At 42.4% G+C, this 556,120-nt stretch overlaps 30 protein-coding genes, 5 long non-coding RNA genes and 1 other non-coding gene across 83 annotated transcripts in view; 14 read left to right on the top strand and 22 right to left on the bottom strand.

Annotated features, from left to right (window-relative positions):
• Positions 1–14,113: 14,113 nt before the first annotated feature.
• Positions 14,114–52,713, bottom strand: LOC148393087 (uncharacterized). Its single transcript, XR_015860482.1, has 3 exons — positions 52,594–52,713; positions 14,546–14,654; positions 14,114–14,457 (listed from the first exon to the last, which is right to left on the bottom strand). It is a non-coding gene; the product is annotated as an uncharacterized LOC148393087 (long non-coding RNA).
• LOC148393088 (uncharacterized) lies at positions 38,604–40,784 on the top strand. The gene is made up of 3 exons (XR_015860401.1): positions 38,604–38,735; positions 39,047–39,156; positions 39,469–40,784. It is a non-coding gene; the product is annotated as an uncharacterized LOC148393088 (long non-coding RNA).
• A 1,662-nt stretch (positions 52,714–54,375) lies between the features above and the next one.
• Positions 54,376–64,497, bottom strand: rab11fip2 (RAB11 family interacting protein 2 (class I)). The gene is made up of 6 exons (XM_088385375.1): positions 64,325–64,497; positions 62,955–63,475; positions 60,645–61,033; positions 60,062–60,413; positions 59,442–59,514; positions 54,376–57,944 (listed from the first exon to the last, which is right to left on the bottom strand). Exons 2-6 carry the CDS (start codon positions 63,305–63,307, stop codon positions 57,720–57,722), a joined length of 1,392 nt encoding a protein of 463 aa, XP_088241501.1. The 5' UTR covers positions 63,308–63,475; positions 64,325–64,497; the 3' UTR covers positions 54,376–57,719.
• A 29,418-nt stretch (positions 64,498–93,915) lies between these two features.
• On the bottom strand, positions 93,916–105,384 carry fam204a (family with sequence similarity 204 member A). Of its 2 annotated transcripts, none has more exons than XM_088384343.1 (7): positions 105,048–105,384; positions 104,683–104,773; positions 104,006–104,036; positions 103,781–103,886; positions 102,393–102,482; positions 94,191–94,300; positions 93,916–94,036 (listed from the first exon to the last, which is right to left on the bottom strand). In XM_088384343.1, exons 1-7 carry the CDS (start codon positions 105,375–105,377, stop codon positions 93,985–93,987), a joined length of 810 nt encoding a protein of 269 aa, XP_088240469.1. In that variant the 5' UTR covers positions 105,378–105,384; the 3' UTR covers positions 93,916–93,984. The 2 variants fall into 2 exon arrangements, with proteins under 2 accessions (XP_088240469.1, XP_088240470.1); XM_088384344.1 differs by having other exon boundaries at positions 103,781–103,883.
• On the top strand, positions 101,964–125,046 carry pik3ap1 (phosphoinositide-3-kinase adaptor protein 1). Of its 10 annotated transcripts, XM_088384334.1 has the most exons (22): positions 104,842–104,998; positions 105,846–106,029; positions 109,457–109,534; positions 114,499–114,584; positions 116,671–117,157; positions 117,243–117,370; positions 120,620–121,045; positions 121,108–121,253; positions 121,325–121,469; positions 121,573–121,715; positions 121,790–121,919; positions 122,386–122,582; positions 122,665–122,809; positions 122,898–122,960; positions 123,034–123,279; positions 123,357–123,413; positions 123,500–123,690; positions 123,768–123,840; positions 123,929–124,096; positions 124,304–124,374; positions 124,453–124,550; positions 124,757–125,046. In XM_088384334.1, the coding sequence occupies exons 7-22, from the start codon at positions 120,706–120,708 to the stop codon at positions 124,872–124,874; spliced, it is 2,331 nt and encodes a 776-aa protein (XP_088240460.1). In that variant the 5' UTR covers positions 104,842–104,998; positions 105,846–106,029; positions 109,457–109,534; positions 114,499–114,584; positions 116,671–117,157; positions 117,243–117,370; positions 120,620–120,705; the 3' UTR covers positions 124,875–125,046. The 10 variants fall into 10 exon arrangements, with proteins under 10 accessions (XP_088240465.1, XP_088240468.1, XP_088240461.1 ...); XM_088384337.1 differs by having other exon boundaries at positions 109,467–109,534; positions 116,671–117,370; XM_088384333.1 differs by lacking the exon at positions 116,671–117,157.
• On the bottom strand, positions 122,665–126,961 carry LOC148393083 (uncharacterized). Of its 2 annotated transcripts, none has more exons than XR_015860202.1 (3): positions 126,880–126,961; positions 124,427–124,552; positions 122,665–124,107 (listed from the first exon to the last, which is right to left on the bottom strand). It is a non-coding gene; the product is annotated as an uncharacterized LOC148393083 (long non-coding RNA). The 2 variants fall into 2 exon arrangements; XR_015860201.1 differs by having other exon boundaries at positions 124,432–124,552.
• sorbs1 (sorbin and SH3 domain containing 1) lies at positions 125,478–151,709 on the top strand. Of its 10 annotated transcripts, none has more exons than XM_088384321.1 (28): positions 125,492–125,709; positions 131,944–131,986; positions 132,084–132,170; positions 132,401–132,517; positions 133,385–133,476; positions 133,553–133,694; positions 133,862–133,891; positions 134,751–134,893; positions 134,985–135,045; positions 135,155–135,223; positions 135,899–135,934; positions 136,036–136,138; positions 136,750–136,864; positions 138,021–138,104; positions 140,801–140,850; positions 142,215–142,393; positions 144,298–145,671; positions 146,182–146,246; positions 146,410–146,580; positions 146,702–146,748; positions 146,923–147,037; positions 147,110–147,235; positions 147,317–147,511; positions 147,633–148,154; positions 148,574–148,669; positions 149,051–149,238; positions 149,493–149,599; positions 149,730–151,709. In XM_088384321.1, the coding sequence occupies exons 1-28, from the start codon at positions 125,578–125,580 to the stop codon at positions 149,795–149,797; spliced, it is 4,557 nt and encodes a 1,518-aa protein (XP_088240447.1). In that variant the 5' UTR covers positions 125,492–125,577; the 3' UTR covers positions 149,798–151,709. The 10 variants fall into 10 exon arrangements, with proteins under 10 accessions (XP_088240449.1, XP_088240447.1, XP_088240450.1 ...); XM_088384327.1 differs by having other exon boundaries at positions 125,517–125,709; positions 149,186–149,238; XM_088384328.1 differs by having other exon boundaries at positions 125,614–125,709; positions 131,944–131,987; positions 132,072–132,170.
• A 687-nt stretch (positions 151,710–152,396) lies between these two features.
• Positions 152,397–157,161, top strand: pdlim1 (PDZ and LIM domain 1 (elfin)). The gene is made up of 7 exons (XM_088385546.1): positions 152,397–152,625; positions 153,513–153,664; positions 154,524–154,608; positions 155,155–155,339; positions 155,637–155,782; positions 155,934–156,051; positions 156,622–157,161. Exons 1-7 carry the CDS (start codon positions 152,533–152,535, stop codon positions 156,806–156,808), a joined length of 966 nt encoding a protein of 321 aa, XP_088241672.1. The 5' UTR covers positions 152,397–152,532; the 3' UTR covers positions 156,809–157,161.
• A 3,498-nt stretch (positions 157,162–160,659) lies between these two features.
• On the bottom strand, positions 160,660–160,958 carry LOC148393080 (signal recognition particle RNA). Its single transcript, XR_015860643.1, has one exon.
• Positions 160,959–161,308: 350 nt separating this feature from the next.
• sgpl1 (sphingosine-1-phosphate lyase 1) lies at positions 161,309–168,531 on the top strand. 2 transcript variants are annotated; one of them, XM_088384978.1, is made up of 14 exons: positions 161,309–161,480; positions 163,813–163,978; positions 164,161–164,228; positions 164,403–164,550; positions 164,624–164,703; positions 164,849–164,977; positions 165,054–165,142; positions 165,259–165,367; positions 165,441–165,539; positions 165,607–165,753; positions 165,847–166,085; positions 166,160–166,306; positions 166,389–166,509; positions 166,752–168,531. In XM_088384978.1, exons 1-14 carry the CDS (start codon positions 161,469–161,471, stop codon positions 166,893–166,895), a joined length of 1,698 nt encoding a protein of 565 aa, XP_088241104.1. In that variant the 5' UTR covers positions 161,309–161,468; the 3' UTR covers positions 166,896–168,531. The 2 variants fall into 2 exon arrangements, with proteins under 2 accessions (XP_088241104.1, XP_088241105.1); XM_088384979.1 differs by lacking the exon at positions 161,309–161,480 and adding an exon at positions 163,317–163,447.
• Positions 168,532–168,656: 125 nt separating this feature from the next.
• Positions 168,657–170,227, bottom strand: pcbd1 (pterin-4 alpha-carbinolamine dehydratase/dimerization cofactor of hepatocyte nuclear factor 1 alpha). Its single transcript, XM_088384981.1, is given in 4 exon segments — positions 168,657–169,004; positions 169,306–169,386; positions 169,461–169,592; positions 170,147–170,227. Coding segments are annotated over 4 exon segments (387 nt in total). The 3' UTR covers positions 168,657–168,911.
• On the top strand, positions 168,678–188,855 carry LOC148393077 (heparan-alpha-glucosaminide N-acetyltransferase). Its single transcript, XM_088384977.1, has 20 exons — positions 168,678–169,721; positions 169,857–169,934; positions 171,038–171,171; positions 171,482–171,576; positions 171,640–171,761; positions 172,498–172,616; positions 174,462–174,531; positions 174,608–174,674; positions 175,551–175,633; positions 178,246–178,322; positions 179,152–179,182; positions 179,272–179,432; positions 180,790–180,902; positions 181,304–181,425; positions 181,895–182,018; positions 182,095–182,181; positions 182,832–182,909; positions 185,233–185,303; positions 186,571–186,683; positions 186,750–188,855. Exons 3-20 carry the CDS (start codon positions 171,090–171,092, stop codon positions 186,929–186,931), a joined length of 1,797 nt encoding a protein of 598 aa, XP_088241103.1. The 5' UTR covers positions 168,678–169,721; positions 169,857–169,934; positions 171,038–171,089; the 3' UTR covers positions 186,932–188,855.
• Positions 188,856–189,743: 888 nt separating this feature from the next.
• On the top strand, positions 189,744–203,002 carry ret (ret proto-oncogene receptor tyrosine kinase). 2 transcript variants are annotated; one of them, XM_088385636.1, is made up of 21 exons: positions 189,744–189,933; positions 190,027–190,102; positions 196,217–196,462; positions 196,607–196,900; positions 197,137–197,375; positions 197,450–197,645; positions 197,713–197,912; positions 197,987–198,269; positions 198,411–198,536; positions 198,624–198,734; positions 198,830–198,943; positions 199,320–199,564; positions 199,636–199,783; positions 199,891–199,998; positions 200,074–200,288; positions 200,373–200,495; positions 200,567–200,637; positions 200,717–200,854; positions 200,939–201,038; positions 201,295–201,442; positions 202,177–203,002. In XM_088385636.1, the coding sequence occupies exons 2-21, from the start codon at positions 190,027–190,029 to the stop codon at positions 202,332–202,334; spliced, it is 3,339 nt and encodes a 1,112-aa protein (XP_088241762.1). In that variant the 5' UTR covers positions 189,744–189,933; the 3' UTR covers positions 202,335–203,002. The 2 variants fall into 2 exon arrangements, with proteins under 2 accessions (XP_088241762.1, XP_088241761.1); XM_088385635.1 differs by having other exon boundaries at positions 189,744–190,102.
• Positions 203,003–203,816: 814 nt separating this feature from the next.
• On the top strand, positions 203,817–209,962 carry csgalnact2 (chondroitin sulfate N-acetylgalactosaminyltransferase 2). 3 transcript variants are annotated; one of them, XM_088384725.1, is made up of 9 exons: positions 203,817–203,942; positions 204,546–204,620; positions 206,221–207,085; positions 207,620–207,836; positions 207,894–207,995; positions 208,087–208,265; positions 208,329–208,423; positions 208,510–208,591; positions 208,654–209,962. In XM_088384725.1, exons 3-9 carry the CDS (start codon positions 206,434–206,436, stop codon positions 208,944–208,946), a joined length of 1,620 nt encoding a protein of 539 aa, XP_088240851.1. In that variant the 5' UTR covers positions 203,817–203,942; positions 204,546–204,620; positions 206,221–206,433; the 3' UTR covers positions 208,947–209,962. The 3 variants fall into 3 exon arrangements, 2 of the variants coding, with proteins under 2 accessions (XP_088240851.1, XP_088240850.1); XR_015860259.1 differs by lacking the exon at positions 203,817–203,942 and having other exon boundaries at positions 204,160–204,620; positions 208,654–209,650; positions 209,728–209,962; XM_088384724.1 differs by lacking the exon at positions 203,817–203,942 and having other exon boundaries at positions 204,160–204,620.
• On the bottom strand, positions 209,769–214,919 carry sec23ip (SEC23 interacting protein). The gene is made up of 18 exons (XM_088384723.1): positions 214,723–214,919; positions 213,762–214,285; positions 213,463–213,679; positions 213,186–213,379; positions 213,006–213,095; positions 212,773–212,893; positions 212,601–212,690; positions 212,364–212,505; positions 212,085–212,293; positions 211,909–211,997; positions 211,654–211,794; positions 211,440–211,535; positions 211,229–211,369; positions 211,012–211,167; positions 210,833–210,935; positions 210,553–210,735; positions 210,320–210,488; positions 209,769–210,220 (listed from the first exon to the last, which is right to left on the bottom strand). The coding sequence occupies exons 1-18, from the start codon at positions 214,853–214,855 to the stop codon at positions 210,139–210,141; spliced, it is 2,880 nt and encodes a 959-aa protein (XP_088240849.1). The 5' UTR covers positions 214,856–214,919; the 3' UTR covers positions 209,769–210,138.
• A 225-nt stretch (positions 214,920–215,144) lies between these two features.
• On the top strand, positions 215,145–219,529 carry mcmbp (minichromosome maintenance complex binding protein). Its single transcript, XM_088384726.1, has 16 exons — positions 215,145–215,552; positions 215,797–215,888; positions 215,957–216,097; positions 216,209–216,250; positions 216,323–216,412; positions 216,485–216,620; positions 216,694–216,821; positions 216,896–216,993; positions 217,059–217,231; positions 217,337–217,460; positions 217,529–217,646; positions 217,814–217,979; positions 218,053–218,186; positions 218,720–218,887; positions 219,007–219,095; positions 219,200–219,529. The coding sequence occupies exons 1-16, from the start codon at positions 215,495–215,497 to the stop codon at positions 219,324–219,326; spliced, it is 1,884 nt and encodes a 627-aa protein (XP_088240852.1). The 5' UTR covers positions 215,145–215,494; the 3' UTR covers positions 219,327–219,529.
• A 140-nt stretch (positions 219,530–219,669) lies between these two features.
• inpp5f (inositol polyphosphate-5-phosphatase F) lies at positions 219,670–229,800 on the bottom strand. Of its 2 annotated transcripts, none has more exons than XM_088384720.1 (20): positions 229,321–229,800; positions 228,397–228,477; positions 227,824–227,960; positions 227,201–227,326; positions 226,876–227,061; positions 226,715–226,771; positions 225,785–225,983; positions 225,463–225,642; positions 225,267–225,334; positions 225,075–225,199; positions 224,906–224,983; positions 224,640–224,760; positions 224,417–224,545; positions 224,215–224,332; positions 223,940–224,138; positions 223,734–223,805; positions 223,593–223,666; positions 223,255–223,383; positions 222,978–223,065; positions 219,670–222,893 (listed from the first exon to the last, which is right to left on the bottom strand). In XM_088384720.1, exons 1-20 carry the CDS (start codon positions 229,415–229,417, stop codon positions 221,744–221,746), a joined length of 3,414 nt encoding a protein of 1,137 aa, XP_088240846.1. In that variant the 5' UTR covers positions 229,418–229,800; the 3' UTR covers positions 219,670–221,743. The 2 variants fall into 2 exon arrangements, with proteins under 2 accessions (XP_088240846.1, XP_088240847.1); XM_088384721.1 differs by having other exon boundaries at positions 226,876–227,043.
• A 511-nt stretch (positions 229,801–230,311) lies between these two features.
• Positions 230,312–234,578, bottom strand: bag3 (BAG cochaperone 3). Its single transcript, XM_088384271.1, has 4 exons — positions 234,252–234,578; positions 232,634–232,969; positions 232,214–232,552; positions 230,312–232,129 (listed from the first exon to the last, which is right to left on the bottom strand). The coding sequence occupies exons 1-4, from the start codon at positions 234,447–234,449 to the stop codon at positions 231,338–231,340; spliced, it is 1,665 nt and encodes a 554-aa protein (XP_088240397.1). The 5' UTR covers positions 234,450–234,578; the 3' UTR covers positions 230,312–231,337.
• Positions 234,579–234,899: 321 nt separating this feature from the next.
• Positions 234,900–241,131, top strand: tial1 (TIA1 cytotoxic granule-associated RNA binding protein-like 1). Its single transcript, XM_088384272.1, has 12 exons — positions 234,900–235,092; positions 235,501–235,597; positions 235,847–235,945; positions 236,051–236,105; positions 236,182–236,269; positions 238,034–238,109; positions 238,359–238,467; positions 238,548–238,643; positions 238,730–238,814; positions 238,896–239,019; positions 239,116–239,261; positions 239,372–241,131. The coding sequence occupies exons 1-12, from the start codon at positions 235,064–235,066 to the stop codon at positions 239,493–239,495; spliced, it is 1,128 nt and encodes a 375-aa protein (XP_088240398.1). The 5' UTR covers positions 234,900–235,063; the 3' UTR covers positions 239,496–241,131.
• Positions 241,132–241,370: 239 nt separating this feature from the next.
• Positions 241,371–246,653, bottom strand: pkd2l1 (polycystic kidney disease 2-like 1). Its single transcript, XM_088384269.1, has 15 exons — positions 246,344–246,653; positions 246,105–246,218; positions 245,190–245,317; positions 244,859–245,112; positions 244,558–244,782; positions 244,262–244,490; positions 244,015–244,185; positions 243,761–243,942; positions 243,561–243,681; positions 243,382–243,480; positions 243,190–243,311; positions 242,998–243,115; positions 242,765–242,898; positions 241,967–242,105; positions 241,371–241,794 (listed from the first exon to the last, which is right to left on the bottom strand). Exons 1-15 carry the CDS (start codon positions 246,615–246,617, stop codon positions 241,681–241,683), a joined length of 2,424 nt encoding a protein of 807 aa, XP_088240395.1. The 5' UTR covers positions 246,618–246,653; the 3' UTR covers positions 241,371–241,680.
• Positions 242,384–276,302, top strand: dnajc12 (DnaJ (Hsp40) homolog, subfamily C, member 12). Of its 3 annotated transcripts, XM_088384275.1 has the most exons (12): positions 242,384–242,439; positions 243,049–243,129; positions 243,369–243,498; positions 248,434–248,503; positions 267,683–267,744; positions 271,150–272,607; positions 272,704–272,786; positions 272,907–273,545; positions 274,834–274,912; positions 275,061–275,200; positions 275,275–275,416; positions 275,778–276,302. In XM_088384275.1, exons 8-12 carry the CDS (start codon positions 273,465–273,467, stop codon positions 275,861–275,863), a joined length of 528 nt encoding a protein of 175 aa, XP_088240401.1. In that variant the 5' UTR covers positions 242,384–242,439; positions 243,049–243,129; positions 243,369–243,498; positions 248,434–248,503; positions 267,683–267,744; positions 271,150–272,607; positions 272,704–272,786; positions 272,907–273,464; the 3' UTR covers positions 275,864–276,302. The 3 variants fall into 3 exon arrangements, with proteins under 3 accessions (XP_088240401.1, XP_088240402.1, XP_088240403.1); XM_088384276.1 differs by lacking the exons at positions 242,384–242,439; positions 243,049–243,129; positions 243,369–243,498; positions 248,434–248,503 and adding an exon at positions 267,223–267,298; XM_088384277.1 differs by lacking the exons at positions 242,384–242,439; positions 243,049–243,129; positions 243,369–243,498; ... (3 more) ...; positions 272,704–272,786; positions 272,907–273,545 and adding an exon at positions 273,582–274,687.
• On the bottom strand, positions 248,974–249,720 carry atoh7 (atonal bHLH transcription factor 7). The gene has a single exon (XM_088385291.1). The coding sequence runs from the start codon at positions 249,678–249,680 to the stop codon at positions 249,252–249,254; it is 429 nt and encodes a 142-aa protein (XP_088241417.1). The 5' UTR covers positions 249,681–249,720; the 3' UTR covers positions 248,974–249,251.
• mypn (myopalladin) lies at positions 252,158–264,169 on the bottom strand. Of its 2 annotated transcripts, XM_088385522.1 has the most exons (21): positions 264,027–264,168; positions 262,001–263,062; positions 260,169–260,344; positions 259,972–260,011; positions 259,566–259,884; positions 259,423–259,497; positions 259,210–259,351; positions 259,100–259,123; positions 258,645–258,761; positions 257,865–258,564; positions 256,124–257,131; positions 255,930–256,062; positions 255,571–255,651; positions 254,696–254,917; positions 254,478–254,627; positions 254,314–254,393; positions 253,914–254,040; positions 253,629–253,836; positions 253,396–253,561; positions 253,197–253,330; positions 252,158–253,120 (listed from the first exon to the last, which is right to left on the bottom strand). In XM_088385522.1, exons 2-21 carry the CDS (start codon positions 263,059–263,061, stop codon positions 252,942–252,944), a joined length of 5,142 nt encoding a protein of 1,713 aa, XP_088241648.1. In that variant the 5' UTR covers position 263,062; positions 264,027–264,168; the 3' UTR covers positions 252,158–252,941. The 2 variants fall into 2 exon arrangements, with proteins under 2 accessions (XP_088241648.1, XP_088241649.1); XM_088385523.1 differs by lacking the exon at positions 255,571–255,651 and having other exon boundaries at positions 264,027–264,169.
• On the bottom strand, positions 264,889–268,932 carry cacul1 (CDK2 associated cullin domain 1). The gene is made up of 8 exons (XM_088384273.1): positions 268,469–268,932; positions 268,224–268,350; positions 267,969–268,071; positions 267,798–267,893; positions 267,307–267,409; positions 266,813–266,902; positions 266,578–266,716; positions 264,889–266,412 (listed from the first exon to the last, which is right to left on the bottom strand). The coding sequence occupies exons 1-8, from the start codon at positions 268,788–268,790 to the stop codon at positions 266,373–266,375; spliced, it is 1,020 nt and encodes a 339-aa protein (XP_088240399.1). The 5' UTR covers positions 268,791–268,932; the 3' UTR covers positions 264,889–266,372.
• sirt1 (sirtuin 1) lies at positions 269,606–274,089 on the bottom strand. The gene is made up of 9 exons (XM_088384270.1): positions 273,684–274,089; positions 273,124–273,246; positions 272,812–273,047; positions 272,391–272,543; positions 272,145–272,292; positions 272,002–272,081; positions 271,644–271,827; positions 271,042–271,560; positions 269,606–270,858 (listed from the first exon to the last, which is right to left on the bottom strand). Exons 1-9 carry the CDS (start codon positions 274,027–274,029, stop codon positions 270,578–270,580), a joined length of 2,070 nt encoding a protein of 689 aa, XP_088240396.1. The 5' UTR covers positions 274,030–274,089; the 3' UTR covers positions 269,606–270,577.
• A 581-nt stretch (positions 276,303–276,883) lies between the features above and the next one.
• ccser2a (coiled-coil serine-rich protein 2a) lies at positions 276,884–307,552 on the top strand. 6 transcript variants are annotated; one of them, XR_015860269.1, is made up of 12 exons: positions 276,884–277,384; positions 280,865–282,267; positions 282,359–282,573; positions 284,113–284,206; positions 286,401–286,494; positions 286,562–286,742; positions 287,483–287,554; positions 287,633–287,752; positions 289,277–289,414; positions 295,435–296,040; positions 306,456–306,509; positions 306,580–307,552. XR_015860269.1 is itself a non-coding variant. In XM_088384785.1 (11 exons), exons 2-11 carry the CDS (start codon positions 280,908–280,910, stop codon positions 295,512–295,514), a joined length of 2,439 nt encoding a protein of 812 aa, XP_088240911.1. In that variant the 5' UTR covers positions 276,884–277,384; positions 280,865–280,907; the 3' UTR covers positions 295,515–295,657. The 6 variants fall into 6 exon arrangements, 4 of the variants coding, with proteins under 4 accessions (XP_088240911.1, XP_088240908.1, XP_088240910.1 ...); XR_015860268.1 differs by lacking the exons at positions 306,456–306,509; positions 306,580–307,552 and adding an exon at positions 300,698–302,517; XM_088384785.1 differs by lacking the exons at positions 306,456–306,509; positions 306,580–307,552 and adding an exon at positions 291,789–291,873 and having other exon boundaries at positions 295,435–295,657.
• On the bottom strand, positions 305,819–312,546 carry LOC148393062 (uncharacterized). The gene is made up of 3 exons (XR_015860270.1): positions 312,072–312,546; positions 311,123–311,196; positions 305,819–306,756 (listed from the first exon to the last, which is right to left on the bottom strand). It is a non-coding gene; the product is annotated as an uncharacterized LOC148393062 (long non-coding RNA).
• Positions 312,547–323,028: 10,482 nt separating this feature from the next.
• On the bottom strand, positions 323,029–468,141 carry LOC148393061 (glutamate receptor ionotropic, delta-1-like). 5 transcript variants are annotated; one of them, XM_088384541.1, is made up of 21 exons: positions 467,561–468,141; positions 467,434–467,465; positions 467,226–467,289; positions 463,196–463,282; positions 463,073–463,122; positions 460,356–460,478; positions 451,059–451,214; positions 376,046–376,330; positions 368,213–368,418; positions 350,876–350,929; positions 344,591–344,764; positions 341,744–341,905; positions 341,013–341,132; positions 335,936–336,037; positions 334,817–335,014; positions 333,503–333,839; positions 331,113–331,251; positions 328,267–328,462; positions 326,797–326,963; positions 325,421–325,661; positions 323,029–323,716 (listed from the first exon to the last, which is right to left on the bottom strand). In XM_088384541.1, the coding sequence occupies exons 8-21, from the start codon at positions 376,317–376,319 to the stop codon at positions 323,282–323,284; spliced, it is 2,805 nt and encodes a 934-aa protein (XP_088240667.1). In that variant the 5' UTR covers positions 376,320–376,330; positions 451,059–451,214; positions 460,356–460,478; positions 463,073–463,122; positions 463,196–463,282; positions 467,226–467,289; positions 467,434–467,465; positions 467,561–468,141; the 3' UTR covers positions 323,029–323,281. The 5 variants fall into 5 exon arrangements, with proteins under 5 accessions (XP_088240667.1, XP_088240668.1, XP_088240665.1 ...); XM_088384542.1 differs by lacking the exons at positions 467,434–467,465; positions 467,561–468,141 and having other exon boundaries at positions 467,226–467,308; XM_088384539.1 differs by lacking the exons at positions 460,356–460,478; positions 463,073–463,122; positions 463,196–463,282; ... (1 more) ...; positions 467,434–467,465; positions 467,561–468,141 and adding an exon at positions 452,283–452,800.
• A 7,177-nt stretch (positions 468,142–475,318) lies between these two features.
• On the bottom strand, positions 475,319–480,653 carry LOC148393060 (uncharacterized). Of its 2 annotated transcripts, XR_015860227.1 has the most exons (5): positions 479,270–479,517; positions 479,084–479,155; positions 478,931–479,010; positions 478,842–478,855; positions 475,319–476,372 (listed from the first exon to the last, which is right to left on the bottom strand). It is a non-coding gene; the product is annotated as an uncharacterized LOC148393060 (long non-coding RNA). The 2 variants fall into 2 exon arrangements; XR_015860228.1 differs by lacking the exons at positions 479,084–479,155; positions 479,270–479,517 and adding an exon at positions 479,904–480,653.
• A 1,333-nt stretch (positions 480,654–481,986) lies between these two features.
• wapla (WAPL cohesin release factor a) lies at positions 481,987–491,381 on the bottom strand. The gene is made up of 21 exons (XM_088384538.1): positions 491,094–491,381; positions 490,472–490,598; positions 489,494–489,866; positions 488,670–489,333; positions 488,299–488,600; positions 487,853–487,983; positions 486,992–487,087; positions 486,248–486,418; positions 486,029–486,165; positions 485,288–485,399; positions 484,980–485,210; positions 484,785–484,896; positions 484,593–484,690; positions 484,428–484,504; positions 484,171–484,352; positions 483,933–484,048; positions 483,613–483,849; positions 483,341–483,551; positions 483,141–483,229; positions 482,970–483,065; positions 481,987–482,833 (listed from the first exon to the last, which is right to left on the bottom strand). Exons 3-21 carry the CDS (start codon positions 489,831–489,833, stop codon positions 482,768–482,770), a joined length of 3,468 nt encoding a protein of 1,155 aa, XP_088240664.1. The 5' UTR covers positions 489,834–489,866; positions 490,472–490,598; positions 491,094–491,381; the 3' UTR covers positions 481,987–482,767.
• Positions 491,382–492,539: 1,158 nt separating this feature from the next.
• Positions 492,540–507,086, bottom strand: LOC148393058 (serine protease HTRA1A-like). The gene is made up of 9 exons (XM_088385586.1): positions 506,350–507,086; positions 502,601–502,700; positions 501,877–502,081; positions 495,711–495,905; positions 495,609–495,641; positions 495,392–495,506; positions 494,486–494,543; positions 494,305–494,400; positions 492,540–493,236 (listed from the first exon to the last, which is right to left on the bottom strand). Exons 1-9 carry the CDS (start codon positions 506,798–506,800, stop codon positions 493,068–493,070), a joined length of 1,422 nt encoding a protein of 473 aa, XP_088241712.1. The 5' UTR covers positions 506,801–507,086; the 3' UTR covers positions 492,540–493,067.
• Positions 507,087–508,717: 1,631 nt separating this feature from the next.
• LOC148393057 (pleckstrin homology domain-containing family A member 1-like) lies at positions 508,718–521,574 on the bottom strand. Of its 2 annotated transcripts, XM_088384127.1 has the most exons (13): positions 521,415–521,574; positions 518,415–518,634; positions 517,967–518,023; positions 517,773–517,818; positions 516,144–516,241; positions 515,707–515,838; positions 515,166–515,306; positions 514,896–514,964; positions 514,440–514,504; positions 514,302–514,365; positions 514,099–514,188; positions 512,826–512,899; positions 508,718–511,257 (listed from the first exon to the last, which is right to left on the bottom strand). In XM_088384127.1, the coding sequence occupies exons 2-13, from the start codon at positions 518,553–518,555 to the stop codon at positions 511,020–511,022; spliced, it is 1,215 nt and encodes a 404-aa protein (XP_088240253.1). In that variant the 5' UTR covers positions 518,556–518,634; positions 521,415–521,574; the 3' UTR covers positions 508,718–511,019. The 2 variants fall into 2 exon arrangements, with proteins under 2 accessions (XP_088240253.1, XP_088240252.1); XM_088384126.1 differs by lacking the exon at positions 512,826–512,899.
• On the top strand, positions 520,913–536,841 carry phactr2 (phosphatase and actin regulator 2). 8 transcript variants are annotated; one of them, XM_088384117.1, is made up of 14 exons: positions 520,913–521,054; positions 522,334–522,481; positions 530,031–530,216; positions 530,290–530,364; positions 530,477–530,617; positions 530,924–531,199; positions 531,398–531,914; positions 531,995–532,170; positions 532,234–532,390; positions 532,488–532,543; positions 532,870–532,931; positions 533,123–533,260; positions 533,666–533,742; positions 534,265–536,841. In XM_088384117.1, the coding sequence occupies exons 2-14, from the start codon at positions 522,340–522,342 to the stop codon at positions 534,278–534,280; spliced, it is 2,019 nt and encodes a 672-aa protein (XP_088240243.1). In that variant the 5' UTR covers positions 520,913–521,054; positions 522,334–522,339; the 3' UTR covers positions 534,281–536,841. The 8 variants fall into 8 exon arrangements, with proteins under 8 accessions (XP_088240243.1, XP_088240250.1, XP_088240246.1 ...); XM_088384120.1 differs by lacking the exon at positions 520,913–521,054 and adding an exon at positions 522,171–522,248; XM_088384124.1 differs by lacking the exon at positions 530,924–531,199 and having other exon boundaries at positions 520,914–521,054.
• Positions 536,842–538,165: 1,324 nt separating this feature from the next.
• Positions 538,166–538,959, bottom strand: sf3b5 (splicing factor 3b, subunit 5). The gene is made up of 2 exons (XM_088384131.1): positions 538,865–538,959; positions 538,166–538,594 (listed from the first exon to the last, which is right to left on the bottom strand). Exon 2 carries the CDS (start codon positions 538,591–538,593, stop codon positions 538,333–538,335), a length of 261 nt encoding a protein of 86 aa, XP_088240257.1. The 5' UTR covers position 538,594; positions 538,865–538,959; the 3' UTR covers positions 538,166–538,332.
• A 2,976-nt stretch (positions 538,960–541,935) lies between these two features.
• Positions 541,936–550,201, bottom strand: oprm1 (opioid receptor, mu 1). Its single transcript, XM_088384128.1, has 6 exons — positions 549,799–550,201; positions 545,037–545,386; positions 544,164–544,339; positions 543,878–544,056; positions 543,617–543,800; positions 541,936–543,424 (listed from the first exon to the last, which is right to left on the bottom strand). The coding sequence occupies exons 1-6, from the start codon at positions 550,038–550,040 to the stop codon at positions 543,419–543,421; spliced, it is 1,137 nt and encodes a 378-aa protein (XP_088240254.1). The 5' UTR covers positions 550,041–550,201; the 3' UTR covers positions 541,936–543,418.
• rgs17 (regulator of G protein signaling 17) overlaps positions 549,931–556,120 on the top strand; it is a 16,400-nt gene continuing 10,210 nt past the window's right edge. For both annotated transcript variants that reach the window (XM_088384130.1, XM_088384129.1), the window contains exons 1-2: positions 549,931–550,232; positions 551,661–551,766. The gene's annotated coding sequence lies outside the window, so the exon portion shown is untranslated. The remainder of the gene's footprint in view (positions 550,233–551,660; positions 551,767–556,120) is intronic.

Raw genomic sequence — 556,120 nt, 5'->3', positions numbered from 1 at the left:
ACAGAGGTGGAGTTGGCTCTATGAGGCAAATGAAAAGTCAAGTTGGATTCATCTGATAGCACACGGAGCAAGGTAAAAGGCTGTCACTGAGAACTCAGAACAATTTTTTGCTAAAATTGCTAGAATTTACTTTACTGACTCCATTGAGATTCCAGAATCAGAATGGTCATCGTACACCTTTAAGCAAAACTACTCCAATCAGCAGCCATTTTTTCTCTTTATAAGGTGACTCAAGCATGATTCGGTGTAAAACGTTAACCTCATTAAGCTCGCTCACAACTGAGATCCATAATTATCCCTGAGAGGATAGCCAGTGTTAATACAAATTAGCTAATTAAGCTGCTGAGACTGGCCATTGCATCTCCCATAGCAATGAATCTATGCAAGCATTATGGTGAATTAGAGCACTTGTTTACCATCACAAGTGCCTTTTTTTTTTTTTAACAATTTGTCACAAGCCCCACAAGTGCGCTACGTTTCACTTATATGTGACCATGCGTATTTCATTGAGGTGTTTGAGGTCTAACTACAAAAGAATTTTATTTTCTCTCTTGGAATGAGGACCCTTGGCTCCTTTCGCCGCTCATAAAACACCAATGTGAATGACAATTCAATGCATCTGGTCATATGTACAATAAGGCAGTTAAGTGGTCTTTAAAGATGCCTTAAATGCCTCCTCAAGCTGAAGGAAACTTCTTTTCATTTTTTCCTCTGATCGCGCTGAGCCAAAGAGGAATAATAAATCTGTCTGTTTTCAACATTCCTCCTCAGATCATACGATACCTGAACAGCGAGTCAAGCGATCCAACTTTAAGACCATTTTATTTATTTATTTTTATTCTGCCCTGGATGTTACGTTGGACCGCACTGTATGTCAATTTAATTTAATTAATTCAATTTTAATCATTCCATTGAATAATTAATTTCATTTATTTACCATTTTATTTCTTTTTATTCTGTACTGGATGTTGCATTGGAGCGTGCTGTAAGTAAATTGCAGCTTTAAAGGTACAAGTGTAAAAAGCTGCAGGCTTGAGAAAAAAAGTTTTTGGGCCGTGCACAGAGATCTTTCTTTTCTCTCGGCCTTCGCGTCGTACGGAGGAGACGAGCATGCCGCTGGTTGCGTGCCAGCTCGGCCTCCTGCGGTTTCACGCATAACAACCTTGCATGTGCACGACGGCTCTCAGTAAAGCATTGATTTAAGAGAGTACTTCTTCTTTCCACAGCTTTAGCAAAACAAGCTCCTATGTTTGGATAGACCTGGTAAGCAGCTCACTGACCTGAGCAATGGGTCAGATTAAGTTTGAACCCCCCCTCCTCCTCCTCCTCCTTCTCTCCTCTCAATCCCCTGTGCAGAATGAGGAAAGGGAAAGTGCTCTTCAGGGCAGGCAGGCCTGACAGCCAGGTCAGAGGAGTCGCTCAGGAAAACAGGAAACTGACAAGAGAGACAAATGATAGGTCTCACCCAAGCATGGGCGTTTAAGCGTTCTGCCACTAGGCTAGATCAAACATAATTGTCGCAAGACCTAGTCTTTAAAACGGACCTGCATCAAGATGTCCGCTGTTTTCACTATTTGAGCCATTTTAAGTACAGTGATGTCAATGGAGAAAAACAAATGAAATCCATCTGCCATTCTTTTTTTTTTTTTGTACATGAACATTTCAAAATGTAAATCAAATTTGCAGGGAAGTTTGGTCTGGATTTTTGTGCATGTCTCCACTGACCCGGAACATGAAATGCATGAAGAGAAGAAGATGGATTTGACCATGGCTAGATAGCGCTGGCTATATGTGGAGGAGTCCAAATTTGGTCATGAGAAAAGTCGGAGCATTAAACAAGCTGAAAGGGAGCAGACTGAGTCTTGAAGAGATGAACATGAGGGACACGCAGAAAAGAAGGAAGTTCCTTCTTGTCTGTGATGTGAATAGTGCATTCAGTCCATCTCCCTCAGCTTGCTGGATGGATGGATGGATGGATGGATGGATGGATGGATGGATGGATGGATGGATGGATGGATGGATGGATGGATGGATGGATGGATGGGGGGTTTCGGTAGGTAGGTAGGTAGGTAGGTAGGTAGGTAGGTAGGTAGGTAGGTAGGTAGGTAGGTAGGTAGGTAGGTAGGTAGGTAGGTAGGTAGGTAGGTAGGTAGGTGGGTGGGTGGGTGGATGGATGGATGGATGGATGGATGGATGGATGGATGGATGGATGGATGGATGGATGGATGGATGGATGGATGGATGGATGGATGGATGGATGGATGGATGGATGGATGGATGGATTTAGGTAGGTAGGTAGGTAGGTAGGTAGGTAGGTAGGTAGGTAGGTAGGTAGATAGATAGATAGATAGATAGATAGATAGATAGATAGATAGATAGATAGATAGATAGATAGATAGATAGATGGATGGATGGATGGATGGATGGATGGATGGATGGATGGATGGATGGATGGATGGATGGATGGATGGATGGATGGATGGATAGATGGATCGATAGATAGATAGATAGATAGATAGATAGATAGATAGATAGATAGATAGATAGATAGATAGATAGATAGATAGATAGATAGATAGATAGATAGATAGATAGATAGATAGATAGATAGTCAAGAGGTCCGCCATTAATTATTGCGCAATGAAGTGTCAAGTTTGTCTTAAAAACAACAAAGTATTCGATAAACAGCAATTAAGGGAAATATTAACTGTAGTGACTTTTTTATGGAAAACCACAAAGTAAACATTGTGACAAAGCACATGTCTGAATGAACTATTGAACCTGCGCTTTGCAGTAAGTTAGTTATGTATTATATATTTTCTCCAGACAAGCTGGAGGGAGGATGTCTGTGTGTGTGTGTGTGATGGCTCAAGTGCTGCTTTTGGCAAAAAGTAAAGATAAGCAGAGGGTGGATGGGGCAGGTAAGGTACTGGAGCACAATCAGCAAACAATCTGGGGCGCCGTTTAGTGGTGCCGTAAGATCTGCTAAACTGGCCCTAATTTCCCTTGTTGTAGGCCATGCGCCAGTGGAAGTGGAAAGGGGCAGGACGAGGGGAGTGCTCTGCCAGAGCCCAGTTAATCTCAACCTGGGGCGGCACGTTCGCTTTTGATGGAGGCCAGAGATAGGACATGGAGGCTTGGGAGGATGAAAGATCACCCACACCTGCGAGGGAGGGGCTGCCAAAAGTTACAGCTCACTCAAAGAGCCTATTCTACCACCGCTCCATTTATCAAAAATAATGAGGGCAATGGCGTGAAAGATATTAATAACTAGTACAAATTAAAAAATCATTGGCAACAGGTGAACTCAACTTTTATCACCTTGTATTTTGCAATGTAAAACAAATAAATGTCCTCACCACTTTACTGCGTCTATCTATCTGCCTTTTTTTTTTTTTTTTGTATGGTGAGGTGTCTGTGTCCAAAATCCCCCATAATCCTTTTGGAGAGGAATATGAAGCAGCACCCCTTGAGGTTTGCCCTCTTTGGCTCCCCGTCTTGCTTGCACACATCAGACTCGTCGGCGCTATCGATAACATAAAAGTAGAACAGAATAAATACGTCTACAGTTAAATGGATACTCCACAACATGAAGTACACCTGCAAAATAAAAAGAGGTCTTACAGTGAGCGAATGTGCGTGATTAAAAATGTCACCTTACTCATATTTATGGTTTTGCTTGAACAGTAAATGATAATTGGGGTTGAGTCCAATATATCTAATTTACACGATGCCTGTGTTCACCCCCACAACGGCGCAAACACCCGCGAGACTTTTGTGTTTGCGACCATTGAGGCATTTTTCTTTCCAGAAAAGTTTAGTTGCAAAATAAAGCTGAGAATCATGATCTTTGTTATTAAAATTAGCGGCCAGAAAGTCCAACTCACTGTCAGGGTCTGTCACAGGTCGTTTACTTGTTTTAATGATGTCATAGTTTGGGCTCGTGTGCCTGTGTGCTCGCCCCTCCCCTCCTGTGCCCTGATCAGTGTGATCAACCTCACCTACCTCTCGTTAACTGTCTTGTATTTAAGTCCTATCTGCCCCTCACTCCCCTTTCTGATTGTTTGCATCTCATGTCTTCTTCTTTTTCTCGTCCCTAGGTGAGCCTCTCCAGTCTGTCTTTTGACTTCCTTCAATAACCCTGGTCCAAGCTGCATTTGGTCGTCCAGCTCCATTCACTTCATGACGCTCATGAACTCTGAGAAAAGCAGCAGGTATAAAATCAGCATGGAACTTTTTCCAACCCAAACCACAGACAGGTGTAAATGTTGTTAGCTCCACATAAATAAAAGCTTTGAGGGAGTCTTGTTTTCATCTGTCCTTTTGCTCTTTGCCATTGGTAATGCTCCGCTCGGTTAGCAGGCCAGACTTCGCCGGGAGCGGTGCACATCTGGATCTGAATTTGAAAGCGTGTATGTGAGTGTTTGCGTGTACGCAGAAGTATTGTGCATGTCTCTGTGTTGTGTTGTCATTACATGTATGGACACATTCTGGCGGATACTGATCCTATAATCACAAAATGTGGGAAAAGTGTGTTCATTTTAAAAATGACGGACTAACAGATTGAGATGTTTTACAAATGATACTTATATCTCGACTCTTTTACCTTCCAGGTCCTGTGACATCAGCGGAATGTTCTTATAGTGTCTTTTGGATTTTCATGCTTTCATATCTCACTGACAAATCTATGCTTATAACTCTGAGGGCATCTGGAGATGTGTGTGTGTGTGTAACTCTCAAAAGTTACCATACACACACAGACCACAACATTTACACAGTCTAATGAGGCTCGATACAAGCTGTATCCAAAATTGTACAATGAAAATAATGCTCATTTTTGAGTGACGCTGTCAGAAAATTAGTGTAATTGTATGAGTGCTGAGAACGTTTACATTCATGTTATTCTACAAGCCAAAAGTACGGAATGTTAACATTTTAACCACATGTAATAGCAGAGCTATTTTACAACAAATTGGAACAAAATGTGCAGCTCGTCGTAGATACGTGAGCTAGGAATTTTTTCAGTCCGAGCAATTATTGAATCTTAAACATTGTGTATCCTACAAAAAATTCAACCGTAATGATCATTTGAAAGGTGGAAGGGTAACAAAAAAAAATACTGAAGCCACGTTTATTTCAGAGTATTTGTACCAGTATCGACTGCTCCATTGTGGCCGTTTTACAATCAGGAACTAAAAATTAGAAGAAGAGAAAATTGTCTTTAATTTCCTGCAGTATGTCATGAAAATTGATACATTGGAATGTAGAGGTATTTTTCAGAAACTGCTTTTGGGGAATATTCTATAAACCAAAACTACTAGGGGTATCGGTTCTTGGTATCGGTTCCGGTGGCTACTCAAGAACTCGGACTGAAAAAAGTATCTAACATCCTTAGTGATGAGCAAAGTTTAATAAGCTTACGTCTTTCACCTTCAGATTTTGCTTCCTACTTGGCTATCATTCCATTTGATCGTGTTGACGCATTTACGATGGAGACGATTGAACAAGTTTAAAATTTCCGATTGTTGCAACTTACTGTCGTGGATCGGGAAGGGGAAAATGACTGATACTTGCTAGACGAATGAATCAGCACAAGGTTAGGAATATGAGCAGTTGTAATAATTGGCTCAACTTTCCAGCCTTTGGACCTTATGGTGAAAGGTGGTGTTTCCCAAAAAAAATGAACTACCAGACTGAATGACAAATAATGAGGCGGCTCGGCCTTTCTTCTCGGCCGCATCGCTCGATTGTGGAGCGCCGTTGTTGGGTGTGAGAACCAGTCACTGGGATATATTACCACATGGAGGGCAAAGCAATTGTGTGTACAGCCATTGCCTCTGCAGGGATTAGTGGGGCCATTAAGTGGCAACAAGTAGCGGCGGGGGGCCTCATGCCCTCCTCGCTCATTAACTCACCAGCAGCTGCCCTCACTAGCAGCTCTCCACCGCTGCCACGCTGTTCCGCCAGCACCCACACAGCAGACACGCTGCCAACCCATGACCTTTGACCTTCTGTTTGTTCAATTGCTAAAAAGATCGCTTAATTGCAGGATGTTTGGAAGATCACACCTTTTTTTTTCCCAAAACTAAAAATGTCACCTGCTTTTATTCAAATGAAAGATATTCAAGTTTTTTTTTTAAAAATAATAGTCGGAGAATTGTGGCGAACACATTAAAATATGCAGCCTTTCCCGTTCTAGCAGGCCTTTCATCTACGTGTCCCGTATGTGTGTGTAAGGGTATGCAAAGATAGCCAAGACGTTTCCGTCAGGAAGCTCTAAACAGCTTTTGATCAGCGAAGAAAGGGGTGGGGAGGTGTTCAAGCACTACCCAGAATGCGGCGCCCAGGGCTGTGGCCGAAGGGCTTCGATGAGCTGCCGCATGCACAGCAAACGGGGAAATAGGCGGTGGAACTGCCTAGTAATGACAAGCTGGGAATGCCTCTGTGAAAACACCCACCTTTGTGAAGTTTGTGACGCCCTCAAGGGATCATTCAATTGTAGAGGAATCCATATCACAAATGGACTTTTGCTTTGGTCAGAAAATAACAGGTGCATGGAGTTGTTTATCAGTGTAGTAGCAAGTTTTGTTTATTGAGTTTTTATATTTTGGGGTTTATAGATTTTGAGTGACTGGCATCATCTGGAACGACTTTTGGTCCCCCATATCGCAAGTGGAGTTGTTCTCTTTAAATGTTTCCATAGGCAATAAAATGGAGATCATATTACCTAAGCGGCAATCAAGACAAAACTGCTGGAAAAACAATGTGCTGATTTGTGATAGCTGCATCATTCAATAAGAATCAAATTTCAAGCTCATTACGACAATGGCTTCCTTATTTATTTTTTCAATTTGAGTATCGTTTCCCTATCGAATAGGAAAATCGTATTTGTAGCCCACAAATCAGGTGAATCGTAAACATGATTACATCTGCGTAGGTGAGGCTTGACTTTCGTCATGCTTCGTGGAATGACACAGTTACGGACGGCATTCGAGACAGCGAAATATGCTGATTAGTTTGGGGCTCTTTCATTTCAGTGCAACAGAGATTGGAGCGATGATTGCGGCCGCTCGGTCCTTCCAATTGTCCAGTCGGCGTGATGCTCCTACCTGCAGAGCTTCTCTCAGTTAAAAGGGGCTAACAGCTTTAATGTAGATCTTTATCCAAGGTTACATATCTGATGGAGGTGCTCTAAAGATCAAAGTGTCAGGCAAACATTTGGAATTCCTCGCAGAGTCCCATTGATGTCCGTTTAAAAGTGTTGTCCTCCTCTAGCTGTAAAGATGTTAACTGTATTACAGGTAATTGTTAGTTTCATATTATTTCTTTGTTTGGTTTCAGGTCAAATTTAGAATGACAGATTCAATAGTGTAATGGTTAGGGATGGAAAAAAAATGTCAATATCGTAAATTTATGCGTGATTTTTTTTTAATAATTACACATTAAATTGCAATACTGACAAGAAATAAAACAATTAATTTCCATGACAGTAAAAAATATATATTTTGTTTTGAATACATAAATATTTTGGTCTTTTAGGTTAGCCGTGCAAGCAAAAGGCAAATTAACCAGGAATTAAAACAATTTTTTTGTAATTCAATTACATTTGCTAACTTACTAATCACTTTGACACGCAACCTTTTAAATTTATATTCTACCAAACAAATGTGTTGAAAAATCATAAAAAGTAAATAAATAAAGATTAGTGAATGACCAAATTTTTTCATACGAATAGTTTATTTTCCTCACTTCCCATGAAGTTGTATACATTTTAGCATTTCCTGCTAACATATTTAAAGATGATTTGATTCTATCTTAACCCTGATTTTACAACGACGAAAGGTATATTAACTGCAGATTGCCGCCTTAAATGTAGTGAATTTTAATAATGCCTGTAACGCGGCCCAATCACTTCTGCGGAAAAAATTAGAGAGGATTATTCCTGAAAGAGGAAAAAAAAAACATGGCGCTTATTAAATCACCCCCCTCTTCACGCTTTTCATGGGTGGTCAGCAGTAATCAGTTTAGTGTCTGCCTCTTTCAGGTTGTTAAGACATCCACTCTTCATTTGCACAAATAGTATGATGCTTTCAAGCACCCATATAAATTAATCCCCCTTAAAGTTTTGCAGGAAAAAAAAAAAAACACCCACTTTTAATCTGAAACCTGCGTTTCCTCCCCCCCCCCTCAATTCCTGCAACGTATACTTACAGAAAAGATATCTGCACTTTCTTTTTTTGCACGCACGCATAAAGAGACACACTATGCCACGCACACTGTATAATTTATAAAGCCTAAGCTCTTTCAATACTCCAAAACGCCAGATAAACTTTTCTCATTTGCTCCTAATTTGGTCACGCAAGATAATGCCAACATCTGAAGGCTTTTTAAACTGCTATTTAAAATGCATTCCTGAAAGGAGCTGGTGCTGGCATCTCTGCACCTTGTCAGCCCCAATAATTATTTCCAATCCGGAGCTGGCCCTTAATGTGCTGATTAATCCAGCCCCTCTTTTTTTTTTTTTTGCTGCGAGATGCATTGAGCTCCATTAATTTTTCAAAAAGGCCTCACTCTTTTTTTTTTTTTTTTTTTTTGCCGGGAGCCCCGCAGATGTCAGGGCCGTGGCAGAGAAAGCCATTAGAAGTTAACACCTCCCACTCCCAAGAGACTGGCATCTCTCATTCTAATGCCAAGCAGCCGCATTAGGCACATCAGCTGCCTGCCAGGCTTTGGCATCCGCTGAACTTGGACATCACCATCTCAGGAGAGGGAGAAAAGGAGAGAAGCGCTTTAATAAAGAAAGCAGTATAATGAGGGCTGTGGAGTTCACTCCCTTCACAAGCGCTAACACTTTGCTCTCCTTTCTTTCGGAGGTTTCTGGAGATTGAGGAGAGGATCCCATGACATGTTATGTTGTTGTCGTCGCAGATCAGCTCCTGTAAAAAAATGCTCAGCCCAATCATTTGCTCACCAATGTTTTTGAAATTCAAAGCAACTGGAGATCTAGGCTGCAAACCTCCTTGAGCTTTGTATCCCCCCCCCTCAACTAGACTGGTTACAAGCTGTCTCAATTGAGGAGCCTCACCCCCTCGCCCCACCTCCCCCCAGTTCCTGTTCAACCAGCTTTTATCTTCCGATAGCTAGGTGAATGGTGGAAATTAGGATTCCTGGGGAGACTTGGGATGGAGAGAATAGAAACAAAGACTTGCCCATGTCGGGAACCGATGTCTCTTTTTCCACAGCTTTTCCCTTTCATCCCAAGGGCTCCAGTCAGACAGTGGGAAGGCGAACGGGAGCACATATAATACCTTTTAAGAGCCTGCCAGTTCACTCCCATGTGATAAGCTCTGCTCGAATCACAATGGAGTTTCAGGGACCCCACTGCCGTCACCCCACTGTCGGCCTGAGAACACACTCCAACAAACATGTCGGGCGCTGGATATACCCGACCACTTTCAAAAAATACGCAACACAACACATCAATTATAACTTGGGATTGATCCATTTCCACCAAACTATATTTTTTTGAGGGGTAGCAAAATATCTAAAAATATTTTTTAGAACTGGGGTAACAAAGCTACTTGTTGTAAGGTGGATATAAGAAAAAATTGTGATGGTCAAAATTACAAATAAAAATAATCATGGGAAATAAAATGTAGTTGGAGTGAGCATTGATTGTCTTCACACCAGTCACCATGGGCGGGCCATATTTTTTTTTTTTTTATTTGATCCTAGCTGCTGAATTTGTTTAGAAATGCTAGCATTAAGTTGTTTATCAGTCAGACATTAAAAGCTTGATAAATGGGACTCTAATTTGCAACAGCTACACGCAGCAAAGTAGATTTGAAGCATGTGTGTGTGTGTTTATTTTTATGTGTAATGGCATTGCCTCCGCACTCGCTACTCAGCTGGTCATATTTGCTCAAGGACTGAACCATTTGTGATATATCACAAGCTATACAAAATACAAACATTGAAGATATGAATATCTCAGAATCAATCAAAAAAAATAAAAATACTAATAATTTGGTCTGGGTTGCCCTTCCGTCATGTTTTGAACCATTTGTGATATATCAGAAGCTATACAAAATACAAACATTGAAGATATGAATAGCTCAGAATCAATCAAAAAAATAAAAATAATCATAATTTGGTCTGGGTTGCCCTTCCGTCATGTTTTGAACCATTTGTGATATATCAGAAGCTATACAAAATACAAACATTGAAGATATGAATATCTCAGAATCAATCAAAAAAATAAAAATAATCATAATTTGGTCTGGGTTGCCCTTCCGTCATGTTTTGTCCCAAACCCCTTTAGAATAAAATCACGTTAATGGGGAAAACAATATTTGTAGAGCCATAATTACTAGGTCAGTCATCGGGCTCTAATGCCATGCTGAGGTTGCCAATAACCCCGCTCAATAGAGAAGGTATTATGTATCCAGCATTTTGTATACAATCCCTACCGCAAAGTATTCCAAATCTGTATAAACAGAGGCCGTGTCAAAATCCCATCCTTTTTTGAATGTTAATGAAAGGGAGGTGTTAGGGTGTCGGAAATCTGTCCAATAACGATAAGAGTACAACTCCTGTTTACACTGAGCACGCTTCAGCTCCCCAAAACCCAAAGTGCAGCCTCATTTACGTGCTAATGTGGGGAGGCAGATAAAGGACGGAGGAGCGATCACATGCACTGTCAGAGAGTCACCCTTTGAACCATCCCTCATGCCAGTGAAGAGGGGGGAAATTAAACAGCCTCAGCCGCTTTACCACCTTTCAGATACAACTCACACTTTCTGACACAGAGAAAAATAGCTGCGTGACTTGACGCCAGTGCACGCACACACACACGTGATTGTTGTGGAAGCCGGCTGAATTTACTTGATGTAATGTACAAGACAAGGCTAAACATGGCTTTGGAAACGACATTAAATATTTTTTTCGGGGTGCCACGCAGCTCCTCAACTTAACACCGCTTGCTTAGCAAAGACGAGGGAGATCAACCTCACGTGTCTTTGAGTCGCGCCATCAACAGCGGCTGTTTCCAGCAAATGAGCTTTTACCAGGCAACTGCACGCTCGCTACCTGCCAGCTAGACGCCTTGAGGAAGAGGCTGTTGGAAAAGCTTCACTCGACTATGTGGAGAGCAAAAAGAGCAGAGAGGAGAGCGAGTGCTACACTTCTGCAGAAATGGTGACATTGCCGAGTCTAGTCGACGGCATGAGTAAACAGACACTAAACATTTGCTAATGCATTCCTGAAAGGAAAATATGAGGTCACAGAAGGCTGAAAACTACTTTAGACAGGAATATAAATCAGTCATACAGAGATTTCACTATTTTGCTTTAGACTAAAGGTATCAAACTCATTTTTTTGTTGCGGGCCACATCCGAGTTATGGATGAACCATTAATGACTGAATGGGTGTGTGGGTATTATCACATACAACAGAAAAGTTTCCAATTTATTTTGAAATTGGGATTATAAGAAAAAAAATTGCAATATCTCACTGTTATTAAAAGGAAAGACAATTTAGAGTTTGGGCATTTTAACAAGAAACATTGAGATGACACTCATGATTTTGATTTTGCAGGCCACATAAAATGATGTGGCAGGCCGGATCTGGACCCCAGGCCTTGAGTTTGACACCTGTTTTCACTTTTAGTCCCAACACTGAAAGAGGTTCCAGTCTTGTGACTGTGTAAACTGACTTTTGTCCCCATAGAGTAATGACCACACACACACACACGTTAATCTTTCATCCAATGACCTTTATCGAGACATATTTTCCCTTCTTGAGGTAAGACAGATAAAATATTAAAAACCTGATTTCAAAACACTATTACAAGAAAAATGTGTAAATTTTAAACTCTCAAGTGTTCATAGTTCCGCTCCAGTCCCCAACCCCCACCGCCCATCTAGTGCTCCGAGGTGGCTAAAACAAATGAACTACTTTCCAACGCCAGATGACCCAGATTTGGCCAAGAAGAAGAGTGATGGGGCATGTACGTGATCCCAGCTACAAGCGCTGTGGGGGGAGTGAGCCTTTTGAAACATGGACATCCTCATTCAGCCTTTAAAGGTGTGCCGAGGTCTTGGACAAATAGACTTGACTGGTCTCCGTCACCCCGCGCCCCAGTTTTCCTGCTCTCGCCAGTCCGTTAATGACATATTCTGCATTAACTGTTCCCACATGCTGCTGAAATTTTAAGTAATGCACCTGTAATTCTTTGTTAATATTCTACATGCAGGTTTAGGGTCAACCTTTGAGAGCGGTCACAGTTTGATACTTGTTTTTTTTTTTGTTCACACCTGCTTACACTTTTACAGTGACTGCTTTAACTTTAACAGCTCTAAGGAGGTTGTGTAATGTGGCCACATAATCTGTAATAATGCCCACATAAAAGCACAGAGTTTAACTCGGAGGCCATTTCCCCGTGTAATCATTTCCCTCCGTCCGATCTCGTTCGTAGAGAAACAGTGACAGAAGCGGAACATTTATTTTAAATCTAAAATATATTAAGCGGCTCTCATTATTTTATACTACAAGTGTATTTGTAGTGGAGACTGGCAGACTTTTTATTTGCAATATATGGGAAATAAAAGGCACCAAAAAGAGAATGACAGAAAGTTCAGACAGGGGACAAGCAAGAGTTTAAAAGAATTGCTTTTAGTGGTGGATCGGCATTGCAGGAATTTTTTCATTTCCTGTTCCTCAATAATTCTGCGCTAGTTAGGTTCTTGGACACAATCCTGCCCTGTACCTCCTGTGATCATCTCAATCCATCGGACAGATGGGGGGAAACATGCTTTAATCCGTTATCAGTGCTCAATGACACGGTGGCCATGTGCCTGGCCTGACTGGTATCAGACAAAGTGAGAGGCAGCTGGACTTCAGGATGTGATGTCACAGACTAGGGCGAGCCCCCTTTACCCACCCACTCATGCACACACCTGCCAAAGAGGTGACTAGCCGATCCTTCAGGCGCTTTATGAGCTCCTGGTGATAAACAGCAACCATTAGGCCGTTTTTACAGGGCAAATAAAGAAAGCAGTCAAATAAGAAGCAGAACCAAGTGAGTGGTAAGTGCTTTAGAGTGGGGGCGTTGACTTCCAGCCCTGCAGGCCTGCGGAGCTGGAGGTATTCCCTTTTTAAGCCGCCACACTCCCCAATGCACGTCCATCACGGCTCAGATAAATCACCTTCCTCGGCAGGTGCTGACCTGTTGTTTATTCGTAAACGTCTGAAGGACAGACCAGGGGGAGGAGTTAAAGCATAAGGTAGATTTTGAAGTCCCTCAGGGAGGCGCCTGGAGAATGAGCATCACTAAACCGGCAGGAACTAGTCTTGAAAGAGGAGAAACTACTCAATTGCTTTGTTTTTTTTTTCACATGAAACATCTCTTTGCTCTTTTCTAGTATTATGGCAATGAAACTTGGGGAAGAACAAAAAAAAACAATCTCCAACGAGTTCATCAAATGGATCGCATGAATGAAGCTGATTTCAAGCTGATTGCCATGAGCGTCTTTTGGGGGAAAGCCATGGAAAGTCTGACTATTTTATCTGCGCGATAAGTTACACGACTTCGGTGTGACTTCAATCTCCCAAACAATGTGAGCCTGAAAGACTTCAAAATATCAAATGGCTTAGCACAACATAATCGCCATGTCACAATCCAACAATTACCCACAGCCTCTTCAAAAGATAAATCAACCTTAACGTTTTTCAATTAAAATAATGATTGTCTAAAAATGTAGACATTTGATTTCTGATCACCTTTGCCTCGACGATGTGTTGGCAAAACAACATTAGCTTGAAAGGGCCGTGCAAAATATATCAGTATCAAATGATGTCATCTATCCAAGATGAGATTGAGCTCCATCAATTAGAATTTGCGGTGGAGCAGAAAATAGCTGTAAAATGGGGGAATGTGCAAGAAAATCCCAAATAGTCATATGGGCCCTCCGAAGAAAACTATGACGATGAGAAAAAAGAAAAAAGTTACAGAAGGAAATCAGTCATTTATGATTTGTAAACTGTGATTGAGGGTGCAGGCATCGTAATCTCTGGCTAAAATCTCTTTACTGTCGCATCAGTGAAACCTGTAAAGTTGATATTCTCATAGGCTATAATTTGGAAGCGATATTATCAGCGCGGGGTATCAGCACGTCATCCTGAGCCAAATGATGAATCCGTTAAAATGACTCATTACCTTGCTCAAATCCGGTTTATCGCCTTGATCTGCCTCGAGAAGCGGCATCTCAACAGAAAACTTCCTCTCAGGTCATTCCTGCTGACAGCTCAAATCATGTCACTTATTGCGCAAGTGTTGAGGCTTGACAGGCAGGGGTAATAAGCCAGAGAGAGTTGAGTTGTCACCCACGGGTGCTGCCTCAGGGGAGTGAGTTCTCGTGAGCATCTTTGGATTCCTGCACCATAATGTAACTCTTTGTTCTGCAGAAATGAGAAATATGTTCATGCTTGACGTGTTCTTGTAATAGAAGGGTAATGAGTGTCAAAGCGCCGCGGCCATTCCAAATACCTTTCGGCATCCTGTTCTTTGCTTTGGTGTCAAAGGCACGCAGGTGTAGCTAGCTGCAACTGTCTCACTTTACAATTCGTGATTTATGTCATTGGTGAGCCTTGACGTGCTGGAAACATAAATAATACTTATTAGTCATTTATACAACCAGTTTATTTTTTTTGTCAAGACATGTATGTACGTAACATTATGTTGGAATTCGGGGGATAATAAATGTCATTAGGATATAATTCATTGTATTAAGTCGTGTGGTTCATTGGAACAATGAGTCAATGTGTGGGGATGATTGATTGAGTGATTCACGATTGAAGAATTACATAAGTATGCCAGCAAGCCTTTGTTCCATAAAATTTAGAACACGCAAACCCATCTTTCCTTCTTGTTGTTGTTGTTGTTTTTATCTAGCCTATTTAAGGGAGGCGGGCCACATTCTACAATGCTAAGTGCTGTTAATCCTGGCCCGAGGCCTCAGACAACAGAAATACCAATTTGCGGCTGCCTTAATTACTGGATTTCAAAAACAAACAATAAACCTGCTTTTGATAGAGATGCTGCTGGAAAGCAAACAACCTCTGGGCTTATTGCCATATTATGATGTCTTGGCAAGATTAGTCATAAAAAAAAAAATGGTCATGTGTGGTGTGAAAGTGGCTCAACGTTGAGGTTATGACATGAAAAGTGTGTTAATACTAGTTTACGCAATTCTATTTGATTCGATTTGATTCTTTTCGATCGATTCAATTCGATTCAATTCTATATAGTAAGTATGCTGTGTCACCATAATTCTCATCATAATGGTTCCCCATTTCTTTTAGAAGCTTGAGTTGGTTAAGAGCTAAATGCAGAGATAAATAGTCTGTCTGTTTCACACTCGAGTGATACCTCTTCCCTCACAAAGATGCTCTGTTCTCTCCTGACCACCCGAGTATTGCAGGTCAGCTTTTGATTATATTTTATGAGTCCTAATTGTGACTGACCCGGCCGGCAGGTGGCTTTATTTTATCCCCGGGAAGAGGTTTCTGCTCCTTGAACCTGATTGGAGCATCTCAGCGTGCTGACCTCCACCTTCACAAGACGGTGAGGGACACGTCTCAAGTTCACGCTCCCCTTGGGTGGTACGACTCTCAGTTTACCTCCACCTGTCCACCGGGGTGAGCTTCACCCCGTCACCTCTCGCCCTCCGGCTTCCCGAGCTCCATTTACAGCTCCCGAACAAGCCGTCAGCTTTGTTTACCAACATTGCTTTCAAGTGCTATCATATTATGCTGAGCAATAAAGCTCGGTGATTTTTGCCTTACGTGAGAATATTCATAATCATCCCAGAACAGAGCGACAACACTTTATTCTTTTTTCACACTGCAGCACTCAAGTGGCTGTTCTTCTCTTTACATAGTAACATAAGAATGTGAGTTTAACCCTTTATTAAAGTACAAATTCCCCATTGTTTGTATAACCTCCCGCTGACTCCAGAGTCACATTTGTTGGAAGGCCTCGGTACAGCAGAAAATGGCCGCTGCTTGACCAGGTCCTCTTTGATGCAATAATGAAAACAAATGGCTGTAACGCAATAATATATGGAGGAGCGCTGCAGTTTCAAAGCTGCCGTTGCAAGGAGTTGACGTACAAGCGGGGAAGCGCTAAGCTGTGTTTGTCATCACTCTCGACATTGTATCTCACACAAATGGTTTCCTCGAGCTCTCTTTTGAGTATTTTGTCATCTTAGGGCACAATTAATCACAAAAAGTGCAGTTCCATATGTCTCTGCTGGGCCACTTCTACTGACCCCAGTTGAAGACAGACTACGTTAGTCATATAATTTACTGGTTTCTACTTAAAGGACATGATATGATAGAAAAGTCACTTTTTTCATGCTTTCATAAAAATAGTTCAGTCGCCTCCAAGTGAGTAAATATCCACCCATTTTCCCTTCTGTTTATCTGGTTCAGGGTTGAAGGGTACTCTAATAAGAAATAAATCTTTTATCTGTCATCTGTTTCAGCTAGTCAGCAATTCGAGTGTAAAGTGTTATGCTTCCTAATTTAGGAGCTATTTGGTTTTAAAGTGTGGCAACAATCCAAACCAAATCTCTCCCGAGTGTCATGGTAATATAATATAATATAATATAATATAATATAATATAATATAATATAATATAATATAATATAATATAATATAATATAATATAATATAATATAATATAATATAATATAATATAATAAATAAAAATGTTTTTATTTCCCCAATCCAAATTTTCACTAGACTAGAATTGCCTTTAAACTAAATAACATTTATAGTGCTCTAAATCAGGTTATTAAAACACGTCACAATATATCACTAGCAAAGTGGAAACAAAAAGAAAACTATTCAGGACAGCACATTACCTGCTGTTTACATAGGCAGCAAGTTGTTTTCTACAAGCTCACCTGTTGTTCTCAAGCAAATCAATGAGTCTCTCTGGTAGGATAATAATGTTCCCGCTGGAGAGGAGCTGCTTAATTCACTTTTATCATTTGAGCTTGTCTGGCTTCCAGTCAATCTGGGGTCCAAGAGGTGAAATGAGTTTGGCAACCTCGACTGCAAGGCATGACAAGCGAACACACATCATAGCACAGTTTGCGGAAGAAAGAGAGAGAAAATTGTCCGCACAAGCAAGGAAAGATAGAGTTTCATCAGCACGTTGCTGAAAAACGCACGCTCGTCTTTGGCAGACTTCAAACACTTAATCGGCAATCATTTTTCAATGAGCCCCTGAAGAGCACATTTTAGTGCTCTACCAAACAGTCTGCTGCTTTGTGCTCTCTAATCCCTCACCGTTATGCATCATGGGGAGCCAGGGTGGTTTTCCACGCCGAAGTTCACCCCCAGCTCCAGAGACAGACAGACAAATGTCTCCGCCTCTGCTCCGCAACATCTGTGACCGTCAAGAAACACTCACTTTTTATTGGTAAAGCCCTCAAATTTGCTTTTGTCTTTTGATCTGCAGGCTGGACAAAGTGCAAATGTAACATGAGTCCATAAGCGGCCTTCTCGTCTGCCTTGTTAGGCGCTCTGAAGAGGGTCCACATAGTGAGCCCGGCCTCTTGTGAGACCCCCACCCCAATCATACACACACAGCCGTCTTCTCTTAACCTTGTCTCACTCCCATTTCATCCTTTTGCTTGTGTTCAAGATTTGACACACAGCAATGCGCAAAAAAAAAAAAAAAAAAATCTTCTGCAGGGAAGTCGATATCTAAACAACACTTAACCTGGCCGGTGGAGGAGTGTTTATGTGATGAGAAAATCTCTGGGCTCCGTCTCCGTCTCATTAATGAGAAAAGATGAGCGTTCCCCGCTGCAATTAAGAGTCAATCTCCTGCATTAACTCAGCGCCCCGCGGCCACACACGCAGCACAAAGACAACGGGCCATCCCCTGTCACTCATTTTCCTGGTCTGAGCGGACTCCCGGGACAGATGAAATGAGATGCTCCGTGGTTCTGATATCACCTGCTGAAGAATGGAATGCTGCAAGGATGTGCAACCAAGCGGATCCGACTGGCTTTGACATCATGTTACACTGTCATGTCATCATTTTAGTGAACTTGACAGCCAAATGACTGCAGACATATTGACGGCCCTAAACGTCCAATTAATGATCATTAGGTTGTTATTGAGTTCTGACTCTATTTAAAGTCACCAAAAATACACAAAAACCTGAACCTGAAGCAGCAGGATGGAATTGGAATCATTTTTTTCTTTTAACAACATAAGGAAGTCAGCAAGAATGAGAATGAATTACGTTTTCAAGGAAAAACGATTAAAAAAAAAAAAAAGCCTCGGTTTTAGTCTTTAGAGTCAGTTGGCAAAATGATTTTACTTTTTGAATTAATTTCTAGTGAGCAGGTTTTAATGATTTCAGTCAAAATATATATTTTTTTAAATCTTTTGCCAGACTTTTTTGAACAAGACCACCGCAACACAACACAAAAAATGCATTGCTTCGTCCACCCCATCAAGTGTTTGGTGAGGTTCAAGTCTGTGCGCATGCCGACCTCATCAAAATTTCCCAAAATGCATTTTTCTTTCCGCACTGGGAGAAGTCAGACCGAAAATGTCCTCACTCAAACATTCCTGTTGATACGCCCAAATAGGTTTGAAGGAAATACAGCCACCTATCTCATCTAATATCTAAAAAGCCAACTGGATTTTTTGAGAAGGACTGCAAGAAATTGTAGGCTTGGTCGCGGAGAATCTGCAGTGAGCGTAGACAAACGCACCACTTGGAAAATATCATCGTCTTAGCGGGTGTTATTGTATATGTCATATATTTATGCAAAAAAATCAGACTGGAATAATGAGTGACATATTGTCAAATCTATACCTACAAAGCAGAGTCTTTTTCCATGCAAATGAGAGCTACTCGATAAGGATCTGTTTGATGGGACACATGCGGAATATGAGGCGGTTAATTCCCTCATTAGTATTCCACAGAGCTGATTGGCAAAGAGCGTAGAGAGACAGACGGCGGGCATGTCTGCAAAACCTAATATTGATTTGTTTAATGGTGTCAAAAATCTCAAATCTCCTGTCAGTTGTTTATGAGGCTATTTAGCAAGCCAATAGATGCCCCTCGCTTAATTAATACCTCATTACAGAGATGTGATTATATGCTTGAACCCTAATGGGCTCCCTGAATTTCAAAGCCCAATATAAAATGTGTTTGGACAAACAAATCTGGAGAAAACACGCTATCTGATGGCGCTCGCTGCGTGTGCCGGTTGGAGCTCGTTGATTTATGTTTTTATGTTCCAATCAAGCGAGAATGGAAATATTCCATCCACTGGGTGACTTAATAATTTGGAATATGTATTTCACAGAATGCAACTGATACGCTTAATAGGTTTTGAATATGATATTATTTACATACGGTATATTTTTGAAATTTAATTTAAAAAATGGCTTTGTTTAGTCGGCAATATTGTTGTTAGGGTATGTTTTTGAAATGTAAGTTTGATATAAAAATCGCTTTGTTTAGTAGGCAACATTGCGATATTATTGTTTGACTGGGAAATGCAAGTCGTGGTGTAAACAAACCTTAAAACAGCGTTACATGCTTTAAATGTCAGCTCGCCAGAAGACTGTTGTTTAAAGGCCCATAAAGAGAGTGATAATGGCACAGGTTTAGGAGGACTCAGACAGCCACGGCGACTGTTGTTGTTATTCCCACTGTTCCTCGATGGGCACTAAAGCGGAAAAATGGATCCCCACTTTGGGTTGAAATACGAAGCTTGGCTTATTCTTTTTTTTTTTCAGGTGCCCAGGCATTTGCCTGCATGGTTATGGAGTTAAATGCTCAGCTCCATGGCTTGGCTTCTGCACGGTTCCCCCCTCCATCTCATTCCCCCTGACAGGATTAGCAGGTCTCTAGTGTTAGAAATACATTAAGTGGACCTTTGCAGTCACTTATTATGCCTGATTATGCAGCTGGAATGGGGAAGGTAGGCTCTGTTTGTAGTTAAATAACTTCTCAGATGCTTTTTTTTTTTTTTGCAGCAGCAGCAGCAATCTTCAAAGCGTGAACGGGTCAGTGGCTCAGGCACAAAGCTGAGATTGATTTCCACTCTCCTACTCTTTGTTCCTGTGGTTTAAAGAGGACAGGTTCTTCCAAATTAGTTTGCCGTGTTATTAATGGAACAGCTAATTAAACTCCCATGCAGCAGTGTCATGTCAAAACAATGCAGGCTCCCCAGCAATGCTTTGTATCGGCGAGGTTAATGAAATAGTTAACATATGTTGATGTATAGATTGGATTAAGCTCCATCTGGGCGCTACGCCACTTGAAGAATATATTCTTCAAATACCAGCAGCTGTCTTATTTTCTAGACCGGTATCGTTCTCCTGCCCTCGCAGATTTGGGCAATATAGACCACATCAACATCAATCAAAAGTTGCCCACGTAGCCCGTGTTGACGCCTCGTGTTTTGACAGCTGTGACAAAACAATTTGAGAGTCGGTGAGAAAACAAGTGGACGATTCACAGCGCTCTGAGAAAGTTTCCGTGAGATCTGCATTATAAGTTGGACTGACAGGTTGAAAGGAAAGAAGAAGAAATTCATCCAGAAGTCTTGCAAATCTTGTATCGCTGTGTGAGGATGGAAAGGAAATTAAAGTCCGTGTTAGGGACTAAAAATGAGAAACCTCTCATTGTCCGGCAGTGAAACTCGATTCCGTGTTCCTCTTGCCCGCTTGGTTTGTTTTCCATAATGACTGCACAATTGGCCGCACTGTTATTCATTAATTATATCTCACAATGTAAATGACTTATCATGTTTGGATTGGCTCCAACTGGTGATCAGACTTTTTCGTTCAGGCCTCGTCTAGGAACTGCAGAGAAAATAATGTGGTATTTTTTTCCCCCTGACCGATCCTGAATTGAAAATCAATTCACTTTTCTCGCTGGGGTTCACTGAAAGAAATGGTGTGTTGAGTTGACTCCATTTTATTTCGTTTAATGGCTACACCAAATAAGATCATCTGATAAATTCTTTAAGTAGAGATAAAGTTTGCTTAAAAAATGCATCTGATGACTACTTTGTGCAACCTCTGGCCAAAAATGTAGACGTATAGTCTACTTGAAGAAATATTTTTGAATCTGGATGATTTTATTCCGTGCAACCACTTGACCAAATGAAATCGAGTCAAATCAACTCAATTTTTTTTCTAGAGTAGGTAAATTGAAAAAAAGAAAAAAATCCCCGGGAAACGTAGGAGCAAGTGTGGTGAAATTTGGGAGATTGCGCCGATGAGCGCCGAAAGAATAATTCTGGCAATGTGTATTGGCTATTTTCTACATTTCCATATTATCGGCTTCATAAATTCCCTCATGTGAGATTTAATAGCATTGATAACTCGACCAACTCTGCCTACAGGAAACAATGTTTGGAAATCTGAACAAATCGTAGCAGCCTCAGATGTCGCACTTGGCCATCGGAAGCAAACAGCTGACACAAGTGAGCCCTTATGTCTTATAGTGGGGGTCAGGCACAATGGGGCTCACACATCACACATTCATGAGCACCCAGTAACGCCCCCCCCATCTTGTAGCCAGCCTCGTCCGTCACATCTGGCCCTGCAAGCCCAAGCCGTTTTGCCTCCTCCCATTGAAAATGCACCAGTGGTTCCCATTTAACACCTGTTGGGCCTAATTTCCATTTTCGGGGACGCTGTGGATTTCAAATCATTTATCACTTCCCAAAGTGCTTCCACATGTGCGTTGACTTTCTCAGGGAGCGGGGTTCGTGCCTCCGGCCAACCTTTTCCAAATGTATTAAAATTCAGCTTGGTCCAAAGAAGTTCAGACACTGATGTTTCATTGTGGTGATGTCTGGTAATTATTAGACTAAATTACGGCTTTGGCATGTGACTTGACAGGGTGGACTCTGTGTTTTAAAAGGAGGGATGGGGCAAAGGAGGTAGGGCCGAGGTGGTCTGTCACGCTTTTAAGCCGTTGGCCTCAACGCAGACTGGGATGTCACTCACGCTGAAACAGTTTCGCCACCGTGGAAACACTTGTGTGGTTAGGGACCTTAGAGGGTCCACAGGGGCCCGCTGTGGGGGCGGCTGGGTGAAGGTTGTGTCAAAAGCAGTCTTCACTCTGAAGCTGATGAAATACCAACATGAAAATACCAAATGCAGTCAAGTTGATATTCAAGGTCAGAGTTCGTATTGTAAAACCAGGATTAGATTTAAATGTGGGAAATGATTTGAAGGGAAGTGAAATCAGATTAGGTCTTTTTGGGGTTCTTTGGTCAACAGTCACTAAGCCTTAACGGAGCCACGGTGTGTAATTGGCTGTGACAAAATGGGACAGACGACATGCAATCTACTGGGAAAACATGTAACGTGATTACATTGCGGGGATTTCGGAAAGACCTGATCGTTTCCTCAGTCATAATGTACATTGTCCGTATTGCCGTGAAATAACTGCACATGCATTTTACTCGAGCATTTCTAACAAAAATAGACAAATTGACTAATTGTGTTACGATATTAAATAATGGCGGTCGCAACTTTTTTTTTTAAGTTTCCAAAGACAAAAAAAAAATTTGTTTACAAAGTATATTTTAGGCTAACTAGCTCTTTAAATGGGGATTTTTATGAAACTGTACAGTAAGTGCGCTTAATTAAAGTGGGCTGTGAAAATGTGTGCTAATCAGATACGGTTACTAACAAAGTCCATGAAATTACTAATTAGAATTTCATTAAAAGGTACTGCGTTATCATCTGAGGAAATCGTAACCTTTCAAACGCTTTTAGCGAGGCAGTGTGCCGCTCTAAATGGGCTAACAGAGAGAAAACAGCTGGCTTTTGATGTAATATCTCATTTAGGATTTGGGCTAAATCGGACCATTTAAACATGCCATTGTTTTAGACGTAATTTATCAGGCTAATTAATGACAGTTATTGCCTGGGTTGAGGCGCTGTTGGAACACCGTGTTCCTGCAGGAAAAAGCTCTCAATGCCACACGTTTAGCTTTCACTAGGAAGCATGCTTTCATTTTTTTTTCCTTTTCTGGACTCAGCCTGTTAATGAGCAATCGCATTTCAAAGTGTTGCGTGAAATCGCAATTGATACTTCATCGGCGTGAGTAATGTACGTACTGTAATTGTTGGTAGTTGTGCAACAAATATGCATTTTAAGGAGTGTCGATCGTGTTGGAAGTGGTATAAGTGTGTCATCCGCACGACTGCTTGTGTGATTACTATTTCTCCCATCACTTGGTTAGGAATGGTTGTATTAGCTGGAGGGATCATATGTCAGTGCTCAGGCCTGTTTATCTGAAGGACAGCCACTGGAAGAAAAGACATCTGTTCGACTAATGACTGCCTGATTTAAAAACAACACAGTCCCCTCTTTTCTACACCGAAAGAGAATAACGGGTAAACTGTGGGTGCAGAAAGACGCTTAGATGATAGTTGACTGAGGTAACTGAGTCAGAGGTGAGTACGGGTGAAAAGCGAAAATTAATACTGGGGGGCTTCCCTCGTGTCGAGCAAAGGTGCTGCAGATGTTGAAGTGGAAAAGGAAAGTCGGGTTTCAAAACGGTGTATCTGAGTGTTTCGTAGTATTTCAAGAATCCTTTCGCGGGGACAACGAGTCTCTGCCCTCGAGGCTTCGTAAACTTTTGAAACAGCAACCGTTATGACGACATTCTCAACATGCGTACACATGAAATAACTGCGAGAATTTTTTCTTTTTGCTCATGCATTAAACATTTTCTCCGCATGAGTAACGGTGCAAATATTTTGTGCGAACAAAAGCGGAGTACGCATCTGATTCATAATCATGCTTCATAATGAGCCCACTGATTAGCACCTCCACTTAATGGAGCGTGATGTCAGAGGCCAACCGATGCCGTTAGTCCAACTCGTGGCACGCCCTGCTTTTGTCAAGTGGAAACTAATTTGCACCTTTGCACTGCTCATAGTGAGGCATTAGCTGAAGATTGTCTTAGTACCTGGTAATTAAAGCAGATGGTCAAATGACCCTGTCAGAACTGTTAACTAAGTGGGCCTCTATGTAATCTTAATTCCCTGCTTGTTTGTAAAAAGCCAAGCTGTTCCTTGGACCAATTCCCACCGCTCATCGTTACACACCAGTGTTGTGTTTCCACAGACCTTATTAAAATGCTTGCTGCTTTACAGTAAAAGGACTTGGTGGGGGATATTTAGGTCTGTGACATGCAAGATATGATCTTGAATGACTTTTAATCAAGACTGTTGAAACAAAAACACCTAATCTTTCCAAAACAGCTGCTCAGGTTTAATAAGCCCCCTAAAAAGATTTTTTAATTCAAGACATATGTAAGGAAAATAAAGAGACGCAGCAGAATGAGTGGGCGATAAAATGATCAAGACCACTGCTATGTACTTTACACCTGCACGATCAAGATATTCCAGAAAAATCCATTCCTTTAACAATTGTTCCTCGCTGTCTTAAAAAGCATCATGATTAAAATGCACTCAATATATTTTCAAAAAGTTTAGATTGAAACATGATGATAAAAAGTTGCGCATTAAAAATGTCCAATTTCTCACTTGACATTAAGGTACATAAAGCAGTTTCCAATTATCAGCTTCCTTTATAAAAAATACATTGATCTCCCGTGTGCCGTCATAACATGCTTTGGCAATAAATTCACGAGTCAGGTATTTTTTTTTCTTTTTCAAAAAGGGACATTAACAGGTTCACAACAGGAAAGATGAGTCAAACTAGAGGTGCTCTCTGTTAAGCACAAATGTGTTAACAAAATGGAAAAAGTTTTCAAGGAAAAAAAATGTGTCAATAAAATTGCAATTATACACGTTTTTTTCTGAATAAAAAATAATTTGCTGTCCCACTAAATGACAAACAAGGCTGTGCAGGGAGATGCCTGTGCTGGTTGAGGGAGACAAAATGAGGCTTCAAAACATGAATTATTAGCCCCACTGGGATCTCTTATATTTAGTCGAGCCTGGACAACACCAATTAATACAGCAATTATTATCCTGGCCCCTAGCACAGGGTTGACTAAGCTGGCTTGCCTTCTGACGATTATTGCGTGAGGTGGGGGTGAGGGAGGGAGGGGGGGTTGCTGCCGCAGTGGAGAAGGAGGCATGCTTGAGCAAGATTATTCATCTCCCACTAAACCGCTGCTTTTATGATGCATGGCCAGATAGAGCGAAAAGGATAATTCGAGCTGGAAATTTCAACTCAGCATAACTGCGCCACAATCTCCCTGGATTGATTCGTGTTGGGTGTCATCTTAATGAGGAGTCAACATCCCCCCCACCCCTGTCGCCTGAAATTCCTCCTTCCCTCATTTGCAGGAGCTCGATGACATCATCCTGTATTTTCCAGTGTGACATGCTCTACTTGAACGTCAGGTCAAGCGTCCATTATAGTGCATGAGCAATAGCGCCACCTAGTTTCTGTGCACAGATGACCGAGTGAGTCTGTGATGAGAGGAGATTTGTCATTCCCGGCAAAATATTGCTACTTCTCCAGTCAAATTACCCGCTGTGCTCTATTCTTCCTCATCATCTATTTGGGCAGGGAGCGCTATCTGTCTCTCTGTTCTATTTTTGCATGCTCTCCTGCAGTTTCAGCCCTTGCATGAGCATCTTAAGCACATATGGCCCCTTTTCCCTGCAGCCACTGTAAAATCTGTGATGACAGCCACTGAAAACAACACGGGCGCTTGCATGTTATCTTGACACGGCCATGTTAAGCCCCTCTCGCATGATGCTAAATGGTCGTCATAAACCTTTTAGGATCCGCGCGGCCTAATATGGACTTGTATATAAACATTACGCTGTGTAATACGTTTAGATTAAGCCAGGACACGGCGTACAGTACAGGCAGAGGCAGGTTGCTGTCACGCAGATTTGAAAAGCGACCACTTTATGGAAACAATGTAAGCGGCAAGGTGTTTACGTTGATGTGTGTATTATTCACTGACTGTGACAATTCCCCGTTGGAGATTTTAATGTGATATATTCCTACAAAATAACCATACACTTTCCAAAGCTTTAATGTATTTGCACTTCGCTGAAGGAGCTCTAGACAAAACAATTACAGTCTGCGGGATCTTGTCTAACAAGCTCTCCGAGTACTAAGAATGATTAGATGGCGGGTATTACATGAGGAACCCATCTTTGGATTAGTGATGAACACAATAAATTCTGAAATAAGTGGAGGAATATGAACATCCCCTTCATGGAAGACGCTTAGGTGATTGCTGCCACGAGAGGATTTGTCAGCATAACACAGGATCTCCAACAATATTGTGTGTGTGTGTGTGTGTGTGTGATAGGACACATTCAATGGTGCTGCCTGTTGTTTAACTGGATTTCTCTTCCATGACCACAAGCAACGGGCCATAGGCTCAGTTTCATCATCATCATCATCATCTTACACTGACATAAAAAAATATAGATGGATGCTGTCCTGAAAGACAAGAAACGGGGCAAAAAGGGTGGAGGTAATTGGTACCTGCTGCAAGTGTTTTCCGCAAGGATGGCGTCATTCATTTACAGAGGTGTTGTGTTGCGCCGCCCAACACAAAACTGGCCTCTAACAGGAGGCACTGTCATTGTCACTGCGAGGTGTAGGATAACAGCTCTTGAGCAGGTTGTAATTAGAGTGGCTGAGGTGTAATGAGGGTGCGAAATTCCTTCTCCGGAAGCCAATGCCAAGCTGGACCGGGGTGCTGATGGCACCATGTGGATTGGCATGACGACCAGAGAGGTTCGGGTATCCGTGACATCAGCTTTCGGCCACCTGACGAGGCTCGGCATACTGGAGGAACAACTGCCGTGGTACTCTGGACAGCGCATAGGCTAAATAATATTAGTGACGACTAAATGTTGAAGGCTACTTCTTGTTGGTGTTATAAACTGAGATTGCGGATTGTGCATGGGTGTTAAAAATTGGGAAATAACTAATTGTGCACATAGATGGGCGCAGTTGGAAAGGGTCGTTTGCGCCTTTGTGAGAGCGAACACTGACGACTTACTTCATGGCCAATGAAAACAGTTCCAGACTTATTCTTTTGATTGCTCCTGTTAGGGCTCGCCATAGTTTCCATCTCACTCTGTCCTCTGTCACAGCAGCCACCTGCATGTACTCCCTCACCACATCTATAAAAAAATATTATCTATAAATTAATATTACATGAAAATGCATTGGGGAAAAAAAAATCTCATCTAAACTGGACTGTATCCTAACAGGTGATGTTAATGAAAATAATAATCGTGGAAGAATATTTAATTCTCATCTGGGAAATAAAAAATACTTTTGAGGTGAACTTATTGTGTTGTTCAAATGTTTGTTGATTCTCTAAAAAACATTATGGGGGCCTCCCTGGGTAAATTTTGACTTGTGTTCAAAAAGAAATGAACACACATCCAACGGATACACAACACATGCACAAATGCCTCGTTTTGCACGCTTGGCGAAATGAAACTTCTGTCAGACGCAGATTGAAATTTATATCAGTTTGTCAGGCGCAAGCCAAAAATGATCTTACTGTACATTATTTTGATAAGTTTAGTGCCAGAGATAGAGAAGAAATGGAGAAAGAGGGGAGGAAGGAGCCCCACTCTCCACACAGCCGATAAGAGGAGACGCCAAGATTCCACATTGCTCAGTGCAAAACCTGACTTCTAAAAAAAATACTTTTGGAAAAAGCACATACAATTACCGTCATTTCTCAGAGAAAACAATAGCATCAATCACTTGCCGAGTTTTCTGACAAATCCAGCTGCCTGGCGGGTGAATTTGTTAAACCAGCAACGACAGAACATCTCGATCTTCTCGCAAGCCAAAAAGTGGTTATGGCAACAGCTCCAATTTGTTTCCTTGCAATTTTTTTTTAGTCAATCCCAAAACTATGACCTATAATATATATGAAAAATATAATCATGATTTTACAATCTCTCATATTATTTATTTTTGAATTAAATGCGAATAAAATCCAAATAATCTTTTCATTCTATGTTCCATTTCTTTAAAACGTCACACCTAAAAATAAGTAGGGGTGTCGTAAGTGTGCTAACGAGTGCTTACCGCTATTACATGGCCACTTGTATAATGAAGCAATTACACCGCATTAGTGCGTCAAATGTAGTTTGCGACCTATTGCTAAGTAATGTCACTGAGGGAAGGCAGCTACGTTGCCTTTTCAGATGCTTCGCACCGATGATGTTGAGAGGTGATAAAGACCAAGATTAGCTAATTGCTCTGCAACAAGGAAACCTGTAATCACTGATGTAATGGACCTTGCTGATATGGGAGAACCCTGGTGACTTATTTTTTATTGTTAGGGGGAAAAAAATAACATCTGATTTGCCATTATGTTAGTAAAAAAAATCTGTGTTGTTAGAAAGTTTCACCATACTTTTCATTTCTTTAATTAACAGCTCACCTTTTTATTGTAAATGCTTAATGTGTTGCCGTGCACGTGGTCCATTAGTGTGCAAATCCGTGCATCTGCAATGGAAACCAAAATATCCTCCCCCCGCTGCGTTGACGATTTCACTGAGCAATTAAGTATGGAGAGGTGTCGCACCCGCGGAGGATGTGGGTGTTTCGACACTCACACTTATCCTGCCGTTATTGCACATATGCCCAACTAAAGTCATTCACACCGTCTCGCTGTGCCTGGGTTACGGCAGAACTTCTCTCCACATCTATTTTATTTGATGTTCTGAAATATATTTATAGTTATTCTCAGTCCCATTTATCATTATTGCCCCCCTGTAGCCTTGTGAGAGAAAAAAAAAATCTGTGCCTTGTAATATCTCCCTACTACAACCACATCTTAATATCTATTTAATAAACCAAATTTGATCAGATGAATAAAGTCAATCAATCTGTGTTGCTGTCACCGAAAAACTGCTGCATCTTCATCACAAACACTTCAGTTAACATCACCCGCACCCAATTTGCTTTATCGGCCGAGGAGGTCAGAGTGGCGAGAACAGTGTGCAGAAGCGGACCTCCCTGGCGCATCGGCACAATGGATCTATCTATCCAGACGCTGTCTGAAGATCCATCCGCAACTTGCAAGCAAGGTGCAAGACACTTTTGTCACTGCCCACCTCTTCATTGCTTGCACCTGCTAAAACATTTGAGGTATTTGAGCGGCGGGGGTAGCACATTTGCTTTTCATTTAACCTGCCTTTGCAGACCTTTGAAGTACATAATAGCAGAGCAGCTTGGCCCCCTCCAGCCCCCTTAATCATTTACCTAGTAAAGGCACATTCTCTCCAGCCAAGCCATCAAGCGGAAAACGAGTTTGGCCTGCTATTTCTCCCACCCCGCCACCGCCGAAACATCTTTCCTCTCCAGCCCTCCTCGCTCTCTCTTAACCTGTTTTGCTTTGTGTGCGTGTCACTCCCTCGCCTTCACAAAGCCCCCATGCAGTTGCTCTCCGACTCTACTGTATGAATGAATGTGGGAGCTGTGGAGAGCCGATTGTTGGCCGCGTCTGGGTGTGAAAGGCTTCAAAAGATGGTGTCGTTGGCAGCCCATTGACAGAATATGACTAATTATTGCTCACGATTGGGGGACGTACAATATGGACGACGTATTCGGTCCAAGAGCCTTCTGGGCTTCAGCGAGGATCATGAGGAAAAACTGACTTGTAAATATGATTTGAGAAGTGAGGAATATTTTGTATCAACTGTGATGATAGAGCCTTATGCTTTATTTTGGCTGGTGGAAATCCTCATTAGACAGATGGACCTGTGTTTTGGGGGAGTGTCATGACAATTATAGTCTTTCTTGCAAAAAATGCAATCAGATGATTCATTGAGAGATAAAACCAGTGAGGTTATTTTTCTTAGCGGGATTAGATTTTTCATAAATTAAACAGATTTGAATCCCTGATGTGAACAAATGACTCAAAACACGTCTTAAATGCAACAGATTTTTCTTTTCTAAAATATTTTGCACTTATAAAGATAATGTTGAAATATTTATGCCCACATTAAGGCTAATGATACATAACAACAACAACATCCAAACACTATATCTGTTTGTTTAGCTATGCCACCAAAATCTCAAAAACTTGAATGCCACAGCATGTAAATGTGTAGCTCGCCCCCAAGGGTGAACTATTAATAAACGTGAAAACATGTAGGACTTTGCGTTTGGGTTTGTTTGTCCATATGTTTTTTAGTTAACAAGCGACTTCCTGGTTAATGGAAAATGGTGAACAGATGGGAGATGCCAAAATGAATGATTGTGGGGGTTGCTTCCAACACTGATTAAAAAAATAATATGATACTTCTATCCAGATCATAATAAAAAAGGTATAAATTAAAGATAATTAGTTGTTGAAATGTCAGATGAACGAAAAAGGCCCATAAAAACAAAAGCTAGTGATTATCTTTAGCACAGTATTCAGTTCCGATTATTATCATTATGATAGTAATTTTTGATCTGACCAAAATTAACTAGTACAAGTTGTCAAAGAGTTGGAACTTTCACAATGACAATTAATACAAAGAATATACTACTAATAAAGTAACCATAAAATATACAATGTATCAACGTCTGATTAATTACAGTGCTTTTATTTTTGTACAAAATTCTACTTAGATGTTAGGAAAAGCAGAGTCCTGACCACTTTATGTAGTCTTGAATTTATTGTATGTCGTAAAAAGAGCGAGCTCTTCCATATTACACTAAATTGATATTAAATTGAGTCACACGAGGAAATAATTCAGAAATCACTAGCAGCTGTTTCAAGTTCGCTGCGCATGAGCCATCACGACATATTTGCTCCATCACACCAGCGTTCCAAACCCAGATTTTTAATAACTTCTCGCCTTTGTCTCTTTCCAAATCACATGGCAGGCTAACACAGGAAATAATAATAATATAAAAAAAAAACAGTAGGCCCATTCTTTTCCAGCTTAACTTTCCGTATATAACTCAAAATGAAAAAAAATCTTTTGAAATAAAGAAGACATATGACTAAATGCAAAACACAAATCCTATAAAAATGTTTGCGTATTATGCAAGTACTCATTGCTGTAACACCCTCCGTCCTCATGGTGCACAACATCAGTCACATGTTCTCACTCACAATTTAACGGGGGGCCCCGAGTAGTTCCCCTTTAATGCTCGATTTAACGCAATCATCGCACGGGAGGACCACCGTAACCACCTGACTCGTTTCGTCAGGAGGAAAACCAGGATGAGGATCAAACTCTTGACCCTTGTAACTAAACGCTGTGGCCCCTCTTCAAATTAATCTGATCGACTGCTACTGAACATAGCCAATCCTCTCGCCTCATGTTGGCCTCGCTCTCCACTGCACTTCTCAATTCCAGTGCAAGTCGTCAAATGATTTGATATGACGTTACGAAAGATCAGAAATAGCTGCCGTGAATTATATAATAATATCTACAGTATGATATACATTTTAATTCGGTCTGGATTGACATGAACCTCAAAATCTGGATTAGCAGTAGCAATTTTGTTTGAAATGATTCCTAACTATACAAGATGTTTGATTCATCATTAAAACTACTGAATGAAGAGATGATCGATGACTGCGGTCGAACCGGAATCTCCATTCAAAAACACTTCAAAAGTTTCTCAGTAGAAAAAGGAGATTTTTTTTTTTCACCTTAGTATCCGTTTGTGTCCATTGTTCTTGCTCGGTTATGTCAAGCAAAACTAAAGAGCTTGTTAAAAAGGTCTAACCCTCATGTTATATAAATCCCAAATAATAGGGAAGGGGTACAGACAAAGATGAAAAGGGGACATGGGGCTTAAAATCAAATAAATCTCACCTGGATCCCTGGTAAATGCTGCCAGAGCACTCCTTATATTATGCTCAAATTACTTCATTTGTTCCCGAAAACATTTTAATCCTGATTGACCTCAAACTTCCCGTGAACCAGGGCCCCAACAAAAGGCCGCCCACTGTTCTCGCAGTAAATCTGTTGTCTCCCTTCTGGGCCCTCAACAGGGGATCGTAGATCAGCACTGCGCTGCAGCTTGCTTCAATTTACTCAATTAACTCGAGTAAAGCGTTTGTAAGTTCTACAGCTGTTGGTTTATTATCAAGGCCTTCAAATGCACACGGGCCAGTTCGGAAGCACGACAAGGTTCGACGAGACGGGATCAGGGCGAACGGATTTTTTTTGTAATATACCGTAAAAAATGACAATTAAATGATTTGAACGTATCTGTTGTTGCGGTCTAGCTATATCGCGGGATGACTTTCTAAACGTTCCTTTTTCAATACCAAGATAACAAGCTTAACTAAGACATTTGGATGACAGAGTCCAACATACAATATGAATTACTTCCGCAGCTGCTTGACTTCCAACCAGCCTTTACAAGTAAAGTTCTCGGATGAGCTTAGCCACATGTAGTGGGTTAGAACCTCGGCCTGAATCACATACAGATGACAAACCTCATGAGGCTTAACCGTAAATCACCACCACAACTTTATTGCAATATGTACTCTTATCTATAGAATGACCTTGCGGAATTATCGGCGATAAAATATAGCGTTCATTTATCTCATTCCAGTTATTGCAAAAACGCCGATTTGATAAAACGTATCTACTGCTAACCTGCGTTGGGTGAATTATATGGAAAGTGATGTGAGGAATGTCGAGTACACAATAAGGAGGATGCTAATATTAACCAGGTGGTGGTCGCTATCATCGTAAAACATTCGGCCAGCGCCATGTGCGCTCTTATATTATCGAGCGAGGCCGACTGGCTTTCACTTTAAGAGCCGCAACACAAGATGACATTCATTGTGCTTTAAAATAAGATTTGGACAAATGATATTTTCCTCTGTCAAGCTAATACAAGGTTGTACAATGCGAGGTCTCACCTTTGTTGGGACGCTCGGTACTATTTTTACAGCCTGACAGTTGATTTTAATGGGGAAAGTATTGCTGCTATGCACAGACACCCCAGCTCAGGTTCTGCACATATTTATAATATCCATAAACATGCACAGTACACATTCTTTGGTACTGTGACGTTTCTTTGGTACCGTTCCTAGATTCAAATACAAAAAGTGCACGAAATAGAACACAGACATCTGCCTGCAAGCTTATCAATGCAAAATGTTACCCTATATGTTAACTTTTCAACTAAATTAAGCCATACCAAAATATTTACTGTCAGTAAAAAGTATAAAAGCTAGTGATTGTTTTTATTATTGTAAAAAAAATGACATAGTCAAGGGAATGAATATGCAGCCTAAAAAGGATCAATAAAATATTTTTTTTTAAAAAAGACATAAATTATGGAAAAGATATGTCAGTAAGAAAAAATGTCATAAAAAATGATATTATTTTTTGGTAATTAAATTTTTTTAATTTAAATTCTCATTGGGATTTGTGCTGCAAAGACCCACTGTCACATAATATTCATAATATTCACATTTACAAAGAATTGTAAATGTGACACTACCACAAATCAGATGAACTAAAAGCAAATAAAAAACTGTAACTCCCATTCAAAGTGTTATTTAGCAGTAAATACTACGACAGACATTTTCTTTTATTTAAAAGATGAAACGTAAGACAAAGTCTTTTGGGAGGCTTAAAGTACAAATTCCCCGCTAATGATATTCCCTGTGGAAAGAATTTAATTTATTCAAGTTAATGCGCCTTATTGTCTTTTCAAGGTGTATTGCACGGAATTACCAAACAAATTTAATTGTTAATCCATCTGCTTTGAAACAACTAAGATCTTGTTCAATAAGCTCTGAGTCAGCTTGATCCAATTATGCTAGAACGGAGACATTTGTAATCATTTGCCATCACAACACCCCTGCAACCTCCACACATCCACGTGCAAAACCGGCTTATGCTATTTGGAGGAAAGCATGAAAGTTGCGCCTGGTGAGCACCCACCCGACTAATGCAAACAGTTTGAAATGAAGTAGTGACCCCAGAGACTTTGAGGTCAAGGGGTCTCACTTTAAGAAATAGAAATGACACGTTCACTCCAGGGCTTTGTCGCATAACTTTTTTTTTTTTTTTTGCAGGAAGGATAAAGCCTGCTATTTTACTTCACTGGCTTCATGGACGTGTCTTTGGGGAGTGATAAGTGAGTATGAAAGTGTAATGAACTTTTTTTTTTCCTTCTCTAAAGCTGCTTATATATATATATATATATATATATATATATATATATATAAATTAATTCATTTTTTTATTATTATTATTATTTTTTTTTTCTGTCATGTCACTAGCTGTTACAATAAGTCAGCATCTAAACTATGGCCGTGTGGCCTCCACAGGATCCCGCTGTGCCGCTGCCACAATTTTGCAATGTTCCGTTAGTCTTTGGTCTGTTCCTGGTTAACTGAGCACATCTTAATCTTCTGCAGGGAGTGAGCGCAACATCTGTGGTATTCAAAGACGATTGATGGGCAGCATTCCTTGATTTTTCTGTTCTTTTTTTTTTTACCCTTGCCCTTCCCGGTGCCCTTCCCGTAACGTAATGACATTAACAATTAGCCCTCATTAATTTAGCAAAAACAAATAATCGCCTCAGTATAGCTCCCTTCAAGCATATGGTTCTGATTTCCTAAACGTTTGTCAGTGGCCGCTGTTTGGTTAATCCTTTGGCCAAGGTGGCGTGGCCAAGAGAGGTCATGACTTTCTCCTCCCTTCAATTCGTTTCCTTACTGAGACCTGAAGAATATGCCTTGCTTTCCTTACTTGCAACGTCCACATTGAAATTTATGGATTAGCGATTCTTGTCTTTTAGAAGTAAGTCGTTTTATCGAGCTTTTGCATTGGGTACGACGATCCTGCAGGTGGTCACAACATCGATGCCGCTTGGTACCTATACAGGAAATTAATCAGTTAACTAACCCGTGGAAACTGTTGCCGACATGATAATTAGAAGCTGTGTGTTTTGTTCAACGTAAATTGTAGTCACATAAACTTTACTAGGAATAACTAGAGGGTCACTTAAACATGGGTTTACAATGAAAAAAAAAGTGCTTAAAATTTGCCATAAAATAAATAAATAAATAAATAACAACAAATAAATAAATAACAATAAATAAATAAATAAATGCTAAATAACAACTAGTCCCCCACTCAGTCACACCTCCTACACAGGGTCATAATAATTGTAATATGCAATTATTTCCACGACTAGGGTCTCATTTTCTAATGAGGAGAGATTGTTTTGAAAAATCATTCATAATGTAGTAAATGGAAATGTTCAGTAAGACATAATTCAGTTCACTTTAGTTCAATATAAAGCTATGTGGGGATCTTAGCGTTTATATTATTAAAAGGCAACCATTTAAAAAATAAAAGACAACATCTTATTTTCGACCGCTGCGTTTTCATGATAGTTGTGCATGTGCTGTTTTTATTTTCTTTTTTGATTGCTTGCACTTCTATCCTGTTTACTTAGGAACAAATCTTCAGCTTCCCCTCCTGGTTGCAAGCCAGTAATTCGTATAGAGAAATCAAGGACCTTGAAGCGTGTTAATGCTCACATATTGAAGTCTTGGGGAGCATGGCTAAGATACAGTACCTATAAGGGTGCACAGATAAGAAAGCCTAGGCAGCATTTTTATGTAATAAAGTATCTTAACACTCATATGACTTATTTCTGAACTCTACATTGGATGTGTGACATACCAAACAGTATGCATTAACGTTTGTATGTTTTTATAAACATAATTTTGAAGAGAAGTGTTTATATTTTTTTTGTTGTACAGTACAAAATGAAACAACCAATGGATGTAGCGTTGCAATTAAAAATGAAAAATGTGTTGGCCTATTATGAGATAATAATACACCATATTATTTTGGACATGTTCCCAAATGATTATCTTACAACAAAGTAACATTTTTTTTCTTCTTCCTCTCACACAGATGTACAGCTGCATAAATGAATGGGCTTAGGGGATAGTAGAGAATGGAATTTCTCATTTGATTTATACGATAGCCCTGCTGGTGACCCCGGCCTACTGCTGGAAGCTTGCCATCACCTCATTCAGTAAACACTTGGAAGTGACCAGATGAGGTTTTACACCCCATTTGGGTCATTCTCGGCAGGTTGGCCATTTCAGCCGAGTGGAGTTTTGGCAGGTGGATGAGTAAATATGTCAAGCACTTCAGTTTATGAAGATTCATTTATCACACTGGACCAGAGTGGCTGTAGAATTGAAATATGAATGCTGAGGAATTAACAGCAAGAATGAAGAAATGTTCTCAATTAAATTATTAGTAGGTTTAAAAAAAAGTATAATTCAAAAAGTAAATGTCAAGGGAAGTTAGCTTGATGACACAAAACTTTCCAAGACTTGTGTTGACCATTTGGATAAGCAGAAAGGGAAAATAGTGGAAGATTATGTCTGATACTGCGTACCACTTCCACTGCATTATCGGTACAAAGTGCTGAATTACAGAATTTGCAAACATGCTTTTATTCCAGTATAATTGCACAAATGAAATGAGATTATCTTGCTTGTCCTCCATCAGCCTTTTAGGTGGGATAGGAAATTAATGATGCCCCCCTAAAAAAAAAAAGAAAAAAAATCTTGGCATGGGAGCATGTAGTCAACCTTGGGCCCAGGTTATTTTAAGGAAAGCCAATCTTTGATCAGCCAAGCTGAAACGGCCAAGATAAGTGGGGCTACATCTCTCGGCAGGACTTCGCACCAGTTTGATATTGCTATTTCCTTTCTGGTTTCTTAAGAGTGGTAAATAGTTGCTGCCCCCACCTCTCCTCTACTGCACCCCTTCCCCTTATCTACACCCCACTTTCTTCTGGAGATCTCTGTCACTTTAATCCACAGAGTCTGCTGCTGGTTAACAAGGAAATCCTGTGTCAATTATCACCAACCACTTCCTGCTGGGAGAGCAACGGGGAATCAAAGGGGCCCGAGAGTCTTTCACACCACAGAGGAGCAGTAGGCCTAATTAAATGGCCCTTGTGTCCTGCTGGCTGCCCATGGCTGGGTGACAGATAGTCCAGCCCAACGATAACCCCCTTCAGTTGATGAGTGTTTGGATAGGGGAGCAAGTGGTGGCCCAAGGTTAGCAGATTGAGATCCAGGAGTCCAAATGAACTCATCTATAAGTCGGCTGCTTTTACAGGGGGAAAATGATGGATAAACGCTTTGAAATCTTGCTCATGATAATGTAATATGGCTATAACTGATGCAACGGGTTCTATAAACCATGGGGTCAATTTTGGCAAGCTGCTAGTGTTGGGCAAGTTACTTCCAAAATGTTAAACCATATTTACACGGTTCAAGTTTATCTGTGGCAAGAAGTTGTTGGAGAGATGGCTCCATACTGTTGAAGTGCCCTTGAGCAAGTGGATATTCTCTTCTGGGTCCGACATGCCAAAATAATGTATGTATATGTGTACACACACCCCAAAAATGATGGGTTGATTTTTATAACCGAGTCACAGATTAGCTGAAAATAAAATAGGCTTCTAAAACGCACTTCCAATACTGCCCATGTGAAATATAAATCTATAAATTGTGCGGACAAAATGGGGCATTCAGAGGATGTAAATGTAGACTCTACATTTGTCAAACTCATTTTTTTCGCGGGCCGCATCGTAGTCATAGCTTCTTTCGGAGGGCCATTATGACTGTCAACCCAAATAAATGTATGAGCACTTCATATGATGTACAGTAAAAGCTACAAAACAAACTGACAAATAACTCGTTTTCAAATCGGACGAGTAAAAACTGGTCAAATATATATAAAAAAAGATTTTAAAAGTGAAGACAATTTGCAATTCTAGTAATGACACACGAATTTGATGCACAATTCGTCTTCGCGGGCCACATAAAATGATGTGGCGGGCCGTATCTGGGCCCCCGGGCCTTGAGTTTGACACCTGTGCTTCAGATAAATGGTCTGGCCTAAGACGGTCATTCTGGAACTATTTCTCAAAATCACAGGTCAGCTCGAGATGTTTGGAAGTTGGTCAGCGGGAGTGGCAGCACTCACAAATCCAGCGGGTAGAAGAAGAGGACCAAATATTATTAAAAGTGAAGACAATTTGCAATTCTAGTAATGACACAAATTTGATGCACAATTTGTCTTTGCGGGCCACATAAAATGATGTGGCGGCCCGTATCTGACCCGCGGGCCTTGAGTTTGACACCTGTGATGTAGAGCAATAAAAAAAAAAAAGTTTATTGGATAAGGAATGATTTAGTACTTTTTATTCCAAGTCTTAGCAGTGTCAGGGTACAGGAGGTTTTGCTCTTATCCACAGGGGGCAGCAGTGAGCAGAGTGTCAGAGGACTCAGGTGTGGCTGATCCCCACAGGTGTGGCTGACCCCCACAGGTGTGGCTGATCAGTTTTGTTAGGGGAAGGCTTTTAAGGAGCGTGCTGCCAGCGCCTCGTCGCCTACGTGGTCACACTTCTCTAGCAATTATCCAAGTCAACCCTAGTCGGGTCTGCCTGTTTGATGTTTGCCTTGTTTTCCACTAACTCTAACTCTTTGTTGTTCCCTTCCAGCTCTCCACGGACCTCCGACCGGCTCAGCCCGAAGCGCTCACGCTCCACCATCACATCTCCAATTCCGTACCCCTGGCTCGGAACCCCAGCGCTATTGCTTCCTCACTCCGTTCAATAAGAACTCCACATCCATCTGCGACTCCTGATTGGTTTCTGCATGTGGGTCAAACAACTCGCTAAAACCATGACAAGCAGATGCCCCCCTCCACTTAGGCATTGTCCACCTTTACATTTTTATGGAGTGGAAAGGGGGTTGCAGGAAAAGCAATTTGCTAACTAAGCGACATCATCTGTTTGGCCGTTTATCTCTGACACACCACCCCTCAGTCCAGTGTTGACAGTACATGATATTCCATTAATCTGCCTAATGAAAATTTAACCAGTGTTATAAACAAATAATTGGCCATTATCCTCTCAAAGATCCCGAATAAATTACTTGGGCTTTTTTTTTTGTGTGTGTCTTCTGAAAGAAGCAGAAGACAGCCCCTCCTGATTGATGTCGGAATAAACGCGGGGCCGGCACCATCGCAGCGAGTGGGTCTCGGCTAAGCCTGTGATTGACTTAATGAGAGTCTTTGGGGTGAGTAAATGTTCCAAATTGCTCAGTCATTAGCTTTTGCTCGGCTGTCTGAAGATACCCCCGGATCTGCGGCGCGGGTCTCTCCTCTTGTACCATTCCGCCTGCAATTACATTTTCATTTAGAGCAAACCTCTGAAGTCCGATAGGCAGGCCCCTTTTCATTATGCTGGCCTCCTTTTTCTTTTTTATCTAAATGGTGTGAAATGTCTCTTCATTTAGACCAATTAAAGTTGAAAAAGACGGCTCTGTAATGAATTATCATACAAATTATTTACTTAATGCCACAATCTCTCTCCCTCTCCACGACACCAGGGTGCAACCTGCAGACGGGGAATACGCTGCTACAGATGCGGTGGAGGTCGATTTTAGATCCGCTTTGAAAATTGCTTTCAATTTATACACATTTTTGCAGAGGTTCAGACTCCCTTTGGCATATCAATGTCTCGTATATGGAGCGATGGAGGATGGGGAATGCAACATCATATGTCGTCAGTATAGCTCATTTCATTTCGGGAGATGTCTAAGCTCCTCTTAATTAAAGGCGAGCTTATGGTTTTGAATTAGCTCAATTAATTGAGGGAGGCAGTCGTCGTCCGCAAGACGGTGGAGAATACATCTCGAATCTCCTTCTGGAGGCTGTTGGCTGACACATAAATACTGGGAGAGTTCACAACTATCACATCAGCCCCATCCATACCTCTGGGATGGCTTCTTCCTCTCTCTTGGCTTTCTCTGCCAAAGTGCCCCTCCCCATTAGCTTCTCACCAGCAGAGCAGCTACTCATCACATATTCAAGCCATTTGTTCCCAAAGCAGCCAGTACATTTGACACAATACGAAGGACTATCATTTTTCTACTTTGTATTGGTTAATGTCCATTATTTAACAATAATGGCTGGTGGGGCTGAAGTGACTCGTCACCATGGTGACAGTGGCTTCATGCCCGAGCAGTTCCCCCAAAGCCACAAGATGAGGGGGCAACAGATAGGAGTTGTTTGTTTGTACCAAGCTCAGTCACCCTTCACCTCCTTAAAATGAAGGACTGACATCGCTTGGAAGAGTTGTCACAAGCACACAAACCCCCAAAAAATCTCAGTAAAAATCATTTTAACAGACTACATGGAGAGCCAAACTCAGGGAGGGGTCAGTTTTAGTGTTAAACCCACTGAGCAATAATCTTAAGTACTCCCCGATTTGCACTAATTGGTATGAAATCACAGAAAAGTGCTCAAGTACCACTTTGGTTTGCAGTATCTGCTCAATGTCAGGGTTGATTCTGTTCAACAGCTCGGAAATTCAAACCTAAAACTACTTTATTACTCCCTTAAATATCTCTAACTGTGGAAAAGACATCAGACATTACAAGTGACGAAAGCCTAAGATGAGAAATCGTTATTTAGATATTTTGACAAAATCAAGATAAAGAGCTTTTTTTCTATCAAGTTGCAAAAATGCATACATTGGTATTGATTTGACATTCACAATTACAATTTACGATTACGGCTACACATAGCCAAGCTAGCTATAGCCATGAGGCTCCATGCACCTTGCAGGAGATTATGGATATGGCATGTTTTGCATCCTAATGTCACTCAGCGAATAAGTGTTACATGAAGTGAATAAAATAGCCACCTGGTGCGAAAAGCTTTAGCTGTGTCATCTGTTCTTTTCTGTGACATGAGAGGAAAGTGTTGTAAAGCTGCAGGATAATACTCCCTCCCTGCTACTTCAATACAAAAGGGGTTGTTTCGTCAATATTAATAACCAGGTCTCACCTAAAAAAAATTAATTTGGGGAAAAAACTAAGCGTGTACTCGTGCATTGAAGAGGTTAAAACTATTAATTAAAAGTGGAACAGGTTCTTCTTTTAGTCAAAAGTGGAAAAATCATGAGCCTTTGTGAAGTAAGGCCCAGGAGCAAAGCTTTCATTAGCCTGCATGCATGGCAAAAGCAATTCATCACTTTGCCTCAATGGGCAAAAAAAAAAAAAGAGGGATCAACCTCACCATGCTATTTATGGAGATTTACGGAAGTCTGGGAAATGCTAATATGATTACCATTTATCTACAACATGTTTTGAAATGGCCCTCATGCCCACATTTTAGCTGGAAGATTAAGTTATTGCACTCACTGGAATAAAAGTATGGTGATACAGAATCTGCAAGAGCACACAAAGATTATATGAATATATATATTTATTTATTTATACTTGATTCTGTCATATTAGTGGAGGATTTCTCAACCCTCCCTTCCCGTGCCCACCTCTCTCTAAATATCTCTCTTTATGTGTGTCTGTCTCCAGATGAAGGCACAGTGAGGAGAGCAGCGCTTTTGTCCTACTCCGAGTGTCTCTCACAAAAAAAAAATATGAACTGTTTCGTGGATTAGCCGAGCACAGATTTATTTAATGCATTCTCATAGAGAATGGTTAAAAATCTATTTTGGGATACAGTGCTTGCCAAGCTCTAAGCCTGGTAATATATGCCCGCTACAGTTTAAGAGAGCGGGTTCACAGACCCTCTTTATGTCGGGATCATGCTGATCTTACCGAGTCATTGAATATGAAAATATCCAGGGCTGGTAGCCAATTTATTGTTTTGGCACAAAGCGGACAAAAGGCTTGTTTAATGCCCGCTCTCCTGTCTCTTGTTTGTATGGTCTGTCTAAATATTTGATGTCCTAGAGAACGATTGTGATATTCGGCAGATAAAATAGTGCACATGCATATGCCATGAGAGGCCCTATTTAAGATAGCAGCTTAAGGTTCTGAGAGGCCAACAAAGCCACGGATGGAAAGGCTGCAGTGCATTTGCATTTAAGCTGTGGATTTAGGAAAAGCTTGTGCAGAATGAATACTAATAGTGTGTCTAATTTAAAATGCAAAGTATTTACCTTTGACGTGATTCAATCATAAAAAATAGCTCAAAATAATAAAAAAATGAATACATTTAATTACATTTTTGCTGTCATTAGAATGAACGCCGACCTAAGAACAATTTGTCATAAACAAAATAGAAAATGCATTCACCTGAAAAAAAGAAAAGAAAAATCAATGTCCCAGGCATTGTTAAAGGCTCAGCCTTCAAAGTCCCCCAAACTAAACAAACATAAACTCTACTACACTTCCCAGCATGCCTCAGGGGGATAAGGTTTGGACCGCTTCTCTTCACAGTGCACAGTGACAGAGAGTGACACAAAAGAGGAAAGCCAGGGGGTGTGCAGGAGTGGGGGAGAGAGAGACGGACAAAAGAGAAGACATGGGCTTTGCACGGAGGACACGATAAAGCCAGTAGCATTATCGTCAGTGTGAAAGACGGGGGCCATACTTCAAACGGGATTTTCTCTCCATGACAGGATACTCCGCTGACGCAGAGCAAATAGCTCTCTGTAGCTGTATATAGCTTGAGGGCTCCCGGGCTTCTTTGGAAATGCAACAAACTACAATGCAATGATAGGATCTCGTTCAGACCGCTTTGGCACCGACATTACTGTTGAATAAATACGATGACATTGAAGAGACATTTAAAATCCATCAGATGACTTCAACAATTTCCCATTTCTTTTTTGTTTTAAAAACGGTAATGCATCACAATCAGCTGGTGTTTTCCTGCAACCCAAAACTATTTTATCGGTTCCAAAATGTTGGACAAGCGTTGAGGAAACAATGGCGTCGTGGCACTGTTGGAAGATCAAAATATTTATTAGCAAAGCCATCAGATTGCTTTTAAATGTGGGAGTTTTAGTCTTTAACCTTTCGGGGGACTTAGCTGCTTAAAAGAAATGAAAAATGCAAAATGCTCCACGCTAACGTACAGTTAATTAAATCAGGCACATGACAATATTGCAAACCTTGCTTCGCGTTATTATTTTTGCTCGACTTTTGCTTTCACGACTATCATAGTTACCGAAAAAAATAATATAATAACTAGCAACTGAGGCATTTACTGCAGCCAGAATGGTGAAGGTATTAGGGCTTTACAAATATGACTCTTGCAAGGAACCCACAGGGTTCAATCAATTAGTCTGTGATTATTATTACTTCTGTTGTTATTACTAGTCCCAGCAGTCTGGCTGTTATGGTAACCCAAGATGCGGCCTATCGTACTAATCCTTGCCCCTTCCCTAACCTTAACCTTTACTCTCTTAATCAACATCATATTCGGAGCAAGTGGGCAAAATATTGACATGTTATCTCTTGCAGCGCTCAGTGAGAATTTGTCTTTACAAAAGTCATTTGCACGCTAGCATATGTTGCTGCTGTGCTGCAGTGAGCACAAGTGTTAGCGTGTTTGTTTTTCTCTTCAGACTTCTTTGTTTGTTTTTCCATCTTTGTCTGACTTGAAAGTAAGAAGGACATTAGGGTTCTAACTGTCATTATAAATTATGGTGGGAATGACAAACTATAGATTTGGTTCTCATAAAATACAGCCTAATTTGACACACACACACAAAAACAATAGCCCAGCCAGACAAGTTCCTATTCCAAAACAGAAAAAAAAAAAAACGCTTTTCTCTTCTCTAATGTTTAATATTTAACCCATCTGTCCTCAATTCCTAAAGTGTCTACTGAGAAGTTTCATCCAAAAGCAAATAGAAACTGGACGGCAAGATAAAAGAAAAGCACGAAAACATGGAGGCAAGCAAACATCAGAGTGAGACAAAGATATTTCCTATGCAAAGCTTGCACACAATGTCATGTGTGATAGCAACGAATCCGGTCCAAGTCACACGCAGGGGGGGTTGGCGGAGGAGACAGAAACGAGGTCGGCTGCCTCCATCTTCCAATGATCCCCCCCCCTCTCAGCTTTGATTCTGCTGATCCAGTATCTTGCCATATAGCAAGGGACACAAAGCAGATTTTAGCTTTGGGATAATCTCATTAAGAAACTCTAACCACCCCTAGTGGAGTGGCGGTGTGTGTTTGGGGGTAGGGGGCGACTCAGTGTGCACCATGCCAGAGCCAAGCTCAGGGAGGCAGGTGTAATGTTACATAATTAGCCTCTAAACAGTAAAAAGGAGATTATTGCAAATGGCCTAGCAGCCAGCACATGCAGTGGACCCGGTCCCGGAAGACTCGACGGACACCCCGGGAGCCGACGATGGAAAAAAACAGTAAATGTGCAAAGATGACTTGGATTGAAAGAGGTTCAAAGAAAAGATAGATTCGACAAAATATTGCAAATATCTCCAATGGCTTTGGCAATTGTTACTTTTGAAGGCCTGGGTTTTGTGCTCCCGCTGATATGTCTTGTCAAGCACCAGCAGGGGCTCGACTGTTGCACAGAAAAGAAGAATTTATGGAGTCGGCCTGATCCATGGAGCCCACACCTAGTCACTCATAACCTCGGTTGAGGATTACCATATCAGATTGTTGCCATATGTAGCACGGCGCACCGCTCCGGGATCTGACAGTGATCAACTGCTAGCTATCACTAGAACCATCCAACAGATTTTACTGTTAGAAGTTCAAACAGTGAACAGAGTCAAATAAGTGATTTCGCATAGATGTACAGTAATTTGCCATCTTATCCACCCAAAAGTGCTCAGTGATGATCTCAAAGTGTGCAAGGTCAGAGCAGGTCAGGACAACGGCGAAGCGTCGACTGGCTCTCGCTTATAAAGTTGGATAACAAATGAGCTTCGGCTCTTTGAACCGGCTGACCACACAAGCCTGGAAGAGTCACGAGCGGCTCAACATGTGGCAGCAATAAGATGGCCCTGCCCTTCCAAAGACATGTGGGAGACTCCGCATTCCAGCGAAGCTCATTAAAGCTGGAAAACAAATCCAACAAACATTACCCCCAGGCTCAAACAAGCAACATGAAATATGCACAACAGGTCATGACAACTGATTCCTGCCACAACCGATTTTCATTTATTGATTCATTATTTCTCGGCAGCATCCTTAAAGTGTATCAGTTCCCAAGACAGCCAATACTGGGATGTTTTTAACTGAATATTATATACCATTATAATATAATATAATATAATATAATATAATATAATATAATATAATATAATATAATATAATTTTTTTTTTTAAACTTTAAATTATTTCAATTAATCTCATGGGTAAATATGTATATATATATATAAGGGCTAAATTAGTCTAAGTTTTACCTATGAGATTAATTGTAATAAATTAAGTTTAAAAAAAAGCAATAATTTAGTTAGTTTTTTAATTTACTTTTATTTACTGTGGACTATAACCATCAAACTTAGAGACTCACTGTCTTAAAGAAGGACAAACACAGACTCAAGGCATGTTTGTTTGCAGACTGTTTTTAAAAGAAGGTGACACGTAACTGTGTTCATAAAAACCACAACAACAGACAGAGCCTCAAACGAAGACTTGGAACGATTGCTTTCACTTCAGATTGATAAGAACTCAATGAAATCAAAAGCCCGAGGGCGAGGCAGGTTTCTTGCTGTAGCAGACAGCTGGCATGATTATTTTCAGCTCTTGAGCTAATCCTCTCTAAATGTAAACTGGAGAAAAATGTGCCAAATGGCTTTCCAGACTGAAATTTGGACTTGCGAAAGATTTAAATGAGTTTTATAGAAATGTTTGAGGCATTATTGGAAAACACAGTGAGACAATTGTAATTACTTTTCAGCCTGTCACATTTATAATCATTATCCCACATTTTAGACATGCCAATTTTTGACTCCTGTTAACCGATACAGCGACGAAGACGCCGCATAACGTACACTGTTTCTTTTCTTCCCATTGGCCATGTTTTGATGTTCTTTCATCTATGTTTACGGGCATGCGATATTTGATATGCAGCTTTGTGACTGGAAACGCTTGAGTCGTGCGCACGCCATTCAGAGGTGGCCCACTAAGAGCTAATCTACTTGTCAGGGTTGACTGCCAAGCACATCAGCCCACACACTTCACAATATGACTTTATTCATACTGTAGATCTGGGACATTAACCGTCTCTGCCCACCAGAACACAACATATGCGCCCACTACTTACACTGAAAGGAAACTGCATTATCAGCCTACAGTATTTGCGTAATAAAAAAAATGATCATTTACACGATAACTTTCTTATATGACTGCACTAGTTTGGGCTTTTGTGCGCCGAATCTGAGTCTTTGTGCGGATGTTCGTATTTCTCTTCAATAAACCCCCTGCCAAGAGTACGTTTGAACAAAGCACTTGAACAAGTCATTCAGTCTGAAGGCTGTATCATTAAAAATAAGGAGGCCTGGGGGGTTTTTGAAGTAACGGAGAACTATCATAGTGAGTCAGTGTAAGCATTAAAAGAAGGTAATTAAATGAGTCAAAGCCCAAATTAACTTTGGGATGAATTTGTTGAGAAATGTAAAAACAGAAGCACTGTGGATGACCTGGAATCATCTTTAAAGACTTAACGTCCTAATCTGGAAACAAGAGATTCATTTGATCAGACTTATGGGCTATTGTTCCACATGCAAAGCCTTATTAAGTTTGAATAATAGCCGCCTCATGGTCATTTCATAAATCTCCAATAGGGCAGTGACCACAGTTGCTGGCACGTCATAAATCAATATCAGCAAAATTGGAAAGCCACAACACACATAATGGAGAAAATATGTCAAATATTGTTTCTTTAGATACAAAAATTGAGTACAGGTCAAAGAGTCAAGGCCCTCCCAAAAGCATCAAGTGTAACCTCTTGAACAATTATTTAGAGAGTTATAACTGCTAGATAAAGAAGAAAAGACAGACATCTGCAACTGATTAAAGCCTACAAAAGTATAATGAGTGGGAGGAGGCACGTCAGGTTTAAACACAAAAATATATCGCTGGCTCTTACAGTCATCTATTTTGGGGAAAATTCACATGTTATGATACTTTGGACTTTAAAATTTGTTAAAGACTAGAATGGAGGAAACCCTACATATCTAAACTATTCAAGTAAAAAAGTATTTATAGAATGTTGCTGCTGAGTCACAAAGCTTTATGTGCAAAGTCCTGTGTGTTTTTATTTTTTGCAGGAGTTCATCAATATTTTACAGTAACAAACACAACCAATCACAGCTAAGCAGTTTTCTGAAGCTGAGCCGTGGTTGGTTGTGACTTGAACAACTGTGATGTCATTATCAGTCGACAGCAAGGAGCAAAATAGCCGCCCCATGCGATGAAAATAGGTGGATTTGACCTGTTTAATTCATATTCCATAAACAAAAAATTATTCGGAATACTGTGTTTCGACTAGTTGGGCTGCACAGAACGTTTTGTTACAAAAAACGTTTGGGGGTTGACTTCCCCTTTAATATAATTTCTACTGCAACACAGTCTTTATTTGTGTCACATTTAGGCTCTAATATTCTCGGGGAGAATGAATATATTTGTTGACTAACAGCATGGATAAAACCCTTAAATATTCAACATTTTTTAATCTGGTTTAATATTTCCACCCGTTTTATGCAAATTGCAGTCTATTAGCATAATCCCATTTGAGAATACATCCTTTTAAAGTGAAAGATTATAACCTATTTTTTAAACACATAAATCAAACCTCATATTGAAATGGTAATGTTTTAAAGTCTCCGTGCTGCGCGGGAGAGAAGTGCATTTCATTAGTGACACGACACGAAGATACAAGTCGAAGCTAAAAACCCTCATGGAGAAACCTTGCAAATGAGAATCATGCAGTTAAAAAAAAAAAGTCTTTTTTTGCAGTTATTTTTGTGGTGTTTTGATGAACACGTGGCCCGTACACATCTTAAGTGCTTCCGACGGTATCATGTTTTCAGTTAGCGATGCAAAGAGGAGCGAGAGAGGGTAAGACATTACATCCCGGCATTAAAGTGGAAACGAGGCCTGTAAAAGCTTCATGGAGATATCGAAGGGGATAAAGATTTGAGAAAGGGCCATTATGCTGCTGAAGTGGTTAGGTGGGGGCTTCTATCTCTCTCTCTCTGTCCCTCTTTATGTCTTTCTTGAACTTGTAAGGAGTTCAGCAGGTTTGAACCTGCAGTCCAGACAGGCCTGTGGAATGCGACTGCGGCCACTCAAGCCCGTCTGACCTGCCACCGTAGCGGCTCCATTTCACTGTGCTTACCTAGCTACTCACTTACAATGGGACTTCAACTTTATCTCCCCTTGTAACACAACATTAACTGCCAAAGAGCTGGAAATGTATTATCAGGCCGCCCCAAAGCTTGGATTGCTTCCCTTATAAATAAGATCATTATACCAGCGGTAATCCCATTAAATAGATCATTTTGCAAATATCTCAATCCAATTAATAGTGTTTTTTTTCCAGGGTGTGTAGCAAACATTGTTTTGTAGAACGATGACATGCTGTGACTCCACTTGAAACTCACTTTCTTTGCCGCAACCGTATTAGGAAATCGAAAGTGGCCCTGAATCATTCTTCCAATTATTATTTTGGGGTTTCAACGATGTCGAAAAATGAATCGAGTTTAAATTTGTATTGCAATGTAGTAAAATGCCATTTTTACACTACGAAGGCCAAAATCTGGAAAAAAGACTTAAAAAAAATCTGTTGTTGATCTTTTTTCCATCCATTATCCGAATCGCTTATTCTTAGAAGGGTTGCGGGCACGCTGGAGCCTATCCTAGCTGATTTTGGGCAGGAGGCGGGGTTCACCCTCAATCGGTTGCCAGCCAATCACAGAGCACAAATAGATGAATAAGCATCCACACTCACAATCACACCTAAGGACAATTTAAAGTAGATTATTTCTCAAAATTGTTCAGCCATATAATTTAATCTATGAAAGTACTGTAACGCTTTTAGCTGTACAAATTAAATCGTAAGGTTTGGCAGACTACGGTATTTAGATGGAAATGTGTTGTTTCAGAAAATTCTAGTTCAGAAAATTGTTTCTTTACAAAAAGTCTGGCTGGAACATCCTTATGATGCCCTCTTATAAAAATCCCTGGCTGGATTTGGCCACATAAGTATTGAAATAATTGCCAGATGGTTTGAGAAATTAACCAATTTTGGAGTTAATCCAAACGAGTTTTCTAAATCATTACCATAACTCATCAGTGAAAGTGTCCTCTGTGTGCACTCCAACTTTAAAATGTGTGTCACTGCATTGACCACATCACGATTATCAGTCATATATTCAGAAAACTAAAAAAAAATGCCTTGCACAAACAACTCAACAGTAAAAAAAAAGGGATTTAAATCTGAGCTAATTCCTCTCGTGTGCAAAAACACAATTAAGAGCAACAATATTCGAGCCAACGTTAAGGAAAACACTGTTGTGGTTAAAGATATTAAAAGAGAGTGCTTATTTTATACTGGTTCCTTTTTTGACACTTTGAAGCAAAAATGTGTAATGTCCATCTCAATAATTTGTCTTTCGCTAATAAAACGAAAGAAAGTGCGAACAGAGAAAGAGATGTCGAGATTGAGGTCGGCCGCCCTCCCTTGCGAGGTCAAACCCGAGGGGTTAATACCTGGTGTCTGACACTGCACATAAACTCTGCTGAGCTCATCACACTAATTAAACAGACACACATCCTCTCGGAGCTCCGATGGCCAATGGCTGCCAGCTAAAAAAGCACTCCATTCATGAAGGCCGAGCTCGAGAAATGCTACCTGCAGTTCTTCGGTTTGATTAATACCAAGAACAATGGTGCTCTTGTGGCACACCGAGCGCTCTCCACTTGGTTCTGCTTCGCCGCTTGGGGAGACGGGACTCAAACGCTCCCAAGTCCAACGACTCGTCTGCGACCGCTGCTTCCTCGGATCTGGCTAAGCTAGTCTGAATGACGTTTTCCCGAGACAAACGACTTTTGCAGTGGATTTTTATTAATGTTCTTAATAAATTGAATCATACAGTGATTCCTACCCTTGGGTAAGAGGCCTAACAGACATCCACAAATTAGCTCCAAGGGATGAAGACATCAGGTCCATGAGAGTGACAGCATAATATTATGTGTGTCAAAACTTAGGCCACATAATTAATTGCAGCACTCGTTGAGCTTTACCAACACTTTGCCAATATTCAGTGCTTCAGTTTTATCAAAACAAGGAGACAAATTGCGCCACCTGCGTAAGTCTCCAAAGCTTGACAACTCATCTCGCTTGCAAATTGTAAGCGTTTTAGCCTTCGACAAAGATGTCTCGCTAGCCAAGTCAAGACGTGATGGGTCTTCACGCAGCTACGTGATACTTTCAAAACAGTGGATGGCGTCAATAATAATGGAGGCAGGAAAAAGAGCATGCAAATTCCTGACGATGACAGGCCATACGGCCGAGAGCAGCGTGTCACTCAAACGCGACGAGCTGTCTGGAGAAGTGCAACACAATTATCTGCGGTGAACATACGTTTGAAAAATAAATCCAGCTGGCTCAAAGCCAAGCTGGGTAGTTTATAGAAGGATTGACTTATGTGGAATATTTCCTCATTGATTTTTTTTGTCTAGTCAGTAGATTAATAAAATGTCTTTTTTTTAAATTACGTATATACAAGATTATTATTATTAGACGACGCAAATAATACTTAACTATTGACATTTTCAAAATAAAACATATAAAAAATAAGAAGTCTGCCACATGTCCACTTTGAAACAATGGGCTCATGGAAAAAAGGGCGACAAAAGTATAGTTTGCGCAATCCCACAAGTGTTTTCACTTATTCTGAGTGATTAGCCCGGATTGAAGATGGGACGCGTGGGGTCACGGGACACGCATCAATAAGAATGATAAATGCATCAGGAGACCCACGTCGTCAAATGCTGCAAAGGTGAGCGCCGAGGAAGCAGCGGACACTAATCATCCAAAATAAGTCAACTCCCAGAACGATCGAGAAAAGCTTTACAAGCATTTACAGACATTATTAGCTGAGCTACAAACAAAAGACAATTGTACAGTGTACACACAGTTAAAAAAGTCAAGCATAGTACTTTAGTGGTGGCATGAAAAACGTTTTCGCTTATATTTACAAGCACATATATAGTTTTTGGTGCCACTTGGTTAATTTAAGTCTTCAAAATAGCATGGTGTGATTTAAAAAAAAAACTAAAAGTAATCAATTTAGTATATTACTCGTCTGATTTGAAAACTAGTTATTTGTTAGTTTGTTTTGTAGCTTTTACTGTATATAATATGGGGTGCTCATACATTTATTTGGGTTGACAGTCATGATGGCCCTCCGAAAGAAGCTATGACTACAATGCGGCCCGCAAAAAAAACGAGTTTGACACCCCTGACGTAGATAATAAATCCCGAAAAAAAAAAACATAAATAATATCTCAATTCAAGTTAGCAGCTGTAGTGCCCAATAATAATTTCTGTTAGAAGACCAACCTGTGATGTTTTGGCAGTGTCACCATAAAGTGTCTATGGTGCACCAGAGAATGCAGCTGTGGAAAGGAGCACCCCCAAAGCTGCCACTCAAAGACATTGGCACACTTTACTTGATCACAGCCCAAACACGTGAATTCTCCACTCAAGCCTGGGCTTGTTTAGTTGCTGGCACATAAAGGCGTCACTTCCATGGATGCCAGCTGAGCTAAAGGGCACACGTAAGGTACACAATAACGTGCACCCATGCCCTCACCTTGTCTACCTTGGCACTTTCCGAGCTTGGTGGAAAAATTGTCCCATTCCAAACGGCAAGTCAAGGGCCAGACAACATATTCATACATCTTAATTAGTAATAATGATGCCCGTTTGGTGCCAACTGTCTGATGCCAGTGGTTGTGTTGACTAGACTCCCTTTTCTGTTTACCTGCCACTTTCATGAAATTTGTTTGAAAAAAAAAATAGGCCAAGGGATATTGTAGTTGGGTAGAATACAGATGAGCCGGTTTCTGACACACAACCCGAGTTTGTTTGGATTTATCCTTTTTCAGAAAATAATCTAAATAGCTGTCCAAATGATTCATTTTAGCCATCATAAAAATATTTTTTTCTGCACAGATTTTTCTAAATAACATTTGTAACTGTCATGATAATATTTTTAAAAAGGTATTTTTGGTGGTCATAGAAAGATGAGTGTTTATGCTCGGAAGGTGACTTTTTTTCATCTTTGCCATGCACTTATAGCGGTTTTAGTTGAATCTCAAAAAGGTCCAGCAGGTGACTTAATATGAGCACAAATATAATCACTATAACTTGAGAAAATTACGATGCTAAGTGTAATATGTAAATTGATTGAGATTTTTGTTAGTATAATTTTAGGACGTAGACACAATTTGTTCGCTTTAGGAAGGCTCAATCAATTAAGTGACAGGTCAGATCTGGCCCCTGGTTTTGAGTTTGACGCCTATGTCATAGATCATTTTTTTAAAAAAAGGCTTGCCACAACATGATGGAGGTCTATGTTATTCAAGGCCATGTAGTTTATATGCAAACATGTTTAGATCTGTCCTGAGCCATTTGAGCACCTCACAAGCAAACGCACTTTATAGAGGTAATGAAAACAAGTTGCATGGAGTTTTTTTTTTTCTTCTTACCGTGAAATAGGCTACAGACTTCATGACGGTTGGATTTATGGCCTGGTAATTCCCCCTCTGGAGTAATTTGGCTGGTACATCTGCAGCTTAGCAGCATTCCAGCAGGGCTCCTCTGTGCTGTGAAGTCAGGAGATGACTGATTGATTGATTGTATTACTCTAGTTTTAGCATGGCTTGAGCAAGCTATTGCAGTAAAGTTTTACTGGGATCTATCCACTGCAAAGTAAACTGTACTTCACGTAAGCAACCTGTGTGATGCTGTTAGCCTGCTTGATGACCACGAATTAAAGTTTGCAGGAAAAAAAACATACTAGCAAAAATGAAACACCTTAACCCCCAAAAATTGGTACTGCTACTTTCACAGCAAACTTAGTTTTCTGTAGTAATCAGTGCCCTTTTAAGTTATAATATATATATATATATAAAACTACTGGATAATTTTGATAATTTTCTACAGTATTGTATGTACATACCTTAATAAATTAATGTATTATTTTCTTAACTGCTAATTTTAAGTGTGCTGAACAATAACTTAAAAGTTATTGATTTAAAAAAAAAAGGAAATTTAAATTCACAATATTATATAGATATTTTTGGGGTAATCATCACCGTATTGAACATTCTAATTACATGGCCCTCCCTCAACAACCAATCAATTAAAAGATTTTTGGAAAGTATTTTTGTATTGACCCTTACGCCGTCGCCATTCGATGGAGGTACCCTTTGTGATCTAAATGAGTCAAGGGGGGCCAGTATTTGGTGTTGACACATTGTGTCTTTCCACTAGTTGTCATCTGTCTTTGTTCACTTGATACCAGACGCGTGGCAGCTATCAAAGAGACAATACCTTCAACACAATAGCTAACATTAGGATCGACAGCACGTTTGACACCTGATTTATCCCAAACACCAGCTGAGCTTTTTAGATGGGGCTAACTATGCAACAAAAGAGTCCCGCTTTGGAGAACAGGGTGGAGTCCACGTTGGGGAGTTGAAGGGGGTTAACCTTGACATCTGGCCCTCGGTCCATCCAACAAATTCAGGGCGGCTGGCCATAAGAGTCTGCTTTTCTCTTGAAACACCTCATCCATCTGCTGAATTTCTCCGCAAACAGGTTTCTCCATGACTGCCTGAGACCATCCCATCCCATCCCATCCACAGACGCGTGCATGGTGACACTGATCCCCCCACGATGACGCCCATCCATATTTAAAAGGCGTGCACATTCGGGCTCTCCTTTATCCACAGAATCTTACTTAACATTTATGGGATATTTACTCAAATTACAGCAATATGATATAAAGCACATAAGGTTCGAATTTAGGATGGCACTCAGGTGACACGTGCCAGCGTTGCACAAGCTGCCACGTTTGTAATCGGAGCCGATGATGTATGTCTAAAGACGACAATGAGCTTGCCAATTAGTGGATGAATACAACAGGCGATACCTAAATAAAGCCCAATTACAAACGTATTTGTGTTCGGTGGCTTCCAAGGCAGATGACTTGAAAATTTAATCATGACTCATGTTAAGTGAATCAGCTGTGTGAGCACGGCTTCAAATATAGTTGGCCGATTATATTCAATATACAAAGTAACGAAATAAAGAGCTGCTTAAGGTAGATGAAAACAAAACTCGGCATAATTAAGAATGGATCATTTTTTAAATTACTATTAGAATAAATTTTTGAGAGGATAAGGACTCTCCATAACGTTTTGTAATTCACTGTAAAATAAAAATGCACACATTTCATGCTAACAAAAATAACAAGAGAAAGTGAGTCAGAAGTATTTAGTGCGACTTTATTGAAAAGGACAATACAATCTTGCGTGTGCCTTTCAAAACATCCAGAGTACTTTTGGAATTTAATTACAGCAGTAGTAATAGTGTTGCTTTCAATGATTTTTATTTAATTATAAAGTACAAGTATTCTTTTGAAGGAGACGATTGGCACTTGACATACAGTCAGCATTTCTCAATGACCCTACTTTTGCCCAAAGCTCAAAAAAAAACAAAAACAATTGTGTTCTTAAATCCCCTTGCCCCCCCCCAAAAAAAATCAATACAACCTTGTTTCCAAACATGCTGGTTTAAAAACCTCAAACTGGCCACTGAAGGCAAATATTAATGTAATATGTCAGTTTACTACAACTCCAACCTTTCAGGAAGGTCAACTTTACACGCTGTACAAGCAGTTGTGTTTAATAAGACAAATTGAAATTAAACTTTACCAGTTATACAAGAAGGCAGAGGGATGATTTTTCTTTCTTTTTTTTGGGGGGGGGGGACCAAGGACATATTTAGGAGTTGCTCAAAGTTATACAATCTGTTTAAAACTGCGTCGAACAGTGCGGGAAAAAAAAAAATTCTCACCACTAGTTGTGCATCAGCTTCATCCAAACTTAATCAACCAAGAAGAATTCTACACATTAATCAGACATGGCGATGTGTAAAATAGTAGCGGATTTTATAGGAAACATCACCTCGGAGCATATTTAGTGTTTTGCATATTCAAAAAGCCGCACTGAGTTGGATGGAAAATATTATGCAAAGAGGCTGCTAAGAAGAAATATAGTAATGATAGTCACCCCCTTTCAGTGTGGAGCTAGAAAATGATTTCAAAATGCTCTTCATTTTAGATTTACGTACAGCCGTTTGACATCTACCAAAGGACCAAATTATATTACAGCATAAAGCAAATGTTGCAATCAAGCTAAAAGGCAAAAAAAAAAAAGAAAATGAATTCATTTCAACACAATTGCTTTCTTTCATGTGAACTAAATCCCCTTCAGGGTCCAAATGTCTTCAATGTTTAATGTATCTCATCTTTAGTATTCATATTTCATCATTTGAATAGAGCAGATAGCTGCTGCGTGCCTTCACTTTGCAGGCACCTGGTGGGAATAAACATAAATTACATGTTGTCTATCACATGGAAGGAATCTATTAGGCTTGTAGGATCATCTTTAGTCATAAACATGCCTGAGCTGTAAAATAATTTGAATTCCTGAGAATGAATTTTATATCGCAGTGTGAAAATTACGTTGAATGAAAAATAGGTGGCGGATTTACTACAATTAGAAATCCACAGTGAATGCATTTTTAGATATTTTAAAGCACAACAAAATGAACTATAAATCAGCTAAATAAAGGGGTGTGACATTACAACGATTGAATACAATAGGAATATTACAAGCGCGGAGGTAAGGTCCATTTCAACTTGCTAACTACGCGTACACGCTTAAAGCAGTTAAGTAGGAACGAGTGTGTAACAAGAGGTCAAACTAGAGCATATATTAGAAGGCAATCAGTGAGGGGATTTTCCTAAATGGAAATTATCTACATTTTAAGTACAGTATACATGCTAAAATGGGCTATTGGTTAACTCGTACATGCAGATTGCCACCATTATACCGCAATTGTGTAAAAAAAAAAAAAATAATAATATTTCTTTGGAACTAGGCATGGGCCGATTGTACCTGTTTGATGGTTTACCGTGATTTTAAATAGTCAAGATATCAATTTTCATTAAAAAATTATGATTGGTTGCTAGCAGCTAAGCACAGAGGGGAGGGGCGAGTTGTAACAGGGAGAGGATTCCATATTTTTTAAAATAAAATAAATTGGGTTCCATGTTCAAATCTTTTTCGAGGTGTAATTTTAATACGCTAATACTGTAATGTTTTTCTCCATACCATCAGAAAGGAAAATCATCCCATGCCTATTTGGAACTAGAAAATAATTGAAAGGCAACATTGTTGATCTTCTACATATGACACAACTGAAATACATTCACTAATAAAAGAGTTTGGCTTTCTGTCCGAAACCAAATACATTCAGGTAAAAATAACGACTTCAAATGGCAGCAGAAAATTAGATTGCTTGCCACAACAAACACAATCTCACCTGTGAATTTGGTATCATATATATAGCAAAGTTGGAACACCTCCAGCAGGAATGAGAAGGAGAATCGAATTGTCAAATGTAACTTTGGCTTTTGCCGATACAACACATGCTTCAATACCGCGGCTACTTCCACGATAAACCTAAAAATGAGTGCATACGCCTTTTTTGTAGCTTTTCCGCACACAAAATATCTGCTGAGGTCATCATTTTGCTCTGATTAGAATCAGCAGTCTCATTTAAATTGAATTTGAAGAAAATGCAGTGTCAAATGAGTTTATGCCTACAAATTTGGTGCTTACTGACTTTGGAGGGAAGACATTATGATATTGATTGCGTTTGGAGGATACACAAAGAAACGGGCCGGCGATAGAATACATAGCCTACATACAAAAAAAAAAAAACGATTTCAACAGATTAGGATTACACATAGTTGTACAAATCCATAATACAAACCGTTTTGTACCAGTGTAAGACCAAAGAAGTCATTTGGATGCAGTAGCAATCTGACATAAAGTACTTAACAAATACATTAGTATTCAAATGTAACAGAGTTTCGCGATCATCAATCGTACTTTTGATTGTAAAGGATATGAGTAGAAAATAAAAACATTCCCCAACATCATTCAAAGGTGAGACAGAATGACATTATGGAATTCCATTCCAGCATAACATCCAGCAAAATGCTTAAATTAGGATTATTGCACTTCAAAAGATCATTTCCAGTTCAAAGATTTCACCCTTAAATGATAGTCTTCACAATTACAACAAAAATACACGCAATTGAGGATTAAGAATGTAGACTTTGTTCATTGATAAGCAAGAGAGGATAGCAAATGTGAGGACACAGCTCTGACTAAACGGTAGCAGGCTTAAGATGTGTGCTCGAGTGTAAACGCAAGTGTTACAAACGGTTTCATTACAATCGCTTTTTAATTCCGCAGCTTCTAGTAAACATAATTCGGGCTTCGGATAGAAGCTAAGTGTGCGACAGAAAGCCGTTGCCTCACCAGTGCAAAAATGAAACGGAAAACAGAAGTGAGTCACTGCATTTTGATTTAAATGCACCCAAATGAGTCATTTGGTTGACGTACCGAAAAATGCACAGTATTGGTCACGTTTAACAGATGGAGATATGTAATTGGACTTAATGAAAAAAAAATTGTGTTCTATTCTATCTACTGCCCCACGGGTTTTCATTGTCGTCAATTGTCAGCACTTTTTACTTCTTATTTAGTTTACCTGCCCTTTTCTTAGGCTCGTAAGGTGTCCGCAGTATGCTTGGTGTTTCCTCCATGACACGTACCAGCAGGTTATCTATGTAGTCCTCCAACTCCCTGATGTGGGCGTCTTTCTTCTTCACCACTTCTTTCTGCTTGATGAGTTCCTGTACCACTTCCTCAAAGGACAAGTTTCGATAGGGTGCCGCATTCCGCTGCATCGCATCCTGGCCACGGAAAACAGATCATAAAAAGTTCTTTCATCCAAACGTGACATTCATACTGCAGAGTACAATTTTGGTCCGAACAATTTCAAGTCGTCATAGGATACTGGCGAATCAGCGGTTTTATTTTTGGGGTCACCAAAGGGGACTTGTTTTCAAGACCTAGACAACGTCAAAATGGACTGTAGAAGACTCTTGATTTGAAATATACTTTCGGTGACGGCAGTCCTGGAACTTTTCCGACACAAACTAAGCCGTACGAGGACCAGCATCATGGTCCTGTTTTGGGAACTCTTGTATGAGAACAGGAGCCGCAATCGTTTTTTTTAATGAGGGAGCATTTTATCGCCGTAATGCAGGTCATCCTCCCCCAAATCGATAACGCCGCAAAGGCTCGAGTCTGTTTAACATACCGGAGTTATCATCCCGTACTCCCATGCCTCAGCAGTCAAAGACGGCTGCAGAGTCAAGACAATGCCGAATGGCTCCCAATTGGACTATTTGCCAGGTGTCTTATCGCTTCATGAGCACAAAGGCTACTTAGGAGAAGAAGGACACAGGCCAGAATCAAAAGTCTCAAAGATTTTTTTTTGAAAATTGCATCAAATTAAAAGATACCAACCTCGGGCTTATTTGAGACAAAAAAAGGGAAACCAGACCAACATAGCGAATAGAGGTTGGGTGTCGTGAGCTTGTTGTTTTCGTCCAACGAAAGGAACTTCAGCAGCTGTTAGTAAAGGTCTAGATTTGACCGTGAACCGGCGAAGTAACGCCGACCGTTTCCCATACGATGGGTAGTTGAGAAGATAAGGCGTACATTTGCCATACTCCAGTTGTGTCATTACCGTTTCTAATGAGCTCAGCTTTGAGAATTTAAAAGCTTCATCCTTTGAAATGTGTGTGTTATCCCCCCCCCGCCCCCCCGCCACCCGTGCATGTGGTTAATTAAGGCCTTGAAGAGGAGGAAATGGGAGCTGGCGTTTCTTGCAGCCAGTGCGCCATGTGCAGAGGGCACATGTGTGGATAATGACAGACCTCAACACTCGCCGAGAAAGGTGACGAAAGCCATTATCGGCATCCTCGTTCTCATTTAGGCGTCCCTTTCTCTTCCTAAATTGCATGCGTAGTCGAACAAACATTTGAAAGTTTCCAACAATAGAGACATTAAATAAGAAGTATTGTGGACATATTCGAAAAAAAGTCATGTATTGCCGTGCCGCTCACACGATTGAACTTGTGAATATTTCACTTTAAAGTACTTCATATTCAGGGAAGGCACGATATGAGTGTGCAGCTGCTAATTAGTCGAATAGCACATCTGAATTTTTAGAGGCCGCGGGGATCAATGTCACCAGCTGCCGCGTCAAATGAGACTCGTTCTCCATTACGAAAGTGTCAAAATTGTACAAGTCCGTTCTTGTGTTTTCGGCTGACGGCAAAGTGACAACATGCGATCGAATTGCAAGAGGAATTGTGATTTTTGACGTGTTGTTGTCTCACGTTTTTCATGGCGTGGCTCTCCCTGCTCCCTTGGCCCAGGGTAAGGTCTTCGTTTCCGGTCGACCTTTTGTCACTGTATAGCAAATCAAACAAAAGGACAGGTCAGTAAAATCCGATTGTTGTGCTTTAACATTAAACGACAACTGCAATATGTGAAATGCATTTAATTATGCATCGCTCCGATATATTAATGCGCTAAATTACGAGTGACCAATGAGCTACTTGATGATAAAGCCTGCATTTAAGATGATGGACCTATAAAGATAAGCGGTTAATTGAGTGGTCTATCACTCTAAAGGATCTCATTATGTTATGCTCAGAGGGCTCTGTTATCAAGCCAAAGCTCTCTAAAGAGCTTCTAATGACACCTTCCCTTCAGATGAAGCACGATGTGGTCTCGGTGTTCCTCAACTCTCGATGGAAGCCGAGAAAAGACATAACATGGACCGGTGGAAACAAAAACACTTGAGTCCATGAGAGAAGATTTCTGAGGCTAATGAGAATACTGTAAACATCCTGTAGATTGGACGCTGTCAACCTGTCTCATGGTCATGGGAAAGAAAGATCTCCAGTTCATAAAAAAAAAAAAACATGGCACTGTATCAAACATGATCAAGTACCTTGCTTTGTAGTTGCCGAAAGGGTTAGCGGGTACTTGCGAGTCGCCACCAAAAGGGTTCGGGGATCGCAGGTCTCCAGAACTGCCCGTACTGCCCGAGCGACCCCCGTTGCTGGTCTTGCGACCATCCTTCTTTCCAGTCATGCGTTCCAGCAGGCTGATCTTCTCCTTTTTCTCTTTGGACTTGTCCCACAGCTGCCCTTGCTCTGCCTCGAATGGGTTGCGGTTGCGTGGGAGCGTGGCATACTTTTGTGGCAGGTTGTCACTGATATCAGTAAAAGGGTCACTGTGTGCCTCGTTGTCTTGGAGGCCTGGTACCTCACTCTGGGAACGCCTGTGAGGACCAGCTGTACCTGGAACCAAGAAGTAAGGTCATTGCATATTTAGAGGCCTTTAGAGATTGCAGACATGGACAAAATGGATGGTACCACTTTGTTAAGATAGATCAAATTCATGGAAATTCTATTCATGTAATTTGGCCATCCCTAATATTTGATTTATCTGGATAAATAATTGGGCATAAAATTCCCCGAGTGGAGTGTGACCTCTATAAATTCAAACATTTGCTACTCCAATCTACTCACCAGTTTCTTCAATGGAATTCATTGAGTCCAGTTTGGGTCGAAAGTGGGTCCCAATGAGATCTGACATGGAGTGGGCCGCAGAGAGTTTCTGGGCACCAGAGAGTAGCGACCTCTTCGGCTTGCTTTCAGGCTGGGCTCGTGCTTGCGAATGATAGTTAGGATCCAAGTCGCATGCGGCAGAGCGAGGTAGTATGGCTGAAGACGTGTCACTGTCGTGTTTGCGACCTTTCATTTTCACCTTGAGTTTAGAAAAAGGCGAGCGGGGCTTCTCTTTCATGGAGAGGTCAAACATACTGGCGGTCATATTATTCCGCATGAACTGGATGCTGACTTGGATGCGTCCTCGCTCCTTGAGCTTCTTTGATGGCTTGGACTGCAAGGTATACCAGCTAAAATGAAAATGGAGAAAGCTTAGCATATTCAATGGGGACATTTTATGAAAAAAGAAAAATGATGACAGGATTTATCTATGTTTATGATCCATTTAAGCAGAACTCAAGATACAAGGTTAATTTGAGCATACTAATCCAAAATCTTGACATCAATTCAGAGGCTCAAATGCTTTGATTTCTGGAGAACATGTCATTCAAGAAGACCAACATTATTCATTCTAAAACATAATATAAGAAATAAGATGTTGTTGAATAGGAGTATTTCAGGCTTCCTTTGGTGCGCCTATTCATTTAACCTCCCTGCGTTTTCAACTGGAAGCAATGGGATTTGTGCATTGAAAATAAAAGTGGCATTTGCACAAATCTGCCCTTTGTTCACAACCGCAAAGGGAAGCAACTGGGGCATTGAATCGCAGGGTGACCGGCCATTTCATGCATTGCTAATCTGTGTTAGAAGGAGCGTAAGAAAGGACAATCCAGGAAGCTGCTATTTATAAAACATGTACTGTACATCCCTAACCTTTAGCCATCAATCAACAACACAGCACCCGAAGATAAAAAGGAAAGAACTGAAAAATCTAATCGGAAATCACCAAGAAATAATTGTCATTATTCACAGTATTTTATTTTTTTTGTGAGACGGTAGAATCTGGTAATGGAAGCAATTGATTCAAAGCGCTGATGAGTGCTATTCTAAACCATGAAGCTCGTGGACTTGGTAGCCCGAGTCCATTTCCCAGGCTGCACGCCACGCTCAGTCAGATCAGCAGCCACAGCATGCCGCTGCTCCAGGGCCGGCCGGCCGGGACTGCGGCTCGAGTGTGTCTCAAGGCCAAGATAAACCTCCCTGTGCTTGGAACCGCAATCCACCAGCTTGGCCCCTGGACCGCTGGGAAACTCCTTACAATCAACAAACACAGGTGGGCTGCCTGCTCAGATATCGAGACAGTCTTTCCTCCCCGATAGGTCAGTTCAAAAACATCGCAAATGAACCGCGGCGGCGAAATGTGGTCATCGTATCCGGGGCCCTGGTGTCATTGTCAGATTTGCCTGCGGTGTGGGAATAGGTCAACAAGGGTCACATCTATTAGCAACACTCGGCCTAAAAAGGGCCACAATCTTGACGTGAATCAACTCAGGCACAAAGGGGGGGTGGGGGGCTCCCAGTTTCGCACTGATTATAACATATTGCAATTCTCTAAACTGATACGCAGGGAGGAAGTGCTAATGTATTTCCATGTTGGAGAGCTAATTAACACCAGATCCAATTTAATTGATCTGTTCCTGTTTCCTTAATGCAGGGTTAGGCAAAACCACGTATGTATGTCATCAGGGGCAAATCAACCTAATCTTGTAGTTTATTTTGCAATTATTACGCGGTTATTCTTCGGGTTTTTGGAAAAGCAAGATTTTTTTTTTTTGTCTGCAACCGGCGTTTCATTAGTCTTTCATCAGTCAGTGGAAATAAAAATGGAAGCCAAGAAAGCTTTTTTTTTTTGAGATTCCTTCCACGTTCCAAAAATATACCCTGTTAGGTTCATTGAAGACTCTAAATTGCCTCCTGGCTAAAGGCAGCTAGGATAGGTTGCAGCTCACCCATGACCCAGATGATGGATGGTTGTCTAATATAACATGTTCAGCCAGCTCCACTAGTTTTGAACTAGCCATTTAGTGCTATTCATTTGAAGAATTTCACAAAAAAAGTAATAAATATTAAACTATTTCGTTTCTTTGCTGACAGTCCAGAAGATTCATATTACACGTTTCAGCAGATTATCTTTTCACTTTAATAGTTAAAACATTTGTACAGAATCGGTTGTGAGGGACGTTCACACGTGCAATAATAATGAGATATTAGTGAATTACAGATTTACAGCAGCATCAAATGTTACATTGCTCCTACTAAGACAGTACTTACTCAGTTTTATGCCGCTGCTTGTTGTCAAAGACTTCGTTGAGGTTGATGGACCTCTGACCCAGGAACTTGTCCAGCCCGACCAAGGACCGATGCATAACAATGAAGCATAGCTGATAGATTTCTGGGTTGCCATCTAAAAGTAACCCAGGCAGCTCAAAGGAAGCTTCTTCTCTCCAGACAGGGTTTAGTGTCTTCTCTGCCACTGATGTGGAGTACTTTTCTTTGCCCAGCTGGATGATAGTGTATGCATCATTGGTGCCATTTTTGCCCTTTGGCTGTAAACCAGAAGCTTGAAGAACCGTGGCTTGGACATGAGTTGGAAACCACTTTTGAGACTGCTCACCCAGTGACATTGTCTGTACTGCTTTTCAATAGTCGTATTATAAAAATAAGTGTGTCATGTGAAAAAAAATATTTAGCAATGAGTTATTCATGTTATTGTTACAACCCTAAAGTCATAGAAAACAAAGCCGTATTTCATAAGGCCAAAAACCCAGAAATCCAAGCCACTGCTGAGTCATCTGCAGGGGGAAGGGGAAAAAAAAAAAATCAAAGATCAACACAGAAAAAGAGAAATACAATTCTTAACAGTATCACTGCAGGTAACATGGGATTACTGTACGACTCTTAAATTCCACTTTATAACTGAGTAATGTATGTATATACACAAAAAAAAATGTTCAGTAATACAAGATATTAAAATATTTCAGGTTTGCTTCATTCGGTGCGGGATGAGAGGCGAATTTTTTTTTTCACCATAACACCCCTCTGTGTATTTGGCAATTCCTAAACAACATTGGAGTAATTTCCCTACACACTAGGGCTGGGTGATTATGGGGGGAAAAAAAGATAAATATTGGAATGTTGCAAATATAAATATGAAACATGATTCAGTTTTAACTGTCAAAGAACATACATATGAGGTTAACATAATTGCATCATCATTATAGCGTATTTACCACAACATGATGACGACATCCTGAGATGCATCATGGTGTGTCCTGTCAGCAAACTGTGATGCAGCAGGTTTAAAGGCATGGCATTGTTTAATTTTACTAAAATGGTTGTATTTGCAGAGCATTTAGTTTGTCAAAACTATTCTACCAATTAAGAAGATTACATTGTTATTACCATAACACAAGGTGTGCTGGCCATGAAATGAACCGAATGACTCGTAATAACTGAATAATAACAAGTATGTTAACCAAACAATTAATGCCATTTGATGTATTAACGCTAGCAATTAATAGAAGCTAACAGCGATTTCAGATTTTCCATTGTTTTAATCAAACAAGCTAAATCACATTAGCTACAAAAGGCTAACTGCTGTGCTAAGAGTTCTAGAGATTCTATAGATCAGTGATTCTTACCTCGGAGTTATAAATAGCGATCTTTCAATGCAACATTTTCGGGCTCCATTAATGCAGGTTTTTGTTCTTTTTCACGGCAAATGACTGCACGATAATCTTAGTTGAAGCTGCAGTTGTTGTTCTATGCTGACAACTGCTGTCGATGCAAGCTTCACTTCCTTGTGTGACGTCACTTCCCCTCCAAGCCGGCAAAAATGGAGGAAGTACAAGATAATAAAAGAGACGACTGCTGCGATAAAGCCCACGCCCATAACAAATATTAATTTTGTATGCGGAAACAAAGACAGCAAATAATAACTTATTATTTCCTGCTTTGATGAATGAGTCATTCTGCAACAAGCCTAGATTCACTCTTTCGACGTTTGAACAATTGCGCAAGATCAACTTAAAAACAGTGATTTAAACAACCGGAAATTAATTTGGAGAAAACAAAATTTTCCCCCTCCTGGGTTTTGTTTGAGATCAACTTCTGTTTTTACCTGAATTCTTTTTTTTTAGCAAGTAAAAGTGTAATTTTGCCATTTCCGTCTATAAGTGTGAGTTCATGTGAACACATGAGTGTGTGACATGCTGTGTGTACTTTACTTGAGAGCAAAATCATACAAACATCTTAAGTGCTTATGTCTCCTGAGTGGGACATGGAGGCAGAGATAAGAGGTTCCCTTGAATGAGCACAGATGTGATTGTCAGCCCACTTGACAAGTGCATCTTAACCAAACACACCAGACTGGTGGTTTTATCGTGGTGCTGCTTCCACCACCATTGTGCACACAACCGGCCTGGCGCACTGGCTAGGCCATCTATCAAATACTGTACTATAAATTGTTTTTATTTATTTCATATTTTGTTTTTACGCACTGGCTAGATCATCTATCAAATACTGTACTATAAATTTATTTATTTGCACCTTTAAAACGAGGCGCAATTTAACCATCAGCACACACGTCATTTTTGGTAGTAATATATGATTAGCTCGAAAGTGTTGCGTTGAATTGTATGAAGCAAATGTCCAGGTGCGTGCTTATCATCCACACAGGTCATGGCACTCCTATGATCTGATAATAAGTCAAACACCTTCATATACCCTCCACGGAAACAAAATACCAGTCCGCCACTCCTTTGTGAGATAAAACATGAAAGACGCGGCATTCCAACATCACCTGTATCCTTTTATTACCATGCACTGCCGGAGAATAGATTGCCGCATTTGAAAATAAAATATCAGTCTATAAATTAGGTCGCAGTATGGTATGAACTCACTCACTCACAAGGTCGTAAACTGTTCAACATATACGTTTTTGGTCCGCATGCTCGACCATATTAGCTGAGGCCCCTAAGGGCTGTCATCCTCTTTTGTGCATGTGGTTGTGGTTGAAACCACATTATTTAACATTATAGCATATATGTTGTATTATATTGTTAAAGTAATATCTAGCAGCTCCAGCTGTGGGGGGGGGGGGGGGGCTCCTAAATTTATGCTTTGAATGTGATGTACAAGTTCTGTAGGACTGACTGATTTAATAGGTCTTTAACTTTTAGTTGGGCGATCAGTTTAAATCCAGAATAAATTTCAATGAAAAAAAGGAGAGAGGCACATAAATCACGTCCGCTTTTGCTTTCAGGAATGTTTTTGTGGAAATTCATTGATATATGGATGCAGATGTGCGACTCTCGCGTGAAAAGCAGAGCTATCACTGGCCACTAAGCCAGAGCCTGGTGACTCCCTAAAAGTCTTCATTTCCACCTTTTAACCTCAAAAAGAGTATGCAAGTGTGTGTGTGTGTGGGGGGGGGGGGGGGGGGGTGTCCAGATTTAACTGTAGTTTGATCATATAAAAATGCTGAAATTTGTGAACAACAAAATTTGTTAAACTGAATGCCGTTTAATGAGCTGCAGTAAATGAGTCTTGTGGGACTTGTGAAATTTACTAAGAATTTCTGAGAGAAAATTTTTTTTAAAGAAATATATATCATATATATATATATAGTGAAAAATATTACAATTATTTAAAAAAGTATTCATATTAGAAATAGTAATTATTCAAGATTAAGATAAACTCATTGGGTCCCAAATAATATTTTAAACTACATTTTCAACACAAATTTGCACATTTTGATCCAGCTATGTTTATGTTTACATCGCTAAAGAAGCTATACAGTATCCCATCTTGCAGGAGATTTAGTTCACTTTATGCGCAGTTTAGGGTCAGCAGGGTCATGTTTAGTGGGGCAGGGAAACAGGTGTCCGTCCGACCTGCCATCCACCCACATCTGTACGCCCTGAGGTCAGCCCAAACACAATGACATCATTTATCACAACTACTCGGGAGGCAATCGCATGTTTGTCAACAAATAGAAACGACTAAATAAATGTCGCTTTAGTCTAATACTTTAAGCATCCCCCCAAAATGTTTTCCTGAAATGTTTTCCGGCAATAAATCTAAATTATGATTCAAATGTCTTTCATATAACCATTAGTATGTAAAGTACACCAGCATGTAAGTGGATAATAAATGGGATAACATTTGCATGTAATAAAATCCTCATCATGTTTATGAATTTGCAGAGACACACACCTTCGTGTTACGGAAAAATAGAGCCAGCTGTAATACTTACAAGCTTTTGGTGCTAGAAGCAGAATGGAATGGCTCTTTACCAATTTCTAGGCTATAGGCATCCCACACAGCTTCTCATTTCATAGCATTTTTGCCTATATTAAATATGAAATTAACATTTTTTTTCTCACTTATAAAAGCAATTATCTCAGTACCAACATTGAGTAAATGTCTCAAATGATTCATTTCAAGGTACAGGATTGCGCATAAAACAAGATTTCTTTCACGCAATCTCACATGTGATCATCATATAATATTTCATCCAACACAATGAAAATATAAATACACACATCAAAGATCACGTCATTTCTAATTTCTGAAACATCTAAAAAAAAAGGGAAACAAAAAGAGAAGAACAAGATCAGTTTCCTTGATTTAGTATTAAATACACTTTTTTTTTAAGGAAAACTGCTTTGTCATACATGAAGTTTTGCAGTATATGCTCATTCAGATAACAAAAGGCAATATCTCCTTTTTTATCCAGAGGCTTATAAAGAATTATGACTTGCATGTGTGTACTATATATGTGTGTTGCTATGAGTCACCGAAAATGTCTCAATCAACTTTAGGTATCTGTAGTCATCATTCCCCAGAGTGGTTCCTCAGTCAGGTCAGACATTTTGTTGGTCTTCCAACATCCTTCTTGCTCTCCTTACCACGGCCAAAGCACATGTCACAGTTACACTGTCCTCTCCAAACACGATAACTTATACATGAAGTTAACGTGTCTGCCAGATGTTTTGATTTTAACAACAGCATGTTAAATGCACTTTCAGTCCGTTTTATGGACAGTTCACGTGGATGTATGTATTAATTGATAAAAGTATCTGCTTGATGGTGACATACTGGTGACACCAGATCATTTTTGGATTCATCTTGTCAGTGTGACAACAAAGGTCAAGGCCAGTGATGGAAAGATGCTCTAATACTGTTTCATTCTTGCGTTATATCAACCACAAAAGGTTAGTCAGATGACATTAAGCGAAGCGGACATGTTTGATTGGCAATTTGCGGCTCATGACCTTCTGTGATGTACAATTGCTGCTTCCTGATGATATTTAACAACTCCTTTTAGAATATCTTCTCACAAATAGTTTTGTAGTTATCTCAGTTCTTATTCACAAAAAATTCTTGGTGTAACATTGTGGTGGAAAAGTTTCAAATGATGAATAATCTGGATCTGATTACTCTTCATGTGTTTGTCTACTAATTGACCATCTAAGTTTTTCCTCAACATTTTTAATTTCAGTGTGAGTTTAAACCTTTTTTCTGATGCATCCAAAAAAATCTGATTCTAATGTAACTTTTACCACAAATATGCAATTTTCCATCACTAAATGCCAATTTGATGCTCATCATACTCAAGCGCTATTTAAAATACATCAATGCAAAGACAGATTAAATATTTCTGTATTTTGCTCGTCATTTATGAAATGCACAATTATTGCAGCTGCTTATTGGCGGGATTAGAATTCATTGTATTCTTTCACTCATACATTTTATATATATATATATATTTTTATAAATATATATATATTCATATACGTGTGTGTATAATATTCATAGTTGCATACACACACACTTGCACAGTTTCTAAGTGTGCAACAGAAATATTCTGGATAATGGGCACGCACATGGCTGGCAGAGCTGCACCCCGTCTCATATTTCATGCAATGTGAATGACTAATCCATGAAATGTGTGGGTTGGATGATTAACACAGACACCAGCACTGAAAATATGTTTGCTTTGAAAGTGCGAATGCTTTATGAACATGAAACTATGAATAATTGGCAGAGAAAGGGAGCCTGTATAAATGTAGAACTTAGAATCACAGTTAATGACTAATTGCATTAAGTGAAAATAAAGTGTACTTTTGTTAGTGGCATAATTGGTTTTTTAATGTGGTGATGGTGATGACGAAGCCTCCTCTCCCTCGTGTGTTGCTTTTTGGAGTGAGCCCTCTAGCTCTCCTCTGAATAAATGCAGCCTGCATGCCCCAGGAAGGCAGCAGCCTACCATCGCAAAACAAGTATGGACTCTTTCTTTTGATATGACTTCATAGTGTAAGTAAAGCTTATTATTATTTTGCAGATATGTATCCAAAATTTCAGTCAATTTTTACAGCAAACTTTCACCGGTTATTGTTAATTTCTTTTTGACACTTACCGAATGACTATAATATAATAATGAAAAAAAAAACTTTTGATATATATATAAATAATAAATAATAAAAAAATCTTTTGGACACTTACCGAATGAATTTAAAAAAAAAACGTTTGGGAATATCAAAATTTTTTTGTTTTAATTCCAGAATGCCCAAAAAAAAATGAAGGGTGTGAAATATTTTTTATCAAAGATAATTTAGCATATTTTTGACATTCGTTTAATGTGATTAAATCTTGAAAGAAAAAAGGGGTTCCATTCCTATGTCAAACATTGTCACTGATGGTTTCCTAATTAGGAATCTGATTTTACCACCATTTGCAATTAAGCATAAACATGATAATTAGCCTGCTTGTGATGATTTGATACAAAGCAACATATTAAGGCCATTCACAATCTGCCAGTGTTTGGACTCCGATCAATTCTTGTAATCGAGTGCATTACAAGGTGCTGGAGGGAGTGGGAAAATTTTCTTTTCAGGCACAGAGGGAAGAGAACGATTTACAAAAAAATAGGTGCCAGTTGGGAGAGAGGGATGGAGTAATTACTCCATGCAAAGGCCACAAACAGAGCGCTCGCTGTTGCTGAAAAATCAAATCTGTCAGCAATTAGAAACAGCCACTTGTCAGTGGACAATGGAGCGACAGAAGAGGCGGTTAGCAATTATTAAAGTACCTTTATCTAAACAGCAGGTTAGTTGCCCAATCTCCTCCTTTGTCATTTGTTGCATATGTGAAAGGGGGCACCGCTTAATCCCAATAGTGTTCCTTGTGGTATAATACCCGCTCCACTAAATGGAGAGTGCTGCTTTTGGGACAATGGCCCAATAATCCAGGGGTTGATCTCATGCTCTTGCTATGCTTCCTTCACTTCAAGCACTGATCAGGATCTCTTACGTTTGAAGCTATTTAGGAAAAAAGGAGGGGGTCGCCTCAAACGCGGAGTCACTATCAAGGCCTCGTGCTCCTCGAAGAACCGGAAAAGAGATGAGTATGATTTTCAGTGAGAGGAATCGTGAAGTAATGAAGAACTTCCTCTGTTTATAAAAGTTTGTAATGTAAAGTCATGGCATGGTTTGAAAGCAAATTGTTAGTGTTTGGGGGTCATTTACAATGTAAACAATCCAAGTCTAAAGTCAAGAAAATGTCACAAATGTATTTGGAATTTATACAATCAACCTGAGAAATGATTTTGACTAATATTTTCTCACCGTTTGCTGCAAAAGGTAAAAAAAAGGAGTGACAGCCAGATAAGTCAAGTGGATTCAAATGCCAGCAAAATTAACAGTCAAACTTGTGCTGTCAATTAAGGTCACACTGCAAATTGAATTTGGAGATGACACGAATTTTTTTAATTAATGATGTGTATTCAGAATGTTTCCCAAGTTAAACGCGGAATGACAAATGTACAGTTTGGTATAACGTGCACTTATTTAACTTGTTTGCTGATACTGACATTTTTTTCTCCCCCCTCTCAAACATATTCAATAATTGTTAAAGAAATGAGTTCAGGCTTCTGATATAGGCGTTCAATTAAAATTTAAATTGAAAATCTTATTAATATTGTTTCAACTAACTTTTAGGAGAGAAATAACGTATGTGGAGTGTCGGATTGAGTCACCCGAGATAAAACTACAGTGCTAATAATGAATAGAAATAATTTTGATTTGCCTGAAAAGCTGAATGTTGTTTGGGTAACCAAAATGGGTTACGCTATGTTGTGAAAAAAAAAAAAAAAAAAACTCACGCACACAAAGAGCGTCCGTCCACGGTGCCTTCTCTTAAATCCCAAAGACGGCATTTGTGCTGATGAGAATTCTGTATATTCTCAGAATGCAGAGAAGTATTTATGTTTGAAATCCAGATGTGAGAATTATGAAACACAGTAGTAAATCAATAGAGAGTGATTAGTCCTCCTTGTGTTGTCATAGTTACGACATATAACTCACTCAAAGCAAAGAAGAAAAATAAATGTCATGAAAAAAAATATATCATGTCTGATTGGACATTTTGTTGAGGAGAATTGGTGGTCATGGAGAACACATGAGGAACATTGTTTCTTTCCGTCAGAATGCTTTCACAGCTTAAACAAATTTATTAAGAATTCTTTTGATTGACAGGAGCACTTTCTCCCACAATGTCTTCTTTTTGCTCTCACATTCCTCATCAGCAGCTGTGCACCGTTTTCAATGAGATGAAGGCTAAATCTTTCTCCACTACACACACACGCACACACACACTCAAACAAGGTGAACTTTTATACAAGCCTGAATATGCTACTCATTTCAGAAGTGTTATTTTGTGTCACTGAGAGTTGTGTAAATGAGGCGGCTGTACAAGAAGTAATCACAGCACTTGTTGTTCAATGATTTTTTTTTTTTTTGTCGGATTAACATAACTCGCACCCGTCCGCTTATGCGTTTTAATTGCAGGAAGTATTTTGTGTTTACAGCTAATCATTACAAGTGGAAGAAAAAGAGGAAAGAAAAAGTTCAATCGAAAGTCAATTGGGAGAGAATCATATGGAAATGCTGCAAAAAAAAAAAGTCAAACAGGAAATTCCATACAGATTCCCAAAATGATGTTCACTTGACGAGCTGGAGATGTGTTCTTGGTGTTTCCCAGCAGCACTCAGTGAGTCAGAGGCACAGTGGAGGTCTGTGCAGGTGGCACGGTTGCAGAGCCCGCCGGGCTTTTTCACTACCACCGCGCCCCCTCTTCTCCACAGGTGCTTATTAGCACATATGAGCTGCCACATGTTCCCGGCTCAGTCGCCGCCCGAGGGTACGAAATCAGTCTTGGCCCATAATCTTCACAACCTGACCAGGGCCTCGCTCCCATCTATCAGAGGCACATGGCTGAGCGTTTCTACGCTCGAGCAGAAGGTATTACCCTTGCGAATCCTTTTTGTTCTTCGACATTTCCAAGCGTCCTTTGTTTTCTTCCCGCGTTGGTAGTTTGAGGTCAAAATGGCAAGCGATATGAACGCACGTGACACTGAGGTCGGATCAGCGCGCTCAAAGCCAAAGCGATTACAGTTGTTGTCGATTATCCGTAAAAAGATATCAAACACCTGGATGGGAATGTTTTACGGAAAGTCATTGTCATCTTAACAGCGCCGCCAACTCTGAGTCATGTGATGTGTATTCAAGGGGGGCTCTGCGTGGGTAAAGGGTTAGGGTTAGGGTTAGCGAGATGGGATGGCTCCATGTTTGAAGTGAGCATATGGTCGCTGCATTTGCATTTAATGCCATTCAGATTACTTGTTTTAACTCGTGCTAAACACCTCACTCGTTTGGGCTAATTTGATGAGGTCATGGTGTGACCCCGTGACCCCCCCCCCTCTTCTCGCTCCATGTTCTTTAAGTGAAACCAGCTGAGTCACAGAGCAATGGAAGGCAAGGGAGGGAAGGGTGTCATGGTTGGATTGGACCAATAACGGAGCAGCTTTACACCGCCGTCGGACACGACTCAGAACATGAAACGGGTGTGAAGGCTTTCACCTGACAGGAGAACTTTTGAGAAGAAAAACATTTTGTGTGAATGCATATAAATTTAGAGGTAGCATTGATTTTAGCTAACAAGTTCCGATGGTGATGCAAAGCGTTGTGGGAATTTCAGGATAATCTTCATCCTAATCCCTTAATTGGGAGTCAATGTAGTTTCCAGCAAATATACAAAACTTTAGTCTGGTCCGAAAACAAACGCTTCAAGGAGGACCGCCGTCTACACCTGGGCATCGAGCGTGCCTTTCAGTACTCTTAAGGGTCTTTCAAGCCAGTCCTTTTGCAAGCATGTTAAAAGCACTACCTATTAAGGCACATCCGAAAGAGCCGAATTTCCACAGTGTTTGAAGATTTTTCGATTTGCATGAAAAAAAAGCGGCCTGGGCAAAACTTTAACTTATGAACTGATCAAAAGCCAGGGGCTGTTCTCCAGTTCAATGGCTTTCCCCCCTTTGACACGAAAGAGGCTCTCTTGAGGCGCCTTCGCGGCGGTGGCCTTGGAGGTTAGGAAAATGTAGCCTCTTAGACCAAACGGGACTCCTCTCTGGAGAATGGTCAACACTCAAGTATACAGCGATAGAAAGGAGCTGCTTTGCCGCCGAGGATCCGCTCGTCAACGGGCCTCACTAACATTCCATAAGAGGGCTTTTATATTCCTTTGGACTGCCTTTCATGTGGAGTGGAGGAAGTTTGCGTGTGTGCGTATGAGTTGCATGCATTGCCACAGCAAGGACATTTTAAGCAACTAGCAGAGAGGTTTTTATATATATAATTTGGAGCGGAACATTGCATCACTATAATGAAATCCGCCTTCCGTTTTTGTAAGTTAAAGGCGTTGCACTGTCAAGTTATATTTGGCATGTATCAAATTTCATTTTGCCCCCTAAAAGCGCTCATTATGCTCATAATAAAGTTTACACTGCTGCAATATGGGGGTCGTGGTTGAGCCAGTCTCGTCAAGGTCAAGTTCCAATGGAAAAAGCCAACAATGCTCGCGCTAATCCATCCCCCCCCTCCACCACACTCTGACCTCACCCAACGGCTCGTACGGCAAACGAGAAGACCGGCTTGTCCCGTTACTAGAGATGGCATTAGGCGGCCCAGAGCTCTCGGATTATCTGCCAATTAGCAGCAATTGCACTGGACGGCATTCATTTAATGTTCTCTATACATTTTTAATACCATTTAATTTTTCCCCCTCTTCTTTTCCCTGCTTCGCTTCGGCCTAATCAAGATTGTCAGCACTCTTTTCCCTTTTCTCATTTAAAATAAAAGAGTTGGGGTTTAATTTGGCTTAAAGCAGCGTAGAATATGCTTGCCCGCGCTGCGTTTGTTGGCGGGAGAGAGAAAAAGGAGAAAATCATTTTATGGGGAGATAGTGTGAAGGACTTCAATGAACGGGCCGGGCCGGGAGCGGGTGTGTATGTGTGCACTGCGCCATATTAGCGGCAAAGTCAGTTTTAAAGCAATGACGTGTTTTCTCGCGATTGTGCCCCCTGCCGTGGAAGAGTTTTGTGGGTTTGGATTAGGAGACTCCATTACATTACCCTAATAACTGGATAAAGCTGCCTCATCCAGTGCAACTGATCCTCAAGTATTAGCGCCCGTGGCTCATTACAGTGTTTCAGCAGCGGATCTCCAGACAGTTGATTTCTGACTACAGAAGACTGATAAAAACACACAGCTGCACCAGTAGCTGCCCAAGCATGCATTGCAACTTTCATCTCCGAGAAAAAAAAAAAAAAAAAACACTCGTATGATTCGTGCAAGTGAGTGTTAGTTAGTCCCGCTTCCTGTGATTCAAACTGGAGCAAACAAAGACACTAAACTCCCCATTCATTTAAAAGGGCCAAATGATAATATTTAGTCTGCTATGAGGGAATTTCCACAGAAGTGAATTTTATCACCAACAATTTTGTTTTGTACTTACGGATAATTGACTATGTTCTAGCTATAAATCATAATAAACTATGCTAAACTCACGCAGTGTAATTGCAGTGTGTAATCTGAAAATGTTTGGGCATGTCGCAATCTGCGTCAAGATGTTTGCACCGATATTTTTATTATAGACGCGTGCACACACACTGAATACACACGGTTAGTTTGACAGCAGCTATTATTGATAGATATCAATGATTGAAAAGATATGTTATAAAAAATGGGAGGTGATGGATGTCAAAACAAATTCACTTTTCTTTCTTGGTTGTTTTAGTTCTTTATGTTGCTCCTTTCTTTGATTTCTATTTTTTTTTTTTTTAACAAAAGCACCCACTCCATCTCCATTCTCACCAAATGGAAATTCCACATTTAGCTCTAGTGGCTAAGTTAGGAATTGAATTGTACTTTAGCACCTCATTGTTAAAATATCGGTGTTTTTATTGCTTTTATTAGAAAATGTTTATGCATATTATATCTTACATTAAATATTGCGTTAAAAAAAAAATACATTTTGAATGATGGGATATCACCTTTGAGAGTGTATGAAAACAAAGTGTGTGAGGAGTCGACAAAAAGCCAGAAAGCGATGAGTTTTCCCCCCATTTTTTATTAAAATGCAAAATTTTTGCCATTTTAGATCAAAGTGAATTGATGGCGAATGACCTTCATTACAAGGTTTGAACATATAAAAAAAAAAATGAGAATGTGGCAGAGAAGCGAGCAGATTACATATAAAGCTCAGCTTTCTTTGATGTTAACTGTCCAGACCAATTAGGCCTGAGGACACGAGTGAAGCCTGTCGCTTTCATGGATGGATTCAGGTTGACTCTCACTCTGCTGCAACCACACACCAACTCCTGGAAATTCAATTAAACCATATTTTAAGAGGGACTTTTAAAATATGAAACTATTTTTCATTAGCAGAACTTTTAAAAGTAGTATCAGCACATGCCGATGTGTACGGAGAATCAAATTATTGAGACGGAAAAATGATGTCCTCGAGTGCTTGCAACTATGTGTCCAAAGTTACAGTGCGTGTGTGTTCTTTTATCGTCCAAATATTTTTTATTTTTTTTCTGTGACTGTACTTTATGCCGTTGTTGACCAGAGAATTTTATGTCACTATTGGCAAATTAATTTTATTATTATACTAAATGTGGAATTGTTCCCTGGTGATAGTACTAGTAGGCCTACAGATTGTCAAATTATTTATTTATTTATTTATTTATTTATTTATTTATTTATTTATTTATTTATTTATTTAAATAGAAGCTGAATTCCTGATTGTTTGCGTCGTTTTAAGAGGCTCTTCAATTCTGTTTAGCTCAATTTGATGCTAATTTGTGAGGTCATTCATGCTAACGTGAATGCGGTGCAAACTATCTTTCCCGAGAGGATTCTGATTTAAAAGTTTTGGAATGTCAGGTTGTTGGGTGTGGTTCATCTGTATTGATATAAGTTAGACAAAAGTGTTTGTTTTTTAGAGAGCTGCTTTGGTTGCTTTCTTCAACTCCGATGCAGCGTAGTTCTACACGAGTGCAAAATGACAAAACATTTGCACAATTATAGAATCCATTAAGTAGATTCCAAATAAAAGCTCATCACCTCAGTATGTACGGGGAGCTCAGGTGAGGTCAAAGGTCAGCGGTTATTAGCAACCCAGCTTCCCTTCAAAGTGTTAATACGAGGTCAGGTTGTGGACTAGGAGTCCATTGCCACAGCTGGTACATTCACTGTCTCCACGCTTGCTGTTTTCACTAGTGGAGTGAAAACAATCCTGCCCCTCCCTCCCCGTCTGCCAGGCTGACCTTGCCCTTGGGCCACACCAACGTGCAGCAACCCCAGCTGTTGTCACTCTGCAACGACCCTCTGCCTTCTCGCCTGCCCCCTCAGGACCCCTTTTTTTTTTTTTTTGCGGTGGCCCCTTCCTGCAGGTGTGCAAAGGTCCCAGTTTTCGTTGTTTGATTATGGTGCCGGCCAAACAGCAAAGCTTGCCTCCGCCCCGGTCCTGGGGGTTTGATTCAAGGCCCCCCAAATGCCTTTTAGATCCCTAATCCTAAACACTTAAGCCCTTCCTGATGGGTTCAACTCCAGGTCCCAACGATTTAACCAATCCAAATGGCAAGAGCAACGAGGGGTCGGGGTTCGTCCTGATCTGCCTTTTACCCCTTTGTACTTTAATTCCGAAAGTTGTGACTTTCCCACTGATTCGAAATCTATAGATGTACACAAACATTTGATATTTTTAGTCGTTGCCATTTCACATTTAAGCGAGGCCAAAAGGAACTGCGGCAATAGCTACCATGCAATTTAGCGCTACAATTTTTTTTTGGTTTACTTTATGTATTCTATATACTTATTTTCATTTTGTTTTATTTGATAGGATAATACAATCCAGTTCTGAATCACAGCTCTTCAAAAAAGATCGTGCTGCCTCATGCAAATGAGCCACTGCTCACCCCGCTGCCCTCTACCGCTATAAATATGATGACCAATGGGGGCGGGGAAAGAAAATGAAAGATCCAAGCTTAGTTTTGCGGCCAAGTCATGAACCGAGTCTGGTTCATGTCACTGCTGTCATCGTGTGTTGCATCAATGCAGATTAGTTAACTCATCCCAGAAGAAGTCATATGAGGCAGACTCATTATCACCGATTGTGAGCATAACAACCAATGTGAAGAACCAATCAAGAGACTTGCAGCTCTTGACCAAGTGTACGGATGAGATCTTTTTCATTTCCCTCTTGCTGTTAGAGTAAACACGGCTGTCCGGGCCTCCACCTGCTTCAGGGGGCTTGAGAAATGAACTTTTCCTGAAAAGTCTGTGACCTCTGACCCTGCCGAGGCAGGAAGGGGCTGCCAGCAGGCAAATGCCCTTCTGTGTGGCCAACTGCCATTTAACCCCGTAATTGTTACAAGGCAGCTCCTGGCCGTCCAAAAACTTGGTTTCCGGAAATCACTCTTAAGCAATCAAATAAACGCTCATGTGGGGAATTTGCCTTAGCCCGAGGCCACCACATTGAGCCGCTCAATCAGTGATTACAAATTCACTGGTTGGACTTGACACCTTTGAAAACATAAAACGTGAAGGTCTAGGAATATTTTTTGCCACTACTGTAAATTGAATACAACCATTCCGAGTGGTCAAAATAATAACTCTGCATATTTGAATTGGAACCAATACACAAGTATTATCAAAATTTCTCACCTGGGTTTTTTCTGGGTATTTCAGCTTCCTCTCACATTCCAAACTGAAAAGCCTAAATTGTTTACCTGTAGGTGCCCTGCGATTGGCTGGAAACCAGTCCAGCGTGTGTAGCCAACATCTTGTCCAATGTCAGGCTCCTGATCCCTCATGACCCTGACGCATGCAGGAGAGAAAATGGATGGATGAATGTTAATTGCAATATTTTTATAAATATATATAGATATATCGAACGCCACAGTATTAGATTGCCTTATTTCAAATCCAATAGTTTTCTGTATAATACAGTTCAGTTCTAAGCAAAAGTAAAACACGACTACTATAAAAATTTTGACAAGTGGTGCTTTCAACTTTTCTCATAGACAAAATATTGATGGGCTACCATCCATTTAAGTAGTCTACCATAAAAGCTACATTATTGTCCGATAAAACCTTTAATATATGAATATTAGTTCACAAATTAAATCGTTTTTTGGATAACTAAGTTTCCTTTTCTTGGGAACCAGTAAAACAGCTCTTTTAAATCTGCTGCCTCTGATGGCGTATAAAATAAACATTTTTTTTTTTAACACATCTCTCGTGTTATTTCTCATGAATTTGTGTAATTGTGCACCGTATGTTGTGGCCAGGAAGCAAAAAAAGTGAGTTGGCATCATCCTTTTCTTTTGACCAAACTTTCACTATTGGTCTAATTTGCGATTAGTGTTGAACCACAGCAGGCCTCGGGCTGTGTTGTAGATACAATATCCACTTTTACTTTATCAAGTTTCTCTCCAGCACATCAGCTTTTCTGTGTGCTTGGCTGCACTCGGTCATTTTTTTTTTTTTTCCCCCATCCGCGCACATTTGCTTTTAGCAGGGCGCCCACCTCCAGACGTGGGCTTAGAGTCTTTCCTCGGCAGCCTCTCTGATAGTCGAGGCACTCTGTGATTGCTTCCCGGGATCAGAGCGGCGGGCAGGACGAGCGGGCAGCTCAGCACACCTCACATGCAGCCAGATCAAAGGTCATTGGTGGAAGCCTGGGATTAAGAGGGAGGTAAAATTATATTTTATATCCTCTTCCATTGTTTTTGTTCACCCTATCTGACCTGCACTCCCACAACATCTCCGAGACGCCTGGAAGGTGTTACTTTTCAAGAGAGGGCTCCAGTTGGTTAATGTCGTGAAACAACAGACAGATTTGATGCGACCTTGAGCTGTGAGTTTGGAGGGAGCTCGAAAGAGACTCCAAGGTCACTCAATGTGGGAACTGTTGCTGTCTCCTGGGTCAGACGGAAATTGTGTCCCAAAATCAAAGACGGCTCATGAGTGATATGTTCTCTGAGGTCATATCTATTTATTTCTGTGAGGGGGGGGGGGAGTATCACATACACTCAAAGTCTGTAGCAGAAGGGGGAGCGATGGTGCCTGCTGTATTGCAAATTAATTGTCAGGAGTAAAGTTATGATGCCACATCTCAACCGGTTTAATTTAATACCTCAGTATCATCGTGTGATATTCTTATTCTCCTATACATGTTTTCTATATTTTCTTTAATGCATGTTGCACAGTGTGAAATTAACAAGGAACATTTTGCATTATATTGATGTCAAAATTTGGTCAAATGAATAAAACAAGTACACAGTCAAAGTGTGTCATTGACTTAATGTTGCAATTTCAAGGTTATTGTAATAAATGTCATGGTGGGGGTTTTTTTCCCCACTCAAATGAAAACAGCAAATGTTTACTGACAAAGATATCACCTTTTATGTCCTATTGGTCCTTGAGGGCATGTTTGTTAGTAAGTTGGTAAATAATTCATTGTTTGTTTAATGTGTCTGGAAAAGAGAATTAGGATGTGTAGCAAATGGAGGGTTGGTCAGAATTAAATGCTTATTTTTTCAATAAATAAACAAAAAAAATACAACCACAAGACCATGGCGGAATAATAAAATGAATTCGATAATATTCAATAATAAAGCGTAACAAAAACAATGTGAAAAGTGTTGATGCTTTTTTTAAGCAACTTGGTAAGAATTTGTAAACTCTTTCATACTGTGATTAGTTTTCTTTATGTTACAATTTGTTATGCTGTGCAGTGATTCGTTTCAAATTTGAAAATTACTTAGTAGCTCACGACACCTGATAACTATTTATAACATTAAGAATCATCAATTACTATATTCTAATCACCACCATGTGTTTTAAATGACATTGTGGTCATGTAAGTGAATATGAGACATGACATGCAGTGTATTATATAAAAATATGCCTACACATTTATTTCACATTTCAAATATTGAGACATTGATGCAATAATGACTTTAATGAATGAAAATTCTATCACTTTTTGCAATTGCTATCTCTCAAATTATCTTAAAGATAATATAATTTTAAAAAAAATCTGTAAAACAATTTAGTGGACACAAGATTTTTGTGACACATAATCGGTAATGTATCGGCAGACGTATAGCAATGAGATCATCTTTTCGTCGCAGGAATGTTTGAGCCGCTCCTCGTATAATCGAGTAAGTCCGGATGACAGGACCTTGTGTGTGTCCAGGGAGTGGAGACGCTGCCCTCCATATGATTCAAAAATGTTCCGTCAGAGAAGGAGAGGACTATTAAGTGGTGTGCTATTTACACATCATAAGCCAGTCTATTATATTGACATCTAGACGACCCAGTCCAGCGGTGTTCTGCACACGCCGCGGCCTAGCTCTCTCTGTTTGCTCTCAACACCGGCATGCTGATTGGGTGATTTTTCTGATATGACATTCCAACGCGGCGGCGGACTACGTGCGAGATCTTTTCATCTGAAATAGTCCGAAAGCATTCATTACCCGCAGAGAAATGAGACAAAAGGTCAAGAAAGCAGTATGACAGGGTGGAGCTCTCTGAAGTGGGGGTGGGCTTTACAATCCAATTGGGGATTAAGTTATCTCTTATATCTCTTACTTACAATAAATCCACACGTCTCCATCAGAAATGTCTTGTTTAAACTGTGGAAGAGCATGAAGCAAATGTTTGACTTTATTTAAAATTCATTGTTCAGTATTATATTGCCGACTGGGGTTAGGCCTGAGATTGCAAAGGTGAGTGGGTGGCTGTATATTTTTATTTTGATCTAGAAGTTGTTTAATTTCCATAGAGCTGTTGTCCTCTTCACCAATCTGCCATTTACCTATGGCATCAAAATATTTGACATGCTATAATGGGATTGCATCCAAAGTCATTCCTGTAACTACTGTTGACATTGGTGCCCCAAGTAAAATAAATCTATTTTGGCCATTGATGTAAATGAACTCTGCACGAACCATTCAAAGCATTTCTGCATGTAATGGATAATTTATTCACTTGATCCACCACAAAGGTATTACTAAAAGCCTCCCAATGCTTTAATTCCACAGAGATTTCAATAGTATGAAAACATCTTTTGAAACATCTAAAAACAACCCCAAAATCACATCGCCTCAAAAACCTCACGTCATCGTAAGCGCTTTGCATCGCAGAAAAAAAACAACATAATAAAAATAAACAAAAATGGCTGTAATAATTAATATGTATACAATGCTAATACAGGAATATTTGACTGTGATGCAATCTCCAACAAAAAGTTATTTATCTTCCTCCTGTTGCTATTGACGTGCATGAGTAAATTTCAATTTCATGGGGTCAGGGTGAAATTCCAAACAATATAGCACACATTGAATGGATCCTTGTCATAATAAATCAATTATAAACAATATAAAACTTGCTCGGGAGTTTACAGTCGATACAAGAGTATGTCAATATCAAGTTTAATGCAGTTTAGTGAAACAATTTTTCAAATTAAGTTTTGTACGCCTTATTTAATGTGATAACGATTCGGTTCAGTCATCCACAAATGAGGCTTGCATAAAAATAAAAGTGAAAAAAAAATTCTTTCAGAGAATGAAACATCCACACGAGTCTTGCGTTTAAAAAAAAGGGAAAAAATGAAGAAAAAAATACTTTGCGGGTATGAGACATTAAATTAGCTTGAGAAATATTTGAATTGGAAAAGACACAGATTGTACGGATGATAGGGATCTGTGAAAACTTTGGCAGACAATTTCCTCTCCACACCTCTCCCATGAAGCAGCGCCCAACTCAAGTAAGGGGGGAGGGTGCGCCCCTGTGGGAGAGCCACTCTGTGGTTATCATACCCCATCTAGTGGCTGCTTTGGGTTAAAGGCTGGGGGTCAGTAACCTGGTGAACAGAAAAATAACCTCGCTCAAACCGGTGACACGTTTGGAAAAAAAAAAAGGAATGACTGTGAAATGAAAAGAAAACAGACACCTAATTGGGTTGAGTTTGATTATATTTGAAGACGTCATTAAGAGACGCTATAATAGTGTGTCAAATTGCAGTAGCGTTTTGTATTGAATTTGATTGAGGGGGAAGAAAAGGTTTGTGGAGGTGTTGAGACTGCAGCAGCACATGGTTTTGTGTTACAGATATACGGAGGCAGAAGAATGTGTGAAAGCAGTGCCCTCTGGATCCCCTCGTTTTCACAAAACTATTATCCAATTGAAAACTGATCTTCACTACACTCCCATTGTGTGCCTCTCTCAGAGAATAAATGCACCAAAATTGAGCTCAGGTCTCTGAAGTGGGCTTTGGCGCACCAGTTTACAGATGGGACCATTTTATTCACTTCTGTAGGCAATTTACAAACATGCAAAACGGAGAGCCCTCCACCGCAACCTGTGAGCCATAAGCGGGAGCTCCACCTGTCTCATAACCTTGTTGGAGGGAATTTTTTTCTGCCGACACAAAGAGGGTCAAAAATACACATGGAATGACGTCTACGTGTTTGAACAATTTAGCTCGGTGCAGTGAGCATGTCGTGCAGAAAGAAGCAGCATCTGGCAATGTATTGTATTGTCAGCAGTTCAGCTTGATGGTTTCTTCTTGCAATCTTCACCGTTCGTACTGCATCATGAGCTGCGGAAATTCTTGTGTGTGTGTGCATTTTGGATTTTCGTAAGACGTGCTTAGATTGTTGATTAAAATACAGATTCTCCTCATCAGATTTTCATCTTGAGTCAGCGGCGTTCAGCTAGTAAGACATCGGAATAGTCACTTCCATTAAGGTGTACCTCTGGGATCTGTTTTAGGTCACATATTATTATTTCGAAACCTCCAAAAGTGGCTAAATAAAATTCTGATAAACAAATTGATGATTTGACGTACAAGCATTCCCAGACTTTCAACCGGAATCCCACTGATGATCTACAAAGTTACTGCTGCGACTACTAATACTAATAAATGGTGTCATTTTAATAATATGGTTTCTAATCCTCAACCTATTTACAGAGCGTCCTTGTTAATCAGGCCATAAGCACCGTTTCAATTGCTCATTGAACGGATGATGCAATCCATGATGCCAAAGCTCTCTCTCTTCAGTAGATTGTCTTAATGGGCCTGAAAGCACTTGTGCAAATAAACAAGCTGGAAGAGCGGAAAAAAAGGAATCCCATAGACTACGCATCAATCCAGCAGGGACCCACATTTCCAACCGGTCGGTGCGTTTTACTTTATTAATCCCACCCATCGTCATTTGGAAGGTCCCTGAAAAGAACTTATAAATGACTTCTAATAGGCTCCAAATCAAGCACCAATTAAAACTGCATTAACCTTAATGAAAGTGAAAAATTGAGACCTCAATTTACTGGAGATGTGTTTGCACAAGCGTAGCTTTCAATAATACATGACGTAATGGGCTATGTGGGATGAGCACGTCCTCTAATGTGAACCTCCTGTGTGTGTGCGCGTGTTTGTGTGGTTGAGTGCGTGTGCGTGAGTACGCGTGCTTTGTCATTATAGGCCTCGTTAGAGGTGAACTTAGCAACATCGGGGCGTCTTTAGTGCGGCCGATGAGACCGAGCCGCATCGTGCCAATCAGTGTCACAGGTGTTCATAATAGTCTGGCTAATTGCTTCATTATTGGCGTGGAAGCCTGAGCCCCCCCCCCGTCCGCCACATCTGGATTTGGGGAAGCCCGGCACAGCGGAGAAGTCTCTCTTGCGTTTTAACATGTATCTGCATGTTGCTGTGATTTCCCAGGAGCGCTGCATTTATTTGTACGCTGATTCTGACTCAAACGCCTCTAATGGAAATTCCCAAGGCTGGAAGTTGGGCTGGAGCGGGGGGTGCAGTGGGGATTGGGAGTTGGTGGCAGGCAATTTGTTGACTGAGAGCTTATTTGTTTGAAATGAATGGAAAATGAACAATCAGAAAATTCAGAACTCAAAGTACTTGCACATTAAATTTATTTTCCCTATTAAAATTATAGTGGTGCTTTGAATATTCTAAATATTACCTCTGATTTTTTCCTCCTCGGGCCAAAACACTGTCTAATATTAAGGCTGTACTTCGGAATCATCTCAGTGCCAGTGAACGATGTCGCAGACGGTGTCAATTATTTGCGGAATTTTGCTATTCTTGGTGTGGCTCGACCTCGACTCCAACAAATCGTTGTGGAATAGCAGTAAGTTATTTTTTGTGTTTTTAATGAAGAAAAACATACACAAACTTATATTTGTGAATGGTGGGAATATATTTTTCTTATAGATCTCTAAATAAATAAATAAAAAATAATAATATATATATATATATATATATATATATATATATATACGGATAGATAGATAGATAGATAGATAGATAGATAGATAGATAGATAGATAGATAGATAGATAGATAGATAGATAGATAGATAGATAGATAGATAGATAGATAGATAGATAGATAGATAGATAGATAAAATAAAAAAATAAATATTCTAAGCATTGCTGACTTCACCTACTTTATATACATCTTTTTATTTTATTTTTCAAATATTTTTTACATTTCTACTTTTTACACAGCAGTTAAAAAAAAGTAAGGCGCCTACTGGGTCAAAGTAGAAAATACCTAAAAATGAACGCTGTATTTCTTTACTTTCCACCACCGAGCGCAGGTACTGTAGGCTTGCTCCTCCGTGTTAAGTGTGCTGTGACTTGCATGGCTTTAACCCCCTTGAGATTGCCCACAGGAGACTTGCTGTCCAAGTCAATCAAGCCTTTCCTCAGTGAGAACAACCTGGGAGGGAAAAACGCTGATTATTTATGACGAAAGCAAAGATGATGCGTTTCATGTCACACAACTTGAAAAAATACTGACATTTCTGTCAGATTAGTCACTGTGGAATGGTCATAATATTTCCACGAGGCCCATCAAATTAGTCCGAGGTCATTGGTGTTGATAACATTTTCCAGGAAGTGCCAAAAGGTCTTTGCTCCGTCCATCAGATAAGATTTCAGGAGATCCCGTGAAAGCGTCCAATGGAGGACCGAGACTCGAGCCGAAATCTCCAGCCACTTCCCGGCCACCCACAAAAGGTTATGTATCAAGCCCGGGCCTGCGCGCGCCAATTAATTCAGCGCCATATGGATTTCAACTGTGACTTTTGGCAGCTGTTCGTCCAACCCACCGCTCAATTTGGAACACCAGGGAGTCGCTGTCACCTTTTGGGAATTTAGGAGATTTCTGTACGATTTCAGTTGTCGCTTTTCATCAGGAGGATTGTTTGGTTCCCAAAGGGGAAATCATGGCCCAATAGGGCTGTTGTTTATGTTTGAAAGTGATTGCAGTGGCTTGTGGTCATTCATTGGAGTCACAAGATTGACGAACCAGAATTTTCTATTTTCAATCCAATTCTGATCATTCTGAGCATTTTTTAACTGAACGATTTTGGTGGTACAGTTTTCATGTCATGTAAACAATAGAAACCAAAAATCCTATTTATTGTGCCCATCAGATGTTTGCATCTCGCAAAGATGACTTTATGCTAAATCCTTTTAATGAGATCATTAGAAATGATAACACGGCTACCAAGACGATGTATTACATTTAACTCCCTCACCAGTTTATGACAACAACAACGCTAATACACGCTAACAACGTAAATCAATTTCAAACCATTGTGTAATTGCAACTGATGCTGGGCGTTTGAAATATTGTACGACATTTGGAGTTTGCGCACCGGACTTGGCAGCAAGACAATAGCTATGGGATGTAATTTATTTTGTCAAAGCAATTAAATGCCTACTTGATCATTTTCCTTCTAAAATGTGGAAAACAATTTAAAAGAGCACTCCATGACTAAACCTCTCCCCAGGACTGGTAAAAGGGGGAAGAAAAAAAAAGAGCCAAAGTCTTAATCTACATTGCTAACATTTGGGAGTTTCAGAGAAAACAATTCTTAAACAAGCATTCTATTTATGCTTGCTTCCAATGATTACTTTTAATTTATGTAACCCCTCTTACTCCCACAGTTTAATTAATGACGCTTGTTATCTGCTGTGTTTAAGAGGTAATGGACAATGCTGAATTTTGAGTGTTTACTGCGTTTGCGGGAAAAAAAAATCCTTCTTTACTCCTTTGTAATGGGCTGCCAGCAAACAAGAGATTAACTGTGTTTGTCACTCTTCCTGCAGCTGCAAAGCAAGGAGGGGATGGGGAGGGGTGCAAATGGCATTAAGCACATAACTTTGAAATGGTGACTACAAATAGCTACTACCATGGTCAGAAGAACTGGCATGCCCCTCCAACACCTAATCCGGGCTATAATTCCTGATCTAATTAGAGGAAGGCTCAGCGTTAGGCCTGCCATCAAAGAATAAAGAAGCACGTGGCTACACGGAGGGAATAGAAAAAAAGAAATAGAAAAACAAATAAATTGATTAAGATTGTGAGCCACTGTAAAAGAATGAAGCCAGTCTTTAAGATCGATATGTGAAACAAGTCTTCTCATTCAGATACAAGTTTCTAGTCAGATTCTGTGTTGTATTTTGGGGATTTTTCCTAGCATTTAAATTAAACCGTTCATTTTCTATACATTTTATTCTGGGTTGACTATCCCGGCTGGCTTTGGGTAAAAGGCAAACTGCAACGTGGACTGTGCGGCACTCAATCAAAAGATAGCGAAGCTTCTACGCTCACATTCACACCATCACCGAGTGAGAATTGAACCCTCGCTTGCATACACAAAGTCCAAGTTAGTAACACTTGAACTGACACTTTTCTCGCCCTCTTTCATCTGGATAACATGGAGTCATCATAACGGCAGACAATGTTATGATTGCACCGCTAGGAACATACAACGGATACAACACCAGACATGATCGGTCCTGAACGCCATTACGCTCCATCATTGCAGGATGAATTCAAACATCGACACATAAGACTTTCCAAAATCAAATCAGATGAGAAAACTCTCTTGGCTTTTCAGGTGAAACTAAAAAAAGACACATTGCCAAAGCAGATACAGTAGAGCCATGCGGAGACTGCGCTAATCGAGGATTAAGCTAGCTAGAGCGCTAATGCAGTCTGAGTTACATTCATGGGGAAGTCAGTAAAGTCCCATGTGATGTATCTTTGTGGGTTAAGAAATGAAATACACTGATTTCAAAGTCAGATAGCAGCACATAGCAAGGTCAAGGAGGCTCCCCAGCGTAATTACAAGCCTACCAAACACAAAGGGCATTGTTATTGGACAAGTATAAAGCCGCACATTACCAGAGCAACACAGCTGTTTCTATCAGCAAGCGCTAGCTGGGGAAGACAAAGGGCGGGCATCAATTTAGCCTACTTATCTAAAGTCTCTAATTACTTGGTTTATTTGATAAACAGAACAAGGCGAATCCTTAAATGATTCCGCAAGATCCAAAGGGGATTAACTCCGCACTCCTTGGAAAAACAAGTCACTGGTAGAATCCTGATTTCCACTCTTTAATCGGGCATTAATTAGGAGTAATAAAGGGACCAGTTAGACTTGGCATTTGGTGTGATTGCTGGAGAAATAAAAGGCCTCTATTAGTTTCTCCAGAGGAGGACGTGAGCACACCAGGCTAAAACAAAGATGACACAACAGAATAGCGGCAAGTAGGAGCTTCCCAGCGCGAGGGATATGAGCTTTTGAAGTCTGATGCATTATTGTCTTATTATACATCCATGCTTGCTCAGAAAGACTGCCTCATATTTTATTGATTGTTACTCGGGTTGACTTTCGATACCCGTGAAGGCGAAGTGTGTAAAATGCACTTGCCATCTAGTGGTGAACTAATAGAATGCAACGACCTAAGTTCGGAGCATGCTGCATCAAAAAGACCACACAAGCCTACCACTATTTATTTATTTTTTTGGCATGGGGGCAAGCAGAATATTAAGTGACAAAGTATTCATATTGAATTTCGTACCCATGCTGTGCAATGGGGAACTATGTTTATCAACAACATTATAAATGTCGCCATGGCAACGTGCCAAAACACAGAGCTGTAAAAAAAATAATCGAAGTTTTAAAAAAAAGACCATCGAGAAATTAATACACTAGAAAAAAAGACTCAAATCACATTTTAAAAAACATATCTACATATGCTTCAGCAAACACAGAACGTTTAACATTAATATCCATACTCATAATTTGTCAATGCACATTACACCCTGAGTAGTCCCAAAACAATGAACAAAATGGCCCGTAAAAGGTGTTTTGCAAGCAATATGCACTCACTCTGTTGTTTTATTCTGCGAGCTCCAATAAAACGCTAGCGTCTCAAGCAATCTTAGCTTGTGTTTGTTTTAGGTAATTGCTACTTGTCCTTGCATCCTGCCGGCCCAGATGATGCATGGAAATTACCATTCCCCTACTTTAATCAAAAGCTGGAAGAAGAAATGGGAAGACAGTGGCACCAGAGGAGAACAGATGGGTTAGCTAGGAACTCGGAGGCACAGAGCTCCCCTCTCTACATGACAAGAAAGGGCACTGTCTCTGATTAATTAGACCGAGTTGGTAATCAGTTTAATAAGACTGAAGTTGATGGTGAGAGGTCCCCTTTGGCTGCAGCATGCCAAGCTTAACTGTGTTCAGGGCTTCACTTTCCTCCAAGTAAACACTCTGTCTCTATTTACATAAATTGTTTCTTTTTTGAGGAAGGGGTACTTTTTTTTTTTTTCCCAAACTGCATGAATATATCAGCGCTTAAGTCATCCCCAATAGAACAGGCAATTTGCAGACAAATTCATGAATTTTTCAACATAAGAGAGCTAATTAAATGGAGTCTTTTTTTGAAATGAATATAGTGTGAGGTACTCACTAGACCTACACACACAAAGAGGCTATAATTCAGTGATTGAATTCCAGCGTGATAGCCCTTTTTACCACAGTGAGCTATGCAGATGGTCGGGGTCCTTTTCATTCTTTTCTTTCTTAATGGCAAATCTCATTATGGTAGTTATCACTGTATAGAGAACAAGACGTCAACCGAGGGCTAAAATGCTGAGCAGTACCTGCCTGCTCGTGAGCATGATACTTTTTAGGTGAGTCATGTTGAAAACTCAATTTCCTCTCCCTGTTGGTGGCAACGTAGAAGGCTAGTGGTTAACACGTCTACCTCAGTTTTTGGACTCAAATGTTCCTGCCTGCAATTTGAGTGTGAGCAAGGTTGTTAGACCTCCAAATTAGAATTCAAATGGTGCTTATTTGCAAATTCTGTCCTGGTACTAACAATTGAAATATTCTCTAGGTATGACCCAGATGATTTATAGTGGTGCTGAAAAGTCATATGTGAGCAGTTTCTGTCTAAAGTAAACTCTGGACTGAGTCTGAGATAAGAGCGCACCACACAAACGATTGACTTTAATGACGGTCCGTTGTCGCGAGGCTAAGACAGTGAAATAGTAGCGATAGAACACAGACATAATTTAAGCAGTGCTAAGTGGTCTATTGTCATTCAAATGATGAATTATACTGGGCAGTGGTTCTCGCATCACTTTTACAAAGCGCTGCCATTGTTTGTGTCGATACAACGTTCTAAGTCTGAAAGAAGGGAATTACTTGGAAGAGTTTGGAGCTCCTTAGGGTTTGGACACAAATTAGTTCCTCGCTCAACCGGTCTGAGAGTCAGTCGAGGCTCGACCGAGACGGCGCAAGAGCTTACAAAGGGCCACAGTGCCACTGTTGTCATGTCCATTAAGAATTACCAGTATCAAAACAGAAGTAACGAGTTTCTTCCGCCTTTTAATTAAGGCGCCGCCGTATAATTGCCCTGCTAAACAAGAGGCGAGTGTTTGTCATTTTGGAATTCAGCAACGCATTACCACATGAGATAGACTTTCCAGAGATAAATCAAGGAAATGTTACACCAGCAAATAGTTTGTCAATCACATAAAAATAAATTGCAAGTAGCTAGATATACAAAAATGCAAATAAATGGTAACAGTAATCTAACTGAAATATATATATATATTTTTTTTTCTCAATAGCCTATACATGACATTGTGTTTGTGGAATATGAGTTAAGCAGAAAAATGTTTTTTTGGGGCGGCTAGTCGACACCTGCTGTCGACTGACAATGACATCACACGTGGTCTCACGACACAACCAATTACGGCTCACCAGTTTTCTGAAGCTGAGCCGTGATTGGTTGTGACCTGACACCTGGCAATTATGATGTCATTTTCAATAGACAGCAAAATGGCTGCCTCTTGAGATGTTCAATTATTTGGATTTGATAAATATCAAAAGAAAAACAACTCCACTAAAATGTGTAACGTGATGCTAATTTGGAGTCAATATGTAATTGCCCGAATGCAAAATGATGAGACATCATAAGTGAGGTTTGGCCAAAAGCCTATTCAGCTTTGTACCACTTCTTAAGATGTGATTACCTCTGTTGGAACAGTTAAATGGTTCCTTAAAGAAAAATGAAATATTAATTAAGTTATTTAAAAATTGATGATGAATGCCATATGTGGCTCGGACATAGAAGATGAACGCATAATGGATGCATGCTCAGCGTATTTAGTCATTGAAGTCTTTTAGTCCATGACAGCAAAGGAAAGAATTAATTAAAAGTTCATTTTAATGTCTTACATTCCGTAAGTCAAACTAAATGATAAAACAGATGCTTTCAAAGCAATTTCCAACAAAGGCAATCAAGAAGACGCATAAGTAACTCACAAACTATAGTTTTCTAATTATAGATCAATTTAGTTTGGCCTAGATCTCACAGTTTGAGGGAAGTGAATCATACTTTGTCCTGTACTTCACAATTTCAATTTTGAGTCATAACTTCACTTGACCACGCATCAGTCAAACTGCAGAATGGAATATTGTATTGATACTTTTATGTGAGTCAACTAGTCTGTAAATATTGCTCTAGTTACCACTGAGGTGATTACCATTGCATCAGACATATTGTTCATACAAAACAGTGCCAAATTAATTTCCTCCCAGCACAGGGGCTCCTTTTGGCTTTCACATGAACCGATCCTTTCTGTAATTATCAATTGTGACACCCATAATTACTGGAAGACTGCTGCACTGCATAAATGACATGTCTTTTGTGTTATAATTCTGTGCATCTTGACAAACATGACCCATTAAACAACCCTGTGGCCAATTTTCACGAGCGGTGATTACACTAATTAAACCTGCAAAACATTTGAGAGCTGCAGACATGCAAAAATTAAACAGGTCATTAAATCAACTTAGTATGTCAACATCCACAGAGCTTGTCACTCCTCTAATATGCTATCAACAGGAGAAAGATTCCGATGTGTTATATGTCGTGCTAAATTTACTCAAAGAGCTAACCATAAATAAATAATAAATAAATACATATATATATAGTTTATTTATTTATTTATTTATTTATTTATTTATTTATTTATTTATTTATTTATGTATTATTCTTTAGCTGCAATTGACACATGAAAGAGGCAAGAAAATAAATAAATAAATAAATAAAAAATATTTTTTTTCTTGCCTCTTTCATGTCAATTGCAGAAAAAAATAAATAAATAAAAAATATTTTTTTCCTTGCCTCTTTCATGTGTCAATTGCAGCTAAAGAATAAGATTTTTTGCAAACAATTTAAACACTGTCTGAAAAAAAACATGTATAATCCTACACATACTGTAAATTTTTTTTTACTTGAAAGTTTCCCGATGAAGACTTTCCGCTTCCACTTTGTGTGAGGTGTTTGGAGAACCAACTATATCTTAGCAATCTTCCCTATGAGTTAATCCTATTCTACCTGCTGATAGTAGCAAGCGATAGCGCTGATGTCTTATTATCGCCAACATATGTTCCCCCTTTCATACCAGAGAAGCCTCCCAACCATTTAATGGGATTGTTGTTGTTTTCTTTTCCCCCCGTTCCACACAACAAACACTTTTCCTCGAAGACGTTCGACATGTGCCCAGGGAATTTGTCTCTGTGTTTCCGAACAAATCAGCCTAGGTCAGGGGCTAAGATTGGCCTCCAGTTACAGACGATTGAAAACAGTTCCTCCACATGACGAGGAGGGAAAGTGGATTTTCCAGCTTAAAAGCAGAATCATCTCTGCTCAAGGCATTATCTTGTGTTCAAAGAGATTAATAATAACAGGCGATGCTATGGATAGGGTGGCACGCTTTTCTTGAATCGGCGCTCGTCATATTCACATATTTTGTTTAGGATTCTGTCGAGCTCGCTTTCATGAAAAAGCTATCTAGCTAGCTTTAATAAAAAAAAATATTCAAAAAGAAAACAATGTTTACCTATGTTGGTCGGTTTACCTTTTTATAAAATAAGTGTGATTTGATCTAGGGACAAAAAATAGGTTAGTAAATTAATCTTTAAGGTTTACGTTGAACCCTCACTGGTTCAGAGGTCAGATGTCATTTGCAGCCTACCGTATTGCAGATTTCTGAGAGTGCTTTTTAGTCAGGGTGGTGTTTATAGTATTAAAATTACACTAAGGTCAACTGGAAAAATGCAGAGAAATAAAAAGTACATTTTGATATTGACGTTTCCTACTTCCCAGAGTAGAGAGGATATGTTGGTGCTCGTTTAATTTTGGTTGACCCATATATTGTAAAAAAAAAAAACATTTCCTCGTTGATACTTTAACCGCTTTTTGTAATCTATATCCACTAAACTACTGTTACGATATCCAAAGTCATCCAGAAGGTTCTAAAATTCCGCATTCTGTGACCCTGTTAATGGAAACTCTCAGCCAAGATGTTTTTCATTGCAGTCATCAAAGTGAAGGATTCCCATGTTGTACTTTGATGTGCTTAACACAGTTTGGACTCACATCTCATTACAAAGATAATTAATAGTTTAATTAGCACACATTCCAAGCAATTTACAGCATCGTACCCTCGCACAAAATTCAGGAGATTCACTTGAAAGTTAGTCACTTCAGCATAATTCTGAGTTTATATACAATTTTTTTTTCATAATAACCTTTCATACTGCATTAAGCGCACACAATGATTGTTCAATATAAATACCAATAACGTGATTTTATACCTCGTTATCGAAACTCATTCTGTGCCATTAGAAACGTCAAAAAATTAACTGGGTCAGCAGTGAATGAGTTAAAGTAATTATTTCCCACAATTGGAAAAATATCTCTACAGAAGCATTCTAAAAACAAGTCATCATCATTACAAAGCTGTTTAGAATTAACAGTTGTCGGAATTGGAATAAACATTGAAAAGCAGCTTGATCGGCCCAAAAAAAAAGAGATCAAAGTCGCATTTTTCGACGACTAGTTAAGAGCGCTCATCACACAAAGCGTGCTGAGTGGAGGCTTCAAGAAACGCATGCCTGTTGTTGAGATGCGAAAACAATAGTATGTCTCCCAGCATGGGAGACGGCCAACAGCAAAGCCTCCGTTTCATGTCCCCCCCCCCCTTCATTCAGCCCTTCTCTCAACTTCCAGTTTATGTTAGCTAACAACAATTTACAGCAGGCAAATTTCATTTTCTTCACACAAATCCTATCGCACATTATGCTGTACATTGCATTAGGGGCCTAATCTTTCTTTTCTCTTCCCCGGGAGAAGAAAGGAGCGCCTTCATGATTAACCCACTTTACAGCAATAAATAAACGCATCATCCAGTAATGTACAGCAGATTTAATTTGAAGGCCAGAACGCTCAAATCACTGAAATGTAATGGAAAACTAACACAATGCAGACTCCAATGGACGCCTAGGGAATTAATTTGAATGTGCCATTTTTTTTTTTTTTTAGATGGATTTACTATTCCGCCCTCAGCCAACACACACTCTTGCGGGTGTTAATTCTCTTAACTGTGTAAAAAAAAAAACATTAAAAAAAACCCCATATCAGTTTGCCATAAGAAACCATTTTTATTCAATTACCATAAAAAAAAAAAAATCTTCCTTCCATCTTGGTCACATGTAACCCATGTTGCTTTTGGTTTCCCAGCGTCTTTTCGCCTCGAACCTGAAAAACAAAAAAACTGCATTACCGAGCAGCTTTCATCTGAGAATGACAAAAGACTCAAAGTATCCAGATTTGAGCAACTCCATTTTAACTGCACTTGACACCATGAAAGATGGGATGGCAGACACAAAACATGAGGACAGAGACTTCATACCCCCAAGCTATTTGCTTCTTTCTTTTCTTCGCTGCCCTCAAAGCGTCCTCTTCCTGTTTGTGCTGCACAAAGTCACGGCAATCAGTGGCTTCGGCGATTTTCACAGCCAGCTATTTAGAGACAGAGGAGAGGCCCATTGGAGAATGGAGATCAGTCTGAGGCATAAAATAAAAGCTGTCTGACTGACAGTCGGGGTGCTTTCTTGTCACGGTCTCTGCTGCCTCCTCCACACCACGGCAGGGCTCGACATTCACACGGCATGCGGTAACAGAACGGGCTTGAATAATTAATCAAATTCAAATCCACATTGCAATTTTCCAATTACATATGCGGTAAATTTTAGATTTAGCTTATACATTACAATCGATCGTCGGATTTCGCTGCTTGAAATATTGCAGCGATAAAATACTTGACGTTGATTTGTGGTGAAAAAGCCACTTCCTGTTTGTGACAACAAATATAATCAATTAAAAACACTTTCTACTCTTGTTACTAATAAACTAGCAGAATGTCAACACAATACCGTTTATTTAAATCCCACGCTGTTCGTGATTCAAAATACGTCGTCGTTAAAAAGAAAAAAAATTCTGTTTATGAAAGAAGAGTCGACGACTCCTAAAGACACATTTGTGGTTTAACAGTGAATAATAAATCTAAGTAGCGACTTTTGAAATACTGGAGGCTGCCCCTGAAAACAGTAGTGAGGAGAAGGACCGTGACAGCAAGAGGCAAACATTCAAATCCCAGGGAAGACACCAGTGTATTGTGAAGCAGAATAATCCCAATAACCCCAGTCACACACAAGCAAAAGGGAAACAAAGGGAAAATCCTCCCTCCTCTGTCACTCCTGCCTGAGATAAAAGCATTCATATTATTCAAGCAGAAGCAAACTTTGATAAACAACTTGGAACAATTTCACCAAACGTTGGGGTAATTCTGTAATATTCAAAAAAGGGGGGGGGGTCTTGAGGTAATGAGGAAATGTAGCACCGCTGCACCACTTGAAGAAAATAAAAAAAAAAAGACCTGGCAGGAAAAGAAATATTTCAATTATAATTAAGAGGGATAAACTTTATTAGAAAGACTGAAAGTAAAATATCTCCTAATGCTTGCTGGGATTAAGCAGGTCAGAGCGAGCAGGCAGGAAAAATTAAACTCTAAAGGCTTTTTATCACTATATTTCAGGAACCAAGGGTGTAAAATGTTCTAATTTGGGATACATTAAAAGCCATAAAGGTCTTTCAAAAAGATTAATGGTACTTTGCTTGGATTTAAGATAAGGGCTGCGGCTGGCTGCAAGTGGCGGGGCCCTCCAGGCATTCATCTTTACAGCCACTACAAGATTTGTGAAAATGTCTGTATAACCTGGAGCGTACATATGATGATGACAGTCCTTGGCCATTTTATAGCTTTTAAAATTCTCCAAATCATGTTTTCTACTCTTGGAGAGCAACTAAGCGGGCATTTGCTGTAGCTTTGCAAGTAGACGATAGCGCATCGGCGTTTCCCCTCTTTGTTGGATTGGTGTCGATACTTCAGAGTGGCTGCGATGTGGCGGCGAGATTATAAACACACACGTTTATTAAATTACAGTATTAACAATGTCAACTCGGTAGCTATGAGGTCTCACCGTTGGGGAACAATCCAATGAATCGGCATGACACTAAATGGCTTGATGTGGAGGCACCGTCCCCCCCCCCCCTCCCTACTTGGGGATTACGCACAATCACCTGCTCTTCTGTTCAACCAAAATTAAAACACATTTCCATAATATTTTTATATAAAATATAAATAGTTTTACATCTATTATATTTTTTCATACTTTATAGTTTTATTTTGCACTGTTGGGCAGCTCTAATCTCGTATGTATAATGACAATAAAAGGCATTATATATATATATATATATATATATATATATATATATATATACGTGTGTGTGTATTCTATATATAAATATATATATATATTCATATGCACATATATATGTATATACACATATACATATATATGTGTGTGTGTGCATGTATGCAATTATTCCCTTTTATTCATTTCTGATTGTTTTAGCTGAAGCTGTTGACATTATAATGTCAAGCAAGTTACCTAGGAGACAGAACAGATCAAAGAAACAAAAAAAAAAAAATTAAACCCTCAAATGTCTGATTAATCAAGCCTGCAAACAGCTTATTTCCTTCAGCCTGCATGCAAGTAAGAATATGAGATTCCGAGAGCAGTACATTGTGCAGATTTGTTCATTCTTATCTGAACAAAGCCAGCGGCAGCTTATTTCATGGATCACTGGCACTGTCAGCGCTGTGGCGCCGAGCAGGTGACGGCTCCTCTTTCTGTAGCGAGAACAAAATTAGCCAAAAGTCGGCACAAATTAGCCTCTCATGTTTTCTGTAATATGACATTATTTTTCATTTACTTTTTTGATCCACTTTTCAGGATTTTTTTTTTTGTCCTCCCCCATGTGTGTTAGTGCCAAATCCTCTCACATCAGAAGCTCGTGCAAATAAGAATGCAAGTACAAAGCTGGGACAAAGGCACGAGACAAGAAACCTCCTGCTGTCTATGTTTATGTGGCCCTAAGAGGCAGTTCTTCCCACTGCCATGCATATTAATATATGATTAAGTGCCTGTCATCATCATGTTCCTGTTTCTGTAGTTTCTCTCACTTGTGTGTCCTGTGCACAGCCCTGTTAAAAATAAGGTTTATTCTGAGGATTAATACTCTGACCTTTGGTAGATTTAAATGCAAACAAAGCAAAGCAAAAAAAAAAAACATCATTGTGCTCAATGCTGCCACTGCAGCTTAAGGCCACGATGAGGGTTAAGTCAATAGTACAGATTCATTCAAGTTTGGGTCGTCATGGAGATTCAAATGGAGGCCCAAACAGGGCACCCTAATGCGATTTGAGAAAAAAAAAATAATGCTGCTTGCTGCACTGCACATGACACAACTGAAATCATAATTGGTAAGGCTCAATCAAACAGCTACAAAATACAAGACCTCAATTAACGACAAAAAAAAACGCATCTCCGTGTGGATAGTCTGAAAGCGTCTTTTAACAATATCAAATAAATGATGGCTTTAAGGACAAAATTGCCTTAAAGCCATTCATAATTTTCCTATCCAGGACGACTCTTCCAATTAAATCGTGTGAGAGGTGGATTAACAAGGGCTATATGGCTTTGCCTCACTAAATCACCTCCCCGAGCTGCTCTGCTGCATTTGACGTGTAAACGATTAATGACCAGCCTAATTCCCTTATCACACTACCTTAATGCCTAAATAATGTGGCCTTAGTCAACCTTGGCAAGAAGGGCGATATAAGAAAGGAATGAATATCAGATTAGGCGTTGTGTGCGTGTGTGTTATTTCGGCATCATTTCTTAAAACTGAGGCAGATGGGGGGGGGGGGAAGCATGTTTTGTTGCAGCAACATTGGGAAGGTCAAAGGATCAAGAGATCAGTGGACACCACCCATATCGCCTTCCAAGTGAAATCAACTAAGCATGCAACTGGTTTCAAATCCTACAAAAGACAATCCAAGAGAGAATAAATCATCAGACGAGCATTTGGACCATTTCTATTTCCGGAACAAAGACTATATATATATATAGCTTTTGTTTTTTGATGGCTACCTGGTAAATTTTAGGACCAGGACAAATACTCAGTCCTTGTGTAGTCACTGATACCGATACCAAGTACTGATACCACTGCCACTTTTGATGCATAAAATTTCTCAATGACGGATCATTTTAAATTCTTAAAATCACATTAAATGGATGTCAATTTTTATTTAAATGTCTTGTTCCTCATCTAAATCAGCCGCCGTGGTAAGCACCGATACTTGAAATTTGGCTGGTGTCGTCACCGATACGTGATATCGATACTCGCCCATCCCTAATTAATTGACAAATTAATGAATTACACTGAATAAATGACATACACAGGGAGGCAGACATTAAAATCACTGCGAACAATATAAACTTGAAAAACATGAATAATTGAAACAAAGCATTACATTGCTAAATCCCAATGCACATCCCACTGGGCAGCCTCAGAAGAACTTTTGTAATCTCGCCACCACTTTGACAAACACAATTACATGGCGGGTAAAAAAGAAAAAAAAAAAAAAACTCCAGGGAGGACACAGCCAAACAACAATGTCTCAATTTTCTCTTCAAGTAATCTGATTGGAGATAGATGTGACGCGTCATCATTAGGGAGCAGACACACACAAAAAAAAGTTCACAATCCATTATCTTGCCTCTTCTGAGTGGGGTGGGCTTATTAGCAAGCTTGGAACTCACACTTAGAATAATATGCCATCAACAGTTTTATAAGCTAATTAGAGAAAACAGTATAATTAATGAGTGACTCGCAATAAACGGCAATCATGAAAAAAAAAAAAAAAAAAAAAAACACGGCTGCTAAGCTTTCACTACCACCAATTAAGGCATAATTACAAACAAATTATATATGTGTTTTGCTGTGGGCTCCAATTTAAAAATTGCTTTAATTAAAAGAGAAAACATGCTAATTAATTAAACAGCACACAAATCTACATTGAAAAGTATGCTTTGTCTCTCAAGTAATTAATGAAATACAATAATCCAAATGAGATTCCCAGGCATTTGATAAAAGCTTTGTACCCATTTTTAAAATCCATTTCAAATTAATGGGTGGGAAATTTAATGTGAGTCATCCGGAGATACAATAAAAGTTCATTCACTGATAAATTGCTTATGATGAAGGGAAACAGAACAAAGAGGAGACTTTGACTAAAGTCAGCACAGGGTGGCCCGAGGGGGGTTGCGCAGGGACAGTCAGCCTAATTCACTGATGGTGGGGAGGAAAAAGTCCAAATCTGATAAAGCCAACTTTCCATTAATGTTCTTCTCATTTTTTTTATTACAACACAGCAGGGCAAAATAAAGGTGCGCAGGAGGGGGGGGGGGGGTAAGATATTAATATCACAAAACACTCTTCCTTTGTTTTAGCTAAGCTGTCACGTCGCCCTGATAAAATGCCACAGCACCTTTTTTGGTTAGGAAAGATTTTTTTTAAGGACACCGAGGCTTTTCCTGTCGGAAATTTGAGCTGCGCCATAATGAGAAATTAATAACCATCGGTGTGTTTAAATGCTATAAAACGAAACGGTAATGGACACCAATTGTTTTTACGTGGCGTGTCTTATCCATCTTGTGTAAACAACGACATTGGATTTTAATTACATCGAACTAAGTCGTAATCAAAATCGGGTAATTTAACTTTCGAGCTGAAATACGAAGAATATTAATTTGCTGAGGGAAACAATTGTCATTTTGTGCAAGTAAAATCTAATAAGCATTCATTTCTTTTAATAATAAGATACATGTATTTCGCAGGAAACGCAAGATGAAAATGTTAGAATTGTCAGGGAAAAAAAAAAAAAATTCGATCCAGGCAAACTAAGTTGCCCAACTCTGCTATCTAGTGTGCCTTATGGCTTTCTGAGGACATGTGATGCATTTTTTTCCATTTTCATAGTCCTTGGCTCCTGCAGTCATGAAATGGACCCCCCCCCCCCCCCCCCCCCCCCCCCCCCCCATTGTGGTACACTGAATCCAAGTTATGTTTTGAAGTGGTAATGCCTCTCTAATAGTTGAGATGAGTGCTACAGGGAGACTCGACTCTCTAACGTAGTGTGACAGTCTTTTGTCAGAAAAGAAAGCCATTCCTTCACATAAAGGACAACCTCAATTTCAAAGGACCTCACTTGCACTTGTTATTTAAAAAGGAAACAAAAGTGAGTCATTATTAAGGATGAATGGAACACAATAAGCAAAGTGTCGATTAATGATAGAATATTGCCGAGTTCAAAGCCAGGCTTTGTTGGACTTGATAGTTGCTTTATGGGCTATATTTATAAAAGTATATTTTCTTCATTTTAAAGACACGTTTGAAGTGTCCGCTATCAAAATCATATCGAAATATTTGTAGTTATTCAAATAATGCTCAATAAATATCACAATCTGTGTCATTGTTTTTACTTTAGTTTTTAAATTTTAGGGCAAACGACGAATATTGTACATTTTGCATCGTATAATCATACAGCACTCCCTCATGCGAGGTTAACTTGGCTTTTGACTCATAATTTGTTTTCAACTTCCGGCACTGCCTGGTTTAGCTGACATAGCTGCAAAATCAATCTTCCAATGGACACTATCACATCTCCTGACAGAGCTTGAGGCTACATTATGCCTCAGTCACTCCACGTTATGCTAATTACAGAATTAATTAGCCCACATGAAACTGAAAAGTGCAAAAGGATGTGCATTTATTAAACGCTGGAGAACCTGTCTGTTTAATAGGAGGACTTGGACCTTCAAATGTGCACTTCGAAGGTATATGGATTTTTTTATTTTACATTTGGGAGTTCAGTGGCTTATTTAAAAAGCAGTATTACGACGATTAGAAGAAGCGAGAGACATCTTTAGGAGGGAAGAGCCTTGAACTGCACATTTTAAACGAATACATTAAGGGGCTTTGTCTAAGCCATGAAGACGCTTGTGATCGTTTGGTACCTAAGACGCAATGTGATCGCTTTACTTTGTCTTTGAACGTTGCTGGCGGCGGATTGTCATCCTCCGATTTGTTCTGAATTTCAAAAGTTATGTTAACAAAGAGTTGCAATGTTCAATTAAAAAAAAGTAATAAGTAAATTAAAACGATTAAATTGTGTGATGCAGCACACGACAATCAAAATTGCTGATGCTGACAGCCAGCTTTCTGTTTCCTTCCATTTCGCTCAGAATAAATCATGTCATCAACACGTCAGGGCATTTTCTTGACAAAACAATGCCTGGAGGGACAAACGGGCCTATTTAGTTCTTCACAGCTGTCAAAATGCTTTTGCTAGGAAAACCTGTTCATATTGTTTCTGGGAGAAAAAAAAAAGCCTGCCACAATCTTGTCTTGGTCTTACGAGCATAAACAAATTAAAGATTTAAGCCATTGCGTACCAAATTAGCCCACTCAATTAGAACCTTGAAATTGATTCTGGACTATTGATCCTCAAAATATTTGTCATATATTTTTGCTTCGTGCATTTTTGTTCAACCAATTTGAATACTATAGGTCTGGGTTGGAGTTCAAAAGTTATTATCATAGAAGGTTTTTTTTTGCCACATTTACAGTAAATTCTCAGGAATTCTAATTGGTCACTTCACTGGGAATGAAATTATCACGGCTAAACAAGTAGAAGAGGATGCCAGACTGCTGTCAGGTCCCATCATCTTTCTGGCAAAACACAAAGCAGGTGCCAGGGAGGCAAAAACCTCGGCTCAGACTAAAACCAACCACCAGCACCCTAAGAGGCTTTTTCAAAGTGCAGTGCCGGTGCCAGTCACAATTTCGTTCCTTTAAAGCCCTCAGATTTGCCCAGTTTTCTTAGAATTTAGGTGAAAATATGAGTAACTATACCAATAATAATAATAATTACTCAGTAATTTTAATTGACAATATCATGGGGTATATTCAATTAAGCTAATAATTATAAATTACGAGTGAGAGGCTATATGTAACATTGTTATGGTAACCATTCAATTAAATTTGAGTGCCTTTGAAGCCAAAAAAAAAAAAAAAAAGAACATACTGCTGCAATTGTTGCATTTTGTTAGCAACTATTGCAAAATTGAATGCTGTCAGCAAAATATATAACAAAACAAAGAACTTTGATTTTACGTTTCAATATGAAGCAAAGGAAGTTAAAAGTAATGTCGTCGCTGTGTTTCTTTTCAAATACAATTACATGTTCGGGCTACACTTGATGCTAAATTACTTTCAAAACCACTTGATCCTTGATGCCTACCTTACCAAGGCGGTGAGTTGCAAACTTCAGGCGGTGCATTTAGGCACATGTACACTTCAAAGGTAAGAAACTCATACCGGCGGAATTATTTAAGACTTGGCTTTAAAGCAATGTACCCTTCATTAAAAAGCAGAGCCAAAAGTCTTTTAGAACTGCAGCACTTCAAAACTAAGGGGAGGGCTTTCCATTAACTCAATGGAAAAAAAGGCTGCAGGACTGAATGGTGGGTGTCTGGCTGTGTTTATGTTCTTCTATGTCTTTGCGGCAGAAATGGCCACGGATCCATTAGCCTGATTTGTCACAGCCAAAGCACCCCAAAGATCTCTTATCAGCACAATGTACCTCTCGAGTGGCGAGTCTGTCGCTCATCTCCTCCGCCTTTGCAGTGTCCCCTTCAGCGATGGCCCTCTCCATGCTCTTTTCAAGGCCGGACTGCATGAAGAGAGAGAGAGAGAGAAGGGGGGGTAAAAAAAAAAAAAAATCAGCCTTTATGGGGTGGGAAATAAGGGTACAGTGAAAAAAAAAAAAAAAAAATCAAAGAGTAACTTCAAAAGTCCCCAGGGCCGTATTTTTAATATGATTGCCATTACTACAAATATGTAGATTTCCCCCTTACAAATGAAAACCTTTTTTTTTTTTTTGATTGGATATTAGTGGGGAAATCTTAAAAAATGCTACAGGAGATTACCAAACATAAATGTCACTTTAATTACAAATTTCCATTACGGGACGAAGTAGAGCTTTGTGATTGCGAGGCAGTTCTGCTGTGATGAGCCTATCTACGGAAGCAGACCGCCAGATTCCTTCAGCTCCAAAATATCATCACATTAAAATAAAATAGTTGCTACAACTGCGTCTCCTTTGATGAAACATTTGTGGCCCTCAACTTAAAATATAATCAATGAGGGGAAAATATAGTGTTTATTACCCCAAAAATATCCGGATCGTTCCACACCTCAACATGACTTTCCATAAGGTGATCATTTTTAATATTGGCAGACATCATTTTTTGTATCCCAAGAGATTCATTATTTTTAGGCAATTAAATTCAATTGAGGATAAAGCAATGTACAAAAACTGCATTTGAGGGATGAAGACTGTCTCATTACAGTTATGTCAAAAGTTTTGGATTCATTCAGCTTCTTTATCTTTTCATACTTGCGCACATCAGAATGAAAATAAATCAGCCAATTAAATAAAATACAAATAGTGCCAAAATAATTATTACAATCATTTCAAAGCGAAAATGGGAGCAGCTTTTATTCTCCGGGTCACTTATAATGCTCATTAATCTTGCGTACGTTCTGCTTCTCTTGCAGTTTCCAATGCTTCTGAATATAAAAAAAATGAACAACTTGTGAGGCATGCCGGAGGAACAATTTTCATCAGTACTTACACAAACCCTTGTTCGTCTTGCTAAGCAAAATTTGGATTTTTATGAGGATTTGCACAGTGAAGGAGCACCCTACATCTGACTTTAATCTCAAGCGCACAAGAAAGGAGCGTGCCTCTAATCTTATCACTAAATGTAGCTGAACATAATCCTTAATATTCTACTCAATGTCAGGTTGAGTTTCCTGGAGGATTTTTCTAATCCAGATGTCATATCATATAAAACAATGAAAGACCACAGTGGCATGGAAACACAAAAGGATGTGAAAGTGTCACGAACAGCAACTGCGTATTAAAACTCACTCGCAGATAAGATGGAAAGCCGAGGCTTTTAATACCTTTTCAGGAGGGTTGGAACATGCAGGGGGATGAAATCGATCATTTACACCAAAATACTGCTTTAGCCCATCCCAGTGCTTCTCCAGCTCCTCTTGACGCTCTCTGCTGACGGAAATGGAAAGTTACAGCAGTCACCCATTTTGTGGCCCTACAACATTATATTGGGTTCTCATTCTTTTTTTGGTATGTCATGCAGAGGATAAGGACTTCAGGATGATTTGTACCTCGTCTCTGTTGGCTCTTTGCCCTCTGTTTCTGTCAGTTGACAAATGAGACATTGTTAGCATCGTCAAATCAACATACACACATGCAACTTGAAATTCGCCATACTAATTATTTTGCTGTCATTTCAATCAATGCTCAATATTAGACGACATAACAATCAAGGAAAAGGTGTCAGCACTACATCTGCTTTTCTAAGCTGTAATTACAATATAGGAGATGTAAACCATAACATTTAGTTTGGCTGTTGCTTGTGTACGGATTATAAAGTACTGCATTTCTTTAAATAGTGGTCCACTTTACTGGTCGACGTGATAATTAATCATTGAGTGTGAGTTGTCCTCTTGAAAGCAAAAACTTCGCTCCAAATAGATGCAAAATCTTTCTTCCCTGCACACTCCACAGAAGTATTGTGTGAAATTGTTTTTCATGGTTCCGATTAGTTATGCTGTTTCGGTTATGGTCATTTTCTGCATTTAATCTTGATTGTTTTGTTTGTTTAGTTCTGAAAAAATAATATAAGTAGAATTTTATTGAACATTATGAAGTGTAGTGGATGAGTAAAGGCGGCCTCATAAACACCATATGCATGCCCGTCACCACTGCAGTTAAGTAAAAAAAAAAAAAAAAAAAAAAAACATGCCCACAGTGAAGAAATACGGTATCGATAGTAGCTAACCTTTCTTGCATTGTTTTCTTTTTCTTCTTTTTTTCCTCGGGAGTTTCATCATCTTCATCTCGTCTTTCTTCTTGCGCAGATCATTAAATTTCTTGAAAATATAGCACAGTGAATTCACAGGAGTTTTGCATTGATCTGCGCGTGCGCGCATTTTTGAGTACTTGTATAGCACGGATGTGAGCAATTAGAAGTCTTTCCCAGCGGACTTAACAATAGTCAAGTCAAGTCAAGTCATGTCAAGTCAAGTTTATTTATATAGCCCTAAATCACAAGCGGTCTCAAAGGGCTTCACAATACAAAGCAACTGCAAAGCACGGTGAGTAGTAGTTTATTTGAGACACTATATATTGTATAGTACAACATACTTGCCACATTTCCTGTGATATACCAGGCAGGCAGCATGTCGGGGCTTCATTTGTAGCATCAATAACCGTAGAAATCTTCACGTCGGGTTTATTGTTTATTACTTCCACGACTTGACTCTCATGCTCCTCTTCCTGATCATCCGGACTGAGGTCGTCTTCTGTTAAGTCCTTAGGCAGAAGCCCGCTGTACATATTCATACGCGTTACGTTACGGACAAAGTCCGTTATTCCGTTAATGTGGAAAAACGGACCGATTTTGCGATAAATTCCATATTTAAACAGTAGCCGTCGGTGGAAGCTCACATTTCCGTGTAAACATGGTGACGTCATGAGTAAAGGCGCACCAATTGGTTGATACTTGGTCAGCTGACCTAAGGACGATAATAACAGTAGTAGTAATAATAATAATAATGATAATGATGATGATGATAATAATAATCCATCCCAATAATAATAATAATAATATTTTTAGTAATAGTAGAAATAATAAGACACTTTAGTATAGAAAATTGCTGGCTTGCAGGACCCACAAAATGATGAAAGTTAGAATTTGCATCATATGAGTGTCATCATACCAAATTACGCTATTTTACTTCTATTCCAAATAGAATTGATTGTTGATACATGAAAGCACCTATGGAAATGGCAATTTCCTACAATGTACTGTGCAGTTTTCCCTTTCCTTCACCCAGACCGGTGACAGTAACCGGAGTGTATTTCAAACACTTCTTTTAATCAATCTATTTATTGGACTGATTAACTTGATGTCTAATTATGACATTCACCATATGGTCTTAGATGACAGACATCTTAGTGTCCAGGCTGACTGCAAGATGGGTCCCAAGAATGTTGTCACCAGAGCAGAAAGTCAACTGGATGGAAATTTTCTTCAAAATTCCTGGCAACAATCCAAGCTAGTTTTCAGCCCCTAAAATAGTTTTTAAGGACACTTGCAGGTTCCAGTGATGTACTTCTAAATGAGGTGAGGTCCATAAATTATAAGGACGCCTTCAAATGTTAACCTATTTTTTGTGCCATATTCCTGGTGAGATAAGCTTCCTTCTTTGGCCCTCATTGCTTCAGGCATGACATTATTATTAGGATGATTAGCATGCAAATCTTGTATCACCCTGAGCACTGGCACATGCACATCTACCCTCAAATTGCTCTTTCACATTCGTTCCCATTAAGTTTCCTTTTGCTAACGTCTTATAGCAAAGCTGCTATAAGACTGCGCTTTGTGTCGTGAAGTCGACCAAGAGTGAGCCATATAGCAAACGTGTTAAAAATTTTATGAATTTATTTAAAGGCATTTTTTTTACAGTCCTGAAGATCCAAACTATTCAAATGCAAACACGTTTAATTATATTTTGACCTATATTCACAGTGGCATGCAATATTTTATTTATTTTTTGGCATTTTTTTCTGCTTTTGTTCTATTTGAATGTCTATTCGTGAAATGTATTATTTTCTGAACTCTTGTCCAGGTCAGAGTTGAGCAAAAAGATTTTACCTGTTACAATCTCAATCAAAATGTGACAATTACAGAAAGATGCCATTAATTTATTCCATGTTAATTCTTAACAGTGTATTAATACACATTATCCTCATCCATTACTTCTGACCCCAAATATTTTTTTCAGAAATGAAGCAGCATTGGGGCTAAAAAAAAAGAAAGACAAATCACAGGGACCTTGTAGCGTCCTTGAAATCCCGATACCGTAAATGAGAGATAAGTTTTGCAAAGTGCAGTGCACATTAAACAGGACAGATAAGCCTTCTGCTAGTATATGGGATGTCATCTTCGACATGGAAAATCTCAAACTCATCCTCTAAATATTCAACCATTAACTGGTATCACTCACTCAGCATTATGGCGACTTTAATTACATGTGTGACTAGTTGTAACATCTAAAAGTAAATTTGAGTCCTAAGGTCTCACTAATGTTACACTACAGCTGCAAAAAAATAGACATATTGATCATCAAGCTTTGCTCGCTAATTTACACTTGAATATCATCTTGTAGATTTCCCGCTAGCGACCTCTCTGTCTCTCACTTTCTCTGCCACTTGCTCCAGTTCATTATTTCCATCATTTCTTGGTAATTTGGAGTTGGCTGTTTAAAACTTGGAGTTTCTTATTAAGTTTTTGGCCACGGTGGATAAGAGTCAGGCCTGTAAAAAGCACAGAGATAAACTAATCATCCTAAAACCCTAATTATTAGTATCTTGCTGTGACAGACTGTTTTTTTTTTTTTTTTTTTTTTGCGAGGCCCACCAAATTGAGCCTCAAATGAGGGAAGGCAAATCTGCGCAAGTGGTAATAATTTTAAGTCATTTCCATCTGGCGTGGTGTGGCAGAATTCATTAGTGCAGATTAGCACTGTGTGTACAAAGTAAATGAGATATCTTAATAGCAAACATGGAGGTCCTCGCCAATAAGAGGTAAGATGTTAAGAGGAGATATTTTAATACTTGTGCTATTTAAGCCAGAAGCTTCGCTAAACTCTTGACTTCTCGCCATACTCTGTATTGCAGCAGCATTGAAGTGAGATTAGTCATCTGTAAATCAAAATATGTATTTATTTGTCAGAATATAAAGTTAATTATGTGCGTATGGAGAAGGTTGGGGCGAAATAATTTGTTGCTATAATTACACCAGAATTGGGCACACACAATTGTAAAATACATGTATAGCTTGACCCTGGTTAGCCGGTGAAATAAATCCTCCTTCTATAGCCTTTGTTAATTTGTTTTTATCATCTCCAAGTGGTGTTTGTGCAGGCAGTTCAATTTGCATGTGTAATTCCACTGTGCAAATTGACAACAAGTAGATAATTCGAGGAAATAGGCTAGTCGCGGGCCCCCGTGCTATCTTCCCGAGCCTGTTCATTTTGAGGAACCGCTGAGGCATGAAACTCATACATCAACTATTTCCTGACAACGCTCTGGCTTATTGTCCCCTAAAATGTCATTACAGCCATTATTTATGAAGCTAATTCATTTATTAAACCATATTTACTCTGACAGAATTTGTCACATTTTATCCCGGGCGTTGCGTTTGGAACAGTGTCTCGGAATGAATATGTGCGAACGGGCGGCCTACCCTGGCAAAGTTTTGTCACACACAATGCAGAGTATTCTGAAATTATCGGAGCTTTTCCGATTCAACTCTTGGAAACTTTTCATGAGGTACCTTTTGTTGCAGAAGTTCACTCAGCCAATTAAGCTGAATCATCATCATCAGATGGAGTGAAGCTATTTCAGAAGCACCAATAAGCCCCGCCCCCTGGCAGATTATCTCCCAAATGAATGTGCATTCTATAAATTACGTCTCCTGCCGCCGACTTATTCGTCGAACAGGTTAAAAAGCGACTCGACAGGGTGGATAATTTGCAATTGTGTAACATTGGCTACATTTGAATGTTTCTCTCGGGATAATTCAATCACAGCATTCAGCCGCAGCCTTTGAACTTCACCCGTCACCCAAAAACACTTAACCGCAGCGTTGATGAGTTGTGTTTAAACTGTTTTACAATATTGATTTGGAGGCATGACATTTGAATTAAATGGCGGGGTGTTAGCTGTCATCTAGGCGGCTTGTCTCTTTTGGCGAGACAGGCGAGGTGGGGGCAATGAAGATAAGACTGGAGTATTTAGTGTGAAAAGACTGTAAAAAGGGATCAATGTGGAGGGTTACACACATGAGGTGGTGAAAGAAACTGTAATATCTGCGCTCACTGCATTTGCGTCAAGGTCTATTTTGCGCTCGATAACATAAATCACAGAGACAGCCTGCTGCCCGTCGTTTGCTACGTGTTGCACACTTTGTCACTCTGTGTCTTTATAGCAACCAAATGTGGTAATTTTGTAGCTCTCCATTGAGCACCAATAAGATTTTTAGGGCTTAGTGAATATAAACACATTAAACATCAGCACTCTTGTGGCAAATCTACAGCACCAGACAAATGTACAGGAAGGTAGGAGAAGCAGTGCTCGTATATTGGATTGGAGTTAGGCAAGTCAAAGCAAAAGAAACCAACTTGTATCTTGAAAAAGGTCAGCATTCAGGTCACTTGTAACTCAAGGCATTAGTTGTTATAGCCAGTTTAAATTCTTAATGCAAAAAAAAAGCTAAGGTCTGACTATATTTCTCCGCATGCTGTCATAAATATCAAGTACAAAAGACCCGTGTGCCAGATTCGATATTAAATGTGATCGCTGAGCTGTAAAAATGGATCATATATTATACCATAAATCATTATCTTTCAAAAGTGAGAAAGCCCTTTCATTTTTTTTCAACATTCTAAATAATTAGAGCCTTTGCTTCCTGCATAATTTCACCTGAGCCAACCAGATTGGCATGAAATTAGCCCAGTTTTAATATATTTTTTTTTTGATCCAATCAGATCAGCGCAGATTTCATCTGGACTCGCCTGCTCCACCATACTCTGACCCTTCAGAAGAAAGGGACTACATATTCATAGGTTTGTTTGTACAGTTAATTATAGCATAAGATGGGAGGTGCAAGCTTTCTGCTCCGTCAGATTTGTTTTATATTAATATTTGATGGAGATATTGTATATCTTAAAAGAGTGCAACAATTTGTTGCCCTAAAACACAGGTGTCAAACTCAAGGCCCGGGGGCCAGATACGGCCCGCCACATAATTTTATGCGGCCCGTGAAAATGTGCATCAAATTCGTGTGTCGTTACTAGAATTGCAAATTGTCTTCACTTTTAATATCTTTTTTTTTAAATATTTGACCAGTTTTTACTCGTCTGATTTGAAAACGAGTTATTTGTCAGTTTGTTTTGTACCTTTTACTGTATATAATATGAGGTGCTCATACATTTATTTGGGTTGACAGTCATAATGACCCTCGGAAAGAAGCTATGACTACAATACGGCCCGCGAAAAAAATGAGTTTGACACCCCTCCCCTAAAAGAAAGCATTCAAAAATGTGAAATATTACCTAATGATTTCATTATGATAATAGCAATCATGGTCGGAAGCTTAAATGCCATCACACGCAGGAAACCTTGTGGATAAATCATAATTGCATGACCAGAATTGTTCATTATTATGTAGCCGGTTTTGCAGGTAACATTCGATCACGCGACTAGATCAGACTGTAATGAAAAGAAAAAGTAATGGCTCGCAGAATTTAATCATATAAAGAAATAATTAAACTGTGCACAACTGGCCATAGTAAAGGTTACAATTGATGACTGAATTTGTTTTCAGATCGAAGCTGTGGCGACAATTTTATTTAAATGTCATAATTTATTGTTTCCAGGAATAATCATTTCAATGACCTTAATGCAAAACAGATCAATTAAAATCCAGGAAAGTCATATTTGTCTGTTGACTGGAAAATATTTTAGTTTAGCAAATTATATGGATAACTATAAAGCAAAAAAAAAATGCTTGTCATATAAATTCTCAATTCCTCCAGTCTAACCTTCAAGGTTAATAATCCTTTTTAACTCATTCACTGCCAGCAGAAAAAATTATATTTGACGTCTATGGTAGTGAATGAGTTAACTGCACTTTCTAAAATCTCCCTTTGTTTTAATACATAGATTTTTTTTTCTTTACAAATGTCCCACTTATTACCCTACCTTTCAAGTATCGTAAGTGCACAGGTAAGCTCTCCATCATGTCGTCATGGCAAAGGAGCGGGATATTGTCAATTTTTTTTTTTTTTCCACCCAGAAAGCGAAGGGGGAGAGAAAGTGGGAGCCGGAATGCCTTGCCTTCCTCATTACACCGCTGTCATTTACTCTTCATCCCCCGTACTCTTTAGTGGCATTAAGACGGGATGTAAATTTGACAGTTAATGCTGTTAGAAAATGGCTAGTTCAAGAAGGGCAGGAATTAGAGATGGGCATTAGGCGCTGATAAGCTCCTTTCCTCTGCCGCCGCGGCTGCTTAACATTCATGAGAAAGTCATCATCAAACAACGTTATCACAGCTCTGTTGACGGCTGAGAAACATCATCACTATGATAATTTTTTTTTATAGCTGTGAGCCAAAAAAGCGTTTTTTTTTTATTTCAGCCGTTTGTTAATGAGATAGGAGCTTGTTGGTATGGGCAAATGCAAACTTGCCACTCTCCAACGTTTGTTTGAGTCCCCCCCAGCCTCCCTCTTGTGCTGCCATCGCACCTCCTCCACACTGTTTAGGGGAGGGGAGGGGGGGAGCATTTTATGTGCTCCTTTCCAAGTGCTCTGTGTGCATTGCTGAAGGAGGGCCTTTATGTGTACCTTTGCAGATCAGGCGCTCAAAGAGAGGAAAACATGGTTATATCAACAAACGCTCTCTTCTAACAGCCCTGTCGCTGGCACCTGTCACTCACCTGGGATTTAACTGCACAGCTTGAATGGGCTGACTCTTACGCTTATTGAGGCTGAGTAAACTCCTAATGTCGTATCTTTAATTCCACTATCATTAGGGGGGAAAAAAACTCTTTCAACTAGACCTTTTTGATAATTATGGTTTCAAACGATATGCATCTTCAGTACCGTTGACGACTGTAGACGTCAAAAATAAATTTGGAGTTGAGTGAATCCATGATGCTGTGAAGTACTTGAGTCAGAGGTGTCATTTGCTCTGCTGTCACTGGCTGGAGTCATTCAAATATGCACCAGCTGCCAAGGCTAAGCAGCTTTCTTATGGATAGCAATGCAAACTGGAGATACCGAAATCTGATTTGGGCTTTATCGCTGTTTGTAGAGTGAGCTTTGAGAGATTTCATCTCTGGAAATCCTTACCAGGGGAGACGACAGTGCATCAGCATGTTCTCATGACTTTTTAAACTTTTATTATTGATGAGCTAAAATTCGATATAATGATGTCATTTGGTCACAGGAGGAACTGACGTGTTTGCAATTCAGAGTATGTGCAGGTTAGTTGAAACTAAACCAATTTTGTAACAGTAACGAGTTCAAAATATATTATGAATTTAGTCCAGGGACAGACATATTTTCTTCAGTATTACCCCTAATATGTACATGTATCATATATTTATGTTTTTTATACATGTATAGCGCCACCTATGGACGTTACCGTAATGTGGAAATCTTTACTCGGCAAAATTGAGTCTGGAAGATATAGAGCTTATCCTTGTGGAGAGAAAAAGCGCTACTTGGGAGGATAACTGTCTCATTCTTCAACTTTTCCATAACCCAGCTCCCTGTATTTATGATAATGAAATGTAATTCTGGCCCTTATTGACACACAGTAGTCTTTAAACCACGTAAAATATTCTCTTTTTACGCCCGCTCCTATATTTTAATCACATTGTCAAAATCCCCATTTCCTCTCATCAAGCCCATATTGCACTTTGCCATCTTCCATTGCCTATACTCTGCTCCTCTCATTCAATTTTTCTCTGCGTTGGTGTTTATTTTGGTTAGAAAGACTGGATTATCCCTGATGAAATAGTCCGATTCAAGATAATCTTGTAAATGCATTTGAAAAAATCTACATATAAAACAACTTTAGCATCAATAGAAACCCATTTTTTCTCTCATGTTAGCTAAAAGCGACCTTAAATTAGCTATGATTAAGATTGCGTAAAACTTCATAATTGGTATTTTCTGAGGATAAATTGTCGTCAATCTCAAAATGAGCGAATTCTGATTATTTTCTAATTCCTGTGTTACATCTCAATTAGGAGGTTTAATACAACTATATTGCAATAATAGTTATTATGTGGATAGTTTTGGAAACAAATCCGCTCATTGGGTGCAATACAAGTGGGCACATCAAAGAAATAAAGTAAGAGAGCAAAGAGGATTGAAGCTAACGAAATACATTACACACTTATTAAAGTCATTTTCATTTTGCCTTCAAGACCTGGGCAAAAACACTCACATTTTTTATTGTACGCCGAGGTAGGTTATGTGGATTTTTTTTTTTTGTCCCTTTGTTAACTTTGAAGTTAGCTGAAAATGCATATAGGTAGACTAGGGTGGCATCAAATAATCAGCAACTTCAAAAAGCATGCTGCCACTTTAGCACTCCTAAAGCTAATGTCCCCAAGACATTCCGAATGGAAATTATTCAAACTCATTTAGTGGCAGCAAATTGGTCTAAGTTCAATCAGAAAACAGACTGACACTGAATAAGAAGTGCAGCCTAATTATACTTGTTTGTCAAATGAAATTTTCATTTGGGCAGAAATGAAACCTCGGAGCCAATACTTTTAAGGTGAGAGCCGAATTGTATTATCAGCTAAATGCAGTAAAATCCATAATCATACGATGATAATGAAAATGGAGCCAGTGTTAACATTCAGGCTTCCAATGCCCCGGGCATGTGGCGATAAAAATTAAGTACCATAGTCCTCTGCCAGGCACGCTGACACCCGGCCCGCTCTTTAGCCTCTTGGATGGCATTTTTTGCATTTTCAAAACTTTATCAAGCCGCTGTTGCAGTGTGGAAAATGTCATCGTGAAATGCACTGAAGGCAAATTGGAATTTCATTAATAGTGAAATTATTGCTTTTGACTGATGTTTTACTATGCTTGTTAAGAGTGGAAAAGTGAAACGCGGATGGCAGTTTTGTCTCGCTCGCCATTTGCTCCAAGTTAGGAGTTACAGATAAAAAAAAAAAAAAAAAAAATCAGTCATTGGGTTTTGGTTATTGTCATTTGTTTATAAGTGGAGATGACTTTCAGTAGCAGTGGATTGGGGCTTATAGCAACGATAGCATCACACATAGGCGGCAGTAACCTCCGTCAGTAATGCTATCACCAGCACATGTAACATGGAGCCATTGACGGAGCCTGTGCTGTTTATTGATTTTCCCCCGGTAATCCTCTCAGTGTTAATGTTGTCAGTGACGTAGGAGAAAGAGGTAATGGCTTGGATAACACGATACATTTTATTTCTGCACAAAATGGGACAACAGATTAGCATAAATAGAATAGTGATGTTCACGTTTTTTAAGTGGGCTTATATGCATGGCATTTATACTTGTATTTAAATGTTGATATATTTACTGCTGAAAATGATCTTTGTATTGACATTTATAGAAGAGAATAAATCTTAAGAATTGAGACAGTATTATGAGAAATTATCTTGAACAGTGGCCAGTATTCCAAATCTTAATTGTGATTATTACTGAATTTGTCATTTTTAATAATAATAAAAAAAAATTCCCCATCTTAAATTCTTATGATACACTTCTACTGATACTAATAATATATTTTAATGACCACAAATGATGGCAGTCAGGGCCTGTCACTATCAAATATTTTTAGAATCGATTATTCCATCGATTAATCGAATAACCGGATGGATGGATGTTTTACAAATTCATCCAAAATATATACTGGACATAATTGTGTTGTCGTACATTATATATTTTCTCACATCCAACCCTTTTTTTTAAGACTGTACATTATATATTTTCTCACATCCAACCCTTTTTTTTTTTAGACTTGGTCTTCGTTTGACTTGAACTCCGCTGAAAATGGTACTCGCCGAAGCCTCTTCCAAACAACAGCGATATCGCTGATCAGATGGTAAATTCCAGTGAGCCAATTTTCCTTCAGCTTGCTTTATCTGCAGTGGTCAGTTTGAAGCAGTACAACAGCTTACAAACTCACACCATGCACTGTGGACATAAGCTTTGATGAAGTGACAGCCAAAGCTTATGGATGTTATATTTCACACTTCATATCAGCTTTTCAATGCTTGATGTATTACGAGAAGTCGTATGAACAAAACTTAGTCACACACAACAATTTAGTGGAGTTTTTATGGCTGGAACTGTTTTTTTTTTTATTCTTTCTCTATTGGTGTTCCCCAATAAAATAATGTTTAATTACAGAGTATTACTAGTGTCACTTGAAGGATTTATTGTCATTTAAAAAAAAAAAAAAAAAATCTTTTCATTATAGTCTAATGACACTCAATGATGTTTGACGCAAACTTATTTCAACGGACATCTTTCAAGCAGTTGTCTTGATGATAATGAGGAGGAAGGAGGACATGCCTGGCATGCAACATTCAGAGTGGATGCTTCAGATTTGTAGTGGAGCTCTGACCTCTTGTGCTTTTTAGTGGAATTGCAATCCCAAGCTTCTCTTATAGAAAGCTTTGTATTATTGTAAAAAAAAAAAAATCAGAAACCACTTGATAGTTCATTTTCCAGTCCAGCCATAAAGAGTGTTTGATAGAACCCCCAGGAGACTTCTTTTAGAAATGGCTCTGATCAGGTTTTGAAAAGGCCTATAGAAACATTCCACTTGCAAGTCTGAGGAATTGGGAAGGAACATTTCTCAAGGCAACCAAGTCTGTAACAAAGCAATGGATGTAATTCCTGGTCAGATATTCATTTCATTGATCTGCATTTTAAGTGGTTCTGTTCTTACATATGGTTTAGGAATTTTTCTGCTTCTCATCCCTAACTTCTTTTCTTTCTTTTTCTCACCCTCTGCTGCACACTGTCAAGACAAATACACCACAACGTACACCACAATCTTTTTTTTTTAACTCATTCACTGCCAACCCAGTTAATATCTTTGACGTCCATCACCGTCAATGGTACTGAGATAATTTTTAAAATTGATATTTATTTTTGTTCCAATTAAGTCTCTTTCAAGGTTTCCATTTGATAACGTTCATCTGTATTCTTCTACCGTCGCCCCTGATCAGCAATTCGTTTTAAAAGGTGCCCCCTATTCCCTCGGCCATTGTGAATTCATCACACGAATCAATCGCTGTCAACCCAGCAAATCCTAATGAAGCAGAAATGTGTCACATTTGCCCCACAATGAGTATAAGTGGCAAACTTTGTCAAGAAAATGAAACTATTATCTTCAACACGACGAACAGGGGACTCAATATAAATAAATGAAAGTTGCGCTTATCTAGTGGACAGTGTGATTACAGAGTTGACATCCAAATTGACTGTCTTATCGTGTTGTAGTGGCTTTTCAGCTGAGTGGAGACTGTAGATGAAAGCAAAATAATCTTTAAATAGCAGTTAAAGATGGCTGTTTGATAAGTTGTTCCACAACAGTTTTGATCAATGAAGCATGCATTCAATATATTGCCTATTTAGATGGCTGAGATAAACTTAAAAACAGAAGATAAACTAAACTGGGCTTGTAAATGATTCATAAGTTATATTCCCCGCCACCCCCCATTATCTGGCAAAAAAATTGATGACTTTTTTTTTTTTTTTTTAAAGCACATTTTGAATACATATATTTTAGATTTGGTTTTCCCTGATTTACATGTTTAGCCCGGTTAGCTCCACATTTGTGCTAGCTTTCGACAAACCCATATATGTCCTCCACAACCCCTTGAATTGGATTCGCCGTGCGTGCGCACGACAACGTCGTCAGGTGGGAGCTTCGCTTGTGGAAAATGTCAAAGCTATTTTCCTCTTTACCAGTCAATGCATTGCTTGCTTAATAGTAATTGGATTCTTATCCTCCTGTTTGCTCATCATTTCCCACCCCCTAGTTATTCCAGCCCTAAACTCCATTTAAAGTTTAATAACATTTTAGAATAGTTCCCATTCAAGTAAACAGAATCTGATTACCTAGATGGATTGAAAATATATGTCTGATGCCAGTTTATTTGATTTATGTATTCAAGGGGCCCCGACTGAAGACGGTTTAAAGCAAACAAATGGCTGCTGTTCCTTTTTCAGCAAGGGATTTTTTTTTCCTTGAATTCTTTATGTTCTATCAGCATATCACTGTGGACTTAATGGCAAGGAAAACAAAGACTGAGTACTATCCTTAATTCTTTTTTTCTTTTCTTTGTTACTTGGTTTGTAAAAGCAGACGGTACTTTTCGTAAACAGTCAGAGGCTGAAACTATCGTTTTGAATTTCTCTCTCTATGCCTCCCATTGTGTTAGAGGAAGGAGCTGTCTTACGTAAGTGCTTACCAAATGAGGTTATAGTGTTTCCCTACCAACTGTAAATTTCAATAATTTGTTGGAGGAGACCTCTGGCCATCACTTTATCATATTATCAATGGCGACTCCATTTCCCTTCTCAAACCCTGACCCCGGCCCTATTACAGTCCTGTAATGAAGTGCAATGGAGTCGTAATTGGTCTGCATTATAGCAGCTCAGGTAACATTAGACTTATTTTCTTATCACAATGAGCCCTGCTGGTGACTCTCAATGAGAAACCAAACACACTCTCTTTCTTTTGCAGGCTACAGTATCATCCAAATAACATTTGAACTAGAGACCCACTGCCCATTTCAGTTTTCCATTTCAAGATTGCAGTCCGTGTCTTTGTTTCTAGTTTCCTCCCATTTTAAAAGGCTCCCCAAACCACAGGTAAGAACTTAAAGCTTTCTCAAGATGGGGAAATACAGTAAATGAGTAGGTCAAGGGTTGTGAGGGTTACTTGAAAAATGTATGTATTGTACACTTAGTTTTTTTTATTTCCTGTTTTTTTTTTTTAATGTAGTGAGTAGTGTAATCCAAGTACCATTTATTAAAGTAATGCAACTTGATTACTTTTAATTACTCTTGACTTTACTTTTAATTACCCCATTACCAAATATGGTAAAAAAATATATATATATATTATATGACTAAAATATTAATAAAATTAGTATAAAAAGATACAAACTAAAAGTACAGAGAGAGAGAGAAAATAATAAATATGATAGGAATAAAATATTAATAAAAGTAGTATAAAAAAATACAAAATATTAAAATACAATGAGAGAGAGAGAGCGAGAGAGAGAAAGAGAGAGAGAGACAGACAGAGAGCAAGGGAGAGAGAGAGAGAGAGAGAGAAAGAGAGAGAGGATGGACGAACTCACGAACGGACAGACTCGTTCACGGACGGACGGACGGACTCACGGATGGATGGATAGAGCAGCTCTCAAAACCTGTGTCCTGAGATTCAGGATGTCAGGTCACAGTTGTGACCTAGCACAATGTGTGTGCAACGTTTAAAAAAAAAAAAAAAAAAAAAAAAAACAGGATATTGGCTAACAAGGTTAAGATATAGGAGCAAAATATTCTCTTATTAAACTCAGGCTGTAGAGATTTGACTTGAGCCACCTAATAGATAGTGGTTTTAAAACAAAAGGTAACGGGACGGTCATGCATATAGCGGCTAATAGCAGGGTTAGGAAAAAAATTAGGGGATTGGTTTTCGACAGGAAATTGTTCTTAAAGACGGGTCATGGATCACCCTCTTCTTCACAGGGAGCTTCAAAACCCCCAGTGAACTTTTGCTACAGCCATTAAAAGGTCTCCATGGCAGAAGGTCAAAGTAGAAATTAAAGTAATTGTACAACTGGAGAGAGGCAAAGCTAAGTAAATTGATGTCACGGCTGGGATTTATTGTAAGACGAGTGAATAAGCTGTCTTTTGTAACTACAGTATTAGGAAACTTTGATTGAGGCCATTGCAAATACGCAGGTGATGCCAAAACATACTGGACAGGCCTATAAATGTTCAAGTGGACAGCTAACCTCATTTTTTTATTTGTTTGATTTGATGAGTGTATTTTGTTACATAAAAAAATATGACAAGAAATGGCGGTTGGATGGTGCCGATTGCTGTTTTAGGTAATACCGCAGAATCCTGAAGAAGTGCCAAGATCTGGTTGTTCTGTGATCATCCATGATTACTGTGTGTTCATTGGCATTCACAATGTCCAGATATGGGTACATTAATCTGAGAAAAGTCTTTCACCAGTGTAGCCAACCGCACATAAATAAAATGTCTTTTACCTCAGAAACCATTTGCAATCCAAACTTTCACTCATTGCTTGAATTGAGGCTTTCGCTTAGCTTATTAGTTCTGAAGTAGCAACGATATGATGAAACTTTACTTCGCTGTGGCAATTTTATGACACTGGGTAAATACGATATATACATAAGTATATATATATACATGTGTGTGTGTGTGTGTATGTGTATATATATATATATATATATATATATATATATATATATATATATATATATATATATATATATATATATAATGCATTCACTTTGAGTAACATTGAGTGGATTTTAAATGCACATTTAAATGTACATTTAAATTGCTGTCTCTTATACGTTACATGGATGTTACAAAGTGACTGAAAGAAATTAAATTTCAGTCGACTGAGCTAACTGGTTTTATGCTGCCCTCTTGTGTTATCATTAATGTGGTGACATACACGTAATATAGGATACGTATATGATATATATATGTATATGATGTGTTATATACATATATATGTATATGAGATATATATATATATATATATATATATATATATGCATATATATATATATATGCACATACGTGTGGGTGTGTATATATATATATGTATATATATATATATATACACATATATATATATATACACACGTGTGCGTGCGTGTGTGTGTATGTGTGTGTGTGTGTGTGTGTGTGTGTGTGTGTGTGTGCATGTGAGGCCTCCAGAGATGACAAGGTTGTTGTTGCATATTTGAGTGAGTCTGCTGTGTTTCACACTTCTTCAACTGTTTCAGGAAGTGAGGGTGAAATCAGGAAACTCAATGTTGCTATTGATAGAGCAGCGAAAGCTAACGTATTTTTGTTCGAAGAGCTAGTTTAATTTGCTTTTTTGAAGGGGAATCGAAAGACTCTTTTCTTTGAACGATGTTCCTTGTGAACTGATATTAAACACCTTTAAGACACCATAACTATGGAAGAGCAAATCTCTTGTGGGAACTCAGGTAAATTAGTATTCTTTCAATCTTAACTATGTCTAATTCATCTTTTTGTTGTTAAATGTGATTTTGATGTAGTGTGATTAATTCAAAAAAGGGATTAACAAATTCTTTTCAGCGCTTCTGTATGAGCGCAACAAATGAGGAAGAACTTTGAGCCCTGCTTTGGTGTTCAATAATCTGTTGATGGCAGCGGCCCATTAATAAATAACATGTCAGCCCTCTCGGCACTGCCGTCAGTGCAAACTGTGATGAAGATGATTACTCGTCTTGGGTTTCTTCCCCAGTAAGCAAGCGCAGAGGTGAACTTGACCTGATTAAACACTTTAATGAGTCAAACTAAATTACTCTGACTGCTGTTGACACAGTGCAGTGTTTGTACAATTCCTTGTGGACTGACTCTGCACTGAAATAGCCAACAGTTTGGACATTCATGCTCAAACCACATTCACCTTGACATTCCACGGCCGGACAGCCGGTATGTTGTCGAGCATTAACACGATAAACATTCGCGGCGGTTACATGGAAATGAACGCATAATATAGCTAGTGTCGCATCATTAGCATAATATTTGGGATGATTACATGGATTGCGATTCATTTTACATGGTTTAGCCACATTATAGAGCTTCAGCATCTTTATTTATTTTATTATTTTTTTAGTTAAATGATAAATGATATGCTCCTTATAAAAAAAAATATTCAGGTGTAATGATAATATCCTTGTTTTCACAAAATTAGTGTGATAAGTCATGCTAATTTGCGCTAAATAAAATTATACTTTACTGTGCTTGTATAATGATATAAGAATTTATATATATATATAATAATTTCAAATATACTATTTGTATTTTTTACAGTTAATTCCACAGCCCTCTCAAAACACGAGGTGCTAATTCTGCACACTGTTGAGGCACAGGAATGGGCAACATATTTGCAGCAGATCATGCAAAAGAGCTCCAAGAAGTTCCACAAGAGCTCCATTTTACTTTACACCATCTTCTCAGCTGATCAGCTCCAAGGTTCCAACTTTAAAAAAAATGTCAAATGCATCGTGCTGCTCCTCACCGGAGGATTCATAGACTTAATGTTCGAGCCTGAGCTGAGCGGAAGCCTTCAGGTGCTGCTCCAGCCTTCGCACAGAGTGGTGGCGCTGTTGTGTGGTGTGACTGAAGAAGACGTACTCACAGCTGATCGCTTTGAAGACTGGTCAAGTTGGAGGAAACTGCATGCTGAGGATGACCCTGCTCTCTATGTCTCTGCCATTTTGGAGACAGTTTCGAACAGTAGGCTTTATATTCTTGTTGTTATTTTTTTATTATTATCTTCATTGTTGCTGTTTATTTAGGTCAAGTGATATCAGGAAGGAGATCGCCCAAAAAAAACTCAAAAGATGATGAACATGCAACCACAGGTCCATCAGTAAGCAAGGAAATGAACCCACATTCACACCTCAACTGCCTCTCTGTTCAACCAACCCGACTTCTGTGTGGGGTAAGTGTGCGCTCATGACATCATGACACCAAAGATGTGTTGTACGTGCTCCATTCATGTTTGTTGTTCAGGCACAGGAACGCATTTTTATCATCTTCAACGATAAATTAGTTGGTCTCTCATCACCACAAGTGGAGTTTTCTTCTAGAAATAACGCACCAGAATATTTTCCATGTACCGTTGTGAATGAATACACAATAAGCCTAATCGCACCAGGTAAGTATTTTGGAATTTTCCACAGAAAGTAGTGATCAGTGGAAAATAAACATGAACATACTCCTTCTCTACTCAAATTTATGGGCATTATTTTACTTCCCAGAAATGCCCGCAGGTGAGATATCACTCACCTTGTGCTCGAAGCAATCACGTATAAGCTTGAAGTGTGTTACATATTATACCAACATGGGAGAAGTCGGACGCTGTCTTGAAAATGCTGCCGATCCCATAAATTTCCTCTGCCAGGTGAGACATTGTATTATTGAGTTATTTATAATCTCCTAGGTTTTGATATTTATCCTGTTTTTTTTTTCTGCAAGGCCTTCAATTTGATGTCCAATTCAGTTGAGTTTTTGGACAACATTTTAACTGACTCAATAAAATCCAAGATGCCAGCATGTCTTCAACTGTTTGGGATTGAGCAGATAGAGGAGAACAATATGACGACATGTGAGTGCAGTAGAACTATTCTTCATCTTTTTTTAGGGGAGGAGATAAAAATACCCTGATGTTTGAGGTAGACCAACAGAACTTAATAACTAATACATAATTGACCATTCCCTGGAAAACAAGAACTTCAAGAAGAAATTTGTTAAAGGTCACATGATGGGCAAGTAACCACAAGGGGGCGCAAATCCTCGCTCCATCTTGATCTGTACTCAGCTGCAAGCAGAATACAACAAGCCATTTTCATAATAGTCTGTCTAATTATATATGATGCAAAAAAATGTCATTTACAATGAAAGTTGAAGAGTTGTGAAATCAACTACAGTTTGTGGCTACACAAACTATGTACCAGCAAATATAATTTGAATAACAATTAACAAATAATTAAAAAAAAACGTATTATCTCTGATCTAGACTGAAAAAATTTCAATTCAGTGTCTATCACTTGACATTTGACTCTGTCCTTTAGATAAGCGCAATGAGGAACTTCCAACGTTGCTCCATTTTGCTGCAAAGTATGGTCTGAAGAAGTTGACGAGCGTTCTACTTCAGATTCCCGGGGCGTTGCAAGCTTGCAGCGTGATGAACAAAAATGGAGATTATCCAAACACGTTGGCGGAAAAGAATGGCTTTCTAGATCTCCGAGAGTTTATTGATGAAGTTGTTGTAAGTCCATCATTATCATAGTCTGTTAATCGGCATGTCAAGAGTTGAAATTTGACCGTATCTTGTTTCCTAACAAATGGAGCTGACTGCAGATATGCTCAAATCTGATGATCCAGAAGAGAGTACAAACGACTATGAAGACATGTCAACCAAAACGAGCTCAGATTATGCCAGCGACATGTATGTCTCAATGCTGGGAATAAACCCTGAGTGTGCAAACGATCTATGTAATTACTTTCTTTATTTCATATTAGTCAAATTATGAATTTTTGGAGAGAGATTGTAAATCTGATGATGTTGCCTCTGTGACTGTAGATGAAGTGATGAATGCCGCCGTGGAAAATCCAGGTGATGTGATGTTGAGGACGTTTTTTCAAGGTGAACAAACTTTAAAAACGACATTCTGGAATGGAAATGATGCAAAATTAAAAAAAAATGTTTGTCCTTTCAGCGAAACCTCACAACGTTATAGTCCAGGATGAAAGAGAAGCACCTAAATGTGAGCAAATGGAGTCCTATGACCCGGATGGAACTGATCAGGAGTTTGACCCATACGACCTCTTGAGTGAAGATATTTATGATACTTTGGATGAAAATAACTGCCACAATGCAGCAGTCCTTTCCCGACCGCCGGCCCCGATCCCGAGACCTGAAGTGAAGCCTGAACCCGAAAGGCCTGTCACTTATATTTCAAGAGGTAGTACTTCACATTGAACCATGACACCTTCTGCAGTTTGCTCCTGGAGTACGCAACTAACTCTGTACTTGTGACAGTATTTTCAGATAAAGCGACGTCCCAAAGTCAAACAACAGAAACTTCAAATCATGAAGGTAACCAGACTGAGGACTGTAAATTTCCTGACGTCAAATATAATCTGCTGGTCGACCTCCATTGAGTTTAAATTTATGATCTGCAGCTCAGTCTGCGACGGACCCCCCACCTGTGTATGAAGTATTTGCCGGGATGAAGACACCTGGTCAGAGACAACTCATAACCCTGCAGGAGAAGGTCAAAGTAGGTCAAATTACCGTGGATGAAGCTGTCCGGGAATTCAAAGCTTGGCAGCTGGACCATGACAGCAGAGCAAGCTCAGTGCGCTATCAACAGGTAAATCACTCAGTATGTGCAAAATGCTAATTAACAGCGAGTGCATCTCCTGAATTATTATTTTTTTCTTCCCTCAGGAGAATTTGAGAAGACTAAGAGCAAGCATCAACAGGCGTCACAATGAGAGAGACAAGTCAGGGAAGGAACTTGGTAATATGTTTGTTGTGTCTTCATGGGGGGTAGAATAAAGTCATCATTTGGTTACAACTAGCGTATGATATTATGTGTCACCGAGCAGACTACGAGATAAGCGCTCCACTGCAGAGAAGTTCCTTTTGGGGAGCCACCGTAACATTGGAGTGCGCTGTATATGACTCCACGTCCAGAACGCTGCCTCCGTCCTCCTCAGTAGCTCAGCCCATCCAAAGAGGAAGTTGGAAGACCGGGAGTACATCCAGTACATCCAGTGAGTCTGCTCTGAATTAAATAAAATGATTTAATATGTTATTAAAATAATAAAAAAAATAGTTTATATTATTAAAATTAAAAGAAATTGTTTGGATATATTTTTAAGTGCTGATTTTTTTTTTATGTTGCTCTTACTTTATTGGATTTCCATTTATTTATGTGGATCTAGCAACATAAGCAGTGAGTGTGTGTTTTCCTTTTCGAGGTACTGAAAGCAACAGACTTAGCACACATAGCAACTTAAGCTACAGCAGCGGCCCAGAGCCTGATTTAGAGGTAAGCCTGGAAAGCGTTGTGTTTTGATTGTGTTTATCTGTGTCAGAATTACAAGACCAGTATTTTGTTTCCTCCAAGGACTCTTCAGAAAGCCTCCCTCTTCCACCGAGACCTCCACGGACTCCTGATGCTGCTCCACTTATTCCGCCCCGAATTCCTCTGCGCAATCCTCAAAGGTCTGTTTGTTCATGAACATAAGCGCAGTAAAAAGAATCTGACACAAAACAAAGTGATATGACATTGGATCCTCCAAAAATATAAAAGTGTTAGGACACAAGGCTCAAACGATACGACTCACCACCTCAACTGATTGTCGTAAAGAATTTTTTTTTTTATCTTGACTAAAACATCAAGCAAACGCACGTGCCATCTTGTCTTACAGCACGTCGGATAGCATGTTGCACGAGCGTTATGTCTCCTGCCTGACCCGGGTGTCTCCTCAAAGACCTCCTCAAAGACACAACAACTCTGCTCCTCCTCTTCCACGTCGATTGCGGTGATGGACTGTGGTCAATTTCTTTTGTTAAATCTGGATTCAGTTTGTGTGTGATGAAGAGTTTATCCAGTTAGAATTTCAGATATAAATTGCACATTAAATCAGCTTTGAGTTTCAGGACATTCAATTAAATAAAGTACAATACGTACGGTATGTAAACCCAAATAGCACATTAATATGCTTTTTGTGTGTTTATTGATGTAAATTTAATACTCCTAGAACTAATAATAAAAAAGCAATAGTAAAATAATAATAATAATATAATAAATAATAATAATAAAAACATTATGTAGGCAATACTTGACTTTGGTTTTTAATGGGCAAATTTCCAGTCATCCAACAACCGATGCAGATTGAAAGGGGACCAATCCTTTAACTGTATTTATTGACATACCCCCCATTTAAATAGAGTGAAGTAAAACAAACGACCAGATGAGGGCGCTCCAATGTCACTTTTCATACCTAAACCGGATTTTGAAAATATAGGCAATCAATCCGTATCCGTTTTGAGATCATCTCTTTTACTCCCAAATATTAAATCACGTATTCTCGTGACATTTATCTGACGTTTACCCGCTTCCGGACAACTGATTGGATCTTTCAAATTAAAACAGCAACTGTGCTGAATGCTTTTATTGTGAAGGGCTGGAGGTTCTACTGCAACTTGACGCAGCCGAGGCTTTGTTGCGTGCGATATATATATATATATGCATGAGTGTGTGTCCGCACGGCGCGCGCGTGTGTGTCGCGCGAAAAAGACACTGGCAGGCAGAAACCATTCAAGCACAGTGCAAACTGCACGAGACATCACAACACTGGATTATTGGCAGCAAATACAGGTAAGCACATTTTCATGACTACAATCATTCATAAGTGTTGAATTATTGTTATTTTTAATATTATATAAATTACCTAACCTCACTCTTTCAATGACACGTCCGACTTTATTGGATGCTGCTGCAGCAGCTATTTATTATTAAATGTCTATTCATCTTATTTGATCCAACAAAGCGTTTTTCTGTGTCTCAGTTTTCTTTATGGGACAGTCACTGCAGCAAAGGAGCAGCAGCCTTTAAGTGCTGCATGCCCAGCAGACCCATCCATGACTTTATTGCCCACCAATGACATTAATGGGATGATTTATCATTGCATTATGTTAGCTCACTTGTTAGATTAGACTTGTCTTTGGTCCCAGACTTTCATGGTGATCAGACTTTGAGCAAATAGGAATATGCAGTAACAGTGATTATTGGGCAGTCGTGTCAAATATGGCAGCACACCAGCCCAAAGTTGTGACATTTCTAACTCTGGCCTTTCTGCTCGGAGCATTTTTTTCCGAAGGCATGCTGGCATTCAAATGAAGGCTCAAAAATGTCCACTCATGTAAATGTGAGTGTCAAGATGTGCCCTGCGATTGGCCGGCGACCAGTCCAAGCCGCATTGTAGTCATAGTTTCTTTCGGAGGGCCATTATGACTGTCAACCCAAATAAATGTATGAGCACCTCATATTATTTACAGTAAAAGCTACAAAACAAACTGACAAATAACTCCTTTTCAAATCAGACGAGTAAAAACTGGTCAAATATATATAAAAAAATATATATATATTAAAAGTGAAGACAATTTGCAATTCTAGTAATGACCCGAATTTGTCTTCGCGGGCCGTATCTGGCCCCCGGGCCTTGAGTTTGACACCTGTGTCATATATGGTCAACACTGCCTTAAGTTGATGGTAGCTCACGTAATGTTAGAGCACAGTAGTATACCTTATATAATGTGAGCACTCCCTTCTCCTATTGACACAGAATGTTTAACTACATGCTCTAGCAGAACAAACAACAGCATGTGACATGACCAAATGTCACACGACACACGTGAGACGCACAAACATACTGAATGATCCCTGTGCACATTTTGTTACATTTCCTCACATCAAGTTCATATTCAAAATATTGGTCAAAAAAAATTGAAAGACAGATTAAACCACCCCCCAAAAATTCAAACTTGCCTCAGTCATCGTTCCCGCACTCTCGTTCAGTGTCGAGACTAGATTTTTGTTTTCAGTCCAAGTGATGTGCGTAACATGACGCTACACAAGCTTGATAAAATATTAACCTCAAACAAATAATTAATCAAATGGGTCAGATGAAAGCTGGACTTTTTTTGTGTGTTTGCCACATTCCCACTTTCACCGCATGTAAATATTGGGTTGCCCAAAATTTGGGACTGGGCAAGAGTTAGCTTCCACTACAAGTTACCTTCCAATACGTTTTGATTCTAATCTGGCAAGACTGTCCTGACACTGAGCGCAATCCATGTAGCAAGAGGATGACAAGCTGCTTAGCTTCCAAGTATTGACTTAGTGGTAACACAGCAGCGACAAACACACAGCCACTTGCTTTATAACATGACATGAGAGTGTTTACACAAAAAGGCCTGCTCAGTTTGCATGTTGCATAGCCGCTAGCTCAACCACCATCCGTCTTGTCATACCGAGAGCCGGAACTACAAGTTTGACACTGTCATATGAAATTAATTGAAGTCAAATGTGTCTACTACTGTGCTCTAGCTTTGTTTTTTTAATTTATTAATTTTTTCATTAATTTTTAATTTTTTAAATTTTTATTTATTTATTTTTATTTAATTTTTGTTTATTTTATTTATTTTTACTGTTACTGTTTGTGCAAAGTATCATGTGTTGTTGGTAACAGTCTGCATCTTGATTTTTTTTTCCTTTTAAGACTATATTGCTGTAAGAAAAACAAAGTATCTCAATACCTCTTGCTTTAACCCTTCACAGTTCTGAATATTAATGAAACATTTCAGGAGTCATTCTACAAAAAAAGCACTTTTACATCCCAAGGAAAGCCTAAAAAAATCAAAACTGTTTTGAAGCATAGTATGGATTTTGTGGCATTTCTTTGCTGTCTGTCCAATATTTCTTGCACCATATGCTAATTAGACCATTTGTAATCTCTCGTGAGAAACTGTAAATACACTGAGGAACCGGGGAACATTTATTACAATTTTCAAAATGCATGCAATGGAAAATTTGATATGATAAGCGTATTGACAGGATCTTTTGTAATCGGGCAGATGTTCCGTGCAATCACCAGGTTTTTGTTGTCGTTGCATGTTAATGTTACAACAGGTTACTTAGCAACCATGTCGCCTCCCCCCTTGCCCGCTTTCTCCTTTGGGTGAAGTGGAGAGTGAAGTGTGATGCTTTGGCTTTTCAGTCTGTCGTGGATGGACACATGAAAACAAAAGCATGCAAAATGCAATTTGTGCTTTGATGATGGAATTAGACAGCGGCATCCTCCTGTGCCACACCCCTTCCCACTTATCTGCTCTGCTCCATTACGTGACAGCAGCTGATGGAAAACTGTGTCACTGCAGCTGTTATTATATTTTAAAAAGAATGTGAGGTGACTCATCATCACACGAAGGACCATGATAAAGTGTGAGTGATAAATTGCAAATGTATAAGTCACGCTGTCCTCACTTACGGAAACTCAGCATCCTTTAATATTTAATTGTTGACTCAAATCTGACTTTAATTAATCACTCATGAGCTCCATTTTTAAATGTCATATTCTTGATCTCACCCTAGTTTAAAAAAAAAAAACACCCTTATTTTTTTATTTTTTTATTTTATTTTTATTATTTTTTTATGTTTTTTTTTTTTCTTGATCGCAAAGCAAAAGGAAAAGAACAACTGGTACTTACTGTGGTGCCATCATAAACAACAAGAAAAGTAAAAAGCCACTGAGTGAAGCCGCTGTGAAGTTTCAGCATGAATCAATAATGACTTTTGTTGTAGCTGAGATTTACCGTATCATTAGATGAAGTTCATAAAATGCTTGAAGTATGATTGAAATGGGAGATTTGTGAGAAAGCCAGGTTGATATTGATTGGGTTACATGTTATGTTTTCAAATAGACAACCCAGTGGAGTCCCACTTTGAGCCCATTTCACACGAGGATAACCTGATAGCGCTTAGAATTGCCGGATTATCACATTGCTGACTGTTTATATTCAAGTTTAGCCGCCATATCCTATGACTCAATTATCAAGTCGGCCTGTCGCACAAAGTTATATTCGGGAACACGCTCAGAGCTTCCATTCCGTGCATCAGTCAAAACATCCCGGAAATTAAGCCACATAGAATTTGAAGACAGCTGAGCTTGTTATCTAGTGATGGCATCAAACAACGTTTCGTGCATTGCTTCACTATCCCCAACTAAATTGCCCTCGTCGGTAAAAGAATGTGCTTTTAAACAATCTGAAATGTTACTTTTGCACTTCTATATATTATATTTACAACCACCAATCACCAGGCCCGCCCTTAATGACCCACACTCATTGATTAGATATTACAATACTTATAATATATTTTTTATATATTTTTTTTTTTTGTATTTTTTTTCCCCTTATCAGATTGCCTAATTTATCATATTACACTGTTTTTCGATTGTGTACAGACCAAATATCTTGAGGGAACCCACTCAAACAACTATGAAATAAACAGGATGTCATTTTTTTTATATAATGTCATCGGGCTCTGGGTGCATGATCCATGCTGTCATTCTTCGAGTATAGCCTGGAGGGCTTGCTGGGAAGAAGTCGTGCCCTGGTTCCTGTCATCTTACTGACATTCTTCTCGTCCTGTCTCTTAAAGTCTAGCAGACCTTTTAAAAGCTTGGCTTTGGAAACGATGTTTGTAGCAGTTTTTTTTCCAAACAGGCCAAATGCTGTTGTCCTCCAAACCTTAGCATCTACCAATGTGGTATTTTCTTACCCTAAAATCTGGTCATCATCAGAACGACTTTTCAAAATACCCCCTGAAATGTAAAAGATGAATTTATTTAAGCTGTTGCTTCTCTGTGTTATATTAATTAAGGAGGTTTGAAAGAATTCGTTGAAGTGGTGTCCATCCAGATGCACTTTAAGCTCCTTCCATTATCAGCATGAATATGTAATCCTTCGCCGAGGCCTATAATGACACGTTACATACATTTCCTTTTATGCCGCAGTTGTTTGAAATGAACTTCAAATAGCTTGGTGGAGGAATGTGTAGAATCCCGGCTGCTTTCCAGGATGGAAGCTGTTTATGGAAGAGAGCTGGCAGAAGGGGGGGGCTCTCAATTAGGAGGATAAGCTGCTGCTCTGCCGCAGCCTTTTCAAGCCATGTTTGGAGCTGTTTGGTGATATCCGCACTCACTGCTGGATAACTTCTCACCTATCTGCCATTCGTTGACAAAACAGAAGTCAAAGGGTGTTACATAACATCCCTCTATTGAATATTCAAGAAAGTGTCGTAAGGACATTTTTGTCTTAACCTAGTTTAGGGAAGAGCAACCTGAAAACCTCCTCATTAATTCATGGATACACTAATGAGCCGCAGATAATTGGGTTGGTTTTCTCTGAACATTATCACTTTATTCTACTTATGTCCAAGACTTGTGAGGATTTTTATTTTGTTTATTTATATGACATCATCAACATCTAAGAAATAGTATGGCACTCTGCGTTCAGCACAATGTTGGACAGTGCCATCTAGAGGACTGAAAAATACACCAACTGGTTCACGAAGCACATTTGAAGCTTCATTTTCCCCATTCCTAGTTTTTATTCAGTATGATGTTTTTGGTGGAGAATTTTTTTTTTATCTTGGAACACAATTAGTGTTTGGACTGAGAAAAAAAAATATTTTACCCATGAATATCTCTACTTGATGGTCCTCATGTAACTAAAGTCCCAGACTTCTCTGCCTATTAACAAACTATTTTTAACCTGAATGAAAATCCCTCTTCCCATTTGGCAACATACCTAGCATATATCAATTAACATACAAGCAATAGCAGACATAGAAGCAGTGCATCATGTTGACTGAGGTATGGAGGCTTGACTTTAGGAGCAAACCCTCCACGTGGGAGGGGCAGTCAGATTTGGTGTGCAGAGTGGGTGCCACATTCCCAGGTGGCATATGGTGACAGGTCCATCTGGACACACCTGCTATCAGAAACAAACAGACCCCCTACATAGTCAAGGTCAAGGTCAAAGCTGGGACGTCCCGCTCTGATCCCCTGAGATTAGCCAGACATCTCAGGAGGCTTCGGAAAGTCTTAACGCATGCGGGACCGTGAGCTGGACCTAGCATCCCTCAAAATCTTGCTCTTCAACGTGTAAGTAAAAATCGTCCCAAATGTTAACATTCTTATTTTATTAGGAATACCTCACTCATGATTTGTCTTGTCATGAATCTGTCAGCCATTCTACAGCCTCTGAACTATTTCTCCAGACAGAACAGATGAATCTCTTCTGAGGCAATCTCTTCCTAATAAGGCCAGGAGTCATTTTTGCTCCCATGTGTTTATACAGTAAAGCGAGATGTCTTCTCATCCTTTATCAGTCCTTAGGTTCATCTGAGGATATGTAAGCAGTAAGTGGTCAAAAGTGATGGACACTATTAATATTTAGTTTGACTTTAATTAGGCGCCAGTTCAACAAAAAATATGCAAGAAATTTTATGATAGTCGGAGGCAGTCTGCCAATTTAATGGTTACGATAAATACTCTGGAATTGCGTGCAATGCCCCCTCCCCAAACAACCACTGTGTCTGTGCCTTTTCTCGGAATTTCAAATGGGGAAGTCTCTTAAATCAGTGTGCTCAAAGGGAGGCCCGTTAGAGTGATGCACTGTTTTTACGCCGTTGCCCTTGGTGTTTCCGTCTGTCTTGCTTTTTTCAGTGTATTTCATTTGTGAATCTGATTATGAGTTTGATCTGCAAGCATTTTGTTTTGCTTTAGTTGTCACAGTCCTGCGTTAGAAAATACAAGGCACGCCTGGTTGAAAAGTGCAGCCGCAGCTAATATTAGAACCCCTAGTGGGAAAAGTGGTTTAGTGCGATGCAGCTGGGGCAGGGGAAGTTAAACGCATCACCCAGCAATAATCTAATTCTCTTTTGTGACATAACATTCTCCTTGAAGTGAGACAAAAGTTTTGCTTAAATATTTTTTTTTTGTTCTGAGAGCATTGATTTCGTTTTGTTGATATGTGCACACCTCAGGGCTCTCCACAAGAGGGCAGCGTGTCACCCAACGCAACTCCCAGTAAGTCTGCTTGAGGGTTTTTTTTCAGTTTTTTTTTTTTTTACTACAGAATACATGAAAGTGAGCTTCTGTCTCTGCGTGCATGCGTTTACTTGAGTCCCATCAGGTCCCAGGGCTGTGAGTACCGTCAAGATCACGCCTCTGTCAACCATGAAAGGATCCCCTGACCTGATTCCTGCTGCAGGTGATATTTCCCTACCTCCTCCTCCTCATTAATCTTTCAGCACTGACAAGTATGGGACACCTCATACTCCCGAATGAAAATCTAGAAGGATGTGGAATCATGCTCCACTTACTGCTCTGACTGAGTGATCTTAGCAATTAAGGATATTAATTAGATGCCCTGGTTGATGTTCTTTTTTGGTCTTTTGGAACGTGAGAAAGCAAAAACTTGTTCATGACGATTATTTTCAGGCCTGGACCCCAGCAGGGTGTGCAAAGGGAAAGGCGTGGTGACAATGAGGGCCACCCTGGTCCACTTAGATGACGAGGGTAGCGGAGATGCGAGGTCCAGCATCGTCGCAACACAGAGTAAGCCTCAGAAAACATTTGCAATCCAAACTTTCACTCATTACTTGAATTGGGGCTTCGCTTATTTGTTCTGAAGTAGCAAAGATATGATGTAACTTTACTTAGCTTTGGCAATTTTATTACATTGGGTAAATACGATATATATATTTTTTTGTTGATACTGTGATATGCATATTGCATGTGCCATTAATGTGATGACAAAATATTTTTTTGTGTACCCCTAGTAAGAAGTACACATATTTACTGTCAATTAAATGCAGTACAAGACAAATGAGGAATTTCTTGCTCACAAATTCAAAATCTACAATGACAATTTGAACGTCTAATTTAAGAGTTACTTCCCAACACGGCTTTTCGATGTTTGTTTAGTTCTCAAACTTACATAAGTAATCATGTTTTGAAGTACATCCGTTGTTGTTAGGCAACAAGAGGTCATGGCAAAGGGCAATGGCTCATATTTTCATTTGCTGTGTCAAAGAGCTCTTTTGTAGCAGCGTGCCCACATTGCACTTTGCTCGACTGTGGGCCTGTTTGTTGCGATGAACACATCGGGACAGCGTTGGAGGCCAGCCAAGTCTTTTGGAGCGATGCTTTAATTGTTGTAGAGTCTAACTATAAAGGCCACGACAACAATGAGGCTTTGCAGCTCACTGAATAGCCACTTTGTTTTGGTGACAAAAATCAGAGGTTGTGGTTTTTTTTTTTTACGCCGTCCTTTTTCCGGGCGATATCAACATATGTAACCGAAACGAAAACATTCTCATGTTTGAACTCATTCACTGCCAACCCAGTTAATATCTTTTGACGTCTATAACTGTCAATGGCACTGAATGTTGGTAAATAAACAGATTTCGGGATTTTTTGCAGATGTCTGCGCAAGCCAGATGAATGGAGGCTTGGCTGAGGGAGGCGGGAACGTCACAAATGATTTCCCGCTTTCCCACAACAGTCACCGCCAGGTAGGTTTAAGCTCCTGATTTGATCGAGCCTATTATCCATACATAATTTTTTTTTTTTTATTTGTGTCACGTTTAGGCCACTTCATCAGAAAGCATCAAAGAAAATCAAGCTCCAGCCACATGTGACACCAACAATTGTTTCCCATCAGCCCCCAGCTCCATCTATCCATGCACTAGCACAGTTAATCCCACAATAGTTTTGCTGCAACACAACAGAGGTGAGTCACGGCAGCATTTTCAATGTTGGAAACACGTAAAGTCCGTCACTTCTGTACGTCTTTTAACTTTGACAGTCCGCTTGCTTTGTCATCTTCTGTGCTTCCACTTTGTTGTTCTAATGTCACGTCATCACGCTAAGCTTGTCCTTGTCGTTCTCCCACAACAGAGCAGAAAAAGCATCAATCTCATTTAGAAGGTATGCTCGGGATTCTAAGGTTGCTCTACTTTTTTTCTTCTTTTGATTATTTTTTAATTGTCGTAATTTTTTAACAATGCAATATTTAATGACTACGAAATTGTACTGGACCATTACAACAACAAAATCACAGGCGTGGTAATTCATCATGTAATAAATTATTTTATTTGGAGTATTAACATAAATGGGTTGAAACAAATACAATTAAATGCTTTTTTTTTTTTATTGACCCTTAACAACCTATTAAAATGAGATGTTCTGATTGATTTCATTCATATTATTCACATATATTGTTTATGTTTTATATTATTTTGGGAGAAAAAAAATTAAAGAAAAAATGTTTTTTTTTTTTTCCTTAATGATAAATTTGGAAAACAGTAGGCTGGAAAGTACTAGAGAGTGAAAAGCTAACCATGAGATATTGGGGGAAACAAAAGCGAATCACAACATTTGAAAATGTTTCACATTACCCAAACTTGCCTCGTTCGTGAACGTCTGTCCACTTTTTCTCTGTCTGTCTCTCTGTCGCCGTCTCCCATTAATCAGGCATGCATATTTTATTTCAAATGGAAAAAATGTAACCCTGAATAGTTTTTTGATTTGAAGGTACACCTGAATGCAAAACATGCACTTGAAAAAATAATAATCACAGAAAAATATACTGACGTGGTTGATGTCTGCTGTGTTCCAAAAATATTACACTAAGAAGTACTTCTAATATTTTGGTGGACAGCCAGCACTGAAACACCACAACGGCAATAATATAAATTTTAATAGTAATAAGTTTTTATGTGGAGCTCAATGTGTAAATTGAATGACTTTCCTTGTCTTGCAATTATTGTGTTGTCATGAATTACAGAGCCCACCCCAGAAAGAGACAAAAGCCCTGATCCTGGGAGAGGCTCGCTCAATTCAGTTGCAGACATGGACGGCAAAAGGCTGCGACTGTCGCAACACTCCCCCGTCCTCAGTCCGCTCAACAGGCCCATTGTGCCAGCTCGGGTGAGTCATATTAAGATGTGGGAAAGTCAATTGAAAGTTTGGATCAATGCTTCACTTTCTCTATCTGCTGGAAATGCATCTACTTCATCAGAACACGGAAAAGTCCAAAGACTGGTACAAGACGATGTTCAAGCAGATTCACAGAATACCTGGTAAGTAAGAAACTATTTCAACTCTATAAATTTCCCTGCTCGTTGTGCGTTTGTGCGCCTTTGTGTGTTAATGCCACACTGCGATGTGTCTCTCCATCACTTCACCCAGAGGCTATTGAGGAAAATCCTTACCGCCCCACCTACATGTTTCCTGAAAACTATGACATGAAATCAAAAGGTATCTTTTGATACAACTCTATTTTCATTGGCTTTACTAATCTTACTTACCCGATTTAGCTTTTGCAGTTGAGTCTATAATATAACACCCAACTGTGAAAGATATGAATAATGGCTCTCTTGACTAACTGAGATTGAAATTTTATAAATCTAAACTTTTTTTCTTGTCTTAAGATGCAGTTTAATTATTAGTAAAGCAGAAATACTCACCTGATCTAACCTTCTAGTTTGCAATGGGGGTTTCTAAAATATTATTTCTAATATTAGCATTTCATTTTGAGTGTTCCTTGAGCGTGTAGTGCACTGTTATCCCCGCTAGATGGCGAAACAGGGCAACAACACATTGCTTTCTAAAAGCTGGACACCAGCCAGTTCTATTAGTATTAATATTGATATTTATTTATAAGGTCTCCTTGTGTGGAAGTTTTTGCCCACTGTGCTACTCTTGCTGTGTTGATTGATGCTTGGATCCCGTTTTAGCTCAGTAATGCATCTGTAAAGTGCTTTGCATTGACACTCTTTGATTGTATTCGCTGAAACTGATACTTTATAGAATGCAGAAGGCGGGAAGAGCAATGTTTTAGTGCCTTCTTTGGATTTTTAAAAAGATGAGTCATAAATACAGCACACCTATATTAATAAATACCTTTTGATGTGTTCTATTCTTGCTCAATAGAAAATGGTCCAAACCCATTTGGCTACTTGGAAGATGGTGAGTTTGGAAATTAATTTATGTACTAACCTGACTGACTTAATAGAGTATGCAGTGTTTTGCTACTTTACATTGTCTTTTTTTTTCTTCTTCTTTTTTAGTGAAGGGTGTGCCACGATCTCAAAGTGATGCAGATGTTGGTTCAAGAGCCAGGTCAATGCCAGTCCCGACGCGGTCCTCATCACTCAAGCCATCTGCCAAGAGGTTAGTGACCTCCATCTGCAACATGCATCATCATCGTCAGGATGTCCTCTTTGAGAATAACATTTTAAAAATAATTCCACAGTATGCTCCTTTGGGCATTTTTTATACTCAAAGACCTTATTGCTATTTTAGAGCACCTTTCTCTCCGCGTTAACCCAGACGGCATTATTTTCGGTGCCATTGGATTGTGCAGGTGTACCTAATGAATTGTCTTGTTGACAGTCAGCTCGTTATATGAAACAACAGGCTTGCTTGCTCTCCAAGTTTGTCCGTCAGCACACACACACACACTTAGAAGTTGGCAAAGGAGGATGTGCTTGTTGAGAGATGAGTGATACAGAAGAACAGGTGACGGAGGATTAGAAGATTGGAAGCATTAACTACCAGAGCTGTGGATGACCTTTCCTCCTTGGTCACGAAGAAGTCAATGCCTGAATACATGCTATAAAACACGAGGTGTGCCAGTAGGAATGAAAATGATTTTTTTTCTGTTGTGGAATGCAACGGAGGATATTTCAACCCAAAAAAACATCTTTACCATATTGGTTGCTATGGTGACTGAGGATTGTCTCCCTCCCAACCCGCCCTGACTCTCATTTACCTCCCCGCAGAAATGAGTGGGAGCCCCCGGATAAAAAGGTAGACACCAGGAAGTACCGCGCCGAGCCCAAGAGCATCTTTGAGTATGAGCCGGGGAAATCGTCGGTGCTGAAGCTGGAGAGAACGGTATGGAAGCCGCCTGCCTTGCTCGCTCCATCGCTCTCTGTCTCTCTTGCTCTTTCGCTGCATGTTGTGTGAGCGGCATCCCACTTTTACATCCATCCATCCATCCCCCACCACTGCATCTAAGCTCCCGGGTGGCAGCTTCAGCACCAAAGGCAACATCGCCTTGCGGGACACATTCCCAAAAGGGTCTTTAACAGATGGGGAGGGGTATCGCTTGTCGTTTCGTTTTCAATTTAAGGTTATTGAAGCCAATCGGAGCGCAGCTCACGGTTGCTATATGTCAATTCTAAGGAATTGAAATGCTAACCTCAAGACACGATGATGACCCGAATGTCAAATGTCCTTGAGTGCTTGTCCTTCTCCTTACATGGAGATTTGCTGCTAAGTCCTTGATTGATAGTCTCGGTAATGTATCATAATAATATCCAGTCAAATATTTTCACTCCTGGTTTAATACCAGCTGAGCTCACACAAGATGCGAAGACTCAAATTGATGATGTCATTTGTGTTTATCTGAACGTCTTGCTTGCGTCCAGTTGTTTCATTTATGTTTTAGTCAGCAGTTTTTTTCATTCTGTAGGGTTCAAAGCTTTTTTTTGTTATGGAATATTATGTTACAGATCATAATTGTCTTGGTTTGCATGCTTATTCATCCTTTTTGTGTATCTGTTCATTAGAGTAGTGTAAACAGCAGCATTCTGTTTTTTTTTTAAAAGATAGTTTTGGAAAAAAAAGGATAGGTTCACTCACTGTGGGAAATTGTAGCTCAATCCTCCTTTATATAAAGTCCAATTATGACGTGTATATTTGTTAAAACTCTGGATCATTTATCCAGGGGGGTTAAAGGTCACTCTGACCAAACTGACTGAATTCCAGTCGATGATTGCTAACATTTATTCTCACTCTCAGCCTTTTCTACATTTCTTAAATAAATGCTGGTATTTGCCACACCAGTATTTTTTCCAAATCTATTTACCCCCATAATTGGGCTTTTTTTTTTTTTTTAATCAAACGTGAACCTATCCCTTCACTCTTGGCGAAATCACGAGATAAAATATCTGATGGCTCATTAGCTTGGTGTGTGATTCCATGCTGTCTGAAATGTCTTCTCTTTGTCTTTCTCCTCCTCCTCCTCTTGTTGCCATGCCCCCTATAGACTCAGGATGTATGTCCGGAAGATGTAGATTTAGAGAATGAGCCGTGGTATAAATTCTTTTCAGAGATGGAGTTTGACAAAGCGGTAAGTTGTTGCTGTCTTTAAAATTGTCAGTGTATCCTATTTACTTGACTTGCATGTGATAACATCCATGTTTAGATCATTTCAAAAGAAATGTTTTTTAAAGAACACAATAATATTTTATTACTTCTTCCACATTATGAACTCCAAGTCACTCCACACAACATATAGCAAGGATAAACCCAGGAACTCCGATAACAATTCCTGCCCGCCTTCTCGCTGGTATATTTACCAAGCTTGTAAAACGGATGAACGTCAGGACATCCGTGCCTCGGGTGCTTGGCACCGAACAAATGCAGTGGGCCAGTCATGAGCAGATGTTCTCCTCGTTGTCGGGTCACACCGCACTGGGTCGTATGAGGTGGCACCGCTGACTTCGGCATGAGCTCATGTGCTCGGAAGGACACAACCTGCTGTTCCTGTTTACAACAGATCCAAGTTAGCGGAAATGCGGAGAAGGTTTAGCGCGTCTGAGGCGTCTGACTCTCTGCCTGGATGGTTGCCCGATAAGCTGGGCCTGATGACTGACTCCTGTTTAATGTCAAAGTCACTTCAAAAGCGACACCTGGTATGAGAAGCGTTTGACATTTAAGACTTAGCCAGACATACTGACTCAGTGGACTTTGACTGACATATTGGTACTCATGCATTATTACTGGAAGGCAGACGTGACTCGGGGTAGAAACTTCTGTGCTTGAGGAGTTAAGAGAAGCCCTTGTTGGCTCTTGGAGTGCTCTGGAGAAGCACTTCTAATTAAAAAAGTATTACCTAACATGTACTTCTTGAAAGAACAAAATCCTGGTTGGCCATGTTGTTTCCACACAAGGAGACATTTTTTGTAAACCCTAAAACTGGTTTACTTTTTTTTTTAGTTTAATTTAATTTTATTTATTTATTTATTAATATTTATTTAATATTTGGGTTTTTTTGTTTTATTTTTTATTTGAATTAACATTTTCTCTTAATGAATTGAATTAATTGAATTGAATTAATAGAGGCTTGTCAGGGTATGACTGACAGCTGTATACGATGGCTCGAGTTGTCCTCGTGGATTCTGGAGCAGTTTTTAAAAGCGCAGCGGTAGTTCCGGTCAAATGGAGATACGTGAGCAGGAGCTGGAATTCTTCACATAGCTTTGCTCAGGACAAGTATTTTTGCTTGGCTATAAGCACCAGAGTGACTCCATCTGTTGAGCATATGCTGATGAGGGTGCTGTTGCCACACTGTCTCATCGCTCAGTATCATGCAGCCCACCTCACCACCTGACATCCTCTAAAGGAGGCAACATTGTAAGCCCACCGGCTCTTTGTGCTTTCATATTTAACCTCTGTTATACACTTAACCTTTACCATTAAGCATTTAGCGGAGATGCGATAAGTGGCGCAATGGCTGTAGCAGAGCTCTCACACCGGGGGAGCTGTTGGTTCCGAGAGAACATGTAGAGAAGGTGCTGGAAAGAATGGGATTCATGTTACCATGACCTACCCATGATGACTATTTGGAATAAATCATCGTAGCCTAGCCTAGGGACACCTGTTAGGAAAAATACAATTCTGCAGGAACAAGAACTTTGTTGTTTTTTGGATATGCAGCGTTTTGTGTCGTTTTGAAGATAAGCAAATATTTCGGTGTAATGTTATGTTTCTCAGTGATGATTGATGATGGTGTCTAAGGAAATTGAATTCATCTTTGGTGGAAATTACCGAGGTGCAAGGAAGCGCATGAGATTATTCAATGACATTCCCTCCAAGTTAACATGGAACATTTGGCTTTATAAATAGATCAGAACATAGACCTGCCAGCCTTATGTCCTGTTCTTATAAAGACAGGCATTTATTCTGATGGGTTATTAATGATCATTCTGCCCTAGCAACTAAGGAGAAAGGCATGTTGTGGCAAATGGGGTGTTGAGAAAGCTCCTTGTCTGGCCAACGCTTAGAGAAGCGCCGTGGTGGGGAAGTGGATGTGGCATTAGCAGCAGGGCCGCCGCTATGACTGGGATTGTGCAATCGTATTTGCAAACAACACTTGTGCTCATATTCCTAGTGCCCGTGTCACGTCTGTTATTTTTACCTGCTGTGACGTCTCAGAGGAGGAGAGCAGTAGAAACAGTGACCTAAAATTAGTCCTGCTACTCTTGGAGAAATGTACTTTTACTGCCTTATTATTTTATTGATCTGTTCCTCAATTGTATTTTCCTGAATTCTTGCTTTTGGATACTTGAGTGTGTCACGGAGTATCAAATAAGTGTAACTCGGCCTGGTTGGACCACCAGCTGGTTAATTGTCCTCCGGTCTGCTCCACTGGTAATGAGAGTGACTCAATAGCAGACAAAAGAGAACGGCTTCACCGAGAGACAGCAGCCCATTGGCTAACCCCCCCTCCTCTCCCTGCATGGGCGCCCCCTGACTGATGCGAACCCATCCGCCCACTTGCACACCCCTCCCCTTCGTCCACTCTCCTCACTGCCGTTTTTTTCCCCCCGCTAACTTGCATGCAGGCCAAAACACACGCGTTCTCCGACTTCATGCCAAGCCCAGCTAAGGGTGCTTGCAGACTGAAAGCCACACCAGCGAGTGAACAACAGAGAAGAAAAGCGAGACGAGAATCTGGCCATTGCTTATGTGCCTGCCTCTGTTCTAGCTGGAGGAGACCATCCTGTGGATCTATCAATGACTTCTTTGTTTGGTTTGTTGCAGAGTGCCCCATCCTTCAGCCCCCTGGAAACAGCCTCCGACCTGAAGAACTAGTGAGTTCCTGCTTCTCGATCTCATACAAATACTCCTTCCACCATGCTAATTATTATTCTGGCATGTTGCGGGGAGAAATGTCACTGTGAGATGGCGCTCCCCCTCCTGCTTCCTGAGGGGAACCTTTGAATCAGGCAGTAAGCTTGCAGAACACAGTGTTCTCTGTTTAGTTCTGCTGATTTTAGGTTAGGTAGATGTTGGACAGCGGTGGTTGTGTCCAGAGACATAGCTGCTATTTTGTGATTTAGGGAAGCTCAGCTTCTGCAGAACTTCAAAAATGTTATCTTCTTCTTTGAGGGTGTTAGGCAAAAACTATTCTTGATTATTTGAGGTATTAAAGCAAGGCCAATTCCGTTGTGTCATTGGCTTCTTCTCTGTTTGGAATAAAATTGAAAGCGTCCACTAGGAAATCAAGCTGTCTTCCCTCCCTTTTTTTTTTTTACTCGCAACAACTCCCGTCTGGTACTCATATTATGATGTCACGACCGCAAGTTTTTCCCTCATTCATAGTCTTGAATTAGAATTGTGACTAATTTGTTTATAATTTTGAAGGAGCTTTCTCATGGTTGGTTGCTTGGGTGTAAGTTGAAGATCACCAAACCTCCAAAGGAAACCTCAAGTCATAAAATAACTTGCTTCAAAAGCACATGCCCAGACTGTTTTCTCCTTTGAGGTCTGTTTGAAAGAAGATGTTTTTAGCACGTCACGTGAAGATGGTGTTTGATTTCAAAATGCCGAAAACATCTGTGTGTAATGACATTGATGAATGTAGTACCGGTCAGCAGTAAATTCTGAATTCATCCTGGCAGCATCCTCCCAAGAAGCTTCTCGAAAAATCTATCTTGGACCTCACATTGCTTCTGAACTTTAGCCACAGTGCTCCTTACTAAGCACCAAAATGATTTTATTGGCTCACTGCAGTTGGGAATTCACATGTTCTTCCAGCAAGCTATGAAAGAGCTTTTTGTCGAGCCGCGTAAAGAATCCACGCATGTTGCCAAGCTTGTAAAACTCGGAGTTAGTGGATGTCAAACCCAGTTTAACAATAGAGCATTTATTTTGTTTTTATCAGTAGAGGACAGGTTTCAAATGTTTGTTTGCTGTCAGTGATCCCTGAGGGCCCCATCAGGTTAACGTCTTGAAATAGAGCAGCGCCATGAGTGGCACGTGAGCAAAGAATGACCAAGCGCTCCCTCTAAATTTTACACCCAAGCTCCTCTCATTATCGTGAGTCTCCCAAAGCAGGAATTACCTCAAGACATCTTAAATAAGAACCATATGGAAGTCCAATTAGTCTGTTTCTGTTTATCTCCTCTGAATGAATTAACTCCTTTAATTTGCTGTCTTGCGTTCCACTGTCTAGCTCCTCAAGCAAGTCTGGACATGGTGAGGTTGAGAAGGATGGAGGATCCTCAGAAAATGAGCCCCTGGCTCCAGATTGTGACCGTCATGTTTACAAGACCGTTCTGGAAGGCGGCGACATTCCCTTGCAAGGTCTACGTGCCCTAAACAAGCGTCATGGAAGCTCGTCCTCCTCTAAAGGTATATACCAGCCAATAATATGTTTATGGATGTGCATGGACATCAGGGGTTAGACTACCAAAAAAAAAACATTGATGATAAACATGTGTTTCCGTTCCGCTGGAGTCGGCACATCTCGCAGGCTTCACAGCTTTAGCCAATCACCTCGCAGCATTCATCCCCCAGTCACTTTTGATTTATTACCAATGACATGGATAATAACATTGTTGGCTGGACATCTGCTTTGGAAAACATTTAAGGATAAAGTGAGGTCTACAGACGCTAACCCTTGGGGAGTTTTTCTTTTTTTGCGCCAGTCGCTAGGCAGGTTTCAGCGGGGCAGGATTTCAAAGTGTCCCATCGTCATAGAACAGGGTGGGGGGGGGGCGTGAGTGAGATAAACAAGAGCTGTGGTCTACTAAAGCAGGCAGTGTAGCGGGGGAGACAAACAGGAGGGACACAGAGGGTGGGCAGGCCGGAGGAGGAAGTCAGCTGTCAGTGTGAGGTCAGTGGCAGGAATGTCTGAGCACATGGCCGGAGAGTCAAAGACTGTGGGAGGCGACCACATGGAATGCAAGGAAGCGAGCGATTGCCGCATGATCCAGCACAGACGCATCACATCGATTTCTCATGACTGAGACATTTTGAATTTTGACCCTCGATAATTATTGCCACCAAAGTGGTAGGACCCATCAAAAACAAGATGGCAATTTTGGAAAATGAATAACTACTTCAAAAATGATTCCGTTCAAATGTATTGCACGTCAAAGTTATTTTAAGATGGTATCTAAATTAATTACACAATGTACAGTTTGGACATTTATCTCAGTTACTCATTTTATTATTATTATTATTACGTATAAATATATATTGACATATATAAATATTATATATATAATTATTATTATTAATATTTTGTATACCACTAGAGGGGCCTGCGTTAATTAGCAATACAGAAACGTAGACATGTAAACAAATATAAATGAGCTTTAATCCAAAGCCTGCATACATGTAGAAATTTTGCTTCGTTCTATTTATTTTAGTCCTTGAACAGAGAGTTTTTTGATGTTGGTATTTTTTACAGACTTATCAAATTTAATAGAGACATCTTTTGGAAAATACTGTTGAAAGAAAAATACAGCATATAAAGAGAGTCGTGTTCCAGCTTCCACACGGTCACTTTAGAGAGACTCGTGCTCGAAATGCATTTGCTACTCTAGTCAAATGACAAATGTTCAATATCTCGAGGCAGACGTTCAACCTTTACCATCACCAGGCTCGCACTTGAATAAATGGACTAAAGCGGCATGTCCACATGCTCAGGCAAGAAAGACTTTGAAAGAGGTTCGACTTCTCCATAAAAGCCATTTTTATTACAAAACCAGAATACTCGCCACATGTTTTGGTTTAAGATATCAAGTTGATGTGCAGCATATGAGAAGTGTGTCATTTCCTGCTTCTATATTCTCCACTATGGCTAGTTCAGAAAACTAGGATGAAATATTAAATACATATTCAAGGCACATATACATATAAATACACAGTATAGCTAAAAAAAAATACAAAAAAGTCAAGCGCACGAATTTTGAATGTTGTTTTGAATGTATTGATACTGCAGTCAGAGTTCATATTCCTCCGCGACCTCGACGTGACATAACATTTCACCGCATATTGCTATTAACACTTTGTTTCATTTTTTCTTTCAATTCTATTAGCATTTCACAGAGCGCAAATCTTCATCTGTGCCGTTTCTCTCGTCGTCCATCTTTAACTTGATGTGCACCGCATCAAGTCTGCCCTATGTAATTGAATCAATTGCTTTACTCTAGAAATGTGGCTAATTCTATTTGAGTGTGTTTGTGTGTGAACCTGTGACCATTGTAATCTAATATACTGTTTATTCTGTTGTCCTGCATGCTTGCCAGTGGATTATAAAGGTGGGAATGGCTGTATAGCTTCACCCTGCGCCTCTAAAAATAGTCGATCGGTTCTTCCCGGTAATGCAATAGCTAACCAATGTAAGACTAAGAAGCCTCTTTCTGCTGCCAAAGCCTGCATACCCCAAATCCTACCATCTAAATTCAAGCCCAAACTACTGCCGCCTGGTGGTGACATCCAGGAAAGCAACACGCCACCTGTGAAGCAACCAAAGGCGCACAGCTGTGAGGATCTGTACACACGTGATCGTCACAGGTCAGAGGTGAGGGAGGGGTGTCGATATTCGGATTCCTGCGCCGACGGCCTCAGGGAAGGTTCCCCTGCCATGAGGAGAAGCACGTCCGAGTTTTCTAGCCTGTACAGGATCATGCATCACATCCAGCGGCCCAGCTCGGTGGGCTGCAGCCCTCAAGGGAGCGTCCGCAGCTTAGCTTATCTCTTCGAAGGGGCAAAAGCTAACGGGGGCGACGAGTCGGAGGCCGTCGATGGGGGTAACGTTCCACGGGACGCCGTTTTGTCCAGGGTCAGTGAATTCGAAATGTACATTCAACAGTCCGGTCTGACACCCAGTCGTTCTTCTTCGTTGCCCACGTTGAATTCCAACTATGGTCGTAGCTCAGAACACGCTGCATCTCCCTACCTGACCTCCGCCGTGTCAGCTGAGAGTCTTTTGGCGGTGGGCGACTCTCAGGTAGATGCCTGCCCCCTTGTGGAGGGAGGTGGAAAGGACACGGAGGAGTCCTTGTCACCAGGCGATGGAACTGCGGAGAAGGCCGAGGATGGAGGTCAGGCTAGGGTCGAGTCGAGTACTTCCACTGATCCTGAGGTTGTACAGATCTTCGAGGAGAGCTCCACGGAGTCCCACTTTGCTCCTAGTGGAACCAAGAGTCCCTCCCTGCCGCCAATGTCTTTCCCATTGCACCACCACCATCACCTACATCATCTGAACCACTTCCCCCTCAAAGCCACCAAATGCAAAGGCTCCTGTCCGGCTTCCTACACCCGCTTCACGACTATTCTGAGGCACGAGAGGCAGCAAGCCACAGCTCAGCAAGAGAAACCACCAGAGAAGAAGACCATGCTGCCTGGGAATCTGTTGCTCATGGGCCCCGCCCCTTTCAGGTTACGGAAGAACCTGCGCTCCCAGCAACCTCGGAGGACGCTTTCAGCTACTAAAGTGATAACGGCCGCTCACAGCACATCTCCTGAAGTCAAACCTGTCATACCTCAGCGTCTGTCCTCTCTGGAGGTCCTGGAGAGGCTGAGTAACGGAGAGGGCGACAACTGTGAGCAGCTGAGTAATGGACAGGGCTTGGACGCCAACGGGAACCTTCTGCAGCCGCTGACAGCTCACCACAGAGGTGGCTATGTCCATTCCATTCCAACTGTCATCCTCCTCTCTTCTTCTGTGCTCACTCATTCAGCTCGGCTCTTCACCTTGTCTTCAACGCGCCCGCCGCCGTCGTCGTCCATCTTTATTCTGAGTGGTGACAGTGAAGCCTCCATGTCATTTTGCGTGTGGTGTTTGATGCGCCTCCATTCAAATGTGGATCACTACGGTTCCATCGTCGCACAAGTAGGAGGTTCAGGGTGGATTTTTTTGTTTCCTGAATCTCTTCATTTTCCTCAGGAACACATTTGATCATTCTGTGTTCATTCCGTTCGTGCATGCTGATTGAAGTTTGGCATGTGTTGGTTTTGCGTGAGAGGGATTACGTTGGTTTCAAGTATACGTGAATCATCTTCTGCTTATCTTTTTGTTTGACTCATTGGAATCAGAGATTTGACTGCAATATCATCTTGCATTGTGTTTGTCTCTGAGAGTTAAATTTCTCACCGTGTCAATCCCCGTTTTTTTTTTTTTTTGTCAGACTCATCCCCGGCGCACGGAGAGAGCCAGGATGAAGTTCTGAGGAGGCGTCATGGCGACAAAGAGGTGATTTTTTTCATTTTATTTGTGACCTTTAGGCTTAATGATTACTAAAAGGGTTGATGACGTACTGGAAAGTAGAACAAGGAGGCATGTGTTGACCAAATCCATGACTGTCAGAGTTTGCCTTATCTAGACGGAAAAACAGAGCAATCTGTTTCCTCGACAGAAAATGTTAGAGGAGCAGCGGCGGCTCAAGCGGGAACAGGAAGAGGCTGACATAGCATCAAGACGTCACACTGGCATCGTGCCAACACATCACCAGTTCATTACCAACGAACGCTTTGGAGATCTGCTCAACATCACGGATAACACGGAGAAACGGAAATCTGGCATTGAGGTACAATTTTTTTTTTTGCATTGAGGGCCATTTTTATTGCAAGTGAATTTAAAGGGCTGGCAAAAAACATGCTGTAAAATATTGACAAATTATAATTTAATGTCTTTTTGTGTCTACACAGAGAACGCCAGCCATGGCACGCTTTGACTTCAGAGCGGAAACTCTAAAGTAAGTGCACCTAATCAGAAAAGCTAAAAAATCACAGTCCAGTATTTTTGCAGTCCAGTACATCAGAATCTGCAGCCTAATATAGGACTCAATATTCTAACAAAACATTTTGAGTGGAATATTGTAACAAGATGCTGTCTGAAATAATCCTAATGCATCCATTTGGTGTTTTAGGGAATTGCCATTTCAGAAGGGAGACATTGTGTACATCATTAGACAAGTGGATCAGAACTGGTATGAAGGGGAGCATCATGGAAGAGTTGGCATTTTCCCTCGAAGCTACGTCGAGGTACAACTGCCGTTGTTCTAATTGAAATAATTATGTATTTATTTATTATGATTATTTTTCTGAATTTCACAGCTCCTGCCCCCCACAGAGAAAGCACAGCCTAAGAAAAGTGTCCCAGTGCAGGTGCTGGAATACGGCGATGCTATTGCCCGCTTTAACTTCGCAGGAGACACGGTGGTGGAGATGTCGTTCAGAAAGGTAAGGAAAGTAAACACGGTGGAAGCGCCTCTATACATGCATTTCCATTGAGTATGCATGACCTTTCAAAAATGCGTACAGGGAGAAAGGATCACGCTGATACGTCGAGTGGACGAGAATTGGTACGAAGGCAAAATTTCGGGCACGAACCGCCAAGGCATCTTCCCCGTCACCTACGTGGAAGTGCACAAACGGCCACGTGTCAAAAATGGCTTGGATTACCCCGACCCGCCGCTCTCCTCCTCGCCGCAGCGTAGCAATAATGCCTCCCCTCAGGTAAGGACCTCACATAGCAAATTTAACCTCACCCAACTTTTTATTTTCATTCTCCCGTCTTGTCAATTCCTCATTCTTTTTTTCATTTTCTTCCTTTCACACCCGCCTCTTCTATAAAAAGTTGTATCGTAATCGCCTGACCACATCGCCCCTGCCGCTCCCTCGCTCCCCCTGCCGCTCCGTGTCCCCCGAGGTCCACGCCATCTCCTCCGAGTGGATCTCTCTGACCGTGGGAGGCGGAAGCCCGCCCGCCGCCCCGACCCCACCCTTGCCGCCTCTTCCCACCGTGTCTTACCGCTGCGGCGAGTACTTGCCCCCTCCTTTCTCCGCCAGCCCTGTGCCGCCCATCAGCGGCAGCCCGTACTGCGTCTCTCCCATGACCTCGCCGTCAGCATCCCCTCTGCCCCCGCCGTACCCACCCAGGCCTACTTCGGCCACTCCGTTCCTCACTTTTACTCCTCCTCAAGGGGAAGGCTTCCTACTCTCCCCGACCTCACCTCTCCTATCACGTAGCATCAGCCCCTGTGGCGGTCCAGTGTTGGAAGGCTGGCTTAGGGCGGAGGGGGAAGTTGCAGATGGCAACGGGGGCAGTAGCTGCACCGCCGCCCCTCCTCCTGGGAACAGACAAAATAGCCCCGCAGAGGTACCTTCTGCATGGTGTGCCGTGATGTAGTTCAGGCTCACTCTGGGATCTTCTGACCTCTCGACTTTTGCTGATGTGGTGCAGCTAATATTTTGGTGTGGCTAACAAGAGTGTTTTTGCTTATCGGCTTCGAATAGAAATCCCATGACAGTTGTGCATGTTGTGTACGACTAACGGTAATGGAGATGGCTGCTTGTGTTTCTTGGTTTTGGAGTTTGCAAAATAGTCTCAGTGTGATCGTTTGGTGAAGAAAATAATAAAAAATAAATTAATCTCAAATTTGCCAGCTCTATGTCAATAAAATCAGCACTCCCTGAAATATGTAAATAGATTTAAAAGGCTTTAAAAAGAAGCTCTTCCTGGGAGTAAGCTTTTATTTTGAAAATTCCCCACTATTGAGATGTCCTTTGTTTTTTCAGCTTGCGCGGAATGACATTGATCCTCATGGACGAAACTCCAGGAGTCCTGTCACGCTGTTTGATATCCACGATAACAACAATGTGAACTCATTTGCGGTAAGTCTCTTTCACTTGTTTTCTTATTTCATTTCATTTTTTAGGACAGTAAAATTGGAACCCATTTATCTTAATTCACCCAGCTCATCCTTATGAATGCTCATGTGACATCAAAATGCAAGAGCTGCAGCTATATTTATTTATTTTTTAATACTGCATGCAAATCCATGAACTAATATTTCATTTTTTCCTGTATACAAACTCATACTGGTGTCTTGCCTTTTCCATGCTTCCCTTCCTGGTCTCCACCATCATCTGCTCCTTTATCGGATCACTTCCTTTTCCTCCTTTCTACTAAACTGGGCCCATCACTCTGTTAACACCTTCCTTTCCTTTTTCAACCTAAACCTCTGCTGGGACTCACCTCGCTTCTCCTATTAGGAGGCAGTGTGTAATGAGATCTTGAATATAGCTGAGAGCTCAGTGAGGTATTGCGGCACGTTGTCGCACCAGCCGCTCAACGCTCTTCATAGACTGCAATCGCACCCCAGTAAACAATCTCTCATCATTTCCCAGCAACCCCTGTCCCACAGCAGCAGTCCAGAACCCAGCCGTCTCAATTGCGGAGTGTAAGTCGGACCTTCCAGCTTCCTTACATATTGACAGAATTATTACAGAATCATTATTCCATTGATTATTCTGTCGATTAATCGAATAATCTGATAAACGATTTCTCGATATAATATTAGAATAGTTGTCGAATAATTTCATCATCAATTACTTGTCGATTCGTTATTATCAATTTTAACAACTTTGACTTCATCTTCTTAACCGGTCTTAGATGTTCGTACTGTTTACCGGCGTTTCCTCTTCTCCGCTCCAGTTTCCAAGCTCTGTACCGTTACGCGCCGCAGAACGAAGACGAGCTCGAGCTGCAGGAAGGAGATCTCGTCAGCGTCATGGAGAAGTGCGATGACGGCTGGTTTGTTGGTATGTACCGCAGGCCTCACATTCCTGACAAATGGAGTCACTGAGTGTGACCATATAGGGATTCTCTTGAATGAGCTCGGAAAGCCGAGTAAAAAGCACAGATTTGATTCCTGCTTCTGTTTCTTTCAAGGTACCTCAAAGAGAACAAATCAGTTTGGAACTTTCCCCGGGAATTACGTGAAGGAGGTGAAACTGTAACGTGATGACTCTCCACTGTAATACAAGCTTCGGACATCAAACATGGAAGGGGGTGGTTAGAGAAGTCATTCAGTCAAAATCATTTGTAAAATTGACCACTGAAGGTCTCCATGTCCAAACTACAGCATGTTGAATTCATATGTATTTTTACACACGTTCCACATGAGTATATTCTTTGTGACGATCTACCACAAAGTATTTTTCAATCCTATAGATCAGGGGTGTCAAACTCATTTTTGTCTCGGGTCTCATAGTTTCCTTCGGCCGGCCAATATGACGAAACGTCTTATACAGAGTATAGACTACACAACAAATGAATAACTAGTTTTGAAATCAGAGACTAGTACAAATTGTTGAAATATTTTAAAAAGATAGCTAGCGATATCTCTATTTTTTGAAAACAATTTGTAATCGATGCACAATCCGTCTTCGCGGGCCACATAAAATGATGTGGCGGGCCCCCGGGCCTTGGGTTTGACACCAATTCGCTACAAGCTTCCAATCTGTTCACGACATTAACACGACATGTGTTTCTGTAGCACTTCAGTCTTGAGTCCAGCAGCACACTAGATTATGAATGAACCAAATTTAGGATTTTTCTTTTTCTACTTTTTTGTGTTATTTACCTTTTTTCGGTCGAAAAGGAAACTAACCGCAGGATAAAGCTTTTGAAGCCGACCGACAATGTGTGTCTGAACAAGTCCAAATCAGATCTGCGCTGTCATCCTAAAACCGATTTATTGACTGTGATTTGATACTTCCCTTAGAAACCGCAATCCGAACATGTAAGGACGGTGCCCGATCCCTTCGCAAACACCGGGATATCCTCAACAAGCTGTATATTAATACTTACAGCCATTCTTAGTGCTTGTTTCCGATGTATATAGGGCAGTTGAAAAAATATTTATACCGTATGGATGTTTAGGAGTCAATATCTAATCAAGGATTGCCAGACTATCAGTAACCCTTCAGTATTATAGAGAATGGAAGCATCACAGCGTATTTGCTCTATTTTGTGCAGTGATGAGTGTCACACAATATGGTTTGATTGCATATTTAACAGCACCCTGTAGCAATCTGCACTTTGTCCTCATTGATGTGTGCTTCTTGAGGCAAAATAAAAAAAATCAAGTGTTTCTTCCTGACCGTCATCACAACGACTACAATATAATGTATTACGAGTGTGCCTGTTTTAGTACTTACTTACTTTTGTCACCTCACAAAAGCATGTTTTATTCTGTGCTGCTGGCCAAACTGTTTTTTTTTTACGTCATTTCAGCTCCTCGTATTTTATTTGTTTACTTGTCAGACAGCTTACTCGCAGCTCTCTTTTTAACACACAATAAATTGCTTGTGTCATGGCGTGCGCCCTAGCACATGTATGAATGTACGATATTTGAATGTGATGCAGCGTATGCAAATAATGTTGAAAGGTCATCTGGGGTTAACACAACATAAGAAGGATTGTAAATATGTAAAATAAGAAATAGGTTGCATATGACGAGAGCATCGGATGGAGCTTTCAGTCACATGCAGCGTTTTATCTATCTGAAGGATTTTGCCACATTACTGAGCACAGGAAGTTTGATGCATATGAACATTACGCTGCCATTTGTGAGCTCATTATGCCTTACGTTTGATGCAAAATTGTGCCTCATTGTCATTTATGAGTGTCTGAAATACGTCATTTCTGTTCAAAAGCTTTCCACATGTAGTTTTAGTCTGCAGTGGGATCTCGGAGATCTTGTTAATTACTGTGCAAGTATCAAAAGTGTGACATAGTGATTTCACTGATTATGTTAACGGTTGAATTTGTTTGCGACACTCAACCTGCAACAAGTTTGGTTTGTTTGCTTCAATTTGCAGTGTTGTTACATTGACCATAATAAAATAAAAATGCTTTACACTGCTAGCTGTGACTCGTATTGATGTCAGGTTTTATTTTTTTTATTCAGTGTATACATTTGACACTTTCCTGGTTCACATAAAAGTTGGGTACTTTTGTTTTATTCGTAGCTTTCTCGCTCCACTTGAAATCTTGGAAGGAATTCAAGATTTGGGAGCGGCACATTCCACATGCTGGGATTAAAGCTCTTCCATAAATGGTAAACTTGCATGGAACAGGAGTGACGGAACCCACGGACAAATGTCTGCGATCGTTTATTATGCAAGAAAGTCACTCTTGAATATTTTTACTTCATGCGCGCCTTCAAATTCAAGTTTACGATTTCAGTCAAGAGTGATGAAAGTGCATGCAAAAAAATTAAAAGCAAAAGTTATATATGCTCTTAGCTACTATTTAATATTTCCATTATGTATCTGATGTATTTTTGCATGCGTTTTAATGCAGCAAGTTGACTTATTTGATGGGAGAAAAAAATAATCGAAGGTTCATGTAACTTCAATCACTTGATATTTTAAAATGTGCTATTGAATAAATCGGGTTTGCCGGCATACAGGCATCACGTGGCACGTGAATTTACTCTTCATTTGTAGTAGCGAGCCACATGCTGTTTGTAATAGACGATCCTCGACTCTTCCCTAAACGGCTTCCTGATCCTTGCTGTTCCACTAACCTGAGGCCCCGCCCCTTTAATGCCACGGCCCCGCCCCCTTAATGCCTGCAGGCCTCCTGGCCATTGATCACCTTTCAGGTCATTCGCATGAGCGACTGGAGCGAGTGACAGCTACTTCGAACACATCGGGAGTCGTTTGTACGCCACATAACTTTAGTTATGCCTTTGCGGGTGGTAGTGCAGGGTCCTGGGCCTTGGGGATTCCGGCTGGTCGGAGGAAAAGACTTCGAGCAGCCGCTGACTATTTCTCGGGTAAGTTTGCATGGGTAACTAATAATCACAAATTGCGTGAAGCACACCTGGGTTTGTCCCGAGTGGACTGGAGAGCACTTAACTAACTTGCTCAACTAGATTACTTATAACCAGTTTCCTCTGGTGACGTGTCGTCAATGTTGAATTGATTGTCTTATTTGCAATTGTTTAGCATCTAGCTAAGTGCATGTATTTTGTATAATGTTGCATCAACAAAAAATTAATAACTTCTGCAGGCAGTTGTGTTTTTATTTAGAACTAGGGTTTTGTCTTGATTTATGTAGCTGGAAACATGAAAGTCTGAACTAAATTAGGGTCCAAATAGGATGTAGTATGCTTAACTTTAGTTGAGTAGAAAAAAAAATTGTCCAGGGGTCCGTGAACGCCTCATGGACTGCCCTGAGACCCCCTCTGATTTGCCAATTGATAACCAAAATATTAGAAACTGTTCACAAAAAGATTCAGTAAACTTCTATATCCCTACAAACTAAACCTGCAATAATGAATATTTTAAAAATATTTTACTGCCAGTTAAATAGAGCATTTGGCTGGATAATGAATGCAGTATGATTTGACTAGATTGGCGGCTGCTATTTTTGTGTCTCAAAGCTCTGTCCTCCCCACCCATTAAACACGATTACAAATTCCTGAGCTATGCCAGAGTTTCTTGTCTTTAGAGCTTTATTTTCAATAGTGTCTGGCCCCAAGCAACTCTGCCTGCCTGTGTGTGTTCTGTAAACAATAACACGCATTTCAGGTTAGTGGGTGAATGTCAGTTATTCCAAGTAGAAGTGATTTGTGTAAAAGTCTGCATTGGAATTAGACTTAAAAAAATATATATACTATATATTCTGTTTTTTTTCCCAATACTTGTCTCTTTAATGCAGGTGACATCTGGAAGCAAAGCAGCCGAGGCCAACGTCTGTGTCGGCGATGTGATCTTAGCTATTGATGGTGAAGCTACAGACAACATGACTCACTTGGAAGCACAAAACAAAATTAAGGGGTGCATACAGGAGATGGTACTTTCTATAGACAGGTAAGAGATCATCCAGATGAATCACTTTATGAATACTTACAAGAAGGACAGCTAACCACCAAACCAGGTGTTAAGGCCATGACACATTTTACAGTTTTATAGGATTATTTGATCCAGTCTGCATACCTGTGTTAAATCATCTCTCATTAGACTTTTATAGCAGTTTAGTGAACCTTGGTTTAAGTTTATGATTCTGACTCACCCACAGTAGGTGAAAACCTACAGTATAGAGACTATAGACATTTTTTTTATTGTACGGTTAATTTTGAATGCACTGTCCTCTCTTTCCTGATTGCACAAGTCTGCAAACGAGAGATAAAGCATGCTTGTTTTAAGATGTCTTTTGTTATTACAATTTTTTTTTTTTGTAAAACTGATGCTGAATTGTTCTGTATTTGGTGACGATAAGCAGTATAGAAAATGAGATATTTATATACTCAACGCAAACATGGAATTTTGTCCCATCGAATTCTGTTTAATGCTAACGTACTGTGAGAGAAGCCATAGACTAAGCAAAATTGATCTAGATTATAAACCTCTCGACAACTGCTCCACATCCAAACAAAGCATACTGTACATCAGTATTGACAGAATAATCTATTTGCTCTGTTTTGTGGGAACTATTAATGAATACAGATTAGTTGGGGGCCTTCTCTGCCTATTAATCTGCCACTTCATCTTAATTACACCGCATCTGTTCCGGTACACAATGCGGTACTATGGTGACTGAAGCTGTGCATTTCTCGATTCGGGCTTGCTTAAATATGTCTCAAATAAAAAAATATTAAATATTAAGAGTCAAGACAAAACGTATATGGGCAAATGACTACTGAGAAATATTTTTCCCCTTATGTTTCAGATCCGAAAATAAAATGTGGTCGCCGCTGTCATCAGAAGAAGGAAAGTCGCATCCTTACAAGATGAATCTTGCATCAGAGCCACGGGTACGTGTCTGCAGACTCAACATCTGAACTGGAACTTGCATAGCGACTTGCTCTCTGTCATTTCGAGGGAAATAATCACATTCAACTTACCGGTAGCCGTCCAGCCTTGTGCAAGTCTGAACGTTTTCCTGGCCGCACCCTGCCAGCCCACGATGAAGTCATTGTTTACTTCCCAACAGGAGGTTCCCTTGACGACAGTAGTTTATCTGCCAAGCTATGACGCAAGACTCGGTTCCTGCCGACCGAGTGGAAAGCAAAGGCCAGTAGGATGTGTCGCAGGCCACCTTGTTTGGTTACTTTGTTGTCACAAACACGCGTGTTGAATGCCAGTATGCAATTTGTCACTTGGATGCCTTGCCACTCTTTTTATGTCGTGACCTGCTTGACCTTTGTGACTCAGCTTGCTGTTTGTTGTGTAATATCCCTAATGGATGCTTAAAATGTGAATACTTTGCTGTGTTGTCTTTTAAAAAAAAAAAAAGATAACTTTGTTTGATAAACTGCTCTTGGTCAATTTCACTCAAAGCTTTATTCTGTCTTTGGCAGGAAATGAAACAAATAGGCTCCGCCCACAACAGGAGTGCCCTACCATTCTCGGGTTTTGGTTCAAAGGTCGTGACCAACCAGTACAACAACCCAGCTGGCCTTTACTCCTCAGAGAATATCAAGAACTTCAACTCAGCTGTGGACGAGGTCAAAACCTTGACCACAACCAATGAGTCTGACATTGTGTAAGAACAAAAACTCCGAGTGACAGCGGTGAAAGTGAAATCAACATCAACAAAGAGTTTTTTTTAATTTAAACTCAAAATAGAATAAGTTGACTAATGTTAAAAATAACACTGGTTAACTAATTTTGGTACATTTTTTTTTTTAATCGGAGATGCAATTGCACTTTTCTAAATTTCTTTTCTGTTGATTCTAAATCTGACTGTTTTTTTTCTCTGGCATGTGTTCATCATTAAATGTAGTACAATAATATTTGTTTTTCCTGCAAACATGTAACTATGTTGACACCTGCCTCGCAGACCTGCAGATCCGTCAAAGTCCAGCAAGCGACCACCTTTGGCGGCAGATTCAGAAGTCTACAAAATGCTACAAGACAACCAGGAGTCTGATGAGCCTCCCCGCCAGTCTGCATCCTTCAAGGTGCTGCAGGAGATTCTCGAGACGGGTACGGAATTGAGTCTTAAAAGCCGATTCACAGCTTTCCGTCTGGCAATTGTTAACATGTTTAATTACATATAATATTCTGCAGTAAATGTCATAACAGGTCACCAGTTGTATATAATATGACGTCACAATGCAGAATAATCTTTTTATAGGTAATTCCGACAAACCATCAGGGTTCAGGAGTGTGAAAGCACCCACAACAAAGATTGGCTCCTCCATTGGAAATGCTGAGAAGCTTCCCATTTGTGATAAATGTGGATCAGGGGTTGTGTAAGTATTTAAGCCTTTAAGTTTTTTTTCCCCATTATTTTCTAGCGCTAGCACAGTTATCCATTCTAATCCTCTACTCTGGCGCCACCTTGTGGCCTTATATCGCCATGATATAGGCTTAATTTGCAATTCAAAAAGTGAAAATATTGTACATCTCAGTATGGAAGTGCTGCTGTGCAAGAAATGCAATTGCAAAGTAAATGTTACAGAACCCTTAAGATATATTTTAGTCAAAGACCCAAATTACAAATGCCTAACATATTTCGATGACATTAATGAGGGAGAACAAAGCAGATTATTTAATAAAACTAACCAGAGTTAAAATAGGTTCAGGGTCAAAATGAGGTTGGCCCCCTGGACCGGTTGTTTGTTAATCACCCCAGTTAAAAAGAAGAAGAAAAAAAAAGCACCGCAAACCACTTGTCTATTAATGTCATCCTAGTTCAGAAAGAGTAAAACTTGGTCAACTTGTTTACTTTTCTTGTAGTTTATTGACAATGTCAATTCAAGAGGAAATTCTGCCTCGTCTGTTATGGAGCCGAGCTTGAATTGTTGACTTTTGTGACTCAGGGGGATGTTAGTGAAGCTGCGCGACAAGTTCCGACACCCCGAGTGCTACACCTGCACAGACTGCAACGTCAACTTGAAACAAAAGGGACATTTCTTTGTGGACGACCAGATTTACTGCGAGAAGCATGCTCGCGAGCGAACGACACCCCCCGAAGGCTACGACGTGGTCACGGTCTTTCCAAAGTAGAGGGGTCATAGACCTCTGCCTCAAGACTGCACGCTAGTTTTAACACATCAAGGCATTTATACACTTTTTTTGTGCAGACATTGGAAGAGTGCTGATTTGCACAAAAGAACTCTAGCATATACAATTCATAAACGCTTCATGCTTTTGGGTTAGTCAATTCCCGTATAGCCACTGATTTAAATGATAATTCGTGCAGTAGTCACAGGAAAGGAACCACTGTCTTTGCGGATTTCATGCTTGACAATACACAATATGCATCATTTTTGTATTGTTTTTTTTATTGAATAGAACTATTGTACAAAAATATTCCAAAAACATTTTCATATCAATGCCAAATAAATATTTTGATTTTAGTCAGTGCCTATTTTTTTTAATGTGATTGCTTCTATAAAATAAATGACTGAAGCCAAATTAAGTGCTACATCTTCAACAAGATCAGTCCAATAGCTGGAAAATAAAGCGCATTCTTTTTTTTTCTTTTTTTACAAAATAAGGATAAAGGTTTTTGCACCCAGTTACTGTGAAATTGATCATATATCAAAAATGCAATATTGTCACTGAGGTGTCTCACTGTAGACTCGCTTGGGAAAAAAAGCTTGATGGGGCACAATAATTCAGTTCAGATAATACCAGATGAGCTTCTGCTTCATGTGGACAGTCCTGGTGAAGGTCTACCGTCGCAGTGTACGCCTGTTGCTCTATACGCAGAGTCTCGGTCAGAGCCCAGATGTAATTGTGGGCGAACCTCAGAGTTTCTATCTTGGTCATTTTGGCATCTTCGGGTAGAGCTGGCAAGACGTTTCTGAGCGTGTTCAGGGCGGAGTTGAGGTTGTGCATTCGGTGACGCTCTCTGTCGTTGGCCTTTACTCGGCGTCTCCCCCGCAGTGCGCCTTTGACTTGACGCGTTTCAAATTGACGCACATGTTCACTGTAGTCTTTTGCGTTGTGGCCATTTGGACAACTGTGCGTCACGGCGCTTCTGGATGCGCGCGCGTCTTTACGTGCATTGTACTCTGTTGGAAGCATCCTAGTCAAATGAAGTAAAATCATATATTCAGTACAGTTGGGCTTGCAGAATTACGTATGATAAACGAAACGAGTTAGATATTTGAACCTGACAATTCGATTCATCACGAACTAAAACTAACCATTTAAATAAGACATTTTTGACAATCATAACTGACCATTACGTTTTGGATAAACCCTAATATCGTTCATAATTGCACATACCTGTGGCTGATTCCCGAGGAGGCAACAGACTGAGTGCTGGATGCGCATCCCTGTCATTTTATAAAGGCCTTTATCTTATCTTTTTGTGCGCCTGAATCAACAGCATATGTCAGGTGGCCAATCAGCTTTCAGACAGAAGGTCTTGCACCCTCTCCCCACTACTGTATTGCTTTGTGCACGGTTTGGAGTAAAGAAGAAAAGCAAATGAACAAAATGTAATTATTATGACTTAAGTGGCGTGAATTTACCTGGATTGTTCGATTATACTTGCGAGAGTTTGGTTGGATTTTGTAAAGACGCGGAGATGTGATGTTTGCTTATTTTGATTTCTCACGTGATGTTAAATTACAGCATGTCATTCGTGCTCAATTTGCCCCTGCTCTGTATAGCATAAGCACAATTTGGGGTTTCATATTCATACGTTGTGAGGTTTGACGTTTCCATGGCATGTAATGGCGCATTTTACGCGCTGATCGGGTGGATCACTTTCGAGCCAAGACACCAATAAATAAAACGTAGTCCTAAAATAAATTGATAAAAACTGAATATTCTATAAGAATCGATATTATATTGCCATGAAACATATTAATACTGAAGCAAAAATCACCATTACAGCCATGGAGCGCAACTGTTGCGAGTTGGACAAAGGCTATTTACGCATGGCGCCATCCCAAAACATAATTTCGGAATGAAAACCCCACTGTTGGGTTTTGAAGTACAAAAGATATTCCTAATGGACACAGCCAATTAAACTCGATTCCTACAATCATGTGATTTTAAATGGCTGCGCAAAGAGACCATATCGTCGCAACTCCAATTTAAGCAGTGCAGATTATGTGATTAAATTACATAATCCTAAAATCAAAGTTCCATAAACTATGTCAGGTGAGGTCTTTAATTTATTTGTGTTGTCCCGGGTGCGAGGGGCCGCTTACCAGAATTCAAACAGATATTATTAGTTTAACTATTTGTCCAAATATTTGGGGAACAATCTGATCCCCCCCATATGCTTTCAATAAAGTAGATAAATACACATCCGAGATATGAGTCGTCGACTCGTAGTTGTAAAAAATCTGAAAATGTCCAAGGTAAACGAAATATCCCCACTTTGCAAATAATGTCAGTCCATATTGGAATATGACGGACAGGTGCTGGTTTAAAACAATCAGGGCTTTGCTTGCTTTTTTTTTTAATCAGTGTGTTGTATTATCTTACTTGTTATGCAAAGTTTGGGCAAACATAAGCACCCATATAAAAAGATATGACAGCAAAAGGGGGTAGGAAAAGTGATTTAACAATATTTAACAATACAAATGAGCAAGCTCCAGAGCAGGTGATACCTGCACGGATGCGCCTGGTTTCTACTTCCCAACTACTTCACGCTTTCCTTTGCTTATTTATTAAACCAAATCTATTTCTTATTTTAGCAAACAGAGGTACCAGGTGGGGCTTTATTTTCGTTCAGCTTTTTGTTTGAAGGACGTTTTGAGAAGGCCAATCCGAGTCCAACAACTCGCTGACCAGATTGTTATCAGGAACGCCATTCAATGTGCCCCCCTCCTCCTCTCGCTCCTTGTGCCAAAGAGCTGCCGAGAGAGAGAGAGAAAGGGAAAATGAAACTTCTTCAAGAAAGGGAAAACATCTTAAAACATTTAATTGCAACCCGGATGCCATATGTACAGCTCTTGTGAGAGCCTTCAACAATGTGACTGACTGTCTTTTATAGAAAGTATGGAGTGCGCCTTCGTAGACGTGTGCGCTTTTGGAGAGGTGCGCGCGTCGTGACCGGAATGACCCTGAAAACACTTTACACAAAAACGAATTCACTTTTAATGTGCTTTGGAGTTTCCTTTCACAAGCAATGCATTGTACATCTCACCTCGGCTTTTGAAGCCAGTGTACACCAATTACAGAGGAATAGCTGGAAACGTTTTGTCTTTATTTTGTTTAAGCTGAGGGACATGCACGTGCGCGTCTTGGCCATTTTTTTATTTTCATTGATGGATGTGGGTTGTGCATAAAGGACCAAATGTGCTGTTCACATCATCAACGATCAAAATAGTAAACATGGTACTTCGTACTCTTCCTAAACGGGATACTATAAGCGTCTCACATGAATCACTCACGTGAATTTAAATGTAAAATGAAAATTATTTTTTTTAAGATCGGGATTTTGACTGAATCTTGAAGTATCACCTCTCTAAATGGGATTAGAAATTAATATGATGAGGTGATATGGCAGAATAATTTTTATTGGCCAAGTAGCCTATATTAAACCCCATGCACAAGGAATTTAGAGCTCATTGCATCACGGGAAATTATATATACTTGAGGGTAAATCTGAATCATCTCTACCGTGCTTTCATTTATCGTGTCTTCTTTTCATTTTAGAGTCACGGGTAAGGGAGTATAGGCAGGCGGTGTACACCCTGACCAGAGTCTTGGTCACCAGCCAATCATAACTGTGACTGTAACAAGCGAATGCTGACTTCATCCAGTAGGAGGCAGTGTAGGACATGCACAGGAATACATTTGCAAAGAGAGATGGAATATAAGGTTTATTAGCGTAAATTCGTGCAATGTGTAAAATTGCGCTTGTGTATTGCGGTAAAAAGAAGTATAAAAGACTGCGTCTCGCTGTATTGCTCAGGCTGCACTGCAGGGACTATTCACAGGCGCGATCCCGCTACTGGGCGATATGGGGGCTTTGACCTGCTCCGTTTCCGACCTGGGCCGGTGCACCCCTCCTTAGACGACCTGGTGATCCCGGGCTCCCCCCGGAGCACCATATCGATACCGAACTTAGCGCGGACACCCGCTCGACATAGCCCGCTGTAGCTCAGAACCCCTGAGCTCAACCGATCCTCCAGCCTCAGCCTCCCAGTAACTTGGATTACAGGCGTGCGCCACCACACCCGGCGAAAAACATCCTCTCGAGTAGTGCTTTTGGCTTCGACGCACGTGACGTCAACCAAAGGGAAATATAGCGACATCTAGTGGTTCTAAACGAGTGGTTCAGTTTTTATAACTGCACCTTAACTTTTTTTCCTTGTAAGGAAAAACCTTAATATATAATAATAAATAATGTTGTTTGCAGAGATGAAGTATAAAAGACTATTTCGCTGTGTTGCTTTTGGCTTCGACTCATGTGACGTCATAAAGCACCACAATGTCTTCGAGATGACAGAGTAGATGTACATAGTGTATGGAGGTAGGGTTGAAACGCTTCGTAACGCCTCCACTACACCTACATATCTGCACATGCGCGGAAAACTGTCTTCCGGGATCCCAGTTAGCTTGCAGCTGTGAATATGTAGTAGTAGCATGTAGATGAGAGCCAAGATTTCAGGCAGGCGGTTGGTTGGAGGTGACTTCTCTTTGTCGCAGACCAAAACTAACAAGGTTATCGGTTGAAAACCGTCTTGACAACATGGATTACTGGGTAAGTGGTACTTCTTTCCCCGTTGTTTATGTACCTATAGACACGGTTACATTTGGAACGCTTACAATTGTTAAAAGACTCGGACTTGTTTATCAGCCTCTGACGTGCGATCATGAGCTGAGCTGTTTTCCTCTTTGGGATGCTCTTAAGTTCACAGGCTTTGTGTAGTTGTGCAATGTCGTGTTGCGGTTCGATTTAGGGCTAGTTGCGAAACTCCTGACACGAACACCTTCGCTGAACTGTTGCCATTCTCCAGGCAATAAGACGACAGCAATAAACGGTTCTGTGATGTGCACGCACTAAAATCGAAAGGACTGTACACTACAGTAGCTCTCATTTTAAAAGTTATGAGTTGTTGTACAGACGGGCCTTCCTCTGTGAAAAACTGTATATTCTATTCAAACAATCGTTTATTGTGGCGCCGATGGTTTAAAATTAGAGTTCCCGTTCAGCTTGAGCCCGCAGGAAGTCTTAAACAAAGCTTTTATCGCCTGAGTTATTGGAGTCAGATTTAGTGTCAAAGGAGGACAATCAACTCCTGAAAACAGACACTACTAGTATGAATGAACTGTACAGACAGACAAAAAAAATAGATAGATAGATAGATAGATAGATAGATAGATAGATAGATAGATAGATAGATAGATAGATAGATAGATAGATAGATAGATATGGGGACTACTACTGTAGATCAGACACAGCAGTGACTCTGTCAGACAGTGAGTCAATCTTGATCTCTATTTGACTCATTTTGTGAACTGCTGTGTGTGATCTGAAACTTTTCATCAATGCACCCAGTATATTTCCATGACAACAAAGAAACCCACCCCTCACCCTTTGAGACAACAAAAGGCGTCTCTCTACATTGTTGTGGGAGTGATAATGAGTAAGATGATACGAACAAGTCTTGAATATGTTTCCAAGGAGTTAGATTTGGATCATCAAACTTATTATTGTTGTGGTCCGTGTTGGTTTTCCCAAGATGGCTGTTCTGACTGTGAAAAGCAGATATTTGCTTTAGTGGGCCATGTAAAGGAAAATGATACGCTGGACCAGAGCAGGCTCCCCGGGCCTTAGGTTTGACACCTGTGGTTTTGTGAGTGGAATCAAGAGAAAGGGTGTACGTGTAAAAGTGCACTGAGTTGCATTTTGAACTGATGTGAGATAGGTTTAATCTATTTTTTACGACAGAAAACGCTCTGATATGCTGCACCTGCATCTCAATAGACTGATTCTCTACTGGTGGGTTGGGACCAAAAAGTGGGTCGCAGAGCTTTAAAGGGGCGGAAAAATGGGGACATGGCAAATGTGAGATTTGTGCAAATAGCAACAGATTCATTAATAAGATATTCCCCATCCATTGCTTTATTTAAAATACTGTTATGTATCTGTTTGATGGAGTTTGGTTCAGGAATGATCTGTTGTCAATGCATTGTCTTGTCCCGTAATTGCAGCTCATCTTTGGCTTTGACCCAGTTTACCTTGCCAAACCTGTTTGTTATCCTGTCAAATCTCAGGCGCCCTTCCAATCTTAATACTTTCAATATATATTAAATATAAATATCGGCATATTCGCCACTTGCAGCTGACGAATCGCTGATGCCGAAAATAATTATACAACCTGCCCAAGGTGCACAGTTCTGGAGTGTTCTTAGCGCTGAGCAGATTGTGATTAGTTAAGATGTTATCATTTGAACCTTAAACTTTCCCCTATCTCTTGTAGTTGAGGTGCCATGTCATAAAATTCCCCGCAGATAAACGAAGGCATGAGTAATTTCACTATTGTCATTTGCTAAACTCGGTGCCGACGGGCAGTTTGCGGATTAGCCGTGCAACGCCAGGGAGGAGTCTGGGGCGCTAGAAGTTGAGTCAGCTGACAAACTCGCTCACTCTTCTGTCTGGAGAAAGACGAGTACTGTTGCTGAGGGGGAAATCTGAGCTCGATAGGGCCAACAATGCCTGCTGATGTAAGTACATCAGCAGCCTTTTCACACATAAATTATTCATTATGTATTTGCCTCTTTAAAGTATGACTAATCGTGCCAAGTAACTTGGCTTGAAATATCAGATGTAGGGTTGAACCCAGTCCAGGAAAGAAAATAATTGCTTTTAAAAATAATTTTTACTTTGATTTTATTCTGAATTCTTTAAACTTCAGTGGCTTTGATTTTAGTCCATTTAGTGCAACAAGCATGTGACAAATTTGTCATCTTGTTTTAATCCAAGCTTTCGGATAGAAAAATACGATTATTTTTGAAAGACGTTTTTAAAATTTGGACATTTGTAAAAATATTTTTGATCGTAAGCAGTGTGTGTTTGTGTGTAAATCCAGAGTGCCTTGGAGGTATACAAGGAGATGGTGCTCATCTACCTGGAGGACGTTCGGCGGCTTGTGAACGGGCACTGCAGAGACTTTGAGCCGTGGGAGCTCATCGGAGTGACGCTCGCCACCACACTGGGAGCCGTGTGGCTTAAAGGATTCCTCTTCCAACAAGAAAGTGAGCACAGCATGACATGAGTCATGTTAAAATATTCGGCACATGTGTTTGGGGTTGGTTAAGAGATCAAAACTTGGGGTTTTTTTTGGGACATGTGATTATATGTCATAGTCAGCTGTCAAAACGTTGTGGTTGATGAGGTGCCAACATTTCACTGAAGTTCCCTGTCTTTTTGGTTTTAGGTCTCCTTTCCAGAATGAAGAAGCAATGCTTTCGACTCATCAGAAAAATACCCTTCATCGGCGGCCCGGTACGTGCACTGACTGATTCATGAGTCACGGCTGACGACTGAGTGCAGACCTTTGGCACACTTAACATTGGAGATAACGTCGACCAACTTCTCGACATTGCCATCTGAAGACAAATTGACATGAATGAAATCCGTTTTCCCGGCGAAATAATGTTCTCCGTGCTCTCGTGATAGATCCAGCGTCAACTGAACAAGGCTTTAGACGACATGTCTGGCAGTCTGTGCACTCTGAAGAATGGCATGAGTTACACCAAAAAGTTGCCCTCAATAGGTCTCTCGCAGAGCCAAGTGTTGGACAAGATCAGCGAGTACCAAACGTTGAGTAAGTTGTGCTAATGTGGACGCGTGTCTGAAACCAATTGGACTGTTGTTCTGAAGATGTTTTGTTGTTTCAGATGAGTGCCAGTGGCAGAATGGCTGTGTTTCAGGCGCAGTGTACTGGGGTGATGAAACATTGACGAAACTCCTGGTCAAGGTATGCATCGAGGATATCTTATCTTAAGGCGTCCATTTCCGAAGTAGTCAGTTTTTAATGTGGAAGATATGCCGACGTCTTGTTATGATGCCTGTTATGTATCAGCACAACGTTCCTCCCAATAGATTTTTTTTGAACTTCTAAGGTTTATGGCGATTTTGCATGGAGCAACCCACTTCATCCAGACATCTTTCCCGGTGTGAGAAAAATGGAGGCAGAGGTGGTCAGAATGGCTTGCACACTTTTCCACGGCGGACCCGACTCGTGTGGCACAGTATGAGTTGGATCAACACAAAGCAGGACTATCATATAAGATGACAACTTATTGGCTTTTTTTTTTTTTTCTTTAGGTGACTTCAGGAGGAACGGAGAGCATACTGATGGCCTGCAAGGCGTACAGAGACATGGCGTATGAACGAGGTGTCAAATACCCAGAAATGTAAGATGGCAATTTTAAAATCGGGCCGGTGAACGATTTACTGCTATTTTGGCGACAATGGAGGAAGCCTTGATAAATACAGTGCATTTATTTTATTATTAATGTCACGTCTGCAGCCTCGCGCCAATTAGCGTCCATGCGGCCTTCGACAAAGCGGCGCATTATTTCGGGATGAAGCTTGTTCACATTCCCCTCAATAGCAAAACAATGCAGGTTGATGTCAAGGTGAGATGGAAATGAAACACGTGACTTGAGTCATTGTACGATGATTCCAGCTTTATTCTTGATTATTTTTAAGGCTATGAAGAGAGCCATCAGCAAGAACACGGCCATGCTCGTGTGCTCAGCCCCTCAGTTTCCACACGGCATTATGGACCCTATTGGAGAAGTTGCCAAGGTGACTGGCCGAAGCATTTTTATCTTGTCATATCTTAGCTCCCCCTAATTCTCTCCTTGTTTTCCAGCTGGCCGTACGTTACCAGCTGCCATTGCATGTAGATGCCTGTTTGGGTGGTTTTCTGATTGTCTTCATGGCCAAGGCTGGCTACCAGCTCTCACCGTTCGACTTCAGGGTAAAAGGTGTTACAAGTATCTCTGCAGACACTCACAAGGTGAGGAGATGTGTAAAACCTAAAAATAAGAAAATGACATCTGGTACTTCAGCTTCATTATGTTGATCTTTTTTTTTTGTTGTACGTTTCTAGTACGGCTACGCCCCCAAAGGTTCCTCCGTGATTCTCTACAGTGATAAAAAGTACCGTCACTATCAGTACTTTGTGGCTCCAGACTGGCAGGGCGGAATCTATGCCTCGCCCTCCATCGCGGGCTCCAGGCCCGGAGGAATTGTGGCGGCCTGCTGGGCCACCATGATGCACATGGGAGAGAACGGATACGTGGACGCCACTCGCAAGATCATCGGCGTGGCGCGCAAAATTAAAGCAGAGTAAGAACTGTTGAATTGTGGATCTGGGATGGTTTTGAATATTAAAAAGCTCATTTTGTTTTGACTTCTGACAGGGTTCGAAAGATGAAAGGCGTGTTTGTTTTCGGGGATCCCGAAATTTCAGTGGTAGCGATCGGCTCGGATGATTTTGATATTTTCCGTCTGTCCAACGCATTGACGTCAAAGGGCTGGAATCTGAACACGCTTCAGTATCCATCCAGGTATGTCCAAAGCGGGTAGCAGCACCAGCTTCTGATGTTTTCCCACAGTCTCTGCAGTGACAATGTCGTCATTTCTCGACAGCATCCACATTTGTTGCACAGTTCTGCACACCCAGCCGGGTGTTGTGGAGCGCTTTGTTGGCGATATCAGAGAACAGGTTGCCATCATTATGAAGAACCCCAAAGAGAAAACCACAGGAATGGTGAGATGACACACCCGCGTAGTCAGTGTTGAACACAATGTGCGAGTAAATAGCAGATGATGAGCTTTAATTAATTAAATTGCCACCATTTATGAATTACTACTAGTAGTAGTATTCTAATGGTGGTTTGGTTTATTATTATTTTTTCTTCAGTGAAAAAACTACTTTCTGAAAGTAAAGATAAGATGACATTTGAACCAGTTTACTTACATACTCTTGTTTTCTTTCCTTTGTGTTCCAAGGGAGCCATTTACGGCATGGCCCAGTCTATCCCAGACAGATCCATGGTAACGGAAATCTCCCGAGGCTTCCTGGACTGTCTATACAGCACGGAGGTGCCCAAGTCCAACACCAGCCACATGAACGGTAACGGCAAAGCCCACTAAAAAAATTTAAAAAAAGGATCAGGGTTGTTCTCGACTCGCCGCACACGGGAAATTCGCTCATCTCCTCCCAGTGCTCTTGAGTTCAGGGTTGACTGGTTGCCTTATCTTGCATCACTTCGACAGTTTCTAAAAGCACAAGACGTCCTTTTAATCACCACCGGAGGAAAATGACTCCAAGAGACTGACTGGTGTTCGAATAGATTTAAATCATGTAGTGAATGTGTTTGTGTCATTCGATTCATTTCAATATTAATTATCATGCATAGCATAGTCTGAATATTTCAATTTTTTTTTTTTTTGCTGATGACGCAGCAAAAAAAAAACAGACCACTGAGAGCTTGTGAAACAGGATCCAACTGCATGATTTTTTTTTTTTTTTATGTAAAAGCACTGCAGTGGCTGGGCAGGAACAAATCAGATTCCTATTCAAACCACATGATAGTACCACTTGCTCATCCTGTACTCTTACGGCATAGCACTTCATGTAATTACTTTCAATTCCTCTTTTGTTGTTGGGACTTCAAATAGGTTTCAACCATGGGAGCATTTGATAGTTTGAAGTTGAACAGCTAGTGTAACCAAAGCTGTACTGGTTGTCTTAACCTTTCACTAACAACCCACATTTAAAAGATTGTTGCTGTTTGTGCTCAAGTGCTTGACTTCACCTGTGGAGTCAGCCACATTTTGATAATTGTCCTAATTTAATCTACCTCAATTTGTACTTTTAGTGCAAACCGACAAAGCAAACTGTTTTGCTTTTATTTCTAAAAGTTGCGCCTGTTTAACACTGTCAGGACATTTGATGTAGACAAATAATTGTAGTGATCCGCCATGATTGGGGCTATTGATAAGACATTTTCACGTGTGCACTCAAAGGACCACGTTTTGTATTCATGGAATTGTTTCTCTGTTTGTGCAATAACTGTGTTATGGAATGATAGAATAGGGACTGTTGCGTAATAACGGTTAACACAATGTATTCATGTTATTGATAGCTTATCAGGCCAGTGGGTGTTTGTATTCTCACAAATGTTTTCAAGACATGAATGTTTTTACATGTTTGACCTGCACTCCTATCAGGGTAGTAATGTTAATTCAGATTGTGCCTGATTGAAAAAAAAATGATGGCAAGTTAACGATGCCCACACCAACTCAGCTCAATTCACAAATTAATCGCAAAAGTTTCTTCTTTAGTCCCCTAAAAAATAAGTGCTTTATTAGTGACTTACTGTATGTTTTTTTTTTTTTTTTTTTTTTTTTCTTTTTGAATAATAATAATGAGTGTTCACCTCTGTGCCTACAGAGGTTTCCGGTCATACTACTTTTATTTCCTCTTAACACCCTCAGGGATTTAGTCTTATATCAAATGTCATTAAGGTCCAATGCGCTTTAGAGGGGGTGGGCACAATCGTCATACTACTTGAACTTGGGGAGGATTTTAGTCTGGTTGCAAGTCAGGACAATACGCAGCTTCAAATTTTCCATGTGCTTGTTATATTCATCCAAGTTGCATCTAACAGCCCCTGTTTTTGCTACAATCAAGATGTTAAAAGCATCAATAATGAGCAGTTGAGTGTTAAGATTTAATAACTTGGAATCTTTAGAGTTCTGTTTTCAATAAAATACATATACTGTGCTTTTTTTCCCTCTTTTTTGGGGGGGTATCTTCTTCTTGGACGAAGGAAGAATAAGTTTACCGTACTATCTCCAGATGTTTTCATCACCAATACGCCATAAACTAAAATGAATGATAGCCAGACGTTCATTGGGAATTGTCCATTTTCCTCCAATACACAGTGCGCTACATTTGAAATTAAATACAATTATTTTGTAAAACCTAGCAAAATAATTTCTGTAAGATGAACATTACACAATGACGCTTCCTCAGGTACACAAACAAATATCTGTAAAAACACATTTGACACTTTACACTCCACTTAGCACAATTGTAAATACCAGCAAAAAAAAGTTAGCTCTTTGGGTATTTTAGGCACACAGAGTTTCTCCATCTTGTTGTCACATCAAGGAGGCTTGGTCAATGAAGTTGGCCAAAGTGATGTCACGTTGCGAGAGCCCTCCGCAGTCGTGAGTACTCAGGGTGATCTGCACCTGGATGGTTACCATGGTTACATTAGTCATGTGTGAGCTATATAAATAATAATAATGTATTTGAGTTTATTGAATATTGTGTAAATATTGTGGCAAAAGGTCCCCAAAGCGTTTCAATGCCACAAGATGTCAGCAAGGCACTACTTTTGTCTAAATTAGGCTCCAACTCACACATCATAGTTCTTTGGCCACAAGATGGTGGCAGTGAGTAGAAAATTCTTAAGTGAATAATGAGTCGGTTGATTTTTTTTCTGCCAAATTTGTGAATGCCGAACTGTAATTATGTGGAGGCTCACTATACCTTATTGTAAACATTGAACCACTCAGGATGATGGTCCATCTTCTCTGCTTGTAGTGCCACTCTGGACATGAAACCAAAAGCCTAGGTGGGAGAATATCGATTTTCAATTGCACAATGTACCTGCTGATCGAGTGCGACAGTGTAAAAATAAAAACCTGATTAAAATCTTTGAAAAGAAACTCTTTGTAGATGGCGTCCCGTCCTACCACCTCCACCCATTGGGCATTCTGCAACAGTGGGAGAAAGTGAGCTCGCTCTTCTTCTGTCAAACTCTGGATTTTAGCTGCCTGAAATAACACGAGAAAGAGAGAGGGGCAGTTACAGCAACACAAACTGTGATTGGCTACGCAGGAATCCCATCTGGAAACAATGAGAAGCTGCATTTTTTTTGCTTCAAAACAGCCTGGTACAAAAAGGTATGGTTTTTTTTTTTTTTTGGCCTCCCTTTGGTCATTTGTCACATGATGCAAAATCACATGAATTACACGACTGCTGCTAATTCCCTCGTGACATTTCTCTCTCACTGATTCTTAATTTCTATATATTTGCAGGGAAAGGGGGCTTGTTTTCCCCAGGCGACAGGGACACGAGACAGCCAGCCTACAAGGGACTAGTAATGACATCAACAGGTATCATAGCAACGCTCTAATCTGCAGATCAGCAGCAAACAATAAGCAGCAAAGCCTCACCCACTATCAAACTGGTGTGCTACATGTTGTTACAAATATATGCCATGCAATTAACACTATGTTAATAATGCTATTGTGCACCAAATCATGAATACAACAAAAGTCATTTCCTAGAAAATTTAGCCCAAAGGTGTGTGTCAGAGGTTGTGTACTCACCATGTTTGCAGAGCAGTTTCATGCAGAAAGGCAACAGCTTCTTCCTGTGGTCTGACAAGTAGAGTGAATCAACACATGAACAGGCAAGCAATGCCCTCTTTTTAGCTGCCCCGGTAGAAGCCTGAACACAAATCCATCTGTCAACATTGGTTTAATCATAAACTCCTACTGCTGAACTCATGCTTCAGGCTATCTGGTTGCAAAAACAAGGCCAGTATTTGTAATGTCTTAGTGTGGTCACGTTAGCGATAACCGTAAATTTGCAACAAAATGCCGAGCTGCCCCTTGGCCAAAGGTCAATGAGCTGCTCCTATGAGGACGACCCTCGTGAACTCATCTGTGAGCGCCAGGGGAAATGAAGTGCTTAATGAAATGAAACAAGGGACAGGATGTGACAAGTTGTCGCCTTGACATGATTTGGAATGTGATTGGTTAATTTTGAACACAGCCATAGTCTTAAATTGTGAGAGGGTGTACAGACTTTTGCAAGCAAATTATTGCAGTTGTTTATTTTTACGTGCCATCTTGACTTAATTTCTTTGCATGGTGGAAAACCTTATGAAATTATTTACTTTGGTGTATTTTTTTTACTTCACAGAACTGGCATTTGAGCAGGGGTGTTTCAACTTTAAATAAACATAAATGATATTTTTGGCCTCTATGGCTCCTCATACACCGCAGCAACCACAATCTTAAACATTGTAAAATGAATTGTTGACAGTCAAAACAAAACTGGAGTAAAGTTTTAAATGGCACAATTTGTAAGTACTATATTTGACCTGTTGGACCAAACTACAGTCAGTGTTCCATAAAAATAAATTCCAAACATCACACACCATATGACAGAAAGCTCGTACGCAAAGCGCCCTTTGACCATTCTTTATTAGTTGCAGATCGGAGTTATAAAGATGAGCAGAGGAAGTGTCTTCAAATGACAACATGGAGCTGGTCAGACTTGTGCGAGCGTGTGTGACTTTACTTCTTTTTCTTTGCAGTACCTGTGGCGCTTACATGGCATCAGGTGAGCTCCTCACTCCTTTAGGCCGCATAAGTGTATCACACTTGTGTGTTATCTCGTTTTGTATTTTGGAAAATAATGCATGGAACAACTTCCAATTGATGACCAAAATATTGCATTGTCTAAATAGGCACAAATTCTAACGATACATTTCGTTCCCAGCTAAGCTTAAAATTGTACTGATTTAAACAATAACACAGCATAATGTAGTAAATAATTGTGTGTTATGATCCAGAAGAAGAGTGGATATATTTATGATGAACATAAAGTGTCATACGTCATCTGTAAATGAGTGACATTTGTTTCCATGCAGCGCCAACTCTAAAAATGGACCAGGCTTTGGTAATATTTCATAACCAGCTGCCACATGAAGTGAAAGTCCTCTACACATCCGATTATTGTTACAAGGTAAGAATTGCACACAAAAAGCACACAATGTTGTGTCTATTTTTATTTTTTATTTTTTTTCAGTGTGTGTACCAGAGTTTGGTGAATGTGAGAGCCAACTACAAAAATGCATCTGCAATCATCAGCACCAAATTCACTTTGAGTATGCGAGTGGAATCCATCGAGGATAATACCGTTCTTTGCCGGTAATATATTTTTTAAGACATTTATTCCCAGTTTTAACTTTTATTAAGGGAATGTTTGTGTTACTGCTCAGATAGATTCTAACTGAATTTCCGCAGCTGCTGAAACCACTACCTCGGTAGATATTGATCACTAGCTTTTTGGGGGTTAATAAGATCTGACATTCCAGTATTGACGGAAGGCGATCATTAAAGCCACACATGAGCGCCATATCACAGCGGAGGTTAAACTGGAGACAGCAGTTGTCATAAATAACTTTGACCTGACAGGAAGACACGGGTGCTCCACATCTAGGAATCACCTGAGGGGGGGTCACTTAAGGTCTGGACGTCAATTGTGAGGTCTCTAACCAGACTGCTGCTATTGATTTCCTTTTCTCTGAAAAAACACTCCAAGTGATAGCTAGTATGTCATTCCAATGGTGGATCAATGTGACCACGCAATGTATTTTTTGGGGGGGTTGGAAACGGGCTTGCAGATGACTGATGGGTGCACTAACCGTTGATGAACACTAGGTGGCAATGTAGCGCTTCACTGCAGTGAACTTTAAGGCCTAGTTGAAAATCCAGCAGGGGACTTCAAATTTGAATGTTTTTTGTGGAGTGATAATAGCTTGTAATAAATATTACAATTGAGATTATAAATGTAGCTATAAATTTCAGATAGTCTTTCAGCTAGCAAAGGATGTTTTGCTTGTGTAACTTCTGTATAGATGTTAACTATTTGTTTTGAATGCAGATGGACGCAGAAATATCATGAAAATGGTCATTATACGGTTTGGATCCTCTTGTCGTACGATAGCAGGAATACCACCTGTATTCATAACGTGGACGGAGAACATCACAATTCCTACTTGCGTAAGTGCCCAATAACACTGAAGGAGGATGACGTGGCTGCTTGCTGATTTCATATTTATATATGAGCCTACAGAAAGATTTATTTTTTCTGTTCAGTCCAAAAAAAAAACTCAGTGGGTGTAAGCTGCCCACTTTTTTATTCATGTTGTCAGCATCACTAGCTTTGTTGGCTTTTAGTGGACAGTATTGTCTTCCATCTCTCGGGATACGCTGTGTATTGATCACATGAGACATTCTTTCTTCAAAAGGGATCAAAAAGAAAAGCTTTTGTGATTGTTTCGAAGGCCCAGACCTGTGCGTAATACATTAGGGAAGGTGGAAGGATTAGGGCATAATGGGATTTTGAAAGCGTCTCTGTCCATAATGTACACCCTACTTAACAATATTGCAGATTAGGTTGCGGATCCGACTTTTAAGGCCGGGGAGCCATTACCCGAGCAGATATACGGTCAGTGGAACTGCACCCCCTCGCAGTATGATGAGCTTCCATTAGCTACACATGCCGGTGATTATACAAACTCCCCACAGGGTACGCTCAGTTTAAGTAATGGTCTGGTCAGCAGCTGAAGCCGTGCGAGGGAATTTAAAAGTTTACCTCGGCATTGATTGGCAACATCGTGAGCTCATTTGTTCGGTGTGTGCGCAATGTTTGAATCGGGGCTGCACCCAAACCACAATTTCAAGTTAAATAGCGAACCCTATTAAGTGTCTGTCTTACGCAAATGTATTGATGAAGTTAATCTAGTTGTTTCCAAGTGCCTCTATTCATCTGGCCTTCATCCTGACAGTAATAGAGCGCTGCAAAGTGTTTGTGCGCTGGAGAGCTTTACGATGTTTCTTTATGAAGATCCCACTCCATGTTCCGAGAGGATGGCGGTGCTGCTGTCGGCTCGGCTTCCAATGGCGTCTTTTTATTTGTTCTTCCGCTAAAAAGGCAAACACGGCATCCGAGGCCTCCCCTTTTTGCTCCGCTTTGACGCACGCACGTATCTCCTGAGCCTGTTTGTTCTACTTTTATAGACTGCTTCACGGCTGTAAAATATATTGACAGTTCCTGATGATGAGGAGGATTAAGTCAATTGAACTTTTGGGTATTTATAAATGTTTTGTATTCTTACAGTGAAAGATTTTTTAAGAATTGAGGTGTTTATAGTTTATAATAATGCAGACACGGATTAATTTGGAAAAAAATTTTATGTTTTGGTGTCTTTAGCTAAAGGCGGAGTGTAAATATTAGTTAGACTAACTATTATAATTGTCATCGCTTTAGATCAAGGGTGTCAAACTCCTTTTTGTCACGAGTGATTTGCAATTTTTGTCTTGAAGGGCCATATAAAATGATGTGGTGGGCCGCATCTGGCCCCCGGGCCTTTAGTTTGACACCTGTGCTTTAGATGGTAAAAAGTGGCCATAAAACATGTCAAAGAAAATAAAGAGACTGTAAATGTCCCTTTTTTTCTCCCTGGTAAGAATACCAGTGTGCCTCTCAGATTAAATTACCCATGTGATGGATTGACTAAAAATTCTGTCCATTAGGTTCTTGTATGTCACTCAGGGTATCACCTTTGGCACCGATTGTCAGATAAAGAATTCTGGGGGGGATTGAATCCAGTCAACTATTTGTACCTGTTGGTCTCACCTGTTTGTTGTCATTCAGTCCCCAGCCATTTTTTTTTTTAAGAAGTCAAAAGAAGCACACTCCCAAAGAAAAAGATGGATCAATGGATAGATGAATAATTTTGGTGGGAGTCATTTAATTTCAAACCGACTCTGATTTCGATTTTGCATTTATACTGGAATGCAATAAAGTTTTGTCTGTCATTGATGATGTCTTCTCCATTGTAGCTATTCTGGTGGCGACTCTCTTCTTGGCTGTCACCGCTCTCTTATTCGTTGTTGCACCTTACATCTACAGGTATCCATGCAACTCTTAATCTTCCACCAGTTTTTTTTCAATTTTCATTCATGTATTTATTTGGTCTCTCTTACAGAAAGTGTTACACATCTAAATTTGCAAAGAGCATTTGTTGTCAAAGGCCCCAGTACTCGCTGGATAATGTAAGTTCATGTTTGTCAAATATCAGATGTGATAACTGTCATTTTTGTAAATTACGACTTGATCCAACGACTTTGTTGAGCTTGACCAAATGGTGAGCACTGAAATTTTCCTGAGCCTGCAGTCATCAAGCTGCAGAGACACTAATAGAAAGATTGATACAAATGTTAGCAGAGCCAATTGTGCAGCAGACTGACATGGAGGCATTCAGACAAACATGACTGTGAAGCATGAATGGCTCCACTCATTCTTCCAAGCAAGCTGTCTCAGGCCTTCCACATGCTGAGTAGATGACATGTAGATCCATCATTACGTATTAGGGATGGTGTCTTCCTGCTCTGCATGGGAGTCCAACTGAGAAGGCAATGAGAGTGTTGTTCTCACAAAAAAGATTTATGAGTCACGAGCCTAATATTAGTACGTTCTTTCATAAAAGATGCTTCTTGAAAGTTTGCCAAAACCACTTTACATTCCAAATTATTATTAATGAATTAGAAAAAAAAATAACATTCGTTATTTAATGTTCCCATTGCACTATAATATGAGTATTGGTGACAAAAAAATTGTCAAGTTGTGTTTTTTTTTTAACAAATTGTGAACAATTGTGCTTGGAATTACCGAATTAGAAAAAAAAAATAACAATGGAAAATATTTGTTATTTAATCTACACATTGCACTATTACATTAGAATTAGTTTTTAAAAAAATGTCAAGTTTTTTTTTGTGTCCCAAGAGGGCAAGAATCAATTTCTATTTGCGTAATATTGCATGCTCATTAAAAGATCCGCTGTGTGTTGTATGTTGAGATGACAAACGTTCATGATCTAATGCACTTAGTGTTTGACATTATCTCTCTCCCCTTTGTCTTTACATCTACAGGATGAAGCGCATGCTCCCCAAGCTGAAGGCAGTGCCACCAAAGTAAAACATAAACGTCTGCGTTCATTGGACGCTTTCCGAGGGTACGTGCCATCTTCTTTTTCAATCACCCGCCACTTTTTTTGCAGCAGTATATGACAATCTACAGGCCCAGCGTAATGAATAATTACAAGGGGTCACGGTCTGGCCACAAGCTCCCCCCCAAGCTTTTGTTATCAAGAGGAGGTCCCAATATCAGACGCGTCTCGCCTCGGCCATGCGTGTGTCTTCCTATTGGGCAGGGTGGATGTGTGTGATCGAATCTGGGCTCCCTGCTCGCCTTAATTGTGGCCTGGGGGGGAGACACAAAGCACGCCTCTCTGGAAACAGGATGCTGGTGTGGCTCTGACCTCCTCCGTGCCAAATAATTGATGTAATAATAGTCAACATATCAGCACACATGCACATGGCCATAGATCTCTTGCCAAAATGGAGACGGGGAGGAAACCCAGCAGCATCCAGTAGATGACTAACATCTTCACCATCTGTGGATTGCATTAAGATACTCAATTGTGTGGAACCTCGGCACAGATTCATCCAGTCCAAAACACCGCATGCCTTTATTTATTTTGGGAGGCTCAGCTGGTTAAGTGCATTCGCACAAGCGTTTCTAACGGTTCATGGAAAGGATGAGTGATATTCCATTTCCCATCGGTGCCGGTTCGAGCCACTCACCTGTTTGCTTATAATAGCCAAAATGTAATTTAGGTTCCCTGATGAATGAAGATTGGAAGAAAAATGCATAATTTAGGGATGGGGACTCCTACTACTATTTCATTTTTGCACAATTTCCTGCGCTCAATCAATACGGGAGCAGCGAGGCACGATTGGCTGAGTTTTGCGTGAACTTAACCTCATCTCCACTTTTGAGATGAATTCGAGTGGAGATTGTGAGCCGGCCCCTCGCAGGTTTAACATCAGTGACGTTACATTTTGCATGTTGTTGATTGTGCGCTGGCTAACGTTAGCTGTGTAAGTGGCGTAAGAAAAAAAAAAACTACATTAGCTAATGATAACTGAAAAAATACACCCCTCTAGCATCCGATAAATTCCCTGACTGGTAATAATGTGAAATACCTGGCCAGACTTATTTAATCCAATTACATCTCAGCCTTTTGACTTATGATCCATACCCCTGATAAGTAACAAGTTCTTGCCTCAGAAAAAACGGACATCAGTCATCTACCGTAAATGCCGATTCATTCTTCATGGCAAACGATTTTTTTTTTGTTGTGAGCAAAGGGGGCTTCAAATAATTGCCCCACAGACATGATATAGGGCACAGTGACAGTTGCATGTTAATTTTTCTAAAAGCATTCCAATTTTAATTCCGTGCCTCACAACTGAAAGCTTGTCACCAGTTTGCGTGGAAGAAATTGCCTCGTCAGTATTTAGTGGAACAGGGGAACAAATAATAAAGCAGAGCAGAGCAGACCATTGCCAGATGGCTGACTCGTTCATTTTGTTCCCTGTTTTGACTGAGCTCCAGATTTTTCTCTGATTGGGTTTCAGAAGTGTCCTGAACTTTGGCCACAATACAAGAACCAATATAATATGCGCAGTATCAGTATCTTGAAAATTGATCATTACAATCAACATCAAATATAATTAATTGATTAAGAGACGTTTCCCAATATTTGTGGTCATATCAGCGCAAGTAATTCTCTGCTCATTTGCAACACAGCACTGAAATTGCTCATGCATACGCAATAATTCATAACAAAGAGGTCTGTAAGTGAGTCGTAACCACTCGCTACTGCTGACGAGATTCGGTCTAGAAGTAATCTGTTTGCTATAAATCATCAATCCTGTCACCCCCCTACCAAATCAATCACTTACCGATGTCATAAATATTCAGAGGAAGGCATTGCGACTGATTAGAACTGTTCAAATAAACTGATTCAACCTAAAAAAAAATTTCCAGAGCTTTAATGATCATTTGGTGGAGCAAATATCGGCTACGTGATGCTGCTAGTTTAATCTGCAATGTTTTCATTAGAGAGATGGCTCATAAAGCCTCATATTGCAATTATTTTCTTTTACCAGGACTGGTCTGGTCACTTCTTTGACCTTTGTCTCCGTCGCTATGGTGACTAATGGATACGCTCGTCAAAACTTCAATGATATATACACGTGAGCATCAGATAGAGTATGCGTAGTTCACTTTGATGGACCTTAGGAGAAAGATAGTGGCTGATTAAAATCTCCTATCTGCGGTCTGAAGCTAAAAGAGCAGTAATGGCTCGGTGCGCCCTTTTAATCGAACCGAGGCACAAGTAGATACAGGCAGACTGGAAATTTTGCTGATTTCATTATGACACTTAAAGGCAATCTTTTTGTTCTTCGGTAAATCACAACAATTTATATATGATGCTGAAAGGATACAACATCTGTTGTTATTGTGTTATTAACACTTTTTTCCCGCCAGTGAGCATAATTCAGTGAAGCACTCCATCACGTGTTTGAGCAGCCTTGCTCACTGCAAAGCATAAAGTGTATCATATATTAGACACAAAAGCCTTGAGTCAGCAGTCTTGCTCGAGGAGATCCAGAGGACGAGTGTTCATTTCCTGAGTGATTCATACCGCTCAGGTTGCATTATCCTGCAATACAGCAGAATTTCAAACTTTTCCCAAATTTTTTTCTGTCGCGATAGGTTTGCCTTGACCGTGATGGTGTTTGTCAACTACGGCGGAGGAGGCTACTGGTTCTTCCAACATGCACCGTGGAATGGTGAAGTAAAGTCTGATGCATTCACAACAAAATTTCACCCAAAAAAAGCAGCTAGAACGTATTTTGTTAGAGCAGGGGCTGAAATGACCAATGCTGTATGATACAAAAGATTCATTTAAAAAGAACGTACCATGAACAAAAAGTATCATTTAAAAAAATTAACAAAAGTAAATAACAAAATTTCTTTACAATGGAAATATAAATTTATAATTTATAATCATATGATTTTAATAAATTATAATAATAATATACTAAATAAAAAATAGTAAAAATAAAATATACATTTAAGAATACTGTGTTCAACTTACTGTTAAAAACAGCTCATATCATGACAAAATGTTCAATTTTGAGCAATTTGCGACCCCATTTCACTAATTATGATGAATGTGATCTAGAGCCATGCACACACACATCTCCAGTGTGATGAAATCCATCATCTTTTTTTTTTTTATTGTTATTAACAATAGAGGAGGAAAAGTGCATTTAAAGAATAGATAGGACTCTGTGGGAGAGTTTGAAATAACAATAAGAAGATAAACAAAATTAATCAAAGTTCTTCCTTTTGCCATGAGCATGTTGAGTTCTATAATCGCATTTTTGCCAAATCAATACACCATATTGATTTTACAGGTGATGTGATGAATCCTTTCTGTGCTTCAAGGGCCAGTCCTGTCACAGGACCCCAAGCTGTTTATTTATTGTTATTAAAAGATGTGTGGGACCAAAAAAAAATAAAAAATCTTATGTGTTGAAAAACTTTTTGGATTGCTGGAATTACAGTATATGAGGAGCTGTGTATGTTTAATAAAATAGATTTCATTTTCTCCAGGTTTGACTGTGGCGGATCTCGTCATGCCATGGTAGGTTATGATTTTAGTTTTTAGCACTTGCAGCAACAACAAAAAATACAAAGAGCTGCCTTAACAACAGGCGATGTTGTGTCTTTGAGGTTTGTCTTCATTATCGGGACCTCAGTGGTGTTGGCGTTGAGCTCCATGCAGAGGAAAGGCGTAGGCCGCCTGCAGCTGCTGCAAAAAATCACGTGGAGAACGGCGGTCCTGCTGACTCTCGGCTTCTGCTTCCTCAACTACTCCCCGCGTGATGGACCACGTAGGTGCAAAATTAGCGTGCGCTGCTAATGGAACATGTACATCCTGTTTGCGGACAGGTTTGTTATTTACTTCACTTCTGTGCTGGGAGCATCATTAAAGTATAATAGCTTGCTACATAAATAATGTACCTGTTCCTTTGAAAAACAAGACTCAGCCGGTCAAGAATGTAGTCAAAAAAATGTTTTCTGGAACAAAAGCATCACCAAGTGAGCACCTGTTTTTCTTTTTTGGTCATATTCCTGCATCATTAAGTCATTCACTGCCAACAATGTTAACGTCTATAACCGTCAATGGCACTGAATGAGTTAAATATATTTTATGGGATCTGAGGTTATAATTTATGCGAAATGCCACAAAAGTGTGTAAGGGTTAAAGCACAGAAAAGTAGTTTTCATTTTATCGACCACCCGGGGTTTCACGCCCTTTCACACATTAGCCAGATGCTAATGGTCTTTTTTTTTCCTGGGTGTAAGTCTGTGTAACCCAGTTAACGAAAATATTGTTATTGTATGTGTGTGTGTGTGTTCCCAATCCCGCACCGAGGGGACGTTTAACAGGGGAAGATTGAGCAAAAACAAGCAGCACGGTAATGGACGATTACAAAGAGATAGAATTACAAGGCTCAGCTCCATGCAGCTGCTCCTGTAGCTTCTCACAACAAGGCGACTTTTACCATCAACGGAAGCTTTGACCTCAGTCTCCAAGGACACCCTTGGCTGTTTGGTTGGCTTAGTTTGATCTCATAAGAGAATGCAGTCACATCATCTTTGTGTGCGGCAATGTCAGACAAGGCAGAGGAACCTGTGAGAACCATTAAAATCAACTCAGAGTCACCTCGTATAAACTGAACCGTTTTGATGATGTTCTTTCAGTGCTTTTGGGATTCATAAAAGTATGAAGGTAACCTTTGTGTCTGAGGGTGGAAAACAAATGTGACAATTAGCTCCCCCCTTTTGGAAGTTCCTCCTCTTATTTAATGACCTGATCGAAGATTGGGATTTCATTGTTTTTCCGACACTTTTTTTTTTTTTTTTGCAGCGAAGGGCGTTTCAATTAACTAATGTGTAGATTACCATCAATCTCTCAAGCAAGAGTCAATCTTATCCTACTCAATCTACGCAGAGCAAGAGATGACTTGGAACCTTTGATCCGCTTTGCAACATCCGTATCCGGCGTGCTGACATTCCCCACTTACTTATACTGTCCATCAGTCTTCTCTGGAATGGAACAAATGTATTGGCGGGATGCTTGAAAAGATCCCAACACCACGATTAATCAGTTTGCTGATTTATAATATGCTGACATCAGCAGCTCAAGCGAGTTCATGTATTCATCATTTCCTTTATGTGTTCCAGTTTCTTGGTCGTGGCTCAGGATCCCGGGAGTTCTGCAGCGATTGGGCTTCACTTATTTTGTTTTGGCTCTCCTGCAGACTCTAGGGGGAAACGTGAAGACTGGACAAAAAGCGGTAAGCAGCTCCGCAGGCTGGATTTTATTGGTAAAAGAAAAAAATAAACAATGCTTCTTTGTTTTGAAAAGGAAATTAAGTTATCAAGCATGGTTCCGATATTGGGTGTGAAAACGAATGCATCTTCGTTTTTGTGCTTGGGCGAACCTAGATTATCGTGTTTGGGAATTTGGCAAACCACCTGGACTTTTCAATTACACGCCTTTGCGCATCTGACATTTTGAAGACCGAAAGTAGACTCAACTTTAGACCGGGTGGAAGCAGGTAAAAGTTGTGGCGCAGGATTGGCACTTGAATTTTCACAGCAGGCCACCTCACAAAAATAAATCCTAAATGTTGATTTATGCTATACTATGTCATTTTTCCTGTCAATTATTCAAGTTGAAGTCTTTGTACCACAGGATCACTGGTGGGCCCCCATCCAGGATGTGGTGTTGTACTGGCCCCAGTGGCTGACCATCATCCTCATGGAGACCTTATGGCTATGCATCACCTTCCTCCTCCCTGTACCCAACTGCCCCACGTACGTACTATAGGGTCCAAGACTGCTCTCATATAACTCAATCAATCTATTGAATTATTCACTAAATGTGTGAATTGCACGGAACGTTCCGTGAGGGTGCGAGCTGTACGTTCCTGGTTGTGTTGTATCACGGGTTAGTGTGCACCTTGTGTTGTTGGTGTTATGAACGAAAGTGATTTATGGGCTCGCGTTGAATGCTTCAGAGGGTGTAATTAGACTATCTGGCTCTGTCATGTGCAGTAAGAAGAGGAGAGGCAAAGGATCCATCTTCCTCGCACTGAGTCCTCCACTAAGTGCTTCTTTTTGTGTGTCGCTGCGAACACACACGATTATCAAATATTTTCTGTTTTAGCTATTCATCCCACATATTTAAATTTAGTATGAGGCCAGCACAATAGACTTTTGACGTCTATAGTCGTCAATGGGAGTGAATGAGTTGATATAGTGTTGATGTCTGTGTTGGTATCAGAGGCTATCTGGGAGCTGGTGGAATTGGAGATGATGGTCTTTACCCCAATTGCACTGGAGGAGCAGCGGGATATGTTGACAGGTGGTTATTTGGTGACAACATGTACAGGTATCCCACTTGCAAAGTAAGTTTCTCTGAAATGCAATATTTTATTTTGTATCAGAGGAACAATCGGGACTTTTTTTTTTGGTGTTCTCCAGGAATTGTATCGCACCACCCAACCTTTTGACCCAGAGGGGATTCTGGGAACAATCAACTCCATTGTGATGGGATTTCTGGGAATGCAGGTGATTTAAAATTCATACCGTATTCCATCATTTACATTTCATCAATACGGGTGAAAATTTGTGAACGCCTTCCGTCACTACTTTCAACTGTTCCGGATAAGATTACCAAATGCAAAATTTGATCGGATTAGGAAAGCTGAAGATGTCCGACAAATGCACGTGAGCAAAACAAACTTGTCTTGGTTTATTTTTCTTAACTGGCTTGATTAGTCAAATCAAATATGAGTACACATACAACTGCCTTCATTCACATTCAAAATGTCGTCAGGAAGAAATATTTGAGGCGATAATCTTTTTGACCTAGTCTGATTGTGTTTTCTTGTGAGAATCTCCCCATCCAATCCAACATTTCTCATTTCCCGATGGACTATTGAAAGCGAGCACATCAGTCAGTGAGTGTTAGACGACGCGCCAGGTGTCCTCTGGCCTGGTCTGCACCGGCCCATGCTAATGTCCTCGGCTGAAATGCATTCATCATCACCAAATTAAAGGGAGGGCGCAGATGACATACACCCCACATCTGGCTCCACGGGATAGGAGAAATATGACCGCCGCATCAGGGACACCTCCCAGGCCTATTTGGTTACCCAACACCCAATACGTAAATACGACGGGCGCTTTGCTAACTTCCTTCCCTTATCTTTCTGCAGGCAGGGAAAATCCTCATTTTCTACAAGGAGAAGAACATTCACATCCTGTGCAGGTTCCTCGTGTGGGCCACCATCTTGGTAGGTACACGTATAAACTAATTTCATTTTCCAGGTAAATGCAATTCTTTTTTTTTTTTCAAGGCAGCCTGGATGTTAGTCATCACGGTCAAAGCCATTCATTAGCAAGGCTTAGTGAGAACATGTGTGTGAGCTCAGAAGACACAACTAGCCAGCGCCACAGGGGGATACGTATTGTTTCTCAGTAGCTTTTGTGGAGCTCTAGATGTTTGGTGTCAAACTCAAGGTATGGGGGCCAGATGCGGCCCGCGAAAACAAATTGTGCATTGACTACAAATTGATTTCATTTAAAAAAAAAAATAGAGCTATTGCTAGGCAATCTTTTTAAAATATTGGAACAATTTTTACCGAGCTGTTCTACCTAGCTATGATAAAGGGCCAAAAGAGTGTTGTTGTTGTTTTTTTTTTTAAAGGTAACCCAAACTGAACATTATAATTATTTCATTTGCTTTGTTGAGGCACTTTTTTTTTTTAATGTTGTTGACAGACTGTCCAGTGCATGGCATCTGATGGAGAGCAAGGTTGCTCACCTGCATGCTAAGTCTCTGCAAATATTTGCAGACCAAACACACGGCAGTAATGATAAACTGGTTAACAGAGAATTGCTTAGAGTTATCAGGAAAAAAAAGTTTTCATCACAGTGGCTTCTAGTTAATATTTGTTTTGGAGCTTCAGTCCATTCTGGGTGGTCTCCAAACACAAAGGGAGCAAAAAAAAAAAAGCCAAGCTGGCCCTTTATTTCACTAAGGATGGGAACGTGTCCCACAGGGAAATGCAAGGGTTATACGAGATGGCCTGTTTTGCATCTCAAAAACGTGCCACCAAGCTGTTACGAGATTGACAGTTGTCCGAGTGGGAAGCCTCCACTTGTGTTTGGCCCTTTTCTTTCTAATCAGAGTGAGATGCTGCAGAGATGTTTTATATGTGCTTTTTTTCAAATGAGGTTAGAAGGAGCCCACGTCTTCAAGTGGCAGTCATGTGACTTGAAGTGACGATGGAGCTGGATGGGCTGCCTGCATCAAACTGTGATGGTTGAAAGGAAGAGGCAGGCCATGTTGGCTGGGAAAAAAAAAAATTAGCTTACTTTTAAAGCCATGTTTGATATTTTATGTAGACAAATCAATTAGATGAAAAGAATACACAACCGAGTTTATTCCAACATAAAGAAAATTCCATATAGTAGACAATTCCCATATGTTGTCATCTATCAAGTTCTGTTTCTAACATATGGCAATCATTTGAAATTTCATCCAGAAATTTTCACATCATTAACCTGCTTCTATTCACATGATGTCTCCCGCCGGTGAATATTTCCGACCTGTTATTGGCTGGACGGAAGTGAAACAGATGAGCTCCATTTACCTTCTCCCAGTGGCACTGAGTGATAAAGTAACACGTAACAAGATTAATAAACATTTGACTTTTATGATTCCCCCGCTCAACCATACTTAATGATGTCGAGGCTACTCAACATAATGATGTTGGCGCAGAATTGTAGTCGTTATTGAAGAGATCCAGTTAGTTTTAGCGACTCGTTCTTGAAAATAACCACAATTGTGTGAAGAAAGGAAACAGAGATGTTTAAGACATTAGCAGGTCACCGTGTTCATTCTCGCAGGAGAGCGACCACAAGACCACGCTACTTTTCCATAAAACCACAAAATGCAAAGCCACTTTCCGAGCTTTGGTCTGATTCCTATGGCAGATTGTTATTCTGGGCCAGCCGAGCCCCCCTTTAAAAAAAAAAAAAAAAAAAAAAAGGCTGAAGAACAACAACAGGCCGTGTTAATTAAATCCAACGATCAGGCTCAAGAAGTGAGATTGAAATTGAGCGATTGGCCCACATAGCAGCCTCATCCTGCAGCCCGGAGAACCCGGAGGCTAAATTCAGTCCCGGCTAGGCTATTTCCACACCATCGATTCTGTCATCTATACATGGATGATGGATATCCACCCAACAAGCAGTGATTCTGATCTCTGCCCCCGCTTTCTTTCTCCATGCTGTATAAAATGTTTCTTCAAATATCTAAATCATATCTAAATGGGAACAGATTAGACACGCTTGGGTTTTTATTGATGCCAGATGATCGTACATTCTGTGTTTGGGAGTCCACGAGGTCAACTGGCCACTGAATTGACGGATTTGCGTTTGACACTCTCCTCGAAGGAACATCACTCGGCTGGTGTGTTTTTGCTTTGATCTAAATTGATCCTCTCATCTGCAGGATTTGCTTGATTCTGCCGCCTTACCTTTTAGTTGCCCCTATACAACTGTCTTTATTCCCCTTCATCGATTTGAAATCTGTTTCATTTCCCTCCTTAGGGAATCTCGGCAGCCGTCCTTTCAAAGTGCACGCGAGACGAAGGATTTATACCTATCAATAAAAACCTTTGGTAAGTGCTTCCTGACCCTCTAAATCCAACTACTTTCCTCACAAACCAAAGGATGTGTTTTCTAAATCACAGCTACTAAAACACGCGTTTAGTTACCTCTAACGACAGCCGGGATTGTAAATAATTGCCGCAAGTGTGAAGTGGAGTGCTCATATTCATCCTCCTAGCATGATCACTCTTCCTTATGAGCTGCAAAATGGGGAGCCTCTATCCTTTCTACCCCCTCCGGCACTTTTGGCAGAAGGAGAAGCACTCCGTAGTTTGACTGTGACGGAATGGAAGCGGGATCTGGGAAAAGCATCGACGTAACCGCAGTGAGGCCTGTTCCCAAACGATCATGTGACTATTTGGCGAGAAGGACCAAAGCATGTGTAATGTATTGTTCGGATGAACGGACTAAACATCCTAATCCATAAAAAAAGGAAAATTGCCGGATTTACAAAATACATTCACGCGTTGTTGCATTCTATTAATTCATCACTAGGTGGACAGTGCATTTTACACACTGTACCCGTAAAGTCATTCAACCCAGTTATTATTTGACGTCAATGGTACTGAATGAGTTAAAAGTCAAGCGCAATGTCGCTTATTCCATTCAGCTCAAGTCTATTTCAACTGACTTGAGCCAAAGCTGGATTCCTACTAAATTGGATCAGATTTTTTGACAGCAAGAACATTTTGATTTGTTTGAACAGAAGCACGTCCACTTTGTGAAGTCACCGTACTGACTGAAATGTGTTTATTCCACTTCCACATTTCCTTTCGGGCACGTCTTAATGTTGCCATTTCATCTGTGATGCGTAAGCAAATTCTTGCCGATGTTCCATAGGGGCCTCCACCTCCCTAAAGCTGTGCACATCCCTCGCCATTACCTGCCCGGGCTTTTATAGGCAGTTCATCATGCACAGGTTATTGAGCACTTGAGTACGAGTCCCTGCCGGGATGTCGAGCGGTAATTAACTCCCGGCCAAGAGTCCTTTTTGGCTCCACTTCAGCTGAGATTTAAAAAAAGGGAAAAAAGCCATGGCGGAGACTCTGGGAGGCAGCCACTTTGCATTAGATGATATTGCATCAAACATTCTTGCACTTAGGAACTGACGGGACATGGCCGATTGGCAAGAGGCCATGGGGCGTGCGCCAAGGATCCACTGCTGCTGCTTTTATACACTAAATGAGCAAAAGTATACGGATGTCCTTTACACCCATTGTATTTGCGAGACACGGTACGTACTGGTGATGTGAGCTTTTTTTTTTTTTTTATCATCAGGTCATTGTCCTACGTGACGTGTATGGGCTGTCTCTCCTTCCTGTTGCTGGCAGCCATGTATTTTGTCACGGATGTTATGGGCTGGTGGGGCGGACAACCCTTCGTATATCCAGGTAAGGCTCATTGTGTTGACACATTTTTCCTTTAAAACACATAAGGCTGTGCTGTGTCCGCCTCAGGAATGAACTCCATCTTGGTGTACGTGGGACACTCTCTCCTGGGTTTCTACTTCCCCTTCAGCTGGGAGATGCGGTTCCAGGAAAGCCACTGGGAGTGGCTCTTCCAAAGCCTGTGGGGAACTGCATTGTGGGTGCTCATTGCCTACCAGCTCTACAGAAAGAAATTCTTTCTCAAAATTTGACCATTTAGAGCATAGGTGTCAGAATCAAGGCACAGGGGGAAGATACGGCCCGCCACATCATTTTAGGTGGCCCACAAAGACAAATTGTGTCAATACTAAAATTACAAATTGTCTGTACTTATAAATAACAATATTGCTAGCAGCAATTTTTTTTTACCATTCATCTTTTTATGACTCCGATGCGACCCGCGACAAAAATGAGTTTGACGCCCCTGATTTAGAGGATATTGAATTCTCTATTTTGTGCAAGTCAAATCATGAACTTTTGTTGTCTGTAATGGCGATTCGCCAAACTTATCTGCATACATATTTTGGATATTTCACTGTCATCCAAATTGATCAAATACAATAATTGTTTTTTTCAACTTTTTTTAAGACAATAAGGAAAAGGTAAACAATTGTTACGTACATAAAAAGACTTATCAAATACGTTCTGTTGATTGGTTGTCAAATATAAACAGCTACTTGATGTAATTATTGACTTGAATCAACAACTTGGTCATTAAAAATCAAAACCCAAATATTTTCGTATATTATCTATAGACCTTTTTAGTACTATTATATTTAATTCTATAGAAACAAAATCTTTTATTCTACTTACCTACAATTTTTCGTAATTTAATGAAATCACATCTGCTAGTGAGTCATGGAGTTTAAATGAACAAATATGGCTTAAAAAAAAATATTCCATTGTGACTAAATATTGGTGCTCCTGTTGAGTGCAGGAAATGCAAGTAACTTGTGAATTAATTACAGTGATTAAATCAAATATAGTGAGGTGGTACTTAACAAATTAGACCAAGTGATTCTAGCGCACACCAGGTCACAGCCATTATAGGTCTGTTGCCATGGACACGCCCCTTTTTCTTTGTGTGTGTGTGTGTACGTGTGTGTGCCACCTGCTGTTTGAGTGACAATACTTTAATAGGGGTCAAGATGCACAACTCACATTAATGGGATGGACACCTCTCGGCTCACACTCATCCTGTTGGAGAATCAAGGAAATTAAATGTGATATATCAGAGGACAGCAACAAAGCCATGGCTGAGCCTCTGCATAGATTAGATGAAGAAATGTGGTGGAGCACCTGCTGACCTGGCTGGACACCTACAGACTGTCAGGTTCTCACACACCACACCCTGGTTGCTTATTAACAGCTACGTGTGTGTTCTATCCCATCAAAACACAAATTTATTAGCATACACAATTTGTACTACTCCTAGATCATTATGTTCCTCCATTATTCCCCCCCATGCAGAAATCCTCCTCTTGTCTCGCCATGATCACTTTTGGTGGTGTGTCGATACTTTAATAATAAATACGGTGACGTGATTCTGCTGATTGCTCCACTCTCAGTAGGGTCAGTCTGGGTTCTTGACTAAGACTCAAAGTCCATTAGGTGTTTCTTAAACTGCTCTGCCAGCATTGCAAATGCATTACTTTGTCAATTGTTCTGATTTGGGAAGAAAATAACGGTGATTATAATTTCAACCATGTAAGTTTTTTTTTTTTTATGTTGAAGCTGCACTTGAAAAAAATCAAGCACAATTAGCATGTAACTGTGAACTGATAATAGAGCATTGGATGTTTTTAAAAGAGTAAATTTTGAAATGTGAAGACTTCAAATGTAACTCCAAGCCAGCTTTAAATAAGACGCTTCTTGTGGTTTGACATAGCATGTCTGAACCACCACACTCCCTTGCTCCTATTGATTCTCGTTATGCATACGTCTCAAGACAGCTATAGTCTGTCATGTGGAAACTTTACCCCACATCCAATGTTCTAATGGTGCCTTCTCTTGACTCCTATATCACGTAATGCTCTCTTACGTCCCTCGATAGCGCCAACAGGATGTAAATATACATATTCAAATGCTCAGCAGTGATTCCAAATGATGAAATCCTGCACAAATATACAGTTGTCACTTCCATGTTTTTTCTCCATTTGATGAACTATTAAACCATGAACAACTATTGAATGTAAGTGAAGGTTCCTGAAAAGTTGTGACATGCAGTTGCATTTAGACACTGCTTGCAAAGTAAATGCTGTGTGACTGACTGGTGTCCTGCCCTAAGGCAGCAGCAATGCATCACTCCACACTATCCAGTCACACACACACACACACACGTACACACACTCAAAACACTCCTGAGCAGGGAAAAGCCTAAAGGTAGCATTTAATAAGTTATTTCCGTGACTGGCCACCATGTTATGACAGCTTGTACGACTGGCATACAAAAATGTATTTACAATATTTGATTATTCATACTTAATTTTGATTGACATAATTAGAGAACTGGTATGGATTCCAACAGAGCCAAAACAAGGAAGAGATTTGGGTGGCCATGGGTTCCTCACAAATCAGAAAGCTACCAGTCAAATGAAAGCCGAGCAGCGACTCAATTGGAAGTTTTTGGTTATTAATTCGTGACCAAGAAATTATTTTATTATCTTATTTCTAACCTAAATTATCCAGCAAATCTAATAAAAAGGCATTAAAAATATGAAAACTGAAACGGTGGAATGAGAAAAAAAATATGAAAACTAAAACAATGGTATGAGATCTTACTCGATTAATTTTCCGATTATAGTAGCAACAGTTTGGGCACGAACAGGTAGAAATGTTTTAAAATTCATGCCCATGCAGGCACTTTTTTTTTTCTACTGCACCTTTCTTAATAGCTCAAACGCATGTAATGGTTATTATTCATTATTTCCTCCTTGCCGCGTGTTAATGAGATGACTGACCCACTGTTAAATGATGCTCTTAAATTTCCTGTAGATGCTTCGCCGCCCACTGTTGCGGAAGCCGCGTGGGCAATGAGGCAGTGAGCTGAGCACCCCCACCCCCCCCAACCACTCCTCCCCCCACGCACCTCGCAGCCGTTCCGCCCAGCAGCTCTTGCAGCCACTTGGAGCCTGAACGCACCGCAGCGCACCGCACCGCTGGATCCACGGATACGCACGACTCGGAGTGGCGGCCAGGCGGGACACGCGCGCTGGTTGCTTTTCATTCCATATTTTTTTTACTATTATAGTTCCACAGTGTGTGAATTGCCTTTGCATGCATCAACTTTCACTTATGGTTGGTGAAGATGCGGTCAAGTTGTGGTTTGTCACGGGGAAACGGCGCGTCGCTGCTGCTGCTGTTGCTGTGGATGCTGCTGAGAGGTAAGAATCAGCCTTTCTACTTTTTTCTTCCAAGATGGAAAAAGTTAGGTGCTGAGAGGAGGGGCAATATTTAAAAAAAGTACTCGAAACATGTAACATTTGGTTTAAAACTGGACTTATAGTTACAAATAAATATTACAAACAAAATTGCTCCTTTTCAGCCATTCCAGAATCTTATATGTATATTTTTCTTTTTTTTTCTTCTGCATGTTTGAAATAAAAGGTTCAATCAATTAACCAATCAACTAAAAAAAAATGATTGTTTTGCCTTTAATATAGTATGCTGTATTTTTTTGCTTCATTTATAAAGTGGCCTAGTGTACATATGTCATGTTATGTGAGGTATGGCATGTTGGTGGTGAATACAGCCATATATCATAATATCATAATCCCATTCAAAATCCCACAGCCCAACTGGAGCGACATGGTTGCTCCTATATTTAAAGTCGGGCTCACAGCTCAGGAGCGTGGACATCTTTGTGGGACTGCAAAGTATATTCGGAGAATAAAAAGTAGACATCTTAATGCTTTAGTCGTGAGGAGGAGGATTTTGACGTTTCTCACTGACTGTGTCCAAGTGCTTAGTCCATCAAGACCTTCTTGGAAGACTTTGGTGTGAAACAACATTTTTGAGATATTCTAGAATGAAGATTGTAAGCCAGGCCAACATTCCAAACTGTAGTTCAAGTTGAACTCCCACAGACACATTCGGCCATCTTGTAAAACGTGTTCCCATAGGAGGAAGCTGTCATAGATTCAAAGAAGAGAACAACTCCATTGTTTTTATTTTACGATGTAGGAAATTGTGCAGAATGGCTTCAAAAATCAAAATCTTCATCAGAGGTCATTCAATGGAGATGCTTTTTCATTTCTGCAAAAAATGGTGCGACCGGTAATCACCCGAGAGAACCTCGCATGGCCGTTAAAATGATTCATGATCATTTTTAAGGTGTCATGGCTGTATGTAATGTCCTCTGATTATTTGTCATGTTGACAGCAGCTTTATGGCGTTCTCGGGGGCACACAAAGGCTGATTGATGTTCGTTTGCGTCACGTATTTGTTGCTCCGGATTGGCTTTACATGTAGACCAGAAGGCATTTTCGTCATTGTTTTGGTTTGAGTGAGAAAGTGAAGGGTAATTAAGGTGGGTGCTGAAAAACACCCAATATGATCTCCTCGAATGGCAACAATGGAGCGAAAGAGGAAAGGAGGTGAGCAGCAGGCAGGTGCACGCCAGCTGCTCACATCTTCCGGGCAAACAGCGCCTCTTTGTTTTCGTTGGCAAAATATTGTTTGAACACAACGCTCAGTTTGTTATCAGTTGTTGAAATGACGCATCGCATTGATTTCATTGTTCCCTCAAGCCCTCAATGAAAACGACACCATCTTCCTTGTCAAAGCTCCCCGTGTAATATAGCTCAATCAAAAAATTTTAAAACATACCTATTTTTGTTATTAGAGTTCCCCTTTTTCAGAGCAATACCAGTATGAGTACTCAATACCACGAGTAAAATCATTTTCAAGACCTTTCTTTTATTTCTGACTAAAGGCAGAACAGTCTTTTTGCAATAGAGAATTAAAATAAAAAATAAAAAAAAAACTCAAACAACTTTCTCTGAGTTTAGGATTTTTTGTAATACATTTTGACAAGTGCAAAATTAAACTAATGACTCCCTGAGTTTTCATATTTCTTTAAAATGACAATAAGTAAAATAAATAAAAATGTAAATAAATAAATATGTGCAAAATGAATTGGGTTCAACTGTTAACTTAAGAACAACATGATGATGTTGGAAAATAAGGTTGGCAGAAAATATTCTCATGATATTTAAATCAGCTGATTACAATCATTGAATTTGTTTACCTGTTCAATATAAAAAAAACAACTAAATGGACAAAAAAATACAATATAATCAAACGTATAACTTAACCGAGGATTCAAAATATCTGCAAGTATTTGTGTTTAATGTACAAATGGAAAGAGAGGGAAAGAAAATCAAGCGAGCCTTATTTGTGAGTTTTGAATGTTTTTTCTTCGAATCATCCTCTCCTCTCCAGGTTGTTTGTTACTGATTGGTGAAGTGTTTCTTGCTGAGGTAATGAATCTGAGGAAATGGGAAATTAACGTTAAGTGGTTAATAGCAGCCGCAGCCTACACCTTCAGGTAAAGGAGGGTTAAAGATCTAAAAACTCTTAAAAGCACTTTTGCTGCATCAAGAACTTTCTTAAAATTGTATCTAGCTAATGATTAGTCTTAATGGTTTTCTTGACTAATAATTGATTTTTTTGTAGATACGCAAACTCCACAGCATTCTTCTTCTGAATCCTTTTTAGCGGACAGTCGAAAGTCATCCATCAATTCCGCCACAAATGTTTTCACATAAAAGCATCGAGCCGTTTATTTTCCACCGTGACCGTGTTTCCGTACCTTTGACCCTCTTTGCCCTTTGGTAACCTCCAGCAATGTGTTGTCCATCCCTGAGGAGGCCTCAACCACAACCTCCCCTTCAAATCTCCTCCCACTAGCTAGCTTGCACCGTTTTTCATCAGCATCTTTCTCCTTTAGCAGCACCAAAGCAATAAATCTCATTTGGTGCATGCTGCTATTTGATTTAGCTCCTTATTACATTACATGATTTAGTAAAGCTTCTGTTTTGTGTTGCCAATACGGAAGCGTCATTAATCTTGTCAATTTGTCTCGGTTGTTGTCACTGCACTTCTTTCAATACAATTTAAAAACATGATGTAGAAGTTGAGCGTGTCTTTTACATATATCAGCATACGTGAGGTCTTTATTAGGTGTTCATTTTTTTCTGGACATTCGCTTAAATCGTTTGATGGATCGAGAGCTTCTTCCTGTTTGCAAATTTTGAAAATGGCTCTTTGTATTCTGATTTGGGATTTTTCTTTAGGTGCAAATAGAAATAAAAATAATTTCATACTTTGCCTCAAGAAAAATAAATCAAAATATACATGCAGCTATAATCTGTTGGAAGTAATGTTTATGTTCCTGCATGGAGGCTCCCTCGGCACTCTGCGTGATCCTTTAGTCAGTTATGGGTCATGGTTCTTCCTCATGCATGGTTAGAATTTAATTTGTTGCGATGAAAGGACAAGGAGACGTTGACTGAGATTTTGCCCTTTGGGAATTTGGCCCTTTTGTTTCACATAGATCTTGACAAGTTGTTTTCCAGTTCCACACTATTTGCAACTGGGAGTGAAAGAAAGAATTTGTGGGCTATTTGATCCAGATTCAAGGAATAATCGAAAATTCTTATTTCATCAGTATTTATTAGTTTCTACCAAAAAAGCAAGCCAATGAATTGATGTCAAATTGTAATTAAATCATTATCATTTGTAATTTCTATTTTGGTTCGTACATTTGAGTCAAGCTAATCACTGATGCTGTGATGAGATGTTTTCTCAAAGCAGGATAATGACGCTAAGTCGGCATCACGTGACCCATTCTTGCTCCCCACCGACAGACCCCTGGGAGTTCTTAAAACTTAATTTGTACTTTCATCTAACCCCTAAGGAGATGTTCTATTAGATTTGTTGATGACTGATGAACATGCTCCATTGGCTCTTGTGCTCTTCTATTCTCTTTGAGCTAATTGGATTACTTGATGGCGTAATGGGTTATTATGTTAAGGTATGCAGCAAAGCCAAACTACCTGATTAGCTTTTGTCTGGAAAGTGATCAGATATATCATAATGCTCGCCCCGGTTACAGGAAATGACTTTATTTCCTCACTAACACCTTATTGCTTTGAAAGCACGCGCTTGATTTAATAAAGGTTGAGCTTCTAGTGTGATATGACGAAACAACACAGCATATTGGGGTAGGAGGGATTTTTAAAATGTTCTGATCAATAACGGCTTTCATGGGTGGAATTATATATCTCAACATGGAACGTTTTAGCTAATTGAATCCAGGCAGTCCCATTTAATGTTGCTTAATAAGTGGTGTTGATGGTTTTGGTGTAATTGTTTATTTTATTCAGCTGGATAATCGATTGTAACGGATTTGTTGAGATGATTTTCCACGTGCCGCCGTCAGTCTCATCAAGTGAAAATAATCAGCAGCACTGTTGATTAGTACGATTATTGATTGCTCTTCTGCTTTTCCAATGAGTCGTTTCCAAGGACACCTAGAGCATGTTGACCTTGGCAAACAATGGCCTCTGTGCTCACACAAAGCAAGCGGGACGAGTGAGGATTTGAAGAACCTATGGGACTTTTAATATTATTTCCTTGAGATGTTTGTGTACTGAGCATGAGCTCATTGCTGGTAAATCTCTGAGTCGAAGCGCGCATTGAGCTAATTGAGTTCCCGTCTAGGACAACAGAAAGGGCGTCCCCACCCTAGCGGCACCTCTAGACACACTTTGGGTTTGCGACGCATCTCGTAGATATCATGATGAGCTTCTGTCGCCTTTGTCCTTCCGCGGATAATATACGAGGCAAAATGGACACGCGGGTCGTTATTACTTTCTGGAATCACAACAAGGTCAAGCAAAGAGTGTGTTGTCATTGTGGTTGTTTTTTTGTCTTTTTTTGTGGAGCCACTCCAGAGGTAGAAAATAGCTATTATAAAAATGGGCTGCAAGAGGCCTCTTTTTGCCTGGAAAATTACACACCTACTTTTCGAGCGATTGTGCAGCTCGGCGTCTGCTTTTATAATGATGAAGGTTGTAAAGGTTCATCTTATGATGGCGGTATATACTTTGATATGAAAAGCTAATCCTGTTCCAGGAATAATTTACTGTGATATTTCAATTCTTGGAAGAGCATTTTTTTTTTTTTTTTGCTCTGTTATGTATTATAAACTCAAATGTCACTTTTGTATCATTTCAGCGGAGGAGGTATAATGAGTCATCATGTTTTTATAAAGCAAAGATATTATTTGTCCTGAGAGGTCAGCTTGATCCAGTCAATTAAGTCTGATTACTTGGTTTCCATTGGGTTCAGTCCTGGAGAGAAATTGAATTTTGACTGAGATGAACAAGTTGTGTTGCATAGCCACGGTGGCATTCAGCCAAAATTTGCTTGTATGTTTTGCTCCCATCTGGTTAGCAACTGGGATCTTCTAGTTACTTATCTAAAGCAGATTCAAGCTAATGTGATTTTTTTTTTTTAATGAAATAATTCATTCTTAGGCATTATTGCAATTTGCTGATTTATGAGAATGATTTACTTTGCAATGTGACAAGCAAGGGTCACGCTTACTAAAATAAAATAGGGCCCTCTAGAGGCTATAATCTAATTAGCAGACAACAAATTTAAGAATGTTTTTTAAATTGCTTTTTTTCAATGATTTTGTCTCGTTGAGGTTAAACATTTCAGTTCATTAAAAATATCTCCGCTCTCATTTATTGCATACAAAATGATGGAAAATTTAAAAAATCTAAAGACATAAAATTAAATTAAATTGTTAGACCTCATCCCACGGGAGGGACAAACAAGAGGACTTTTTTTTTTTTTTTGCAGGAACACTTTCAACAAAAAATGCTCGCAACCACCCTGAGTGAATCACAATCTTTCAGGAAGGAACATTTTATCCATCAATCCAGCCTCCTGTCATCTAAGTCCCGTGAAATTAAATCAATGTCTGAAACCAGAGCTGAGGCCTGAATTGCACCAACAGAAATAGAAAATCTAGTTTTGCTGTCTGCTAATGACATTAGCGCGCTCCCTAAATGGTCGCCCACTGTCGTCAAAGGGGATCATAGCAGGGATGTAATTACAGGACCGACACTCGCATCTCAATTTTCTTGTAAAACATATAGCTCATTATGGATTAGCCTTACAAGCACAAAATACCACTCTCTCCCTTCCTCTGGCAAGTAATGATTCATTTCTCCTCTGTATCATGTGATCTGGCGTAATTAAACATCTCAAGGTGAATACAAGGACGATCGGAAACCGCACGATTATCGAGCGCATGAGAAATTCATTAAAAGAGCTGCCTAAGTGTCATTTGAGCCCTCCTTTCAATTTCCGCTAACTGAATGGAGAAGGGGGGGGGGGGGGGGGGGGTTGGGGTCGCTGCTGATAATGTGTGTGTGTGTCTTCTAACCGGACGATCATCATTGTGTGTTTTATTTAACTAGGGGCTAAAGGATTGTACTTCCCTCAGAATGAGTACAAGGAGACCATTTATGTTGGCCAGGCAGCAGGAAGCCAGGTCCTCCAAGTCCACGCCATGCTGGACAGCGAGTCCGAGAAGCCGCACTTCTACCTGTGCTGGTCCAGCTCGCTCAAGCGGCCCGTCTACAGCTCCTGGTTTAACATGGATCCAAACACCGGAGTGCTGTCCTTGAACAAAACCCTGGATGAGAATGACTTTGCCATGCTATGTGAGTGCCGCTGTCAGGCATCCTGAACATTAAGATTCAATTAGATTGCCGACTCTCCTCCCATACTGATAAAGGAGTTCCATCGTCAGGAAGAGGTCTGTTGGAGATTAAAATGCCTGCTTGTCTCTTGTGTCTTTGCATCAGATAAACCTTCGTGGTCTGTGAAGAAGCTGTCTCTGTCTGTTATGGTGCTACCCAAGTTCATCAAGAGGTCCTGGTGCATCACGAGAAATAACGCTCGGATCATCCTGGACTTTGTAAATGCCACCATGCCACAATGTGCACAGACTGATATGAAAGAGTTATGCTTCCCGCACCGAGACATCTCCAAACCACACATCATGGAGAACAGATTCCCCGGGCCCGTGATGCAGCTGCGACGACTCACCAGACTCAACATCTGCCCCAACTTTACCATCTCTTACACTGTGGAATCAGGTCAGAGCATTGGTGTCTAACCTAAGGCTCGGGGGCCAGATACGGCCCGTCACATCATTTTATGCGGACCGCAAACTTCATCATCGACATCATGAGTTGATACTGAAATTGCAAATTGTCTTCATTTTTTAAAAAATTGAGATTTTTATTACCATGCATCTTTTTAAAATATTCAAACAGTTTTTACTGTGATGTCAAAACTTCTAAATAATAATCTTATGTTCTTGTTCAAATAGAGACACCTGCTCCCTTCGCCGTGAATCAGAACACCTCTGAGATGGTCGTGACGGCCCCTTTAGACCGAGAAGAGAGTGAACGTTACAGACTCCTGCTGGTTTGCACAGTTATTTCCGAGGCCGCCATCACCACCCTGGATACTCCTCTGGATGTTTTTGTCAACGACGAGGACGATAACGCGCCATATGTGAACTTAACCGACACGGCAGATATCGTCATCAGTTTCAATCGGACTAAAGTGAGAAAACAAAAGACAAGATTTGAGATTTGATTTGTTAGGAATGCTGATTCATTGCATTTGTCTTTTTCCAGGGTGGCACTTACGGCACATTGTCAGTTTTTGACAGGGACTTGACCTCCATCTATTCTACAGACCAGAGTCACAATAGGTATGTCGAGACCTTGCTCAACATGGACCCATGGACGAGAGAAACATTTGATGTAAAACGCAGCTTCAGTGAAAAGAAAGCAGCTCATAATGGCGTCAGAGAAACCATTCATAACTACGGTCAGTCATCTCAAGTGAGCGTCGTCTCTTTAAAAATAGAAATAAAAATATTGTGTCGTTTTTTTAGACCTGATCCTGAAGAGGAACCTGCTTGTGACGGAGAATCGCAGTGTGCAACTGGACTACCTGGTCAACGACACCACCTACCCTGGTCTGGAGGGAACTGTGTCACTTCACTTCAACGTCACCATCTTACCCGTCCACATCCGCTTTGAGAACTTCACGCATATCTTCACGCTCACCCGGAGAGCTTCCATTTACGCTCAGGTACTCAAATTCAACTGTTGCTACTTTTGGGGTACATTCCGGAATGGATCAAATCAAATCCTCCCTCTTTTCAGGTCGGCAGAGTCTGCGTGGAAAACTGCCAGCAGTTTGATGGCTTCAGTGTCACATACCAGCTCAAGGTTCCCGATAAGAACATCTCTGCTGACGAACTGTCCTGCTATGCGGCCATAAGTATCGCCCAGGCGCCTGACGAAATGTGGGGGCTCCTCTACGTCAACGACTCGGAGTCTCTACGAAGAGCCGAGTGCCAGGATCTGCAGTACATCGTTGTAGCTCAGGCGGCGAACGCACAAGGGGAAGTCAGCGCTGAGATCCGAATCATTCTGGATGCTGAAGGTGGAATACAAATGCAAAAAAATGGTTTATCGACATAATCATTTCATCTTTCCTTCCCATTCATTTAGAAGTTTACATTTTAATGTTGTGTCTCCTCCCAGTATATTTAGTAAAATATTGTCTGTTTTGCCTTTTCTGAAGTCGTGAACCAGGACAGTCAGCAGCTCGTGTCCTGCGCGGAAAACAGACGTCGAGGAGACTGTGAGTCCACCAGAGGCCTGGGGGCGACGACGGGGAGATGCCAGTGGAGGCAAGGCACTGAAAAAGGTCATTTGAAAAGTACACTCGCAATAGTTATAAAAAAAAAAAAAGACTGTACAAACCATCCAATGTGCAATTTGATTATGATTCCAGGAATTGCTGAAAACTACTCAACCTGCTCCCCAGACCTGCGCACATGTCCAGATAGCTTTTGTGACGCAATCGAAAGCAAAGATACATCAATATGCCCGCAAGACTGTACGAGTAAGTTCTGATACCTCTTTTTTTTTTTTAAAGAGTCACGATGGCAGATTGTTGCTTTTGCAATGTTGACTACATGCATGTGTGTGTCTGTGAAGAGGAAACTGTCACAGGAGGTCATGAACTTGGTCTAAGAAATGGCATCCAGGCTGGCCACGGGACATGTTACTGCTTGATGGAAAGATGCTTCTGTGAAAAAGACGATATTGAGGGTGAGTTGTCACATCTGTGTTGATATTGAGGTTTTTTAGAGGACTAGACTATTCATAATAAATAAATAATGTAGCTGAATGAAGATTTTTTTTTTTTCGTGCAACCATTTGACGAAATTCAACACATTTTTTTTTTCCTTTTTTAGTACTGTATCAGTGCTTCAATGCATCTGTGTCCTTGGTCTCCTCTTTTGCCCTTGCAGCAAAAGAGAATAGTTTATCCATACCAGATGATTTTCATATTTTGGTTATTTGGACATTCCTTCGAGTGACTGCAATCACACAGTTGAAATGTTTTCCCTTTTTTTTTTTGCAGCACACAAAATGTTATCGTGCTTGATCTCAGTACTAAATTTCTACTGTCCCTCACCCGCAGAGGGGCTTTGCGACGACATGTGCAAGACGGTCATCGCCACCATTCTGCTCCTCTCCTTCATCGTTTCCATCCTCCTTTCATCCTACTTCATCCACCGCTACCACAAGAAGTCACCCAAGGCCCCAATCGCGTCCGCTGAGATGACTTTCCGCCGGCCGGCCCAGGCTTACCCCATCAGCTTCCCCGCGAACAACCTACGAAGAGGCTCGCAGGAATCCATCGAGACCGATACCTTTAAAATACCTGTGAGCGTTTTGAATTGACCTGTGACCTTTTGTGATACATGTGAGACATCCTGTTTATTTTCCTTCAACAGGAGGATCCCAAATGGGAATTCCCTCGGAAGAACCTCGTGCTCGGCAAGACTTTGGGAGAGGGAGAGTTTGGGAAAGTCGTCAAAGCGACGGCATTCAGGTTGAAAGGAAAAGCAGGTTACACTACCGTGGCTGTGAAAATGCTGAAAGGTAAGACCTCTGCCATAAAATGAATATTATTTGTCTACTGATTCTTCTCACCAAACAAATATGGATTTATACGTGGACCTAATGTCGTGGCTCATTTGTCGTGATAGAAAACGCCTCCCATAGTGAGCTCCGGGACCTGTTGTCAGAATTCACTTTACTCAAACAAGTGAACCACCCTCACGTCATTAAGATGTACGGAGCCTGCAGCCAAGATGGTAGGACCTCAGCAGAGTTCCTCAGTCACAGCCAGTGTGGTGCATGGAGTGTGAAGACTGTGTTCCTCTGAATAGGTCCATTATACCTGATCGTGGAATATGCCAAGTTTGGGTCACTTCGCAACTTCCTTCGCGAGAGCCGGAAAGTTGGCCCGAGTTTCATGGGAATGGACGCCAACCGAAACTCCAGCTATTTGGAGAACCCAGACGACAGGGCGCTGACCATGGGTGACCTGATCTCCTTTGCATGGCAGATCTCCAGAGGCATGCAGTATTTAGCTGAAATGAAGGTTGGACTTTTTGTGGTATCTTCATGATGTCTTATGATTATATGTTATAAGATTATTATTTTTTTGGTTGGGGGGGTCAAACAGCTTGTTCACAGGGACCTCGCAGCACGAAATGTGCTCGTAGCAGAGGGAAGGAAGATGAAAATCTCAGACTTTGGCCTCTCCAGAGATGTTTATGAGGAGGACTCTTATGTTAAGAGAAGCAAGGTGAAGATGAAAACAACAACTTTAAACATAATCTTTGAATTCACGACAAAATCTTGTGGCTTTTTTTCAAGGGTCGGATACCTGTTAAATGGATGGCGATCGAATCCCTGTTTGATCACATTTACACGACCCAAAGTGACGTGTGAGTACAGTCATCATCTTGAAGTTGATGCTTCATTATCGACTCGGTGTTGACTAAGATGTTTCTCCTTTCTTCCCAGCTGGTCCTTTGGTGTGCTCTTATGGGAAATTGTGACATTAGGAGGTAATCCATACCCGGGCATAGCACCCGAGCGCCTCTTTAACCTGTTGAAGACTGGATACAGGATGGAGAGACCGGAGAACTGCTCCGAAGAAATGTGAGCCCTCGTCTTTGTAATTTGACAACATCTCCAAATTAAATAATATTTATCCGAGCAATTTTAAAAACATTTCTGGTCCAGGTATAACCTCATGGGCCGATGCTGGAAACAAGAATCGGACAAGAGGCCAACGTTCTCCGACATCAGCAAAGAACTGGAAAAGATGATGGTTAAAAGTCGGGTATGGTGAAAAGCAAATCTGCTTCATTTTTATTTTAGTCAACAAGATGTTGTTAGTCACTTAAATGTTGTACAGAGGCTGAGATCAACCCGAGTCAAATTCCTTGTTTGCCATGCACAAAGTTGCCCAATAAAACTGATTTTGATTCTAATTAGCACTACCGTTCTTAAAGGGGCAGTGCGCTTTAAGAAAATAGAAACTCCGCCCACCCACCTCATCCAATCAGCTTAATCACACCTTGATCTGCTTTTGTCAGGATTATCTGGACTTGGCAGCGTCCACGCCTGCTGACGCCCTGCTGTACGATGACGCGCTCTCTGAAGAGGACACACCACTTGTGGACTGTAATAACGCCCCTATCCCTCGAACCCTCCCCTCCACATGGATTGAAAACAAGCTCTATGGTAGAATTTCCCATGCATTTACTCGATTTTAGAAGCAAGGGCAAACGGGCTCTCGAGTTATGTTTTGGCTTTCTATAGGCAAGTGTGAGTGACTGTGATCTGGGCATGCCTTTTTGCTGATTCTTCCCGACCATTTCATCGTAAATTACAAAAGCTCAGTGAAATCTGTTGTCTTGCATTTTTTTTTTTATTTGGACCTGCTTCTAATGTACAGGAAAATCGACCAAAAATTTTGTAAATATTGACATCATTTTAATTTATACTACAAACACCATTCCCCTCTTCATTACCATTTTATTTGTGTGTTACTTTTTTAAAAAGAAATTTATTTTTGGTCATAAAGTCCTCCTTTTGTTGTGACATTTGAAACAGGTCCTCGCTGAATCAATCACAACTTGTGGTTTGAATTTCAGATTGTCTTTAAATTTTCCTCACTTTTTTCCATGTCTATTAATCGATTCCATAATGGAGAAACAGTAAGGCTTTTGAGTGCAACTCTTTGGTGAGATAAACAAACAGAATGTACAGGTTGCAAATGCAATATTAACAGATGCCTTGATACGTTACAAAGAAATAGCCGTGAAGCCATAACAGACACGTCTGTCAGCTTTTTTTTTTTTTATTCTCTCACCCTCTCCAGCCTGGCCACTGCAGAGTTTGATTTAAAAGCCTTGCTGTCTGCACGCTGCTTATCTTTCATTGAGTGCAGAAAAATGATGTGTTCTCATTTTTAGGCATGTCATACCCGAACTGGCCCGAGAAGAGCCCGGTACCGCTCAACAGACATGATGCCACTAATCCAGTCTTTACAAGATATGCCAATGATAGTGTTTATGCAAACTGGATGGCTTTGCCTTCACCCGCAAAAACCGTGGACAAGCTTGATAGCTAGATGTGACAAGACAAATCCACATTGTAGAAAAGTTGTGTTGGTAGATGTGTATATTTCTATAAGACTGTATATATATACAATCTGATGCTAAAGTTGGTTCCCTTTTATTTCTGTTGCACGGGTACTAAAACTGGCATCTTCTGTTTTTTTTTTTTTTGCCGTGAAACTTGCTGGATCATATTTATTCAGCTCTTATGTATATTAATTATTACCTCACAGTCATGTCAGCCACGTTGTATCACTGCATGACTGTTGTACCAGATTGTATGTCAGCGTCTTTTAAGTGCCTGTGCCGCTTCGACAATAGCCTCCAAATGTTAGTGTGCTACTGTGAAGATATAATGTTCCAGCCCAGGAATTAAAGGGGACACCTTTACCATCATCTGCTGTAGACAGCTGGAACTGCGTGGACAAGACGTTTTTTACTTTGGAGGACTTCGCTCCTTAATGTGCCCAAAGACCAATTTTCTGTTTTACCTACATGATGTTTCAGAAATATTTCCAAACAGGGGTGTAACTGACTTCTTATTTTTATTATGATTATTTTTTTTAATTATATAAATGTCAGTAAATCAGTGCTACTTTTGTTTGATGACTTAATGCAGATTGTGGCCATTTCATTATTTTTTTTTTGTAAAAGCAAACGTCAAGGGAAAAACATATGTAAACTGATGAGTGTTATCATTGCAGTTTTTCTTTTGATTATGTTACAGTTAATAAACAATAAAAAATAAACATAATTCAGAGTGCTTTTTTTTTTTTAAACAAAGACCTTGAAAACCTTCGACTAAATATATTGCATGAAAACAACTCTTTAGACCCTTTTACATTCTCCTGAGTGCAGTTGGAGAACAATATTGTGATGCAATATGTCACAATGCTCTCAATGGTCAAGCGGTAGAAGGTCAAGGTCACAATGCTGCTGGCATTGTCCCAAGCGATATCAGGAAAATACAACCCCTGCTGTGATTTAATGATTAAATTGCCCCAAATAATTTGAAAAAATGTCAATATTTCCTTAATGAAATAGTATTGTTTGGCAGACCTCAGGACCAGGGCTCTCATTCAGTTTGGGGTGGGGTGATGTTAGTACTCTGTGACATCATGTTCTTTCTTGTATCTTGCCCCAGTTGCCCCGACCCCTCACCTTCAGGGAGGTGTATGGTTTTATGGGGTAGCACATGAGTAACTGTGTCGCAAATGTTTCCATGATAAAATATTTCAGGTCAAACCAGGATTTGAACTCAGGTCACTGGGGCAAGAGTCCAGAGTACTAACCACTAGACCAGGGATGGGTAACTCCTGACCTTGAGGGTGGGTGTCCTGTGTGTTTTCTATGTCACCCTGATTCAAATGGTCAGGTAATTAGCAAGATCTGCAGAAGCTGGGTAACAATCCTGATCATTTGAATCAGGTGTGTTGCAGCAAGGAGACCTATAAAACATGCAGGACTGCCAGGACAATCGAGGGCACCTCCGGGAGCCCTTCGCTTTCACATCCACTTTTTCCATTGATTCTCATATTATGTATTTTATGTGTCCTCTCTGTATCCATTGCAGGCTGGTGATCTTGAAAGGGGGACCCTTCCGTCTGTGGTCCCCTCTCAAGGTTTCTCATTTTTCCCCTGGTAGAGTTTTTTGGGAGTTTTGGGAGCTTAAAATCAGGGGATGCTTTGAGAATAATTGTCAATTGTTTGTCTATGTGAAGCCCTTTGAGACTGCTTGTGATTTAGGGCTATACAAATAGACTTGACTTGACTTGACTTGAATTGACTTGACTTGACTCGGACACCGCAGCTCACAAGCGAATAGCATATGGTACAGAGTTCAGGAATACGTACTTCCTCCACACAACAGTATGTAGAATTAATTCCACAAATTTTGTAATCCAAAACAGGCTGTTTCCAAAAGGGAAATTAATCATTCACAGAAATCCATTCAGAGAACTTTTATATTCTGTCAGAAAAAAATCACGTGTTGCTTCTAAACAAAAGCGAAACAATATCAGTGCAGGACTTTCCTTGCATGAATGCATTTAGGTGCTTGGGCGGCAATTTAACTTGGTTTTTTTTTTTTTTTTAAGCGATAAATATTTTGTTATTAGGAGCGTCAACGTGTTTAGTGACGTGATTGAACTCTATTGGCTTGTGCGGACCGGAAGTGGACGCCAACCCACTCTTTTCTTTTTGCTCCGTGGCATTTTGCAACACAGGCTGCCTGTCGCTGTGCGCTTTGCTCCCAACCTCCTCCTTCAAGAGCAAACCGCGAGGGACACGGGCATGATGACGTGAGTTATTTGGGTTTGCACGACAAACCTTCCTTGCGGGACGTTTTAAAAAAGGACAAATAACGGGAAACCGTAGAGATAACCCAATGTCGCTAAGCTAACAGCATAACCTGGTCGACTTCCGGTTTAGAGAGTTCAGAATAATTGTTGACGCACAAAAATAATTGATAATTCACTTTTGTCTTTTATAAACAGATTATCAACAGAGTTAGTACTGCTTTTGATCTCACGCTGCCTCACGTTTAAAAAAAAATATTTACTTTTGTACAGTTAATGAATGACTTGACTTAAGTCCATCCATCATCCACTTTCTATAGTGCTTGTCCATTATAGAGGTGGAGCAGGTTACACCCTGGACTAGTCACAGCCATTGACAATTTAAAATGAATAACTAAAATGCATGTTTCTGGGATATGGGAAGAGCTCCTACTAATTGGAGAAAAGCCACACAAGTCTTAATTAAACATGGTCATCTTACTTGCTCTGTGTCGAAAGCCAGAATTTTCTTTAAGATATCATTATGTGGCTGCTTGTCAATCTCACAGTTCTGAGGTTTGGCGTTCCCTCCTCTGAGGAATTCGTATATTATCGCCACGTTTGTGCGATTGTATTTCTGCCTGCTTGCTCCCACATTCCAAAATTGCCCTGCAATTTGCTGGCAACCTGTTCATCATGGGAACTTCAAGTCAGGCCAATAGCCAAGAACTACTTGCAGCTTACATGAAAAAATACTGACAAAATAACACTCAACTTTCCAAAATGTAATCTTTATATACTTTTTAAATAAAATTAAAAAAAAAATCTCAGGGACATTTAAGATTGCGTCAAGCTGTACATAAGAATTACAATGGTGAACTCCTCTTGCACCCTGCTGCTATTCATTGGAGCTATGTGACTGATTTAAAGGCCAGGTAACGACCAAAGCTGTCAGGTTAGAAGAATTGCTGCACTGACCTTCACGCCTAAAAAGTGAAAAGCCGAATTGAAAACCTCAATATAATGCACTTTTATAACCATAAATGAGACACGGCTCTTATTGTATGATGCAGTTCTACTGCAAAGTTTGGTCATAATGTTGTGGCTCACTCTTATTTTGCTATCTCAGGATGAGTATTTTGCATTTATTTATTTTTTAAACTATTTCACGGAAAGTAGCAGGACAGTTTGAGAGTCAGTTTTTTTTTCTTAATTTTGGAGCCTTGTGGTGCAGTTTGGCTGTTGTGTTATGTAACTGGCGTCAGCCTGTTTGTGTCTCATGTGGTAGGTGACATAAATCATCCTCTTTTAAATATATTCCCTCCGAACACAACATGAGATGTGTTCCTAAATGCATTTTTAACCCTGATTTCAAAAACAACTTTTCTTGGTTACTGGCATATTAGTTTTTTCTTTTTTCTTTTTAAGTTTGTGTGATATGAAAAAAAATCCAAGTGTTTCTAAACCTAATTAAAAAGTTATTGTTAATTATTATTCGGATTCGGAATCAGTCCAAAAAAACCCAGCAGCATTTACTCGCATCTCAGATTTAAAAAAAAAAAATAACTGTTGCCCATGATGATGAAGCACATTCTAATCACCATTTTTCTTTTCTCACCCATAGGTGACAATCAGATGGATTCACATGGGGAATATTTTACCAAAAGATCCAAGAATTCCAGACCAGAATTAATTTTCCACCCATTTATTCTTAAAATGTCTTGCAAGAAAAGAAATCTAAAATGTCACTTGTGCAATTGTGTCTAAAGTGATGTGAGGGAGGGAAGGGAAGGGAAGGGAATGCCGACTGTTCAGCCGTAGCTTGTATGAGAGCGCGATGCCCAGACGGGGGTTGCTGCTCCACGGCCGGGTCCGCTGGCTCTTCCTGGGCCTCTTCCTTCTGTTGCTGCTGCTGTTTTTAGCCTACCTGCTGGAGTGCACCCCTCAAGCCGACGTCAGCCTGGTCCTGCCCGGCATCGCCGGCGAGCCCTACGGGAAGGAGTACTACCACGCCCTGCTGCAGGAGCAAGAAGAGCGCCACCTGAACCGTGCCGCCAGTCTGAAGCGGCAGATCGCTCAGCTCAAGCAGGAGCTGCAGGAAATGAGCGAGAAGCTGAAACTCCTGCAGGACAAGAAGGAGCTCCCCGAGGCGCCGGGGTTAGCCGAGAACAAGGAGCAAGAGCCGGGAGATCTGCTGGACTACCTACACTCTCAGATCGATAAGGCCGAGGTCAACGCGGGGGCCCGCCTGCCCAGTGAGTACGCTCTGGTGCCTTTTGAGAGCTTCACCTCATCCAAGGTGTACCAGCTGGAGATGGGACTGACGCGACACCCAGAGGAGAAACCCGTTCGCAAAGATCGCCGAGACGAACTGGTGGAGGTCATCGAAGCGGCGCTGGAAATAATCAACAACCCCGACGAGGAGGACGGCGTGGAGGATGACGTCCCCGTGCATAGGCAAGCCTACAAAGAGGGCCACTTTGTGGAAGGTATGATGGAGCCAGGAAAAGTTTTCACAAAACTGTTCAATATGGGCGCCGCCTGTGATACAAAAACAAATGTTTCCAATTTGGCCTTCCTCTTGTGTGCCATGTGCAAGTCTGTGTTCCAGTTGCTTTTTTTTTTTTTTTCCCCTCAAATGCAAGCTCAGCACTTTTATTTGATGATCCTTTCCAGGAATGCCATTTTTTTGATCAAATAAACCCAAAAATGTCAATCTTTTGGGACAATATAAGACTTTAAGATAATCTAAAGTCATTATCATTTACAATTAATTCATTTGAGGTAAAACCGTGCTCTTCATGCATGATTGGCTGGGATAAGTCATCGTTGGAATTCATGAAGAGACATGTCTCATTCGGTTGAATCAACTAAATGTTCCAGTGAAGGAAATAAATGCCAAGAAATGTTATGCAACCGCTGTTATTACGCAAGATACAAATAATATTTAGGAGATTTTGTATAAATGTACGATTGCCTGTCTGTCACATCCACACGCTAATTTCGTGCTATCCTCTCCGCAGGCATGTACCGGACCGAGCGGGACAAAGGCTCACTTTACGAGCTCTTCTTTGCGAAAAAGGAGTCCAACACCTTCCGCCACGTCACCCTCTTCAGGCCTTTTGGTCCACTGATGAAAGTCAGGAGCACCACTGTGGACGCATCCACGATGATTATCAATATCATTGTGCCACTGGCGGGCAGAGCAGAAACCTTTGTACAGTTCTTAGACAACTTCAGGTGAGAACATTTGTTTCCTCCTGACATGTGCTCGCTTGTAACACCGATTACTCTTAGGGAGGTGTGTGTACGGCAGGACAAACGCATTCACCTCACAGTGGTTTATTTTGGCAAAGAAGGGCTCCAAGAGGTGAAGTCATCGCTGGAAACAATGTCAAGGTTTGTCCTTTTTTTTTTTTTTAACTTACAATGAGACATTGTCACGCATATGAAACAATGTTGAATGTATCATTTGTTATTTTTTTGCCAGGGAAGAAAATTTTTCTAATTACACTCTGATCCCGGTGGATGAGGAGTTTTCCCGAGGGCGGGGCCTGGATATCGGAGCACGTGCTTGGAACAAAGGCGACGTTCTGATGTTTTTCTGCGACGTCGACATTCATTTCAATTTGGACTTCCTGAATACGTGCCGTCTCCACGCTGAACCAAGTATGCGTCACATTTGAATCATTCTGTCATATTTGAAAGTAAACTTTTTTTTTTTTTTTATAGACAAGAAGGTCTTCTATCCAGTCGTGTTTAGTCTGTACAATCCTGCCATAGTTTATGGAAATTCGGAGCTGGCTCCACCTGTTGAACTTCAGCTGGTAAGACCTTTTTGATTGATGGCTAAATGTAGTTTCATCTTTCGTGACACAAAATATATTTTATTATATTGTCTGTTTTGAAATAGGTCCACAAGAAGGATGCTGGTTTTTGGAGAGATTTTGGCTTTGGTATGACGTGTCAGTATCGCTCGGATTTTTTAAGTATCGGTAAGATCTTTCATTTATTCATTATTGATTTTGTCCAGAACTAATCGTTTTGCCTCTCTTAGGGGGTTTCGATCTTGAAGTGAAAGGCTGGGGTGTAGAAGACGTCCACTTGTACAGGAAGTATCTTCGGAGTGAACTCATAGTGGTCCGGACGCCGGTGTCCAGTCTCTTTCACCTGTGGCATGAGAAGCAGTGCGCCGACGAGCTGACTCCGGAACAGTACCGCATGTGCATCCAGTCCAAAGCCATGAACGAGGCCTCCCACTCCTACCTGGGAATGTTGGTGTTCCGGGAGGAGATCGAGGCTCATCTCCGCAAACAGGCCTTCAAGCCGCAGAACAAAGCGGAAGATTGAGCATCGCCCCGTGTCCATTGTGAGATGCTGACATTAATGAACAGCTGTAGACAAATGAATGTATGAATGGATGATCGTGTCGCTGCTTACCCTGCTGCATTTTGTAATAATTTTCACCCCGAAAGTCATTCAGCTCGCAGGTATTATTGACCTTTGACTTGCTGTGAAATGGACCCCACCTCACTGCTGAGCTACCCGTCAAGTGTCACCTCGTCCAATACATTTCCGCCGTTTCTTAAAAGTGAAATTCCAATTTTTAATCGATTTGGCAGATACATCATTTTAATATTAATTGTGCAGCAGTATTGTTCAGTTAGTATTCTATTTATGAGTTTAATAAAAGGGACCTTTTTTATTGTCCGTGACAATCGGTCACTGTCTTAATAGAAAAGCATGTTAATGTGATTGTTGAAGGCGCGAAGATCTAATGTGAGCATGCAAACCTAATCTTGCGTCTGAAGGTACCTGAATTTTTATTTTCTTTGTTTCCTTTGTTATTTTCGCCCTGTGCGGCTGGCTTATTGCCGCTATTTATTCCCAGTAATGGTACATTCTTGTAAATACTTTACAATATGTCTTTAATCCATGTGAATTATTATTTTTTTAAACTATGTTGTGATGTTTTAACTCTTGCAGACTCCTTTAATTTTATTCCAGACTAGTCAGCTGACATTAGACACATGAAGTCAACCAAGAAGGGGCAGGTGGGTACTCTCACAATGATGTGTGATCTTCATGAATGTTACTGCAACTTTATGTCATTGTTTCATTTTGTTAATAGATATTGTCTTCCGCTCAGCCAAACACCTGAACACAAAGAAATGTGAAAGAAAATGATTTATTGGTCAATTTTCCCATTGGATGCATTCATTCAGGCTTCATTTCAATAACTGCTGCTACATCTTCATTCCTGTCCGTTGTCATTTTATCTAATGTTACATTTCTTTTCTTGTCCAGTTCTATAATTTATACTATAAAATGTTATAATAAACTTGTCAACTCTTTAAAATCTACAATGGCATCGTTCACTTTTCTCAAGACAAATAATATAATACATTTGTATTACACACATTTGCATACAACAACTCGCGTGGATAGCCAGTAAAAGAAATTACAAACAATCCAGAAAAATGGCATGAAATAAACCGACAACTGGCCAAGTCTTTCATGATGGGGGGGTGGCTTTATTGTACTAATGTACCGTGTGTTCTGGTTGGACCCCCATGCTTTTGTAGATCTCCTTGAGGATAAGCAGAGCCGTGTCTTCAGATTGCCTACAAAACACAAATTCAATATTCATGATTACTTTTACTTATTAGATGGAAATTGGGGATAAATATTAAGCAAGACTGTCGAATGAAAAAGTTTTGTACCAATAGCAAAGATGACTCTGGAGGGCGAACAAGTACTCGTTAAAACTCTCAATGGGCTTCTCCTGCAGGACAAAGTCGATCCGATTGCCTCCATTCAGCATCCCGATCCTGACCTGAGCCTCCTCTTCTTTTTGTGGTTCGGGGATCTCTGGGGTTTTTTCCTCTGAAACTGAAACAGAGCGTCAACATTGCCAAAAGCACATATCGAAATTGTATCTGAAAGAGAGACTCACAATCTTGTGCTCTTTTCTCCTGCTCTTCAATCTGATTGGCCACCATAGCCAACTCTGCCTGAAGTTGAGCAGACGAGGTGTGGGCACGAGCAAATTCGTTGAGTGTCTGCCACGCGCTCTTCAACGAACTGATAAAACCGTGCTTCAGGTCCGAGCCCATTCTGGAGAGACTCTCCTTCAGCTCTGAAACGCCGACATACATTCATATGTGAGGGCTCCAGGGACCTCAGCTACAGGATGTCACGATGATGAGATATCTGCAAGCCATTCTTTCTCTTACCGAGATGCAGTCTTTTCCTTCCTTTGTGATGAGGTATCAAAAAAGGTTTCAATTCCAAGTCTGGTATTATCATGGGCTCAATCCTATATGCCACTGGGTCCAACTGAGACAAAGATGAGAGACAAATTTATAACACGCTGGTGGATTCGTTTGGATCCACAACGAGGAGGAACCCCTACCGGATGATAAATATTGAAGAATCCTTTGCAGGTTGGCAGCTGATAGCTCTCTTCAATCTTCTCCAAGCCTCTGACAGTCAAGAACATGCCGATTGGAGAACCCAGAGCAAAGAAATTTGCTGGGCTGAAGTCGAGATTGTGGTAGACCACAGACACCTGCCAAGTAAAAAAATGGTAAGTATGCTCACATTTCAAAAAGACAATCATCTTCACGTACCTGGCCAGTGCCAACTTCAAAGTAGTTGTAGTCCACGTGGATGGAAGAGACGCCCGCAGGTAGATTCTTCTCAGGACTTGTCTCAGCAGCTTGTACAGGCTCAACAACCTGACTGACCGCTTGAACCTCAGCTTTCTTCTCCTGAAGATGGACACAAAGTCAGACTTGAAAAAGAGTCACATTGTTCAGAAAATGAATTTGATAAACTTGCCTGTTTCGTCACTCTTTCTTTGACAAATTTAGCAATTTTCTTCCGAGGGCCGAGCGGAATTCCCATCTCCTTCAAGTCTTCGATTGTACACATGAGCTAAAAAAAAACAAATCAGTCAAGTCAAACCCACACTTTAAATCATGGAGAAAAAAAAAAATCCACCAAAGTGTGTATCAAACATTTCAGAATAATCAGACCTTTAATTTTCACTTACAAAAGATTCAATGTCAATTTTTTCCTCGTCAAAGGTGTTCTTGTACTCTGACAGGCCGAGATGTTCCAGCACAGCGGAAAGGTCCTCTAACTCCTCTTCTTTGAGCTCTTCCTCCACAGGCTGTGGAGCTGGGGCTGCCACCTGGATTTTGGGGTCCAAATTTTTTAACCACTTTGAAGCATACGAGGCTACAATTATTGACAGCTCACTAACCTCGATGGATTGATTAAAAAAAAAAAAAAAAAAGCCATTTACCTGCTTGGCTTCTCCGTTAACGGCGGGTACTGCAGGAGGGGTCATGTCAGTCTTTTGATTTGACAGCAAGTCAAAGAGAATGAGAGACCCTGCAGAGACAATATAAATTTTTATTTATACATATATATTAAAAAAAAAGCATCCTATAGATTATCAATAAAAGATTGAGCATTTACCCAAGCTGTGGCCAGCAACGGATATTGCTCCTTTGTAATCAGGGTTTCTCTCCATGAACAGGGCATGAAGTCGATTAATCTCAAAGGCAACTGTGTCCATGATGGTCTGGCAGTATGTAGGACTGTTGTAGAACAGCACATCTAACAAGGTCTCATTTGTAAAGTGACGTAATCTCCCAGTGCTGGGCAATGTGATTTTCTTGATTCTCCTGCAAAGAGGTTGAGGAGTAAAAATGAAAAATCTTTGCTTTTCCAAACTAGCATATGAGATCTTCTCACCTGTCCACCCCTGTGGCATCTCCATGTAGAGCTGTGTGCCAATGGACAGGCAAGAACTCCACCCGACTGATCTCGTGATCATCCAAAGGTTTCTTAAAATGACTCTGCAGCAGCTTCAGCGACACGGTGCGGAAATCATCCACTGTAAACACAATTTTTTTTTTTAATTTGGACAATTATGAAAAATTGAAACCCTGTGATACAAGATAGCCAAGAAGCCGTTGACATTAAACTCACCACACTCAACCATGCTTCGAAACCTCAGGTCACACACCGGACCAATTCCATGAACCATGAACACAAGATGGTCCACTTTGGCAAGCTCACCTGGAAAAGAAATCGAGAACACATTTGGCCTTTATCGAAGTGTCCTCCTATGTGTGGACATAGTCAAGAGGATCTTGTCTACCATCGGGGACTTGATCATGATCATCGTCAATCCCTCTCTTCACCACTCTGGGCCGACTCTGTCCTTCCGGATTTATGCTCCACTCATCGGGCATGGAGGAGGACTGGAACTGCACTATCACCTACAGACACATTGACAACAAAGCTTGGTCACTCGTCAAACAACACAAACATAACTGTAAAGCAAATAATTATTGTTTTACAAGCACTTTTCCAAGACTGTATTAGGTTTACCTTTGGATTATGCATGACAATAGTTTCACCAGATGGGAACTCCAGTTTGCGGTGCCACTGGTTGGTGGATACGGCCTTCTTATATTCGGCCTGCGGGAATAAAAATATGAAGGAAATTTACATCACACTGTGCTGAACATTGATTTTTAGTTAGCAGTAAAAAGACGTTTAATGACGAACCTCGAGTTTGTCACTGAACTCCTCAGAGTAAGGGGTGAAGCGACTATCCGTGTCGCCTTTGTAAAACCAAGTGCAGCGGCGAACCTCCGATTCCTCCTCCTCCCAGTAAACAGCTGAGCGCGTGCGGTCATAGAGGTGCACATCAAACCGACCTCCGTCGGTGCGTACGATCACATTTTCTGGGTCTGGCTGAACTACAAGGAATAAAACGATTTTTAAATCTTTACGCAAGTAAACATTCATAATGAGTGATAATAAGGAACAACAAAAAAAGTACCAGAGTTATACGTCTCCTCAAGCTGGAGGGAGTCGATGATACTGAAAGGAAGCCACACACTTTTGGATTCCACTAGCTTGCAGTAGAACCAGTGTGGCTGAATGGGCTCATATACATTATAGTTGTATTGCATCATGGGCCCAGCAGGCACCAGTGCACCAGTAGGATTGGCTGGGGGAGGAGGTGGTGGTGATGCCTGCATGTGAGTGGGAGGAGGCTAAGTGGAGGAGAAGAGGAAAATCATTTACCATGCATAATAGTAACCTTCACAAATACAATTCAGCATAGATGAGGTTTACCTTTGAGAATGCGGGTCCTGACATCGGGAATGATTGTGACCCTGAGGTGACCGAGTAAGGATTGTAGGGTGATGCGTGGGGTGTGTGGCTTGGCGGCAGAACTTCTGGAGCTGGAATATAGGGACTGGCTTTGCTGCTGGTGGCCGTGTGTCTATATGGATTATGACTCTGTGGTTGCATCTGTGGAGGTGGTGGGGTCATTGTACCAGGGGGAGGAGTGTGGCGGCCCATTGGGCTTTGAAACACCGTATTGCCGAAAACAGGAGGAGTCGTGTTCATCTGTGAATTTGGAGGCATCAGCGGGGCCATGTTAACACTGCTAGGAACAGACGCCGGGACGGCGCTCATGGCTGCTGTTGCTGCTGCGGACGATGATGGTGGCGGGCATGATGTTTGGCCAATAGAAGCAAATGGGTCACTGCTGGTTACTGGGTTGGAGAAGTAGCTGAAGGTGGAAGGAGCTTGTACGTTTCCAGAGGTTTGTCCCAAAAAGCTGTCTTCCTCGCCAACTTCAGTAGAATCCTCTGATGGATGCACATTTTAAAACATGAACTGGTTTATCCATGCACAAAACATTAATAACACATAACACTGGTATATTACAGATAAATTAGGTTCTGTAAACAAACAAAACTAAACTACAAGAAATACAATACTGCACCGTATATAGAAGACAAAAACACTCGTCATGGAATCTCATTTCAACACAGTTAATACGAGAACGTAAGTGAATAACGTTAACTGCATATATAAATTAATGTCAATCCAGTTGAAATAAATTTTGACCACATGACATGGTTTCAAATTTGGGTTAACGTGTCAAAAAAACAAAAAAAAACAATATTTATCATGCTTGTCATTTGTGTTTTTTGTAAGAGTGAAATAAATGAGATGACATCCCAACAAGAAGTCTGCTAACTAATAAGCTTGTATGCTAACATTTCGGCTATCGGCATCTTACCTCCTGACAGCACCGCGGGATCAGAGGCTTGACTCACTGGTATAAAAGGCAAATTAAAGTTAAACTCCGGAGCCCCACTAAATAACAAATTTGCGCCGGGGTTAGGAACGTTATTGTTTTTTCTATCTGCCATTTTGCTCTCAATTACACGTAGCCACTACCGGGGTAGGCAGGCAGTATGAGCATGATGCGTTCTTGTCTACTGGGAAGAAAGAAACTCAGTTCTACCAGATGAACTGTAGACTTGTATGAGATATACTAATACCAACTCAATGCTGTATTTAAATAATAGAACTGTATCAGTGATTATTTTATGCCAGAGGATAAATAACCAACACCATCGCGTTTTAGTTTTCTGAATTCCGAATAAACCCAAACGCAGCACCCTCAAACGGATATTGCCTGCTACACGGATGTGAGGTCACATCCGGTTTTTACTGCCGCCTGAAAGGGAAAAGAAGTACTGCCACGATTGTACTTCTACCTTTTTCGTCATATAATCTATTTTGCGTGTAAATTTCTCGGGGTGGTGAAACTTTCGGTGGTACAGAAACAGCCGAAACAAAACCTAACACGGAAGTTACAACTGTGCCACAATAGATCTGGGAGGTCTGAAAGTATAAAACAAACGCATCCCCGCATAGCCCTGTGACGTTTGTTTCCCGCCCTAGCTTCTTCTATCGCCCTGTCACAAGTAAATGCAAGTAACTACTGCGATCGCTAACTTTACTAGGTTTCATTCATCAACATCAAGCATTCGTCTTGGGTAACGATGCCTTCCACACTTGATTGGATTAACAACCCACTGGGTGTTGTCGAGGAGATGTTTGGTAAGCTCCTCACGTGAACTTCCCTATTCGACATTAAAACTCGGCGCGTGAGTGTAACTGGTTAGCTTGGGAGCTCATGGCCATGATGTACTCGTGTGACTTTCCAGGCCGTCACGTAAAAAGTAACACCGCATCGTTTCAAATAAGTTGATTCAATAAAAAATCATTTTCTCACAACCACTTTTCTGTACATTATTTATATAAATGTTTTTTTTTTATAATGTGCTCTTTTTTTATATTTCAGTTGCATCTCAGAACAACCCAAATTCTGGTTGGGAGGCAAAAGTGGTTGATTTCTTCAAAAGTCATTTAAAAGAAAAGGATGCTCACACCTGGGTAACAGTCCTGCACTTTTCAGAGCATATTTTTGTCTTGAAAATATTAATATGATATTATTGTTTTAGGTTCCATCGATGAATGACATCCCACTGCACTACCTGAAGCCTGACAGCCTGGTCAAGTTCCGCTGTTTGATTCAGGACATGTTTGATCCAGAGTTATACATGAGAGTGTATGAAGGTGTTGATCCATCATCTCAAGCCAAAGTGAGCATCTTCGGTCTTTTTCACGGTTCTAAATATACCTAACCAGTGAAGAACTTCCATTAAAACAGAATAAGAATGTCATCATTTGTTTTTCTTTATTTCTATCATCAGGTGTTAAGGTGTGGGAAGTACAAAGATCTCACAGAATGCGGAGTAAGTCCTCCACAGTTGCATCATTCCAGATCTATAAATGTCCCAATGAATGACTCTTGTGTATTTCCTCAGGTGGATTTTAACTCCAAAAACATTGTGACATCCGAAAGACAAACATTCTACTGTGTACCTGTTCCTGGGGAAAACTCCTGGGTGAAAGCTATATCCTGATCATGATGAAAAACATACGGGCTTAATTACACCATTACCGAGTTTCCCTTAACTGTGTTGCACTGTTATGCTGAATTGAGTCAAGCGAGAGTGCTGCCATCCACCTCGTACGCTCCAAACAGACAAAAGCGTAGTTATGAAGACGATGAGATGGATGGTGTGGATGCTCAGCCACAGAAACAAAGGGAACCACATGCAGGTATGAGAACACAACACATTTTTTTTCTCTTAACAACAATGTTGACCTTAAGTGAGATTGCTCATTCCTGCAGGTCTTCAGGTTCCCCCGACCCAACACTGCAAGGAGTCGGACGTTGTTCCCAACCACGTGGCGTCCGCCTCTCATCTTGACCTCAACTTCCCTCTCCCAGGCGAAAAAGGCCCGTCTTGCTTAATTAAGGTGCATTATCCATAAATATCATCAAACTGAAGTGTGTGACTGCTAGGCCCTAAGTCAAGGTTTGTTCTTGGCAGATCTATGAGGACTGGGAGGGCTTCAAAGTGAATGACATTCTGGAAGTCTATGGCATCCTCTCAGTGAGTCCTGCTCTCAGCGCTCTGGCAGAAGACAAGTAAGACACGATTCAGAGTAGTTTGGCCTGGACATCTGTCGCTGATGCTTTCTACGTCCACGCAGGGACGCGTCCTCATCCCTCATCGACCCTTCAGAGTCGATGGAGACAGCGGAGGAGCTGAGAGTGCACAGCCCACCTGCGTCACTGGTTCCTCGCCTCCACATGGTCTACGCCAAAGTACTAGCACATAACAACCCTCTTCTGCCCTGTGCCACCTTGCAAGACAACCACGCCTGTGAGCAAAGTCCCTTAGCTGTCCTGAATTTGAATCTCTGTCTGCTACGTGTATGAACTGAACCGCATTTTTTACACACAGAATAATCCATGTCCCATTTTCTAGTTTTATCTTCAACCCTGAGTGAGATGGCGTCAGTCCGAAGTGAATTCCTTGCATATCTAACGCACGTTCTTCTTGGAGATTCGCTGGCCGCCGAGTACCTCATCTTGCATCTTATTTCTGACGTGTATGTATCACGTGTTTGCGTTGTTCTGCAAATCACAGAAGCAGCTTTCATGTTGAGCTTTTTTGTAGCTATGCCAGACGAGATGTGCTACCTCTGGGCAAGTTTGCGCTGAACCTGAGTGGCTGTCCCACCACCTCCTCGTTCACCCAACACCTCTACAAGGTCATCCAACAACTTGTTCCTTCCGTGAGTAAAACTCAAGATTCATTTCATCGTGGTGTCCTGTCTCCGTGCTATAACCTGAAAATCTTTCTGAATATTGTTTCCCATGTTGACAATATTTCTGAAAATGTATTTTTCCCCAAAAAATAATAATGTGTCCACCCAACCACTCTTCCATCCACACACTGTAGTCCTTCTATCTGGCCATGAGCCTTCACAACATGAATCAGATGCGTATGGTGCCAAAGAAGGACTACGTGGCCAACCGGCTGTTGAGCGGAACCTTGCAGCTGGCCAAAAACACTTCCCTCTTCCTTGATGAGACCCGGCTGGAGCAGGGACAGCTGGACACGACAGGTGAGGGGTCCACCCGAGCCGGCGGGCTCAGACACCACCATTTGACCCTAACGCTGTTTTTCTGGTGCTGTAGGTGTGCGCAATGTCACCGCTTTGGGGAATGTAATCACGTGGCAGAAGGTTGATTATGACTTTAACTACCACCAGATGGAATTCCCCTGCAATATTAACGTGCTGATCACATCAGAGGGGCGCTCCCTGCTGTCGGTGAGGACACGCAGCCACACTGATCTCTCTTGACGCTACACGCCCACGCCACAAGCAAGCCGCTCCCCCCCCACTGCCAGGCCTGGGAAGTGTTAGGTTTCCACCAGCCTCTCCTGAGACTGGATCATGTCCGACGCTGGAGGTTGTTTCCAGCCAGCATCACGCTGCTGTCTCAGCTGCCATTGGCTGGACGTATAAGCCCACCCACATCCCTAGCCGGGGGGCATTAGCATGGGTCTCACTTTGTTGTCAACAGTGCAAGGAATGCATTGCATGCTATTCCTGTGTGCTGGGCTGTTATGTTGCCATGGCGGCAGTTGTGTGCCACATGGACAATCTAGAGAGGCGTCAGTCTGCAGAGAAGGGCAGCACATTGTAAACAACATCCAGGGTTGGTCAGATGTCCACTTTTGTTTGGGTTGGAAGTGACGGCCGATCAAGCTTTAGCGCCTTGCCAGTCGTAATATGATGAGATGTTTCCCAACATGTGAAATTGAAACAACGTCAAAACATTCCTTTCTTTGACCCAACAGTCAGACTGTCAGATACACCTGCAACCTCAAGTGGCTCCAGAGAACTTGGAGGAATATCTCACAAGCATCCCCACACACGCGCAAGCCTCCACACAGTTCAATAAGTTCCGACTCTACCTGACTGTGGCCCGGCAGCTGGACTACAGTATCTCGGAGGAAGTGACCAAGGTGAGACCTTCTCCGCGTATCTTCCAAGTTCAGATGGCAAATGATTTCACATAGATTGCAATTTGTATAAATATATTTAGCAGATTTGATATTCTAATTGTTTCTTACCTTGTCTTCAGTCAGTTGAGGATGATTTTGTAGACATGAGGAAGGACGATCCCCAAAGCATAAGTGCTGAGGACCTGCACCGATTGCTTGTTGTAGCAAGGTGGGCTTTAATTTTTTAAAAATATTTTATTTACTTATACTGTGTACCTCTTAATATATTCAAATAGTGCCATAGGAGACAATTGACCAAGTTTCTGTTGTCAGGTTGCTGTCTCTGAGCCTGGGACACACATCTTTGTCCAGAGACATCTGGCTGAGGGCCAAACACTTAGAGATTCAGCGTAGTTGCAGGATGGAACAACACAAGAGCGTCAATGGAAATGAGCCGTAATTACTGTTAACTATTCTCTTTTTGATACTAAAAAAAAAAAAAATCTCATTTCATCTGTTCGTTATTTTTTGTTGCTGTGTCGCTACATGCTAACAGTTTTCACCGGTATGCCTGCATACAAATGTTTATAATTGTTTACAAATGTAAATAAGGTTGTAGAATAACAGTTGCTTTTTTTTTTCCTTTATAAATAATGCACGTATTCTGGTATTCCCATTCATTTGCTAAGTGAGCTTACTGTACATAACAAACATCATACTACACGTTCATACTTTTTATTCCAGTGGAATATTGGACAAAAAGTGGACAATGTACTTTTCCATCAAGTAACACCCAAAGAGGATGAGAATAAATAGGAGACTTTAATATATATAATACAATGTCAACACTGGAAGAGGGTTGATTAAAAAAAAAGGGGTGATCCACAAGCAGATGACGTGGCTACAGTGCTGAAGAAATGCTTTAAGAACTTGTCGTGTCGAAGGAGGGCAGGACAGGCACAACAGAAAGAAAATGAAGACATTGTTGCTGAAGTACTTGTGTCAAAAATAAATGAAAACAGTATCACCCTCAACAGGATTACAATAATGCAAACTATTGCATTACAAAAAAAAACATAATTGTGGTGTCTCTTAGGAATGTTGAGGATTCCTTTTAATCCAGTGTTGTAATCCTAATGCAATATTTAAATACAATTTCTGCATTAAAATTACATTCCAGCAATACCTTAAAGCTTTTGGCAGCTCCACTCTCCAAAATAATAATACAGCAACCACAAGGTAAACAATTGAAACTTACAAATTTAACCACGATAAATATGAAAAGTATGACCAATTATCTTGGGATATTCCATCTCAACACAGACCAGATTACAATCGGTTTGATACAGTGACCCCAAATCTTTAACTCGCAAGATTACGCATGGCAGAGTCTCTAATATTTTCAGAAAACAATGATGCAAAACCTCTGATCATAAGATGGGGGGGGTGCTGATAAAATATCCCAAGATGAGTTACCCTGAACATTTTCTATACAGTACAGTACACAAATATAACGTGGGGAAGAAAAAAAAAAGGATCGAAAACGTAGATTTTACGACAAATACCTGATATACACATAGAATCCCACTTTAATTCCCCGTTAAGGCAAGTAAGCTTTCAGTTTCAGGAGTTTCTTTATAATTGAATTGGTGCATTTGCATATATACTTAGAATGTGCTACTCGGCTGTCTATACAACAACAATCTACAATGTGAATTTAAATTACAGTGAATTAGTCCAACCGTTTAAAGACCGGTTATAAGGAGACACCCTTCTTCCTTTTGATACAACTTTTCAAAATATATATTGATATATTTGATTCAGATATATGCTCTTATCTCCATTTAGCTGCCACCCTAGCATCCATAAAAAAAAAAAAAAATCCCAAGGGAAGGTGTTAAACAGGGAACAGAGCAGATACTCCGAACACACTCAAAATCCTCAAACTCTTACTAAGGTGTTGTGTAATCAAAGTTTGAACTACATAATAGCAACACTTGACAATATTGATATTACATAGGTGTTGTCTTGTTAGTTTCTAATAGTTTACACCAGAACATCATGTTGGATCCGCACAAGTTAGTTGGTCAGACATTAGGACAGCTCTTACGAAAGATTATTATCTATCACAAATACCAATAGGTGACCTGCACATACTGTGTAGTACATTATTAATTCAGAGTTGGTCTATTATCATGCATCTAATAATAATCTGCTCTGTCAAAGTCAGCCATTAGCACCAACTTGTCATGCAAGCATTGTGGGTATTAAAATCACCTGAGAACAGTGTTATGTTTACATGCACAAAAAACTGCACACCATTCAAGCTCCTTAAAAATTAGTTTGCTGTAGCTTTGTTTTCCGGAATATATGTGTTAAATTCTTCCATTGAGGCAAAGTGGATGGTTTAGTTTGAAAATGGTTTCTGATGCACACATGCAGCCTTTTATAGAAACGTGCCTCCGATGTAGAAGTGGTAAACCTTTTGAAAAACTGATTTATTTTATGTATATACAGTATTAAATTGCACATTTTGTCAGGGGGTGGCTTTAAAAATCGAGATAAGAAAATATGATGGCAAGTGACAACTGATCAAATTGACAAATGCCTGAATTTGGAGGATATCATAAGGTGCAAAATGTTCCTTTTAAAAAAGAGAAACTGCATGTTCTTGTGTGCATGTAAACATTCACTGCCATGTTAGTACTGCCTAACGTTCTCAATTCCCGACAACACTGGCTACTTAAACTAAAGGGAATATAAGTGACGGCACATGTGTTGGCCAAGGAGTGAGGCTAAGAACAAGTCATTGCTAATGCTACGCTAACAACACGTTTGTATATGACGTCCTCCAAAACTGCTTCTCTGAGCAAAGCACTAGATCTGAATGATCCTGGTCTGGCACTGCGTAAACATTGCCTTCAACTCACTCTCTTGGGCCTCGTTGACCGTCTCGGGCTCTGGGCTTTTTTGCACCTTGGCCACGGCAAAATTGATGCCCTGAGTGAGCCCCGCTTGGGTGAGACTGGCCACCTGGACCATGGAGCTCTTGATCTTGGCAAAGGGGGACACGACCCGGCTGCCGTTGCTGTCAGCGGGCGAAGGGCCAAGGCTGCTCTCCAGCTGTGAGCCCAGACTCCTCTGAGAGCCACCTGACACGGCAGAGCTAGGCTTTTGAATGTTGAGAAGGTTCGAAGAGGAGGTAGTGGTCTGGACGTCAAGCTGGGATGGCCTGGGGAGGTTTGACTCCTCCTCCTCCTCCTCCTGCTGATGCTGTGGCGTTGTGCTTGGCTGCTTGGGGTCCGCTGGGCTTTTATTCTGCGCAGGCACGATGGGCTTGAGCGGCCGTTCTCCGAAGACCTCGACGGGTTTGGTCTGCGCGTCCTGGACAAACTGGTGGCAGTAGGCATCAAAGGGAGTGTCGAAGTCAATCAGAATGGCTTCTTCAGCCACTGAGGCCGGGGACTTGTCTTCGCTGACCTGAGAAGAGCTCTCCTGTTGGCCTTCGCAGCCACTCACGCGGATAATTGAGGGAATATTTAGCTCGGCGCTACTTACGGACTGGGAGCGACTGCCCAGTCTCGGGTTCGATGCTACGATGCCACAGCTGGGCAGCACATAGTCCACATTCTCAAAGGAGCTGGAGCGCGGATGGTCAGTGTCCGAATTATAAGAGTCGGAATCATCCGAGAGATCGAAATTGACGTCGTTGGTATCTTTTGAGGTTCCTGCGACGGGATTGCATTCAGATGTGTCCAAGCTGCTGTCTGACTTCCACAGGTTAACATGCATAGTTGGCTTCAGGAAATTGACCTTCACGTCAGGCTTAGAGAAATTTCCCAGCTTGCCGAGAGGCTTGAAGGTGCTGATGTTCACGTTCGTTTTGGTCTGTTTTACTTTCTGATTCAAAGAGGAGAACTTATTGAGGAGGAAACTTTTGCCTTGAGCCAGCCCAGAGCTGCCCTGCGCCTGCTCACCAATTTTGTTCTGGATCCCCATGATATCTTCATGAGGTCTGCTCTGACGCCTGAAGAAAAAAAATAACATGAACATCAGGACTAACATTGTGTTTAGACAGTATTATGAATATCGTGATGTATGTACAAATGACCTCTCCAACTTCTTTTCAACCACCAGTAGTTCCAACCCCCTGGCCTGTTTTGTAATGCGAAGCATCTCAGCAATGCACTGTAATGTATCTGAAACGATATAAGAAAATCCTTTAATCATCCCCACAGGAGAAATTACCGTGTAGGGTAAAGCAGCAGAGTATATTATTTAAGAATTGAATCAACAATGGAGAAAAATGGTCTTGTAATACAAAAGAACATTTAATCTGATTAAATCGATAGAATTGATGTCTAGTTGTGCAAAGGTACACATGCGACCTTTTCCGTCATCTTCAGGATTTCGGGTGGCTGCTCGCAGTGTGTGAAAGTATCCACTTGACACTTCATTTTTGTAATGCAGGCGCATACAGCAGAACTTTGGTTTGCCAAACAGCGTCGGTTCTGGACCTGCAAAAGAATATTCACACTTACAACTTCACTTGCATTTTTTTTTTTTTTTTGGTGGGGTGTTAGTTTTCATTTCCTTGAATGAATCATCACCGATATTAGTATAAGGGCACTGAGAGAAACTGCTACATACACACTTTTCGGAAGTGCTGACTGACTCAGCAGGTGACACATAGCCACTTCTGCTTTGATTGAAATTGAACACTTACCAATTTCGATCTTTTCCAAACCCTCTAAATTGAGGCGCTGGTACTGGTTGACTTTATCCGCTTCTTCGTCGTAGCTAGGGATGAAGGCAACCAGAGGATGAGATCCCATTGAATAGGTTGGAATATTTCGTTTAGACTTACTAAGCAATGTAGTAGGCTTTGTCGGACAGAAGCAGAAGAACGCCCACGTCTTTATTAGTGGCGTCGATAAGACTGAAAAGAAGAAGTCATATGTACTTTGAGCTCAAAACACTTAAGAGATTTCTGGTACAGTAAATGTGATAATAATGGTTGCTTTGTACTTTAAACGACCCATAAAATAACCGCGAAAGAAACGTGCTGCAAACCTCATATCGCAGTTAATGAGAGCCCAACCACCGTGAAACCTCTCATCATCGTGTAAGAGAAGCTGCATGTACGTCTGCAACAACAAGCTGACTTGCTCCTGGGCTCCTCTTTGGCTTTCCTGCTCTTTTTCTTCATGCTCCTTCTCCTTACTGAAAATGGAGTAGAGGTCTTCAGTCACTGGATGACCCATCATGAGATCTGCAAAGGAAATGGTGAGACGCTGAGTGAAGAGTTGTTTAGATGTGCGGGCACATTATCGGCAAACGTTTCCTACCGATTACTGCTTGTCTGTAAGCATCTCTGAATCGGTTCAGATAGTAACGGTTGGCTGAGTTCACGCCATCCTTCATCACGCCAGCCAGTTTTCGCTCCCCCGTCCTTGTAAAATCTCCCTACAAACAAAACAGTGTCCTCGCTATTGGAAACCATTTTGTAAATACTGACGCATCCCACACGGGAAGTAAGAGAACTCATACCTTAAGTGCTGCTGTTCCAGCGTACTGTCTGCTGATGGTGTCGCCATTGTTGGCCCACATGATCTGATAGATCCGATAACATTGGAGAGGTAGCGGCTGCTCCGGAGGCATCACACCCAATTTCTTCAGCTGAGAGAAGTCAACATTCGAAATTGAAGAATGCTGTTTGCTAGATTCTCCGGAGAAACCCAAGGGTTGCTCTTGTTCTTTGTAATTATTTTACCTGCTGCTCCATAACCACCCGAGCAATAGCAGCCTGGACTACGTTGGTCCTGTCCAGACAATCCATGCAATTGATTCGAAAGATTCCCTCTTGCTTGCAGATGACGCCAGCTTGGTCCACCCTAGCAGAGACATCCAAATATAACAGGGTGCATTAGCTGACAAATCTGATAACACTATGGTACAACATTTTCTATATTTTCTCTAATGTCATAAAATAACACACTGTCCTTTTCAGCTAATTGCAAAATAGCCAGTCACACTTACCAGGCCCATTTCATGTCAGTGATGATGTCACAGATGGCATCTGTCAGTATTTGCACATTTTCAAATTTCATCCCTCGACTAAGGTATGGTACGAGAGGCAGAGAAAAGGGAAGAAAATGCACAGCGTTACCAAAAAATGAAATTGCAAACCAAAAAGTAATTGTCTTACCAGTGCTCATGGAAGTCAAATGACACATAGGTTAGATTTGGGTTGTTGTAAAGAAGCACTTGCTTTAGATAAGCATCCCCAATCAACTTCTCCCGTCCACTTTGGTCAACTAAGTTAATGATGACCTGAAATGAAGAACAAAGAGCATGTAGCATTTTGGAGTTTGGAACATATGGAACACAACAAACCTACTTCTTTCTTGTAGAGTTCAAGTTGCTCGTCGAAGTGGGCGGCAAAGTATGGCATGGTCTCCTTCTCTTCTGAAATGGCAGAAAACACATTCACGTTTAAACAGAAAATATTTCGAGAGACTATCAAACTAATGTTCAAACAATGTGTTAGGATTAGAATGAGCCACAAATATGAGAAATGATTTCCGCCCACTGACCTTTCTCCAAGCGTGGTCGGGGATTGTAGCGGTATCCTGCCTGGCTCCAGAAGACAGGCACGGAGCCACGAGTCTGCACAAAGGACAGAGTGTGGCTGTGCACGTGGATCAGCTGCTCCGTCTCCACATAGTTAGCCACATGGCCATCTGTATCGACTCCTCGACGTTTGTACCGCATTCCTTTGGACGAGGAGAATGGACTATTCAACTTTTTCACGTGAAAAGTAAATAGTGGTTTTCTATATTGTGTAAACCTACTCTGAAACAATTATATTGGAAAGAAGACCTTGTAGTTCATAAGCGCTACAGCTTGGTAGTGTACCTGCTCGGTGGCGGCTACGTCTGGAGATGAGGGCGACGGTGAAGCGGGGATGGATGTCGTCAACGCAGGTCACCTCCTGCGGTGGAGTTTCAGGACTGCTCCGTTCCTCGTCAGATGTTTCATTGTAATTCACCACAAGTTCCTCCACTTGGACAAAGCCCTGGATGATAGGTATCACCCCAAAGTCCACCTCAGGGGTCTGAGACAGAAGAAATAGTTACTGTTTAGAATAACATCTTTGTTAGTACTTGTCCAGTAAATATAAGACTCAAACATGACCACAGTGGAAGCAAAAGAAAAAACATTGAGAAGAAGAATTGAAACTCTTTTTGGGTAATTTATGACTTGCCAATGAAATTATTTTTGTTTAGACAAGCTCATGTTCTTTTTGTCTTCACCAATTCATCGAAGCTCTTTGTTCCCAAATTGAAAAATGGCGCTATTGCATACCAGAAGATTGTTGCTGTGTTTGTGCGTTGGTGCTTTCGCTGGCCATGGAGACTAAGGAAATGGAATGATACAATAGAGTAGGCGTGTTCCACTGTAACAGCACATGGGAGAGGCACTTCTGATGTCACAGAAGGAAGGACACCTATTTTTACCAAAGCAATATTCCAAGTGGTTTAACATTTGCTTTGTGGCTCTAAGTGTTGGCAAGTAAATCTGAGGTAATCTGAGAAAAGCCACCTCTACTGAAGGAACAGTAATCTATTTAAGATACAAATACAATCTATCTTAACCCTATATCACATATTGCATGCAAGAGATAATCTCTGTACCTTGCACACTTTTTATTACTTAATGATTATCATGTCATGGTGCTTAAACTTTGCTCATGTTGAGAAATTTGGACAGCTGGACACAGTAAATTTATTCCCGTTTTAATGCGAGAGGGGAAAAAAATAATAATAAAAGGGGGAAAAGCATTACCTGCAGGTCTACAAGATCTTGAATCATATGTTTGTTCCAGAAGAAACGGTCATCCACCTTTCACAAAAATAAATAAACAGTTTCGTTTATCCGTCCAACTTTAATATTTCACAATCTGATAGAAGTTAAGACCATGGTCCAAGTTGTGTTTCCCTCCAGACCTGTTTCCAAAGTGGTAAATTGGACTTTTCCAATTCTCCTTGACGTTGCACAGTGTTTGTCAGGTCATAGGTTGGGCTGTAGTAGAAGGAGTCAGAATCCATGAATATTTTGTAGAGCTCATCGAGCAGCCGCTTCTCAAGACGTTCCTTCTCTTTGTTTTCCTTTACCTGGAAGGCAGGGGAATACTGGATTGGGCAAGTTGTGTGGGTTAGGTAGGTAAGAAAGTAGGGCCAGGTTGGGTAGGTTAGGTAGGAAGTTAAGTTGTTAAACTGGTAGAGTAGAATAAACATCAGAAACACCAAAAGTGTGTGAAGTGAGACCTACCTTTTTCTTAATGGGCACAGCCACATTGGATTTGATCTGGCTTAAGGTTTTCATTAACTTGGACTCATCAGGAGACTGAACCAGTTTCTCTGATTTGTCGATTCCAAAATGATGCTTTTTGCACAGCTGAAAAAGAGGAGCTTGTGTCATTTTAGTGTATACAAAATGTCACCCAGACAGACCTGATATTATAATGGATGTAAATTTGACAAAACGAGGAAACACTACCGCTATTTGCGGCTACATGGAGCAACTGGATTTGTTTGCACAAATGGGTGAGGGTGGGAGGAGAGGGAGGGGGGCTTATTATTCTGCCGCACAATGTAAAACAGGGTGGAGTCCAATAACAGTCTATTGGGGAGCAATCTTTCACTGTCAGGATTACTCACTTGAAAATATTGTGCCTCACCATCCATGAAGCTCCCCTGAAAGACTGACATCTTAGCAATAGCCAACTTTCGCTAACCTTTATGTGGGCCTCGCACCAAAACAAAGCTACACTAATATATTGTAGTAGCTGACGGGCCGATTATGAATCATACACTGACGCAGTCATCGTATTCTTGGCAACACTCAAAGAGGTCAAGTGTTATACGCTTTGTCTGAATAAGATGCAAACACACCTCCAGCTCCAGCTCCTGAGGCTCTTCATCAGACAGAGGAATGACGGCTATCTTGATGATCTTGTAGACTTTGTGGTTGCCTGGCAAATGTCCAACAAGCGCTTTCTGGCGGATTAATACAAGGCCGAGAGGAAGATCTGGCAAGAGGAGTAGAAGCAGGAGAGGTGCGTGACGGATGTGGAATTTCTCACATTCGAAAAGGTGTGAGGGAACCAGCTTCAACACAGTGATTAATTATTTATAATACAGCAAACATCTGGTAAATAAATATTGAATAAAACGGTATAAACTCCTGCTTAACTACCATGTCTGTGAAAATATCACAATTGCCCGCGTGTATGATAAAAATAACTCGGGCTCTGTGCTTCTGAGAGGCAAAGGATGGGGAGAAAACAAATCTATTGAATCATCACGAGATGCATTTCAAAGTACTACATCTGCACTCATTTTCACGTATGAATTTGAAACGAGTCACAGAAATAGATTTGCCGGATCAAGTAGTCAAAGACTAAGATTATTTTTTCCTTTTGTAGCCCTTTTAAGAAGCTCTCCATTATTTTATTTTATTTTTACCTGTGTGAAGCTGTATCTTTCCGATGATTCCTTCCACCAAGCCCAAACATACTGGGTTCCAAGCGAGCAGTAGGTCTGTTGCTGAAAGAAAATTAAGACCCGTGTGTGAGTGGAAGTGACATCATTTAAGACCAAGCAGTGGTAAGGCTGAGTCAAAGGAAAACCGTATTGCTGGTGATCCATTCATCATCATAGAGATGAAAATTGAAGACACATGAAGGGTGCGGCAAAGGGAGCAGAATGTTGACATGAGACTTGTGCAATACTAATATTTTCCTAATATAAATATAAAATCTTAACCATTCAAACCCGACTCTACTTCACAAAATACTTCCCTGTGTGCACAGGAGTGTAGTGGAAGTTGAGAAAGGAGCGGAAACCCTTGTTCCAATTAAATAATGAAAGAGGCAACTGTAAACCTGTTTAGGATGACTACAGGACTTCAAGGTATCAGCATCTTTAGAAGTAAAGAAATGCTCTATTAATTGATCACTTCTTTTACTTTCACTTATAACGTTGACATTACAGAGGCCTTGAACACAACAAACTGGTTTCCAAAAACAATTGAGTCAAGGAAGCTGTCAAAAAAACAAAAGTATGATGGGACTCTTGTTACAGCTATTAATTAGATTTGTGTAATTAAGAACTTGAATGTCTGGTTTTCGCCTATGAGTGCAATATAAAAAGTCACTAAAATTCCCCGGCTTGTCGGTAAAATGATTGGTAAAGTTGGACAAAACACTATGACAACCTTGTTTACTATTTTTATTCAGTTAACAAATTGTAAGCATGATCGTGGCTAAGGTTGGTGGTGATCATCACAAATGATGTTATATATAAATATGGATTAGGAGTTTGATTTCAACTAGTCAAGAAAATGTGTTTATTACAGGGGAAAAGATCATCTGTTGGAATGATACGTACCAGGTTTGAGTGTCACGGTACCATCCTTTCGGCTATACCAAAGAGCGCGGTCCTCGTTCTGAAGAATGTAATCGTCTTTGGCTTGGAATAGCTCCATATTGTCCGTATATGTTCAACAAAATAAGTCACTAACGAAAGCAACCGCTTTGCAGAGGTTAAGAGTCAAGTCGTGAGAATGACAGCGGTTAGCCAGACAGCGAATTGCTAACTCGGGTTAGCTCCTCGTTCCCCTCCGGCTGACTGGTGAGCTACAGCTACAAGCTAGCAGCAGCTGGATGATCGTCCAGGTTTGCTCCACTTGTGCCCATATTACCGATTGCTCTCTCTCACCACTGGATACACATTCCTCCCCATTGTTAGGCTGGGCACAAAAGTAAATCATAAATACAATCTCAGTGAACTGCCACGAAAGCCATCCAGGTTTCCTGCTCTAAACAATGACACGTGACCTGTCGTCACCACTGGAAAGCAGGTAGCGTGCCAGTTAAGACTCACTTGATTTTAATGGGAGTGGAAAGTTCCTACTGGAAATGTGTTGTTACTGTGTTATTACGTGTTTGTAACGTGAATGTTCGCAATTAGTAGTTTTTCGTGTTCCCACTCACCCACACTTTCTCAACTATGACTCAGATGCATCTTTGGGGAAATACACAAAGCAGTTGGGCAATGACACACACTATTGTTATTTTTATAATTAGAAGACTTGAAATGCACCAAACCTGGCAAGATTATAAGGAGTGGACTAATAAAAAAGAGTCCTAATATATAATAACAATTCTGATTGATTAATAAATAGCTAATAGATCATCATGACATGTTGTTGTTGTACCATATTTATAAGTGTGTGCATTTTTTCCCATTGTGCCAAGTAATTAAAATGGGCATTGTGGGGAGTACTATTTTTGTTGTCAAACTTTAGTACATAATCTGTATATTTTTTTACTTAATTACTAAATGACTTGAATTTGGTGGATGAAATTATTAGTCAGAATTACTGTCAAATACGGTTTATTTCAACTATACCAATATAACTTGCTTTCAACAATGCATTTTTCTGCGACTCGTCACCTGTGATACTAAGCCACAATCCGTAATTTGTGAGAGTGATAAGGCATTACACAAATTGTGCGAGGCTAATGATAAAGCAAATTTTGACACTTTTCAAGAGATAGCTTGGTGTCGTATTGCACTTGTAAGGCATTTTTTTTGTCTGTGACATTACAGATTGTGGCTTTGGTGTTTCTTCAAAGACCATTCTTACAATCTAGAACTCTTGATTCCTTATTAGCACCAAGTACTGATTGTCCTCACGTCACAGGTCCACATTCATAAATATAATAAAATATTATATAGTGAAATATAAATACTTGATAGATTGCATTGAAATGACACATTAACCAATGTCTATACAAACACTCAAAACACATCAAAATTGGTGAAACAAATATTTCAAAATTGATGCTGATCATTCAGTGTGATACATTTCCATGATGAAGTGCAAAGATGACAAAAATAACTCAGGTACCAAAAAGCAGCATCGTAAATGACAAACTCATTATTTTTTTATGCCACAAAACAACTCCAACATTGTAATAAAGGGGAAATGCTTTTGTGTTGACAACATTTTGCAGCGAGTTTAGCTCCAAAGCTCCAAATGTTTGCACTCTTCATGCACTGTTTACAAATGTGCCGACTGGATTGAGAAAAGCTTCATACGATATTGAATACAGACATAACATTCATTAAGAAAATACTTTTGTTTTTATTGTACGATAAAGGCCTCTTCATCAAATTTGACTTTGTCAACACCTCGCTCTTGACTGGTGTCTTATTATGAAAACACTGGCACAATACTGAAGGCAACGATGTCATCTCAAAAAACATGACAGCACAGAGCTCCCGTCGATTACGTGGTGAATGGCAAGAAATACCAAGACTGTTAATGAACGCATGCAACTTTCACAAATACTGAGCAGAGTGTGATTTTGTTGACGAGCAAACAAACAAACACTTCTTGTTAGGATATCTCCTTTGCCATCTCAACATTCTCCTTGGTGATCATGCTGGGCTCTCCTTTAGGTGCCGGGCTGTCTCCTGCCGCCAAGGCAGGCCTCGTGGGGGCCTCCTCCAGTTGCTCCAGTCCCTCCAGTATGGTCTGCACGCGACGGACTCCATCTCTTCTCGCCTGCCGTACGTCCCCGCGACCTTCTGGATCGACGGAGTCTAACGCTAAGAGCTCTTTGGTCAGCAGTTCCTCCAGTAACAAATATTTCTTATCATTCTTTTTTCCTTCAAAGCTTTTCACCTCCTCTTCTAGTTTAGCAACCCGCTCAACTATCTTCTGTACTTTGGCCAAACCCGGGTGGACGGGACACTGAGGCGGTTGTTCGGCCTCTACCTTTACAGGTGGGACTTCTGTGGCAACGGCCGCCGCTGCGACATGCGCTTCTGGTTCCGACGGCGTTTGGAAAATGACGTCGGCGGTGTTTTGCTCTTCTTGATGGGGCGGAGGGAAGTGTTGTGGTAATTGCTCGGACTGCGGTGATGCTTGAGGCGATGCTTGAGGCGATGGTCGAGGCGATGCCTGCGCCGACTGCTGTGGTTGTTGAGGTGGAGGTTGTTGGAAGTGTTGATGTTGCTGAGGTGGAGGTTGTTGGAAGTGTTGATGTTGCTGAGGCTGTTGAAAAGGAGCCTTTTGGCCATCGCCATCTGTGCGTAAAGGCTGTGTAACCTGGATATTCTCTGTTTTTTGCGGAGGGCTCACTTGTTCCTGCTCCACTTTCTGAGGTGGCTCTCTCATGATGACATGCTGTGGACAATCAGAAGTTTAAATATTTTTCATATCTGGACCTACATCAACTACAAGTCTATGTGCGAGTCCAAAAATAATTACCTGTGGTCTTTCACCCAGAACCTGTGTTACAATAGGTGACTGACTTCTGATATGATGTGGTAGGTGAATAGCAGCGATGTCTCGTTGCTGGGGATACAATACGGGAGAGGCCCTTTCTCGAGGTGGCTGCATTGCTGCAGAATAGGCGGGCCATTCGTCTTGCTGAAGGCGGTGGTGGAAGGGTTGCTGATGCTCTGCATAGGGGATGCGCTGATTTAACTGAGGCTGTGCTTGTGTTTGGCCTCCTCCACCCTCATGGATTACTGGTATGGGGATGTAACCTGCTTGGAGACCAGTGCTGCTGGGCCGTGGGACTTGGTTATGCGGGACAGCATAAACCTTGAATACAATAGAAAATTAATTTATTTTCATTGCAAAGTCCAACTACTTAAGTAGAACGGATCTTTGTTATTGACTAACCTCCGCTGTTTGCGATACAGGAGAGCTGGATTTTCCACGCCCCGTAGAGCAGTTGTCAGCAGGTCCATGGAGAGGCGATCTAGGCCTACAATGAAACCCCGGTGTCGGCGAAGGTATCCGCCCCTCTGTCCTGATATTCTGCGCGGTGGTTGGGTGGATGTACGAATAGCACGGATGCTGTTGCTGTTTGAGATCAGCACCCTCATGGAAGACTGGGATTGGGACATAACCAGGCCGAAGGATGGGGTGCTTCATCTCTTTTACAAAGGTCTTCTGCGTCTCCTGAGGGCTTGGTTCTGGTGGTGTGCTGGGTCCATTTGGAGACACTTCCCTAACCTGATGTACACATGAAAATATGCAATAGTAAATCAGACAAACTCATGTACAAGAACCTTAATTAGGTCAATAAATATTTTCTTGACTTCTAAATAATTATGCTCTATTGTGATAAGCTATTTTTTCCTATGTCACATCTGAGGTGGTATTCGGACCTCATTAATTTTCCAAGGTCCTACTCCTCTATTAAGATATTTTAAGCCCATAGAGAATTTACGGGTTTCAATTAACAATCACGCTTCTGTAATGTATGATTAATGTGTTATTATATTTTCTGTGCTCAGGTGTTCAACAGCTTTCTCTGACTCATGATTTTTCCTATAACGACATTAAAACATGGACCACCCCCAAACACATTCATATGCAAACAGACCATAATCACACAAAGGAACAGCTACTGTTCGTGTGGATTTGCAATTAAATGCTATTTTGTATTGTTGACCGCATAACTCAAGTGCTTAAAGCAACTGCCAGTGACAGCCAGGCTGGAATACAAGCAACAGGTTTATTCATAGTTTGTTGCTTTCTGCCTTAGTAACCACTGACAACCAATCTCAAAGACGTCAAAACAAATTCTGTGTTTACATTCCACTGCCATTGAGATGGTTAGGCACCTTTTTCATCTGTTTTCAATCTAAAACAAAAGTTGTGAAATTTCTGGGAGTGACCCTTCGCCCTCTGCCATTTGAGTAAGCGACGGTGCTCACAGGCAACAGCATTGCACCCATTTTATCCACTGACAGCTGTCGTCTTTCCAGCAGCTTCTGCTTTCGACAGCGACGTCTCACTGAAGATTAACAAGTGGCAGCATGCGAGCCGATTTTTTTTCTGTCCCTCGTCAATCCATCAAAATCTCACTATTTCTCCATGCATCCTATAAATACGCAGTAATACCAACATATAGACTGCAGCCCTGGCCACAGTGGTCCTGCGGCAATACCTTGTAAGGGAAAAGTTTAATATGAGGACGTCGCAGTGTTTGTCGCCATACAGGAATTGATATTAGAAGTCAAAGGTGGTCTCTACATATACTGCAGGATGAGTCACCGAGTAATTATGTCGTTAGATCAGCACGCGGGGACAAAACAGGGTTGGTGATCCGTTCGAAAAGGCTCGTGAGGGGAATGCGTGGGGGAGTTAAGGGGGCAAACATGGCCTACGGTCAGCAGCATTCGTGAACTGCGCAACTCGGATCAGTTAACGGGTCGGAGCGGCTGGTAACATGATGAAGATGTCATAACGCACGCTCCTCAATACAGCAACTTTCTCGCGCATCCGTTACCTTTTTCGTGTCGTGTCTGGGGTCGTTCCAGGTTGTGGTGCGGCTGTTGTGATCCACGAAGAAGGGCCAACCGGTCTGGGGGTCAATTTTGACTTCCCAACCGAGGGGCAAGGGGTCGTTGTCGTTATTCGCCATCGTCGTTGTTGGCGACTGCGTCTTCATGCCGTTCATGCTTCTGGCTGCCCAGCACTGAGACATTTAATATCGGCGACGGACGCTTTAAAGATTCCTTCAAGTGACGTGGGAGAGTGGGCTGGAAGTTTCTCGAAATAGCTGGGTTAATGCTGGGGGCGGACAGCGCTGGATACAGAGGCATGGCTTCGCTAACCAATGTCGCGCAGCACCCCCCCTCACAAACACACGCGCAGTAAACACGTTTCATCATTTCAGAATTTGATCTACCCATTGCCCCATTTATGTCCTTCTAATTCCCTTTTTTTTTAACCATTCTGATTTATAGTTGGATTTATAGAATAGGAACCCCCTTGAAAAGTTGTTTTCTCACTGATAAGTAAGCAGAAAATTAGGGGGCTTCACTCATAATAAATAAGCACATAAAAAAAGATTGCGATCCGATATCTAGATATTTAAGTTTAACAAAAGTTTATTTTTTCTTTACTAATACGTGCCGTCACAGAATACGCATGCGCTCTCGTAACCCGTGGCGAATAGCATGACGTAAACCTGGTGTCCGGTTAGCTAGCTTCTGGCTAGTTAGCAAGTTGACATAGTGTGCCGCGAAACCGAAAATCAGAAGCTTACCAAAAAATCGTTGTTTTTTAAATTGCTTTTGGTAACTGTCGACATCAAGAATGGACGACGATTGCTACCCGAGAACACTGTAAGTTTCAATTGTTTTACCAAAACGAAACGTTTGCTGTGCTAATTTCGAAAAGCAGCTGCTAACTTAATTTGCGCTGCCAACACAAAATCAGCTGTTGGTTTGTATTTCAGGCAACAATGTAGCTGAGGACAACCGTGTTTTTTAAAAAATATCGCTTTACAACTTGTAGAATATGTTTTGTAACAGTGAATGGCGTCAAACTACTGCAAATGTCATGGCAAATGTCAAGTTAGCAGCGTTAGCCCGGCGAGTTGTTTTACTGTCAAGCGAATGAAACGAGTTACACAAGCACGTTGACCCCTGTAGGTTAACTCCACACAAACCTTTATCATATTGTCACTACTTATTTTGTTGATGATATATATGACTTGTTTGAGTAGTGTAAAATAACTTGTTTTCTTCCAGGTACGTGGGAAACCTCTCCAGGGATGTGACTGAAATTCTGGTTTTACAACTTTTCACACAAATAGGGCCATGTAAAAGTTGTAAAATGATCACAGAGGTAAGTGGTCAACCTATTTTGCATCTATGTATGATTATAGAATATAAATACAAAAAATGAATTTAGATATAAGTGCTTTTACAAACGTTTCCAGGGAAATTGCAGATTTACCTGCACATCCGGAGCTGGGCTGTGATTTAATTTTAACCTTATGCCAAAAAATATGGGTATAATTTGAGGTGATCATTTAAGTTATACAACATAACTGAAGTTTAAATTAACTACTTGGTCTGACACTTTATCTTGCAGCATACAACCAATGATCCCTATTGCTTTGTGGAATTCTTTGAGCACCGAGATGCTGCAGCAGCCCTAGCAGCCATGAATGGAAGAAAAATACTTGGAAAGGTGGGATATATTTCATGTTACACATTTAGTCTTTTTGAAAATTCTGACGTAGAAAGTGCCAGCCTGGTGGTTAGAAAATGAAATGTTTACTACCTTTATTTTCAGGAAGTCAAAGTTAATTGGGCCACCACTCCCAGTAGCCAAAAGAAAGACACATCCAGTAAGTATTTTAAGCAATTATTTACTGAAACTGAAACGGTTAGATATTTTTCCTCATTGTTTTTGTGGTGTCATAGATCATTTCCACGTGTTTGTGGGTGATCTAAGCCCTGAGATCACCACTGAAGATGTGAGGGCTGCGTTTGCACCTTTTGGGAAAATCTCGTAAGTTTTTTAATATTAATTTGTTTTGTTTTTTTCCCCCATTGTTACAGATTTAACAATAATGCTTTTCCATACGAATTGTTTTTTGTCACCATAAACCCTATATGGCTTCAGGAGTAATATTTATATATACAGTACTGTACTCAAAATGTTACATTTCATTAAGAAGACAGAAGACAGACATTGATAGGTGTTTTCAAGCCATAAAAGAATGGCAACAAACAAAAGCATTTCCCGTGGTAAATTCTGTAAAGTGTTTTTGAAAAGATCAGTTGGATGGATAACAAATGCGTACCTCTGCAGGTTTATTCAAATGTTGTCTAGTCACTGTAAATTAATTTTGAATTCTGAATTACAGTTTGAGCGGCGCCAGAGTTTGTTTTTTTGCCTTCATGGGAAACTGAATTTTTTTCCAGATGTGATTAAAGTGTAGATTCTCATCTTTAAGAGCTTTCCCACAAATGTGGCGTTTATCGTTTAGGAAATAATCTCAAATGAGTTTATACAGATTACTCCTATTTTCCAGGGCCTCATATGACATCCGTAAGTGTGTTTCAAGCAATCTTCTTCTATACTGCACATATAGATCAAGAATATTAAAATTACTTCAGATGTTATTTTTACAGATAACATTGGTGTTAATGATTGTGAACTTGAATGATTATGAATAGTGTCTATAATTTCTAAAAGTAAATGACATTTTTGTCAAATCACATCTCGCTCTGTTTCAACAGTGTTGGTTATCATGATTAAAAAAAAAAAAATCAGTGCGTGTCAGCCAACATAATTTGAGCTAGCATCTGAACCTCTAACCAATCCTTGTTAACTCAAAATAATTATCAGCCCGGTTTGGAGTTGTTGATGACCCATCACTTAATGAAGTGTCTTTTCTGCATTATGTCAGCTAGCGTTGCTCTTCTTTGCATATTTAGTTGATGGTAAGTGTCAGCGCAATGTAAGCCGTGTATATGAACGTGAACAGCCTTTAGATGTGGGTCTCAGTCAAGTAATAGCATTTTGGTTATTTTACAGAAATGCTCATAGGATTGGACAGGAGCTTGAAGGCTAACAGCAAGGAACTGTGCACTCTGGAGACTCAGATGTAGTTTTTTTTCTCTATTTATTCCATTTTTCCTCTTGTCTTTATTTGTAGATGCTCTGTCATAACGTGATATAGTATAGATGATCACATTCAATATGACATGTATTCCTCTAAATCTCTATTTGAAGTGTTTCATTTTCAAGTGTATATTACGTTTTGTCGTGTTAAGGTCTTCTTCCAAAGTCTCTGAAAATTGTCAATTTCTCAAAATTTGCAGCTCCCCAAATGCCATACTCCAATTGGTGGTAAAGAATTGACCGAGGAATATAAAGAAATCTAGCCATGTATGCCATTTTATTCCTTTTTTCCCCTCTTTATGTATTTCTACTTTTTTTTATTTTTTTTAAGAATGCATGATAGCGTACAGCATATTTTTTATGAGATTCTACGTAGTGGAAAAAGTGGTGCTATTGTGGCAATTAATTTTTAATACTTCTTAAGTTGTGTAAAATCTAGATTGCATGTATACTTAATTCCTGCTTTTGAGTCAGTGAGTCAGCACTCAGTTCAGGGTCCTAATAGCTACCAGTAATATAGGACAGTGTAGTGGATTCACAATTCAGTGTGTCTTGCGTGGCTCCTTTTTTATTTGTTTTTTTATTTAGTATAATGCCGTCTAACTGGAAGATTCACTGACATTTTTTTTCCACATTTTGCTCCAGAGATGCTCGTGTTGTGAAGGACATGGCGACAGGCAAATCAAAGGGGTATGGATTTGTGTCCTTCTACAACAAACTGGTAAGGCTCCAGTGCTGCAACACAGATCAAAGGTTATTTCTTTTCCTGTTTATTACTCTACTTTATGGCGAAAATAAATCTAGACGTGCATATAAGTTACACACACATTCAAACTGTACCTTGAGTAATTTCTTAGCATAACTTTGTTGAGAATAACATGAAGAGAATAATTTGTAGAATACCATATATCAATATATAGCAATGGATTGGGTGAACTCTGTGTTTCAACTTGTTGATGTGTTTCTATAGGATGCGGAGAACGCCATCGCTCACATGGGAGGGCAGTGGCTCGGAGGACGCCAAATCAGGACCAACTGGGCAACACGAAAACCACCTGCTCCCAAAAATTCACTGGACAGTAAGTTTAGATGGAAAGGAAATTGTGTGTGAAGGTTTTTTTTTGGTGTGTGTTCCAATTGGTTTTTTTTTCTGTTTCAGATGGCTCAAAACAATTGCGGTTCGATGATGTTGTGAGCCAATCCAGTCCACAGAACTGTACTGTGTACTGTGGAGGTATCCAGTCAGGATTATCAGGCAAGTTCTTATTTAGTGTTTAGTGGATTTCTTGTCAGTTTTGATGAAATTTACAAGAGTGTACTTTTTCTCTCCAATGATATCAGATACATTAATGCGGCAGACCTTCTCACCATTTGGACAGATCATGGAAATCAGAGTCTTCCCAGAGAAAGGATATTCTTTCATCAGGTAGTTGCACCATTTGGCCTCTAGATGTCAACCAAGTTCTGTGTGGAATGAAATTGCTTGATGGGCTCTTCTCCTTGAAAGGTTTTCCACCCATGACAGTGCTGCCCATGCCATTGTGTCAGTTAACGGCACGGGCATCGAAGGACACATCGTGAAGTGCTACTGGGGCAAAGAATCTCCTGACATGACTAAAGGTTCGCAGCAGGTACAGTAAATCTTCTGATATTGGTTTAATGAACATCATTTGGAGTCAAGTCTCTTGTTTGCTCCTGATTGAGTGAATTGATTTTTTTTGTCATAGGTTGAATATGGTCAGTGGGGGCAGTGGAATCAGCTCTATGGAAGTCCGCAGCAGCAATATGGGCAACAGTATGTGTCTAATGGATGGCAAGTTCCCTCCTACAACATGTATGGCCAGTCATGGAACCAACAAGGCTTTGGTGTAGAGTATGTACCAAACTCACGCAACCTTTAGTTAGACTGACACATCACAATTGGAACGAATTTTCGAAATATTGCTTCTCCGCAATTTTGCTTATCATTGATTGTTTTCACAGACAGTCCCAGTCACCCGGCTGGGTCGGAGGATTCGGCTCTCAATCAGCTCAGGCTTCAGGTTCCGCAAGTTCAGTCGTGTCTAACATGACCAACTTCAACATGACTGGTTATCAGACACAGTGAGCTGGTCCAAATTTACTGAGGAGAACCGGCTCTGGTCAAACCGTACTCATAACGCATCGATTTGCCTCAAGTAACAAGTAACTTTTTTTTTTATGATGCACATTTCAACTAATACACAGGTAGGGAACCTGCCTGTTGTTTTCCCCCCCCAAAACGCTCCCCAATTTCAAATTTGAGTAAAAATATAAATAAATAAAAATAAAATAATACAAATAAAATACATGTACAAATAAAACCATCATCATTCTGTACATCCAAAACTATATTTGTGCCTTTTGCTAGAATGTCACTCAAATATAGTTTTGTTTGAAACCTCAAATTGCAGCAATACGTCAACCATGTTCTTTACACTTCCCAAAAAACAAATATAAAAAACATCAAATATTTTCAATTGGTTCTTTGTAGTCCTTGTTAGAATATTTATGCGCTGCCTATGCTTGGCGCATTTTCTATTATTTGATACTGTCGGGAATAAAATGCCACAAGTCTGAGTTGATGTTCTTAATTTAAGTTTGTACAACGCCAGAGTGTCGCCTCTAACCAGCACCACGGCAACCTTACAGCGTTTGCGGTGTTCAGCTAACACCCAACAGTCACTGCATTTTTTGATGGGAATGAAAAGTGCTTTGTAAATAGAACTCCGGAAATAGTTTGCGGCGCACAAAAATTTCTTTTGAAGTGCTGTGGCTTTAAAAATAATGACGACAAATTTATCTGTTTACTTTTATAAGCAAGTTTTTTTTTCTGCTTCAGAGAGATCAACAGCATGTTCTTAGTTAGCGTTTGACATATTTTATGTTAGTGAACCTGTCTCGACTTTGATAGGCTCAACATTGAATTGAAGTGTTAAATTCAAGAAAATAATTCATCATCTTGTTGACAGATAATCTTTATGCTGATTCTGGGCTGGTTTCCTAGAGGAATATAAAGTCTTTTTTCTTTTTCATTCTTCCTCGCAGACCAATCCCTGACTATAGAGCATTTTCTAATCACCCACCTTTGTAAAGACAAATAGATCTTTTGTCCTTCCTTTAAGATGTGATTGCCTAATTTCATTTTGGGTTATTGCATGTTAGTGGAAGGATTTGTAAATATGGCTACTTTTGCCCTTTTGGTGATCTTTGGTGAACAAACGTAAAGTTTAACCAGGCACCCTTTCATTTGGCTTGAAATAATGTGCCATTTGTTTTATCACGTGTAATAGTAGACATACTTGATGGTTTATTTATATTTTTTCTGGGGGTGGTGTTTAGAGCTGTTTGGATGAACAAAACAATTGACAAAATAAAGAATAATTGCAAAACTCTATGCAGCTTCAATACTGTACATAACTAAGGGTCGGATGTTATGAAAAGTCATCGGTGAATAAATATCAGCAATGTCATAGAGCGGTGCCCCTTGATTTTGAATTGTCCGCTGAGGATTTAGTCATTTTCTTCAAGTAGCAGGAAGCAGATGTTTTAGCTCAAACTGCACGATTGGAAAGTGCGTTTCTATTTGTCGCATAAGATATTGAATGTAATGACAACTTGCTTCCGTGAAAAAACACAAGAGATGTTTAGTAAAAGCTGGGAATTGTTTTCATTAGCAAGAAAAAAAATTTAGTCACTTGAAATAAAGACACATTGAAACCAAATCTGAATAGTATGTTTATTAGACACTTATTTAACCGCATATACATTTTACCAACACACCTTAATGCAGATTTCAATAATTATGAAACCCTTGATTGCACATTAACAACAAATGTTCACACTTCACTGTACTGCGTAAAGAAGTTGACAACTTTTTGGGTAAATGGTAAAATAGGCAACTATCATTTTAGGCATTCATCTGTTATGCTGTGTTGCCTTACAAGAATATATTGTACACACTTCTAATATGTAGCAGAATCTACTTAACATTGTAGTTGTTTAAATATTTGAGCTTAAACATTTTATATTTACCTCTAGTGCTGATGTCTAGAAAGCAAATAAAAAAATGAATACATTATTTACAGCGCATATTTTAAAGAAATGTGACCCGCTCGAAGCTCAAACGCACCAAAGTGTTGAAGATTTCTATGCTGAAATGAGAGTGGAGCATATTTTCAGCAAAGATATATTACTTTTAAAGCATTAACATTTTTGATCTGTAACTTTTTCTTCATCCCTAATGAAACAGCTTCCATCAACTCAAGGTTTTATCACATGTGACAGTCATATGTGGGGATGGGGCAAATTCTTCCTGACGGCAGCGCGGGCTTTGTCCCTCGGTCCACACAAAGCAGAATGCTCCCATCTGAGGCATTTTTATCCGCCTGCATTAGGTAATTTGAAAAATGAGATATACATTCACATGCTGGTTGCAATATTTATTTTTTGTTGTCGATTGATAGTCAAGTCATTTTTTATACTGTACTGTAATGTCTGATTAAATGCAAATTTCAGTGACAAAATAACCACATCTATGGGCAATTTGCTTCTACTCACAATGTGATTGGTCACCGACTTTCCATTGGTTTTGTTTAGTTCGCTTATGTCCTCTATCCCAATTTTCTTCAAAATCAACTCAATCTTCACTGTGATGCTGGACATGGCACTTTGAAGGTGGAGAACCTGCCTGGACAATCTGGAATTAACAGAGAAGAGAAGGTAAATTGACTTGAATAATGTTGTATAATTCAATTCACACAAGCTATTTAGTTAAATAAAGAATTTTTTCTACACAGAGCCTCATTGACAAAATAAATGCTCATGATGCCGGTTTTGAATTATTATAATCTTTTAACGAACGAAATAGAGCTGCTGCATTTACTGTAGGGGTTTCTTCCGACCACTAGAGGGCACTAAGCTATTGTTGATAACATCTTGTTGCGTCGCACTTTTTCGTGTATTCTACTTCCGGGTCGCGACTTCCCCCGGGCTTTACGTGTAGCTCGTATCGCATTGCCAACTTTACTCCTGTAAGTGGTCCCATTTTATTTATTATTGTCTGTTGCTAGTGTTCTCTGCACATTAAGTTTATTATGGTCGTTGCGGGGATATATGTATGTTTGGAGAGCTCCTTCATTTCTGTCAATAAACGTTATGTTAATATAAGGTAGGCATCCCCAAAGAAACTTTTTTTTCCTAACAATTCTCTGTGTATATTCTCTTATAAATGACAACTAAACATTAAAACACCTGCGTTTTATAGTCCTGTGCATCTTATATATTAACAAAAAAAGATGTCCCCCTAATTTTAGCAGGTGTGGTTTATAATCAGGTACAAAATTACAGTAATGTGACCTTAGAAACTGCTCTCGGTCCATAAATGTGTGATCAGCGTTGTTCTTTTGGTCATTTAAGATCATTGGAGGCTTTTCCCCTAAATTTTTCCCATAGTTCATTCCAAGATTGTTGAGTTCAGCAGCAAGGGCATCCTGGGAAAATGAAAAAGTTTGATTGGTCTCTTTGTTCCATCGCATGACAAGCCAAGATATTAGAATGTCGTTTAGGTCAAAGCATGTTACTGTACAAACCCTTTTTTCCTCCAGCTCTGTTTTCATTTTTTCCTGTTCATCCTCATCTAGAATGTGGTTCCCATCACGGTCAAACTGTGAGAAAGCTGCAGAGATTTCATGATCAGCATGTCCCATCCTGTGATCAGATTGGTAAGAATTGTGTTTAAAACTTTACTATTGCAAGGAATAATCTTAATCTTTTCCACTTACTCTTTCAAAGTTTCTCTAAAATCTTTGAATTCAATATCGCCAGACCCCGCGCGTAGAGCTCTCTGGACGTCTGATATTTTCTCATTTTTAAGTTTCAGCTTCATGAATGTCTTCATGTAACTCTGATTGGTAAAATCCCAGACCATGTGAGATCATATTTTAACTTTTCTATTTCACAGCAATTTCTGTTACCTGTTTGATGATGTCGGTGATCTGGAGCTCATCTTTCTGGGACGACAGTTCCTCTTTCACCTCGGAATATGTGTCATTTATGATGGCAAGAAACATGTTCTGAAGAGATATAAAACGGTAAGCTCTACATACACACTGATATTTTCCTTGCAAATGACTCGCGTAGCAGGACGGCTTACTAGCAGGACGAAGAAAACGAAGAAAACGTATGTGACAAAATAAATCGGTCCAAGGACTCTGTTTGCACGATCAATTGCGTCATAATCAAAGTCTCCTAGAATAATCCTGAACTGGGTGAAGCTGCAGGAAAAAAGATAGAAAGACTGCTTAGTTCACACACAATACAGATTCAAGTTGCTGTTTTGGATAGATCACTTACATGCACTTGACAAAGGTGCTGAAGGATTCTACTTCTGTACCAAAGAGTAAATATCCGAGTTGAGCGTAGGCGAAGAACACAATGAAGAACATTATAGCGAACCCCACAATGTCTTTGGCACAGCGACCAAGTGTAGAAGACAGTTGAGTCATTGTCTTATTGAAACTTATGTACTTGAAGACCTACATAGACAAGAAGAGTAGTTTGGAATGTTGGCAAATGTCAAAGTTGAGAGTCCTACTCTAGTATTTTACCTTGATCCACGCAAAGAACAAGTTGACTGCGTTCATATTATTGTATTGTGTTTGCCAGAATGCCAGAAACTCAAAGTCAGCATAGATTTCGGGTTGGTCCAACAATTTGCTGAGCAACTTGTCCACTTTGACCGTACGAAAAATGTTGAATATAATGGCAACAATGGCGAGCTGGAAATGAGAAACTTGGTCATTGTTTGAAGCTCATTGAAACGTGGAACGATTGCTCTCAACAAAATGTTCTTACCAGTATGACTACTATGTCAAGAATGTTCCAAATGCTTTTGAAGTAGGAGAACTTGTGTATTCGAAGCTCGAGAATCTCCTCCACAACATAATAGAGGATGAATAAGCAGAAGATCATCTCACAACCCAGGATGAAGTAGTCCCAGTAGTTGATGTAGCGAATCAGTTTGACTGTTCGGATCTGGTAGGAAGAAATAGCTCCGCCAGTTGCCGGGAATTCCACCACCAACCTGTCAACAGACTGACGTCAAACACAAATTGGGATAGCAATCAATCAATTTGGATGTCAGTCTGTACCTAATGACACAGAACATGTTGATGTTTGCATTGTAAGTGGAGAAGTCGATGAAAATTGCCCTGGTTCCTCGGTCCAGCCAAAGGTTCTCCTCTAGCTCTTTTAGTACAATTGCGCTTTCATCCTTGGTTCGACCCAGGTCCTGGTAGTATCCGGCACCGCTGTAGGTGGTCAGCAACCCCCAGTGGGAGGAACCCTTGATCATTTTCTCAGTGTGATAGTTCCACCTACAGAGGAAGATCGGATAAACATCTCAAGAAGACTAAGTGCAGTGCGAATCTGTCGTGAGGAGGTGTGACTTACGCCGTGCCGTTGATAAGACCAAAGTTGAGATCATCCTCCTTCTTATCGTTGTAGACATCGTAACATCCTGAGATCTCATCCTGGAAGTCTTTATGAACTTTACAGGAGTTATTCTTGATCTTGATCTGTCTCATCCTTGGAACTCCCAGCAACATGTTCTCATAGTAGATGAAGGACTGATCTCCACTGTCCAGGGACTGGTTATTGTACCATTTAGTCCAGTAGAGGCCATCCAATAATGGTTCTTGAGCAAACTGTTTGTACAGAAACAAATTGAAATCATCAAAATTGCTTCCAACTGATGATGAAATCCATCGAGACAAATACTCACAGTCCAGAAATCTCCCATGGTGCTTATGGACTGAAACTTAACCCCACTTTCTCCGGCCGTATTCACAAACAGATCAGTCATGGCTTTGGTGTAATAGTAGGTGCTTGAGCTCGTCATACCGTATGTCACTGAAAGACAACATGGTGACGTTGTTAACACCTCGATCCTTATCTGCCTTTGCTCAGGCTCGCCTTAAACCTCGGTCCATTCAGCGCTCCCGAGATAAGACGCGCCGTCTATTGGACACTTGTTCTTTGGATGTATTTATGTTGCAAGCATCAGATGGGTCCAGATTAGAGGCTGTAATTTGTTTGAGGAGAGAGCACGCCGGCCTGACGCAAATAGCCTCATCAAACAATGTCAACGTTTACATGAACAAAGAAACAAAAGATGAGGCCAAATGCTCTTATCGCTAAAAGGCAAAAGGGTTGTGGTCATGGCCCTTTCATGACTAATGGTTGGCTTGACAAAAGGGGGGGGGCATTTGTGATGGCAGGACTTTTTGGGGGTAAGCCAACCATCTCAATTTCCTTGATATGTTTTCACTCAGGCTCTCAATTCTTTTTCAAAGCGCCAGTTTTTGGACACTTTAACCTTTTTATAATCAATCGGTCAATTTTGGATTTGCAGTGCCAGTCAAATGTTTGGACAGCCTTGCTCACGTGATAACAGATTTGTCTAAAATATTTATCATGAATTATTGTTACAGTTCTAAATTTTGGGGTCAAACAAACTGGACTAAACTAAGTGATCTTTTGGGATAAAAATTAATTTGTTGTATCAACATGGGCCTACTGTTAGTCATTGCTTGTATGCACCTAAAACTAATCACATTCTAAATAAATATCATTCACCTATTTCAAATAACCACATTTCAGGCACAAACACATTCATTGTGTCGATCTGATTACTTACAAAGACAAATATCCACCAAAAAGACCACGTAGACCATTAACTCCCGTAGAGTCGTGCGGACAAACAGTTCCCGGTTATCCGAGGTGTTCTCAGTCAATGTCGTACCCCATAAGCCTACCAAGAATATTGAAAAGAAGGAAATGGTTCTGTTCTCGGATCAATCAAACACAACATTTGTGACAGATCACTGTCTTGGTAAAGAGGATTTTTCAAGTAGAGGCAGTTCATAATAGTCCTACCTTTAATGAAAGAGCAGCAGCCTCTTCGTTTCTTCACCAGGATTTTATCGGCCGAGCGTGGTTCCTCTGGCAAAGGGCCTGGGATGTCCACGTTGTACATTCTCTCCATGGAACCCTGGAAGAGTGGCTGCGGGTTGTAGTCTGTGCTCACGACTCGAGGCAAGGGCGGCGAGTCGCCAATGTAACCCTGGTTCACCCACGAACCCATGTTCTCCAACTCGCATTCCACCTGACTGGACAGGTGGCTGTCGGCACGGTTGTTCAGACTCTTCATAGCGCAGGATCAGAGAGGAAAGTGAAGCAGGGGGCAGTGCGGGCAGTTTTGGAGCACCTGCGTGTTCCGACGGTTATAAGGAGTAGGTGACATAAGCGTTGTGGAGGGAGGAGCCGCCCATCTCTCTGCACGAGCATTTGTTGTCATATTTTGACTCGATAGGAAATTGGGATGATGATGGCTTTATATGGATTTCACAAATCTTGACAGTTTAAACATTTGCATCATTGTTATCCCATAGTGGAAAATGTTAAGAACACATTTCTGGAAGTCTTGCTTTGTTATTATTAGAACTATTACAGTTGTATTTTGTCTATTATTATGAATGTGCTGACATTTTTTTGTAGAACTCAATTCCAATATATTAAAATATGTTAATAATGTATTTAAATGTTCTGTATTCAGTAGTAGAAGCTATCTTACACTTCTCAGTAGTATATAGCTCAGTTGCAATAATAATGAATGTTAAAAGATAGATAAAATAAAGTTGACACCATATCGAGAGAAGGCAAACTCTTTTAGAATTGATTATTCTATTGATAATTCCATTGGATATTTTATTTTGCATGAAAGAATTAAAAGAATCCTTTATTACTGTTTATTAATCAATTATCGTTGTTCATTTAGAATGAGTTAGTGATAGAAAAACATTAAAACAACAAATGATATTCGACAAGAGTGAAAGTTTCAAATTTCTTATTTTGATTAAACAAAATTAATCAGTCTGTTTTCATGAATGACTACACAAATCAGTGATTAATTATTGTTGACAGGCTAAAATCAATAGATTGGGACAAATTTAAGATAAACAATAGTTAAGATAGTTGCTGATTAATCGATTAGTTGTCAATTCAGCGATTCATTTCAAGTCTTCAAGTGTCTTACGAATAATTCAACAGTTTAAAATGCAACATTGGTTTGTGTTTGAGTCCTCGAAATGACTTTCCTGCTGAGCACATTGCTGTCATCAGTAATTATGCGCTCCCCGTGAGCGAATCACCGAGTTGTATGTCGATGCTCTTTTTTTTGCCTGCTGCCAACTGTTTGCTGCCCGTGACTGAATTAATGAAGAGCGTAATTGCAGTGTCACTGACACGCACTTTTGACTCTACCATCTATTCATTTTTGACATGCCAACTGTCAGAAAGCGTCGAATACGTATGTAAACATTCATCGTAGCCACTGAGTCATTATGACCATCTGTATCAGCGTTTGCCACGTCCAGCTAAAATGCCCCCTCATCTCTCAATTAAAACCCCCCGGACAATTAAGCATTGTACCTCTAAGACCTTTTTCGGACATCATACGTTTTGTGCAAAAAAAAAAAAACAATTTGCAAAGCCCACCAGTTAAATGGCAGTTGGGCGTTACGGTTAATCCACTGCTGTAGGATCTTTTATTTTTAAAGCTGATCATGTTTGGGTCCAGCCCTGGCCGCTCGCTCGCGCTCCACTGACTCTGAACTAAGCGATTACACACAGCCATTAGCACACAATGGAGTTTAATTTTTGCTCCCCCCCCGCTGAAGCCATGCAGGCCGGCATCTTGCTCAGAGGCTTCCTTAAGCTGCCCTGGCTTGTGCCACCCATTGAAATTTTTTAAATCTATGACAATGGGCTCTGATTGCCATTTAAATGTGTCGTGCTGCTCCAGCAGTAAACAATCCTTTGTGTGCATGAGACATTAGGTACAAATAAAAAATTGTTTATTTCAAAGAATAATTCTAATGTTGTGGTTTTGAGTTTTTGCTGCGTAAGGTGTATTGTTATTTTTTTTTTTTTTATGACACGGCTGACGTAAGTTTCTGTTATCTCAGGGTACAGAAGCCGTGAACAAAAGGAGGATTTACGTATCAGGGTGCAGTGCAAGTGGACATTACTGCTGAGGTAAGCTCGTCATCCGCACAAATAAAGATTGTCCTATAAATTAGATTCTCTCCTCAATAACAATGTCTTCAGTAGCACACAAATAACTGATAGCAGATGTATAAGCTTATTAAGGGGGGGTTCAAATTCCAATGCTAGTGGATGAAAAATAAAAATCACCTCAAGCAAATGTATGCTTGGCTATTGAATATTAAACAGTCACTTGAGAACAGCAATTTTTTTTCTCCTAAACATAGATTTGTAATTATATGCAAAAAGTAGTCATCATAATTTCCATAGAAGACAGTAATGACAAAGCAGAATATATTTGATAGAAGATATTTTATTCTCAATCCAAAACTAGAATTTAGCATGTAAAAAAAAAAAAACATCTTGAAAGTTACTTTTTCATTTCAACAATATTAGCTTTAATAGTGCAATTAACACCTACAATTCTGTGAATTTAAAACTGTATATTTAAAACAGCTATAAATACACAATTGCACATCTATTGGTCATTTTAATGACACTACACTACATGTCTCTGATCTTTACTATGTATTGAAGAACCTGCTCAATATCCTAGCAAAAATATATGCAAGACTTTAAAAAAAACAAGCCTTTTGTCAAACAAAGATGATAAAAAGAAATAAATCAATACAAATGTATTTACGGTCTCCTTAATAGGAGAAAACAAAGGTTTCACATTGCCACTTACAACATGAGTGTTTTACACGCCGACCGGCAGATTTATTATTTTTTTTCTTCTTCATACGTTGAGCTCATGCCCGTCAAACTGATAAGAGAAAGACGAGTTGATATAGTCCTGCCCCGTGGAGTCGTACCTCATGAGGTACTGATAGTCATCAGGCTGAACGCAGTCCAATTGCAAGTCCACCCACTGCACATGTGCAGCGTTGTTCCTCTTAGTGTCCGTCAGGATCCGGTTGAGGGCCATGATGTAGCTGAGAGCCATCTGCAGGGTTTCATACTTGGACAGTTTCTTGTCTTGACCCCACTGCGGCACCACTTTTCGTAACCGGTCGAAGGCCGTGTTCAAGCCCTGCATCCTCTTCCTCTCTCTGGCGTTGGCGGCCATCCTCCGCCGCGTGGCCGACTCGTATTTCTCCGGGCTCTTGGAATCCGCTTCTGAAGATTCGGATCCAGAGTCTGTGCAGCTCGAACGGCGAGGCTTCATGTCCCAAGCTCTTTCTCCTTTGCTTTGGAAGCGGACAGTGTGAAGAGTCCAAGGTGTCTGTGCTGCACATCATGGAGCGGCTTTTTATAAGGCACACAGCAGATGAACAGGTGGCAGCAGGTGGAGTCCCTGCCTTCTACCACCCCCTCACACCCACTCGCTGCACATACACACAAATGCATATAAAGTATATATGCACACTCAATACACACACAGACACACACAAACAAAAAAGCCTTAATGAAATTCCAATTATCTCGGGCTGGGCTCTCCGGCCAAGGCTTCACTCGGTGCCATGTGTCACAAACACCAAAGTCTGCCATCTGCTTGCAGAACTCATCACAACTGATGCTGCAAACAAATTTAATTAATAAAGATGACAACAAAATTAGTTTGGATCTATCCATATTTATTGGGTGTAAAACTGTGATGAAACCACATCATGTGCAAAAATTCCCATTGAAAGATGCTCGCTATATAAAAAGTTTAGAATTAGCCGCTGGACACTGACTAGACAAAATTGTTCCTCATTTGTTAATTATCTTTGAAAAAATAACTATCAGTATTTTATTTCAGAAGACCATACAAATGAATATACAAATGAGATTTCTAAACACTTTTTTTTTTTGTGCCCGTCCTCAAATCTCCTTTCACCACTTGTGTCTCATAATCTGATTATTAGCCTAAGGCAACACAAGTGTAAGTGTGCTTTGTAACCCGAGGGATTTTGTCTGAAAATCTGGGGATTAAAAATCTTCAACAATATGGACAACACGGTGCCCAGATTATTGCACCAAAACCTGGAAATGATATTGTTCACAGTGTAGCTCAGGGTTAATACTCTTTGAGTTATAATAATTGATATTTGGATTCAGAAGGATTTAGAATCTGGTGGGCATGCATGTTAAGTACAGATGGAGATGGGGAATAAATAATTGATCTGTGTACCAAGCCGAGAAAAAAAGGGAGCGACAGAATCATTTGTCTGTCTCATCTTTCCCATCTGGTTACATTTCATTTAGAATTCAGGGGCACAATACATATATTAAATATATATGATACAACAATCATCTTTTTCTTGAGAAAAAAAATCTGTAATGGAAATTCAGCAACAATTTAGCGCCAGGTTTTAAAAAGAATTTAGAAGGGATAGCGTTTCCATTTAGTTTTTAGATCTAACAAAACTATGACAATTTTTTCATTTGCTTTTTTTTTAAATCGTTTTCTTTTACGTTATTTTTTAAGGCAATGTGAGGGGTTTTGCAGTGATAATTAAAATATTCCAGCCATGAATGATTTTTTTTTCTTCTAATAAAATCTCATACCAAAATCCCATGAGAACACAATGCCTATTATCTTTCGAACTTTCTAAATTATTGTCTTATTTTTGTGCACATTTGCCGCTGTTCTATTTGTGCTATTTATGCAATCCTAGTTTCGGATTGAGCAACTCCAGACTTGGGTGTAGAGGCAAGTTTTGAATGATTAATCACCGTGGAGGCCGAGTATAAAGGCTGTCTCTCCTATTGGGTCAAGCTGATGCTGTCTGGTCATTTTGGGATGGACTGGTTAGCTGTGCAATTAGGCATATAATCCCATCTACCAGTTGGTTCATTGATTACAGATTGATGTAGTTTGCCAGCTGCTGCTTGTCTTGTCTGAGGGGCTCGTCGTCTGAGATGAGGCCATGCTCTTCCAACTCGTTATATGATTGGCTCATTTGAGCACCTACGACTCAGTTGTGGCGTGTTGACAAAAGCCATATGTCACAACTGACGAGTGACCCGTCAGCCTCAACAGATACACATTCTGCATTAAATCCACATCCCCTTATGGAGAAATGGAGATTAAGACACCAAGCGTATGTTTTAGTTAGTCCGGGAGAAAGTGTCTCTCATAAATCCAGTCATCTCCAGATTACGATTACAAAATGAGCATCATTCTGCATCTCATCATTCAAAACTGTTATCATATGGATCGGAATTAACACTATGAGGCCTGTTTGAGATTTTGATTTACAGAATAGAATGTTTATGGTCATCAAGTTGAAGATAAAGAAAATATTGAATAATAGCAACAATAATAATGTTTCCCACCTCTGTATTAATATTATTAATAATAATAACAGCCATAATAATAATAATAAAATCCCCTGCAGAGTACTGTTATTTTCCCATTATAAATTTATGACTTTGCAGCACACACAAGCGACAGCCAACAAGCAACTCGACCTGGCAGCTGGTCAAATGAGGCTCACAGTCTAATTGGGTCAAGTAAGGTGAATGTAATTTTATGCCTATTTGAACCTTCTTCCCCTCTAATTAGACTCATTAGCTATGCTTAATTGGCTCCTGGGGTCTCCTGTTTGTTTTGAATTTGAGATAGTCAAAACAAAGCCCTGAAGAAATCTGAAATTTCAGTGATTAACGTAACAAGCTTGTTTATGTTTGATGTAGCGCACAGAAAAAAACTTTGACTCATTTGAATAAATATAATTTTATTCTGAAGACTATTTTACAGTGTGCAACATAACAGAAGTAGAGTAGGTGCTTGAATGCTTCCGTCAATATTTTTCCAAACTCTGGAAAGTAATCATTGTAACTGCCAAGATCGGTTTCAATTAAAACAATTTTGACTTCACTTCTCTCAAACATCCCGTTTCGGCTACTTACAAAACACTTTGCAACTGTGAAAAAAATCCATTGTCGCCCATCAACATGCATACACATGGAAAACATGGTGCAAAAAGGTGAATCGGTACCCTAATGAATTCACATAAATAATGCACTTGGGTTGAAACAATCTGATGCTAAATCATCCACTTAAATAATACAGTATATTTCCCAAATTCCTTTAAATAAATTAATTTTCATATACATTTAATTATATTATAAATTAGAAGAGCTAGTTTTTTGCAAGGGAAAATATACTAGTTCGAGAACAGATTGTAGATTTTTTTGTATTACTTACGAGAAAAAAAACAAAACACAAATGTTAATCATTCAAACTTGTTGGAGAGCAAAATTCGACTCCATAGCTGGCTCATAAGCTAAGACTTGGCAAATGTGTTCATTTTTTTTTTCCTGTTTGTGAAACACTCTTGATATGACCTACGTATACCGGAATGGTGACACTGTGCTAGCAAATGGCACAATCATTTCACAATCACTCTTTGCTCCGAGTGTCTCACTTCAAACTCGTCACACAAATCCCACAACGACCCGTGTAGGTAAACATTCTCCCTCCACAAGGAGGCGCTCCTCACAGCTCCTCGCTCTCCAGCGTAGCCTCGGCGGGGGTGCTGGAGAACAGGAAGGGGCTCGTCTCCGATGTGGGGAAGGTCGATTTGATGTCGACCCCTTGGCCTGTTAGAGCTGCGTAACGGCTGACCCCACGTGGCGTCTTCTTCATGGGCGCCGGCACGCTCTGATGCCACTGTGCTGAAGGTCATAATACATGGCCACGTGTATAATCTTCAGTAATTCCACTTTATCTAGGTACTGCTCACTTTCGTACCATAGATGTCCAGCCTGCAGGTGCAAGCCGCAATCCCAGCCTCGTTTTTGGCTGACACTGTATACCAGCCAGCATCCTCTTTGGTGGTTGGCTGGATGAGGAGGCACACGTATCCCGTGGCATCCTGCAGCATGCTGAAGCAGAAGCAAAGTTGCTTTTCACCATTTCTTTTGGAATGTACGGGTTTGATCTTACTGACCTCATTCTACTTTGTGTCCTGGGAAGGGTGTCGTTGTCTTTTTTCCAGAATATAACCGGGTGGGGCACGCCCGTCACTCGACAGTCCATCCGGACAGGGTTCCCCTCAGGGATTCCCATGTTCTGCAATTTTTCCACAAACTGGGGGGGTTGTTTCATCTCTTTCTCTGAAGGGATAAAAATCCAAATTTAAATCTTATCATCGATTCACCACTTCATCAGAAATCTACTCACCCACAACTTTCAGTTCTAGACTGAAGGAACTTTGCCCTGCTTTGTTGCTAGCAATGCAGGTATACGTGCCAGCATCTCTCTGTGTCAGGGGGTCAATGATCAAAGAGTGGATGCCATTTTCTCGCACCAGCATCTTATGGTAAAGATCTGGATAGATGGGCCTACCATTGACCAACCACATGAGTTCAGGGTTGGGCAGACCACTCACCTAAAAGACAATGAGGAGCCGTTTTTAGGCTGGCACCTGTAAATATGCAGAAGTGATGCTCAGAACATGCTACCTACCTTACAGTCGAGTCTGCACACCCTCCCCTCATGTGCAACCATGTCCCCTGGCACCTGGACAAAGTGAGGCCGGAAAAAACGCTCATGGGTTTGCTCTCCCTCAACTTCCTGTACACGAGTTCGTACCCTAAAAGAAATTGAAAGAGATTGAAGAAAGTCCTTCATGGTTGACCCTTTATATAAGATTGCAATGATATTGCAGTACAGTATTTTATTTTGGTTGTGTGGCTCTTTAGCACCCTCTTGTGGTCAAAACACGTCAGCTTGCCTTGAGTTAACGTCAATAGTCAATGACATGGTTGAAGAGCAACATTGGAGTCTCACAAAAAAAACAGGCTTTTCAACAGGGGTGTGTAGACTTTTTATAACCCCTGTTGGAGACGTCTGTATTTTTGCTTACCTCTGAGAGTTAATGGGGGTCAATCTGCTTCGGGGTGGTCCTGTTTGGATTATCAAATGACCCGAACAGCTCATTCGTCCCTGTTGATTTTCAAATGATGAATCGGAATTCGTATGGAAGGATGAGATCGTGAAAAAGAAGCTCAATTCACGATCTTACGTTACCTGAGGATTTGCTGCCATGATTGTGTAGTTTCCATCGTCATCAGCTGTTGTAGACTCTATATGTAAAGCACACGTCCCATCACCTTCTCTTATTTTTTTATAATGAATATTCTTCCTCAAGATCTGCTTCCCATCCTTAAACCAGTATACCTGTTGACAAATAATTAATGACTAAGACGTAAAAGTATCGGGCTCTTTCGCACCACTCGATGTTTCACCTTAGGTACGGGGATGCCAACAACTTTGCAGGAGAAAGTAACAGGTACTCCCTCCATGGCCTTGTAGTTCTTGAGTTTTTTGTCAAAGATGGGTGCGATGCATTTGCCTGAAGGGACGTCATCGTGTTGCACGTCATCGTCTGACTCCTCCACTGGTGTTCGCTCTAAGCGGAACTCTATCTCGCTCATTAATCTCTGCTCGAAATTGGAAACTTTGTACTCCTAAAAAAAAAAAAAAAGGAAAAACTGCTCCATGAAAGCAAACTTCAAGCACTTTTTGCCTTTTTACCTGCCAGAAACCGTCTTACTAGAAGTTTATCCAGTAATCACATGCGTGTACTCTATTGATATAGCACAGTAGTGGTATTGAAGTCAAAATATAATATTTGAAACATAAATATTATGACTTAATACCACTTTATTGGCAACATGCTGTAGCATCTGTTTGACAAAATGCCTGCTGGAAAAAAAAGAGCTCATGATGCAAGATGAGAGGGTAAAACAGAGAACAGAAATTCAATAAGAACACAGTGTATTGAATATTTGCAAAATAACGCTGACTCATCAGATTACAAAATTCAAGAGAAGAAAAAAAGCCGTTGAAGATCCTAAGAAGAGTTATTTAATGTCATGTTTGGCTTGTGTGATAAGGACGTGGGAAATAGAAACTTAAAAGGACAGATGAGTGAAATTTGAACAGTGAGTCTTCGTGCAGGTTATATATTAGTTCATGGATGATTGAATGGTTACCAGTCAAAAGTCGGGACAAACCATTCTATTGCATGAGAAATGGTGTCCAAACGCGACTGGCACCGAATGAAGTGTCATCATGTTAGCGTTTCGGATCAGTGCTTGCAATGAGATGATCCTTGTACCTCATCATAGTTAAAGACAGTAGCTGGAATGTTTGGTCCAACAAGGGGTCTGCTCGCTGTTTTCCCCTCAATACTCCGCTTCTACGAGAGGATAGGGATGGGTTATGAATTCCCACGGCGACACACAAACCGGCTAATAGAAAAGCGCGCTGAGGAATGTTAATGCATGGTTATATAGTACATGGACACAATGAGCGGGAATTAAGAGGGGAAAAAGTTCTAATGTCAACAAAACTGTTGAAAGCCAGACTAGCTACCAGCCTACAATATTGGTTAGTTTAAAATTAGTGAGAACATACTGTACTAACATGTTAAATAAACTACTGTCTCATTCAACTACCTGAAGGCGTGTTTGGTACCTGCTGATAGGCAAAAATGGGAAGATCTTCTTGACATTGCAGCTTTTTCTCAAGGTCGTAAAGAACGGCTTCTTTGCTCTCGCGAATGTTTTCTGTTGGCGGGAGCCGCGTCTTCGGTGTCTTCTTTTTCAACCTTGAAAGACAAACGACATGTTTTGAAACAGCCCGCCAGGCTCTAGTGCGAACGGTCATACCCTAAAGGTGCCCCTTTGGGAAGGCCCATGGAGTTGGTAGGCTGAGACGGACTCAGGGAAGGAAGGATGGAGCTCAGGAAAGCCACAGGGTTTTGGATGGGGCTCGGTGAGGAGTTGCCAGAGGTGGGCGAGGAAGCCTGCGGAGGCGACTGGGCTCTGAAGGCGTACGCGTTGCTTAAGGTTGCCGCTGAGCCCGGCGTGGGTGAGGATATGAATGATGGGCTCGTTGGAGACTGGAGCACTCTTGTGGGGAAGGTCCTGGTCGGTGGAGAGAATGGCGAATTGGCCAAGGAGGAGTTGAGCTCAGCTGCCAGTTCGTGGAGAAGCGGGACTGGAGATTCAGTTGGAGAGGGACTCCGGACGGGTGAGAAGGTTTGAGCCGTGATGAACTCTTTAGGTCGGGTATAGTTGAAAGCCTGTGAGGTTGCGGTTAGATTCATGAGGGAGGCGTGGGTGCTTCTCAGAAAAGCAGCCGGAGACGTGACATGATGTGAGGCAGCCGTGGAATTTATCGAGCTTGAATTGAAATTTGACACCGGCTGGGACGAAAACTGCGGTGTGGGTGTTGATCTGGCAACAACTGTCGTGGACAGGTTGAGGTGGGAGGCATGGATGGTGTTCATCTGGGTCGAAGGTGCCACGCTAAGAGGCGTAGCCGTGTTTAGCTGCGGCATAGGTGGAGGCAACGTCGCCAGGGAGGTCGTCTTAACCTGGGGAGTGGATGGAAAGGATCGTAGAGGAGTGTTGACCGCAGGAGCAGAACTCACTGAAGGTGCCGTCATGGTGTGGGGAGATCCAGACTTGGGTGTCGACTGCGAGCTGTTGTTAAGGTAGGAAGACTGCGAATCGCGTTTTTCTCTGAGGGACCAGAATGAACCTTCGTGAGAATTTGAGGTCTCTGGCTTAACCTGGAATGAAGGCTGATTGTGGCTTTGGGTCTGGGGTTCATCCTCCTGTTGCTGCTCCATAAGAACCTGGTTGTGAAGGAGCTGGAGCTGCACCGGGTCCCTGTCAATCAAGTACAAGTAACACAAGAGATGAGTTGGAAAGACTCTATACATGGTGAACATGAGGGAGGCTCAGTTCTGTGTTCCAATGAATTACGGCTGGTCAGTCCTGTAAAGTCCAAGAGGAGTGAGCCAAAGTCAGCATGAAGATGAGCTGCCCTTTTAAGGACCACCGAAAAGTTGGCCACAAACCAACGATGGAACTCTCAATTTGCAGATTCAATTCAGTCTTACAGTCACAGTTTACATTATATTCAACCACAATTACTAAATCACCTTCTTGTTTTGTCCTTTATAAAAACAAATAAATGATCAAATTCCAATCCCAGGTAGGAGCCGCAATTAAACTTCTCGAGGATGTTGATCGGAAACCACGTGATACTGATGACAGTATAAACAGAAATTTTAATTCTGTAAAATAAGAAACGCAGGTGAACTTACAAGTAGAAAATGCCATCCTTTGTTTTGGAAAGCCTGAAGGTCCACATTTGAGGTCTACCTCCATGGGTTAGTGAATTGCAACTAATAGTTGAGCTGGAGGAGGAGCATTTATATTTGGACTGGAAGAGGAAGGGGAGGGTCGGATGTTCATATTATGCGGACTAAAAATGAGATTTGGGATTCAAAATCGTATCTTTGTGGACTGTAGCAGGCTGTTTCGGATCCTGACCTTACAGAGCAAAGGTTGTTTGAGAACTTTCTTTGATTATCACAAACTTAGTAGCTCTACTTACAGCTTGGGTTTTGCCAGCACTGGCGGCGGTCCTTTGTTGACCGATGCATCAGAAGTGTCTTCATAAAGTGGAGCAGATGTGTCATTTGGCTCCGCCTCCTCATCCTCAGGTAGTTTGAAATGTACACGCAGGCCGACTCTTGAGCTGGAGCGTGAGTCTTTGTGGTTTGTCAGGACCCCTGACTTGAGGCAGGAGTTAGGAGGTGGGTTGGGGAGATGGTGATAGTGAGAGCCGGTCTTGTGATTGGAACTGACGTCAGGTCCCGATGCTTCCTGTTCAACCGCAGGTAGTCCAGTGAAGGCTTTGGGGTGTGGAGTCAGCTGTCCTGTGTTCTCCTGATGAAGTGTGAGGGGGTCTAAATTGGGGGTGCTAACACTGCGAGGGTTGAGACTGGGACTACTGGACAAGCTGTTGGAGTCCAGATCGTGCAGGCCGGTACGCAAAGTGTCCGGACGAAGCATGCTGGAGTTGTTGGGGTGCAGACGAAGGGTGCTGGTATTTAAGGGGTCCAAACGGACGGTGTTATTGACTAGTGGATCCAGACGGATGGTGCTGGAGTGCGGCTTGATGTTATTGGTCAGGGCAATCTCAGCTTTTACAGAAGGGATGGTGAGATCCGACGTGGAAGGTTGTTGGACTCGAGTGGGCTCCACAGTTAAAGTGCAAAAAGGTCTAATTGCATGGTTGTTAACACTGTTACCTGAAAAAAACAAATCAGACGAGAAACATAATTCATCATAATGACTGAGTTCCTCTTCCAAAAGAAAACAGAATCATTACCTTTGACCTTTAATGTTGCGGTACTGGACGTTACTCCATAAGCGTTGCTTGCAGTGCAAGTAAACATCCCCGAATCTTCACTAAAGACCTCCGCGATGACCAGTGTACATATTTCCTCTGGAGAAACAAAAGTGATACTCACATGAAGGAATTGCCGGGATGGGATTGCTGTCGGGAGTCTTGCGAGGGAGAGCACACAAACGCTGGGAACTAACTGAGTCTATTTGAATCTGGGGCAGGTTGAAATGATCTGCCATGGTGGTTCCACGCAGGATGAGAGACTACCTTATAAGGTGCATAGGCAAAGGAAAGCAGCCCTGGCTTGTGTACAGAAGAGGAGCAGGAGTCTCCACCAAGGACTAAACACTTCAGAGCACTATGTTTGCGCACAGCATGTTACATACCTAAGGCAATCATTTGAATTTTCTACAAATGAAGAATCCTAAAAGCGCTACCTGATTCCCCTGGAGACCTGGGCTCTGAAGACAAAAAAAGGACACCATTGTCAATAATTGGTTTCTGATGTTGCTCCTAGAAATTTCCAAGTTGTTTTGTCTGTGCTTACTTTTCTGAAGGATTCTAAAATCAGGGGAGTCTTCAATGATTTTGGCCTCCTTGTACCAGTCCACTCGAGGGGACGGCACTCCCTTCACACGGCACTCTAACACTATCAGCTGCCCTTCTGAAGCCACCAGGTCTTGCAGATTCTAGAGATGAGAGAAGAACATACTTAATTAGTCACAACAAAAAAATAAAAAACGCTGAAGACTAATTCTACCTTTGTAAAAACAGGGGCGGCCATGGTGGCTTGCCCGTTGAAGCCTTGCAGGAGGTTGAAGCTAGATGTTTGATTCTGGGCACACAAACATCTTATCAGGAGAAATGCAACACTAATGATAGGAAGTGTTTCGGCTGTTCTACCTCAGGTTGAGCCGTTTGAGCTGCGTTGGGGAGCAGCGGGTTTAAAAGCTGCGGTGTGGCTGTTAGCAAAGCAGCCCCGGATAGACCCTCTGTGAGGTCTTTTGTTTCAGTCTCTTCTGGATAAGCTGCTGATGATTGAGAAAGTTCGGGGCTTGGAGGTGAGTTGGTTATCGTCTGGACAGGAACTGGGAGTTTCTGGTTCACAAGGGTGCTGAGCTCCTCTACTGGTTCTTTGGCAGTTTGATTTGTTGAAGAGTCTCTAAGTTCTGTGGGGATTTGGCTTGAAAGTGGTTTGGAGTTTGCTTCGTTGCCCTGTAGGCTTTCACAATGAAAACAAAGAAGTAACATTCCCAATATTGTGATTTATATAGCTTTAAATTGAAATGGGCAGAGCAGGAGAACTTACTCAAAGTGTAGTTCCCCCTCAGAGTCTGAAGAGGATGCACCTGTAGGTTCACACGTGCATTTGAACATTTTATACGAGTTCTGTAAAGCAGAGGTTCTCAAACTTTTTCAACCAATCTAGTGATCTTTTCCAAAAAGTGATTTTGATGTCTGCAAAGAAACGGACAAACAGGTTTCAAAGACAAGTAAGGAAATCACCTTCGATATAAATCTCAGCTGAGGTAGAGTCGGTTCCGTAAAAGTTGGATGCGAAGCAGGAGTAACGTCCGGTGTCCTCCTCAAAAGCCTCTGTGATGATCAGAGAGTGCAGCTCACCATTGGTGATGATCTGGATGTCAGGGCTGTTCTCCAACTCCTTGCCCTCACAGAACCACCTGCAATTGGGCAGCAGTTTCATGAAGCTCGCTTTCTCGTCTTTGCTATAAAAACTACGCCTGTTTTTCAGGTATTCATTTAATAAGTTGATTATTGTTGTTGTAGGTATCTTTGTAATCTGTTGCTTATGGTATTTATCGTAATTCTACACCACAACACCAAACAATCGTGGACGTTCCCATATCAGTTTTTATTGAGTCATCCCCAATATTCTAAGAAAGTCGAGACTAACTTTTAGTCAGCAACTTTAAAAAAATAAATAATAATTTAAACTAATGTATTTTTACAGTGAACTGACTTCCAATGCAGCAATATTAGCAATAGCCCCTAGCAACATCTATTTTCAGTGGATGAGTCCTCAAGCTTTCTAAAAATCCAGCCAATAATCAAAGAGGAATGAGGCGTGCCCCTGGCGAGATGTTGTCAGTAAATCAGATTCAATGCTGCCGTCAAACTCAACGGATTGGAACTGACATGCTCATAATGTCCAATTGTAAAGACTCAGTAAAAGCACACCGGAATTCGTTTTCATGCCTGGCTGCAGCATGTTCTGCCACAAGAGTCATTTGTCATGAGTAAGAGTCTAAATTAAAAACATGAGTAGTAAAGAGGATGGTTGGTGTGCTTCTCCTCACTGCACCTGTCAGAGCTATTTTCTTTCTGCGGCTCAAATCTAGCAAGGAGAATCCCTCACCAAACTCACGTCATGCAAACTTCTCAACACACAACCAATCAGATCAATTAGAAATGACAAATAAGTCCTTGAAACAGTCCTAGTCAAGCGAGTAGCCAAAATCAGGTTAATAGTATAAAATTAAGCTTTGAGAAAGATTTTAGGCATTTTTACAAAATAACTTACCCCCCCAAAAAAATTAAACAACTTCAACGGAGAAACAATGTAAAGTTTCTACGAAAGAGCAAATAAAGCATCTTACCAAAGTGCCGCTCGTGTTCATGCTGCTGCCAAGAGCTCAGTTGGTTCCATTATCAGAGGAGACCACAGCTCGCAGTGCCAGTCCAGGCTAAAAATGGCAGAGCGCTCGCATTCTCCCGGCGCAAGTATACGTTAGTGCTTCAACAATGCTCAGTAGGACGACCAAGAGCATGCCCCCTCCTCCCCTCTACCTCGCCTATACTGTAGTAGGTCATCTCCGTGCTGTTGTGTCTACAGCAATTTCAAATTTTCAGACTATTGTCATCTTAAGTAAATATATTTATTTATATTATATATTTATATTATTTGTAGTTGATTTGTAGCAGTGCACCTCATTAATACGGTAAAGTTAAGATTGAGTTGAACTGCTTTTACGTTTTACTATTATCGGCGGTTTGCTTATTTTTACACAGTAACTGTTAAGGGGTGTTGCCTAATCTTTCCTCCAGATATTTGAGGCAGTGATTCTGTTTAACCAAAGGCTGCATTTTCATTATAGGCCCAAGTGCCCGATTACTATTAAATACCATATCAGATTTTTTTTATGGACATTTTTAACACATTGGTGTGCAACATCAACACTTAAAGCAACAAAAATGCCGAAATAATCCAAAAATTAATCTGTCCATTTAAATTGCAATTAAACCTACACTTTTTGAAGATATTAATGCCCCCCCCCAACACCACTACCACAATGCCTTATAGATTTTTTGCTCCTTACCGGACTTCAGGTGTAGGCTGTCCTCTGACGATGCAATCTAACTGGACTTTGCTACCCTCCAGAACTTCTCTGCTTTTCAGTTTTTGAATAAAATGAGGTGGCTCAGTTGATGGCTCATCTGCACGCGGCTGAGCTTGTGTCAAAATGAAGCTTTCGGGCATCTCCAACTCTTTGGAGTCAAACTGCTGCGCCTCAGTAATCCTACTGTCCTCTAACTCCACATGACCAATCCCTGAGTCTAGCTGGATCTCTGGCTGGTGGCTAACATCGGGATCGGGCTCGTCCTCATCCAGGTCCGTAGGCATAGCCGAGCGCTCTCTGCTATCTGTGCCGTCGGAGTAAATTGTTCCATCGTTCTGGCTCTTGTTCTGGTTCCGACTCCGATGGGCTTTGCACGCCCTCGGTCGTATCCGTTTCGAGGTGTTTGCCTTGAAGAGAGACGAGAGTTCTTCAATGAAGTCGGCCGCCTTGTTAAGGAACTCCTTCTTGGACTGGGTCTCTGCACCAAATGAGGAGTTCCTGGTTGACTTGTTCAAGTGGTTTAGACCTTCGCTATTGTTCCTCGTGCTGTTGTCCTGGCGCATGGAGGCCGCCTGTGGCTTTCTGTCCAGTGCTAGCTTCGGTTGTGTTGCTGGCAAATCGACTGGCGGTGCAAAAGGCATCATGGTGGAGGGCACGTAAGGAACCGGAGGGGTCTTTGTGAGGTGAACCGAGGACGTCGTAGATGAAGCAATGGATGCCGAGGCATTCGGAGCCACGGCGGCTTTGACCTCTACCCTCTCGTCACGGGGCTCATGTCCGATGGCCTGGCGGGCCAAGTTCACGCTCTTATCCAGCTCTTCTTGGCTGAGGAACGCCGACAAGTCCGGCAATTGGCTCTCGTGGAGCCCCGTCGGGTCTTCGGCCTTTCCTTTGAGCGAGCCAAATATCTGAAGGCGTGACGACGACGCGTCGGAGCGGCTCATTTCGCTGTGACGCTGTTGGGCCCGGGCCTCGGCCAGGTAGCTCTCCCTTAAGAGCTGAGACAGCGACGGTGGCGGGTCGGCGGTATTTTCTTGCATGCTGGAGAAAGAATCATAAAAGAACTCTGAGATTTGCGGCACTCTTATTGACATGATGACACTGGGACCATAATTCAGGATTCCCTCTTACACACTGACGAAACACTCTCACACATGCAACCTAAATCCTCTCACACATCATACTGAAATACGCTCGTGTAATCTACACCTACTGAAGATTGCAATACGATGCGTTTCAGCAATGTGTCTGAGTTCATCCTGAATTAGGTCTCTGATATGACCCCAAAGGCCTTTGAGGTTGTTTTCTCAACAAAACCATCAAGTCCTTCCATTTTCATTTCAGGCCTGTTGACACAGCAGCAAGAGATCTGATCAAAAAATAGCATTTTATTGTCATCTAATTCCATCATAGTCTTAATCGGGTGCCAGGTTTGATTGGATACAGACTCCACCATCCCATTCCTTCTGCAAAGTTACCTCCTTGCATAATTTTCTCACACGATGAGCAAGTCATGGAATAAAGACACGAGATAGGGCGAGCATATGCTACTGACACTCAAATGGGCACGATTAAGCGCACTGCAATGCCCTTCCAGCGGACCTGAAGGTGCAGCTGTTGTGTACATTCATCCTTTGCAAACAGACTCCAAATCCACCAAGTCATAGCTAATAATAGCCGGGGCTCAGTTTACATGAAGAAAATCAACAAAGAAAAGCAGCTTCCTCATCTTGTGTGACCTTGTTAGCATGAGTTTGATCAGTGACACAACGATCAAAAAAGTGACGCTAATGATCGGAAATCGGGAGCGACGAGTGAGGTGTAGAGATTTGTTTTCATGCTGCGCAAACATAGGACCACACAACTGGTTGGGGTGGGGGTGAAGTAATTAAGCAGCGGCTTTCAGAGTCTGTATCTAAAAGTGGACTTAAGTCCATCATGTCAGAGATTTTCTAAAGGCTCTACGCGGAAGATGAGGAGGAATGACTTTAAGTGCTGTTTTTACCTGCAGCTGGCCTCTGCGAAGGGACCGGTGGATCCTCAGGTTGCACCTTTGCTCAAAGTGGGAGATCCCGGTCTTGGACTTGCTGCCACCTGGGAAAACCTAGGGACAGGCAGCCGCCCAGCTTTTCCGCTTTTCTCGCACAGAGTTCCCTTTGGCGTTTACAGGGAAATATGAAGGCGAGTAGCTAGGGTAACCTGTCAGCAGTAAAAGTAGCAACATTTGTCAGCGCCGCGCTCGCAGGTTATTTTGGGGAGGCCTGGCCCATATGTCTGGGAGGCGTCCGTGCTCATTGGCCAGCCCGGAGCATGCTGTAAAGGGATTCCACCTCGGCTGCGCTGCCAGAGACCCCCCGTCGTACAGATTTAGAAGCCCCTTACCCAGCCTCTCTCACACTCACACCGTCAACTGTCAACACGGCTGATTAAGAGCTCTGACAATTTGCAAAACATTCCTGCAAAATTACCTGGAATGATTGAGATGGTTCTTTGTATTTTCGGTATTATTTTTATTTAAAGTATTACTGATGAGTGTTGTGGGACAGTCAGGTGAATACCTTTTATACTTATTCTCGTGTTGTTGTTTACCATTGGCAGACTATTATTATTGTACACAATGTGGAGAAGTGTGATTTCATTAGTCTTGACCAGAGATTTTTAAAGTGTGGTAATGGTATGCTGTTTCCCTCTAGTGGTGTAGAAATGTATCACTCAGTACAGTTCAGTTGTATTTAATTCTTTTGGTTATACGGATCTGCTTGGCCTGAATGTTGCAGCTAAATAGTGAGACTTGACGCCATTTATAAACGGAATCAAACCTTCCCCGATGTTTGTCACATCTCCAAACGAGGATTCAAGTGCAAAAATAATCCCAGAATGTATTTATTTTCCTTTTTTTGTCTCTAAGTGCCTTTTAATTGACCAGGAACCTCTTTCTGAAAGTCCAATATTGGGATAGCGTCCAACTCATCAGGCAATATAGAGGATAGAAGGTTTATGTCACATTTTTTTCCACACAAAAACTTTATCAGATCTAATGTGGAACAGACATAATAAAAAGGTACACAAAGACATTTTGAAAAACTTTAGACTGTTCATGTCGACCTGCACGTTGTTGTAATATTTGCATATCTTTTGTTGTTGTACGATTACAATGACACATAAGGCAAATAAGATCTCTGGCACTCTAGTGACTAAAAAGTCCTTCCTACATGCAAGTCTACAATGCAGATTTTGAATTCAGTAACAAAAACAAAAAATAGTTTGTATAAAAAAATAATCTGGATACATAAGTAAACATGCATATTTAACATTAGCTTGAATCAATACTAAGTACTTTCCTGCCAATCCTCTTTGGTGTTACTCGAACCAGAGCTTGGTTAATACCAACACAAAAGCAACAACATAGATGTAGAATCACAGTTTAGTTCCCATTTCTTGCCACACTCTTTTGTGTTCTTGCTGCTGACTTCACAGTATAAAGAAGCGTAACCAAAGGATTGGTATACAAACATACGGTATAGGTCACGGGTGTCAAACTCAAGGCCCGGGGGCCAGATACGGCCCGCCACATTATTTTATGTGGCCCGCGAAGTTAAATTGTGCATCAAATTCGTGTGTCGTTACTACAATTGCAAATTGTCTTCACTTTTAATATCTTTTTTTTAATATTTGATGAGTTTTTACTCGTCTGATTTGAAAACTAGTTGTCAGTTTGTTTTGTAGCTTTTACTGAATATATATATATATATATATATGAGGTGCTCATACATTTATTTGGGTGGACAGTCATAATGGCCCTCCGAAAGAAGCTATGACTACAATGAAAAAAAATGAGTTTGACACCCCTGGTATAGATGATTAGCAGCACGAGTTTTTGTTAGCCCCATCATTTGCAAGACATTTTTATGAGTCATGTTAGGAATGAAATATGTGATCAGAACAGACACCATGAAGAAACAAACCGTTAACTCTACAATCAGTGTAACCGATTTTTGGAAAAAAGGTCCTATCGGATTGTATAAACAAGTGGGAGGCACAGGAACATAGGCCCGCCTGGTTCATGCAGTTTTAAGCACGTAAGACACAAAACTGTCGAGATGTATGAGCCTCCACTGTGTGGACGTGTGCCTGTTGACACATGCCGTGGCATGACATTGTCCACTCCGCCTTCTGGTGTGACGTAGGGGCAGAAGTGCGTCACCCCCTGGCTCCGTCCGGCTTTCCGCAATTCCCTTTTACGCAAGCTCCGTCCCGACTCTGATGTCAACGTGAGCCAATTCTGAACCTTGTCCTTCATGTGGAACAGTGAGGCCGTCGGGTCGTTTAAATGCAGATCCCCACTTTCCACTCAGAAGTCATCGTTGGCCCTCTTGCGAGACTGATCACCCCTGAAAAACAAAAACACATTTTTGCAACCACATTATTTATTTGTACTTGACCTTTAAAATATTTGTGTAAAGGTAGTAGAAAAAATTATGAAACTTGGTTTGGGCTTTGTCAATTTTTATTTTTTTTTTGTATATCATCACACTCTGCCCCAGTCCGCAACTAACCGTTGAAAACCGTTCATTGAAAGCTCCATTTGGAGCTTCTGGTCATTAGCGGCGTAGTCCAACAGCAGAGATTCCAGAGCGGGAGGGTTGATTTGAGGAATAAAGTCAGAGAAGAGAGCAGGTGCCAACTGGGACCACTCTACAAAAGAATTTCAAAATGATAAATGTTATGTAGCGTTTATGCAACTTACTTGACGCACACACAGTGTAACAACTTTGTTTTATGGTTGCACACCTGGTCGGAGGCTGTGGAGGCCTTTGACCACACTGGCCATGGTAGACGGCTGTACTTTGAAGGGCACTGTGTGTGCTTTAACGAGAAGAGCTGAAAGAAAAAGGCTTGAGAAGTCAGTGACAATTTTGCCCACAAAACAAGCAAAGTAAACCAGCAGCCTTATTCCAAAATGGATTGTGTTCATTATCTCCACAAACTCCCAAAATAAATTGTACGGAACCACATACGTCCGCATTCTTACAAGTATCCAGTCATTTCTTAATCCTAATTACAACCTCGAAGTTTTTTGGACTCTAAAAGTCACATGCTTGGCACACCTACAGTGTCTTTGAGCAATTACGCCCATTCCTCTATGGTGCACCTCTCAAGAGCCATCAGGCTGAATGGGGAGCATCTGTGCACAAAAATGTATTTCGTCCATTTTGGAATGAGGCCGCATCGTTCCAGACGCACTCAGGATTTTCCCATATTCACGCAAACAGCAAGGCACTCACGCAACAGTGTGTCGATATATTTCTCTGCCACGTGATCAGCAAACAGGTTCATCAGATCCTGATTCAGGTCACGATGGAGCTTGGATTCAATGTAGAACTTGTTCTGAAAACAATCATGCACAAATTGGAATCTATATTTGTATACGCGTGTGTTTATTGTCAAAAATGTGCATGCCAGATGAAGGAATGGAAAATATTAGTGATGTTCGGTACCACCTTTTTCAAACTGGTAGCTGTGCAAGTAGTCACAGATACTAAGCACCGATACCATTAGTACTTTTGATACATTTAAAAAAAAAAAACCCTCATATTCCAATAGACATTTTCATTAAATTGCATGAAATTGATGTCAATTTTCTATTCTTCTCATTTCTAGGTCCTGATCATAAAACTGCCTCGAATTGGACGACATCTCGATTACCAATACTGTGAAATAAGGTATGTTACTCGCACATCCCTAGAAAAAATACCGCATTCTGTCAGTGACTTACCAAATACATAAACACTGGGACAATACACTGAAGAGATGTGATGTATTGTGTCAGGGCGGTGTTGAAGCTTTCAATCAGGTTTTCAAGTGGGACCTCCTAGAAACAATATAAAGTGTATTTTGGTTTCATTTTGCACTTGATGGGTTGGGAGACACGTTTAGCTTCGCTTACATTCAGCTCAGAGGATACCCGCTGTAGATGATTTGCTATTTTGGATTTCAGATCATTGTAGAGCAGCTTGGAGTGTTGCTGGCAAACACATTTGTAGACGTAACTGTGGAAAGAAACAAAACATACAAGGGCCCGTTATTTCTGCCAATAATATTGATTACTTAGTGTTATTATTGATTGTAGCTTTCGCCACACTTAACGCTTCCATATACTTAGGAAATCACAATATCCCAGCTTTAGTGATCGGGTCATCACCTGTATATTTGAGCGTATGAAACAGAGATGTGGTCTGTGGGATTTTGGATGAGAAGGCGCTCAATGGCCTTCTCCAGGTTTGGCCAGTGGTTGTTGCGGTAGTCTTCCACGGCCATGGCATTGAGAACTACAAAGGAAAAAGAACATGGGAAGGGTTACCGTTTATTATTTATTATTATGGTTTATTATCACAGACGTGTGTTTTATTATAAGGGTGTGAATGTACAGGAAGAACGTTAACTTACGGTACTTTGAAGTTGAGTCGAGAGTGAGTTTGTCTTGGCCAGAGGCGCCGCCCGGGGTCGCGCATTCGGTCTCGCCGCCGACATCGCTGCACTCGCTGCCTGAGTCCGAGTCCATGAACTCCGAACCCGATGCGCTTCGGCATAGTAAACCCGTCCGAACTGACCCCACTTCACCTCCCGGTACCGCTAAGCAGACAGGCTGCTGGATCGGAGTTAGGTCGCAGAGTTGTCTGCTTGAACTCTTCTGGACCTCACTGCCCGTACAGTAGTTATGATTATGGTCATCTTTTACGTCCGAACAATCATCTTCCATAGCCTCCATTCCAACCGTCGCCGTGAACCGATACCTGGCATTTAAAGCTGTGGACGTACTTTCGATATCGACAAGTGCATTATCAAGCAGCCGAGTCTGTTTTCAGTTTGGCGTTGTCGATGACGGGATTTTTACGACATTGTCGTGACGTTCTTCTTCTTCTTCGTAACGTCATTTATGCGAAGACGTACGACGAGACGGCGCGTTACCACCAACAACTGGCTCGGCGTAAAAACGGCAATTATTTGTCTCAATTTAACAAATGCAATACAAAAGTATATTAGCATAAATTCTTATTAATTAAAGTTGTCTTTTTTAGAGGGGGTAACTCATTTAAAATACGTTTACGTAAACATTTGCTAGTTCTACTCCTTTGTGATTCTTTCAATCTCATTCTATGATAAACAAAATTCTATTTTAACTAGGACATTAATTGGTTCAAGTTTAGGGACGGTAGATCATGGACACCATGTACATGTCATTTCAATAAGTGGAATAAATTAATTTCCTCTGATGACGCTACATATTCTTACATCACATGTATTTTCATTTTGCAAGGTGTGTGATTTGTATGTAGCATGGATATTTCCATATGTTTTTGGTAGGGACCCAATGTAAGTCAGCTCAGTTTTTATTTTGCCTATTAAGTGAAGATAATTAACAAATTATCAATCAGACAATTTTTTTGGGTGAATGACAGTCAATTCAGGTCCTGTGTGCCCTTTCTCATAAATGTACATTATATGTTGATGTGGCAATTTTATTGGGTCCAGGCAAAAATTAATTTTGTGTGAAGGTGTGATAAATAACAGATGAGTGACCCCTTGTTTTTCCAAACTTTTTACTGAGAACCCCAGAAGAAAAAACAATTTAAATGGCGGCAAACCGTACTCTTCAATCGTAGACTGAAATAGCATGTGAATGATGTTGGCACCAGGCTCACATAAATCTCATCAGCCGACCAACATGTTAACATGCAGCAGGCTCGAGCGCTAAGAGAATACTCCTATTATTATTATAACACCACTTATAGTCCATGAAAAATAAGAGCAACGATCGGTTTTATGAAGATGGCATTTTATCGCCCCCAACGTTGATGGAACATAGTAAGGCTTTGTAATAAAACAAACGACAACTTTGTACAGAAAGACCATCATCTACTCTGGGCAGAGTATGTCTCAAAGCTGAGTATAAAAATAAGAGGCTTGACCATAAAAAGTAGCTGCCGCGTCTGAAGGAAACACCTTTTCAATCATCTCTCCGAGACTCAGTTGACACGAGGAATATATTACAAAGCTTATATCGAATTCAGATCTCAGATGAAATGTTCTTTGGTTTTAAACTTAAAGAGGACTGTTATCTGCTGCATTTACCCTCATCAGAGTTGAATTGTTCGTGTTCAGGTTAGCCAAAATGTTCAAGTAAGACATCGGAGGGTACGTCTTAGCAGGATTTTGACCGAAAATGTTCATGCTACCGTGACATAAAACAGTTGCAAAAACATCACATCACGCCACAGTTAATGTCACATTATGATGACAGTCATGACTTAAAGCTTAAACTGCTGTCTTTAGTCAGAAGTTGCAGTAGATGAACTGATGCATTTCCATACAAGAACACAAAAAAGATGGCAATATAAACAGTGTGTGGCTAAAAAAAATCCATATTCACATAAGTTGCCACACAATTTGATGAAAGAAGATAGTCTGATGAGTCAAAAAAAAATATATGAAAGAGCTTATATGTATACATATACATATGTAAAAGGACAATGAGTGCTTAGTCAAATGTATACTTTAAAAATGTGCGCTGCTGTGAGTTTGTTCAGCTGTACTGTCCGTCTGCAAAGTCGACATCGCCTCATTGGTCAAAGTGTCTTGTATCGTGTCTCTGAGGCTGGCCGCTCCGTCGGCGTCCTCCAGCTCGCTGATCTCCCCTCCCTCGTCGCCACTGCATTCCGACTCTTCGCTGTCGCTTTCGCTTTCGCATGAGCTTGACGTCTCGTCCTCAGAGTCTGAGTAAACTTCGGCGCCGTGGAAGATGTAGTGATGCGGTGCTTGGAACAGGTACTGGCCCGCTGTAGGTCACATGCAGAATGAATTTAATGGCCACGTCTTTGTTTTATACTTCTGTGAATAGCTTAAGCGCACACTGGCTATTTTTGGAAAACTATTCACAAATAAGAAAAACTTTAACTAAAAAAAACATTCAAAGAGTGATCAAATTTACACAGTAGTGATCTCTACTAAGGTCGACTTACTGTCAAGGCGCTTGCTGATTGGACTTCGGCTGATGCGATTCATCCAGCACCTCCGCCGAAATTCATGGTGGGAAGATTGACTCCTTTCTTCTGTGGTCTCTTCTTTAGTTGCATCCTTGAGTGAGAACCGGTTGGGCTCAGAGTTATCTTCGCTGGGACACTGAGCGTCAGGACAAGGCTCCGGCGGCGCGACGTGACCGCCAGTTTCTGTGACATTCGGACTGTGCGGCGAAGGCGTTCGGACCGAGTCTGTACTGTGCCGCTTGGGCTCCTCTGGCGTTCTGTCGTCCGCGGCGGACAGGTCCTCGCACGGTGGCTGCTCCGCTAACCGGGGAGGTTTCTCCGTGATCTCGGTGAGTCTTACGGTGTTGAAGCAGAGCTGCTCAAAGTCCCCGGCCAGTCGATGACAGAGCTCATTGACGATGACGTCGCAGTCGCCGAGCAGCTCCACGTCAAAGTTGAGGTGAGGCAGCTGCTCCCGATTGATCAAGACCTGAGGCACTTCATGAGGAATAGAGTCTAGATAGGACAGGGGGGGGGGAAAAAAAGCCGCTGAAAACATTTGCGCACAAATAAATTCACTAGTCTGGGCGAGAGCATACTTGGGATGAGGGCGACCGGTCGGACTTTAAGTGAAGACCCGATAACTATTAGAAGATCCACCTCGTCCTTGTCCTGCTTCATGGCTCTGTGAAACATTTCTGGAAGATTCTCTCCAAAAAAGACGATGTCTGGTTTCATTATTGCTAAAGGAACATCCAGACACCGGGGGCAATGAGGGACCCGCTGCAAAAGAACATGTTTTTGTTTTAAATCTAAAGCGGTATACAGTAAATCCATATAGTTGTTGCAAGTGACAAAACAGTAAGCTAATATATTGATTAATCGTTTCCCCCCCCCAATCTCAGCTTCAAAATATTCTTAGTGGTCGGGCCGTAGAATAAATGTCAACATACATACCTGGTTAAAGATGTCCTCCCTTATAGCTTCACAATCCACTTTGTATTTACAGATGAGACAGGAAGCAGTAGCAAATGACCCTGAAAGAGTCATTGTTAGACTTTTTGAAACTTTGATCTTGAGCTGTTAACGTTGCCACCTACCGTGACACTGGATGATTCGCTGAACTCCGGCCACTTGTTCTAACGTATCGATATTTTGCGTGTAGTTACGCAGCAACTTGCCCTGCTTGTCCAGCATCGATATGAACTTGTGACAGGGCGAAGGCTGGAACTGACCCGGGTAGATCTCCTGTGACAAAGACCATGCACTGAGAACTTGCGAGCAAAACGGGACCCACACTTCACACCTGGACTGGCTTCGTAAGAAGAAACATACATTAAGCAAACCTTAGCAAATTTGAAAAATGGCCTTGGGTCTCTTTGGAAGTACTCAATGTCGAACATAGACTGTGGGTCTGGAAGATCAGGAAAGTCAACAGCAAGACGGGCATAAATTCCATCTCTGGAGCGGAAATCTGGTATCCCGCACGAAACGGACACCTGAAGGAAGAGCAGAGAATTTAAATTTAGTGAGCCCATAAAATCACGAACAATGGACTCTTTGGTATGTATTGTTTTCTATCCATCACAATCACATACAAGGTGTGTCACAAAAGGTCGATTTCAAATCCAAACAAAATATGTTTGCATTGATTTTAAGGTTACTGACGCAGCGGAACCCGACCAAACTCTCGGGATGTGTGCAGGATTTGGCAACTACTTTTCATGCGTGGCCGAAACTAAGTGAGTACAAATACAAGACACATACCCCGGCACCAGTCAGCACCAGAATTCTTTTACTTTCATGGAGTAGCCTGACCACGTCTTCCAAGGTGTTGATATCCTTCCTTTTTTTTCTTTTAGGAGGTTCTGAGATGTTGATGATGATCTGCCACAATGTCATGTCATCTAAATCCGGCGGGAGTACAGTCTCGGGCAGCAACTCCCTCAGAATGGTCCGTGGGTCAGTTTCTCTTATATGCTGCTGGATGAAACTGTAGGAACCTGGTCAAAAAGACGACAACTCAGCACGGCAAATGATCATAAATCGATATAGGGTGCTCAAATTCAACCCAGGCACCTATATGTGGTTGAGGTGCCCAGTCACTGGAGCTGGCATGCGAGGATCTGTCATCCTCCTCCGTGACATGCTCAGGCGTGACAGCAAAGCCATTGGCGGGGCGATCGACACACCCAATGAGACCTGAGTGCAGACAACGCAAGAACTTTTAAACAGACTACAAGTGCGGGTGACATCGCTAAATATACGTTTAGAGTGGTAATTTACACGGCCAGTTACATCTGATCCATATGGATGTATAAAATAACTTCCCTTATGGAAGTGGGTGTGGACTAAAGTCATGCCAGCTAACAAATGCTACGTCGCTATAAGTTCGGTGTCTCGTGGGAACAAGTCCATTCATGAAAACTCCTCTTATGTCTCCAATAGACATTTTCCTTCTCGCTTACGTGTCATCATTATCAGGAAAACGCTGCCACCAGGTACAGTTTGGCTATCGAAGGAAAAAGTGGAGCGATCCTTTTTCAGTTAAAAAATGAATTTTCGTTCGATTTGGTAAAACGTGCACCCGCCGGAGAAAAGGCGCTTGGTGCGTTCACAACGTCTGCCTCTTTACCTACCGGCACTGGCCTCGAATGTCCCGAGCACGGCGCTGTCGTCTGGTTTGACGGCGGACTTAAAAGGATTGGAGACGAGCAGTCCCAGGCCATTGTTGTCTCCGCCTTGCGCTCCTGGGGCCTGCTCTACCGCCATCGCCGGTTTGGCTTCCTTCTCCGCTGGCTGGCCACAATTCACCGCCGCCCCCCAACTCTCCGTGACTCCAGACATGCAAGGGAATTCATTAGCGTCAGTGACTTTGTGGCCGTAGCTGCTCGTCAGGGTAATTTTGGACTTTTTAGCGGCGGGCTCGTCCATATCTGATGCGCCCGACAAGGCCTTTCCCAGACTGTTCTCTCCGTCCGCCATCTTTAGCCCGCAGAGCCCGCTGAGCTGAGGGAGCGGATCCCTCCCCCGAGGACAGCTGGCTCATTTGCATATGTCACGTGACGTGCTCTCATCCAGTAGAAGCAATAGGAACGTCCATCCCCTTACGTCACGAAAATGAAACCATAACAAAAAAATGCTGCATTCAGGTACTGTCAGACAATTTTGGCGAAGATAACAAATCCTGTACGCATTATTCGTATTTGTAAAGGTATCGATTTTTTCCCAATAGTTTATTTTTTAGGGGAAATCAGAAAGCCTTACGTGTCACATTATTAACTTTGTTTTCTGGTCATTTTTCTTGTGTGTAGAATTTACATCGATGTCCCTTTAAAATTCGTCATGTGTTGGAGAGTAGGATGAGTCACTCAAATGCATCATACGTCATATGGTTGCAATTACAGTCCGCTTTCCGACTCTAAGAACCCCAAATATTTCACAAAATTAGGATTCTGTTGAATCCGAGGATCTCCCTGACAACCTGTGGGAAGAGGGCAGCGTCAACGAAAGCGGGCTGCTGCTGATATTTTAACTTCTCCCTTCGAAATCATCACTTTGTTTAATGGAGGCCGTTTTGAACTGCAGACCTGAAGATTTGGAAGATTATTACGCTTTATTAGGATGCGATGAGTTATCATCGGTAAGTTGTTGTCGGTAATGCTCAGTTTATGGCAAGTTGTGTACCACAAAAGTTGAGAAATTTGTAAACTGGAAGTTAGAATTAAGAATTATGTGCATCAAGAGTATTACAGCATTTTGACTGCATTTTTTTTATTTTTCTTGCAGACTGAACAGATTATCAACGAATACAAGATTAGAGCCTTGGCATGCCACCCAGACAAACACCAAGATAACCCCAACGCAGGTAAAATTGTTAAACTGCTCTGATATATTTCCCCCAAATTCAAATAATAGCTGTATATAATGTTATTTAAAGATGATTATATTTTTGTTGAGTTTCTTTTTAAAGTATGCTCTCTTATACCAGGATTTCTTTATTTTCTGTCTGACAGTGGCAGAGTTTCAAAAGCTACAAGAAGCCAAAGAGGTTTTATGCAATGACGACAAAAGAAAAAACTATGATCTATGGAAGAGAAGTGGAGTTTCTATTCCATTCCATGACTGGCAAGCCTTAAATGATTCTGTAAAAACGGTAGGTGGTGTTTCACTGTGGTAATTTTTTGCAAGAGAAACCGGTATTGTGATAAATTTGAAAAATGTTTTCAGTCAATGCATTGGGCTGTGAAAAATAAGAAGGAACCCATGCTGGAGGCTGCAAATGCAGAAACACCAATCACGCATGCCGAGGATCTTCATTCTCAGCAGGAAGCACCAGGGATGCCCTCAAGTGAAGGAATGCTGTCCTCAAGTAATTCCTAATCATTCAGCCATATTCATATAATAGTGGATGTCAATACCATTTTTAGTTTGATTGTTTTTCTTGTTAAATCATGTGTCCTCTAAACTAAGTGGTGATAGAGGCTACTGTACTCACAAAAAGGAAGATAGAGATATTCGGCTTTTGGGTGAAGTTTCAGAATTTCATCTCTAGACTAAAACAATCTGTAGAGAATGTGCATTCAAAAGCTTTAAGAGGGTAAAATTCAGTTCACCTATAAAAGTTAGATGCATTTTATGTATATCTTGAAATATTTTTGGGAGTAGTGTATCTGTTGTAAGAGCAGTTTTAATTTCTTGAAAAAAAATAACATTTTATTGTCATTATCTAGGTGATTACTACTACCACCGCCGCTTCCGCTGGGCTGCTGACTCACCATCTTATTTGCTGCAGAAGTTCCGTAATTATGACATTTAAATACAGTACAGCACATCACACCCTGTTACTTCTAGTAGCATTGTTTATGGACACCATGTCCAAGCTGTGATGCCATTCTGCGTGTAAAGTGGAAATGTAGATGTTACTGTCTAATTCTGGTTTTGTGTTCATGGATCCAAAATTCAACAAGGATGCTCGTACTCCTTTAGACACAATTACATCAAATTATTTTGAATTGTTTATGTTTGACAGAGTATTTTGTAAATACAAATGTTTTATTTATATTTCTATGTGCCTTGCTATCGACTGGTGCCCAGTCCAGGATGTCTTGCCCAAAGTCAACTAGGATAGGCTGTAACTCACGTACTGTATGACCCTAATTAGTACAAGTGGGATAGAAAATAGATTAATGCATACTTGACCTTTCATATTGTCAAAAGAGGTGCAGGAATTAAAATGTGCCATATTCTGCTGTAAATATTTGTCCCTTCATTCCCACTGCACAAGTGCATTCTTTTTTCTTCTCAGAATAGCAGAAAATGCTTGGGATACTCTCGTTCATTCATCTTTTATTTCTCAGGATAATCATTTATTTCTCAGGATAATGAATCAATCATAAATTGAAACAAAGAGCAATCCCACAATTCTGCCCCTGTTAGTTGCACGTATCATGATGTAATAAGAGAGTAAAAAGGCTGCACTCTAGTGGTTAAAATAGACAATTACAGTTTAGCTAGGCTCGTCTCCATTCGTAGCACCCTCTGGCGGTTACTTTTGACAACGGTAGTTTTACTTATTTGAGAGTAATAAGATGTCATTCGACTTAAAATAAGTCACAATTAGAAGCTTTTTAAAACCACGTTAACACTTTTTAAATTGTAAGCATTCAAATTACATTTCTGCAATTCCCAGTGATGTGACGTTTACGGTAACCGGTTTGGTCCTGTGAAAACGAAATTGGGAAATTTTTGATTATGCTATATTTACATTAAAATAAAGTTCAACATTTTATTAATGGACTATTTTTTCTCGGCGTAGGGAGTTGGGTGTGTCCGATGACAGACTCGCTCCGCCCCGCCACAGCTGATGGAGGATGTCGTGAGTGGATCCTCCGGAGGTCGCTAGTGCTGTTCGTGGTCGGGTGTTCGCACTGGAATTTCGAATCGAGCTTCTCGCTCCCCCTCTTTTAAATTTATTTATTCTACTCGGTTTGGGCTTCTCTCCAGTTCTACTGTAGGGGCACCTTGTTTGCTTTCGAAAGCCCAACATCGCGCACTGTCCCCGGCTTTGTAGGAAGAAGTAACGGACGTGTGTGTTGATAGGAAGCATCCGTCTGGAGCTCGGCTGCTACTTCCCAGCATTTCTATTTTTCACTTCCCGCAACGCCCGATTCCCCCTTTCCTTGACTATCGCCTCACTTCTACCATATTTTTTGGGAGTGTAGAATAATATCGATTTTGCTTAATTAAACTTGCTAACAAGTTGCTATGGGCTAACCAAGCTAGCATCTTCAACAAACAAGAGGACTGTTTACTGACATCCTGTGTGCTTTTAAACCGGGTAAGTATATTTGTGTTGCTTGTTTATTATTCACATTTATTTTATGCATTTGTTAATATGCACCGTAAACTCCGCTTTTGTGTCTTTTAAGTAGATATAAGTACGATGTGATTTGCTGACGTCACTCAATAGAAATCAATGGAATTTGTCACGGTACCGTGACCAGCTTTTCACAATAGTTTGTAAGATAAACTGCACAGGAGAGTCAGCATAAGAATCGTAAAAAAATACAATACTGTTTGGAGAAGTATAAAATCTGACATAAATGCATAGCATCTCTTCGTGGCATGTTTATAACATCTAATGTGGCTATATTAGGTTACCAAAATATTAGAAACAGCTCTCAGCAGATGGCCTTGCCTGCAAATATTTTTGCAGCTCTTCCATCGGACTTTCAGGTGCTATATTTCATGTTTACGTTGTATAAAAACAAAGACATCAGGGCCGTTTAATTCTATAAAATCAAGTATGTAGGACGTGTCGTGATTAAAGAGTAACTAAAGATGACTCACATTCCACCTTGTTGCCCTCATGTTGTAAATTTAGATATGGCTGCCTTGGGGGCATATATAACTCAAGGTCGTCATACGTCACCTTTTCATATTTTTATACCAGCTACTGTCAGTGAAAAGTGTATTTAATTGTGATCCATTGCGGTGCAAAGCGACGTGACATCAACACGTCAGCAGATACGCATGGCCTTGGTAGAGTGAGAAAGTTTTTGTGAAATCCACATGTGTGTTGTGCACACACCTGTCAGCTCCGCTTGTGGAACGTCACCTTGGCTGGAAATGTTTTTACAATCGGATTCCCCCACGGAGCAGCAAACAGCTGAATATCTCCAGACTGCACAACAACTTGCATTCAAGGTCTCCAATGTGAGGGTGAATATCACTTTTTTTTTTTTTTTTTTTGCTGATCTTTCTGTCGGCGTGTTTTCATATTTCATCCCTCACTGTTCTCTGTGATACGAGACAAACAATTTGGTGCCTTTCCAACTTAAGTATTGTTTGTCGTTGGTGTTGGTTGCAGTTCTGGTTTTGATGCGGTCTTTCTCGCCTAAGCTTTGTAATCTAACCTGTCTGCTTCGTATTATGGAGAAGCAACAGCATTGTGAGGAAGGTCTCATTTATTCTATGAAACCAGCTTTCTTTGGATCTCCATTCATTTCAATGAAAGGAAAGTGAAGACAACTGCAAGCAAATATGTCCCAGAGGAGTTGAATGCAAACAAGCATCTCTTTAAAAAAAAAAAAAAACCCTCCACGGGATGATTAGTTCATCTTAAACCAGGTTACCTTGATGTCTCCTACGTGTTGATGAAGAAATTTTATTGACGATGTCACGTGAGATCATGAACTTCAATTATGTGCCTGCGTGTTGTGTGAGTACCCAAAGCTTCGTGTAGGTCCTTTTTACTTCTCTCTTCACTCTCTCTCCATGCGGTCCCTCATCAAAGCTAAACTTAGCCTCGCTGATCACGTCTTCATTCCCTCGGTAAGTCCGCAGATGTTAAAAGACTGGAAAGTTGCGCTTGTGAAAGCTTCTCTAACGAGTTTGGAAGTTCGCCAGCAGCTCCTCCAGCATCCTTCAACCCCCCCCTCGTCTACTCAAAATGATGAGCGTAGAAGAAGCTGGCAGTGATGGCCCCCTTGCTTTAGACGGCTTAACTTCTCCAATCCTTGCGCGGCCGACAGAATGTGACAATTAAACGCGGCCCTTAAATGCACTTTAATCTCATCAGTGGAGCTCAAGTGAAGGTCAGATAGCAGCAGACACTTCCGGACGACGACGTCGGTGACACCATGTATGATTTCTGCCTGACGCGTAACATGAGAACAGGAAGTGCTTGAAGCAAATGTAACGTCACCTCTACTTTGCTTCCCCTTGAAGCCAAATCTGGAAATTGAATGATTTATGTCGCGGCGACTTTGTTTTTGTCCCCAAGCAGAATGTGACTCCCAGCCGTGCTACAGTTAAACATTTATGTCCCCACCAGACATAGAATACCGGTTACCAGTCGGCACGCTTGCCTCTCGGATGTTTTCTTTCACTTTTGATGCTGGCGGTAAGAGAATTGGTCGCTTTAAGAGCCCCAGGGCTCTTTTTATATTTAGCTTTTTAAGTTTTGTGCTCCCGGGCGCCACGCCCTGCCCTCGTCTCTACTTGGCGCCGTCCTTGGCGTTTCATTGGATTAGCGTCGGTAAGCATCGGAAGCCCCGCTCAGCTCGGTGTTGTTTTCACTCGGTGCACATTAGGCCGGCGTCAGTGCTGCCTCATTCTATTAGCCGGCTCCACCGGCAAAACGTTAATCGCTTCACGGGGAGCACGGCGGCCAGCCGGCCGGCCTTTCCGCATGACCAGATGCCGGCTGGAGGGCTCTCGCTCACTTTGAAAGGTGAGAGGCCGAGTTGACCCTTTAGCGTTTTATTCAGCCATTTTGTTTGACCTTACTGTGTTTATTTAGCTGCACTTGTTTGCTATTAATCCAGGCGTCAAAAGTAATTGAGCTATTTGAATATTTCAATTGTTTCAATACTTAGTATAACTTTGAATCGTCCAACTCTTGGCTATATTTCTTGTTGTCAGATTTCTATTTCAATTGTCCTAGAAGGTGGGAGTGGCCAGAGGTTTGACAGATGGCAGACACGTTTTAGTGCCCCACCTCAGAATGTGTGTCACCCCGTTCGAGAATCAACGCTCGGCGCTGATGAGTGAGGCGACCCACATAAACGCCCGTTCGGATGTGAACGAAACTCGTACGGTCAAACGGCAATTTGGACTCGTTGGGCGCAAAGACCTCAGGGGGGCAAGAGGCTTTGGAGGCGGCTCTGTCTCGGCATGTTGACCTGATTTTTGTTTTTTTGAGAGAGAGAGAGAGCATGTCTCTGCGTACTCTCGCTCGCCCATGTGTGTTTATTGATGCGGATTAGGACGGTCAGACGCTTCAATGCCAGCGGCGGAGTGCGACTGATTGTCGACACGTGTGTTTGTGCATGGGAATGTGGGGCAGCACGACATCCACGTTGACCCCCATCCTCCCCCACGAACACACGCACAGATGCAAAGGATAAATTAAATATGGATTAGATTTCCTGAACTCAAAAAACAATCATTGTTGACAGAAGTAGTAATAGACAATCTGTCAGTTTGGTAAAAAAATATGTGAAATAAGTGAAATAAATATTTATCACATACAAATTTGCAAATCGTGCTTCTTAAATGAGTCAGCATGAAAGCAGGTGGGCTGGATTTTGTTACCAAGTCTTAAGTCACCTTGGAAAGCAGCCCCATGAATACTAAAGCCTCTCTCTGTGTGGCAAGCAGGCTTTCAGACGCAGACATGCAAGCGCTCCATCCTTCCATCTCTGTCGCTTATGTTATTGTTCCGAGAATTCTCTCCGAGGTGGGATCGGCAAATGAAGCATTTGAGTCTTGCTTGCGAAACTAAATGTTTGCTATTTGTTTTTTCTTGCTCTAGCTGCACGTGAGTCCAGACTCATCAATGTCTCCTACGGCATCTGATGGAAGATAAAGTATCAAACGGCTTTGCCATGGTGTCAAGACTGCCCAAATTTGGCGGGCGCTCCGCAAGTGCCGGCGCCGGACCCTTGACCAACGGTTCGTCCACCCAGGACGCCAAGACGCCTGCCGCTGGAGCACGCCCAAATGGTACAATCCGAACGTCTCCCTTTTCCCTGAAATGGAGGAGAGATGAAGGGGCAGCCACCAGCCTCACCAGCCCACCGGATGGAGCCAAGGAGAAGACAAGACAACTTCCCTCCATGCCGAAGGAGGCAAAGAGTAGCTCCCCGGGGACGCCGATCATGCGGAGGTCGGCGCCGTTGGCGGTGGCGGCACCGAGCCCCAAAGCCACGCCCAAGCAGGTCTTAAAAGTCGCCCCCAAAGACGGCATCAAAATGGGTCAAAGCTCTCTCAACGGCGTCCCCAAAGCAGACCGCAGCGATGCAGAGTCCCGCCTGGCACAGCCCAAGTTCTCCTCAGGCCCGCCAAGAAGCAGCTCCAAAGAACGCCTTTCCCAGTCCAGCGAAAGCCTGAAGACTCTGGAGCTGGACAAGATGGTGCGCTCAAACAGCTTCACGCATTTCAAACAGATTCCGTCTCCCAACAGCGAGCCCATGATACGTTCCTTCTCCTTCAACCGGGCCGTAGAACTGGCCAAACCTCTGGCCAACACTCAACTTCGACCACCGAGGAGCAGTTTGCTCAAAGCCCCGCAAGTCAGCAACGGACGCTTAAGTTTAGGACTCGGGGCTCTGCGCGTCGGCCACGGAGTGTCTGGATCGTCTGATGGCGGGACCGGAGGTGTGCAGTACAGCCGAGCACCCGCGGCCGCTTCTTCGCTAGCGGCGCTGTCGACGCCGCCAGCGCCATCGACGCCCCCGGCGCCATCCACTCCCAGAGCTCTGAAGAAGCCGCTGCTCTCCACTTGCGGTTTGAACAAGTTATTGGGGACGAGTGGCGGGTCTTTGGGCTTCAGGCAGGCCAAACCTGCACACGCCAAGCAGCAGAAGACCATACTTCCAGGCTGGGTTAAAGGAGCCATCAAAGCTTCACCCACTCCTCCAGGTGGAGATGCTGAGCCCACTGGAAAGGATGAAGAAGCAAACTGTCACGATGACACGGATCAAAATCCCACTAAAGAAGAAAGCAATGTGCAGCGGCCAAACTCCGATCAGGTTCTTAGTGACGGTCCGGAAGACATGTCCTTGTCTTCTGCTTCGTCCTTCGACAGAGGAAACACCAGTGAAGACTTTTTAGATGACTTGGACAGCGTAGGGGATGTTTTCAGTGACGGCGACGCTCACGAAAACAACAAGACCGATCGCTTTCTCGATGAGACCACCGACTGGGATCTGGCAGGTAAATCAATCCAATCAATCAACCTCCAACATCCTCACGTTGAGCTTGGTTTTGAGATTTTTTTTTTAATCTTTTTTAACATTTCGTCCAGGTCACAATGACGAAAGCCCCATGCAGGACTCCCAAGGAGCACTTGTGAAGTCGGCCGTGGAAGGCGATGTCTGCCGAGCTTCATCCTCCGAGCTCTCGCCCTCCAACAGCTCCGGAGGAACCTACATGTGGGACGAAGAAGGTCTCGAACCTTTCGCAGGGCCCGGCGGGACGTATCCGTCCGATCTGTATGACGACTCTGAGCTCAACAGCATGGTGAGTCCTACTCGGATGTAAAAGTGCTCGTCATCTGCATAATTTGGCTCCGTCAAATCGTAATTATAGAGATTAGAGGACGACCTCGTGAACCGCTTAGCAATTGAACTGAGCGGAGCGATTACAATTGATTAGGTGAAAAGTTGGCCCAAAAAGCATCCTAATGAGGTTGCTGCTTATTTTTAAACATTTGACCTGCAAAGAGATTTTGTAATTGACTCTTGATGTTATATATTTGAAAGCCAGAAACCAGATTAATGGTACAAACAAACTAAATCTCCATTCCTCACTTTTAAAATGAAGACCAATCAATCCATAACGATTCTAAAAAGTGCCGTACATTGCTTTCCGGTCGGCACTCCTCGCTCAAGATTTGATTGCCTGCCTGGCAAGGCAGTCGCCGCCGCCGCCGCCACGAGGCATTCACCTCCTTCCTCATTAGGCAAAGAGGTTATCCCGGAGAGGAATGCTGCCCCCGCCGCAGCTCGTGCTTTAATAGCATTGCCAGCCGCTCACGTACCATGGCGCCGGATCTCGGGAACATGTAAAGAGCTTTCCGGAAGCCAGATTATGAATTGTATAATAAGCCGCGTCTTTGTAGCACTTACAGCATGTGATGTGGACGTTCGACTCGATCAAAGAGAGGGACAGAACGTTTTTGTTTCTCCATAAATGTGGCTAATTGTCAACACAAATTGCTCATCAAGTCATCGTTAAGAGTCATTAGTTAATGCGGTTATGATTCCAGCAACCTTTGCTGGCAATATATGGCACTATGTTGTTCATGGTCCTGTCAGAATGTAAAAAAAAAAAAAAAAAATGCAGGCGTGTGGGATTGCGAGTGTGTTCTTTACTGCTCTCAGCATAACCAGCATGCTTATCCGATTAACAGTCATTTACTTTGTGCACTGTCATGTGATTTATTTTTTTTTCTTTACACATTTTTCTCAAAAAAATTATAGCCTTTAACCTAGTAAACACTAAATATTAACATCAGTGAAGTTAGAGATGCTGTAGTAATACAATCTGTCCACGGGGTGGCGATGTGCCTCCATAACGCTCCTACAAATCTCTGCCTGCTTTTGAAATGGCTCCTTCTTTTGGGTATATTTGGCTCTGACTCCGTGCAAAATGACTGTGTGGGCAAGCGCGGCTTGATCACATTTCCATGACGCGCCATGCACTGAGAGGGGTGGTGGGCATTTTAGAATGCACACGTTATTGTTCGTGCATTTTCAAATTTGACGTCTTTCGGACTTTACTTGCCAAATGGATTATGTTTGTATTGCTTTTGTCTCACCCTAAGTATGATTCTGTATAGAAAGACTCGTAAAATGTTTTTGTCTAAGAAAAAAAAGCAAAAAGCACGACTTGAGGTTCATCAACTCGTCACTAGATGGTGCCAAAGCAATACCTACAGATTTGTTTCTGATACTGTATATATAAGGGAAACGATGTAAAAGATATAATTGTGTGATTATGATGTGCCTGCAATGAGCTTCAAACGTTTTTACTTTTTTTTTTTTGCGTGATCCTCAGGATATCCTGAACAATCTGCTCAGCCCAGGGGTTGAAGAGGTGGATGACGATGACCTCATGCTGGACGTGGACCTCCCAGAGGACGGTTTGCATGGTGAGCTCACGCTCTTTGTTGTCCTGCAATAGAACATGGGCATCCATGCAACATCTGTTTGAACGTCTTTTGTGAGGTGTACGTGCTCGCCGAAGAGTTATTTATAGACTATTTGTCGCGCTGCATATGACAGTTCGGCAACAAACCTGCATCGAAGAGGATGTTGCCAGCTGTCTGGAGCGTGTCGGCGCAAACAGATGAAAGCCGCACGCGCCATGAATATCGAGGCGCGGCGGCAGACGTTTTCATTGCCTTGACGGGAGTAATAAGGTGATTAGTTGAGCGCCTCTTTGTGCTACTTCACATCCCTGTGACGTCAGCACAATTGCAGGCTTTTGTTGTCGCTCAGTGAATGCCATTATATTGCGGCCTCTTCATAAGTGGAGCAGAATGGCTTAATTGCAAGCGTCGAAGGTAATCGGGTCGTGGTGATTGCGCCGGCAGCTCTATCACATGCGGGAGAGAATAAAGGCAGGAGGTTCAGAGACGTTGACCTCGCCCGTCGTCTATTATGACGATAATTCGCTTCTGTCAGCGCCGACGCAAACTCCAGTCGGCCGCTCCTGCCCGGCTTGTTTATCGCGCCGGCTGATTTGGAATGTCTGACACAGCGCAACCTGCTATGTATGACGAGGTCTCCTTCGGGAGCACCAAATCTAATCACGGACAATACGTGCGCTAGTAGCTAATGGTGATGGAATATGTGAGGTTGTCGAACACAAGATGGTCAGGGTGGGAATTGGGAGTGGGCAGAGGCTGTCTCACAGTTTGACCGGTCACACTGGAAAACATTTTCCCAAATTTGCCAATAGCCAACACGACCTGCCTCTCTCCCCGTCTAGCGCCACAAAGGTGAAAATGTTGCGCTTGAGTTCAAGCGGACGCGGAGGCGCCGTAATTCACTTGGGCGCTCGATGCGGACGGCCGCGCTGTCGAATTGGATTCCATTAATGCCGAGAGGCTGCTTTTTGTTTTGCCCTTACTCGTATCAGTTGCAACACCAAAATGACCTCAAAGTGGTCACGGTGTCACATAGCGTGTGTGGGTTTTTTTTTTGGGTGTTGCTGCGGGTCGCAGGCAGCTTCACTCTGCCGCCCGGCGTTGAGTTTGTAAACAGTCCCAGACCAGCAAGGGGATATTCACTCGGGAAGAATGTGACTGGCATGCCGCTTTCCATTCCTGCTCCTTTTTTGGCAAGTGTCCGTATTTATAGCCCCGCGTCTCGGGCCAAGTACCACAAGAGGCACAGTGAAAGTGAGACTAGGCTGAAGTAGTCTATCTTAGACCCGGCCCCCAAGGCCGGGATGAAGAAGGCGGTATTGTTTTGCCGACGGAGTTTCCGCCGGCCCTCCCTTTGCGCCATTCTTGGTTTCCTCCCTGACTCTGCCACATAACAGGAAGAAGGCGGAAGGGAAGACTCGGGGAGTTAGATCAGAACCGGATGGGAAGCTCGCGTGTGACATTTTCTTTTAAGCCAGCGGAGGCCGCAGAGTTTCCCCTAAAGTTAGACCAGCAGTCTCCTCCTTGGGAGTTCCCCCGAAGAAGAAGCCAGACTCGGGATTTTGCCTTCTGAGTGACTGGGCCATCCTAAATTGGCGGACGTCTCCTCGCTGGAATATTGTTTGGCTCTTCTAACTACCTGGATTCAGCAAGGTTGCTGGAATGTAACACTTGACAATGAAACGGGCTGTGTGGTGACACTTTGGGTAAAGTATTTTAAGCAGCAGCATTTCCATGATGATGATGATGATGATCTTTTCTCGCTGTCTCCATTCTTTGCTGTAGGCCTGGCTTTTCTAAGGGGGGCGTCAGCCTCTGTTATTTGTCAGTTTTTCCCTTAGCCGTGGCTCATTTCTCAGCTCTACCCTTCCAAAGACTCGCTGTCCTTTTTTTTTTGCATTCTTGGAAATGATTTTTTTTTGTGCGTGTTTGCATAGCGAGGAGAGAGATGGAAAGATCATGATGCGCGTGCTTTTAGAGCATTTGGAATGTGTACAGGCGTATTCACCGGCAGAAAATATGATAGTTTGTGTTATGTGCGCGTCTGTTTGAAAGCTGCCTGAAAAACAAATTCCTACCTTGGCCCGTCTCATCTTTCACAACAAACTCAAACCATTTGCTTTAAAGGCAGTCGCTATTTTCTTTTTCGCCACATCCTTGGCGCGCCTCACCCTGTTCTTAACTTTTGTGGTAGACTTTGACAGAATGTCCAACGGGGAGAGCACGCCTCGTCGACAGGGACAGCGGCGTCGGCATCAACGCTGGAACGGACCCGAGCGCGACGGCAGGTTAGTGAAAAACACACATTTGCATGGATTGCGGTTTCACAAAAATGACGACTGCTTTGTCCCTCAGGGCGCCGTTCTTCCATCACTACGATGGCCTCAAGTCTTCACGGATGTCCTATCAAGCCCCCCACTCCGAAGCGAGGCGACACAACCATGCGCCCGTGCCCGATGAGCTCTCGCTGGAGCTCATGAGCCAAGACTGCAGCCTGGTCAAGAACCAACTGCTCAGGCTGAAAAACCTACTGCAGGTCCGACCCTCATTCTTCCATTGGCTTTTTTTCCCTTTGTGCTTGCATGCCTTTGACGTGCCAGTGTGAGGAAATCAATAACTGAGTTTCTGTGGGAGGAATGAGACGATGGTGACAGAGAGCCAGATCAAAAGGTGCTTGGAACGAGTTCTGTTGTTGTTGAATGAGTCCACTCGCTGGCCGCTTGATTGGCCAAACCTTGTTTGTTTACAAACAAAATGATAGCCTCGCTCGGATGTTCCAGATTTTTCTGCTGCACATGCATGAAAGCAAACTCGTGTTCTAAACGCTTAACACACGCCACAGATTGCTGACTAGTGGAGAGAGAACAAAAAAAATCTGCCCAATAATTGCTACGCGTGCACCCTAAACCCAGATGAATGTGTGATCATTTGTCTAGCAAATAAGTTGCCCTATCATCATGCTCAACCTCTGAACTACCTTTTGGCTAAAAGGAAAAAAATCCAAGTCCATTAGCGCATTTACTCAAGCAGCAAGATGACATTTATGCTTCCTTGAGAAATAAACGTGTTGAGTATACTCTGAGATTGCACCACGGGTCTGTGTCACCGCTGCCTGGCAGTCCAAGGCCGGCGGGGTGGGGGGGTTGGATGGTGGGGGTGGGGGGCGGCATATGTGTGAAGGAGTAAAATTATTCCACCTCTCGACATTGCTCTCGAGGCGTGCCCTACAGCAACTGTCATTGATCGCTTCTCACCGTGTACTTTCTGCGCTTCCAGCTGGAGGATACGGCGGACTCGACAGCAAATGTTGCGGGGGAGATTGAAGGCAATTCCAATGGTGTAGCCCAGGTAAGAAAAACACAATTTGAGCCAATCTCCACTCCTGTAGAAACTGTCCACACACTGAGCATATGTGCACGTCTGCAGTTTGAGGAGCTGCTGAAGGAGGTGCACGCGCTCCGAGAAGAACTTAGGAGTCGAGACAAGACCATCGTTCAGCTCACTCTGCAGTGTCAGCAGCTGCAGCAGCATCAGCAGGAACAAGCGGTAAAATGGCCCCTTTATGGCTCTAACATTCTTTCCCCACATTCATTCCCTGGAAATGCTTTCTTAGATTTCTGGGTTCTTTTTTTTTTTTTTTTTTTTTCCTTCAATTTTTGGTGGGAAATGCTCACAGAAACAAAAAAAAAACTATATTAATATTGAGTGTAGCTTCAGGATTCAAATTACTTATTTGACATAAAAACATTTTCTTAGTTGTCAAATGGAAAATGTTAACCGAGGGCAGAGTTTCTATGCGTATATTTAATAACATTTCAAACGTGAACATTTTTGCTATAATTCCAAATCGTCCATTCTGAGCCCCCCATCTTGCGTTAAATGGAGCACAGCCAAGTCTGAATCGAGACTCCCCCTCTGTCCGAAATGTCATCAGTACTTGCCGCAAACAATGCTGAAGTCAGAGGCGGACGGTGCAACTCTCCACGGCACCGATAAAATCGAGAAGTGGCCGCCGCAAGTTGCCTTGCGCCCACCGCCGGCTACCAATAACCTCGCTCCTGTTTGCTTTTAGGTTGCTCCATCCTAACACTCATTAGTGGTTTGAAGAGACTCCCTTGTTAGCCAAACAACTGTACGGCCGTCTGACATATTCAAATCCACGGCCGCAAATACCCAAATGTCAAATCCAGGCTTCGTGAGCCTTCCCAATTAGAGCTAGCACCTAAACAACTGGTTCTCCAGTCCCACGCAATATCGCAGCGCCCTCAACAGGCAGATAGGAAGGAAGGAGGAATGGCGGCATTGCATATTGGAGGCTGACAAAGTGAGTTCAAAGAAGAATTGGACTGAGCAGAATTCCGATGATATCGGCTTCTCCATCAGGTGACCACTGCAGTTGGTGTAAACAAATGGGAAAAAATGCAACACATGCAAGAAATGGCTCTTATAGTGTTTTGGTGTCCGGGCCGACTTAAAAGATGGTCCCCCACATAAAGTTGACAAGTTTTAGCAGAAAACTCTTGAGCCCTTGCTACAAAAGGTGATTTATCAGTTGGAAGTTGAATAAAAAGCTACAGTTGGGCTTTAACAAATAAAACCAAATCCTAAAAATGAATGGCGTGTTTTTATGACGCATGTGCGGAAACTACTGGCACTCCATTAAATTGACACTAATTATGATGCAGCTGTTTTCTTCCACGATTTTGCTTGTAAGTTTAACTCCAAACATTTAAAAAAAAATTTAATTGCAATGTCCGCAATTGGCCTCATCTTGGCATGCAAGCACTTTGAGGAAGTAGCGCACAGCCAAAAAGGATTTCGGACAAAGACATTTCAGGCTGTACATTATTTAATAGATGACTTTAGGTCAGCCTCATTGCTCACCCGACTCGTTAAAACACAAAACGACACGAGCCTGCTTTCACTAGATTTCCTTTGTTCTCTTAAAGATTTTGGTTTGCCTCCCGAGCAGCCCAGGCAATTATTGCCGAGCTAGTTATTCGATCCAGTAGTCCATGTTCACGTAATCCCCCAGTAAAATCAACTTCTTTCTTTTTTTTTTTTTCCCAGCTCGCTCGAGAGCGTCAGGTGCGGTGCCAGTGTCAGAGGCAGAGGGCGCCGTCGCTTCTGCGACCCCCGGGAGACAAGCGACTGCAGCGCCCGTGTGACAAGGCCACCCAGACCTATTGGAGAACCCCCGGTCACGCTGTGAGTCCACATATTATCCACACCCACTCACTCTTCCTTTTATTTTCTTAGCTTCAGTATTAAATGTGCACCACACACAGAAGCCGGTAGTCCTCTCCACCGCAAATCGCTGAGTCACTCATCAACTTTTGTGTTTGGCACGGGGTGCCAAGCTTTGACCTCGCAGCCCAGGACGCTTTATGAGCTTGTCAGCCGGTTTGTCACACGTTTAATAACCGGGGCGGGCTGCGAGGCCGCTGTTTGTGTTGCGGAGGGGAGGAAAAAAATATGGAGGAGATGAATGAGTGAAAGAGGCAGACGGGAAGTGTCGTGATGAGGTAAAAGTGCTAACGTGCTGACAGATTATATGTAGGCTAAAATATAGCCACTTTGTTTTTCCCAGACCTCTAAAAATCCACGAAGGCTATTTATTCATCGAAAAGCGGTTCCAAAAGGGTCTTTGCAGAGCCAGATGCTCGGTCTCTGATAAACTGGAGTGGTTGAGCTTCTGAAGCACACGCTGTGCCCCCCCACCACCACCACGCACAGCATCATGTGGTTTCACTGTTGCCGGGGCAACCGGCAAGTCGAGTCCACTTGCTCTCAGTGGGGATCCTGATAAGATCTAACCGCCTTAACAAAGTTGTACGATAACATGAGAAAGTTTGGACTTGACTAATGTTGAGAATTCTGATTAGCTCAGGAAGGCTCCAGAGGACTAACGCAAAAAAAAAACAAAAAAAAAGCAAAAATACAATGGACGTTGAATTCATTTATGAGCATTTCTATCATTTTCTCAAGTTTTTGCCAACAAATCCCCAGTCAAGCCATTCCCATCTGCCCGCAGTCTATTTCAGTCCAAATTTATGTCGGGTACAATTTAGACGTTTGTGGGACAAACGGCGGGAACAGTTGTCACAGCGGGACGAGTCGCTCTAACTGCCGCTTAACCGTCAATTGTAGCGGAGGGAAAAAAAAAACAATATTCTTGAATGACTCCCAGAGGCAATCATGAGCGTGGGGGGGGAAATGTTTTTGCTGCTCACTCAGATGTTCAGCAAACAAAACGGGAGGCTGGTGCGATAGCTGTAATTTGGGATGTAGGACATCACGCGTGCGTCTAAATATAGCGCCAATGAGATACTCCTGCAAATTGGAATGGGAGCTACGTATCAAGATTTAGCTTAGCGAATGCACATTTTTATTCATTTGTCCTCGATATGTTCATTGGTATGTCCTCCAAAGTGTGTTGGGGCAACAAGTCCCTCTTCTTTTCGAGCGATTGTGCCAAACATGACCAAAGCCAAGACGATAAACGCGGCCTTGGATTGATTTGAAAGCATCCTCTCGCTTGCTCTCCTGTCATCATCTTCTATTGATGTCGCCATGACACGTTCATGAAAACATGCGCACAAAAAATGGGAGTCAGAGTTGAGTTGGTGATTAGCGGGAAAATTAGCGGCCAAATTCTTGATGTGATGTAAGGTGACAGTTAAACCTTCCCTTCTTTGCTTTTGAATTTGTGTCCTGCCTGTTGGATCAGCTTCCACCATCTGCTGATAGGACTCTGCAGTCCTTCGCAAGAGCTTCTCAAATATTCACAGTTCCAGCGTTAACAGCTTCTTCCTTGACAGTCCCGTCCGTCATTGTTCATGGGTGCAATAAAAATATAATAGAGCACAGGATGATCATGTATTCTTACACCACTGGATGAGCTAGTTCTTTGCGTGACGGTTTCAACCTTGAAATGCCAAACGTGGGGGGGCGGGGGTCGTCAACCATTTAGGGAAGTGCTAAAAGCGTTGCTGCTCTTCTCGAATCACACACATCTATTGCAAGGAGATGGAGAAAAATATTGCTCGCCAAAGACCCCCCCCCACCTTCTTGTTAATGAAGGCTTTCCGTGTGTTCATTGACAAAAGTGAAGGTTCCATCCTTCCTCCAGCAGAACTCAGCAGGAGGACCCCCGCCTCTCCCGTGAAGTCAATTCATTTCCTTTCTCGATTTAAGAAGAGTTTGATTTGCCGTCCCGACGTGATGACCGTAGTGCTGTCTCACTTTTCATCTCTCCGGGGGGACTGTTTCTCTGTGTTCGTGTGTGTGTGTAAGCTCCTTGCAATCATTAACTGCGCACACACACACACAAAAACTAGATGGACACAAATGTAGGTGAAAATGTGTCTCCACCTGTTGTCTGAGCTTGTGCAAGCTGTCATGTCAGCTGTCAAGTTGACAGCTGTGGATGGAAATGTGATTTTTTTTCACTTGGTCAGAGGAAATGTGCCGTTCAGTTTGCCCGTATGTGCTTTTGTTCATCCTTCTGCCGAGTGTGTGTGTGTGTGTGTGTCCTGCTTCGTCATGCCTTTTTTGTCCTGTGTATTTTCTCTCTGCGTAGGGTGTGCTGCCCACCCCCTCGCCGCCCCCGTGGCAGGCACAGCACCAGGCCGTGACCTGTTCTGGCATGCCCCAGCGCAGACAGAGTGAGTCACTAACACGCTAAACTGCCTTTTTTTTTTTTTTTTTTTTTTTACCCTCTGTCACCGGAACAGCCATTTAAAAGCGCAAAATCATCTCATCCCGCAATTTCCTGGCTTGATATTGTTTGTGTGCAGATCATTTTTGTTTCCCTGAACTCACACTGAGGTCTGTCGCCTATCAATTATTCTGTTATCAACCGTAACGCCCCCTTTATAGCAAGACTTTTAATCCGTTATCAAAATAAAAAACCAAGTCATACTCTGGTTCTACTGATGGTTACGCCGCGCTAAAAGATATCAAGAACAGAAAATGAACGTGCCAGCAGCTAAAACGTCGGAAGAAAAACATAAAAGCCACGCGGTGCTCTTTTCAATCAGGAGGGAAAGGGAAATAAATGCGGCACATTGTTCAAACACCTCAGGTTACTTCAGCATCGACGAATGCGCTTGAGATCTTTATTTTTTTTTTATACATCAGCATTTTTTTAAAAAAAAAATTGACAAATGCATCACTGCTGCATTCATTCTCCCAACACCAGTGGGAGTGCAGTGCACTCTTGAGCGCTACAAAAGAGGTGGGAGCCAGGGAAACTTTTACCTGGGCTTTCAAACACAAAAATATACCCGATTTATTTTCACATAAAAATGACCTCGACCAAGTGTTAGAATCAAGAACAAAATGCCCCCCCCAAAAAACCTTAATCCACCTCATCTAAATCATCATTTCGAATTTTATCCATTGTTTATTTGGTACATTTGCCTCTTTGTGACATTCTTCTAAACGTGAAGTAATCCTGTTGTGGAATTGGTTCCAACCTCAGCAAAGTCTCTTTGCCTTCCTCTTCGCTCTTCGCTGTGACTCCTTCATCTTTTAACGCCTCCTCTCCTCATCTTCCCCTCTTAACTCTGCCTGCCCACACGTAATGACTGTGGCAAGGAGTGGAGCACCTAGTGCAGTACTTCACTGACCGGGCCTGGTACAGTAGAACTTCTCTCTAACGTCTTAACCGTCAAGCATGCCCTCCTCCATCTGCATGCATTTGGTGCGCTCACTTTCAATTTAGGATTTATTTATTTTTCCAAGTCTTCACGGTTTGCATTCATTTTGTGCGTTGAGTTTGGATCAGGCAAAAGTATTGGGACACCATTGCACCTATAAGCAAGTGCAAATGAAAGCGTCCCAAAACTTTTGTCCATATAGGGGGTCTTCAGTTTACAACCTAAGCAGAATTTTCTACTAAAGTCGGAATGTTGCCTATCACTAACCTTTGCTAACACAGATGTAAAGTCATAATTAGAGCAAATAATGAATTGTATTTAAAAAAAAAAAAAAACACTTTAAACAGAGACCCCCTGTTATGCTGCTTTTAGTTGATTTCTTCCATGTCATCAAATGAAGTCAAACACAGCATGCGTGGTTTTGCTTGTGCGTTTACGTCACATCCTCCTGTCGGAACACGTCGATTGTGTCGTCTTTCCAAGAACAAACGTGCCATCGGACACGACTGACTCACTAAAGCAGGCAAGCGCTGTGCTCGGGCATCCGTGTCGCCATTCTCACAGCCACATTTAAACGACACGCTGGCCTCCTTCAGCTCGGAAACACGGTGCTGCCTTATTGATTAGTTGGTGATGTGTCGCAATGACCCACCTCCTCATCGTCCTTTGGGAGATTTTATTCATTTTTAGTTTTTAGTCATTTTAGTCTTAGTTTAATAACAATAAAAACAATAACAAACATTTAAAAAATAGATTTGTCAGGTGCAAGTATAGTGTAGTAAGGTAAACTAAAGTGCAATTTCCAAATGACCCAAGGTTTATGTAATAAATATAATGTGGCATGAAGCATACATGCTATGCGCCGGTGTACCAGCAGGTGGTGCTGTGGTCTCGGACATCCAATGACCAGCCTGTCATTTGTGAAGCATAGAAACAGGAGGCAGTGGCCTGAGTAGCCAGCACACAAACTCGCATCTTCACACATCCTTAAGAAATGGCTGCGCGAAAACACACTTCATGTCGTTAATAGCTTCAGATCCCTTCAGGCCGTTTCAGAGTCGTAGCGAAAAATAAAGCGCCCGCCTGTGCCTTAAAGAATCCCCCTTCAACACGACTAAGTAGGATCTCACCCCCGCGGCGGGGTCACGGGTCATCGGGAAGCTGTATTTATGCACTGCCAGATGAACGCTGATGGTGCAATGTTGGCTTTTATTCTGACCCGAGCAGCTGCGCCATCGCCTCTCGTTGACTGGATTTATCTAATAAGCCTCCTCGGGTTCCTCGCGGGGCCGCCTGAGCGCTTGCGAGGAGGTCAGAGATACCTCATAGCGCCGAGCGTCCGGTGGGAATACGTCCGTGTCAACCGGGTCACAGGTGCGGCGTTGTGCTTTACCAGCTCATCATCGCAGACCCCGGCTGAATTGTGTTGGCGGCGGGTCATTACGGAGTTGAAGTGACAAGCAAACAAGATGAGAAATCATGAAACTATCAACCACTATTTTCTTTTATTCATCAAGTGGAACCTCATGATGCGATTCTCCGCGTTGTATTTAGAATTATATCCAACAATATGGTTTGCGTATTAGCTATTGGTCTAACGTATTTGTATGCAAAAAAAAAGTTGACCTGATACCAATTTCAACAATTAGCACAATATTGGATAAGCACCTATCACAAAAGAAGATGCAACAGGAAGTCGGCCATTTTGCTTTGAAGCAGCCATTTTGGGCAAATTCCAGCGCTGGTTCTTGGCCAAACCCAAATGAGCGCCAATTAGCACCAGGTGTCGTCGACAGATGGATGACGCTAAATTGCCAAGCTGTTTTTTTTTTTTTTGCCTAAGCCAGAGTCAAAGATTTGCTGTGGAAAAAGCACGTGTGACAGCTTCAGTTGGTCTTCCTGAAACCACAACTTGGGAAAAAAAAAACAGATGGCCAAACATTTCCTTTCACGTAATTTTTTTTTCCGGCAACTATTCAGGTCTATGATCATCTAGTATTGATGATGTTGTGAGCTGCGTACAGGCTACTTTGCAAAGTTGTCTTACTTTGGTTACTTAGCAGCTAATGCTGGAGGGTAATCGTCGCCCATGCAAAATATCAACGATGCTTCAATGATGTGAGAATCCTGACACATTTTCCACTGAAAAAGTGTGTGAGCACTTTGTGAGTCAGGCGCCTTTGCGGTCCTCTGACTCGGTCTGCGGTGGCCCGTCACAAAGCGTCTCGAAAGACGTGAATCGCACGCCAAGGTTACTCCTCCAAGTGCTGAGTCAAGGCTTCCTCTGTGACTTTGTCTCTCCTGTTCCAGGAATAGTTTGGTGACAGCTGTGATGCAACTAAACAAGTGAAAGAAACAGAGACTTTTTAATTTCCTTTTCGAGTTTTCTTTTGCAGCTGTAAAAATATTCAAATGTCTGGGCGACATCAAAAAAAAAAAAAAAAAAAAGTGTCATTTCTGGAGCAGCATCTTAAAACATCTCCAAGTCTGCCTCGTTATGCTCTTTCATGACTATTTCATCCTCATTTTTTAATCCTTTGGATTTTTCTTTGCTTTTTCCTGCAGCTTCAAATACCTTTCAACTTCAGCGAGCGTTTCCGCCCGGGAAGACCAGTAAAAATTCTCCCCACCGAGGCCCGCAGTGACCAGACGAAGGACACGAGGGCCCGTTTTGACGCCGACGCTCCTCTCGATGACCTCACGTCATATGTGGCGGACCTTCTACGCCCGAGTCAGTGTCCAAGCTCGCCTGCGGCCACGCGGCATGACCCGGTCGCCGCCGCCGCCCCGTCCCTCCGTGGCGAGGGCGCGTCACTTCCCGCTGTCAAGCCGCTCAGACACTCGTTATCCTCCGAGACGTTTGCTGGCAAGACGAGGCAGCTGCCCCCGCCGACCAGAGGCCTTCCTTGCTTTAACAGCGGCCCCCGGCAGCAAGTGTTCACTTCGTGCGGCACCTCGTCGCTTCTGCTCCGCCGCATCTCGGAGCCCCGTGGTGGCGCAAACCCAGAGAACGCCGACCGGGAGCCGCTCAAGGAGACGGCCAAGATGATTGCCCCTTTGGGTCGCTCGTGTCTCCCCAAGCCAAAGATTCCCTGAGAAGGAAGATGGCCGCTGCAGCGCCACTGAATATGTAGAATATGTAGCAAGATGAGCAACGCAAGTCCACAGCCTGTAAGTCCGCATTCATGTCACTTTTACAAACGTTTAGTGCAGGGGTGGCCAAAGTGTCACTCCATTTTTTTTAATGTATTGCAAATGTATTTATTCATTTTTCTTAATTAGTTTCAATAATTAGTTCAGTCATAGGCTGTAAATATTACAATGCAATATAAAAAAAATTCGGAAACAAATCCCAATTACAGATGATCAGAATATTTTTATTTCAGGGGTACAATTGAACTGCAGCTGAGTTTAGCAGAGCTCACGTCATGAGATGTTTAAGGCAATTTTTTTTTCACACAATATGACTTCATGTCCATTATTTTGAAATTGTCTTGATAATATTTCAGTTTGGAAAAAAATGCTCTGCACGTGCTTGTGCACGCACGTTAAGCAAAAACCGACTGCAACTTCCACTAACAACCTGGACTAAACTCCTTGAATTCTAAAAAATATATATATTTAATTAAGAGTTTAGTGTTAGAATAAACGATTTGAAATGTTTTAGCAAATTTTTATTTCAACTCACACAGCCCATCTGATGTGTTTAAAAATTTAATAGTGGCCCTGAGCACCAAAACCGGCCCGTTTCCGGTTTAGTAGGTGCCACTCACAAAAGCTCCCTTCTGCTCTTTAACTTAGTCGCTCGATTCACAACGACACAATATTGCTTGCCCTCGCTCGACCGCACCCTCCATCCCGCGGCGGCTGGCCGTTTTCAAGGTGGCACAGACGCGACCTTTACAGTGTAGCTGAAGGGCCGCGGGAGGTGGAGCGTGGAGGCTAAAAACAAGTTGTGCTGGACAAAGTGAGTCATGGCACAAAAGGTGGATTAGGTGTGGGAGACAAAGCTGTCTTGCAAAAAGAACTCATGTGTGGCTACTCTGCACCGCCGTGTGTGCGAGTGTGTGCCCAGTGGAAGAAAGCAGCACTATAAAGTCACTAATGAGATCCAATACGAGACCCGCTCTGCTTTACAAAGACATCCGTCCATCCATCCATATTGTATAGCCCTTGTCCTCATTAGGGAAGCGGGTGCGCTGGAGTCAATCTCAGCTGACACCCCGCACTGGCTGCCAGTCAATCGCACGACGCAAATGTCAGTGGAAAGCCGCTTGAGCTCAAAATAAATACATTTATAATAATAATCACCATATCCATTTTAAGGTCCATGTTGTAGTCATGCTGTACAGTAGTGAAAAGCAAAAAAAAAAAGTGTCAAGACTACTGTGCTATAGTGTCTTACCGGTGAAGTGTTTCCGTCACTGTGTGCCTAATATTATGGTTTGTTACTCGGGATTATCCGTGCCACTTTGTTTTCAGTACGAGTACCGCTCACCGATCCGACACCTGTTGTAGTTTTGATATAATTTTATATGAAACAGTGAATTTCTGAGGCACAAGTGTCTAACTGCCACAGTGTAGCGCCACCCACTGGTGAGGAGGACTTGTGTCAGATTTATTTTTTGCCTTTAGTATCCTTGGTTGGTACCAGCATCCACCACGAGTACCCGATACCTTTAAATAAGGTCGGTACCGACACCTGGTGTCGTCACTCGCCCATCCCGAGTTTTTTCGCCAGACGACAAATGACTAATTTGCAATCATGCAAATATCAGCTAACAGGACTTCATTAAGGTGCTTGGCTCTCGCCTCCATCTGTCAACTAGAATCTGGCACTTTCTTTTTTTAATTGAATTCTGTTTATCTCCTCCCCACACTTTTTTTTTTTGTACTGTCAAACGCTCCCTCGCACGTTCCCGCATGGCGAGCAGTGGTGTGTTAAGAAGAGCCACTGACAGGGACTCTGCTCTCTTCACTGTCGGGGCCGCGTGACCGCTCGCCTCTGTACGCCTCCGGCAGCGACCACTCGGCTGCATCCCCTCCTCATAGACACACACATACACACACATGCACAGGCCCTGTGACACAACTAGAACGGACGTGAAAGGGAACACACAAGCACACACACACACAAGACCCCAACAGACACATAAGAGCGGAACCTCTGAAATCAAACTCAATCAAGGCAGCTTTATTCATAAAAATGAATAATCTAAACACGTAGCAGCAAAGCAGTGAAATAAAAATAAGTTTACTGAAATTACTAAAAGAACCTACAGCACAAGAACATTATTACACTAAAAGGCCATAATAGGATCATGTATCATTTAAATTTTTTTTTAATTTGGGATAACTTTAGTTGTGTTGGCAGCTCATTTCATTTGCGTAATTCTCATTCTGGTGCTAAGCCATTCAGTCATTTATTGACTTGGAACATAATTTAATTTTAATTTTTGTTTTAATTCACTTTTAAAGGCGCAGAGACCTTGAACTGCTGTACACCATCAGTGACTTTTTTTTTTTTGACAACTTTTCCTCCAATATTCAGGTGAAATTTGGTTCCATTGAAAGTAACCGAATGGGAGGATTTTTGTTCAAATAGCCGCTGGATGTTTCAACTGTATTCCAAACCGAACAAACAAATCCAGCACAAAAAGCCAAAAATAAATAAAAATGAAGGGTGACGCAATGAGAGAGAGCCAGAGAGCAAACTTCAAACACAGCCCGTGAAGGTGTTTGGATTACTGAGGGGGTAATATGTTTGCACATGAGGTGGAATATGTTTGTTTGGATGCGACGTGCTCCAGGAGGGGGTATCGACCCCCCGCGCACCCCACTTCACCCCCACTTGGCCTTGTCACTCATCGCTCGCTAATGCCAACCCAGAAATCAATGCGGTGTGTTTGTGTGTGTCAAAGCTGCGTCTGCCCACAGGGCGGGAAGGCAAACACGGCGCACGGCAACAAGCGAGGCCAACGGCGTCCTTCTCCCCACCGCGTGCCGCTCTAAAGCCCTAATCTCCAAATCAATGCCCTCGCTAAGTTTAAAAGTGCGGCCAATCAGTCTGGCTCCCGCCGAAAGCACAAAGCCTGAAAACACTGTCGATCAATTCTCATGCTGGCGCGAGGGCCGGGATTGGCTAACTTGTTTTGGACTGTTTTTTGTTAGTTGTGTTAGCGGCGTTTTGCACAAGGAGGAAAGGCATCAGAGGAAAGCGGGTTGTCGTGTGATGGATTGCGACGGCGTCGGTGTAGTTAACGCCGAGTTATGTCGTCTTACCTAACCCGCAGTTGGCAGGCATTGAAGCATACTTGCACTTTTTGAGCTCTGCTTTGACCTCAAATTGGCTGCAGAAGTCACTGCTATTTAATGAAGATTTATTTAATTTATTTAAGAAACAAATTGTGTAAAAATTTTGTGAAATTGCATCTCAGTTCTGACAGGTATTCCTTAGACCAGTTTTACACTAAAGGCCATCTTTAATTTTTTTCTCTCCAAGTAATAGTAAAAGAAAAAAAAAAAAAGGTTAACATTTCTTTTTTTTTTAACGAATGACTGACACGGTTTAATACTGACAGCTTGGCGATTAAATGTTGTCTCTGAGTGAAAACACAAATAATACTTATAACTTTGTCCATATGGGGGTCTCGCTTCTGCTGTTCAATTTGTAGATATGCTCATTGTCAAGTCATGATAATTAACCAATAAACAAAACCACAGGCCATAATCTAGCGTTACATACTGACATGCATGTGGACGCTGGCCGTGCAATATTGTGAAAAATGACTAACCCAATGCACTTTAACAATATTTAAAATGTTAATTAGAAGGTTTGGCATCCAGTGAGAGGTCATATGTATGCGTGTCTGTCTTTTCAGTGCTTTCACACGGACTTACTGTAAACGGGTAATACGAACTCTACTGGTTCTATCACTGTGGAAATAAACTATAATTTTGAAACACATTTTCTCTTATTCGTGTTTGGAGTGCCTGCCCACCTATCCGTCAAGCGTGTGTGTGTGTATATAAGCATTGTGTGTGTGTGTGTGTGTTTTAAATGTGTGTATTTTAAATATGTTTCAATCCATATAATATTGTGCACACATTTTGAACGTAACCATGTAAGCCACTGACGTCAGCAAATCCATGCAGCAGCAGAAGTTGCATTATAACATTATTTTTAAAAAATTAATTCAGAGGCTTATTATACTGACATTTAGTTGAATTTATTTTTAAAATATATGGCTCTCACTGAAACAAATTTCCAAATATTTAGCTTTTATGGCTCTCTTAGTCAAAAAGGTTCCCGCCCCCTGTTCTAAATGATAAAATCTAATGATGAATGAGGCTTGTGTGAATGCCTTATCATCAGATGTGCTACGGGAAATTATCCAGTTCCATTTAATTGCTCTGAGAATGATTTATTTACCAAAAATAATGTGTCTTTGTTCATCTATCGATGCTGGTGACATAATGACCAGCAGAATATCACGATTAAAAACATGAATCATTTGCCTAACCCATTAGAATGAATCGAAATGGTCAAAATCTGGATGAGATCTAATCTCTTAAACAAAAATGAACTTGAAATTTTCTTTTTTCTTTCAAATTTAAAAACAGTGTAGTATGTAGCCATCTATTGGCCACATGCGGAATTACACCCAAAAAGAAAACAGACAAAAAAAATCGGATAATGAGTGTGACTGTAATGATGGAACCTGCAATGCAGGCGGGTTTACCATAGTGTTGTTTTGGATTTTATTTTTTTTGGGCCAGTTTCCATCATTTTTAGCCTCTCAACCCCAAAAAAATGTTTTTTTTTCAGGTGCGAAACATGGCCTCTACAGTATGAAGTTGCACTTTGATATCCACTCTGGATTCTGTTTTTGTGTGGGCTCCAGCCGCGACTGAGATTCATGTCCTCAGGAGAGGGAGTGTATTAGTAAGAGAGCTGCCGCTGGTGAGGCCCTGGCAGGTACCTCCATCACCTCGGACTTGCCTCGCCTCCCACGCATTGATCAAATCCCCGCGTGTGGTTAAGTGCACTGCAGAAACCGATCTGCTGCCAGACAAAGAGGCTCTCCAACAACTGGACCTGTCGTGCCCCTCCTGCTTTTTCTCCATTTGGAAGCCAACCAGCACTTCACAATCTGGAGACCTTCCCGTTTAGTGTGCCGTCCACGGAATTTACGCTTGCCGGATGACAACATGCAATCTCGAGCGCTCTGACATCCAAAGACACAGCTGTGTGGCGTGCTAACACAGGGCGAACGTGACTCCGGCTGACACTCTCCCTGTTGTCAACGTGTTTGAAGGACAGATTCATTCACGGAGTGTTTTGTAGCCATTTCCCACCAGCGACGCGGTTCTCGCTTGTTTGCACCGCTTGCAACAGCTTGGGGATTTGTGCATTTAGATAAGGTGTGATTAATTACTTCACATACGTTTTTCATTCAAGGTATTAAAAAAAAAAAAAATAAAGAAGGCACAGCTTTCCTGTCAGGGTTGTAATAAGTAACGAACGGAATGCGGCTGACTGAACCTCGTTTAACATTTTCCTTAATTGGCTTTTACAATAATGTGACAGGAGTAGCAGATGGGGGGCCTAAGGAATGACGTTACCTAAAAAAAGAAAATGAAAGCCCCGTATTGTGGCTCCACATATATATTTCATGTTTAATATATTTCAAGCAAACTGTATCGTCAACTGCGAAACTATTTAAAATGATTTTTAAAAATAATGAAATATTTGTGATTATTTTTCCACTTGAAAGTCCAAATTGTCTATTTTTACTGACTCCAGGCTGGTGGCTTTTGTGTTTACAATTACGCCACTTTTGATATTTACGTAGTGCACATCAAAATCAAATTAGCATTAATCAATTGTAATGAGTTGGAGATGAGGCAGGAAGGGAGGAGGGGACACTAATGACGTGCGCGGCAAAAACAACCCGGACGACTCCTCCAGATCCAAAAGTGAGACGCGCTTTGCTGCTTGGACACAAGCCTCCATTGTGAGGGATCCAACTCGGACGTGTCGGGGCCGAGCAGATCGATGAGAGCCTCTTCCCAACATGCTAAACGAGGCTTTTGGCTTTAATGAAATCCTACCTCCCTGAAAGCCAACAGAGACAAATGGAGTGGCAGCAAATGACTCCCGGCAGCGAGCAACGGCTCTTGCTTCAATAGCCCCCCCCATTGCAGAAAAGTAGAACACATAACATCATCACATTTTATCCACCCTCCAAAAGAACACATAACATCGTCACATTTTATCCACCCTCCAAAAGAATTTGGCGGGGAAAGGAAGACGGAGGCCTCGCTTGCCTTTCCCTTATTGAATGCCGCACCCGAGACCTTAACAAGATAAAAAATGATCGTTGAGTAGCCCAACTGGAATGCACATGACTAGTACAAAAGAGTGCAGACGGCCACTGGCTTTCGAGCCGAAATAGCCGACTGGTTAGTGACACGGGCTTTCGGCCGGTAGGACCTTGGTTCGATCCTACGTGCAACCATGTACTTTAAGGTGCTTTTGGAGTTGGAACCTCACCTTGTAAAAATAGACACATAAAACAATCAAACCAGTTTTCATTCGTTAATTCCTTTTGTGAAAGTGAAAAGTGCCACGCCCGCCCTCACCCCCACCTCCTGATTGGCTGGTTGATCAGTGACGTCTCTTGGACACTCCATTAGGTACACCGCCATTTTCAAGTGTACCTGATAACAGGCCACTTTATTAGGGAAATATCATGGCCAAAGGTCAGAGGTGTCAAGCTCTCGTCCTCGGGGGCCGCGTTCCAATATGTTTTCCAAGTCACCTCGTTAAACACACCTGCGTGAAAAGATTTTGGTCATTTTCATGTAGCGCAGGAGCTAAAACTTTTCACGCAGGTGCACTTAACGAGGGGATCACGCGGACACTCTATTAGGTACACCGCCATTTCCAAGTGTACCTAATAGGCCACTTTATTAGGGCAATATCATGGTCAAATGTCACAGGTGTCAAGCTCTAGTCCTCGGGCCGCGTTCAAATATGTTTTCCAAGTGACCCTCGTTAAGCGCAGGTGCGTGAAAACTTTTAGCCACTTTCACGTTCAAAAAGAGCTAAAAGTTTTCACGCACCTGCACTTAACGAGGGAATCACACGGACACTCCATTAGGTACACCACCATTTTCAAGTGTTATTAGGTACACTTAACAAGGGGATCACACGGACACTCTATTAGGTACACCGCCATTTTCAAGTGTTATTAGGTACACTTGAAAATGGCAGTGTACCTAATGGAATGTCCGTGTGATTCCCTCGTTAAGCGCACCTGCGTGAAAAGTTTTAGCTCCTGCGCTACATGAAAATGACCAAAATCTTTTCACGCAGGTGCGCTTAACGAGGGACTCACATGGACACTCCATTAGGTACACCACCATTTTCAAGTGTACCTAATAACCGGCCACTTTATTATGTTGGAAACATGTTGGAACGTGGCCACAAGGACTAGAGCTTGACACCTGTGACCTTTGACCATGAAATTTAACTAATACAGTGGCCTGTTTTTAGGTACACTTGAAAATGGCAGTGTACCTAATGGAGTGTCCGTGTGATTCCCTCGTTAAGCGCACCTGCGTGAAAAGTTTTAGCTCTTCCGGTACGTGAAAGTGACCAAAAACTTTTCACGCAGGTGCGCTTAACGAGGGACTCACATGGACACTCCATTAGGTACACCACCATTTTCAAGTGTTATTAGGTACACTTAACAAGGGGATCACACGGACGCTCTATTAGGTACACCGCCATTTTCAAGTGTTATTAGGTACACTTGAAAATGGCAGTGTACCTAATGGAGTGTCCGTGTGATTCCCTCGTTAAGCGCACCTGCGTGAAAAGTTTTAGCTCCTGCGCTACATGAAAATGACCAAAATCTTTTCACGCAGGTGCGCTTAACGAGGGACTCACATGGACACTCCATTAGGTACACCACCATTTTCAAGTGTACCTAATAACCGGCCACTTTATTATGTTGGAAACATGTTGGAACGCGGCCACAAGGACTAGAGCTTGACACCTGTGACCTTTGACCATGAAATTTAACTAATACAGTGGCCTGTTTTTAGGTACACTTGAAAATGGCAGTGTACCTAATGGAATGTCCGTGTGATTCCCTCGTTAAGCGCACCTGCGTGAAAAGTTTTAGCTCCTGCGGTACGTGAAAGTGACCAAAAACTTTTCACGCAGGTGCGCTTAACGAGGGACTCACATGGACACTCCATTAGGTACACCACCATTTTCAAGTGTACCTAATAACCGGCCACTTTATTATCTTGGAAACATGTTGGAACGCGGCCACAAGGACTAGAGCTTGACACCTGTGACCTTGACCATGAAATGTAACTAATACAGTGGCCTGTTATTAGGTACACTTGAAAATGGCAGTGTACCTAATGGAGTGTCCGTGTGATAACCTCGTTAAGCGCACCTGCGTGAAAAGTTTTAGCTCCTGCGGTACGTGAAAGTGACCAAAAACTTTTCACGCAGGTGCGCTTAACGAGGGAATCACATGGACACTCCATTAGGTACACCACCATTTTCAAGTGCACCTAATAACAGGCCACTTTATTATCTTGGAAAACATGTTGGAACGCGGCCCCAAGAACTAGAGCTTGACACCTGTGACCTTTGACCATGATATTTCCCTAATAAAGTGGCCTGTTATTAGGTACACTTGAAAATGGCGGTGTACCTAATGGAGTGTCCGTGTGATTCCCTCGTTAAGCGCACCTGCGTGAAAAGTTTTAGCTCTTGCGGTACGTGAAAGTGACCCAAAACTTTTCACGCAGGTGCGCTTAACGAGGGAATCACACGGACACTCCATTAGGTACACCGCCATTTTCAAGTGTACCTAATAACAGGCCACTTTATTATCTTGGAAAACATGTTGGAATGCGACCCCAAGGACTAGAGCTTGACACCTGTGACCTTTGACCATGATATTTCCCTAATAAAGTGGCCTGTCATTAGGTACACTTGAAAATTCCGGTGTACCTAATGGAGTGTCCGTGTGATTCCCTCGTTAAGCGCACCTGCGTGAAAAGTTTTAGCTCCTGCGGTACGTGAAAGTGACCAAAAACTTTTCACGCAGGTGCGCTTAACGAGGGAATCACATGGACACTCCATTAGGTACACCGCCATTTTCAAGTGCACCTAATAACATATTTCCCTCATAAAGTGACCTGTTATTAGGTACGAGGTAAAAAAAAAAAAAAAAGAATGAATAAATAAGTGTAGCGAACGATTCGGTGAACGAATCTTTTGAACAAATCTTTTGAGTGAACCGATTCTAAAGATGCAGTTCACTTGAGAACTGGAATGCGCATGACAAGTACAAAACAGTGCAGACGGCCGAGGTCGAGGGAGTTGAAATAGTCAACTGGTTAGTGACATGGGCTCTCCCCCGGTAAGAGGTTGGTTCGATCCCAGGTGCAAGCACATAACTCAGTGTGCTTTTAGAATTGGAACCTCGCTTTGTATAAGTAGACACATATGCAAACAATTTCTCATTTATTTCTTTTTACCTCGTGTAGTGTACCTATTGAAGTGTCCATCCTAATCCTAATCACAGGCCACTTCATTAGGGAAAAAGCTAAAGTGAAAGTGCCACACCCCCCCTCACCCCCAACTCCTGATTGGCTGGTTGATCTGTGACGTCATTCGGACATGCATTTTTAGTACGTGTCAAGAATGTGTATTTGACTACTTGCTCTTTATTTTGGGGGACACCAACACATATTACACAACGTAAAACACATATACATATTGTCATATAAAGCAGTTAACCAAATGTCAAATTTTTGTTTTCATGCACAAAAAAATAAAAACAAGGAATAAAACACCAGACAAGTTTTAACAGGTTTTTAATGTTTATTACAATAATAATAAAAGTACATTTCAAACCAGCAATCTAATGTGAAATTGCAGTATATACATACACATTGTCATATAAAGCAGTTAACCAAATGTCTGATATTTATGTTTTAATTAGCGAATATAAAAACAAGGAATAAAACACCAGACAAGTTTTAACATAAATGTTTGTTAAAAACAATAATAAAAGTACATTTCAAACTAGCAATTCAATGTAAAATTGCAGCTCTGTGGCCTTGAGTTAGAGTGTCAGTGCTTACCAGCTCAGTGGCCTTGTGTTAGAGTGCCCGCCCTGAGATTGGGAGGTCGTGGGTTCAACCCCCGGTTCAACCCCGACCGGGTCATACCGGTGACTAAAACAACGGTACTCATTTCTTCCCTGCTTGGCACTCAGTGTAAGGGGTCGAATGGGGCTCCCCTGCCGCTTCATGATCTTTTAATTTATAAAATCAAGATTAGCCAAAGAGAAGCATAATCTCCCCGTTTTGGCATGACGGCGCATCCCTTCATGCAATCAAGTTAGCCGTTAGCTTGGAGAAAACGTGCATCAAAGAAGTGCTGTTTCACTGAGTGCTTCTTTCTTTCCTTGGCAAATCGTAAATCGCTGTACATCAGCAAACATGGGTTCAAATATGAGTTCACCTGTTGTCTTTTGTCTTAACAGAAGTGAGGTCTGGTGATGGCAAGACCCTGCAGAAGATCCTGAGAAAGAGAGATGGTAGGTGAGACAACAGCATGACTAGCAAAAACAAAATGTAGTTGTAATTTCTTGTCGTGTGCCAATCCAGTAGCAAGAGTCGCCGGTCCCGCCGCCTCGTCCAAGGCCTCCGTGGCTGTGTCTCCCTCCAAAGCTCAAGAGTTTCTGGCGAAACTGAGCCGAACCAAGAGGAGCATTTGGGACCGCAGAAGGCCGGATGTGCAGCAATGGATTACGCAGTTTATGTCCATGGGCTATGATGAGCAACCTGCAAAAAAGAACGAATCACCACTCTTGTACACTGGAAAAAAAACGTTCATTTGAACGAACCGTTCACTCACGAGCCAACACTAGAGGCGATCCCAGCTGAGTTAGGACGAGAGGCAGGGCTAACATTCGTCGCCGCTCAATGGCGAGGCGGGGTATTAATTCTGAAACGTGAGATTGCTTATCCCGGCGTTGAGACTACAGCTATTCAGGAAAAGCGAAATCAACATGGCCGATTTCATCAATTTTGCCTTCCACCAGGGAAACGATTTATACTTCGGATAGGCGCGCTAGCATTTCTAATATTCCAGTTCATCTGCACGCCAGATAGCCTATTTGGGCACCGGAGCAGATTTCCCGCGTCGGCCTCCCGCGGTTTCCGTCAATTACCCGGTGACGCGTCGGCTGAGGTGAGGCCTCCTCCTGCGACATCTCGCTGCGCTGATGCATAGTGACGCTTGGCGTAAAAAGCGCCCTCGCAGAAATGGCACGGAGGTGGAAAAGTGTCAAGTTCATCAGGAGACTTGCCATCAAGTGCGTTTAGGAGATCCGGTCGAGAGGACTCGCTCGCATGTGACATTGGCCGTCCCGGGTCGCGATGAGTCGGCACCTTTGTCGTTAACTCCACTCAGTTCTTCCAGTCAGGCAACCATTTTTAATATCAACATTTTCCAAGCAATCAAAGCATGTATTTATTATAGGGTGAAAAAAATAAAACCGTCTTTTGGAATGTGCTCAGCTCTTGTCAAACATTCACCTCACGCGCTCTTCGAATTACACACTCAATGACTTCATAGCTTGTCCGCTTTGCTTTCGTCGTCGTTGCCATCTACTCCCCCCGAGGCGGCGGCCGCGACACGGACCCGTGCCAAGCGGCCGCCGCGTCAGGCAGCGTGGGGCGAAAAAAAAAAAAAAGGTTACCTGTCGACCGCAGCCCTTTAATACATTTTGTCCTCACGAGTGCTGCCTTTTTTGCACGTGCGAGCCGGCGAGGGGGAAGAGGGATGGCGTGAAGTGATGCGGAGAGACGAGGCAAAGTCCTCCGCTTAAAATATTTATCGTCGCACGCCCGTCGACCACATTTGGCCAACTTTCACACTCCCGCGCAGGGCAAAGGGGGGCGATATAGCAGCTGCGAGCGTGTTAAATGATGTCTTCCGATCCAGCTGCTCCTTGCTGCCTTGTCTTCACGTTTGCCTTCCGATATTTGTGCTGACAGCGAGTGCGGGGACGGAGCCGAGCGCTCCGATCGGCCCGACTCGGCTGCCCGGACTAATGCGAGCGACTAATGTGGCTTGCGAAGAGCAGGAATAGGATTCGTCAGAACCGTATTGCTGTCACGCCAACAACGGCGCAGGCACAGAATGGAAACTTGAATTTTCATTGTTTACAAATATAAACAAAGCTTAACCTCCAATACTAGCAGAACCGTAAAATTAACCTTAACTCTAAATTAACTAAACAGTAAATTCAAACAATCAGGTACATTTTTTGTATGGATTTTTGCACCAGCTGCCTAACATAAGAGTAAATAGTTTGTTAAATTCCTCAAGGGGGTCGAAGCCATCTAACAGGCGCTTACATTCAAGTTAGCTAATTTCCTGCATTTTTACGGCCCTCGTCAAAATTGTAACGCCGCGCCAGTTAGCTTGGCCGGCCTCCTCGTTAAAACCGCCATATTCCGGGCCACCAAAGTGACCTCAGAATCGACCTATCTCTGCAGAGACTTGCAACCCTGACTCAAACGGAGAGACAGTCGCGACGATAACTCCGACATAATGATCTTGAAAAGTGGCGATCTGCCGCCGAGAGGCAACACATTAAAAGGCCGAGCACCGTCGGGGACCAAACGCCCGGCCTCACTTGAAGATTATCAAATATTTTCCACGGAACGATATGAACACAACCCAGCTCGCTCTAGAATTTTTTATTTTTTGCAGCAGAGCTTCTAAAAGTTATGCGCTAGCGAGAGAGCGAGATGTCCACTCTCCACCTGATGTGCCTTGGAGCAGCATAATTATAATCCAACTATTGCTTTTAAATTATAGCCGGCTAATGAGCCGCTTGCTTGGGCCAAGTAAGTAACGACGGTTGCACTTTTCTCGCAACATCAGCAGATGGAACACGCAAAGGCATTCATCTCATCGGCGGAGTTTAAAGACAAAAGTAGCGGAAGATTTTACTTTTGGTTTCTAGTCAAAGCACTTGTTTGATTGCACGTGCATAAATTCTTAATAGCTGCTGAATTGGATGTTTAGGCATTTTTATGAATTCTCCTTCAAACAACAGCAGCAGATGTTACAAGCCTCATGTAAACATCTCCTTAAATTGAACGAAGACCGAAAACCATCACCAAATGCTTCAAGTCCAGGAATGACACAATTCCGGGCTTAGAACTGTGCCATCTAGGGGCGTGAGACGAAAACCAATTTGGAATCGGAAAATCGGTTTTGATCCTGGAATCGTATCACGACCCCTGTATTGAGAAAGCGTGTAAATCCAACTCAAATGGGATTATTCCAAAAAACAAATCCCAGTCTTGTACTCGAGTCACACGAGCCAAAAGAGAAGCGGTGGCTTGTTTATTGAAAATATTTGGACGTTCGGTGTAAAAATTGGGTTGATTGTCAGCATGTTTGGCTGCCAAAATGATCACATCCATCTGCTCCTCACAGCTGTTCGCAAGTTCAGGTTGTTGCCATCAAAAAATAAACGCGAGCCGAATCCCGTTTAGCGCAGGGCTCCGCCGACGATCGACGATCGTGAGGAATTTTGCGGTGGAGACAAAAGAGAACTTTTGTGCGAAACTTTTGCTTTTTTGCACACACATGCAGATGAACTTTCTATGCGCTTGGTGAAAAAAAGTACTTTCCATATATTTTCTATTGTAAATGAATAAATCATCACTAAGAGGAGCAGCCCGCCGTCCAGTAGCAGCATGGCTGTTAATTAAATACAGACAGAACAGCAGAACGCTCTGCGTGGAGAATGACAGAAAAAAAGTGCAAGAGTAAAAAAACAAAGTGCAACTGTTGCCATAAATAGTTACTGTGCTAACATGATATCTCTTATAATATATATTGTAATTGTATATATTATAATAATAAATATTAATAATTATATATATATATATTATTATTATATATATAGTATTATATTATTGTATAACTGAATTTTGCCAACTTGATTCACCGTTGCACAAAAAATTATCTAATATGAAGTGTTGAAGATGTTCAAGAAGATGAGTTGTGTGTGTGTGTGTGTTGTGTTCTGTGCAGTGTCACTAATTGGCTATTTTTTTAAGCAATTCCGACCAACATCAGACAGATGGTGTTTTGGGGGGCTGTGTGACATACTCGTCTGCATATGGGCTGAAAACTGATGAAAAATTAAACAGATGAGCCGAGCTTGTAAATTGGTTGGAGACGTTCCGGTTGTTGACACTTCACATAAGATAGAGCAGATAAGAATACCTCGATTGTTGTTGCAATTCACTCAACTGCGCCATTGTGGGTGTGCTCATAGCTGACTTTAGAAAATTCAAACCAGTCACTGTAAAGTTGATAATTCTGATCTCGTGTCTCGTTAGGTGGCGGATGATAGTCTGACTCAGCTCGTCATTGTTAGAGAACACAGACTTGCTGTGTTTAGAGAAGCCACACGCCAAAATTGAGGCAAGATGGCATAGGTGTCGCATATAAAAACATCGCTTCTAACAATGCCGCCGCTGCCTCTATTTTCAGCAGCTAGCGGTGCATCTGCATTGTAAGCTGTCAAGCCTGTCACACTCACTCGTCTGTGTGTGTCACCCGTTTGGTTCCTCATGTTTGCCAAGAGAAATGATTTGTGCAACGTGGTTCCGTGGCGAGCCGCCGGAGGCCATTAACGCTGGCCGACGGGCAATTTTGAAACAAGTCAGAGTGCGTCACTCGTTTGGGATTATTGCTAAGCAACCAAAGCCCATCAGGCCTTGAATTATTTTATATTAGCTACTTCATTGTTTTTTTTCCATGTCTGCTTCATATTTTAGAAATCCTGACCTCACTCTACGGTCATTTCCATTCATTTCCATCTAATTGGCTGTATTAGCCCTTCCATCCATCCATTTTCTCTACCACTTATCCTCATTAGGGTAATAGGTGAGCCGGAGCCTATCCCAGCTGACTTTGGGTAAAAGGCAGGGTACACATTAAAACCACAAAGGTTGTGTCAATAATAATTTAAACAAAAATCAATATGTTCATTTTAGATTAAATAGCAAGTGGTGCAAGAAGTACTGAACGACTCAACCGTTAGACATAAAAAGTTTAGAAAAGTTGAAATGAAGTTCAAATTTCAAATAAAAATCGAGTTTTGTGTTATCATACCTAATCGCCACTGGTGTTCCCCAAGGCTCTGTTGTCAGCACCCTTTTGCTGTCATTGGACACCTTTTCAGCCCCCTGAAAAGAGATGTGGAAGAAGCAACAAAGTTTTCTTCAGCATTTTCCCCCAAATTATTTGATTACTTTGTACAATTGTTCATAGAAACATTTGATTTAAAATAAAGTGTAAAATTACTTGTTTATTTTCAGGAGCGCCTGCCTGCTTTTATGGGTAGTGCTGATTGAAAACAAATGTGGCTAGTTTGTATAAAGATGGAATCATTTTTTATACGTGCTGTATTTTCCTAAAAGGATGTCACAGATATCTTAAAACATTTGGAAATCTTTTCAAAATAGCAAAGGGGAAAAAGGCCAACATTTCTAGTTCAAGGGCTTCCGCCTTCCATCAAAATGGCTGAATGTTGCCATTTTTGTCCTTGGCAGCTGAAGAACACATTAAAAAAGAAAAGAAAAAGATGAAGCACTCGCCTTAGCAAGTTTTGTGCTTAATCAATTGAATATACTGTCTGCCTGACTGCCCTGAACACATCCTGCATGGCCACAGCGCCGATGAAGTGGGGAGGACAAAGCAGAAGAACAGACAAGGACATGGCCCAGGATCTTCTCTTTTCATTTTGTTGCTCTCTTTCTGTCCCTGGATTCTTTTCAGCGCTTTTGAATGCTTTTAATTGTCTGCATACGGCTTTGTACGCCAGTGACGTGCGGTGAAGTTCATGACTGGGGAGGCACTGACGTCCCCCCGTCCCCCTCCCGGTAAAATTTGACCGGCACCTAACCGTGTCACAAAAAAGGTTGCGAAACGCTGCTCTAGTGTGGCTTATTCATGATTTAATTTGAACTATTTCAATTAAAATCTCATATCAGCAGTCTTCACACATAAAAACACTCAATAAAGCACATGGAATCAAAAACTTGTTTTCGATCGTGCTTACCACTCCGTTTGCTCCGAAGTCCCGTTGTCCGAATCAAACTTTTTAACTCCGGAGTGGCTCTTCCTTTACTGATGACCTCCTGTAATCCTCCATTGTAAAACGAAATGTAAACACGGGAAAAACAAAACAAAAACGAATGTAAAACGAAATAAATGGACGACTGCGCCTCAGTTGCTCACTGTAAATTTGAACTGGAAATCTCTTATTCTACAGGTAGACATGAAGCATCCCGGGATCACTAGCACCCTCTGCTGGAGAACCTTTTCTCGTAGCTTCCGTAAGGTCTATTTTCAAAGCCGTTTTGTTCATCTAAAGAAACACGACGTTACAGACAGATGACAAAAAACACTAGATATTATATACATCAGCTTAACTACGGAAATGAGTTAATATAGCCACAGTGTTTGAACACTTAAACAGCAACATAAAGACAGAGCGCATTTCTGTCAACATAGGCAGCCGTGTGATTACGCAATCCTCAGAGGAGGCTAGGCAGGAAGTTGGCTCCTCCGAGCGAATGGTATTTTCGTCTTCATTTTGAACAAAAATTCTGCGATTTTTGTTCATAATGATACAAAACATATTGAAATTAAAAGCTAAATGACTTTATAATAAAACAATTGAATTTGTTTTTCCCCTTTGACCGCACGCTATTCTTCACTTCACAACAGTCTTATTTTTTTCTTCTTTAATACGACATAAAATGACCCCAAGCTTGCATGTTCTTTTATTGTTTATTTTTATTTTTATATATTCTTAAGATGGAGCGTAAAGCGTCTCTGATCTTCCTGGCATTTTCTGACATTTCGGTTCCGTTTCATTAAAACATCCGCCTGCGTTGCATCGCCATAAAGACGTTTCGCAAGAGCGCAACCATTTAAACATGCTTTGAAACTGTACTTATGTTGAAGGATAGGGCTTATTGTCATACAGCTAATGGGTTGAAGAGATCGATATAAAGAACATGAATCGTTTTTGCACTGTGTCTCGTACAACCAAAAATAAGAACCTAGCGTTACGGCATCAATCCCACTGCCCTTTTAAACAAAAGAAAAAATCGTCCAAGAGTGACGTTTAACTCCAGCTGTGCTTCCGAGTTGCAAATATTCCGCATCAGAAATTGGAATTGGCCCAAAAATTAGGTAAAGAGAATTTGCTTTAATGCAATTTAACACTGACATGCAACAAGCTGGGCGCCAAAGCACTACTTTTTTATCTAACCGGATTAGGGCGTACAGTTCAAAAGACTGCAGTGGGAATACAAAAAAAAAAAACTTTTAATGAAATAAAAGTAAAACACGGTGGCTGGTTTCCATGGTGACACTTGGCGCTCACTGAAGAGCCGCTTTGTGTTTCTCCTGCCTCTTTTTTTGGAGGCTGGTAGTGCGGAGCGCTGGGTAGCTGAGCTCCAGACAGTCAATCCATTCTCCTGATTAGCCCTCCTCGTTAGTCCTCCCCGCTCTTTTCCACTTTTCATTCGTTGGAATCTCTTAAGCGCGCCGGGCAGCGCCGCACTTCTCTCAACAGCTTTCTTGCATCAAATAATATTACGCACTTCCACGCCCACCTAAATTGCATTTTTCGTATGGTAGCATTAAGACGTTGGTAATTATGAGAATGTGACTGCGGCTAATAAATGAACAGGAAGGAAGATTTTTTTTTTTTCTTTCTGGGTAGCGGCAAGAGAAAAACAAATAGGGAAAACAAGCACAATTGTTTTCTCTTATTTTTGGACACTTTTCAGCCTGACTTAAAAAAATAAAAATAAAAAATGAACCGCGATTTTGTTGTGAGGCTGACAAGTTGAAAATTTAATTAGGATACGATGAAACATCAAGGTGGAGGATGCGACGCCATTAAACAAGGATGCTGGCACCATATTGTACATTAGCTTATTAACATCCGACACGGTTCGCGGCGGAAGCTAATCCAAAGTTAAGTTATTACCTAAAGTCATGGCAGCCCGTGTAAATGGAAGCCTAATATTATGCCACGCTGTATTTAATGGCGTTTCAAATGCAAAATGTAATTCCATCTGGTGCACATAATGGCTTTGAGTTTTATGTGCTTCGGACGGCGGGAAAACGCCTCGCGGCCAACTTCCAGATGTCTTCCGAAGCACCAATGTGATAATAAGACACCAGAGTTAGTTTTAAAACAGATGATTAGTTATTATTTATAACCGATTATTTGTCGGATAATCAATTAATCGTTGCACCTCCACTGTAACCTCTGAAACAGGGGTGTCAAACTCATTTTTTTCGTGGGCCGCATTGTAGTCATAGCTTCTTTCGGAAGGCCATTATGACTGTCAACCCAAATAAATGTACGAGCACCTCATATTATATACAGTAAAAGCTCCAAAACAAACTGACAAATAACTCGTTTTCAAATCAGACGAGTAAAAACTGGTCAAATATTAAAAGATATTAAAAGTGAAGACAATCTGCAATTCTAGTAATGACACAAGAATTTGATGCACAATTTGTCTTTGCAGGCCACATAAAATGATGTGGCAGGCTGTATCTGGCCCCCAGGCCTTAAGTTTGACACCTGTGCTCTAAAAGGAAAGATTCAAGCCCAAACGTCCGAATTGTGAGGCAGACAAGCAAACCACGAATCCGCCGTGGCACTATACGTCTGACAAGACACTAGCAAATAAATCCCCGCCTCGACCATTAAACTTTGAAAGTGGCAATTTGCCAGGACGGTGCCTCGTGATTTGCCCCAGTTGACTGTTACTTCAAGTGATTTTTTAATGGTTTCCTTTGCCTTCTTTAAATGTTTATAGAGACCTGAAACTGAAAGGCCCAAAATGAAAACAACTCCCAGTTAATCCCTGCGCAGTCATTTATTGATGATTGTGACATACCCACGTTTACCCGGCAAAAGCACCACGTAATTGTCACAATAATGAGGCCATAACTCAAACGTGCGAGAGGACGCGTCTCTAAATCCAAGAAACAGAATGATCCGATGCGTGCCAGTCGCCCCTCGAGGCATCCATCTGGACAACAAGCCATGGAAATCTGGATTTTAGAATGTATACAAGAGCACGAGCACAAGGTGCCCGGAGAGCTACGAGGACCAAGTGGCTCGGTACCGAGAGCCAAAGACTTCCGGCTGGGGACACGATGGACTCATCTGCCTGAGTGTGTTCATCAGGTTCCTAATGACCGCAACAAAGACAACACGAGAATGCAAGAGTGGAAGTCACTGATGTGCAGCCACATTTCTACAAAAATGACAATTTTGACCATTCTCAAGTCTTAAAATCAAAATCCAGTGCTGGCTCCCAAACCCAATGCTGGCTTATTTATTGGGTTGAGCATTTGGGAAACATTGAGCTAAGCAGCCTCTATTTGGCAATAACACGATTGTTTTAAGCGTTACCCTTTGAACACATGCAATCAAAGGCAAATGTCATTTCTTTTTTCTCCATGATCTGTGTCCCTTTGATCGTCCGCTAATTGCATTTGCACCGACTGATTCAGACAGGTCAAAATCGGGCAGCTAAATTCTCCATTAAACTATGAATTATGTCATGGTGTAAAATAGCAATCCAAAGAGCATCATTTTACCTCGTTACAAGCTGAGAGGAGCATAAACAACTCATCCATTAGTATCCATTGTCGTACAATCAGGTCAACATTTACAAACCTTGAGTTTAAAGCAGCGTGACTTCTTGACTAGAAAGTTGTCTGCATCGGCTGAGCCAATGCCACCGGGAGACGTAGCATATAACCTCTTTCTACGGCTTGCGTCATCTTCTCATTCTCTTTTAAAAGTCTTAAATCAACAATGTACTCGACATGTGTAAACCCACTAACTGTGCAAGTGATACATGTGGTTTTGGCTCACCAGATTCTATCCGCAATGTCTGGCTACTGTATAATGAAAAAATGCTGAGCACAAAATTCATCAATATAGCAAAAAATCTATCGTCGATATATACGATTTGAAGATCTGCGCCAAACAGCTAAACCCCCCCCGCTCCAAATAATTTCATTTGTCCAAACGACACAGCCACCGTTTGGAAAGCAACGCTTGATATCACAATCGAAGTCACTTTGTTTACTCTCCCTGGAAAAAGTGGCTGACCGCGCAAATGCGAAAGCAATTATAACACTCAAACCGTGTTCTCCAGCCTCTGCTGTTTAATTCTGTTTCTTTTGGCTAATTGAAGAATTAATCACAGCGACCGGAAACCTTACATTAACAATCGTCGCAAACGTAATTACCAAAGTGTTTCTCGCTGGATGTATTAACAACTTAATTATACTTAAATCATATTTTCTGCAACGAGGAAACGCTAGCTTTGCCATCGCTGACAATTCAATTATGGATTTGTCGCAACTTTTCCAATAAGTGAGAATGATTTGAATGTGATTAGATTCCATCAAACCATTGGCAGCATTCGAGTGGAGTCTTTACCCAGTGAGAACAATCGTGCGGCATCACAACACTCATTACGCAATAAACCGGAACATGCGTTCTTAGAAGGATGAAGTGGCAGAAGGCCGTAAAAGATTTATAAAAAAGGAAATGACCTAAGTCTCACTTCTGTCAACACGCTATTAGCTTACAATGGCAACACAAAATGCCACACAAGCAACAAGATAAATAAATCCCGCTACACTGATCCCCACCGCTTTTTTAACCTATTCATTGAGGTTGCTCTTTGAATAACAAACGACATATTCACACAAATGTCATGTCGGTAAAAATAGGAAAACTTGGAAAACAACTTGAATGACGATTTTAGCAATCTCCTTTACCGCCGTAGTAGTACGTGAGGCAAATTGCTTTTGAGGGAGCCGGCTGTGATTTACATTTCAACAGGTCTTTGGATTTAAAAACTAGATATGGTGGAAAGTCAGCCATAATTTGACTTGATAGCTGAGCTGTTATCTGTCTGGCTTGTTGATTGTTTTTTTCAGTGTGACTGGGCAGATCCTCCTGCACAGACCTGACATCAATGACAGCCAGCCAGGCAGGAAAAACAGTAGACAGATGTCAGATCATTGCCGACATGCCGTCATTGATTAGCGTATGGTAGCCTTTTTCGTCCCGTGTTGCTATCTTAAGTAGCTTTCCATTCATCTTGTTCCTTCGAAACGTGTGTAGTTTACTTGTTTTGTTCTACTTGTAGTTTGCTTGTGTCTTAGTTCTTGCTCTGTCCGTTTGTTGCCACGGATTCTTCATCCTAGCCAATGTAGAGTTGACGTTAACTAGCAAGGTAGTCTTGCTAAATTCCTCCAAGACAATCTAAATACTTTATAGTTTACTTTCCTGCCACCTGGAAGCATCCTGGCTCTTGTTATTTACAAATATTCTGAGGTGGCCTATTTGCAGCTATCAGTGTTTGAAAACAAGAAAAAAAAAACCTTCCCTCTTGCCGATGCAACGTTAAAATCTTAAAAGAGAGAATCCCATCTTCCATCTTCAGTGAGACCCGTTTCTTCACGAGAGACGAGAAGTGACAAGTTAGATTTTTTTGGGGGGGGCAGGTGGCAGAGATTGGAGCTGCCACGGCGATATTGACAGGCGGAGGCGGAAGCCATGTTGGCCGTTGATTGGATGCTGAGGATAAACATCTCCAAGCCGGGCAGCTCAGGAGATGACCGTGTTGCTCTTTAAGTCTCACGCCGACGTTTGGAATCCGCTTTTGATTCTCCGCATGTTTTGCCGAAGTGTTGCCCAAATACTGACTTTAATTTAAATGCGTTTATTGGCAAGTGGCTGAGTAACTTCTCCGAAGCGTTTAACAGCAGCTTTAATGAGGAGTCTGTCCAGATGTTGCACAATTACGCAAAGTGACAAGCACTGAAAATGCACTCAAAACAATGCAGTCACTATTTGGTGCTCCTCGTGATTTCATCCACATGCATGTTGACGATGTTTAGCACACAAACCTGTCTGATGTTGTCCCGCTTTTTTTTTCCAAGAGCTGAGATGATGGCTGTTGACGGCGAGTGGGAGGAGGCCGCCGAGCATGTTGAAGTGGCCGAGTAATCAGCAAATGAGAATGCTGGGGGGGCGAGGGTGGGTGCCATGGGTGACAAGGACCCTCCTTGCTCTCACCCGACGTCTCTCGCTGTGAAAATAAGGGAGGAAGTAGTAATTTAAAATCAATTTAAATAAAATAGCATTTGTTGCCTGTCGCGCTTCTCTAAAATCGGAGTTCGCCATGAAATATAATCATTAGAAATGGTCATTTCCTCCTCATCCAAAAGACATTCATTCATTCATTCTAGTTATTTGTGTATTTATTCATTTATTTATTTGTTTTTAACGGCAAAAGATAGTAGTAGTATCAAGGCCTTTTGACTATTTAGGGACAATGAGTAAACGCGCCCTTCGAAATCCTCGAATGCTGTTTAAATTAAAGCAGCAAAGCAGACTTGATGTAATTTTCTATGCGTCAAATGATTAATGAATTGCGTCACCAGCGAAAGGTTGCATCGCCAATCATTAATTAACATTGCGGTCAAATGTTGCTGTGATCTTCCATGGAAATGAAAAAGAAATATGTTGAAAAGGTGCTTTTGCCACCACAAGGATGAACAACGTCCAGCTGGGACTGTTTGTTTCCATGAGAAGCTTTTTATAAATCCAATCTCGTTTGCCCAGGCGAGACACCTGAATCCGAAGCGTGCCGATTTTTTTGATCACGTGAAGGTTTTCGCAGACGACCTTGAATTAAACTGCCCTTTCTGCCGCTTCCCTGTCAATCTTTTACCTGCCACAAGTCTGTCAGATTGGCTTCTGGAAAGTAACAAAAGACAATTACACAACCATTATAGCCAACTACTGCTATCTTTGGCCAATTAAAATTGCCACTGCGTGTGGTTGCAAGTCATTTTTCATGGCAAATCATTGAAACGCTCATTCAACTCAGACACCGTGGTGGTGAATTCCCAATTAGGAGCCCTCAAAATGGCTTCTTCAAAGCAACATGGTTGACTTCCTGTTCAATATTGGCATTGGTGAATCTGGTGTTGGGGGATATTTCATTTCCCGTAGTTTGGGACCCCTGAAATTCAAAATATTCACCAGGTTACACTTTTACTTTTTAGGGGAGGCATTTAAAGATGTGACCCCAGCTCGACCTCTTGCGTGTGACTCATCGCATCGCTCACAGAGTCAAGACTGTCCGAATGAAGGACATCAACGCGTGTGTGCATTTGTTTGTGCGTGTCAACCCCATTGCCACGTTGATGCGTTCGCGCTTCGTCCTTTCCGACGGAGTTAAAGAAAGATGAATATTCGAGCGGCGTCCGCCACGCCGCCATTACTCATCGGACACGTGCGAACGGCGCTTTGCAGCTACAAGGCCCAACGGCGCGACGCAGAGTGGGACCAATTATTTCCTATCCAACGTCTGCCTCTTCAACACGATTCATCATATGCCGCAAGACAAATATTGTGTCTGGGAAATTGCTCGTATGTGAAATAAGAGAAAGGCTGATTCGCGAACAGCGCAACGGCGGCTCTCGATAATAACGAATGGCAAGTTGTTTAGCTCGCCCCCCCCCCCCCCCGCCTGAAGCCTCTGTGAAGCAAAGGCGCTGCGTTTTCTCCAGTTGTATAAGATACTTACTACTTTTTTTCGGCTGCATCAACCCCAACACCGACTGCCAGCATGGATTTGACGAGGCGCACTTGCAAGACCGACGCTCCTCCGAAGCAAAGTGTTTCGGACGCTGCGGAGAAAGAAGCGTGTTGTGTTTACAACGCAGGTCGATTAGCACAAGTCGAGCTTTCGAGCACTTGCAAAAATGCTTGATGGATTTTTTACATCTAAGCCTTTCTGTGAGGCGTTTGCATGTTGTGGATCAGTTTGACAGAAAAAATGGGGAAGACGATTGCACGATACTTGCAGGCGAAAACGAAACACCTCAACGTCTTTCTGCATTATGAAAAATCCCCGAATCGGTTTGTTTGCAACACCTCGACATCTCGCTGCATTATGAAAGCTCCCCGAATCAATTTGCTTGCATTCTTATTAGGCGGATAGAACGTTTCCGGAGTATTGAGTTCATTTTTCTTTTAACACGTCGAGTGCACCTTAGCAACTGGCCGGCTCGCCGATACAGCGAGTGTCAAAGGTCGCACCCCGCTGCTGTGTTTGCATCTCGGTCAAGCAATTTGCAAGCAGAGCACAAACACAAGAGGCCAGAGACAGAAGCTTCTCTTTGTATATTGAGGATATAGAGAGAGAGAGAGCGAAAAAAAGAGAGCCGGCCAACGGATAAGAAGTGGAGCCGTATTAGAATTCTCGCCGACTGCCCGCCTCATGTCTGGCGCTCGCCGCAGCAGAGGCCATAAAACTTTCATAGCTCTGTCAGGATGCTGTGTTTCTCTTGGATTATTTATCAAGTAGCGTGAAGTTGTTTATCACACGCACGCGCAAACACACACACCCGCACGGCGGTCAGGTGTGTTGCCACTACCCTGAGGGTAAGAAGCATACGAGGAAGAGAAGCGACCAAAATGTTATCGCCGCCGAGAGTTTGCTTTCAAACGGTTTCAACGAGGGTATGGATCCACGTCGGTGTTGAGATTCCCTAAAACATCATAACGTCGGAAGCGGGGGAACTGCTTTGGACGGCAAACAAGCAAGAGAGCTCGTGTTATCAAAAGTTCGCAAAAGGTTAACGTGCGGTTCTGAGCAGTCTTATTGGCGCTGGCGATCTTTGACTTTTGTCGCACGGTTCTAGCCACTGTAATTGGCAACCGTGATCTTCGGCAAACACCACCCAGGCCGACCGTAGTCTATGTGGGAAAATATCGTGCGCACAAGCTAAGTCAACATATTGATTTTAAGAATGGCTGAAAAGCCGCAAGGCCTTCGACTCCAGAGTCATGGAGGAATCATGAAATTAGAAGCTTACTGAGGGATTTTTGAGTGAACATCTGCCACTTCATCGAAAATCAGGGTCTTCTCACAACAATAAAGATGCCACACTAAAAAAGTTTTTAACTTCAACTTGTGGCTCAAATAGTGAGTAGCGGGTTGCCGCTGCCTGTGAGGTGCTGGTTGAGAAGCTTTCGAAACTGATTTCAGCCCTGGAGGGCCAAAATATTTTCCGACTGAAGCACATCACTCATGTTTTTTTTTTTTATATATATGAAGACCACTGGAAACTTCCACAAATGACTCAAGGGTGCCATTAATGGCGGCCGTTAGAACTGTAGGTCAGTGTCAAGCGAGGACACTGTTGGCAAGTCACAACAAAGTCATTAACTCATCCTAATGAATCCCTTTATGAGCCAAGATGAGGTTAGCGATGGCAGGGGAGGGGGCAAGCGCTCCAAGCACCCTCCAGTGCAGGGCAACCTGCGGGCATTTGCTACCGGAATCCTAATGAGGCGATTGCTTCGTCCGTCCGTCCGGCCGACCATTTTCTATTGCGGCTGCAGACGAGCTGGAGGCCATCCCTGTTGACTTTGAAAAGAAAAAAAAAAAATTAGTAGAGCTTTGAAAGGCGATTTCCTGTCAGTTCCAGGAATCATTTGCTCACCTGACGGATTAGACTTGGGGTCGAAGGTCGAGGTTGCAACAGCCTTCCCTCACTGATCCATAATTAATATCAAAGTTAATTTCAGCTGCATGATTTCGCTGACGATCAAGTCGGTCTGTGGGAAGCGGACCAGAGCGTGTTAGGAGGGAATCGCGACATTATTTAATCGTTTGAGGCAATAAGGTTAAATAACTGCATCATTTATTAGCGGGCCACTTCTTCGTCTTAACTGAAATAACAGCAACCTGCAGCAGAAGCCCCCCCCCCGGCCTCATGAAAAATTAATCCGCTCTTCAAGTGGCACTGTACTTTCCTATCCACTGAGACTTTGAGTCCCAGAGGTGCTCGCTAGCTTTTGTTCCACCTCCAAATATTCTTTTTTTTTTGTCCTGTCAGCATAGCACGGCAAGCTCGACTAAATTATTCTCTCGCATGAAAGCTTTGGTTCCAGCTTTGTATTTGTTAGGTCACCGTTGCTTCTGGAAACATCCCTAAAAAGCTCAAATTCAGACTCACTTGGAATGATTTCCTTGGCACCAAAGCAATCGTTTGTAAAGTTGGGAGTAATCATATGGCTTGGATAGCAATAATATGACAATTTTACTTAGCATGCTAACAAAGATGCAACAAGCCAGAAATGAGATAATCATAAAAACGGCGCGTCCATCTGGCCAGCTTCGTTCGTCCCTGCGGGTAGAATCGAAGTTATTTAACAGCAGATTGGCCACACGGGCCAATTATACGGATTGTTCATGCGAGTCATGTATGGCGGGGTTACATCATTACGGCGTCTGTGCAAAAAGTGCATGGAGACTTTTGGTTTCACCACGGAGTTGAACATGTTTCATGGTACTGGATGATAACCTCTTAACCCTGACCCCAAAACCTTAACCCTGTAACTTCGGCTGAGTGGTTAAAGTTGTAAACTTGTAAATGAGAATAGCTGGTTTGAATTCTCCCATGGGTATGTTGTGTTTCTTTTTCATCCAATACTAATTAATTTTATTTAATAAATGATTTGTTGTTGATTTTTTCCAGTTCATTCAATTTAGTTCTCACCCGGCAACATATTTTTTTTCTTTTTAAAGACAATATGATGCGTAGAAATTGTTTTTGTGACACACCCGCCGCCGCAAGTCAACAGACACACAAAAACAGCACATGGCAGCACAACTTGCAAAGTTTCACACGTCGCTTTTTTGGTTGTACTATACCATTTTATTGTTTTCGTAAGAAACAAATCAGTCATTGAAATGTCTTTTTTTTTTTCCCAGTGTGAAATGTCTCTGTTGATCATGATTTCTCACAATACATTCAGTTATCTGAAAGAAAACGGAAGTGGAACTTGGCACTTAGAAAACAACCACAAAAAAATTGTCACCTTTATTTGTGGAGAACAAAAATTTACAAAGCCATTCAAACAGTCATCGTTTCCAAATACGTTTCCGCTTTTTTTTTTTTTTTTTTAAACTCAACTCTGGGGAATATTCAAAATACACTTTGTAATGTCGCTCTGCCCTCTCTATAGTTACAAATATGTACAGTAGAGTCTCCTCGGTCTTTCCTCGTGTCGCCTCACCACTGGTCGATAAAAACTTTTTTTTTTTTTTCTCTTTTGATTTTCAGGTTCTATTTATATCTCTCCACGACATTGGCACTGTTTATGCGAGTGAGCCGGAGCGCTCAGATGGAGGTCCCGTGGCTGGCCTCCCCCTCCGGGATGGCTCCTCCCGGCACGGGCTGGTAGGACATAGGCATGGGCGTCTTGACGGGGCTCTGGCGGAAGAGCCCCCCGTTGGGAGCCCGGTGTTTGCAGCGGATGGACGGCATGGTGGCGCTGCTGAGGGGCAGGGGCAGGGTCCGGCCGCCCGCCGCGCCCAGTGTCCTGCCGGCACCGTGGCCCTCGCGGAGGAAGGTGCTGACCGAGAGCGGCGGCGGCCCCCGGTGGGCGGGGTACTCCCGGGCCGACAAGACCTCCAGAGACTGGCTGGGCTGCATGCTGCCAATGTCTAGGGCCGAGATCTCGATGGACTGGCCCGGCAGCTGCTTGTGGGCCAGGTCTTCGTCCAGGAGGCTGTTTAAACGGTGGTGGACCTGCTCCAGGTTTACCTCTTTGTCCTGCAGGAAAGTTGGGGTTAGGGTGGGGGGGGCATTAAAAAAGGTGAGAGAGATGTTACACAGGTTGGTTTGTTCTCAAGGAACGTCAACAGCCCGTGCACTGGCCACATTGACCTGCAGGGTAACAGCAGTCTGGTGCATGCCAACGGAAAAAACAAATTGTCCAATTGAGGTGTGATGTAATAACACACCTGCTTACTTTGGAGAAAATAAAGAAAAGTTTACATCAAAATGTACACAGACATAAAAGAAGGAACATTGACTGACAAGACGGCCTCCGACACAAGACAAGTGGTTCTTAAACTGGAGTTCGGGGACTCCAGGAGGTCCGTGAGATGTTGTTTGAGGGTCCCAAAAAAGTTTCGTTTGTGATAGGACAAAGTGAAGGTCCTTGGAAGTGGTCCCTGGACTCCAAAAGTTTCAGAACCACTTTCTTTATGGTAAAACAAAGACGGAAATATTTAAAACACTTAAAATAGACATCCATACCACATCAATGACAAATGAAAGTGACGGAAAGCTGGAGGCGGGTTTCAAACTGGTGAATCGAATCATGAACAGTGGATTGCATCCCATGTATCGAGATACGTATGGAATCATCTTCTTGGACAGATGCACACTCCTAATAAATAGGAATGTGTTCTGGTTAAGTCGCTACAGAAATGTTTGCGTACAAAATCCTTCTCATGTCCCCAGTTGTGCCATCTTAGTCCGCCTCCAGCTTCCCTGGTCTTGCAATGACGACCCCAAAGACAACAGAGTGAGATGACAGATGAAGCGACTAGAATCTACTACCCCTGCCCGACCCCGTGTCCCGCCCCCTTTTTGTTTTTGTCCCAGCACAGCCAATCACCACGCAGGAATTCTTTTTCAGGCTGCTCCTGACCTGCCCGGGTCAAGAGCCTGGCGTCTGTATTTGTCAAACAAGGAGCCCAAATTGTGACGTTTGAGCTGGCGGAAAGGGCTTTGCTGTCCTCGTCGCCACCTCCTGCGTGCGACCGGGTCAGGTCAGGACGCGGACTGAAAGTGGTTCCCTGGAGCGGCAACGCTTGCATACCAAGTCAAACAGGCGGTGGCGGGTCAAGGCGGAGATTCTACGTCATCTGCTGGCGCTCACACTTTAGTTTAGGGATCCATGTCAAGCCTTCGTAGTCTGGAGGCCTCGTGCAGAGAGGGGTTGAGCACAAGTCCGAGCTCTACGGCATTAAGACTTGAATGGATGAGCTCGAGAGAGCTTCTGGACCACTGAAGTGCGTGTGGATGAACCCAGGAGTACAATTGGGACTTTCTTGGACATGAACAGTACACCATGACATGGTGACTATGCGGTTTTGTCATCGCCGCTGTGGTTCTCTCCCACGAGCAGCGGCGAGGCTCCCGACGGGAACGAACCACAGCGGCAGAGAAAGCGCCCCAAGCAATCTCCAGGCATGAGAAGGAATGATCACAGACCGATCACATGACGTCGGGACTATCGTCGGGGCACACCTATTATAACTGCGTGTACTGCAGCTCGACTAAATCGGGGCTGGCGTCTGTGCTTGCTGGATCCATAAAGTAGAGTGTGGCAGTGGCGTCTCTGGGCAGGACCGGGGGGCCCGGGGGTCTGGGTCTCGACCGGGGCCTCGGCGGGGCGGGGGGACCGGCGGCGGCGACGGCCCGGTTCGGACCAGGACCCGGGCCGGACGAGTTGTCATTGGTCACCTCTTTGGGCTCCTTTCGGCGGCAGTGGTTGCTGTTCCACCAGGTCTCCAGGGCGGCCACCAGCAGGGCCAGCAGCAGCCCGGCCGCCAGGATGCAGAAGACCCCGGCGAAACTGTGCAGGTGCAGCGCCCGGCCCTCCGTCTGGGCGTCGGCGTGGCTCTGCAGGTCGCAGCGGCCCTTCTTTGGCCACCACTTCTGCTTCAAGATGTCTAGGTCGCCTTTTTCCTGGAGCTCCAATATCCTGAGCAGGGCATAAAGGCAGCGGTACAAAAGCGGTCAGGGGCTCCGAGGTGTTAAAATAGCCCTCCGCGCCTCATTATGGAGGATTTGTAATATCTAGTTCTAACGTTCCAATAACTTTGTCATTTTCCACCGGCCAAGCTGCAATGAAAAATGGAGCTCATAATGAATTTAAAAGCAGATTGTGTAAAAGCAAAATGTAAAAAAGCAGACGGATGCGGACAACCCACACGAAGCCTTGAATCTCAGATTTTTCAACACTTTCGGCAAGGACCGGAACATAAATATCACAGCATAAATCTGCGCATGTATTGCGAGCCCCCCCCCCCCAAAAAGCACGCTCAGAAACATGGAAGCCTTTGACATGGAATAATTTCCACATGAAAAATGACAACGAGAGATGCCGCAGGTGTTTTTCATTCATTTGTCCACAAGTTATGCATTCAAGTGATGCTGTGTTTCTACACTTTGTAAGCCCCAAAAAAAAAAAAAAAAAAAAAAATGGGAGGAAAATGAGAATTGATTGCCATCCAGTAGAAAAGCAACAGTTTAATTTAATTGAGGACTAAATTCTCCTTGCTGTTTCAAAAACACGTTTTGGTTCATTGATGAGTAATATATCGCATTTATTTGCTACTTTAAGACTGAATTATCTGTGATGTTTACAAAAAATATCTCTTAGCTTTTGTTTACAAGATGAACAATCACGAAATGAGCTTTAAGGTGAAAAGCAAACATAAGAAATGGTTTCGTTGAAGACTTTAAAATGCACTCCCCTCTCCCTCCTGAATTTGAATCCCATGAATAGTTCAGCCCTAATTTAAAGTTTTCTTGGTTGTTTACAAAAATTCCACGTATTGATAAAAGATTCCAAACTGGTTTGAATGAACGGCTATGAGGTTGCCAGGCAACAAGTCCAATCTCAAAGCAGGCGCGAGCATCGTGCATCTCCCCAAATCCCTCGCCGCCAAATCACTCCTTTTTTGCTTTCAACAAGTGTCCTCTGGTAGATTCTTTCCCTTTTTGTTCCCTGCTGCACGTGACCCGACGGGGCTTCCTAGTCAAGGACCGTGACGGCGCTAATGATGTTCTGTAAAAAGCCGGGCTTTCTAAAGGTGTGATGGCGGAGTACCAACTTCTGAGAGAAGAGGTCCCTGTAGGGGCTGCCGTGCTGCAGAGCCACGCCGTAGCCTCTGGTGCTGATGCTGCTGCCAGCCACCGTCAGCGTGCAGTCGTCGTCCGTCAGAGCGGCGTATTCCACCACCGCCATGTCCCACAGGAAGGCGTACGACTCTCGCTTAACCTTCGGGAAGACCACGTTAAATATTTCAGTAGTTGATGAATATACAGGGCTTGGAATCATTATGAATAGATCTATAACAAACAACCCTGATCTAATTGTGTACTGTTGTTTTTTTTGTTTTAGACCCCCCCCCGATAAAAAAAAAATCCAAAAAGACACAGGTTTGATACACAAAGGATAATTGCGTGAGCCGACATCTGGATGCTTGCAAAAAAATAAAATCTTGTTTGAGTCACATTGATTTTTGACAAAGATCAATTGGGCATTGTTGGCTCGAGACTGGCAAAAAAGTCCCGCTCACTCATTACGGCAAAAACTTTATTCCTGAGGAGCCCGATGACTTCCATACTGCCTGCATTGGAGCCGCAATGTTTTTTTTTCCCTTACTTTTTGTAGTTCAACTTTGCTGAACCCCCCTGCGTCACATCTTCGACACGGTGTCCCAATTACGTGCACGCTAATGCCAAATGTAATTTCCTGAAAGCTTCTCTGTGTAATGACTCGCCACAGCTCAAGCTGTGCATAATGTCACACTGGCCCCAACTTGTTTTTTTTTCCCCAATCGAAGGAAGTCATTTTGTGAGTACATTTCCTTTTTTTTAAACCTACAGTTGAGTTTGATCTTTTTAAGAACAAAGCCAAAGAACTTCGGCTCCAACACGCCAGAACGACATTTCTTGTCAACCATGATGAAAATCATTTGCGTGAAGGAGATGAGAATGGCGCCGGAATCCTTTTGGATTTGCGCTTTCTTGTTGTCTCGGTTCTTTCCCCCCAAGGTGTCGTCGCGTTGCCGAGCGCTGTCAACAAATGCGAAAAAAAACAAGCCTCTCTGCACCTCGTGTCTCATTAGGACCACGCAGACACACGTAGAGGAAGGCGCTTCTTTTGCCTCCTGACTACAAGTGAGTCAACTCGAGGACATTTGTGGCTTGGCATAAAATCCGACTCAGCAAAGAATCACCGTTACATTAACTCTGTCTGAGACGTGTTCTTTATCTCCATATCTTCGTATACCCAAGCAGCTCCTGGTTTACGGCTGGCGGTCCAAAACCGGCCCACCCGTATCGTCCTGATCCAAATTAGGCTTCCTCATTAGATGTCTGAACTTCACAGATATTTGTTCAATTATGGATTCCACCTTCTTGGGCTTATGCACGCCTGTGGCTGTTGCACTCTGACGGACAGGAAAGGAATCATAAAATATTTCTTTGCTACCCCAGTGACTAAAATTTGCGGATTTCGGAAAGCAAAGTCTGGATCTCATTAGCTTTTGGGATGAGTGGTTTTGGGGGTGTCCTACCTTCTTGATGCCTTCGCCGGGGCCCGAGACGGAGTGCTGGAAGCCGTTGTTTTTGTTGATGGTCTTCCACAGGTCGGCAAAGGTGCTGTCCTGCTCCAGGGGGTTGGTGCCTTTGGCTTGGAAATAATCGTACACGGCCGAGTCCCTCACCGTCCCGTACGCCAGGTCTGCTTGCTTGGACAGGTCCTGGAAAGACCTGGAAAGCAATGACCCTTTTTTTTTTTTAGCTTCTTTGCCGTAGAAAAAGTGTTATATTAGCACCCCGGGACAACATTTGGGCTTTTCTCCAAGCCCAATCAGCATGTTAAATGAGCGCTCCCGAGGTCTTGTGTGCATTGGAGAAAATCTCATTAGCATGCTCTCGACGAAGCAAATGCGCCGCACCTGTAGCTTCCCTGCCTGACGCTGGTAGCGTGCCCGCGGCGAGCGCCCGCGCTAACGATGAGAAGAAATCCAAGGGTTTGGATTCTGAACGATCGGCGCATTAATCTCTCCGATTGGCCATTAACTGTTCATAAGAGCATACGCTAATGTACTTTTTATGAACAATACTGCATATCTGAAAATGACTCTCTCATGACGCTATTATGCAGAAGTGGTGAGCGCCTAAGAAGACAAATTTTTTTTTTCGGGGGGAGAAACTCCCTTGGGCTCATATAGGTGACCGATAATAATGATTGTTTTCGATTGTTGGTAGTCTTTTTTTTAATTTCTGTTTTCATTATCGCTGCTGAAATGCTGCCAAATGCGCTAATATGCATGTCATTATTGGAATTTGCATTCAATGTCAGTTAAACGGTTGTGGAAACCAGGCGGCTGACACTGTAAACAAAATGTGTTTTATCCGTTTTTCTGCAACCATAAGCAAGACATTAGAGGAGCGCCACGCTGCTTTTACAAGCACACTAGTCTCGTAAAAACCAACAACAACAACAACAACAGAAAGAGGAAATCGAAAAGCTTATCTCGGGATGATGACGTGGGGCTAATTCAGCCGTTTAATTAGAAGCCTCTAGAGCGTGGCTCGGAAGCAACTTGAGGCGCAAATAAGTGATTTGCTAGTTTATCATCTGCGGCCTCTTTCGGCAGGTAGCATTCCCAGCTTTTGCCGCAGTGGAAAAAAAAAAATAACCCATGAGATGATTTTTTATTTATTTTTTTTGGATTGCATTTTCTTTTAACTGTAGCACGCTGAGCCGTAGCAAACACTTGCATTTGAAATTAATCAACTTGGTAAGTAATTGGAACCGTAAGGTAAGGTAAACGGAACAAGAATAGGGAGGTGAGAGCAAGACAGATGGATGGAAATAGTTTTTCTTCTGAAAACAGCCTGTAGTCATTAAATCTCCAGCAAAAAAAAAAAAAACAACCTACTTGAGATGAAAAATGATAGTCTATTAGATAATTAAGTTTTGTTCTTGTGTCTCTAGTCAAAAGATGTTACATGAGACCTCCTATGAAAAGAAGAAATATGCTAATTAGAGCCCAATCGACAAGATTTTTTTTAGGCCGACGTCGATTCCAATATTTGGCAGAGTAAAACACAGATAATCCAATAATTGTCAAATATGCTAATTAGAGCCCAATCAATAGGATTTCTAGATGTGATGTCAAGGGCTAATTTGCATTATCACCTGTGATGAACTGGTAGCCAACGCCCGAGACCGAACCGCTCCCCTCAAAAGGTTCTAATTTCAACAAAACAACTACAAGGTGTGTTAAGTGTGCTACAATCCTTCATTTGCATTTTGACAAAGAAATTTCACCTTGGAACTCTTTTGAATGGTGAATCTCTCCTCTCTAAGTCTGATGACGCCTTTCGACTTGCTAAATTGGACCGTTTATGGACAAATACGCCTCCTGAGGGGAATATTTTGTGCACTTTTTGGCACTGACTTGCGTCCCGTGTGCTTTTTTGGCAGTAGGACAGTCGCTTGAGGGAGATAAGAAATTGACTACTTGTCGAATCATAAAGGAATCATAAATTGAACTCCACGGGGGTCGCAAACTGCACCTTGTTAAGCCCGCCTGATAGAATATGATACCTTTTTATGTTTTTGTCCTCGTTCAGACTTTAAAAGTAGGACGAGTGAGCGATGGGCATCATTTCTCCAGCAGAGAAAAGAATATTTGGGAGCTTATCGATCGCCGAGGTGTGTTTACGAAGGAGAACAGAGAGAGGCGCTGAGTTCATTAGTCTTACTTGGTGGAAAAAAGTTTTCATCCAAAGTCGGCTTCCTGACTGTTTTGAGCAGACTTGCGCTTAAGCGTCACCTTTATGTCAATTTGCGGCAATGATCGAATCTGCCAACATTGACTCGAAGGGCGTTCGCCACCTAACTTGCTTTGTCCTTTGCAATACGACCGCTGCCCTCGTTTGATCCAGAATCTTCTGCGTTGAGGCTGTCACATTGATTTTGTTTTCTTTTTATTTCATCCCACCCTCCCTGTCAGCCGTCCACTTCTCGCAGCTCTTCAGGCGCCCTTGAGTCCTCTCCCAAACAAATAACATGTAATACCGTCCCGGGATTGTTTTATGTTTACAAAGATTACTGTGTGTTCTCCGCAAATAATCCCACACCGGCTACATGATTTATGAAGCACTTACTTCTGAGGATTGCAGGGAGAACATTTTGTTTTCATTGTTATCATTCTCTGCATGCGCTCACAATTAAAACACACAAATGCCTTTGAGCTATTTTTTTTTCATACTTGTTCATTTAGTAGTATGAGGTGATGTTTTTTTAATATCTCAGCTTACCTTCTTTGCTGTTCAATAGATACGGTAGATTGCTACTCATCAAACTGCGCAGGTAGAAAAGAGTCGCTAATGGTATCAGTCTTACCTTATGGCGTTGTCCATGCGGGAGACGGTGAGGTAGGCGGCCAGGTTGGCCGTGTAGGATGAGCACACGATGAGGGTGAAGAGCCACCAACTGCCCATCACGATGCGCAGGGCCACCGTGCCCAAGATGGAATCGCTGCCTGCGCCGACACACATGCGCAGCGTCGTTATTGGGGCCAAGCTCTTAAATTCAGACCATTTTTTTTTCTCCTTTCCTTTTTTTACACATTACACACATTAAAAAATTAGAAAAAAATATTTGTACTCCCTCACTCCCCCAAAATATAACTACTAAATAATAATAGAAATCAACAAAATACCCAATTTTTGTTAATTATTATTATTTTTTTAAATATTTATTTTTTGTTGCTGGTCTTTCCAAGCATGTTCATGGAACGAATTCTAATTTCGTCTCAAGGCACGGCTGGATTCGAACACGCATGGCAAAATTTGCCCCAAAATGTCGAGTCTTCATTAATAGTCGTTTTTATTCATCCAACTTTCTTCCTCCCATGTTTTTTTTTTAAGCTTTTTGACCGCTTCATCACGTTTGTTTTGCACATTTCATTTCTGCCTCTCCAGCGCTCTCACTATGAAATCAAAAAGGGCTTATGAAGTGTACGAGAGAAATGTCAGGATGAATTTCAGTATTTGAAAGGAAAAAAAAGTAGCTGTAGAAATGTCAGGAGGAAGCCGGCGCCAGTGCAAAATGATGTGATGAGAGCGTCTTTGGCTGGAGTGTGTCACCGTTGACGCAGCTGCGGCCTCGGGACGGAAGTGAACGCCTCGTCAGACGCTGCGCCGTGCCGCGCCGCGCCGCCATCCGTCATTTTTATTATGCGCGCCTTTGAGTGATCTTTAAAGGTCATCGAATGTGAAATGTGCGTCGTGAAAGTCAAGTGGATCTAGTGCGGCGCTCCGTCTTCTTCTCCCAAATAAACTTCTTATAAAACTTTGTCATCAGGCGCAAACAACGATTTGCCTCTTTGAAATTGCTGCTCGCCATGATTTCCAGCCGCCCTCCAAAAGGGGAAATATGATTTTAGAATGGACTTTTTATTGTTTAGAGACAAGTAGTTGGGAGTGCCTGCCCGTGCGTGCGTCAAGCGAGAAATCAACGGCGCATTCGATCAAGCGTTGGTGCGGCACAAACAAAACAAAACGCTGCTGACAAAAAGCAAAGCGTGGAGAGTATCTGTTGTGCAAATGTACACTAAGTGATACGGTTAATCTTCTAATATGTGTGAGTCGGCGATTTTTTTTCCCCACATCTGTCCAGTTCAGAGGTTTTCGGCTGCATTACCACATCTATAATAAAAAATAAATAATCGACTAAACAAATAAATAAAAATCCCTTGTCTCAATCGAAAAGACAAGAGAAAGTTTCCCCTAGTCTGGTGTGTGCAGCAAATGTTGCCATATCATTTGGACATGACGGCCGAGTTCACGCTCTCCAACAAAGCCATTATGCATCAGCGTTCGGCTCCATATCAAAGAGACCGGCGTCTTCCCGGAAAACAAAGCGTCTGCTTGACAAAGACCAAAACTGGCAGCACTGGGAGTCAAAGTGAAACAAAAAGCGCATCCTAAATTCATGCTGTTTTGGGGCTGGATGATGGATGCTGCTTAGTTGTCCAAACAGGACGTCTGAGCTGGATGCCGAGCAGCTGTAAAGATGAGCCGGCACCGGCGTCCTTGAAGAAGACACCTTTGCAAAAATGCAAGGCTGTGCATTTGTTTCGATGACGGATGGCTCAGTGGCGGCCAGCTCTTCAATGCATGTACGCTATTTTAATTGATTTGTTCATTCCTCACCTTTTCTGCTCTGTTTAATCACAAAGTGTTTCAAACTTCCTTCCGTCTAATATGTCAACATTTTGCTTCGAAATCATGTTGATGATGCGCTGACCTCAAATAAGGCGAACCGTGCTTGGCAATGCTGGAGTGGTCTCAAATATACGGCATGTGGACCAGCCAGGAAAATGTGCGGTCAATTCGAGATGACCAAAACATTGGTGGACTTTACAATGATTTTAAAACTATTATTTTTTTCGTAATTAAAGCCTCAATATGTGATAATTTTACTTGGGCGCGCCAGCTTTTAATTCATTAACGGTGGATGGTCAGCATTTGCATTACATTAGCGAGAGTAACGTTAGCGGAGAAGCCGCAACACCTGCAGAAGTGACTTGTAATAAGGATTGTAATAATTATTGTCATGGCAACCGAATTGCCACTTTATTTGTATCAAACAATGGCGGGCCAGACTTTATTGCTTTCTTAGCGATGAATGAATTGATTCTATTTGGTCAGTATTGCCAGGTTTAGTCATCTCAGTCTGTAATTAACGCAACGTCATGTACAAATGCGACCAAACGCCGGCTGACTCACCTTGTTGGACAAAAGCTCCGTAGACGATCCAGATGGCGCTCTGCAGCGAGGTGGAGGGCGACGGCGGCGGCGGCGGGTGGCCGCCCGCGCTGTTCTGGCAACGGATGGCCTGGATGCGTCTGAGCAGAAAGATCATGACGCCCACCACCGGGATGGCGGCGGCGATGCAGGCCCACACGGCCAGGTCGAACGGCGCCAGCAGGGAGAAGATGTTGATTTTTTCTTCCGACTTGCGCATCAAGATGCCCACCGAGTAGTCCAAGTAGCGCTTGCTGAAGTCCACCACGCGCTCGCGCTCCGGGGTGATGGTGATGGCCGACACGGCCATATCCGCCCTCTGTTCGATCGCATTGACAGCAAAAAGAGCATTTGATACTGAGGATGGATTCAGTTTGACTTGCTTTGATTCAACAGTCCGACTCAGTTAGAGAAGGTAGGACGCCATTTTAAATACATTTGAATGAACTCTCCAATAAACGAGGATTCGATACATATCTTGATATATTTCAAAGTGGAACCAACCATTCGGTTTGAAGAGCTCACAACTTTTTCCAAAACGATTTTTGATTCAAATAATTCTTTGTTAGATTATTATTCTAATTTATTGAGCTTCCTGAAGAGACCCAAAGACTAAAAATGCTAAACCAAACGTTCAGAAATGATGACATGAATGGTTGGCAGCAAAACTATCTTTGGCATTAACTATGAATCTACAATGTCTCATTTCCAAAGTTAAATACAAATCTAATATCTGCCAATCTTTTAGATTCGGTCAAACGACGATATTAAAGCACCATGCCTTGCGTATGGAAATCTCATTCAAGTTTAATTCCCATGATCCGTCCAGACCTTCTGTTTCTGCAAAGCCATTTTTGTATTCAGCCAGCCTCTCCCGATCAGGTCAATGAAAGCCTCAAGGTGGTCTGAATTAAGTCAGGACCGTTATGAAGTCAAAATTTTTCATGCAGCCTTCTGTTTCAACGCAAAATAAAATTGAACCTGTGTGTGAAAGGAAACATGACAGCGACTTGCTTCACATTAGCGGCCTGAGAAAATAAGCTCTAAATCCATTACGGCGAGAACTATATGACTATTATGATTCACAGTCATGCTCTCAAACCTTTGTCCTTCTATTTCCCAGAACCAAGCCGACCGACTGTTTAGCGGACTGTGCGATGCTTTTCTGTTTTTGCTTCTATTACAGCAACTCCATTAGTGGGCCCTCTTTTGTTTTTTTTTTAAAAACAAGAAAATCTACCAGAGAAACCATTCAGATCTAAATCTGGACACCGGAAGGCAAAACCCCGCACCGACCTTTCCAATGAGTTCTCCAATCATTCCGTTCCAGGAGCCATTGGGGAGCGCCGAGCCGTACTTAGCATCTCCAACTTGGTAGATGTCGTACTTAAAGCCCAGGATCTTGGCTAGGGCGTCCAGGACGTCGATGGAGAAGCCCTTGTATCGCATGGGCTGGCCCAGGATGTTCTCTGCCACCATCACAAACGGCTCTTCCTGTTAACATCATGTTTCAAATGGTCAGAACTGAAGCTCAGAAAAGACGAACAATCACTTTTAGGCTGCTGCTCAACGCAAAATTTGGTAGACCCACAAAAAAAAACCCTCTCAAGAACTCAAAACAAATTAAAATCAGTCAGGCTGACCTCTATTGAATTGTCATTGTCCCTTCAAGAAACTTATGCTCAGCGCTATTCGTTGTATTTACCTGAGGGGCCGGGAAGTTAATTACGCTTTACAAATGCAGGCGAACCCAAGTGAGCGGAAACACCCAAAAGTTCATTAGTGCAGCTTTAATCATTCATTGTGATGCACCGCAAACTAGCTGGCAGAGATGAGTACACGTGAAACTTGAGGGGCCTCCGAAGGAGCCAGAGTTGATAAAATAGTCTCGTCTGCTCCTCTTGACGCCACCATGGCAACGGTGGCGGTTCGTCAATGTGGAAATGGACCTCTAAAAAAAATTGTCCGTCTTTATGAAGTGCCAGAGAGGAATTAAGAGCAGAAACAGGGAGGGAGGGCGTATGGCGTGATCGAGGCGACGGTGCTGAGCTCAACTTATGTGAAGAAATACACTGCGAGGGAAACCATGCATGAAGAAGAAGAGGAAGCGCGGTGGGGGGAAGACGAGGAGGGAGGAAAGGAAAGTTGGCAGAGGGCAAACTGACATTGAAGGGTTTCGAACGGCCCAGTTCGTGCGGGGGTAAAAAAAAAATCTTTGAAAGTCCTCTCGAGCGACGAGTGGCCGGGCTTTGTCACACATGCTCCCAGAGGGGTTGCCCGTTGTTTTTTCTATGCCTGAAAGTCTTCCTGCTAGGAGGACACTTTTCTGTGACCTTGCTCAATTTAGATTTTGTCCAAGTTTGGTCAGTTTTATCTTTTTGTACAAGTAACACACAGTTGACCCATGCGACTTACCAACAGGGTGACAATCTTAAGCGTCACCCCCTGCATGCCGCTCTCGATCCGGCTCTCCTTTAAGCTTCCGTTCAGACCCCGGCTGGAGTCCCACGATGCCAACTATACGGTAGAAAGAAAAAAAACCGGATCAAGTTAGAGACTCAGAGCAATGAGATGCGGCCATTGCATCGCAACGACTGTAACGGTAATTTTGCGCTCTTTCAAACAAACGCACCCGAGCATGCAAAACAAACAAAATGTCTCGTGGAATGAATTTCCAAAAGACGTTGAACGCAAAATGAAACAAGCAAGCTGAAACAAATGCCATCACCTCAGCTGACAGTTTATGATTCGGCGGCCGTATCTCGCAAGACATCTGGTTGCCAAGGCGACAGGTGTCAGCCATTATTAGAATGTTGTTTGGACTTTCAGGCGAGACAACAATGTTCTGCTGCACTTTGAATGTAATCTGCGGCTTGTTTAGAGATGAAAGCGGCAGAGGCGGCCATACAGGAAAGTCGAGGCACAATAAGACACCAACATTTGTTAGCCTTCCGCCTCGTCAACTTTGTGAGCTCCGTCTCCGCTTGGCAAGAAGATGTCGTTTAAATTGTTAATCAGCGTTTCTCGCCGGTCAAGTGTCCTGCCCGGATGGGATGCGTCACTTTTCAGGAGTCTTCCTCATTGGAAATGACAGGACAAGAAGGACGGCCTGCAGCCAAACAACCTCGCCCCCTCCCTCACAAAGCAGCTTCCAACTTTCCAATTTTCTAGTCTTATATCAAATGAAAAAGTTAAGTAGGACTGTATCGTGTATGGGTGTCAGGGTGGAGTGGACAATGGCTTGAAAACAAAAAAGTCCAACCAGGGAACAAAAGCCATAATCGGAGTTTTTTTCTCTCGAAGATGTTAAGACGTTGCGATGCATAAAGACTTGAAAGGGACGATAGAGCGCCCATATTGCAGCTCCGTAGAGTCGACGATATTGACCTATGGAAGTTCTATGATATGCCTTTTTAAAAAGACATCGTAATGACGGTTATTTGGCTAATGGCCACCAAGCTCAATCTTTAACGAGGCTGCGAAAATGCCAATGATCGTTTTAAACTGACAAAGAAAGGCAGCAATGATTTTCCTTTTTAGGGCTTCAATTACCCGACGGGGACAAGACGGCCGATGACGCTCGTCATTGAACCATTTCGACTGCGTCATTACGACGCACGGAACAATAGCGGAAGCGAGTTTCCGATTTTTTGCCTTGAGCTACTTCAGCCAGTCCAATGCACACACGTAACTTGGCTATTTGTATCGTTTGATCCTAATATTGGAAAAGGAACTTTGTGAATACTGTTGAAGTTGATTCCCTAAGTTTCAGAAAGTCAAGAAGACTTTCCAGAAGAAGCTGGAATGAAGCTATCGCTCATTGACAGACACCACGGAGTGACTACTAATATCAATCCGCTCTGACAAAAACAGGGAACATCTAAAATGATCCGTTATCTCCATTTCCACATTTGATGTCACGTCCGCAGATGAAAGAACCCCCGGCATCGGCGTTCAGATCGACAATGCGGCTAAAGTCAGCAACTTGCGAGTCTGTGGGTGTGCGAGAAAGACGATTAAATTAAAACCACAGTTAGCTTTATCGTTTAGCTATTGTTAATCTCCTCAGATATCACGTCACATGACCAAACTCAGAAAAAGGGGGGAGCCGTGATGGGCACTTGACTTGAACACTTGACAAAGTTAGCTAGATAAGCTCCAGCGCTAGCAAAAATGGATGGCTGGATGTCAAGCAACTCAAACCCGCTCCAACTTGACTCCACATTTGTTGGCTAGAGAGAAAAAGTCTGTCCACTTCTCCAGGGACTCGAGTGGAGCCAAAAAAAAAAAAAACATGGCCAAATAAGCGGCGTTGTACAGCTGCCGAGAACAAAAAAAAGACGGTCCAATTTGGCATGATGATGACGAGGGCCGCTGGGCCTTGTTTGGGCCAGGACTGGCAGCCATGACACAATTATTGCTCTGATTAAGCAGACGTCGCTGTGTTTTCTTCATGCCGGGCGAGGACCTGGCGAGCGAGGTCGCCAAACCATCTCGGCAGGTTGAACCAGATGCCAACTGGCTCCTGCTCTGTTAGTTTCTTTGGAAAATTGTTTACGGGTCGATATGACCCACTCTATGTTTCAATATCCACAATGTACTGGCGTTTTTCCCCTGACCTATTTTTGAAGCTACTGTTTTGTTTTGTTTCTTAGCAACAATTTTCATGGGTCAGAAGAACACGGTACACACTTAGCACTTGAACTTTTGCTGTTCAAAAAGAAACTTTCAAAATGGAATTTTTCCAGCCACTGTGAACTAAAACGCTCGGGAAGAAGCATCGGCGGTGCAGGTCGGCGTTGGACGCGTCGGTGTTCTGAGGTCTAATAACGAACGTATTCGTCATGGCCGTCTCTCCTGAAATAAGCTTATTTGGGAGAGGTTAATGGCGCACCACGGCGGCGCCATGTTTCTCTATAATTCCCCACTCAGCACAAGACGGCTGTCATCGTTACTGAATGCGCCCGGGAGAAATCAATTGTGACTGATGCATGAAAGATGCTCGACTAAGAGGAGCGATTACATCTCGACCAGCGGACTTTTCTCGGCGAAGAGCCTCATGCCAACGGGAAGTCAATTGCAATATCTGCTTAGAAAGGAGCTGACACATCAATAAGCGCAAAGCGAGGGAAGCAAAACAACAAGAGCGCCATCGATCACTCTGCAGCGGGAGAGCGAGCGGCGAGCTGGTGGCGCAAACTCGCAGTGGCCGTCCAGGAAATAGTATTTCAGTCTTCATTAGAGTGTCTTCAGCAGAGAGACGCCTCATCTAAGAGCCATCAGGCCGGGAGGAAAATGGACTGGTTGCGGATAAACGATGATGGAGAGGGAGGAGGAAGGTTGAGTAGGATGCGGAGGACGCCGTGTAATGCCGCGTCTCATTTCACTGACGGACTTTCTCCATATTCATATGAGCCAGCGTCTGAGCGTCTGGCAATGTACATAAGACACGGCGAGTAATCACATGTGGCATCTCATTGCTGTCTCCTTCTGCTTCTAATTGGACATACAAGAGTTTGTGTGTCTTGGCTGGAGACATGTGAGATTCCTGCGTGACGCGTCTCCTCTTCACGACTCCTTAATGGTGGCGTTATGATGAATCAGCGTGGTGATTTCGGCTTCGGGCTGAGGGGCGATTAAATCTTCATTATGGCTTCTGGTCTGCGTCGCTCGGCATGGATTGAACGTAAAAAAAAAAAAAAAAAAAAAGAAGGGAAGTCAATTCCTCTTCATTCGACGGGAAGCCCCTTGACGGAATTGGGACGTCGGCAGTGGCGGCGACAAACAAATTACGAGCCAGAGTACGCAGGGCTTAATCTTGCCAAACAAACCAGACTCAAGTTTGTCAACGCAAGTTACGATTATACGTTTCCAAAACACTTCATTAGATCTGAAAACTCAACTGATAGCCATTTTCATTGCCTCTCAGATGACATTACGTTTTCATTTTAGAATAAAAGAGGTACTTCGTTGACTTCACAAAACTTGCACGAGGTCAAAAGAGAATAATTTATTCGATGTGTAGACAAAAAAAGATTGTGTTTTGTGTTTTTCACCTGCATTGGGATTGCAAAATGTTTGCTAACCAGTCAACCTACATAATTAAGCGCTCCACTCCAATCCGTCAACTCAAGACTAACAAGCACACACCCAACCGACCAAACAAACTAACCCTAACCAACTAATTAACCAACAAACCAACCTAACTAACAAACTAACAAACTAACAAACCAACCAACCAACCAACCAACCAACCAACCAACCAACCAACCAACCAACCAACCAACCAACCAACCAACCAACCAACCAACCAACCAACCAACCAACCAACCAACCAACCAACCAACCAACCAACCAACCAACCAAACTAACTAACTAACTAACTAACTAACCAATCAACAATGCCTTACTAACCGAACCCAACAAAAACAAACAAAAGCAGAGTTTAGCCGACTTCCAAAGACCACCACAGTAACTCGCTGGATCGTTGCATGATGTCGAAGATCTTTCGAGGGCATCTTTCTATTCCTACCTCCCTCACAAGGTTGTCTCGGCTCTTTCACGTCATCCCATTGTGACCTGAGAGGACATGTATCATTAATGTTCTCCTTTCTGATGCCTAATGAGCCACAACAGTGAGTGCCATCTACTTTACAGTATCTGGCCGATGACGCGGCGCCGTGAAAAATGGAGCCGTGGAGAAGAGCCAAAGGTGTTTTAATGGAGCAGCAATACCGCAGAGGTTAGTGGAGAGGTCTTGGAAAAATGATCAATTGTTTCATACACACGCTACGAGGTCACATGGAGAGAATATTACAAAAAAAGACTGTTTTCATTAGCGCTTCCACACTGCCTGCCACAAAAGGACAGCGGAGTGCAAATCCATATCGCTTTTAAAATAGCCCACCGAATATTAGAAATGCAAACGATGCTCATGCTTTGTGCAATAAGGACTCAAAAGGGGAACAGTGCGGCGAGATACGCCGTTATCTCTGACGTACAAAGAAAAAAATGGAGAAATTAAGAGCCGCCAACGCGAAAATCTCACAGCTACTATATGTGTAAAGCAAAAAAAACAAAAGGAAAAAAAAATTGCTCATTCTTTTCAATTCATGTTACCATAACAACTAGTCAGAAGAGGGGCTGCAGATTTTTTTTTTTGACCTCTGTTCTTCCCTGTACTGGCAAAATTACAGGTGTAGTTCTTTTAAGAACCTACAGGATGAATGAATGTGCTGTCACATCTGATCAATTTTTTTTTTTTATCCCACCAAAGTTTCTCTGTTCTCACCGTCAAGAATTTCCCCTCCTGCTGCTAAAACTTTCTAAGAACAAAATCCCTCCTGTGCTTTTATGAAATGCTTGTCTGAAAAATGCAAATGTGACATGCGCAGCTGTCGTCATAGCAACGGAATGACCGACTTCTGTCACTATATGCCATTCGTACGTAAATGTAGGGAATACAATATATTTTCGCGGATGACAAACTCACCCATTTGGGACGTCTACCGAAGGTCTCGCTGTAGCTGCTTCCGAGAATCTCAAACTGCACGTGAGAATTGGAGCCTTCCGCCCGAAAGTCCATAAATCCTGTCAAGCCGCTGATGCGTCCCTGCAAAAAAAAAAAAAAAAAGCCACCTCGTCACAATTCTAACTCTGGATTCACTTCCTAGTATTCCACCGGGAGCAAAGCGCCCGCAGCCACAAACTTGACTGCTGTGTCATGTTTTGCATCAGAGCTGAATAAAACGATGTGGGACAAATCAATGCAAAGCGTGTTGTCATTCTACAAAAGCGTATCCGTCGGTTGAATTTTTTTTTTCTTAAAGGCAGCCATTAAAAGTGTCTTTTTGAAGAGCGAGGTACTTCAATAAAGTCACTTCTATTTTGTTTTCTCTTCATGCTCTGTCTGTCTGTCATCTCACGTCAGGCTGAAGAAGATGAAACCAGCGTGATTGTCTGCGAGCGTCACAAATTCCATTATCAAGATTCAACAAGATGAAATGAAGCCATTTCTTCACAAACATGTTGCCTGATTTCACTGTAGTGTGTGTGTGTGTGTTAGAGGAGTCTGGCACGGGTCCCAGTAGATCAACAGACTACTTCAAAAAACAGCCTGAGCATAAAAAAAAACATTTGAATACTTGAAACCTCTCCATGAAAATCCTGTAAAGCAGAAAAATAACGTTGCCGCACGTTCGGGTCGACTGGCGGGCGGCCCACCTTTTGGATGGTGTCCAGCATAGACCATCCTCCATTCCACGGCTTGGTGGACTTCCTCATGCAGTTGAGGCTGGCCATGCTGTGCCACTTCCTGTCCTCCAGCTTCCGGTAGAAGGCGGTGGCCAGCATCAGAACGCTGTCGTACAGGTAGAGGTTGGACACCTGTCCGGAAAAAGGACAAGCAAAAGGGTTGAGCTTGTTCGACTAAAACGAGAAAAGGAAAAAAAAATACACGTGGCACTGGTAAAGAGAGACAGGTGAAGAAAAATCAGTGATGGTTTGAAGATGTTCCACCCACACAAAGAGATGAAAACATCTCATCTGTACAAGTGGGTCATGTTTGCTTGCAATCAAACAAAATATGGCAAGTTTGTTTTTCAAGCACCCCAAATCCCTCAAAATGGCTGCTTCAAACAAAATGGAATCTCTTGAGATTGTCCGGACTGTTTTCTCATGATAGATGTGCCAAGTAGAAATTTTGTTGCTAAGTGGAACTGGCTTGAAATGATTCCGGGTGGTCCTTGAGATAAACTGTTGAAGGTGGCTGCAATTTTGCCTTTTCATTCAAGACCAACCAACAAACACGTGGCTATCAAATGAGAAAAAATGTTAGCGTGACGCTTGGAGGGTAATAAGCGCACGTTCGGATGGATCGTCCGTCGCTTCATGCGGAAAAATCAGTCGTCCGTTTGTTTCGTGGCGGTATGTCGATAACTCGTGCCTCCCGGGCGGCGCCCGTCAAAATCTGCGTTCGCCGTCGCGCACTTCCAGGTGGCGTATTTTCATATTGATCATAGCCTGGCAGACAATTAAGCGTTTATGTCCTGTGACGGCAGCGACACCCCCCCACGCACACACTCGCCTTGAGGAGGGAGAGGAAGATGACTTATTAATAAATCCATTCCTGCGTTGCGGCCCTGCGCGCGCATGGCGGCCGTCCGGACAGGCGTTAAATCACAACGGGGGCCGAGAGCGGCGAGCCAAACAAGAAATACAAGAAGTTGTCCAAACGGGCTTTATTTCGTCTCGCCTCTTTCATAAGTGTCTCTGCGGCGCATCCTGTCAGGAATCATGTCCACTGCTGGTGTGAGGGTGGATTTTGCGATCCCCCCCCAAATCCCTGAACCGCACTGTGTGGAAGCAATACAAGCTGTCACTCGGGGGCGTTAGGCGCATGAAAGGTTGAAGAGTCTCGGGGGGTAAGACATGGCCGAGTCAACTTCTCTTCCCTTAAGGTCATGCGGTGCACTGCTAGACGGGGAGAGAATAACAAATATGCGTGGGCACGGAGGAAAATACGGAGGAGCTTTATTTTCCCTCACCGCTTTCGCGGTCTAATCGCGTGACCGATTGATGAATTAATCGCCGCACAAACACACGATTGACCTGAAGCGACTCGTCTTTCCATACGAGGAAAGTTTCCAATGTCTCAGTAAGTGGGAGGTTACAAGACAGCGTTATCGCATTAGAGACTCAATGTGGTTTTATTATAAAGATTATTTCATTAAGCAAACCTAATATTCATGTCATTGATTTTATTATGCTCCTATTTCTTTGATGAATTGAGAGTCGGGATATCTAATTAGAATCGAAAGAAGCAACTAATTTGAGAGCAGGCAGCTTGCGGTCACAAGTATATTTGGACAAAAGTAGTGCAAACTAACATTTATAGTCGAAACTATCTTTTTTTTTAATGACAATTGACTCAATGGCCTCCATCTTTTTTTCTTTTCAATTCATTCCGCTTGACATGTATTTAGACAAAAGAGGCCATTTTACGGGAACTGTTTTAAATTGTGAGAAAAAAATGCCACCATCTGTGAGAAGCGTGTTAAAAACCAACAACTCTTACCTGCGCGATTGAAAAGCAATTTTCTCTGAGGACGTTTGACTCCGCTTCGCCAGTCACGTTGCGCTACGGTCATTTATATTCATGGCCACTCATGCTTCATGATTGCCTTATCAAGGGCCTTTAATTTATATACACGCGCATATATAATCAGCTAATATGTGCAGCTGTGTTCACGAGGCACTTGCGTACGCGGCACGTGTCGTGGAGAGCACGGCGAGCAAAACAATGCGCTGAGCCAAGCGGCCCTCTCGTCGCTGCAGATGAAACACGACGCTCGTTCCCAAAGAACAAACTTGTCCTACAAATGTTTTGCAGCAACGGAATCAGCAACAAGAGAGGGATGATAGCGCTCAGCTTGCTTCTTTTTTTTCCCCCCTCGCTCTGGCAGAAATGAATTATCATTCTATTGATAAGGTGGCGATGCTCGACCGGTGTGCTGCGGTACATTCGAACGAGATTTTTAGGCGCGTGGTTGGAAATTAGACAAAAACTTGTATTTATTATTTATGTGTGCTTTGCTATTTTAATAATTATTTTTAGCATGCTTGGATCCCCACGCTAATTAAAAAGTTCAGTTCTGCTGCCTGGTGATGGATGAAGTGATGACTCCGTGAAAGAAAATGTAACATTGCGACGCTTGTTGTCATGGTAACAAAAGCCGTGAAAGCGGCGAGTCGGTTAAAACGGGACTTTCCATTTGAACAGGCATTTTTTTTTAAATACTTTTTTTTGTTCACTCCTGATGCTTGTTTTCTTTTTTAAATGATTTTACAGCAAAAAGCTGGTGCTTAATGATTTCTTGGGGTGAAGCAATTAATCACTAATTGGTGCCATATTATTTGTTATGCGCAATCTTGGGAGTGTGATTTGGCAAAATGTTACGTTACGGACCATTTGCTTTTGTTTTCATACCGAGTCCAGAAGCAAGTGGTGTCATGATTGATGGCCGCGTGACCAAGAAGTGCGAGAATGACGGCGGGGAGCGAGCGCGTTACCTCCAGGGACTGCAGATAGCCTTCTTGGGGGTCACACAGCAACGAGGAGATGCGGTGATTGTTCCTCATGCAGCGGGCGTTGGTGTCCCGCCACAGCGGGAACACCTGGCGGATGAGCGTCATGCGGCCCAAGGAGCTGTGGACCAGCTCCATCATGTCAGCGTCACTCACTTCCTGTTGGGGGGGGTTAATGACACATTGTGATCTTCAACTCTTGTATCCACCTCATCAGAGCTTTTGTCTGTCCTCCACGACACTCTGTGATGATTTGCTTTGTTCTCCGTACGCCACCTCAGATGAATTCTTTTCTCCAAGGGCTACGCGGGTGGCATGAGGTGACGCACGCGAGGCAACGGGTGGCGCAAGAACCTCAGAAACGGTGTGAATATTTGCTCAGAATCAAAAGAGCCTTAAAAAGTCACAAATTGTAGCTGCTAAGGCTAGCTAGCTAGATGCAGGACCTGCGGTGTGGAAAGCATGTGCCACAATTGGAAACTTAACAAGGTGCACTTTTCCCTCTGTGCCTTGTCAAAGCAATTTTATTGCATCACCAAGGCAACGGCGTGAACATTTTCCACCTGTGCTCGTCGCTTAACAAAGGACAGCGTGTACTTCATCAAAAAGAATTGATTAAAAGACAATTGTCAGCACTTTCTGTCACTAGAGCAGGTCGTATCGAGTGAAAAATAATTTGGATGTTGCCTCAGTCGAGAGCAAATAATGATTTGTGCTTTCGCTAAATCAAAGGGCAATGTTTTTTGTTTTCTTTTGGAGCTGGAATGATAACTAATATGTTACTTTGATTGTGTGGGATGAAACAGCATCTTGGTGGTATTAACTTTCCATGCTGGTTTTCTATTGACATTTTTTTAAAAATATTTTTGCTCCCTGCCGTCTTTGAATCTTCAGTTAGCTCGTCTTAAAAGTGTTGATGGAAATCGAGCTTGGTGCAGAGAAGGGCTTGGAGTTGTTTTGGTTTGCTGCCGCTAGAAGTACAAAGCGTCTTTTGTCAGAATTCAAAAATTTTTGTTACAAACAAATACATCGTGGGTTCTGTAGCGGCTCATTGATTTCATAAATACAACATCGATTTTTCAGTTTTTCTCACATATATAAATAAGAAACACATGAGCCAAAAAGTTATGTGCAGTGTCATCTTCAAAGGTCTTTTGTGGCTCTTTTTTTGGCTATTATAAATGGTTATATAATTCTATATATATCTATTTATCTATATTTATAAATTATAATTATAATAATGAAGCCTGATTATGGTTTGGCGAGTGCTCCACTTACAGTTATACAAAGTTATTAATAGACGCCTTGTACAACAGTTTTCTGAGTTTACATCCTCAAAAAAAAAGAAAAGAAACAAAAAAAAAAAAAAAAAGGAATCAAGCCACTGGAAAGGCGACCCGCATCAGATTGTGGGAGAACAAAATGTGCATGGCTATGCAACTTTGCGGCAATGACAGCCAGACAAGAGCGGGCATTAATCAAATCCAGCTCATCTGACAGAAAGGTTAAATGAGCCTCAGTGTGCCACTCGGTCTTTGCCATTAATCTTTCATCAAGAAATAAATAAATAAATAAAAATAAGACCAGTAATTGTGGCGACGCGTTTAATTAATTGGACATGAAGGTGCTTTGCAGAAGCGGCGAGGAACGACAAATCCTGACGGGACGGTGGGATGCGGTTTGAGAAATCATACGAACGATTTGACAAGGATGTGATCAGAAGTGGAAGAGAGAGAAATGTGGCGTACTGAAAAATACGCCGTCGCACAGCCCGGGGAGAATTGCACAGTCAGCGCCTTTACACTTCATATTGAACTCTCTGTACGGCTACCTAATTGCAACGAAATCCCTTCCCATCCCGACGCAACAGGGTGGAATGACGTGTGAGTAATTCAATTATTTATTTGAATTGACACGCTGGCTTCCGGTCCGACGCACCTGTGAAAATACACCGACGGGAAAGCGTGACCCGAAAGCGGCGCCGGGTTACGGAAATGCCGTGACTTGACACTAGCCCAAACTTGTCGTCAGCCAATTGAACCGACTTCACCGTTTTTTAATTTGCGTCCGTGTCAAAGTTGGACTAAGTGGCTTTGGTTAATAATGCCTTGTGAGTTCCGAGCACATTTTGTCCACATTCCTTAAACTGTGGCTAATCTTTGCTTCCAATCACAGCCGGCCGGCGGGCCACCTTTGTCTTCATCCAATTACTGTTAAGCCATTAAGTGTTTCTTCTCCTCCAAACGCTCTAATCAAGCCCACCAATCAGACTCGCCCTCCTTCGCCGCTCTCACCACGGCAATGCTACCTTGAATGCTAATTTGTCATCATTGTTTCCATCTTGGAGATGTGAAGCACATGCTTAGAAATGAGAGCTAAAGAGTTTCTTCTTTTCCTGAGAAGAATCAGGCCAAGGTTGCGCTGATATCAAAGACAAGGAATATATTTGGAGAGCAATTATTGTTATTGTTCTCAAACTTACTTCGGGACTGCGGGAGGAAAATGGAGGACTCAGAGAAATCTTGAGTAAACACGAGAAGTGGCTGTGAGGCAGACGTACTAAGCGTGGGATCAAACCCAATAAGAGATCTCGGAAATATTTTCAGGAGAGCAATGGACGCTGTCAGAGAGGAATTCACGGAAGAAAAAGTTGATTGGTGTGGTGGTGAGTGCGCATCTTTAAATGGACTTTGTAGTCATCGGCGGCTAATGTGGCCAAGATGGCGTCGGCGGGGTTCCAATTATGTGGCGCTACGTTAGCAGAGGACATCAATCATCTCTGGATTCTCCTCCTCAACTCGGTTTGACACAGCGGGCGCGGCCGCCTCATCCATCACGCCTTGTCGGGTGTCATCGTGCCGCTTTTTGAGAAGAAAAACAACACAACAACTCCTTCCCGGATGTGCAATCCATCTGAATTTCCAGACGCCAAAAACAAGTCTGCACGCTGCGTTCGGCCGGGACGGGTCAGCGGGAGGCTCGGCCGCCTCTCATTCGCACCATCGATGCGCTCATCTCGAGCTGCGCCGCGACTCTTAATATCCAATTTAGAAGCCTCTCTTCTTTTCTTCAATGACTTTGCGTTGGCCGATGACTTTCCAGCCTCGGAGAAACTTTTATTGGCTCCGAACACAAAAACTCATGAAAGACAGCCACACGTGGCCAGTTTTACACATGCGGTTATTAAATAAATTATCTCTCTATATGTATCTATGTCTATCTGGCAAAAATAGGGTGAATATTTGCTTAATTTTTCGGATTAAAAAAAAAAAAACGCTTATATTTTTACTACTTTTAGTATTAGTTTTAGTTCATATTATCAGGGGAGTAGAAAAGTATGTAAATGATTAGAAAAAAGAGAAAATAAGTAAATATGTATTATAAATAAAATAAAAATGAACACATTTATGGCTTCACTAATTCCAGTAAATATTATCCGACTTGTGCAGTGGACCGGTTATCTTTATGTTGAATAAAAATAAAATAAAAATCAAATTAATGAAACATTTTTAATAAAAAGAATTATGTTTACTTTTTTTACTTTAAACAATGATCAACATTTTAAAATTAAACTAATTAAAAACTTAAAAATAAAAGGAATTGCGTTTACTTTGTAACCAACAATCAACATTTTTTTATCGATTTTCTGATATGTTACAGACCAAACCAAAAAATAAATCTTTATCAATTTGTGTTTGTGAACAATTAGAAATAATGTCATGTTTTTGAATAAAGAGATTTTAACATGTTTGATGAAAAAATATAAAATAACCAGAGGGTTTTGCCCTGTCATCTTCCTCACACATCTTCATCCTCATTCATTTCAATCATGCACTCTCTCATTTCTCTTTGGAGCAACGCATCAACAGTCATGCCTTGTGGCCGGTGGCGGATTAACACATCCTTCGTCGGATCCGGACTTGAATGAAATGTGAGAGGCCTCCCGGTTGGGAGTACGGGGGGCGTCGGGGATCTTGGCTTTGTCACTTGTGGGTCATGCATTGGAAATGAACGTCATGATTGAGTTATGAGCAGGCAGCATGCAGACTCCGCAGACGTGTAAGATTATTTATGTCCCTGCAGGATCCGGCGATAAAACAAGCCTATGTTTAATTTCAATTCGAGTCCGCAGGCGCAAGTAGAGAAGGTCATGATTTTTTTTTCCTCTCTTAAGGCTTTGAAAAATACATTTCATGGATTTTTTCCCCCTATTACACTTTCTAATGTGTGATTGGGAATTTACAGTAAACGCTTAAAACAACATTAAGATGAATTATTTAAGATGAACGTATCTGTCCATGTCGTTCCATGAGGACAATTGTGAATAACTCTAAATCAGGACACACTTGTCAAAATCCAAATACATATTTCCGTCATTCATTATTTCGAGTCCAGCTTTAAAAACCTCCTCGCACAGCTATGCGTTGTAAGGTCTGGGAAAACAAATTTGGACGCTAATCAAAATATAATCATCTCCCTGCGTCATATCTCCTCCTACCCTGTAGAGAAGGACAACTTAAGTTGTTTTTAAAAGAAAGCCACGTAGGGATCCATTTTGCAGATGAGGTCAAATTCAAAACAAAAAATCATCTAAACCAACCACCATTTACTATAAATGACGCTAATTGTTTCATAGAAATGACTTCTTACACAAGCGAAAAGCTCCAAAGGACAACAAGTGCACATTGTCCTTGTTTCGAGGTGAACGTTAGCTTCATGGACAGTTTACCTTGGATAATAAAACGGGAAAAGAGGATGGAAAACTATAACTTGTTTCATAGTCTTGAGAATGAGGTTGGAAAGATTAGCGAAGGTCACCTTTTGTCAAAACCAAAGTGTGACATCTCGCAAAAAGACACATTGTTGATAGGACATTGATTTAGCGTACAGGAAGTGAGTGCAAAATTAGCTCATACATAATTTCTCTAAGACTGTAATAAAAGGAATGCAGCAGCTCGGCTATGAAGACGGCTTCAAATTCAAAATTATAGCCTGTCACTTATCAAACAGGCTCAGACTGCAAAAGCGTTCCCTGTGCAGCTTTGTGAGGCATACAAAACCAATAATAGGAATTAAAAGCGGAAGACAGAACGGCTCAAGGCCTCTTTAGCCCATGCGGGGTAATATTTTACCCACACGCCTGGATGAGCTGATTTAAAGCCAGCTGCAAAGGTAGTTATTAAAACCAAAAGGAAAAAAAGCCCACAACAAATGTGAGGTGTAATGTAAGGTGAGGACATTTGGACGGCGAGCTCGGCGATACCCAACGCCTCATTAACTTTGAGGAATCAATATTCGAGGCCCCTTAGTTAACGATTTGTCACCTGAACTAAATTACATTAAAGTGCAACAGGACTATCGCTTTGCATTGCGAGGCGCCGTAAAATTACGCATTCTGAAAAAATGGCGACAGGGTTTTTTGTTAACTCGTGATCATCGATTTATGGATAGCTGGCTTTCGGGGTCAATTGCGTGGAACTGATCGGTGATGAATTGCAAAAATGATCTTTGGCACCTCCGGTTGCATCCGGTCCTCTGACGAGACCATTGCGAGATTTAAAGACTAATACAAGAATCGGAAAGTGATCTGTATAATAAACAGGGATGGAGGCCGGAATTGGAATTGCATGCTCCCTCCTACGAGCTCCAGTTAGAAGGCGAGCAGGAGCGTTTTGGACCATTTGGAGACGCTTGCGAGAGCATGACAGCAATCCAGAGATATAATAAAGACAATTTTCAAGACAGAATTTTCAAAGTCAACACAAATCAGGTTTACGGTGTACCCCCAACGACTTAACTAAAATTTTCCTCCTCATTAATCATTGAGCACCGATTCCAAAGACATCTTTCTGTACTCTTGGATGTGACGTTTCAGCAAGATAAATGGACGCCAATTTGAGTCTGTGAGTGTGTGTGTGTGTGTGTGTGTGTGTGTTATTGTGGACAGCCAGCTTCCTACTGGGAACTGAAATGCTAATTCTCTGGCAGGTCAACTGGGAGCAAGCCTTTTATACGCTTCCATCCATTTGCTTTTTAGTATAATTGGAATCCTGGTAAACTTACATCGGGACTTCAAAAAAACACGAGGGGGGGGATGTCTGTATTCACTAAAAGCGCACTTGACTGTTGAGCTACGTCCGCTTTAGAGGAACATTTACCTTGATGTGCGTTGAGAGCATCCTGATATCAAGAGTTAAAATAAAAAGCCGTTGTGCAATATCAAGTAAAGGTCTGGTTGTGCAAAGCCTAAAACAAAAGCATGGGACTCACCTCGTTGGCATAGACCCAGTGACTGTCCTTGGATGCCAGGTTGGTCTCCACAGCCTGCGCAGATAAAGCAAAAGAGATGGCAGGGGGTTAAAAGAGGGGTGCAATTGGCGGAGGTCTTTCAATGTCAGTCAAGCCTCGGGAAGCCTGGCAGCTTTGTTTGTAACCACCTGGAATACAGAGAAGGGCTGACCCGGCGATAGCGATTAGCATTAGCATGTTGGCTCGTGATTTGGATCCAACAAAGGGGGTAAAACTACTCATGCGGAGGAGTTAAGGTGACCAAACTCAGGTAAAAATATCCCAATTGACCTTTCAAAGGTGTCATTCCATTGAGATTACGTAGATATCTTTCCGTACGTTAGCACGGGGATGTTTCAGCATGACAAATGTGTTGATGGGTGCCTTGGAAAGCGAGAACCTTTGAAACCTCGGATGCGGCGTTGGCTTATGCAAAACAAATCGACCCCACCTACGTAAGCCGAACGCGAAAAAGCAAACCGATGCAGCGACGCTTTATGTCCATCATCGCCACCACGTAAGACTCGTCGATAAAAGCCAATGTGAATCAAAGCGCCGGCGGCTACTCATCTTATCTCGGAACGTCAGAACAGTCACGCTTAGATTTTAATGCTTCTCTCATTTCCAGATTTCATCAAGCCCGACGCCGTTCGTCGGAGTCTAGAAGCAATATTTACCTCCATGCTTCAGACGTGACATCTCGGGGTCTAATTGCGCACAACCTCTTTGAAATTCAAATGGGGAAATATCGCCGCGTGACTCGCAAGACGTGTAGCTCATCCAGTTGAGCGACGTATTTGCAGAGGTTGAGGTGGAGCGAAGAAGAACCACGTGCAACCTTCGGGCGAACCATAACAGGGCCGAAGGTCAAAACGGAAGGTTGCGTCACTGGCAGTAAAAAAGAGGAGGAAGAAATGTAGCAGCTGAAAGCCGTAAGACCATTTTTGTCGTAGAAGTAGATGAGAAAAAAACAAAACACAAGGAGAAGGGGTGAGCGGGCCGATGTGTGCGCATTCGGGCTAATGAGTATTTTTCTCGCCAAAGCCTCTTTGAAAGAAACATCCTGAATGAGTAGCTAGCTCAATATTCCCGTTTTCAGAAAATAAAACATACCGTTTGTCACTGAGGTTAGGATACGAGTTACCCGAAAAAAAATAATATTACACACACTTGCGTGATTACGACTGCAAGGAAAATCGATAGTTGTTGCCCTGACCTATTGAGCGATAATTCAAGACGCATTAAAGGTGATTAATCAGAAATGATGAACCCGAGAAAGGTGACAGAGTGCATGGATTGATATCAATACACGGTACATCAGCGGTCTGGCTGGATATTTAGAAGATTTGCTAGCGATAGCCACGGGGATCAAGAGTTTTTCATTCATCATACCTTGTTCTCTAATTACTTTATCGACAAGATGCAGCATAGTAAGGATAAATTTCGGTGTAGCCTGAATCCAACCCAACAATAGCATTAGCATACATAATCCATCTCCAGCTTTGTAAGGATACAAGGCTATCTGGCAACAAGAAGACGTGTAGCGGATGATGATGATCAACTAGCTTACTCATTAAGATTCCAAACAAGCGACACTCAGAAGACAAAAGGCATCAGGATACAATTCTTCCACGATATAATGTGCCTAATCAGCCTTTTCCTAATCGAATTTGGAGCCAAGCGCGGCTTCTTTCCAGCTCGCATCGGTCCAACGTATCGCACGGCCATCTTTGGAAATCCACTCAGGAGCTTAAATGCTGTCAACAAGCTGGGATGAGTCGTTTGAGGCTTTGCGAGGCGTAGAGAACGGTAAAAGATGATGCAAGCGTGAAACTAAGGAGAGCAAAGTGAGACGGGGAAGAGCCCGGATTGACAGCTGAGGAATCTTTCATGCAGCTGATACCGACGTCTCCAGTCGACGAACCGAACCCCCCGGGCGTGTTCCTATGTGACTGTCGTAGCACAAAAGTCGAGACTAGGGAAACGCCAACTCCAATTTAAAAGGGAGGCAGGCCGAGAAGGGATTGCGAGAAGGTGCAACGGCGTATGTGGAAACAGGTGGTGGTGTTGGGATGCGCTCCAGACGGCTGCGTTTCTTCAGCGGGAAAAACTTGGCGGCAAATACCCTCAGACGTTCACTTTGAATGCCGAGGGGGAAACGGAATATCATAGTAAGAAGCAGTGCAAAGCACCTTAAACGAGGAACGCGCAATGACTTTATTTCGAACATCTTTACCGACTTTTGACAAATCACACGCAAGTTCTCATTTCAAGATAAAAATGTCTACTGCGTTAAACTCTCGAGGCGTGTTCTTTCTTTGAATAACAATAACCTAATCAATGACCTGTGAATGTATTACTTATTAGCATAACAATTAGCGCCGGTCATATATCGGTCATACTACGACTACGTGATGGCGGGGAATTAGAAACCATGCACTTGAACAAATGTGTTCTCACCTTTAGTCAAGGCCACACGTTGTCTCATCTCCTTAATGAAGGTGATACCAAATGAGTACCGCATTAAAAACAAATCATGACTCCCATCTGCCATTGTGCTAATGTTGCTAGCTTCGCTCTGCATTTTGCCAGCTTTGTGGAGAAAGCTGCTAGCCTCCCAAGGAATATCGTTAGCTTCCCGCTGACATGCCGCGGTGTTAAAGGTGAAGGTATCATGGCATCTTGTTGGCTTTCCACGAGTGTCCCATGGTGCTAAAGCTGCTAGCCTTCATAGCCATGTTGTTAGCTTCCCCACAGGTGTGTAATTGCTCAATTTTCTGGGTAGCTCGCGTGTTAAATTTCAAACAATAATTGATTTACACGAGATAATCAGATCCTCATCATTAGAAGATGATTCCATTGATATATATAATTCACATTTCCTGTGTTAAATATAAAGTGAAAGTCATGACTGTTTTTTTTCTCCCTTTGTTCCGTTAATAATATCATTTCAAATTTGAGCGCTGCGAGTAGTTGCGAAAAGATTTAAACATCTCACACAGCGAGGCACCGTAACAGAATAAATTTCCATTTCTGAGCGATTCCCTTGGGAAGGCGCTGAGCACAATTTCCACACTTTCACCTGGGGGAAATTTAGCTTGTGAATCTTTGATGATAAACTTCAATTGCCGAGCTGATGGATAGTAATGAAACGGGGTAATTAACAGAAAAAGAAGAGAACCCGGTGAGTGAAGCAAAAGTTATTTCTTTTAACATAGGACTAATCATTTTTTTCAATAGTTTAAACAGTATTTGTTTTTAATGAACTGAAAAGACATGAAAGCCGTGAAAAAGAAATGTTTGCAAAGGAACGGATTAAATGTTCCAACTGCAATAAAAGTACATTTAAAAAAACACACACTACTGTGTTCATTATATTTAATTGTTTTGGGGTTTTTTTGGAGGGAGCGTCTCAACCTGCCCTAAAATTAAGCCAGTAGGAGACTACCATTAAAACAAAGTTTGTCAATGTAATATATCAGGACGTGTCTGGCTGCTAGTAAGGCGAGCCGGTGGTCAAAAGAATGCTATTTAAATGGTTCTGAATAATGCACGTCGCCATTACCCGGTGCCAGTCGAGTGACTTCAGGTGAGAAAAGCCTGTGAAAGCACTTTGTACACTTCCTATCTTTTAATGAAGCACACAACTTTGCTCTCACACGCCAGAAACACGAGAGAGTGTGGACAAGTTTTCTTTGGGAAACATAAATATGTAAAAAGTCACAGCGTGCGTCGCATTCCAAAAGCTACCAATTCCTTTTGAAATGAATGTCTGGGAAATCTAAAATGTACGGGACGACCTTTTGGCCTTGTTTTGCTGATACGTCAAAACGTGACTGCTCCATTTGCGGGGGGGGGGGGCCGCCAGAAATAGACGGCGGAGTCTTTGATATGCCGCCGTGCGTGCGACGGGCCGACGCATTAGCATCACATTAGACTTAGAGCGGCTTCTCAATCAGCCAAATGTCACGCCCCGACATGACAAACATGGCTGATGAGGCCTCGTCGTCGCCCGGCGTCTATCATGCGTGATCGACGAAGAAGGCCCAATGGGTCGGATCTGACTGACAGTCTGCAGAACGCTGTGCATTTTGTCTTCAGAGGGGACAGACTGTACAGATGCGCTCCGTTACCGCTAGTTTTGTTTTTCATGCGTCTTAGCAAGGCGTTGGGAAGTAAAGGGCGCGAGATGATGAGCTTCCTGACTCATCTTTTTCAATTTCCTCATTCGCCGTTTTACCGCAGTGCCGTTGTGATTACCGACAATCGTTTGAAGGAGCACAAAAAGGTTGCGAGATGACATTATAACACTTTGTAGATGTGTAGAGAAGGCTGTCATGTTCCACATCAAATAACCTGCATTTATTTGAAAAAAGGTTGGCTTGGCGACAGCTGAGCTTGAGGGAAATACAATATATATAAACGCTGCGGGCGTCTTGTGATCTCAGAGGTGTTGACAGGAAAAACTTGCCCGTTCTGGAAAATGCCACCTTGTAGCTCAGTTGTTGTAGTCATGGTAAACAAGTTGTTTCTCATTGCAAAAACGTTTGTAATTTATTGTGGAAAATGTCGCGGGCAGAGGCGATGATTAGCTCTGTGCATTAAGGACAGCAGTTCCAGGTTGGTGACATTCCAGACGTAACCTTGGAGCAAGAGCACGGAGAATCGACCATTCCGCTAATGGAAGGGTTATTAAGCCTCAGGGGTAATTTTCCATGGAACTGTACCATCGCCCGCGGGGTGAAAGGTGGCAATCAGCTACGTGGTCTTAATGTTTTTGTTGTACTTTGAAAACTTATCCGTAAGATCTTATGGCACAGAGTCCTTCAAAAAGTGTTGGGGTGATTTGGAAAAGGCCAAGGTGAATCAATCGGCAGGAAAAAAAATATACTCTATCTTCACCGTCCATAATATTAGGTACACCTGCAGCTCATGTGAGCCAATATTGAGAAAAATGTTGCAGTAGTGCACGACCTTGTCTATCCTCCATCTTGATGAAAAGTTCATCAATGCAGCCTCGGTTCATCCCAAAGCGACATCAATTCTTTTCAATCTCCATTGGCGAGTTTTTGAGATGGGACCCAATTTGAATATGAGCCGCAGTCAGATCACGATCAAAGGTTAATCAATTCGCCCTTGGGTCAAACCGCAGCAACACACCGTATCAAAACCCCACACTTACGATAAATTTATTCATTACGCTTTGAGGATGTCACGAAAAATGATCCACATCATGATCACAAGTTAATCAATTCGTCCTTTGGTGGTATCAAAGCTTCACGCCGAACGCACGAGCGTTTCCCTTCTACTTTATTTTTGGGGCCGACCGATATGGATTTTTTTTTCAGGCCGATGCTGATTTCGATATATCGGCAGAATAAAAAGGATGAGAACCGATTAAAAGGGTTGTCACTAAAACAAACAGGAGGCGGTGGGGTCGGCAGATGAGCGCCGACGTCACCCGACACGCACAAGACGTGTTTTCACTGCAGACCAGGAGAGGTGCCAGCGTGTGGAGTGGGAGTGTAAAGCCTTTGACGCGCGGTCCAAACAGCTCGGATAAACACGCCGTCTGCAGGGAAGGTGACAAAGAGCGGCATTCGCTTCCGTTGGCTCATTGTGCCGATAAGTGGCACGTATGATGCTTCTTGAAACTCAGCCTCGGCCAGACGTGACGCGGCAATAAACAACCGTGCACTTTTTGCCGACAATAAATTAGTCAAATAAATAAAGCACTCGTGTTTTCTTGGCAGACCATTTGGGGCTGGCATCAAACATGCTAAGACGTTTTCACCCAATGGTGATTTATGCCTTTGCGGACGAGAAGGAAGGAGGGAGGGAATCTAATTTGCGAGCGTGCTCTGCTTGCAAGTAACACTTACACTTTTTATTTTTTCATATAGCCGGCGCCCACTTTTCAATACACCTGAGGAGCACTAAGAATGTAATCTGTCTCTTTAGGATCAATATGGCCGACGGAATAGCTTTGGCACACGCCGCTCGCTAGTTAATAGGCCACAGCGGTTTTGCGAAAGAGACAGACGATTCCATAACCTCGTACTCACAGCGTCCGGCGCTGGACTCCACGCTTCAGATCAAGTCCAAATCAAAATGGAGAGCGGGTTGAGTTTGTAAAAGCAAAGTTTTTGTCCAGCTTAACACAAGCCTAATACCCCGCTAATCTCCGGCAAAGGACCGTCCGTGCATTTAGGACTGCGGGAATAGAAAGATAAGCTCGGCCAGGCAAGGGGGAGGAGACGAGCTCCCGAGAGCGAAGATGGCGGCGGCGTGATCAAAGCCTATATTTTGAAATCACTTACTTCTCCATTAGTTTGATTAATGGGTCCAGTCTCCCAGTCAGACGCAGGCAAAGGGCTTGAAAGATGATGCAATTACTGCTTTTTGAATAGCAGACTGAAAAGGCCTGTTTTCGAAAAAAGGAGGTACTACCGGGGGATTCTGCGGGGCGACCCGGACAGCTGACGACCGCGTCATCCATCCAACACCCCCTCATCACGGCAGCACCACCTACTGCTAGGCAGCCCACCGTAATCCTTCTCCTCCGACACCCTCCTCAAGGAATCCCATCAGGATTGGCGGCATGCTTGAATGGAAGCACATCATCCTGTGATGAATTTTCATCCACACGCTTTGACTTTCCTCTCAGAGCTTCCTTATGTGCCCCCGCCGGGTGATTTACTAAGTACACCGCTACAAACTAATGATATCGTAACAGTGGTAGTTTTGCTTTAATTGGCATTGTCAACGAGGAATTAATTTACAACGGTAGCGCCAAAACAATATTTTCCCCCTTTGGAAAAGAACGACTTAATCCAATTTAAAATAGTTCATTGGGCTAAGATGGGCTTTGTTCAAAATACACAAAGGATAAAGAATTACAGCAAACTCATCATCCGCTTGTCACGCTCTGGACAAAAATGAAGAAGAAGTTTTCTAGTGGGCGGGGGGAATATGCAAATGAGCCTGTGCTCACCCCGCCCTTCTGTTCTTCCCAGTCAATCAGTTTCCGGAACGAGTCTGAAGCGCCATAAAGAAGAGATGAAATGGTGTTTTTGGTCAATGTGAGGGCGCTATCGGAAATGAAATGATAATATTCATGACTCATTCCTATAATTTGTCAGAACTATGCAGATAACAAAAGATATGCATCATTTTTAATCGACTAATGCGTGCGATTGAATCCCAGAGACCCAACTATGCATATGCAAGCAATTCAAAAAGTCAACATACTTGATGAATCACCTCCATGTTTTTGTACACCTTCAGTTTGGTTGGCTTTGGACCAAATCTTCTGCAGTTGATTATCAGTGCGGCTTTAGCTGAATTGCACTGCATCTTACTGGGGGCAGTTTCGAACATTCCAGTTCCTATCAGTCGTGCAGTTTTACACCACTTCAGATCAGACCTTTAGCCTGGACAGGAGTCCAAATCAACTTTCCCGGCGATAGGAGGCAAGTCATAATAACCGGCACTCTGCTATTATGAGCTTCTGCAGAAGTGGCAAGAGACCACAGGGGACTTGAGCACTCTATAATCTCTTAGATTGAAGTCTACTGATGGCCGCACTGCACACTGCCGAGAGAATGAATAAAAAAGACAACCAAGTCGGTTGAAGGAGTAGAATGCTGATTTGGTTTGTGTTGAAGGTCTTACGTGTCAAAAATCTCCACAAAAGCAGCAAGAAATGTGTTTGGGAAACCAAAAGGGCAGCAAAACATTTCACTCTCGTTGCCCCGTACTTGAAATGCCAAACAATGTTTATGTTTTTTGTTTGTTTTTTAACTCGCAGGCTTTTGTAGCTGTGATTACAGCATGCGCCCTGTCGGGGGTTGTCCAAATTTCGACTGTACTGAGGCAGTGAATGTCTCTTTTACGACCGGCGTGGCAGCTGGCAGCCCTTTCAACTCTCTGAATCTTTTTATCATCTACTTGCCCTGAGTTGGACGTAAAAGCACACGGATCTCCTATGTCTAGCTATTGTTAGCCCACATGCACAGACTGCTACTACTGTATATTTGTATTTTTTAGCATCCAATGGATTGCCACTAGGACATTTTGGACACAGTCTAAGTAGGGTCACATGGTTGCAAGAGAGTCCACATAGTAAAATATTTTTGTACTAACTGGATCACTAGGATTTCATTGAGGCAGAACATCAGGAAAGTAGTGATTTACCCTTGGTCCTTTTGTAACCTTAAAACATGCTTGCTGGGCCAAATGAACACTTCAAATTGTATGTCGAGGTGCAATTGTGTGTGAGTGCTTTTGTAAAGTGGGATGCGGCCCATCGCTCAAGGCCATCCCGTACACAATGCTCCGCTAAGGGTAAACAAACATTTATATGACATGATCATGAATCTCCTGAACAGTGGCTTCGCTGCTGAATCTGAAAATCGTGTGTAGTACAGGACGCAAAGTGCCCTAGTCAACCTTTATCGCATCTTTGAGTGTCGGTGGTTTTGTTGTTTTAGCAATTAGCATTTAGCATTTGTCATCTCAATCCTTCCTGTGTGTAATTTTGCATCTTCTCTTCATATTATATTTTTGAGTGACGACTGGCTGACTCTAAAGTGTCACAAAAAACAACTTTCCTCTTAGGCAGAAGTCTCCAACGCAAGTCGGTGTTGGTGTAATTGCCCGGCAGAAAATGATGAGAAAGCACGTCCGAGTGAGCTCGTTAACAAATTAGCATTTACGCTGATTCTCACCGAGAGTGCACTTTGGGGGTTTACCGTAAAAAGGAAGTGAGAGATTTTCTTTTTCGCGCTGCACACGCAAAACAAAGCCATTAATGGCGTTCCAAAGGCACAATTCGCAGCCCCTCAGTGTTTCCGCCGTTCCTCTCAAAATGACACTTTTCTGTGCTAAAGTGTCGTTAGCGGATGAATAGTCTAACTGAATAATTTGGGCCAAACTCTACCGTGACGACAGCGAGGTAAGCGTCTCTGCTCCCCCTCCCTAACGGAAGGATAAAGTGAGGATTTGTGCCCTTTGGCGAAACATGGGGGAGTGTTTTTTTTTTTTTCGCGCATGAATCACCGTTGAAACTGAGCCATTACAGAGCAGTTAGCTTGAAGCTAAATAAGAGCAGTGACGCTAAATAAGACAAGCGCTGGCGTGATAATGATGGTTTGAGAAGGAGAGCTTGAAATTAAAATGGACGAGAAGCAGTCAATGTAATCCATGTTTCAAAGGTCTTATCATGTAGCAATGGACAGGACGATTTTATGAATATGGATGTGCGCACGACAAATAATTAATGGTACTGGCATACTAACAAAAGGGGGAAAACATCATACCTGCAACATTTATATGCTCCCCGCTGAGACTGCGCTGCATTTTAATCGAACATTTTATCAACAGCGTTCTTTTGCATTGCGGTTTAGGCAACATTAGAAAAAAAAAAACACTTTAGTATTTATTTTCCAAGTGGCTGGCTTTGCAATTACCCCTCGTAACTCTCTTTATATTTTTCACCGGCATGGGAAAAGAGGGGGAAACGCATTCAGGGACTGCACTGTGGCTTTGGTATAATTGCATGTCATGTGATGCTGCAGGGAGACAAATATGTGCTGGGCTGGAGCTGTAAAATCTTACGAAAGGAACTCTTTCAGGATATTTTAATTTTACAAGCACCGACACAGAGGAGAAAAAAAACAGCTAGTCAATGGACAAAAAAAAATCTACAAAGTGTATAACCAAAGAACAAGCACTAAGGTAAAATGCTTAAATCCACAGAGGACAGTCCTAATAAACATAGTTGATTGACTGACAATTAAGTATAGAGTGCCTACGGAATTGTGGGGAACACATCGCGGCCACGTAGTAGAGGTTGATGGGCTCCAGCTCCCTAACAACATCACGGCTGCATAAATAAAAATGCTTAAAGGCTTCACTCAGAGCTGAGTATCGTTATTATCAAAACCATCAATCTGATCACCGTCTGTTATCAAGGCGTTTTGTTTTTCATACACTGTCCAAAATTGGAGAGAACCGTCTGCTTAATGAGCCGCATGAATGAAATTAACTCTTATACTTTGAGAGCGCAGGATAGGAAACAATGCAAAACAAAAACAGTCACCTCGGTGTTATGAGCCTAATGAGAGAGAGTTTTTACCGGTGTGCTACTGCTGCTCGCAATTCTCATCTTGTTATTCCTCTAATGTCGCTAATGCGAACACAAACACTGTCACCGCAGTGTTAAACCACAAGCGCGACTTACGGAAAAAAGCAAATTATTTATGAAAAGCTCTTTAACTTCAAGGCCGTTATTCACTGTAGCGCAGGCAAGCGGCATTCATCAAGTTAAAAGGCCTGCCCACTTTTAATGGCGGTCTTTGGGTACAAAACTGTCTCCGGATTATTCTGCCCTCCCGCAGACTGCGAAAAGGCATTTGCTTGTACTTGGATGTCGGGTATTAGATTCGTCGTAGCTAGCCTTACCTTGGATTGATTCATCATACAAAGCAATTATAATGTTCTCAGATTCTCCACGCTCTGTGAGAATAGCACTCTTGGTGGCACACACTGGATGAATGAAGTTGAAATGAGAAAGTAAAAGCCATCAGGAAAAGTAAAATGTGCTTCAAAATTCCAACTAAAACGGCATTGGCAAATTCATCTAAAGCCGCCGGACAGTGAGTCAGTATCTTTTGGGGCTATTTTATTATTATTTTTGCAGTGGGCCGGTTGAAATCAAAATATCGGGGCGGATTCTTTTCTGATTCTTCTGACTCCCCTCTTGGGAGTTTAAGATCAGGGGATGTTTGAGAATATTTGCCATTTTTCACATGTCCTGAGTGTTAGTCACCTAAATGTTGAACAGAGGCTGTGATTTACCGAAGTCAAATTCCTTGTTTGGTACGCTCCGACATGGCATAAAAAAATCTCTTGAATCTTTACGCCAGTCCAGGAGTGTGAAAACTTTTCTACTCAAGGGCCTAGTTTGATTTTTACAACGGACAGCTGTGCCAGGTCATTTGTAGATGATATAGATATATATGTTTTTTTTTTGTAGTCATAAAAAAAAGTTTTATAAGGATAAGGTTATACTTTTCCAAGATAAGTCAGACACCACTATGAAAGTAAAGTTATCATTGAGTGAGTGAGATATTCAAATTTGTTTTATTTTTAATCAGGCACCTCTTTCGTCCTCCAGTTTGAGAACCGCTCGACTAAGTTCTGGCGCTGCTCACTGTTTTTTTGTTTCATGCTACTAAAAACAGAAAGCGGACAAAGCTGCTGTTCGGAGTGCACTCATTTATGATGTCACCATGTACTCTTGTATGTTTCAAAAGCTTAGAGACGTGGGGGGGAATATCACAGCGAGGCTAAAGAGAAACGGAGACAATGACAAAAGCGGGCCGAGGTTAACGAAGAGTAAAGACAAGGGCAGGAAGATAGGCGAGAGAAAGAGGGAGCCATTAGGACGCTGGGAAATGTCCTGTAAAGGGGACAGAAGGGGAAAGAGAAACAATGAGCGGGAGGGGGGCAAAGAGGATGAGAAGTAGGACAATGATAGATCATCTTCTGGCAGCCTCAATTTGTCATGCTGTTATTGGGAGGGAAATGGAATTGGGGTGCGGCGGGGAGAGCGCCGGGGTCCAGAGGTGGCGGCGTCAAGGCAGGAGGGAGCAACGGGAGCCAGACGCTCGGACAGATAAACTCCACTCACCTCTCCACCTCTTGGCCGCACGCGCCACTGCGACGGTCTGATGAAGTCCCGCCAACGGTGGGCCGTCACATTTACAAGGGGGGCTCGGAGGGTTACTTTAAAAATGGTGTCCCGTACTTTGATCTATAAGATGTATCATTTTAGAGTTTTTGACTCCTCCAACCGGCTCCCATTTCTAACAAACTGGCTTCATGTCAAATCGTATTGGCCAAAGACTCGTGCGGGGATTACAATTTAATAATATGACCTCCGATACGGTGTCAAAACGACAAACTATTTGCGTTGGCCTTATGTCTTCTCGGCCAATTAGGTGAGGCGGACGCGGCGACTTTGAGCATTTAATTAATGACTTCACAAGCTCCCGTCAAGAAGATGCAACAGGAGAAGCGCACTGTGCGGGCGCCGCTGCACAAACAGCTGCCCAGCTGAGATAAAAAAATAAAGGCCAAGTCTGGTCGGAGGAGAAACACGTGTGCGACGCCTCGCAAGATAGAACAGACTAATTTGTCTTCCTGCTTTGCAGTCAGTTAATTGTGTAATTGTTCCACTTTTAACAGCAAAACATTTTATGGTGGATGAGTTCATGAAGCCGCCAAAGTTGATTACGTTTATTAAGTCTCATTCACGGTGGACGAAATGATTTATCTTGGTCTCATTTGTTTGATACCACAGAAAAACAGGTTTTTTTGGGTTGCTATCTTTTGTGCTATAATATTAAACTTATTCACGATTTCTTGATAATATTTAGTTAATTTTAATCGGTAACTCAAACTAAAATATACAATCCATATTCAGATTCAATCTGAAATAAGATGGAGGATGGTAAATGTGTTGCCAAGTGACTGCGGCCTCTGCCAGGTTCATGAGTCACGCCGCCTTCGTCCTGCTTGGTCGCAGCTAAGATGGCAAGAAGAAAAGTAGCTGAGGTGCCAACGAACCTGTGAAGCACACCAGGCTATTTTCAGCTTGTAAAAAAAGCGCGGCGTCAGATAAAAGCCGGTGACGTTTGGTGTTTTTGACGCCACGGGATTGACAGAAAATTCCAACGGCGTCAAGAAAGCAGGAAATGAAGCCGGTCTGGGCTTGAAGTATTAGCTGTAGCTGCAGGAAAGAAAAAAAAAAGCTTGCTCGATCTCCACCGTGCTTTGATAACATCTCGGTGCATCAGATAGTAAGGAGTAATAATAAGTGCATTGAGGCACGACAAGACAAATCAGAGTCTTTTGTCCCGGGAGTGTGTGGCTCAGGTCGTGTCGCAAAGTGAACTGGCTCACACCGTCCATTTTTCCACATTAGCGCTTTCCACCTGCTCAGTGACTAAAAGGTAGCTGCTGTTGAAAGCCGCCGGTGTCACCTATTGTGTAACTGACGAGCGTCGCCATTTTCTTTGTCGTGACGACACGATTTGCTTTGTGTGTGCCTAGCGTTCTTTTATAAACTATCGGTCAGGGGCAGCAAATTCCCCAAACACGAGAAAGCCATCATGCCCGTCGTCTTGTTCGCTGAATAATAATACGCGCTGCTCTTTCAAGATATATCTGCAAGCGGTCGTGACACTGACAAGAAAGACTGCTTGAAATCTAAACAGAAATCGGAGAAAACGTATTAAATTCAAGGCCCGAGGCTGTTGATGTTTTAAGGCACAGGCTGCGACTCGAGGTGGATTTAAAATTCAGTTACGGCTTCTAAAAATTTCCGTGCTTTGCTAGGCTATATCTCACCCGCGCTAGCTAGCTTACTTAACCTCACGCGACTCTTACATTACACGCACATATTTGTAGCTAACAGGACAGACTTATTGTACGCACGCTGAATTTATTTTAATATGCGGGGGCAAGTAGATAAACGTCTTTGTACTGTAGCGACTGCTAAAAGGGAGTTTACAATCAGTACAGTCTAATATTTTCTTAGTGATTGCATGTCTCAATCCCTTTAAGAGAAATACGGCTGGGACGATGGCGGGCCCAGTTGGCCAAGATGGCCCATAAAGTCACATATTGAGAAACGAGCGGCAGCCGCGGTGCTCAATAAAAAGGTCGACGTAAAACAGCTGCAGCCTGAAGCCGGAAGCTGGCCGTCCAACGGGACACAACATTAGGTACACCTGTAAGGCCGTCCGAAATAAAACTAGGTTTTACTCATGTGCTTAAATATTTGATATGATAGTAAACGCCGGAAGGTTCTGTATTCCCTCACGCGAGCGTATGAGGCATGGATTTTTCTTTGAATGACATTTAAAATGCGCAAAGATGACACACAACAATGCGTGTGGCCTTTTTCAGGGTGCGGGAAATGATTTTCACGCCGGCTTTTACTGCCGACATTGAGAAAACAGAGCTTGTAACTGTCACGGTATACACATAATTAACTTTGAAACTATTGAGTGTAAAAGTATCATTTGTATTTTTTTACGGCAGCTTTCACACCTCTGACGAGGTGATGGGGATGAGAGCCGTCAAATATCCTTAATTGGATCTTTTCACAATGACAGAAGTTGAGTCGCTCACGCTCAAATTATGCTTAGCCTTTTCATCCTTCAGCACAAACTTGTCTGTAATAATCAATTCAAAAAATGGCACTTAAGGAACAAGATAAACAAATACAACCTTAAAATACATATTTTTTTATTTTTGTACAGCAAACCTCTCCATCACGGCTTTCGGATTTGGGCATGATTATTAGTTTATTTGTAGGATGGATCAATTTGTTAGTCTTGGGGGGGTCGGGTTTGTACAATATTTTTGTTTTTATCCATTGCTTTCGTTCTCGCTCATAATATGCTAATTTGTTTGTTTTATTAAATTTTTATTAAGTGTGATTAAAGACCTTTCATTTACATAAGTGCTACAAATGCTATAAAATATGCATAGGGAATATTTAAATAGGGCATTTGAATATCAAGGGTTTCACAGTACATTTGAATCCACAAGGGTTCAACAAAAACAATCATTTTTGCTTTTTTTTTTTTATTTCCAACCTGTAACAGCTATAAACAGCTGGAAGGAGCTCACTTGCATGCTAAACGGGGAGTGACTTTGGTATCTCATAAAACCTGTCATGTTTTTTTTTTTCACCTACAGTAAGTGATAAGTGGTTTTACAAACGCCGGCTAATACCAGCCAAGGACACGGAAACATGGTCGGAGAGCTTTAAAATGCCACTTTGCCACCCCCGGGAGAGGCTGGCGTGACTCGGCAGAGAGGTCGCCTTGCATGAGGGGTGCAGAGGCGTCAGGTGTCAAGGAGCCAGGCCAGACTGAGCTGACACCAGATGCCACCCCCCCTCATGGGCGATGTGAGAGGAAAGGCGATGTGGCAAGTGTCTGGCTGGCTGGCTACAACACACACACACACACACACACGATGCGAGGTGTCTGCGCATCCAAACACGAGAGACGACATGAGCGTCGTGAGGACAAAAGGGCGGGGAAGGAGAGACGTGGAAAAATGATGTCATGCTAATCAGGGTTCAAATCGTAAAGGACTGGACAAAAGTCTGCTCAGGGAAAAACATGACTTTCTTAAGCCTGATGCATTGTGGGACACAGACGAGTCACCTTGACGAGGATTAGGCGCGTATAAGCAATGAATGAAGATTGAAGAGTCAAACAAGAGCTCATCGCTACCCAACAACTGTGAAAAAGATGAGGGTCTGCTGAAATAAGGTGCTTCCTGTTTACAATATTCTGCTTTAGTCAAATTTAGCTTACAAGTGTATTGCCATCTAGTGGTCGATCATGGTATTACCCCCAAAACAACAACAAAATGACATAACATTTGATAGACAGGCAAACTTGACTGTTTTTATCAATCATTTGAAATCACTTTTGCCTAATATGTCCCCTTTAAGTTGTCATCTGTAATTAATTTTAGATAAACAGCTATCAGCAACTTCCTGCGCCCAAGGCATCAACATCATTGGCATTCCTCGTTGAAATCTTCACACACGTGATCGCCTTGCCGACTCGTCTCAGGTGAGCTCTCTGACAACAGGTATTAATGAAGCTCAGATGGATTATCAAAGCTGCCGGCACGTCCGACCGTTCAACTTATTCACGGAAGCGTCCGGGAGCCGGCGCCTGAACGTGACGCGGGGGCTTATTACCCGAGACGCATCGCATGAATTCTAAGTGGGAAGAGAAAGAGTGTAACTTTGGGCAAGAAAGAAAAGAACGAAGTGGGGGGGCTCGAGGGCTCCGAGTCAAAAACGAAACCTGTGTGGTGCAAGCAAAACCCAAAGATGGGACATTAATAAAAGGACGTGTGCTCACACGCTGAGTGATGTCTTTGTAAGTGCTTGGCTTCCATATTTATGAAGCCGGATTGACGTGTCAGCATTTTTGACACACTGACAGGTAGGACCCAAGAAAAAAAACTACAAACATGGCTGACTTTGGCGTTTGTTGCCAAAAATCCACGTTTACAATTGGATTATTTTTTTGTGTGAATGCCCTTGTGTGATATTTTCTTGGATATAAGCTTTGTTCGGGGATAAGATGGATTCAATCAAAATGTCACATTGGCAGGAGACGCACGTCTCGCACGCCTATGACGCACGTATGCTAATACGGCTGTTTGGGTTCCAACATATATTGCAATATCGCCGCACCTCTGACAGATTTTGTCAGACGGAATCCGAGCGGGGCACCTGAGATGAAAATATAAAATAAATGAGTTTCAAATGCAATAAAAAAACAAATGCGGACAGATGTCCACACACGACTCTGTGTGTGTGTGTGTGTGTGTGTGTGTGTGTGTGTGTATGTGTGTGTGTGTGTGTGTGTGTGTGTGTGTGTGTGTGTGTGTGTGTGTGTGTGTGTGTGTGGTCACAGTCCCCTTCTGCAGCTGCAAATTGAGCAGGTAACGCTACATTGAGGGAATACATGAGTACCTTGACTTATGCGTTTAATTCGTACGGCAACCAAGCGAGGAACTCTAATTACCTGGGTATCAAATCAGTTTTCTTCACTGAAATAATTTGAAATTTCATTATTCCAGCTCACCAAACTCCCCAGTATTTGTTGTTTGTTTGTTTTCACAGCACACAAGGCTAGCACAGTGATTACAAACTAACCAAGTAGGGACATTGTATCATTATTTGCCAGTAACAAAAGTTGAGGTTTTGGATTGAAAAGCATTCCTGACTAATATTTTCCTCCAGGGGCCCAAAATGGATATTATGCTAATTCCCTCAAGCCTGACAGCTTCCAAACGTTGCCAGTCAACAGCCTGCGCAGCAGACACTTTGGAATGCAAACGTATGCACGGAGCAGCCAAAGACAAATGAATCGAAAAGAGAAAGTCGCTGGCTTAATGAAGCTCGACTTTGCGGGTAGTTACGCTCGTCTCACCGGTGCGAAACCACAGGGCGACAGTTGGGCTTGGAGTTTCGGGGATTTGGATTGGATGCGCAATAGTCAACTCTATTATTTGTAGTAAAAAAAACAAAATAGAAACTTAAAAGTATGAAAAGACTGCTAGAAATCGTTAGCTCGTTGCTAATTAGCCGATAAAATGCATGCTCGATATGATTTAAGTCACGAAAATTTTCTGAAAATAGAATTTTCTCGGATAGGCAGAACTCTCCCCCCTGTTGTTGTGTTGCAACATCGAAAGACATCCTACCTGGTGGATGAACACCTGCGCTCCTCGAGGGCTCATGAGCAGCACGGCCCGCCGCAAAGTGTCCCGGTAGCGGTTGAGTTCCTCGGTGCGCAGCGTGCTGAAGAGATCGTTGAAGACCCGGCTGACGTTGCGGTCCACCCTCTGCAGGGACACATCCAGACCCAGTCGAGAGGCCTGGTCCATGAAGGTCTGTAAGCCGCGGATATCTGACAGAGAGAGAAGAAATTTTTTTTTGATGGTCCACCGATTTACCCGACGTCAGCACTGCGCTGACTTTGCAGTTATGAAAACTTGCAGAATAGCGAGCTACATGGTAAACATTTAATGTGACCCATAAGCCTCCGTCTACATTTTTACAAGGTTCCTCCATCCATCTCAAGTCTTGCTACTTTTACTCATTAAATGTCATTTATTCTCATTTTCAAAAGTGAATCAATACCATAGTAGAGAAAGCGTAATTGTGATCTCAAAGGTCGGCAGATAAATCCTCGCCGCCGCTCTCGGCGGTGATGCGTTTAAAATTTCGGCGAGAAATGTCATTTTCAACGGCTTCTCTTTGATCAATTTTTTATTCTTTTTTAATTATAGTTCACTGTGCCTCTTCAAACATGAGAAGATGAAGCTTTAACGCAAACAAAATTAAAATGAAATGTAAGCTGTGCATAATGAATCACGCCATTGGACATGTTTGCACACTCGAGAGTATTTTGAGGAGTGGCTCAAAGACTCCCGGGCACTTTCACTTATATCACTCTCAAAACCAAAGTGTGACAGCATACAACAAGTGTCCTTGTCTTTGTGTTTCCTCCAATTAGCAGCAAATGAGACTTCAGATGCTTGCAGTGATCATCAAGTCCTCCAAGGAGTATACTGCATTAATAATTGATTTTTGTTCAATTAAATTGTGCTTCATTCCATTCTTTATAACCCTTGCTACGAAAACTTGTTGAGAAGAAATATGATGCGATCTGTTAGGAGCATTCTAAAAGAGACACATTATTGACGATTTAATACGGGTTATATACGGATCTTAATCAAGGGTACACGCCATGCTCTAAAAAAGAATTAAGACACACTTAATATCCATTATATAATGACATATATATATTTTTATTTTTTAATATTTATGCATGCATTGGAATTCCAGAAGCTGTGCCAAGTCCTGCCTCGTAGCGTTTTAGTTATTCAACAGGCACACAAATATACCCACACAAATATGATCGCCGAAAAATCAATAACATCATTAAACAGCGGGAGTAAGCCAGTGCTAATTGAGTTGATGTTTAGCCGCTCAGGACGAGGTACGCAAATGATCTTCAAACGACTTTTTTGACCCGGTGCCGAAGCGACATAATGGTGCGTCATTGCCGCCACGCTGCCTGCACCGGAGGCCAAACTCCGAAAAAGCGCAGCGTCTTTGTAGATAGGCGGCGACGTTTCCTTTTGCTGTATTGCAAATGATATTCGAGGCGGCGTTAATAATAACAGCCGTTGCTGGATAAAATGGTTCAATGTGCGGAAGAAAACACAAAATTAAATCATTTGTCAACGCGGAAGTAGTGCCGAGCTCTCGAAATTGAAGAGGCCACACTTGACGGCGCTATTTTAAATTGATCAGACATTGACTTGGATTTATTTATTTTTGACAGAGCACAAATATGATCTGTAATCGATACGCAATTCCTTCTGGCCCGGACAAGGTGACGTAAATTAATAGATTTTGGTGGCGAAACGATTTATCAGGGGAATGCAAAGTGATAAGCACAACGAGGTTCCCGTTTTCAGTTAAAAGTCAAAATGTTGGAACGCTCGCACAGCGTCACGTTAAATGCGACATGACGGATTAGCGCTCCGCCGACATTGTTTTCCTCAATGGGGGATATTTTACAAGTGCTCCTTCAGTGTTATTACCTCCCCCAAGCACAAAAGCAGGGAGGGACTGCTTTTATGAGTGCACATATTTAGTTTACAGTATTTCAGTCTCCATAAACGTGGTAGTTAGTGTGTATATAGGCCATGAAGGCTTGCAAAAATTGTGGAGTCCATTTTTTTTTTTCTAAATCAAGTTTCCAAGAAATACTGCTTGCGTTTCGATTGATGTGTGTTTGTGACATCTGGAGACCCAGCTGTGATGTTTCAAGGCTCTCTTTATACATTCAAAAGCAAAGCAGAGCTAATTTACTCATGTGGACATTTTCCAGCCCACATGTGGACGGACGTGAGCGTGAATAGGTCACGCATAGTATTCTACTTTGGACTTTTTATGAATCAGATTGTCTTCTTGTCTTTAGATGGTTGATTCTAAGTCTAAATCTGGATTAATAATTGATCTGGATAGATAAATGAATTTCCTCCCGGGATCAATAAAGTATCTCTCTCTCTCTCTGATCATGTGACCTCACTGTAAAAAAAAACAAAAAACTAATCTTGTATTTCTTTTTCCAAAAGCCAGAGTGAGGGATCGATTCCAGGTCTGGATTGGTGTCTCTATGCCTGTCCTGTGATTGACAAAAAACAGTCAGGCATGAAATTATTCTCCATCCAGAGGTGGGGCTTGTGCAACATTCAAAGCAGGTCAATCTGAGCTGTCGAGCACACTGGTCCTGGGTCAGGAGGTTAAACGGCAAGCAAAGCAAACTGTTCTATTTTCTCATAAAATTCTTGCAAATCAAGTCCTCAGAGGACTGCACTTTTTTTCTTTCTTCCTTGGAAGCAGCTTTGCCGATCTGGGCATCTTAACTGAACCAGTGAAGTGAATATCGTCGTAATCCAGTCGAGCCAAGAGCACGGCAGGTGATGCGCCGTCTAACACCCAACTCTCTCATCTTTGGCTTTAAAAGGCAGATTTGGCTTTTTTTAACACTGAGATTTCTTTTTTTTTTTTTTATCAGTGTGTAGTGTCGAGAAGAGCGTGAAGCCTCCTTAACGTGTTTCTCGGCGTTTTTCTGACTGGAGCCGAAGCGCTGGCGGGGGCTCCCCTCTCGGACCGCAAGCGGCACAAGCGGCGTATCGCGATGAAAAGGCTCAGAGGTTTTTACCGAGCTGTCAAGCTGCGTCGCAATCCGAGCGGAAAAGCCGGAGACGTGGCCACTATAAGCCCGTGTTTACTTGACGCTGAGATGAGCTTGTTTAAATGATCATACATGGACACCGTTAGCGCAATAACGCTACTTTTGTCTTAAAACGCAATTTTGAATTTTGGTTTTGGTTACAAACTTTTTTTTTTTTTCTAGAGGTGGATGATCTGATATGCTTGTAAACCAGCCTGTGTATAGCCCAAGAGTAATTGAGCTGGAGTGCACGAGCATGGCTGCACATTTGCCTGCAGAATTTTCTGCTAGACAGAAAGAGTCATTGTTACAATCATCTTTTTTTCTCCCCCCCCCGGTTAATGATTATGCATTGCATACATTTTATACATCTTAAAAAATTCTTCAAAATATTATGGAAGTGAATATGTAATATTTGAAGAAAAAAGTGTTTGAATAAGACATCTTTTGTGTCACTGAAGATTCAATAAACCGAATCTACCAATTGGTAAATAAAAAATAAAAAGAAGAGAACAAATGTTTTTTTTCAAGCTTTTCAAAAAACTTTCAAATGCTGTTTGCTTATTTTGTTCCTCTTGGAAAACAAACTTCACTGGCAAAGGGAATGAATCAATACGACAATAATAATAATAAAAAAAACTATTTACAACTTTTTGGATTTTGGATGAAAGTCACACCCAAGCGATTGCCGTTATGTTTCCTTAACGATCCGTGGCAATCTTATTTACGTGAGAATAACTCTCTGTTTTACACCAATGAGGCAAAGGTCACTTGTACCTTCCCGTTGCGTCACAAAACGTTAGTCGGCAGAGTTATGGACCTCACCACTCGACTGAGGGCTTAATTGAGAAAGAGTCGAGCGCCTTGTTTTGTTTTCCGCGACACATCACCCGCTGCGAGGATCGCCGCCATTCATGCACGCTGCGGGGGACTTCCATTGCAGTTTGCATGAATGCCTCCGCTCGACGAGAGCGAGCACCTCCACCCTCGACGCCGCTTAATCAAGATCACGTCTAATCCCCGCCTAATTCTCTACTGTGCTAACATGACTAAGCACTAAAGCAAGTGGAGAGGCAAGGAGAGCACCTAATCTCAAGGAAAACACGAACTCCTTCCTTAAGCGGGTTATCGGACACGTTTTATTTTCAGTCACTTCTGATTTAAATTGTCCGTAGAATGGAATATGAGTGTAAATGGTTAGGGGCTGGCTATTACTCCAGGGTGTTCTCCACCTCGGCTCCAGCTCAACTGCCCTTATGAGGACAAGCACTCGAGAAAATGAGCGGACTGGTATTTTTCTTGATGGTTCTGGAAAGGTAGTTTATTTGAAGCCTTTGACAGTTCTTCAACAAATCAATAGTGCTGACTCGGGCGCTTTTTGATAAACAAAAACATGCAAGAATATATAATTAGATAGGCTTGTTTATTTCTTGGCAGAAGTTTGTCAGATGAGCTCATATTTGAGCAGATTGGGGTGCCAACATTTGCTAATTAGTGGTGAAAATCAAACGCTGAAAGGCTTCTTGGGAATGCCCAACCTGACAGGCAAGTTTATTACTTTGGAGGAATTACCAAAAAAATGATTACAAGTCGTCCAGCCGGGAAGCAAATTTTGCAACAATTTAATGCAGTTATCTGATTGGAGGAACTCACCTGAAGAATGCTTGATTAAAGTTTAGCCAGACAGATGGACGATAGTACATACTGGAGATGGTGAAAGGTGAATTCCAGTTGACGTCAAGCTTGTGAGCGGACGCCATTTAACACGAGTTGCAATTAAATTTGGGTCGTCATTAAAAGAAGGGTACATTCACCTCTGCTTTGATTTTCTGTGCTTACTTTGCATGAAGGCACTAGGGGAGGGGGGGATCCATTTAGCCTGCGTTCGTGCAGAGCTGATTTTCTCCCACTCCCACATTACCAAATTATGTATGAAAATTTACAATGACAAAGTGAACTAGAGGCAAAGCGGTGAAAGTGCTTTATGCGCCTTTTTTTCCCTCCTAACTGATATATTACGGGAGATTGGAATGAATGAGCTTTACAGATTCATTACATTGAGCATCATTCTGCCCCCACAGGCGGGCGGGCGGGGGACTAATAAAACAGCCCATCATCCAAGGCCCGCGACTGAAAGCCTCGAACAAATATGATCATAATTGACCACAGACATGCTAACAAAGCCCAAACAATATCCTTACTGTGCTCACAAGTAGGATAAAAGTACATATTTAATTGTATTTATTGAATTCCACGCAGCTCTCCATTTGCATTCATCGCTCTGTCACACAAATTGTGTTTGCTCATGAATAGCGAAAAAGCGGCGCTTGTCATTCGGCATCCTCCAGGAAGGTGCTTTGGGTGGTCTGTTTGTCGCCGTGTTAATTCCGAGCGTCAGATAAAAACTAAATTGAAATAATCGATCCCATCTTTTTGCACTTAGTCACACTAGATGGAGACGCTTGGTGCGCAACGGGGGGGCTCTGGCGCTCACTGATAAGCGCACAACTTTCGGTTTTCACTCCAAGACACCTTTTGGAGAAAATTGCATCATAGCAGACGACTGACTGAATCCACTGGAGGGAAGAATCATTCCTATTAGAAGTTAGTTCGCAGTTTGTCTCGGGATTCGACATTATCGGTGGCTCGGAACAAATTTGAAAAATTAGTTTGTTCAAACAATCAAACGGGGATTAATTCAATAAGCGACAGACGATTAAATGATTTCATTTTGGTCCATTTGAAGTTTGCTTCACCTAAAGAAATGAGTTTACACTCAGTTAAAAATTCCAGGTTGTGCTAAATTGATTGATTGATTGATTGATTGATTGATTGATAAATTATTCACATCAAAGTTCAAATATTTGGTGTGATGGATTACTTCCACTTTTTTCTTTCTTTCCAACTTCATCAAATGTCTCTTTTGTTTTCCCAGACTCCAATCTCATGTGGAAATGAAGTCAAGCCACAAAAATAGTCTCCGGAGTGCGGGCTGGGCTCTCCGATGTTCACCCAAGTTATCTTCACGTCTTGGACTTACTTTCTGGCAAGCAAGCGCTTGCCCGCGAGGAGATTGCGCATTCTGTGTAAATTGAAGAGAAACAACAAAAAACATGATCTTGACCTCCTTTCCTCTCCATTCGTATTTTCCTGCAGGCGCTTGCGGTTTGGCCTCAGTAATCGCACTGCAAGGGCAGCGAGCTCTGTGGCTACGTTGCCCGCTCGCCGCCGAGGATCCCAATTTGATGTGAAAAAAGCTAATTAAATGAGCCTAGTTTGTTTGTCGATCAATACTAGTCTACAAAGCATTATGATCGCCTTCACTTTTTTATGCCAAGGGTTAGCTTGCGATTTAATGAAGGTATTTCCACCGCCCGAGTTCATTATACGCCACACCATCTGTGGGTTCCCGTACACCGAAACAATAAAAAGATGAAGCTCATTAGCGATGGTGCGCCTCCAAACTCGCAATGACTTGCAAAGCGGCGTCGGCGCCGTGCGCGTGCTTGCCAATCAAAAAGTTCACGGGCGGCCATTAGCCTTTTTGCCAACGAAAGGTTGGGTCCGCAGAGCCGCCGTAATGAGAGCGGGGAAACTCCAATGTAGCGCGTTGGAAAATACATAAGACACTACGGGGACGCACTTGTCTTTCATGGTGCCACAGATGATCCAATTAGGCTCTGATTTGTCTCTTCGTCGAGATGTTGCTAACCGCCGCCGATGCTATCCTGTTGTTGTTGTTTAACGGCGCCGCCCAACGAGCCAGATGGTTTGTTTCCCAAATACATCTGGGAAAGAGACTGCACAAAGTGTAGCGCGCCGAGGCTCGGAACTTTAAGAACTAACTTACTAGGCGACCGTCTCGTTAGCCAGATTCATTGCTGATACGGTTTTTGGAATTACCTTCTTGGTGGTATTGTATCCTGTGCCATCTCAAGATTGAACCGGTTCAATGATGTGACTGCCGACAAAAGCGGCAGGATGACTTCTGAAGCGGGAATATCATTCACTGATTCATTGGGCCAAATGAACCCATTCGTGAGCCCTCCACAGTGGAGATGGACAATGACCCGAAGCATAATGGCCGATTCAATCACCTGACAAGAATCCAACCGAGTATGCGAGACAAAAAGTGACGGGGAGAAGCCAGCGGCAACGACAAGCAGAATCAGACTGCAGTGTTGGCTTAGCAGAATACTGCGACTGGTCATGTCAACACTTCCATACATGATTGCTAATTTGTCATTATTTTGGGCTCCTTAAAGGAAAGCTGTATAAACGTTGCCATTCCAAAACGGTTCACAAGCACTACAGTCAGTGATGGAGTCTCCACGGCCTTTGTCTCCCCGCAACAAGTCTCGAGAGCTACTTTTGAAGTACTTTAAGTGAATGAGACGCTTTCCATATCAAGCATGAATAAAATATCAATCAAATCCACTCTCACCGTATCAGGGCCGAGCACTATATGCCTCAGAACAAAGGTGGCTTTTTCCCGCGATGGCTCTGATGTGGGTTCTCAGTCGAGTAAAAGAGGATTCTATCTCCTCAAAGGATGTTCAAAGGCCACGCTCTTACATGATTTACACAAACGTCTCCTTTCCACTGAGTAAGCGTTACATTGTAAAGTTTCATGATCAACATTTGCGCAGGGTCGAGGGGTCGTGGTTTGTATTCAGTTCATCGGTGGTATGGTATGTCATTCCAAAAGTCAAGCCATGCAAATTAGCCGGAAGAAACATGGCTTTGGGGTATGGCCGATTCAAATGGACAAACCGAATCTTACCGTAATCGCTCTCGTAGAAAACGATGAACTTCTGCCAGTACAGCTCGGAGACGAGCGTAAGCAGGACGTCACTGATGCGGACGGGCGGACGGGCGGCCAAAGTGTAGCTCTCGCCGTCCGGGCTGGGGTTAAACTGGCAGGCAGTGCGCGGAACGCCATCGCTGTTCCTCTGGATGAACAGGTGCGGGATGTGCATGGCATCGGTCAGGGACTGCAGGGCGCTGGCGGCGGCGCAGCCCGTGGAGGTGACCAACGCCAGGATCCCCTGGTTCATCAACTCGCATGCTGAACGGGAAAACAAATCAAAACAGATTCGATTCATCAGCGCGTGAGAGCAAAAACCAAATGAGTACTAGAAATCAGTGACTGAAACTTTTCTCAAGGCCTGTTTTGTTTTTTCCTGATAATACAGAAAATATTCGTCAAAGACGCGGTTATGAGTAAAACAAGATTTAACCATGGGAATCGGATAAAATGACTAGGAGAACAAGGCTCAGAGAACAGACACCCTTTTGGTAAAGCCGCCAATTGAAAAAATCATTTTGATTCATTATGCAACAAAGTTTTTTCATCAGGATGGGAGACAGGTCTTTGTGTGTCCCGCTGAGGATTATGGCTGAGTCGCTGCATTTGATCACACGAAGCAAGGAGGAAGTCTCTGCTGATGTCGGGACGTCATGTCAAGAGGCGAGGAGCGGCGAGGAGCGGCTCATAAAAGAGGGCAGACGGCTTGTATTAACCAAATAGGGATGAAGCTCCAGCCTGGGCACTGCCATCTTGGAGTTTTGACTGACATGCTAAAATGTATGCTAATGAGTCGAGATTAAAACCGCAGACGCGTGTTTTGGGTGTCTGAGTAGCTCTTATCGTCTCAACGCTTTTCTTTACATATACAACTCGGACTTTTTATCCTCTTAGAGTGGATCAAGACGTCTGCCGGGAAAGGCGCCAAAATATCTTTGAAAGATGAAAATGTCCTCCTCAGCATTATTAATATGTCAGTTTCCGATCAAAAATGTCTCTGGCTTGGGGTTAATAAGGTATTACTGTGAAGGGCATGTTTGTCACTTAGGATTTATTGAATTGTTTGACGCTTCGTCAGAAGCTTGAGAGGTTGATAAAATAGCTGTGTGACCAAATAAAAACATCCCAAAGTCTTCAAATCCACCAAATGAATATTTCATGCAGAACCGACGGACGGAATTCCGCAGTTCCCAAGATTCTACGAGCACTCCGACAAATCAGTTCGCTACTCCGCTAATTAATTGATTAGCTGAGGCAAGGGAATGCAGTCAAATGCCAATCAATATTTCTATCAAGGATACGCTTAAATGTTGAAGGTTGAGCATATACCTAGCCCGATTTAACCTCATCATGCAGTCCAACAACAAATCCATCAGCAATTTCTCCTTGAGGAGCTGGAAAAAGCCATTTTCTGCACCTGATTGCAATCCAAGGCAAAATGTCTGACACTCAAATGGCAGAACAAAGGTGAGGAACGTATTGTCAAGCAACCTTCCGATGCCATACTGCCCAAATATGCCGGCTGCTTGAATAACGGAGCGTTTTGCCAGAACAATTGGGAGAACCGAATGTCAAATGCAGAAAAAGGAAAATTATGCCAGTAGAAGTGGCTAAGAAAAGTTGCAACTCTATGAAGTCAATCCCAAAAACGAGGACCGCTAAATAACATAGCGAGGACGAATCTCGGATTGACGAGCTAGTGGGATTCGTACGCGTGGTAGTTTTGTACATCGACCGAGTGAGATTGAATAAGGCATCATACATATATATGAATGTATATACACTGTTTGGACATAAAATCTATTTTCCATGTTCCCATTTTGCCATAATCATACACACCCACGCAAGGCCATCATACTGCAGGGAGTCTGCTGACAGGCAAGAGGAGGGCTATGCAGTCATTGCAAAGGATGATAATGGTGGAATAATGACCCTTAAATGGTCCCGGTGAAGTGGTCGGGATCCATCACTCATTCCCTGGAAGCTATATCTGACATGGTGTCTCAGGCACCATGATACATACATCTTATAAATGGTTTTCTCTGGACTACATCATTCTCACAATATCTTCACACCGCACCTTGTCATGTCTTTTTATGCATGCGGACACTTTGGCTTGAAGATGGACGCGCAAGTTCTTTCTTGGATCAAGAGACCGACGGACGAATCCAAGGACGATTTCTCGGCTCAATGGACGAAGGCTTAGCTGGAAGGATGAATAAAGGGATGGATTTTTTTCCGTGGGTATCGAGTAAGAGCCGGTAATCACGCTTTGATCATCGGCAAGGAGCGTCTCGGTTGGCGATACGGAACAAAAAGCAAGAGGATCGCTGTCCTTCGTCAGTTGCGCACGGGAGAAAAGAAAATGACGCGAAGACAAAAAGAGACGTTTCAATTTAGTCCGACGCCGTCTGTTTGCAAAAGAAAGCGGGATGTCGTCTGCCTGTCGTCTTGCCCGCCCCGTTTTGGCAACACAATGCGACAGGACGCAACAATGGGACTGAATTGGAATTGTCTCATCGATTTCACGGACTAAATGAGGCGGTCTCATTTAGGGACGCTCGGCATGTCGGAGCAAAGTCACAGGATTCCACGCGGGACTAGCTCGCATGTGGAATATTGTCGACTCAATCTCACCCGCTGACAAAGCGCCGCCGATGACTGATCTCATGGAGACGGCTTATGTTATGTGTGATCTAAAATTACCACGTCTTCACATTCTTCAGAAACTCTCACTTCTGTGCATAAAACATGGAGAGATTAGTAAGGCGGCAACATCAGAGTAAATTGGCTCTGTGAAGAGTCAGAATTTTACATGAAGATTAGAGATTGCGAGAGAGTGCAAAGATTTGGGTCAAACCCTGAAAACAGTATGTTTACAAGTTATAATAAAAGCTAGCTTAATTGCTATTATGTCAGCTTGACCAAGTGGTAGCCACACACACCTCTCACCATCTCAGTTGTGATTATAACAAAAAGTTGCCAACAAGCTCAAAAGCAGCTTAATCGTAAAAGGCTTACTACAGTTAGTCGGATGATTTTTGTTTTTTGTTGGGTCAGCTGTGGAGGAAAACAAAATTGGGCAATTTTAAGTTAAATCAGCATAAAAATTGAACTCAACCATTTTGTCTGCAAATTGTTCCGCGGTGTATTCGATGTTGTGAAAGCTTCTTAAAGTCTAAACAAATAAAAATGTGTCACTCGCCATGTTAAATCATGCACAACACTGCTCAGTTTCACATCTAAACGTCCTACAACACTGCAGTTTCTGTAACAATGAGTCATCGGCTGCAAACAGCCAGCCATAAATCTCGCTGTGCCCTCACTTTTCAGAAGATAAACATCCGCGGCCCTCTATCCTCGCTTTCACTCCTGCTGTCAGACTAAGGTGAGAGTATATTGTCGTCAATACTATCGATGCCAAAGCAGCCGTGTCATCTGTGCTGTGATGTAGTACTTCCCACCTGTAAATTGTCCCTCGCAGACAAGTGACAGGCAGCGCGGAAGAAATTGACTTAGTGCGGCAGATTTTATACAGAAAGTAGTTGTCAATGCCCCCCCACACACACACACACACACACAAACACACACCTAGACTCCCCCCCGCCCGAGAGGCTCGGGAGCTAGAGGAGGTCGTCCTCTAATCTCTGCCTACAGCTGTCGCTGAATGGGTTTCTGCATAAGACACTGCGACGACAGGCAAACGTTGGGAATGTCAAATCTCTTCACTTGCCGTTGGAATGACCATGCAAAAGAATCTCGCATCACACACACACGATCGCAGATGACCAAGCAGTGCCGACTTTGAAAATCAGAAATCTCGACAGAAAAACGTCGAACCGTGCCATGCTGATGCCACAAAACGCCAATCCATGACTAGCGGAGTGCGTCACAAAGAGCTGGCGGATTTCCCTCGTAGCGTATCAATTTCACATCCTTCATGATCCGCACTGACTCAAGTCTTTCAAGTTCCTCGCCCCCGAGCGCAGCGTAGGCCTTAAAAGAATCGGAACCGGACATAAAAAGAATCATTTGATAGCCAATGTGTCATCCTTTACACGAGTTGAATCAAAGCTTTCAGCGTGAATATCCGGCGACGTTTTCTCGTTAACGTGTCTCTGTCGCTCTTCGAGCGCACTTTTATTCATCTTTCCGTCAGCTTGACTCGGTCTAATAAGTCTAACTTGGCAATCAGGTTGTTTGCTTCACGCAAGGTCGAGGAGCTCAACTGTAAAACTGGTGTACCTAATGAAATGTCTACTTTGTCGATTTCCCGCCGCGCAAGTATTGTGACGCTCGGCCTCCCGGCAAGTCGTTTTTTCTTGACCGCGGAGGATTGACTGGGACTCACGTCGGGCCGTAATCTGACAGCCACCTGTTCCCACAGTGTGAATAACACACATGACACGCTCAACGACACACTGACACACTGGCAGATAAAGTGCTGGCGTCGCCGGCAGGCAGCCCTAAAAGGAAGTCACGCAACTCCTTCAGATAAAAGAATTTGCACGTGACACTGCCCCCTGTAAACAGACTTGTACCATGGCGGATATGTTTCAGCTTACGTGCGACAGGAGTAAATCCACAGAGCGAGACCTTCGAAAAACACTTTTTATACATTGGGTAGTTTTGCCTCTTACTATATGCTTTAAACATTCAAACGAATTTGAATAAACTTTAAATTTCACAATTGTAAATTCGTACTTGCCCGTATACTGAAAAAAACAACTAATTAATTTGATTTCTGCAGTCATTGAGAGCCACCAAATTGACTTCATTATTTTTGCCTCGCAATTGACTTTTAACATAATTTGCAGTGCAAATGCGAGACTGAAGTCGCCCGAGTTGGACCTTAATGAACACACGTCACGCTAACACGTGCACGCCAACCTCATCATTAACCCTGCCACGGAAGCCGATGAATGGATGTGGACACTTCCATTTCGTTATCATTTGAATATAGAAATATGTTTTGTGTCGAAGGTACGGGACACTTCTGCTCCTGACAACAAAGAGGAGCAATTTAGGTGAAGGCAACACGTCGAGTCGATCGGTGTTTACAAATAGCATAAACATACTGAAGGAAATCGGAACCGGAATGACAAAATGGTCCCACAAAATTATGGGCAGAAAAATGGCCCCCGTATTTCATTTTTTAAAATACGTTATTAACCTGAAACGACAAACTGGTCCCGCAAAATTACGGGCAAGAAATTGCTATTTATTTCGGTGATTTTTTTTTTTTTTTTAAAAGCCTATCATCTGCTACGTATTGCAACTTGTAAATAAAAATATAGATATCTGCTTAGCTCATCCAACTTATTTTATCTGATATGTAGGAAGTAGCATGTTATTACACTTAATTTGTTTCATTTATAAATGAACGTCTTAATGAGTTTGGCAAGTATTGCTTGGTAGGCAATTAGTGGTGCAAAATCTTGCAGTCTGGGGGAGTTAACAAGTTGTTGTCGAGCAGATGGTTCTCGTGTTTCTTTTGCAGGTATTAACCTTGTTTTAGTGGCCAACAAGCTGCGCTTTCAAGAGGCGTTTAAAATTTGGCTGACAGTAGAAGTCGTGATCACACCCTCGACGCGGCCCGCTCGCAAAACAAACAAGTGCATTATCCTGACAAGGCGGGGATCCAAATAGCCGCGTGTCTGACGAGACAATAAGCAAACCTCCGAATAATACGTCACCGGTGCACGTTAAAAACAGCTGTTAATGAACATCAAAAGACACATTTTCCGTTATCGTGTTAATTAAGGCAGCGCAGTCGTTGCGGTAGCAAGAGTTGCATCATCTGCCTCCATTTACTGTACAGTAGTTAACGCCAGGAATGCCATTGTGTCATATTTAGCCTCCTAATATCTTTTGTTTATTCATTTCCTTGTTGCTAGGCAGAATTGGAAGGGCTTAAATCAATCAATAAAAAAAGGTCACATTCAGACACTGAGAAAATGACATTTCCCCTATGAATCGTCATGCAAAATAGTTTTCAAACATAATTGTGTGCCGATTCAACGTGTTGAATCTGTACCTGAGAAAGTCGAGTCGACATTTGTCTGGATGAACGCGCAAAAGCTGCATTGTGTTGCTTCCAAATGACTTAGCGACATGTGGCGCAGCAGCTGTGTGTACTGGTGCAATTCCTTATCGGTAGACATGCGTGCATGCGCGTGTGTGTGTGTGCGAAACTCTGATTTGTTTTATCGACCACTAGATCTCTAACAAATGCACAGCGCGGCGTGTTATTATTGGGTTATGTCACATCAAAAGGTCATCGGAAGAGAGCGGGTGCCTTAATTATTGCTTCCAAGCAAGAGAAGAAGCCAAGTCGTTCTCTTCGAAGCATTTGTAACTCACACTGACGTGATTAAGATATCAAAAAAAAAAAGGCTTCGTTTTGTTCGCATCACACAAACATTCATGGAAAGAATTTGCCTGTAGCTGATTTCTTAGTATTTTTTAATTATTTACAAAGCATTCTTTTGAAAAAGAATCCAATTTCCTAACTATCAGCCATGCACTCTGTTTGCTCAGTTCACCCGAGCACTTATTAATTTCCTCTTTTGGGAAATGAGTAGTGTGTAGCAGCAGTAGGAGCAGCAACAACAACAACGAAACAGGAGCTCCCTCATGCATGAAATGAAAGTGTTTCTACCACCATATAGACCTGCAAGCTTAATAAAAAACAACAAAAAATGTAAAAGCCCCACTGTGTGTTTGCACGCCACCTAAAACATAGGTCGTGCTTATTTTAATGAGAGATGGGCATACTGGAATCCTTTGAACAAAGGTTTGGTTACCTCGGCAACCAGCTTCTTTTTTCAGCATCTCCATGTGCTGACTTTGTTTTGATCAGAGTTCATGTTTGGTCATTATCCCAATATTTCCAATTTTGTTTTCTGTTACTTTGAGGGTAAGTCCTGCTTCCCAGTCTTCATCTCAGGGCGCATAGCACGCCCACTTCAACTCTCTGACCCTTCAGAGAGATGACGAGAGAAAAAAAAATGGCCGACTCAGAGGCAGATAAAATAAACAGAGCCAGTGAAAAGAGGCCAGAATCGGAATGATGTGATTCTTCCAACAAGTTAGATGGCGAGCAGCAAGATATTCAGGATTTGATCAAAACTAACCACCATTCCACCAAATGTTTCCGGTTGCCGAACTTTTTGTCTGGGTGAGTCCAAGGCTGGCCCGTCTGGCGTATATGATTTAGTTTATGTGGCCCCTAAATAAGCTGTCATCCTCCATAATGTGTAGAGGGAGTTGACAAAAGTCTCTCTATTACTATGTTGATAACATCAATTTGCGTTGTCACAATGGGACGCAGCGAAATTCCGAGCCCCGCGAGGCTGCTCGGCGAGCGCCCGGCCGCGAGGTTTCTGCTTTGATTAGAATCTTGGCCCATCCATTCTTCTGTGCCCTCGCTACCTCCTACAGCAATTAGATTTATATGAAACCCCCGGGATATTTTCACTTGAGATGGAGATAAAGGAGGCCGTTTCCACAAGAAGACATGTTGCAAATGGAGTTTATGATAGCCTTCACGTTTCGGACAGTTTGATTGGTTGGAGGTCAGCGACCAGACGGGCTGTAGCTGCCAGGCATTCAGCGAAAAGTTTACAAGCTTTATTTTTTTTACAGATTATTTCTATTGCTCTGATTTCGGCCTCTGAAGTCAAAATATCATCTGCGAGTGAGGAAAACTAACATCTTCAAAAGTTTGTGATGAGGTTACCATGGAAGCTGATGATTTAGGAGATTAATGCAGGATTTGTTTTGCTGACAATATCGGTTCATCATAGGACCGGGATGGACAGAGAAAAAAAATGATATGAAATGAGAAATGCCAAAACAGCAGACTGAAAATCGTTAGCCTAATTGCCAAAGTCATTTTTAACTGTCACCACATCAATAAATCAAATACTGCGCTTGCTGATGGCTGCTGAATTAAACTACATTGAACTACCACTACTTTGAGTACCACATCAATTCCTTTCCTTGTGATATTGCTTATTGTTTGATTTTTATCACTAAACAATACCAAAATATAATTGGCTCATAAACCGGAATGTGGAACAAGACAAATGTTTTTGTAATAGTACAATAGTTCATCGTGTCAAGAGACACCGCGGATTTACATTCGCTATTCAACGTGTTAATGCGGCGTACCAAATCACATAAACCTTTTTAATTCCATATGACTTCCTTTAACTATCGGGATTGCCCGCAGATACCTTGTCCAACGGCTGAAGAAAGGAACTTTTTACTGCTTGATCTCATTTGAAATCCATCTTCGATGCCACTTGTCTCATCCTAGCATAGCTAAGCTAGCGCCTTTCATATCCAGCGTCCAAGTTAGCAAAGATGCTTGTTTGTTACTAGTTTGAGATGTTGACAAGTCAAATGATAGTTTTGTGCCCATCTGGTGACCACAGAAGGGATGTGTTTTTGTATCGATTTGATTTTGGAGCAGCTGACTTATTCAGAGACCTAGCTAGAACATTTAATGTACTCGAAGAACCTTGGGGAAAGATTTGGCGCTTAGCTTAATTCCCATGTGTGTCTGGAATGTTTGCGATAAAAAAGGGGAGTCTATTTGGGCTGTAGCACAACGCAGCTGTGCGACGCGCCGGGTTTACGAGTGTCGTATACAGTTACAATTGTTTTCCTTCCTGATACGAGACACAGGTGGCCTGTCCTTTTTACTGCGCTGCCGTGATCAGCCATGTGACGACCCGAGCCGCCATCTGCTGCTGGTTGCCTGCCCTTTCCTCTCGAGCTCCCTGAGCTTAAAAACATTGTGTTAAATCCCCTCCCCGCCGCCATCTCTGCCCGTGGCAACATTTGCATCCGTGTTGTTATTCTTCTCACTCGACAGTTGACGATAGCTTTACAATCATCATTCGTTAGCTCGTCCTGGCAAACAAGTAGATGCTTTTGGATTTTCATCATCTCTAATTCGAGGATTTCAACCAAACAACTGTACGCTTGCATTATATGTATGCATGGAGATGGGACAATGGGGACACTCTTCAGAGGTACTTATGGATAATAACCTTGAATAATTTACCATGCCGTGCGGGAGTGATCCCTTATAGCACGTTCATCAGCCACTGGATGGAGACACTTAATTCATCTGCGTTGGCAATTACAAAAAGCATTTGATTGAAAGGAAAGTACAAAACAAGACACTTAAAGGCATAAATTGAATTGTTGAAGCAGGCCGGTGACAGCCTGCCGTATGGCTGACAAGTAAATTTAAAGCCATTTGCATTCAGGCCTCGCACGTGCGCCATACTTGACAAAGGTGGCGGCTCCTCGACCACTTAGTCATTATCGGAATAGATTGCCGCCAGACGCAATTTTGCAAGATTGAAAACATACATGTATTCATGTAGTCAGATAAAGGACATGATCAATGGTTAGGAAATTTTAACCAAGATACATGAATTGGGAATAAATCGAGACTGTCAATAAATCGTCAACGGTGACTTGAAGCTTACCAAAGACCCCGACTGGTTGCTAGTCAATCACAAGGTCTAGCAAGTATCTAGTGACAATTCTTGGCAGTTGACTGAATGGACAACAGATGCTGATAAGATAATACAAATTGAAGGTCATAAGACCAAGTGTAAAGGCTGAGATTTAGTCGTTGGAAGCCTTGTTTCTTCTGTTAGCAGGGTATCAAGGTTTCACGATCTTTATTTGTCACAGAAATATACTGCCCCAGCATGTGGATTACTCTAGAGTGGATTCTGTGACATCCTTTTCCTTAATTGCCTCTGGGTATTTTTTGTGGGTATGTAAAACGTATTCCCACAAAGCGAAATACACAGCCAATAAGGCAATTCGCATGGCTTCTTCCCCAAGAGTGTTTTTGTACAGTCGCCACAGAAAGAAAAAAAAAGAATTCCAGGAAGGCAGCCGGTTACGCAATGCATCCAATCACCCAACTGCCCAATAGAATTGAGTGCACCGAGCATAACTCCTGCTGTCTGGCACAAGAACGTCCATTTGAAAATACAGTGTAATACATTAGGGCGAAATTTAATAGCAGCGTTGCTGAACTTGTTCACCCCTAACCAAGTGGATAAGACAATGCGCTGGGTCTTCATCAGCAGGGTGATGAACCGCACATGCAAGACGGCGACCGCGTCGGCAGCATTAAGCACCAGATGACACCTGTCAATGCCCCGACGCCCTCTCAACAGCTCACCAATCTGTTCCTGCGATTTTCCTTCGCCGAATGTGTTGGGAAAGAATCATTATGAGAGGATATTAAATCTGCCTTTCAGACAGGGGTAGATTTTTTTATTTCATTCGAAAAGGGCACCCGTGCTGAAAGATCACGAGTGAAAGCTATTTAAACGAGATTTTACATTCGACCACATTTGGGGAAATGTGGGTGCAAAAATACACCCGACCGTCAATATATTAAATCTACCTAGCTCACCCGCCGATGTGTTAAAATTAATTTTCATCTAATCGCTGGACCATGCATGGTGCAGAAAGTGCCAACACCAACCAAGAGGTGAAGCTCAAAAACAAAATCAATCATCCGAACGCAGTTAGTGCTTTTACTATATTAAGCCTGCCTGCAAATAGATGACACATCACGTGTAACATGATCAGAGACCTTTTTCAGGCATCTCGATATGGTGTGCCATCCGTAAAAGGTGGCAAAAAAAAAGAAGGGCAGTGAAAAGACAAAGTTGCTCACTAGCACCATTCCTTCAGCATCTGCCACGATAAATCTCGATAAACAATAAAGCCACCTCACAGAAGACTCGATGAGTATGAAGCACCTTCGCCTAGGCGCGGTACATCACACAAATCCCCACGTAAGACAGAAATGACAAATACTGGGATTTGATTTTAGGACCGTGGCCTTGACCTGTCCGGAGTCTGTATTTTCTGGGTATGGAACATTTTACTCAAGAGTGCTCAGAGCACAAGAGGCTACCACAGCAGAAGTCATTCCGACCTTATGGAACCAAGACAGAATTATATTGGTGAGATGTTTGAAATTGGACCAACCCAGACCTGAGGTATCTTTCAGAATTCCAGGATTTTCTTGAGTGGGCTTAGTTCAGATGTTCTGCTAAACTTCATGAATCCAAATAGGTAAAGTTCCAGGCACTTCTAACTGTCCATGCTCTTCATCTTCACACCGATTATCTTAATTCAACATCACAGAAAAGATCAGCTTTTTAATGTGCTACAACTTGGCCACTTTAGTCCTCGGGGTCTGTTTGTTAACTGTCAGTGACTATCTTTCTTCAATCTCACCCATTGTGTTTGCTCGATGGGAAAGGAAATCTGTCAAATGTCCGTCCCTGCGGGGTAATAACAGAGCTGCGTATTTTGTTAAATCGATCCTGGGAGGCCCATTAAGAAACAAAGTGCAAGAGGGAGTGTAGGAACAGCAGACCAAAGGCCTAGTTAGAGGTTGACGCTCAGGGGCTCGCAGGCAGGTCGGGGGCTGAGAGAGCGTGGCGAAAATAAATAAGAAAAAGATGACGGATAGTGGAAATGGAAAGAAGCGGGAGAGAGCTACTCATCCTACAGATGGCCGGTGGGCGAAAAAAAATGACGGGGTGATGAGAGGAAGGGTGGAAAAAATAAGTCGAACATGGGAGCCAAAAGACCGAGCCAGAATACTTCAGACTTGGTTATAATGTAGGATGACTCACGGACCCTTGAGTGACCCTTCACACCATTTGAACCTCCATATAGATGTTAGCCGCATGCTAGCAAATAGAAGGTGGTGGAGGACAAGAGGAGGTTGCGGATATAAGAGCGAGGACATTATGCGAGCTCATGTGCTCTATAACGAAGGCCATACGCCTCCATTTGGCGCTGCCCAAACGCATCAATATGCATTATAGCCACGACAACGAAGGAAAAACGAGACATCTATTCGTCCGTATTCTAGTCAGGGAAATTGGCAACTGGGTTTTTTTTCCCGGACAATTTCCAGTGAGAGGTGGAGTACACTCTGGACTAGTTACAGCACTTCTATCAGCAATTTAAGAGTCTTCAATCAATCCAGGAAAGATCTTCCCTCTGTGGGGAAGTACGAAAGCAGAAGTGAATCCAAAAATAACACAGAGTTTATTTGTGTTATTTGCAACAGCGCAGTGCTCAAGGCTTGATCTGAATCACAGAAGTCGATCTTACGCCGCTGTATTAGCGAGGAGTTCAAGTTTCTTGAATGCGCCCTGAGGGAACTTGAGTAGCTCAGGATACACATGTTTCTGAAATTTGGTCTACAATGTCTGTTTTTTTCCAAGGACCATAGTTGGGAAGAGACTGCACACATGTAAACAATGCTTCAGGGTTTTTTCGCTCGGAGTCCGCCTAACATAGGATATTTTGAGTTTTAGGAATCAGCGTGACCTAAGTGCACCGGCACAGTTGCCGCCCACTGCTCCCCGAGAACGGGTTAAAACTATTCCGATGGAGTCACTCCTCTGATGAATTGCCGGATTGAGTTGTCAGCTGAAAAAAAACACCTGAAAATATCCTTAACCTTTGAAAGGCTCACACTGGCACAGGCAAGAGAGAAAAGTGTCTCTGTAACTAGCAAATGTCTGTTTGAGCTCAGACAAGCAGACGTGTTCATGTATGTGTCGCTAAAGCGCTCTCAGGTTTGACAGCTGGGGCTTTTCCTTTTCCCTGAAAATGGTGACCAGACAAGGACAGACAGAGACATCTTTTCCACATCTCTCTGCCCCAGAGGCCCTGATAAGAGCAGACATTTAATTTGCTGGGTCAAAACAAATGCTTCAAAACACTCGTGGCAGGTGCGGGAAACTCTAATAGGCTCCCGAGCACCGCAACTGGCTGACGGAAGGAAGGAAGGCGCCCACTTATTGCACATCCATCAAGCGTACTTTCTCCCGGTCATCATTTTCCGGCGGCCGCGAGCCAGCAAAACTTTAATGAACTACTGAACAGAGAATGTATGTATGTAATTAGTTTACTTTTGTGATGCATTGTGTGCCATCGAGTGGGCCATTCAACATTGATGAAAGGTTTTGGTGCAGCGTGGTCATTTGATAGAGTTCCTTGCCAAGTTACATTAAAATGAGCACCTCTCATATCCCTCAAGGGAACAATGTGGCAGCTGAGTGCCTGTTAGCATAACTTGGCATACGAAAATAAAAGCGGGGCCACTGGCAAACGGTAAAGCGCCATCCACATTGTTGCGATACAAAACATTCATCTCACTTTGATGCATTGACATTGATGGTTAGCTTTGGGCTAACATCCGGACACGTCTGGCGGACTAGCAAACATGTTAAGCTAGCTTGTCCGAACTAGTATGGACTCGTACTGTAGGTGAACCAACTGCTTTCTAACTATTGCTGCTTGTTTGTTTTTGTCCTGAAAAGAATGACGCAGCAAAGCAACGGTTAGCATTCACCTGATGAAACTAAGCTAACTTAGCCACACGCTATCATTCCCTACGCTTACGTTCCCCCACCAATTCAAGATGAATTTACAAAATGAATTTACAACTGGGCATAGATGACATGTTGACATCTGGCAAATTCTACTAGTCATATCAGTAACCTCAAACCCCCAAGGCTATTCCAAAGCATCAGCTTGATGGGTCATGAACTTTGTGGGAAATATGTGACAAGTAAAAGCCAAAATGTGAAAATGTCAAGGGGCAAGCGTAGGGGATTACAGAGGCGTTGAAGAGGGATTAGCATGGGATCAGAAGGATGAGGAGTTACTGTAACAACGATGGCGAAAAACCCTCTGGTAAAGCAAACAATAGTGACAAGGCAGCAAATGATTGCTAATACGGCCGTTAGCCTATTTGGGTGAGTGTAATTGTAACGGACGGCGGCTCAAATATTGTGATAGAGACAGATGGAAGACATACGACCACATCCCCAATGATAAATAGCACACTAATAAAGCTGTAAGTATAGAGTAATCAGTTTGACAATAATTGGTAATCATGTGAAACAAGAGCACAATCTGCAAAATCAAAACATTTCAAATGGAGATGGGCTCTTTAGTGTCGCTTTTTCAGGGAAAAGCAATTTACTATGGCAGTCATATTATCTACAATAAATCTCACTGGGATCATTTTACTTCAATTTACATTATGGTGCAAAAATAAAATATCATTAAAGAAGACATGCAGTTTTTTTACAGAGGCTTTAACAAAATGAATACTGGTTACACTTTGACACGATGGTAAGTACGTTACGGTATACTTTTAAAACATTCTATTTTCTGCATTTAACTTTTCTTGCACGCAACACAGACAGCTGCAGAGAAACGCTAATTAACGCGCTCATCATCTTCTCCATTGCGCTGCACGTACACACAAGTACACATCGAAATGGTGCTCACATTCATTGGAGCCTGATTACGTCGACTCTAAACATCCACATTAATCAGTCACGTTCACTTGCTGTATATAATCACATAATCTGTGTGCTCCACACGAGAACACAGCCATTACACACCAGCGTACCATATCACCCTCGTCTTGTCAAGACGGCTTCGCCAGATGACTTCTTGCAAACATCTTCTCCAGAAAGCTAATTTGCACATCAGGGTCACTCAAGCGACAAAAAAGGCACATCACTATCTTCACTGAGCAGGGGGAGGATATAAGAATGAGGCTAAAGTTAGCATTCAAAGTGACAATTTGTAAAAACAACCTATTCCTCTGGGTTTACAGTAAAATCCTATTCCATTGCTAATCTGTAGGCACAGTGGGAAAACCAAAAAATATTTAGCAAAAACTAGGCTGATCCCTCATACTGTACTACTTGTTTTCATTCTGCTTACTTCAAATTTCAAGTGTCATAAAAATAGTTTGACGCCATCTATTGGTCAACAGTGGAATTACACCCAAAATAAACGGAATGCAGAACAAATCACTTTGGGAAAGCAAACTAGTCTATGAGCATGTGCATAACAAACGCATCCGCAAAGGCAGCATTTAATAAACGAGTCAACCCACAAAACCAGTTGATGCCTAATCAATAAGCTTGATTCACGGTTTAACGTAGCTCACGATACGGAGCCAGCCGTGTATGAGACGAGAGTTCGCCTGCGGAATTTCACCGTGTGCTTTTGCCGTCTGCAGTGCAGCTTTGCGGCTCATTGGTCAAGCAACAAGAGGCCGGCATCTGCCACAGCACTTACGATAATCAATGACATCAGCCGCTCCATCGTTCTTGCTGCGGGCTTCGGCCACTCGCGTGACCTGTACCGCAAACGTCGTGGCTGGCGCTACGGCATTTCACACTCAATTTAGTGCTTCCCTTACACACGCATGGGTCTGCTACCGATTTATTAGCCTAAGTAGGTCCGCCTCAACCGTACATGGAGCTACGCGGCCTTTCAACCTCTTCATATTGGTTCGGGTTGACCCGTTACGTTCTCAATATGATGAAAGTACAAAGACGGATGGGGGAGTGTCAAGCGTGGTCAGATAATTTTTGTTCGGTCTGGCTTGATTAGCTTTGTATGTGCTGCTATAAATCAAAGACTGGCTCGGTCCAAAGTGTTACTTCATGAGACAAAAATGCCTTTTATTGCTACATAAAACATTTGGTGCTATTATGTGACTATTTCCCAAGACGCTCGCATGCCCACGCACACTAATGACTCCTTCGTATTTGGGGAAAAGAAGAAAGAAGAAGCTCAATATTGGCCTTGACCACAGTCCGTCCGAACAAAAGCCAAAACCAAATGCGGCACTAATCCCTATTTAGGCTGCCGTAATGAGGAGCGCATACACACAAGGAGGGAGTTGCCAGCCTGCAGAAAGCCCATTAGACATCTATCCAGGCGAGGACTGCAGGAGCAGTGTATGGAAATGAGTCGTCGGCACAGATATGCACAATATAGCTCTGAAAGAAACCGCGTAGGCTAAACGGATGATAGAGAAACCACTTAACCTTTAAATGCGCAACAAAAACTTTGCATGCTTGAAAGGTTTGCTCAATCCTTGAGTGTTTATATTGTATAGAAAATGCACTGGAAATGTGCATGTACGTTGCGGAAAAGATAATGAAGACTTGGTCACCATGTATGACTTCAACGTACTTCCTTGATACCGATCATATTCTCTGGTATGTCCCGAGAAAGCGCATCGTGTCGAATCTTTTTAGTGAGAGCAGTTTTAAGACGGCGCACACTATCCTTTGTGCTCACATCCCAGTTCTTCCAAAAAACCCATCTTCTTTAGGAAAGGCCAGATTCCAATTTCAGTTCATAATAGCACAAAGGGTACAGAAAAGTCTGGCGCAAATGAGGGACTCTCCGGCTGGTTCATAGGGACGAGATTAAATTAACGGCGGCCGTGTTTGCGCCCTCACGGCCTTTCTTCGGAGTGTTATTCAGTTCAAACTAATGATCGGAATGATGTAGGGAGCGCCCGAGGTGGCTCTTGCTCCGGTAATGTGATCTTTGAAGAGCATACGGCCACAAATGCAAACAAATAATGAGGGTGACACAGACTTTAAGTTCACCCTGTTCAAATACAAGTACGAATAAAATGCCTGTAATCCTGACCTCTAACATGACACTAAACCACGACCCTAACCCTCTAATCCTGAACCCCTAACCCTTAAATGTAATCCAGGCTGTGCAAAAGATTGTTATTGATTAGTCACGCTGCAGGCAAATGATCCGGCTAATGACGAGAATTAGATCGCTAGTGCCCGAGGTGGCTCAGAAATGCGACAAGACGACCACAATGAAAGTTGGCAGTTTAATGATGATGGCTAGGCCCTCAGTTTTAAATCCCAACACCCTAATCCTTACAATAATCAAGTCAAATCATAACCCCCGGACTTCTAATTCCAACCTAACCCTTAAATATAATCAAGACTTTGGCGCAATAGATGAATTGATTGTTTTCTCGCAGACATGGTTTTGAAGTTAAAACGACATCAATTAAATGGGAAGATATCGTTTCCGCCAATTGCTTTGGCATATGGCTTTGCCATCGCATGATAGTCCTCCAATAGTGTGTGTGCACGTGTGTGTGTTAGAAGGGTAAAGGAGGCAGGGTGTCTCGTGTAAATGTCACCCTCTCCCTGATTAGACGTATCAGCAGGCTATTAGCAACAAGAGCAGACTTCCAACCCTTACCCCGCTCCCCTCAATGGATATGATAGCATGGGAGAAGGACAAGCGGCGAATCAGGAGCCCATGAGATCAAATTTAGCATTTCAAAAACGGGTCTATAATTCTTTGCTTGCAGTGCTGAGAAGTAGTTCAAATACTTATGGTATGTCGACGTTAGCGCCACATTTAATGGGAATGAAAGGATTCGCTTAGACTGCCCACTCCCACGGCGGCGCAGCCCTCCATTTTCGTCTACGCCTGTGCTACAGCCTTTATTTAACGACAATAATCCATAGAGTAGCATGTGAGTCACTTTGTCGCCTCTGTTGGCTTTCCAGAAAACCAACCAAGCACACTGAGATCCCGCTGACCTTTTTTCCTTGCTAATACGAAAGCGAGCCAACGAGAATAAATAAGATGCCGGAGGTTGAATGGGATAATGACACGTGCGTGCCAAAACGCGGGTTTTTTTAACCAGGTTCCTCTTCTGAGGATAATTCCCCGTGGGTGCACGCATTTGCCAATGTGTGCTGTTAATTCTCTTATCATTTAATGTCTCACGGGGAAAAAAAAAAATTCACCCTCAATTTCTAAGCCGGCCGCCGCCAGTGACACAGAGAACGCCTCGCTTCCAAATCCCTTCACACATGCATGCACTGCCATAATTGAATCCCCCCCCTCCAAGCCCCTCCCACCCCCTCACCACCTGAGTAATCGTTGAGATGCCCTCACCTTCGTCTATTTTTAACATCCACGCCTCGGCCGTTCAAAATTTGAATGACAGGGAAGCGCTTTCTGCAGTTGACGTTTTCGAGGATCAATATTTGGCTCGATGGCCTGGTTTTGTGACGTACCCTTGAAGACGAGGCGGCAAACTCGGAGGATAGTCTTTTATGTTCATACATGTCCTTTTAGGGCTCTTTAAGGATATTTTTGTCTTCCAAAACATTTCATGCCAAAGTACATCATATCAGAGTCAAGTAAATTTTGTTTTGTGTGAGTTATCGCCAGTGAATTTTATTCTAATTAACAAAGTTGGCGTATTTTCTGGAATATTTTGTTTGGCTTTCAACTTCAAGGACATACTTGTTCGATCAAAGCAGTATTTTTTTTTTGGAGTCAGACCAAGCCAACTCGTTTGAGTGTCAAAGTTTTTTCCTCTCAAAAAATGCATAATTTGCCAAATTGTAAAAACTTTGTTTCATCAAAGTCGTTATTATATTCCAATATTACCAGAAATGTTCTAACAAGAGCGATTTTTGTACGATTTGATGAGTCGTCACTCGAGACCAAGCGCTAACCAAAATGGATGGAATGACGATTCTCTCTATATTATTTCTGTACTAGATTGGATTTAAGCATGAGAATTGGCCCTGGTGGCAGGACTGTGGAAAGCAAGCATCTTAAGAGTGACATAATATTCTGGCCAATATCCTTCAAGTAGCTGGTTCACCATTCAAGTGGTCTCTGATGGAAGACACCTTCTTCAACTTGCTTCTGCTCCGACAGACTTGAGTAATTCCTTTTCATTTACATATAAAATGTTCCGCAGAGGTCTGCCTGTGGCTTTGCATGAAATAAGGAAAGAAAACTCGAAATCTCACAATGAAGATGAAATTTCAGATGGCAACTGTCATCTGTCTATGAAGTATTTTTGGCAGCGCTCGTCTAGATCGGCTGAGACGGAGACCGTTCCAATTAACTTTGGCCGAGCGAGGAGCTAGAATCCAAGAATCAGGTGACGCAAGATTAATCTGGCTTTTTGTGACTTTTTCTTGAACGTTGCCGCCATCGGTCCACCGCGCCATTGACCGGTTTGCTGGTATTCACGGCCACGTGGAAACAACTGATGGCTATCGGCATTTTTAATTACAACGTTACCAGGGTTGGATATGAATCAGAAGGCTGATGAATTACGACTGAAAGAGGCACAACAAAAGACTCGAAGATTCGTCACTGATAAAATCACTCGATTAGCGCATATAAACAAAAAAAACTAATTAACTGCTTTCAAAGTAGCTACTTGCAATTGGTACGAGTGAAAAGGTTTAATATAATTAACCCTCTAATAAAGTTTGTAATGCCCATGATGTAAAATATTAGGGGGTCACATGACATCAAACCGCACTGATAAGTCAATAGCATGATTAGCAATTAGCTATAATTGAAAGGTGATACAGTCACAAAGAATATATCATGTAAGGTTACGACAGCTTTCATAAAACGCTAACCGTTGCAAGGGTCATCCTAATTGCTGAATCGACGTTTGTTTGCAGCAGCCGTCTTAATAATTAAACGCTTTGAAAGGTTGCGCCGCGTTTCAAGCCATGAGTCAACAGCGGGAGTCTTGACATACACTTTGCCAACCGACACTTGACATTCAGCCCGCCTTGGCAGCTGGGAGTCGAGCACCTAGGAGGAGCCGGACGCTGAGACTGCCTTGGCAGAAGCCCGGATGAGGCTCCGATTCCGTCCAAATAGGCTCCACGCTGTGACGCGCGGTCCCTTTGGATAAGGTTAAAAGGATAATGGACAGACTTGCCGTTGGGCAGGGCCAAATGTCAAAGGCGGGCATGGAGTAAAGAGTAGTGGAATAAACACCAGCAAACCTCTGCCGAGGCTTTGCCCGTTGTTACCTGTGACAAGTGAACGACCATTAAAGCGGTGTACGCATGGATCCATTGTTATAATTGGCCGTGGTTTTGTCTTATCGCCGGTGTATCTTCCTGACGACACAAAAAAAAATGACCACGTCTCCTGACGTCCATTAGGAACGGGGCGCGGTACCCCCGCCAATGTCACAGAACGCTCCCGAGCCCCACTTGAGTGGGGTTAGAAAACGACGTTAGACCCCCAGTCTCATTTTAATTAGCGTGAGATTAAAGGCCTCGCGTCGGCACTTAAACTCTGATGAATGGCATGGGCTCGGCTCCGCCCCTCCTGTGAGGTCACACCTGCGATGGGACTGCGGGGATGACGCAACATTGACTCCACTCATCGGTTTGTGGCCTTTTAAAAAGAGGTCTTATGTTAACAGCTGGATAGATTACGATTGGACCTCATTATGGAGACGCTTTGGTCGCCTTTTTTCATTTCCACAGTGGTTTGCTTGCTGAGTAGAGTTCGTCCTCCTGTGCTTGTGCATTCGGGGATTTCAAATGCGGAAACGTACTCGGGATTACGTTCAGGTGTTAAATATAGTCTCTCGCCTATACGAAGCCATTTCAGCCTTTATGACACGCATACATTTGGCCGTCCACTCCTGGCTCAACAAGAAGCCAACCGCCAGTTCTGTCCCGAGTCGTCATGGTAACGGAAGCCAGTCTCACATTAGCACAGCCTACAGTGGGCTCATTTGCTTGAGACAAGACCACAGACTCATTCATGATTTAGGGCCGTAGAAACAAACTTGAGTCGGAGAGTCGACGCTCATCCGTCTTTATTATTTAGTTCCGTCGGGATGTCTGATGGAAAACGCATTTGTCAAATTGCTCATTCTTTTTTATGTATATGTAAAATTCCGCAGACAAATGCGCCAACGGCTTAGCATGAACAAAAAAAATAATGTTACTGAATACCGTATATGACTAAATCTTAAGTCTGGAGATGAGAATAAACCCTCAAATGTCACGTATGTGTCACCGAGACACCTGAGTACCGTTTGGAAATGTCTCCTTTACATACTGGAAAAGGTTTGCTCCGTGTTCAACAGCAACGTTTAAGCATTAACCGTTGATTACCATCGTTTTGCGAAACCGTCATAAAAGACATGACAAGGTTTGTAAATGCCAAAATAAGCACAAACAGGTATGAAAGCCGATCTACTAACTGAGTGCGCCTATAATTGCACCTGCCATCTGCAATTTATTTTAAGCTTTTTTATCCTAACTCGCAAAATACGGGGAGGGGTAAATGCAAATAGATTGATTTCATGCCATTTGCCAACCTGAGACAAATGAAGGTGGGGGATTGTGAAATACCGCATCTGAAAATGTGCACCACCTGTAGGTAATGATGATTGCAAGAGGGGGACTTAGTATAAATGAGAACCAGATTTCTTCACAAACAAATATTCAGCTAAATAATTTTAGAGCCAGTTGATTTGAAGCAACTTGGTTGTACTAACGCAATCAACTTTTGGTTCTCGGTCAGAGGTCATTTCGTAACGCCGCTGAAAATAGGCTGCGTCTTTACGCGCGGACAAACATCTTTGTTTTTCCGAGCCTGGGTTCAATTTCGCTTGCTATTTCTGTTCCTCGGCAAAAGCTCTTGATGGGCACACCGTGATCTGATTGCAAGCCATTGATCCGTCTCTCAAATAGAAGAAGCCACGGAAAAGAAAATGAAAGAAAGCCGGACAGCGGAGAGCAACGGATGAAAGGACGACGGACACATACTTCCTATATGACATTTTTCTCCTGAGAATTTGCTTTCAAGTATATTCTTTCATAAACATCTTGAGATCTTCAGGCGCGCATCCTTGCAAATGTAGTTCCGCCATCGTCTTGCTTAGAGCGTATCCTTGACCGGCTGTTGAATGTGATAAGTCATTAACCAGTGTGCAAACAACCAGGAAGGTCTTCGCACACCGCCAAGTTGTGCACTAACGGTTAATCCATTTTGTTTTTGTGCCCTGCTAATTGATGGAAGGCCCTTATAGCGTTATTTGACAGACATGTTTCTGCTTTTCTTACGATCACTCTCTTCATCACATTGCTAATCTCGTCACCCGTTGAAATGTCGAAAACAAGGATGTCAGTATTACAAAATTGCGGGATGAGGGGGACGATTTGAACCCAGCTCATCTTGAGGGTCAAGCAGAAGTTCTACCCTGGAAAATGGCGGGTACGGATAGTCTGTAGTTGAGTATACGGGCACTGACCATCACACTGACAGACTCAAAACAGAAGCAAGAAGTATGAACGTCTTCTGGGAAGACTTTCGACAAGATGTTAGGAGTACGTCAGTGGGATTTTTGCATCCACTCATCCAGAAAAGCATCTCTTGGTTCTATTTTATCCGCAAGATCCATGATGGATTGGAGTTAAGTGCTTCCAAGTATATAACCTTGCATTGTGCACCGTGAAGAGAAAAATGGTCTTCTCCAAACTTTCCCGAAAATTGGAAGCACACCAAATATGAATCTATTTAGTTTTATGTCAAAATGTTTGCTTTGTTTTTCTTCCTTTTCACAATGTCAGCATGAATCACATCACCGGCAGAGAGCAGATTCAATAACATGATTGAGCCAGTAACTAAAGGCGAGAAAAAAACAAACAACAAATGACCAAGCAGCGTGAACATTCATCACAAGTTATTTCTATCCACCCCCTAGTTTTGAGCTCTTCCTTCGAGATTGATTGCCAGGATAACTGTGACTAACGACTTGTCCGACTTAATTAACAAAGATTAATGACGGCACAGTGTTGACACAGTGTCAGCCTTGTTGGCGGGCCGGAGAAAAAAAAAAAAAAAAAACGTGGAGGCATGCCCGGTGGTGGAATCATGGCACCTTGACAACACCAGTTGGCGTTGCTTATTTGGTGTGAAAGACAAATGAAAAGTTATGACAGTATTTGCAAAGTTGGCTGCCTCGTCGTGAGCTCTTGTGTTCTACCACTGCTTCTCCGCAAAATGGAACTTGGAACAAACGCAACATCGACACGAAATTCCAACGATGACTCACGAAGGGAGAAATGATCGTTTTTGACCCGATATAACTTGCCTAACCTTAATAACAAGCTTATCATCTCAAAGTTGGTAAGGTGAGCACTTCTCACACTTCCTGGAGGAAACGCTTTTGTGCATTCGGGGCGCCGTGTGTCTGCTTGGGAAAGATTAATAGGCGAGGGACTCCTTGGGGGAGTTTCTGGCTCTTTAGCTGCTAAATGCCGCGTGATAGCGGGCAGGTAGTGCGAAGTGGAATTTAAGACCTTTGAGGGGGTCCCGGCAAAACAACGAGTCGAACGTGACAACAACGCGGGGGATTCTCTGTGGTTTCTCCTGACGTGATGCTCAAGGCTAAACTAATATGCCGGTCGATGGAGCGCGAACTTCCACTGAAGCTGAAGAAATTTTAATCACCAATTCAGACACGGGTGTCTGAATTAGTAAAAGTAACGGTGAAGAGGTGACAGCCCGGTCAGGGCTTCTTTCACGAGGTCTACGTCGACGTCTGTTTTCCCGACGTTCCCTGAATGACACACGCACAGCAACTCCAAACATATGCTTGCGTCCACTCCATCATCATCAAAGTGCTGCATTGCGACAGCGACCCTCACACACGGCGGACCTTTCATCCCACCCGGCAAGCTATCACAGAAAAACACTGCGTTCTTCTTACTATATTTGCCATCTAGAAATCTTTCTCTCAGTTCCTAGACTCAATTCCCTTTCAAGCAATTGTTGCAGGAGTAATTTAGAGCCATTAGATTATGGGCACATATTGTCTGGCTGCAAATAATATTATTAGTTGTGCGTTGTTGTTTTTTCCAGGACCAACACAGAAACACATTTACTTCAAGGGGACTGAATTGTCGACTGAGAAGTTGGCAGTGCTGGGAAGTAACTGAGGACAAATATTTTATTATTGTATTGCAGTAGCTTTTTTGGGTAATGTAGTGAACTCAAGTATATACTGTATTTAACAATTTTTTTATAGTCCAAATATTTCCACTCGACTTTCTGGTCTTTTTTTTCAACCTGCATGGATGACAACTCGACTTGAGTGATCAACTGAGATCTTTGGGGTTTTATGAGGTGGAAAAAAAAACCAGCAACCAGAAAGCGTTATGACGACAATATGACAGATTCTACGGAAGAGCGTTAACATACAGAAAGGTACAGCTGGGCGTATTTTTCTGTTGTTAGTATTAGCTAGCATTAGCATTAGCCATCTTTTTGATACAAGTATCTGAGCGTAAATACTTTTGTCTCTTGTGGACATCAGCAACTTCAAGCGCGACGATTTGTTCCAACATGCTTATGACAGATTTGGAGGAGATATGCTACATGGGGATAATATAGTCTCTGGCAAAAGTAATGTATTTGTTGTTCACAAGTCTATGATGGCGAGAAAAGGGAGTATTTTCAGATAGAGTGAAAATTGACCAGATCTCATGTTGACATTTAACATAACTCAGTGAAGTCCAGCTCAAAGAGGAACGACAAATAAGAGTTTTGCTTTCCTCTGAGAATAGATCAGCGTGGGAAAACCCGCCCAGCCTAAACCTCGGTGTAAAAACTCCTTTAATCCACCATTTCCCCGAGTTCAATTTTTACTGGATGACGTTTGGATTGCCGCAAAGATGATTATTCAGCGATTTTGACATGGAATAAACGCTCGCAACTCAATCAGGGTCTAGACAAGGGAAGAAATAACTGATGGAAGAAGCTAGCTTGATGAGAAGGAATGTCAGGGAGGTATCACTCGGGAGAGTAAATAAAATCCTCGGAGACAAGGTGCTGATAGAAGAGACAAGAGGTGTAATTTTGAAAATGCTGGCTCGTGCTGGGCCGCTGTGACTGGCGTCTATTTGTTGCCTGTGGTCTTCGATAAGCCGACGGGCGGCGGTGATAGCCGTACTTTAAAAGTGGGGATTAAAAAGTCCACTGATGTATCGCCCAGTTTAGCCTCATTGGGGAGATGCCAATGACACAAGGCTGAAAAGAGAATCTCTCAAAGACCTCGGCGGAGGAGCAAAGATTTACAAATCCGAATTTGAAGCTGAAGGATTTAGTTTGTTTATATTAGTCTGAATCTTGTTATCAGGATCTCTTTAAGTAGGCCTTTGTTGGCTGAAGGAATGGAATAGCTCCTTGTAGAATTAAAAGTAAAAAAAAAAAAAAGTTATTTGCGACTGAGAAGGAACAAGACTCCAAAAGATGAGGCCAGAAGATGAGATCCGACTGAAGATACAGCTCTTAAAGGGAATTGGGCTTTCTCACACATTCCAAAAAACATTAGTTTTATATTTCCGCTTAATTTTAGGATTGGATAGTTGTACAAGGTCTTGTTTGTACTATAAAAGATATCTGACCCCGAATGCTTGAAGTGGTTCTTGTGTAGAAGGACTTTTCCACGAACTGGCAATGGTGACAAGGTATTCCTGGAAATTCAATTATAATAATGTTTATTATGTGGCAGACATTTAGCGCATCACCTCAAAGCGCCTCGTCCACAGCATCCAATCAGAGTGACTCATTTCCTATCATCTTTTTGCACTCAAAAGTTATTCACGCTGCAAATTCGGCAAAAGAGTGAGAAGGTCCCGAGGACGTTAAAAACACGATGAGGTGATTAGGGAAGGCAACGACGTCAACAACTTGAAACGGGATCGACACATTTGCAGACATACGTGATCGAGACGAAATTATTCGGCCAAGCCGTGTGATTTCCTTCAGGGAAGTTGGAGACGTTCCACAAGTACCGTTATCTTGTTTTTATTGCCGCAATCTCGCAGTCGGGCATATCACGTACACGAGAGACGGTGGAAGGAGCTTTAGTGTGATATCAACATATTCATATCCGGAGGTAAATGTTTGCCGTGCATAGCGTGACATTAACACCTCGTCTGATGCGCTTCAAACTACAATTACCTTGATTTGAAAATCATTTTACAGCGGGATTTTCGAGAGTTCAAATCAAGTTGGAGGTTGACTCAGTTCCTCCAAGAGAAACAGTAAAAGTAACGCTGAAATTCAAAAAGAAACACCGAATTGCGATCAGTGGAAGAAAACCATGAAAAGAGGAAAGGCGTCCATTTTGTGTGCGACAAAATAGCTCATTCCCTGCCTGAAGAGCAGCCCACTCGTGATAATCCACTCCTCCAACGCCAGTCTCCTTTTCTTCCCACATGCTCTTTCTCGTTTTATTTTCCTTTTTTTTTTCTCTTGTCCGTAATGGTGGGAGGCCATTTGGCGGGAAAAGCAGGGAATCCATTACCTGCTATCGCTCTCTCTCCTCTGACCTGTGAAAACACTTTGGTGCTCCTCATCAACAAGAGAGGGCGGGTGGGGGTGCGTATTGAGAGGAAAACTCATTATTACAGCCGGCGCCAGCCTCGGACACTGTTGGTTGGCCGCTGCCCGGAGGCCGAACGGGATAAATAGACGGAGGGAACGGAGCCGGCGGGATTCCGGTGAGACGAGCTCTCTGGAGACAGTAGGCGCACGAGTAATAGAGCAAAATAACAACTTCCTCTGGGAAATATGTTGCTGCGGACAAAGTACACGTGTGAGATTATCTATCACCCCTGTCCGTCCGAGGTTTGAGACATGCGTTCCAAAGTCAACCGTTGTTTTTTTTTAAATCAAGAAATACGATTTTAAAATTCACCCAAAATAGCTCACCACAAGGCCCGTGTGAGCTTTCCACAATTCTTCACAGCAGTCTCCTCAAGCCCACATGATGTCTTCATGTCCTGATTTGTAGCCAGCAGCTTCTCTCTTTGCGATAATCTCCCAAATGAGCTACGAGCCCGGACGGAAATACGCTCGGACGCGGGAAATCTAGCCGTGCTACAAGTGTTAGCATCACTGACAAATACAAAGATTGGGGAAGAAAAGTGAGATTCTATTTGGAGAGTCTCGCTTTGAGTGTGTGCGTATGTATGAGAGCAACTGTGCAGAACGGCGAGCGCGGCTGCTCGGAGACCCCCCCCCACCCCCCTTTCCCTGAAGCTCCGACACCGAGACGGAATACTGATAGAGAAATCCAAAGTCTTCACACTCGGCTAGTTTCTCTCTCTCGACGTGCCCCCAAAGCTCCTTCCGCCTTGCTATCTCGCTGCATCTTTCTCGCCCCCCCCCCCCCCCCTCCCCCCCTCCCCTGTTTATTGTCGATTCATGCACTGTTAAAATGCCGCCACGGTCCACGCTTCCCTTCCCGGTATTATCTCGCAGACAGTTCCCGGTTGACTAAAGTCAGCCGGCCTTGTGTTAGTCAATATCGTGTACGCCATTACTACCCTGACCCACTCGGCATATGTTGTTCGAAATCGTTTCAAGAGAGGGTCACGGGTTCAGATTAAGGTTTCAAGCCTGATTTAGGGCTTTGAGGGTTTTTTTCCCATTCCTGGGTTGAGGATCAAGACAAGGGAAGGGTCTCACGATTGGGTTTCGAGTTAGGTTTAAGGTCCAGCATATTAGTTGAGGTTTGAAATAAAAATTTCTAGGTAATATTCTGGTTTCTAATTCGGAGTTACACAAAATCAGGCCTTCCATTTGGAGTTTGGGATTTTCAGAGAAGGTAAGGCTTTCAAGGATGCATCTTACGATTAAAAATGGTGTTATTTGCAAATCACCGCATTGCTCTAGCAGTTCCTCGTAAAGTTCCATTTGCGCTTACCTGACAATTAAGCAATGCACACGTGAGGCCTAAAATCTTACTAATTAAATGTTTTATGATGGCCAAAGTTCTGCCCTTGGAAGCCATTATCACCATCTTGGGATCCTTTTTTGAAAAGGCCACTAAATGAAGGCTAACAGCCTCTTTGAAGGGAACGTTTCCAGCTCGCTCAGGTCCAGTGTACCTCGATGTGCTTGTTAGCCCAAACAGGACTCGGGGGCCCGCCTCCACTTTGTCGCCTCAATTAGGAGGCGCCCTGTCAGCGAGTCTTTAATCTATAGCGAGGGGCGCCGTGGATATCAGCCTAAACTCCGTCCCTAGTGGAAACCATCATTCCTTCACAAACTGGTGCAAAAGAGCCCTGAAGGGAATTGTTTTTTTGTTTTTTTTAGTTTATTCGCAAACTAGCACATGTTGTCCAAAAACCACAGATAGACAGTTCTTGATTTGACCACAGGGGGTAAAAAAGAGGCAGGCAGCCAACTTGCTTTAAATAATGTATTACTCCCGTGTGCCAATATGAACTGTGAAGAAGAGAAACAGACAGGCATTGAAAAATGCTACTTGCCACGTCTCCTGAGGTGAAGATGGAGTGATGTGTGATGTAATGTGATGTGATGTGATCCGATGTCATGTGAGACAGGATACGTGTGATGATGTGCAAGATGCCGTGTGGTGTGATGGTGCCATGGGAAGATGTGGTGATGTGATACGAGATGGATGAATGGGTGGGTGGGTGGATGGATGAATGGGTGGGTGATGGATGGATGGATGGATGGATGGATGGATGGATGGATGGATGGATGGATGGATGGATGGATGGATGGATGGATGGATGGAGGGAGGGAGGGAGGGAGGGAGGGAGGGAGGGAGGGAGGGATGGATGGATGGATGGATGGATGGATGGATGGATGGATGGATGGATGGATGGATGGATGGATGGATGGATGGATGGATGGATGGATGGATGGATGGATGGATGGATGGATGGATGGATGGATGGATGGATGGATGGATGGATGGATGGATAGCTTATTTATATAGCTTTATTCACTTATTTCCCAATTCAACCACGCAAGGTTAAACCAAGGCAGGCAGCCAACCTCCTTGTACTTCTCCTGTATCCCAATGCAGTATAAACTGAGAGAAAGGGGGGGGGGGGGGTAGAGCAAGCGAGTGCCTTTTAGCCATTCAAAAAATGTAATTACGAGCGCATATGGGCAAAGGCCCCGAGTGGTCTCCGTGCTGTCGCTTAGTGCGGGATTATGACAAAGTGGGCCAATGTGATTCTATTGTGTTGTGAAAGGCGGCACCACGTGAGGATTCTCTCGACACGAGAGGTCCGCACACGCAACAGAAAAGGAACGCTGACGTCTTCTTTCGCTATTGGCAAAGTTTCCGATTTTAAAGTGTTGCGGCGTACAATCAAAGGTTTAACTGTGGCTGTCTTTTGCCGTTTTGACATGTTTCGTTTCTCTACAAAGTGAGTGAGTAAAAAGAAAGTTCAATGTAAACACAAGTGTCGGTTTCTTTGCACCGTCGGCTCTCTAATGGAGCCCGGATCTGGTAAAAGGTAAACTTAAGAAGAATAAAGTGACGTGTTGTCAAACAGTTCATAAAATGACAGCGGGGTCGATGTGAGGTAATTTGAACATGACAGTCAGACACTCTCGAGAGGCCCCCACGCACACACACACACATTTGCTTCAACTCAAAAGAATACAAATGAATCTAAGTGAGCTGCGCTCTGTCAAAATGTTCCTGATTGATCCTTTTAGATGAGTCCAACTGAGGTGGCTGCACTTTTTCGACTGGTTCTCTTTTTACGATAGCTACTCATATTTCCGGGGCCTTCATCCAGACCCACGAGGTATTCCTGAAAGGGGTTCTCCGATTTTATTTCATGAAGTTATACGGTGTGAATGAAAAATGCGTATAGTATCATTATCCGTTCATTAAAATCTCGACCACGATGAAGCAAATCAGGTGGACGTGCCGCGAATGTGAAGTCGATACTCTCGAATCTGAAGCACCAGCAGCCATTTTCTATAAAAAGCTATGCAAAGCGTTGTTTAATGTAGCTTGAAGCCATCGAGTCTTTTGAACCGCAGTGCCAACAGATGTGCTGTTTGTTTAAGGCACAATGCCTCCGGGTTTTTTTGTTTTTTTTTTTCCTCGTGAAAAACACACTGGCTGGGTTTCATCTTTCCGCTCTACCGAAAGGAATTTTGTCTCGGGCTTGACCTTCAGGTGCCATTGTGAAGCCCTCGGCAGTCACCTTGTGAGTCACTCGCTGGCTGAATAATTGCAACAAGCAAAAGGCAACACCCACAGGTGTGTGTGCGTGCACTTTGCAATGCTTAGCTGAGTAATCACAATTAGCATGCAATTATTTCCTAAAAGGATGTGTTTATGCTGGAGTGTGTGTGTGTGTGGGGGCTGATTCAATCCAATCCAAGCTTTGTGTTGCACAACTGTAAAAGCCGAGTTGGCTAAAATGATTAGTGCAGTCCATCTAAAGTGGTTTACATGGGGCTGGAGGTACATTAAAAAGGTTCGGCGAGCAAAGCAAACATCCAATAGATCACATGATGACATTTACGGCAGCATGTTGGCTCGGAATTGACGACGCGTCAACCTCTGAAGGGTTTTACTTCTGACAGGCGGAAATCTCGTTAAAATTGTTAACTCACTGACGGGACACATCCGGGTGGCGGCAGGACACCTTGAAAGCTGGTTCCCAAGTGATGACTTGGATGTTTAAAAATGAGACTTTTTTGGGCTTTTGTATTTAAATTGTATTTTTCAAAATTGACCATGATTATTTTATTTGATGTACTGTAATCAATTAATTATGTATTATTTTGAAAACTTATTTTATCATCAGCATTATTTTTTGTTATTGAAAAGCATGAAAAAGTTCAGGCATATTTTTTTTACTTTTGCTCATTTTTGTTGGAATTTTATCAGCACTATTTTCAATTACTGATATACGTTTTTAGATATAAATTTAAGAGCATGCAGAATAATTTTCATTATCACTTAATATTTCATGAGATCAAATCGAAATGATGAGAATATTTTTTACATTAGCATTATTTTTCACCAGTGATTTTTAAGGAAGTACAGTGAATATTGTTTTTTTTTTTACTCTTTCAATACATTTGTGTTCAAATTGTTTTAAAAAATGTAATAATATATACTATATAATATAATATTTAATATCTACATTTAAATAATTAAAAAATAGACTCCAGCTTAGCCGCCAAAGCCAATTGACGCACGGATATCGAAATGTACGGCGCTATTAATCACACCTTTATTAGTTTCTTTGTTTACATTGAGCAGCTGCCATAAAGGTCACCTGTGGAACCTATATTGAACCAACGAGCTTTGTTGGAATCAGACATCTGTGTGAGTGTCGTTGCAAAAGGTCAAAAAAAAAAAAATCAGGGGCAGATGGAAATCCCGATCCGATCTTTGACGCGCACGAAAGTGCACTCGTGTCTTATTCGTGCATGTCGACAAAGATGATTCGTTCTATCTTTTTTTTTTTTTAATCTTACAAGAAATTCACCCCTCAAACTGATTTGGGAGAGAAAACGAAATCTAATAAAACCTAAATCTAATAAAAACAAAACTACACTGAAACCAAATTAAAACGAAATAAATTAGAAACACGGTACATGATGACTAAGTGTTTTTAGACGAGCAAAGCCATTAAATGCAACTCAGTGTTCTCACACATCAATCTCTCGCTTTCCCTGCTTTTAACTGCCGGAGCGCATGTTTTGGGTTTTTCCCAAATTACGACACTGATGGAGCAAAACAGGTTAGGGAACCGTTGAACGAGCACCTGCTGCGTTGGGGTGCAGGGCGCTAATGTGTTCACATTTTTTGGGAAGCTTTTCTATTGCGCCACTAAGTTGAGTCTCATTATCTTCAGTCATCCCACCCACTTGAGTTCCACTCGACTAAAAGGCAGGAGAATGCCATCAAATTAGCTCCTGAGAGCTTTGGTCGTTAAGCTATCGGAATTGAACTGTGTTTATATGCATCTGCGCCCGCAGAGGCACCACCTCCGCGTTTAACACATTCACAGCACAAGAAATGAGTCACGTCGATAACAACGCAATGGAGAGTTTGCAAAAAAAAACAAAGAGCGGGTTACGCGTGCGGGGGGACCGAGTCAGCGTCCGGGGTTGAAGTGCGCTGGCGGCAGTCCAGGTGCTTTAGTGGCAGTTTGTTCTCAGGTGAAGAGGCGGGGGTCGGCCCCGCCCCCTTCCCACACGACAGCTTTGGCCTGACTTATGCAGACGGACGCTCGCGGGCCTGCAGCTATTTTCCATGCGACTCGTCTCGCTCCAGTATGCAGCGCAGGGCTGTATCGATACATTAGAGCTTTGAAAAAAATACCGGAAGGCCATTCACTGAAGTGCAGTTGAAATTCCACTCCAGTCCTATAGGTGGCAGTAATGTACATTAAAAGCGTTTGTCATGCATCGCTTGAATTGCAGTGTTTACTTGCTTACATTTTATATTTGTTGAAATTCATTAGCAATGTTTAAAAATGTGTTTAACAAAAAAAACCAATAATAAAAAAATGTGGGGGGGGAAACTATATAAAAACTAAGCTAAAAGGCTCAGATAAAAATGAGAAAGCATTTTCATACAATAAAATATTTGCCTTCTTTCAATTAAAGTTGGGAAACACTGTACAGATGGGTGCTACTAAAATGTGAAACTTTTTTTTACCTCATACGCGGGAGCACAGAATCAAATTTTGATGATCACGTCAAGAGGATGCCAGGGTGGGCCCGCCGCAGCTTTAAATGTTATCATTACCTTTGCAAAGGCAGAAGTTTTGACAGATATATAAAACAAATTGCTGAGTTGCAAATTAAAACGGAAAACTGGAATGAAAATAAAGGAGCAGAAACTGCGCTCGCTCACTTGGCTGCATCCAACATTTGGCTTTTGGGATCCGACGCTAATTTGTCAAAGCCGTCAATCAAAACTATATGAATATGCAAATGGATGGAGCAATAAAAACAACAACAAAGTGCATCCCCCCCCCCTCCCCCCTCGCCAATCAATCAATCGTTAGATGGGACAGATACGTGTGACTTAAAAGCTGGGCCATTTTTCACGTACATAGCTTTTTTTCCTTGAAGCGCTGATTCATCAGCGTAAATGGACCCGGCGGACGGTTAACCCCCCCGCTACGTCCTCCCCCCACCCCACAAGCTTTATAAAAGGCGGCTACGTCTGATAAGCAGAGTTAATTAGCAAGAGGCAGGATGGCTCTGGGGTTTATGTAATGTTACACCCACTCTGTCAGGCCAGATTAACCCGTAACAGAGGGAGGGGGGGAAGCGCATGCACAAAACGAACAAGGGAAATCGAGGCGTGCGTAGTTTGGCCGCCCGCCAACTCAAAAAGGTGGAAAACGTGCATCAATCCTTGGGGGGGATGCCGACGCCACCAGTGCATTCGACTGTGCCACGTTTGCAAGGAATGCAAATGGGGGAAGTCAAAACAAGGCAATTGAATGAACATAGAATGAAACGGTGAAACCAAGCACTTAATAGAGTCTACAGTACATTACACGTTCAGTATAATGCATGAGCGGCTTGATGAATGATAATAACCTAACTTTGATTCTTGACTTAAAGAAAGCCGTCAAGCCAGAAGCGTGTGCCCTGCCTCGATAACGACGTAAACCCCAAGATGAAAAAACGCGACTGAGGCTACAAGCTGATAAATGAAAACTAACAATTACAAAGGTAAAGCTCCGTTTTGATTGCTGGTTATTAGTAAAGGCGAAATTTTCACATTGGATCTCACTGTGTACCTCAAGGTGTACCTAATGAAGTGTCCAAGTCATGCTCTTATCAAGACAAAAGACTGAACCTGACACATAATGGCAATTTACAAGCGCCCCCAAAATAACACACAAGTAATTATAATAAAGTTAATTAAGCACCTGAGTGAATGTGGATAAGTGACACGGATGAATGAACATAAAAATATAAAAAATGATCCACACAGCCACTCCAAAGTATTTACAGTAAAGTTAACTTTTATAATTAATCTTATTAATCAAATTAGAATTTATATATACTTTTTTTTTTTTCAGCGATAACTTTTCGTCCACTTTCAGCTCGCACCGTCACGCCCAGCCAACAGGGAGAGTTTCTGAAACGAGTTCAAAGTGGCTCAACGGTCTTCCGCCCCCTTTGTCAGCCCAATGAAGGATGTGGACTCAGTTGAGTCCCCCGCTCGGCTGATGGATCAGCACAGGCCGGATTCAGCAGCAGGCTCTTATTGAATTTCCCGGCATCTGATTAATCTCGAGCAGACACGTGGAACCACCTGCACTGCTGCATGAACGGGTCGGTTCAAAGTGGCAAGCATGCGGGCAAGACGGTGTCCGAATTCAAGTTTATAGCGTGTTCATATATTTTAGATATAATATTAAATCGCTTTGGGTTGTTAAAAGAAACATGTATCATCTTCTAGCCGAGCAAAGCGAATTTGACGCTGACGCGCACTATAAATCTGAGTCGTTACCTTTTAATAATCTCGTTTTTTAAATGGGGTATTAAGTTCGTGGAGGCGGTGGACGGAGGCTTATTCCCTTCATTTGGGATGCCGATTCGTGTATCTGCTTTGATTGTGACAAAAAAAGTGCGGCAAAAGAGATCAGATTAGGAGAGGATTATTTTTGTCAAGTAAACTTTAATGCTGTAGACAGACGAAATAATTCATTCAAGTCTTAATAAGCAAAACAATCCAATTAAAGTGCTGTAAAAGATGAAAGGAAGTGGCGTCCTAAATGAATTGATTGCGGCAAAATGTAATTTTAGGCTTAAAGTAAGAGGTGACCAAAATCTGGGGGCAATTTTTGGCCGGCTGTATTTTTTAATTTTTTTTTGCAAGATGTCATTTACTTTGGAAATCAAAAATAAAAATAAAGGTAAATAATTTTTAATGTCAAGATCGCACCATTTTTTCCACAAACCTTGCTGACCACACCTTATTTTTAAATATCATAAAATATCAACTACAACAGTCTATTACACTACTTTTAAATTGTATTTTATTGAAATGTAAAAAAAAGTTACAAGGTATCAGCCACTTAATTTAAATGAAACAATAATGTGAAAAGACAGGTATTTTTCCTTATAATCAGTCGTAATAGTAAATCTATCGTAATTCCAACAATCGTCTCACTACTGCCGAGCTGTCCAATAAACCCCCATGCATATCAGCTATCCCGCTTTTACAAGGCAATAAAGACTTGATGGCGCGAACCCTCGCAGGCATCATCAAGAGCGGACGTCCACCTAGGATTCAAATCAGCCCAGGAGCCCGCCCGCGCCGGTTCCCTCACCTGTTCATCACAGCTGATGGGATGGCGCCGGCGAGCGCTAAGTGAGGTCATGACTGGCGCTGCCACATAATGGGATTGGCTTCGCCTAAAGCCCCTGCGACAACACCATTGTGCTCCGTCTTCCCGATTCAGGAGGATCATTCATCGAACTGAGAGGACTGCACTCGAGAGTTGCCGTTTCGTGTCGGCCAACATGTTGATTTTGATCGGCGGACCGTAACGAGAAAGCAGACCTTCCCGTTCCGTTTACAGTCGAGGGATTTGAAGCCGTGTTCAATCTGTCGGGGATTATCGCGCTATGACAGTGCGAGACCCGTATTGATCGCCGTGGTCGCGTCAGTAGATGTTCCTTGTCACTGCTTTCGCGGTTGTATTTTTCCACCGCTGATCAGTGGCGGCTATAAATAAAGGGCAGAGAATAAACAGGACGCAGCTAGTGGAGCATCACTCATTCACGTCACGCTCAAAGTTTCTCTCGGAGCACTGGACCGCCGCCGTAATGCAAGGTGCTGATACATAGCAGCCGGCGCATTAGAGGTCCTGCCGCAAAGCAACTCGACCGAATGTCGGCTACATTCCGCTCTGATATTAAGGAGGAATTCCTCCCGCAGGAAAGAGCATAATCATGCAATATTCTACCTTCTCGTGCTATTCGGCGCTTTCCAAACTGCGATCCGGGGACCCACTCGCAGGGTCTCCGGGAGTCGTTACTTTGGGGTCAGCAAAATCATTTGCAGTAAATTACCATCATTTCTCCGGAATAACACACATTATACGCCTAGCTAAAAGATTGCCATTCTAAAGCAGATTTTCCTTTGTACGTAGATATTAGTATAGTTTGTCTGTTGTGGGCCATGTCTTGTCACCGTGGGATAGGGGGGAACGAAATTTCGGTTTCTTTGTGTGTCTTTGGCATGTGGAGAAATTGACAATAAAGCTGACTTTGACTTTGACTTAGGAGCTCCCTGATTTGCTGCTATCTATCAAGTTACAATTTTCTTTTAGTCCTCTTACTTGTAGGGTTACACATGGTAAAATTCCGGGAAAAAAAAATTTATTTGATTTATTTTATTATTTTGATTGATCCTGAAATCCCAATTAATAAATTTATTCATAGCTCTAAAAACTTTGTGTTTATTCAACAACCAAAGCTGAACTTAAATAAAACAACTACAATAAATGTCAATGAACTGTCCAGCTTTAACATTTGGTTATAATCAATGGGAGTTCAGATTCAGGGCCACTTTCCACAACTTGAAGGGAGGGGGGGGTTGACCGACGTGCAAGATGGTGAGCCTCATCATCGTTAACCACGTTCATTTTAGCTTCTTGGAGGCCAACCGGCACTGTCCGTACTGTGAGAGTTATGACCATGGCGGCGGGAAGTCCAAATCAATGCAGATGTATTTATGAGATGCAGCCTTCTGCTTGTGCCGATAATTTGCCTCAGTGGGGTCCATCGCTGTGCACGTACATCATCCGTTAAACACATCTCATCCCTCACGACCCAAGCTCCCTAGGCCGCAAAAAATAAATAAATAAATAAATAAATAAAGAGCTAATTAGAGGTGCATCTCGCCTCTTTCTCAAATCTCAATGGATATTGATGTCTATGCTTTGGTTGCCTCCCCCTGAGGAATAGCGGCAAGTGAGATGAAAGAGAATGACGTACCTCACAAAAAAAAAAAAAAAACAGGAGGCAAAAATAATGGCTGACTCCAAGGCTGTAATTGTAATGGTGTGAAATGAATAAGGTCATTAGCGTTAATGTCTTTGCTGTCATTACAGACTATTTGTTAAAGCCCTTTAAACATGCAGGCGCTGCCGGCATTTGGACGCAAAATTGCTCAAGGAAAATTCTTCATCGCTTGGTGCATCACGAAGATATCGCTCTGTTTACTGTTTACACAAGCGGGTCCATAAATATTTGGAAATTGAGGTCATATTTTTGGGCTCTAAACACCGTGTGCTTGACAGTATATATGATTTCTTTCTGTCAAGTCAGGTTGACCAAATGGGGGACAGTCTAAAACGCTCAACCGAACCTGGCGAACAAACGACCGCAAAAATGTCCCCCTCGATTCAAACGGGAGTCCCACGCTGATGGACGATTCGCTCCAGCTGACCCTCGAGTCCATCAGATGCCCCCCCGCATCCCCGGGGCAACGGGCAGCCCCATTTGTCTACTCGACGCGGCTAAACAGTCTGTCCGCCCAGCAGGTTCTCTCGGGCCGGACTCTCAGCCGCTGACCCGAACCGATGAACGGCCGAGCCGTCTGTTGGCTTGCCTGTCGCAGCCTTGTTGGCACGAGGCTCGGCCTGGCTAGCCAGAACACGGAGATAATGCCGCTCAGTTTCGATTGGTCGGAGAGTATTGAATTAAATATGATAGAAAATGCAAAGATGTTTTTGTATAAGACTTGTCTCCATTGGGTCTCATTAGATTGAGCCTGTGTGGCCATCTGGTGAATACAACGCAATTTACTGCAATGTGATTGCACAAGAGGCTTTTTTTCCCCCTCAGCGACTTTTGACGTACACAAATAAATCTCCAGGAGGTTATACGGTTAGCTGCTAGGATGAGGGTTTCACAATACAAAACTTAATATAAGTTTAATAAAGTTCTTCCTTATTTTCTTTGCCAAGAGTTGGTGATGAAGTCGAAAATGGCAACATGAGAATTAGTCTGTGCGGTTTTTAATCAAACAGAGATTCGTAGCTCGGGTTCCATCAGAGGAAACAACTTGATTCATCCCACTTGCAATATATTCTTCTTTTCCTTACAGTACAAAGCCACTAAGCCAAAATTGGACTATTTTTACATCCTGTTACAGTACTTATATAAATCCGGTTTTAGAGTTGCTCAGACATCTAGTGGTGAACACTGTTATTACAACTTAAAACAGCTTATCCGCATTTTAACTTTTCAAAAATCTTTTGTATTCTCCCTTTTCTTTTTGTATCTAATGTGACAACTTGGTAAAAAAAAAAAAAAAATTGACAGGCCGTCCAGTCCCGGCAGGCGCCAAGCGTCCCTAACACCATGACGGCAACCATATGGTTGGTGACATATTGCTCTTCATTACGCCTCAAAGCAACAACAAGCCTCCAGGGGCGAGCGCTGACCCTCTGACAAATCTCATTCACACAGCAGCATTACTTTTATGAACAGAACAAAAGGCCCTCATGGAGTGAGCTTGCATTTACCACATTGGGAGGAATGTAAAGATTGGCAGCATGTGAATAGGATTACGCAATGTTATGCTGCGTAGGAGCCCTAGATGTTCCATTGTGTTCAAAGTAGAAATTATTTTTCACAGCTAGGCCTAAAATGCACGAGAGAAGGGACTTGATATCGTATTTATGGAGAGCCAGCATCATGACACAATCCGACCGAGCGGCGTTCTTTTGTGTAGGTGTTTATATGAATACCTTTTGTGCTAATCATTTAACGACTAGAGTGTTAGGAAAAAGGCCTGAATTATTTCACTGGCAACGTTCGACAAGAAAAAGACATTATTTCACATTAGAAAATCCCTGGAGCAACTTGGACTATAGGAAGAAAAAAAAAAAGGACTATATAGAAAATCATTTGCATGAAAGCCAGGATGTTCCATTTACTCAAAATGAAAACATAGCGGGAACCTCATTAACCCAATTGCAATGAGCCAGTCAGCGATTGCGGAAAGGTCCGGACCCCTCGTCGCATTCTCATTACGATGTCGCAACGACTGTCGACGGCAAGAGCAGTAATAGCTTTGTCCGTACGTCACTTGGATTGCAAAATATCGCTGTTCTGCTTCCAGCGCAAATATGATATTGTTTCCACGGTTGTCTAATGGAGGTTGCTTTTTCCGGATTAAGGCGAATTTGTTGTTTCCGCCGTGTCCTCGTTTGCCCTCGTTTAGTCGGAACAATATGGCGTCAGATGAGTTATTAGTAGATATAGATTGTGTGCTGCATATACTTTTATTTTTACATTAGCTAGTCATTTAGCAAGCTCGCTCAGATCCGTGAGTACTAGTGAGTGTTGACGTCTGTGCCCGGAGTTTGCCGCTCCGACGGGGACCTTCATGTGGATTTGAGCCCAACCGTAAATCTGAGGCATTATGAAACGCAATGGCCATATCACGTGGCGCAATCACACTGCGAGGTTGACATTTTGAAAAAATCCCTCCTGTGTGATCCCAGGTGAAGAATGATCGTTATCTCAATAGCGTTCTATAAGGAAAAGGCTTTTGTGCCCGACAGTGGCTTATCATTGTTGGGGAGTTTGAAATCCCCGCACGAGACAAACTAAATAATGATGAGATTGACAAGTAGTTAACTAAAAACAAAAATGGCGGTATGGGGAGAATATTTCTTTGCACTCCTAAAATGTAAATATTCGATTCTGTTAATGATAACATGATATGAACTTAAGTTTCAAGATTCAAGGAGCTTGCTCCTTGTCTCATTTTCTGGTATCGTCTCACCGTGTCAAGGGGAGAAATAGCTGCCTACTCACGTTTGTGTATATGATGGCACCAAAAAAAAATAATTGTTGCGCATTTCTATGCAGCCGCCAGCCTGGCTGTTTTCAAAGCGTGTCCTTGCACGCAGGTTTTTTTTCAATTGTATCTCCAAATGTTTGTTCAGCTTCTCTCCATGAATTAATTTCGCTATTTTATATGGATTTTGCAATATTCCTACAAGGGATTGTTTTTTCCAAACGATATTTATATGATTTAGTCAAGTCGATTAGTCGCCGATGATGTTACCGATTTTTCTTTCTGTATAGTAGTAGTACTAATTGACTAGTCCGTACGCCACAAGCAGTTTGTGCTCAGTGATGTCATCACCAGTATGCAGTACCAATCAGGCCAAGGAACCGCAGTACTGAGGTCTTGAGTGATTGCCTGGCTGCGGAATAACTCAATTTTATGTTTTTTTTTTAAAAAAAGGGACGAGGAGCAGAAAACAGTCAAAGAAAGTCGGCTTAAATTTTAACGGGTCTCACAAGCTGTGTGTTTTTTTCACAGCAGAAAAAAAGCTAACCACAGACAAACGTGTGACAATGAATCAGTGAGACGGCAGCGACTTTTAACGATAGCATGACATTTAAACAAACAGTGGCGTGTGTGAGGATAAATCCGTAATGGCTTGGAAAAAAAATATGGCAAATCAGAACTCTTAGGGGACAAATATGCTTTACGACCTTCCAAAGCTGTTCTTCAAGAAGTATTTTACTGCTGTCTGCGCTACGGCTTGGTGCAGTGCATTATGGGATGTTTTAATAAAGCCACCATAGCCCCGCCCACTGTCCTTTATGAGAGTGCATTTCTGAAAGTCAAATAGTTGCTCAGTCTAAGGTGTTATTTTAACCCATTTATTACTAAAGGTTTTGGATAAGGTAGACGAATCTGGGAGAAGGTGGGCTGCGCCGTTGTGGGAGTGGCTACAGTTAAATCATAACCAATCAATGACAACACAAAACTATTATTTCAAACCCAATCGGTCGTGACTAGTCACTGTGTAGGCCTGAGCCTGTTAAAAATCCTAACCTGTACGGTAAAAATGTTTTTAAGTCTGTATGACCTTGCGATAAGTAATTAGCATTTCCATCACGCCTGTGGGATTGTTGTGGGATTCAAAGAAACTGAAGGCTAACCCATGGAGTGTTTCCTGCAGTTGCTCTGAAATTCCATGACTTAATCAGTCTGTGCTATATATTTTTTAATTTTTGTGCGTTAGCTTCGAGGTCTCACTAGGGAGTTGAGTGTGTACGGGTTTGCGTTGTTGAATCTGAAAATATCAACATGGCTTGTCGATCCCACCGTTGCAAATGTCAGCTTGCTACATCGAATCTACCCAAACAAGTCAAAGCGCTGAGCATAAACAGACCTTGACAAGGTCCTTGATGGGAACCGGTGAAGCCGCATAAGTCTCAGACCGGAGGGGGTGGATGGAAAAGGGGGAGGGAGAGGGGGGGGTTGACCATGAGAGAACTTTCACACCGCTTTTCTATGAGCCGCAACGTTTTAAGGTTCATAGAAAAAAATCCAATAAACAAGCAAGCGCTACCTTGACGTGCACCTGCAACGGGTAAAAATCATCCATTTCTTGGCATATTTGCACTGGAGTGATGGAAAATAAAAAGCGCAAAAATTCAAAACCATCGGCTCCGAGAGCGGGACACTTTGCTAAATGAATACTCGAGTGTGGTATGTCAGCCACTTTGCGGCAAATTAACAACTTTGAAGGCTGTTTGTTAATTGTGTCAACTTAACCTTGACGTTGAGTAGATGGCATTCTGTAAGTAAGCTAGTTTGCTTTCCGCTCTACCTCGCTAATGTTTTGCCATTTATGTTATTGCCGGAAGTGCTTCGCTCATTATATCAACGGGATGCCGATGGTGACATTTTGCTACAGAAAATAAATGCCAATATTCCTTTGGTTACAATCCTGTGTTGGCAGGAAAAAAAAAGCTCCTTCCGAAGCATAATAGATGGATTTTTTTTTTTTTCTGGGTGTTCTATTGCACCGTGCTTTTGAGATAAATTGAGAAAAATATGTTTTCCCTCTGTGTCCACCACATTTCCATATAAAGAGATGACAACTTGTTGGAAGTCATTACAGCTCTGCTTTCATCGCATTTCACCAACTGGGTTGAATTTGCATCCGTGAGGTATGGATACGTGAAGGTAAAAGGCCTGCCTGCCAAAAAGGCACACACAGGGACCCTGAAAATGATTGTGATTTTTGCAACCTCCCCCCAGACACGAGCGAGAAAGAAATCAAGAAAAGTCGTGCCCCGCGTCCCGGTTGTGGCTCCAGCGTACATCGTGGATGCATCGTGATTGCCGTGACGCCTTTTGGTGGTGAGGAGGAAAGGAGGAAAGCATCCATTTGGACTGAAATGTGTAGCATATAGAAAAATATAAATCCACTATTGCTTTTTTTTATTCTACCCATTAGTGGCAACTTCATGAAATCCTCCTTTTTTTTTTAGTCCCGATGAACTTAATCATTCCAAGCCAATTTTTATTTTGGAGCTGACTGACCAAAAATGGCATGGATGTCGATGACAGACATTTTGACAAAAATAATTCTCTTACCCGATTATTCCCTGGAGCTTAGACAGACAAAGAATATATAGGAGCCGGGCTGCAGTTTCATCCCTCACCATGGATGATGAAATTCCAATATTGAAAGAAAAAAAAATGAATTTTTGCTCTGGCTTTTATAAAAACCTCAAAGAAATAGAATTACATGAGAGTAGCAAAGTGCATTGTGAGAGTGGCCCTCCAGGGAGTCAATGGGATTAATAGTACAAAGGTGCTCTGGTTGGAAAATAAGGTCAAATCAAACAAAATATTCCTCTATTGAATGGATTTTTATATTCATATTTTCAATCAATCATATTTATACGTTTATATAATTTTAATTTTCTTAATTTTTATACAGTATTTGTTACGATAATTAACAACAATGATTTATTTAACAAGCAAGGACAAAAAAGCCATCAATGTGTAACGCTTTAAAAAAATAAAATTACCCATCCCTTATCTAAAATGCAAATACCTGGAAGTGATGCCAAATTTAAATTCAGTCAACTAAAAATTAAGACTCAGGCCTCACTATTCCGATACTTTGGAAAAAAAGCAAACAATTTTATAGTGGAGTAACTCTCGAATGTTTATCATAACAAACACACAAGTGACTTGAGGTGGTTGAAGAAGAATAATGAAAGAAGGGGAGAGGGTGGTTAAATATTCATGGGCGCTATGGGGTGGAGGGAGGTGATGTGGATCGTGCTGAGAGGGGGGGGGGGTCAAATAATGAACACAGAGGGAAACACCCCACCCCCTACTTGACAACACAACTGGAGTGCACAGCTACAAGTGGGCAATAAAGATTCGGAACGTACAAATCCCATTTGACTCTTTAGAATGGAAGGTGACTAATATGAGTCATAAAAAAATCGTTCCTTCACGCGATCTTTCGATATTCCCGATTCATTTCTTTACTATTCTAAAAGTTTGGTGAACATATAAATATGCGGAGTCGGCTGGTTTATTTTGTGTTCAAAAATATGAGCTTGGGCTATTGTATATTACTTTCGTCTTGTTTTCGAACATGAGAAAACAGTATGGAATTCGATCAACATGGCCACATTGCAGCTGTTGCTTTCAAAATTCAAATTTCCTCTTCTGTCTGTCCATTTTCTAGCGTCCACCGTTCGTCTGCTCTTCTTCGTCTTTCCGTATCGCACACGACGGCGGCCACAGGGTGGAGTGGAATTTAATTAGTGCGGCGTTAGACTGCCGCTCTCTTTCTATCTCGGGTTTACTATTCATCCTCGCCTCGTTTGATGGTCACTCCAATCGCTCACATCCCGTCGCCTACCTTCCACCCCTCCCTCTCGCTCTCACTCTGGCTAGCTCGGCGAATTCCTCGGAGAGGAACCGGGCAGCAGAGAAGAAGAAGAAGGAGGAACGGGCAAGGCAGAAACTGCAAAAAGCTCCGACACCTGCAGGTGTATTAAAAATGAGAAAAAGGAAGATAAAAGAGGCAGGAAGAAGTGAGAGGTGGTCCTGTAAAGAGGAATGATGGGTGGATGGAGGGAGGGAGGGAGTATGTTATCTAAAAGTGAGACCTCGAGATGGTAGAGGCTGATGAAACTAGTTTTGAAATCATAGATTAGTAAAAACTGTTCAAATATTTTAAATAGATGAATGCTAATAAAAATTTCTCGCAATTTCCTATTTTTTAAAAGTGAAGGCAATTTGTAATTTTGGTATTGACACATGAAGTTGTCTTTGTCGGCCACATACACGATGGGCCATATCTGGCCCCCGGGCCTTGGGTTTGTGGCGTTCCCTTCACCGAGTCCCGTAGATCCGTGCTTTCTGATTAAATCATCCAATTATTGGTTGAAAGATTTATTCTCCAACACACCTGATGGAAATGATCAGGATTTGTTGGAGGTGGAAGACATCGACAACAAGGAGGACACCGACCCTGGAGGACTAATCGCAAGTGGACCGCATCAGGTTTCACTTCAGTCAGGCCAGGCTGGTCAATGTTTCGCCGCTTTGAGTTTTAGTGTGCATGGTTGTTTTGACAACTGACACGAAATCATCCACCATAGGATGCACCGTAGAAGATGGATGGCTCCTGTCGACTATCGACATCATCGCAAGCTTTGCTTTACATCGCAGGCGTCTGGTCGTTCTCAGCGCCGCAGTGGCCCCAATTGCATCTGCGGCGACGAACTACTCTGCATGCATTGGAAAAAAGACGCACCCGCCTACAAAGCCCACGCATAGCAAACAGCTACGGAGACGCTGGAGAGATTGCCGCCCAATCTGACAGAAATGAGATTAGAAGGCATGGGCTGCACCTTTAAGTCATTGACAGCGGGGAGCTTAGACAAAGCCCGGGATCACAAAGGGGAGATAGCGGGGCTTGACCGCCTTTGATTAGCATGCTGCATGGGCGAAGATAAGATGGCATGCTGGAGTGGCGCACAACCAATCGCTCTTCACATCTCCTTCTTTGAAGGGAATCATCTGAGAGCGGGCAAATACAATTTTGCCATATTTGCTTTAGGGGTTGTGTGTAGTCGCTGGCGAGAGAGGTAAACAGGAGAATGCAACGTCGAGTCTTGGGAAATCCCGCGAGAGTGAGAATTACGCTTCTCTTCGTCTTGGTGGTCCACATGGGGGATGAAAGCAATCTTCTAATGGCATCTACTGTGGAGGAGTGTTTGAACCCAATCAGTAGCCATCAGACCCAAATGGACCACAGGTGGGTTGCGACGGCCACCGTGCCAGTCAGCACGAGCCGCAACGCACACACGCCAGTCAAGATAGTCGAGGAATGGCGGGGGGGGGGATAATGAAAAGCGCTCAAGTCGAACACCTGTTGCGTCTCTGGAGGAATGGCAAACAATGACGCATAATCGCTCGTGGGGGTCCACTTGCAAATCCAATCGGGATGTTGCAGCTGTAGAGCGTAGGTTGCGTTCAACAAAACAACTTTGCGAGGACTGTTTTTGTGACACCTCAATCTATCAAGTGACAAAGGACTTCTGATGGCAGATGATTTATTTCCAGATACGAAACTGCGAAAATGTTTCGGAGGAAGCTGATTCACCGCATGACTCATGATCAACGTCTGTTTTCTCAAAATTGTTGCTTATTACTCCAATCGACTAGATCATATTTTTCACGCTTTCCATACACAGTCGTTGTGACAAACTTATTTATTAACCGCAGCGAGAACAAAATCGGCGAGAAAACTAATTAGGCACGATGTAAATGATTTGACTTCAAAAAAAAAAAAAAAAATGGTGATACCCTGAACACAACATCACAGTCATCATTCACTTCCCTCATTTTGTTAATTGAATAAATCACTTCGACAAATGCCTGACATGTTCCCACAAAAGGTACAAATTTCAATTAGATTAAATGCCAAAATTAATTCTTCAAATGATTGCTGCCTGTAAGCGATAATAACAATTATAAAAAAGGACAAAAGGCTTAAGAAGGGAAATAAACTAAGATGGCGGGAAACTCCCACTCTGCATAGTAAGGATAAGAACAGATGCCAAAAAATAAATAAAATGTGGCATTACCATGACAACCACTCAGGTTCACAAGGCAAGGCAATCCTCGGTCAAAGTTAGGCCTTTTCGATGGCTTTTTAATTCTCTCGTTCAAGTATGTTTACGAGCACCGGCAGTGAATTTATGCTTGGTTTGCTTTACCTGCGGTGACCCCCCGACCGACACTGTCGATGTTAATGCATGCAAAGCAACAAGCGAGGATATGAATTGTAGCTTTGTAATTACTTTCAAATTTGTTGTGATTCATTTGGAAAAAGTTAACGGGTGTGGAAAAAAAAAAAACACACTGTGAAGGAAATTTATTATCACGAAAAATAAAAAGCAGGTCTTGAAGCTTGAGTCAGACGGAAGGTCAACATTGACTTGCAAAACAAGCAAAAGATAAGAAAAGGCGCCCGAGGAGGGATGTAGCCACGCAGTTGCTACAACTTGTTAAGTCGATATGGAATCGGACTTGCACTCAAGGTTTTGATTCACTCTTTTGGATCACTGCCCCCACAGCTGAGAGATTTTACTCCATTAACTGTATTGACATTAACATTACACGTTTTTTTTTTTTTTTTAATGCTTGCTTCCAATTATGATGAAATGTCATCTGCAACGCCCCACGGTTAATAAACTGAAGCCTCAACGAAGGTCGTAAAATGTATACGAAATTTAAAAATACAGTCGTTATATCAATTGATGACTAAATACTCATGCCACTGAATTTTATTTTGAAATTACTGGCAGTCATCATTCATCGGGTAGTGCAGTAATTTGTAATACAGTAATTTTTTTGAACATTATGTGTCCTAAAGGAAATTTGCAATTTCTGTAGACGCGAATGACATTTAGGGATATAACGCAATCGGAATTTATACAGGTCGTGTTGCCTCCGCCCACCAGTGAAAATGTTTTATACGGGCACTCACTTTGATTACACAATGTGGCCTCTGCATCTACTGGCAAAAAAAATAAATAAAAATACAATCTCGTCACAACACTCAGGCTCCGCCCCCCAGTTGCTATGGAAACTAAAGCCTGGTTTATTATTGGTCCAGCAGTATACAGGCTCTGCAGTCTTACAAATTTAGTTTTATTGTGTTTACTGTTTTTATGTTAGTAATAATATATTGTCATAATTTATCATTTTAACTGTCTTGGTTTTGTCTGTTTTTTACTTTAAGTCCAGCACTTTGCATACAGCTGTGGTTGTTTGCTATGAATAAATTTGAATTGCGACTGTCTGACGCAAGGCCACCAAGACAAGTATGGTGACTAACGTTTGCTCCAATTCTTGATCCTTGGGATATTCTAATGAAAGCACAACACAGGCATGTTATGAACACACTTTGGAGCTCTTGGAATCGTAAAAATGTGTTCAGTATTTTCACATTCTGCCTGTGCTGTTAATTCACGATGGCAACAAGCGGCATCATTGGAACGTAACACGTTAGCATTTCTTCGGCCAAATCAATTGATGGCAGCGGAATTCTTTAATTTGCTCGGACATTCCGGTCTAATTGTAGTGCGCTTCGGTGATTTCCACCCGGTGCGCATTAAAAGTACAATTAATGGCCGCTCAATATAACGGTTTCTAATCTTCTTTAAGATGATGAGGTTTATTTCCACTCCTGCGGAAAGTAACCACAAAGGATGAGGTGCGCACGGCGCTGACAATTTACTACCTTTGCAGAGCACCCCACTGGAGAGCAGCCAACACCATAAACATGTCACAGTCCTTTATCCCCAAAAGTTGCTCTGCCGTCAGTGCTGAAAAGACGACAAACGGGGAATCGTTGCGAGCGGAGGATCATAATTCTCGCTAACAGTGTGAGTGGGATGCCAATGATGGGTTGCTGTTGATCCAAACGACTGTCCTTAAGTGATTAGGGTCTTAAGAAAAGGATACGGTACATGACGGGGAACCCCGATCGCTATTTCTCATCTGCCTCGCCCACGTGGCTCATTAATGCCGAATCGTTAACAGTATCGGCTGGCCTTTGACCCTCGCCGTATAATCAGCGCGGTATGGCAACCTGAGAATTGGGGACCGGGGGTGTTAACGATCGTCCACGATGCCAGTGTTAACGCACAGAGGTGTGTTTTTTTTCTTTTTTATGAACAGCTTCAGAAAAATCACTATGACGGCACGACTTTTGAACAAATAAGAACCCACCAACGCGCCACTTCACACATCCTACAAAGTGCTGTGGCGAGCTCAGCGGGAGGTAAATTCTCCGTGGTGCCACAAGTGTTTAAGTGTTTGTCACCTCAAGAAGAGTTTTTCACTTGCACTTAATATCAATTACTGACTTTCGGCATACTTGAAGCAACCGTACGCATCTGAACAAAAACAAAACTAACACGTAGCATAGCATCATGTAACAGGTTAGCGTAACACAACGTAGCGTAAAGGCTGCTGTTTTTTTAATACAAAAACTGCTTGTGAGTACACGTGCATATCCATATTTTATTACTCTCTGGGCATCGGCATGCCACCACTGAGGACCGGTGCCAAGCAAAGCGAGGGTATCCGTCCCCTCGGGGTAGATACTCTGGGCAGGCGGGTGCGTACAAACAGATGGCGGCCATGTTTGAGTGCACCCGGCTTCCGACATCAGATGAGTGGTCAGAGAAATCGGCATCTAACACTACATGGGAGAGGATTTATTTCAAGCTTTAAAAGTATAAAAATGTATAATCAGTGTAATACACTCCCATAAGAGGAATTGTGCCCATGCTAAAAGAAAATGAACGACAAATCTATTGTTTGTCACTTATGCCAAATGTGGCAGCGGTCCAATTGGACCGTATGGTGGCCAACAGCAACATCAGTCAGTATGTAAAAAAATGACTAGTGAATGATTTAGACACCAAAGGAGAAGACGATGGGATATAAATGGAAGATGATCCATCATCTTTTGTGTGAGCGTGGCGCTGACGTGGGATGACAATTACACGCAAGGGAACACTGCTGAAATGATTCAAATGAGATCAAGGCTTCATTTCAATTTTGCCATTTGGCGCTATTGTTATGGCGACGTTGCGCAATCCCAGCGGCTGTGCCATCTCAGCACTTTGCTGTCATGCAAGCCCCAACCGGGTGTGAACCTTTTGTGAACCTGTCCGTGACAAAAAAGCGGATCTATTCCCCTGGTTGCTTTTATATTCTCAACATGTTCAAAGTCGATCACTTTTAACAACCTTCACAAAAAAAACATCAGCCAACAGCGCTGAATACACACTTGCCATTCCGATGCACAATATGGCAAAAACTAACCCCTTCTTTTTTTTATTCTTTTTTCTTTATGATCTGTCTTGAGCAGCAGCCGAGGTTTTGACAAGAAGCACATATTGAGCGGCATCTAGGCAACAAAAACTTGCCTTGTCACGGTTACATCACAAATTGAAAATTTGAAGCACAGGCGAATTCCATCTCTGATTCCTCACGGCTGAATTGCCTCGCTGCACTACTGTCTGCTTCTCATCAGCTCATTAGACAAAATTAGTGTCTGCAAATAATGCACACCAGGCTTTGTACAATATGCACACGCCAGACTGTTCACAGTACATTGGAATATAAGGCAGCTAGGCGTGTTAAGCAAGCTAGCAAGCTATCTAGTTAAAGTGCTAGCAAGGTATTTAATTCCCTCTCTCATTAGCTAGTGAGATAGATGACTCATTATCTACCTAGCTAGTTTGTTAGCTGAATTGGAACATTGAAGGGGGAAAAAAAAGACTTAAAGGACATCTGTATCTCTGTTTTCCAGCATGAGCTTTCATAAAAGCTCAAACTCAGCGTGTTCCTGTGCCTGCACAGTGGATGACTTTTTTAGGGGACTGATTCTGCGAGTTGTCGCTGATCCCCTTTTGAGAGAGGTCAAGCTTGAGCGAAATCAGCCATAAAGACCTTCAGAGGCCGTCGCAGCACGACCACGTTTTTTTTTCTTTTCCTCGAGCCAAGAGCTTGAGCGCCGAGCCCATCCCGCCGCTTGAGTCCGTCCTCGTTCATAACGGCGGTGCGCGTTATCAGCCGTGGCCACGCTTGGCTGTAAGGGACGAGAAGAGCGGATGACTGATAAGGGAGTGATGGAGGCAGGGGCTTTTTTAGGCAAGGGGGGAGATGAGAGGATAAACAGATAATGGAAGTGAGGTTTGGATGTCGAGATAGCGGCGGTAGCGCGTGATGTCGGAGATATTTTCCCTCTGTTGAGGACTCCAATCGCTAATAGTTAAAACACGCTCATGGGGACTGCATGCAAACTCACATGACTGACCTTGGAGGCGAAGCAATCGGATCATCATGGGAATACAGGGTTCCGACTTTTTGAACGCACGCAATTGTGTGACGTGATGTATAACGTCTATTCTAGTCATTGGCAGTGAATGAGTTAATAAATTTCCCACCGCAGGAAATGGAGTCCTTTGTGTGTTTGGAGGACTAATTTGATGTTTGGGCGGTTCAGTGAGAGGGAGACGGGGGATACTGAGGCACGCTGTGCTACATTATCAATAACCACCCTGATCGCCTGCCGGCAGCTGTAACTAATGCATGCGGTATTAATCAGTTACCCCAACGGCGCGGATCGGATCGAGTTGTTCTTCTCATTTCCACTGTTGCCACTTTCCCTTCCCGGAGTGCATCGGATGCTCTGCAGTTATTAAGAGGGAGCGATTGGATGCATTCAGAGGAGCGTCCGGGGATGAAAGGTGCTTTTGAGAGAGCGGAGGCGGCCAAGCGATTTAGTGTGCTGTGATTGCTTGCGCCGAGAGTGAAGGTCTGAGGAAAAACCGATGCCACAGAGAAGATTCTAGATCTGGAGCAGTCAGTAAAACTCTACCCCGATATGATCACTGATGTGTTATGATACATAATCTTGGTACAGAAGCCATATGTGTCTTGTGATGAATATATTTTTTTGGTTGGAACAGATTCATTGGCTTTACATTATTTCCTATGGAAACGATTGCTTTGGTTTTCCTACAATGTGGCTTTCGTCAGATGTTTTGGGCCAGATGAATGACAAACAAAACATCCCAAACAGCGTTTTCCCTCAAACTATTTTTTTGGGCTACGATATCCCAAAACAACCCCCAAAAGCTGGAAGCAACCTGACCTACTTGACGAGGAATCCATTTTACATGATCAAGATCATAGCGCAGTTACAAAGATCTCTTAAGCATCATGTTTTTCTTAATGAGCAGTGCGGTTGCGCTCTCTCTGTAATTTGCATGTCTTTACTTTGGCCAGGCTGACAAACATGAAGCTCTTATGAAGCCTAATGGTGCCGTAAGACTCCCTGCTGGGATTCCAAAACAGGCTCCATGTGCCTTTCACAACTCTCAACCAGCGTCAAAGAAGACAGAATTGCGACGGGAGATTTGAATCGTAAGACGGCAAGCTGAAAAAGGCGAAGTTTGGCAGGCAATTTTCGATTCTGGATCACACTTGGCCACAAGTAGCTCTTTTTCTTTGTTGATCTTTTTTCTGCTGTCAAGACATTACGAGGCTTAAATTTCACAAACATGCTCAAAAGCTTCTCTTGTTTTGTTTTTTTTTAGTGCTGGATGGTGAATCATCACTTGTCATCTAGCCTGGAGTGTTTGGCTTCGGTACCAAACTGCATGAATGCGTATGTTAACGCATATTTCCAGATCGGAAAATGCGGATGAGTGCATGAATTTGGCCGCCCTTTCCATCTTTGCCACCGGGATTCATCACCTCTGTGTCAGATCAGGCGAGGGCTTCTGTTTCGATTAAACTTTGCCTGCCGCCAGACGACATTTCCGTGAAACGGGAGCTGATATTTTCACACTGTAATTGCAGGCATAGGTCAATGAAATAGAGAGACAGCTGCTACATGTTTAGCGCTAAGTAGACAGCGAGATTGTTGCGAATGTAGTCCATTGACTTTACTGCGTTATGTTACCATTTGTTATGTTCGGTTATTTTCGTTGTGGTTGGAGATAATGAAGTACAAATCCGGTGGCGGCTTGCCACGGAAGATCAATTTGTTAGTGCAACGTGTTTGTAACTCGATATACTCGAATTTCAAATAATCTTAGCGCATTGAATTGAATGGAAATGCCCTTAATGCGTTCCAGCCAAGAAGAGTTGAAATTTCAAATGGATGCTTGACATCCTGCAATTGTTTTTATTTTCGTTTGTGGTTTGACTCTAATCACAACCACGCCCAAATCTTGAAAGCTAACGACTGAACAATTTATTGCTATTTGTTTTTCCTTTTAATCTTCTCCCGGCGATGGTACCGATCGGTACGTCATAAACATAATATACGTTTCAATCTCGATTCTGTCTCAGGTTGACCGCAGCGGAGAGTGTTAACCCGTGTAAATTGTTGCTGATTAGTCAAGCGGTGTCATTAAAAGCCCTTCCTGTTGTTGATTGGCTTTATTGATCTTGCGGTAAAGGCCGACTTGAACGCAAACGAATGGAGACATCGCGTCAACACACTCGTTTGGCTTCAACCGCAATGAAATGCATTTATTAAATGCGTATACGTGTCTCACGTTGGTTTTAGATTACAATCCTAATGAATCCGGTTCAAGGCCAGTCAAGATTCAAATGAACAGTCACGCCACTTTTATCCCAATTTGGCAACACACGCCTTCCTATCTTTGGCAATGTTTGGAATCAAAGCGAGGTGATGGAATTAAAAGCTTCCCTCGTTTGATTCTCTCACTGCCAGCCTGGCTGGGTCTTGATGCCTCCACGGAGAAACCTTTCATCCGAGCTGCTTGGCGCGGAGAGGGCGCTGATTTGGCCGGCGGCAATAAAGGCACATGCCGTTACCGCCCCGGGATTCTCGTTTGTGTTTTCAAGAATAATTCCGTTAGCATGTTCAAGATGGCATTTCTGATGTCGACTGATGAAGAGATGTTTCTAGTCATTTGGTTACTTAACACCTTTATGTTTTTGCTAGTTTGACTGCTAACATGCATGCTAGAAATTTTCACCAGGTTCCACGTCTGCAAAAAAAGATGACCGGAGATATAAATATAAAAATTCCACCACGATGATAAAGCCATGAAGGGTTAAATTGCCTGCCAAGGCCAAACGTCCCCAATTTGACTCGGCTCCAAATTGTCTTCCTTCACAGATGCCAATCTTTTGTGGATGCCCAAATTTTGTTTTATTCAGGTGCGACAGTTAAATTAAGCAAATTACCAGGATGATTTCCAAAAATGCAAATAAGGAAATCCATCATATTGGGTTTCTATCTTGGCCCGAGTTCTATCCGGGAATAAATATACCTCTGACAGGGTCAACTACCTCAATAAGTTCTTTCGCCACCACTCTCATTTGATTCTAAGAGAGTTCCGAACTTTATTTCAACTTTTGGACATAATGCGTTTCACACATGCAAGGACGCCACCTAAATGTATTTTAAAGCAAGAGTTAAAAAGACATTTGAAAGCGAATTAAAGAATGAAGAAGTACATTATTCAGCTGTTTGAGACTCTTTTTAGAATTTATGTCAATAAAGCGTGAATATTCTTGGAACTTCACTCTGGTAAAAAGCTGTTTTAGTGATTCATTATCGGAAAGTGTGTGCGGATTAAACACACTTTTTTGAACCCTCGAGCGCTCAAACGTGATGAATTTTCAACCTTTACAAAATGTCTCACTTGCTCAATGGCAGCTTGAATAAAGATGCAGATCACCGTCCCAGTTTTGTCTTGTAACGAGAAAATCTTTTCCTGTGTTTGGTTGACGAAATGCGTTGACAGCAGCACGGAGAGGTTTCGTTCACAGCTTGTTGATTTGGCGCCGCTACTCGGTCATGAATCATTCACTGTCCTTCTCCTTGACTTTCTTTCAAATGCTTCTTGGCGTCGCGTGAAAAAGAAAAAAATAGACTCAAAGCTCATTATCCACTGACATTTAAGCTTTTCCAATTCCGCCATTCCGACTGGTGCCGACGATATTAGCTACTAAACCACGTGTTGAGTAATTCTACACCTTGTGCGTATCATGAGTCATATTGGGGAATGATCTTTTATAAATATATTTCACATATTAACTTACAATGTCTCAACAACCACACTTGTAATGGCATGTTACAAAAAAAAAACAAAAGCATTGCGACACGACACAGGTCCGCGAAAAGTGTTTCTGTAACCCGCAACAAAGGACGATAAACACAAAATCCAAATGACTGCTGATGAATAAAAAAGAGGCGCCGTGCCCTCACGCTCACCTCGCTCATACCTGCATAACTGCCAGACATTCCACATTATCAGCTCGTACGCAACTGCCGCACGGTTGATGAAGCGGCGAGCGTATGGTTATCGACTCGCGTTGAGTCCGTATGGACCCTTAACACGGACCCGGGCGGCATGACAATGTACGGAGGAAATATGTTATGAACAAAAAGCAGGCCGACACGCTGCGGCTTTATGATTAGCATGCCTCGGGCTAAGTGAAAAGAATCGAAAAGAGTCAATCGAATCCCGTATGGAAACCTTTCGACGGTATCCAGCCGAAGCTTCAAGGTACTTCATTTAAGAGACCCGACGGTGCTGTGAGTTTGTATTCATACATATTTCATGTCAAAGTCGACAAAAGCGGGAGGGGCTGCCTTTACTTTGAGGGACAAACAGAAGCCGGTCAATGTTGATCGTCAAAGTCAAGTGTCGAAGTTACATGCGTTAAATGTTATCTGCCCGTCAGCATCCCAGACCGCTCATGCGTCGGTTTCCAAGTAACTGCCGGACGTGATCAATGGAAGGAGCCGAGCGCCAGCGGGAAATCTAAAGGGAGAAGGCATGCGTCCTTGCAAGGCTTTGTGCGAATGGCGACTTGGAGCTTCGTCTGCTTGGGCTAACATAAAAGAATGTCCAAAACAAAAACGGCGGGATTCCAGTCCTATTCAAAATAGGTCCAGGCTGGGAAAGTGTCCTCACGCAGAGTTGTTGAAGATCAGTTTGTTTAGCGTCACTCGTGTCAGCGTCATGCATTTGGGTTCAAATCTAGATCGGGGTTCGTTCATTTACGATTAATTTCACCTGTCTTATTCCTCACAGGATTTCCGTCTCCCCGAAGAGTCACTAAAGTCATTCATTTCGTTTGACTCGCCCTTATGTAACAAGCAGCAGGGCGGCGGCGAGGAGGAGGAGGAGGACAGCTTCTTTTTGTCAAAGTCATTTATCAGCATGGCGCTGGCGCGCATTTGAGGCGCAATGATGTGATCCGCCGGCCGTCTAGCGGCAAAGGTCAGCGGTGAGATAAATGTCATCTTGGCTGAATCAAGAGGAGTTGCCGGGATTGGAAATAAACATACGACAGGTATCGACCGGAAGGTGTTCCGTGGGACACCCCTGCGAGCATTGCTCAATGACACGGCATAATGGAGACGTAACACGCTGGACGTGTTTCATCACAAGACGGGTTGCAGAGAAATAAATAAATAGGCAAAGAGAGAAGGTAACGCAAGCGGCGGGAGCCTTCAGGATAAAGACTCCATTACATGATTTCCCTATGGGTTGTATCAAGCGCTCTCTTTGTATGCTAAAGCAGTGCATTAGAAACATTGATCTGGGGCTCCCCACCCACTCTGACAGGACTGGAGGTGTAGTGGCACCCCGAGGCTCGAATGACAAGCAGAGAGTTGGAGGAGGGACGAGGGAGGGAGCAAGGGGAAGATCCTCGGAGATTGGCATGAAAGGCGAGCGACAAAAGAATACGGTGGCCGCGGCGTGGAAGAGAATACTCAATATGGAACGTTGTTGTGACATTTTCAGCACGGATCTCCACTAAGGCTAAAAAAATACAATCGTAAGCAATATGTGGTGAGGAATATAAAATACAGAAATGGTAAAAAAAAAAATTGCGGCTTCTTTCTTGGTCTTAATTATGTAGTTGGTGCGTAACCTTGGAAGATATTCCCGAGAATTAGACACCTAGCCAAAATTGATGACAAGACAATATGCAAAGGCTGCCAACGTCTTAATACATCTAGACTACCATCCATTTTGGGATTTTTGGTTGAAGTAGCTAGTCAAGAGCCAAAAGCGGACCACGTAGAAACGTATTACACCAAGTAATCACACCTAACATGCAACTTATATACTCAGTCGCTAGCTAGCTAGCTAAACTACCTGCCGCATGAGAAATCCATTTCCACATTTTATGTTCTATATTTCCTTGGCCTGCCAACCAGAAAGTGATAAAGAGCAGATCAAGCCGACAGTAAAACCAAATATGTGGTCATGCAAGGGGAACAAAAAAAAAGGGCAAAACAGATATCGCCTGCGAGGGTTAGGGTTCATTCCATTGCCTCGTTCGCTCATTTTCGGAAAAAAAAATGGGGGTTTGTTTGGGAAATCACCGCTGTCATGTTGAGTCTCGGCTGGAAAAAGGCAATAAACAAGCGTCTGTCTGACAATTGTTGCCCTTCTCCCCGAGCGGATCTCCTCACATGTCTCAATTACACTTAAAAAGCTTTAGCCGCCTGAGTGACATTTTAGTGGGGCCGCTTGTTGGTGTCTTTTTCCCCCAAAAGGCTGTCAAGTGTTGTTGACTTATCACCCGCATTTCGGTGGGATTAAAAGAATAACGCAATGCCGTTTTGTTTGGCAACCGGATGACATCGAGACAACACTATGAAGGAAAATTGAGGGCAGGAGACCACAGACAGAAAACCACTCAAATACTTCCGTACGCAAAACACAACTGCAATATTTTCAAAAACAAATCACAACAAGGTGATGACGAGCGAGAATCACTCGTTGTTTGTCGAGATGGTAATCAAAATTTGTGTGGGATTATTGTGGAGTGGATTTGGTGATTCACTTTTCAGGAATAATTAAGGTTTCGCACCTCTTTACGAGAAACCATTATGATGAGTCATACGAGGTAGAACTTAAAGGCAACAATAAAGCACTTCCGACGCTTCACAATAAGATATTAGACAAGTTTTAGAAACGAAGAAAAGTATCAGAGAGCCGCCAGAAGTTGCTATTTCAATTATTTATGATGTGACAAGTTTGGAAAACTTGAAGCAGATGTTGCAACAGACGTGTTAGCTGTAATATGAATACAAAAGCACAAAGAGCAAAAAACAAAGATGGCCACGATCTGTCAAAATTAGAGCGGATATCTCCCGCGTTCATGTGAGGTCTGTTGCCAATATGGCAACCGTCAAAGTGAATGCCCGTGTTGCCGCCCTGCATGTGCTGTCAAACGCTTCCATTTAAATAAATCGAAATGATTCAGGGCCTTGTTGATGGCGAAACAAAAAGTTAACGCAGGGGTGGTGAGAGGTGGGGGGACGCGACGACAGGCGGCCACACAACTCGTATCGACACACACTCAAGCTGACATATGCGGTTACACAACACACTATCTGTCTTACACATGCAAACGCACTTTGGCATGCACAGAGCCACTTGCTTTCACTTTCACTCAGCAGTATGGGCGCATTGTTAAATCGGCCGAGGTTAGGCGTCGTCACTGTTTGATCGTTTGGGATTCCGCAAAGACGGCTTTAGTGATGTTGGTGTTGTATTCCCCGTGACTATTTACATCATAGGTGTCAAAGTCAAGGCCCGGGGGGCCAGATACGGTCCGCCTCATAATTTTACGTAGCCCCCGAAGAGAAATTGTGCATCAACTTCATGTGCCAATACTAAAGTTACAAATTGTCTTCACTTTTAAAAAAATACAACTATTGCTAGCAATTTTTGCCACCATTGATCAGTTTTTACTAGTCTCTAGTTTCAAACTTAGTTATTTGTTGACGGTCGTAATGACTATGGTGCGGCCCGCAACAAAAGTGACCTAACCCTAACCCTAACCGCGTATCGCATGATTAGCTGTCTTATCTCTCGCCTGAGCATATGTGCCAAGTACAGTAAATGCCGTTCACACGGAAGCCGACGAATGAACTCAGGTAGAAAAAGAGCGGCCATTTTTATCCATTCAGACCAGCCAGGCTCAGTTTATTAAAGCTTCCATTACAGTTTGTTGCAGCCAAGAAGTCATCCGAGTGTACCCGGGGGAAGACGGTCCGCACAGGCCATTGCTCCCCGGTCGGCGTCGATAGTTGGAAGCACAACGTCGATAAACGGGAGTCAAAGCACCTCCAGCCAGCCCACATCTAACAACAAGTCCCCTTGAGTTAAACTTTACTTAACTTAATGATGCCAAACAGCACCCGATGGCCTACTCTGAAGAAAGCGCATGAAAAAGGAAAGCAAGTGTTTAAGTAGAGCTGACTGTAGAGTCGTTTTTTTTTTTTTTTTCCTCTCTCTTCCTCCAGAGGCTTTAAATGTCGTAGCCAACTTGTTATCTGCGTGTATGAAGTGCACAGAGTGGGTCTTGTCAATCCCTGGCCTTAAAGGGGAAGCATAGAAGAAATGAACTTTGGAATTGCTTGCATATAAACTGTTGGGTCTCTGGAGTGCCTGTCCATTCATCTGGATGAAAATGAATTCCTGGGGAAACTGCCTGTTTCAGAAAATGCAAGTTTCCAGCCACCGTTGTGCGTGTAATTTGGTGAGTGGAAGAGCAATCAAAATTTGAACTGTGAAATGTGTCGTGCCCTCAGATTCGAGGCTCGAGCACGAGTTGGCTCTCTGTAGCTCCGCTCCAAGTTGTTATGGTAACAAAAGCTGGATTTGCATTGGCACACCCCGCAGAAGAGTAGGCGGGTTGACTAATGGTTCATTTGGAAGAGATAAGACAGAGGAGCAAGAAGAGGGTGAAAAGAGTCCTGCAATTTTATTATTTGACCAAATCAGGTAAATTTATTTTTTTAGACCACCGGCAACTGTTTTGTTTAGAATTTCTAGGGACGCACATGTCAGTATGTTTGAGAAACACAAGCTGCGTGTCGCGAGGGGGTCTCTGCAGGAGTTCCGATCGTACTCTGATGCGTAATGAACTATGTCCACTTCTATTTAGAGAAAAGTCTTTGCACCTGCAAAACGTATCAACGAATATAACAGCAGTTGTGGCACCAAAAAGAAAGCCAAAGAGAAGCCATATTGTCTCAGAAGGGAGCAATGAGCCTGCGGGAATGAGTTGAGGAAGCTGAACGAGAAAATTAAGTTGGGGAGAGAAAACCCTGCTGGGAAGAGAATCAGCGTGGTGTGGAGTGAGCTGAGGGAAGAGTCAGGCAATCGTCTTCTATGACTCGCAAAAAAAAAAATGATCTAGGTGCAGCTGGGGCCAATTCATTCATTCATACATTCATGTCAATTAGTAGAGGGCAACAGTCAGATCAACGAGTCACCTCAAGGATAAGTTTAACTTCAGTTAGAAGATTTGAAAACTGCAAAGGCGACACATTTTGATTAGTTTTCCCTGCACGCTATATTGGAAATGGATGGATCGAAAGATGTAAAGTGGTGGCGCTTTACTCATCTGGTTGAAAATTGTTTTTTTTAAAAAACAAAGCCTCGAGAAAGAATTCACAAACAGCATCAGTCAACTGGCGTACACTCGAGTCACTGCAGGACGGCGGCCAGATACGCGGCGCAATCATCACATGGAAAGTCTCCTCCGTGCTCCGCTCATCCTTTCATCCAAGCGACCGCGGCTTACCCGAGTGGACGGCTGCTGCTGCATGAAGACTTTCATATCCACTGCCCCCCCCCCCTCCCCCTCCCAAGTATCGACACATGCCGTCCAAGTTCTCCCCCTGCCCAGAAGGGCTGTTATTCTCGTCGCCCCTCATTCCCCGCGATCATTACGGGAGTGACAAGGTCACCAAACATCATCTTCTGCGAGGGTCGGTCGGGCTAAAAAGAGCGCTTTCGTTATCGATTCGCCTCTCGACTATCTTTCCATGAACTGGAAGACTAATTGGTCGATCGGAACGTCGAGCGTGGCGTGAGAATTTGGAAATTTCCGGAGATGACTTGTTGCGTTAACTCTCGGAGGTAAAACTTCTCTTTGAAAGTTCTCTGTGTTTACTATCCCACCCTCTAAGCCTGCAGGAGGTCGTTGTGGAGGTCAGGCTGGATTTAATGGAGACTGCAGCAACCTGCCAACTGCATATACCGAAGCAATTTCAAACATCTTGACCGATTTTGAAAATCTGAGGGAAGATGACTGTGTGTTACATTTCATCAAGAAAGTTAAGTGGAGTAGCAGAAGAAGCTAAGCTAACGATTCGCTTAACTGGTAGCTATTTTTGTATACTTACGCATCTGTGTCTGAATTCCAGGTTGCTTCCTTCATGTTAATCGTCTTCCTACTTTTTGTCTTTCCTCGCATATGTCAGACATTCAGTGAGAAGATGTCGTGGCCCTGCTCCAAACTGCATTTTTTTGTGTTAGATGACAAAGGCCTAATTATTCATAATCCGAACAAGGCCTCGTCCCTCGAGTGAGCTTATCTGAAGACGCACAAGCAGAGAGAATCATACAGGGGTCGAGCTTGTCCCCATTACTTCATAAACGGGTGCGAGCACTGCTTGGCGTTCTGAAAAATTGTGAAAAGTCAATGTACAGTGACTGCCTGGCTATTTCAGAGCAATATCATGTCACCAATGCTTGAAGGATGTGTAATCGGTGTCAAGGAAGTGATGGAAGTAAACATTACCCAGTATATAAAGAGTTTTAATGGCACTGCTTGGGGTGGGCGGTTAAAAAAAAAGAGAAAAAAAAAGTATTTTTCTGCACTCCAGTCTCCAAGCTCCCCGTTGTGCCCCATATGTAAATGATATCATTAGGCCAATCAATGCCTTGCTTAATAGTGTGAAGAAACACAAGAGATGTTTTGTTTTTCTCGGAGTGATGACAGGCCACGAGTGGGCGGCCTATTTCCCGGCGCTCGTTGTGCAGCGGTGGCGGCGTGTCTCGTTGGCGCCCTTGAGGAGCAAACCGGGAACGTCCGAGAGCGGTCTAATCAGTCGATGTCGAATCAAGCTCTTCACTGGATTGTTTGTCATTTGGATAATGCACCCCACCCCCTCCCCTCCCCTTCTATGTGCTGAAACAACCTGTGTGGAATGGCAACAGAAAATAAAACACCAGCACCAAGATGGATGATTAAGAGAAAATAGGAGACTAATGATAAGCAGGATAATCGCCCATCCCAAATGATTGCTTGATCTGTAATGTAAATCACAACCCTAAAGGACATCCGCCAGCCACCGACAATCTATTTCTTAACCCCTGTGTGACCGACATTTGATTATCTGCCCATCAATGCAAAGCATCAAACCTGCTTACAATGCAGCTGAGTCCCGGGCACATTAGCTGCTTTATTTTTTCCCCTCCGAAAGCGAAAGGGATACCGAAGGAGATCAAAGTCAGCTAAAGCCGGGGCGCCGCAAAAGGCAAACGGCCCGGCGGCTGTTGCAATGAGGTTAACAACTGTGGGCGAATATTAGCTGGGCTTCAAAAAGCACAATAATTGCTACTTAAAAGGCGCTGACTCGGAGGACGGCGGCTTGGACAGTATTTACACAAAGCCGGAGGTCTTGTGGAACTTAACATGGGCTCTTCAGATTCTTGGACATTTAAATGTAGACTGGGTGCTTTCATTTTGGGGTAATTAAGCACCAGATTTGCTTATTAGAAGAAGGAATCAAGTTCATTTGGTTTATCGCAGATCCACGATATACAATGACGTCTCCCATGTTTGGTTTCCCACGTCCCAAAAAAAAAAAAAACATAAGAGGCGGGTTGATGTTTGCTATTTGTTTGGAGATCTTATTTGGAATCTTAGCAACAACAAAAGCAGCTTTTTGTCATGAGCAAAGAAGAACGCGATAATCAGCGCTCCCATGATCCAGCAGGGGACGAGAAAATAAACACATCAGCCTGAAAGTCAAAAGTTGCCACTCGCTGGGGGCTGTTGGGATTTCCGAACCCCCCGAGATGACTGATGATGGCCAACGTGGCACTTTTAAGGCCGCCATCTTTTTGGGTTTGTTTTCCACAGAAAGAAAATAATCTCGATTGCTTTTGTCTGGTGAGTTGATTGGAGAACAGCGTTAAAGAGGTTCTCAAAGGGGCGAACAATAACTGTTGAAAGTGAGGAAAGGAGTTCCATTTTGAAATGACCCTCATTGATCACGTTATCTTTAGCAACAGTTACGGATCTTTGGCGTCATTTGTAAAAGCGATTGTTTGGCTTACGAACGGACACGTCCAATAGCTTTGGTTCCCGGCCGTTTCTCGCTTGCCAAGCTCTGTGATCGGCATTATCAGAACGCCGGGTCTCGTTGGAAGGAAGCTCTCGGAAAAACGACCTCAAAGGTCTCGAGATGCTTTCCGATTGACGGGTTTGTGGATTTTCTTTTATTGCGAGACCGTTGGTGTGTTCTCGGAAGGGTTTTGTGTGTTTGTGGAGTCGTTTGATGTTACCCTCGTGTTGCTAAAAATAGCCCATATTGACAATAATGTAGAATTTTTTTTACTCACTAAATTGACATCCGTCCATCCATCCAAAAGTAATACACAATTTACAATGATCATCGAAGCAAATCAGTGGAGCAAAAGTAGGGCTCATTATCTGGCAAGCGGGGGGTATCATGTACACTTAAAATGTTACAGTAATGAACGATGCTTACAGTAATGAGTGCAACTAAATGTTAGTGCTGCCAAACTGTGAGACTTCTCACAGCTAATCAGCATGCGAGCTCACCGTTTGACAAGCACAGAGTAACTTCTACCTTCTTAAGTACGATCAATGACATCATGATTGAATAAATAGCTACTAGCGACGAGGAAAAACAGTTAAGTTGAATGCGGGCTCACAATTTGGCGAGCGGAAGGTCGCTCTTGCTGTTTGTCGTTGTGTAAATCATTGTCAAAAGCATTAATAAATGTTATAAATCTCATTTCTCATATAGTGCTAGTAAATATGTTTGGTTGTCACATGCATGTGGAAGTCATGACATTATTAGCTTCGCGGATATAACTTGACCTCAATAAAAGTTTGTGGCAAGCATGCAGCGAGTCATAAAAAATCATAGCAAGCAAAATGTTTGATTTGGATGCATGCCAGTCTTAGCGACTCATTTGATTTTCTTGTTTAATTAACACAACACATGGGTGATAAATACACTAATTGTCCAGAACTTTACTGTTATGATGCAATTAACTTGCTATTGTTACGCATTATTTACTGCCCAGGTGTTGGAATCACTCATTACACTGCCTCATTACAACACGACAAGACACCCCCGCTCCCCAAAAAAAAAAAAAAAAAAAAGAATAATCAGAAAAGCAAATATTTAAATGAGTAGTTAGTTGATATGTTTTGGGTCATTAAAAAAAGTGTTATTACTTTAATCACATAACTCATTGAAAGAAAAACTAATTTGCACAATATCGTTGTTTACGGCCAATTTTTTTCATCGTGTTAGAGAACAGCGATTTGACCTCCTGGTTGCAAAATAGTGAGCCCACCCATTAAACTCGACTTGCTAGTTGTAAATGTGTATTACCTACTTGAGAAATATTAACATCTCACTTATGATATCCCTGCAGATGGCAGAACGAATTTTTTAATGCTAGCTTGAGCTTGCCAAATAGCAATAGCATAAATTAACGACGTAATAAATATCAATAAGGCCAGCGAGCCCGCTAAATAATGAGCCCACATTCGACCCCTCGTTGTAAATGGTATACTACCTACTTATGATATATTGTCTTGTGCTTTACAATAACATTTTAGCTAGCAGACCAAAGGCATTTTTACTGGTAGCTTGCCAAATAGTGAGCTCTCAATTGACTGGCTTAGCACGTGCGCCATGACTCGTTGTGTTGCACGAATCCCAACGGGGTGAATTCGCTGCGCACCTCGTGCATTTCAAAGTCTTTCATTGTTCTTGCCGCCATTTCGTTGTCGTTCCTTGTCACTATACGCCGCCGGCACGGACGGCTGAAGAAAGGAGGTGAGATATCCGCACGTACAGCGTGCGGCCCTCGCTCCCCGCGCTCATCATCAAGCTCTTAATCATCAGACGCTTGAACGTGAACAGGACCTTTTAGGCCCCGCCCCCTTGCAGACCCTGAGGGAAGCGGCTCCAAAATGACCTCACCTCCCTTCGCCTGCATCTGTATGCATCAAAAGGATGTCTCTCTATCGGCGCAGCGCAAATCATTTGAGACCCCCCCCCTTCGGATTTGCACAATTAACGCAACCCCCTTTGAAGTCTTTCTATTATAATATATGTCGGCTCCATCCAGATGAGATTGCAGCCAAGCATGAATAATTGCTACATAATAGCTTGTGTGTTCAAGTCGTCTTTTCTTCGTTTTTTTTTTTAGCTTGTCGATTTGGTGGAACTTTAGCTCTATATGTGTTTCTCTTTGTACTTTCAGAACCAATAAGAAAAGGCCACGCTGTAAGCACAATCGGAGGTAAAAATAGAACTGGACAAAAAAAAAAAAAAAGCTCGCTCACCCCCCCCGACCAGAAACGACGCACCCACGCTTTGATGATCGCTATCGATGGCTTCCTCTTTTAGTTTTATTGTCTCTGCGTTTTTCATCCTTTCCGCTACGGATTAGCTCGGGGTGTTAATTTCCTGCAGGATTGTTAGTGATACAAAAAACAACAAAAAACAAAGCTTGTCAGAAGTCCAGGCAAAGAACCGGCTCTCCCCTTGTCGTGTAGATCACAACTGGAGCCGTGCTAATTTATGTGGCCTTTTTGGTTTAATCATTTGTTATTTCTTTCTTCGCCATCTGTCCAAATTACCTGAAATGAAAGCGGTCGGCGGCGCAACCAAATAACTTTGGGGACAGCTGCTGTGCGTGACGCAGGGAGATGTTTTTAGTGAAAAGATGGAAACTGCAGAGTTGAATTGAAAGGAGGATGGCGGAAAGCCGTGCGGGGCAACCATTCAATTTGGAAATGCGTCTCATCCTGGTTGCGTGGCCTGCCGGGGCGTTGCTAGGCGGAAGCCAAAAAAGATAACAGGGCATGTGTCATCAGTCATACTCTCTCTGGTTCTTGACCAGGAAGTTGTAGTTAATTACTGTGAATTTATTATACTCGACTATTTGAATGCAAACTGCTCGGAATCGCATTTTCTGCTCTCAGCGCAGCCGTAGACATGATTTTGAATATGAAAGTACCGCATTAGGCACTAAGGATGGATTTATAATATATTTATTCGTTTTACCATAACCCAATTGTAAATCTCCTGAGGCCCTTTTGCGCACAATGGGAATACAAACGGTAATACGAGATTATGTCCAGCGTGGGACTGCGGTCGTATGCTTTTAATTTCAAAAAGCTAAATGCGGGAGGCCCCGGCTTTACGAGCTCATCTATGAGATATATTTCGTCACGTGTAAGACACTGTGGGTCATGATGACCAGGAAATTACCCTCGTCTAATGACTGAGCTCGCTACCAAAGGCTCTGGTGGGACCAATGCGGAGGATAATGGCGCTCTCTTTTGGCTTAGGCTACATTTCAGCTGGATACATTATTCAAATCCAAAGTGGCTTTAGAGGGCGTTTGTACCCGAGTGGAATGGAATATTTGTTGGTCTAGCAGCTCTACAAGGCGTTAGCATGGTTAAAGTTTATAAGCTAGCTAGCAAGTAGCTTAGCGGCACCCTGGAACGTAAACAGCAGATGGACATCGTGTAGCTTTACACAGAATAAGAAGACGTCAACGCGATATTTATGTGCTTGCCTGAATTCAGTAGGATTGATGAAAGTAATGTCATGAGTAGAAAAAAAAGGACTGGAGATATTTTTTAGTAATAATGCTACAAGCAGTCAAACTAATAATAGCAGTAATTGTAAAAATAAATAATGAATATATATATATTAAAAAAAAAGAAATGTAAAAAAAAAAAATAGTAACAGTAACGGTCAGAAAAGTTGCGGTAGTAATAAGACCGGATTTGCGTTAATGGTTGACAATGTCGAAATAAAACGGCAACACTGCAAGTGCATCGTGGTTGCAGTCCTAGATATCATTTGTTGGACGTGCTCGCGGCGGGGATTTGCTCATCTGCAGGGACGGCGCGCAGGTACCGTGACACTCGTGTTGTTGGAGAATAATCCGCTCGGAACACAATACACAGCTTAAGTTTTCCCGCCGCTTATCGACGCGAGCATTCCTGAATGGACGAAGCCAAGCACGCCAGTTGCAAAAAGCCTCAAAGAAAAGCGCCACGCGGGTGTCTCTTGTTCCTCGGCGGGTGATGTTATTGTGTGAGCCGATGCACCTGCCCGATGTGTTTTCGGGGAAAAACGATGAATCATTCACATGGCCCCGGGTCACCAGCAGCCCCCGTCACTGTGTAACGTGGGCCTATTAGAGCAAAGGTGTCCAGATTTTGGCCCAGGCATCCCATTTTGAGTGGCCCTATTGTAATCATAAATGCATTTATCAAAATAAAATCACCAAAAGATAAACTATTGTAATGTAGGACTGCCCTCCACCGTCCTTCGATTTCCTTTATGTGGCTCGCTATGAAGAGCGAGACCTTCAAAGTAGCAGTGACGCAAGCCGCTGTAAGAGCGGGGAAATGGAACGCACTCGGAGCCGGCTGGAAGAAGGTCGGCGCATGATGGAGGACCTTTTTCAGCTTTAGAGGCTCCTCAACCACCGTCAGCGGGGGTGACCGTGCCACAGTCATTTGCGGCAAACTTCCAAACGCTAAAAGGAAGCTAAGACTTAATAAATGTCTCTATTGACTTCGAAATAGAATCGTCACGGTAGCGAGAACAGGCAATAGTAGCAGTTTAATCGTAAAATAATAGATCGTCATCGTCGTGATTGTCGTAGAAGTCGCAATAAAAGCGACAAAAACTGTTGCCATGACATTTATTCAAGTTCAAAGTAATTGTAACCTTCCATTGTGTCTTCCTTTGGTGTCTTTTCTCCGTGTGCTGGTTATTAGAGGGAATCATTCGCTAAGCGTGGCCTTTACAAAGACAGGTAATAGCTTGCTCGGAAGAGAAAAACAAAGCCAACTAAAGCAATACGAGATCAAAAAGAAAAAAAAAAAAAAAGGCCGTACTCATGCAACAGCATATTCGTACCGCAATGCCACGTTTACGATTTTGATTTCATCCTTTGGAGCTACTAACACAGCAGCTTAGCCTCCGCGTCGCCCCCCGGAGGAGCGACAGGGCTCTGCGGTGACAGATGGTGCCTCTCGGCGCCCCGTGTCTGTGGGCAGTAATGCAAACAATTGCTCCCAAATTCATTTTGCTGTCACTGCATTGACGAAGCCCGGCGAACGGAGTCCATCGTTTCGATTGAATTCCCCCGTCCCTTTCTATTTTTTTTTTTTTTCCCCTCTCAAGATCCCTTCCCGCCGCCAAGTCCTGTTTAGCCTCTTGTTGGATTTACTCCGGGGCTGACTCGCTGCTCCTTGTCTTGTCCTGGAATTAAAGAGTCTTGGAGCTGCCAGTGTTGCAGGTGGTGCCTCGTAAATTACACACACACACACGTAACACACTAGAAGTGAGTGGCCCTCTAATGACCACTAGCTTTCTATCTCAGCACATCCACCATAGCACTTACTTGGCAAAAAATAAAAAACTGGAATAGCCAGTTTTGCGTTCATCTACCGTATTTTGGTGAGCAGCAGTTTCTGCTAGCGGCTGTATGAATGACATGAACTCTTAAAGCGTTATTGGCAAACCTCTTTCAAGGCCGTGTCCCAGAGAAACGAGTTCTTTCGGGATCTCTGTAAAGAGAAGCTTCAGCACACCAAGCTGAATCTTAAGACAATAAATCCCACAAAGAGCTTCAAGTGCTCCTCAAGTGGGTTTTCTCTGAGTACGCTGGGTTCCTTCTTCATTTTAGAAACAAGTTAACTGAAGACACTAAATCGGGGGTCTGAATTTTACCTGGGTTAGTTTGAATACTCGACCGAACCTACACAAACTGTCCTCATCGTAATACACGGTTTATTGAAACCAATTAAACTGGACTCAATCCTCATAATTTGGTTTAATTAATCATAAACGACATTAATCCAATCCAATTACTTTAAGATAGACCAATAGGAATGCGTAATGCCTAACGAAAATCAATTAATAGCGTGGAAATTCTTTCCATTATTTCTTTTCATTGAAGTAGTTATTTTTTAATCAACAGAGGAGACTCGGCCATGTATATTCTTGACTTTTCTAATTTCCGAATAATGAATAAAATATTCCTTGATAGAGTTTAATTAAGATCTTGGGTACAGCGGACCTGCACAAATAGACAGAGTGGAGGAACACACACCCTCACACACACACATACACGATTGTTTCATGCCAGGATGCACAAACAAACTCTCCGCCGAGTCATCCATCCATCCATCACTCGCCTCCATCATCTCTTAGCATTTTTGTTCATGCAGCCGAATAAGAATGAAGCCCAAAAAGAGGAGAGGGCCAAACCGACAACGCGGGAACGGTGACTCATCGGCAGGGGCGAGGGCCGAAGGCCACATCAGCTGCAATCTGATTGGACGGCGCACATCCTGCGGGAGACTCACCGACTCAAAAAGGTAGAGCCGTATTGACAGGCCAATCTAGCTCGGCGGCGGGTGGACTGAAGCAAAAGAAAGTCGTCTTGGGGGGTGGGGGTGGTGGGGTTGGGGGGAAATAGGTAGGTGAGTGTTTGGGGTCGAGACAAAGCGCAGACATCTGTCACGGGCGGAGACGGGAATGAGATTTCACGCCGGGAGGTTTGCGATATCAAGGGAACACGTGTGCATGTTAAACACGCGTCTCAATGGGCCGTGAGTGACATGTGCGGCGGGTCTGATAGGGGGCGCCATTGTCAGGTTGCCAATCATTAGCGGAACAACATTGAAACAAGATCAGAGAGTCAATACGCTATCACACACAAGTCCCAGTAGACGAGCGGCAAAATGTAAACTTATCTCAAAGCGTTTACCTAATTGATCTTCTCAGCCAAAACATTCAAACGAGAGCCAAAACATCTGCCACCACTGTGGAGGGCTGTTAGAATACAGTGAGTTGTAAGTTTGTTTTTTTTCATCCGATACAGAACATTTGTTAAGTATAGTTCAGTTTTAAGTTCAACACAGTCGCAGTTAATCGTTTAATTTTCAGGAATTCATTTGGGTATTTTCCTTTTCAAACTTATTTGAGTACATTAAAGGGCAGCGTTAATACTCAGACTCGGCATGTTGTCGGCAACAGGAATCACTAAATATAAATACACTCGTGATAGACAAAATGCTTTGTATCAATTTGGGAAAAACGCTAATATTAGCATGTTAGCACGTGTTGATTTCATCCTATCCAGCTCCTACAAAATTTAAACAATAAATTATATTGGACAGCAGACGAAGGGCAGCAAGATTAACCTGACCACCTGTGAGCAAACCTGACAAACATGAAAATAGAGCTTTGACGCTTTCCTCATCTGCATTCACTTTTTTTAATCGTGTTCTTTCCTCCAAGTCGCTAAACCACTCAGTAACCATTAGCGCAATGACTTCCCGCGAGCGTCTTCATTCAAATATGTGGAGGAACGAAAATGGTACGCTGAAAATCGTCTACCCGCCGTCGTGAGAAAATTCGCAGGGGAATCCGACGCTCACTTTAATTGGGCACCGCGATCTTGCCAACGTCACAATTCCTGAAAAAGCAGCGAGAAAAGCCGGTTGGATTATGGCGAACAAAGCTAAGCAAAAGCAAAGCAGGCGTTGCTATCATCTCTCTCCATTCCATCATTTATTTCCACGGTATTTCGAGGGGTTTGTACTATTATATCCGTTGTGTCGTGTTTACCCAAATTAAAACGCACAGCAAAATCCTGACATTTACCACGCTGCTCCGACAGCTTTGAAATGAATCAACAATTTCAGGGAAGTTAAAAAAACACCCGGAGCCTTTCATTGCATTAGCTGCCCGCTCTCACCCAAAAAATATACACACTGTACGATAAAAAAAAAAAAGAGGGCTGCATAAATTTAAATCATAATCACAATAACAGTAGACGATTGAAAATTAATTTCATTTTAACTGGTTATGATGACCAAAATTTTGACAACGATGCATAATATTATGAGAATTAAGACTTCGCTGAACACTAAATTATCGAGGTTTGTTTGTCGGACTCTCATTACCCGTGACCCAAATGAGGACAAGAAAATGGATGCATCCATGTATAGAAGATGGTGTTACACAATGTGATACGGTCGAGCGCAGGTAATGCACGTCGCGAGCTTGACCCTCATACGTTCTACTTCTGGCACACGTTATCCATCTTTCCCCATTCTATTTCCAGGTACAGCTTAGCAGACATTGCTGACTATGGATGTTCCCAAAAAAAAAAAGGACGTCTGTGCCAACTCAAAGTGTACTCCAGGTCACATCACACGCACAACTTCACTCAGACATAACCTGGTAAAAAAGTCTAGGTACATCCTCGCAGATGGAACCTTAAATGATTAAAGGACATGTAGAAAAGGGGGGAAAAGTGCACAAAAGTGCACAAAAGCAAAGCAGGACACTCTGCATAATCCATAGGACTATTTTCCGACGAGGATGTATGATCGTGTCCGAGCTCTCTGATGTACTGAGAAATCGCACATTTGTTGCACGGGCAAAAAAGCATGAATGGCTGCCATGCGGGCTCTTAGGCGAGCGATGGTGTTGCTACGAGACCATTGAAGCCAAGCAAGGCGGCGGCCATTCAACATGTTTTTGTCAACTTCTCAGAAGGTAGGATATCGATTCTCCAACCATAAAAGTCATCTTTCTACAATTTACCACAGTTCTACGATGTCTCGATAACAAGGCTTTACGTAAGTATTCAAATACATATTCGGCGCTACCTTGGAAATACAAAATAAAAGGCAGATTTGCCGGCATTCGGACGAATTTAACTAGCCGGTATTAACGCTTTGAAAAATCAGAAACCTGCTGATTTTTATTACATTTTGAAACCGACCGTATATGTGATTGCAAATTCGATTAAGATTCCAAATTCAACAAAAACTGAAGGTAGATGGACGCCGGTGTCATTAGCGACCGTCCGACATAACACAAGGACAATAACAGGCTTGAGACGAGGATGCGTCAGTGCGCTCTTTTAAAGCCCAAAGCGTGAAGAGGCACGTCAAGGAGAAGCGTCGCAAACAAAGGCCACTTTAAGATTGCTGCTAGAGACGTGCGGCGAGGGCCATCAGGCTGGGAAATGGCTCAAACCAGCTGGAGTTCTCCTACTTCCTAGCAAAAGGAGGGAGACTTGAAATGGTCTTTCTGAGGGACTGTCGGTCAGAAAGTCTTTCAAGGAGGGGAGGGTATGTATGACTTTTTCAATAGACCCATTCGTTCGAGGCCCATTAACTCATTCACTACCAATGAAGGCTATAGACGTCAAAAATCCATTTTAACTGGGCTGCCAGGGAATGAGTTAAGACGGTGCACCTAATGGTCTGTAAAATACAGGGAGCAGAGCTACATCTGGTTTCTTTTCCAGAAAACATCCAGAATACATGCTCAAGTAAAGTACAAATGTTTTTTTACTACTAGACTTGCTTAACTCAGGAGAAGGCCGTAGAAAATGTAATTGCTTCTTCCATGGCCCCCCCATTGCCGTGCCGCAAAATGTCAGTTTTGTGTTATCCTGCTAACTCAACAGCAAATAGCGATGGAAACATGACGCGTAAGAAAACACGTGAGCCGGCAAATGTCAGGTGCTCTCTCGGCGGATGAGTCAACATCGACCGTGTTTGTGTTGAAGCGCCGGTTGTGTAGCGTGGGACGGCAGAACTTGGCAAATACGCAAAGCCCAATGGGGATTAATTGCTTAGAAGTGCAAACTCACAAGCGCCTCGTGACAATAACCCACCTGTAGCCATCGTCTAACGAATAAACCCGTCCGTAAAAATCCGCACGGCGCTTTGTACAGCCCACTCGTATGCGGGAGTACTTTGGAGAATTGCCGCTGACGGGGAGGCGAGGAACTGGCAGAGATATTTGCGCTTCAGGTAACCATCTTGAGCAGTGGCGGACAGTGATTTTGGTATCTGAGCCTTCACTCATATCAAAGCCATCAATATTACGCAATATTGACTGTCGGTTCAGAATCAACAGTCTTCCTCCGGTGGTATTGTAGGCTAGCTGGCTAGCTAGCTAATCTTCTGAGGCAAATTTCAAATCTGGAAACGGTCCTATTATTAATATAGTTTATGTTACGTCGTCCGGCATTCCTGATTCCGAAGGCACTCTTAAATTGACTTTATGGGTATCATTTCCGATCCTCTTCCGATATTGTTTAGGCCAGCAAGGAAGGCCTTTCCGGCCCCAGCGGCACGCCACTAATCTCGGAATTAACCCTTCGCAAACACAGAGGATATTAAACGGTGAAAGGTGCACCCCACCTCTGCCGCAGCGTCACTTAGCTGATTAGGGTAGCAGAACCTTTACGCGGATTAAAATAACCGCGGCGTAATTAACCGGGCGGGCGAAAACGCCACGGCCCTCGCGCCCCCTTCCCTTTTGTGCCCGAGCCGCCGGAAAAGACATCCAAACAAACAAATCCATTACCAAGATTTATGCGGCATTATTAAATTCACGGGCACAGTAATAGTGAACGGGCAACGTTCCATCACATTTAGAGCACGGCGAGTAATGAGTTGTCATAAACCCGAGAATCAGATGGCGGATGAAATTACCCGTGCCGACATCTTCAAATGAACCGTCTTTTCACCTTTTGTCATGACAGATTGCGCACAGTTGAGGGAAGGGCGGGGGGAAAAAAAAAAAGTTGGAGCTCGCCTTAAACGGACGGAAAAGCCGAAAGGGATGAAGATGTCCTTGGCAGGGGTGACACGCCGGCGGCGCCGGGTGGAAAATGGACTCGGTGGGGCAGAACACTCAACAAATTACAGCCACAGCGAATGAGCGCGCGTCTACCTGCACTAAGTGGCTTTCAATTGTCGTTCACTCGGGTTGACCGAAAAAAAAAAAACGTGAAGACTCCTTTTTTTAAGACTCTCCATATTGTGCCAGGGGCAGGTTGAAAATCTTCCCACCCAGTTGTTGGAATTTGTTCATTCACGATACCCCTAAGGATGAATCTTCTTCCTCTCCCCCGAGGCGTTAAATCATTCCCACTTTGTCAATTTCCAAAGTTTCTTATCACCGGGAGTTAACTTACATAAATCTACTCTGTGGTCCAAAAATCTCCTCCCACCTCGGAGACCAGAAATAAAACTGTGAGCCGGTACAACACCTACAAGTTGCAAATCAATTGCTGAGGTTGTACTGAAGTCTTATGAGTAATACGAGAAAACATTTTCCCTCTCTCAAACACACAAAGTTAACTTTTCTTAAAAAAATGTGGGGAAAGTTGGTTAGAAAGTTGTTGAGGGAGTGAGCTTATTTGCATGAGAGATTGCACGGCCGCCTTAGAACGGTCTCATTTCAGCCAAGGTTTAAAAATAGGCAGAGGAAACTAAATGGACTGCGCTACAAATCAAAAGCTGAAGTAAGCAGGGAGAATATGAGATTGGGAGTGCTTAACAGTAGCAATAAAAAAGAAAAAAAAGTGTCAATACTGCAATATAATTTCTATTGACAAGGATTGGGTTGGTCCCCCTAGCCCGGCAAAGTTAGCGCATCAATCAGTGCCACCTTGGGAGATAACGCGTCCGCATCCCGTCGTGTATTCACGGCGGCCGGGCTACCACCGTAAAAGAGACAAATGTTGCTTTCCTGGCAGTAATACGTCAACACGCATCCCTCGCGAAGGAACAGAACGCAAGTAGCACACTAACGTGATGCATATGATTTCGGCCCGCTGTGTTTTTTTTTCAGGTGTGTACTGCACGTTGCCATCAATTATTCAAACGATCCGCTCCAAATAGCGGAAAACCACCTTGTTTTTTTGCGTTCGCTGCTCTACTGAGCCTTCGAGAACGTCAAAGTGCCCAACTGGAGCCGACTTCAGTGTATATAAAGCAAAAAAATAAATAAACCGGACAATTTAGAATCTCAATCCACCTAACCATGGTTTGGGGAATTTTGGACACAAGGTAATATTATTAAATATTACTATATAACATACTATATTAGTGTATCGTTATGAAAACCAGCTCGAAAGAAAACTGTTGTCAACGATTAATCGATTATCAAAATCGATTTCCCCTCATTTATAATTGAGTTGCCAATCGATTAATCGTAACAGCTCAAATTATGACACGAGTGCCACTTGGGACGTGCGACGGTCGCCACGACTCAATGACGATATTTTGCAGGTTTCCGTGGCAAATGTGTGTTTAGTCATCGGTCCCGTGGCTCACAAGAGGACTTGAAAGTTTGCAGGCAAGGACGCGAGAAAGCCACCTAAGGACAAACGTGACACTGCAAGTCCTCCCCCACCCTTGGCAAGCACATTTTCCTCATCAGCGGCCTTCTTAACTCCCGTGTCCACTCATGTTTATTCAACTCTCTGTCAGCCACCGCCGACGTTCTTCCTCAATGATCTCATTGTCGTTCGCAGACCCTCCCCTTTCGCTGCGGCGGGAGGGCGGCCCCGGGAAAGAGCAAAGCCAAAGGTCAACCTATGCCACCTGTCAATCAACGCCGCGCAAAGGCGGGGTTCGCATCGATCCCCCACCCTTCAACGTTCCGCCGTTTCTAGAACACCTCCAAAACAGTGGGAAGTGTAATTAAGACGGATGGTCAATCAACGCTAGCGACGGGGAAGCGCCACCACAGGAAATAGGCCATGAAACAATATCGGTGACAAATTATCTTTGCAGCGCCCACAGAGTTGCATTAAGACTCGCCAGCTACCCCAAAAGTCAAGAAATTCGATTTTTTTTTGTTTATTGCCGCCTTTGGCTGGCGATTTCTGTGCACTGAAAAAAAATGACGTATCTGCTTATTTTGTTGTTTACGTCCAACATTCGTTCTGCGAGTCGTTGAGCTTTTATACGTGCATTGAATGATGTATGAAAGACATATTGAAAACGGCATTTTTTCCATACCTTTGATTCGAAAGTTTGGAATTTGTGTTATGTGGAGTGCGACTCACCACTGCCACCTTGGCGTGCAAACGCACACGCGTGTTTCTTTTGACACGCTGAGATGCAGACAGTAGCAACAGGAAGTAGACCTTCTCCCCTTTCTTTTCATTCCTTCCTGCCTGCCCTCCCTCCTCCCTTCATTTCTTTGTCCACCTCTCACTCACGCCTTATTCCCTTCTTTCTGTCACCCGACCCATCCTTCACCCACCCACTTGCTGCTTCCTTCTTTCTTTCTTTCATCAAATACTTCCCACGTCCCCTGTCTAGGTTCTTCCACGCTCATTCTTCTTTTCTGCCTTCCCGCCATTCTTTATTTCTGTGTTTTTCCTCTCCCCATCCCTTCCTTGCACATGTCCATCTTTCTTTCCCAGCTTCCAGTACCTTTTATTTTCTTTCTTTCAGCAAACTTACCTTCCAAATGTTCTGCCTTCTCCTGGCCCCAATTTTGAAGCCATCAACCCATTCTGCCCCTCCTCCTAACCCTGCTGCCCTCCCTCTCTTTCTCCAATGTCATTTTTCTAAAGGGCGACATTCCAAAGAAAAAGTTCATGTGCCTACCTTCCTGCACAGCCTGGAAAGGGTTGTTGGGCTCAATGAGCTTGACAGAGTGGGTGATCTTCTCGCTTTGTAAGATGTCATCATTCAGACTCAGGTCCGAGATGGCCAGCTGGAAAATCTCGTCATCCTTGACGGCGTTCTCCTCAAAGATGGCACCTGTGGAATAACAAAAAAAAATTGTGGTTTTCCGGAAGAATTCTAGAAGATATGTGCAGCCACCATTTTACTTTGTAGGAGCCTTTGACAATTGTTAGAACTGGCCTGTTGTGACAGGACCACGGACAGCGACACAGGCGGTCCAACCCTCGATGCATGTGTGCGTGTGAACGTGTTTGTGGGGCAAAGCGAAGAACTAACAGTCCACTCCACTCTCCATCCTTTTGCTTGTCTGTTTATGGCATCACTGTCAGACGGGGTGTATATCAGTAGGGGGGAGGGTGGGTGGCTTTTCCGGAAAGTAGAAGTATATTTGGTGCCCGCTGACGTGCTTCAGCCAATACGACTTGGATGAAGTCCCAGTGCTGCACTAAAGCTGATGACAGAGCACCTGCTGCTGGCCCAGACTGTTGCAGCAAAAAAAAAAAAAAAAAGTGAGAAGCACTGCTGCATGCTCACTGCGCAGCTAACATGTTTGGTGTTTTAACACTGCAGCTCAATATTAATTTTTTCAGGAAGGGGGGGGGGGGGGGGTGAGGAGGGGAACTTTAGAGGGGAGCCTACTCGTTCTCGTGGGGATGGGAGGGGGTCGGAGGCAGAACCGGTGCGCGGCGCACAAAGAGGCTCTCTATGCGTTTAGCATGGCTAAAAAGTCCACTGACGTCCTTCCTCGCTGCTCTTTATTGACATGACAGTCACGTCCCGGTAGAAGTTGAGCCTTGGCGACATAAAGACGGGCGCTACGCCTCATCCATTCGGGGTTATCGCAAGCCCGAGCCACAGCCCCCCCCCCACACACGCACTCCCCCCACCCCTCCCTTCCCACCACCAACAGAAAACAGTTGCTTCTTGTTCCAAATGCGCATTTGAGCAGCACGTGTGACACAAACACGCAGCAAAAACCGCTGGACGCCTGTGACCATTCAAGGAGCTGGCATGCACCAAAGAACTTTTCAGCCCCGGAGAGATGAAGTGAACCCCAAAAGCGTAGACCGAGAAATGCGCAGAGCGCCGCAACCGTTTCCGCCTGATGCTTCTCATTTCACCTGCGCGTAAGGCTTGGCTTACCGATGTGTATGATGGAGTCCCCTTTGGCCGAGTTGCATTGCAATATCCACAAGGAGAGGCAGACCAGCAGCAGCTCCATGGCAGCATGCAGCAGCGCAAGCAGCTCATCCAAAAAGGAACGCAAAAACCAACCGGGGGGAAAAAAAAAAAAAAAAACAGGAAGAAGCGCTACTGCTTGGCTGTCCTGTATAGTCCAACTGGTCCAAACGGATGGAGCGACCCACCACCACCACCACCACACTCCCGCCCCCCGGGCTCCGCTCAAGCACAAAATTAAAAAAAATTGAAATTAAAAAGAAAAAAACCACAGCGAGACGTCCAGAGCCGCTAGAAGCAGCCAGTCAAATGATGAGTTCCGCGGGAAAGCTGCTCCGGAGAAGGAGGGGAGGGGGACGGATTGGACATGCATACGAGCCCGGGTGAGAGAGACTTGCCGCTCCCGCCCTCCTCCAGCAGCCGGTGAGGAGAAGGAGGAGAGGAAGATGCGGGAGGATGAGGAGGAGGAGGATGAAGAGGGAGAGGAGGGGGAGCGTGCACACACGCTTTCAAATTATTACTGAGGCAAACTGGGGAGGGGTGGAGGGGGGGGGGGGGGGAGAAAGTCCACGCCACGATCCCGTGCTGATCACGTGACTGCAGCGAGTGCAGCTTGCTTCTCCCGACGAGCCGACTAGAAAAAGACTGGAAGGAGATGGAGAAAGACGCACAACATGATGACACGAGAGGGAAAAAGGGGCGTTGAGGGGGGTGTTGTGGAGGGGTGGGGGGGATACACACGTCCGCACCGCCGCCGCTCCTGCTGCACTGTGACCAGACGTGCGTGGCGTGACGGATGCCCACGGACACGGCGAGGACAGTTCACTTCTGGAGAAGTTGCAACAGAAAAAGAAGAGGAGGACGCGGCGGTTCCGGAGCACGGATGCATCACGAGTGGACCAGACTCATCCACGTAAAGAGGAGCCTCGTCACATCAAACATCAATGCCAGCTATCAATTTATTGACCTGAACTGGATTTTTTATTATTTTTTTTCTGTGTGTGTCTGTGTCATGAATATTTCAGCGCACGACGCGCACTCAGGAGGAAGACGCGCGGAAAGAAGAGAGCGCGGAGTGGCGGACCCCCCCGTAGCCTTACAATTAAAGGATATTTCTCGTGTTTGTGACGAGAACGGAAATATCTCTTAATTGTTGGGTTAAGTGGGTGAAAGTTGCAGCGACGCCGCCGATACGGGATGACGGAGAAGCCGCTCCAGACAGAAAAAAAAAAAAAAGCACCTGTGGAGGCAACCCTCCCTTGTCCAGTGCACCTCTCATCTCATCTGCATCGTTGCCTTCATTTCATGTTCATGTCACGGCGGCGTCGTCTATTATGCGTCACCTTTTACACCATCTGTTTGTTTCCCCCAAAGTTGTAATGAGAAAGAAAAAAAAAAAAAGTCATACACTGCCCCCGCTGGCCACAGCTGGCTACTTAACAGCTTGGTGTGTTTCTTATGTGCTCACAAAAATAGACTATAAAAGGTGAGGAAGGGGAGCTATTTTAGTAAGGCGCCTTTGAAAATAATGATGCCGAAAAAAAAACTTATTCCCTTGCTACGAGCTGGATTTAGTGTGAATATTCTAAAAGCGTCCCCCTCTCCCTCCTCCTCCCTCGTGTTCGCTTTATGAGCGATGATGCTCCCGACAGGGAAGGAGAGGCTGCAAGAATAAATGATTAGACTTTTCTTTTTTTTTTCCTTCCCTCTATTCGGTAAATGACAGCTCCACAGGCAGTGGTGGATCAATCCAGATCCATTCCAAGCTGAGTGATGTGCCTGGACATTTGGGGGTTGCTTTGATCCAGTGTGATCAAGATGGATTATATATACCAGCGTGGGGGGGGGGGGGTATACAGTAATATTGGTTGCACTGATATATGAAGCAATATGTCGCTATTCTCTGCAGGAAGGCGGCCTTTTGTGTAAAGGTTGGCGTTAAGAATCATGGCCCTGACATTCACTGGCGACCAGTCAAATTCAGCTGGGATGGGCTCCCAAAATATCTGCCGATGGAAACACTGCAAACATAACATTAGTGTCAAAGTAATGGGACGATTGGAAAGTTGAATAAATTTATCTGGCCTTAGTAAAAAAAAATCAAATGCGGCCCCGCCTTTTCCCATGTGTGTGTGAGACAAAGCTCTCAACGTGATGCAGCATACTACAAGCGCAACAAAACAAACCGATTGTTCACTTAATAGCTACAAAGTGAACTTTATTGCTTTCATAAATCTCACCGCCGGTACCTAATGATGTGTCCAGCGAGCGAGCGCAGGTCAGACGCGACGTAATGCGCTCGGCGATATTATCTTTTTTATTGCCGCATGTATGTATTTGATCGAACCAATGTGAGGAGAAAGAAATTCGCCGTTCAAATATTAATCCTAAAAAATTATTTATGAAGACGCAGGAGAGAAACTGCGCGAGCGCCGCGTACCCGGGCTCCTGTATATTAATAAGCACATTGAACGTGATGGAAATACACCGTTAGTGTGTTATGTAGTTGGAAAAAGTGTTCAACATATGACTCGAGGGCCACAGGTAAACCCAAACCAGGGCCTGATCGATTAATTAGCTAGCCTATTGAGTCAGGACTAAATGTGTTAAATGACAGATGAGTCAAAGCAAAAATGGCACTCGCCTCTCATGGCACTACTTTATCTTTGTGCTTACTTTTTTTTTTTTTTTTTTTTGGTAGGTGTTGCTGCCAACACTGGTTTTAAGGCAGTAATGGCTGATTAGACACTTGACGATACCCCTGCTCTGGTGCATAGAGCCCAAAAAGTGGATTTAAATGACGAGAGGATGCCATAAGGAATCAAAGCCAAGCTGTTAGTCACGGATGAGTACCGCTATTGGATTAGCCACTCATTAATAGTCTATTCTTGTCGGATAAGCCCCCCTTTTTCCCCTTTATTATTTATTTCCCGCAGCGTCTTGCAAACGTCTCGCCCTGATTCACTCCGACCGCGTGACGTTGGCTTTATTATCGGCGCTGTTCATTTAAAGCAAGTTCCGTCTCCCGCTTTCAATTATCCCCTGACATATAGCTGGAGGCCCGGCACTCTATGTGCAATGTTTACAGGGGTAATATACATGTCTCGCCACCAGTGTAGCTGCTCTCTGACCTCATCGATTAGCGGCGCTATTTTAGTGCCGCGACGCAAACAAGATGAACGGAATCGGCTCGGCGGAATCTTTTAACGGTGACCGAGCGTAATTCTTCCCGCACCGACGGAAAACGACCACGGGCTCGAATCTACACGCCGCTGATAGATTTAATGAGCAAAGAATGGTTAGGCTATTGCTAGCTAAAATTGGAGAAGTAGTCTTATAGCTCAATCAAAATCGAACAACCAATCACAATCTGCGATGCCAACTTTGTCGATGACTCGCCGATTGTCAGCTCGTTAGACATTTATTTTACTTTGCTGCATTTTTTTGCCTGTTGGAGATTTTGCTAAAAGAAACAAATGTGAGTTCTACTCCCTGCTCTCCAATTTTTGAATTTCCCGACCTTCCTGGTTCCATAATTGAGCTTTTCCGAATTAATAGCGTATCAGCTCAGACGTGGACACAGAGGTGTCTATCTAGCAGTCAGTCTGCTTTGTCAGTCTTCAACATGCTCTGGGATTACTTAGACGAAAAGCCCCGCTGCCAATTTGGAGAGAGGGGTTACATTTATTTTTCTGTGTGCCGAGAAGAGAAAAAAAAAAATCCATTCACGTCAGGCAGAAATGTGCGGGGAATAGCAAGAGGTGTGCGCGCAGAGCCAGAGGTGAAAAAAGTAGAGAGCTCGCTTCCAAACACACAGCCCGAGGTAACATTAACGATTAATCATGTTATGGGGGAACAAGCACGAGCTCCATCACCGAGGCTGAATTTCAATGAGCCAACTGTTGACTGCATGGCAGACCGCTGCCCCCCCATAAAAAGAAAAAAAATTGGTGAAATATGCAACAGGTGATTAATATCGGAGCCTTGTGGTGAACTACGCCAGTGAAGCACGGAGTGGGAGTTGGATGTATCTGTCAGCCTGGAGGAAGAACACGAACGGTTGACAGGTGTCAAGTCTCCACAAAAAATGAAATAATAATAACGTCACGTATTGAACCTTTAAAAACTCGCCGTGTGGAGACTTCTGCTTCACTAATTAAGCGGATTTACACAAACTGCCAACCTTTAATTAACAGTTTATGGATCCCGTGGGGAGCAGAGTGGACGAGTGGTTAGAACTGCCGGCACAAGGGACGTTCGAATCCCGTGTGGAATTTGCGACCGCTATCTTGGCCATCAGGCTGCTTTAAAAATGACATTTTTAATTAACGATTATCTGTCATTAAATGTGGATTTCAATCATTTCCGCTTTGTGTCATTTAATCATTTCTGGGTTTGCGTTTGTCAACAATTATTCCAGTTAATGGTTACAGTGCCACCTGCTGTTTGAGCACCTTTTTTAAATGCACATATGTGGATATTCAGTGGATATTAAAAGTCTACACACCCCTGTTCAAATACCAGGTTTTTGCGATATTAAATAAATGACTCATCATTACAATCAAATCATTACAAAATATTTCCATTATTATGACTCTAAACAACACAAGACAATTTAAATGAGCATTTGAGATGGGAAGTTAAACTAAACATGAAGTGAAGATGCATTAATGTCCACACCCTGCGATATATACCTTCTTAACCACAATGGCATAATAAAAATATTGGCAAGTACTCCGTTCCTGTTAATTATTAAGAGGAACCTCCGATTCTTTCCCGTGTGTGCTTGGTCATGATCGTTTATTAAACAAGGTGTCAAGGTGTTCCCACTAAATAGTGTCTGCCTTTCCACCAATTTGTCAAAGAGCTAATTACTCAAAAGTTCTTCGTTCTCAACCATATCGATGGAAACCTTCCGGGAAGGAATACATAATGGGGTAGAACGGATCTGTCGGAGACGTCCTGTCATCCCCTGCACGAGCACGCCTGTAGAGAAGTTTACAATTTATGCGCCTAATAGCGACCATTGGGTCATTTGTTGTGCTCGCCCCGGGCGGTGCTATTGAACCCGTAGACATGTGTGCCGCATTTCATTCAGACTGTGCCTGCGAAATGGTCATTAAGAGGTGAGGTTGTTTCAAGAAAAAAAAAAACCCAGAAAAGGGCCAATTAACAGGAATCCACCTGAAAGGCAGCGTTGCTTTGAGAGAGTGCAGAGATACGACACAAACAGGAAGACGGCGGTGAAAGAAAAGCCATTCTAAGAATATCTACATTTTCAAGGAGACAGAAACAAAAAAAACAAACATGTGCGCAGGCTTTTTTGTTCAATGGCTATTGTGGGGTGGGGGGGGTTTGGAGAAAAACCACCGTCACGGCACAAATCCTTTTCAAAGCATCACAGTTTGGTACAATAGAAAACGCTGGCTGGCACTGATAGAGTTAAAGCGGACCTCGTGGAGCTGGTGGTTATTAACAAAGTGTGGAAAAAAGAAAAAAAAACTTACAAAAGAAACATACGAGTATGTCAACAGGACTCCAAATTCCCCCTTGGTACTTTTCCTTGTCTTGCTAGTATCCTAAACTGGATCCAAGCTGTAGAATAAATGCTCACAAGGCTTTTCGCAGATTTGGGTAATAACCGTTTCCAGCTGATTTATTACACAGCCTCATTTAATAAGTGCCGACCGATTAATTAATTGGCGGATGATGGAGTCAAGCGACGGCAGCCCATTACACCAAAACGAGGTGCCGAGCAGAGCTTTTATTCTGCCATGTAAAAAAGATTACGAACGGCCGCCGATCATTGCCATACACTAAGCTTCGATCGCAGTTACCCTGAACTGTAATTTAAAATATGGCTTGTGGGCAAAGTGTGACCCTACAAGACAATACTTCAATTTACAATATTTCCGAGGAGAAAAATAAGCCTCCATTTTAGAACGAAGTATTTCCTGTGACCCTTTTGGTGAGTTATATTCCGGGGGTCATCTCCAGAAGCGACTCCCCGCAGTGAACTCTTGAAGAGTCCCTCAGTGCGGCAAAAGGAACTCCTTTAATCCAAACTGTTAAATCGAGTCAAAGCCCGCAACCTTCACGAGCTGCCCCGCCTGACTGACTTAGGATCTGCAGGCCGCCGAGTGATGAGAACACAGCCGAGGGGAAAAGATTCATTTCGACCGCACCTTTCCGACGGTGTGAAAGGCTTTCGGTTTCATGGTCCACCACTTACATTTCACCCAGACTGCACACAGGAGAAGGCACAACTCAAATGTCAGAGCTTTTTTTTTTTAATTATTATTATTATTATTATTATTATTATTATTGCTATTGTCATTATCGTTCCTATTATTATTTATTATTATTATTGCTTGGTTGAAGCCTTCCCAGCATGCAGTTAAAAGTTAAACGATACTTTTTATATTTAAAGTTCCCACGTGTGCTTTGTACCGTTCTGCTATAAGGAATAAAATTGGCGTTAAAGGCAAATTGTGGAAGAGCGCTCAAGTTTGGGACAAAAAATAAAAAAAAATAAAAAAACCAAGATGAATCAGTATCAAAGAGGATGTTATTGTTTGTGGCACTCTCGAGTCAGTCAAGAAACATTTGGACTAGGTGAGTCTCGCCTTCCTCACGGGCGCGTGTGCTTGTGCTGCAGCCGACTTTCATTATCCTCTCGCAGACGCCCCCCCCCCTCCGCCTCCTGCCGAGCGCGAGCAGATAGCCACATCTCAGCATCAGTCACACGCTCTTCAGGGGCACGGCGGAGACATTCCTCATGGCCTCCAGGCTCAGGCAATCAGAAACGGGAGATCCATCAAAGGGAGCACGTGTGCGCTGGGTTTGGAGCCCCATAATGCTTCCCAAATCAGTCCATCAGAGCGCGGAGAAGATAAAAGTAGCCGCCAAAGCGCGCATGAGGCTAGGACGCTGAGGTGCATCAAGAAAAGTGACAAACTGAAATAAGGCTCATTGATTTTGTTTGCTTTAGCTTTAAAAAAAGGCTCATTTAGTGCAGCCGAGTGTGACGGCTGTTTTTACAGCTCCAGAATAAAGACACCTTATAATACAAAGACCACCCCTGAGGGGCTGGAACCTACCGCGCGATTTTTTTTTTTTCATATTTTCCAAGACGCTGACATGTCTGGACGAGATATTTTCAATCTGTGCATCAAACGATAAAGTCCTCAAACCTATCATATCGCTCTGGATCCAAATGTGATTTCCACGTGTCAGAAAATTTGGATTTGATCTAAAACAATGACTGGGGCTTGTTGATTACGGTTAAGAAGTGATCATTCAAAGCAGGTTGTCGTGTTGGACTATCGAGCCCCTGAATAAAGAGGAAGATGATGACCACCCCAGGGCCAGGAGCGCAATGGAGCAAAGTAAAAGTCCAATTTTGTTGCTCATAATTCCAACGGTGTGTAGGAACATAAAGCCTTCTATACGTATCTTTAAAGCACCATTGCAGCCAAGCTCATTAATTTCAAGACTTTGTGACAGCGCCAAGATGCCAAGTCGCAGCTAATTGCCTGTGACGGATTCTCTTCTTTTTATTCTTTTTATTACGACGTCCTGCCCGAGTGATTGTCGGCCGGCAATCCTTTGTACACGCCACGTTTGAGACATATGACGCTCATATTTATTTAGATATGTTAAATAACCACACCGGCACTTTTGTACTTCATAAAATTTAAGAGATAACAGTGAGCCACTCTTTTAGTGACAGCTTTAACAATAGATGACACTTGAGGCAGTCGGTAAAGTTTTGCAGCTATTTTGCCGACGTTGGGCCATACACGTAGAGAAGTATAAAAAAAAATAATAGAAATATTTAATATATTTATATGTATTTTATTTATAAAAATATAAAAAGGAGAGGCCAACGTATTGGCATGGGGTGCTAGGATAAAGTACTAAAATTAAAATAATTAAAAATAATAGCCGACGGATTTGTAATAACTTTGGCGACAACAGTCCTGGGACTTTTCTGACGCACCTTATAAATATCTGGCAGTAAAAGAGTGTACTTACAATGCCGTGTTTTGCTTTGGGATTTTCTTCCCTTCCTTTTTCAAAGGGAAAGTTGAAAAGCTCTGTGGCCTTTGGCGGACACACCGAATCGCTTGGAGCTGCTGCCATCGCAGTTATTTCAACCTGCCAGAGAAGACCGAGTTAAAAGTCATTTTTCCATACAGAGATCAATAATGCTGATTGCTGATTAGATGATTAGTTGGATTGAGGAATTTATTTATCCAATGATATATTGGGGAGAAAAAAAGCGATCAATCTACGCTGTCACCAGGCTAGCAGCCATCGAGCTAGCAATTTATTCCGAGGTGTCAACTAGTTAAAGAGCCATGGAGTGAGTTCTCTATCTTCAATGTGTTGATCTGGAGGCACACCAGCAATTTTTGCCATTAAAAGAAGAAATAAAACCTTGTTGAGCCACTTGAGACGAATCTATTTGTGTAGCAATACCTAACATTGCGCCGCTACCAACAAAAAAAGAGATCAGGACTGAAATCATTTAGCGACCGGCGAGGATTAGACAACAAAACAAGATGGTGGAAGAAAATATCATCTTGTTGGGAGAAAGATGAGAACGCAACTTTTCTGGTTTTGGAATCAGAGAGTGGCAATATATTCTCCTTAACTTGGAATAAAACTCAGTATTTTTCGACTATGATGCAGCCCAGCAAATAATTCTCTTGTTGAATTAATATGTTTGACAACACGCATTAGTGGGCTGCATTATCCCAGGATTTGGAATCGATCCGAAATTAAGGCGGCGGCATGATGAAATGGCTCGAATCGGAATGAGTTTTCATTATCGTCGAGTGTTTTTATGATTTTTTTTTCCTTCTTTGGGGAGCTAATTAACTAAAGCTTTGGAAAGAATTTGAGCACATTTTATTTTATTTGGTCTATGCTTTGTCATGAAGAAATAAAACCCGCAAGGTCGGCTCAGTTCAAACTATTGTTTGTTTGAAGTCACGCTGGCTATTAAAGCGAACTGGAAGCACACCATTAAAAAGAATCCATTTGAGCTAAATGTTCATGTCGTCTCATTTATTCCCCCCCCACCCCCAAAAAAAATGTATCCACTCAGTTTAATTACGATGAGTTTCTGGTAATACTTTTTTAAAAGGGGTCGGGGGCGTTGGTCCGACTAACTCATCGGGTTGTAAAGTGCATTATTGCTGGCAATGAAAAGCGTGTAAGGAACGATTTATGCCCTGTATGAAGAAGCCATCTCGAAGGCAAAGACGGTATTTAAGGTGCAATCAAACTAAAAATATGCATTTAGGTGTTTTTTTTTTCTTTAAATGGAGCTCACAGGTGGTGAAATGAAATCTTCGGCTTTGAGCTCGCTAAAGAGCATTGCTAATGGCTCACGTTTGGAAACATGTAATTTGGCAATGGAGCCATCAAAGCGTTTGACAGCTTCTTGCTTTTTGTATGTGCTAACGACCTGTCGACATGAACGTTCGCTCATATTTCACTCGCCGGGTGAAGCAAAATGAGACAGTGATTTAATAGTCTTCATAATAGATAAGTTCCAAAACAGATAAGCACTAAATAAATTGATTCCACGTTTCAGGTCAAAACTACCAAGTTTGAAGAAGAAGCTGCTGTTGTGAGGTCAATCCCCTCCATAATTTGGCACAGCGCCCCCTGGTGGCAACAGGAAATGGCCAAAAACTACAAGGGTTTCTTACTGTAGAAGGAAAGCAGTGAGACCTTGAGTGAGTTTAATTTGTTCTGTGACAAAAAAATCACAAATCAATTTGAAATTTTTTTGAATTTTTAATCAAATTTGAATAAAATTGAATTTTTTTTTATTTATTTGAAATAAATGTTCACAATGGAATTGAATCAAACTGATTGGTCACGTAAGACAAAAATCCAGCTAAAAAAGGTCTTCTTTTTAGCCGTCATTCCAAACTACTTAAATTAGGCAATCAGTGATTGTCATAGCAACAACAGCAATGCGATTGTCTCAAGGACAAGCCAGTACCTCACCAATATAATCAACAACCATTACCAGATGTCATTATCGCAATTGAGGGTTCTGAAATACGCTGATAAACGGCGTTTGATAGGAGTCTCTCAGCAACACGGACGGCATTCTCCATTCCAAATCTACTCAAAAGTGTTTTGGTTCAGGCACAAAATGATGACTCCCCCCGCCCTCCGCAAGTCGCAGGAACAGGCGGGCGCCATCAGTCAAGACTCTCCAGGGAGAGCTTGTTTTGCTCTCACTTTGGGATGCAACTTGATGATGATGAAGTATTTTTCGTAAGCCTCGACCTAACGGCGGGCAAGAAGGCTTAATGGCAAGCACATAAGGAGATGGCGTCAAATAATGACGAGGACGCTGTTTGTTGCTGTTTTAAGCCCTCAATGTTCCTGCGATCCTTCGTTGTCTCCAAACTAATGAGCACTTATGTGCTGAATTATTGATACACGTTGCGTTGCGGCTCTGTGACTGTTTTATGAAACCATTTTGTCTGTCTGGGAAAATGAAATTAAAGATCAGCGACTGCTTATTGAAGATGTACGTCTTTCCGCCCGGGAAAAAGAAGCACGCGAGTGCTTTTAATGTCACGACGGGATTTATTCACCAATAACAAATATAACAAAATGTGTTTGCTGATAAAATGATAGTGATGTCGTTAGTGTTTCTCAGAAAAATAGAAATGCTCCAAAAAGAATAGCAGACACGATCATAAACAAGTTCCACTTGCCTTTCAAACACAATGTGATCCAGGAGTTGTGTTTCCTTGAGCAGAAGGACCTGCAAGATTTCATTCAAGGGTTACAAATGGCTTTCTGGGTGAATTGCCTTCAAATCACAAACAAGTTCCTACCGTGTACTTCCAAGACGTTAGCTTTTCCATGATTGAGGGCAATTGAGGAACTCTTTGTGTGTTCCATCATCCAATCCGTGAAGGAACCTGAAGAAAACCCACACATGCACAAGGAGAACATGCTAAGTCTGCACAGCCAAGATTCAAACGCAGAAGTTTATGCAGTCATATTTTTTTCTTTTACTCTTTATTGACATTCTGTCTGATACCGTAATCAATAAATCTGAAGGCTCGCAAATTCATCAGCAAATATTTACCCCCCCTAATGATGCTAGCAAATATTTGCTCCATTTCCATCGAAGCAACTTTATCCATTACTAGACGGCTGTGGTATTTATTGACCGATGGGTCCAAAATTATCTTGGAGCTAAAAGGAAGCCCATCGGATGCTTGAATCGTCACAGCAAAGTGTCGGAACACAGAATAGGGCGCATTACCGCCGCATGGGCTGAGACGGACGGGATGACCATCGGGGCTAATTCCGGCAACAAACACTCACTGGACCCGATTTTCCATTCAGGCTGGATGCACACAGTGTATATCTTCATATGTAATGTGTCGGGACATAAATGAGAAGTCTGGGACCCAAGCGCCGGCGTCGCAGGTGACCATTAAAGTCGGGTAAAAATTACGTTAAGCGACTGCGGATGCGCTGCAAATTCAAAAAGCTTTTAAAACTTTTACATTACTACGCCGATGCACGCCCGCTGGATAAAATAAAAACTAATGTCCTATTGATTTGATGTCCGGCGTGATGTGTGGCTTCCAGCGAAACCCACCACAGCGAGACCGTATATTCTTATGCATGGTGCAAGGCAAAAAGGTCATTATGTCATTGACGGAGCTTTTTTTTTTTTCCCCCGTAGATATCAAACAAACTCAAGAGCGCTTGCTTTGTTCTGCTCGCCGACCAGAGTACATTAAATATCGAGGCTATTGATTTTACATCAAACAGGCGTCACGTCGCACAATGTGCTGAGGATGTAAGCCGTCGCGTTGTACAGAAGCCGCAGTGCGTTTACATCGCCGGCAATACTGATGGGAAGGAAATGGATCACATATGTTGAGTTAAGAAAGAAGAAGAACTTGAACTCAACTATAAGAATCATCTTGGTGGCTTCAACTCTTGGCCAGGTATGGAAACAAGAGTTACAGTACAATCCCGTAAATATTCTGCTACCGTCTCAAGAGTTTTCAATCAACTTACAAACCCGTCATCAAGGAGTAAAAGATATTTGGACCTGGATCTCCTGACATCCTGAGGATCATTCAACCGAGTCAAGACTTCACGGCCAGCTACAAAATGCGCTTCCTTGCCATAAGGAGACCATTACGAAGCATCCTAAGACTCTCGGGTATGTAAGACAATAAACATGATAAAAAAGTCAATTCTTCGCACCCTGCGAGGCTCAAGCATACAAAACCTCATGCAAAAAACAAAGCGAGGGGAATCAAGTGGAATTATCATGGCGGAGGCCGCCCGGCATCCATCCGTGACGGCTGCGCACCGCCACGGGCAAAGCGGCGCAGTCCCATGACTGCCGCCCGACTACGCATACGTTCTTCCTCCTCTGATACTTCAACGTAAAGCCTGGAGCATGGACCGGGCCGAGAACGATTCCTCCCCCGTGGCCTCGGTCGGAGTTATTGAGCTACTCCTCCTCTTGTAATATATCTGCGTAGGCAATATTTACTACTTTTATAACAAAGGAAGGAGGCGGGACCAGTCTCGTTTGTTGCAAAAGTGGGAATGTCAGCAGTTACGGTTTATGTAGACAAAGTGTTCGATTAGCCGTGACGCAAATTGCCGGTAACTCAGTATTTGCGTGAGACTGTTAGTTACTTAGCGGGATTAATGCAAAGATAACTCAACACCCGGGTGGGATCAGTAAGCATCCCCTCGGAGACCGGAAGATGGAGCTGGCGCCTCCGGTCTAGTATTAGCGGTGGAAGGGTCGGTTGAAATATCGATACCAGCCCCTGGTATCGATGTTGATCAATGCCGGTGAACTCCAGTTACTGTGCCTCCCAGACATTCTTGTGAAAGGCTCGAATCTGTAAGCTAGACCTTTCACTTTTCTGTAGTTTTATACCTCCCACAGGCAGATTTAACTTAATAACCAGTACGCAAAATATACTCCACGCGTCGGCTTTCATTCGTTTTAATCGACTTAAACGCTCCTGCTTGAATAGTTCTCCAAATAAAAGGCCTCAAGCTGTTCATTTATATACTCTGTTATGAAGTTCACCAAAAACCGGACAGAATCCAAAACAATTTTACATTGCGCGGCTATATTTGAACATTTTTAAGCAAGCTATAAAATTTTGGCTAGCTTTAACGCTGCTAATTGAGAGCTAGCATTCGGTTTACAGTCACCATACGGGCTGGTGGAAATTAGCATAGATGTTTTGATCAATATAAAACTTCAAACAACGGCTGATTTTGCAAACGCCCTAGACGGACAGCCTAAACAAAGATGGAAATTTGATTCAATTGAACGCTGCTTGGTGCCAACGCATCACCTGAGCGTCAAATATTTCGAGATATGAAAACATTAGTGCTGATCCAAAGTCAAATTGTTTAGCCTCGAATCTTCCAAGAGTAAAAGATGCTTGACTTCCAAAATCTATTTTGCCATTTGCATTCTATTTCCCTGATTGAGGCTGCAGTTGAACAAACACGGGTAATAAGGTCGCAGCGAGGGGAACGCATAGCGCCTGACAGGCTGATCCGGCAATTTCCATAATGCAGCTCGAGTAGATGGCGTGTTTCTTCCAAATCTCTGATTTGTATATAAAACAAAGCAAAAGCCAGTCAGCTTTGGCCCGTCTAATGATGTCGACCGGTAAGGCGGCTTAAACATGACTGTTATTGATCTCGATCTTTCGCGCCTGATCGGGCCATTAAGTCGGGCGTCAAACGTATCGTCAGATCTGACAAAATCGAGAACTGGTGTTCCGTTCATGTCACAATTTGGCCTTTTTGCCCGGCGATCTGACGATAGCGTTTGTCCGTCTGTCGTCCTCTGATGCAACAATAACCCCCGGGGGCTTGTTTAATGGCTAGAAACTTTTTTTTTCCCCCCAGTCTCGCTTTGCACGCTTGCTTCACATCTCATCTGACACATTCCCCTGCGCATCTGACTATCAAAACCGTGACAAAAGAGACACAAAGCGACGGCGGTTAGACTACAAAAGTGGGTCAGTTGGCGTTGAGAGGTTGATGAAATGGTGAGAACAGACAACAATCTCATCCAGATATCGCTGTTGGCAGATCTACTCAATCCAGATCTCTCTTTACATCATTCATTTCCTCTTTAAAGAAGCACTTGTTTTTTTTTTCCCCTCAAGTTCACCCAGCAGTTCATACTAACTTAGCCAGCCAATACTAGCAGAACGTAATTGTGTGCAACAATACAGGTTGCATTTAAATAAAGTGATTTAAGGTCAAGCAACAACAGAGCTGGCATTCATCCTATTCTAGATGATTATTTGATCGTTTATGCAATCGGTAAATTGCCTATGGATTACATAATATGGCAGCAAAGCACTAGTTTTGTTCAAATGAAGCTCCTCAACTCACTTCAGCACTAAAAACGCAAATAGGTGAGTTTTTCAGCTAATAACAAATAGGTTCCAAAAAACACATCCGCACATGCCAAACAGCAAATCCGCTGGAGCTTGCTGGATATATTTTGACTAAACGATGCTTGGCATAATTTACACCAATGGGAATCCAAGCCAATTTCTCAGTTTTCATTCTCCTTCCAGCCAGCACAGGACCAATTTGCTTAACATTCCAGGAGACTACAGCCATGATTAAGATTTGCAATTCAAAAATGAGACACAGCATAGGAATTTGGAATTAACAATAAATGCATTGAAATCATCTTAAGAGCCTCAAGCAAGATTCTTGTCATATCTTTGAAGCAACGAAAAATAAGCATCAGAGAGCTCACTTGGAGTGCAATGTATTTTCAATAAGCACAAGAAAACAAGAAAAAAAAAATCAAAGAATGCATAAACATACATAATGGACGACACTGAAGCAGTTGGTGCATTTTGGACCTGGGCTTCCAGTGGTTGAATCCCCTCTGTGAACACGAGCACCACGATAACATCACAAGACAATAAACAAAAACACAATCATACATTGTAGCGTTGCAGAAACTGGGGCATTTTGTATTGAAGAATGAATACCATTATTACCAAACCAAGAAACACTTTTTAACCTTTACCTTCATTACATCAACTCCAAAAGAACTCTGCCCTAAAATAGAGCAATTCACAATTAATATTCATAAATTATCATTTAAATGATATAAATAATATATAAATAAAATGACATTTAAATCATATACTCACCAGAAATGCCCAATACCTTTTGGCTAAGTCCATCCTCCTTTGCTCCTCAAAAATAGCTAACTCGTTGTTTTGGCGCGACAGAGCTAGCTAGCTAGCTAGTTGTTACTGCTCTGAGCGAGTTTTGAAAATCATTTTCCGGGTTGAAACAAGACAGCCAACAAGAGTGCTGGTCGAACTAGTCTCGAGATTTAAAATTTTCTTTGAATTTCTACTGTTTGTTGTATCATGTATGTCTTGGATATTGCGTAAATAAATTAAACTAAACTAAACTAAACTAAAGGTCCACTATGAATGCTCTTCACGCACCTGCGTGTACACGAGCTAATGTGAGTCCTACTGAGTCCGAACACGCCCCCGCTGCAACATGATTGGCTGACACATCAAACTACAAATTAGCGCTAATCAACCAATCAGCGGACAGAAATAACTGTCGCGAGAATAGAATCAGATTGGACAAAATAATAATAATAATAATAGAGTGAGCAGTCAACACAACATACCTTGAAATAAAGATAAATAAATAAAAAAACGTTGTCAGGAATAAATACATGTATATCCATGTTTGGGGAAAACAGAACACTGCGACATGGACATTATTTTATATTCATGAGAACTAACAAGATTGGGGTTTTTTTTCATTAATTCAGGCTGTTCACCATTTTATTTTGTACAGCATTTAAATTTAACAATGTCAATGGCACATAATAATACTCATTGTGTTCCAGGGGCCAGTATGGTCATTACTCTAATTATCATGATTAAAAATAATGACAAGGTGAAATTCTGCACGAAGTCTATTTCTCTGCTTTATTTGCACTATGTGTCTGGAATATTCACAATATTCACCCGATGCCCTCTCATGTTATTCACATATTAAAGTTCCTAATATATAAACATGTGGGAAAATATTTGACGTGAGTGTCTGTTGGCAATATACAAAGATTGCATGTTCAATCATTTTACCTTTGGTACCATTTTAGTCAAGTGTGCTAATGTCAACGCCGGGACAGCAAATGATTACTTCTAGCAACATAGCACACGTATACATCAGTTTTTATCTGCATATCTGGCGCATAACGGCCCCGCCTGCTAAAGCGTGTAAGTGCAGAGAGGATTTGATTATATGTATATGTCATTTAGATTTCCCAAACGGGCCGGAAAGTGCAAAAGCGAGTGTAGATGTACGGGCACAATAAATGAGATTTACCTTGACTTATATGGGGAGCGCCCTTGTGTGGAATTGCATTCTCAAGTAGTGCGTGTGTGCACGTGTGGGTGTGCACATGCATGTTGAAGCTCACAGTTCCACACATTGTGGGAATATAAGTGTTTACACAATGCGGGAAAAATAACACTTCATTATGTAAATGATATGTTTGGGTGATGTTATGAGCGCAAGCAGTGGTTAGTCTGGGTAAGTTTGTACACAGCTTTATTTTAAAAGGGAAAACTGACTTTTCAATGGCTTGTTTAGACATAACTGCGTCTCTGGATTGCCTGCTTAGCAATCCTGTAAACTCTTTTGTCTGAAAATGTGAAAAAGAAATTGACGCCCCCATAGAAAATCTTTTGAAATGTATTGTCACATGCCAAAAGACTCTCTGTGACTTCCACTAATAAGTTAGAACCAAGGCTAAATTTAGCTTCTCCGTCATCTCAGCAAGGTGCAACATTCTTCCTTGACACAAATTACGACTTACCTAATTAGACAGTGTCGTGACATTTTGTGGTTTCAAAAAAAGCAAAAAGGTGAGATTTTCCAATGAATTGCTGATAGTTTGCAACCTGCAGCTGCTTGACACCAGTCTGTGCCAGCAAGGGTTTGGTATCTATTTAATATATTTGTCTAAATCAAATGTTTTTTCCCCCCAGACATATAGCCAATAGCACCATGAATAAAGAAATACTATACAGCTTATCTAGTATCTCTTTACAAATCATGTTATTTTTCACACTTGGGGACTGTTAGAAATTTTTCAAACTGTTCATGCTAGAATCACACAAAGAGCGTATATATTTATATATGTCAAACACGGGGATATTTACGTACGTGCCGTTTATGTCGCTTTTATGAGCTACTCCGACAAGGTGTCATCATCTTAAGTGGCACTTTGTGTGTAAAACGAGAATAAAACACAACTGGTGGTTTATCTAAATAGGCCTTAATGGCGGACACAATGCGCCAAATTAGTCGCTAAATTTGACGCTAGTTTGGTTCAGGCAGTTTCAAGCAAAAGCCAAAGCAGTCTGTGTTAATCTGAAGAAAAAAAGACTAAATGAGGAGGGTTGTATAAACACTACAATCTGATCACAAGTGAGAAGCATATGGTAGCCGAGCGGGCAACGGCTAGTGCCAAAAGCTAGCATAACAGTTTAGCTCTTTACCCAGGGCTCCTTCTTGTCAAGCAGTACAAACAGATGGACTGAAACCACATCAGTCACAGAAGATCCAGAAAGTCATTTATTCATAACAACCTCTCCAATAGTTGCCCCTGCCAATGGGAATGGGAACAAAATTCCGTTATCAGTCATTCACATGTCTACTGGCGGTCATATCCGACGATCGTGACACCGAAACGCTGCATTAAGAATCTCAACCAGTCGGGATATAAATTAAAGAGCCGTGACACACAATTGGCATCAGATGTAGCGTCGCTGTTTGTTCTCTGAGGCAAACCATTGCCAAAAGAAGGATGGCGGGTCATACATGGGCCTCAACAACTTCATCATTTCAAGTAGACAAGTGACGAGTGAGGACAATCTCCTCATTTCTCGAATGTTTTTCTGCATCGTGTGGCTTAACCGTTTTAAAAATATCACTTTTACCTGCAGTTCCAACAAAAGTGTCCAATTAACACACATTTTGTTCTCAGGATAAATTACTTTTTTTAAATATGTGCAACCATGTAATCTCAATGTTATCTACTGAACAAACAAAAAAAGAAATTGACAGCTTTACTGTATACTAGTGCCTTTCTCAAATAAGTATTATTGAGTTGAAAAACAAATAGACTGCATGGTGGAAAGAAATAACAAACAAACAGTGTCTGAGAAAGATGTTCAAAGTGGATGCTGCCAGCTAGGAAAAGGGCTAAAAATAGTTGTTTTGATTTTGTTCAAACAATGTCACACAACTTTAAATGTCTCTCTGTGCACTTACAAAAGCTGCGGGATTTTTTAACGACGTGACAAGCATTTCCATCATGTAATTCCACTCCTCACCTTCAGTTCAATTATCGCAATGATTTACATTTTCGCAAATGAGAGCTTGGATCAAGTTTTTCTTAATTTTACATCAGTGGCCTTTCATTGGGATGTGTTAATCATGTGAAACTCATAATAAATTAGAGCAAACCTGCCATTTATATTTTTGATGTATATAAAAACTCCAAAATTCATAAAAATGGTTTCCTCCTGAAAAATCAGGGATTCCCCAGTTTTCAGGAGGAACTGATGCAGAATTAATATCCATAATAATTTCCACTAGGCATTCTATGGAGTATTTCCTGTACATACACCTGGGTAATCAGACCAAAGGCACATTCATCCATTAATGCTAGACCACATTGCCTTATTAGCATAATTAGCATATGCAAAGCCTTGATCTGAGCTCTGCGCATTAATGAGCTGATACTCTTGTTTGACTTGATGGCCATTGTCAAACAGGAGAAATTGTGCTAAGCTTAGCTTTGTAGGCGGCAAGGAAGGTGGGAGGCGGGACGTTGGACCGACCCAGCGGGTGGGCAGAGGAAATCGACTGCGAATGGGCGGTGACCCCCTTCTGGACGTCTGACCCCAGGACTCTCAATTTAGGCATCACAAACACGAGTGCGGTGTCTGTTAACGCTTCTTCTGCGTACATCGCTCGCATTCAGCAAGGGTCCCGCAGGAACGGAGATTCATCTCGGACCACTCCCACCCCCGCTCGCTTTGCCTGGCAACAGTTGCGGGTTTCAAAAAGAACGACAGATAGAATGAAAGCAGATCCCCTTTGTGGTTTGAATTGTATCTGCATTCAGGTTTACTTTTCAACAATTCAGAATGAAACTTTTAGTTGAGATTACGCAATACTTGATCACAAATTGTGAGAGGAGGTGGGACAGTAAACGTATTGATCGTATTTTCACTCTTGGACGCACCACTTCATCAGCCAGCTGCCCAATGCACTTGTCAATTACTGTCGCGGATCCTTGCCTCGGTGGAGTCGGTGGTGTAATTAATTAAAGTTTTGCTTCAGTAGACACAGAAGGAATTGTGATTGTACGTCTATTTGACTATTACGATTGTGGATTGTGGCTGCGAAGGCATCGATTTTCCAGGTGACTGTGTAATCTCTCCTCACTTCAACACGCCGGCTTTTGCTGACTCAGTCCTGCCATGCTGTGCTCGGGAGGTCAGAGGTTGCCGTAAGTAAGGCGGGGGAAGAGGAGGAGTGTGGCAGGAGTAGAAAGATCCTTCACCCCGGAAAGCTCACAGCACTTCTACTTGCCCCTCGGACCGCCGACCGGTTGCCGTCAACTCTCAACCTTGCTCCTGGTGCACTCCGCTCGGATTGAGGTCGCCGTCTGAAGTCGGCAAAACCTCGGTTACATCAAGAGAGTCTGTTACGTTCTGCCGTGGAGGTTTCTGTTCGTGCTGGACTTGGTTGGATTATGATCTTTCTTTCATCCATGCTAAATTGCAGGCTGTGTAACAGCATATTGATATGCAAATGCAGACAGGAAAAGCAGCTCGTGGGATGAGAGGCGGACTACTGGGACGGTCCAAGGCTGCGAGCGGGGATGAATTCATTGTTTCTTGGCATTTCTTGGTAGAAGGAAATGAGATGAGTTTTTCTTTTTTACTTTGTATATACAAATTTCTGGATTAGTATTCCTCTCAGCAGCGACCGGAGCTCTGCGGGAGGTCTCGGTCTGGTGATTAGGTCGAGAGGCTCAGCAGAAACCTCTTCAGGATTGGATGGAAGTGCTCAAGGTTGCAGCTGGTCAATTGAATGATTTTCTTCTTGATATTTCAGATGCTTCATGTGTTGATTGTTTTCCTGTCTTTAGAGTTGTGGATTTGTTTTGACCGTTTGCAACAACATGATGTATTTATATGCAGCTGATGGAATTATATCGATTGCTCCTTTAAATAAAATATAACTTCAATATTTTGATAACAATTTTGAGCATTTTTAAAAGTGAAATATTTTGTCTTCAATATTTAAGTTATTTTTAAATATTTTGTTAAATTTCCATATTTTTAACCATTTTATTTACATTTTAATGAATAAATATTTAAAGTAATAGTCATTTTTTCAACAACGGATTTTCTACTAAAAATTAAACTGCATGAATGGACACACTAAACATAATACATCAAATATTACATAGGGATTTTTTTCCCCAAAGGCCTGTACTATGATAAATATTTTAGTTATTTTCTTTTGATTGTTCTTTTCTTATTGTGATGGTGCTGCATCAAAGCATGGTTGTGCTAACACACACCCGCTTTGTTCTTGCAATACTTACAAAAAAGGAATTTATTTTCCTTCCAAACAAACCATGAACCTTATAAATGTGAGTCAATCCTGGCAATGGACCAGCAGAAACAAAGGAGAGTAATCATTCGTAAGGGAGTCGCCATAAACTTGACTTATTGCACACGCGCGCACCCAAGAAAGTAAAAATAGATACTGATAGGCAAGAGCAGAAATGCCAGTACAATTTTTTTCAGGAAAAGACAGAAGCAGCTTGGATACAATGAGGAGGAATGTTGGAGTGGGAAAATGTCCTCAAGCAAAAAAAGGATCTGAAGGTACAGGCAAGGCGGAATGACCAGCAGGACACTTTCGAGTGGGGAAGGAAATAAAAAACTTCGCAAAATGTGAATATGAAACCTCTCTCCACAAAACTCTTCTCCTATTCTAATATAAACCTGTACCAAAATCTTAGCCACACTCAAAAACACTGATTGTTTTTCAATTTGACTATAGTAAACCCTGATATGCAAATGAGATAAGGTGTCGATCAGATAAATAAAAATCAACAATATTACTTGAGTTACAATTCATACCGAGTGAATGGGGCAATTAACGCAGAACAAAATCAATAAAACATGAACACGGCCTCCCACAACATTATGAGGCGACATTTAACCGTTGTCATTTGTCGCCGCTAACAAAACGCCGTCATGTTAGCGCTTTTTTTAGTATTGCTTGCAATCCCCATGAAAGCAGCAAACAAGATGCTGCAATGCAAATTCCATGGGAGGGAGTTAAAAAAAAAAAAAGAGGTAAAGAAGAAGAAGAAGAAAAAAAGCCGCCCAAGGCTGTATTCCCACCTGGAGTGTTGCATAATTCACAAGTCGAGTGCGCCGCGGAATAAAAAACACGGGCGCTTTCTCTCTCGATCTCTCCAAGACAGACAACACATAAATCTGACATGAGACATCCTCGGACTTCACGCCAGAAGTATTTTGTGTTGGAGGTGATTATGAATGCGGAAATGAGAGCGCGGCTGCATCGCAAACAACTCATCAGGGGTGTCGGAAGCGTAAATGCAAATGGCGGCTGCTGCTTTGCTGTTAATTGCCTCACAAATGACTCGGCCAGCAAGCGAGGTGGAGCGTGTCCAGCCTCACACTTGACCTTTCCTTTAGCCTGGAAAAGCTTCAGATTGAATTGACAAGCACCATTTCTGTCGGTAGAATATGCTTGATAATGTCGCAGCAAACAGGAGCAACCTGTTTTTTTTTTTAATAACTTCTCAATTGCACAAAATGGCCGACTTCCTGTTCAATTTCAAGCATGGTTGTTGAATTTTGTGTTGGTCAGTGAAAAACTAAAGTCAGGGGGAAAATTTCCTCAACGTACTTAGTTTTGATTAGACTCCTAAAATACTTTGTAGTCACTCAAAATGGCGGCTTCAAATCAAAATGGCCGACTTCCTGTTCGACTTCCTGTCCTGTCTTGATGGACATGCCCAATGAATTTTGAGCAGCACCAAGGAGACTACTTGAAGAGTTTTTGGTCACTGATGGTGTCTTAACTACTCTTTAACTGAATCTCAAAACAAACAAGAATAACAATCACTCACAAAAAGACAACAATTAACCACAAGGACTGCGGGGCAGCACCTCGTTCTATTGTCAGCGATATCGACGGAATGCTTTCAAAGTTCCATTTGCTCTAAGGTTGCGCTCCTGTGACTCCAGCGCAGCAATTAAGCCCATACGTGGGGATTTTTTAATTGGATCAGCCAGCAATTATGAGAAATCCACCATCCGTGCCAAGTAGAACAACTATTTCCATCCATTTCTGTCCAACTAATGTGCTTGAACCTCGGTTACCTGTCAATGGTCAGATTAACTATTTTGTACATGGAAGTAATGAGGATTAGAAGAAATCTACCTTTTCAACATGAAATAGCAATTATGGCTCAAGCCTGACCAGATTTAGCCTATTCCATGACCAGATCTTGACTAAATCTTTTAGTCTAGTTTTCACTCGTCTTACTAATTGATTATTGCTTGCTGAATCTGAAATCTGGTGAGGTCCATCAATGTCTCGATGGTTGTTCAGGCGAGATCCCGGTTGGAAGCGCCCACGTCCATTCTCTCAATTTTGTTGTTCTGGCCAGCACTCATGAATCGACGCCGGCGTACGAGGCGCTGTTGCTAGGTAACCGCTTACTCCGTCGCGCACCTATCATAATTTTACATCACAACCGTATTGAGTGATCTTTAAGGGGCCACATTAAAACGTCTAAACAGCGCTTCAATGATAGGCTCGACTTCCAGCCCAAAGTGGTTGATTTTATTAGAAAGCAGAGTTATGCGGCGGCGGTTCTGAATGGCTGGAGATAACCCGTCCAACTTGAGGCTTATCAGTTTTGCTTTCCCCTCGCATGACCCAGAAACCCTGAACTGAACCGCTCACAGTAAATATCCTGCTTTGTAACCAAAACCTGCGGGGGGATTTCTAATTAGGCGAGCATGGAAGATGCAATGAAGAGGAGGAGAAGAAGGAGGAGGAGGCAAATGGCTGCAGAGGGATGAGAAAGAAAAAAAAAACAATACATGATGACAGCATGTCTGGGGACTTATCAATTAATTATGGAAGCAACAATGAGGTTCGACTGGAGGCAGTGTCCGGAATAGTAAGTAGGGAGATGGACATAAAGGAGAGCACAAATTGTATTTTTTAGATTGTTCATCACTTTGCTAATTTGAATGAAAAATTTCTCCAAAATAAAGAAGAAAACTCTGGCTGGAAACCAAAGATTTGAAAGCCTGACCCGCAGCAGTCTGGGTCAGCCGCTACGGCGCCGTTCATACGTGCCCCGACTCTCACCGGTAAAATCCCCTCCAGCCACGCTCTGAACGAGCCGCAACAACACGGCACTAAGACTCTCAGATGCGGGGAGGGAATAAGATGGGAAAACAAACATGTTTGTCAGAGTACACAACGACTTGTATTCGAGGCACAACACGGCAACGCCGTAACATTTCAAACACGTAGCTTAAATGGCCGCTCAGACTCGGGTTTCTGTGTTTGTACATATCTTCCCAAAAATCATACTTGCAAATGACAGCCGGGAGTTTCGGCAGAGTCGTGCTGGGAGGTGAAGCCGAGAGCGAGCGGCCCGTCACGAACAAAGCCGCGCTTTCAGGTGCTGCTCTGTCGACGCCGATGTAGCATCCGGTAAGTAGTGTAGAGGCAAGTCCACAGTGGGCATGACGAAATTGACTCAAAGCTCGGGGAAGATCGCAAATCCTGTGCAAGAGCCGTCTCCAATCCAAGCTTTGTTAGTCTGATAGGGATGAATGACTGTAAAAAAATGAATCTCGTGAGATTGTTTTTCCGTAATATTCCAGAATTTCAATTGTGATTTAGTATGCAACTATGTTTTCATATTTTTTTAACAAAAGTAAGCGATGCATTAATTGATATAAAAAAAAACATTTCAATGTTTCCAGTTAGCTTAGCGCTAGCTAATTGGTACGAGGCAACACAAACAGATTTAAAACGTGTAATACTAGATAAATATAATAATAATAGTAGATAAAGCGTTACATAAGTACAATTAGTAACCCGTTCGAGTTGATTCGGGACTCACTGGTGAATCTGTTCAAAACTAGCAAACAATTTTTGGCAGCAAGGCCGGCCTCTGGTATTTAAGAACACAAATCTGGATTCACACAAGTCATGCGTCATGTTGTTCAAAAAACTTTCCGTATGTTTTCCAATCATTTTTCTGACGGACAGAGCTAAAAAACAATAAAAGCTGGCAGAATGCGTATAACGGAAGCATGTGGCATACAAGCAACTTAGAAGAAAAGCACCGAGTGCTCCTGCCGTGAGTGTTGTCGTCCCCGACAGCTAGCACTCCGATTTGCAGTCGTGCAACGCTCCACTTTGTCTCATCACCCCTCAAAAAAGCCTGCCACTCTTTGTTGACTCTCCGCAGGCCACCTCAAATCCCCCCCAACACCTCCACCCGACCTGAAAGTGACGCAAGTGGCAAGTTTTTCTGTAACTTTTAACGCTCGGTGAGTCACAAGAAAGTCTGATGTCCGTTTGAATCGCATATAAAAATAAGACAGAACAATTAGTTTTGTATATTTCTTTTCACAAATGTTCGTATTGATAAGGTATCCTTTCAAATCTGCAAATTCCTTTGAATTAATTCTTTATTATAAAAATATAAATATATATATATGTAAAAGCACAGATATAGTCAGGTTTCAATCTTCTGTAGTTTGAGTGCGTCACTTTTTGACACAGCGTGAGATTTTCTAGAAAAGAGCCACTTAAAATGCTGTCGACAAAAGCCCTCATTGCAGCAAAGTCAATCCAATTATTTTTCCAGGCGTGGGAACGATTATGACGTTCCTGAGGCAACCTTAATGAAATTAGCCGTTTGATTGGTGATTCCATGCCGAATTGTGTTCTGTCTCTGTCTCGTTAAGACAGCTAATGAAGCTGACGACTGGAGCGTGTCTTCCCCAGGTGCTAGCGCACTTTGAAAAATCCCGTTTTCGCACCGTCGGTCAGGCGGTGGACGGCGGCGGCGACACCGGCGTCAGGCCCGAGAATCGAAATCGGGTCAGCGGGAGGGCAAGCCGCGAGGGACGCCGTCGCCCAGCTCAATGGTCTGATGACGAAGCTAATTAAATGAGACGGGGGGGGGCATTAATTTTGCATGTGTGTGACTTACACACACATTGGGTTGAAGGAGGAAAAAAAAAAACGGTTAGCGGGACATGGCACATTTTTATTGCTGACGTCCACTGTTGCTTCGAGAGTTACGCAGGCGCATTTATTCAGGAACATTGAACTAATTATTTCTGTTTTTATTGAACTAGGTACTGCTCCAAGGTAAATGTAAATTTGCTCTGAGTCAATTAATGAATTTTACATGTTACTCAAGGCCCAATTTAGGCTATTCAAGTAAAAGCGGGAAAAAGTGCAAATAATACATCTCAATCAAACAACCAATCAAAATCACAAACACAGTTGACGTTACGTTAATTTACTTTTTTGTATCACTGTATGATGTAAATCTAAATCGAGGCCATTTGTAAACCAGAGAGAGAGGTTGCCGGGGTTGGAGCACTTTGAATAATTTCTGAACATTGACGCAACTGTTGCTTCAAAATAAAATAAAAAAGCGGCAGAGTATAATCACCATAAAATAAGAGCAAATAATGTGGCGGAGGGCATGTTTCAAATGCTATTCAAGCAGATTTGTCCAGTAATTATACACGATCGAGGATAAGGTTTAATGAGGTGGGCTTTGGGATGAAAACAAGATGAATGAATAATCACATTTTGGAGCTTGCAGATAATTAGATGAAGTAAGTAGACTTATTATTTGCGCGTTACACCGAACACCGACTCTAATCTGGTGCATACGCTCTGCCCGAAAGCAAAGCCGCTTTTCACACGTTTGAATCGGGACTGCCCGGGGTCATGAATAAACATGAGTGGCCCTTATTAATAATACATCTGCCGCTCTTTTCAGGAAATGCTGAATTGAAGATGTCCTGCTGTGTTCCTGGCCGCTAGTTACCCTAAAACCAAGACAATGACATGTCTGCTGCGAGCGAGCTTCGCAACTGCAAATGTTATCAAAGCTTTTTTTCTTTCAATAATCATGTCCAAAGATGTACATTATAAAAGGAAGCAACAGACGTCCCTATGTGTAGGCGTAAAAAGCAGGATTCTAGTTAATAATGAGACAAATAAACTATGCTAAAATACTTCCTTACTTGTTATTTGTGGAATTACACTTACCTGAAAATGGGTAACTGTAAAATAAATGGAGCAGGGTTACTGTATTGTTATTATAGTTCAAATTTTTGCAAAAAAAAAAAAAATCTGACCTTTTATTTGAAGAGCCTTCATGATTGGCAATGGCTGGTTGACATGAATCCTCGCAAAGCCTTGAATGGGGAGAAGTGGGCTTTAAAAAAAAAACAAAAATAAAATTCAGTCGTGCTATAAACTACTAACACTCACACGGGGAATTAACTAACTCATGTCGCGAGTTGGATCCGGAATCCCTAACAGGAAGAAAACAACCCCTCGCTCACTCGCTGATTCCGATTCTGTCGGTTCAGAAGAAAAAAGTAACCGTAAACAGACCGAGCGTGAATTAGCTGAAATGCTAATAAACGAATCAATGCTTTCTTTTTTTTGCTTTGTGGAAACTTTTTACTCACCCTGAGGAACAAACTATACTTGTTTTTATTTCTTAACTTTAAAATGCTTCATGGCCTTTCCTCTTGTTGTTCTTTTGTAACATCTCAAGAGTGGTTGAGAAAAACATTGAAGCCCGTATCTCACTAAGCAACGAGTTTTTCCACAAGTAGAAAACTTGGTATTTTGCCAGGATTCCAAAAACCTTGCAAACCGTTTTCTTCTCACAAACATGTTCAAAAATTCTTTTGGGCAAAAACAATGTGGCATTTTGGACTCACGTGTTACGACGTAACGCATAATGTGCCCCTTTTCCAGTAACTCATCAAACCACAGTTACCCTTCAAATGTCACAAAATATCACCACTTGAAAACCAACACAGGTGGTTAGCGACTGGCCTACAAGGCGCTAGCCAAAGCTACAGCTATTATTTCAAGCAATGCACAAATGAACATAACACTCCTCAAACTACTAACAAGGCTAAAAAACACAGCTTGAAAGAACATTCACACTCACAAATTACCTTTACACACATCCATGCAAAATAACACATAACCATCCCACAGTTACACACCCACACAAAAACACGCGTCGACATAATCCTCCTAACAGAAGCACACACACTCACTGACCCACACACTCACTTACTTACTTACACGCTCTATTAATTTTATTATTAACACGCAGAAAAACACATGGATACACATAACACTCCCACGGTTACTCAAACAGACGCACAAACTCATATACACAAAATTACCAACACACAGGCAGGAAACCACACAAATGGATTTCCTGTTCCGACAAACCTCCCCGGACTTTGGCAGCTGGCTAAGGTAAGAAACTGGAGCGTCTCCACTAGGTCAGTCCAAAAAACTGCCGCTCGCATCCTAACTGGAGCTCGTAACCAGCTGTTGTGAAATATAAAGTAAGTCGTATTGTATTTTGTAGTAAGATATAACATTTTTTTTTCACTGAGGATAAAGAATACATGACTGTGAGTATTGTGATATTGTCTGTCTACATGTGTTGCTCCACTGCTATATGTATAAAATTGTCTTTTATTGGACAGACATGCATCTAATGGATAGGTAGCAGCTCTCATGTTCAAAAATGTTGGTGACCCCTGCTCAATGTTCTCTAAAGACAACATAAATAAAAATTGCCGGTCGTAATTATTTGAAGAAAAATTGACTGACTGCATGTGTGCACATTTCAGCGGATTGTATAAGCGAAATGAGGCAATGTAACTCTTCAAAGATGAGCGTCCTGACAGCTTGAGGGCAAATCAGCAAGTGGGCAACACCGCTGATGAGGTTGTGTGCAAAAAAAATAAAAAACATACACAAAGATCACAGAGATCATTGCAGAGCACTAACACCCCCCAGTGGTACCGAGAGAGTATGAAAACACCTGTAGGCTCAAGCATGCCCGTCCGTCCGTGGCTGTGGACCGGTAAAGCCAGAAGTGGATGCTGGCGAGACGTTTTGATTGACAGCTCCCAAATTAATCCCAAGGTGGCGCAACAGCGGCGGCGGCATCATTTCACCTCATCTTCGCTCTCTGTGCTCCCTCGGAGCGGCTGGCATCCCGTAAAAATTCTGAGGTCGGTGGAGGGACGGGGAGGGGGAGACGGAGGCCCACTTCGCTCCATCGGCATTAGAAGAAAGGCTACAAAAAAAGAGAGCAGTGATGGCAAAGGGGGAAGTGGAGGAGAGATGTGTAACGATGACCATAGAACCGGAAATGGAATTAGTCCAGAGGGAGGTCTGTCTGCTTATGGGCAATACAATTACATATTAATTTTTCGCCGATCGTATTACAAAAAGTACACTCTCCAAATTAAAAATCACATCACTGAAAATTAAAAAATAACATTATATGAATGTCTACACTTACCTTTCTCGAGAGTAAACATTTTATTTTTTGCAAAGCTGGTGATAAATATTTAAATATGCATAATGTGGGTGTAAAAAATGTAAAATAGTCAGTTTATTTTAAAATTACATACGTTTTTTCAACTGTAGTAATTTAATTTCAGCAAGTATATTGTAGCATGAATACTAAGTAGATTCAAGCTAACTGGCTAATTACTGGCACGATAAAAGTAGAAACAAAACAATTGAATGCGAGTTTTTTTTTTTTTTTACTTTTTCCATAACTATTTACACAAAAATGGGTAAAAACATTTTTTTTTCCTCGCTCCTTTTTTCTTTTTCCAAATGACAGAAATATTGTATAAAATAAAAATATCAGCTTAGGGAGGGAGGGAGGGAAGGAGGTAGAAGGGGGGGGGGGCAAAAAGTAGTCTAAGCATCTTTGTCAAAGTCCATTCATTGCTTATGTACATCAGTATTTATATTCTACAATTCCATACAGAGCAGACATTTTGCAAAGGTCAAAGTTCATCACTGAGGGCTGGAGGCCCGTAGGCCGAACCGATGACGCTCACCAATTTGGGCAAGGCTAGAATGACAACACGGGGATGGTTGGCGTTTGGGGAGATTGGGGGGGGGGGGGGGGGGGTATAAATATTTGTGTACGGTTGGGCAGATGGCTGGATATACAGAAAGCATGTTTCAAAACAAATCAATTTTCCTTACCTAAAAAGAAACATTCATTCATCCGTGATGTTTTTGAGGAAATGGGAGAGCAGCCAGAATCAAACCCAGAACTCCTGCCTGCGAGGCAAACATGCTATCCACAAGTTCAGTCATTTCGCACACAGATGAATTCATACATCACAATTCAGCCAGTCAGTCAGTTCGGCTGAGTGACTTAAACGACGACGCCAGTGAGTGAGTGGCTAAAATGCCCTGTGGTCCATTCTGCCGACAGTATGTCCAACCACCGAGCTGTCCGATGACATAATCAAGACTTTAGACGCTACAATAAAAAGGAGATAATTAAATTAAAATATGATTCGCATTGAAAAAAAAAAAAAAAAAAACTGCACACAGTAATTCACATCTGCAAGGTTAAAATTCATTGTGAGACTATGTACTGCGTTGCTGGATTTAAATAAGCTAAAACACACTCACGGGCGCTAAAAGATCTCCAGGCTGAGCCATTGTCACTTAATAAAGAGCCCTGATTCCATTCAAAGCTGATCCAGAAATCATAAAATTCAACTAAAAAGGCCCTCAGAAGGAGAATGAATAAAAAGGGCAATGTGAGAACATAAAACTCCAAAATGGATTAAGACTTGCCCCCTTGACATTCTGCTGCAAATATGAGCCAGTGAAGGCATTGAGACATCCTTGCGACATGCATCAAAGTGGTGCTCAGCAAATTGACTCTTGGCTTCTGATGTGGAAAATAGAAGAAAGAAAAAAAGGGGGGTGACCCTCTGGGAAATTGTTAAATGTTGCCTCTTCTTGACGTTTCCGCCACCGTTGACGGCGAGCGCTGGCTTTGGTTCAGTTGTGTGTGCAGGTCGCCTGGCGCCCCCCCCCCACTGCCCCGTGGTTCCGGCCAGATACCCCCCAACACGTCCCCGCGTCAGTCTTAGGCTCTGCTGTTAGCAGTGCTCCAGATAGTCGATGACCCGGGAGATGGACTTCTGCCCTGTGGTGCCCACCGCACACTGAAAGACACAAGCCACACAGATTGAGACGAGAACTTGCGAGAAGTTGGATGGAGTTGTAACCCCGCTGAATCGAATCGTAACACTATCGTCTTTCGATGACTACCAAATTTAAAATGGCTCCTCGGGTACTCACTGTGAGGTTCATGAAGCTCAGGAACTTCTTGAGCATCTCTGTCATGATGGAGAAGTCTCCTTTGGGGAGGTGTTGTCTCACAGTAGTCACGTTTACCTGCCGGACGACAGAGAGGCGGGTTGGATTTAAGAGCTTCTACAAATTGTGCAGACAACTCCTGAATGTTCATACCTGGCTGCCTTGGCAGAGGCAGCCCAGCAGCAGAGCCGTGTAGGAGGCCACAATGCTGTCCTCCATGTGCTTGCCAGCGTGCTGCAAAGCTTCAGAAAAGCAGAGTGGGAGGGGGGGAAAAAATGGTTAGCAGCACTTTAGTGGGATGCAACGGAGAAGTGTGGTTCAGCACAGAGATTGAAAAACATCTCCCAAGCTACCTTTGTTTAGGTCCAACTCTTCGTCCTCCTCCTCTTTCTTTGGATTCTCCACTGCGGGCTGGCTGTCATTGGGCTCGGCCGCCACCCACTGGATCTCGCCCATGGTCTCCTTCCACTCACCGCTCTGGTCCTGGGGCTTGGGCGCCTCGCTGATCAGGTCGTCCGTTCTGGCCTCAGCCAAGATGGCAGCGCGCTCTCGCTCCAGGAAGAGCTGGGAGGAGAAGAGGCGTTAAACACAATTTTTTTTTTAAGGCAATGATTCTTTTTCCTACCTCGACCAGGGCAGCCAAAGCACCAGAGGCCTCGGGCTTCTCCGCTCCGACTTCCTGAGTCTCGGCCGCGCTCGGCGGTGGCGGCGCAGACTCGGCCGACGCGCCCGCTTGCGTCGGGTCGGCCGGCTGTGTCAGACTGTCCTCCAGACAAAAGTGGTCCATGTTGAACTCCATGTCCACCAGATTGTGGCGGTTCCTGGAGCTGTACTCGACCAAATTGATAAGCAGGCCCAGACCCTGACAGGAGAAGCAGAGCATGTGAATTCTATAAAAATATATATAAGGCAATAAAATGATTTACAAAATTTGAAGCGCCTTACCAGCACTCGCACGTCAAAGCGTTGTTCCTGCGGGATGTAACGCGGAACCCGGAGAACACAGTTTAGCGCCGTGACAATGAGCTGATCCTGCTCGCCCGTCTTGGTGCTTCCCCACTCTGAAGACAATTTTTTTTTTGGGGCATTCAAAAAAACTCGATTTTTCAAGTCCAAAACAAGCCAACTGGATCCAGAAAAAAACCAGAGGCTTTGCTCTTTGAACACGCAGTAAATGATTTACCATTGTCATGCGTGAGGTTCAGCAGGACTCCGATGACGGCCCTCATGCAGTCCTCCACCGCCTTGCCCACGTTGCTGCAGCTCCAGTGCGGCAGCGCGGCATCGCCCGCCTCCGCCGACACGCAGATGTTGTTCAGCGCCCTGCTGTAGCGCTGGATCATGTCCTCGCAGTGGCGCAGCGCTCTGAACACACGCACAAACATCTGCAAAGGATCCTCATCGAAATACCACGGCGCGTTCCACGGTTCTGCTCCTCACCTTGCCGAGGAGACGATGAGCTGTGAGTCCTTGTAGGCAATTAAGTAACCCTGGTTTTCCGGATTCTGCACCGTCACCTGTTGGCCCCCCAGAGGTCAAAGAAAGGAATTACAAGCATGATTTCGGCGCTCAGTTTGGGTCTTGAGGACGAAAGCCGCCACTTACGCTTTCAAGCACTCTCAAACATCGCTCAGCTCCCCATAAAGACGCCACCAGGTTCTCCTTGTCGTCCTCCTCGCTCAGGTTTTGCACGCACTCTTTCACTGCGCAAACGACACCATGAAGAATGAGACCGGCATGTCTGGCAAGTCACAACTCTCAAAGAGGATTTACAAGTTCCTGTTTGAATGGGGGTACCTTTGTCAACAATGTGGTCCAAACCTCCAAGGAGTCGCAGCTCTTCCTTGAACCAATCGCCTGCTCTTTTGGACGTCAGAGAGAGCAGTGTCTCCATGGCAAGGTGCCCCGTCTACAATCAAAACAATAATAATAAAATCCGCCCACGACCTTGACTTTATCTGGCGTCATTCCCAGGGCCAGCCCCCAACCCACCGTGATGTTCTCCAGGTCCAGGTGTTTGTTGTGCACAGTTTCGCACAGCTTGCGGATCTTCTCCTTGACCTTGGCCACCTCCTTGGCGGTGAGCTGGTCTTGATGAGCCGAGTAGTCCTGGTCCAGCTCCAGCAGCTTGATCATAAGCTCCAGGCAGGAGCGGTCCAGGTCCATGTTGAGACGGTCACGGCTCAGGATGTACATGAGCGCCGCCGTGCACAAGGCGAGGTTCTGATTGGTCAAACAAAAGGCGAGTGAGCGCGGGAACCTGCGGCAGAGTCCAAATCATTTGGGGACTTGCTACGGACCGGGTGCTGCGACGAGTCGCTGAGCATTTTGAAGACCTGCGCCACCTTGCCTCTTGCCCGGAGATGCATCCTGAAGCTGGGCATGGCACAGCGGGTGGCCAGGCTGATTATACTGACAAACACACACAGAGTAATAACATGGATCTGCATATTCTTCTTCCAACATTTGACAAAATACCGCATGCTCGGGACAAAGTTCAGGTAACCAAAATTGATCTGTTATCAGCCATCAATTCTAAAAAAGGCACGCTTTATATGGTTTTTATCATATAAGCATTTTTCTATCTGACTGTGAAATAAAAAAAAGGCATGACATTTTCCTCATCTTCCCAGCATGAGACCATATAAACAACCATGCGGGGGGGAGAAGCGTATATTTATTTTTTAGTATTCCTTTCCAAAGCTCGGGACCTTCGCGCTTCTAGCCGGCGAAACAATTTTCATCCCGAAAAACCTTTTGAGAAAAAAAAAAAAAAAAAGGCATGGCGCGTTTCCAAGATGCGCTGAGGCAGCAAGCTACGAGGTTGTGAGCTTTAGTGGGAAGCGGCGCTGGCTAATACGCGCCGACGCGGACAAATGTTAACCGACAAGCCCTTGCAGCGTTCAATCAACGTAATGAGCTACTTGGCACTCATAATATACAACCAACAGGAGCATGGATGTGTCGCAGGAGCGCTGAGAGGAAGAAAAAAAAAAAAGAACATATCCGTGAAGGCCAACGAAGCGTTTCCTCTGGCTTACCTAAGGCATCTGGTGTTGAGCGGCTGGCTGCTCTTCAAACCCGTCTCCAGGTACTCAAAGTCGTCGGTGAACTCTTGATTCTCGCCAAACTCCACCACGTCGTTGAAGTGCTTGACGTGCTGCACCACCGTGTACAGCTGGGAGAAGGCAAAAAAATCGGCTTGGTGACATCATCAATCCGAGTATCGGAATATCAAACCTGATTTTCGGTCAACTCACCTCCTTGTGCTCCTTCCTGCACTTGAGAGCCGTGACAATATCCTGGTAGGGTCGCGTGGGGATGGTTTCTGATTTAATGACTTTGGGCGGGGGCGGAGGGGCTTTGAACACGCCGTCGTCTTTACGGGAGTCGCCGTCCTTGCCGCCGCTCGCGCCGCTCGATAAGACGGCCTGGGGAGGAGGAAGCGACAAAGACAAACGGGGCTCAGGCGGCGGCCGCAAAATCTATTTAATGACACGTCCTGACAATTTAACGCGGCTGAATAGTCGGCTCAGCGCACAAGTCCTTAATAAGTACTTTTAGCAGATGAGGTGGTGCAAAGTTGAGGGCAACTTTTGCAAATGGCTGTTGACAAAGTGCAATTTGCTAGTCCCTGAACAAACATTGACTCGCGTGGGGGGAGGAGGGAGATTAAAACACGGCATTTTTGCAAATGGAAGTTCACTGTCAGGGCAAACAATTCCACTTGAAGCAAAAGAGACTAATTAGAGCAATTAGAAGCAGAGGCGTTGACTACGGAGAGACCAATAAACAATATTCCGCCTTGTGCTCCTGAGGGCCGACGGGGAATTGTGTAACAAATGCTAATGATTCGGCGATGCGTCGTGCATTGTGCGCTCGACAAAGACACGGCGCGTCTTCATCATGTCATCGGCGCTCCTAAACGCCTTGTGATTAATGCTCGACGTGGCGAAAAGGAGAGCCGGTTGGAATTTGTTGAGCGGCGGGAGGCGGAGCCTTACCGGGGCTGTTTGGGCTCGGGAGAGGGGCGGCGTGGGGATTTCTTCGGACTCGGGCTGGTTCCAGTGTCGAGCGTTGTACACCGCTTTTGCAGGGGACTGAAAAAGAAGAATTGGACTGTTTGGTCGGGACATGATATATATCATATTAAAGTGCAACTGGAAACCCTCAAACGCCCTTCGACGGTTTATGCGCGTTTAAAAACGAGCGGATGGTGTGAAACTGTCAAGCTGTTTTCTGATTTCAGATTTTCACATCTTGCAGGTGGCTCAATAAACACGGTTTCAGTGTTTTCTAAAGCAGAAAGTTTTCCTTATTCAATTTCAAAAGTAGCACCAACAACGGCGCTGATGCAAAGAAGCCCGTGAAAGGAATTCAGACTTCCCGCTCATTTAAATAAAGCATCGCAGCGTGGAACATAAGCACGCTCTATTGTCGTACACCGACACATGAATATTGCACAACGCAGCAGCGGGCTTGAGATGGTGACGGCGGCGCGTAACAAAAATGTGCCGCCCCCCCACACCCCGAGCGTCACAAAGCACTTCCTGAAAATGACAAAGAGTGCTTTGCAATTACATAACACAACAGCACAGTGGGGTTTTCGTGCATGAGACACGTAGAGAAAAGAAAAACTAAGCAAGATGGAGCACAAGCAACAAGCCAAAGCCAATATGGCGCGTAGTCAAGATAAACAGGCGTGACTGCGAAAGCAACGCGGCAAACTGGAGCAGAATGATTCGGATGAGTCCGCCCGTGAGATAACGTGAGCAATGCACGCTTAACCTTGCTCAACGTCAAGCTGCGACGGGTTTGAGTCGCGCCCTCGCTAATGGGACGTTACGGCATCGAGACTCACGGACCTTTTTGGGCCCGCTGAAAATCTTCTTGAAGCCGCCGCCGAGGTCCTTGGACTTTTCGCTTTGCTTCCCTGAGCGTCCTTTTTGGCCCTCGCTGCCGCCTGGGCTGGAGTCGTCGCAGAAGTCAAAATTGTCTGCGGGAGGGACAACAACGATGATGGCGAATGACAACAAGCGCAGTCACGTGACCTTCGCCCCCAGTTGCACATTAACAAATTATCTGCTGTGGAGTAAAAACGGACTGGAAGGAGCACGTTATTTTTCAACTCATTAAAACGACCAGTGCGACCAATTAATTTGCCGGCATATTTAAGACAAATTTTCACCGATTATTCTCTTCTCACGAGTTAAGTTTAGCGTAACCACGACAACCACAGCACAGGAAAGAAAAATAATGCCTGCCATGTGCTTCTTCTTTCTATCGTGAAGAATTTGAAGTGGCATTTGACCTGTATTGCTGCTGGCCTGGCTGTCCTGGGAATCACTGGTGTGGGGGCTGTCCACGCCGGAGCCCAGTGCGACCAAGGCCGCCGCCGCCTTCCTGGCCTTCTTCTCCTTGACGTGGTTGTCGTCGTCGTCGCTGTCGCTCTCGCTGAGGTCGTCGAAGCCAAAGTACTTGATCTTGTAGCTGCTCTTGCCACCGCCGGAGCTTTCGGAGGCCTCGTCGCCGCCCGGGGCCTCCTCGTCCCCAAAGCCGAAGAACTCCAGCTTGGACTCGGCTTTGGTCTTCTTGGTCTTGACCAAGGCGGTTCTGAATCCAAAAGATATTTCATTGCAACAACACTTTGTTCTTTCATTTTGACATCCCCAACCGACTCACCTTGTAGGTTTAGGCTGCACATCCGACTTCTTCTTCATCTGTCCCGCGTCTCCGAGGTCGGCGGGCGTGGCCGGCGCCACCAGCTCTTCGGCGCTGCGCTCGATGGAGTCCTGGATGGTGACGTTGCACACCGACACGCAGGAGGGGTGCAGGACCGTGTAGTCGCGGAGCCTCCCACCTCCTCTGCCAGCCGGCTTTCCCGCCGGCTTGCCCGCCGCCTTTGCGTTGACGCCGCTGTTGCTCGCAGAGGCGACTACACTGTTGGGCTTCTGGCCGGCGCTCTCCACTTCGGTGGCCGCGTCGGCGTCGTCTTCGGGGAATAATTTGCTCGAGCGACAACGCGACTGGTATTTCTTGCAGTTTGAGGCTCTGAGGGTGAACGGGGAAGGAGGGATGTTGTCCACCGGACGAGGCTCCTCCTCTGGACTTTCTTCTGACGGTGGGGCGACATCATTCGACGAGGCGGTCCGGAAGTCTGCGCTGCCCCCCGACACGCTGGCGGTGGGTTGAGGAGCAAAGCCGATCCTTTGGGTCCCTGAGGAATTGTGAGCCGAGGCGGCGGCCGTTTTTGACAAAGACGACGCCGGCAGCCGGCTGCTCTCCGGCGCATTTTTGAGCCACGGCTTGTTATTTTCAAAAACCTTTGCGTCAACTGCTGGCTTGCCTGCGAACAGAACGCAAAGCCATATTACGATATATAGATTACGATAATAAATTCACACAGACAACTAAACTGATCACATTCGTAGATTTGCGTGCAAGCGTAAATAAAGTGCTAGCACAAGAACGGGCGAACACGTGACCGGGTTCTTTAGTGTCCTTACTTGGAATTTTGTACGATGCACTCGTGGTGTGCGCAGAAGTCGTCACGACAGGTACGTTTTCAGCGGCCGTCTCGCTCGCGCCGCCCTCGCCGACACTCACGGGTTCATCGTCGCTGTCGAACCCAAATGGGTCATCCCCGCTGTCGCTGTCCTCCATTCGGGGCCTCTTGGACGGCTCTTCTGATTTCGCAGGAGGCCTTTTGGCCCCCAGCTGGGCCTTGTAGGTGGTTTCGCCCCATTTGGTGGTCAAGGTGGGTTTTCTGTTGGAGAAGACTTCTTCGAACTTGGAATTGGCCTCGCCTCCCTTGCGGTTGTACGTTTTACCAAATCTGGATGTCATAGTGCTCGCTTTATGTTACATATTACCTGTGACCTGAAACAGAAGGACAACATTGACATGACAATCAGGTTTGTAAATATAAATATTGGGCCATGGACACAATTCTCATCCCCACCAAATGTGCTTTAACTGCAAAATGTCAGCTTTAATTTGACGGCATTTACATTCCAATCATGGGAATGGTGTATGATTACAACACTTAAACGTGCCTCCTACTTTTCAAAGGGAAGCAATTGGCAATCGGACAAATGGCTGCTCAGCAGTTCTGTGGCTAGGTCAGTATGTATCGCTACCAAAAAAACGGGTTCTTTTGTCTTTGATGATGATGCAGACAAAAGCATGACTGATTAGGTATTTCACATTTTGGCAACAGTACCTGCTCATATTCAGTCAAATGCTTCACACCTCATTTCTATATCACTTCACAGTGCAGATGGGAGTTGTGGAAGACAGTCCTAAACTGTTGCTAAATTATGCCTGAAGGTTTTTGTTTGACTTTTAACAACATCTGCATGCCTGAATTTGCGGGAAACTAGTTTGGGAGCTTTACAAACGTAACTTCTTAGGGAAGGTGGGAAAAAAACGACAAGGTTGGCTAATGTTAAAGAACAATTACTTAATAATAACAATATACTTACTGAGCAAATGTGGAGCACGGCATACAATCTATGCGAATGATTAGAATGGATACCACTGTGACGGTTCTGCCACACCACCGCTGCCTCAATTTGACCCAGGAAAACCCCTGACTTGTTTATGCATTATCTGTAAAAGATCAGATGATAAAGAACGCATACTTCCATTATTTCTGTAGAAGTTCATGTCTACTTTGAAGATTCTATTGCCGTATCAATGATCTTAAAGCGATAAAAGTAAGCCTAGCTATATTGCTAACACTGACAGCTTTGAACACGTTTCCGTTACTCGTCTGACGGCCGAAACAATTAATACACGTTAATTAGATGCCGTTATAACACATTAACTTCGTCCCGATGCTCACCTATCGCTGAAATTAACTTTGATGCAGCTAAAAATGCGGCGATGCTCCGTGCGGGCCATCGGGTTGTAAAGTTCACATAAAGTTAGCTGATCGCTGTTAGCATTAAATGCTAACAGCTAGTTTACATTTCGTATCTGACCGAATGAAACATTGGGGATGGTGTAAATAAAAATATGATAATACAAAACAATAGATAATTCATAATTTTAAAGGCAAGAAATATTATTCAAATATTCAGTTTGCCAAGTGCTCTGTGTTACCTTTCAACTCCGGAGAAGGCTTGTTTGTTAGCCAGCCGGCTAGGCCTGATCCCCCCAAACCAAGCGCGTAAAGTCCGACCGGCGGAGTGCAAACAACGGAAGAAACGCGGGCCCCGCACGGTAGGCAGTCCCGATGAATCACTGGTGGGCGAATAAACTAAGATCGCGTGTTCAAACGTGGTCTAAATATAGTGGATAATCCCGACTTTCGCATTTTGGAGCGCCACTGGCCGCCATTGAAACATCCCCTCCCCTCCTTGCTTTGCTCTGGCCACAACAGACACGGAATGCCAGGCTCCGACTGAATGTAGCCAATCAGTAGCGCGGGTATTTTCTCGCGATGCAGTGAAGTCAAATCTGATTGGTTGGAAGGTAAATTCCAATTCATAAATAGACGATAGGGCGCGCTAGAGGACCGTAAAAAAAATGAAATTGAGTTTATATTGATTTTAATATATTTAGCTGATAAAGCAATTCTGTTTGTCACCCTGGTTTAGTGTTTAAAATATTTTACTATTACGCCTTAGTATTTATGATCTTTTTTAGGGTTTTGTTATTTGCATAGATGTTTCTTATGTTTTCATTTAGACTTTTTTATCTTGATTTTACTGTTGAATTGTCTGATTATTTTATATGTACTCGTAAGCTTACTATCAGTAAACTACTGTGCATGCAGTTATATCTTCAAACCACATAACGGCAGAAAAGTTTGTTTTGTTGCTGTCCCCTTTCCACTAAAATGTTACCTTTGACCCTTTTGAACCACAAATATCTTAAATACTTAAAATTATGACACATGCCTGTGGGCTACGTCAAACATCTATAAAGTATTTTTCCATGTGAAGGGAAAGGAATACAGTACGTAGCAGAAATCGGAAGGCCATCCAAACGTGTGGTCAGGGAAAAATGTTGAGTTGGGCGCATGCAGTTTTTGTTTGGCTTTTTTGCCGCATAGCCCCTCGCCCAAAATGTACAATCAGGCGACTGGCCAGACCGTACAACGGCTATAAAATTGAATTTGAACCATGTTTGTGCACATGCATGAACAAAAACATAAAGAAGTGATGAAACGAAAGCAAACACAAAGGCAAAAGACAAAATACAATGTGAAAATGTCAAACTTTGTGGATTCCTGTGGGGCCATACAAAGTTCAGAAAGTTCAGTTCCTGTCCTGGGGCCTTTTAAGGGTCATTTGTGCGCAAGCAAAATATATGAAATGGTATTTTTATTTGCATTTATTTGAAACAACATATATTTATCTATATTATTATTCTGTACTAATTCTAGTATTCTTATTTGTATTATATAACTTTATTCTATTATTATTTATTTTTAATTGAATTCTTTCACATTAATTATTTTGTTTTTTCAGTTTAAATGTTGTCCACCAATCATTTTGCAACCTTTTATGACAAATCAGTTTCTGAATGCAAAAGCAAAACTGCTTCAAAAGCCACCGGCGAAACCATTTATTCCAGTCAAACGTCACATAATCAACAAAATATTCTACAGTACTTTTTTTGTCAGTAAAAAAAAGAGGTTAGAACACAATAATTATACACATTAGATATGCTCAGCTCGTCTCGAAATAGCTACAAAAGTGCAGAGGAAGGCCTGACTGAGCAATAATATTTAAAAAAAAAAAAAAAAAGAAGACAGACAACAATAGCATCTTGTTTTTTTTGGTGGTGACCGTAAGAGTAGAAACGTGAAAACACCCACGCACCCACCTACACACACACACACACACGCACACGCACACACACAGGAAGTACAACATGGCTTTTTACAGCAATCCGTACAGTCGCTCATTTTCAAGGCATATGGCCAGAATATTCCAGAATCTGGCAACTCACAGGAGGATAGCGTGTCCATAGACCCCCCCCCCCCCCCCCCCCCCCCACACACACACACACACACAACCACCGTGTAGTCCACCACTGATGAGTAAAACCTGGCTGCAGTTTCAGAGGTCAGGGGTCAATCACCACGGGAACGATGGTGAGGATGGCGTCCTCGTTACCACGCCGCACCACCACCTTGAGGCTTTTGTCCTTTTTGACGGCGGCGCTGACATCGTTGGCCGTGGAGATCCTCTTGCCGTTTATAGAGATGATCACGTCATGTTCTTTGAGGCCGCCGCTGCAAGACACGCAATGATTTTTTTTTTTTAACTCGCTGGTCGGTGAATGGCTAATTTCAAATGGTAAAGACATGAGGTTGATGTCATGTGTTGCTCATCGATGGATCCATTTATGCACACGTGTTTTGGTCGGGAGGAGTAACATGTGTTGTAAGCATGTTCATGACGACGCAATCACGGGAACAATCAGGCACACACATGAAAAGACTAAATCCGGATTTGAGCATATGGATGCAGTTAGCGTATCAGAAGGCGAATGCTTTTGCAAGAGCTTAATTAAGAGGCCCTTGTAAAACACGGAGCACCGCAACCACGCTCGCTTGCACACACTAATTAACACCACGGGAGCTCCCCTCGTTACCCTCCTCCGTCCTCCAGGTAGAATGCTACTCAACGTTCTCTGCAGACTAACACAGGAATTTCAGTTTAACATCCAAGTTGGGCCAAATCCACTAGCTTAATGCTAACATATAGTGCAAAACTCTATTGACTGGCTAGCTAAACTAGCATCTTTTATGATTTTCTTTTTTTTTCTCTGTGCTAAGATGGAGCGATGTCATCTTTTGGTTGTTTTGAACTCCCTTATCCACATTAGGAGCAGTTATGTACTTATACATAACGCTAATTATGTTATTATGTTATATATCATTATACATGTTATTTTGAGACTTCACTAGCGGCGCCAGAGGCCTCCTCTCCTTCAAGGCTATTACAACCCTGCTCTGTAGCCCATCAGGCTAATGGAAGGTTCTCTCGAATGAGCCCACGCACTCCTCTTTTAAAGCATCAAAGTGCACCACAGATATGTTATTGTGCATAGTGGACACGAATGAGGCTTGGTGGGGCAGAGACAGGGAAACCGCAATGTGGAGAGGAACCCTCCTGTGTGAGGTTTGGAGGAATTGGCACCACCATCGCTGGAATTGTATTTGGTGATTTATAGGTAAGTCACATGATCGGGCCAAGCGATAAAGAATCATGCGTCCATCGAATCCGTCTATCTGTTCATCCATAATGTTTGTGATTTTTTTATCTTTTGGGAGTCATGTGTGAAAACTATCACTTACATTGCAGCTGGCGTCTTCTCAATGACTTCCATGACGTAAGCGCCAGAGGTGATGTCAGGGAAGTCTCGATGTCGGCTCTTCAGCTCTTTGGCTAATCTGCATGTTTAAAAAAAAAAAGGGAAAACAGATGTAAGGAATAAAAACTGCAGAAAAGTGGAGCCATCAATCATGCGAAACGTACGCTGGAGTAAGAGTCATCATCCTCACGCCGATGTATTTCTTTTTCGCAGATGTCGTGCCTGCGGAGAGACATGAAGACGTCATTCATCTCCCAGCCAGCTTCAGCTTGCTTATCATCTGTATTTTTAAATTCCTATTGATAACGGATGAATCATTACACATTTTCCAAAGATTCTCATGGGCTTTGTTTCATCACTTACAACCAGGAAGTCATCTGACCTCATTTTTTGGAGCTTTGCATATTGTAAAAGACCCAACTGAATTGTTTGAAACCGATCCAGATCGTAAAATTGCCCCTCCGAAGGCTCAGTTGGCACTTAACATGACGGCTGGCATGGCCGCTCCAATTATCTTCTTGACCTGATGCAGCCGTCACCTTCCAAGAGGGCCAAAGACAATCATCAGCATTTAACTGCCACCTTCTCCTCTCCAATTAGCCTCACTGATGACAAGCGGTTTCCTAAAGAAAACACAGCTGCTACGTCTTAATCCCGCGAGTTCTCTTCACAACACGCTTGTGGAAATAATTTAACGGCACATCTTTTTTTCCTCCCCCCCCGACCATATTCCAGCCTGGAAGATGCTGGTTAACCACTTTCCTTCCGGGGTTTTAATAAACGCCTTGGACAGTTCCACACTAATCCCCTTCGTTGTTTGTCTTAGCTTGATGCAAGCTAGAAAATTTTCCCAACACCAAGGGATTCGCCCAAATTCCATAATTGCTCATGTTAATGAAGACATGTAATGGAAAATTTAGCTGCCGAGTCTTTGGTAGGCTTGCCCAGCCCAACCAAATAAATTTATGTTAGCTGCCTATTTCTGAAATGGCGTCCATGAGTGAATTAAGACATCAAAGTTTCACATGATAGCTTGAAGATGAAGATCATACGCTGGAAAATCAGCTCACCTCTGGATTGTCTCTCGTACGACTCCGCCAGGAACTGCTGGATCTTGTCCGAGGGTATGGCGAAGGAAATGCCGGCGGTCACTTTTAACGTGTTGATTCCGACGACCTCGCCGTCCTAAAAGTATGATTCATATGTGTTTAGCAGGACAAAACTAAAGTTCTTGGGTCAGTCCAACCCGGGCAGATTTGATCCAAAAGTGACAGAAAAAATTCTTACCAGATTGACCAAAGGTCCACCGGAGTTGCCATACTGTCAAGAAAAATAAATATTTTAATATTCTCGCCGTGTGGCGCTGTATACATCGTACGGGCCACGTACGTTGATGATGGCATCCGTTTGGATGTAGTCCATGTCGGAGTTACTCAGGCCCAGTTCCCGGCCCCCCCTCTGGGTGGTGCTGACGATTCCGGTGGTGACGGTGTTCTGCAAGGAAAACGGGCTCCCGATGGCCACCACGAACTCGCCCGGCCTCAAGTCCGACGAGCGGCCCAGCAGCAGCACGGGTAGCTTGGTCTGCAGTGTGAAAGGAAAAGGAACGCAATGAGCACTCCCATAAAAAAAAAAAACAATGACCCCCTTTCCCAGAGCACCCCCTGCAACTAGCAAACGATGCTAAAACGTTAGCCGGCGATATGATTTAGCCTCGCTGACAAAGCATTCTGCTACACGTGCGTGGAAACAGATGGCTGGAAAAAAAAATTGTGTAGGTAAATAATGACAGTTTAGCCGATTTAGTTACAAAGCGGCGAACATGGCGGCTCGCGCTGCAGGAGCAGACACACGGAGCAAAGCTATATTTATCTCTCCACGCTGGTGAAATCATCTCATGCTGCTGGGCAGCCTGAAGTCAAACCACATCACGCCGCTGCCACTTTACTAACACTCACTTCTTGCATAAGAAAATAATGATAGGTACTTTGGTGTCCAGTCTTGATTCAAAGTAAGCGGAGAGACACAATAAAAACCATCAATGAGAACCAGAGCTGAACAATTCATCATATTGTCTGATTTGGTTATCAGGAGTTAAGATGAATCAATTTAGTTATCAAGAGTTAAGATGAATAAAAAATATAAAAATATTTCAGGGGGAGGGCACTGCCCTCAGTCCCCCCCGCTAGCTCCGCCAGTGGCTGAGAGTCTACCACCTCCGTCGGGACATTGTGGCGTTTGTCTGGTCAACGCTGCGGTGTGAAAAGCAAACGTGATACCTACACACACAAACACACCGTGTGTGTATGCATAAACCGGGCAGCCCTGACAGTGTTTGACATGTGCAAACACAAACAGACACCTGACTTGTAGTCTCTATGGCAATACCCACAATTTTAATCATCAAATTTAAAAAGGAATAAATCTATAAAAGAGAAATGGAAAGCTCATTCGCTCCTTGTTATGGTTTATATTCAAAAGCAAAATATGCATTAGTGGGGCTGAACTGCAGAGCCACAAACAGCCCGAATGCAAATCTGTCTAAAAGTGGCAAATGCATCAGTTTATCGGCAAGGTAACGGCACTCAGGTGTGAAGCACTTTTTGGACATTATGTCCGCGACCAGTCAGCAAAGTGCCACAAATTGTAGTCAACAGAGAGCCGTGACTCACAGCAGCTATTCAAGCCAGAATGCACACGTGCTTTTCACCAAAAGTCACAAAAAGGGGACTGCAATCAGATGGGAACAACGGACACCACAAATTACAGGAAGAGAATGTGACACATGGGTGTCAAGTCCACAAATAAAAAAAAAAAACAGCTAAGCAGAGTCTATGTTAAGAAAACGTACAGCTCTGACTCACAACATGCGGCAGTGTCGCAATTAATTTCCTTTTAATTTATTCTCGGCAGCGGGAAGAGGAACGGAGAAATTTTCCCACAGAGAAAAGGAGGTGTGGAATGAATCAGACGTATGGACAGAAAAGCGGAGGTGGCTCAGTCCAGTCACATGACTTAATTCAAAATGACTCCCCTCGACATTTGTGTATATTTCTAGCCTACTTATGACTTCCACATGTGTGACCTCCTCTGCAGGTACGCAACTGAAGAAGAGCATCGGAGTAAAAGTTGCTTTATTGGCTTGCTTGCCTCAAGGCACCGTTAAAAGCAACATGACTAACTCCCGTTTAATGGAAGCCAGATGCAAATGGAGCATCATTGTTGATGGGCTACAAAGGGCAAATTCTGAAACCATGTCCCACTAGATTTGCGTTAAAGGCTGTCCTAGAAAAAGCATCCCAGATGTTCGTCAGAGCCACCCTCACACCGCGATCACAAAGCTAAGCTAGCGAACGTTGTTGACACGGGCGCAAAAAAAGCACTTTGTGGAGCTGCTAAAGGTCCAGTAGTTCACATACGAGCGAGCCCACGCGTTTGATGTGTTCAAGCTCTGGCGAGCCGCCGTGGAGGAAACTCTTTGAACTTCCCAAATCACAATGATGAGAAGATGAGGCATGGTGTGGCCATTTTCTTTACCGTCAAACGTGTACTTATGTGTACCACTTAAGTGATGCTGACCGGCCACATGTGACCTTCAACGTGGGCGGAGACTGTGTGCGGACAGGCAAATGTGGACATGTGTATGTCTCAGAATGAGTAACGGCCGGGTTGGAGATTTTATATGCCGGACTCAATTATAATGTATTCAAGAGGCATCTTAGCGGGATGCTGGCATGTGTTATAATCTTAGAAAGAGGTGGAGGAAGGGAGGCCAGTTTAAAAGCAAAACGACGATCAATCCTTAAAAAAATTACTTGTTAATAAACACAGTACCATTGTGGTAAAGTATTTCCCTGTCCATTAAAAGGCCGAAAAATTTAATCGGAGAGCATGCGAGTGTTAAATGGAAATTTGGAGGCGCTTGAGTTTACATTTTTTCATTGATTTTCATATTATGTATTACTTGTGCCCTCTCTGCATCCATTACAACCTGATAATCCTGAAAGGGGGATCCCTCCATCTGTGGTCCCTTCTCAAGGTTTCTCATTTTCCCCTGGCAGTTTTTTTTTTGAGTTTTTCCTTGCCCTTTTGGGAGCTTATGATCAGGGGATGCTTTGAGAATAATTGTCAATTTTTTGGCTATGTGAAGCCCTTTGAGACTGTTTGGGATTTAGGGCTATACAAATAAACTTGACTTGACATGGGACAAGAGATGAGATGAGCAAAGTTGGGGTCAAACAGCGGGAGAAATTCAAATGATTCATTCATTTTGGCCTGTCCATGAAGGTCTTTCCACTTGCAAACACACTCGCAGGCTTCTATGTCCCTGCTGAGTCGTCTTCCACTCACACACACATGCATACAGTGTACACATATTTTTGTCCACAGCCACTGATTGTCGGGGGATGCGATGTCAGAATCTCATATTTCCTGAGGAAACGTTTACCCGATGTAGCAGATAACGAGATAATGGCCGGAGCACATTTTATACACGGACACAGGATCTTGTTTTTTTCTCTCTCTCTGCAAATAAACGCAGACATGTTTCCTAAAGCGTCTCGAAAACCAAAACCAGCACTAGGCAAATTTCCCAGCGAGAATGTTGGGTTTATAATAATAGGTGGAAACACACTGTGCAGTTCCTGAAGGCACAAGAAGCGTTGATGCTCGCGTGTTGATGTTGGTGCCATTTTCCGCTCTTTTATATCATCTTCTAAATACTTGCTCATTTCTTTTTTTACAATAAACACAACTTTACCTTTCTTTGAATGTTTTAGCTAGCATTTTAGCTGCTAGCAAGCTTTCTCACTTTGTTTACAATGCACATCACTATGCTAACACTGAGCTGGTAAGCTAATGTTCAGGCAGGTACGCTAATGTTAGCTGACAAGAGCAAACAGACACTCTATTTAAACATGTCATTATTTATGTTCTTTTTTTCTCTCTCCTTGTACTCAGTACAGATCTTTTAATATGTGCACTGTCCAGGCCAAGCGTTTGCGGGTTTATTCGGCTAGTAAAATCATGTTTGAGAAAAAAGCTAAGCTAAGCCAGCCTGTAAAATGCTCTCTCGAGCGATTATAAAGTGAAGCTTTCAAGACTTTCTGGGCTTTCATTACATATGAATAAATTACACAATGCTACGCTAGTGAATACATCCACTTTGAGTGAAATAATGATATGATAGAAGTCTTTATTGTGCATGGCCACGTGCCGCAGTACTCAAAGTAGCCTCAAAGACTACAGAGACCAGCCGTCCTCAAGACCAACTGACCACATTGCTGGCTTTCCCCCCGTTCTGTTTCTCAACCCCTTTGCCCTCCAAAAACCAAAGTCCCCCCCTTCCCTCCCCTTATTCCCGTATCCTCTGAAGTTCCAGACGTAATGTATTCCCCAGAGTTTAAGGGCTTGACCGCAAACCTCGGGAATGGAAAAAAAGTTCACCGATGGATGATGAGACAAAGAAGTCTTTGCGTTCTACACGGGGCTCTCAGTTTATGACGGTCGTGACATTTGAGGTTATGAACGGGGGCGTAATAAACTAGTTTGCGTAGCGGCATAAATATGGAGTCACACTCAGTTACCTTCACGATGGCTGGGTTTCATTGCATTGTTTGACATTTATGGACTACAAGTATTTAACAAGTACATAACATATATAAAAATGGTATGCTTCTGCGTCTTTCGATTGTGTGTGTTATAGCAAAACTTGTTTGGTGACTAGTTAAGTGAAGCAAGGGAACGCAACTTTAATTCTTTCAGGCTTCAGCGAGGACACGCCACCATCTTTGTCGTGTCTCCACTCTCCACAACAAAAACAAATATAATGACAGCGCCAAGCCAGCGGCCGGGCGTCTGATGCAAGACGACCCGAGCAGAACAGCCCCCTGAGGGATAAGCCTGTCATCAAGCGCTTCTTCCGCCACTCGTTTCCCGACTTCATTACAGGACGAGAAGGCGAAAGAAACAACAAAAAAGAAAACAACAAAAGCCGCTCTGTTACAGAAGAAAACAGTGATTGTCCTTCATGCGAAACTTTTGGTCGAATTTGTAACGTAACTCCCCTTGTGCTTAACACTATGTACCATTTCTTACAAAAGTATCTCCTGATTTTATTCCCAATGAAATTCTGAAACAGATAAATGGCCAATCAGAGACAATTGCAATGGTTAGCAAACAAACTAAAAATTAGCCTAGCTTCCCCGTCCTTTTTTCTTCGTTGTATTTTTCCATCCACCCTGTGGCGCTGCGCTGCCTCTCAAAGGTCAACCTCGGTACTGCGATACTTATGATCTCTCACGTTAAAACAAAAATGAGTTAAAACATTAAAAATGAGTACACGTGCGCTTCGCGGAACACCCTGGCCTGCCGCCATGCATTCCGGCATGTAGGCATTAGCATGTCGCGTGAATGCCTCGCATCCAGCAGACGGAGAAATAAACACAGACAGATAGTGAGAGCGAGCGCATAATCTATGCGTTGTTGTTTTAATGCTCTTTTTTTCCCAGCAGCAAGGGTAAGCCTATGACATTACGCTGGCTGAGTGGTAACAACCGCTAGATCCGAAAGTTGGCACGGGGCCTCCCTGTGCTGAATTTGCATGTTTTCCCTCCGCTCTTGTGTGGCTTCTCCAGCTTCCCAAAAAACATGCTAGGTTCACCCAAGACTCTAATTTGCCTTCAATGTTTACATAAACACATTTTCTATAGAGCTTGTCCTCACGAACCTCAGGCAGACACACGAAGCATGGTTCATTGAAAACTAAACTTTGTGTATGTTCTGCTTCGATAAAAGCATCGTAATGAGTGGGACCCTAAAAGGAACTAATGCTCCCCCCTTTCTACATCTTTTGGTCGTGCCTGCATTTTCACTTTACCCTCCATCTGCATTATTGTGATTTACCACCAGCAGACAACCACCCGTGCCGTTAAAATGAGGAACGACACAGCAGTGGGACTGCGCCTTGATTTAGTTGATCGGGGCACAAAAGTGAGAGTCCTACGCATGAAACTTGATCTTCCTTGGCAATAATCACATAATATGTTAGTATGGAGGTTTGGAAATTATGGGTCTATTGAAAGAAAACAGGTACCGTAATTTCCAGACTATAAGCCGCGACTTTTTTCCATAATTTTGGACCCTGCGGCTTATAGTCAGGTGCGGCTTATATAAGATTTTTTTTCGTGATTTTTGTGATGACTTGATCACTTTTACTCTTAACACTATTATACTACATACTATTATATTACAGTAAAAGCTACAAAACAAACTGACAAATAACTCGTTTTCAAAAAAGACGAGTAAAAACTGGTCAAATATTAAAAAAAAGATATTAAAAGTGAAGACAATTTGCAATTCTAGTAATGACACACGAATTTGATGCACAATTTGTCTTCGCGGGCCAGTACTAAGCAAAATGGCAGAGCAATTACGAAAACAAATAAGTAGCCATCAGTGTTAGCATTAAGCTAGCTGACTTTCATTTGACAAAATTATGGTTAGGATGTTATGTCTTGGTGTTAATCCCCGAAACGTAAGCGTCTTAACCACTCACCGGCGCCTCGATCTTGATGAGGGCGATGTCGGAGCGTTCGTCCACATCCTTTATTTTGGCGTCGTAGATGGCGCCGCTTTTGAGCTCCACCTTGACACGGTGTTTATTGGCCACCACGTGGGCGTTGGTCACAATCTGGCCGTCATCGGCCACCACGAAGCCCGAGCCGCTGGCAACGGCCACCTCGCGCTTGGAGTACGTCATCCTTACCGGGTTAAAAAAAAAATATTATGAAATTGTAGATGTTGCATAAACAGAAAGGTGCTAACCAGTGAGCCTTGAGGGACACCGTTCTTTTCATATTATTAACATCAAAAATATCACTTTAGTTTTGTCGATTTGGTTGCATGCATGTCTGCTTATGGCAAAACCGAATGATTAAACCCAGAAAAGTTTCCCAGTGGAAAGTTTGCGGAAATTTCCTGGACGTGGACCATAAAGCCTCTCCTTTTGCAACTCTGGTGTCAAGTCAAACAAAAGCAGTGGTGCATTAAATTCAAGACAGATTGGAGAAGCAAGACAACGACGACGATGGAGGAAGAACCGGGCGGCACAGGTGACCCGAAACAGGAAGCAGGAAAGTGGATGAGGAAAAAGACCAAATATTTGGATAGGAAAACGCTTCGCATTCATGTGAGCGGGCGTCAAGTACACAGGTGGGCTGTAAATTTGAAAGCACACACACACACAGAAATAAAAACACACACAGGTGCTTGCTTCTTACTTGCGGTAGAGCTCAATGTGAACCACAGCTGGCGCAATTTTCTCCACCACGTCTGCAATGAAGTTGTACTTATGTCTCAGGCTGTCTGGGTTGTCTTGAGCTGGAAATACAAAGTAGGACACACACACACATCGGATATGAGACAATGATACACAAACACAAAGTCAAAAACTGACATGCTAAGTGATGCAAGAATACAAACAACTTGTCTTTGTCATGAAAAGGAAGGAAATGACAATTCTGGTGCGGTGCGGACTGTCTCGCTCAGGTCTGACACACACACACACATAAACAATGACACACACTCACAAAAATGTCCACTCAGTCTTCTCCTCCAAATACACACTCAATGACTCACATTCTCTTTTTCTCTGTCTTTCACACACACACAACCCTGACATTCCTAACCTCCATTTTTATCTCCGCACCTTGGTTTTAAATATTCCACATTTCTTCTCGTGGTCCGCACGCAAGCACAGGTTGTCGGCTGCGAACTTCTCAGGCCGGCCCACCGTGCAAGCGGTAATTTGCAAACGCGGCGCCGGGCAAGTCAGGAAACGTTGCGAGGTGCACCTGGTAATTAAGCTGTGTACCCGTTCGACACTTTTAGCAGCGCTCCTCTACAGGAACATTGATTGGAAAATATTACAGCAAGCGGAGGAGAGCGTTTGGAGTTTCCCAGGACAAAGTCAAGGATGATAAAAAATAGAAAGGAGGAATTTTTTTCTTTTTGATGATCGCTAAATCACTCTTACCTGACGCCACAATTATACATATGTTTGAACTCAGCAATCCACCCACCCAACTTTTCTTTCCCTCCTCCCATTCATTATCCGCCATCAGTCTTTTAATTGACGCACCCTTATTTTGATCCATCCTTCAATTAAGTCATCTTTCATTACTCCCATTCATTATCGACTCAGCCCTTTATCCACCTATCCCTCAGAATGTCCTTTCATTCATCCTTATTTTCTTCTACCTTTTCATCCATCCATTTTCCTTCTATTCACCCATCCATCAGTCCTTGCTCCCATTAAGTATCCAGCCGCCAGCCATCGGTCTCATCTTGATGTCTTCCATCCATCCATCCATCCATCCATCCATCCATCCATCCATCCATCCATCCATCCATCCATCCATCCATCCATCCATCCATCCATCCATCCATCCATCCATCCATCCATCCATCCATCCATCCATCCATCCATCCATCCATCCATCCATCCATCCATCCATCCATCCATCCATCCATCCATCCATCCCAAAAAAGATGGATATTTCCTCACACAAACATGGACGAAGAGTTCATAGAGTTCAGAGCTCGGCATCATCAATCTGTGAAATCTACTCCGAGCACCGCTTGCGATTATTGGGCCCGCGTGTCCTCGGCACGCAACAAGATCCAAAACAAATTCCTCATGTTGGCATTTTCAGCCGTTGTGTCAAAAATATTTGCAGCGTCTGGATTTTCGTTCGCCCCCCCTCCCCCTTGCCCAGTTTCCTCACTCAACATCACCGTCATTATTCCTCATCGTAATGTGTTTAAAATGTGTGTAAAAGCAAAGTTGGCCAATTTCAAGTGAATATCATCCTCGGGGGACGGAGCAGCGTTTGGCCTAGTTAGCCTGCCAAAAACAACACTTTTAGGATTTGACATTAACACCCCGACAGAACGTGAGATCATCTCATGCATTATCGTTTTTTTGTTTTTTTTTTATCAAGTGAGTCTCTTTTGAGTCAACACTGTCCTGCTTTGCTTTCAAACTTTCAAGATGAACATCTCCAGAGAAGCAGCAGCGGCGACGGGCCGCGTTTTTCTTCCACTGCCAAATAAAACGTTCCACGTTTCAGTGCAGATGTGGAAATTCTCGCTGCAGGAGCGTCGCAAAAAGCAGGAGGCCCCGACTCGCCGCAGGGCAGCCTGCAGCTTTCCTCTCGCTCACGAGTGACAAACAAATGACGGGCCGCCCCGACCGCCGCGCCCGCACGACTTTTTGATGTGCGTGTCAACCTCCTCCCCGAATCGACGGGTTGCTAATTTTGTGTTTTCCTTCGTGCCGTCTGCTCGAGGAGTCTTGGCGGCTTCCAATCAAAGGCAGACGTTCCGTCATGTGACTGCTAGGAGAGATTTACGGTATGAGGGCAGCGGCGGAGCTTGAGAAGGAGACGCAGACAGAAAGGAGAGTGACGATTGACTGGCCTTGGCTACGTTCGACGCTGAGGGAGACGACAACAGGTGTTGGATGTCCGCCATTTAACTGCGTCTGCTTCCTACATCGAGTCTTGTCGGTGAGCTCGGCAACATGGGAAAGCACTCCAGTGGAGGCCTTCTGAAACTTTTTGATAGCAGTGAAGACATATTTCTTAGAACCTCTTCATTTTTTTCCCCCCAAATCCAACCCCAGGATTCTTTTATGAGAGAAATCGAAAAGTATGGTACAAGGTGTCGTTCTAGGTGGGCTAGACTTTGTTTTGGTATTTTCACTGGCACACTTAAGAACTGTATCTTGCGCCGTTGTGGAGAAGCTAACTTGATTCTCCGCCAATAGATACGGTTACACTCTTTAAAATCGATCCAATTAACCAAACCAGTGTTGCCAACTTGGTGATTTAGTTGCTATATTTAGCGAGAGGTTCTAGCGACTAAGGCGACTAGCGACCTTAATTCCGGCAGCGTGATTTTCACAGTATGACAAGAAAGCCGTGGTGTGAGCTGGCGTAAAATTTAGATTGACCTTCTGGAAATTGTGACCAACTCAGAAGTTCTGATTGGTTCGCCAAGTTTGGGGCTCCCCTGATTAGGATAAAATGCCTTTCACATGACAACCTAATGGAGAGCAGGTCCACCATTTTATATGGAATAACATTCCTGTCTGCTCGGTTAATTGAGTCTCTCACAGGCGGTGCGTTTTTGATCAAGGAGATGAAGTCCACATGAGCCCGTGTGAAGCTTTACGCCATGACTTCATCCACGCAGTCAGAAGTTGAAAGGGCACGCTGGAAGAACATGCGGCAACACAACAGAATAGGAGCTTGTTGTTGTAACCACGACAAGCTGGCACCGCTTGTCACTGCCTCCACTTGAAACCACAACGTTCATTTATGAGGTCACGCTCGGCGGCCTTTTGTGTGTATTTAAAGAAGGGAAATGAAACTACGGGACGTCAGCCTGAGGACATCTGAGCGTGGTTTTCTTTTCTTGAGCCACACCGGTGTGGAATTTGTGTATCATGTGACACTGTGGCCAAGGTATCATCCACAGCCTTTCAATAATTGTTTTTTAAGTATTGTACATGCATCTGAATCTTAATCTATACAATTTTTAGACATATATTTTGATTAATTTATTTATAGTGAATTGTTATTGGACCGGGTGTTTGATTTTATGGGATATATCAACCAATAAAGTAAGAAATAGTTTTCTTATTTACATTTTGGTATTATGTAATAATACAATTTTCTGAAATTTAAAATGTGTAATTTATTAATAAACAACTGCAAAATTGATACAACTAATTATTTTAATATTACGATAATAATGCAAAACAGTTAAACTATTTATTATCAAACTATAACTTGCTCTTAAATGCATTGTTTGGATTGATATATATTTTTGTTCTGTTTCTACTTGCAATAAATCATTCAACCAGTACGTAATCTGTATACTCGTTGTGCGTAAATCAAGAACGGCGCAAACCACAAGTGGCCCGCGGGCCAAAGTTAACGCACCCGAAGAAGACTCCGCTTACCTTTGCCGCAAGCCCCGCGCTGAATAAAGATCACCGGCGGCTGCTGGAGCTTCTGCGCCCGGCGGCTCACCCTCTTCAGCTCGCAGATGTTCCGGTAGGACACTCCATCGCTGCCGCAAACGGGCTCGACGTCTTTGCACGCGCAAATGCCCGTTTTGCTCCTCCGGCGCACGGTGGCTGTGAAGCCCACGCCGCCTGACACCGAGCACTCCAGGCCGTCTCCGCACACCGGGTCACCCAACTTCCCGCTGCCGCTGCACGCCTCGCCCTCGCTGGACGCGCACACCGGGCAGCACTGGCACACGTCGAGGGTCTGTCCCGCCGGGCAGTCGGACGATGGAGGTCGTGGGCACATGGACTTGTCGCAGCGCGCCGGGCAGCCCACCACGAAGCGGCTGGAGCTTTGCGCGTCCGCTGCCAAAGCCAGGATGGCACACAAAAACCACAACATGATTGAAGTTGGGGAGAAAACTTTTGTGTGCTTTTTTTAAAAGTCCACTTAGTGTGCTGCGCTTGCAGTCTTGCCGGATGGGAGCTGAGGACTGAGGAGAGAGAGAAAAGAAACTCCAGCTGAGTTTACGTTCCGCTGGCTCACATCCACTCCCTCTCTCTCTTTCTCTGGAGCACCACAACAAGACTTTTGATTGGCTGAGCCTGGTGCGTGACGCGTTTGATCCAAACAAGAATGGCAACCATCAGATGACAGACCGCCAACATTGTAATTTGGATCAGCACCAAATTGAACATATTTCCATTATTTTTTTACCATTTCCAGAGGATTTTTCCCAGGCCCCCGCTCCCACGAGTGTTTTTTGTGTGTATTTCCACTGTCAACCACTAGATGGCGGCACATCTCGTTTGACACTAAATTTGAAAGAACAAATACAGGAAAAACTTTCAGCTCAGCCTAGTAATGTGCTGGGATTCATTGAATTCCAATCGCCTTCAGCAAACTTAATTCCGAATCAGCTTTCAGCACCAAACGTGTTTTCGATTAATCGTTGAGAAATTAGGTCAAACGTGCCCAGGAAAATATTACCAGCATCCAGAGGACTTCCTGCCCACATTTGTGGACCTAAAGCAGCTATGTCCATTCTTGCAGTTGCCGTTTTTATTTGTCAAGAGGCACAACGGTGTTAAGCCCAAGAACCGGGACCCATTGTTTGGGGAGAGGGCTCTTTGCTTCAGCCAGACCTGTACTCCCACCCATAATGTCCCGTCCCATGTGAGCCATTAAAAAAACGACTCGGCAAGCCACAGTCAATCGCATTGTGCCACCAGGCGTCCTAACAACTCAGGATTAATTGCCTTTGGTGTTGACCGGACATCAGGCCTGGTAAAAGTGTGTTATGGCTTCTGGGCCACCTGAGAAGTCATTTTAAGATTTTGTTACTTATTCAAAATACTCTTGGATTGCAGACAACAGCACCTAGTACTCAATTTGTCTATGGCCCTGCTTGACATCGGGTTTTGGCCTGTTTTACCGCTGCTTCTTTTTTCCCATTCCCAGCTCCAAGGGGGGCCGAGCGATCCTCTCTATATGGTTAATTTAGTCAGTTGTGGCTTCACAAAAGCGCCATTCATTTACAGAACTCGGCGAGGTGAACATCTGCTCCGGAAAGGGACTCAGGAGTCTCTAGAGTTCCCCAATAACACCACTAAAAAAAGGTCACTTGATGTATTTCTGTCAATCGTTTGAAAGAAGGGTCGATGATTTGCCCAAATTAATACCTCCCCGGTGACATCAATCAAAAGTGAGCAGAATTGATCTTTGTATTTAATTGTGTTGTAAAGATGAATCATCTTACTTGAAGTCATTAGTAGTCGAGGAGCCAGATGCCAGCCGGACCACAAATGATCAACAGACGAGGCAGGCGGATGGATGAAAAGGACCTCAAGCGTGCAGAATGTAAGCAACACCAGAGGCCAGGGCAGGGATGGGCGCCTCGTGATGTCTCCTGCTTTAAAACAGCATGCAGGGTTTTAATTAATCCATACGAGTGTCTTGGGCCTCCACATGAACTGAACAGATAAATATATAGTGATGCAATTCTGACGATGATCAATAAACATGTGGAGAGTCGGTGGTTTCCATCCATCCAATTTCTGGAGGGTTAAGGTGAGCATCTGACAGTTCCTGAAACAGAACAACACTAAAACTGAAAACATGGATGACCTCAAGATGGTCGTAACCACAAAGATGTGGAGGATCCCGGAAGTAACCTTCTAAGTGTGGCAGAAAGACAATTCACGTTTCTTCATCTAACCCTGTTTCACAGAAAGTGTATTTCAGTGAAACTTGTTGTCCCACCACAAGAGGGCAGAGAAAACCCAATTGAGTGGAACACACGAGGACAGTTCTCGCACGCCTATTTTCACTGTGTTTATTTCGTCACATAATAAATAGAGACAATCCAAAGCAATGACACCAGACTGGAATGAAGGCTGGAATAGTTTGGCCTGTGAAAGGAATCAAGGTTGAATGGTGAATATTGTAGATTGAGTCTGCTACAGTAACATATTGGCAATGAAGCAAAAAAAAAAAAGCCTACATGTACTATGTATACACCGCAAACATGTATAAAAAAAAGGGCAAATAAAATCACACAACTCTAATCTCAAAACACGCACACAAAGAGCTGCTCTGGATCCAAAACAATCTAGAAATTGGCCAATTAATGTGTGGTGCTTCTTTAGACAGCATAGCAAACTAGGCTAACAATGACTCAAGAAGCGAGCATGGCTTCAAGACGCAATAACAATTCTGCAAAATTGATCGATTATTTTGCCCATCCCTGTGGGGAGTCATTAAAACGTATAAGATTTGTCTGTTTTTAAAGAAAAATACAGCAAAATGACAAAGAACACAAACTCTTGCGGTGTGCTAGTGTTAGCGGGAAGCTAATTGAGGTTGCTGAAACATTTGACTTTAAAGCAGTGGTCCCCAAACTACGGCCCGCGGGCCGTATACAGCCCCCTTCCGTATTAGACCCGGCCCCCTGGACAATACCAGAGACGGAAAAAAATGCTAAACAATACCAGAGACGGGAAAAAAATGCTAAACAATACCAGAGAGGGAAAAAAGAATGCTCCTACGACCTCACTTTGCCCCAGCACGTTTTTACCCTTATAACCCAGTCGTAGAACGTGAAAGAACGGAATAATGGCAAAAAGGTTGGGTAAGAGTAAAATTGATTCCGAATGCAGGATATGTGTGGTGTGCTGGAGTGTCAGCATGTTTTCTGGAAAACACTAAATGATTACATTTAGGGACCCCTGTGATTGTCACACTTTTTCTGTTAGAAACTGACCCCGGCCCAGAGAAGGCAAAAGTTATGTGGCCCTCATTGGAAAAAGTTTGGGGACCCCTGCTTTAAACAGTTCAGAAAATCAAATATGGCTGCTGCAGCACACACAAACACACGCGTTTAGCGTCAACACACACTTATTAATATTGTTAACCTAATATCTTAATAGCTTAAGTCATTTTCATTTTATTGTAACACTATCTATACAATGTTCTCACAAAAAAATGTTGATTTTTTTTTTTCTTCTTTTCTCAACGCATGTGTAGTGATGCAGGTTATGGTAATCTATCACCATTTTCACTTCCTTATTTTCTGACAAACGCCCAAAAATGACTTAAGCAATTATACAATTAGGCATAGTTGCAGGTAGTCCCAAAAACAGTCCGGGATCTATGCTTAACAAATCAAAACAGCGAGCTTAAGAGTGACACTGGTAAAACAAAACCTGGGTTCAATCCAGTGTTGAGAGTGTACGAACCACACAGCTTATTCATCCTCAGTCCATTAGAGAGACAGGTTGAGTCCTCTTTTGTTTTTTTGGTGATCCCTAAATGCTCCCTTTTATTCTTGGCACTTAGTGGTCAAAGCGGCGCGTCCGTGTGAAGCTAAATGCAGTCTCCAAAACCTTAAAGATACCAAGACCTCTTTTGACAATGACGCCGGACCACTTTGGAACCTTTTTTTTTTCCCCCCATGAGCGACATAAAATTAAAATGATTAGTTATTTTACTTATTTTTATTTACAATTAATAACGAATCAATTATGACATTTCATAAATGATTTAAAAAATAACATGTATAAGTTAATCAATAAGATAATTGTTTAATAAATATCTTGGTAGGCCAGATTAAAAAATTGTAGGTTGCATAGCCCCTTCCCCATTATTAAAAAACATACTAGACAAACAGTTTTTTGTGTGATTAAGTGAAAGAAAAGAAATGAAGGTAAGTTCAGGAAAAGACTGAGCTAAAGTGGTCTGACATCACCGTGAAAAGACTCCATAATTCATTTAGCTTGCCAAATAAATATGCCACAGTAAATAAATGAGCAGATTGACTGCGGGTGAAGACTGGGTCATCTTTGGCACACAAGTTCAGAGGATTACCCAACATTTGTGTGTGTGTGTGTGCATGTGTGTGTGTGTGTGAGCACGGACAGCACCGGAAAGGGAGGAGCTTAAAAGTTCAGCGACGGCCGCCTCGTCTCCACAGAAAAGCTTCCTTGTTGGGTCGGCCGTTTGGAAAATCCTGCTCAGACCTCGCTCACCGGCAATTCGGCGTCGTCCAGGTCCAAGGGCGGCTCGGTCACGTGTGGCTCCATGGCGCTCCGCCGGCGCCACGGCGACTCCTCGCCGCACGGGCTCACTTTGCCAGGCGGGTCTCCTGCAGGGAGAGGCGGGCCGGCGTGCGGCTGTGAGCGGGCCGGGGCAGCAGGCTCATGAAGTGCTCGCTGTCCCACGCCAGGCTGCGAGCGTGGGCCGCACGCGCCGGCGTCGGCGTCACCCCAATCGGGCTGGCTTGGTGGCGCGGCGGATACGGGCGAGCGAGGGACGGGGGGGCCCGCGGTGCTGCGGTAGAATGTGGAGCGGCCGCTGTGCTCCTGCGGAACACAATCCAAAACATACATGCGTAAAAATAGTGAATAAGAAGGCACATTTGGGATGTTAATGGTGTTAGAAAAATGAGACCAGCCTGTGAGGCTTGGATGAAGCTTTAGCAGTTTTGGTGCTGCAGGCTGGAGGACGGAGCATTGTTAGAGTGAAGATGGTGGAAGTAGCACAAGTAGTAGTAGCAGAAGAAGAGGAGGGAGTGGAAGGAGTGGAGAGTCAGCGTTTTTTTTTTTTTTAGTTTGGTAGTTGGGACATGTTGAAGAAGAAGAAGGAGGAGGAGGAGGAAGCCTTAGGAGGCTTCGGTGCTCAGCAGCTTGTCGCTCTCAGATTTCAGTCTCTGGAAACACACAGCATACGCGTCAAGACGACGGAGCCAGGCGGCGGCGGTGGCGGCGGGCGGGCAGGCAGTTGGGCAAATGCCGTTTACACAAACGCTGAAGTGTCACACGGAAATACACGAGTGCTGCCGAACGTGCGCTTGGGCAGGATTGGGCGGGTAGGTGGGTGACATTTTGTCCGTACAAGTGCAGGTACGTATTGAGATTAGTGCCATTAAGGACGTCACATGTATTCTAGACTTTTAATAAATATATTCTATATATATATGCTAGCTGAACTTATCTATCATAATATCAATTGTGTACACAAATTAATTACATGTTCATGTAAGTACACTTATTGCACACAGTTCCACAGATTTGCTCAAACTTTTGTCATGATTTGGTATCTTAGGGGGGGGTCCTCGGTTTTAAGACAGGAGTTGTGCTGGGAACCCAAGACTGCACATGTACAGTACTCATGATGTTAGTCCACAATTAGTGAGAAGGAAGGTGTGGAAGCACAACGAGGTCAACGGTACTGCTGCGTTGACGGGAAAAAAGGATGGGAGGCAGGGGAAAAAGACATACAGGCTTCGGACAGGAGGGAGGAGGAGACACAAGCAGGAAGTCACACATCTAAGACAGGTGCACAGCTGCAGCAGGCTGCAGAGAGGACAGAGGGCAAGGAAGGAGGAGGGAGAGAGCGAGAGAGAAAGGGAGGATGTGAAAGACTCGCGGAGAACAGGAAGAAATCACGGTCAAGTAGCAAGTGTGCGCTGGCGTGTCTGCATTGTTTTTGCAGCCAATCATGGCAAGTCAAAAAGAGGCGGGAGGAAGGCGAGTTGATCCGCGGGGGTGAGGGGAGTATATGGGGGGGGGGTTAAGATCATGTATTGACTTCTTCGGCATGTGCGCGTCATGCTTGTGGCCAAGTCAACTCAGCCAGCAAGCTTGCGTGACTTAAACGTAAAGCCAGGAGCATGGAAGAGGCAGCGGGAGGCGGAAGGAGGAAGAGGAGTGCGTTGTCGGGTTATCAGCCATATTCAGGGTGTATTTAGAAAGGGGAGGGGGGGGGAGGAGCGTCAGATGCTTCGTGATGAGATCTGATCTGCTCTCGAGGAGGCGGGGCCGGCCAGTGAGTAGAAAACAGCGCTACGGTAAAATCAAAATGTTTTGTTTCACAAGGAAGGGGGAGAGTTTTTTTTTTTTTTTTTTTAAACTAAGACGAGCTGACGTACGTGCTGCTGCACTCCCCAATTCGAGACGTATACCTCTGTATACAGGGGTTCGACAGCCGTCTGGCCTGCCGCATCTGCAACAACATAGCGCAAAGCAGGGTTAGAGCAGATGGGCTGTCTGCCCGAGAAAGAGAGGGGGACGAAAAGGATGCGAGATAGAGAGAGAGAAAGAGGGAGGAAGACAACAGGTGGCCGGGGAGGGAGGTGAAGGGAACAGCTGTGTCACCGCGTCGGGGCACACGTGAAGATACAAAATGGCAAAATGGAGGCGGGAACGGAGCAAGCGTCTCTCCTCGCCGGTGACGTGGCCGAGGCTCCTTCCGGACGCTCTTGATTATTTACCGTATTGGCCCGAATATAAGACGGTGTTTTTTTTTATACCCTTTCATAACGCTAGATGGCGCCATATATCTTCAAAGCGAATGCTGAACTTAACTCCCCAGGCCAAAGCGAACCCCTGTCACGAAGAAGAAAAATAAAAATAGCGGTAGCAGTTTGCATTATTTTATTGCAATATTTTTCCTTATTCAGATTTGTTTCAAGACTAAAGTTACAGTTAGACTTTACTTTGATGGTTAATGCCGTTATTGCAATTTTGTTGTTTTATCACGGTAGATTGGCTTATTTACATTTCAAAAACCAGAAGCCATTCATTTACAAATGTGATTGCACTTTAGTTTACATATTTAAATGTTCAGATATTAAGATGTGATAGACAATTTTTGCATGGTTTGAATGAGCCGAAATAATTTTTCTCTCAAATATATTGATATAATCATTTGTTTCAGACGTACTGTAACTATTTTCTGTATAAAAATTAGATTTGGTGTTTAAAAAGTCTTTTTTCAAACTCGAGTCTTGAGAAAGAGGGGATCGTCTTATAATCAGGGTTGTCTTATATTCGGGTCAGTACGGTAAGTTGAAGTCATTTGGCATGCGGTGAGGGACGTCTAAGAGGTCAGTCACAAGTCATCACATCCGCCGCATGCTCAATACATTTATGTTCGGCGCCTTTTCCATATTCTCGCGGCACCAATCGGCTCGTAAAAAAAAAAAAACATAATTGGGAGGAGGAGGTAAAAATATTTTTCCAATTCATTGATTCCCAAATAGAAATATGATCCAACACTCATTCAGGAGTCATCAAACGGTACCATGGCGAGCTGAGCTGAACGCGACCGCTTGTTGATAATAAGAATTATGTGTTAAAGATGTTCCGGGCGTCCCTTCAAGTACAAGAAGATGTTCTGTGGAGCGAGTGAGTGACACGTACTGTAGCAGCGGACCTCCCGGGTCCCCGCTGGGCCACGATGGCCCCCGAGACGGCCTTGATCCAGCTGTGCATCTCCTCAGGGCTGTCGGCCTAGGAAATAAAATTTTAACAAAATAGACTTTCAGGCTACCTTGTATGCATAAATGATATTCTAGTTGAGATCAAGAGGGACATGTGTGTACTACTTTAACTTGATCCATTACCTGTATGTAAAATGTCCTGGACGTGGTGACGACCTCGAACAGATTGTCACGCATCATAATGTCACTGCAAATCAGAAACACAGGTAACATCTAGCGTCTCAATCCAGAACAAGACCAAGAACTTGACTTGTTCGATACCTCTGTTTGCACTCCTGCACTTTGTGAACTTCCTTCAGCGGGATCATCCTGAGCGGCTCTTTCTCCTGAAGGTGGGAGAAGGTTAAATGCGATAAAGGCTTTCATTTGCGAGCGCATTGTTCGGAAATCTCGGGCCAGTAATGACACCGACTCTCGGCAGACAGAGAGTCTGTGTCCTCGGGGCCTCGTGTTATCTCGTCACGACGAGAGTGCACGAGCAAGAGGCTTAGGCTGACAAGAGAGGACTGAGGCCGGAGGGGCACGAGGCATGACAGGACATGTGAAGGGAGGCCGGTCAAATTCCTCTGACTGCAGATAAAACATGCCGAGACACAGCGCTGCGTGTTTGTCGTTATTGCCTGCCTCGCACTGCCGAGTGTCACAGATGGAAGAAAAAAAAAAAAACCCACACACAAGATTCCTGAAGAGCGTGTTCTAACTCAAGAGCCAATTTACCAGATCGGACTTGAAGTAGCTCATGGAGTTTTCCTCCAAGAGAAAATATCGCCGTTTCCAGTTCCTCATCTGGTGAAGGGAAAATCAGGTCGTTAGTCCCAAAGTACGTACAGGAAGTGATTGTGTGGATGCATTAACTGTATTAATGTGTGTTGTTTTCATAAAATAATAAAAATAATGCTTAATACTCTAATGAACATAATATCACCATCAAGTTATTTGGCTTGCATATGGAAATACGCTTGCTGCAATTTTAATTCAGAAACATACCACGGCGCCTTGCTTGACGCAGTAGCCCGACTTGATGACCGTGTGGTCCTGGGTGGGCCTGCCCAGGAAGTAGGGCAACTGGCTGTGCGAGCGCTGCATGGCCTCTCGTTCTGCTCGTTCGGCCCCGTCGCCACCTTCATGCTGCAAAAGTTCAAGAAGTCAGCCGCTTCGAAAAGTGACATTTGGCCTTTTGCATCTGGGACTGGAATAACATAATCTTACTACCCTGTGGTTTGTGTGTCATAGTTGTGCAACAAAATGAACTGATCCTGAATTAATGCCACCTAGAGGACTAAAGTGGAATCGCATCGACAGACACCCTTGGGTCTGTGCGTTGCGAAGTGTCATTAAAGTTTCTTCCATTGTTCTGCTAGCTGTTAAAAATGAGTCAGAAACAAGCAATGACTCAGTGTTTTGTTCACAAAACGTTGAATATGGTCAGCTTGGGTTTTCCCAATTATAGAACTCAACATCATCTTGCAAAAAGCTGTTTAGCGGCTTGTCGACTTTTGTCTTCATGACGCCGGCGGGGACTGTTTACCTGCGTCTGGGTGACGATGGGAACACCTCCTATGATCTCCGTTTTATACGACACTTGTTTCTTGGGTCCCACGGCATCCAGCAAAGACTTGTGGTTCTCGGAATTCTGCTGACTGTCGGAGGCTTTGGGAACCTGAGCAAAAAAAAAAACAGAGAGGCATCAATGATGGAAAACACCCTTTTACTTGCGTGGCAAATTAAAAGTACAACGAAGCTTTTTTTATCCCTGCACTCGAGACAACTACACAGCATCCTGTCGAGTCATGCTCACTCCTGCCCACCCACTTTTATCATCTCAGTCCCCTGAAGAAATACTAAAGGGCATTTCCTTCTTCATGTGACTTGACAGAAGTAAAAAAAAAAAAAAAAAAAAAAAGAGGTGCATCCAAAGTGAAAGAAAAGAAGCGCACGTCACGTGACACGCTTTGTTTGCCTCACCGTGATCTTGGTGGCTTTATTGAGCGCGTTGACCCAGTCCACCAGGTCCTGCTGATCGTTGGCCTGGAGGAAGATCTTCCTCATCCCAGCATTGATAACTAATGAAGCCAAATACAAAAGTAGCAAGGATTAGGTCAAGCATGCGAGTTGGTATCAAAGTCTCGAAAAGTCTGAGCAAGAACTGCCAATGTTGAACAAAATTTGTTCGACTTGGATTTCTCCCGTAATTCTTTGCATTCATGTTTCCCTTTCCTACAAAATTGTCACTGACAACTTCGAGTGCTGTTTGACCGCATCTCTCAAAAAACAACTCAAAACGACTTTTTTTTTAGTGTACTTGTGCATTAGTCTGCACAATCCAACTGCCTCTGTGCAACCGCCTACTCATTTCTCAGCATGACAGGCGGGGTGGGGGTAGGGGGGGGGGACTTGACTTCAAAAAAATATTCAAATGCTTTTCAAATACAGCTCGTGCATTTTTAGGTCAGATGTCGATTAGCTTGGTGAGCATGGTATTCGAACATCCTGTCTCGGGGTTGTCCATTTCCATAAGGATGTGCGCGGTGAAACCTTCACTTTCTTCTAAATGTCAACATCTGGTCAGGTAATTGTGCTGGGCTCGAGACCTCGCTCTTTTAAACTCCCCCCCCCGCGATGCCGTAAATAACCGTGTGAACTGAGCTGCACTCTTCTTGCCCTGTGGATGTACAGCTCTGTCCGGGCACATGTGGGAGTCTCCCGGTGTGAGTCATCGCCGCAGACTCAAACGTGTGCTGGGAAACGCAACCCCCACCCACCCCCGCCAATGTGTGTCAGCACCAAATACAAAGGCACACTGTCCCCTCCATTTCTTTGTTTGTTTTGTTAAAAACCACCTGCGAGTGTGACCTCTGTCTGCCGGACAGTATGCGGGCCGGGCCGAGCGAGCTTGTTGGGCACCGCTGCATGAAGAGGCCGAGCGGCGGGATCCATTGATGCACGCAAAAACATGTCGCCTGCAAACGCGCGCTTAAAAATAACCTCTTGACATCTGTGAATCGGGTTCCGATTTGAATGGCGACATCCTGTCAGAAACTTGGTGAAGCCCACGCGCGCACATACGTCTTGTCACTGACGAGCATTTCCTCCGATTGAAGCGTTCGAAAAAGGAGGACGATAAACAATAATGGGAGATTGGAGGCTTAAAGCGACAAACGAGACCTTCTTCACTCTTTAGTTTCGCGCTGACCTTGTGGCGTTACTAGCGTTTTGTTGTTTGGTGGTGAGTCACCCAACTGGCCAAACACAAGAATAAAAAGTAATTCTTGGAAATGCAGCATTTCCTGTGGAAATGTGAGCGTCTTGACATGTTTCTGGATGGAACAGTGCCTCTGCATTAAAATTAACGTTTTCAAATGCATCACCGGGATTTTTCTTTTTCCATTTTTGTGGTTGCGGCCTGACAACAATGCGTTAATGGCAATCCCCTGCCAACACTAACCAACAACTCGGCTGCGACGTTGCCACTTCTGCATAACTGTGTGTCGACTGTAAACACCCGAGATGCCCTTGCGTTACTTTCCCCGCCTCCAAAGTCATGTCCGCAACGTCTTACAAACCTCAAACGTGTAAGAATAGAAACTTTCTTACCAAAACAGAACTCTGCCTTTGGCCTCAACTTAGTGGCATCGCTGACCTGTACGAGAGCAAAACTCATGTTAGCGTGCATCCAGGAAGCCAGAGAAAATGTAGAGACGATGAAGGAGAAGCTCCAAACTGTGAGACGGCCCAAGTAGGTCACCCCGCTGTCTCAAGTTAGTGTCAAACAAGACGGCTTGGCTCACCTTTGAAATGTAAGTCAGCTTCAGGGAGCCGACGCAATCCGCGCCGACCGGAAGATTCTGTGGGATCATGACAAGAAACATCAGTGAGCTTTTTTTTCGGTGATTGTCACTTGAACCTTGTTAAAATTTAAACCTTTACATTCTATAAAAAGAAAGGGAGCCGGTGAATTATTCAAACTTTCCCCAGTGCTACACTGTCTCTGAATACTTCATGCAACAACCGAGCACTTACGCACGCAGCTACGCACGCAGCTACGCTAATGCGGCGTAACGACACGGTCAGGTGGCAGCCGTGGCGACGTCGAGCCGATCCTCTCCCTCCACTTAGCTGATGCGCCGACCTGCTTATAAAAGACCGTCGCCTAGCAAGACTTCCACGCTGCCTGATAAAAAGCGATAACGGAGGGAAGGCGTGCCTCCTCTAAAGTGTGCTAAGCTAGCACCTTACCTGCGGGTTGTCCATGAACCAGACCAAGCTGCCCTGTTGCGTGTCCAGGATGAAGTAGCGGCGCAGGAACTTGCCGCTGCTCTCGTGCTCCTCGATGTCCAAGAAGCCACAGATGCGGTTCTGCCGGTCCACGTAAGGCATGGCGCCGCCGGGACATTCCCTGGCCTGCCCGGGCCGAAAAAGCTGAGGAGGACGGGGGAAGGAGGGCAAACAAGAACTCCTGGGTGGAAAAAAAGAAAAAGAGGATGAGGAATTGTCCTTGGCTGTAATTCTTGAAGCCTATTCCTCAGTATTTCTGTGATTGACAGCGAGGGCTCAGTGTGCTGCGAAGGTCACGTGACTCAAAACAAAACCCGCCCCACCCACTTTCTCTCTCCCCATTTTTTTTCTTCCCTAGTAACACACGCACACATTCTCTGTCACATTCTATTCCATCTCCTCCACCCACCCTGGCTTGCTCTTTCTTTTTGCTTTTTTCCCCACTCCCTTTCTATCCCTCTCCTTTTTTTTTTTTTCTCTTTTCATTGTCGCCATCCCCTCCCAACAAGGTTCTCATCTGATTTGGCAAGCCTCCGGCCGGCCCACTCATTCTCCTCCCACTCTCTCCGACAGCCGAGCACCCACTCGAGCATGGCGAAAAAGGAGAAAGACGACAACCAAAAAAAGAAAGGAAAAAAAAAAAAACCCTAGGCGAGTGAGTTTACCCTAACGGGAGTTTGATGCGGAGGGAAGCAGCGAGCACGATTTAACCTGCAGTCATATGACGCACACCTGAATGCTACATGGCCCTCACGCAAACTACATTGCCGTGTACAGCGGAAGCCCATAAAAATTGCACAATTTGAAGTCTGACCTACATTCTGAGAAATGCAATGTGGAGGCAGCACACACGTCTCTGGCCCGGCTGGTGGGTAAAATACAATAAAACTGAGTCTACTAAGGAATGTCTACAACAATTCATCGGACAGGTATAAATGTTGGATAGCCTCTCCGACACCACGCCTCAATGCGAAGGCCTTTTGTGTGTGGGCGTCGTGTTTACTGTAAGCGTACTGCGGCTTTCGCCTGTTTAAGCTGCTCGACTACACGGCTTCTCGGAAAGAAAGGCAGATAAAGACGCTCTTTCTCCGCCGCATTACGAGCACGGTGGCAGTGCGGGCGCATGGGGGTGGGGGGTGCAACAAAAGGCCCGGTTGTTGGGCGGCACGGAGTCCGGAGCGCTGAGAGCATCTCAGTTAGCAGTCAGGAGAAGATAACCATTTAAGCACAAACACAAGCACTGATTGTTAGGTGGCTGTGAGAGATGCTTCTGGTGAGTAGAGCCTGCAAATGAGGTGCAGAGTGCAGGTTTCGTGTCAGAAAAATACATTAACAAAAACTTCCGTGCCAATTTTTTCCCGCCCTCAAGGCAAGTTGAATATTCAAAATTGTGAGTATTGAGAACTATGCTTTCGGCATGACATGGAGTCCAAAAGCAGAAGGTCAGAAGGGGGAGAGGCCGAGGAGGTGTTCTTGCGGGGGTGGGCTGCTGGTACAGAACGCCAACATTTGCTACGCTGTGGCTTTTGTGTCTGGTGTCATGTGGCGGCCAACTGGTCACGTCGGGATGGTGATGGGTCGTTTAGAAAAAAAAAAACTCGAGGCACGAGCTCGCTGGGCACCTTGGCAGAGTCAACGTTTCTGCGTGGAGCCCCTGTTGTTGGGAACAGCTGCTGTGAAGCATGTGAGCTTGCACGTTTCTCGTGGGGCGGCGGTCTGTTGGGTTTGAGAACAGTTACAAAGAAGGCGGCACTGCTGGAGTGCACTTGAGGAAGGTAGCTCAACTTCATCAACTTTGGGAGAGTGCTCAAAATGACAAACTTTGGGCAAATGTGTCACTTTCTAACATTGAAAGTGTCATTTGATGAAACTCCACAAAACAATAAAAGACAGAGATTTTCACGCCATGATATCAGAGCCGTAAAGCGACACAAGTGTTACGATGTTGGCATGTGTTGCAGCAAACAACGTCGATGATGAATACACTTCTTGTTAGCACACATTTGTTGTCTGTGCGATACTAAGACGACACATTTGTTGCGGTCAAGATGGAGCTGCAATTGGAATAGCCAAAGCTAGCAAGGCTAACTGCTATTCTCAGCCACATAACCATTTAACTTTTGCACTCTCAGACATGTGCAGACGTATGAAAACTGTCAGCTCACGTCATTATATTTTTAAAAAATAGTTTTGCAAATATAAAACATTTTTACCCAATTTTATTTTTAATACTTGGTACAGAAAAAGCAAATAGCATGTCAGGTTTAAATAAATAAATGTTAAAATTCTTCTTCTGTTTAAATAAATTGCTATTTTTCTTGTTTTTGAGGAGCTTGGAACAGATCAATAACATTCCTTTTTTTCAATGGGTACTATTTTATTTGAGATAGTAATTATGTCGAAAGTGTCGGCGCCGTAAGGACAGCAACGAAAGTGCAGGTGCTTTGGAGCAGGTCAAAGGTCAATTGTCCAACTCAGCCGTGGTCACTCCTGTCATCGAATGAGGCACCTCAGCCCGACCAAATTTGACAAGCTTCGGCCTCCCCCTCTAAAGTCGTCCCAGCCGACCAGTTGGTACCCCTGGGCTCCGTCTAGCACACGGTTTGTACCACCGTAGGCTACACCGAGAATAAGATACCGATGACACCGACTATGACCTGGGTTAGCCTAACGAGCTAGTTAGCACATATTTTAGCAGCAAATGCCTGGAGTTAACCAGGAGAAACGACCATAACATCTTACAAATATTCCTACATCACACAAACGCTGTATTATGGTGCGACGTTAATTAAAAGGTGTCCAGATATGAATTTTACACGTTCACCCGGTCAAGCTAACACTGGCGGGCGTCGAGGCTACGAGGCGTTCCCAGCGACGATCCTCATCCCAAACGGAATTACACACACACAGCTCCGTTCACCGCCAAGTCGGTTACTGTCTTGGCGAGGTCGGCCACCTTACCTAGCCGCAGTGTGTGGCCTCTGTTGCCGACTGGCTGTTGCTGGGGGTCGCCCTTCTCCGCCTCAGCCCATCTCCCATCCAGCAAGCAACACGGAGGAGGAACCCGAGCACCGCAGGCGGCACTCAACGCGGAGGAGCGCCGCAGATCGTAAATAAGTACGATGGGCAACGCTGAGTTTAACGCTCGAAATCACTGGTTTCTGGGAACGATAACGCGAGGAAAATGATTAGAACAAGGAGATATCGCTCTTAGTTTTATTTGTATTTAAAATACATATTTTTTCGCGAACCGTCGCGTTATTTCTCTTTTGTTACCTTCTCAGAGTGAGAGGTGTTAGCATTAATAATAAACTCTTGTTAGACTCGGCAGACTCCTTTAGCGTGTCGATTTAGTGACATCTGGCGGTCACATTATATATTGACCCATAATTTTTTGACGGCCAGTCACCAACTCCTGTTGTGCTTTAATCACTTCCATCCCCCCAACACCTAAAATTTATTTTTATAATGTTTTCCATCTAACAAATGAAATCTAACCGAAACAAGAAAACTTGACACTAGCACTTTGCAAAAGCTCGTATCAGGAGACAGTAGTTGGCCCTGGCAAGGATAGCAACCACAATAGTATTTATTCAATTAATTTTGTGACAGTAAATTAAAATTGACGTTGGCAATCATGCTAACAGGTTGCCACTCTGCGGCCACATTTCAAAGCAACCTGTATGTTTGCGAGGGCGTCGACAAACACAGGGAGATACGCACACATACACACACGCTCGCACACGTGTACAAACTCACACAGTCAAGTTTGAACAAGCCGAGCAGGAAAGGAAGGTGTGGGCGCTCGAGCCTTCCTGTTTGATCAACCTGGTCTATTTCTGAGACTTAATTTATTCCTTTACTTTATTGCGGGTTCCAGGCCGCCATGGAGGAGGAAGAGGAGGAGGACACTCTTACGGAGCTGAAGGCCTTCACTACTCTGCAACCCCAGCCCAGGTTCCGATCCCACAGCGATACTTCGGGCTTCACCGCCAGAATCCTGTGGCGGCTCAGAGGAGGTCGCACAGGTAGGAAGACACACACACCTCTGTTTTGTTGATCATGTGTGTCGTGCTGACATCTGGTGTGACATCGGTCTTATCGAAATGGGCCTTGCTATAATCGTTCCTTAAATATGACATTTGTTTCTTGATCGTTCTAATGATTGATTTGTTTTGTGGGATTTTGTTTTAATTGCTGAATTATATCTGACCTTAACTGATGAAACGCTTCACTATTTTACACAGTGTTGATTTTGCACGTTTGCTTGTCTCGCTTAAATGTCACACTGTTCCACTTCTGCAACCACAAGTGTTTCCTACCGGTCTTCTTTAGCATTTCACCCGCAATCGGCAAAAAAATACAACCATTATCGATGCCCAAGTCACATTTATAGGACATCTTTTAGAATAGAATTATTTCTTGTTATTCATTTTGGGGTCATTTAGACTCGGAAGTCAACCAGCGTCCTACTTTGAAGCTTCTCCTCTATTGTTTGTGTGTACAACAATATGAAAAGCCTTGTGCATCATCATTAGGGAAGTTGTTTCCACAAATAGTCCAGAAGGAATGATGAGCGGGCTGTCCTCCAAATGGACACTCTATTACGTTCCTCTAATTATACGGGCAGAGAGCAGGAGAGGCGGAATCAAGCAAAATCTAAAAATGGGTTAAAAGTGTGAAATGTGACTTGAAATGGCAAATAAAAAAAGAAGAGAGTGGCCAAATTAGATGCGAGTACAATGTGATTAAGGAGGAGGAGGAAAAAATGGAAGAGGGAGTCGCATGTCGACTCGCTCCTCGAAATAACCCAGATTAGACAGCGTTTGAGTCGACAATAAGCACTTGTTAGATGTGCTCCTTTTTTATTCTGCACAGTGCAGACCTTGCCCCCACACTGCCTGACAAAATAAAATAAGACGAAAAAGTGTGCAGCGTTTGTGTCAAATCCAAACTATCAACGTTCTCGCACATTATAAATCCCGAATTATACATTGTAAATATCAACCAATTGCTTTGTGTAGGCATAAAATGAAGGATTACATAGTTTGCATTCAATAGTCTTCAGGAACAAAAGGCTGACTACAATTTCCGCTTTTGTCACGGTGCACCTGTTTGTGTAATCTCCATGTGTGTGTGTTCATTACGCAACAGTCAATGTATGTAATTGCACTGGATAGAAGCCCTACCTTTTGCCGTGACTCTGATCTGTGTACCTGCACTGATTACAAGCGGCCATAAATCATAAATGATGATAAATCTCCTTTTTTTTCTGTTGTTACTTCCCCATTTGCATGGTTTTTTTTCGTCACGGTGGGATTTCCGCGCGATAGGGAGCTCGACTCTGGGGAAGCCGACGGGAGGATGAGGACCTGAGATGGAAAGGAACATTAAGTTTTAATGCTCCTTACTAGAGGGAGGCAGGTGGGAGGAGCAAGGAGGGAGGGAGGGATGGAGGAGGAGGGCGATATGTCGGGAAGAGGCGAGGATCAACTCATACTGCTGATAATATTCCTTGGGTCAAGTCATGGAACATGATGGTGAGTTTCTGTCCACCAGAAGCGTTTGTTATTATTATTATTATTATTTTACTCAAATTATCACTATTATCCTCTTAAACATAATTCTATTCATTTGCCAACTTAACAATGTTATGGCATGTGCCGTAATTCTGCAATATTTATAAGACATAACACTAACGGAGGCTGAAGTCTAACTTCACTTAAACAGGCTTTTTGGTGTCCTCGTTGAGTTGAATTGTTGCGCTGGATTTTTAGTCACTTTTAAGAGCGGTCGTTCATTTCAGGTGGGTGTTGCTAGTGGGCATAGTGTGTGTTTGTGTGTGTGTTAGAATAACACAAACAAGTCATCTGTGGTTGTGTTTGTGGCATAAGGTAATGTGATTTCATTTAGACACTCGTGTTAGTTGTTTGTTTACCAGAAGAGGAAAAACAAATCATTCTAAATTGTGTTCATGTGTTTTTAGTAGATTTCATGATGTGAAAATGTGTCGCTTGTTTAATGGGGCCACGTGCAAAAATATGTTTGGCCGTTGTAAGTTTTGTTTCTCACGTCCACCTCCTTCCACCCACGGTGATTGTTGGGGACCTTTAAAGAATCAAAAGGCTTTGTTTAAGCGTTCTTTCATTCTCAGCTCACGCATGATTCATGTTGTCTGTTTTACGGAGCGCGTGAGAAGCGACATTCCAGCGTTACATAAGTAACTAAGGTTCGGTTCAACCGGTCAAGTCAGGACTTTTCACCTGTCAGCTTTATTTATTATGCTTAAAGCAACATACCTGTTGGTTACTTTCATTTTGCTTCTGCATAAAGAAAATATCCGGCTTGCCGTTCTCTGGATGTGATGAACGGATCAGTTTGATTTATTAAAAAAAGAAAAAACGTTTTAGCGTAAAACCGTATTTTCAGTGTTGATGGAAGAAATCTCATACAAAGTGTGTCAGGAAAGTTCCAGGACCAAGGAAATCACATCGCTCATGGTTGTGTCATTGTGACAGTGCATCTGACAGTTCCTGGTCAAGAAAAACAGCTCCAGTCCTGGAACTTTCCTGACAGTTTGCTTCATTTCTCCGCAAAGCGAAGGCCTTTATTCAGCGCCGGTTACCAAACGGCGCTCAGCCACGCTCTGTCGCCGTCTCGCTCTCTATCATCAGCCCTTCGCTCCGGCTCTCCGACTGCCCGTCTGGCAGGATGTCAGCTATTGATTTAATACAGGCAACATTTTAGCATTATGGCTCGTGCCAAACAGTATACAACAAACAGGAGATCGGGTTGCAGGCCCGAGCGGATGGGAAGAACGAGAGACATGACAGTAACCAGTCCTGTAATACTGCCAAAACACTGCAGGTTAGACTTTAAAAGATAACCAAAATCATCACGTTGCAAGGAAACAGTGGATACTCGTTACTTGAACACATTAGATTGTACCGAGCGAGTTTAATAAATAAGTCAAGGTGGAAGGGGCGGGGTCGGGGGATCTGAAAAGTAGCACTTAAACAATTATTAGCCCCTTGTTCCGCTGAGGCCACCGTTTAAATATTTGATGACTGCCTTTTTTCCCCTCAGCCCTTTCCTCCTCCGGTCAATAAGAAGGTCAGGATCCCTCGGGTGAGAGCTGTTATTTAAAAACACGACGCGGTCCCTAAAAATGTCACCTTGCCGTGCTTGTTATCGGAAGACATGTCCTCTTGACCACAATTGATTTGATGCCAAACTGTCAACCTGTTTTTTTTTTTTTTATGTGTGTACTGAAGATTTGAGTTTGAGATCCAAAGATGAATACGAGATGAGATAAAAGTTCAGAATTGCAGCTTTTATTTCATGGTATTTACATCTAAACGTGTTAAACAAAATGTTTGGCTTGCTGCAAATATTTTTTGTGTGTTTGTATTATATTATTGAATTATATTTGGACATAAACAGCTTCAGGGCAAATTCGTTATATTTTTTACCACTAGATGGCACCATTGGTCTTAGCTAAAAGCGAGCTGGAGCGTGGTTGTGCTCTGCAAGATCTCAGCTCACACCCTGTCAACAGTGAAGGCGGAACACTCACGTGCACGCGCGAGCGCGCACACAGGCGGCGCTCCTGTTTATTTGCTTTCTATCAGCTGAAAGCAGGAGCGTGTGATCAGCCGCGCTAGACACCCTGAGGTCACGCAGCTTCTATAAAGCATTGACTTGTGCTATGACTATTAAAAAAAAAAAAAAAAGATCATCAAAGATGAAAACAACCATCTCCACGTTGAATATTCGCTTTGAAAGCAAATAGAATGTGTAAGTGGAACTGTTAGAACTCCAGAAATCCCGATATGGGGACATTTAGGTCACATGGTTGGCTGTTCCTCTTTCAGTTCTTTAGTAAAAGCCTTTATGAGAGAAAACAACTGTGATTTACTGTACGATGGTGTCTTTGATGTACAAATTCAATATAACTCAAATTACTCATATTAAATCATTCTCTATTGAAATGCCCCCATTTTGTTCTAACCATTAGGTCACTTAGTCCTTCACCTCCTAGAACAGCTGAACTTCACCTGAGGATCAGAGGGTCTTTATTATGGGACTTATGCATGACGGACTAACAATGCTACTTACTGTAGTGAGAATTGAGGCCACCGGTGGCCATCTTGGGTTGCCATATGAGGTTGAATGTGATTGGTTGATTCCGTAAACAATCTCCAGTAGATTATCGTTTCTACCCGAAATATTGAACAGTTGAGTTATATTAGTCACACGACTTTTTTTCATGGAATGCCTTACTTTTTAAGTTACTATATATTTTTTAAAAACACTTAATCAAGCTACCCCACAAAATATGCTGTGCCCACTGTCAAATGATGGTGCCTGAAGGTGTCAGCCTTCACCTTTGGGCCCCAACAGCGACTCTAATCTGCATGGAGGAATGAGAAGCATCCACCATATGAGAGGAGGAGAGCAGGACATGGGCGGGAGGGGAAGTTACGACCGAGCAGCAACTCAGTGCCGTCAGTCGAGCTAAAAAAAAAAAGTTTTCTCCAGGCTAGCGACATGAATTCTCAAGGCGGCCGCGCACAGGATTTACTCGGCGATAGGGAGCGAAGATCGCGGGTTAAGGATTGAGGAGGGCACCCTCCTCCACCGGAGCTCCGCCGGTGAAACCGAACATGGGCCAGACCGCTGTGTCTGCCGTGTCTCACACAGCGAGTGGTGAGTGTTTCCTCCTCCCCCCCCCTTAAGTCAGTGACTTCTCTTTTCCCCCCCTCTTGTTGTAAATTTTGAACTTATGCAAGTTTATGGTTACAATTTCACCCATGCACAACTTTTAAGATCGCTTAAATGCGTCAAAATGAAGATTAAACTCGGCACTTTCGTCATATAGTTCAACGTGACACCGCTTGCGTGGACGCCCGTGGAATTGTTTACACAAAAAAAATCGACTCTTCCTTTTTGTCATGAACCGTGTTTAATAAAGCTTGAGTTGACTCAACGTTTGTTGTTAAGCTAACACAGCACATTCATTATTTTTGGCTCCTTATCAAAGAACACAAGACCGGATCGGTTCACTTGTGCACCATGTGGAAGCTGATCTCAGTACAGTAGCATCTACACGGAGGAACCAGTTGGACTTGACCGACTCTTTTCAAAGCAAACATTCGGTCTTGCGGCTCCTTCACCGGAAACGTAGCCAAGTATTCAGCTGTGCAAAACACAGGTAGAAATATTGACCGATTTGATCTGACAGTTCTCAATTGCATATGAACTAATCAACTGGGCCTTTGACCTATAAATCACACAATATTCATGTGTCAATCAAAGACAAAATATCATTTTAGGCTTCTTATAGAATTTTTTCAGATGTTTACATTTTTTTCTGACAGCTTAGTCCATTCACAACTGCTCTTGAAAAGCATCAAGCGACTTGCAACCTGAGTCGCTAGATAAACTGTGGCTTCATTGTACGGTAAGGCGGGCTCGGGGGCTTGTCGCATATTTCCCCTTTGAGAATTCCATAGGTGATTTGTTTCATTCTAGATTGCCTCTAATTACGCCTGGCAAGACAAACTCATTCAAAGGAAAGAAAGCCCTGCAGTGTTTGCATAAGCTTCTTTATAGCCTGCATGCTTATCAAAAACTAAACACGCTGTCAATTTTATGGGAGTATTTGGTATCCAGGGAGCGCTTACACTGAATAAACTTCTCCTTTCTTGTTTGGTAATGTACTCGCACCGTTGCGTAACCATCTTGCCACATTCTTAAAACGCTTCATCTATGCAACCAAGAGGAAAGGGAAGTGATTTGTTCTCATTCAGTTACGGTTTTTGGCACGTACACGCTAGCGTGGACTTGATTCAAACTTGAAGGTTTTTGGAAAATGCAAGTTGAAGTTGAAAGCGATTTTATTGTCTGAGGAAGGATGAAAAGCGTTCCTCCTGTGACCTACTTTTTCTTTGCATAATAGCATTTATACGCTTTCCCAGCTTCTAGCCTTCTTCCTGTTTGTCACGCGTGGTCCTTGCACCCCCCCAATGTCACGCTGCGGAGGAAGGAAGCCTCTCCCTTTCCTCGTACTCGTCGTCGGCCTCATCAGGACATGTTCCTGTTCAAATCTTTTTCAATTACCTCATTTTATTTTGAGGGCTTCCTTGAGCTCAGAAGCACACTGAAATTTGTGATTCTTGTAGAATTTAGTAGACATGTCTATCTTGAATAGGCCTACAAAAATTCCCAAGAAGCAGTGTGTGGAAAACCCCAAGAAGTCAGCCATTTTGTTTTTTCTACCCAGGTGTTATTCAAAAATGAGCTAGAATTATTTTCCATTGGCTTCTGAATTTGAAATATACATAGAATGTACTCAAGGAATGGAACTGCAAAATATTTGAATCTTTAAAAATATGTGTTTTGGAAGACCCCACAAATTAGCTAATTAATTCATATGAAGACTAATAACAAATAGGGATTCTCAAAGTTTTTTTTTACTGATCCACTTGATGTCTGGCCAATTTTAGAAGTGACCAAGTACATTTAGCACATAATTACTTGATTGAAATAGTTTTCCATCCCCTTGTAATTAGCACTACTGCCACCTAGAGGACTGGAGTGCAACATTCTAGCCCAGTTTTCACGTCACTTAACCCTCATTCACTATCTGCGTACTAATAAAAGCTTTCCCTGTAATCTAACCTCTGTCAGCACTTTTCATTTTTTCAGAGTTAACATTGACAAGCACAATTTGGTTTGCTGCATAATCCGGCGTGCAACGATTTCACTTTGCAGCATCTGTTGTGCTTCAAGTTGGGCCCGTGAACGCTCATCGCACACACACACACACGCATGGTCGCATGCATACACACAAATACCACTTCCCGACTCAGCCATGTGGCGACGTTTGCGAGTCATCTGCTTTAAAGTGGCACGCCCCCCCAGTTGTGAAATCCGCTGTGAAATAGTGCTGTCGAGTCAGCAGTTGTAAAAAAAGCTGGGAGAAGAGCGAGCCGCTTTGACGGACATTTAATTTGAGGCATTTTGAAATGGCTGGAAACTGCTTTGCCTTTTTTTTGTGCTTTCCAGTCATTGCCTTTTGTTGGCCAAATTAATTTCAAATAATGAAATTAACTATAAAAAATAACTATTTCATTAAAATAATACATTGTAATTACACATTTTAACTTCTAAAAATATTGATTTTTTTTCTTAAAAAAAAAAAAAAATTAACAGCTAATCCACAAATGACCCGTTTGAAACTTAACCATCCACACTCTTCAGCAATATAAAGTGTACGAATGCCGAAAATGAGCGTCTGGGGAGTGGCCCAAGCTTTGCCGTCTACTTTTCATGTCTTCATTAATTGCCCTTTAATTGCCACGTTGTGCATGTGGTTGCACACGCTCTACTCTGTCATTATCTCCTCCCTCGCTTTATTCCACAGCCAGTTGTCTGAATCACTTTGGGGGTTTTTACAGTTTTTATTCTTTTCCTCCTAGTGCAATTTGAATAAAATGACATCTTTCCTTTCGTAATATTATTATAATATAAAAAGAAAATCACTGATGAGTTTTGTCCTCATGTTTTGTCCAGTTGATGGTTTGGAGAAATCGTCATCACTGGCCAGCTCCGACATGGTGGCGGACAGCGGTTCCGACGGCCACGGTGTGCCCGGCTCCCGGCAGCAGCGAGGCAAGCTGTCCAGTCTAGGGAGACTCTTCAAACCCTGGAAATGGAGGAAGAAGAAGAGCAGCGACAGATTCCAGGATCTCTCCAAAGGTGTGGTCTTAGGCGGCTTTGCATCTTCAGGCAGCCCGACACCCTTTGACCTTTGATTCGTTGCTTTTTGCAGTTTTGGAGAGAAAAATCTCAACAAGACAAACGAGAGAGGAGCTCATCAAGAAAGGAGTGCTCGTCTCCGAACAAGGTCTGTCGACGTTGCGGTTAGCGCCACCTACAGGACTGGAGTCCGGTCAACTTGTTGCGCAACATTGACGAAGAGCTGCAAAATGAACCAAAGTGGATTTTTCTTCATACAGATGAGCCCGTCAGTAGGGAAAACCAGAATGGTCATGCCACATCTAGCATGTCACCGGAGCAGGTCAAAGTTGAGATTGAAACGAAAGTGACCCAACCTGTCGACCCGACTCCTGGTCCTGACAGCACAGAGGACAAAACAGGTGACTTTTTATATAACTACATTTGGAACATGTGTGTGTTTGTGTTAGCATTGAAGCTAACCTGACGAAGTACCAGTAAATTTTTGGGCTTCTTTCGTTGACGCTCTTCAATTATTTTTCTCTTGTTGGCAATTTCCACTTTTCTCTTTGTCATCCTTGCCATGGTTCTGTTGTGGCATCACAAAAGAAACTCTTTCGGTGTTTATTTCATACACAATCTGAGAGGTTTAAATGTCACTCTTCACCTGTCCTCCACCTTTCCACAACTCACTGCTTGTCCATTTGCATCTCTTAATATACATTCAGTCTCAACCGTCCCTGTGACCCGCTCAGAGACACGCGACACTAAACCCGTCGCCCGGGCAACTCAGGCCCGCCCGCGGGAAGCCCAAGCTCGAAAGCACCACAGCGCCGCTGCGCCCGCCTCCTCCAAGCCTGCAGGTGGCGCCGCTGGCACGGCCAGGCACAGCAGGGACGCTTCCTCTGGTGCTAAAAAGAGCACCAAAGCAGCCGGAAAGTCGGGCTCTGCGGCGCAGGCTAAAACTAATTCGCGGAGCTCTAACAACAGTAGTCGCGCCATCGGTAAGTTTGGCTGCTTTGATTTTCTCGCATGCCTGCATGCAAATGGACGCACTCCGCCATGGTTTCATTGGACTTTTTCCATCGTTTGAATCTGTATCCCTTTTTTATTTAATTTGATCAGTATTGATGACCTCAACTGGCTTAGGCCAGGATTTGCTTCATTCTTTTAGGGGGTTGTTTTTCTTTTTCTCTTTCCAGCCAAGTCCTCTCATCCGAAGAAGACGCAAGGCAGTTCAGCCAAAGCCACCACGACCACCTCTTACTCCACCATCCCCCCTCGCTCTCGTCTACCCAAGGACGCCGAAGCGCAGAGCAAAGGCGCCGACACGCGGACCGCCCGGAAAGCCGAAGCTAATTCTCAGAAGGCTTCTGCGGAGGTTCCCAGTCAGCCGGAGGAAGTCAACTCCTCCGAGGCTCACGGGAGCTCTGGTCAAGTTCCCCTCCCCGAAGTTGAGGAGGCTCCCGTCAGTTCCCAAGCCGCCCCGGAGGACAAAGCCCCGCCGGCGGAATCTTCGGCGAGCCAAGAAAACCCCCCAGAGGCGTCCCCCGAGCCCGTCGTCCACTCCCACCACGTCAACACTTCCACAGAGGACACTTCCTTCACAGAAGAGGATGCCCAGGGCGACGCCCAGCAGGAGAAAGAACCGAGGGTAGGAGGGGAGGGAGGAGAGGCGCAAGAGGAAAACGGAGAACCTGCTGAGGACACACATTGCAGGTAAAACCATCACTGGAATCTTTTTTTTTTAATTTTCATTCCAGTTTTGTGCTTACATGCGTCCTTTGTCACGATGGCAGCCCTGCTAATGCGGACACCATCAAGCCGCAGGGCCTCAGCGTGAGCATCCAGCAGATCGAGGTGACGGTGATCCCTGACCGGCCGAGCGAGAGCCAAGCCAGCGACTCGGACTCGGACGGACCCATTCTGTACCGCGATGACGAGGAGGAAGAGGAGGACGACGAATACCTCAACAGTAGGCCACTACCTCTACCATTACGCTTGGCAAAATGTCTGACGGTTTGATCTTTCCCCAAAGGCTCACTGGCCAGCAAAATCCGGCGGCGGGACACCCTCAACATCAAACTGGGCAACCGTCCCAGCAAGAGAGAGCTGGAGGAGAAAAATATCCTGCCGCGCAGCTCCGAGACGGAGAGACACGAGCTCCGCCAGCAGATCGGCTCCAAGCTCGTCAGGTGGGCGCGTGTGACGGACGCACCTGATTTATCCGAGGAGAAAATAAGTCGCATGTATGTGCAGTCAATCTGTTTGAAAGAAGATTTCTCATTTCAGGCGTTTGAGCCAAAGACCAACCACAGAGGAGCTGGAGCAACGGAACATCCTCCGACGTAGGTCAACAAAACATCATTGGGTCTTGATTTGAAACTGCCACAAGGGGGCAGCAAATTATGACATAAAGCGTCTTCATTGGTGCTTATTGCTATTGTGACAGAAAGTTAAAAAAAAAAAAGACTTTGACTCTGATGCTATCCGGCTAGCACATTTTTATATTACACATTTTGTCTGCATCTCATTTGCCTTGGTTCGCCAGCGTCGACGAGTGTTTTCATATCTGCCGGAATGCTTTTAATAAGATCCAGATCACCTCTGGTATAAATAGAAGTACAAATCCAAGTAGGTGTGAAATAACCACTCTGCGTTTGTCTCTGTGCAGAAAAGAACGAAGAGGAGGAGCATGAGGCCAAGCAGGAGATTAAACGGAAACTCTCCAGAAAGGTGAGACAATAAAGTCAGGATGTGCAAACTCTTTGGAATCATTTGGTGATCTAAGGCCCCATTTCCAACCCTTATGCTGAGTGGAAATAGGTCCCATTTTTTGGGTTTGAACCCACAACCTTCCAGTCTCAGGGCGGACGCTCTACCACTAGGCCGGTGAACGAGATGAGTAAAGCTCTCCTTTTGTGCAGCTCAGCGTGCGGCCGACGGTAGCAGAGCTGATCGCTCGGAGAATCCTGCGTTTTAACGAGTACGTGGAAGTCACAGACGCCAAGGACTACGACCGGCGGGCCGACAAGCCCTGGACGCGACTCACACCTGCTGATAAGGTGAGCTAAGCCCACAATTTAATTTCTATCAAACCTCTACAAAAACGGTTGTTTAAGCCTTCTCTCATTTATTACAGCTCACCAAAAGTAAATCCCAGCATGGTTTGGTATTTGAAGGGTTATTAAAGGCGTCAAGCCTGCCCTCTGCTGGTCTGATCAAGTACTACATTAACTAGTTTGTCCTCAAGCATACCCCCGGCCAAATTTGCCGACCAAAAATGATCAAACGTTTGCTTTTCGTTGGACCCTCGGCAAGATCAGGAGTTCAATCGCGGCAACTCGAGTGGGAATGTGCATTAGGTCGGCCGATGAACGAGGCCGGTAAACGGGCAAAGTGGTGGCTAAGTGCTCCGTCGAGCTTTTCATTTGCGTTCAGTGTTGTGTTGTTGTGTGTCCGCGCTACAGGCGGCCATCCGCAAGGAACTCAACGAGTTCAAGAGCAGGGAGATGGAGGTGCACGAGGACAGCAAACATTTTACCAGGTACACTCAAATGGAATCTTCACGACTGTAATTGCAGCTATTATCTCTGTGAAATGTACGTTCCAACTGAAAAAATTAAAACCAGGGTACAACGAATTTCATTTCCCCTTCAATATGTGTGGAAATGCTGAGAGGTACTAGCATGGCAATTTATATTTATCAAATTTTTTTTTTTACATTATTGATTAATAATATATTTTTTTGATGAATTAAATTGTAATACCCAGTTTTTATAATCTATTTTAGTTAATTGCTTATTTCATTCTTAATTTCGTTGAATTTTCGATTCTAATTTTTAATCAATTTCATTTATTATGTTTTTCCAAACGTTTCAATGATAAAAAAAACAAAAACCTAGATTATTTTATTAATGTCAGCACACTCACCCGTACGGCTGTTGGAAAAAAGACATTCCAGAATTTATTTAAGACTTAAGACAATGTTTTGTTTAAATGTAATCACAGCTTGCATTTTCATATCTCTCTCCATATAACATTTTCAAATATCTGCATGCCTTTTCAGATTCCACCGGCCTTAACGTGAACTGGACGTCAAGCATCAAAAGAGGAAAAGTCCACCAGGCCACCATACCTGCTGCTGTTCTTCAGTCCGAGCGAGCGCTCTTCTACCCTCTTTGTACTTCCTCGCACCGTAACAACAAACGCAGGTTTGTCTTAAGGGGCCTGGGCTCTTTACGTGGCCCACTCGTGGAACTTTGTTGCACATACTGTACCTATACTCGGAAAAGTGGTGGCTCGTTAAGAGTGATTTATTTATTACGGCGAAGAGGACTTGCTGGAATATGTTTTTTGTTTTTCTTATCACTCTGAGAGGTGTAAAATGGAGTGTTATTATCGGTATGAATGTGGCTCAAGGGAACAATAACTTCGTTGTGAAGCATGTATGTTCCGACTGCCAACCGATGGACCATCAGGAGCTGTTGTCATGTGATGGAGCCACTAGAGGGCATTATGTCATAAGCACATTAGCCGCTTGCCCGGGATGCCATAGAGCCAAGTACCACGAGACCTCAGTTGAGTTAAATAAGTGCTTCAAAAAAAAAAAATCCCTCAAGTGCTCAAAATGTTCTTTCAAATTTGCACTTTTTAAGCTTTCAAATTTGTTTCAATCCTTTTAGTTTTATTCGCAGCTCGTCTTGGTGCCAAAAAGCTATTAACCTTACAAAAAGCGGCACCAAAGCAGCTCGCCACCAACTAGGGTTTTTTTCCATGACCATTTCTGAAAATATTTTTTATTTCCATCTAATGTTTGCTCCCCCTGAGCAGTTTGGCCTCTATTTCTATCTAAGTGGCGGCTCGCTCAGTTGAAAACGTATGCCAAGCAGTTTACATCTTTAAAATTGCTATTTTTGTGTCTTTTTATAACACGCTATTAAATGAGAGACCGCGGGAAGGAGGCAGACACAGCGGCTAAGATTTGGATAAGATTTGCATTATGCATTAAAAAAAAAATCCTCATTTTATTGGCACTTTGTTGCAGTCCAACAAAAATATCTTTATTTTGTAAGTTTCTGCACTAGCCTTCTGGCTATCTTCTATCAAACACATTAAAAATCTAAATTATGTCTCTACGCTATGCTGCTTGCATCCCTAGAATAAACAATTGTCAAGTTACGATGTGCTAATAAAAGCGAGACGGCGGTCTGGAGGTGGACATAGCCGCTAAAATAAGTATTTTTAGTATAAGTTAAATTATTAGCATTAAGTTAACTAGCTTCTTCTGTCTTTTACGCTAGGCTAAGCATAGCTAAAACCAAAGTTAGTTTTTCAACTTCAAATTGTGAATGACTAAAGCAAAAGTATTAAATAGTAAAGTGGCCTTCCGACTTTTTGCGTACACAACCAATATCTGCTCAATTATTGTGCTTTTGCGTTTACATGGATTATAATAATTTCTCACCGCTTGGAACATATTTGGGATGAGCAAACCTCACCCATGTGCAAACAAATTCTTGAATATCTCAAAAGCAGTCAAATACAAAGTTTCTATCATGTTCCGCTAGCGTAGTAGCGCTATTAAATGTGATTGACGGTCTCTTCCGTGTGTGTGTGTGTGTGTGTGTGTGTTTTGTTGCTGCTTCATTGTATGTACACATAACCTAAAGTCATGTACAGTCTAACAGTATTCCTTTACCATATGTATGATGTACTGTATATTGATTATTTTGTACAGAATGTATATGGAGCATGTGCACAGAATCAATTTTATGCCGCAATACAGCTATGGTGTAAATTATTTTAAACTATTCACGTTTGTCTTTCTTTTATGGGGGCTAATGTGGTGCTGTTTGGTTGATTAGCGCTCAATTGCGTCTGACTTACTCACTTTGGTTTAAGTTAAAGGACAAAGCCATAAGCTCAAGCGCAACGTCTTTAACGGCCACTGTCGATTAAACGGGCCAACAGCTTCCGCTTCAAGTGACCTTGTTAGCCAGCTCGCTAACATTAGCGTGGTGGCGCGACCAGCAGAAAATGATCGTTGTACAGTCGAGACTCCAAAAGCGGAATGTGAATTATAAGTGCAAATTCCTTTTCACAAGTATTGAAAAGTTTTGTTTTTCTCAAACTAAGTTAACTTTTAAATTGCATTTGGAATGTTTATTATCATTTTCATGAATTTGGGGGGGTTTAAAAAAAATACCCGGGTGATGAATGTCAAAGTATCCAACATCGTAAACACACTCACATTGAATTTACAGTGTCTAAGCAGTCCGTCTCCTCGGGGGAATCAGCAGGGCCGTAAAATACCCAACAGTAAAATGAGTTTGGTTATGAGATGACAAGGTAGTTTCCACCCTGGAGGTGTCGGCCACAGTCAGGTCGTTATGGCAAATGAGAGAGCAAGCAAATGAATCGCTAAGCCGCTCTGAAGCTGATTAGGAGTCACGACGTGTGGCGTGCTTCTTATTGCACCGCTCCTCCTCATTATTTCTTGCGGATGACTTAAAAGTACTTTTGCAGTTTTTACTTTGTCTGTTTTTGTACATGTCGCGGTCAGATAATGCTATATTTATATAGCGTTTGTATTTTCCCCTATGTGCATTCATTGGAAATAAATTATTTATTTCATGACTGGAAATTGTTGAACTATTGGATGTACGCCTTACTTTAGAATGAACCTGTTGATTATTAAAAATCTTTTTTTCCCCTCCAAACTCATTCACTGCCATTGACAGATGTATAAAGGTCAAGCTTTCGTTTTAACCGGGCTGGCAGTGTATGTGTTTTAAATGCATTTGTAATGGGCGTCAATTATACTCAGCTTTTCGCTATTGGCAGGTCGGCCCGGTCTTCGCATTAGCGGCCGAAGAAGGGAAACCACAACAAACAACAATTGGGGGGGGGGGGGGGAGCAGATTGCAAGGCAGTGGGTGGCAAAGATGACTGCATAGCATGTTGTTGTTGTTTTTTTTGCAATTACGTAATCACAGATTGGAGCTGCTTATTACTCGGTTGGGTCCAATTGGACACACGATTGAAAAGTCTGAGCCACACTCCGTTTTTATATATTCTTTGAACTCTTGGGGTTCTGGATTGCAGGTGTTTGTATGCCAAATCAAAATAAAGTACTGGCTGGCTGATGATATAATAATCTCCTAACACGCTTTTATGTGCTTGAGTTTCCTCACAGCAGCTCACCTGCACGGCCAATTACCTTGCAATAAGGTGAGCCCCGCTCTGCTGATCTCTAAATGCTTTCCTCTCAAGCACAACACGTCTCAGTGTGTGTGGCAGTTATTCATTTTGAGAGCGATGATGATTTTTGTGTATATTGATGAGAGTGTGGCAACGTGCTTGCCACCGGCGAGGACAATGCCAAGGACACACCTTGCTCGGAAAGATGGGGGCGACTCATTGCTCAGCAGGAACAATGAGTCAGTCACTCGCAGCGTTCTGGCATATGTGTGTGTGCAATCAACAACTTGGAGACGAGCACCACTTGACTGCCAGCAGTGCCAGACTTCGTCTCCCTGAAGACATTTTTCTCCTCAAAACACAATATGGACATTATGACTGTTTGTGGAATATGACTTAGGTTGCAAAATCTACCTTGTAAAAAAAGGAGTATTATACTATTAATCAAACCCTTAAACCAGGTTTGAAACCTACCATCAAAACCTATATGCTAATTCAAATTAGGGTTTCCAAGCAGAATTTGATTTCGAGTAAATGACAATGAGGGTTTGCCACTTACATGGGGTTTGTATTTCCCCATATGAAGAACTATGAATTATTACATTTATGAAGAACTATGATTTAATCAGTCACTTTGGGCATATTGAGAGCATGTGTATACATAAATGTGCATCACTTTGAGAGATGTCTCTTAGGGGTCCCCAATGTGGTGTGCATGATGAAGTTAGTATTTTTCCTGCATATGTAAGTAATTGAAAGGACAATGCTGGAGAGACACAAAACTAAATTTTTAATACACCAACAGACACCCTCGTAACATGCACTATAATAAATCTAGTAACAACATGTTTATAAAAAAAAATAAAAAATATAAGAGTGTGAGCGTCTTTTGTATGTGTAAGAGAAAAAGACGGGAAAAATCAGGTGTCTCCAATTAGGCGTCGTCCGGCTTGTCTGCGGGCGGTCCGCACGGCTGGAGCATCTTCTCCATTAGGTTGAAGCGGACTCGGGCTTTGCTCTCGTTCTCGGCCACGGAGAAGTAGTTGAGCAGGTCAAAGTGGCCCATGTAGGAGCAGTGCGAGTCTCGGTGCTGGTTTACAAGCCATTCCCACTTGCTGGTGTCAGCGTGGCCGGTGCCGATGTACTTGGACTGGAGGTGCTCCAGCTGGCTGTGGATGTTGTAGCGGTCCGTCATCCTGGAAAAAAGGTAAGGTGACGCGCACGTTCGGTAAATGGAGATTACATTTGGAGCTAATGATGAGGCTAACCACTGTAGTTTTAGATTGTGGAAGTAAAGCTAACTATGCTAATAGTAGCATAACGCAAACAAGCAGTAATGGATGGATTAGGATAGCATGCTAAGCTAGTGTATTTGATTTCAAGTGAAGCGAACAATCATGAACCTGCTATAACTAACTATTATTGATGTGTTATAAAGTAGAGTTTTTTGTTTGCATTAAACTTACTTAAAGATTGCTTGGTGAAGCTAACTTTGCCGACTGCTTTCCAATGATAGCCGCCTACACACTTCCGCAATGTCCGCTCAAAAATTGGTTCCGACTCGAAACAAGTGACTGATTTTTTTTTTATTTTATATTTGTCTCAAAGCCAATTTCAATCAACGTTTTAAATGTTATTGTGAGGTTATATAATAATGATGATGATAATAATAATAATAGTTATTATTATTATTATCATTATTATTATTATTAATATATAATCAGTATTTTAATGATGTATAATAACAATAATACTACTAATCAATAACAATAATGATCATAAAAATAAGGCTTATGTGAAATAACTGAAGCATTAGAAAATATACATTTTTCATTTTGAAACGGTCAATAGATGTCTTGCCACTACAGTACATCAGAATCTTCCTCAAATTACACAGTGACAAACTATAACTTTAAACATGAATTGCATTCAAGTATGTGTCTATGTCAGTGTATGCGCGTGTGCATGTCAGAATCAGAATCAGCTTTATTGTTTTGATTCGCGAAAGCACCTTGACATCGTGAAGAAGCTAAAGATGAGGATGCTGTCGCTACGGTAACCGCATCCAGTATCTGTCACGCTGCAGCTGCACCAAATGTCATGTGGGAGGGATTTCAACCCGTGTTCTTCTCTGAGTTTTATTAATTATATCAAAATGTGTGACTGTTTTGTGAGAGTTTGCTCCTTGCGCAATAGCAAAGAAATTTTTGTAAATTACAATCAGGAAAGGACTGTATGTTAGTGATACTGCTTCTGACCCCCTTTCATCCTGAGGGATGGGTGCCATTACAACTCCTGATAGGATCATTACAGTGAGAGGAGCAGATTAATAAGACAACTGTGGCTGAAACCTTCTCATTGTCACCATCAATGTTCTCATCGCTGCAGGAGATTTAGGGAAAGCAACATGCATCCCCAGCAAATGACATCCGAGGTGGCAATCTGTCTGGATCCCGCATGTTGTTGAAATGGGTCCCTCGGAACAAGCGCACTTTGTCATTATTGATTAGCTCTTTGTGAGGCTGTTGTGTGGGAAAAGAAAAATAGTGAAAAAAGGGTCAACTGAGAAACAATTTTATTGCATTTCTATAGGGAAGCCATGCTACTCGATTTTACCTTTTACGAGATTGACGTTCAATACAGAAATGAAAAGAGAGGAGCATGTCTTCCACGTGGCTACAAAATGAACTTCAATTTGTGGAGGAGATGTTTCAGTCCCATAAAATGAGAGGAAAGATGATTCAATCATGATTCATGTTGCAATGCCTTTGATGTGCGCGCAAAACTAAATACGTAAAAGGAAAGCAACAAGATCACATTATTCTTTTCCTTTCTGTGTGTGTATGTGATTGATTGATTATGAATCATATTCAGAAGCCCTGTCTCCATTTTCCATTTCCTTTCATTGTGTTGGCCCTGTCTCCATTTTCCATTTCCTTTCATTGCGTTGCACTTGTTTAGCCTCATTCGTGTAACTTAGAAACGAAGGACCATTACCAATGCTCGGATAAATAAATAGGCCCTCTAAAATCCGTCAAGAAATGCAATCAATCGAGTTTATGTTGCGAGTATACCTCAATGATATCACAGAGAGCAAGTAAATGTGACTCAGCGGATTTTTGGAGCTTAAGCACCCACCTGCTTAATGACGATAATAAATCCAAACTATCCTATTTAATGAGTAAGTTAGCTAACAGCTAGCTAGCAAGTTATCTGTCTGGAAATGATTATTCCCCCACAAACTTATTTTCTTTCCTCATAACAACTAGAAGGCAAGTTCACCGCAACAAATGTTTGGAGAATTACAAGCGGAAGGTTAGAGCGGGAAGCGTGAAAGCCCAACCATGATGACTTTAATGACTTTTGGGGGCAATCTGCGCGAGTGTGAAATGATGGCATGCGCCTGGAGAGTTCAGAGCAACAAACATTCGCGAAGGCTTTCCGAGTGTGTCATTACATTCACTGTTTGTGCAAATATGTCATATTTACTGATGTCAGAGTGCTGACAGATATACGTTCTTGTCATTGTGTGCAGTTGTTTGGTAAATCTTTTGAAGAATGTCTTCTTTATTCTATGCGGTTGATAAAAATGGGATTAATAAACTCTACGATTGGATTCCAAGATCATATCACCCAGCCCTGGCCGAATTATCTTCTCACATTTCATCTTTGCCATCAATTCTCACCACAATTCAATTTTCCCTTATCAACATTGTCTTCAATACCGTCTGGCCATGAAACTCAGCTTTTGACAGTTTAAGAAATAAATTCCTTGTCCATTATCCCGCTTGACAAAAAGAAAGCTAAATAATGTCCCTTTAGGTGAAAGCATGACGGACGAGGCGCATTTACAGCCTCGACCACCCGCCGCCACGACAAGTCCGCTATTGAACTTTTCAATGTGCTCCCCTGCAAACATCAGCTTGATTTCTTGTGGGTGTTTTTTTCTGAAAGAAAATACACATTCTCCACTTTTTTCAAGGTCTCTAAATCAGAATTTATGACATCAGGAAATCCACTTGTAGCCAGCCACCTCAATTTGGCTGCAGAGATTCCATGTGAAATCTCATTTATTTCTTGTTGCACTGAAAAAATTGCCAAAATTGTTTCCTTTGTGTGTCACAATCCATTTTGCTAACAGTAATAACTAAAGAACCTTGGAAAATGCATGTGCGTGTAAATGCTGAAGAACAGACATTGAAATAATAATGCATGGAATTAAATCATCACATCACAAATGATAAGAGCGGAAGATGAACTAACCTCTTGTTGAATTAAACCCTAGTTTGAAACCCTAACCCTAGCTTGAAACCCTAGTTTGAAGGATTTTAAATTTCTGATTTGCTTTGCATTTTCTACTCTTCATGGGGTTTTTTTTTATGGAAATAATTGAATGCCAAATTAGATGTCCTGTAAAAGTGAATTTCATATCTACTAACAAATTGTCATTGTGGTTGTACAAAGCAGCAAAGTCCAACAAACCTTTATTGTAATTTGAAATGTATACACATTTACACAACACCAGAGGGATCTATACAATATATACAAGACAATAACAGCAAGGACATTCATATATTTATATATTATTAATATAATTGATTTATTTATATTATTTGTGTGTTTTATCAATATACAATTTGAAGAACAGTAAATATGACAGTCGAAGGACGATCCACTTTAGACTAAATCTTAGTCCATGCTAGGTATATACAACAAGACAATAACAGCAATACATTAATGTATTTATATATTATTTGTGAGTTTTGTCAATATACAATTTGAAGAAAAGTAGATATGACACAGTAGAAGGACGTTCCACTTTCGTTCTAGACTAAATCTTAGTCCAAGCTAGGTCTCAGTGGCTCAATTTATCTTTGTATCGAAAATAAAATGGCGGCGCAGGTAATATCGAGTTTTACGACGACAGTGGAAAAAGCAGCTGGCGAGCGCAGCGCCCGGCCCTTCAATCCAATCGCGTCGCGTAAGATGATCTAACAATGGCACCGCGGTGTTCTTTCATTAAGTTTCGGTGCGATGTCGCAAACATTTATTTCCCCACAGAGTCACATTCGTTTGCCGTCGCAAGATGGCGTTTCTAATGGTGATACAGCACAGTCATTTCAATTCCTCCCAGTGCGTTTGGGTTCGAAGGCATCATAAACATGAAAGGGAGTAGCTTGAAGTTGTAGAGAGAGAAAGTTTTTTCCTGCTATACCAAATATGGTTTCACACGGAAATCTGTACATCCTCATTTTTTGTCAACCAGGCAGCAACGACAAGAAAACGTAAGACAGACACCAAAGCAACAGCAGCAGCAATACGTACAGCGAAGAACATTCCCGTGTTGAAAATACATCAAGTGAGCCTCCGACATGGCCGCCAGGCCGGTGCCGTTAAAAATGTGTCAATTAACGGGGCGGGGGCGGCATAAACACACATCGTAAGACCCCCTTTATAATCTAAGAGACGATGTCCAGAGCCCGTCTGTCGTCTCAGCCCAGGCACAGGTTGGAAATAAATCAGTTTGTGTGTGTGTGTGTGTGTGTGCAAGTGAGCGTGTAACGGAAAAAATAAACAAATCCCGAGAGCTGTCGCTGGTCAAACATCAAGCAGCCAGGAAAATAAGCATGTGACTGCTGCTGCAGAAAATGGTAGAAAATGTGCCAAAAAGCATTCCGGCGTCAAAACATTAGGTGCAGCAACTCAATGAAAATCAATTGAGCTCCTACTAGATATTCACTTTGACGAGCTATCAATAATAATAATGATAATAATAGTAATAATAATAATCTCGTCAGCATTCTTTTTGTTCATGCTGCACGCACACTTGATTTCCAATTGGTCCTGCGCCATTTGCCGACTTGTAACGTTTTGCCTCGCCGTCTGTGTGTAGGTGTGTATTGGCTCGAGTGCGTTCGTAATCAGAGCCCTGTGGTGACTTGGGTGACTTCCGAGATGAGGTCGTCGTTGGCGCCGCCGCCTCGACAGTGGCAGTCCACGGACTCCTCCTCCACGGCTAGTCATACCTATTGACAGACACAAAATGGCCGCCGCTTTAAAGCACCTTCAAGTAACAGCATCGTTCCCAAAACACCAATTATATTTGTATTTATTTATTTGTTGTGCTAGCATTATTGTTAGCTAGTGTGAAATTTACCGCAAACTCGATTTTTGCTACAGCAACATAGGACTTGGGGAGTTGACTCGCCCCACCATACCTGCTGATTGGACCTGTCTCCCGACTGTGCGGTGTTGGGCTCGCGCTGTGGGGCCTTGCGTCCTACCACGCCCACCCGGGTGGAGTTCTGCATCTCCATTAGCGAAGGGCCCGATGAGCAGAACTCGCGGAAACAGCGCTTGAAGTTCTCATCCAGATAGCCGTAAAGCACCGGGTTCAGACTGCTGCAAGTGTGCAACATGATACCATAAATGCCGTCCATAAATGGCGGCATGGCATTGGCGGGTTTAGCGGCCGCTACCTGTTGGTGTAGCCCAGGGCGATGCAAAAGTGCCAGGTGACGGTCTGCAAGGTGGAGCTGGAGATGTTGATCAGGGCGATAATGATGACAAAGATGTGGATGGGCGTCCAGCACACGATGAAGACGGCCACCACCACCAGCACCATGCGGGTGATGCGACGCAGGTTTCGGTCTTTCTCCTGGCACCAAATGACATAATTTTAATTAAGACCACAATGGAGCACAGCTCCTTGAAACCAATTAGGACTTTATCTCATGCATTCTAACAAGCGAGCGGCGAGGGCACCTGCGAGCCTGACAGCATTCGCACGCTTTTGAGCCGCAGCACCATCAGGCCGTAGCACACGGTGATGATGAGCACGGGCATGACGAAGGCAAAGATGAACACGCAGATCTTGAGCAGGATGTCCCAATACCACGACGGGTGCGGGAAGATCAGCTTGCAGTCCACGATGCTCGAGGCTATAAAGGCCAAATCACAGGACATGTTGTTTGCTTTTCGTTTTGGCGCCATGTTTGTCCATCTGTTGGTTTGCTGTGTATGACTAATCCAAAACAAGGCCGTGTAGCATATGAATTATGAAATGGACAACGACGGAACATAAATGAGGTGTAATTAAGAATAAGCTCCAGAGCGAGGAGGCTACTTGCATCCACATTAATATAATACAAGCGAATTTAAGTGTATTGAAAACTTCGGAAGGGTTGCTTAAGATCTTTTGTAAGGAGCACTATTAACCAGCAAAAGGCTTCCCGGTGACTCATTTATATGAATCGCCGGCATCGTCGCCTATACAAAGGAGGTAATGGAGAGAAAATGGCCAATTAAGTTAGCCAAGCGTGATTCCGCTGCAGCAAAAGGCTCCGGCAGGGATTATCAACCGATGGTCTGCGGCCCTCTAGTGGTCCGTGGCGGTGTTGCATGTGGTCCGCAAAATTGAAAATGGAAACATTTTTAACAATAAAATTGATTCATTTTCCAGCTAATTTTATGAAACATTTACCCATCCAAATGATGTCAGAAATAGCTGAGATTTCCAAAATACACAAACGAACGAGCCTGTATAAGTCTATCCTTCAGGGCAAAATAAAATGAGTTGAATGTAGAAAAACTCAAAAGACACATTTTTAGGGAGCCGTTTAGTCAAGTCAGACTCACGAGTGACGACAGTGGAGGCCATGAACATGACGGGCAGGCCGATGGCGGACGACAGGATCCAGTTGCACACGTTGACGATCTTGGCGTTGCGCGGCGTTCGGAAGTCGAGCGCCTTGACCGGGTGGCAAACCGCCACGTAGCGGTCGATGCTCATGGTGGTGAGCGTGAAGATGGACGTGAACATGTTGTAGTAGTCGATGGACATGACCATCTTGCACAGGATGTCGCCGAAGGGCCATGTGCCCATCAGGTAGTTGACGTTCTGAAAGGGCAGCGTGCTGGTGACCAGCGCGTCGGCCAGAGCCAGGTTGAAGATGTAGATGTTGGTGGCCGTCTTCATTTTAGTGTACCTGCCCGCAAACAAAATTGGAAATCAGAGTCGGCGTTGTTACTACGATGAGCCTGAATTACCAGGTTTTTAAGGGACCTAAGAAAGAGTTTTCTTTCAAACAATTTCCTTTCATACTGCTTCAAAGTGCACTCAAAAGTCTCATCTTGGGTGTTTTTTTATAGCGAGAGTGCAAAAATTGCAGTTCCTCTTTCCATTCCAGGATTATTTTTCGAAGAAATGATGAAAAGCAAGAGAATTGAAGGTCTGGAGAGAGTGACTAAAAACACTTTCAGAGGCGACGGCTGGGAAAGGAAGATAGAGCTTTTGAATTTAACATTTCATGGCTTAAAAAATGGTTTTATTTGACACAGCATAACTGAGTACATGGATGGATGGATGGATGGATGGATGGATGGATGGATGGATGGATGGATGGATGGATGGATGGATGGATGGATGGATGGATGGATGGATGGATGGACGGACAGACGGGTGGATAGATGATCGTCTTCTCCTCCCTGTTTTTATATTCTCAATAATCCCAAATCCTCTTAACAAGTGTCCATGATGACGCTTGTTCATTAAATTCAAATTAACTGCAACACTGACAGCTTGCCAGGCTTGTCATTTCCCGGCTTTATTGGTCCGGGGACGGTTAGCCGAGTCATGTGACATAGAGCGGCAGGAGGGATGTTTGTTTTATGTGCCATTACGGGTCTCACCATTCCAGATGAGCAAAGTTCTGAAAGTTTTTTTTGAATTCTTTTTCCCCTTTTACAGCAAGAACACTATTGATTTTGAGCAACGGGTCGATACCGGTCAGTACATGTTCATTTAAAACCTACAGATACATCATGTGCCATCAAATAAAAGGCCCAGTTGGTACTGAAGAGAGCCTCGACCCAAAAAGAGTGGGAAGATGAAATAAAGTGCCATATAGTTATTTTTGCTGTGTATATTTTGCCTTAAAAGAGCTTACAAGTGGCGTCTTTTGGGCAAAATGCCACAACACAGCAGCGGTTCTTAACAGTGACACACAGCTTGAACGGCCAGCGTGGCTTATTTACTAAAGAAAGCCGCTTCGTTATTGATTCCTCAAGTATGAAATTAATTCTTTAGCCAGGGGCTGAGGCGAGCTCAAGCAAACGAACAAATAATTAAAGGACGGCGGTTAGAATGGACGGAATATTTTGTTATTGTTTGTTTCGATGCCAACCAGCGTGACAGCTAAGATATTAATGCTCGGAGGAATTTGTTAACAAGCCAGAGAAAAAATCCAATAACAAACATTGTTAATAAATGAATACTCCTGGGTGGCGACGCTATGAAAATACGAGCACGATGAGCCAAATGATGGCGTTAGAAGTATTGCCACTATATTGCGAAAACAAACACGCTCAGCAGGGGGTTGCTAATGTCGCAGCACCAGTAATATTAGGTACACGTGCACACTAATTAGCCAAAGCAATGATTATTTACGAGGGAGTTTGAATTTTTTAGCTGCCGCTGACATCGTGGAGAGGAAAAACATCCTTACAAAAAAAAACTCCTTGTAGCCTCAATATTGATAATATATGAGAAAAAAAAAACCAATTCAGTTTTTCAATAACCTCTTTAGCGATCAGATCTTTTTGAGTTTTTCCTTGCCCTCCTGGGAGTTTAAGATCAGGGGATGTTTGAGAATAATTGTCCATTTTTTGTATATCTGAAGCCCTTTGAGACTTGCTTGTGATTTAGGGCTACATAAATAAACTTGACTTGACTTGACTTGACTTGACTTGACTTGAGGACCTTCACATAAAGTCCCTTTGATTGACCTCGACACGCCTGCCATCATGGAGTAATTCCCACAAAGCCACTTGAGCACAACATCTTGCGGCGGCGCGCCATTAATCTAGCGAACTGCTGTTATGCAGCGAGCTAAACATCATTTGTCATGAGCCTGTGAAAGAGCGCTGCTGCTGCTGTTATCATATTTTCTCTCCGCCGCTAACACTTTCCGCGCACCCCGAGCGGCTGTGACGGATCGTGGAGGTCGGCGAGCCACGAGCCAACCGTGTAGGTTTCTATTTAATTCGTTATTGAGCAGCCCGACTTGAAGAAATGTCCCTTAAGTGATGAGATGTGCCTGGTCCGAGGAATCTAATCAAAAAGTCAGAAAATTAGAGAGTGTCCCATGCTGTGAAAAGCTATTTGTCGTTCCATTAGCACTAAGCTAGCATTTTTTTTTTTTTTGCTTCCTAGCTTAAGCCTGAAGTGCTCACACTGACAGCATATTTCCTTTTGTCAGTTCCAGCAAGAGAAAATCAGCCCTGCAGCATGACGCCGGCTACAAAACTCAAGCTTGGTTTCAGTAGACCATTGCAAAATCTATCAAAAGCTCATTTCCGGCCAGCACTCATTGACGCCAAGCCTTAAATCAAAAGAATTGGCATTATCCGACACGGTTGGCCACGAATGCCTGAAACGCTGCCGAGCATTTTGCTACACTGCCCTCTTCCAAGCGAATAACTGAAATCACGTAATCAAAAAGCGAAGCTTGATGTTGTTGCGTTGAGAAATTCATAGAGAGGCAATTCGGCCAGTGCTGACTGCCAGTAGAAATCGCTGGGGAGTGCTTGTTGCCACGGTAACAAAGCGCACGTGAAGAAAACAGCGAAAGGTTGCACACCTTGACCTCCTACGATCGCTTCACGAGAATGACGCACACGAGTGGCGCAGATGAGGCTTGTTACTCTCTACAAAAACACGCGCCAGAGTTCTGGGTAGACTAATTCCCAAAATTGCTGATAGAATTCTTCAAACTGCTTTTTGCCCTTGTTGCTAGGCAGAACATAGCACATAGGTAAATCAGATTTTTTTTATATATATATATATCTATAGATATACTCAAGGCTCACTCGCAAAGAAGTTTGCGGACGAGCGCGAGAGGAAGTACGAGGAGATAAAGAGCGAGAAGGCAATCGTTACTCTTTATGACCTGAGGGGTTGCCACGGGAACGCCTTACTCATCCGCTTCCGTTTCTATATAATCTAGCCAAATTGCATCCGAGACCACTAGCATAAAAGTGAGGATGGAGAGCACATCACTTTTTTTTTCTCTTTCATCTGAAGAAATTGTTATCAATGCACCATTAGCGAAATGGCTGTTAACACTGATTGTAGAAGAGCGTGAGAGAAAAAAGGACAAGGAGGATGTGTCCCACATTAGGACACATCCTTTATTTATCGAATGCTCTAATGGGCGGGAAACCTTTTTGATGACTAAACTGCTGTGAGGATTCATGTTGACGTTCTGTGGACATGTGATCACTTTACAAAGTTGTTTGTGTCCAACTTTTTGTCTGTGGGCTCTGTTTTTTGTCTGGCTGGCGTGCAGCGTAAATTATATATATATATATATATATATATATATATATATATAAAGTCCCTATGCTTTTTATTCACTCACCTTTTGCAGCTAAGTGAGGCGTCATGATGCAGAGCAAACAAAGCAGCGAGCCGTTTTAAGATAAAGAGAGCGCAGTGATGTTTGCAAACCCAGATGAAGATGAGGAGCTTGTAAAGCTTCTGACTTGTTGCAAAGCTCAGCAAAGCAGCTGAAGGATGAGCGGATGGAGGACATTTAGGAGGCCATCACTCAAGCGTTGTGGGAACACACTCAGGTCCGCCCACCTGCCACTTGACGCGCCCACCGCCATAATGAAAGAAGCGTTGGTGCTGATTCCAATAGACAACCGTGTGTGTGAATGTGTGTGTGTGTGTGTGGAGACACATGGTGAAGTGTGTTCATGATAGCGGGAAAAGCTATCTGCCAACTTTATTGCCCAGCTAATGAAGTCTTAAACGTTTAAATGACATCCTATTTAAACTAATACAATGGAACCTCAACAGGCAAACTGTATTGACACTGAAATGATCTGTTTCACAATCGAACCGTGCTGGACATGTTTGAAGGAACATTTGAACCTCCCTAAGAGGCCAAAGAAGGACTTTGCTATGGAAAAAAAGTGTTATTGCAAAATGATAACTCACTGAACTGAGGTCTAGCACGTGAAGTGGACTGTACAAAATGTTGTTGCTCGCTGAACTGAGCTTTTTGCAACACATGTAAGGTAACCACATCTTTTATTGAATAACTCTAGCAAAAAATAACCTAAAGCCATTTAAAACTTTGACTCGCTGAGCGGAAGTTTAGTCTGTGACGTCAAACGCACGACTGCGAGAGTTGTCACTTTCGCCTTGGCGGAGGTCTGCCCCTTTGCGCTGTTTTAAAATGTGCAATTTTGACGACCCGCGTGTCTTCGAACCAGTAGCGAGGTCGCTGGCATGCTTCCCCGTCCAGTCGGCGCGCAAACACCCAGTGAGTTTTACGCACACTTTATGCGTTGTAAGTGACGCGCGTGTGCGTGCGTGCGTGCGTGTGCGTACCTGACGATGATATACATGACCAGCACGTTGCCCACTAACCCCACCACGCACACGACGGAATAAACCGCCGTGATGACGATGGCGATGATGAGCGGGTTGGCGTCGCTGTAGTCAGCTTCACCACCCGGGTCGCGCTCCCCGTCGCACCTGCTGCCGTTGGAGCACAAGCCGCTGTTGTTGTAAAAGGCGGCCATTTGGCTCCGGTAATCCACGTCTGAGAGATTGCCTGATGCGCTTTCCATGGTTCTTAAAAAAAAGAAGAGCGCACAGTGGAGGAAGGGGAAAATGCTTGCGGTCCAAAGTGGAAGCTGCGAGGGACTAAAGGGAAGAGGAGGACTGGTTGGAGTGAGGCAGGCGGGGGATATGGGTGGGGGGAAATCAAGGGAGAGATGCCCCCCTCCCCTTTTGCGTCTTCTCTCCTTTTCTTTATTCAGGTTCTTCCCATCCTTGAATTTACTCTCACCTTCTTCGCAATATCACCGGTATAATTTTGTCCAATCGGTTTTTGCCACCTCCACCAAGGAGCTGCAACCAAGTGTGATGTTTTTTGTACTCACAGAAAAAATGAATCAATGCGAAGAAATCGCACTGGAAACAAAAGTGTTAGATAACAAATAAATGGCCAATGAAAAAGTACAAAAAAAAAAGAACCAAAGTTTAATATGATAAATTAGTGTTCACAAAAACAAAAGAGCAAATCATGTTGATGCTCACTGAACTGAGGTCTTGTGTGACGTCACCCTGCAAAACAATCAAAAGTCCAAAAGCATAATGGGCTGATGAATGCTTAAGTGAGGTGAGGTAAAAAAAAAAAAATAATCTGCATGTGCCCAAGGCCAATATTTGTATTCTCCACACACTGATGAACAAAACATAGCAAATTGACTCTTGTGTGTTTAGCATCAGAGTTGAATCTGGATTTGATCCATATTTTGCATTTGCCTTCAATCTGAAATACAAGCTTTAACATGATCCAACACACATCGTAAATTCATTTGCTGCACTTGTGAAATTGTATTAGATTAATTTGTTGACATCATGTCGGTTGTTTTCATTTGCTGGCACGCGGCGAGTATGAGAATGCAGCCCGTAGTGTAAATCCAATCGGGATCGATTCTAATCAAGAGAATGTCCCTCCTTGCCTCATTACGAGGCACAAGAGTCCCAAACGGGGTAAAGAGGACCTATTAAGTGTGCCGCAGGCATGTCTGCACCCGACCCGACAAGCGGCGCCAGTCCTCAGTGACATTGATGCATATTTACGCTTTGTCCAATTAAATTAAGACAAGCAAAATAAAGCTGATCGATTTCCGAGGTGAAAGTCAATGCAGCGGGCATGGATCCGAGCTGTTCCTTCCTTTTACACAAGCTCCCTTGAATGCAAGTGTGCTTGATGGAGTGAATACTAAAAAGAGCCTGTCAGGGTGGAAATACAATTTGGTTACACTTGCACACTCAAAGTGTAAATGCTAAAAATAATATTTTGAAACACGATGAAATTTGACAGTAAAAGAGCTGTCAAAAATATTTTGACCAGCATTTGAACGTAAACACTGAACAAGAACCGATGACCTTTTCAGAGATAGTTTCACCATCTTAAAAAAAAAAGCAAAGATTGACTCGTGGGATTGGAGCTAATAAATAACTTTCAGAAGCTAGCTGCTTGATTTATTGACGCCTCGGAGCGAGAGATTCCACTTAGTGGGACGGATGAGCTGTCCTGTCCTGTCGTGGCTGGGTGATTTTGAGCAGATTTAAAGCTTTTAATCAAAAAGAAGGACGAGGACCGTCGACACCGGCAATACGCTGTTATGTTTAATTGCGATGAATTCTATTCATTATGAACCGCTTTCTCATTTCAGGACAAAAAGAGACATCACAGCAATGTCATTTGGATCAAGTGGAGTCTTTCCATCCCCTGTTGCCGTGGCGACGCCTCCTTTAATAGTTGCAACGTGTGCTCCACAGGTAATCATTGTAATGTGTGTGCCATGTAGCACGATGCTTGTTAACTCGTCACAATAGTTAGCTCATCCTGTTATACCAGTATGCTGTGATTAAGATCATTGTCGGATTGACAAATCAGTAAATACTAAATCCAGTTTGTCTAATTGAGTGTGAGAAAAAGAGCTTAGGTTAATCAACCAATTGGCCGTTTCCCTTCACCAATGTGACATTTTATAGTCACAATCGTTTTTTATCTAGTTGATGTTTATTCAGTATGTGATAATCAAATAAATTGCTAATTATTTTTGATGTTATTTTTGATCGTTTTGACGCCTTTTTTTTTAACATTTGAAATTGTCCAAATTGTTAACATTTCACCTCAACAATAAAGAGTGACAGATTTTTGTAGTACTCCCAAAATTATATATAAAAAACTGAAATCTATTTTGACATTCTTGTGCATAGGCCACAAACACACCCAAAAACACACCTCATTATTTACCATCAGGAAAACAAAAACAAAAAAATTCTTTATCTCATCACGCTTTGTCATCCTGGCGCAGGTTCCTCTCTCGCTCCGCATTTAATGTGCTCGTGATTGCTATCAATGCACTGTGTAATTTACCACAGTAATGGAAAATCAGTGTTAATTATGTCCCACAGACATATTTCATAATTGTTAGTACGAAACAGCCTGTTCCATAAGCAAATTAATCACAACCTAATTTTGGTTTTTTTTCAGCTATTGAAAGGACAGCTACAAATATGAATTTATCACATGCTAATAATACCCAGTTATAATGTCACATTACTACCTTTTTCATTATCTTCAATACAGTTTACTCATATATCAAAAATATTACACATTATGGTTATGCCAATGAGATTAAAGCATAATGCTAATATGCTAATATTATGCTATGTCACGTCTCGTCACCGGTTGCTTTATTAAGTTTTCTGTTCGCGTATATATATATATATATATATGTGTGTCCTTTGACATCAATACGGAATGCTAGGCTTCTGGAAAAAGACAAAACAGCAGTTTGTGATGAATGACTCAACGCGTCGGAAAATATTCAAGCTACATGTTCCGTGCTGATAGCACTTGCTCGGATGTGCACACATACACACACAAAAGCAAACACACACATGCATCACTTGCAATTCCGCTGATGGCCTTGCAGCGTTTTGTCAAAGTCATCCGTAAGTACACAAAAGAAAATGTTTATATTCATTCAATATGACGAATAAACTTTTAGTTGAGGAAGTGCGTGTGCAAATGTGTGCAGCCATCTTATAGTATAGGCAAAAAAAGAACGTGTGAAAGTGACATAAACATGGAGAGACGACAAGAAGCAGCTGGAGTAAATTAATGCACTGACAGTGCTTCAAGATGCGTTCAAATGTGTACATTTACATGCTCAAAACGCCCTCGCTAACATATATCATGGCCCCAACTTCAACAAAATGAATTACCACACGACTGCTGTGTCATATCCAGTAAATGGCCGATGATTATGATGATGTATGTAAAGGCGTGAAAGCTTTGAGAGTAATTTCATTCATATACTTCAATACAATGTTTCATTATCCTCCAGGAAGATGCACCATTATTGTTACCTTTAATCACTAATATCTTTTTTTTATAGCCCTTGAAATGGAAAATCTGTTGAGCATCAAATTTACCCTGTTTGGATTTTTTTTTTCCATTTCCTGTGATTGTGCACACACACACACACGCACAAAAGAAGACTCCCTGGCCTGTGTTTTGTCTTAATGGCTTTTCTTGACTGACCTTTCGGAACTTTGTGTGTTGTGGCCGCCGAGCACCAAGGACGCTCTTAATTAATATCACCATGTTCCACTCCCGTCTTTTCATTTATGACGTGATTAAACACACTTTTCATCTGATAAGGGCAAACAGATTCCAAAGTAAAAGTATAAAACAAGGATTGTGGTCATATGGCAATATAATTAGAAATAATGTGAATCGCATAAAAGATAGCTTGATACAGTAAGGATATAATATTATGACTTTATTGTATTTATTGTCTAGCCAAAAAAATTCAAAACAAAAGTCCAAACGGAATAAAAACTAACTATCATGAAAAGATTATATATATAAATATATATTCTTTTGCGCTAAATCTGCTGTTTATTTTGTTGACATTAATCAACATATGATGATGATGAGGAGGCCATTTGCGGCGCCATTGTTGTCACGCTGCGTACTGCTCTCTGCAGAATTAGTCACACACTTGAGTGAAGCAAACAATGACAATTGGCCTCCAAAACAAAGTAAAGTGCCTCTGCTAATTTATTCCATCACTGGAGTGCTTATTTCATAACATCTGATTCAGAATGAAGTACAAGATTTTTTGTTAAATTTCTTTTCTGTCTTTGAGTCACTCATCAAAAGTTATCTGGTTTGCTTGAGTCAGTCTGCAGTCCACTCACTCGAGTCAGTGTGTTTAATTTAAGCGAATCAACCGATCTTTTTTTTTTCTTTTAATCTGCTTACTCAATGAATCGATTCAAACGATTCATCTGAGTCAGCAGTGTTTACGGCAGTCACCTAGCTTGACCCAGTGGATTGATTCAAACGACTCGTCCGAGTCTGATGTAAGTTCATTGACTCGAGCGTGTGAGCAAATGAATCAACTGAGTCTCCCTTGTTTCCAATAGGGATAAAATCCTTCCGGCAGCAGTGAAATAGTAATAAGTACCTAAAAAAAGATTGATTATTACCTTTTGAGTTTTTTTGTGGGATGAGTGTAACTGACTGCAAGCCTTTGGGGAGTGTACTTCAGGGACCCCCCACAGTGTCAAATACCAGCTTGTTCCTCTTGAGTGGTTTTTTTTTTTTTTTTTAATAGCAGCTCTCCAATTGCCAGGTATTTCCTTTACAGAGCCCTTTCTTAACCTGCCATCAACGAAATGAACTCGTGATTGCAGCTACTGTCTGGCGTGGGCTCCCGCCGGTGCGGCACGCCGTCACAGCGCCGAGTGGGCACATGGGAACGCTTTTAATTAGCTGTCTTTAATTGCAGACAGGAGACGAGGCTTGAAAGAGAAGTGACAGCCAGGTGAAGGAAAGTTTCTCGTGTCTGGTTTTACTATAATCTCGAGTATTGGTGAGGACTTTAGAGTCTTTTGGATTCTTTTTTTTTTTCAACCCTAAAAAAAAAACAGTTGGTGAGAGTGGTCAAATGTAACATGAAATTTGGTTGGCGTAGTTATTATGAATACATCACACTTAAGAGGCCCTGCTTGAACTCTCCAATTTTGTTAAAGCAGCCACGCTCAAAATATTCATGAGGCAAAATTATTGCACAAACGGCTGAATCGTATTAAAAGTCAAGGTCAAGGCCTGCATTATCGGCTTTAGAGCTATGGGGAAGGGAAAAAAGTGGAGAAGAAGCTTACTTGAAATAAAAAAATAAAAAAGTGAGCGAGGATGAAGGCGGCTATATAAATGAAATCAAAAGACCTCATGCTGTAAATATAATAAATATGAATCATACTGTGTAAGAGCAGTTGTAATGCGATGAAAAAGAAATAAAAAATGGGAAGAAAAGTAAAACACACCAACATTTGCCATTTCATATTTTAAAAATACCATCACAATCTGATTGACTGCCGCGCGTCTTTCAGGGAGTTGACGGCGGATGAATCTCAAGCGCAGCTGAATTATTTAACCGTGTCTCGGTGGACGCCATTCCGAACGTTCTCTCTCTCAAAGGAGTCCCATGAATATTACAAACAATGGTCTTGACAAACGGCTGCACGGAAGCCAATGATGCTCCCGGGGGGGCGACGCTCGTGTTTTGCCTCATCAATTTTCCGTCAGACTGGAAAGCGAAATCCTCCCACTGACCTTCTCTGGGGCAAAAGACACAGACGCTAGGTGTACTTCCAAAAGTATTGGAACACTGATGCCAATTCTTCAGGGAATAGACACAACAGTTCCCCTGCAAAAGTATTCGAACAGTGAAGCCGCTGACTTCACTGTTTTTCTTCTTTTCCAGTCATCACTTTTCGAGTTAGGTGAAGATCTTCTCACAGCTTCACAATCACTTGCTTTTCCACCCACAGACTTTTTTTTTTTTTTGTGGAGAGCTTTAAATGCAGTCTGCACCAGCCAACCCCCAAGACTTTTGTTCCGTGACAGTTAATTGTGTGTCGTCTCCCTGTTCTGTCTCCCACATGTGAGTTCTCGACAAGTTGACATTTAGCAGCCGGGAAACTTTTTGCTTTAATAACGCCGACATTTCTTCTTTTGTGTTTTTCCGGGTTTGTCGTCAGTCAATAATTTTCAAAATGTCAAACTTGCAGAGCGCTGCTGCGGGATTCGATAAGAATGTCAGTTTGG

Source organism: Syngnathus floridae, chromosome 9 (assembly GCF_059516105.1).
Source record: "Syngnathus floridae isolate MCC-2025c chromosome 9, RoL_Sflo_1.0, whole genome shotgun sequence".
Taxonomy (NCBI): domain Eukaryota; kingdom Metazoa; phylum Chordata; class Actinopteri; order Syngnathiformes; family Syngnathidae; genus Syngnathus; species Syngnathus floridae.
The sequence above is the reverse complement of the archived record's forward strand: the minus strand, read 5'-3'. Positions and strand labels throughout refer to the sequence as shown.

Bases quoted from the DNA above. Each gene is read 5' to 3' on its own strand.
- rab11fip2 (XM_088385375.1), bottom strand. From the start codon at position 63,307: ATGTCACTGGGTGAGCAGTCTCAAAAGTGGTTTCCAACTCATGTCCAA. The intron at 61,034-62,954 runs GTAAGTACTGTC...TTTTCATTTTAG, and splicing joins AAGCAGCGGCATAAAACTGA to CTGGTATACCTTGCAGTCCA. The intron at 60,414-60,644 runs GTGAGTAGATTG...TCTTGGTTCCAG, and splicing joins GAATTCCATTGAAGAAACTG to GTACAGCTGGTCCTCACAGG.
- fam204a (XM_088384343.1), bottom strand. From the start codon at position 105,377: ATGACGTCACCATGTTTACACGGAAATGTGAGCTTCCACCGACGGCTA. The intron at 102,483-103,780 runs GTATTAAAAGCC...CTCTTCATGCAG, and splicing joins GTTCCAACCCTCCTGAAAAG to TCCGGCCTTGAAAAGAGCAT. The intron at 94,301-102,392 runs GTACATTGTGCT...GTCTCTAAATAG, and splicing joins ACAGACTCGCCACTCGAGAG to CTGGCTGTGAAAATCGCCGA.
- pik3ap1 (XM_088384332.1), top strand. From the start codon at position 119,736: ATGGAAGAGCAAATCTCTTGTGGGAACTCAG. The intron at 122,810-122,897 runs GTAATTACTTTC...CTGTGACTGTAG, and splicing joins TGAGTGTGCAAACGATCTAT to ATGAAGTGATGAATGCCGCC. The intron at 123,414-123,499 runs GTAACCAGACTG...TATGATCTGCAG, and splicing joins AGAAACTTCAAATCATGAAG to CTCAGTCTGCGACGGACCCC.
- sorbs1 (XM_088384321.1), top strand. From the start codon at position 125,578: ATGCATGAGTGTGTGTCCGCACGGCGCGCGCGTGTGTGTCGCGCGAAA. The intron at 131,987-132,083 runs GTAAGTCTGCTT...CGTTTACTTGAG, and splicing joins GTCACCCAACGCAACTCCCA to TCCCATCAGGTCCCAGGGCT. The intron at 138,105-140,800 runs GTAAGTTGTTGC...GGTTTGTTGCAG, and splicing joins AGATGGAGTTTGACAAAGCG to AGTGCCCCATCCTTCAGCCC.
- pdlim1 (XM_088385546.1), top strand. From the start codon at position 152,533: ATGCCTTTGCGGGTGGTAGTGCAGGGTCCTGGGCCTTGGGGATTCCGG. The intron at 155,783-155,933 runs GTACGGAATTGA...ATCTTTTTATAG, and splicing joins GCAGGAGATTCTCGAGACGG to GTAATTCCGACAAACCATCA. The intron at 156,052-156,621 runs GTAAGTATTTAA...TTTGTGACTCAG, and splicing joins AAATGTGGATCAGGGGTTGT to GGGGATGTTAGTGAAGCTGC.
- sgpl1 (XM_088384978.1), top strand. The intron at 164,551-164,623 runs GTAAGTTGTGCT...TTGTTGTTTCAG, and splicing joins CAGCGAGTACCAAACGTTGA to ATGAGTGCCAGTGGCAGAAT. The intron at 165,368-165,440 runs GTGAGATGGAAA...ATTATTTTTAAG, and splicing joins CAATGCAGGTTGATGTCAAG to GCTATGAAGAGAGCCATCAG.
- LOC148393077 (XM_088384977.1), top strand. From the start codon at position 171,090: ATGGAGCTGGTCAGACTTGTGCGAGCGTGTGTGACTTTACTTCTTTTT. The intron at 171,577-171,639 runs GTAAGAATTGCA...ATTTTTTTTCAG, and splicing joins CATCCGATTATTGTTACAAG to TGTGTGTACCAGAGTTTGGT. The intron at 174,675-175,550 runs GTAAGTTCATGT...TTACATCTACAG, and splicing joins CCCAGTACTCGCTGGATAAT to GATGAAGCGCATGCTCCCCA.
- ret (XM_088385636.1), top strand. From the start codon at position 190,027: ATGCGGTCAAGTTGTGGTTTGTCACGGGGAAACGGCGCGTCGCTGCTG. The intron at 196,463-196,606 runs GTGAGTGCCGCT...TCTTTGCATCAG, and splicing joins GAATGACTTTGCCATGCTAT to ATAAACCTTCGTGGTCTGTG. The intron at 199,784-199,890 runs GTAAGACCTCTG...TTGTCGTGATAG, and splicing joins GGCTGTGAAAATGCTGAAAG to AAAACGCCTCCCATAGTGAG.
- csgalnact2 (XM_088384725.1), top strand. From the start codon at position 206,434: ATGCCCAGACGGGGGTTGCTGCTCCACGGCCGGGTCCGCTGGCTCTTC. The intron at 207,086-207,619 runs GTATGATGGAGC...TCCTCTCCGCAG, and splicing joins AGAGGGCCACTTTGTGGAAG to GCATGTACCGGACCGAGCGG. The intron at 208,592-208,653 runs GTAAGATCTTTC...TGCCTCTCTTAG, and splicing joins CTCGGATTTTTTAAGTATCG to GGGGTTTCGATCTTGAAGTG.
- sec23ip (XM_088384723.1), bottom strand. From the start codon at position 214,855: ATGGCAGATAGAAAAAACAATAACGTTCCTAACCCCGGCGCAAATTTG. The intron at 212,894-213,005 runs GTAAACCTAATA...ATGTGTCTGTAG, and splicing joins TTGTCATGCATAATCCAAAG to GTGATAGTGCAGTTCCAGTC. The intron at 210,221-210,319 runs GTACAAAACTTT...TGTGTTTTGTAG, and splicing joins CAGAGTCATCTTTGCTATTG to GCAATCTGAAGACACGGCTC.
- mcmbp (XM_088384726.1), top strand. From the start codon at position 215,495: ATGCCTTCCACACTTGATTGGATTAACAACCCACTGGGTGTTGTCGAG. The intron at 215,889-215,956 runs GTAACAGTCCTG...TTATTGTTTTAG, and splicing joins AAAAGGATGCTCACACCTGG to GTTCCATCGATGAATGACAT. The intron at 218,187-218,719 runs GTGAGGACACGC...TTGACCCAACAG, and splicing joins AGGGGCGCTCCCTGCTGTCG to TCAGACTGTCAGATACACCT.
- inpp5f (XM_088384720.1), bottom strand. From the start codon at position 229,417: ATGGAGCTATTCCAAGCCAAAGACGATTACATTCTTCAGAACGAGGAC. The intron at 227,062-227,200 runs GTAGGTCTCACT...TGCCCAATCCAG, and splicing joins CTGTGCCCATTAAGAAAAAG to TATTCCCCTGCCTTCCAGGT. The intron at 224,139-224,214 runs GTAGGAAACGTT...TTTCCTTTGCAG, and splicing joins TTACAGACAAGCAGTAATCG to ATCTCATGATGGGTCATCCA.
- bag3 (XM_088384271.1), bottom strand. From the start codon at position 234,449: ATGTCTCAGTGCTGGGCAGCCAGAAGCATGAACGGCATGAAGACGCAG. The intron at 232,553-232,633 runs GTTAGTCAATAA...ATTGTATTCAAG, and splicing joins CTGTATCGCAAACAGCGGAG to GTTTATGCTGTCCCGCATAA. The intron at 232,130-232,213 runs GTAATTATTTTT...GATTGTCCACAG, and splicing joins TTCTGGGTGAAAGACCACAG to CATGTCATCATGAGAGAGCC.
- tial1 (XM_088384272.1), top strand. From the start codon at position 235,064: ATGGACGACGATTGCTACCCGAGAACACT. The intron at 235,093-235,500 runs GTAAGTTTCAAT...GTTTTCTTCCAG, and splicing joins GATTGCTACCCGAGAACACT to GTACGTGGGAAACCTCTCCA. The intron at 236,106-236,181 runs GTAAGTATTTTA...GTGGTGTCATAG, and splicing joins CCAAAAGAAAGACACATCCA to ATCATTTCCACGTGTTTGTG.
- pkd2l1 (XM_088384269.1), bottom strand. From the start codon at position 246,617: ATGAAGAGTCTGAACAACCGTGCCGACAGCCACCTGTCCAGTCAGGTG. The intron at 244,186-244,261 runs GTAAGAACATTT...TCTCATTTCCAG, and splicing joins TTGACATAGTAGTCATACTG to CTCGCCATTGTTGCCATTAT. The intron at 243,943-244,014 runs GTAAAATACTAG...TTGTCTATGTAG, and splicing joins TGTTCTTTGCGTGGATCAAG to GTCTTCAAGTACATAAGTTT.
- atoh7 (XM_088385291.1), bottom strand. From the start codon at position 249,680: ATGAAGCCTCGCCGTTCGAGCTGCACAGACTCTGGATCCGAATCTTCA.
- mypn (XM_088385522.1), bottom strand. From the start codon at position 263,061: ATGCAAGAAAATACCGCCGACCCGCCACCGTCGCTGTCTCAGCTCTTA. The intron at 257,132-257,864 runs GTAAGTAGAGCT...CTTGATTGACAG, and splicing joins GTGCTGGCAAAACCCAAGCT to GGACCCGGTGCAGCTCCAGC. The intron at 254,628-254,695 runs GTGAAACATCGA...ATTTGTCAACAG, and splicing joins TTGGCATCCCCGTACCTAAG to GTATACTGGTTTAAGGATGG.
- cacul1 (XM_088384273.1), bottom strand. From the start codon at position 268,790: ATGGAGGCTATGGAAGATGATTGTTCGGACGTAAAAGATGACCATAAT. The intron at 267,410-267,797 runs GTAAGTCACTGA...GATTGTTTTCAG, and splicing joins TCCCAGTGTTTATGTATTTG to AACAAGTTCTACATTGAATC. The intron at 266,903-267,306 runs GTGAGTGCCTTG...TTTTTCTTTCAG, and splicing joins ATATATCGACACACTGTTGC to CTCTTCTCGTTAAAGCACAC.
- dnajc12 (XM_088384275.1), top strand. From the start codon at position 273,465: ATGAAAACTCCTCTTATGTCTCCAATAGACATTTTCCTTCTCGCTTAC. The intron at 274,913-275,060 runs GTAAAATTGTTA...TCTGTCTGACAG, and splicing joins CCAAGATAACCCCAACGCAG to TGGCAGAGTTTCAAAAGCTA. The intron at 275,417-275,777 runs GTAATTCCTAAT...GTCATTATCTAG, and splicing joins TGAAGGAATGCTGTCCTCAA to GTGATTACTACTACCACCGC.
- sirt1 (XM_088384270.1), bottom strand. From the start codon at position 274,029: ATGGCGGACGGAGAGAACAGTCTGGGAAAGGCCTTGTCGGGCGCATCA. The intron at 271,561-271,643 runs GTATGCTCTCGC...TGTCCTATCTAG, and splicing joins ACCGGTCGCCCTCATCCCAA to ACTCTATTCCTCATGAAGTG. The intron at 270,859-271,041 runs GTAAGTCGACCT...TGTGACCTACAG, and splicing joins AATCAGCAAGCGCCTTGACA to CGGGCCAGTACCTGTTCCAA.
- ccser2a (XM_088384782.1), top strand. From the start codon at position 280,908: ATGGAAGATAAAGTATCAAACGGCTTTGCCATGGTGTCAAGACTGCCC. The intron at 284,207-286,400 runs GTGAGCTCACGC...CTTTTGTGGTAG, and splicing joins CCCAGAGGACGGTTTGCATG to ACTTTGACAGAATGTCCAAC. The intron at 287,753-289,276 runs GTAAAATGGCCC...TTTTTTTCCCAG, and splicing joins AGCATCAGCAGGAACAAGCG to CTCGCTCGAGAGCGTCAGGT.
- LOC148393061 (XM_088384539.1), bottom strand. From the start codon at position 452,361: ATGGAGCTGCTGCTGGTCTGCCTCTCCTTGTGGATATTGCAATGCAAC. The intron at 451,215-452,282 runs GTAAGCCAAGCC...GTTATTCCACAG, and splicing joins GGACTCCATCATACACATCG to GTGCCATCTTTGAGGAGAAC. The intron at 336,038-341,012 runs GTGAGTTTGTCA...TCTACCGTATAG, and splicing joins TCGGTAGACGTCCCAAATGG to TTGGCATCGTGGGACTCCAG.
- wapla (XM_088384538.1), bottom strand. From the start codon at position 489,833: ATGACATCCAGATTTGGTAAAACGTACAACCGCAAGGGAGGCGAGGCC. The intron at 484,691-484,784 runs GTACCCCCATTC...TCGTTTGCGCAG, and splicing joins GGACCACATTGTTGACAAAG to TGAAAGAGTGCGTGCAAAAC. The intron at 482,834-482,969 runs GTGAGTACCCGA...TGTGTCTTTCAG, and splicing joins TGAGCTTCATGAACCTCACA to TGTGCGGTGGGCACCACAGG.
- LOC148393058 (XM_088385586.1), bottom strand. From the start codon at position 506,800: ATGTTGTGGTTTTTGTGTGCCATCCTGGCTTTGGCAGCGGACGCGCAA. The intron at 495,642-495,710 runs GTACGTGGCCCG...TTTTCTTGACAG, and splicing joins AAACGGATGCCATCATCAAC to TATGGCAACTCCGGTGGACC. The intron at 495,507-495,608 runs GTAAGAATTTTT...TCATACTTTTAG, and splicing joins GTGGACCTTTGGTCAATCTG to GACGGCGAGGTCGTCGGAAT.
- LOC148393057 (XM_088384126.1), bottom strand. From the start codon at position 518,555: ATGCCTTACGTGGACCGGCAGAACCGCATCTGTGGCTTCTTGGACATC. The intron at 514,965-515,165 runs GTATGTTTCTGA...TCCCTTCACCAG, and splicing joins GCGTCAAGCAAGGCGCCGTG to ATGAGGAACTGGAAACGGCG. The intron at 514,505-514,895 runs GTAAATTGGCTC...TCCCACCTTCAG, and splicing joins GCTACTTCAAGTCCGATCTG to GAGAAAGAGCCGCTCAGGAT.
- phactr2 (XM_088384117.1), top strand. From the start codon at position 522,340: ATGGAGGAGGAAGAGGAGGAGGACACTCTTACGGAGCTGAAGGCCTTC. The intron at 530,217-530,289 runs GTGTGGTCTTAG...TGCTTTTTGCAG, and splicing joins ATTCCAGGATCTCTCCAAAG to TTTTGGAGAGAAAAATCTCA. The intron at 531,200-531,397 runs GTAAGTTTGGCT...TTCTCTTTCCAG, and splicing joins CAACAGTAGTCGCGCCATCG to CCAAGTCCTCTCATCCGAAG.
- sf3b5 (XM_088384131.1), bottom strand. From the start codon at position 538,593: ATGACGGACCGCTACAACATCCACAGCCAGCTGGAGCACCTCCAGTCC.
- oprm1 (XM_088384128.1), bottom strand. From the start codon at position 550,040: ATGGAAAGCGCATCAGGCAATCTCTCAGACGTGGATTACCGGAGCCAA. The intron at 544,057-544,163 runs GTGCCCTCGCCG...ATTTGGTGCCAG, and splicing joins GAATGCTGTCAGGCTCGCAG to GAGAAAGACCGAAACCTGCG. The intron at 543,801-543,877 runs GTAGCGGCCGCT...GCACACTTGCAG, and splicing joins GCCCTGGGCTACACCAACAG to CAGTCTGAACCCGGTGCTTT.